The sequence below is a fragment of the Phymastichus coffea genome, unplaced genomic scaffold, assembly GCF_024137745.1.
Source record: "Phymastichus coffea isolate CEN01 unplaced genomic scaffold, Cenicafe_Pcof_1.1 PCOF00109, whole genome shotgun sequence".
Lineage (NCBI taxonomy): Eukaryota > Metazoa > Arthropoda > Insecta > Hymenoptera > Eulophidae > Phymastichus > Phymastichus coffea.
The window spans coordinates 223,227-799,942 of NW_026706920.1; the positions used below are offsets into that span (position 1 = coordinate 223,227).

At 40.2% G+C, this 576,716-nt stretch overlaps 26 protein-coding genes and 1 long non-coding RNA gene across 55 annotated transcripts; 16 read left to right on the plus strand and 11 right to left on the minus strand.

Moving 5' to 3' along the window:
• The first annotated feature begins 23,616 nt into the window (after positions 1 to 23,616).
• On the plus strand, positions 23,617 to 79,827 carry LOC131670358 (neural cell adhesion molecule 1-like). Of its 3 annotated transcripts, XM_058945888.1 has the most exons (13): positions 30,979 to 31,716; positions 31,777 to 31,840; positions 46,726 to 46,870; positions 53,477 to 53,697; positions 54,958 to 55,068; positions 56,464 to 56,670; positions 58,210 to 58,527; positions 59,945 to 60,075; positions 65,079 to 65,238; positions 65,784 to 66,074; positions 69,189 to 69,644; positions 74,034 to 74,249; positions 78,713 to 79,827. In XM_058945888.1, the coding sequence occupies exons 3-13, from the start codon at positions 46,827 to 46,829 to the stop codon at positions 78,754 to 78,756; spliced, it is 2,199 nt and encodes a 732-aa protein (XP_058801871.1). In that variant the 5' UTR covers positions 30,979 to 31,716; positions 31,777 to 31,840; positions 46,726 to 46,826; the 3' UTR covers positions 78,757 to 79,827. The 3 variants fall into 3 exon arrangements, with proteins under 3 accessions (XP_058801870.1, XP_058801872.1, XP_058801871.1); XM_058945887.1 differs by lacking the exons at positions 30,979 to 31,716; positions 31,777 to 31,840 and adding an exon at positions 23,617 to 25,062; XM_058945889.1 differs by lacking the exons at positions 30,979 to 31,716; positions 31,777 to 31,840; positions 56,464 to 56,670 and adding an exon at positions 23,617 to 25,062.
• Positions 79,828 to 83,658: 3,831 nt separating this feature from the next.
• On the plus strand, positions 83,659 to 151,248 carry LOC131670360 (nephrin-like). 7 transcript variants are annotated; one of them, XM_058945895.1, is made up of 15 exons: positions 83,659 to 84,003; positions 88,365 to 88,696; positions 99,648 to 99,780; positions 114,135 to 114,340; positions 128,989 to 129,099; positions 131,759 to 132,019; positions 136,099 to 136,250; positions 137,423 to 137,564; positions 140,955 to 141,085; positions 144,964 to 145,123; positions 145,676 to 146,056; positions 148,916 to 149,182; positions 150,073 to 150,315; positions 150,803 to 150,915; positions 151,019 to 151,248. In XM_058945895.1, exons 2-15 carry the CDS (start codon positions 88,567 to 88,569, stop codon positions 151,097 to 151,099), a joined length of 2,511 nt encoding a protein of 836 aa, XP_058801878.1. In that variant the 5' UTR covers positions 83,659 to 84,003; positions 88,365 to 88,566; the 3' UTR covers positions 151,100 to 151,248. The 7 variants fall into 7 exon arrangements, with proteins under 7 accessions (XP_058801878.1, XP_058801877.1, XP_058801875.1 ...); XM_058945894.1 differs by having other exon boundaries at positions 88,386 to 88,696; XM_058945892.1 differs by having other exon boundaries at positions 83,659 to 83,940; positions 88,264 to 88,696.
• Positions 151,249 to 151,979: 731 nt separating this feature from the next.
• On the plus strand, positions 151,980 to 153,515 carry LOC131670363 (translin-associated protein X). The gene is made up of 2 exons (XM_058945901.1): positions 151,980 to 152,364; positions 152,434 to 153,515. The coding sequence occupies exons 1-2, from the start codon at positions 152,349 to 152,351 to the stop codon at positions 153,393 to 153,395; spliced, it is 978 nt and encodes a 325-aa protein (XP_058801884.1). The 5' UTR covers positions 151,980 to 152,348; the 3' UTR covers positions 153,396 to 153,515.
• Positions 153,370 to 158,106, minus strand: LOC131670364 (aprataxin and PNK-like factor). 3 transcript variants are annotated; one of them, XM_058945904.1, is made up of 5 exons: positions 158,020 to 158,106; positions 154,758 to 155,009; positions 154,403 to 154,569; positions 154,000 to 154,329; positions 153,370 to 153,914 (listed from the first exon to the last, which is right to left on the minus strand). In XM_058945904.1, the coding sequence occupies exons 2-5, from the start codon at positions 154,794 to 154,796 to the stop codon at positions 153,488 to 153,490; spliced, it is 963 nt and encodes a 320-aa protein (XP_058801887.1). In that variant the 5' UTR covers positions 154,797 to 155,009; positions 158,020 to 158,106; the 3' UTR covers positions 153,370 to 153,487. The 3 variants fall into 3 exon arrangements, with proteins under 3 accessions (XP_058801887.1, XP_058801885.1, XP_058801886.1); XM_058945902.1 differs by lacking the exon at positions 158,020 to 158,106 and adding an exon at positions 156,351 to 156,426; XM_058945903.1 differs by lacking the exon at positions 158,020 to 158,106 and adding an exon at positions 156,246 to 156,359.
• Positions 158,107 to 158,963: 857 nt separating this feature from the next.
• LOC131670374 (glutamic acid-rich protein-like) lies at positions 158,964 to 183,455 on the plus strand. 4 transcript variants are annotated; one of them, XM_058945918.1, is made up of 12 exons: positions 158,965 to 159,303; positions 172,488 to 172,535; positions 174,065 to 174,286; positions 174,594 to 174,620; positions 175,003 to 175,091; positions 175,564 to 175,856; positions 179,164 to 179,214; positions 179,489 to 179,707; positions 180,042 to 180,114; positions 181,047 to 181,259; positions 182,080 to 182,326; positions 182,544 to 183,455. In XM_058945918.1, the coding sequence occupies exons 1-12, from the start codon at positions 159,223 to 159,225 to the stop codon at positions 183,117 to 183,119; spliced, it is 2,139 nt and encodes a 712-aa protein (XP_058801901.1). In that variant the 5' UTR covers positions 158,965 to 159,222; the 3' UTR covers positions 183,120 to 183,455. The 4 variants fall into 4 exon arrangements, with proteins under 4 accessions (XP_058801903.1, XP_058801904.1, XP_058801901.1 ...); XM_058945920.1 differs by lacking the exon at positions 172,488 to 172,535 and having other exon boundaries at positions 158,964 to 159,303; XM_058945919.1 differs by lacking the exon at positions 174,594 to 174,620.
• Positions 183,456 to 183,599: 144 nt separating this feature from the next.
• On the minus strand, positions 183,600 to 185,630 carry LOC131670376 (transmembrane protein 192). 3 transcript variants are annotated; one of them, XM_058945926.1, is made up of 4 exons: positions 185,536 to 185,630; positions 184,733 to 184,873; positions 184,261 to 184,657; positions 183,600 to 184,160 (listed from the first exon to the last, which is right to left on the minus strand). In XM_058945926.1, exons 2-4 carry the CDS (start codon positions 184,835 to 184,837, stop codon positions 183,922 to 183,924), a joined length of 741 nt encoding a protein of 246 aa, XP_058801909.1. In that variant the 5' UTR covers positions 184,838 to 184,873; positions 185,536 to 185,630; the 3' UTR covers positions 183,600 to 183,921. The 3 variants fall into 3 exon arrangements, with proteins under 3 accessions (XP_058801909.1, XP_058801908.1, XP_058801910.1); XM_058945925.1 differs by having other exon boundaries at positions 185,292 to 185,622; XM_058945927.1 differs by having other exon boundaries at positions 185,532 to 185,555.
• Positions 185,631 to 186,557: 927 nt separating this feature from the next.
• LOC131670375 (uncharacterized) lies at positions 186,558 to 194,070 on the plus strand. Of its 3 annotated transcripts, none has more exons than XM_058945923.1 (4): positions 186,558 to 186,921; positions 187,228 to 187,734; positions 187,795 to 188,144; positions 193,226 to 194,070. In XM_058945923.1, exons 2-4 carry the CDS (start codon positions 187,274 to 187,276, stop codon positions 193,492 to 193,494), a joined length of 1,080 nt encoding a protein of 359 aa, XP_058801906.1. In that variant the 5' UTR covers positions 186,558 to 186,921; positions 187,228 to 187,273; the 3' UTR covers positions 193,495 to 194,070. The 3 variants fall into 3 exon arrangements, with proteins under 3 accessions (XP_058801906.1, XP_058801907.1, XP_058801905.1); XM_058945924.1 differs by having other exon boundaries at positions 187,272 to 187,734; XM_058945922.1 differs by having other exon boundaries at positions 186,558 to 187,734.
• A 21-nt stretch (positions 194,071 to 194,091) lies between these two features.
• On the minus strand, positions 194,092 to 197,357 carry LOC131670373 (U3 small nucleolar RNA-associated protein 25 homolog). 3 transcript variants are annotated; one of them, XM_058945917.1, is made up of 3 exons: positions 197,083 to 197,357; positions 196,626 to 196,730; positions 194,092 to 196,555 (listed from the first exon to the last, which is right to left on the minus strand). In XM_058945917.1, exon 3 carries the CDS (start codon positions 196,551 to 196,553, stop codon positions 194,160 to 194,162), a length of 2,394 nt encoding a protein of 797 aa, XP_058801900.1. In that variant the 5' UTR covers positions 196,554 to 196,555; positions 196,626 to 196,730; positions 197,083 to 197,357; the 3' UTR covers positions 194,092 to 194,159. The 3 variants fall into 3 exon arrangements, with proteins under 3 accessions (XP_058801900.1, XP_058801899.1, XP_058801898.1); XM_058945916.1 differs by having other exon boundaries at positions 197,057 to 197,357; XM_058945915.1 differs by having other exon boundaries at positions 196,626 to 197,357.
• Positions 197,358 to 197,611: 254 nt separating this feature from the next.
• LOC131670357 (WD repeat-containing protein 20) lies at positions 197,612 to 205,139 on the plus strand. 3 transcript variants are annotated; one of them, XM_058945886.1, is made up of 5 exons: positions 197,666 to 198,458; positions 199,145 to 199,478; positions 199,628 to 199,810; positions 200,393 to 201,790; positions 204,611 to 205,139. In XM_058945886.1, the coding sequence occupies exons 2-5, from the start codon at positions 199,209 to 199,211 to the stop codon at positions 204,680 to 204,682; spliced, it is 1,923 nt and encodes a 640-aa protein (XP_058801869.1). In that variant the 5' UTR covers positions 197,666 to 198,458; positions 199,145 to 199,208; the 3' UTR covers positions 204,683 to 205,139. The 3 variants fall into 3 exon arrangements, with proteins under 3 accessions (XP_058801868.1, XP_058801869.1, XP_058801867.1); XM_058945885.1 differs by lacking the exons at positions 197,666 to 198,458; positions 204,611 to 205,139 and adding an exon at positions 197,612 to 197,644 and having other exon boundaries at positions 200,393 to 204,017; XM_058945884.1 differs by lacking the exon at positions 204,611 to 205,139 and having other exon boundaries at positions 197,668 to 198,458; positions 200,393 to 204,017.
• Positions 205,140 to 206,157: 1,018 nt separating this feature from the next.
• Positions 206,158 to 207,922, plus strand: LOC131670350 (uncharacterized). Its single transcript, XM_058945875.1, has 6 exons — positions 206,158 to 206,465; positions 206,531 to 206,717; positions 206,782 to 206,910; positions 206,987 to 207,172; positions 207,253 to 207,707; positions 207,782 to 207,922. The coding sequence occupies exons 1-6, from the start codon at positions 206,333 to 206,335 to the stop codon at positions 207,865 to 207,867; spliced, it is 1,176 nt and encodes a 391-aa protein (XP_058801858.1). The 5' UTR covers positions 206,158 to 206,332; the 3' UTR covers positions 207,868 to 207,922.
• On the minus strand, positions 207,515 to 209,805 carry LOC131670351 (DNA repair protein XRCC4-like). Of its 2 annotated transcripts, none has more exons than XM_058945877.1 (3): positions 209,075 to 209,805; positions 208,053 to 208,986; positions 207,515 to 207,637 (listed from the first exon to the last, which is right to left on the minus strand). In XM_058945877.1, the coding sequence occupies exons 1-2, from the start codon at positions 209,213 to 209,215 to the stop codon at positions 208,138 to 208,140; spliced, it is 990 nt and encodes a 329-aa protein (XP_058801860.1). In that variant the 5' UTR covers positions 209,216 to 209,805; the 3' UTR covers positions 207,515 to 207,637; positions 208,053 to 208,137. The 2 variants fall into 2 exon arrangements, with proteins under 2 accessions (XP_058801860.1, XP_058801859.1); XM_058945876.1 differs by lacking the exon at positions 207,515 to 207,637 and having other exon boundaries at positions 208,138 to 208,986; positions 209,075 to 209,475; positions 209,593 to 209,805.
• Positions 209,806 to 209,947: 142 nt separating this feature from the next.
• On the plus strand, positions 209,948 to 212,879 carry LOC131670349 (serine/threonine-protein phosphatase 5). Its single transcript, XM_058945874.1, has 8 exons — positions 209,948 to 210,198; positions 210,545 to 210,934; positions 211,006 to 211,292; positions 211,401 to 211,506; positions 211,591 to 211,733; positions 211,803 to 212,110; positions 212,240 to 212,321; positions 212,399 to 212,879. The coding sequence occupies exons 1-8, from the start codon at positions 210,105 to 210,107 to the stop codon at positions 212,456 to 212,458; spliced, it is 1,470 nt and encodes a 489-aa protein (XP_058801857.1). The 5' UTR covers positions 209,948 to 210,104; the 3' UTR covers positions 212,459 to 212,879.
• A 345-nt stretch (positions 212,880 to 213,224) lies between these two features.
• LOC131670368 (MKI67 FHA domain-interacting nucleolar phosphoprotein-like) lies at positions 213,225 to 214,802 on the plus strand. Its single transcript, XM_058945907.1, has 4 exons — positions 213,225 to 213,398; positions 213,711 to 213,911; positions 214,074 to 214,182; positions 214,246 to 214,802. Exons 1-4 carry the CDS (start codon positions 213,321 to 213,323, stop codon positions 214,488 to 214,490), a joined length of 633 nt encoding a protein of 210 aa, XP_058801890.1. The 5' UTR covers positions 213,225 to 213,320; the 3' UTR covers positions 214,491 to 214,802.
• Positions 214,803 to 216,853: 2,051 nt separating this feature from the next.
• LOC131670367 (uncharacterized) lies at positions 216,854 to 218,955 on the plus strand. The gene is made up of 6 exons (XM_058945906.1): positions 216,854 to 216,866; positions 217,027 to 217,109; positions 217,954 to 218,122; positions 218,185 to 218,379; positions 218,481 to 218,592; positions 218,674 to 218,955. Exons 2-6 carry the CDS (start codon positions 217,031 to 217,033, stop codon positions 218,869 to 218,871), a joined length of 753 nt encoding a protein of 250 aa, XP_058801889.1. The 5' UTR covers positions 216,854 to 216,866; positions 217,027 to 217,030; the 3' UTR covers positions 218,872 to 218,955.
• Positions 218,956 to 225,075: 6,120 nt separating this feature from the next.
• Positions 225,076 to 272,416, minus strand: LOC131670361 (protein vestigial). Its single transcript, XM_058945898.1, has 5 exons — positions 271,632 to 272,416; positions 228,759 to 229,026; positions 227,638 to 227,796; positions 227,429 to 227,537; positions 225,076 to 227,344 (listed from the first exon to the last, which is right to left on the minus strand). Exons 1-5 carry the CDS (start codon positions 271,824 to 271,826, stop codon positions 227,092 to 227,094), a joined length of 984 nt encoding a protein of 327 aa, XP_058801881.1. The 5' UTR covers positions 271,827 to 272,416; the 3' UTR covers positions 225,076 to 227,091.
• A 6,108-nt stretch (positions 272,417 to 278,524) lies between these two features.
• LOC131670354 (HIV Tat-specific factor 1 homolog) lies at positions 278,525 to 301,546 on the minus strand. The gene is made up of 7 exons (XM_058945880.1): positions 300,789 to 301,546; positions 300,382 to 300,707; positions 299,755 to 300,132; positions 280,628 to 280,794; positions 280,358 to 280,544; positions 279,271 to 279,407; positions 278,525 to 279,183 (listed from the first exon to the last, which is right to left on the minus strand). Exons 1-7 carry the CDS (start codon positions 301,180 to 301,182, stop codon positions 279,021 to 279,023), a joined length of 1,752 nt encoding a protein of 583 aa, XP_058801863.1. The 5' UTR covers positions 301,183 to 301,546; the 3' UTR covers positions 278,525 to 279,020.
• On the plus strand, positions 291,960 to 299,463 carry LOC131670355 (uncharacterized). Of its 2 annotated transcripts, none has more exons than XM_058945881.1 (5): positions 291,960 to 292,209; positions 296,282 to 296,557; positions 296,798 to 297,037; positions 297,392 to 297,623; positions 297,885 to 299,463. In XM_058945881.1, exons 1-5 carry the CDS (start codon positions 292,152 to 292,154, stop codon positions 298,132 to 298,134), a joined length of 1,056 nt encoding a protein of 351 aa, XP_058801864.1. In that variant the 5' UTR covers positions 291,960 to 292,151; the 3' UTR covers positions 298,135 to 299,463. The 2 variants fall into 2 exon arrangements, with proteins under 2 accessions (XP_058801864.1, XP_058801865.1); XM_058945882.1 differs by having other exon boundaries at positions 296,798 to 297,031.
• A 235-nt stretch (positions 301,547 to 301,781) lies between the features above and the next one.
• LOC131670352 (pseudouridylate synthase 7 homolog) lies at positions 301,782 to 306,210 on the plus strand. Its single transcript, XM_058945878.1, has 7 exons — positions 301,782 to 301,935; positions 302,187 to 302,352; positions 303,276 to 303,740; positions 303,823 to 304,296; positions 304,426 to 305,176; positions 305,262 to 305,413; positions 305,488 to 306,210. The coding sequence occupies exons 2-7, from the start codon at positions 302,211 to 302,213 to the stop codon at positions 305,970 to 305,972; spliced, it is 2,469 nt and encodes an 822-aa protein (XP_058801861.1). The 5' UTR covers positions 301,782 to 301,935; positions 302,187 to 302,210; the 3' UTR covers positions 305,973 to 306,210.
• A 153-nt stretch (positions 306,211 to 306,363) lies between these two features.
• LOC131670356 (zinc finger protein 239-like) lies at positions 306,364 to 308,115 on the minus strand. The gene is made up of 5 exons (XM_058945883.1): positions 308,098 to 308,115; positions 307,723 to 307,875; positions 307,474 to 307,643; positions 307,231 to 307,396; positions 306,364 to 307,163 (listed from the first exon to the last, which is right to left on the minus strand). Exons 1-5 carry the CDS (start codon positions 308,102 to 308,104, stop codon positions 306,994 to 306,996), a joined length of 666 nt encoding a protein of 221 aa, XP_058801866.1. The 5' UTR covers positions 308,105 to 308,115; the 3' UTR covers positions 306,364 to 306,993.
• An 807-nt stretch (positions 308,116 to 308,922) lies between these two features.
• On the minus strand, positions 308,923 to 312,284 carry LOC131670353 (beta-galactosidase-like). The gene is made up of 10 exons (XM_058945879.1): positions 312,175 to 312,284; positions 311,875 to 312,044; positions 311,642 to 311,792; positions 311,514 to 311,577; positions 311,343 to 311,437; positions 311,035 to 311,265; positions 310,787 to 310,958; positions 310,506 to 310,624; positions 309,947 to 310,363; positions 308,923 to 309,845 (listed from the first exon to the last, which is right to left on the minus strand). The coding sequence occupies exons 1-10, from the start codon at positions 312,247 to 312,249 to the stop codon at positions 309,420 to 309,422; spliced, it is 1,920 nt and encodes a 639-aa protein (XP_058801862.1). The 5' UTR covers positions 312,250 to 312,284; the 3' UTR covers positions 308,923 to 309,419.
• Positions 312,285 to 312,602: 318 nt separating this feature from the next.
• LOC131670377 (uncharacterized) lies at positions 312,603 to 320,896 on the minus strand. Its single transcript, XM_058945928.1, has 20 exons — positions 320,762 to 320,896; positions 320,212 to 320,381; positions 319,966 to 320,116; positions 319,834 to 319,897; positions 319,668 to 319,762; positions 319,369 to 319,599; positions 319,122 to 319,293; positions 318,180 to 318,298; positions 317,624 to 318,040; positions 317,091 to 317,522; positions 315,930 to 316,043; positions 315,665 to 315,834; positions 315,431 to 315,581; positions 315,251 to 315,314; positions 315,080 to 315,174; positions 314,780 to 315,010; positions 314,537 to 314,708; positions 314,352 to 314,470; positions 313,658 to 314,071; positions 312,603 to 313,586 (listed from the first exon to the last, which is right to left on the minus strand). The coding sequence occupies exons 1-20, from the start codon at positions 320,831 to 320,833 to the stop codon at positions 313,167 to 313,169; spliced, it is 3,873 nt and encodes a 1,290-aa protein (XP_058801911.1). The 5' UTR covers positions 320,834 to 320,896; the 3' UTR covers positions 312,603 to 313,166.
• A 498-nt stretch (positions 320,897 to 321,394) lies between these two features.
• On the minus strand, positions 321,395 to 325,191 carry LOC131670378 (kinesin-related protein 10-like). Its single transcript, XM_058945929.1, has 4 exons — positions 325,123 to 325,191; positions 324,726 to 325,066; positions 324,172 to 324,656; positions 321,395 to 324,057 (listed from the first exon to the last, which is right to left on the minus strand). Exons 1-4 carry the CDS (start codon positions 325,189 to 325,191, stop codon positions 321,395 to 321,397), a joined length of 3,558 nt encoding a protein of 1,185 aa, XP_058801912.1.
• Positions 325,192 to 328,508: 3,317 nt separating this feature from the next.
• On the plus strand, positions 328,509 to 341,988 carry LOC131670362 (organic cation transporter protein-like). 2 transcript variants are annotated; one of them, XM_058945899.1, is made up of 10 exons: positions 328,509 to 329,170; positions 335,853 to 335,981; positions 337,625 to 338,013; positions 338,098 to 338,201; positions 338,277 to 338,431; positions 338,692 to 339,002; positions 339,082 to 339,394; positions 339,482 to 339,663; positions 339,809 to 339,945; positions 340,285 to 341,988. In XM_058945899.1, exons 2-10 carry the CDS (start codon positions 335,954 to 335,956, stop codon positions 340,340 to 340,342), a joined length of 1,677 nt encoding a protein of 558 aa, XP_058801882.1. In that variant the 5' UTR covers positions 328,509 to 329,170; positions 335,853 to 335,953; the 3' UTR covers positions 340,343 to 341,988. The 2 variants fall into 2 exon arrangements, with proteins under 2 accessions (XP_058801882.1, XP_058801883.1); XM_058945900.1 differs by lacking the exon at positions 335,853 to 335,981 and having other exon boundaries at positions 328,522 to 329,170; positions 340,285 to 341,986.
• Positions 341,989 to 343,101: 1,113 nt separating this feature from the next.
• On the plus strand, positions 343,102 to 349,117 carry LOC131670359 (protein yellow-like). Its single transcript, XM_058945890.1, has 6 exons — positions 343,102 to 343,255; positions 344,428 to 344,694; positions 344,780 to 344,988; positions 345,853 to 346,060; positions 346,661 to 346,996; positions 347,255 to 349,117. Exons 2-6 carry the CDS (start codon positions 344,430 to 344,432, stop codon positions 347,440 to 347,442), a joined length of 1,206 nt encoding a protein of 401 aa, XP_058801873.1. The 5' UTR covers positions 343,102 to 343,255; positions 344,428 to 344,429; the 3' UTR covers positions 347,443 to 349,117.
• Positions 349,118 to 376,087: 26,970 nt separating this feature from the next.
• LOC131670372 (uncharacterized) lies at positions 376,088 to 380,603 on the minus strand. 2 transcript variants are annotated; one of them, XR_009302451.1, is made up of 3 exons: positions 380,398 to 380,603; positions 378,113 to 378,551; positions 376,088 to 378,042 (listed from the first exon to the last, which is right to left on the minus strand). It is a non-coding gene; the product is annotated as an uncharacterized LOC131670372 (long non-coding RNA). The 2 variants fall into 2 exon arrangements; XR_009302452.1 differs by lacking the exon at positions 380,398 to 380,603 and adding an exon at positions 379,089 to 379,202.
• A 22,445-nt stretch (positions 380,604 to 403,048) lies between these two features.
• LOC131670371 (netrin receptor UNC5C) lies at positions 403,049 to 431,291 on the plus strand. 4 transcript variants are annotated; one of them, XM_058945912.1, is made up of 12 exons: positions 403,049 to 403,577; positions 409,705 to 409,950; positions 413,725 to 414,132; positions 416,994 to 417,287; positions 419,297 to 419,467; positions 420,445 to 420,474; positions 420,759 to 420,920; positions 421,767 to 421,808; positions 422,026 to 422,163; positions 423,967 to 424,488; positions 425,823 to 426,789; positions 427,960 to 431,291. In XM_058945912.1, exons 2-12 carry the CDS (start codon positions 409,857 to 409,859, stop codon positions 428,129 to 428,131), a joined length of 3,000 nt encoding a protein of 999 aa, XP_058801895.1. In that variant the 5' UTR covers positions 403,049 to 403,577; positions 409,705 to 409,856; the 3' UTR covers positions 428,132 to 431,291. The 4 variants fall into 4 exon arrangements, with proteins under 4 accessions (XP_058801895.1, XP_058801896.1, XP_058801897.1 ...); XM_058945911.1 differs by lacking the exon at positions 420,445 to 420,474 and having other exon boundaries at positions 403,389 to 403,409; positions 403,484 to 403,577; positions 420,720 to 420,920; XM_058945913.1 differs by lacking the exon at positions 420,445 to 420,474.
• A 93,561-nt stretch (positions 431,292 to 524,852) lies between these two features.
• On the plus strand, positions 524,853 to 527,496 carry LOC131670370 (uncharacterized). The gene is made up of 2 exons (XM_058945910.1): positions 524,853 to 525,060; positions 525,259 to 527,496. The coding sequence occupies exons 1-2, from the start codon at positions 525,015 to 525,017 to the stop codon at positions 526,782 to 526,784; spliced, it is 1,572 nt and encodes a 523-aa protein (XP_058801893.1). The 5' UTR covers positions 524,853 to 525,014; the 3' UTR covers positions 526,785 to 527,496.
• Positions 527,497 to 576,716: the final 49,220 nt, after the last annotated feature.

A 576,716-nucleotide genomic window follows, 5' to 3' on the forward strand; every position in this document is an offset into this window, starting at 1 on the left:
GATATATCTAAGTTTTCCGTTCTTGCATATAATAATGTCCGTATGTTTAATATGAAAACTGTCGGAGGTCGTGAAGGGTACGCGCACACACGCGGACACATAGCTTGCCTAGCGAGAGTTATTACTCTCCTAGACTGCGAGGCAGCGCTCGCGCGTGCCTCGTGTGTAATTTTCAATTACGCCCGGTGCGCGCGCTCTAGAGCCAGCCGCCCTTTTTTCTATTTCGGCTGGGATAAGCGAGCAGCACACCACTGTGACAGTCGGTTAATTAAACCCGCGCTGCTGCGTTCACGTCATACAAGCGCGGGGCACGAATTTTCGAGATCTTTGTACGCCGCGATTAAATGAGGGTAGAAAAATGGAAAGAGAGAGCAGGCTTGAAAAAGACATTATATTTATGGGATTGACGTGCGAAGTCGATGAATGTTTTAAGAGTATAGTACCATTGTAAAATGGCACGAAAATTCAGTTTTACACGATAAAGTAATCTTCTTTTATCGTACAAACTAGCGAAAAGTCATACCAAACGAGAAAAGTGGTCTCAAGCAGTGTGACGGCTGTGACGAAAACGAGTAAATTACAGAGCAGCTGCTGCTGCTACTTTTATAGAGTTAAATGTGACATTTCCTCATGAGGAACCAAAAATGCAGCCAGTGAGGAAAAGAATCATTATACGCACACGAAAATAAGAACGGGAAAAGCGAAGAGTGAGCGAAAACAATTAGTGTATATGAGAAATAGATGCCGTGAAAAAGAGAGCTCTAATTTATACGAGTCAAACTAGATTTTCATCTCGTCGTATGTTCGGATGAATAGCAAAAATTAACGCGCACTCTTGCAAGGGAAGGTAGGGTTTAAGAACCGTCGTCACCGCCACCGACACCGCAAGAGGAATGAAGCTAAAAGGGAGGGAGAAACAAAGGAGAGTAAGGCGCGCAAGAACGAACGAAAGACCTCGAAAGTGAGAGGGACGGAGTTTCCGGCTGGCTGCAATAAGAGGAAGAAAGAGAGAAAAAGAGGTCGGGGCTTTATAGGCGGCCCCGACAGCGTCAAAGGCGCAAGCTCGGGCTGGCGCAAATTCTCCGTGAAATCTTCGACAAACGGATGTAAGGTAACTCATTTCCGTTTCATCGACTAGTCCGTTAGATAAAGGAGCAGAAAAAAGAAAAATAAATCAAATAACTGCAGACGTCTAAACAAAAGCTGATTGATTCACATGACGTAATTACACTCGCATTGTGCCCAAATGCGATACCGACAAATTTTTTTCTATCAGGACAAACTCCAGAGTCAGAAAACGAGAAGGCTAAACGCTCATGAAATTTTACAGCCCGTTCCTGCCCGAGATTCCTTTTATCGGTTACCAAAGAGGGAGAGATTTCGCACGAATCTATTTTACATCTTGAGAGCAAAAAGAGCAGAGTTTGCGAGCGTGATATGACTATATCGGTTCAGAATATATTATCTAAAGTTTTTTGATCGTCGCTCTCTCTACCTAGCCTTTTTCCTAGAATTTCTAAACTCGCACTTTCTGAAATTGCATGCCAAGATTAAATTCTAAGAAGTTTCATTATATTCACGCAACAACGATTCTATATAATAATAACGACAAAATGAATATTTCTTGATATGTCGGATAGTATACGACGAAACTTAATAAATGTGACAAATGTGTATCCTGACTGAAGTAATCTGCTTTAGTTCATAAATAACTTTCCATAAATAAAAATAAAAAAGAAAATAGCGATAGAACTTAGTAGTGAAGTTTAGCAGTCCGTCGTTTAAACTCTCAGCTCGTTTTAATAGTCCGGCAATCCAGTCAAATAAGGATCAACTTGATAACCAGATTTTTGAAGCAAGGTTGCAGTTAAAAGGCAGGCAGGCAGTCAAGCAGTAACTTGGCTCAGCAACAGCTCTGCACGTAATATCTCTATGACAGCAGAACGTTCACCTGTATTCGCTCTCTCTCTCTCTCTGTCTCTCTCTCTCTCTCTTTCTCTCTCTTTCTTTCTCTTTCACTCCCTTGAGAGAATATATTTCACGCTCTTGTTAGGAAAAATAATTAGTGACGCCAGCTACAGAGGCTGAAGCAAACTATGTTGTACGTGGCAGAGGAAAAAAGGTTGCTGGTAACGCGTTGCAACTATCCTTTATATAAACGTTGTCCTCCACCACCTTTTTCATATACGACATTTACGCGCAAGCATCATCGCCCTCTGACATCCCTCCAACCCTGCATGTGCATTTTTATATGATCGCACACGAGAGAGAAAAAGAGACAGAGAGAGAGGGAGACAGATAGAGAGAGAGAGAGAGAGAGAGAGAGAGAGAGGGAGAGAGAGAGAAAGCAAGTTGCGTCGTCGTCGCTTATACGAGCTCGAAGGCTGCGCTTAAGCGGTTTACAAATTTTTGCATGAGTGCCGTGTAGCTTTTGCGGCTCTACAACGTCGTTAAGTGAAATACTCTCTCCTCTATGCTTACATGTTGGTGTGCATTTGAATTTTATACTGTTGTAAAATTAGCATAATGATTGGAAATATAAAAGCTATTCGAACGAGAAAGAACGGAGGTCCTGCTGACCTTATAGCCAGGAAAAACTACCTTTACAAAGCGGATGGTTAGCATGAGAAATTGAAATTTTCAGCAAAAAAACTTTGAAAATTGAGTAATACATTTATTTTAATATATTACAAGATTACAGAGGTTCTAGTGCGATGAACATTGATGTATCGATTTTTGTTTGCACTCGAAACAGCAAATAAATGTTAGAACATTTTGAAAAGCTTTTATTCGTCAAAAGATTTAAATAAATATGAAAGTCAATCATAAATGAAAACTGCATTTAATATTTTCCTACAGTATTAACTGCAAAGAAGACAATTGTTTTTATTTTCGTACAACCTACGTAACTGAGAAATAGTGCGAGTTTTAAATTTTGACTGTTAACAGAAACACATTCAAATAAATCACAACAAAAATACTGTATATGCTATGAAATCTGAAAATGTAGTTAGATAAAAAAAAATTCAAATTTATCCAAATGAATTTGAATTCTGAATTAAATTTTTAGCGACTAATTAATCAATTTCACCAGTTGTTCATACTTAGCGAGCGAAATTGATGGAATATCGTAGGTAGGCGAGAAAATTGCTATATCAAAGCTGCCTGGTGACGTATGATGTAAAAAACAATTTGCTTCTCCTACGCGTATGAAGCATCGTTATTGTATGTTTTCATGTAAAGAACACGTCAGAGAGGCAGGTGAGAACGAGAGAGAAAATGGTTCATCATGGCAAGGGCTGCTTGTATATATGACTTGAGAAATAATGTACCAGGATGGCCAAAGGTGACGTAAAACGTTTACGAGGTACGACGTTTGCTTGTGAGGTGCCTCCATCATATAGTCGAAGCAATAGCTACGTTTATTTACGTGTATCTAACCCCTTACTAAGGCAATTTTGGTTTTAAAAATTTTGTGTTTTAAAATTTTCACGGTATCAGTTAATTAACTCGATTAAAAAATCTGGTAATTAAACAATTGAGCTGCATGAAATATAATTTCTCAGTGCAAAATAAATAAAATTTTATTCTTCTAGAATTAAAATATTGCATTAAATTAAAATTGAATTCAATAGTTGTTTTAAACAAGTGAACATTAAATTTCTGTAGGAATTATACAAATAAACACGTGAGTTGTTTGTTTAAAGTTTCATTATATAGCATTTAATTGATAATTTGTTAAATGAAAAAGTAAAATAAAAACGTAGTGAACTTGCATAATTTTAATTGATAATACTAAAACATATAATCGCAACCCGCGACCGCATCCTGAACTGTCGCGGGAACAGCCCAGATCCAAAATGTGCGTCACTCTCTATCTCTCATCCTCTCACTTGATTGTCCCTCACTGCGAAAAAATCTGCCACATACTACTACGTATTTTCTCAGCTCTCATAATTCCCACACTTTTAAAGTACATCTCTGACATCAAATACAAAATATATGCAACTGTTAAAGAAATGCAAATTCGCACAGTACTCAATATGATATTACTGTTGCACTTTCCGATTTCGAACAATTCCCAAAGAATTGTACGAAAGAGATGAAAAGTCAAGACCAATAGAGATCTCAAATAAATCATCACTTGACCCTGATTACTTTTCCAACACGTTGATATTGCCAAGTGATTGAAGCTGCTATACGCGCACTCGTGCTGATTGAAGCGATCTCGCGCTGACCGTAGTGGAATTACGAGCGACTCTTATGTGCCTGCATAGTTTCGTCTCGATGGGATTCGTCGCGCGTGAGATATATATCTGCCAAGCGAATTTTCGAGACAGATGAAAAAGCTCTCTCACTCGTGCGCAAGAGGGTTGCTGAAAAAGCAAAATGTTCGATAGGGAGAGATGGATATATACTCGAACTGCAAACTCGTAATGAACATTCAAAATGCCGAGGCCAATTAAATATTTGGTGCGCGTGCATAAAAGCAGCATGTAATTGCGAAAGAGTATCATTTTGGTAAATTGATGAATGATTCCAGGCAACACGGACATGTTCATTGCGAAAAATCCGATCAAACTGGAAAGCTTAAACACGAAATTTGTTGAGTATTTGTAAATTAATGAGCATCAGATTTCGATTCGTTTGCAAACAAATTTTTCATTAAAATAATATTTCGCCAGTAACTCTTGGTGTCACTGACATATTTTCATACTTATTATTTGTCAATAGCGACATTTACGTTCATTATTGCTGCAATTACGGATCAATTTTGTGATATATAATAGTCTATAAAAAACGTACGTGAAATAATCAATTTACGAGTTAGTATGAACTTACGACAGAAGCTCTTGCGGCGTGCAAGTCTAATCAGGAATTTACGTTTACGTAAATGAGCTAATCCTTCTACTTGCACTCAAAAGCTCAAAACAGCGTACAGCGAGCGAGTAAACACAGCTTAAATATAGCTGCTGGAACGAAAGGAGTATAAAGTTGACATATAAAATTCATGAATTTGCATTTATAAAAGTTGTACGTACAGCATTGTCGCGTTCCTCGCACAGGTAGATATAGCTCGTGGCTCATCCCAAGGAAGGAATCCACAATGCGCGGCGGCGGCAGTGGCGGCTGCGACTACATAATGCGCGCTCTGAAACTGCCATTAATAACTTTGAACGAGCGCACCCCGCGCACCAACTTTGAATGGGATTAATGCACGCAAGAAAGATATACATACGCTTACGCGCAGAGCGCGCAAGTCGTTTGTCGCGCTTGGTCGACGCTACGAACCGAATCGAACGTGTAATGGGGTCAGCAAAAAGCGTCTTCGACTTCGAGTAACTTTTCCATTTAGAACAACGACGATTGTGTGCGCGCGAGAGAGAATTGAACGCCGCGGGGACTCGCTATACATACTGTGCCAATCGAACACTAGACGCCGGCGGAAAAAAACTCTCTCTCGTTTAGAGCTACTAAATCGATTCGTAGAGTATGAAACCGGGCCTTTATCCGTGGATCCAGATTTTCGATAGATTGTAACTTTCGTTGTTTTAAGTAAAAGAAATTTATGATGTTTCTTTTATCAATTTATTCTCAACTGTATAGTCAAAGTTAAAATTTATTTAAATATTGGCTAGTGAATATCTTGATATGTATTGCTTGAATTGAATAAGACAAGCATTTTATTTGACCGTAAAGAAAAAACAAATACAATATTGTTGTCATTGTTATTATTGTTGTTGTTATTACCTTAAGAGCTACGTTTATGTGAAATGCTGCAGATATACGCTAGGTACGTGTATATATTAATCTTCGAAAGAATAAATATGTAATATTTTTAAATATTTTCTTTTTTCGTAAAATTAAATGAAAACTAGAATGAAAACGTAAAAAAAAGTATATCAAAATGAAATACCGTGTGATTAAAAAAAGGTAATTTTATAATATTATACAATGTACTTGACATTTGTTCACTTATTTGATCTATAATGTATAAATTTACTTTCTTTCGTTTTTTAATCTAATTGAATTAATGTTGATGTAATATTGTACTACACGTTTGAAAATAGCCGTCTAGCAAATTATCATAACAATGTTCATTATACAGATCCTGAATGATGAAAGCGACTAGACTCTGATGTATATATGAAACAGAACCAAGAGACAAATGGATGCGCATGATAATCAAAGATATGAATGCCAGTCACGTTCTTTCGCGCAATCCGCTGGGTTTTGCAATTAAGCTAAGACAATATCCTTCAGGACATCGACGTAAGTAAAAGCCAGCACGTGGTGGACGTCATTCCATCTCTTGGATCTGTCCATCCTTTTCTCAGTGATAGCAAAGAACTAAGTTTACTTTCGACTCAAACTAAAAAAATACAAATAAACAGCGCGTGAAAACTGAAATAAGAGGAGTGAGAAGTCTTTTTAATCCTTACACAGGCAATCAGTGTTTAATCTGTTCAGAAAACGAATGAAAGCTAATCTCTTTTGCTCGACTCTCTCTCTCTCTCTTTCTCTCTCTCTCTCTTTCTCGCTCTCTTCCTCTCGCGTGGACGGATAATCAGCTAATATCTAAGGCGCGCATCGGCTAATCTGATTTACGAGGTTGTGTCATTCGGAATAAGAAAAGTTCACCGGCCAGCCGGCGCATTTAGAAGATTAAACGCACGGCCCTCGAAAAATCAGCTCCCCCTTTTCCACGTCAAGCGTTACATTTTCACCTATCGTCTGTACTGCTGTATGGATTATACCAGCGTTGCGTCATTGTGCACACGTCATCGAATCTATTTCCCGATAATTAATATGTTACATTCATTCTGATGCGCGGTCAATGTAGCGCTTGTATTTTTTAATTTTCTTTGTTCACCAATACTCATTTACAAGCTTTCCAAATATTGGGATCATTATTTTGACGGTAAAATAAAGGGTTTGACCGGCTGAAAAAAACATTTTCTAAAAAAGAAAACGTAAAAATCGACTTTTCAGTTCAGTAAAAAACACAAGCATTTGTCGATAGGCAAGGTTGACAAGCAAACAGTAGCATTGAAAATTGACAAGTGCATTTCTGTTTTTTATCATTGCCCCTTCACTCGCTCGAAGAGGGAGAGACTTTGGATTTATCCTGGCTGCATTTTTTTTTGTGTTACGAGCGCGAGCGTGTGCGCTTTCCCAACGCGACGGATTACACATTGAGATGCAAAGTCGCCTAGGTATTTGCAGCTCGACAACGCTGGATTTTCCACAAACAACGCAGACTTTGTCCATTTCGCCGGGGGCAGCATATTTCCACTCTGCTCTCTACTCGCGTGAGTAAGGGAAATCGACTTGCGCGCACTCGCCCTGCGCCGAAGCTTGCGTTATTCAGCAGTTTTCCTTGAGCCCAACAAGATGAATGCTGAGCGTTTCTATTTACTGCCTCGAGCGAACGTTCTTGTGGCAACAAATAAAAAAGGCACCCGACACACGAAACCACCACCATCATCGTGCATGTGCTCCGTGTAGAGCTTTTGTGGAGTTACATCGAAAGTTTCGGGGAGATGTTTCTTCAACGGTGAACAGCATTTAAAGCAATACGCATTCTCTGGAAAATTAACTTCAGGCGAAATGTCAATTCGGAGCTTTCTGCCGTGACTGTGAGTACTACAACGGTGTACGCAATAAAATTTAATGACCTATTATACACGGGAAAAATTCCTTGAAACGGTAACACCAAGTCAGATTTGAATTTAACTACTGCTTTTTACCCTCTCGCTGGATTCTGTAGACAAATTTTGCACGAGTCAACGAGCACGTACCGCATTCGCCTTCACTCTCGGAGTTTGCGCGTGTCGCAGTTGAGATAGAGCTCGCGATGCTTCGCTCAGCAAGAGTTCGCTCGAGCTTTCGATAAAATCTAATTTACTTTCAATAAATCTGATCATTTAGGTTTCCGTGAAGAGGCAAACTTTGACGTTAAACTACCAGAAAATAGAATTCCGCGCTGCGGCTCACGTCATACATGAGTAGACAACTGATATTATTACAGATAGAATCTTATGATAAAACATTGCCAATTTTCTGCCAGTCTATTTTCATGTTATCACAACCACATTACTTTCATATTTCCTTGCTTATAAATTATATCTAGACAGTATGTATAAATATTGTTTGCAATCATTTTTAATTGATAAAAATGCTCTTATGTCAATCGTGCTTAACATCTCAAACAATCAATTGCTGTTATATCAAGACAGATTAAAAATACTACAAACATTATTAGTTTCGATTAACCATTGAGAAGGGGAGGGATCTTAAATTACGGTAAAACTTTTTAGAAGTTCATTGTCATGCATTACTTCTGTAAACATGCCTATTCAAAATTATTCTGCACTTCAAGCCGTGGAATACTCATTGAACTCAATTTAATTTTCACCTCTAAAAGCTCTGTAAATTTTCTCGTGTATAAGATGAGATTCAGCTTGCCAAAACTAAAAAGATAAGAGATAAATATTAGAAAGATAATTTTACCATTAGTACATTTTACCTGATTCATCAAATTACTTACCCAGATAAAGACAATATACTATAATGAAAAATTATTTTATTCTCTTGTTGATTATATATCTTAATAAGTAATTTAGTGCCCTCATCAAAATCTCATTGAATTGCACAAGCATCATTACAAAGATCTCTTGGCTTGGCTATAATCGAAAGCGCACTCGACATTAAACAGTGCCAAGAGTCGAGCTCCTAGCTGTCTTCGATTCATAACAAGACTAAACACTCGTCTTCCCCTTTGCTCCCAATCTCAATGAGATTTCCTCCCTCTCTCTCCCTCTCTCTCTCTCTCGCTCTCTCATTCAAGTGGTTCCGCGGCTATGCTTAGAGATTGAGCTTTGTACTTGCGTAATTGGCTCGAGTTTGGCAAACAACTTGAGCTTTCTTCCAATGCAAGAGAAAAAGAGATTGATAAAACAGTGAATCAACAGTGCTTGGCGCCATCTACTTTCTTTTTTAAGCTTCACGTCTCTCTTTTGTTATCCCTGCACAATATTCTGTTATAAAAGAATGGTTCTACTTTATTCGTAGTTTTTATCGAGTTTTTCTCTCAATATTTTTTCCCTTGGCTCGTTGAGCACGTGTGAGAAGTATGCGTGCGAATACGACGAAGTCGCTTTTGAAATATGCATGCCAAGGCATCTGGAGTAAATATTTGACTTTAATGAGAAATTTCTGTTCGTTTCACGCCTTCTCTCTCTCTCTCTCTCTCTCTTCCTCTCTTGCATTCAAGTTTATAGGGCCTGTAAAATAAAATTCGAGGACAGTATTACGAGGTGCTAAAAAATGCACAAGATATGCGCTTCAAAGAGAGTAAACGTGACGATGAATTTTCAAAATGCACAGTCCAAAAATTTTTTTCTATTTTACATCGTTTTTGTACACGCAGCGCCGCTTAATTCCTGGGTAAATTGCGAGTAATTGAAAACTTTTTGAGAGTATCTCGATACGGGAAACTTTTAATTACATCTAACTTTTAATTGCAAGCAGAACTCAAATTATCATGCATTTCATTCCTAATGAACTTACGTATTCTCATATTTTTTTCAAAAAATTTTGAATTTATTTTACAATAAAATGAAGTCGATATACATGTGTGTGTGTGTGTGTGTGTGTGTGTGTGTGTGTGTGTGTATCCCTCCTTATTAATTATATCGGCTTGAAAATCTAATAGAAAAATCACCATCAAGTTATTTTTTCTAATAAGCGTCCTGTTAAAAATCCTCAACGATCATCGCGCTGCTAACAGAATCTCTTGTGGCGCCGCAGAAGCTCGAATCTATTTCACGAGTTTTTTTCTCTGTCGCTTCGCGCGGGAGCGGTGCCTTTTGTGCGGAGTTATAAACGTTCTCCAGGGCCACCGGAGCTTGCTAACTATAGCTCTCGGTTTCTTGCACGAGCAAAAGTGAGAGAGCAAATGATCGGCGCCAATGAGCGAGGACAGCCGAGTAATTAATGTCGTTTGCACATCCACTCTATCCTGCCTATTTCTTTTCTTTTTTTTATCGCCCGAAACAGTGTTAAACCAAATGCGGGACTAATGCGACGAAAGGAAAAACGTTGAGCGCAGTCCGCAGAAAGAATGGAGATGGAGCGAGGAGCTCGTTTTTGCCGACCTAATTTTTTTCACATTTTCTTTATTTAAAGTGAGCGAAGTTGAATGCGCATTATGAATAGTAATGAATAGGAAAATTCATCGTAATAAGTGCTTTTTCAAGAATTTGCTGTCTAGCCAACGCTAATAAAGTACGTTGTAAGTATATTCTTTTTAATACCAGTTCTCTTCCTATTTAGTAATAAAGCATTGAAGAATTATGACAAGTTTTTTCGAAAATTCCGATGTATATTTAATGATTTTTAAATATAAATTTTCAATTTGCAATTATGAATCCAATGAATATTTCAATATTGCTAATTTAGACATGCTAATTGCGACCATTCTCAATTCACTCTTGGACATAAATGGCTTACTAATTATGTTAACGGTGTTTCACTTTCTCACGCTAGACGAACATCAATCCAAATTAATTCCAACGTATTCGAGGAATAAAAAAATGCCTCTTTCAGAAAGATTAATTTGTCAAGAATCACAGAAGCATCACCCGGAATCCTCTTTTTTGAAAAGCTCACAAACTAGGGTCTCGGAAGATATATAAGATGGCAGAGCCGATCAGTTCTACGACGGTGCATTCCCCCACGGAGGCATTAAGAGATAGACACTACGCAGTTAGCGAGATGATTTTTTTCTCTCTCGAAGATCGCGCGAGCGCTTGCTGGTTTGATGGACGGGCTGCGCCTTCGCGTGAAGCGCGCTTCCGTTTCTTTCTCTTTTACTCGTCTTTGTTTTTACGTGGTTGCATAAAACTTTTGATTTTGTTATTCTCTTGAAATACTATAGTAGAATATTTGTTGAATGACATAGACACTGAAAGGGATATGAAAGATAAAGAGAGAGAAATCATTAGGTTAATTAAGAATCAACAAATCCATTGTAATATTGTATAACACGTGTACTATACTTAACTATGTAAAAAGTTATTTTTAAATAAACATTTCAAATGCATCAGGTTATAAAAATAATGAAAATAGTTGTATAAAAAACTTGAAAAATTTTATTGACTCTATAAAGACTTTTTGATGTGTGTAAAATATTATAAGTACTGCACCCCTGTGATTTATGTCACAGCTGTCGCAAGTGAATTAAAATTAAACTAATTTATTTCATTTAAATAGACGAAATAAAGGCGATTGCAGTGCAGTCATTCTCGTAGGCAGCTCATTTTCAGTCTAATCTAAAGGAAATATTTTTTTAGTTAAAAATAACGGCGATTCTATTCTACCAACGTCATATATAATGATATTGACAATGTCTATATTTAGATAGGTAACTGTCAGGAAGAAAAATGAAAACACTAAAGAATGAAGTAACTCTATGGAAATTTTTAGAAAGAAATCAATCGTCCAATCAAAAACCTAATATTTTTTGACAAAACGCTTAGCATGGCGCAAAGAAAGTGAGTCACACGGATGTAAGTTTCGATATGGAACGAACAACTGTGGTATATTTTTAGCTACCGTTGCCAAAGCTTCGGAAATCCAAAGGCAAGATCTCGCAAGTATAATAATCCGGAGAAGAGAAAGTCAGCTTAAGGCGAACCGAGTATGAAAAGTTCGAAATACTCGGTACCAGGGACAGTTTGAGTCGAAAATAGCGCCCTTATTTGTGAGCCTTTGGCGATTTTTTTAAAGACACGAAGGGGAGCTCCGGTACATTATGCATAAAGAATGTACAGCCACGTTGCTATATCTGTTGGATTATTTCAAACATTTTTTGAAATCGTAATTTCATGCACGAATCAATTCTTTTCAACTAAAATAAAGAGTCAACTATTGTTGAATTATTTAAAACTAATTGCTTGAATGAACAAAATATATTGTCGTTTTACACGAAAAGAAGATTGGAAATTTCTTATGTGTAAAGAAAAATTCTATTCACATTTTGGCATAGTTGCCACAATCCCTGAAAAATATATTTCCATAAAACGAATGACCAACATCGAAATTCAAACGTACAGTTTGTTTACGAATTACAAAATACCAGTAAATACGATCGGCTTTTTCTAGTTTATTACGTATTAAACTTTATTTAAAATTCATGTTTTTAATTAATCTTGGTAAAAAAATAAATAATCGAAATAATCTTGTATGCTGATACATCTTTAGTTATTACCAATTAATATTTTGTGAAGAATCTTTTTATATACCAAAAAATTGTTTTTATCAGCTTAAAAATATTTTTCAACAAAGTTGAGAAATCGTTTGAATACAATGCATTCCTTATTGCATTACAAAAAATATAGTTATCAATTATTCCATAGAAAACAAAGGAAATCTTGAAATATTAGTATAAAATGACCCCGGAAGGGTGCAGCTGCAACCTTGAAATCGGATTTCCTCGGATTTATCCTACTTGTCTGTTTTTCATACCTTCGATTCTTCGTCTGACTGTTACACGACACGTACATATATATATACTGCATGCCGGCGAATCCTCCGCTCACACAAGCACTACAAATAGACTGGCTTCTCGTCGTGGTTGGCCCCGTTGTCTCTGTCGCCGAGACGAATCAGCCGGCTGGATAGTCAAAGCGTTGAGTACGTACTTATACCAAATGCCAGTACTTCGACTTCGAGTGTTTTGATTTTGCTCTTTATAAACTATACTCTAAAGCACTTGACATTTCTATGCTTTAAAAAGTAAGCTGATTAAATATATAATTTTAATTATAGCAATTTCCTTAAAATCGCAAACTTTATAAATATTTTTAATATAAATTAAATGAAATAGCTATTTTCAAATCTAAAATATATTGGTATCAGAATTCATGAATAGATGTAGCATCGTACCATTACCATCGTTATTAAGAACATCGATTTTACATTACTTTTATGCTAACATATCGCACATATTACATCAGTTAACTCATTAAATAAGTCGGTATTGATGCTTCATCATTGTTATACTAGGACACACGATTTAAATTTAAAGTCAACACACGAGTCAAATCTTGAAAACAAAGCAAACGTTTACTGAAAAACTCAGGCTGCATAAAGGCAGAAAGACACGTGAGCAAATAAATCAGGTAATTTGCTCGAAGGTAATCAGAGCTTCCTGTGGTTCAAGAGAGTAGCAGCTGCGAGGGTGCGCCCTCGTTCTCTCTTGCGTATATATGTGTGTATATATGCGCGGCCAGCCTAAAAGAGGCAGAGGAGCGATGGGTCAAGGGAAGCGGCTAAATGGCAAAGAAAGCCGAGCAAAGAGAATTCTCTCTTGTATTATATATGTATATATATCGAAAGACAACCCGCATGGAAACGGACGCTATATATACGACAATCATCTTTTTTGCTTGAAACAGGTGCACTAACGCGTGCGCCTCTATTTTGGCTCTGCTAAAGCGATTCTTCCTTAGCGGCCTCGAGTAAAATTTAGCCTTAGCATGTCTTTACTCCTTTCCCCCTTTCTTTCACTCTCATTCACTTTAATTTTTCGCATATTAAATTCTTTTTCTTCTCCTTTTTGCACGCGCAAGGGACTCTCAAGAAAGCAATACGATTTTCGCTCTCTAGCGAGTCAAATGTATATGAGAAAAATCTGCGTTTCAAATGCTCACCTTAGGTTAGTGCCTTTCGCCTTTAGTCTACCGAAGTCGCACAAGCTCTACATACATATATATATTTGGACAGATGTCTATTGCTTTATTTTTATTTCTCACAAGATAAGTCGCTTTTTCGATATCAGATGATAAGTATATCACTGCAAGCTATACACAGCCGTTTCACTTTTGTGACAAACTCAGCCGTATCGAGAGAGTGACGTTTTCAAACTTCATATATATGCACATGTTTTGCACGAGATCTTGAAATGCGAGGTACATTCTGCTTCGAAGAAAATTTTACTAGCCTACAATATTGAAAAATCTCTTTACACAGATAGAAATTCGTTGAAATCGAATAGACTGCGTAAGAATAAAAAAAAGAATGGTATGTATGGTACGCAGGTACATTAAATCGTTGATTCGATTGGACATAAAATATTGTTCCAGGAAAGAACTCGAAGGCAGCTGCATAAAATTCGATAATGCCAACAAGCTATGAATGCTTATTTCAGTTATGAAATTCTTTGGAGCGAGCGTTTGCTGCTAGTGTACTATACTTACATGCGCGGCAGAAATTTTCAAGTCATATAGTCGGCGAAAAGTGCAATTGGCACGGAAAGTAAAAAGTTGAGCGGCCGCGGGTGGTGCAGTGCCGAGTCTCTTGCAGACACACAGTATGTATGCGATACGATAAGAAGACGCCGTCGCTGTCCTGCGTGCGCATACACATTTTCGCATTGGAAGCAAAAGGAAATCCTTATGATTCGCGCAGCTCTGGCTTCCGGCGCGAAAGAACGTTAACTTTATTTTGCTTCCTGCCGAACAAATCCACTTCGGCGCTCGCAAGAAAAGCATATACACCTTGGTCGGCGCCATCCTTTCCTGGCTTCTGTCTTATTTTTTTCTTGTTACTTTTAGTCTGCGTATATGCATTTGGCGCTTATAAAATTGCAAGCTTTACGATCTGCAGCTATTTCGCCGATTTATTTATTTCGACTCTTTTGTGGTACTGCGGCAATGGGATTCTCTGGTAAATCGTCTAACGACGTCTCCGAGGGGTTGCAATTCCATTGTTTTCTTATCTCAGAGCGTGTGCATGTGGGAAACAGAAAGAGAGAGAGAGAGAGAGAGAGAGAGAGAGAGAGAGAGAAAGTGGAAGGGGAGTTACGCTTTATTTACGCTTCGAGGCGTTCGAGCGCGTTATCTGCGGCGCGATTTGCGACAGTTGGAATTCGGTTATGTTTAGAGATTTAAGCGCGATTTACTGCGCCGTCGATAAAAGCTCAATCAAAAAAGGATGTCATTTTTATCAATACAACCCACCCCTATGTTTAGAAAAATTGACTGTGTCTAATTGACTATAAGTTATCTTGTCCATTTAAGAAATGAAAATGATGAGCCAGAATAATGCTACCATTTATTTTTTTTAAATCATCCCAATTTGAACAGTAATTTTTTGGATACTTGCAGTGAACAGATATCAAGAATATTTCATTAACATTATATCATTTTAAATAATAACTATTTATTTTTGAACTTGACAATAAACAGATAAATTGAAATAAAAGATTATCAAAGTATCTCGTTTCAAAGTTTTTTCTACAAAAAGAACACTCGATTTTGATTACTTTAAAATCGAAATATTTTTCTTTCAATATAGTTATTCTATTTCGCTTTGAATTAAACATGGTAAAGTTTCACTTTATTCACCTTTACAACTAGTTGCTACGATAATCAACAGTTCTCTTGTCGAACAACAGAGCTTCTAGAAGTTCTTACAGCAAGTTTCCTTGGAAATTTTTGTTGAAAACTCATAAAGGGACTTATAAAATTGGAAGGTTGTGGAAAGACATTAACATTCACAGCAATATACATTTCAATAACTTTAACGCATTCATTTTAAATAACGCAGTTACTGTAGATCTTAAAATTTTTTTAAAATATATTGCATAATAAACCCGCTGTGGAGAAAATGTTGAATGTATCGTCTGAGACTATAACAGTAATAAATTTCCATCTAAATAAGCGAATAATTAAAAAAAACAATAGCAAACCCCGAAATATATAAAATTTGATGAAAGAGCAAGGGTCACATCGAATCAATTCAACTTTTGCCAACCAATTTTAGGCCTGGTACTTAACTTCAAACTAGTTGCACGCGTCCTTGTACTTGCATATATGCCTAGCTTTGCTGTTGGGGGATCATTTTTTAAAGCGTCGAGCCCTACCGGACAACAATAAATCGAGGCCGTATGCCATTGGAAATCCGCGTCGTTGTTGAGAGAGCACTGGCACGCGACGACCATCGGAAAACGAAATGCGCGTTGAGAAGAGTAAAAAAACGATACAAAAAGCAAAAAACACAAGAGCGTGGGAGACAGAAACCCGTTAACCCTTGATGCGCGGATATACCGAAATAGGCACTCCTCTAGACGTGCGATAACGCAAGTGCTTGCAGTATTCATGCGTTTTCCTTTTTTATTTTTATTTTGTTCCTTTCAGATTCATTTTATACATAAAAGTCAAATACTATAATCAGGCAATAAAAGCATTCAATTTACACTTTAATAAAATTATTACGGATACAGAAGATTTTGCAAAGGAACAAAAAAAACATTGTATTGTATTAAATTACATAAAACTACATGAAAGAAACCATAAAGGTATATTTAAAAAATTAATTAGTACAGTAAAATCATTTGTCGAAAAGATATCAATGATATAAAATACACTGATAAAGGGAAAATAAGAAGAACGTTTGAAGGAAAAGAATGAAAAAGAACGTGAAATAATATGGATGTAAAGATTAAACTCTTTTTACTTATAAATCTGAATGTTTGGTTAATAGTCCTTGCAAATAGAAAATTTGCATCATACTAACTGTTAAAAATAAGCACGGAGAAGAAAAAAAAGAACTCATAGTTTAAGTGGTACACTATAATCATTATTATCTTTGTACATCGAAAAACCAAAAAGAAACACAACTCTATTCTAACATTAATGTTCCTCACTCAATCTTATCCATCAGTTATTGAAATAAAATAAGACATCGGCAAGGTAAGCAAATATAATTTTGTTTTCTCTCATAAATTTTGCCAACGACAGAAGTAAAAAAGGTATCCATAAAAATGCAATTTCCTATTTCTTACTCTCGACTTTCGCAGAATCATTCCTCAAGCTTTCAACGCATTTCTCCACGTGCAAGCGCAAAAGAGCTCGTCGACGGTGGATCATTAGTAAGCCTTTATCATTGAATAATCATCACATAGCTCGTTTTATCCCTCACTTTTTCCCTTCTCTCTCTCTCTCTCTCTCTCTCTCTCTCTCTTCCTTTTCATCTGATAAATCGCGTACGCAGCAAGCTCGTTTCTCGATTAATCTGCTTCTCCACGTCGCGCAGCTCGCAAGTATATAAAGAGTGAACGTGGCTGAGTGCATCAAGATTTAGCGGAACTCCAACATCGGATGAACTGCGAACTTACAAATACCCTTGCAAGCGCTCGCTAATTCTACTTTACTCGCCGCTACTATGCGCTATCGCTTCCACATCGCTTTTTCCGCAGCGCGGTTCACGTACGTGACTACTGCACGCCGAGTATCTATTTCGAGGATATGTAGGTATATACGCGAGATTTCAGTGCAATACACAGTCATTTCCGACGTCGTTTTAGAAGCCATTTGCGCACGAGTAGCGAGAGAGACTCGAAGTATATATACATACAAGCGCATACTTATCGTCGTCTTGCGCTTCCTCGCAAACGAACGTGAAGGATGTATAATGTCCGAGAGTTGTTGCCAGCGCCGCGGAGCTTTCGTTTCTCTCGCACGCTAGCGCAGCCGCGCTGTGAGAGGTAAGCTTTTCTTTAAGCCTGGCTGCTGCGACGTTTGCGCATTATTTCTGGTAACGCTGACCATGTGGCAGCGCGCGAGAGCTTAGTTTTTTTACCACGGTTAAATAAATATAAGTCCTCGGCTGAAAAACCTACCTTTCCGATTAATTTACTCTGCGGAATTTCGTTTCTAATGAGGCACACCATCACGTGCTCAAGTGTAGCTAGATCGACTTTAATTTATTCGATCGACTGTTGACCGAGCTACGGAAAAAGTTTCGTTTCGGTGATTTGGATGCAAGTAATCACATTTCCTGATTTGCGTTCCATGCGACGCGTGCGCGCTATCGAATTAAAACGAAAAACAGAGACGGTGTGAAATCTGTCCCTCAAGGAGCAGCAGCTATTCCATGCACCCCGAGCACACACTCATTTTTTCCTTCCTGTCCATATAACGCGTTACCTACGTAGGCAATTTCTCTTTCTCTCGGCGATGTTTCAAGTGATACATGAACCGTGAACCTGTTAAGAGATGCTTTTGACAAATGTCCAGGATGAAACATTATCGGAGGTTCGCTGTATGCGCAGAAACTACGTGCGAATCGTCTATGCCCACCATTTGGTCAATTTATAAGGCACTCACACACGCACACAAAGACACACGTATGGATAAGCAAGCACTTACCCCCACTTTTCTTTCATACCTTTGAGTTTTTAATTTGACTTGATGAGATTGACACTTTTTAAGTCGATGCTATAAGCGTACCCGCTGTTTGCTATAAACCTCTTTTAAGACGTCCATTACAAATCTAATATTTCTATTGATCTATTTTAATTTTTCGGAAATTTGAATAAGCTGAAATAAAAGTAGTAAGGATATTGATTAGAAATGAAATCTAGTATGACCGAGTACGCAATAATAAAAATTTTGTTTACACATTTGAATGAAAAAATTTATTTGAATTTTTCAAATAAATGAATATATTTGCTTTGTAATATAACGTCGCGTAATTTATCAAAATTCGCAATCATAGCGACGTGATAAAATCAAATATCACATTAATTAAAGTTGATTAAAATCTCGGTAAAAGTAATAACATTCAGAACAGAAAACATATCTATTTATGAATACGGAGTTCAAGTGGAAACACGTCATCGCATTTTCCACGCCCGCGCGATAGTGTACACAAAAAACTATTAAAAAAGAAACGAAATCTCGATTATGTGAGGATAATAATTATCGTGTGAAATTAAGCAGGCAAGCACCTATACTAGTGACAACGATCAGTGAAAAGATAAACATCACGCCAGTCGGCGATAATTACTCTTGTCTCCCTCAACGGGAAACAGCAAATTCACCCTCTCTCTTAGTTTCATATACCTTTTCGTGTAAATACGCGAGCTATCAGCTCGTGACTCAGCAACTAGACGGAGGAAAACATTAGTCGGAGCTTTTGCGGCTGGCGATTCATTAGCGAACTTCTGTACAATAAAGCACTCGATCGCCACACTTGAAGTGCAGACATGTGTATCTTTAACACGCATTCGCGCGAATCACCTCGCTAACATGACGAACTGTAAGCGCTGTAGTCAGTACGTAGTCGGCTGTGCAGTGAGGTCACAGAACGCGACAAACGTACTTGGATATTTACTTTTTTCTTTTTCCGAAGGATGAGTCATGGTTGTAAGCGGCAAGGGCGCTGCTTTACGGGCCTCTTGCGTGGCCGACGGTAAAGCGAATGATTCACGTAGTCCTGTGCGGACGGAATGAATCGCCGGGAATCCCTCGGCGATTAACCACTCTAATTAATGGGGCGCGCGCCGTTAGGTAGGTATATACCTGATGGCGCTGGAGCTCGCTCAATTATAAACAGCGCAGATTGCCTTCCGTGGCAAGTGCCGTTGCCGCTTTCGTCAGAGATATACGCTATCGAGACGCTCGTCGCTAATCTAATGTCAGCGAGACGCGTGCTAGGCGCCCCCTCCCCCCCCCCCCCCGGCCCTCTTATTTTATTATATTATGGCTGCTCGCGCCGCTTGCTTCGTGTATTTCGGGCCCTCGCAGGCTCTTCCCTGAAAGCTATTGTTACATAATACCGAGCCTGACTAATGTTCTATTTGTGAGTAAATTGAATTTTGTATCTTGCAAACCATTAATTTTATCGTTTTGTTTATAATCCACGTGTCCAATCTCATATTAGATGTATCAATTAATGTATCCTATTACAGATATGTCATTATGTTTCTATAACATTTGTAATGTCGGTATGATATTACGAGCGATATTTGGAGTGAAGTCCATATCATTTTATCGATTGCAGTGATCTAACTACAGTTTTAATTAAATTAATGCATTAATATTGCAGCTTCGTTCAAAAATATTCCAAAGAATTGAGTGAAACGCTCCGTTGAGATGTAGATGTTCAAGTATGCCGACTGGATTTTCGATTTGGATTTCTTCGAGTCCTGTTTCGGGCAATCCCAATAAATAGAGGAGCTCATGAATGACAAAAACCGTTTGAAATTGTACCCACTGAATAACGTTATCCTAACTTTCTCAGATAGACCTACTGCTTGGTCGAAATTGCAGGAATATGCATAAGTCCGCGCGGCAGCGAGTTCCGCAACGTATATGCCCCTCGGCGCTCGCTCGCGCACACGACTTGAAGGCGAAACACCTGTTGGCCAAAGGTCGTCGTCCGCCGCCCCGCGAATACTATATACGACTCGCAAGCGCCGCGGCTGCACCGAATATTAATTAGCAGGTTAAGAATGATCTTCCCTCCTCCATCTCTTGCTCGGTTATGAATATTTCAGCGCGCGTCACTCTCGCCGTATAGACTCTTGAGAGCGAGAGACATGCTTCGACGAACCCAATTCCCCGTGATATGGAAAGAGAAACGAAGCGAGCGAGCCAAGTACGTTGCAGCCTCTCTCTCTCTCTCTCTTTCTCTCTCTAATCCTTTGCTAAGTCTTTACTCTAGCTCGAATTCTAGCTATCAGCGTCGGATATACGCCGTATAGAGTTGCAAAGGTACTAAGAATATACTACTACTTTGTGTTCTCAGATAACCAAGTCCTTGCTTCCTTTGCTTCCTTCATGAGCGAGCCTTGCTTCAGCGAATTTCCAACATTTTCCCTTTTCAATTATTTTTTTGCTTCTCACATCCAGTCAATTGACTGCATTTAACGTATTATTACTACAATATCGTATTTGGTAATGTATTTTCTGTTGATTTTCCTTATTTAGCCATGTTTATTATGGCTTCACATTTATCGAATATTTGTACATAATCGGTTCTTGGTCTACGACAGAGCAATATCGAATATTGCATTGATGCTGTCATATGAATATGGTATTAAACGACTGTAACCAACAAATCCACTGGAGATTTTCATGTGCGAGTCTGGAACGAACACTATTTACTTTGCGTCTTACATCTCTCATGGAGTTTCTCCAAGTAAAGCCCTTAAGCGTCTGTATTCGTTGGCATACGTTGCATATACTTAGAAAATAATTAACAAAATACTTTGAGATTCTGTGTACTTTGAAAAAGTATCTACAAGTATATGGTGCAATATGGAATTAAATACTATAAATCCTTTTTGTATGACAAAAAAATAGATTATATTCTTTTAAATTTTATACTTCAACACTTAAGGTGCAGCTTGTGTTTGTTTGACTTGTAAGCAGTGCAACTATCATACGATATCGTTGCGTAAAAATCATCAAACCAATGGTCCTAGAAAGCATACACTTTGTTAAAACTTTCGACCATGTAAAAAAAAATAATTGTAATACAACGAGAAAAAGCAAAAAGTTTTATATAAGGTCTTTATCACTTAGTGTTGTATCACACCTCGAAAAGGACTAGCATCGAATACCTTCGCGTTAATTAATTTGAGCATCTTGGAATACTTCGTTATCAATAGCGAGCTATTGATGTGCATTGGACTTTGATCTCGCACTGAAATAACGTAAAACATCTTTTCCAAAATCCTAGATATAATAATCCTACTGTTGTGACAGGACTATCGATAAAATACGTGGGCCAGGGTAAATATCTTGTCGGTGCAATTAATCATTTCGTGAAACTGTTTTTCGTTGGCTGCAATATTAAAGTATATGTTACCGACAATAGTTACCATACGTGTCGATACTATATACATCAGTTCCGCTCTGAAATGCTGTGAGCTATATAAGATTGCATTCTGTTTGAGTTTACAACACCGTTGCAACGGAGAGAAAAATGAATAATAAACATATTTACATGTAAGATTGATTGATTGTTTTTGAAATTTCGAAATTCGTCTAATTCAAATTATCGTCGAATAACAAAGTCGAATGCATAATCCACTTGATTGCATAAATCGTGAAACAGCGTTCGATATATTTGAAGTTAAATGACCAGGATAATGTATTGAATTGAAAGACAAAAGCAGCCTTATCGTTGATTGAATCACATTCAGTGAAGAATCCGCCAATAGTGATACACGCAGTCAATGTTTATTTCAAATCAATTCCTCTCTTTCCACGCACTGCATTCAGTATATCTGCGAGCTAGGGAAAAAAGAATAAAAGCGTAAAACAAAATGAAAACAAGGAGCACAGTGCGGAGAGAATATAGTCGGCAAGGAAACCAACAGACAGATAGATAGAGACGAAATGACAGCGGGAAAGGAAGCGAACGAAGATGGGCAAAACTCTTTTGGGAGTCGCTTCTTCGCTCCGGCAACGGCAGCGGCGTCAAGCCGTAGCAAATCGAAATTCCAAGCTAAAACTTTTTCCCGCTCAAGACGTCTCCACAACTCTCCCACTAGCAGCGATACAATACTATATATCTACACTTTGAGCACCAGTCCCCGTTCCTACCTCCCCTCGTAATGCATGCGCGTGGCGATGATACGCCGAAAGCATTTTCCCTGCTTTTTTCCGCGTCACCCCTCATGAATATACACGCGCCGCCAGTTGCAGCGTACATGGTATGCTCGTATATTTATTGGGCCGAAACGCGTTGCGCACGCGACCGCTTGGATTAAAGCGAATCTGTCATTTCTTTTTTTCTTTTTTGCTCTCAAACTATTTGCCAAGATTTTTCTCGTGGCGAGCGCTGAATTATTATTCGCGTTTTTTTTTAACATTTCTGTCAGCGTCAAAATTACAAACGCGCTCGCTTATCAATTTATTTTATTTCATTCGTGTATTATGAATTGTTAATTGACATTTTTTCAGATGTGAAAAATTTCAAGTTTTATTTTAGTATGTTATTATTGTATGTTCTTTTCGAATTACGCGAAAAAATCTTTTATGAACATACCATTTTCTCTTCCAATAAAAATTTTTTTTATAACGAATAAAATATTTTTCCTATATTTATCCGAAAATTTAACTTTTTTATTTTATAAAAAGAAATCTTCAATAAAATGTAAAAATTCATAATCTCACTTTTCCGATTAATCCATTATCTATATTTTTTTTATTCTCTGATTCAAATAATATGAACGGTTGTGAAAGTTTTATTTTTAAATAAACGATATTTATACATATAACATTTGCATATAAAAGTATCATTAAGAAATGTTTTCCCCTATTGAAATAAAATCAACACATGATTATCAATGAGTGTACATTTTCTCGAATGAACTAAGCAAGCTTCTGTTAATAAACAAAAATCTCAAAATTAGTCCCGAATTAATAATGATCACACTTCTAGAAGGTGTTTAATAGAGTGAGTTTCATTTTAACTTGTAATTACAAAGGCTCAAAATAACCTGATTCATATAAAAACAAACCTTTCGAAGCTGAACGTCAGAGTTATCAACGATAAAACGGAAAAATATAGTCGATTACAAATTGAGTCGTACCCCGTGCGGCTTACCTCTTACCTTTAGCTCCCCCACCCCCTCGCGCGAACGCACGTGCAGTACGCATTTATCTCTCATCCGCGTGTGTCGAGAAATAGAAGTAGATAGAGGAGGGGGAAGAGGGCAGTTGCAGCTTGGATTCGCCGCTAGTGCAAGGGGACAAAAAAGAGAATGATGACGGTGAGTAGTCGAGTGAGAGTGGTTATGGTGGGGGAACGGTCACGCCGCGTATTTTCAAGCTCTTTCCCTTTTCGTGTAGGCGTTGCACGCACTTCTATAGTGGGAACCCTGTGAGGAGTCGCTGCTGCTTCTTCGGTTTCGACTAGCACGAGCTTTTAGTTAGTTTCGCGCCGGCAGCCGACATACGCGCTTATTTATGCTTGCGACTTGACGCAGACGCAGCTTCGTCTCAAATGCGCCTATTCGTTTTTTTTCCGTTTCCGTTGCATGCATCGTCAGATGACGTAAAGTTTTTTCAACTCGATAGAAAGTTGAATCCTTGGGGGCGAATTTGTGCAGATGCAATGTGTTATCAGCTTGTGAAGTGATCGTGTGTGTGATTTGCTTTTTATTGATTCGTGAAAACTGGTTCAAACGCGATGACAGATGAATAATTCATCTTCGTTTGCATTCCGTACAGGAAAAAGAACATTGATAAAAAACAGCCCGAAAGTGCGAGCATCTTTTTTTTCTCTTTTTGAGCGCGTGACAACAAAGTGTCTCGGATTTTCATCACTGAAAGCAACACTCGTCATCAGCGAGATTACAAAGCTCGAGTTTTCGCCGAATAAGCAACTGGTCCGAATAGGAACAGACGGTGAAACTTGGCAACGGAATTCGGCAAAAAAAAAATCACACATACACACAGACCAGCTGAACGAGCAACTCTTTTTTGTTTGTCAGAGTGAAAAGCAGAAGTAGCGACATCAGAGAGAAGACACCGACTACTCTGAAGTTGGACAAAGCTACGCGTGGGAGGTCCGAAATTGTAAACGCAAAGAAAAAAAGAGCGGCATAACGAGAACACGTGGTACTTCTGAAAGAATCAAGCAACGTGTCGGCGACACTCGAAAGAAGTGTGGAATCGAGCCAATAAAAAGGCAAAAAACAGCGCTCAAAAAAAAAGCACTGGAACTCTTTAACCCGACTCGTCGTCATTCATCGTTGGTGACCGCTGTGCTGTGGCGGACACATCACACGCGTCAAAAGAGCACTCACTCGCGCGCGAACGCACGGGTGAACGAGAAAAAATACCAGTGATCTGACTGTTGTCATCTCTCTCTCTCTCTCTCTCTCTCTCTCTCTCTCTCTCTCTCTCTCTTTCCTGCACGCTTTTTCGCTTCGACACAATTCCGTGATACCGAGTGCGGCAGTATCACTTTACATAATGATATCTCACGGACACTCTGCGTGAACAATTGAGCCAAATTGCTATGAAATAATATAAGCCATTCACAAAAGTTAATCGCACGGGAGATCATCGAAAAGAAGCTCGAATATCATACGAGAGAGGGATTAGATGATTTCCAATGTAGCATCGATGGCAGTCTGACGCCTGACGTCCATCATGCGGTGCACGTTCACCTTGTTGTTTCTCGCCTTGGCGTTTCTGCTGACTATCGTGGATTCTAGGTACAACGCCGCCGACGACAGCCGGAACAAAGGTGAGTCCCCCACTCTCTCTTTCCTTCGTTTTTCACCCGACAGTTCCGATAATGGAGCGCGCTGTGCGAGCTGTCGATGTCGACACCTTCTACTGAAGTGACGACGGCGGCGGTGCGGATGGATTTGCCATTGTACGCTTTACGGGGTGGGGATGAGGGAATGAAAATTTGTGACATGATGAATGAACGACTTTCAAGGGAAAACGTTGAGGGAAGAATTATTTGGCTACGAGCGCGGACACTTACGTGATATGGTTAAGGGGATCTTTCGCTTTCTGACTCATAGAGACGTTATGAATAAATTGGCCTATGATTGATTTCCCTTAGTTTTGACTCACCTCTATCTATTCTGGTTACTTTGTCAAAATTGCTGCCTCGGTTCGCTCACTCAATTTGAACTAAATATTCATTAGTTTTCATACTTCTTCTGTACTATAATAAAAGTTATTAAATTTGCGAAATAGGGAAATAAATTCTGTTTCTAGAATGTAGAAAATTTCAGTACTTAGTTACACGAGAGTACGCATTAGTGACGTATAAATCCCTCAAGCTTGAACATCTCCATGTAAATAAGAAAACCTTGTCAGTTAGAAATTACAAGATAAAAAACTTATATATGATCATAAATAAGAGACTCTTTTACTTAAAGTGTATGTATATATTGTTTCAGTCAAATACAGCAGCGAGACAAAAAAGAGAAAAGTTTTTGAAATCATCACGTTAATGCTAACAGCATGTTATGCCTTTTTTTCATCTGTCATTTCCCCCACATGGCGTAGGAATTGGTGATCGTGTCATAGTCCCCTTCAGCATTTGACTTCACCCCTATTCTTCGCGTTCTAATAGTTTACTGACACCGAATGGTACACGCTGCACACACACATACACGCACACAAATACAAATACTGGTGTCAAAGAAAGAAAGCAGTTCAACACCATTTACCAAAATAAAAAGCATGTAGCATGAATCATTGGGAGCCATTAAAATATTTGGACAATTTTTTGTCTGAAAGAGCAAACACGCGGGTACTTACCCTTTCTGAGATTTATGAGTTTATTATTAGCACAAATTGAAGTAAAGAGTTTTTTATTTACTCTCATTTTTTTATTTTCTATGTGAGATTGTTGTGTAAGAGAACACATCTTTTTCATTGTATTTGTTACGTATATTTAAATTGCGCGAGTTTAATTGTCATATCCGGGAAGGAATTTAACGAGCTAATTAGTTAGGCAGAATTGCATCATTAAAAGTTAGTTAAACTACATTTTCATGCGTTTATTTATTTCGTTGAGACCGATGACTTCGTTTTAGTTGAAAAAGCTCAAATTAGCGTTTCTAAAATAATACATGATGAAATGTAGAGTTGATCGCAAATTAGAATCTAACTCGTGATTAATATGAAACTAGAAGCATTCAATAGTGATCGATGCCGTACGAGCATAAAGCAAACGCGTTAAAATTCAACGACAAACGAGGCTCATTGAAGGAATAATACAAAGATATTCTTCTTAGAGTGGATCTATTCAACAGGATTCTGCACAAAAGCTCGAGCATAGCGTAAATAGCGCAAGAAAAAAGGGTAAAGCAGCTCGCTCGTAAAAACGAGAGAGAGCTACGGGATTCGCGCGTGAAAAGTGCACTTCGTTTTCATTAACCTTTGGCATGAACGGGTGAGAGAGAGAGAGAGAGAGAGAGAGAGAGCGGAGTGAGGGAGAAAAGAAAGAGAACCGAGTTCGTTTCCTTTGTCAAGATCGAAAGCGCGCTGGTGTTGATTATGAGTTTGGGTAATCAACGGAAGTGCTGTTTCCAATTTCGCTGGAGGTGTGTGCGCGTACACACGCATAAGCTTGGCACGTTTATGCTTACGCATCGGGTAGTGCGCGTGACGCGCGAAAACCAGTCGGAAAAGTTTTAAGCGAGTATGCAAGTTGTTGTGCATATACGCACACGCAGCTACGCGCGTACTACAAACGTGCACGCGAAAAAAAGCTTTACATCCTAGGGAGAGAAAAATGGCCATTAGTTTGATTAACCGTTGACGTTTTTTACGGCGGGCGCCGGTCACTGCAGCAGCGATTTGTCGATCGGTGCCGACAAGACCAAAAAAGGGCCGAGATAGACGTTCGCGATGATATACAAGACAAAGAATTTGCGCGGAATCCGTCGTTGAATTTATGTGTAGAGCCGAAACACAGGGAGCGCCGAGGCGAGCAGACGAGCGCGGAAACGTTAAATCTAGGTATAGCTCGTTTTAGCCGCCTGGGATAAATTGATTGGCCTTGCTTTGATCTGGATACTGACTCACGTACGCTACTCTCCCATTACGTGTGTGGTCCATTATATGCGCCAGCGTAACGAACCGAAGTAACGTTAATAGTGTTTGTGTTTTCAAACAGGCAACTACCTTGTTTTCTGTTTTATTCAATTATTTTATAATGACAGTTCTATGCAGCTCTGGACTACGACCCGTAGTAGATTGATAGTGGATACATATTAATTTATAATATAACTAATGGAAATCGTAACTGCCAATAGTTACACATGATTCAATATCAACTGAATGAAATTCAATATGTAAATTCAATTTTCGCTCATTTTTATTTATAGTTCGTTTCGTATAATAATTTTGAAATGTATATACAGTTTCTTTGCATATTTGATGCCCATTAAAATACTCAAGGTACTTCGAAATCCATCTGAAATTTATCTCATGACCCTACATGAAATTCCGATAAAACAAGTCATTTGGCATGTAAAATTCGTTTAAATAATAATAACTGAAAGAAAAAAAATTCTAAACTGAAGTCGATCTTTTTCATCGGTTGTAATAAAAAATTATAGTTGCGTTGAGTTTGTATTTTACTTTTGTATATTTATCTATTTCCTACAAGTCGTATGCTGAAAATAGAAGAAGCGAAAATGTAACCCGGTTTAACGAAGCCTATGTATGTATATTTGGAACACACGTGCCCATGGATTCTTGACAAAAGCAAAATCTTGAATATTTCATATACACACGCGTATGCAAATTGTGAAAAGAATTTCAAGTGCCATGTGTTCTCTCTTTCTTGTATTATTAAAATAACACCGAAATTCATAACATCGCATCTCTAAACCTACTCAATCATCGACATCAAATGTTCGTCGAAAATAAATTCGATGGATCTTTGGGCATTTCATGCTTCGCTTTTGTATAGTGCTAATTTTTTCCTCCCTGCTGTTGCTGCCAACTATTTATAAACTCTAGTCTTTCAACGCTCTATTTTGATTCGCACGCATAAAGTTCTATTTTTTAACGCGTGCCAAAATTAGAATTTAGTTATATGCATCACGTGGATCAAACGAAAATACATTGTGTACAAACATTAAATTAATAATATTATCTGAAGATTTTTCATTTCATCTTTTACATTTTGTTCTGTGTAATATTTTCTGAACTTGACAATAATACTGATCATTGCGTATCTATATCACAACGTGATTTTTCATACAGTGGATTCAACATTCAAAAGTGTTTTCAAATTCCAATCTGATAACTGTTCCATGATTTCAAAATAATATAATTGTCTTCTATTTCAGTCTTCCGATACATTTATCATTATCATTTTGACTAAAATCTAGCTGAAAAATGTCAGTGTCTTAAAAAATTCACTTTGTCGCATCCCGACTATTGTTTTCCTGCATGTATGTCCAGCACTAACAAAACTAGCAGCAAAGCAAAACTGAATTATCGCTATCTCTTCCGCTTATCCGAATCGGCTGTATAGTGCCTTAATAGGGTAACTGCTGTACGTAGACGCATCGGAATGCGTTTTAAGTTTTAGAATCTCTCTCACATACACACGCACACAAGAGTTGGTCGCCCCTCGTCACACGCTGTGTCCCCCTTTTATTCACGTCACTAGCATTCGCGGCGCTTCGAGGCTTTTCCTTGCTCTCGAAATATCCGCCTTTAATGTACACGCTGTTTTGAAGATGCCGAATTACCGCAGTGAATGCAGAGCTTTGATCAAGGTCAATCTTTCACGATTCTATTTCCAAACTTTCCTAGAAAATTTTGTCGTTAAGTTTCTTTCGTTTAATTAGTAATAATTTTTTACTGTTCAGTAGCTCTCGGTAAATAGCAATTATATTGGTCAAAGTAGTTATCTAATCTATGAAACCATAACATCTAATCTAATATTTTATAACATAATAAATAATCTATGTAACATACGCTAATTATTGCGAAGCAAGTACTCTCGTTGGCATTTCTTGTTGAAGTACATAATTAAATAGCGAGAAAAAGAGGAAATAAGAGTCCCAAACCGTGTCAAGAAACTTAATTAAATAAATGTAAACATAGAGCGTGAGCGTAGAGACGATGTACAAGCACACGAGCACTGAGATCGCGCAAAGTACATAATCTCATAATTAATTATCCAACATAGCTCGTTGCCGTGCGGTCCTATCATCTTTTTTCTTTTTTCGCTTGCTCCTCGTTGGCGAAATCTCCTTTATCACCAGAGAAAGAGAAAGAGAGAGAGAGAGAGAGAGAGAGAGAGAGAGAGAGAGAGAGAGAGAGAGAGAGAGAACCGCGCACGTTATCTCCGACCTTCTCGACACATAAAAAGAGAGAGAGACAGAGAGTGAGTATAGGGGGTATTAAGGGCAGGTGGAGGCATGTGTACGTACACTTGCAATAAGGTGCACAACGTTTTCCCTCGGCATAGAAGGCTCTTCCACGCTGCATAAAGGTGAGCCGGCTATAATGGAAGAGAAGCCGACGGGACCGCGGCACTGGATGACCGTTTTCTATGGTAATTTTATCGATGGATTTTCTTCTCTCTCTTTCCCTTATATCTTCCTCTACAAACTCGTTTTATTGCCCGTACTTTGGGATCTATTACATGCACAGGCTCGACATGCACCAAGTTTTCTCTCTAATGCGACATTTGTTTCACAAGGAACGACGATTAATTGGGCTAAGGTAGACATCAGCTTTTTCTTCCTTACTCACTCTCTGTACTATATCTTGTGGCTCTTACCTACAGTTATACGAAGCTTCTATTTTCAATGCCGGAAGTGTTTAACTCCCCCCTCCCCCCTCCACTCCGTTTCTCTCTCTCTCTCTTTATCTTTCATTTCAGCGACGTTTGTTTTGCATAGAGCGAGTGCTTCAATTAAACACGCAACGGGCGCGCTTTGATTTACCGATATCGGTTGTTGTTTATACCCGATATATATGTGCAGGTATATCAAGAGTGAGACGTACGATTGGTTTAGAGGGTATTATAATTTGTACATTTATGACTAGATGTCTGTAAAATTATACTGCACAATATAGCTATAATATGAAATTTAGTAAAATGCTTTGGTATATACTCAGTCACTAAAAAATTTGATAAGTGCATCGTGTTGTTGATTTTAATTTGTTGGCGAATCAATACGAAATATTCGAATGAAATTAAAATATAAAATACTTGTTCACGGTCGTACATTACGGCAAATATTAATTAAGATGCAGGTCTTTTGATTAATATTATCCTTACAGTCTGGTAAATATTCCATCTAATCCTTTGTATGCCAACGGGCGCTGCCTCTAAATTTCCTCAAGATTGCACAAGCGCAAGATACCTCTTAATTATACTCGTGGTTTACACTACGCGCTGACGTTGGAAGCTCTGCGGCGGAACGTGGTATGCGCGCTGCACCATAAATGTTACACTGGATGCGTTATTACAATCTGAAAGTGCACAAAAAGTGTATAGAAAATTTTCTAGGCCAGTGTAGTTAGTAGCTTCGCGTGAATAAATAATACGTAATACAGTAATTCCGGCAGAGAGTTAGCTTGTAAAATCAGTTATTACAGGGAAGGTATCCCATGTAAAGGGAGTTCTTAAAATATCGACTACTGAATTATTGACTGCCGAGGTTAGTTTAAGAGAGGTAACATCTCTCGACAAATTGATGGCATCAAGTAGTGTTTTTTCTACACTAAAAAATACAACGGTCTACGCTTGACTTAACTCAATACCAATTGATTTACGTGTCGGTCGAGTTTTGTCTCGTAGATTTCGTCATTTATCACTAATCGCTTATTTGTACACTTGTTAATTGCACTCATAACCATTGCGATCACCGTCCACCAGAATACTAAAAATTGAGTTGTCTATTATAGTATTATCGGAGGCACCGAAGGTCATGTAACTATCAAGGCGATGTTATAATCTTACGTAGTTGACCGCGTTTAGTACGTGAGTGGTTGGGTTGATTAGTCCGTTGAAAGTCTGGAGATGCTCGATATCCTGAACTTTCAAGCTGCAGGTTGGTCTGTGAGAAGCCTTCTTGTAGCATGGTCGCGTGCCAGTCTATGGTTGGTACCGGCAGTAACGGCAATGGCCTTGATTGGTTGAAATAGATCCTTCATCTGCTAGGGATGAAGCCTACGCAGTTCGTAGTCCGTTACAGAACGCCAGGATCAGATCAGTCGCAACGTCGACATCCTCCGGAAATGGGAAGTCAAAGCTCGTAGAGCGATGTTTAGCAGATGGAGCCGAGCGAAGAAGTGCCAATTAAGGAGCAATATAAATACCTCGGATACCAATGTGGCGAGAGATCATTGCTGTGGCAGACACATCTATCTAAATCAAGTACTGGTTCGATATTGAGACGTAAGTCAAGCGCGCAATTCAAGTTACCTCGTTATAAACTTGCATATATTTTTGTTACAGTTATTTGCGTATTTCGAAGATCCAGTATGATAAGCGCGACCGGATAGAAGTACAATTCGAAAACGTGAGCTCACGAACAATTTAATCAGGTTGTAAAACATCAAATCTTGCTCGCGCTCTCATCATGCATTCAAAGCATGCGAATACACGTTAACCCAACAAAATTTTCAAAAGTTTCATCAACGTCATTCATTAAGCTCGCCGGCCATTCCAAGGCTTTTAGCTCTGCATGCTGGGGAAGAGAGAGAGAGAGAGAGAGAGAGAGAGAGAGAGAGAGAGAGAGAGAGAGAGAGAAAGAAAAAAGTACATACAAGGTAAATTACCAAAGTGAGGGTCGGCAAAAGAGCGAGAGATACAAAAAAGAGGCACAAGTTTAATCAGCTTCGATCTTGTTAGTCGAAGCTTCGCCAACTCGAACGAACTAGTTGCTCTCTGCTCTGCGCCGTCGGCTAATTTTACGCTCCGCATACTGGGTGCCAGCGCGAGGCAATAGCCTCTTTTCTCTTTCTCTCTTTGGGGAGTAAAAAGAGATAAACAGGATAATAAGCCTCTCTCACGGAAATTAGCATAATGCAGCTAAGACAGCAGGATAAAATCGTGAGCTTCCGTTCTCTCGTGCGTGTGCGTTCAATTAATATCCAATCCCAAGGCAATTAAAACCCAGCAGGTAATTTGCGTTAATCGATGAATAATCCGCGCACATGGCCAATTATCAAACTATCGATTCTACCGTGCCGCGGCTATTGTGTGAACGGAGGGAAAGGAAATAAAGTATTTAGGACCTTTAATATAGCACACATCGCTTTTATCGATCATAAACTTAGTGGCGTTCGAGATGTATATAGGGGTATAAACAATGCTTACTTGCTGCAAATTTAGGCTTTGTTTATGCGTGTATGATTGGCGTTATATAGCAGCGTGCTCCTTGCAATAAACTTTAGCAAATGAACAACGGGCAATCGTTTGATGATTGAGAGAGAGAGAGAGAAGGCTGGAGGGGACGGAGATAGTGAGTGTATGCGAGGCCAGCTCAGAAATTCTCTAATCTCAAATGGCTAAGCCATTATGTCGCCTGCGCCGATTACTTGCAGTGTGTCGAATACTCTAGCGAGCAGCTATCCTCTACTCTCTCCTTGAGCTAATGCTGATTGCGGAATTGAAATGGAGATCCCTTCCCCCCTCTCTCTACCTCTTTAGCTATTGTACCTTTGTGTCCCTCGGCGCGTAAGCTTCGCAGTCTCCATTCTATTTTTGCGCTATTCATGCTAATTGCAAATTTGTTGGATGTGGCGTCGAAACTTTCGACGATTCTAAAACTCGGCTCATTCGCACCACTTGATCTAGCTGCCTTATTTTTTTCCGTGTAACTATTATTTGATTACATCAGCGATTTTCATATTTAAAATGTGCTTTAAACGCCGCGTTATTTACAATGCTTTTAAATATTCTCTTAACGAGAGGAAGAGAGATAAAAAGGGAGAAAAAGAGAAAACTTGACTAATTGCATACATTTGTGGAGTGATAAATAATGCTGTTATTACAAGTCGCAAAGTTATATACAGTTGAGTTTATAATGTAATGACCAGCTCTTCATATATGTTACAAGTACTTAGCACTACGTAAAGTTGAAATGTTAAATTACAGGCATCAACTTGAAAGCTATTTTGAAAATCTAACACGCAATTGAATGTAATGGATATACTGAATTCGACTTAACTATATAGATTAAATGTCAGTGTCAGTTTACTCGCTATTTGAATGAATTTAAAATTAAATATTGTCAAACAGAACTGATCGAAGAAAAATATTTTGCATACCTGATTAATGAAAAAAAGGCAATTATTATAGTGGTATTTATTCGGTTACGCATTTCCGTTGTTTGAATCATTATGCAAACCATGTATTTGAATTCTACTAGCACGTATTTTGTAAAAGACTTTTATTGAAATAATCTATACAATGTGTATTCTATTATCTACATTTGCTTTATATAGTAATGCTTTAAAAGTTGAATTCATGGAAATTTTTACTGAAAATGTTTCTATTTTATAATGTATTGAAACCATTTCGTTTTACTTTTCTTTGTATTGAGATTGATTTAGGCTTGTAACTGAAAAAATAAAACAAATATTATCCAAGCATTTATCTACAATACTATCTTTCAAATCTATCAATGTATATAATATCAATACGCGCATTAAAATAAAATAAGTAAACACCTTTGACCATCACTAATAATCCATAATATGGAGTTAAAAACGTAAATCAGCATGAGTGACATTGATAAACTTCCAAAGATATAATGCTGATAGAAAGACGGATTGAGAGCCTAATGCGGATTGAATCAGCCAACTCATCATAGAGAGGTAGGCCAGAAGTTGACGTCTAGTTGGACGCGGCGCGTGCAAGCTACACCGTAATACACTTGGGTTAACAGTATATAGAGGAGAGAAACGGATTTTCGTGTACATAAGTAAGGTATGCGAAATTAACACGTTGGTAGTTGTACAACTGTATGACGGTAGTGGTGGCGTCAAGATATGCTTGAGAGTTAAGACGCGTGTACTAACGTCGGCTCTCTATGGCGAATATACGTGTTTAAATTACATTTGCTCTTGAATTTCCTGAAGTGTCACAACCGCACTGCTTAATTGTTAAGAGCAAGGAAGCTTGCTTTAGCGTAGTGTATAACGGGGTTTCTTATAAAAAGCTTCTTTGACAAATTAGTTCCTTTGCGTCCGGTGTGAGTAATTCTACTAGCACTTCGCATTCCTGCGGATTTGAATCTTTAGTTTATAAGCAACTTATTCGCTAAATTACCTAGAAAAATATAACTTTGTCACAAAGCAACGTTTTTTAATTTCGCATATTGTGGAATGATTCCAAGGCAACGGAAGATTTCGACATGTACGAGATATCATAAAAGTCAAAGGATGAAATTGTCCAGAGATGTATGAGATTTTATATCGTCAAGCCCGTTTAATCAGAGTAAACGTAAGATATCAGAAATTCCTTGTCTTAAACGGATTAACTTTTAACAGACGCTACAGTTCTCGCGCGTAACTTTCCTTTCATTTTTCACTGCGGCGCGGATGACTTTAATCTGTCCCCTCTCGTCCACGTTAAACTCGGCAAAAAAGAGAGAGAGAATTAAAAACGGCTCATGGTAAAACCCTGTCCAACTTTTCTTTTTACTTGTGAATTACAAAAAGGTAAGAATGTTTTCACTGAAGAAATATTTTATTGGGTAAAATATAGAAAATACGATGGAGTTACGTGTGAATATTTGGATAATTTTTTAATCAATCCCGGGATCATTCAATCAAAGGCTAAACATTTTTAGGCGATTATTGTAGTATTTATTCGATTGTGCGTTTGAATTATCATGCAAACGATGTATTTTCATTCCAGTAGTAAGTATTATGTAAAGGATTACTATTTGAATAATCTATGCAATCTCAACTTGAAATTCATTTTACATGGTCGTCTTTTTACAAATGCTATCTATAGTTATTCGAGTCAGAATAATCCTTGCAATCAAAATCAAAGCTCAGAGATTTCAAGAGACATTGGGCGTGAAGAAGAGAAATTAAACGTAATATCACAGGACAAAAAAATGACAGACTTATCCAGTAGCTCGTGGAACAGATGATTAGCGTCGCAAATAACATATGCAACCGAGGTTTTGATCTGCTCTATACGAATAAAAAAGAAGCGGAAATAACCAGATCCATCGACGAGTACAACCCGTCGAAAGCTCTGGAATAATCTCGCGCTCGCTATTGTTCGAATCGCGCATAGAACACGCTCGTCGAGGTATTACAAATTACAACGGAAGATTCCCGAGAATCAGAAACAGCGTGCAGTAGCGCCATTCCATGCATATATAGAGAGAGAGTGGAAAAGCATGGGCGTGTAACGATTGCGGTCGAGTCTCAATCATTTATCTTTTCCTCTGTTCTCCGAAGAATATCGCTTGCGCAAGCGTTCATACCAATAATAATGATGATTGCGGGTGCGAATAATGTCGATCAGTGCGTACCACACCCGTCACTTTAAAAGCTCGCTTCCATGTGGCTCGTCGGCACTTTAGCGCGCCATTGAAAGCTCCGCAGAGGTTTAGCGCTTGCCTGCTTTGCAATCTCTTGCGTGTTTACAACAGCCACTGGTATAACGCGAATTTAGCCGTTTTAATTGCAATTAAAATACTGCAGCTGGCATCCCATACGCGTGGTTGGCTCTAGATTGGCGTGAAATTTTCATTGATCGTCATACGTACGTACCGCGTACCTCACTGTAACTGATATTTTATCGCATTCTCAGCATTTGGGTTATTTAATTTTGAACCATTCAATTTAATGACTTGCAGTGATTTGGCATAATGTGAGTATTTAACAAATATAAATTGTTGAAAATGGAGTCAGCTCGAGGCAGGAAAGGCCCCAAAGACATGTTAATTCTCTTTCAACAAAATAACACGCGCTCTGTTTATCGATATAACAACGTCAATTTAAATAATGTTAAATTACAATTAACCAATACACAACTAATCCGATATGCAAATAATAGCCCCCATGCGTGTACGTAATAGCATCGCACAGCCTTGAAAATTAATAAGGCACCTAATGAATTGATGTTGAATACTTTTTGCTTTTGCACTTCGCGCCGCATTAAACAACAATCTATTTACTGGGGTATAAACGCGCACATAGTATCGCGCTGGTGGAACCAAACAACGTAATCATATAAAACGGGAAAATTTTCCGCACGTTGGTCATCTAGCGCGCGCGGCAACGGCTCGCGGTTCTGCAGCTGAAAAGCTCTGGCGCATGCCGGATTTAAAAATCAGCCAGCGTGTCAACATTCGCCAGCCATCCGCTTTCATTTACGTTCTAATTATCTACCCATGAACGCGCACTTCCCTCTTTTTGCCCGCGCCCGACGCGCGTACGTGTTTTCGTCCAACAAAATCCAAAGCGACGCCCTATCTTTCTAGTGTCGTAAGCCCTCTTTTCTTTTTGCTTGTCTTTTCTTTTTTCTTTTTCGAAACGCCCATGCGTTTTAAATTTACTTTTGCGGGTTCGCTGAAGTAGTTTCAACATTTTAACCTTTGATGGGCTCACTGAGCAACAAATTACGTGAGCTTTTGGTACTTTTTTTGGTAAAATGAGAAAGGTGCGAGCAAGACACGCACTTCTAATTAATATTTTAACGAATCTACGCACTGTTAAAGTTTATTTTAACTGGGGACTTTACCTTTCTGTTTGAATATGATTAGTACCATTCCAATTTAAGAAATTTAAATGATACGAATTAAATATTTATATACTGACAGGGAGGTAAAGTAACAAATTGCTGGACAGTAGTTTGACTTTGGGTAGATTCGATTCCCGTATAATAACGTACACCTCCATGGGTCTTTAAGCTAAAGTTTTACTTTTAGATTTTGAATATCAAAATGCATTAATAAGATCAAACGGAAGTTTATTGCATGAAACTTAATAAATTACTATAACAGCTGATTAAAGGAGAAACTTCAAATTTTATGCACCGTTAAGTGTGTTAAATTTTGAAAATCAATTTGAGTTTTTAGCCACATTTGTGAAAGTGTAAGGTAACTTGTTAAATAAAACTTTAAAAAGCAGTAGATAAAGTTGAATGAAACAAATAACTTGTGCTGAATGTTCTCGCTGGTGATTATACTTACCGCAACATCTGCATTAATTCTATTCCAAGAAACTAAGCGGACGTGTCACTTTTCCGATTCCTCCTGAGTGTAAGAATACTGTTCCGTATATATTCGCACTTTCAAATTAATGTGGATACGATTTTAGTGCATAGGATATCTACGAAATACTTGAAGAGTGTTACAATAGATGATGATTCAATAGAGCGTTAATTAAGCCGACCCAGGCGTTAAAACGACTCTAATACGCACGAAGGCACGTTGAAAATGAAGCGCATTGTGCGCGCGTAGTTTGCAGTGCGGCTCAATGCTCCGAATAATGATTGGGCACGCGTAAGGTTTTAATCGATCCGCGCCAAGCCTGTTATTGGAATATGACTGTGAGCGAGAGAGATGCAAAATCCTTTTGCCTGTGCTCGAATTGGGGATTTCGAGGTAGATTTTATGGTTATGCCGATGTATCAGATTTGAATTTCGCCATTCTCGTTTTATTGTTATCATTGTCTTTCGAAAACCGACTCTCACTTTAATAAATGGAATAAACGTTTCTAAAGATAAAAAATATTCTACGCAGCTATAGTAGATATCGCACTTGAATAAATTTATCAATTGTTATTTCACTTAAATTATTGTAGAACTTGGTCAGTTTAAAAAATAATATACTATAGTAATGAAAAAAAGTAGCGCTTTGAAAACCACTGGTTAAAGCGAAACTAAACTTAAATAAATAAAAGGGCTTATTGAAGCTTCAATTTTAGCGTCATATATTGTTGACCGCAGGAATGTAAAATCGGATAATATCTTTTAATATAAAATAACCCTTGATAAGCACAAAATTTTCAACAATAAAAAAATGGTTTTCGTGAAAAAGATTCACTATTGCAAGATAGATGAATGTCGAGTTCTTTAGTTCAGTCGATTACTTTTTTCTGAAAGAGGCGCATACACGCGTACACAGTGTACAGCTGTAACACGCGCTTGCACAGAGTAGTTTGAGAAGGGCAAATATCGAGGCCTTCATCAGGCGAAGCTTGTTCGTTGAAAAAAAGAGAGCCAAACGAGCAAACGGCATCGTCGACTTGATATCGAGCAGAGCGCCAGTTCAATACATAGAGTGAGAAGGCAGAAACGAGCTTTGTCTTTCTCTCTTTCCTCTCTCGCTCTCTTCGCCGAGTTATGAAGCCCCGCCGCCGCAGATACAACTCTCCGACGAGAGCGGCAGAGCGAGCTGCAGCCGTGAATTACGAGCCGCGGAGAAAACTCGGCGATCCTATTAAAGTCATAAATTTCGAATTCAATAGAGCCGAAGTGGTTAAGGCCGTCGCGCAAGAGGCTTCTTTCTCTTTCTCTCGCGATACATAACCAACAACTTCGACGATATCTCAGGCCGCGGATATTTGCCAACTGCCGCCGTGAAGAGAGAATCTATATAGACGGAAAAACTCGCACGGGTTTTTTAGACCGAGCAAGAACAAGTAGAAGAAGAGGAAGAAGAGGCCAGCTGAGTGCACATGGGACTCTGAGCTTTTGCGCATATACACACACGTTGACCGGAAATTGAAGCTTATAGATTTCACGGGTCTGCGGTGCGAGGGGGCTAGGGCCAAGCAGGCTCGGCCAACAGATTTGTTATACAAACCGACCTTTCGGCCAGATGCAATTCTTCTCTGTCGCCCCGCCCACGCGAATCTTCTTGCCAGTTGCAATGGGTATTATCCATATACTCCCCGTGCTCCCCGCGCAAACTCCACGACGCGATCAAGGTTTATTTCCACAAAATTTATCGACTCGTTTTTATTGACTCGCGCTACACTGCTTTTTTGAAGAAAGTTTACACTTTGCTTGGGCAATCGAATCTGCTTCGTTTCTCAACCTTACTCTCGGCTTTGATCGATACACACTCACTTACACTCACATACTCACTCACACCACACACACACACATACACACTTTCTATCTGGTTTCACTTGTCGCTTTATACGACCCACGATGAGTTTGCTCAGTCGACATCGAAAAATCAAGAAGAAAAAAGAAGACATTTTTCTATGTTTGCTCGCTGCGTAATTTCACGTTGCGAGTCAACGAACTTGCTCTGACAGCGTGTTAAGTTCTCCTATTTTCACGTTGGTCGAGGAAAAAGCGGTCAAAAGAAAATTACAAGTCAAATGTCGCATGAATCTCAGTCAGTCAGTTCCTAAAGAATTTTTTTAAATCATCCGCAGATGTCACGTATAATGTGCAAAAGCTTCTTTTACTATCTCGCAAACGATACTTATGCAAGAGCTGCAAAATGTTTGCGCATTGCAAAATTATTTTCGAAGGAAAAGATCTTAGCTTCTATTAAAATAAAATTTCGTCTGGAGTATAAACACACACACACATCCATCTCCCATCGCATATAGAAGCAGCTGCAGCAGCTGTCATGTCTTGCTCTAAGGCATCGTCATAGAGAAGAAGAGCTTTGAAGTTCCCGAGTAAAAAGTAGGGAGTCAAATTTCGTCGCTCAGCGGTAAAACGATGCTACTTACCGATAAAAAAGAAGTAAAAATCTGCAAAAGTCTCTTTCGAACGATTTTCCTACATAGTCAACTCGGCTTTATCAGTTTTATGTTTCCGTTTCTCGAAGAATAGTTTTCAATCTCAAATTTAATAGATGATATTGCTAGATTTACATATTATGTGGTTTGAACACATTTTCTTTAACGAACAAACCAAAACAAACTTAAAATTAATTTGAGAAAATAGTTGGTTTACTTTCGAAAAGCAATGAACAAGTTTTCCGTTGTTAAATGTGCTTTTAGCAATAGAATTTCCAAAAAATTAATCTAGTGGAACAGAAGAATGCAATCCAGTGCGTGCAACTTTGGAAAATGTACAAGTTACAACGCAGCCTCGTACAATAAAGTAAGACGGCGAGAGAGATGCACAGGAACACAATGAATTTACAACTTCTCTTTTCATCTATTTCAGTTATCGTGGCATTATCCAACTGGATTTTTCTCTCTCTGCTCATTTGCTCCAGTTCCTTATCTCGCTCGCGCAGATGAACTTTATAAACGAGACAAAACACACTACCAAAGCGCCTGCATGCACGGCCTTCTTTCCATTTCTCTTTTCCGCACGTACACACACATATAAATATTGGCGAGTCGCCCCGTCAGCGTTATGCTCTTTTCAAATCGGAAAGAGTTGCAGCTTGCCGAGAGAACGAGTCATGAAAAGGCCGTATAAGCTTGCAAAAAAAGAGAAATGAATCTCGGAGACAAAGGTCCGGAACGTAATATCGCAAAACTTAAAATTACGCCGACAGATTTAATATGATCTGGGCTTTTTTCTATTCCGCTTCTTTTTGTATTCTCATATTTATTTTCATTTTCATTTTATGGGCTAAGAATAACCGCCAAGTAATATATTTTCAACGATACGTGATTTTTATTTTAATCTTTGAACACAGTTTTTGTAACAATCATAAAATTTTACAATTGCAACTAAGCATTTACAAAAATAACTCATATATGTTTATATATTTAAACGTGGTTTTTAAATATATCACCAAATTTCACGATTTTAACCAAGATCCAGAACCGAAATGCACCTAAAGAAACACTAGATCGGCTTTGATATTAATAAATTTTCGTTCGGCAGTTTCTGCTCGAGAAAAAAGGAAGAATGATAGAATTAAAATATTTTATTATTCACAGCGTCTGACACATTTATTGAGTATAAGCTCGTAAATCTTCTTCATTTTAATGCCGTCTAATGGATATACTTGAAAGAAAAGTAATCTATATCCCCGAAAAGCCAGTGCTTAAACTTTTTTGCAGCTTAAACGTTAGTTTTTAGAGTTTCTCGATCCTTAAGGACGAAAAGTAAAAAAAGTTTAAGCTTTTGACTCTCTCACTTGTGAGAAGAAGTTGTTCAACATCAAATACGTTCCTTTGCTAAAGCAAGTGTTGAGCGAGTTTGTTTAATTAAATTAAAAGTCCGGTTTTATTTAGGAATCAGTCGAGCAAGTTCATTTGGAAGTTCCTCTGTAAAAATAAAAGAAAATAATGCGAAATCAGATTGAAGTCGTTCGAATAAAAAGTAAAATCCACTTCACTTCAGTGAGCCCGCATAAAAGAAAATGTTTTAAAAAACAAATTTTGAAAAGTCCCTCGCTCGCTCTCGAGAAGTGCCTTCATCCACCTTTTTCCTCAGACTCAGCCGCGTGTTACAGAAATATATATTACACATCCTCGCTCGCCCAACGAAAGTTAGAGCCCAGGCCCATAAAGTTCAAATGCAACGCCCGCTTGCTCGCGTTTCTCAGATGCAGGTGCACTCACTTATGTCGTATATATGTAGCCGCGTGTCGCGGCAATGAGTCGTCTGTATACGGCAGCCACGACGACAACGATGACGACGACGACGACTACGACGACGCTGGTTATTCAAATATGAGCCTAGACCACGACGTTCTTTCTGTCTCATCTACTTCCAGCAACAACAAGAGAGAACGACCGAGGAATTCGTGCAATCGTCGAATTATGCTTATGCGCTTAATAACGGATAAGGACATAAAAAACAGAAATTGCGTGGCGGATTGGGCAAGAGAGCAAGCGAGGAACGATTGCCCGTCCAGTTTTTTGCCTGTCTCGCTCGTTTCCATTTCGCTCTTAAATCTCGGATGCGCGGCCGCGCGATTAAAGCAGCGCGGACTTTGAGCAGAAGGTTTTCCTTTTTTTCCGTGTAAAATTTCTTTTCGCCGCGCGCATACAGCCACGGCTTTTTTGACAAATGGCCGAGCTTCTGAGAGCGGGAAAGAAAGAAAAGGATATATCCTCCTTTTTGCAGAAACTTCCATGAAATTTCAGCCCTTAATCGCGCGACAGTCTCAGAGAGACAGAGGAAATGCTAGCTGACCGGCTGATGAACAGCTCTTTTCTCGGCGAATCCTCTAGGCAACAGTCTAATCGGTTGTAACTTGGAAAAGCAGCTTAGACGGATTTCTAGATGTTTGGCTTTAAGATTTCTCCTCTGTGGTCCTAGAGAAACAAGTGCGTTGCTGTAAGTATCAATAATCATATAAGATCAAGAGTTATAATACACAACAGCAGACGTTCGAAAGAATCAGATTGACGCATATCAATTCAAAATAAAAAATGCTACATATCAATGGAAAGGATATCATTATGGCTTAACCGATGGCCTGAATTTGAAAATCGATGGCCGCGAGCATTCAGGCCCGCCGCCACGTAGCGAGTCGGGCGGCAGGGCGAATAAGAATAAATTTGCACTCGAACGGAATCCATTTGGAGAATTGGATTGAGATTGGTTAGTTCCTTCAAATGAATTAAACCCTTTCCCCCTTCATTCTTGCCTCGTTCTTCTAACTTGCCTAACGACTAATGTAACGAAAGCGCTCGACCGCTTTCTTTCTTTCTCTCTGCTTTTTTCCTATTTCGTAGAAATAACAAATGACAAGGGGTAGAGAAAGAAAGCAGCTTGCGCAGCAGCTATAAAATATCGAAGTAGTTTCTTAACCTCGTTTAGCGTCGTTATGTAGGATCGTCCTAACGAACGGCAAATTTCCCTTTGCCACTTGTTTTTCTTTTTTTCTTCTCTCTCGCATAGTTTGTAACAATCAGCACTTAAATTGGTTTTTGAAAGAACGCGACAAAGTAGTATGGCGTCGCGTTGAAAAAGATCGATCGATCGATGATGAACGGGAAGAGAAAGGGGGAAGAGGAGAGCCGCGGGCGACTCCGTAACGAGAGGGTGGAAAGTTTAATTCCGATCGTTCGAGAAAGTTGCTGCGAAATAGACCTCTCTCCCTCCCTTATCCTTACTCTCACTCGGTCTTTCCTTCACTCTTCAGAACTTAACATCGAACGGCATCGATTCGTACACACACACACATTATACGTGAGTGTGCGTCAGTGTCATTCGTGCGGTGGCCTGGTATATCGCGAGTCCATTGTTATAAGAAACCGCTACTTTTACGCGACGCCGCGAACAGTTTGGTTATCTGGAATCATTACTCCACCAATCGTACTGTGCGCATGGCTTGAGCATCCGTTTACCGATTTTCCAAGTGGGCCATCCCAAACTGTATACGTGTCTTCGTGACCAATCCCACGATTACGTATCGTTGAATTGCCAATCTAGACTCGCCTGTGGTACTTCGTCCTATCCGATCATCCGTCTTCGGTTTTCCTTTTCTTCTTTAAAACGTTTTACAACGTCCTAATGAGGCACAAACTCAACAAGCTCTTTAACCAATATCGTGTAAAGTTCAGTGTTTAAATTTGATTACTAACTGTATTTACCCAAGTGAACGTTACTGACACCAACACTCATGAGTGCGCGTTGAATAAGCAATCCTTCGGACGAGTTCAATCGACTAAAATATTAATATAGCACACATGAGAATATACGCCATAAATGATACCGGAGAGATCGCGTGAGTAAGGTGTATAGTGCTGCAGGTCTTTACACTTGAGAGAGCCTGATTATGCATAACTACCTCGCTCGACATATATATATAAAATTCATTATGGGCTGCTATAACAGGGTATTGCAGTCGTTATTGTCACGACGTATATCTTGGCTACTGAGCCCTTTATCCCAAGCGTGTCCGTAGAAGCTCAACAAATAAACCCAAACTCCATCTCCTACTGTATAGTCTCTTCTCGAACGCTGCTCTTTATACATCTCGCTTGCCTTCACTTTACCAATAACGTATTCTCCGGATCTACACGTTCACAATTCCATTTGCAACTATGCATATACCTTGGTTTCCGGTAAGTTTGTCATCGTTGACTACTAGTTGTTCTCGTGCTTCCGTTACTGTTCATGTCGTAGCATTAAAAAGAATTCTGTTACAGATCTTATTTAGTTCAAATTCTTTACCTATACTCGTAACAATCCGAAAGTAACAAGCGAGCAACTACTAGATCACGTTCCAAAAAAGAGCGTTAGAAATTACTCAAGGTAGAGAAATCTGAGAAAGAGAAAATAGGGATGGTTGGTAAGAGCCCATGAAAAATTGTAGACTGGCAGAGTCTCAGTCAGAAGCGTTTTCTCGGTGGTATCGCTGTGTGGAGAAAGTAAAGGCGAGAAATCGCGGAAAAGCTTGCGTGAAGGGGGATGCAGTTCTCTCTCTCTCTCTCTCTCTCTCTCTCTCTCTCTCTCTCTCTCTCTCTCTCTCTCTCTCTAGTGGGATCGCGTTGCTAAAATTTATCGCTTTCCTCCTTCAAGTGAATTACGCTTGCCGATTCTTGTATACGTACGAATCCTATGCTGGCTCTTCGACCTTTGCTAGCATGTATACGTACATGCGCAGAGGGAGTCCTGCTTTCCGTATAATCCAAACTCGCTCGCTCGCATGCCATTAAGACCGAATTGAAAACAAGTTGCGTACACATATGCGTCACTTGTCGTATAATACGCGAGCTCGAGCTTTAAGCCAACTTACAACTATGCGTCGTCGCTGCCTTGTGATTCAATTTTCAACTTTTCCGAAGGTCTTTTATGAACTACGAGGTATTTGATTTTTTCGCCAGTGAACGTTCGGTTACATGAGTTGAATGAGTGGTAATGATGCGTCGGCTGTGAAACTTTCAAATAATTTAACTCTTTTCATTGGCACGAGTACGTCTAATGTACTTTACAGAACATTGATGATTTATCAGTTTTCATAAGTAATTATTATTTAGTGGAATCGATATCAAGCTATTTCATTTTTTATAAATTTTGTCGATTTTCGATTCTGTTAAATATCTATCTATAAAAAGACAATGACAAATAAAATATATTTAACTGTAATTGACAAAATGAAAGTAATATCATAGGATATAAAATTGCCTTAGCAATAGCTCAGAAATAAAATTCAATAAAAAGAAAAAAATTCTCACGAGTAATGATCAGCGAACCAGTTGATAAATATTGTTCATGGAGCAGGTTATTCAGTAACGCACTCGATGTAACGAAAGCCAATCGGATTCACTGCACGTAGAGCGAAACGAACCGCCTTGGAAAACTCCGCCAAGTATTACGAAAGGTAGAGGAGTGTAAAAAAAAAAAAAGAAAGAAAAACAAGAAGTAGTTGAGAGCGAGGATCTTTAGATGATACTCACGAGTACTTTGGCTTCCCGTTGCACTTTAATATTTTTTTTTATTTTGGCTCAATCGCTCTACTCGTTTGCTCCCAAGGTACATTTTAGAGCTGTCATAACGAAAGTACAGTGAAAAAGTGAGAGAGAGATTTAATGCGTGCTCGCAGAAAAAGAAATTAAAACTGACTTGGTAGTTGCGAGTAGAAAATGTAGGATTCTCCGGGTGGCAGTGCAAGTAGAGTGTGAAATCTCTCGCTAGGATAGGGAATTATTCTAATGTATAAGCAACCTGCATATAGCTATTTTTGAAAATTATTAAAAATTTAGTATTTTGAGCACCCAGTATATTCGTCCTTTGTACTTATAACTCGATTTTACATGGAAATGATATCAATATTTGTATGTAATTCGTAAAAATCAACCTATTTGTACTGCACGTATGTACTGTTCCTGTTCTCATTAATGTCTTAAGCTTCAATAAATAGGTGATTCGCCTGTATCTCCACGGTTATATATTTATATTTCTATCGAAAATTGTGAATGAGGCCAGCTTTGTTTATCGCGGAATTGTTTGTCCCACTTGCATTTTCCTTCCTTCCCTCTCCTCGTCCTACTCTCACTCTCTCAGTGTAGAATATGTCGCGGTACGTTACTTCTCTTTTCTGCAGTACTTTGACTCGAACGAGAACTGGCAAAGCGTATGGCGGGGTGCTAGAAAAACAGTCGAAGGGATTGAGAGAGAAGGACAGAGCATGCGTGCAGTATCAAAATAGAAATTTCGAGAGTGCAAGAGTAGATCGAACGGGATAGCAGTGAAAGAGTAAGAGAGGTAGAAAGAACAAGACAGAAAAAGAAAGAGAGACCTACTTGCTTCTCGGTACTAGTTCTCGACGACAAACGGTGACGACGATGCGACGTGGTCTGTCCATTCGGGAAATTACTACTTGCCCAGTCGGAATTTCGAAATTGCTAGTTCAAAGGCGGGCGTACATTTTTTCATTCAGTTACTTTGTCTAGCTATGTCTACTATAGTGATAGAGTTGATTCTTTAACTATAAGTGAAAGACAGCATGATTCAGTTACAAGTGTATTGATATTATGATACGAAATTTTTAAAATTATGTAATTTTCGTCTTTCTGAATGTATTTCGTCTTTATTTTCAGTAAACACTGTCGTCGATGAAAAAATATGGGCAATCGAAGGAGAAGACGTGGAGCTTCCATGCGACATAACTTCAATTACTCGTCCACAAGACAAAGTTAGCATGGTCCTGTGGTTCAAAGACGAAGCTGGAGTTCCTCTATATACGTAAGTTTTGTTTTGCACAACGCCTTGATACGAGAAACCAACATATTTGAAAAATATAAATACCGAAACAAAGGCTCTTCAGGAATAATATCAATGATAGTCAGGGTCTTGGAAACTATCGTTAACGGAGCTGAAGCTAAATCAGCTCTAAGCCATGCGTGGGATGAAAATTGCTGCAGGTGTATCGCGTATCGAGCCGTCACATTTTATTCGTCGCGGAACGTGTGCGGCTGTCGAAGGAGTGTATGTGAGAAAGACAAGCGTCGCGTTGGCAGAAGAGCGCGCGGAAGTCGGCAATGCCTGTTAGCGGCGAGAGATGCCATTGTTGCGAAGTTGTTTCGTGAAATTCAGCGTGCCCTGAGGATACGAACGCTCGTTAGCTAACTAGGAGAATACGAGGCTTTCATATTGCATACATATACCTATACACACCTGCGGCCACTCTTATGCGCGCACGTGCTGCTCTGTCGTCATCTACGTATATGTAGAAGAAGCGAAGGTATGCATCTAAAGCGATGAACGTACGTATATTGCTGCCGCGGAATTCACGCTGTACGAAATACTGCCGTAGTTCTTATGTCTGCTCAATGGGAATTCCATAGTTCCACTAAGCTGTGTGTATTGTCATGTACCGGCTGAGTAACTTGCACTTGGACGTGCCGAATGATCCTCTTAACTGATGCGCTCGCAATATTACGACGAAGAATGCTAACATCTATGTTCTTTCGAGTGAAATGCGAACTCGAGAGCTTAATGGATTTATCATCCTTATTGTTCAATGGCCCATAGTCTTTGCTTCTGAAATTCATTACTACCGGTATGCTCGAAATTCATTGAGCTTCTAAGTTGGAAGTAATGCCTTTGAGAAGGAATAGTTGACGTTATAGTTTGATTTCTAATGTTGCTCTCGAAATAAATAGTATTATTTCTAATTGAAAAGATATTGAATAACGGTGTAGTTTCATTTCAATTTAATTTATGCATTTTCATGGCATATAGATAGACTTTTACGCGCCCAACTACGGTTTTAGTTTTATGAAGATGACTTTTAATGGCAGTCATAAATCGGTTTCACGTTTTTATACTAAATCAGCCAATTATATCTAACTCAGACAACTGACTTATCGTTGCCGAGGAAATTTTCAACAAATTTTAAATTGCGTTATGCTATTGCTATCAATGAGTAACGATCAAACGATAGTTCTACTACGGTACCATCGCCTTGGTTCTACAATTAATTAAAACAAATGATTAAGAAGCAGTCGTTGTGCATGAAAAAGTTTAATCTATTAAGTTTCTTAATCGTGCGCGAATAACTTTTCGCCAAGATTTTTCGGAGGGGTAATGGATTACGATTAGGCAGTGTTCATTATGAACGCTATTAAGATCAAGGTGGATTCGAGAGCAAAGTTTCCGGGGCGCAGTTTTACGCCTCGGGATTTTCTCCAAGTTCATTCATTTTTTATTAGCTCACCCTTCCAACGGAAACTGGATCACGTTGGATTTAATTTGGCCCAATGAATGAAGCAGTAGCAGAGTGCAAGTAGAGCGAAGAAAAAGTAACGAAAAGTATACGCCGATTCTTTTTCAAAAATTGATAATCCGACTTGAACGCTCTTTGGATTAGTGGAAACGAGTGTTTACGAGCTCAAGCTCGAGCGCCTTGCTTCACGGAATTATGAATAAAGCGAGAAACTTTCGCGCAAAATTATGACATTCTTAATGTGAGCTTATTCGCTTAAAGCTTCTTAAATACTTCGTGCTATAAGCATCTCGGCGCGATAACCATAAATAATGCGGCTAAGTTTTTGCGCATATGACGAATTCTATTTCAAATTAAGCATTTTTCTGAGGTTTAAAACTGAAACATTTTCTTTTTTTCCTAGAGCTACGTTTTTCTCTTTTCATTTCAGATAGAAAAATAATCGTGAATATTAGAGAAATTCGCGGAAACTATACATGTTAAATAAAAAGAGGCAAGATATTTGTAAGCTGTAGCGAACGAAAACGTTTTTTTCAATGCCAGACCGAAGAAAAGTTCAATTTTTGTAGAATTCGCGAAACTGAAGGTTATTGTTTTTTTCTTCTCCGGGCGCGTATATCTCTTTGCTGATTCGTCGAATGCTATGCATTTTGTTTCTAAATCGCGCTCTCGCTCGCGTTGAAAGAGGCACATTTTCACAATCGACTCTTGAGTTTTATGGCTCTACATAAAATTCTAGCGTACGATTTCCTTCGAGCTGTTCTTCCTCCTCTTGCAATCTCTCAAACTATGTAGAAAAAGCTTATATATACATACGTGTATTAAAGCTTTCGAATATTTGTCAAACTTGCGAGCACATAAAGTGATTCACAATTTGAAATCGTGTTGATCATCGTCGGCATTCTCTTTCATCTCTGGAATACCAAGAGGAAGGGCTTATTGAAGAAGATTAAAGATCAAGTGCGGCGAAAGGGTAAATATGCATAAAGTGAGAAAGTTGCGGTACTCAAACAAAAAGTCTTGCACAATTTATAGACGGCTTTTAATAAACCGGCATGGTGAGGTTCCGCCTTCTTAGACCTTCCGTTTCTCATTCGTGCATAACGAGTAAATATCTTGGCGCCGCTAGCCATTGGTGACATGCAAGTGTATGAGAAAAATAACGAATCGCGACCATTTTATAGACAAGTTTATTAGGAATGATTGGAAACAGAAAAGTTTCGAGACTAATGTATTAACCGAAAAATACAGTATAGTAAGAAAAGAAAACTGCTGCATATAATTCGCGATTTGGCACGCACTTTTTCATCTAATGCCATCGATTCGTTCGCTTGCCTCTAGCAGTTTGGCTTCGAGAGCGCTAGAAAATGGAAAATAATTTGCGCAAAGAATGCTCGTACGAGCTCGAGTGAAAGGGATGAAGGTGGGGGGGGGGGGGCGGAAAATAAATAATGGAAAAGCGCTTAGATGGCGTTCGCGTTCGCGCACTTTTCACCAGGCAAATTGAATTTTCACGATGTTCGCGCGAATGTGGGTGGCGACGCGCGGCTTTTCTCCTCGTCGACATCGCCTTTCTCTCTAAGCGATGAAATTATTGTGAATAATAGAGGTAGCCGTGACCTGAATCATCGAAATTGACGCATGACCTGATCGAGCGAGATGAGTTTGAAACTAATTGCGCCTATAAAATAGGCCATGTATGAAGCGTTAAAACACTATATAACTAGCAGATTTCATTAATTTTTCAATCAAGTAATTAAACAATTTTACTTGAGAGGTTAAAATATTATAATTTGCTATATTATTATTGAAAAATCAGAAAATATTTAAGAGCGTTACTTTTATATTTATAAAAATTTCATTAGTCGGGATTTAGAATTATTTTTTGTTTCCTTTTGAACGTGGAAAACAGTAATGTTAAACCCTTGACACCTCCACATCCATCACTATGGTAATGCTAGGAATAATTTATTAAATTATTGAATAATTATAATAATTCAATAATCATATAACCCAATCATCATCTATCATAAAAGCAGAAGTGCTTCATAAGCTCAGAAAGTGGAACACCTTTAAATCGACAGATCATCATTTTGTGACTTTCACGTGTCGGAATTCCAAAATTCTTTTGGAATACAATGCACGTAAGAAGTTTGATTTGGAGCAACTCACAAAATACCAGTTTTGTCTCTAACTGATTTCACATCTTTTTCTTAGCATTTCATATTTCAGTATGTGAGTACTCAAACTCTCCGCTTAATTTAACTTAAAAATTTTTCAAATATAATAAACATTTCCTAAAAAGCTTCGTATAGTCAGGTACATTCTCTTTATTTGGAAATACAAATACATTAGATCCATGAAATAGAAAGCGATAAACTAATACTCCTAGTTATCTTTCCGTCTATTTTGTAAAGAATACACGTTAAGAGAGAATATTTGAATATTTGACTATATTGAATATATAGTCGTCGGGAAACTTTATAAGAACTAATTACAAAGTAAAGTTCGTAGGCAAATACACGAGGGACAATGTAATAATGAAGTAGCTTCTTTCGACGTATTCATTGATTAGGCAATCGAAAATAGAAACTATTAGAGGCAAATTAACAGTTTGAGTTTCAATGACTAATGCATGTACATTGCCGAAACTTCGTGAGGGAATAGATATAACCATCGATCAAATTAATTCGACTCACGCACTAATTGCATTGATTTTACTAACTTTCTCAATAAACATAGTATTAACTGATACAGTATATATTTCAATATCTGAAGGGTGTTAAAATACCACAATAATTAAACAATGACGATATAATTGAATCGAACCTAATTTACTCTTCGAGTGTTCTATTATATAATAAAAACTCTACATAGATGTAAGATTAAAACGCGTCTTAACTTAAATCTTTAAGTTAATCCGTACTTTTCGTGTATTCTATCAATGAATGTTGTCCTTTAAAACTTTAGTGCAAAATCGCAATTATGAATTTCTAATATTAACAACGAATTCAACACAATTGCTAAATCATCCTCGATAAAATCCAATGTAAATCCGTTTGAGAGATTTTCGAGTAAGACAGAAGCCAATATTCCATTGTCAAGAATTTAACCAAAAGTTAGTTAAAAAAGAAGATAATGAAATATCAGAAACATGGTAGTTTTATAGCAAATAACATATTCAACTAAGAAACAAGTTTATCTCTGCAGCAAAACACGGCGAAACGTGCAATAAAGCGATCTCTCGCGAAACAAGTCGAGCATTTTACTGGGTCGGCTGACATCACTGCCGACGCGCTTAATCGCATTGATGTAAGAGGCGTAATCGTGCGCACGAACGGCAGAAGAAACTCGTGGGAGGCAGAGCAGCCCGTCTTTCTACGATGTAGATGTGCCACCCGATTGGCCCACTCAATCGTCCCGTTGGGAACAAAGCGGCCATTCCATTTCCGCAACGATACCAAGAAACTCTGCTCTTGTGTATACCGACGGCAAAACAATCAGCTGAGACTTCCGCTACCACCACCACCCCCCTCCCCTCGAGGGCTGCGCGCGACTGAGGAACTCTCGATTGGCGGACTTCCTTTTAGAATCTTATCGCGCTTGCTTGAACCTAATTTCAAGTTCCTTGACGATCGTTTTTGCTTTATGTAATCTCAAAACCTTTGTTGCGCTTGTCCTTTTCTACCAGGTGACTACTTTCTTATGGCCATGCCACTACTCACTTTTTTAATATTGAATTGCTTGCATGAAAGAAGATGCCTTGTTTTTATGAATATTTTCATAATTGATTTTCACACTTTTATGCACTTGATATTACGTTACATTCAAATATGAGATTTCAGAGTCACTTCCAACAATGAGTGGCAATGATGAAAAGGCTTATAGTTACAAAATAAAACCTTGTCGATTTTAAAAACGTTCAATAGCAATTTTTGAATGTCCTTAGTCCGCATTTAGGATATTTTCTATACATTGAGGAAAACAATACTGCATTTAAAGCCACTTAAATCAATAGAATCACCAATAATAAAGGATTAATGGTATCGACAAAACGTCCGGTGAATTTGACGCTTTTTGATACTATTATCAAGGTTTAATAAAATGTATTTTATGCAAAATTTATGTACATTATTAGCATTAAAAATATCGAATATGAATATATATTTGTCAAAATATATAGAATACAAAATCAATTTTATATAGAATTTATTTTTATTTTATTAGAAATAATTAAATAAAAAAACTTTCTAGATAAAAAATCGAGTCCGATATGTCAACTTTAATTAAATCACGAATATTATTTTTCTTTCACTCAATATAGCTAAACAGTACTCATCAACTTATCTAAAAAAATGTTTCATCGCAATGTCAATTTTCTGTAGTGGCAATATCAAACGTACCAATTTCACGAATGATTCTCAAGAGGATCTGGAAGAAATTTAAATGTGATTTCGATACAACCAAACAGGTCATATCGATATTGGTTTTTGCGTGAAATTGCCAATTCAATTCAATTTATATTTGTGTGCTTTGATCACATTTTGCTAGAAAATGTGAAAACTGAATATCAATATTTAAGCATTTTAAATTTCAAATAGATAATTTAATTCTGAGATATTTCTTGAAATATAATTAAATAAAATAAAAGTAACAAAATAGCAGGTTTGTATTTTTCTTTTTTCAACGTATTATACTCTAAAAACTCCACAGTCATTAAAAGCTGTTTGTTTAATTATAAGTATTTGAATAATTGTGGTAGAACTAACGAGATTGCGAACTGTTATGTGCACACTCTTTTTATAAGCTTCGTGTTTTACGAAGTATTTAGTAAATTAATTCCGTGCAACAGAAGAGAATCGTAACAAAAATGAAAATGCTAATTTTTTAAATTTCTGAAATTCACTACTGCCACAATCTTAATAAATTCATTTTTAAACGGCAAATATGAACAATTTTTTTATTTCGTGTACTAAACACTTCTCAGCAGCCAATCAGAATTAAATGCTCGGAAATCTCATTAAAAAATAATTAAATAAGAATAGAAAAATATGTAGTTTAATAACAAACCATTCGTTTTTCGAAACTTTAATTAAAATCTCATCTGCTCGGTTTTCTTTCAGGCTGGACGCAAGGAACACCGGGGGCGATCTGTTCAAAGCCGTGCACTGGACCATGAGTGGAAACCTCGGAAATCGAACGTATTTCCAGGTGGACAGCGAGGCTGGCCTCGCTCGGCTGAAAGTCAAAGGGGTCGCCTACGAAGACCAGGGGGTATTTCGGTGTCGCGTCGACTTCGTCAACTCGCCAACAAATAACTTTCGTGTCAACCTCACTTTCATAGGTAAATATTTGCTTCGCTAATTTCTGTGACCATCTCAAGTCCTATTCCAGAATAAAATGTCTATCTACTTTTACATTCGACGAAGTATTTACTTTTTGTACAGATTAAGTGATGGATCAACTTTGCACACTCACATTCAAGTGATCTATTAGTAGAAGTTTATATTCAGGAAACATTTACTGCAGGCTATTTGTAATCATTAAAAGCTGTTGCAGCGTATGAACTGGGGGGAAATAGCGTGTAATTAATTGACCGCGAGCAAACATGGTCGAACCGATAACGCTGCGAGAAAAATGTTCCAAGGAAACTTTTCAAAATCTTTCGAAACTGCGAACTTCTGGTGGCCAAATAGGGAAACCCCGAATATCCCCCGAGGGAATACCACTGAAATGAAATTTTAATCCATCGAAATTTCAGCGGCAAAGTTTTCGATTCAGAAATTCAATTTTCCGCTCTCATCAAGATTTCAAGAACTCCCGGAAAATTTCAATGTTTACGTAAACCGTACGCGTACTACCACGTACTAAAATTTCTAGGCCATCTATACAGTTAAATTGACTTACCACCTAAGCCATCGTATATCTCACGACTACCGCGTAGGTCATCGACTAAAATTCTCATAAAAATGCCGCACGAGTGATATTCCATTGATCTTTTCTTTTTATCCGAAGAAAGACTTTTGGAAAAAAAAACATAATGCTCACAGCGTATATACAAGAAGGCCACAATTTCGCAGCGGTGGCGAAACGCGTCGACATTTACAGTTTTCCCCCGCACCGCGGAATGGTCGTCGTAACTCGGAGCGTTCGCTCGCGCGCGCTTCAACTATATCTCCGCTTTATGCCTGTAATGACCCGCGGCGCTTCTTTCTGGTCGACTTTTAACGACCGGTCTTACGCGTAAAAGAAAATTTTCAAATTTACGACGACGCGAGCGTTCTACATTAAACTCGCGCCACTCGCGCGTATGTCAACCGGGACACGGCCGCCCGACGACGACATTGCTCCGAGGGATGAAAAAGGGAGTATTAGAGGAATGCATTGCATTTGGTAAAAATTAAAATTTATACCAGAGATAATTTACGAGATAAATAGAGAATACTGAGAGCTATATCCGTAAGTGTGTTTTTAGTCGAACGTTGAGTTTGTAACGCGGAAAAACATTTCACAGCGACAGGTGCGGCTCGAATCTTTTGTGCTTTAGCGTACTTACTGAGTGTTGCATAAACTAAGAGAGCGTCTGTATAATTTTCTTTTGCAGAACCGCCAAGGAAGCCCGTTATTTACGACGCCCAAGGCAAGGATGTGAAGAGTGTAGCTGGACCCTTTCTCGAAGGTTACGAGCTTGTATTGCATTGTCAGGTTGCTGGTGGTAAGTGCGCTCTTCGTATGTATAATTTTTGTCCTTCTGCTTGCACGGCGAAAAAAAACAGCTTTAATACCGTGCTTACATCTATCTGAATTAAAAGCGCAAATTTTATTTTTGTCACACGACAATAAAACAAAACTTCCTTTATAGTGACATCCGTTGCATTAAGATACTGTGAAAGACTTTGTCGTTAACGAAGCGTGTACGCCTTCAATTTGCAAAATGAACGGTAACTCGGCAAATGGCAAATGAAAGAAAACGCGTGTTCGTGCTAAAGGAAAGAGAGAGAGAGAGAAGTATCTTTTGTAGGACGCGACAAATGATACCCAATCAGCTAACTTGCAAGCTCACAAGGGGTATCATCAAGGGACAGTCGGAAAACTTCAATGCCATGGCAGTCTTTCTGTGGTCTAGAAAAACGACTCTTGTCAATGTAAATTGGCTGGCTGTGTTGGCTGGCCCTTTAATTTCACTTATTCGCTTACTGTAGTAGAACAAAGCGTGCTCTCTCTCTCTCTCTCTCTCTCTCTCTCTCTCTCTCTACACAGCAGCACCAGCGGCAATAGCCGAGTTGCTCGAATACAAATAATGAGGACTACCTGGGAATTCTCTCGACCTTGTCCAGTCGTAACCAACGTGAGAAGAAACGAAATTCACATGATATTTTCGGACAAACATTGATTGGTTACATTCTTAACAAACACAGTTGCACTGACACTTTATCTTGTATACATTTCTTAGCATCTTGAATTTGCTAATTGAAAATTGTGAAAAGTAAAAATTCACTTGAGAGAATCCAGCGAATTGGCAATGAAAAGTGAAATTGAAATGTAGAGCAACCTACAGGTCGCTGTCGTCGGCAAAACAAATGCAGGACACAATGTACGCAGCTAGATTTCTCTCTTCCTCCCTCTTTCTGTATCACTTATCCAGTCAACCGACTTAGCATAAGCGCGTGCAACAGTGCCCGGCGACCGTATGTTTTGTGCGGTCGAACAAACCACGAGACATGCGGTATGTGTCGTACGAGCGAGAAAAAAAGTGCAGGCAGCCAACTACATAGCTCTATACTTGCTCCTACCGCTGGCCGCGCCGAGTAAATTCCATGCGGTTCACAAAGACGGATTAGCATAGGAATTACTTGAGCGGTCTTCAAAGTCTCTTCGTGTTAGTAGTATATACGTATATGTACGTTTTATCGCGAATGCAGTTTCTACCCATCCCCGGCATCGCTACGGGTAGTGTAAAAAAGAGAGCACGGACGTTCAAGATAAACGTTAATGTAAATGAGCCGCGAATATAATCTTTATTTTCCAGACATTCCCTACTACTTTTTGGTTTTCTAGCGTTATTTTCTTTATCTTAACCGACGCGTTCTGTGCTTTACCTACTATATAGGTAAACCAAAGCCCACGGTGACATGGTGGAAAGATGATGAGATGATTGATGGCACAATGGACTCAACGGAGAGATTTGTTGTAAATACTCTTAAAATTGGCAAGGTGACCAGAGAATTATGGGGCACAAAACTCGAGTGTAGAGCTGAATCCAAAATTGCCATCAAATCCAGGGTTACGTCGAAGAAAGTTTCACTCGAAATTTTGCGTAAGTATTGAAGATTTATTATTTTCTGGATTATAAATTTGTATAAGAAATATTCAGCTGCATTGGACTCTTTTATTTTTATATTTAAAATTAGTATATTTTCATATAAAAATATCGAGAACAACACATATTTCGATGTTTCGCGAGGTACATTAGTGAGCTTTTAAAAATATTACTTACACAAAGCTTTATGATACGTAATGATTCGAACATTTGTTCGCTCGTTCGTTCGAAGGGGAGAGAGAAAGAGAGAGAGCGAGAGAGAGAGAGAGAGGGAGAGAAAGAGAAAGAGGAGGAATAATAAAATGTCAAAAGGCGTTCATTTTTCGAGAAAAATAGAGATAAATCTATTGAGATGCATATCCTTACGTACTCATACGTATACTGAAAAGAAGTAAAATATATTTCGTAAAAATTCCGGACAACAATTCAAAATGTAAATCAAAAGGTGTAAGAAAGAGTGACAATGGACTTCTATGAAAAAGAATCAGCAGCGGGGAGAAAAGATCTTCAATCTCAGTTCACACACATACAGCATGGAGTCCGGAGAGCAGAAAGTGTAAAAGCGCATGTAAATCTCCTATTGCTCTTCTCGATGACGCGGAAGAAAGAACGAGAGAAAGAATCTAAATATAGATGAGATGCTGCTGCCTGCGAGCGATGGCGACTTGGTACGCGAACGGAAACGCGCCGAATTCTCGTGGTAGAGCGGACTTCTTTTAAAAATGCTCTGCTCTCGACATCCCCCTTTGACTCTTTGCGTGCACTATGTTCCAAGAAACGAGAGAGCAAGAGAGAGCGAGAGAGTGAGAGAGAGAGACTTTCAAACGTAAAAATACGTGCGCGCATGGTGGGCACGTGACGAGGCCGTTATTTTCGCCCTGACGGACGAACTTGATAATGATTTACGCTGCAATTCTGTACTTTCGCAGCAACAGCACCTAAGTAGGCGCGCGGACTGACTGTCTCTCCTGAAAATTGAATTTTAACTGGCTTCGCCATTCTTTTCATTCGCTACAATGGAATTTCTCGGGCTTTACCACACAGTCAAACTTATTTTTAGTAGTCTCTCTGTACCACACGTTATTTGTCCTTTTCTTTTGAAGGATACTAGAAAATTAAATTTACTACTTTTATATATTAGCTAAAGAATAAAAGTAAGGTGAAAGTTAATGTTTTTTGCGTTTGAATAACAAGCGAGTTTATTTGCAAATTTCGTCAAAATTTCATTCACGTATGCAAGGAAATTCTATGTACAAATATATAATAACATAACAAACTATAAAATAATGAAAACTTTGTTGAATATTACTACGTTGAAGCACGCTATATGTGTCTGTTCTTTTTGTTTGAAAAAATGAAAGCAAAATGAAGTTATTTTGTATAAAACTAAAATATTAATACAAGTTTCTGTGTAGCCTAGAGACAGAAAGAGTAAAAAGTTGAGAGAAGCATGAGTTGAGGGTAGATCGTAAAGGCCATTAGGCTGAGTGAACGTAGCAAGTTTCGATCATCTGTTGTTTTGGCGGGTTTTTACAGTAAAACCAGCCTTGGTGAGTATAGTTCTGGAGGAAGATGAGATTTACGCTGGTCGCCCGATGAACGTACGCTGTGAGACTTGGGGAAGTTGGCCGGGGGCACGGCTTGTCTGGCGTCTCGCTGGCCTCGTTATGCGAGATTCCAGCCTGCAAACGCCCACCCAACCACCGCTACCCAGTCAAAAAGCCAACTTGACCATCAGTAAGCTCGCTCTTGTGCTCGACAAGGATGACGACGCTAAGGAGCTGACCTGTCGCGCGGAAAATCCACGCTTTCCCGGAGGAGTCCTTGAGACTACCAAAGTCCTCAACGTCCTTTGTGAGTTACTTTTTTACTTTCTTCTTCTTCTTCCGCTCGAATTCTTTGATGATCGTATTTTATTTTTAAGTTCAAGTATCAAATTTTTTTATTCTTTTACAAGTCTGTCCAGTGTGCATCCAATCATTGGATTATTAAACTTTAGTGACTCGATATCAGACGCCAAATTCATTGTTACATTGATTTGCATTGCGAAACCAAAGTTAAAATTTTAGTAATTCTACTATGAATAGTACTCGAATGATGTAGATTGTTATTCTTTGTTATTATATACCAATTCATGCATATAATATAATAATTTCAACAAAGAGCGAGGGTCGGCAAAATATTACACATTTGCATTTAAATTTTACAACTTGCAAAGAGTACAAAATTTAAATACGCAAATAATTCGTTTACTCTCTTACGGAAATATCGATTATAATCAAACAATGGAAACTTTTAAAAACCTCAATTGGAATCATAATGCCGGAATATCGGAGTTTCCGCGAGAACGTTGATAAAAGAAAGAATAAAAAAAGAAAGATCGAACCTGTATGTAGGTCGCGATAAAAAAAAAGCGCAGTTCCGGCAATCGTTCCTATCTGGAGTATCGGCAATTAAGCGAAGAGGCGCGCGCGCAGCCGGGGAGGCCACTCGAGTAATTAGGAATAACTCAAGTCCTCGAAAAGTCGTGAGGCGGAATAGTTGTAGAGTCGGCATCGCGACGATGATCAGTTCTAAGGAGAGGCGAAGGTAGCGAGGAAAGTTGATGTATATACAAAGCCATCGAAACTTGCAGGCGAAACTTCCGTCGCTCAGAAATGCGATGGAGACACTCGAGAGTGGATACAAGCGAAAAAGAGAGAGAGAGAGAGAGAGAGAGAGAGAGACAGAGAGATGGGGGGAGGGGGAAGGGAGGAATAGAAGGCGAATCTTTCCAAAGATTCCAAACTGATCGAACTTGCGGGCGAAGAGAGAGTAAGGCTTTGCTGTTTGCATTCCGATAGCTGGCCACTTCCTTCCTTCCTTGGAGCTCTCGATTATCCCGAAACTCCCTGAGCTTCTTCTCATTGCCTTCGTATCCTACCGAACAGTCAACATGCTTGCTCTTCATTTTTTTTCGCTTCTTCTTCTTCTTGTCTTTCGAGCAAACTGTCTTGGCAAAGTATATAGGTGACCTCGACTTCCGGCCTAAATCCGCACCAAAAACATGCACCGCGCTGTTTACCGGATGTCAGCTCATGCAAAGCGATCGCCTCACTCGATCTGTGCGAAAACTCTCCCCCAACTCTCACGAATATACAGATAAATAAAAAGTTTTCTAGCGCGATTGTAAATACCGTCAACGTAAAGGGGATTGGAACTTGTATTCCGTGAATCGTCGACAAGAGAGTTTTCGTTATTTATAATAACAGAATGTTTTTTTGGCCCTCAGATCCACCCACTGCAACCGTATCGTTGGCAAGCGGATTCGACATTGATACTTTACGGGAAGGAGACGATGTCACATTTGTTTGTCACTATAAGAGCAATCCCCGACCAACTAGTATTGAGTGGATGCATAATGTGAGTGGATTTTAGCATATTTTTCTACTGTTTTGAAGGAAGATTTTAATATGTTAGATGTTCATGTTGAAAATATCATCAAAAAAGCTACATATTTTATTCTGAATATGAATGATTGGTTGACATAATGTTTAGTTAAAAAATGATGAGAAATAAGAATGAAAATTCTTCTCGATACCAGTAAGACTTATTAATATAATCTCGAATATTTTGATTATGAAATACTGAAAAGTCGGTAATTATCTGAATACTAAATATAAATATTATTGTATTCATAATGTACAGGATGAAAATCAAATGAAACGATCACAAGCTTTAAAAAGCAAGCCGATTTCATATTTTCTTCTGCAAAATATCGTGTATTACAAAAGACAAAACATTGATAGAATGATTTATATGGAATACCGTAAGAAAATTCTTTTAACTATGAAATATTCGTAACACGTGTTTTTCATTTTTTAAAATTAGCTGTCACAATTATTATGAAATACGTACCCTACACTTATTTGTGCAATACGAAGCTCTGTTTCATTTGAAAATGGATACCATTAATATATAAATTAATAATAATATTATTATAATTAATAATTATAATAATATTATAAATTAATAGTATTCGATTTATAAATTGTAAACTTCCTATGCGGATATATGTAGTGGGTGCATTTGATAATAATTATTTTTAGCGTGCTTTGAAAAAAAATTATAAAAAATATAAGAAAGTTTGCATTTCCATCGGCAAGCTGAAGCCTTTGATATTTACAACTCAAAGCTAGGAGAGAAAATATGATTCAACATTTTCATTTCATGAACTTCGCATACGTGTCTGCTTGAATTTCAATATTATAAAGAAACAACTACATATTTACTTTTAAAAACTTCATTCGCACTGAACGAAATATAAACCGCAGTTTAGAAAAAAAAAATTTGCAAATTTCCTTTTTTACACATAATGAAGGACTATGTTTATACACTGGAGGTCCTAACATGAACGCGAAACGAGCTGCTAGTGTACAGACGTAATCAGTATGAAGGTAATTTCGAGGAGGAATAAAAAGCTGTTGCAGTATACAGCGCGAACGCGCCTGCTTAAAATAGTAAACAACAGTATAGAGAGAGAGAGAGAGAGAGAGAGAAGAAAAAAGTTGAGAAAAAACAGGGGAGCATATGATGAGCTCAGGAAAAAGGTACATAAAGAGATGGGGAGTGAGAGAGAAAGAGAGAGAGAGAGAAGACATTGATATGCATCAGCACGAAACGATGAAAAAAGAGCAAGAAAAACAAAACCCCGAAGCTCACGCGCGGTTACGTGAGGAAGAAAAGAAAAGCGTACTTAGGCAAATATGCATGGTGAAGTGGGTGATGTTGGAATGCGAGTCTATAGGTCTTTTGCGCGCAAACACAAAGAAAAAAGAACAGAAAAGCAGGTCAAAAAACGATGAAGAAAGAATGAGCGTAGAACGGAACAAGAGTGGAAGTGCAGAGCGAAAAACGAGGACATGGAGAAAGACTCATCGTTTCTGGGATGTCTGCTGTGCTACGGCGCGCGCGAGAGAGAAAGGAAGAAGAGAAAAGTACAAGATGGAATGGCTCTCTACGGGCGAATATTTTAAGAGAGGCGTATTCGAAGCTGCCCAGCTAACGTAATTGCGCGTAGCTTTCCTTCTGTTAGTATTTCTCAACAAAAATCAAATACCAATACAGATTTACAACTCATCAATGCGATTCTTTCCGTACTCTCGACGCGCGTCGTCTTTCAATTCCTGCGGTCGTTGGTTTCTGTTATTTATTTATTTCGAAGATGCAATAAAACCCAAGCAACGATCAATAAACAAATATTTGTTGTTTTTTCCATTAAACGTAAAGGTGCAGGGATATATTTCCGAAATCCAAGAGATAAAACGATTATTTTACGAGGTTAGTGTGAGTGTAAGGAGCCCTTTTTAAGAGCTACTACACGCTGTACAGTGTGTCCCGACTCTTTAAAGTGGTTCGAAATTCGCGCTTTCTTCGCAAAATGCTAAAAACAAATCGGCTGATCCAGTTAATTATTTCTCATGTTATTTAGTTTCAGAAACAGTTTCCTTTGAAGTACGTCTACATAGATAAGTTAGCATGAAAAAATATTTTTACATTTTCTATCAATTTAGTCCGAATCCGAATAGTGGATTGAAAAAAATATTTAATTTGTCTACAAAAAGCAAATACGTAGAGTTTGATGGAGCCCTGGTTACAAATTTTCAATCAAATTATTAAACTTTCTATTAGCGGGCTTAGTATAGTGGAACGATAAAAAAACAAATTATTGAGAAATCATCAATTTATTTTGTTAATCAGGAAAAATGCTTCTTTACACTCACATCTAAATATGTACATACACTGCCCGTCAAACACTTTTGCCATGCTTACCTCAAAATTAGGCAAACTTGAAAGTTTTGTATCTCGGTCGGAAATCATCGTATCACAAAAAACCGCAGGGCATTTTAAAGGTAATTGCAAAAGCTTCCATTTAAGACGTGCAGAGACTTAAAAATGAAAATATGTGTTTTTTACAGTAAAAAAACTGATTAAAAAAATTTCAATTTTTTTAACCTCGACTTAAATCAATACCACTTTAGAACCAGGCGGTGGAGGGCAAATCGACCGGAGGGATTCGGAGGGTAATGTCTTTCCCTTTAAAATTAGCCCCCGCGGGGTTCTATCCGATATTTTTTAACCGAGTTACGGCGTTTTTTGTAAAAAAATAATCTTTTTTTTCAATCCTCAATAACTTCGACTTGCGTACGTTTTGGAAAAAAATGCCAAGGAGAAAAAAGTTTCATTTTGTGCCCAAGAATACGAAAATAAAGTCAAAATAAAGAAATAGAGAAAAAATTTTTTTTCGGTTTTTTAGCGCATTAAAAAAATAAAGGAATTTAACTTTTTTTTACGCTTAGTTTTAGTTTTTTGTGATTTACTACGTCCCTAGACATTTTAAAACGAAGCGTAAAAAAAAGTTAAATTCCTTTATTTTTTAATGCGCTAAAAAACCGAAAAAAAATTTTTTCTCTATTTCTTTATTTTGACTTTATTTTCATATTCTTGGGCACAAAATGAAACTTTTTTCTCCTTGGCATTTTTTTCCAAAACGTACGCAAGTCGAAGTTATTGAGGATTGAAAAAAAAGATTATTTTTTTACAAAAAACGCCGTAACTCGGTTAAAAAATATCGGATAGAACCCCGCGGGGGCTAATTTTAAAGGGAAAGACATTACCCTCCGAACCCCTCCGGTCGATTTGCCCTCCACCGCCTGGTTCTAAATTGGTATTGATTTAAGTCGAGGTTAAAAAAATTGAAATTTTTTTAATCAGTTTTTTTACTGTAAAAAACACATATTTTCATGTTTAAGTCTCTGCACGTCTTAAATGGAAGCTTTTGCAATTACCTTTAAAATGCCCTGCGGTTTTTTGTGATACGATGATTTCCGACCGAGATACAAAACTTTCAAGTTTGCCTAATTTTGAGGTAAGCATGGCAAAAGTGATTGACGGGCAGTGTATATGGTAGTCACGCTGACGAAAAGTATTTCGGAAACTAGATTACATGAAGTATGGTTATGTCTGAGAGGCGATTGAATTGGTGTATATTTAAGAGGAAGGACAATTTTTTATCCTTTTCTACGGACTTGGACACACTGTGCGATATTTCGAATTCGATCTTAGCAACGCTATATTTATATTTATATACAAATTTTAACACGGAAATATCTCGATTCTTTTTCCATTTCCTTTTCCCGCTCGAAAATTCGTTTCCTTCATTAGTGAGTGAAAGAGAAAACTTGCGCCGCGTACTTGCGCTAATGGGCAACCTGATCCGGTTTATCGATTCTTTCATACTACTTTTTCCTCGTCATCTCTTCTAACTTTTTACTTTTTTTCTCGTTGCTAACTTATTTTTCACAAGAAAGAGATGAAAATTATTGTGAAAAAATTGGTTGACGGAGGATCGCAGAAACTATAGTGTTCAAATCTTAATGAGAATCTTTGGAGATTTTCATCCATCAACTTGTTGAGAATGATTGACCCTTTAAAAGTGAGCTTGTTCATTTAGACATTGATTCTTGACAAAAAGATTGATAGCTCATTTGATCGTGATTGATGCTCAGCTACGAGGTAATATTTTTATTAAAAATTCATGAAGAATAATACCCAATCGTCATATTCACATTTTCAATTATGTTGGAAATACTAAGGTCACATTATATACATGCGACCTAATATGCAAAAAATCACTAATGAATTGAAATACAATACAGTGATGAATTACAATACAGTGACAAGAAATAAAATCGTTTAATTCTTGCGCGAGCTTTCATTGTGTGCATAACTTTTCTTGCTGAGCACGGAAATTGAGGAGCTTGGAACAAATAATGAATAAATGGGTCGACAGTAAGCTCTTTGCCTTTGGCTTTCTTTTTTTCTCATCTTCTTTTTTTGCGACGTATAGTTGTACCCTACTGTTCGCGATCGAAATTGAATTTGTCATGCAACAGCTGTTCGGAATTTTAATTTAAGAGACTTTGCGTTACCATTAAAAAGTTTCTTGATGAACCGCAAAATATCAATATAAAAAAAAAAGACAGCGTAATAAAAAACTCATTCAAACAATATTTCGTGGCAATATTGTAAAATATAGCTATGATAATTAAAAAACTCGGTTAGTCACTCACGAGTCGTTTGTAACTAAATATAAGAGTACATTAAATTGAACGAAATAAACTATACGTATTATTCAGTTATTAGTATAATGTACATTTTACGAATTCTCTCTGTCTATCTATCTATTTGTCTCATCTTCTCTCTCTGCCTCTCTTTCTCTTTCTTCATTTCTCTGTCTCTCTCTCTCTCTCTCTTTCTTACTTGAAGAAACTAAATCTTAGGCATACGGAAACTTCTGCCATATTATTAAATCCTTTGAAATGTTTGTCTAATTTTCCTTAATAACGTATTAATTCTTCTTGCAGAACAAGCGACTAGAGCACAACGTCGAAGCTGGAGTTCTCTTGGCTTCCAGCAGTCTGACGCTTCGAGTACTGACGCTCGCTCACAACGGAGCTTACTCGTGTTTGGTCAGGAACACTGTTGGCGAAGTTCGTAGTCCGTCGCTTCCCATTCACATGAAATGTAAGTTTTCGCGTCGCTATTACGGCATCCCTCTGTACCTCCCGACCTCTGTGTCACAATTAACATTCGAGTTTCAATCTTGTATCCTTCAATGCTCCATCGGCTTCTCTCGAGGACACTATTCTGACGGAAAATCGTTCGGATCTTAATTTTAGACGTTTATGCGACTTTAAATACTCATGTTAAGTAATTTCCAAAGAGCATTTGCATAGTTTTGTCAAATATTGTATTTTAATTTGAGATAATCTTGTTAAAATTTCTTAATTTCAGGAAACCTATCTTTCCTTGTTTCAAAGATATTTTTAACGTCTGCCTTATCGGTGAAAAATGTCATCGCTCTTCATTTTTATTCACCTTCCAGACGATCGATTTTCGCAAAAATTCCAATTCAATTGCGATCGCGCATCGACATATACGAAGTGTAATAAGAATTGTCGATAGTAGCTACTGTCGATCTCTCCGTACGAATCCCAACTGCAAATGCATAGCTGAACTTTGAGCGTGCTGTCATGAGGGCAACAAACTCACGTAGTATGTTTTCGTAGACGTTCCCAGGTGCAAGTCAGGACACGAGAGACAAGATCTAGTGGCAGTGCCCGGCGACACGCTGAGGCTACGCTGTGAAATCGAAGCAGACCCGCGGGACAACGTACGCTTCTCGTGGACGCGTAATAGCAGTCTTGGCGACGTGTCCGCAGTGCCGAATCCACGACCGCTCAGCCACACTCTCGAATATGTACCAAGAAGTGACGATGACTTCGGCACCGTTGCGTGCTGGGCTATCAACAGCATTGGACAGCAAAAACATCCATGCCGATTCGATCTCATTCCTGCGAGTAAGTTTTAATTTGCTTCTTTTAGTCTGCTGACAAGTTGACCATTATTTTTAAATAAAAATATCATTTCAACGACTGTGTGAACGACTTGAAATTTCAACAGGATTGCCAATTACTTTAATATCAGCTACCTACATTTCCTCCATTTACAAATCAATACAAATATTATATATAGTGTACGGCGGAGAGTGAATCAAAACCGGATTAGACTTCCCATCCAAACAAAAATAACCAATATAATCCATTATGCTTTACTGTTAAAATAATACAATCCTTCCATCAGCAACTGTGTGATCGGATTTACACGGATCGAGATCCCAAATCCTCAACACTAGAATCCATTAATTAAACTTACAATAAACTATGATTACCGAAACATGGTCATCTGTGCCATTTGTACAATGTAATTTCCAAGCAGCAGGCAGGTACTAAAATGAGGACAAAACGAAAATCATGCAAGCATCGAGTTTACTGATCGTGAAACTTGTCACGAGAGGAGTTTACGCTTGTCATGGGTATGAAGACGACGCACACGTGCGGATGCTATATCATAGGGTGCATCTAATCCTCTCTCGCACAGCATAATGGCTTCTCTCGCAATGCGCGCACGGGCAACAATGTATATACGTACAGAGAGAGAGAGAGAGAGAGAGAGGGATTTCAGCCGAGGCAGAACAAGTAACAGCTACCTTAGTAAAGCAACGATCGAGCTTTCATCTCTACTCTGTCTCTCCCTAGTTATGTAATGCGACTGTTTCATCGCTGCTTTATACAGATTCGGCTTGCCAACGTTAGTTGCGAGGTGGTCGAACGTGCCAAGCTTGCCAGGGCTTATCTCCGCTTCCTCTCTCTCTCTCTTTCCTCTCTCAACGTTGCTCTCTCCAACGATGTATGCATTTGCACTCACACGCGCGCTCTCCACAACCGAACGATAATGCGATGAAAATTCTTGTGTTAATATTGGCTTCTGTCCTATCTCTTCCGGTAATTATATGTCACATGCAAGTTTATGTTTTAAAATGCGTATATGATAGCTGACTTAAGCTAATCTAAAATTTTGCATTTTACATCTGACTTTTTTACATCTTTTATACATCGACTATTTTTATGTGCTGGCTCAAACGTTAATATCAAGCGATATGTGGTTGAAACCTTCAACAATTTTTCTTGTCTTTTATTTTGTGGTGTATGTAACATAATAAATTCCATGGGATTTAGTACTATTTCGTTGAGTTATCATATTTCGTCCTTCCATGATCTTGATTTTTGTATCCATCATTTGGTTGGGACACTAGAAATAAATAAGTAAAAATACTTGGACCAATCATGTAGTATAACTATGACACCCTTTCTATCATACTCGTAGCATTGCTAAAATCAATCGAAAAAGAGAATATTCTTTTTTATTTTTTTTTTTTAATTCTATAAATTTTGCGAGTTAAAATATTTTTGTAACCACATTTTAGGCTATTTTCAACCTAAGTTTCTGCTTGAAATTTCAACCCTAGTAAAACATTCAAAACTGTAACCGTGCCAGAAAATCTCATATTTAGTGAGACTGAAAAGTTGAAGAAAATTTTTGTGTTTTCAAAGCTTTGCAATTCTCGAATTTCAATGTATTCCCGTCGACTTTGATTTTGAGCTTAGATTGATATTATCTTTTTTTGTGTTCCATCAAATTATATTAAAACCATCAAGAACTGTACATAAAGACATTTTTGTTTTTTATTTAAGTTGGCACTGCTCTGAACAAAATAAAAGATTATTACAAGCATGCCTAGTTATGGGCCTTATTTTTGGTGGTTAACATTTTTTAGAATAATACAATCTGGAACTAAAATATATGTAAATTTTTTCCAGCAAAATTGTATAACAAGCAATTGAATTCGTGGTTATTATATTATGGATGAATAAGATGATATTCTCTGTATTTTCTATTGAATAAAATACCTAACTATAGAAGTCAGTGCGTCTTTATTGCGATATCATTCAAATGTAACAAACACATTTAGTGTCATAGAATTCAAAGATCTTAGAAGTGATTGTCATCCTAACAATTGAAATTCCAGTTGAAAGAGTTACACATTATTAAGCGTAAGTAACTGGAAAATGTCATTATACATATTTTTGCATCTCAATATTATCACGGTGCACTTGCAAGATGTTGAAAGTTGAGCTGTATAAAGAAATAATATATATTATTGTAATTACAATAAAAAAATATTTCCCTAACTTTGACGCTGCTAAAAGTTTCTCAGTGGATTTGTTAATTATTTATGATATAGTTGACTCTAAAGATTATAAGAAAAAATATTGTTAAATGTTGTTTAGTAATAAGCAAAACTAAAAGAATACCTTTCCTGAAGATAGAAAATGTTTTCAAACTTTACTAGATCTCCATTATCTAAAAACCAAAAACGTAGGGTTTCCAGGGTAATGAGGTAATATGTTATGCAAGCCTTTGAAATGGTAAAACGTCGCGAAATAATGGTGATTAAGTAACAATGAAGAATCGACTGAAAAAGAGAAGAAAAAGGAGAAAAGAGAGAGATAGAGAGAATGTAACATCTCTTTATCTTTTTCTTTCTCTCTCTACCTCTCTTTCTTTCTACCCCTCCCCCCCCCTCTCCCTCTCCCCCTCTACCTCTCTTTCTCTCCGGGCTAGCCGTGGCGAGTAGAATTAGCATTACGGCAAATGAGAGAAAATCGTTGGGAAAGTGACAATAGCGAAATTTTCGCGCTGAATCGTGATTTAAATGAAAGGAAGCGATTTTAATCTGAATTAACGAGTTAAAAATTGCACTCTTCACAGATCTCTTCCGCTATTCCCATTCCTTATATTTCTTAATGGAGTATGAAAATTGTCAGCTTGGTAATTGTTTGCCACCTTTAACAATTAATGAACAATTTTTCCTGTTCTTCGAATTTATGTCACTTCGAAACGAATATTCTTAAATAATAAAATGTTCTTTGACCCAATCTAACGTCTATCGATGTTTTAAGGGGTGCAAAAGTTGTAAAAACTTGTTGCTCTACATTGCCTTTGCTTCGCGTTACTATATATTTTTTATTTCCACAAGAATTCAGTTGGAAATCTCATAAAATTGTTCGCAGAACCACCGCAGAAGCCAATAGATTGCAGCATTCGCAACGAGAGCAGCGCGATGGAGGTGAACTGTATCCCGGGAGCAAGCGGCGGTCTGCCGCAGCACTTCGTGTTGGAGGTGCACGGTAGCCTGGAAAATTCGAAGCTCTTGCAGCAGATACCTCAAAATGATCAGGGCGTTTCTACTGACAGCAGTAGCAGCGACATCTCGTCCCCGGCAGCACTGCCCGTCTACTCGGATCGCAATGAGGAGCCAAGTTTTCAGGTTTACGGCCTCCAGCCAGGATACGATTACACAATTGTCGTCTACGCCGAGAATAGTCGTGGACGTAGTCAACCAGTACTCATCGAAAATATTCGGGTATCTGAGAGTGTGCAACGAAGCCGTTTTCTTGGCGCTCTACCCAATGTCATATCCGACGTCAGCAGCCTTAAGAATGTCTTCATTGTTATCACATTGATAAGTGAGTTGAATTTACTACTAGCGCAGCAATGCGATTGTCCTTGATTCTACTTTGATAGATCAAATCCGCTCAAGAAAGATGCGATGCCATCGTATACATTGAAAGCTGTAAAGAAGAAGAGAGAAAAGTTTGGAGACGCGCGATGAACTAGAAATTGTAAAGCTTAGGAAGTTCGTTTTTTTCTTCTTGATCTTGATCGTCAAGCGTTTGGTTTTTCCTATTCACGATAAAAGGGGATTCTTTTGCGCGCGCACATGTACTTGAAGTGAAAACTTTTTCCTTGTAAGTCTTAATGGTCCTTTGAATTCTTTTTAAAAGGGTTACGACTGTAATTTTAATGGTCAATAAATTTTTGTCGTAAATTTGAAAATACTATTCATTAGTTTGTATTCATTAGTATTGACGACCGGCAAATAATTTTTTTATTGCTTTTTAGAATGCTTTAATCGAGAAAAATTCATTTACTTTGAGAAGAATTGACTTTTTTTTAAGTATCAGAAGTATTTGTTATTATGAAAAATTCATTTTCAAGGAATCAGTAAAGTTTTTATAATATCTTTCATTTTATGAAATTAATATTATGATGTAATAGCACTTGTATTAGAGAATATTTAATATGTTTATATTCATTTGTCCATACATGTAATCATCATTGTAATTTTATATTTTCCGTACCGTACTTCAGAAAAAGAAAATTTTTTTCATAAACTTACCGCTTATCACCACCCAGAACTTTTACTTGTGCAAATATAGAATTAAAATTTTTCGCAATATGAAATTCTAAAATGCACTTTAATAAGAAATTTTAATATTCATTCCTATGTATAAAATTTTAATATCAACTTTAACAAAGAAACTTCAATATACGCCAGATCAAAAAAAATTAGCCTTTTGTGAAAAATTAGTCTAAAAAAGAACATTCTAGATCTGTTAGAAAAACTCAACTTAAATTTCTACGTATTTCTCCAACAATGCGAGCTTCAATTACACGTGAATCTTCCATATAACAGCTGCCAGCAGAAAAAATTTTGAACAAATTGAAATTATTCACTGAACAAGGCATTCTGTATAACTTGATTTCTCTTTCGGTAATTTCAATGAAAATAAATTTTTCACCTTTTCCACATAATCGTAAACTATATACATATTCTTAGTTTTTCTCGCTTATAATTAGAATGAAGAATCTTAGTTTGGAGGTACGTAATAAATTCAAATGGTTAAAATTATCTTCGTGAAATTCTACGGCCAAAAACTGCATTGAAAAGCTTGAAAAGGCCGAAAGATTTTACCTGACGAAAGCATCGGAAAAACTTTGTCCTTATCAAATCAATGAATCGATTGACAATCGATTTTTCAACGATTAAACACTGTCGTCCTGTCAAACTTTACTTCTTTATCAAAGCAAACAGCCAAGCGAAAAAGAAACGACTGACGTATTCGCCGCGGCGTATCATAAATATCGAAACATTGAAGGCTACGCGCTGACGTTTTACTTCTGCTCCTGTTACACTTTTTTTCCACTGCACTCTCGTGATAACGTCAGTCATTATAAATTCACTCTGCCTCTCGCTGTATCGCAGTGAGGAAGGCAGAGATGGACGGGGGAGTAGATAAGCGAGAAGAGATCGACGAGAGCAAGTGGCAGGATCGTACGCTAGAATGCATCTTATTTAGTCGCATCGTGGAGCTGCTGCTCTTTCACGAAGCGTCGAGCTGTGCAGAAAGAGAAAGAGAGCACGATATATAAGGCGAGTTAGAGAAAGTCAAATATTCCAGAGCGTCATCTTGCACAAGGAATCCCGCCACTGTCGTCGTCATCGCTTATCCTCTTTTTCTACTTCTCGACAAATATTCGCGCTTCGACAAAATTCTATCTCGTCGTCTGAATAACGCTCGACTAGCGTCAAATGCATTCTCTCACTCGGCAGAAGCTGGGCATTGACGCTTCTCGTTGAAGAGAAGCTTGAGAACGAAACGAACGAATGGAGACGAAAAGGATGTATGAGAATAGACTTGTAGAGCTACATTTGCTACCTTATGGAAATAAAAAGTTTTATGTTCGTACAAACGACTGAAATTTAATACTTTTTCTTACATTTTTTCACCATATCTTTGTTATGCTAGTTTTTTTTTTGTTTTTCTACGATTATTGTCTTTGATTAGATGAAAATCTACAATAGTTTGAATAATTATCTTTATAAACATTATTATTATGCTAGACAAATCTGAATGAAAATGATGTGCAAATAAAGTATGATTTTGAAAATATGCTAATATCATTTTGAAGCATAAAAATTTCGAATTTTGAAAAATGTAGTGAAATGTCAGAATTTTCAAAAATTAGCAACCATTTGCTTTCTACATATCGTCAATTACATGATAACTTCAGATACAAGAATAAATGAAAATAATTTTCTAAATTTTCGTATAACGAGATCTTCTTTCAATCAAGTAGCTTTTATTGGTCAACATGACCATACCTAAAGATTAATTTCTTATCTTCCGTTATTTTCTTCGTGTGATTGTTTATCTTTGATATAATTACATTCTATGCAATACCTTCTCTTGAGAATATAAACTATTTTTTAAACATTGCTTCATTTGAACTTTTTCTGACAAAAAAAAACGGAAAATGAACATTTTAATTAGTAGACCGACAAGTATAATCGACGTTTATTTCCAAGCGTAGAATATTTCTTCTTTATAAGAGGTTTTTTTTCAACGATTTCAATCGCGCAATACTGATAAAGTAGAGAAAAAAAAAGAGTTAAAGCGTCACGCCACAAGTGCTCTACAATTTACGTTCTCGAGAGTAACTTCCGCGAGAGGAAATTTTTTTGTCCACCTATTTTCCGATCACATTTATAACACAGTGAATTCGAGCTTTTTCTTCTGGCTCTGTTGGCATGTACGGCCGTATCTATTTTCCCGCGTTTTTCTCCCTTTCCCGGTCGCCGGCACCCCCTTGGCATCGTCTTCCTTCCCGGAATCTCGCAATTTTCTCGCGTCGTCTCGTCAAAATGAAAGCTGAACGGATATCGCGCTTTCGCTCCCACTCGCTTGCTATGGCGTATCTCTGGGCAAAAACTGACAATACGCTTCGTTATATCGGCCAAGCCATTGCGCAATTTTTCTATCTCAGTAACGACAACTCGCTTGCTATTTCGCAGCACAAAAGTCGAGCACTTTAATGACGTTACCGGTTTAATCTGCACTCTCTCTCTCTCTGTATGACAACACACTCAACAACAAAATAGACAGCACGACTATTCTACTCCCGTTGCACTGATTCTCGTGTCTTCGCTATATGGCCGAAAGAAAGGAAATTGTTTGGCTTGAAAATCGATTGGCAAATGAGAATAAAAGAAAGAAAACAACGGTGATGCGAAAAAAGATTAAAAAGTTGAAATATGAACGAAAGCACACATAGGTAACAAGACGCGCGACTGACATGACGACGGACGAGCTAACGAGATTGGGAAACGAGATTGGCGATCAATCTCATTTGTCATTTAAATGGAAAACAATGCACGAGTGCCGTTGTAGAGCGTTAATTGGAATGTCTGCATATCAATTCGTCATCTGATGATTATTGAATCTGGAGAAATTTCTAGGCTTGTTCGCGCGCGCATGTGTGTGTGTGTGTGTGTGTATGTGTACGACGTAGCCTCTCTCACGCGCGTTAAAATTGATTAATTGCCTTCAACTACTCCTCGCGGGCAGATAGAAAGAGCGAACGAACAAAAAAATCATGCTCCACGACCGAACGAACGAGGTTTTGAAAGCACCACCGAAAGTGCTTTTCATCGGACGCCCACGCGTACACCCATGGCTATATACGTTCTCGTGAACTTTTCTAGGAGAGAGAGGTTTGATCTTTCGTCTAGAGCCCATAAATCAGATTGAAATTTTCGGCTCTCCGAAATTTATGAATACTTGTATGACGTGTCTTTATAATGAAATTGTTAAAATACTTGTTGAATTTTTTCACTTTTTCTTTCACATCCATTGATAAGCTACGATGAGACTAGCAAGAATGATCATTGTATTATTAAAAACGTAAAGTAGCTCAAAAATTTTTCTATTAACTAAAAACTGTTATTGTTCGACTGGATTATATGGAAAATAAATTGGAAGCACTTTTATGAATGGAATAAAAATTTCAGTATATAAGTACCGTATTAAGAAAAGACCAGAAGCTTTTCACTAGATAATTTCCAGAAATTTTAATTCAAAAAAGCTGCCAACGATTCTATGTCAATTTTTTATAGAAAAACATTTTAATTTACGTTTATTTATAATTTTTTATTCAATTCTCAAATTATTGCTAATTTAAATTACACTTTGAATGAATAATGCTATAAATTCATTGTTTCCCTATACATATAGTTGCAGTTTCGCTGATATTAGTTGGAATAGGCGTGGCAATAGGAGTAGTAATTTGTCGACGACGAGCCAGACCGGTAGCGCAAGAAAGCCTTGATGACTTTACAACGCCGACGTACATTTCCGCTCAGAGAGTTGAGCCTAGGATCAGATACGGTAGCGGCAGTGACAGAAGACGCTCACAGCGTACTAGTCTCTATCTGGAAGATAATCGAATTGGTGAGTAAATACATTTTATTAAAAATAAAGAGCAAATGAAAAGGAAATTTTCCAATCAAATCATAAAGTACCTGTTATTTAAAGCAGATAGTGATTAATGAGGACAGTATTTTGCTAAAATTATTTAAGCAGATTTCTGATTGATGCGCGATGCACATCTAAATAATTAACAAAATGAATAATTTTGTACACAGTACAGTAGCATTAAATACATTAAATACGTACTCATCAGCTATATTGATGTTTAAAATATAAGATAAATAAAGTTATGGAAAAATTCAAATAATGAATAATTTTTTTGGAAAAGCCTTTTTAATTCTCATTAGTCGGTATATATTAAAATAATTGAGGCCATGAAGAGTATGTTCATTATTGAACAGCGAATTATGTACATGTATATATGCATATATACACGCACGCACACACCTACACACACATATTAACATAGAGAGAGAGACATGGTATTAAGAATTTTAAATGCATTTCAGTTCGAAATTTAATTAACTCATTCAATGTAATTTTAATATCCTTAATGAATACTGTATGTAACATTCGTAATTAATCTATAATTATAATGTTCTATATAAAGATAAATGCTAAAATATCGAAAATAAAAGATGCACACTTTGCAAGCAATAATTGACGTTTCGTGTAGGTATTAATTCATCAAGGCAATGCAGTACGGACAACAACGTGTTAAGTTTTACATCACGACTTTCCATTTCGACGTAGGATTGCGGTATGGCATACATATTCATGCATTATGCATTTTTACTTTACGCGTGTTATTCGAAATCGAGAACACGATGTGCTCGCGTTTACGTGCATGCGCTCATGCCGCGCCGCGGGGCAAACAAAGAAGTAAAAGCAACAAGACCAAGATGCAATTTTGTGTGCATCGTTCCAAGCGAAATCCTCTATGATCAAATATTAAAAATATTATCAAGCGAAATTTACTTCGAAAACTTGTACAGGCCTCGTCTTCTTGATAATATTAATCAGCTTTATATTTGATCTTGTTCCTCCGAAAATTGATTGGCAAATATCCTTTTTTTAACGTGTACTACGTTAAAGAAACATTTTAATGTTGAAATTTCTCCAGAAATTTTGAAGTTTATGAGCGTGCCTGGAAAAGGCGGACTGCACGATAACACGGTAGAATGTCTTGTGAAACTACAATTTTGAATTTCCGCTCTTTCTAAAAATACAGTCGCTACTGATGGTTCGTGGTACTGTTTTGCTGAAAGTTTTAATTGTATACAAATTTAATAATAATATTTATTCTTGCATCAACATTCAAATTCATTTACTTCTATTACCACTCTCTCGTGTTGATTGTTTTTACTTTTCTCAATCAAGTAACATTTTTTTATCTCGTTTACTTGTAAGAAAATTATATGTGCATTTTAATGAAGGTTTGTCCAGACATCAATCGTTACGATAGACGATTTACAGTGAGAATGGAAAAAATGTTTACTTCAACACAAATCACATACAAACAATTTCACGAGTTGACGTTGACTAGCCTCGTAAAGCCAAAGATGTTTATGGATCAAGACTACCGATACCCACTAGTGTTTTATAGGCCTATAAAAAAGATTCTCTTGATCGTTTTGTACAGTGTACACATAGTACAACGTAACGGTACTAGAAAAAAAGCTCTCTTCGAATTACGTTATGCAAGACAAAAAATAGAATTCTGGTCGGTGAAAATACTAAATAATGAATATCTACATTAACAAATAAAGTAATTTATGAAAACATAGCGATTATAAGTCAAATTATTTTGAATTTAAGTATAAATTAAACTGTCAATAATTTTAAAGTCACAATAGATTTGGAGTGAAAGATATCAATTCTTGTAATTACATCCTGTAATTACATTCTAATTGAATTCTAATTAGAAAGTAAAAATGATTGCGTGAGAAAAAATCAAAAGAAAGGTTCTCACCTGTCAGAGTGTTCGGAAAAGTCGGAAAAGTCTGCTGCCGCAGTCCTAGCTTAGTATCTTCAAATCCTCTCTCCCTCGTCACGTCTCTCATCGCTGCTCCACCAACAAACTCATTATTCTAAAACGTCAAACTTTAAATGCAATAAATAAAAACATCGTCGTCTAACTTCAAACGAAAATATCACTCAATCAGAAGCAGAAGTAAAGAGAAATCAACTAACATTAATAACCGGACATCTACGTCGGAATCCGGAAAAATAGCGACGACGATTCTCCTGATGAAGTTCGATTTTAGATTAGAAGGCTCGATAACAAGGATATGAGCGTGCACGAGCTACATAGTGATTTAAGAGCCATTAAAGTTTACCTGGCGCGAGCGCGAAGTGAGACAATACTTGGAGAAGGAGTAAAATGCTATACGCGAAACGTTACTTTGGCGCCGTTTGAAAATTTAATCAGGTTCAAGTTTGGCTTTCAGCAGCTCGTCAGCATTGCATTTGTGCATTATTGACAAGGTTGTCGAATTGACGAAAGTTATTGGAATATGAAGTAAATTTATGTCAAAATAGTGCCAAGCATAGGGATGCGATGCACGATGTGGAATACAATCAGTGCTAAGTGGCTGAATTGCAACTCAGCGAAATATAGACATAAAAAACCAAGAGAGTGATACGTGCATTATTATTGTAAAATGAACTTGTAAGATTAAGTACTGCTAGTAGTCGTCGTACTGGTAATTGAATAAATATGTTTTCTTGTATTTATATCAAGTATCAAAAATTCCTACCATTTGTTAACAGACGGGCATGTCATTGAAATTTAATCATATTTGTTCGTAGTTAGTTAGCGTCGTCAATTAGAGAAAAAATATATGTTAGTTAAAGTATTGAAAAATAATGTTGAACGCTACAACTCTCATTAATCGTGAATAACCTGAACTTGGATTTATATCAAGCGCGAACGTGCGGGCTTTCGAAACGATGAAATACAAAATGAAATTTGACGCAGCATGGCAACGTCGTCGTTGGCGCTATTTCGATTAGCACTTGATTAATTTCTCTGCACGTATAGCTCACGCACTTGAAAACTAGAGGTGGCGGGGATGATGGTCGCGGCGAAACTGTTGCGAAACAGCGAGTGGACGCGGCATGCTTGGGCCGGTAACTTTCGGTAGCAAGTTTGCAGTGATAACACTCGACAGCCAGCTAGCGAGCGAGGGCCACACAGCTTCGTGTCGCCGTGGGCCAAGTGAGGAACAAGCTCGGAATCTAATTCATGTTGTTGCGCCCAGCAAACTATTCCCAACTGGTGACCAATTCTTGAGATAAGTGGAGTAATGAGGACTCTGCGCTGCGCTTGCCGCGCGTATCCATTTTCATGTATACAGACCACCTCAGACTATAAACGAGAACACTCCGTCCCTGAATTAACCAAGTTTAACCGAGATTCCCAACGCTACACTTGCCTGTGTATCCATTTTTCTTGTGGGCGAGGCTTCTCTTGATTTTAAATTATCGTCAAAGTCATCGAGTATTCCATCAATCTGCGAAGCTGTTTTTACCTCTCAACGCACCAATGGCTTGACGTTTACGCATACTGCTGGATTATGCAAATCACGTTTGATGGCTCCGGTTCCGGTCATTCTTTATACACACACGTTTATACGCGCAAACGAGAGAGTAACGGAAAAATCCGAAACGAAAATCGAAACAGTCAAAATAATCATCGATACGCATAACGGCGGCCTCACGCGACCGTGCCGATTTTTCAATTTTTTCAGGCTTCGTTGCGTAATAATTGCTCGCTTCCCTGCAGCCGACGAATAACTGCCGATGCAGCGAAAAATTTTAACGAGCTCGCGTAGCTTCCCCTCTCTCCCTCTCTTTCACTCTCGTAGAGCAGCCAATATAGCCGAAAATGCGGGCATCCGGAAAGGAAGGATTGGAAATGGGTGAGACACCCCTACGAATGTTCCACCGCCACAGCGAGCACGTTGCACGAGCTCGCGAAGCCGCGGGGAAATGATTTTCGCACTTTGTGACATGTCGATCGGCTCACGAATGTGTTTTTTATTATTTTTTTTACCTATATGCCTGAAGCTATAAAAATCAAAATCGAAAGCAATCAAAACAGCTCGCTCAGAAAAAATTGTGTATAGCGGAAAACTTCGCGTGACTCGTGCGAGTTAAATTTTTTTTTCTTTTTCGTTGGCACTTTGATGTACCTAAAAATATAGCATCTCTCTTTTTTTGTGCTCCAACGGTATCCATATTTTAGCTTAAAAATCTTCAAAGCTTGAACGTTCACGTATGAAGTTTTGCTTTTATATCCCGTTAATCTCTGTGGTCTGTAGTATTCCATTTCAAATTGTTAATTAATTCATTGATTTCTAATTCGAGACTCTGCCGTCATATGATACCTAATCGATTAAATGAACAAGAGAAAATAAAGAATTAAATTATTAATTGAAATAAGATTCCGAGTAGTAACGTTTTAATTATTTCTGTTTCAGAGCCAGACTTATTGCAGCAAGTGGACATCGATCAACATGAATGAACCGAAGATGGCTGAACACACTTTTGTACAGAAAAAAATATTTTACCATACTTGTGTAAATTAAAGCAACAAGTAGTTCTCACTTTGTATATCGCAAGACAACGTACCTTATTATTTATAAGACATTATTACTTAAGCTTACGAAAAAATTTATTTAAGTTAGTTATTATTGGCTACGTAAACAATAATATAACGTAAACGATTTATGTTAAAAAAATATAACAACGCATGTAGAGCTTCGTAAATTATTTAAAAGAAAGTAATATTTTATTTATAAAACTAACAATTTACAATTCTGTTTGTAAAAGTATTATCAATTTAAGCTACTTTAAAGGAAACGTTGTGAATGTATTTGAATATTGAAATGGAGCAGTAAGGAAGACAGGATGTGAGTTACAAAACAAGAGAAATCTGTCGAATTTGATATTATAACTATCTATCAACACGCATTACCGAATTATTGCAGTTTGTAAAATCTATCATTTCTATTTCATGCTTGAGCAGAGATGATCGACTTCAAATTCAATTCGTGTTAACATCGCCGAGGAGGTCAAACGTACAGTTATCTTCCGTGCGGGGGACTTCCTTGGGGAAATCTTACATGCATTTTGTTCAATAATAGTAAGTCAGCAATATGTCCGATCAAATACGGTTTCCGCATTCATCGAGAAATATATCTCCGTAAAAGTTGACAACAGATTTTGATTTTTACAATTTTAAAACTGTTATTTTCTTTTTAAAGTATTATTCCACCTAAGCCTATACAATTTATTTATTGAAAACTTCAACGTCAATTGTTACTCTTCGAAAGGTCACTTATTACTTATCCTACTCACATGTATCACAATGTATATATTACTCATCGTTGTAATTCATTACGAAATTAATTCTGCTTTCCATTAGATCTCGTTTATTGCGTTATCAATACTTGTTATAAGCGTCAACCAAAGGGGCCTTTGTGAGCATAAGAAAGTAAGCGATATTGTGTATGTATGAGAAAAAAAGCATTATGACCGGACCGAGCACTCTCTAAGCTTTGTTTTTTATATAAATTGCCGAAGTAATAAAACATACAACAAACCAAACCAACAATTATTGTATTTCTTTTAGCAGTCTGTGATTGTTTAATCAATTAATCAAATTAATTGCAATATATCTAGTCCAATCTACGGAGAGCAAAGCAAACTGCTTTTGTTCCAATGTAATAAGCCGCAAGCTGTTAAGCGAATAGAAAAACGCAAAGTGCTCGTAGACTAAACGTGACATCTCCACGACGGCTTCTATGACAAAAGGTCAGATCGTTGGTAAAATGAGTCTCTCTCTCTCTCTCTCTCTCCCTCTCTTCTCGCGGAAACGAGCACCTGCTAAATTGGACGGACGAATTAATTAATTCACCGAGTGCACTATACATAAAGTCTAAGAGGGAAGCACGGCTGGACTATTATTGAAGTGTAGGTTGTGATATATAAATTTTTCGGTTAATTTTTCGCGAAACGACGTGGTGGCGAGATAAATATTTTATTTACGCAGAGTCGAGAATCAATGTGTTGGCACGTGTCTATTTTTTATTTTCTTTGGCGCGTGATATTGCACACCCAGGAGTAGCTCTTCTCCAAGTGGAGAGGAGCCAATAAATCGCTTGGCACGAGCGGGCTGTAGAATTGATTTGTTCTCACCGATGAAAATAGAAGGAGCGCGCCATCACAGTGTAGGAAGGTACATTTGAAAGTGTCGAGTTATACACGTGTCGTGCGCTCGTGCAATGTATACACCTATGTGTGCATATGTGTGTTTTGTGACAGCCTCTACCTGCCGTTTCTATCTATTAATGCTATTTGCCAAAGGGGTATGCAGCACGTGCATGTGCTTTCGTCTGTATGCATGTATATGTATTTTGGCTTGTATGACATATGCAGGTAAGTGCGGGAATGCACGCGTGCGCGTTAGTGCCCTTGGGACGCGTGTTCACAAAGAGAGGGGAAGGGGGGGAGGGAGAGAAAGACAATGTGTGTGCGGCGTATAATGCGACATTGTGCGGGGGCCGGCCACAATGCGCAAACATGCATGCATGCATATTGCCAGAGCAGTACACATACACATACATATACATATGTACGTATGTACGTACGTGCAAACGCAGCCAAGCTTGTCGTTGTCAAAAAGAGCCGAGCAGCGAGAGAGCTTGATAAATGGAGAAAAATAATTCGATCTAGATGGCAAATCAAACGTCGATATGGTGTATCCGAGCAATTCGTTACCGCTTTAATTTGACGTGCGCGCACCGGTGCTAAATAGTGCCAGCCACCGTACGCGCAAGCGAGCGCGCTCGAACGGTAATCAAATATTTCGCTGGGGTAATCGCATTTGTAGCTGAACACACAGTTTATCGGGGGGCTTGCATTCAATTCGTCTCCCTCGCTCTCTCCGACTCGCTTCTCTTTTTTTATTTGCAGCACCGGCTTTTCTTTTTTCTTTCTTCCTTTTTTTATGGCGCACAACTCGGATGATCGTTGAATCAGATGCGCACAGACCTTTCTTCTTCTTTTCGTCTGACCAATGTGGGTATTAAACTTTGGATAATGAATTTTTATTAGGGTCGCGTTTTGAATCGTACTGAATCGATCGTAGTAATAAAAAAGTATCCTGCAGAATATATACGAATCAAAGAAACTGAGTTGCAGTTGAATGTTAAAGATTTTTTGAAATTATAAATCAAATGGTTATTTTAATTGAATTAACCAAATAAACATATGATACTGTATAAAAGATCGATATAATTAGTATATGAAAATTGAGAAATTGAATGGATTCCTCTTAAAAAACCAATTCTATTTCAATCCACGTGTAAGCTGAAAATTATGCGAGGATCCTACAATTCGACGTATTTATGGACAATTTTCTAAAATCGAAAGAAAACGCACAGCCCCCACGTGCGCGTGATAATTCACACGAGTATAAAATCATCGCATAGAAGCTCGAAAGGAAAATAATAAAATACGCGCGTGCTTCACCAGGAAGTATTGGTATTTAGCGTACGTGCGTAAATACGATCCAACTGGTAATATTGCATAAAAAATGGTATGTGTCGATTAGGCTTTAGCGCGCTCTATTCACCTGACTGTGACAGTGTACGTTCCCGAACAAATACAAACGCGCGAGAGCTTGATAACATAGCAGCGCATGTAAGGTTCTGTAAATATTTATGCTTTTGAGTGATATCGATTTTGATACGCGGAGCTGTGCGATGCTCGTGTGTAATTCTACGCTTAACATTTATTATTTGCTTATCGTGCTTTGAATTTTTATAAATTTTGAGTTGTTATCGACAGATAACTGTCGGTAAACTTATAATTATAACAATAATATTGTTTAACATTAATTCTATTCTGATTGTTCCTAAATGAAATACAAAGTAAATCATTTAAATTTGATACTTTTACAATAAGTTAGATACATAAGATACTTATTTTCAAAGAAAAAAAACGGCCGACCAAACATAGTATGTACTACTTGCAGCTGGTATAGAGGATCTGGTACTAGCCGGTGTCAGCTATCTGACTTGAGCAAAATTTATAGGTGTGTTTTAACAAAATTTTTCAGTGTCACATGCGTAAAATTATGATAACTAATCTAACAAAAGTACTATGAAAAGATTAAACCGTAGAACATCCAAACAATGAAGTCTTTGAAAGAACTTCTGAATACTTGAAAGAGCTCCGGGCAGCAAGTGAAACTAAACCCGCAGAAAGTCCAAGGAATTTTACAGTACGTAAGCCAGCAAATCAAGCTGACGTCAAATTGTTGGAAAAGAAGAAAATACTTGCGGTAACTACGCAGCAACTCGAGTTACATAAAATACAATGCGAATTGCTTGGAGTGAATGAGCAAATGCCGCAGGTACACTGTAAAGCAGCGGAAGTTCAATCTTGACGCTAAACCACGACTATCTGAAATTCCTGTATCGTGCAACATAAATTATAACGTACATATAGCGGTAGCTAAGCTTCTCTATTAGCAACCTGGCTCAGCTGATCGAACGATAAGGTAAATACACCAGAAGCTGCTACAAGCGCGTATACAGAGACAAATTAATTTCTAATAAATTATTCTTTACGTAGATCAAATAGGAGGATACAATTTAATATTTGCCGAGGCTGGACTTTACATTAAAACTTTCTATTCATTTTCTTATTAAGCGAATAAACCATGATGAATGCTAGATTGAAAAATAGTATGCGCATTTTGTTCATGAGGCTGTTTACAGCATTAAACTAATTGATAACGGTTTTATAGCTAAACTATATAATGTCTTTTAAAAATCTTCACAAAAGTATTTATGTTTTAAATATCAGACGTCGACTGAATGTAAATCGATTTCAGAAAAAAACTAGCTAGATTCTAATGAACAATATACTACTCTAATGATGCAACGCTACTTGAGTAATAAATTCTGTTGACCTCCCTTCCGTTCTTTTACGCTCTAAATTTCATAATAATTGGCTGTTAGAATCAACTCGAAAAATAAGAGCAATTAAAAATTTGAATTCTAACTATGAACGACGATAAAAGAAATATGTCACTAACAAAAGGAAGCTTAACAGCGACGAAGAAGCGCAGAAATTTCCACTTAAAAATAAAAATGAACAAGCTAAAGCTTTGTCGGAAAGCAAAGCCGCAATAGCCCTATCAGATATCGTTCATTAAAAAAGTTATAACGATGCTCGAGCAATCGACGCGCCGTGCAGTAGCAGCAGCTGTAGCACGGAAAGCAAGCAAGACGGTGAAAAGCGTCGAGTGAGGGTAGCGAGCAAGAGTTGCGCGCGCCGCGATGGGGCTCGGCCTTTCTATATGTCTGGCAGCGGCAGTAGAACGGCCGGCTCAGTGCGATCGCGTACCTTGACGCGCGCGGTCAATACGCAGGGGCGTCCCGCCGTGGGACACACGAACACTGCCACCCCTTTTTCGACCAATTTCTTCAATCGCGTCGCGTGATTAGTGTTACTCGCCATTCTTTTTCTTATTATATTTATATTTGTGGCACTTGTGCGTGAATCTAAATTACCATTACCATCTGATTGTTCTCTTGTTTTTATTAATCGAGATTTTGTAGAGTTTTTTTCTATATCTCCTTATTTGTACTATAGTCCAAAATTAATGTGAGCAGATTAAGTATTTTCGTGAATGGTAAAAATCAAAACTACCAAATAATTAGATTATAAAATTCATTTTCACACTATTCAATTGAAGGTATTAAATTAATAATATTGAGTATTCATAAATTACAGTGCTAAGACCTGTTTGAAAGCATTTCTACTACCATAGTAGAAAACAAATGGCAATGAAAATACTTTTTCAGAATTAAAAAAAAAAACAAGCTAACTTATTTCACGCGCTTCGCGTATGGACTGAATTTATCAACCAAACGTTTCAAAAATAAAAACGTCAATCAAACACCGTATTTCGATATGAATCGGTTCAAACGTTAGATATTCAATACGAACTACATCCAACTCGAGAATTCTTATTCGATATTCTTTTTTCAATTGAACTAAATTTCCGCGAGTATGAAAACAAGTTTTCATGATAGTTACTATAAAAGTAAAACTATGAATATCACTAATCAGGAGTTGAAATGTTTTGTTGGATTGACGCACTTTGAAAGTCGTAAGGAAAGTTTATTGGCACAAATGCAGTTGACTTATGAATATAAAAAGTCAAGATTATTCGATATTTTCTTATGAAAACATTTTAATCTCCTCGAAAGCACAATTACAATAACTTACTAAAACATAAATAAAATAAATATAAATAAAAAAGCAATAAAAATTTACGATGCTAAGAATTTCACAATTGAATAAATGTTGAGTCATATAATCACTAACATTATTATTAAAATAAAGTTACTTTATTTCTTAAAAGTTAAAAAAAGTAATAAATAAAGACTCTTAGGAATTGGAAGAAAAATTATTTCCCAAGAAACGCGAAAAAAATTTTTTTAACGTAACTATCCGTTTATCTGTGCGAAAAGAAATAAAAGTACGGAAAAACAACACAAAAGGCAATACGACGCCGAGTAAACGAAGCGCTTTAAAAATTTAATTGGCAGGCATCAATTTAAGTTGGAGATGCATTCAGTGCGGGCGCCACGGCGGCGCCGACGAAAGCTTACGAGCGCAGCTCCCGTAAAGCTTAAAGGCAAATGAAAAGCGACTTTTAATTAGAGAGACGCCAGAGTCGCGCGCTTGAGATAATAAATACGAGAGCGAGAAAACTAATAAGGGGAGAGAGAGAGAAAGATTTTTCGTGACTTGCTTTCTGTTCTCCTTCTCCACCTACTCAATAGAAAGTGCAGCAAGCGAGGAGACTGAAAGAGAGAAAAACGTCAATGACTAATGCCGACTTGGGCGTATGGGTTATACGACCCTCGATTACATCAATTTTCGAAAAGGCTATTCTATCCTTCTGTACAATTTGTTCTTCGTCTAGTAATCGATATGACCGTCTCTAGCCTTCCTTTTCTCTCGAGCTGTTCTTATCCTCTTACCTTCATTTCATGGCGCTCAAGTGGAATTCATGATCGGACACGGCCGTCTCCGCTTGCGCGAAGAAAAAAAAAAGATCGGGCGAGGAAGTAGCCGGCCGGACAAAAGAGGTACGAGCTTGGAAAGCACGAGATAAGGAGCGCGAGATGGACCTATTTTTTTACCTTCACGACAAGTATTAAAAGGGAGATTAGCTTTCGGCACTGTAAAAAGGTTATTGACTCTTGAAACGACGTCGCGGTACTTTACGGGAAATAACCGATCAAATTTTCTTTTCGAGATTTTCTAATATTAAGACTAACGAATAACGAGGATTCCTATGATTTACTATTGTATTTAATTTATTATACAAAACTGAAGAATAAAATGATTTTCGCATTCAAATATATCAAAAAAATATTTTGTTAATTTTTCTACAAAAGATCCTTGAGGTGGATGCTAAATATTAAAAAATGCATTTATTACACTTGCAACGTCAAAGTTATATTATTCGTGATTTTACGTACGTTTCGGATATTCATTATATACGTTACGATTACGGTATGCAAAACATAACGATCTCTTTGAATCGTGAATTTTATTGTTCTCTGTGTATGATTTTCATCAAAGTCAAATTCCAGAGTAATGATCATTTTGTACTTTTTAAACGTGTTTTGTCACGATTCATTTCACTAAATTCAATCTGCATTGAAATAAAAATCGCCAAAGGACACGTATTAATTTGGAAAATTAATGAATATCAGAACTTATCACAAATATGAATTGTTTGCTTAACTGTCGCAGACAGAGATGCGAGGCACAATAGCATGATAAGTGTGTTGTGTATGATATATATACATATTCAGATTGACAAAAAGCTAACGCAAGGGAGTTAACGTAACCAGCCTGAACTAACTGCTCCTTTAACAAATAATAGTCGCAGGCGAAGCAAGCTTGAAGCTTTTTGCTTGACGTAACTCCCAGTTGGTCGGTCGCGCCGAGTCGCTATAGCTTTCCAAACCGTTTCATCGTAGCGACAGTGCCGGGCAATCGCTGCGCGCAACGCTCGTTGCGTATGGATTAAAACCTCCAAGTTAATTGGTAGGCGAGAGTGTGCCAGCGCGAAATGGCTGTGTGTTTGCTTGTCCGCTTTGGTCTTACTGTCGCCGTTAGCGACTCGACCGAAGAGAATTATAATTTACATAAAAACGAAGCGAAGCCAGGGAGAAAGACAGAAAAAGAGATGAAGTGGAAAAAGGACAGACGGCTGCTATTTTTTACTTTCGAGTTAATAGACGCTGAAAAGTTGACAATGTTCCGCAGCTGTGTGACCCGAAGCTCGGAGAAACGCAAACTTGTAATCTAGCGCAGGCTCTCACTCGCTCACATTTTTTTTTCTTTTTTGTTGCGAGCCTTTCTTTTCGCCTGTGGTCTCCCCTTTTTCTCGCTCTGCTAGCGACTGACATCTTAATTACGCGGCCAAGCTCGCGAACGATTCATATCTCTGGGGTTTTTACGCGACGACGCGCGTGCGGCCGGACGCTTATTAGGGGCAAACTGCACGAGAAGTTTTTGTGCACGACGAGAAAGGGAGGGAAAGAAATTTAAAAGATAATTAAACGAAGTTTGCGAACCGCATAGTCTTTTTATACGATAAATAGAATTCCGTGTGGCTGAGGGGAAAACGCAGCGTCCGGGAAGACCAGCACTACGACGATTTTGTTACGAGCTCGCGCTCTTTCTCTCTCGCTCTTCCTATCTTTCTCTCTCTGCTGCTGCACACACACGGAGAAAAATGGATTTTCGCGAATGTCGAGTCATTGTTCCTCATTGAAAAAGAAACACATATACGCGCGCAAAAGCACTGCATTGAACGAGGTATTGAATCGTCAATTCGCGCAAGGGTAAAAATATTGTCGTTCAGATTAGAATATTGATGAAAGCTTTGTAGCCAGTAGTACAACTCAATTATAGTCAGACGAGGTCTGCTTTTGGAAGATAATTTTGAAGATTTTGGTAGGTATTATTCTTTTTTTAAAAAAAGACATGTCGAGTAAAAAAAGAAGTCCATATCTTTTCACAACAGTTCATTCATGAAACAAAAATCTTTTTTTTATCATCCTTGGGCTACGTTTTTCAATTTCCCGTACAAAGAATAAATGCAACACTACGCGTAGTGGTACACTTCGAAAAATTTCCTGCGCTACTCTGACAAATATGAAATATCGAATAGTCTACAAGCATTCTCTCTCTCTCTCTCTCTCTCTCTCTCTCTCTCTCTCGCTCCCTCCCTCCGCACGCCGGAGTCTGCCAATCGAATTCACGCGCCGGAACCTGGCCGTCAGTCTGCTACGAGTTTTCTTCTATTTGCTTCAGTGGCGAGGCGAACGCGAGCAGGAAAAGCCAAGGCGCTTCTCGCATCGGTAATAAACTAGATTCGCGCTTTCGTGCACTACGACTGCTGCTAGATTCGATTCGCGCAATCGACCATGGCAAACCACATTATTCGCGTTAAATCTTCATCGTTGGCCACACATACTCTAGATTCTACTGTAGCTATTTCGTATTTACCAAGTGCAACTTGTAAGTAAACGATTATACGCCTGAATATATCGCTCCGAGTTTGCAGTAACTAATTGCTAATTTTTATTCTTAGTAATATTGAATACACATGGTTCCCGGATACTCGTAGTAGTAGTTTGTAGAATTCATTTTTCACGATAAAATACATGAAATACCACGTGATAAAACTTTTTTTAGTATTTCCTACGATAAACAGACATGGTCTTCTCATGTTTGCTTTTCATTCCAAGTTTTTCTTTGCTATTTGTAAGGTATACGAAAAATGGGCTAAACAATTGTTTTCTTTGTTAATTAATACAGGAGCATGTACCAATTGAATATTTGCATTTATCGAACAGCATGAATATTAACAGCAAACATAGTCAATCAGTGTTTACTCAATATTTAATTAATTTAATATTAGATTGGTCAGTTATTGCACCATAATACTATGTAATTAAATTATTCAATACTTTGAATAAATAAATGAACATTAAAAATATGAATTTATTCAATTTTGGCTAGCAATCATTTAAATTATTTTAGAACAACTAATGGACTGAATAAATATTACAACGTGAAGAATAAATAAAAGCTAACTCATTCGTACACTTGTGATGGACTAATTTATTTTGACAAATACTGACAAACTCTATGTGAACTACGACAGTGAGTTAAAGTGTGAAAATTCAACAATAACATGATTCTCAAAGGTTTTGCCAACTGAATGGTCAACATGACATCAAACATCATAGTTTTTGTTTATTGTGCCCTGTTGACCTTTACGGATGGACAACTCACAAAATCTAATGGCCTCGATATTGAGCTCATGCAGAAGACTGAAACTGCTATTCCTAGTACGTATAAATTTTGTTATCTATTTTTTCCTATACCTAGGTGTATATTTGTATGTATATTTTTATAAATAACATTTAGAATAAGAGGAGATAACGTAAAAAGTGTTTGCTTTGATACAAAGTTTTTTCAAAAATGTCATATAATTCTAGTTGTTTTTGATTAAAACTTATTTTACATAGACAATGAAAGGGAAACGTAGAATATAACTTTCCATGTTGTTTTGCGCTGTCAGCACAGTGGAATTATACGAAACAAATTTTCTATAATTTGAATAAGTTTGAAATTTAACTTGAAATAAAGTTAGAAATTGCAAAAGACTATAATTTACAACATGCGAATTGGTGCAATAACTTACAAGCAAAACTTTAATAACATGTGTGTCAATAAAAAGGAAATAAGTGAAATCAACATTTCGACGACACTTACATTAAAATAATACGTTAATTCCACTTTCTTCAGAAATATGAGAATAATTTTGTAACGTGTATATAATAACATAAATTAAAAATAAATCCTACACTTATAAAATTACGATGTATACATTTTCTTTTGCATAAAAGCTATTTTTCGATAAAAACTAATTTTTAAATAATAAAACATGTAGATTATGAATACAAATCACGCTATTCAATTATGCGTATTGTATTATAATCTTTTCACACTATAATATTCGAAAATTTCATATTTCATATTCGAAAAATAAATCTTCTCTCCGAAAACGGATGCTAGTAGTAATCGATGTAACTAACCCGATAATCAATTTCAAATTCTCCAAACTGTACTTGAATTGAACGAACAAACATAGCTGCAACCATCAATATCGGAAATTCATCCCAAGGAATGATAATTTATAATCTCAGTGAAAAACGAAAACACCTCAGTGAATGCAACGATATTAAACTTGACAAGTGCAAGTCTATCAGCTAGGGAGAGCAAGAGAGTCAGGGACCACAACAGAATTAGGAAGGACAAGCAGCGCGCAATAGAGAGTATACGTGGTGGTTGTTGATTTCGTCGTCGTCAACGAAATTATCGTTAATCCGAACTCAGCTCGCGCGCGAGTTCCTGCCGCGCAGGCCACTCTCACGTTACGCTCGACGGGGCTTTCTCCTTAACAACGAGGTTATCGTTAACCCGATAGTTTGCCGGCAAGACTAAAGCGATTTCCAGGTGGCCTCAAGCCCAATCCTTTTCTGCAGCCTCCGCGCGTAACCCTCTGCCAAATCCGAAACTAACGTCCTCGAAGTTTGCACGTGAGTTTCCAGAAGCCATTGTGCATGTCCGCTAGCTTCAGATTCGTGGCTATATAACCCGGCGGCTCGCGACCCGACATATCCTTGGTTTCCATTCTTTTCTCTTGTTTGCTTACCGGAGATTGCAGGCTCTTGAGTGCCACCTAGATAACTCAACAATACTGCTTTAGCTTCTGGCTCCTTTGTTTCCCTACAAAAGATTATTTTATCGATGTGGACCAGCGAATTATTTTGTCGCGCGATTCTAATCGCTCTGAAGAATAGCGTCTTCAAGCTTCTCCCATGGGATAATTATTTTCACGATACAGACATGATTTTAGCATTTCAAAATAATCTGTCTTAAAGTAAAATTGTTGACTCTAACTCTATTAAATAATCCTAGTGAACTTGGATAAATTGAAGGAATTCGTTGATATCACAATCAATTGCTCTTTGCAACATCCTCCGAACATTAGAAATTCTCAAGTAAATTCAAAAGAATATCGAGATTATATTTAGTGAATTTCTACACTATTCACCTAATTGTTTGACGGCTATTATTATCAATAGAGTTTCAAGCGCGACGCTACAAAAGATGAGTTCGGTTCTCCATCAAAATTTGACGAAAATCGTCCTTTTACGGCAAATATTCGGCCACACAATGAAAAACCGTCATTTATTACCTGGCTATATACGCGCAGCCAGTAGATCACTAATAAAGCGCGCCCTTTTCGATGGACGACTTTTTCGAAAGCCATTGTCCGTATTGGATTCGGTCGAAGAAGTGGCATTTGTCTAGGGAAGTTCGTTGTGACATTCACGCATACTATACTCGTCCGCCCATTTAAAAGTACCGTTAGCATAACTTGCTTTTTTTTCCTCTTAACTTGTTCGCATAAAAGCTTTTCTTGCATTTATGCATAAACTTGACCTAACCACAAAGATATGACAATTTACATTGTTTGCTTGTTAGCTGCGTAGAATTTATTATTATAAATTCGCGATATTGATATGGTGAATTATGTTTGCGTTGTATTTGCGAATATTCGAGAGCTAATTTTAAATTATATGACGAAAATAGAGAGAGGGGGGAAAGGGGAGGGCTGAAGTTCAATATTATTAGTGAAATGAAACATACGCTGCGATACGAACGTGTGCGACACTCGAGCGCTTTTGCGAAGCGCTAGCACGTATTCGCCTCAACCGCATCGTATTTCGATGTCGTGTTTATGTTTACCGTTCTTCATTATGTTATTCCGTTGGGGAATATTTTGTTTCAATTTGCTTTATTGCAAGCCGCAATGTAATGTACTTTTCATTCGATTTTACATAGCCTGTACGTATTAAAAATTTTTAATACATATTGCTCGGTTTACGTTTCGTCAGTTGCTTTAATCTCGAATTATAATCACAATTATTAAATGCTGATGAAAAGATTGCGAATAAATACAACAATAACAGTTCATGTTCTGCACTGTTTCTAAATTATTCCGGAAAAAAGTATTTTTATTGACGCAAACAGTTTTCAGGCAAGTTTTTCTCAACTTAAAATATAACACCGCAGTACATAGTTGCACGTGTAGAGAACCCAAACGTTATCAAAGAGTTTTCTCAAGAAGTAGTAAGAAATAATGTAGCTTATGAACCCTAAGCATTTTCGTTTGTAAGCGGCCGCACAGTCGCTCAGGACGGAACTACTTAAATCTAAACTACCCTCCAAGTATTAAGTAGCAAAGTGCGGCTATGCAAAGTTTCATATAGGTATGTTGCCGTGTAGCACAGTAATGCACACCGTAAGGATTTTAAGCAATTATGTTATATTGATCAAAATATTCTATAGTGTAGCATTAAAATTACTTGTAATGCAATCCTAATTCACAATTAAAAAATTGATTGAACAAATTGTTGTATGATTAGTCGTAACAATTAAGTTTGTAAATTAAAGCGCGCGAAAGCAATCGCTGCACGTGTTTACGAATTATCGAAAAAAGATAGTTCGATCAAATAAGCATAACACGGTGGCATGAAAATGAGATGAGGAGTTAGATCCGAGAAATCAGAGCGCATAGCTTACACTACAGGCCATTGCATCAGCACGCACACCAAAGAGGAGCATACTTCAATTGCGATTGTGTTCCAAACCACACGAACGATCAGCTCAAGTGACTTGTTCGCCCTCTCCCCTCTCCCTTTCTCACTCTCTCGCTCTCTTCTCTCTATTTATCTGATCTCATTCTTTTTAGGACATCGCAACACATCGCAACAAGCTCCTTTACATCGTCGATTTTTCCCAGCGAATCCGACAAATCCCACGAGGAGAACCAAAAAAACCGGATGGAAATCCGCATAAATATTCGAGGAGCGCCGCACACACCGCTTCGGGCTGGAAGCTGCTTGAAAATTCGCTGGGTTATAGATTTTGAATCGCGTGCCCGTAAATAGCGGCCTCGAGTGCACTCTTTTTTTTTAACTACTCCCTCGACTATCCCTCTCCCTTCGCTTTTTCTCCTACTCCTTCTCTCCTCGAATAGCAGACGTATAACGCGGTTGAATATGGAAGCGCTTTTATTCGATAGGCGAAGATAGACTGCTTCACGATTTTTGAAACGTAGACATGACGGTGACTTTGATGTTGTTTAGAATTTATCACTTGACAAAGATCGTCTTGGCGACTCATACGCCGTACGGAAACGTTGATTCAATTGAGCATTGACTTTCCTATCAAAAAATAGATATTCACTGAGAAATAAATATCAGATAATATCTAATCATACAAACATAATACAGACTAATATTCGCTCTTCCTTAACTTTCCTTGCAACTCTAAACTTGACGCATTCATAATGCATCCTGCAACTAGATCTTGAGTCAAGTCATGTGCTGTTGCCGCAAGTTGTGCGCAACTCAAAACTAATTTCCGCGAAATTAACAGATCTAATTCACGAGAACAAAAACACAGACGGCTTATTACGTTTCGCTGTGCTTCGTTGGTGCTTGACAAGAAGATGAGGCTAAATTTCTGCTTCAGAAATCTGTATAATAATAAGATAGACATTATAACTCTGGTTGGGCAGGCGTCTAATCTTTTATTAGCCGCGGATAGTGTTCACGGAATGAAGTTAATCAAGACGCAGAGAGAAAGAGAGAAAGAGAGAGATAGTAGCAGCAGCAGTGAGTGTGCGCGCGCCAATGAATGTCCACGGCGCTTTTAATCATAATCATGCGCGACTTACCGAACCACCAAGCGGCTTAGCGTAATACTCTGCCCTACGCGAAACTCGAGCTGGGTGCATTATCGTCAGAGCCAACTTAGAACTAGATTGGTGTCTGCAAGATACGCTACTACTGCTGGTGCCGCCGCCGCTGCTGCTACTACTATTGGAGCATAGTATCAGATGTAGCCAAGCCAAAGCTACCTTTACTCGTCGTGCTCGTAAAATTACATTCGAGACCGTTACACACCAGTCGAGCGCATCGCTGCTCCTGCCGCCTTTCGCTTTATTTGCTATTCACGGAGCTTTAACAAACGTTATATTCCGCTTTCGACTTCCTAAAGCCTGTCCCTTCTCCTTTTACACTACGCTACGGTTACAGCGTTCATTTGTTCGATGTTCATTCCATTTTGAAACGCAAACGCTATGCTCCAAAGATCAATGAATATTCACCGTTCGAATTTTGACGCTTTTGTTTTTTGCTCCCTGAATTCTCTCTCTCTCTCTCTCTCTCTCTCTCTCTCTCTCTCTCTCTCTCTCTCTCTCTCTCTCTCTCTCCCTTTCTATTTCTCTTTTCAATCGAAAGCGAGCAACTTTATGAATCCTAATAGAACTTTTATCCGCTTTTAATGTTTATTGAGTTTTGCTGATGAATGGGAAACGCGCTGGTTTCCTGAATTAAAACCCAATGACGTAATATTTCTCGATTAAGAGTGAATTGTGCCAATTGACCATCGGTTTCATTCGATTGATTGATGATATCTGCTATTGTTTGCGTGTCGAATGGTTCTCAGTAATACGAAATCAGAAGCAAGAAACAAGGGAGGAATCTCGTTAAGCGCGTTTTACAATTACTAATGTATTCAGTGTAATTCGAGTGCCTACTCGAGACTCATGCTGCACGAAATAGTAGTTCGCGTTACCAAGTGGCCACACGATGAAGCGGACCTCTGTGCGAGTTCTTCGAGCCTACAAATACAGCACAAGTGTACATTAGCGCCACCGCGAAAACAACCAACGAGTGTTTAAACGGTGGAGAGGTCGAGGATCGTTAACCTCGTGCGCGGACAAAAAGTTTTCGAGGGTTACCCTTTTTTGCCGCTGTTGTCGCTGCTGCTGCTGCTGCTGCTGCCATTGAATCGCTCAACACTGTAAGCCCAGATGCGCGAGAGGCACACGTGCTTTGTATATGCTATGTGTGCATTAAAGGGCCACTCAAGCGCGTTAATGTGATTGCGGCCGAAATTTTGATCGCCTACTATAGCGCGCGAGCACAGATTGCTGCTACTGTATTGTGTATAGCATTCGGATGCATTGATCCAGAGCACGATTTAGGACATTGGCTCGAAATTACGTCTATTATCGAATTAATTTTCACTTCGTGTTTTCGCCTCCGAACTTGGTTTCATCCTCATTATACACCACCCATCGTTAGCCATTAAATCTTTTTTAACGAGTCATATCAGTGTATTTTATTATTCCACTAGCATCATTAGATTTATTGTGCTGCGTACTATTGTATTATTTTCTTTTTCCATTTGTTTTACTCGAATTTGTAAGTACGACTAGCTTACGTGGAAAATGACTTCGCCCGTATTTCTATTCATGTGCAAGCAAGCAATCCTTCATTTTTTAATCTTTTGAAAAGACGTATTTCATTTTAAAAATAGAAAAAAGAACACGATTCATAGATGAATATTTCTCCTTAACGATGAAGCAATTTGTCCCGCGTTGCATAAATAATAAACTTGTAGGTAAAGCAGATTTGAAAGAGCTGATGAGCTGTTAAGGACAGTATATTCTGTAAAAGTTCTATTATAAAAATGAGAAAGCTTCAAAAGTCTTTTAAAAAGCAACTTCCTCAAAGCCCATTTACAACATGGAATTGAAAATCCTGCCTAATATAAAGTTTGTCGTAATAGTTTTAATCTGCTCAAAGCTTTAATAATCTGCTAATGTTTGAATAAGTTCTAAATATTTTTCCGACAGAAAAATCATGAACTGCTACATACTTATAAGAAGTGGATATTAGTGTAGCAGAAAACTGAAATTCCAATGTAGCACGCGAGGAATGACGAGAACTCGCATAACGCTAGAGATGCTCGGTGGTAGAGAGAGAGAGAGAGAACGAGTTAGCGTGTCTCATAGCGATCCCTCGACAGCAGCAGGTAGCGAACGACGTTGAAGGGGGGAATGAGCGAAGGACAGAGATCGAAGAGAGCCAATAAGCCGCGTCGGCCATCCGTCTATCGGCCCATTGACTTGCATATCGCTGCTCGCCAGACCTATACGCACAGACACATACCAGCTCTCTGCTCACTAGCAAGTATCTGTCTCTCTCTCTCTCTCTCGCTCTATTTATCTATCTATCTATCTATCTATCTAGCTGGGCGTCTAATATTGGTAATCAATTTCCCAAGAACGAGGTTCATGTGTCTCTGACCAGCAACGAGCTGCTGCTGCTGTTGCTGCTGCTACTGCTCTGCCTAGATACATACACACGCGCACGTCAATCTAGTTTCTTCATTATCACGCCTGTAGCTTACGCGTTTATGATTAGATGTTCATCACTACACGAGCGCCCGTTGATATTTAAAATAAACTTCTGTGTAATCCCGAAAATACCGCTGGTTATTCCGAAGAAAGCCAGTACTTATTATCCTTGAACGGCTGTCAATTTCAATCAACATATCATTTTCAATTCGTCGTTCAGCGATAGCGAGAGAGAATCAAAAAGATATCAGTCGCTAGTACGTAATGCAATTGGATTTGGAAGCGCGCGTGCTTGCACATTGCACGCACGCTGATATCGAATGACGTATGAGCTTCCACTAGTTTCCCCGCACCGTTCTTATCGAACTATCCGAATTCAAAGACACGGGGAAAGCTGAAACTGACATATGGCTGATTGGCTTGCTACTACTGCTGCTCGTACCTCTCTACCTATCAATGCGACTAGCGAGAGAGCGCGCAGTTTCACCAACTAATTCTCGACACGACATAGAAACACATCAAAGGATATCAGAACTCTCAAATGTCATAGATATGCGTAGAGCTCTCTGACTTTACATTCGAGATATTCGCGACTCAGTTTGTTCGCCGACGAGGACCATTATTTTTAGCTAATTAGTTCCTCTAATAAATTTCTTGCGAGTCAGCTATATGTGCAAAAGTGCAAGAGCGTGTGCAGTCTAAACGAATACCCTTTGATTGGTGCACTAATGGAATGTACTTCCTCCAAACGCGTGTAAAGCTATAACCGAAATATCCCAAAGCCCTCTCAGCGTGTCAAGTGGCACCGTGGAAAAGCTTCGGAGAGGGTCGGCTGGGGATAGCATTCCATCCGATAATTATGAGTCTTATTAGCTCGGTCAGTCCAGCTCAATTAGCGCGATAACCAATTGGTATGACGGAGCTTTGAGCTTCCGGTTTCCGCCTCGCGGAGCTTTCCTCGCATTCCCACCGCCACCGTAAGGGACGTTTATGTGTACGTGTGCACAGTCGGCGATTGGCCTGTGCCGTTGTATGTCAACTGCTGGTGGTGGTGCTGCTGCTGCTGTTGCTGCTGCTTCTGAGTCTTTACTTGAAAGCAACCGAGCGTGGTTCATCCTCCCCATGAGAGAGAGAGAGAGAGAGAGAGAGAGAGAGAGAGAGAGAGAGAGAGAGAGAGAGACAGACAGACATACAGAGAAAGCAAGAGGGATAAGCATCAGCCTCGTCTGTTGAATTTGCACACGTTTGCGGATGCATTTTCCTCGGTGAAAATTTGAAGCTTACGTATAATTTCAAGTTTTCATCGAGATCTTGTTATAGTTTGTGCTGATTATTTTGACCATGTAAATTATAAAGTTGTTTAATTATTTGTATATAAAGTATTAAAATTAGAAAGAATTGTAACTGTATTCAAAGGCACTTCTTCGAATAATTGAATCTAGCTAAGCTTGTTCGTAATAATCTTTTAGAAAATGAGACCATTAAAATTCATGCCAGATTACTTCCGCTGAATGAATAAAAGAGCGTTATATCAATTAAAATTTATAGTAAAGACTTCGATGGAACTTTACTTTCATAGAACGATTATCGTCCATCAATTCTAATTCAAGGTTTATTATACTATTCAGTGCAGTGAACCTATACGTCAGGTTTGTCTTTAAATGTTCAATGGTAATTTGAATTTTTTCAAGGTATTTAATAAAAGCTTTACGTAATGAGTAAATTTTACTCCTTTCAAAACTTTCACGAGAGAATAAGTGAAATTAGTTTTAAATGTAATGAGGAGTTTACATAAAAGCGTCTGCACAGTAGATGTTCATTACTCGCTAATTTGCGATTTTGCATATTTTAGATGTCAAATTTAGTAGGCGAAAGTCATAGGCAAGTTTGAGCAATTGTACATCTCGTCAATATCGCACATAGACATTTGTATGTGTAAGCGTGGAGCAATTTATATATCACAGCATTTCGACAAAAGGCGCTTTAATTTGCATGTTTTACAATATTCTATGCAATATTTATTAATTAATATTACTGAAGAAGATTGTCGACAAAATGTGTCATGAAATAATAAAAAGCGATAAAAATTACATTTATCAACCTGATAATATTCACGTCGAAAGCGCTCAGCTGTAATATAATCAGACAATAAATTTATTGATTAAGATGAGAATAGCTACCAAGGCAGACAATGAATCATGATGATATAACGCGGTACCCAACAATTTCAAATCTCTATTGCGTTATCGTGAAGGTAATTGATGTGCAGGAACATGTTTATAAAACAACAATACATATATAGCTTGAACAATATGAAGTGGATAGCTGTTCCTATTGTTTCTAATTCAAATAATTTATAATCCATCGTAATTTTTATATGCACTAAAGTGAATAACAATTACTTATTTGCTTATTTAATGTTATAAATGTACGTGTACGTTATTATATAGTTGAAAGGCACATTTGAGTTTATGCCTGAACAAACTTTGATGATTCTACTAGTTTGCGTATACGCAGGATTCAGACGATTAATAGTGAGTAGTGATTGAAACATGTTTCATTTAATTTATTTTCAATTAGTATTAATTAATTTATAAACAGCAAGGAAAAATTATATAATTAGAATTAGTATATTTCAAGTGAATCATATAACTTAATTTAAAAGGATTTTATGAATGAATGTTTGTTAATTTATGAATAAAATGTACACTTTGTAAAAGGAAATTTTCAGATCTTCTACGTTTAATCGTATGTAAGAGCCTAAGCACAATAATAGAACATCCATCCAACATAACGATAAAAAACAAAACAATGTTCAGTAGTGGGTATTAGAAAAGTTATCAGCGAGGTTCACTCGTCATAAACAAAATCGATAGTATCCGCAAAGCCTTGCGTCAATGTCCGATAATAGCCGCTGCGGAAAAACTGTAACGCGCTCGCGCACAGCTCTTGGAAAAATACTTTGACTGAGCTATCAATGCTGAAAGGTCTGCGCGTTGAAACGTATCGGTGGTGGCATACCAAGCAAGAGAGCGAGAAAGCTACAACAACCCTTGGGCGTATATAAAACCGAGGCGGCGACGGCAACTTTTACGTGCAACGTCGCCGTTGCACGTCGAATGACGAGCATTATACACGTGTAGCAGCCATAAAGCCGTTTTCACTGCACGTGCGAGAAAGAGCCTGCAGCTATTGGTGCTTGGGGAAAAGAGGAGAGGGAAAGAGTAACCGATTTAACACAACAACTCTCTCTGTCTCTCTCTCTCTCTCTCTCTCTCTCTCGCTCACTCGCTCACTCGCTCTCCGTCTATGTGTGCGCTTCGAGCTTTGTTAAGCGAATAAAGTTACGCGCGGACGAATTTAACAGTAGAATCGGGTTGGATGAGCGATTTAACGCGGATATTCTCGTTAATTGAACATTTAGAATGAGAATGAGTTTTGCACGTATACGCTATGCGTGGATGCTTTCCCGAGAGTTCAAGCCGCAGGATTTCTTTTTTTCAAGCGTAAATGTTACGTTGGGATTTAGTTTAGTACACGTTCCACGAGGGAGAGAGTTGAAATACACGCGTGATAGCACTGCTATTTTAACCCGTTTGCCACCACTTGTAGCCCCAGCAGTAGCACCAGCAGCACCAGCAGCACCAGCAGCACCAGCAGCACCAGCAGCACTAGCTAAAGCTATTATTTTTACCGAATAACTTTCGGCGCTCGCTACGCGCAATCGCCTCTGTGCACACGCGCGTTTTACAGCTTAGTCTCAATGTATGTAGAGAAATACAATCAAGATAAATTCGATGTGTTTTTTTTTCCTTTTTGGGCTTTGCGCTTACGCATTCGCGGCTATCGAAATGCCGTTACTGCTTTTCCCCTCCGACGAAAATTCAGCACTTGGATTTTCGATGAATTAATGTGAACATTTTTTTCAATAACTCGTGTTTTTTTCTAGACGCTGAACTAAATTTGAAAGAACTAAAACGATAGATTGACGGAAATAATGTGTTTGTTTGCAGTTAGCAGTGTCAATGTTCAAGGGGTGGTCGGACAGATCACTACTCTGCCTTGCGATACCAAGCCACGGAATAGTAGTGATTTTGTTACGATGGTGCTATGGTTCAAAGAGTCAACGAACGAGCCTGTATACAGGTGAATATATCAAACTAATAACAGCAATTGGAATGACGTTTACTGACACCATATATATCCCCTCCTCCAACGCTGATACAATGAATGTGACAGTTAGCTACGAGGCCATGCCTCCTATCATAAAGTGTAGCAGCTGAGTCACTTTATTATACCATTTATCAATTTTCAATTGTGCAGCCGTGCACGAGCTTCTCGCTCGCCTCCACACAAACACACAAATTATCCGTCTCCGGTATATCCTCTCTCGCACGTATACCTAGCTAAGCAAGAGTGCATCAAAAAATATTCCATGCGGAATATATCACCGTGTGTGCGCGCAAAGCTAGCAAAGTGTCATCTCATTTTAGCTTCTCTAGAGACTACAAACTCGCAAAAGGCCGACAGATTTACAAACGGTAACAGATAACGCGCGCCACCGGAGATTTACATTAGGAACGTGGGATTTTCTCAGAGATGCTCGTGTGAGCGCGAAAGGTAAACTCCATGTAAATGCGAGTGTTTATATACGCATAAGCACACGCACACGTGTCGGAAAGATTCGCGCTAAGAAAAAATAAATTACGTATGTTGATAATCTATGATGTAACAAAAAAGTGGAGTTATAGTATCAGTCAAATATTTTAACACCTTACCGCATGAATCAATGATATTAGGCAATAAGAAAAAAATACCAAGGAAATAACTCAAAATTTATAAATAATATATATCAATAGAGAAGTAGCCCGTAATTTTGATACACCTCTTTTTGCTAGTTAATTATTAGTTTTTGAACTACTTTTTATATTCAATCCTACGTACAAGAGTTATATCACACCCTCTTTTTAGATATTGGCAAAAAGCTCTAAAATGAAGATAGCTGTGCTACTAAAATATACATTGGTATTAAAAATATTTTTAAAATGGTACAGGAATATTTCATAAGCATTTACGTAGAGCGCATTTTAAATAATTTTTTGGATGACCTAGTTGTACACAGCATTTATTATATGCTAATTCAATGGTGGATGGAAGCACAACCAATTAAAATTCAATTTCATTCTCGACTGTTGAACTGCCGTTTTAATCGAGATTAAATATTTGAAATACAGCAGTTGTGATTCGCTTTTCTTTTTTTTAACCGTGTGTCTGGAATTGAATTTCCATTCACGATTGCTGCACAATGTGAATTTGAAAATTAATTCGAACAATAGGTGGGGTTCTATTAACCTGCAAACTATGACTTGATAATGAAAAAAAATAATAAGCGATTGGCTTTAGCAGTAATATTGTAACAATACAATGATTATTCATGAAGTAATTCCAATGGAAAGTTTTAATATCTCTAACGACATGTTTCATACCAAGACGGTTATCCCGATTGGATGCGTAGTAATAGGATACGCGTACAAATAGATCAGCCATAGTAGGACACGGTATGGCGGCAAATATCAGTGATCAACGCAGGGTGGAACGCTAAGGGACGAGGGGAGGTGAAGGACTTGGCTCGTCAGCGTACGCGGTAGTGATGACCGCAGCGCATGTTAACGCAGAATCGCCCACTTTGCGTTATGACCAGATATTTCGTCACGCCAATGCGCCTACCTAATCAATAGCCGCGTCGCACGCTTATTAAGCGAGCAAAGTGGACGCTGCGCTGCCGTTTCTACTGCTACCAGTCCTTCACCCTTAACTAATGCTTTACGCAATTTCCATTGCTAGCTATTGTTCATAATAGACGCTAACTGCTATTTTTTTTCAGTTAGCCGGCTCTCTTTTACTCGAAATATATCGTGCGGAAACATCTAATAGCTTTCGCATTGTTGAGAATTTATTTTTAAACTTTAGCGAATAACGAATATTACATATTTTTCAATGGTTCGATACACTTTCTATTGGTATATGTTAAAGCATTGAGTTATAGACGTTTTCACAATATTTTGATAGTATTCAAAGAACCGTATTCTATAAACTTCCAATATCCTGATATCTAGAACATTTCTATGATGCGGTTTCATAAAACTCCTAAAAAAGGAAGTTCAAGTAATGCCGCAGTAATACGAATAAAGTTCCTTTACTGACAGTTATAAAATAAACAGCTACATAATTCGAACGTCCAAGCTTACCATTTGGAATGCAGTTATATAAAATAAAACTATAAGTTCTATTTAGATTACACAATCAATTTCTGCAAGTCTACGCATTGCTGCTCTCAAATAAAAACGTCAAAATAAAGAATTATTGATAAAGCCAAGATAACAGATAGAGAGAGAGAGAGAGAGAGAGAGAGAGAGAGAGAGAGAGAGAGAGCGAGAGAGAGAGAGAGAGCGAGCAAAACAAAAGTACAAGCTCAAACTGAAAATGCGAAATTAGAAAAATGAGCCGGCAAATTTCAAAGTCGGAAGAGCACGCGGCCTAGATAAGTCGTGCGCTCTGTTGAAAACGCTGACGCTAGCACTGGCTGCAACCTATGCTGCCAAAGGCAATGTTAGCGCGCTACTAAACGCGAAACAAACTCCTCTTTACCTCCATCCACCCTTCTCTCTCTCTCTCTCTCTCTCTCTCTCTCTCTCTGCGGTAATTCTCATCTTACGTTGCTGCCGCTCGCATACGAGAGCTCATTGTACCACCGCGAGGCAGAGACAAGCTGCGGTATACACCCGTCAGCAGCGTGCCCAGGTTAGGTTCTCCCTCCCCCCTCCCACAGCCGATTTGCCGACGTTCATGTCCGCGTTCCCGCGCGAGCACGTGCAAACAGCGGGATGCGCACGAATTATCGTCCTATTGTTCACGGTATTCCCGTAACGAGACCGTACTCACCCTCCTTCCCCGACCACTCTCGAAAAACCGTCGTCGCACTGACTGCAGTTTTAAAGAGACCGTTACGCCACGGTTTTACGAGTTGTGCGCCCACGCGCAGCTATTTTCATGAGGAAAATTTGAGGACGGCCAGCGGCACTTAATTTCAGGGAAAACATTGTACTTTGATTTTTTCCAGCACTTGTATGAGTATAATGGCCGTGTTTACGACTCTTGTCCGACAAGAGATTTACTTGTTCTACTGCGCAACTATTGTTGGCGTTTTATTTCGAAGTTGTCTGATATTATGATCAATACATGCTTGAAAGCATTATTCTGTTTAAGATGGTGTAAAGAAATTACGGATTTCGTTATTTTAAAAGTCGAAAAATAATTTTCTACCGTTGTAAAGCTCAAACATCGTCGACATTAATGACCCAAATTATAATTCAAATAGCAGCATCAGCAAGTGACGTCAGCATCAAACGTAACGAGCTCTCATATAGAAGAGCGCGAGCATTATTATCGATAAAACCGGGCTCATATTCAGCGCCATTCAGTACTTAGTTGTAGAGAGAGATCATTATACAGAGTCGAGAATTCAAATTACCGTTCTCTCACTCGAAACTCCGCACCCTGGAAAATATGTGCGTGTATATAGTGTGCGCGGTATTTTGCATAATTATCCACCCCCTCCCCCGAATATTTGGTCAAATTCATGGCATAATTAGACCTTTGTCAGCGCTAGACTCATCCTATTTTGCATAATAATATGAAAATAGTTCTATACGAGACGGAACAAAAGTGTAATTGTAATCGTTGCGATTGAACGAACATTTCACAGTACGACCGATACTTAGCAATTTTAAAAACAAATAAATTTTATTTAAAGTGAGTATTTTATCCAAAGCCAATTTCAAATTTGGTTTGTCTTTTTAGTTACTGAATTGTTTGTTGCTTCAGAACAACGGGTTGAAAAAAATACCGAACGGCGATTGACCTTGGTCCCCGTCGACGAGTAGTCGCAAGCTTTCACGTCATTAAAAAAAATCTGAGTTAATTTTTTGTGTTACTTCGTTATCTACACTCTCAAATATGCACTTTTTCGTCCCAATTGTGATTCAAAAATCAAAATAAACGTTTGAAAAAGAATTTCTGTTTTGTCGAAAGTTTTGCGAGAAGTTTCGTAAAGTAAACTTTTGAAAACCAAACCGACGGAAGTTCAGATGAGACAAAAAGGAAGAAATTTCTATTGGAAAAAAAACCAAGTTCAAGGAAATATTTACAAACATTCGTGCTAGAAATGCTCGAGATGTCGCGAAGCTTATGCAGCACGAAGTTGCGCAGAGAGGAAGAGACGACACCGTGCATACAGGTAGGAACTGAGTAAGGGGTCGGGTGAGAGGACGTGTTGCGGCGTGCATAGGTACACGCACGCTTAGCAAAGCATACTGCGGCTCTTTATTCGTGCACGTGTATATACACTATGTATGTATAAATCGAATCAGCTACGGCGAGAATCGCCGAGTCGACAAACCAGCCATCTGCTATTACGTTGCATTGTACGTGGCCTGACGAAGCTGTTTTCATTTTTATTCGCTAGCGCTGTTTTTACTCTCTGCTACGTACTCTTTCACTCTCTCTAGCGGGTTTCGACTTCGTGGAAAAACGCTTCGTTTCAATGGAAACGCCACTGAGTAGATTTTTATTTACCTCGGGAATTGCGCGATGTGTGGTTAAATTAAATAACAACAAAAATCAACAGTTACTCGGCTCTTATTACACCAGTTGAGAATATTACCCGGTATTCGCTTTTTTCTTTTTTCCGGTACATGAGATTGTGGAGAATGTAGTAGCTAGAAGCGTCAAAAAAATAAAGAGGGTATTATACTATCGAGCACGGTTTCATTGCAGTGTTTTATTACTCCGAGAGAGGGAGAGAGAGAGAGAGAGAGTACAGTCTTTGGCGCTCCCAAGGAGATGGTGTCTTTTAATTGTGTCCTAAATCTCCGTAACACAGCCAGTTTGTTGCCAACGGACTACTATGAGTCTTTTTATAGATACTTAATTCCTGACCTCGGTTGTAATTTATATTTTTGGCGAAATGTCTGCTCGCAAAATCTTTTTTATAACAAATAATTTCTGCACTAATATACTGTATCATTACGCCACTTGAATGTGCGAAAAACAATAGATTTTCCGTACAATATAGGTAAAATTGAATAAAGCTAGCGATTCTAAGCATTTCTATTCAATTTACATTGGCGTATTTAATTTGTAGTAAAGCGTGGCTGCTTATGCATAAATCCTGGTTGAACTTTTGATAAACGCAACACAGTAATAACGTGGTCAGAAACGTCTCGTATGTATGCACATACGTATTAGTTGAATGCGTTTGCTAAACTTCATACTGTACACACGTAACCGACTAAGTCAATTCAGCGACAGCATTTGGAATTCGTTCACTACTATAGTATTGATTATGCCAATAAGCGTGTAATTTTACATTCGTCTGTCGATTTCTTTACCGCTACTTCTGATGTAGATTCGTTTCAATAATAATTTGCGAGCATAACGATAGCGTCGACGAAATAACGAACTTTTGCGCGTATCATGCTATACCAGTACCGATAAATCAAGCTAATAGGGATTATATGAAGTATATTCCCCTAGAACCCGATTATTCAAGCCTGCTTGTGCTTCTATGAACAAGCATCGAAATGCGAGCATGCCATTAAATCGTAACAAAGCTCATTAAAATATCAGCAGTGTGTGTGCATTAACAGAGCTCATTTTCCATCTCTCTCCTCTTCGTTATTCGCAAAATTAGAACGTCAATTCGCCACACAAACAAAAATCTACGAATCGTTGATCACACAGCTTCAAATCACTGATTTCCAAATGTTTTGTTTGTCGAACGTGCGCTTGCACAACAAGCACTTCTTGTATCATGAAGAAAAAGTATTTTTATGAGAAGGTAAGGATCGATCGACATTGCACTCGGTCTATTAGCATTTAATTGCTAGCAATTGCCACTCGGAGCTGTAAATGCTCGCGCGCGTCCAGTTCCGGCTCCATTGTAAAATAGGTGAATAGGCAAAAAGCCGCAGGTGCAATGGTGATTCAATCAGCTATCGTGTCCGCGCGTGGTAATTCCTTTCTCTTTCTAGGAAATTGAAAGGGGAAACTAATTGGCAAATACGTGTTGAAATCTACTCGTGAACTAGCGAGCTTACCTAGCGTGTAATGGAAATAAGAAAGTATACTTGACGAGCTCAAATAGGTAGCGCTGCGTTCGCGAGTCGAGTTTATTAGAAAATTTTCGCGGAACCTTGTATACTCGGTTTTTATATATGCAGCGGGTTCAGTGCTGATTATGTCTGTTGACCTCATTTCAAAGCTACTCCGCGAGGTGCGCACGTAGTTTTATAATCTCTAGTTATTACTTTCTAGGAAAATTCGCTTCTGCTGCTGTCTCGTACGGCAATAAGATAAGTTTTATATAAGTTAACACTGTATTATAGGAAATAAAAGGTAAACTTTTCATATTTGAGACAGAGTTTGCTGACTATATCTTAATTATTCCATTAAATGCAGAATGTTTACACACAGTAGCTTGTAAACGCGATAGTATTAGCACAGTCTGACGAACAATGTATAATGTTTCTCTGCGTATTCGATAAATTGGCAGTTGTTGGAAGCGTTAAACCAAGCGCGGTTAGTTTGACCCCTCGTTCATCGTCAACAATGAAATAACTAGACGTGGTATAATTGAAATACAAACAAATTCTAGCTGTACCTGTGTTCGCAGTAGCCTAATAAATAATCCATGAAGTTAAGCAAAATTTAGCGGAGCGGTACCACAGAGCCGCGAGCGGCTATCGTGGATTCGCGCACACCCTTGAATTAATAGTGAGCCGCGTGCGTGTTTTCCCGAGGGCGCCGTCTCTCTCTCTCTCTCTCTCCCTCTCTCGCTCGCTCGCTTTCTCCCTGCGCGGCGCGAATTGCCTAATAAAGATGGTTACCTCCTCCTACCTCGTAACGGCGGTGGTGGTAGTCCGAGGGGCCAATTGCAATTGCAATCGCGATCGCCGACGTTTGAATGTCCGTCCTCCACTCTGGCGTCATCGCTATCAGCCAAGTCGTGTACTACATTTACCCCCGTTGCGCTTTGCCCCACCTCCAGACGGGCTATGCATGTATGCATGGCGAGATGCGAATCCAAGTCGAGAGAATGGAATCATCCTTCGAATTTAGGATTACTGCGGGACAGCTATTTCCTTCCGAGTTTCTTGTATTGTCACGATGCTACTATAAGATATTTTACTAATTTTCCTCTTCAATTGTGCTCAGTTTGCTATGTTAATGAGAAATCGCACTTTGTAAATAGTAATTGAATTTTCAGCGCGAAATGATAATTACAACATTTACTATCAAAGCCACTCATTTTCAATAATGAATTCAACCCATCAAACTATCTGAAATACTGCTTTGACGGATTAATTATTGAATAATTAGAAGTCGATTCATAAACTAAACGGAAAATTGTGACTTTTTATAATTAAAAATTCTTCATAAATGTTACAGTTTACTTACAATTAAACCATTGTTTTAATAATTCTCTAAAAAATTTTATTTTTTGGCTGTAATTTTTTATTTTATAGCCAACAACTGAACTATTGTAATCGTTACTTTGACGCATGTCACATATAATTAAAAGATTAATTTTAGATTATTTTTACAGTCAATTTAATAAGATAATTATAAAAACGAGATTTTTTATACCTATTTTTCATTTATTTATTCTGTTTCTAATTGCATTCGAAATCGCTACGATTTTCAAGTGATCTTTACTAAATTTTGTGTATTTATTCTACAGTCTGTAACTATTTGGATATATTATCTTCACAGTGATGGGTTTAATTGCGACAAAGTTTAAAATGAAAAATTACGATTTTTCGCTGGTCTTCTGTATGTATGTGACCTGTGGGCATTTTTACAATTTTCCAACAGTTTTTTAGAAATTTAAAGTACCATGATTTTTATAACGATACGAATAATATTGTTTTGGTAATTTTTTGTTTTGGCCAATTTTTCACATATAATGACTATTTGTTAATTTGAAAAAGGTAAAAAAATATTTAACCACTGCTTTAATATACACACTGTATATTAAATAACAAGTAAAAATATAGAAGCGTAAAAACGTTAATCCATGAAAATGTCTAATATTTTATCTCAGAGCAACGTTTAAAAAACAGAAATACAAAATCTTCGAAATGTTGTATAAATAATAGCGAAGGGAGTATTTAAAAAAATCGATTGTATCAGAGTTTTTTTGTTTAATGTCAAATCGAATTTGAAATTTACATTTTGACATTTGATTCTGCAAATGCATCTACTCTCTGATGTCGCTCACCACAAATCCCATTCCACGATCCATTAGGCGAAACTCAGCAAAACTTCTCTCTAAAACAGAAGCCGAATTGACAGGGAAGTAAATTCCGCGAAATCGAGAGAGAGAGAGAGAGAGAGAGAGAGAGAGAGAGAGAGAGAGAGAGAGAGAGAGAAGGCGTGTGACAGGGTTCCATGGAAAAGCCACGGCCGCGCCGAGTGGAAAATACCGGTACAAGACGGTTACAATTGTTTTATTCATAAGGTTGCAAACGGCATTAGGTAAGCTGACAATCGGTATTCGGAATCCGTGCTCTTTTTTCCGCGCGAAATGAGGAAACGCGCAAGCGAGACTTCTTTTATCTGCTTAGCTTTTATTTACATTTATACAGCCGACGAATATCAAAATGTTGCACGCGCGCAGTAGCAGCGGCGTAGGTGGCGGCCTTTCTCTTGTTACCCGCAGCCTTCTACTGTATTCTACGACGCGTCGCTTGCATTTATGCATGATAAATACCACGACGAACGTGCAGATGCATTGATAAGACCATCGCTGACGGCCTGTTTCACACTGCTATTTTACTTTATTTTATTTTCAGTCACGGCGCACTAAAATTCCTGGTATTCTGAAAAATTTTTTCATTGCCATAGAAATTGCTCGTCTTTGTGAAATTCTGAGAAAGATGTAGATATTATTTTATAATGTAATTTGTTGAGGGAGAATTATATAGCAAGCAATAAAAAAATAAAATGCGCTTGAAATACATTTCTGAAATTATTGCTAACTTCATTTGCTCACATTTAACCAGAATTTCATTTCCTTCTCTTCCGTGCATTTCGCATGGATAATTTAATACTATAAAAGCTGAATTCATTTCCGTCATGTTTTATACTCGGCAGTTCTTACATACGTTAATATAAAAAAACCTTTGAACTTTCTTGAACAATTGAACCATGCATAATAAAAGAGCAGACGTTTTTGCATTGAAAATTTTTGCTGCTACTACTCTCGTGCAAAGATAATGAATTTTGAGTATTATTCATCGACTAAATTGAGTTTTCATTGTCTCGGTAAAATGTAAGACTTGATATTTCTCGACATGCTTTAAAGTGGTTTCATAATAAACTGGAGGACGTGGAATTGCACTTAACGAGATGGAAATCAATAAAAGCCAGCTGAGTTTCACTTTGTAATGACGTTGAAATGTACGCTGTATAATTCATTTTGGCTTTTCATTGCAAATCTACATCATAAGTATGAATTAATTAAAATTATGGCGTAATTAATAAAGCATGGAAAACTACATAATATCGAATTCCTGTTTGATACACGCAAAATCTATTATTTAGAAAGTTATTAGTAAAACAAAACTGACCTAAATGAAAGCTGAACTCCATTTGAAAACAACATAAAAAATCAAGAGTAATATTATTCATCCAAAAAAATGTGGTAAATTCTGCCTCAAGTAATATACAGCATTTCGAAAGCAAAATGTTGAATCTAACTTTGCCCCGCAAGGCAAGCATAATTTTTGAGAAACTACGAGTCATACTTCAGCGGGAGCTAGTTCTCCGCTGTATATACAGCTAACCACGTAAATAGCCAACTTGTAAAGCGCACGACTCACCTTTTTAAAACGAGCAGTAAAGTGTTCATCTTTAAACGAGACACATTGCGAGAACGACGACGTAGTCGTATAGTACGCTCCACGCGTCGGGAAATATCTTTTCGTGACAGCCTGTATATAGCGCCACCACAACAGAAACTTTTACTCCGAAAACAAAAGTCGCAATCCCTATAGTTACGAAAATGTAGCTGCTTTTACTCGAGGGACTATGACAAAAAAACTATTGAAATCTATTTTGCGCTCGAATTTACGAAAGTTAGCGGGCCAAATTGTATTTTCTGCTGTCAGTCGCGGAAAAAAGAAAATCGCGCAGACGCGCGCAAGAAAATTGTGCGACTGAAATCACAATTCTTTAATTTTATGCGAAAAGTTTAACTAGCCCTTTAAAAAGTTTTTTGTGCTCTCTCTCTCTCTCTCTCTCTCTCTCTCTCTCTCTCTCTCTTCCTACATTTTTTCCGTATATACGCTAAGCAAGTTTATGTATATTCAATGCAAAGACGCCCGTGCATTAATCGAGGTGACAATCTATCGTTTAAGAGCCGTTTACACGGGCCGCAATTCTCTGGAAAGTTTTGCCGTCTACGCTTTGTTGAACTTAACCAGGTAAAGGTGTGAATTGTCTTTAGAGCCGTGTGTATAGATTGTCGGAATTTCACGCATTAATTTACCAGCTTCGCGTATAAACTTGTCAAGATATTTTTATTTATTGTTACGACGTGATACTTTACGAGGCAAGGATACACACATTACTTCGATACATTTAACATTAGATAAGTGCTTGGCCATAAAATAACCTTCTACATTTGGACACAACTATACGCTTTCAATAATAAAATACAGCATAAAATCAAATAGTACCGATAATATAATAAATTTCAGAAAAGTGTTCCAATATAGGAATGTTATACTGTCAGTTACCTACAAATCATACTCAAGTAGTATAAATCCGATTTAGTCAAACAATGAAAATTTATATATTTTTTTCAATACGACTTAAACGCGCAACGTATATTTGTGATACGGAATTGGAATAATGAGCGTGAAAATATGATAAAAATTAGAATAAACCAATTGAAAATGATTTTTATGAAAGGCGTACGTCATTTTAATACTAATGAGACAGGTTCATCTTTTTTTTACATGCGAATTGTAATCCTCCATATAATTTATTCGTGACGCTGTGAAAATAAAAAGAATAAAAAGAGCCGACGAATCGATTAATGAATGAACGTGAAAATTTGTCCGCAATCACAAATCGAACTATGCCGGAGGGTCAGAGAGAAAGAGCAGTTGGAAAAACGTAACGCGAATGGACAGCACGCGAAGAAAAAAAACACAAAGGAGGGGACGCGCAAGAGAAACGATTAAAAGGGATCGTACGCAATCACGGCAGATGGAGACAAGAGGGATCTTTGTATTCGGGTTCTTTTTTGCGAACGTAAGCACAATGAAATTGTCAAATTAGTACGCGTGTGTGTGTGTGCAGACCGCGGGTAACGAAATTACTGTCCCTACTTCGTCCTGTACTCATTCTCTTTTCTCGCCTGCTCCACATGCATTTGTCTTTTTCACACCTAACTCATTGCTATTTTCTCGTTTTTTCGTTATATCACTCGCTCTTTCATTTTTCTAGCATTGCTCTCGTACATGTACTCTTACTTTTATTATTCTTAGATTACTCCTTTTTTACTCTCAGACAAATGTCATCCCACTGATTAAGTTTATTTGATTGGTATTTACAATTTTAAGAGTATTTTAAGTATCGATATGAGCGTCGTCTTTTATGTCTACACATTTTGTTACATATAGTTTTATATGGCTTTCTTCGCTCCCTTTTTTCGTCATCTGACATTATTGAAACTACGCTAAAATTAAAGATACCTGAAGATATTGATTTTAAAAAAGTCGAGTCTGTGGTTGATTTTATTGAAAGAAAAGAGGGCTTTTTATTAGATATTTCTTTTTGTGGCGGAATCTCGTAATCCAAATTATCGCATTTCTTTGTAAAGTAGGTCATACGTAAATAAATGAATATAAGAATGTATTGATTAAAGTACGCGTAAGAATAATACAAAATTGAGTCAGTTTAGGTTTCTCTCATTTGTTTGATAAAATAGTTAATCTATGTAGTAATAATGACTGCTCCGATAAGAGTAAGTTCATAGAAATTCATCCCTTTCCTACTCTTCGATGACTAAGATTTTCAGTAGAAGAAATTAAATACTATTTTAGTCGTAGTTTGCCCGCTCGCTCCTCAACGCATTCAATCCACTGTCTCGTGGAAAGAGATAAGCGCACATTATTGCACTAAACCGCAAAGTGGTTCTCTTTTTACCTTTTTTTCCTGGTGATCTCCGTAAAACGCGCGCAATCCCTTGACGAACATCGTCGAAGCGTTCAAGACCCGCGAAGCTAAAATTGACTTGTGGGGAGGGTGGCGGCTGCAAAGCATGAGGACCGCGCAATTGCGCGAAAAATTTCATTATCACGGAATTGCGGCAGGCAGCAAAGCACTGCGCATTGCAATAAGGCGTCACAGAGGGGAGGTTTTATGGAATAGAAAAAAACGAAGCGGCTTTAAAAGGTTTTATGCAATTAGCGTTTCCTGTCGTCTCGTCGTCTCTTTTTGCACATGTTCCTTTTCGCTCACTATGTTTGAGAGATAAATTCATGAGGTTTTTAAGATTCGTGATTATTTTGTTCTATTGTATAGTTCGATTCACCGTGCAAAGAAAAATTCATCATGCAAAAGGGAAAAAATACAAAAAACATATATTTTTGTGATATAATTTTTAGGAAAAAATGGCTTATTTATTCAAAGGCTTTTTAGTCGCCGATCTCATGGAGACAAAATGCATATTTATTTTACGACAAATATTCCCCAAGGCATTGTGTCGCTATATTTTACATTCTACAAGAAACATACGTGTATATACAAGCTCGTGCGTTATACGCTGGGACAGCAGCCAACGTAATACGCAAAGTAAACATAGATCAATATCGAAACGCGTATTTTCCGACATAAATAAGGGACGATGCGTTCGAGAGAGAAAGCTTTGCACGGGATATATCTATTTAAATGCAAGAACACTGAGAGCGAAAAACGAAAATTTAAAAACATTACTTTGCCCTTAAGGTAACCGACACATCATTCTTTGCGTAAATCGCATACACTCGTTTTTCGAAGATTCTTTCCAAGCTACTTTTCCGATTACGACAAATATTATTCAAATGTTTCTTTACAATGGAAACAAATTAACCTTATCAATTTTATGGTGAAACTGTCGAGTGATGTGATTCCGGAAAAAAAATGTCGTTTAGGGAATGTTTTTTATTCGCAACTATCTAATTAAACGAAACGATTGAAAGCGCGGAAATAGCGACGGCGCAGCGAAACGGCACTCAAATCAGAGACTGCAGCTCTAGCAAACGAGTGCATTTAGGTAATATGTTTTTTCCTATCTACTAGTCGTCGTTCTATCGAGGCCTCTTTTCTCTCTCTCTCTCTCTCTCTCACTCTCTCTCTCTCTCTTCCTCCTCTTTTTAACCACTCGATCGCGCTTAAGCGATTCCAGTCAGAGTCCGCGCTACAAGTAAAACGTTTTAGCCGTCAGTCGTCTAATTAAATTGCGAGGCTACGTCGTCGCCGTCGTCGTCGTCGCTCGACTACTTCTTTCTCAGCACAAAGTATTAAATTTAATGGTTTCCTGGTGGCGGCCTTTAAAAGCGATTTGATATATATAGTTTGAGAGAGACATCAACGTTATTACTGGCTATCAGTTCGTACTAAAGGAAGAATTTGCGCTGCACAAGAAATTTAATACTAACAGTAAATTATTGAAGGAATTTGTAAAGCTTATTAAGTATGAACTCATCGGTTTTGTAACAGAACTGACATACGACCAGAATATCAAGTCCATTAATGCACGGTTACTAATATATGTACAATACTCCCCCTGAAAATAACTTCAAAGCCTTTTTCACCATTTTTTAACGAGATGAGTGATAAACGATATCATCAAATAGAGCGAGAAACGTCAACACAAACATAAATCAATTTTTTTTAAATAAATGATGAAGATTAAAATAATTTTATATTAGACTAGGAAGCTACCATTTTGTAAACGATGATTCTGTAAAACTTTTATATCGCTCTTCACGTTACGCTTTAACGATGAAAAATCGTCGCGCAGCTTAACACCTCCCTTCCGGCGAGTTTTACAACAAGAACAGCGCACGTGCACGGAAAGTAAACAATTTGTCGTCTGCTCTCTCTCTCTCTCTCTCTCTCTCTCTCTCTCTCTCTCTCTCTCTCTATCTCTCTTTCTGTCTTTCGGTTTATCAAAGCGCAAAGTTTCAATTCTTATTCGATATAAGCTTGTAGCACATTTGCGTAAATGTTTGTCAAGTTTCTTAATGAGCTTCGGCATAAGTATTCAGATCTCAACGTACACACACACACACACACACATATACACGTATACACGCGAGTGCACGAACATCAAAGCGAGCATTGCAGAGCGTTAGTGAATTGATAAAACGACTGTTCTTGTTTAGTTACGACGCGCGCAATCTACGTACCGGCAAGACGAAACTTTGGAGTGCCGCGCACATCTGGGGCAGCAGGGCGACCTTTCGCGCCACAGTCCCTGGACATTTACTCATCAAAAACGTACAGGAGAACGATGTTGGAGAATATAGGTGCCGGGTCGACTTTCACAACTCGCCTAGCAAGAATTATAAGGTCAACTTTACCGTTATAGGTGAGTCTATTCAATGCTTTTGCTTGATATGATTCAATAGTTTTATCTGAAATGTTCTATTAATAGATGAATAGTCAGAAACTTTTAACTCCCTACCACATTAACAATGAGAACACGATAAGTATTATAGTTAGGTACGATAAAATTAACGTTGGAAATCGTTGAGCTCTTAGAAGTTAAACATAACTAAGTAAATGATATTTCTAGAAACTTAAAGATTGTTTGAGAACTTGAAAGTTCTTTTCAGATTGATAGAAACATAATATTGTCAATTTATCACGAATTAATGAATCAAATAACGAGCTAAAATTATAAATTAATTATTCAAGATCTAAATTAAAGCACTAATTTTAACAGTTGAAGCTAATGTGCTCTAATACAATGAATGTAAGACAACTATAAAAGATCTCCGTAACACCTTTTCGTCACCTAATCAAGCGGTTGACCACAACTGAAGCTTTCAAACAGGCCGCAAACGTGAACGGGTACGACATCAAAAGTAAAGTGGAGTTTTCGGACTCTTAAACAATCGACGCGCGGACGGGATGCTTTTACTTGGCCTGAAAGAACGGGAGCAGCAATAGCGGCATAAACTTGTCTAATTCGTTTCATCATAATCTCTTTTTCGAGCTCGCTCATCCATTGATAACAAGTGAGAGCAAGCAATCCTCTTAGCCTGATTCGTAAAAGAGTTGAGTGAGTGATTATTCTTTTGTACTTGAAATTCGAAAGAGAGCCACTACATACGACTAGTACGCGGAGACAAATCTCGCAGTTAAAGCTCTCTCTCTCTCCTTCTTTCTCGCTTGACCGTTTTCGTTGTGTGTGGAATCGATAGTTTGATTTAAAAGTAATTTATTGTCGCAAGGACAATAGGAGATCGAAAGGCTCTTTGGGTATCTATACTTGGAAATCGATCGGGGGTGTTCGAAGCTTTGCTATGGCATGGCATGGTCGTCTCCAGGGAAACGTAAGAGCCTCCTTACCGCGCGCTCTGCACTGTACAGCGCTACGCTACCAAAGTCCTTTCGGCATTGGCATCGCTAACGTAGTTTGTCTTCCAACCGTCCATTAAACTGAATTAGAAGCGACTCGGCTTCTTCCAGAAGTTATAGCCGGTTCCGTAAGAGCCTTGATGCTATTTCTACTACTGCCATTGCTCTACTACCATGGCTAACGCTGTACGACTCGTCTTCTCTTAGTGACCTTCTACGTTACCCCAATGCAGAGTTACCTTCTTACCGACTCTTCTCCAAACCATGATATATTTAAACAATTTCCATTTCAGATTGTAATCACAACGTTTCTGTTTTCAAGGAACCAATCAAAGAAAACATTACGATAATATTAAAGGAGCTTTAATAAGTAAATAAATAATAATTAAAATTGAGTAATCCTGTCTAACTAATAGTTTTGTTGATTATAGTCGCATGAATAAAAAACAATATTGACAAGTCTCTTGATTGAATTCGCCACTCTGGGCCAATTCAATTCATTCGAAAGCCTTGGCGCACAAAAAGAAAAAGCACTAGGAAGGTTTTTCACGCGAATTTCTTGTTGGATGGGACCGCAGCTCGTGCACACGAATACAGCCGAACGACGAATAAAATCGAGAGTGTAGATATAAAACTATCGACTCCAGAAGCTAAAAAAAAAGAGAAAGAAGGATAGAGGTGGAAAAATCAACTGGCGAAAGAGAACCAAGGAAAGATATCGGTCGTAAGTCGGCTAAGAGAAAGCAAAAAAGAAAAAAAGTAAAGGAACGACGCTTTCAGTTCTCAGGGTCAACGATCATCACTGGCTCGTGGCCAACTAGTTTTTCTTGGCGAATGAATCTCGCGCGTCGATAACTGAGGCGCTGATTAAAATCTGGAGGAGCCAGCAACTCGAAAAGCGGATGAGAGTAATTTACGCTGCAGCGACAGCAACATCAGGTTTGATTTTTGTTTGAGCGGCAGGTTAATGATGCGCAAACCGCGAGAGTACGAGCATACAGGTCTCATGCCTGTGCCTCGCGAAGATTGGCTCAGGGCCCAGTGCTTTCAGATGGAAGACGCTTATTAAGGCTAACCGAGCGTATATAGCGCGGACCTCCGTAGCTACCGTGATTCGGTGATTAATGGCTCTTCGTCGTCGGCAACTTTCTGTGATGGTGGTGATGGTTCAACGAACTTGCGCCAACCAGAAAGGAAAAAAGGAATCCACGTCCACGAGAGAATATCAAACCTGTCGATATCTTGTCACTTGTTTTCCTTGGATGAAAAATATCCCGTTACACGGCAGCTGTTTTTTCTCTTAGTTTCTTCCAGCACAGCCCCAGCATCCCTTTCGAATATGGACGAGAACGAGCGATCGTTATATCAATCCATCGTTAGTGCACACACTCTAGCTGCTTTTTCTTCTTCTTATTTTTCTTCTTCTTCTTCTTTTTGCTGACTACCGAGGCTCTAACCTTTGTTTTTTTGCCCGACGTGCGCGAGAACCCGGGGTGTGACGAAAACACATCACATGCACACACCCGTGCTTCTCATGAAGTATTCGTAATCGCTGCTTTTATTTTATTATCTTAAATTCTGAAAATGATTGCCCAGATAGCGTATAACATCGGGAAGAAAGTGCTGGGTGTTATCATGGAAAGTAGCTCCAGTGTGCCTTCGCAGATGTTAAGAACGTTGAAAACACAAGCACGATTGCTAGTGAAAAAGGAGAGGGAAAATGCACCGAGTAGAGTGAGAGAATGAACGTTCCGACGCCGTATTAGATGAAAACGGAAGCGGGGAAAACTCTGCGAAAACTCACAGGTAAGCACGCTGCTACGTACGTGCGCCACAATTTGTTGCATACGTACGAGAGCATTGAAAATGTATCGCATTTAATTGTAAGATAAATGTATGCGGCATCGCACGTACGACCTAGCCTCTCACTGCTCCGAACTCCTCTCCATACGTAGACGAGCGCAACGTGCGTGACATTGGCGTAGCACCCTGTTAGCTTCACCAAGTCAAGGCTTCGGAAGGCTGAGCCTCCGCTGGGAGCATAGCTCCTGGATAAGATGGACACAAGGTCAATCCTAGGCCGATGGGTCAACGAGTGAGGGAGTGAACGTGAGATGGGAAGGGATAAACTTGTGTAGAGGTGCGGTACTACTGGGCAGAGTTAGTAGAACGTCTAAAACGACGTTGAAAGGTTCATTCGTCGAGCCTGTCACACCTCTCTTTTTCTTTCGCGAAGCTACTGTAAAACGACGGCTTTTATCACAATGTAGTAAATAAAGAAAAGGAAATAAACTCTTACGCACTCACTCAATCTCTCTCTTTCTTACAGCAGTATTATTATATGATTTCTTCAAATATTGAAAGAGCATATAAAAATACTACTATCTACGAAGCTTTCACGACGTATTTTATTGCATGGGCAAAAAATATCCGTTATCTCTTCAATTATAAATATCTTGATCAACAGAAAAATCTGTTTAAATATAAATCTTTATTATGCGAATACAAAAACAATTGCACGTACTTGTCACAGGGTACGTTACAATATTCCAATCAACTATATATACAGATTTCCAAAATTTTTATACATTCGAATTGGTTATCAGTAAATTAATCAAGAAAAAAATAAAATTTTAATCTCGGTCGAAAGCATAAGACACATATACCTCAAATAAAATAGGAACAAAAATGAAAAACGACAGTATTGTTAAAGTTCCTGGTGAATAACGAGACATAATTAACAGTAAAAATAAAAATGTATTCACGACTTGTATCCAAACAACGGATGGCAAGTAAAATGAACTTGGATTACAGTTTCAAGCACAGTGACGTAGAAATTCATTTGAAAATGAATAGCTCGGGAAAATAGTATCTCTGTATGCGTGTTTCGAAAAAAATAAAAATGTAATATTTAAAAAATGTGTGAGGTTGAAGCTAGGAGTGTCGGGCAGCGAGACTTAGATTAAAGTGTGCCAAGAGAGTGCGCTGGGACTTGGAATTCTCCCGAGGGATATCTCGCGACGTATTTCAACAAGGAAATCGACGAGGTTGGGTGTGGTTGAAAAAAAAGGGAGAACGAATGAACGAAGAAGCGGCAACGTGCAACGAGAAAGTTTTTACGCTCTGGCACTTCCAAGATGAAATGGATTTACCGCTTACATGCGTTCGCGCAAGCGAGTTGCAACGAAAACGTTAGCGCACGGAATCTTATAAGATTTTGCCTCTTAAAATGACTGATGCTCACTGGCTGGAAACTTTTATTTATGGCGGTTACGAAATTTAAAGCCAGAGGGGGCGCGCGCACAATTTTCCGCGTAAGTCTGCGCAACTGCCGCTGAATGCCTCGATTGTGGTTGGTTTGTACTTTACGCAGCAACGGAAAAAGGAAGTTATTCTTCCGCGAGAATCAGGTACCGCAAGAACACGCCAACTTTTTCCCTCGGAGCAAAAATATTTGTGATTCATCATTACAGAAGTCGCGCCGCGCTCGCGCGTCTCAAAGAAAACCACTTCTTTGTGTTTGCCCACACGCACGCATACAAACGCGGGCGTGAGCGGCTTCCCGCAGGAAAAACAAACATAATACACAAACTTCCTTCAGAGGCAAAGTCTCTGCGTCTCCGCGAGAAAGAGGAAATTCCTTAAAAGCTTATGACAAAGAGGAAGCCGTTAGCCGCGTGGGACTCGAAGAAAAAGCTCCACCTTTTTTTTCTCTTTCGCTCCTCCATATTTGCAGGAGCATTCAAAGCAGCCATCAGTCTAGTGCGGAAAATGAATGGGCCTCCGAAAACTTTAATTTTTCACGCCTCAAGCCTGCTCGCGCTTCATTTTTCTCGCGCGCGCACATAATGGACGTCCGTTCGTGCGCGCACTGCTCACACACACGTGCTGACTACCTTGAAAATCCTCGTACGGTCAGATAATACTCGCAGACTGACAGAAAGAATTGCCGATAAGGATTCCATCGACTTGGCTTTTCCTCCACTTTCCTTTAATATCTTCACTCGCGCGCGCTTCCAGGGTAAATATTATTCGGTACACGTGCTTGCCGACTGTTATTACCTTCACGCTCGTATCCTCCTTGTTCGATTACTTTTATTAGGAGATTATTATCGGACTAGTCCTTGAAAAAACGCCTCTTTCTCTCCTTCTCTCTCTCTCTCTCTCTCTCTCTCTCTTTCCCTCTCGTCCAAGCACTCTTCAGCTTTAATGAGATTCCATTACACATTGCTTTTATTAAAAAAATCACGATTATAATGAAGCACAACTGGAAATTTTCATCTGGACAGGTTGCAACGACAAAGTGATTTAAATTTTTCTTCAAGATCCTCGTCGATATTTGTTAAATATGCTTCCTTATCAACTGATCTTCAAATAAGCGGTTTATAAGTATTTTTATAACTTTTAAGAAACTTTTTTAACTACTCTTATTGAACTCACCGTACGTTCGAGTACACAAGGCATGCACCTGCTGGTACCACAACTAAAGTTTGCTTTTAAATTATCTTCAATGATAGCACTCGTGAAAATGCTTTTCAAATTTAAATAAGACAGCGTTAAAGTTTAACCCCCTGATATCTTTTAAGAGCCATAAATTCCAAAGAAAAAGTCTTTCGATTTGAACGAATGAATACCATTCAAAAGAGTTATTCCTTACCGAGTAAGTTCAGCCCTCTGCTCTTTGAAAAGATCAAATGTCGAACTCGTGCAATAAGACTTTTCCAGGATATTATTCTTATAGAAAGCAAAATCTTCCATTAGAAGCAAGGTTTTAAAAAAGTACCTAACTTACTTGTGTAGTAACTTTTTGAAGCCTGTCCATATAGCGTGAATGGATTCGATAGTTTTTCAGAGTGGAATCCGACATATTGAAAGATTCAGAAGAGATCGTTGTAATAAACCATCAATGTACTACAAAACTTGACTCACTGTTTGGAAAAAAATTCACAGCCGATTAATTTAAAACACGAGAATTCTGTATCTGACTGACTTGATTTTATACTATCTCGTCCTTATAGATTGACTTTAAAAAAAGAATAAAAGCTTTTCCGAGTTCATTATTAAACAAAACTGTTGTTAATTTATTAAAATTCATCGTCTTTTTTCATTAAGTGAATTTTAAATGGCGTCTTCAAAGAACGTAAATAAAACAATTTAATTTGGTCTGGAAACGAGGCTTGTGAGAAATCCTGAGAATACGCGCGAAGTGGAGGCGTTAGAAGCCGCTACGGGGACAAAGGAGGTTGAGGGGGGAAGTTGATTTCTCGAGTTCCTCGGATGAAAACACGAGGAAAAGAATCTCTCCTAGCTAGCTAGGAAATTCTAAAGTGACATATATTTATTGAAGGATTTACAATTGCTCTTTGCTGCACGTGGTGTAATTCGTTATTTTCATGTTTTCTTGATTTAAAAATAAGGATTTTCATATATGTCATTTTTAATATACCAATAATATTTATTTGCTGAAAAGGGATCGCAATATGAAGTATCAATTCAAATAGAATAAATCAATAACAATGATTTATTGAGGTTATAGTATTCAAAATAAAAAATATCAAATATTAGATTATTGCGCGCATTATTGAATCGCAATCCGTTGGTTTGTTTCCATCGTTATTTAATATCAAATAATCCAATACAAAGTTACTATATTAAAGCGAAAATTCTACTTGTTAATTTAGGAATTCAGCGCATAGCAAAAATACCAAACTAAATCATGAATTATTCCCTCCAGAAAATTACTGTTTTCAACTGCGTTGAATTTTTCACTACACAATGTTCTACTTTCGCTTTAAAAATACATCGGATTGATTTCACTCAACGTTGCATTCCATGAAAATAAAATTTCTTTTCATAACTGACAGTTTCGTTATTATACCAATGAAAGCCTCGTACGACATGGAAGATGAATATTTACAGCCACTCTCGACGCACCCATATCTTCATAAGTAGACATTACTCGAGCATTGCCGAAGAGCTTACCGCTATCAAAAAAAAGTGAGAGCTCGGCTGCAAAGTTTTTATAGGAAGAGAAAAAACAGTCGAGGAGAACGAAGAAAAATGTCCGTACGTATCCAAAACGAAGCGCCACGTGACCGCAGCTCGCACCACTCGCTTTATCGTCCTGTGGTTTCAGCACGTGCTGAAACGCTCGTTTTATTCTTGCGAGAGAAGGAGAAATCAAGCACACGCGCGCACGTAACTTCATAAACCAAGGAAATCGCGTAATTAAAGAAGATTAATTCACGATAGTAAAAAGTAATTGCGTGCGCGAATATCATCCACTTTATAATTAGTTTCTCAAGTTTTAGCCTCATCGCCAAAAATACCATTCCCCCACCCCCATCGCTCTCTCTCTCTCTCTCTCTCTCTTTATTTTTCAAGCGTATCATATTCTATTAGGCACGTGCACGCACGCGATCGTCTCCCCGAAATTTCAGGGTTTTATCACTGCTGAAACTGCAAGCTCGTAAACGTTTGATCAACGTTTGCGAATTATCTATCTATTCGTATAAGAGACATAGCATCAATTTTCAATGATTCCAAAGTGAAGACACGCAAATTCGAAGTTCGAATCAGCTGATGAAACTTTCGAATGCAAAGAGCTTTTGGTTAACAATGATTCATAAAGCAAAGCAATTACCAGCGAACTGTATCAACTGGTGTTTGTTAAAATACTCGACACCTCTGTATTGCTCGCCATATTACGTAATAACTCGAAAGGTATGCAGCTTCGAATTATAAACTTCCGAGAAGCTTTGTAACCGCAAACACCTTATTTACCCGGCTAAAGCGCAATACTATAGTTATTATGCAGCAATAGAGTAAAAGGCGTGACTAGGTGAAACATCTCTCGAAATTGAATAACTCAAGCTCCTGCCGACATACAAAATACAGCAATTCTCATTTATACGTATCAACATAGCTGAATTTACAGGCGCTCGAGTAGGTAGTGGTCCAATTAAAGACTAATTGTTTCCGCGTTGCGCAGACAATGAACGTAGTATTTTGCAACAAATTTGCTGGGCAACGAAGAACAAAGAGAAAATTATCCCTCGACGAGAGCGAGACTCAATTAGTAATACAAGATAAAAGTGCCGAGCGGAGAAGAAGAGTGGCAGCAGCAACTTGGCCAAGACGTCCTTAATTACAAGCAACGCTGCTGCTTCTTCGAAGACGGTCTTGCGCCATTCATTCGTTGTTGCCACTGTGCTTGCGAAAGCGCGCGCGCGCACGCCGCGCCGAGCAAGCTAATTAAATTATACTTGTTCATGCTCCCGCGAAGACTGTGAACAGGATGTACGCATCGCTCTGTGAAATCGCGGCTACTTGATAAACAACCGAAGCGCGCTTTCACGAATAAACCGAAGAAAATGCGTGCGTGTGCGCGCCAGGAACGGTAGTTTGTTAGGTGAGCTTGATTACGAGTCGATGTACCGAAGCATCGCACACCGCAACGGCTCGTTTGCTCTCTCCGTGCTGCAACTATTAGCAATATATTTTGGCCTCTCTCGGTGCCGCACTAGACAACTCGTTTTCTCTCTCAGTCGCTCGATTAGTGGCTGTCGGTCAGCTTTAATAACTGCAAGCCACCTACTTCTTTTTCCCGTTCCTTTTTTATGTTCCCCTTCTTATCGTATCAGCCGTGCGTTGCACAGGCTGGGATTTACGACTTTGCGCACTCGCTCGTTACGAGAGAGAGAGAGAGACATTTTCAGATGAAACCTCTTATTCTTTCTCGTCCTTTCGTAGCAAGCAAGGTAAAGTCGAGAGTTATTAAACTTACGGTAAATACCCTGGCGTGCGCACACACAGGCGATCTGTAATTAAAAATCTACTCTATACGTAGAACAAACAAGAGCTTTCAAATGGGCTGTACGCAATCTTTGCTGCGCCATTGAGGATTTATATTCAATCAAATTGCTTGGCTTCTTTCAAGACATTCAATATTCATTTTCGCTTACGTGGTGTATGATTCAGTTAAATGTGAGAAAAGCAACCATTTACACTGTTAGTTTATACACTTCTATATTTTTGTTTTTTATTCATTTGTCTCTTTATCTTCCTCTGACAAAAACTACGAACAATTTGCAAATATTATTTTTTCAACGGAGTAACATGGTTTTTTTTTATTAAAACCAGTTTGTCACTGTCGTTTCTGGAAACCTAAATGGAATATGTAAAAAATACAGGAAATAAAACTTTTTCAGAGTATACAAGCTGGAGAGAGAGAGAGAGAGAGAGAGAGAGAGAGAGAGAGAGAGAGAGAGAGAGAGAGAGCGAGAGCAAATAGTTGTCAATTCAATTTAATTTAAAAACAATGCCCGAGTGCTTTTTTGACAAGTTCCCAAGTTAAATAAAACAATCAATAAAAAACAAAATAACGCCGCCAGCACTCATCGTAATAGTCGTCAGTGTGAAATGGACCGTACAGAAAAAGAGGGAGGGAACCATATACCAAGCAAACGCAAGCGCAAGCAAACATCATGTCAAATATTGTACCAAGAGTCAGTCATTTGGGACGGGTGCGGGTGTGCATGTCACGTGCGATACGTGTCTCAACGTTAAATTTCACATGGCATGACTCGGGAATAATGAGCGCATTAGAACGTGATGTAGCACGACGACGAAAGCTCGACGATAGTTATGACGACAGCACTCTTCTGTCTGCCAGAAAACGTTCCTGTATTTTTCTCTTTTGCGTAATCCAACAGTACTCAAACTTTCAACTCATCTTACAGTATTTGCGAATATAACGGAAATTACTTACATAACGCTTACTTGGCAAACAAATATTCTAAGCGTTATTGTCTCAATCGAACAGTATTTATGAAAATGTGATGTTAAGAATATCAATCAACACGTAACTATGAGCCTCAGTAACCATTAAAGCTTTCTATAATATTCACGTTCTTGAACTTTTTATGCATAAGTACGATACGTGAACCCGAGAAAGCTACCGGCTGTTATCAATAATATTTTATAACTAGCACCTCACAAAAATCAAACGGAAGCGAAATCTACACTCTTTTAAAAAATTTAAGCTATTTATAATCTGATTGAAAATACTAAAGAATTTGCACTGAAACTTAAATTGTATTGTTAAAAAAATTGATATGATATATATAATGTGATTTCTGACTTCTCTACTAATCGTAAATTGAGCATTTGAGCTATCTGCCCAATACATAAATTCATAGTGCTGATTCTCCAGTGTCGACAAAATAACCTGAGTCCTTAAGTAATCACGAGATACGAGTACATCAAAGAAACCTTGAAAGCTACTTTTTCGCGCGGTTGTTTTTGAGAAATTCGCGCTCGGGCGGTCAGAAGTCTCGGCTGAAAATTTATAACCCCGATCTCGCACTCAGGATGTCTGCTTTTTGCCGAGTCTAGTTTGGCCGCGCGCGCTTCCCATACGGCCGAGCATTCATCAGCGAAAATCCACGCGCGGCATCGCAGCCAGTTTATTGACGCGGTTGGGTCGGGAAGCCGTGAAAACTTTATTAATTCAGAGGCAGCCCTAAGGGTGTGGAGCATTTCAATCCCTTATCGCGATATAGTGGCCGCACGTAAACCGGACGTAAACGCATTGCGCGATATATTTCTTCTGGCGAGCGCGGGGCGAGAGCTTTACTGCGCTGCATTATTTTGCTCTTTATCCGACTGCCGCCGCCGGCGAGTGAGAGACGAATATCTGTTTGGCTGTTGAAATTGAGCTCTAAAGCCAGCCAGAGGGCGAGAAACGTACACACTCGCGCGCGCCCGCGCTATGATTTTCGGTTCACTGGGAAAAGCCATTCAGCAACTCTCTCGCTCCCCAGCGATCCCTCACTCTCACGCGCACTTAATGCCATTGGAAAGTTTGCCTCGAATATTCATTAAAAATATAGAAAAGCGAAGAGATGAGATTATGGAGCGCACGCGAGCTCCCTCTGTATTATATACGTGTGCGCACCACGACGTACTATCGTAGTTAACTTTTGATGCATGGACGCTTTCGGGGGCGGCATGCGACGACATTCTCATATTTACCGCATATTTCACGCTTTTTCTTTTGCGAGCCTCTAAATATGCGCTACCAGATAGAAATATAAAAAACCCTCTTTTTCTCTCATCTTTTATTTATTTTTTTATTCTCACAAAGCCGTAAACAAAGAGTGCAATATTACCGTTGGCGCAGAGATGCATATTGATGCTCGAGACGATCAAGTTATCAATCCCAAGACAAGCTTGCTTGCGCGCACACTCGAAACAAATATTGATGCCCATGCAATTACTCGTGATATGTGAATCAAATGCATGTCGATATTCCACTTTCTACTCTGGTATTTCCGAACTTACGTACGTCTGACTACCAAATGCCCGGTAGCGATATTGAAATTCCCAAGTACGCGTGCATTCGTGAAATAAAGGCGAGTAAACGACGAGTTAAAAAGTGGAGTGAGAGAGAGAGAGAGAGAGAGAGGAGGGAAAAGACAGAAGTTGTAGCATGCGCGACGCGCCGTCCACTTGTACATGCGAGTCATCTCCTCCGCTCCTCACTCGACAGAAAGAGAGAGAAAGCTCGCGAACTATACGCGCGCACCTTTCTCATTCCTCGTAAACAGAAAGGCAAAGAAGAAAGACCGTGGAGTCACGTAGCTGTATAGTCGGGATGTGCGAGCGCGGTCGCAGCCGCCAATATGCTTCTGCGCGCTGTCACGCTTTCTAATCCCCTTCCTATATATATATATACCAGCTGCTACTACATATTTATGCCGCGGTCACCTCTACGCTATTGCCTTGGAGCGCGACTCTTCTCTTTTCCTTTTGCTGCGTATCGCTTCTTTCTTTACACGCGGGCGTAGTGCGTTCACTCTTTTCTGTTCAGCCCCTATTCGCTTTCTGCGTGGGAAGAAGAGCTTTGTCGGTCATGATTTTTCTAGGTCTGTGATTTTTACCAACAACAAAGTTTTTTGTTTGAAGGGTAATTTCAATTTAGCTATGAAAAATTTCACGTCCAAATGGCATCACAAATATTTTTATTAAATTGATCGTTTTCAATATAGTATGCGCTTTATTAAACCCTCGAATCTCTTCTACTTGTGCCAATTCTTATTTCTTATGATTTTGTTTTCCTTTTCCAATACCGGATTATTTCAATGCAGTCTTCTTCATCTTATTATGCTTCCCGATATTTTGTTTGCAAGTAATATATATTTTCAGCTTTGCGCACATAAATCCAATAATCAATAAATGACAATATCTTTTCATACTCGACAGATCAAAGGCACGTGTCAATAATAATAAAGATTTTTTATATTCATTAAGCTCTACTTACTGAGATGAATATTAAATCTCTGTGAAACCCTTTTGCTTTTTCATTGTGATCGACCTCCTACTCATTTTTAAAGCCATGATGATGGCTACAGCAGAGCTCAGAAAAGATGACTTTTCATTTACTTCTCAATCCATGCCCTTTTAAAACTAGCTAAGAAATACCGCTCAGTTCGCTGCTGGTAGCGCGAAATTCGCGCAAAAGTTTTTCGGTTTTGCGGAGACGGAAGCCGTTGTCTGAGACCGAAAAGATGTCACAGCGAGACGAGCGACCGCGCGACGCTTCTCTCTTGTTCTTCCTCGAGGCGCAAACCCAGAAAAAGAACACAAAATAAGACAGAAGAAGGAGAAGAGGAAGAAGAAGAGGAAGTGGAAAAAAGCGCGACAAAGAGAATGGCAAGCGAACAAAAGGGTCAAAATAGAGCCATAGCGTGGCAGTCGAAGAAAGGCGCAAAATGAGGCGACGACCGAAGAAGAGAAACTTAAAGCTTGATTGGAGGAGTTTATTTTAGAATGCCTCGATTGTTTCCCCTGGAGTCTCTCGTTCGCGCTCTCTGCAGTAGGAAGACGCGAACGAGCGAGGCTACATCTGAATTTTAAACTAATCTTTTCGCGTTGATAAAACTTGGTCGAGTTGAACCAGCGCATCCATCCCTTCCAGAAAGGGGTAACAATTAAGAAAACTTTGTCGCGCTTTCCGATAAAAGAAGAGTTCAATCAAGTCTTTTCCATTCACAGCAAAAAGTTTGAAGTAGAAAATATTGCAGCACACGCACATATACTCAGACATTCAAATATCTCAATTTTATTACGATGTTGATGAGTTAAGACTTTTCTCGATTAAAAGCACCAAGAAAAGTCGGCAATATAGAAGTCCCCAAAAAAAGACCGTAAATGCACTGACCTCCTTCATGTCATACACACGAGTTTTCAACGGGGCGAAGAATAGAAACGGAGAGAGAGAGAGAGAGAGAGAGAGAGAGAGAGAGAGAGAGAGAGAGAGAGTAAAGGAGAGCGGGAGGGAGGGAGTGAAGCACCGGCAGAAGTGAAAAAAAGAATAAACGAAAGATTAAAAAGCGAGTCGGGACCTCGTGAATTTTCTTGCCGTGAGCGCAAAACAAAGCGCCATTCTGGCCTCCCTCCCAACCTTTTGTGTGATTTTTCCAGCCCGAAAAAAAAGAGGTGCAACTGGAAGGGTATGTCATTTAGACGCCACCTACGGAAAAAAATATTAACCGTTGCGCGCGCTTACGATAACACAAAAATATTATTCAAATATCGTGCGCTGCGCGCAATATTTTGCATGCTGTGTCTGCACAAAAGCCATCGACAATGCCGCTTTTTTCGAGGTGCATGATGATGGATATGGATGAGATCTACTTACTTATATGTATAAATAATGGTGATGCAATAGTTTGCGTAGAATATCACATCTACTTTTCGTTTGCGTGGTTCTCCAATTTCACACTTGAGTGTTGGGTATATATGTATATAAGCGTATCTTTTGAGCGATACGTGAGTCATAGTAAACAACGCGCACAAGGTGAAACGAAAGAATCATTGACGTTTAAATGTTTGCCTCCTTCTTCCCGCGATGGCGCTTGTGCAATACCTCGTGCGGTTAGGTCCATTGTCGAGATAAATCGTGTTGATTGATCCCTCGGTGTAGCTCAGTCGCTTTGTTTATATTTAACTAGCGAAAATCTGGCTCTCACCATGATTTACATAATTCTTATTGAATTGGTTTTCGTTGGATACGCATTAAATCGATTGTATGTTTATTGGGGGAATTTATACGATTACGTTTCCAATTAAATTCGATAATACAATTTTCTTTATTTATATCAATAATACTGATAAATCAAGTTATATCAATACAAAATATAATTATTGTTGATTAATTATGAATTCTATTGATTAGTCGAATGAGAAAGAATGTTTCACGTAAATAATTAAACATTCATCATGAGAATTTTAGTTTCTATTCCAAAGCACTGAACGTCCTTTTTTCCAGGAATTAATGTATTTCTTTCTCTAGGGAGATGTAAATTACACGTTGGAAATTAATCAAAAAGCGTACATGTAAATAGAATTATTCAAAAATACGAAAGAGAAAACGTTTAGTCGCTGAGTATCCGAGCGAGTCACATAAGAGTTGTCGTAGAACTTTTACAAAAAATAAAAAATTCAAACGACTTGCAAGCTCCGGTGCAAACGCTCTCTCTATCTCGCTTGTCGAGTTCTCCCGCTCTCGAGCCTTCGACCCCGGAAAATTTTTCGCGTGTAGTTTTGCCTCTCTTTTAAAGCTCCCTTTTCTTTTATCCTTTGTTCCAGTTCCGCCGTTAAAGCCGATAATCTATGACACCAAGAAGCGGGACATGAGCAAGCACGTGGAGGCTTATCCGGAAGGCGCCGATCTCGATCTTATCTGTGAGGTCCATGGTGGTGAGTGTGTTCTTCCATTCTTACGTAGATACAAAAGAGACATTATCGCTAGCATGCAAGTGTATATACATATCTATTAACCAGCGTGCCAAGAGATGGCATTTAGGCTATACTGCAGCTGCAACGGAAGCTTCTTAGCTCTCGCAATTCCCACGCGTACGAGTGCATTTCCTGCACTCGTACCTCTATCCCTTCCCCTCTTTTCTTTCGTATTATTCGTAGGTGTACGTGTATATCTGTGTGTGTAGCGAAGAAAAACTTTCGACTGCGTCAAGCTGGCGTAAGTCCAGGACCCCTGCACAACGGCAGCAGCAGCGAACGCGAAAAAGTTAGGTGGCGAACTCGTACACACGCCCAAGCCGCGCGAAGGCTTTTAAATGGAATTGGCTCTGAGCCAGTCGCACGCGGTTCAAGGAAATGGGATTTTTCATTCAAAAACGCCACGTCGCGTTGTATGCCCGCGTGCAGGCTCGTGTTGCATATACACACCACGGCAAGGATCTACTTGGACTTTATCAAAGCGATGCTAATTCTTCTGGATACTACAAGCGCTAGCCTTGTTTATATTTCATTTCCCGGGCAAAATCTACCTGGCGGCTATCTCCTTTCTTACTTTTTCTAGACGAAGTCTATAAATTTTTTAAGAGGAACCAACGACTGGGAGAGAGATAGTTCGAAGAGGAGCTCGTGAAAACCGTAGTCGACTAAAAGAACATTTGTAGTAGTATATACTTTGACTACAGTGGCTTTTTAGCTTGTCTCAAGCCTTGAAGCTACAGAAAAAGAAGAAAGAGAGAAAGTCGGCAACGAATTACTGCTGAAAAACTCGCATTTCAAAGGGAACAAATTATTCTTGTCAGAGTATTTCTTTACAAGGCGCGCGCGCACACAATTGATTTTTGTTATTATTGCCGCCTTTTTCCTCAAAACTCCTTTTCGTAAACTTATCTCCTTGACTGCGTTTTCCATTTTTCTGTCATACTTTTCACAGGCTGTATACAATTTTAGGTCGTACGATGAAAAATATGTGATGTCTGACTATGCGTTCATTCGTACTACTTGGAATACTTTATACGTGTATCGTTATTTCCGAATTGAATTTTCGTACTAATCCGATTTTATTTCAACATTAATATACGAGGGAATCAACAAATCCAGATATATTTCACATGTGATTTGTTATTTCAAATTCGTTGTACGAGCGAACGAGCAATATTACACAAATGAAATAACATTTTGCAAAATTTATGTCCTCTTCCACAAACATACAATCGGGTGCGAAAAGCAATAAAGTCGTAGAATTTATCACCATACACAAAACTGCTTATCCATGCAGTTTAATTAATTTACAAAAAAGAAAAATTCCAAAACTTTTTAAAGACAAACGACCGCATTAGATCAAGCATTCTCTAAATAATGAGGTAGTCGCAAAGAAAAGTGTCGCATTGTAACGATATGTATCACAAGCGCATAATTGATTTAGCGTAGCAATAAGCAGTACCCAACGCCCGGAAAATTTCGCTGACGAGCACAATAACGGCAGCAATATCGCTCTTGTCTGGAACCCACCCACTTTCTCTCTTTCTTACACTCTCTCTCTCTCCCTCTCTCTCTCTCTCTCTCTGCCTGTATTTTCTCGCATGTGCGGGCTCATAAAAAATCAATTTAGCAAAAGTAATGGGCTCGCGCTGGAGTGTCTCTCGGGCTGGCAGCATCGCGCGGTCGATCCCCACGAGAAACGTAATCCCAGGGCAAACGAGCAGCCGCTCGCTCGCTCGCGCGAATTAATTTAGACGGCTCAGCGTTCACCTGCAAACGACAGTTGACATGTAGAGCATTCTCCATCACCCTCTGTCTCACCTACCAGTTGCATTGTACGTCAGCGCGAGAACCAAGCCTTCCTATACGATAGCTCGCGAGAAATATAATCGCGAACTGCATGACTGATCAAAAGACACGTCATAGGCCAAGCCGACGATAACAAAGCCGTACTGTACAATTATTCGAACTAATAAGAGAGACTAGGAGACGAACTAGTCTTTTGCATGTACATCCATATTACATATGCACATGCGACAGAGCGGTCAAAGTCTGCTATTACGCTTAATTAGCTATATCGCACACTGCTTAGCTGTTGCTGCCTTGAGTGGAAGATTCCAGTTCTTTTTCAAGCCAAGAAAGAACGAAGTAATCGCGGCTGATTAATTGGCAGTTAGAAGTAGGACCATCGATTAATTTGTTGACTAGCTAACTTGGAAGCTCTTTTTCCTTTTGCTTTATTCTCGCAGAAGGGTGCAAGGAAAAAACTAGCTTGTAGAAAAGTTAAGTCGAATAGGTGAGAGCAATTCATTCTTACTTAGATCTGGCGCTTCAAGTAGGACCATGAAATTTAAAGCAGCTGAAAATCTACAATGCTGATGCTCGACATAATACTTTCCGAAAGAGTTACCGAGTTCTGTCCGTGGTGCGCGAGAGCAAAAAATAAGAGAGAAAGGTAGAGAGTGGGAGAGAGATTCTTCATCCCGCGGTCACGAAGAAAGCCGAGAACGGTAAACTCGCTAACTTTTCATCAGTCTCATTTACGTAATCAAGCTCTAATTAGCGCACTTCAAATGGCATTTTAAATAAAAGCTACGATTTCCTTTTTTCTTTATTTCAGGTAAACCGAGGCCAAGGGTGTCGTGGTATTTGGAGTCACAATTGATTGCTAATACAACGTACGAGGTGAAAGAGACACAGCATCCGAGGACTGTTGATGTTCTGAATGTTGCTATTTCGAAAGAGCCATATACAATAGTTATTAGTAGGGTGAAGATAAAGAATTTGAGGCGGAGTCATTATCATGCCAAACTATCATGCAGGGCAAACAATACACACTTGGCTGCACCGCAAACGACGACTATTGTTATCGAGATAAATTGTAAGTTGTCATTTTTACATTAATAATGGATTAAAAGATGGTACACGTCAGAACTTATAGTTTACATGAAATTATTTTATTAGATTAAATAAGAATTTTGCTTTTTAATTTAACATGTCGCGATACTGTTAGTTTAGAAGCATCGCTATTCAAAAATCAATTTATACATATTGTAGAAATTGCATTCAAAAATTTAAATCCTAAAAATACTGTTCGAAAATTGCATCCGTAGACTATAAATTTTTGTACCAAACGATGTGTGTTAATAAAATCAATGAACTTGAAACCTCGTTCGTCTCCCTTTTATAGATAGTTTACAAGACAGGAATAATAACGAAAAAGAAATCGATATGATCAATACGTGAAATCCGTGAAGTAAAATATCAATCATTAGTGAGCATCAACATATCGGCAAAAATTGAAAAAAATGAAATTATCTCGATTGATTAAATATATCAATTTTCCGAAAGAAGGTAGCAAGTAAGCCACGTGGCAATAAATACCAAGCGTACTTTTTATTTCAGTCGACGTGTAAACCACAAACTTAATCGGCAAGCCAATCCGACCGCTTTCGGGACGTATACATTCACGAGAGGCGCCCGCAAATGCTGAAAAAAAATATATATATGTATATATTCCATGAACAAGTGAGAGCGTGAAACAAAGAGATGTAAAGAACAAGCGCTTGCTGGAAACCAGCGGAGGCTGATATTTAGATTGTTCGCCGTACACGCGGAATTGAAACATTTTTTAGCGTTTAAACGCGGAAAACCCGACGTATACGAGTAGGTCCAACTGGCCAATCTTATAATTCGAGAGCTGCCAAATTGGCCATCGATCGCGAGTAAAGCTGCCTAGCGTTAACATAATAAAAAATTAAGTTTTATTACACAATCACGATGATATTTACTGTTCTAATTTGTGATCTTCTTCGGAATGAACATGAATTTTTTATTGAGGAACTGGATGTCCGCGTCTAGAATAACAAAGGAGTGATTTGAATTCAAGCCTGTGACAGTCAAATATAGCTTTAAGAAATTTATCAGTTTTATCTATAGTTAAAATTTTCTTAAGAAGTAGCACAGATCACGAGATGAATCGATATAATGTATATAATCGACTATAAATATATATTGCTCGCGTGCATTCCGCTTCTTTGCAAAAAACACATTCACTTAACAAATTCATCCCTTCTAAAATAACTTTCTGAGCAATTTATGCTCTATCCTTATTTATTTTAAATCTTATTGAACGCAAACATTTCTCATTAGTGCGAACAAATTTTTACAACGCAAAGAACGTCCTATGTCAACAGCATCAGCCCTGCTAAAGTTTAGGCCGGTCGTAACTCATTACTGTCTGACAATTACTCAAAACCCGTGAAACTACCGATCATTGAGAAATTCAGCACGTCTGAGGAATCTCTAAATTGCTAGCCACCGCACACTGCCGAATAAAATAAAAGGGATGTCCCACACGCCACCCAGGTGACTTCAAGGTATGTGTTGTTCCACCAGTCTGCAATTGGATAGCCTACGCCTTTCTCCGATTGGATCACCGCAAAGGCCCGAGGAGAAAGCGAGCACTTCTTTTCCCACTTTTCCGTAAAATATCCTTGTCCAAAAATCAAAAAAGCCAACAAAGAAACATCAAAAGAGCCAACTTTCACTGTATCTAAATTTGCGAAAAACTTTGTAATCGTGCGTACGTCTTGTGATATTACGACAAAAAAAGGAACTGGTGTCACGGATATACGCTATGTTAGAGGAGGCTGCCCACGCGCATCTCCAAGATGTTGTCTCTCTTGCCCACCATCGGCACTCCCGGGGTAGTATAGTGAGTGTTGATCCCATCTCCGAGACGTCGGGACTATACGCTCCTCCCCCTTAGCATCATCTTCCTTCTTACTACTGTATCCTGTGTGCGTTGTCAGGTTAAGGTGAGAGACCTCTCGAAGCGTCTTAAGCGAATGGCCATCCCACCGTTTTTGCATTTGTAAAGGCGAACTGCGCCTCGTTCACTTTTCTGATGTACTGCTATTTGATCCATTTCTTTGTATAAATATTGCATTCGCGACTTTTTGTCCCCACGTCTGAGGAAGTTTTTTTTATGCCCATAAAATACAACTACACGCTATTTTTGAACTTCAATTCTTGCTTGTTTATTGTAATATAACTCGTACAATCCCTATTTCAATTATGAATTATTAAATTTTATTTTACTTGCGTCATAACGACTCAAAACGTTCAACTAACTCGTATCAAATTTATTCATCATATATATACATTTACGCATATATTTTTATTAATAAATAAATACGTTTACATTACAAATATATATTTTTGAGACTGAGATTATATTTCGTTGCTAATTTTTACAATGTGAAATGATAATTTATTTAACAAATAACGACGGCGTTAAATCGCAATAATAAATTAGTACAATAATTTCATCAATCGCGTTATTTTGTTTTTAATTTATTAAATAAAAAATCGTTAAAATCGTTACACTAATTCTCTTAATTATTAAATATTTTGTGTTAAAGACGACAACGTTATTTTTTTAAATAAAGCTCAACACAGTCGATACTTTATAACATTGAAAACAATAAATATTGACTCTATAATTGTTTTCAAATTAAAAAAATATTTCTTTTTTCGTTTTTCATTCACTATTGAATCGATTAAAGACCAAAATATAAAGAATAACACTATTATTTTAAATTTTTATCAAAACTGAGCGGTAGAGAAAACCACCACTGTTATATATCTTATTAGATGAAAAATAATTATATAACATCATTATTTATTTCTGTTACTGATACTTGAAAAATAATCAATTTCGAAAAAACATTCACGAGATAAATAAAAACTTAATCAATCTGCGGGACTGAAAAAATGAAATACAGCTTCAGTATGTTATAAAGCAATGAACATACTCAATTAATATCTAACCTAAAGTTTTACCGAAATCTTTTCTGAATTATTCGACCAAATATTAACGTTCCATTCCAACGCCAGCTTTAACCGCAATAAAAATACTGGCACAAAAAATATTTTTCTCTAGCAGAGTAAAAAATTTGAATCGTTGATTCGCCTTCGTACATACCGACAGAAGTGCAAACAGACAAACGAAAACAATGGTATATTGGTATACTATGCTCGCAGCAGAAAACTTTTTATAGTTCATCAATTCGACGCCCAGGTACAGGTAGGATTGAGTCTACGAGTATGTAGCGTTCGGAACTCTTAACAGGAATGTCTGCACTTTCCAATATTTTATATGTGCACATGCTCGAGCAAGCATATTTTTGAATAGAGGAAAAGTGATTAGGCGCAGTGCGAGCGCGTTCTATTAGCGGAGGAGGAGAACCGACTAAATTTTAAACAAGTGTTAACATTTACACTCACAATCGCGCGCGCGCGCGCGCGCAGATTTCTCGTTTCCCGTACCCGTTAAAGAGAAGCAGAGCGAAGAGTTCAGCTCAGCAAGTTTAAATTAAATCATGTCGCAGCTCCCGAGTCGTACAAGACGGCGTTCGCTCGCAGTGCACATTCACGCTTGCACGCGAGAGAGAGAGAGTCCTTCTATATCCTCGCAGTCGCGCAGTGGGTAAAACTTTATGAGAAACTCGCAAGAGCGAAGCGCGACGACGACGGCGACACCGTTGCATTTTTTAATCAAGATCTCAAGTTCTTGAGGACAAAAAACTAAGCAAAAGCCGAAGTTGACTCGTTAACGCTGCAACATTAAGTTATTGCAAAATTAAACGCCTACTCACAACTATTCATATCGATTGTATAGTTAAGTAGTTTGCTAAAGCCAACCCGTCCGATGGCAACTTGCTTCGATAAGTAAATATTGAACGTTGAGCAGCTTACTCGACGGTTTTTATGGAAAAATGGATTTCTATAGTCCGGTCGAGTCGAAACGCGAAATTTGGAAAAGTAATGACTGAGAAATTCTAGTTTATTCTAAATGGAGAGAAAAAGAGCATAATAACGTAACATATTCCGATTCATTCTGCCATGATTCCTCTGTAATTGTAAGAAATAACGAATGTTGCATTTATTTTTCAGTGAAACCATTGATAGTAAGCATATTGGGGAAGGAAAAAGTAGTTTCCGCTAATAAAAGGTATGAGATCGAGTGTCAGAGTACAGGATCTAGGCCAGCCGCTATTTTAAGTTGGTACAAAGGATCGAAGCAGCTGAAAAATTCCTCGAGAGATGTAAGTAATTTATTTATAGACCTAGCACTCTCGGCTTTATCTACTACTTTTCATCAATTTTTTATATTTTATATCACTTTTGCTGTCGATAGATTGTATTTTTATCCAAAATCCATTTAGTTTTGTTTTTATTATTGCGCTATTCGGAAAACCAATAAAATATCTAGATCCGTTGCGTTACGTGACTCTTTCATCTCGTTATCAAAAAAAACCGTAAATGTTAAGAGCGTAGCAATGATACATAGAAGGGAGTTTCGTTATAAAGTCAATAGCCTCTATGAAAAATCTTCAGTGACTGATTTTCATAGAAAATAGACTTTTGAGTTAAGCCAACCATTGTACCTATGGGTTAATTCATAGTTTGCGCAATTATCATTGAAATCGCCATCTCGATACATACCCTTGCGCATTGATGAGTAATGGATATTTGGAATGCTCTACCAATTTGCATGTCATTAGTTCATCGAACCAAGGTTCATCGAGCATGTCTCTCGACAAATATATACAATTCTGGTGTAACTAAAACGATTTCATTGAATAGTTAATCGCATTTGATGCAAAGATAGTCGGGCTTTTAATACTTTATTCATATAACGTTTTGCGACTGTTGTATAAGCATAGTATAAGAAAATATAGAGTTTTTAAAACGCTCAATTTATTAGCCTGCGCGGAAACTTTTGAAACTTCAACTAAAAAAATAATTTTTGTGCCATACAATTATGAAAGATAATATTCACATTATCCCGTAGAATCCAAACTTTCCTCATAACTTCTACTTTCTCGTTCTTCTTCTGCATTTTTCCATTTCACCAATCGACTTTCAAATGATTCTTTCTCTTTTAAATAACATCGAGTAAATTTAAAAATATGATTCTAAGCTACACTTTACAATTATATTACATATATCAGAGGAATGATACAATTATTTTAAGTAATGAAACTGATGAGTGCTAAGTTGTAAACACTTGAATTTGGAGATAAAAAATAGTAAATCTAAAACTAATTAGCCATTGACAATTTAGATTTAATCAACAATTAAATTTTTTAAATTACATAAGTAACTCTACCCGGTCAATAAATACTTTACGTCTTATTATAGAAATATAATTCACTGAAAGGAAATCAAACTGAAAGCGCAAACACAAATGTTGAAATACGACAACTTTTTTTAGTTTCAGAAAGATGGAATGAGCGTAAGTATACTTCAATGGATACCCAATGCGGAGGATGAGGGAAAATACCTTATCTGTCGTGCAGAGAACCGACATTTACCGGAAGCAGCCATCGAGGATAAATGGAAGTTGAAAGTTCACTGTAAGTATAAACTTAAAGAAAAAAGCTGTCGAACATTTAAACAGAGAAAACAGACTCGAAAAATAACATTCGATTGTCTATAATGGAAGTTAAGTTTATAAAAAGGTATAAAATTTGAAAAATGTGCTACTACTATGTGGTTTTTATAAAAACTCGGAAATTTAAAACTTGAAGGGCCGCCAGATATATCATATTTTTATATTAATCAATGTATTATAGAACATTTTAAATAATTTAAATAAAGTACAATTCAATAAACTTGTTCCTTAAAAGATGAAATTGTAAAATCACATTTTTAACCATTACTTTTAAAATATAAAATTTTTGATAATTGAAAATAAAAAATCCATTCGATAAAATTCCCATGAAAAAGAAATAGTAAATCTTAATTAAAATTATAACTATGGAAGTAAATTTGAGTACTTGAAGAGTTGAAAATATTGCATTGCATTAACTCAATAATAATATACTTCAATGAAACTCTCGATTGATCTACTACTAACTTGCTTCATTCGCACTTTTCTTTGCCAAACTCACTGAGTCGTGAACCAATGAACTCTTAAAGGTTAACGATTACATTTTCAAACAGCATTTCTAATAAAAATATCGACATGAAACTTGATGTAATTTACTTGCTGATCAAAATTATTTCATAATGTGTATTTGAGTGCAGTGACTGTAACAATGCTATAACCGTCAATTTTAATTTATAGTATCAAATTCTACGTCGAAATCTACTAATTTCTATACTATGTATAGAGACATAATCTTAGAGCAAGAAAATATTATTCTAGTCTCTATTTCCATATAATAAGTCTTTTATCATCTGAAATTGGCTCTTGATCCATCATCAAACAACGCGAAAGCGGGCGTTGAGGAGCATTTTAATCGAAAATCACAAAAGAACGTGATAACGTATTTGCGTAATTCTATCGGAAAGCCAAACAAAAATACACTTGTGTACATTTTCCGACCAATAAAATTCATCACGCGTTAAAAGTAACATAATAACAGTATTCCTTTTACAACAGTTGTATCAAATTCTCTCTGCCATCCACTTCACCTTATTTCACATATAGTTCAGATCGAAAGTTCCGAACAACGACGAAAAATACTATCAAATTCCAAGCAAGGTTAAAAAAATAAAAGACTTTTCGATCAGCACACTGTTTGCATTTTCCCTCGTGAGCTTTTGAATGGAGCTCGTTCGCCGGCTAAAGTAAGTACTACAAGTATAGGGTGGGGAGAGGGCTATCGCGATCCGCGTTCAGTGCACAAACTAGCTGGATAATAGAGATGAATTCAATTTACCGGGAAAACTAATCATTTCCACTACATTTTCGCTGCTTTATCTCCAACGTCCAAGCATATAGCGGCCTTCCAATTTCACGGACGCGCTCTTTTTGACTTTTCATCGGTTTCGTAATAAGTTTTGCAACATGCGCCAATATTTGCGCGTACTATTCAAATATTAACTCTCGTACTTATCACCGTTATCGAAATATACCTACATGCGTAATATCAGACTATTTGATTAATTTTTTCGCTATCATGAAAAATAGAATAAACGTGAGCAGAGAAGTACTTTTAAAAACGAAAACAACGAAAGCTACGCGCGACAATAAAATCCCGTACGAAAATGCACTTGGCCGTACGGCACGATCAGATCAGGAAACTATCTCGTGAAAAAGCATTCGATTCGCGAGCGTTTCGCAATGAAAGAAAAAAAATAACCAGCCATATATAAGCGCGACTGAACTGTCCAACGTTGAATTTCGCCTCTCTCGAGTAAGAAGAAAATTAAGTCCAATCAGCCGGACTCTCGAGAGTACAACGTCTACGTGGAGTCACGTAGGGTATTTTAGCTTTGATCTAAAAGCCAAGAGGGGGTTCCGTGACCGACGGAGGTTACGGGCTCCACCTAAATGCATTTTATTTATTTTCAGCTGCTCTGAACACCAATTTCAAACAACAGGTAATTCGCTATTCACAATTTCATTGTTTGAATTAATTAATTTATTGATCAACTCACTAGTATTTTGAGGACGGCCATACATCCTTTATCTTATAAAAAATCCGTAGACATCTTTCAGTTTCAAAAAATATTAAACAGATCTAACGATATTGCAATTTTAGTTCCATCGACTGCCTACCTTGCTTATTTACGCTCACGTTGTCTTTGCTCCGTTATTGTTTGAATTTCAATGTCCCAAGTTCTATCCAATATTTTTCAATTTCTAAAGAAAAAGGTCATTCGTTATTAAATAATGATTGCACGGCATAATTTTGAACTTAGCTAAGATCGTTAATGCATTTTTTTGGTCATTCAAGCATTTTATTTATTAATAACTAATTACCGATACATTTCTGGATAAACCACCATCGAAATTCGTGTTCAGCATCTCAAAATATAATAAAAAAAGATAGAGAGAAAGAGAGAGAGAGAGAGAGAGAGAGAGAGAAATGGAAATCAAGCTCATATTTTACGGCTTCGCCCATTTAAAAAAGAAAGAAAAACTCTACTATACAAGAATCGCAACTCTACTATACAAGACAACTTATAGTCTACTAAAAAAAGCATATTGCCGAGGTGCAATTAACGATTGGCAAAGTAAAGTGCCTGACGACGAAGAGTGGATTCGCGGAGTAGAGTGAAAGTGTTCTTGAACTTTACGATATGCTAATTTTACGATTGTCGGCATAAAATGTAGGTCGCGCGCATGGCGAGATGGGTTTTTAAGTTGAGAGCGTTATACATCGCGCACCAGAGACATAAGTTTTCTTCGCTATATAGACAGAGAGTAGCAGCTGAATGAAGTTTAGAGAAGGCCTTTCTTCGCATGGCGCTGTAGAGAGAGTGTAAAGCAAGTTTTGTAAATCTTATTTTCCAGATCTAATAAAAGTGTTGAAGAAGTTAGAAGCGCTGTCCGATTCTCTCTCTTTCTCTGATCCATTTTAAGAAGCCCATAACTTCGGCTACGAATTGTTTTCTCTCGACCCGAGACCGCATAACCATCGTCTATCACTTCTTGTGATCGCATCATGTGCAATAATCTGCGCAGTCCCGTTCATAATTGTGATTGGCAACTTTCGTGCGCGGAATATCGTAATATGTGAAACCTCTTCACTGCGTTCATAGATCATTTTCAAATTAGAAACAGCTGGCGGAGCTGCGATGCTCTATTGCTAGAAGGTTTCTTGCACGCGAGTGCGACAAAACTATCGGGACATTGAAAAATACGAGCAGCACTTCTTCAAATTGCAAGAACTGTGCAGTGAAAATTATCGATTATTTCAAATGTGCAAGTAGACACGTTTCCCTCGAATGGTGTGGCTCGTTGTAAAGTAAGAGGGAACGATAAAAGTTGAAATATATGTTTGGTTTTGCAGTTGCTCCAATCGTGCTGCTACGTATAGGCTCAACCTTTGACCTGAAAGATATCAAGGAAGGCGATGATGTTTACTTCGAGTGCAACGTTAGAGCAAATCCCAGGAACTTTAAGCTGGCTTGGTACCACGGGGTAAATATACGCCATTTCCTTTAACTTTCTCTGAAAACGCTATCGATCAAACCCAAACTCCCTCGACAAAGAAAAGAAATACTTGTTTAAGCCAAATATATGATCGATGTACGTACGCGCGGACGAAGAAAAATATTTTTCGACCTTTCTCTATAACGTTTGGAGAGAGAGAGAGAGAGAGGGGAGAGAGAGAGAGAGAGAGGAAAAATCAGCGGTGAACTACATATCCAAGCAGTAGCTCGGGCTGAGGAAATGGATAGTCCGTAGCTTGAGAAAACAGCATGCTAGATATAGGTACACGCCTTGGATGTACGGGCTAGTCTAAAGGAAATGTTAAATTAAATGTGCCCCCGGCATTACGTGACCTTTACTCTCAATAAAACCGTTTGTATAGAAATGAACGAGCGCGCAGTCCACGTGCCAAAAATCGTTTGACATTATATGATATTAAACATTTCATTTATTTTAATAATTTTCAAAGTTTTTAAGAAAATGTCATCAGAAGATATTATGCACAGACGAATATAAATAAGAACAAAGTACAGGATTAATTTGTGGACAAGGTATAACTAAAAAATGTAGCCGATTATGTAATAAGTATTGTTCCATGATTAATTATTAAGTTTGGGAAGAGATAATCAGACTTCATCCTGAACTTTTAATTTTTTAAAAAGATAGCATAAATTGTTTAAATTTCATCTTAAATTTCAACCTAGACTCTCGGATAAAAATTCTCGTATTAAGTCTGGCTGTAATTGTTGCCAGACTTTATAGCGTATAGGGTAGTATTCATTGCCGTACTTTGACTACACTTAGTTCATACTCTTTTACATAGATTAAGCTTATTTTAAATCTCTTTGAAACTGCGCTTAAATAAGAAAATCTTTACACAGTATTTCCCGAGTAATACAGAAAGTTTGCCCAAACACGACAAAAGAAAAAGTTCGGTAGTAAATAAAAAAGAAGAGCATAAAAGAAAAAAAAATTTCTATATATTTCTTGCAATTAAAGCAAGGGGCTATAAAAGACAAGTGCACACACAAAGCCGCTTTGGCGCAAGTACAAGGCGCGGGTGCTCTCCAGTCGGGGTGGGTAATTTTTCAAGCCGTCGCGTGGTCGAGACAAAAGCACGAGCCGAGAGAGGAGCCGCTGGCGAAAAGCTCCTTGTCATTGCGCATTGCCCACTACGCCCGCCACAAGGTCCGTTGAGCTAATGTACATTAAAGTAAATAATTCGCCTTAATACGTAAAGACTCGTGGGAAAAATGGCTCATAGCACAGAGAGAAAGAGCGTCGATGCGCAAAGCGCAAAAAGCTTTTTAGCACGAGAGGAGAGAGAGAGAGAGAGAGAGAAATGGAGTTCGGTAGTTAAGCCGCTCAAGGAGGATCACGCCGCTTTCATTTATATCCCCCTTCCACTGGCGACGGATCCCTTTTCCCACGGAACCAACGCGAAAGAGCTTCGTCCTCCCTCTCTCTCGCTTTTGCGTTTATCTCTGCTCTGTGCTTGCAAGTACTCACTCACGTTCGTGTATACTCAGACCCGTGTGAAATATAAATATAAGCGGCAGATTCATTTTCGCGGAGCTATATCGCACGTTGCGGCCTCTACGTGGCCGAAGTAAAAGCGGCAGTGCCACTTGAAGATGATTATCGTCGCTGCTGGCTGATGCACCAATCCTTACTCCTCAAAGCGTTTACTGCTCGCTGCCAACAGAGGCCAAATTGCGCGAGCGCGAGCTTTTAGATACCGCATAAAAGAGAAACTGTATCTTCCCTCCTCTCACTCTCTCTCTCTCTCTCTCTCTCTCACACACACACACCCATCCATCCGCGTGCGAAAAGAGTTTGATGAGCTTTCGAAAATATATATACTCGTAAATGGAAAAATATCAATAACTTTGCTCTATCTATCCCACGATAAAATATTTTTTTCTTTGCAAAATAGTTTTTAATAGCTAACAGAAAAATGTTTTTTTAGTAAATAACATTAAAAAAAAGTGAATATTTTTCGAAATATGGAAAAATCAACAATACGAAAAGAAAAAAAATTATACAAGTAAATATTAAGGCTGACACAGTAGAGTAGTTCATTGCCATAGAAATGCATTCTCTTGGAATTATCGTAAATTTATGATCGCTCGGTATGTCGTTTCCCGGTTATTCAAAAATTTTTCGCTCGTCCAGAAAACCCGATAAATTTTACAGGAAAATCACAGGATTTCACGCGTTCACCTCGTGTATAATAATCCAATAAAAAAAAGGAAAACGAGCTCGAATTTGGCATCTGAACTATAACACGTGAGGCATGTGAATTTTATGTAGACCGCATAGGACGCGCTGTACGACGATAACGCTGAAAATGATCCCTACATGTACGAAAATTATACGCTATTCAAAAAACTTTACCAAACACCTGTTATTTTCTATTGGGCAGAAACCGAAAATACTTGATGATACTGAAAATGTTAGGGTGAGAAGGACTGAGAGTGGAAGTTTTAAAACATTTGATATAAGAACGCCGGATTTATTCAACTCGCAATGAAATAGCTTAAATATAACAAATAAAACCGGAACGCTCGGAACCAAAGTAAGATTGCAATTAAAACTAACGGTACAAATTACATTTATAAAAGTTTGAAATCTCAATCGCAAACTGAGTTAGTTAAAATTAAGAAATGATTAATTTTATGTCGGCACGGAAATCGTATCTCTAAATTTTACAAAGGTATAGTTGACGGAAGTATAATTAATAGAGTATGATTAACGCACGCGTGCTCAACGATAAGCGGCTTGCCTTTTATCAGAGCCTGATCTAGAAAGAATGAAACACATCGCCGCGCCAGCTGAGTCCGAGGCAAAAAAAATTTTTTTTTATCTTAATTCCCTTTCCTCGCACGAAGGTCGAAGGCGTGAACTTCTTGACCTCCTGCCAATGGGGTTTCATTATTCACGTATCAACTGCTCCTTACTCTGTTTGATTGGCTCGAGTCGAAGTCTGTCATGAATCCAACCGTGCGCTAAAGATTGTGCCGTGTTTTGGTGGCTCGTGTTGCGTTGTTTGATATTGCCGGCTTTCGGCTCAAACAACGGGGTGACGGACGCTCAATGTCCGTCGTCGGCAATCAGCTTTGAAAGGTAACCTTTCAACCAGTCTGATTGCCACAATGCATTTGCCATCTTTTTTAGCGATGTATGCATTTTGGCGAGTTTGGAGGCAGTGATCGTAGCAAATAGTCAAATCTGATTCCAAATCGCAACTCAGCTTGATGCGGCGCACGCCTCTCTCATACGCTTATTTCAAGTAAACAATATTCGTGCACAATAGTGTTGCTTAAGTTTCGAGTTTCGAAGAGGCTGTAATTGAATTTAACAACAAAGATAAGAGATTCTTTTAGAAATGAAAGTGTCGATGCCGCTACGCATGGTCACTCGATCTTGATTTCGAGTTCGATATCGCACGCGCGCATCGATTAGCAAAACAGTCCACGGCGTAATGAAATGATCTAAGCGCAATGTCTTTGTCCGAAAATTCTGTAAGAGCATATTTCAAAATACATCCGTAACAGAAAAATTATCTGTCACAATGTACTATTCGGACGATGTATCGGTATGACCATTTATCGCGGATATTATTCTTTTTTTAAAGGAATTGTTGGCATTTTACAAAAAATAAGCTTATAAAGATCCTCTTAATTCAATAATTTTTGTATTGGTCGCCTTTATCGATTACATTTTTCAAAAACCCTTATTTTCAAAAACCTGATTTTAATGATTGTGAAGTTCGATACAATACCTCATATAACTCGCGATAAAAACTATATTTTTAATACCTCGAACCCAGACATACATAAAAATGAAAAAACAATATTTTCCAGACCAAAGAGCTGCGACATAACGCTAGCGCGGGTATAGTGCTTGCCGATCAATCTCTCTTCCTCCAGGGAATCACTCGGGAAGCTTCAGGGAACTACAGCTGTCTTGCGGTCAACTCCGAAGGCCATAATAGATCCAATGTTATTTACCTTCATGTTATGTGTAAGTTTTTGACTGGTTTAAATAATTTTTCTCCATAGTTTTACAATTAAAAAAAAAACTTGACTGACTGCAAATTTGTCCATTGCATAAGTGTATTTTATAATACAATCATGAAAACGTTTTCATGGGAGAACAGCACGTTCTATTTGACTTTTATAAATTCATTCGCAGGACTACTCAACTGATTAAATAAAAATGCCACTCTGGATCGTCGAGATATTAATAACTTTAAAAAATAAAATTCATTTTCACGAAAGACATTTTCGCTGATTAAAAAACATGCAGTGCAATTAAAAAAGAAAAAGAATAAATTCGTAGTTGTAACTTGGCAATCTTATCTCAGTCAATCCCTTCAGAGTAGAGCGCGTCGCTCTTTAAAAGTAAGTTTAATCTGGGCACAGCCCCTTAATTCAACTAGTCTCAAGTGTCAATTTGCTTCTGTCGCGCACTTTGTAACTTACACCCTCTGTTGCGCAGTAAGCAAGCAACTCTCACTCTTTCCTCGCTACAGTGAACTGACGAGTAACGGGCTTACCATCCCTCTGTTCGCAGTCGCGCCAATTTGCAAACGTTTGAGCCCGATAAATCTGAAGGACGATTACGAGCAGCAACAACCCTCGAACTTCCTTCTCAGCAGTGGCGAAGAGAACGGAGAATCCGCGACAAATTCAAGTTTCGGTCATCGTCATTATCAAGTGCTCAATCTTGCGTGCGAAGTGGAAGCAAGTCCGACGGAAGTGTCGTTTCATTGGACGTTCAATAATAGCCGAGAATTGAGCGATGTGTCACCTTCGAGATATACCAGTGACAGTACTGTTAGCCAGCTGAAGCATCAACTTAGGAGCGACGAAGATTATGGTACCTTTGGTTGCTGGGCTAGCAATGTCGTTGGGCAATCCAAGCAGGCTTGCCTCTATCACGTTCCTACTCCTGGTATGCGATGCCAACATAATGATTAATAGCCATATCGGTTTATTCTCTCTCTCTCTCTCTCTCTCTCTCTCTCTCTCTCTCTCTCTCTCTCTCTCTCTCTCTCTCTCTCTCTCTCTCTCTCTCTCTCTCTCTCTCTCTCTCTCTCTCTCTCTCTCTCTCTCTCTCTCTCTCTCTCTCTCTGGGAGAACATTTAATCAGCAAACAGAAAAAATGCTCTTTCTTTGAATTGGGAACATTGCATACATTTTTTTGTAGTTTTTGTCAATACAATCATTTTAAAATGTTTATATGTGATATTCTAGTATGCATCAATATTTTGCCATCTCTATCTCTCTCTCGAGAAAGGAAGAGAGAGCGAGAGAGAGATAGAGAGAGGGTGAGAGAGAATTTCATCTTACAGTTGCACTTTTAGATGGAATTTATGTGTACATAGTGCGCAGGGCAGTAAAGCAAGAGATTCCTACTCTCAAGAGAAAGGGCTAGAGCTTTTCCTTGAATTCTCTCCCTCCTTCATCGCGTCACTGGTTTAAGAGCTATACGTATGTAGCTCAAAACCCTTCGAGCGCTATAGATGTACATGCGCTGAATGAGGAAAAAGGAAAATGCATCAAACTTATGAAAATATGTATATAAATTTGACAGAAATGTATAAGAGATTATTATTATTTCGATTAAATTGTCAATTGCAATAAAATTAAAATAAAAATTAAATTCTCAACTCAACTAAGTTGATTATTCACGCTCGGTTGTAAATATCGAAGAAGTCCATTGAAAGATCAACTTATTGATCTGATATGGCAAGGTTTCTCTAATATGGAAAATAAACAAATAAATATTCTTTGCGATATTATGCCAGCTGATCTATCGACACTGAAAAGACTTTGAATAACAAAATTCTCTTCTTCGATAACAAATTGATGATTAAAGAAAACGATAAAGTTCCATAATTCTTTTTACTTATTTAAAAAATATTTTACAAATCACGTTTTATAAGAAGCTCTAATTAATGTACAAGTGCATCAGCCAAATTTCTAAGTCATGATTCAACATTTTTGACGCGCTCAATATAGATTTAATTCTCACGTTCAGTGCGCGCAGTGTATCTTTAAGTGTCATTCGGGGGCGCGGTAGCAGTAGCGAGCATTGCACGAGCTGGATACACGTAACGAAAGTGGTCGGTGTGCAGACGGAAGTTGGTTACTGTCTCTCTCTTTCTCTTTCTCTCTTTCACTGACACACACACACACACACACACATAACGGTATAGTGTTAAACATTTACTTTCAAAATAGTGCGGCGGAAAAGCCTCGCGTGGAATATAACCAAATGAAAATTCCGCCTATTTGGGTATCATCTCCGCTCTTTCTCTCTCTCTCTCTCTTTCTGTGTGTGTATATATGTGTATATATATATATATATATATATATATATATATATATATATATATATATATATCAAGAATGACAATCCACTAAAGCGCAACGGGATTTTTGATCCCCTTAGTAGTTCCCCCGGTTAAATAACGGGTGAGCTCAGAAGTATATTCAATTGACTCTGACAAAATATAGATAGGGTGGTAATATTTTTGTCGTCGAGAGTGAAAATTGCTAACACAGAGTCATTGAAACAACGTTAATTTGCTTGTCAAAGTCAAACTCACCGCTGCGGAAAATGGACAGAAACGAATTCGTTTCATTTGTCAAGCGCGCTCCGGCAATTTTTTCCATAGCTCGTGGTAACGATTCTCTCTTGGCAAGAATATACGTGTGTATTCGTATGAAATAAAGACTGTTGCTAACTGACAGAAACCTGTCTCTCCTTCGTCCCAGACACTTTTGTTAATAAGGTAAAATCATTTGTCGCCGTCCAACAGAATACCTATATTCGCCTGGTCAAGCATTCAAATTTAATTAAACTCATAATTAAATACGTTCATTACGCGGCGACTTTTCCGATATTACAGCTCCTTCCTATCGATATGTTAATGTGTTAAAGTGTGTGCCATAATCTGACGTTTACGTGTCTGCAAATAGAATGAATTAATTTGTCGCTACCTACTACAATATTTTTCTTTTCTTTTTTAAATTACCGAATGGACTTTTACCTTTGTCGAACGAGCTTTGTAAAAATCCATGTACGTTTCTTACAGTGCTACAGCTGCGGGTAATTAAAGAGTTAATTGAAACTATGACCTGCTCGCAAAGAGCGAGAGAGAGACAGAGAGAGAGAGAGAGAGAGAGCGCAGGTACATACGCGCCGTTGGAATATGAATCTTATATTTTATGATTACTTTCATTGCAGTAAGTTTTTTCTCACGCTCTATTGACAAATGTAAAACTGAATCTTTCATTACTTTCTGTGTGTGCTACGTTTTCAAATTGTTTGAGAAAACGTACAAATAATAAAACTTGTAATTTTTTATATTTTAGAACATATTTACAACATATATTCAATTAGTTTCTCGTTCTACTTACTTTGTTATACTTTTACTTCGTATATAAATAATAACTCCGAGCAAATTTCAATAAATACAACAATCGATGCTTTAACTCTTGGTAATTAAATATATTTTCTTCGTCGACACTAAATTATTGGTGAATAATCTTAAATACTCGATAAAAGTAACGTAAGGTTCAGTAACAGAGCTTTCAGCAAAAAAAGGACGCTTAACGCTTTATTAAAAATCAAACCGAACGGTAAAAATAAGAAAATGTCTACAGCACCCGCACAAGAACTCATGGTTATTTTAATCGTGAATGAAAATACGAGCTAATCGCAGTATTCGCGTCGATTGACTTAGGCAATAAAGAGCTTTCATATACTTGTGAGTTACGTGTTCTTTGTTTTGTGTGTCGACAGTTAACCCGCTACCTCTACAGAACTGTACGGCGCACAATCAAAGCGGCAGCTGGATACGGATATCCTGTGTGGAAGGTTTCGATGGTGGCTTGCCACAAAAGTTCGTCGCTGTAGCGGACGAGCGACGCTGGGAATCGAGCACCCCCTATTGGGAAATCGAAATCCATAAACCAACCACGGTCTCTCTGTACGCGGTCAACGCAAAGGGCTCCAGCGACCCCATTATTATGGAAGGCATTGCCTTTAAAGACGTGGCCAAATTTACGGGTAAGTATATAGCTTAGCTGAGAGAGAAGCTGTGCTATCGCCAATGCTATGTGTTACACGCCTATCCTCGCGACTTGATTTACAACGCCTACGCAGTCTGTCTCTGTGTCTGGATTATTAATCATGTGCACTACCCGCACTAGCTAGACCGTATAGAATGCGCTCGTACGCAGCATTGCTATTTAGTCTCTCGATTGTCTACTAAACAAACATTACAGATGAAATCTGTTACCGAATCTCTCACTCGACTTGTTATAAAGCGATGTCAAGCGATTTTTATTTCCACCACACGAAAATTTTGCTAACAAACAAGATCACCGATTTTTTTGAAATTTGAAAGACGATACAATGTATCATCACAATTATTTCAGATACTTCACGAGCACGAATAATGATTTGAGACTCACGATTAGTCTGACTCTTTTTTGATAATTTGTTAGGTTGTCGAAGACTATTGCATATTACATGACACTCTACTTGTAAGTTATTTTGAAATTTCGAGACATGGTATTAACATTTTAATTGCGTACATCAAGTGAAATTATTCGAATTGATAAACATACGATGCCACGGAATACGCGAAATTTAGTTAAAGCAAAAGATATTGATTTCACGTCAAATAAACTCCACTGCAAAAATTATTCGCAGGAATAAACATTTGGCATAAAATTTAACAATATATGCTGTGCCACGTTACATTTAATTCCACATAAAACATTGAATGAACGATAGTTAGGTTTGAAAATGATAGGTACGGTGCTGAATTGGCAATCAAATCGGAAAAAGAAACGTCGAGGTAAAAGACGAATTAAACGTGGGAAAAGAACTGAAAAAAGAAATGAAAAAAAAGAGCAAGCTTGATGTTCACACATACATGCACATGCACACAGGAGAGACGGGCATTTCACTGGACATATCACCGATCTTGATTGGGCTTGGAGGGACGGCTACCGGATTAGGGCTTATCGTGACCGGAGTATTAATGGCGCTGTGGAGAAAACACGCCAGCTCACCGGCGTCTAAACCGAAACCACTTCAACAGCCAACCAATGCCACATTTGCGGTCAAGGCAGAGGAAGAGGATGGAAATCCTGATCTTATACCCACGACAGCACTGACCAATAATTATACAGGTATACAAAGCAGCACCTCGGCCGTTACATAAATTACTTCGATAACTTGCCACACGACTCGCTCCTCGTTAATTTGTAATTTGCCTTTCCTTTCGACTTTATACCGCGGCCAACACGATAAACGATCGCCACGCGCCAGCCCAATTTATCGAACACGCGTAAATTATTTTATTTTCGTTTGAATCTTCCGCAACTGCTTACGTGTTTTATTTATGGAAATAACGTATGTACACGCATAAATTTACAGCTAAACGTACGCGTGACCGCGTTAATTCGGCTTATTGCATATGCATAAGGAGTTTTATGCATGCAGATTGAAAGTTGCGAATAACTTTAACATTGACGATAAGTTGGTCTATTTCGCGGGCAAGGAGGGCGGATATTATTATTAGTTCATTAACTTTTTCAAAAGCTTCTGCACTTGCCAAACAAGCGTCCTTCTATTGAAACTTTTTCTCGATGATAATACCATCGGATTATTTTACAGATAGGAAACTTTCCATTTATGGCTCTCTACCGAGGAGATCGAATTTCGCGGAAGATCCTCAGTTGCCTCAGAGTATTATACAAGATATGGATTATCCCCGAGCTGCGCCGAACGTAAGTATCGTTAAATCAAAACTGATGGCTGGGCTTTTATTGTTCGCGCACGCGCAACAAAAAATAGTTGAATTAATGTAGTTCTTTACTGTTATCATTGCAGACGTACTACAGCTTACAAAGACCAAGCCGATATACAGAAACAATAGTCAGACATACAACCGTCCATGAAAGCTGTATTTAAAACCAAGTGAACATATTTAATGATCTACACACATGCGCCCACACAGTCATGAACACAATTGTGAACTGAAAAATGAGATATTGGATTGTCTACAAAAGCGAATTTTAAACACATACAAACTATTTATAGTTACTTGACTGATCATATGTTTGTAAATATTGTACATAAATAATTTATACAAAAATGACTATCTGTTTCTTACTTATCCAACTTTCCAATAATACCATCAACAAATTTTTACTATGATTAACGAACGATCTGCATTCCATTGTATGCAAGAAAAGTTTATCTCTACTTTTTCTTTAATCAAAACCCAGCTTTATTCATTGCAAACTAATAAATTAACTATCTTTATGAGCTCAGTCACTCGTGTGTTTTCGAAATTTCAAGACTAATATAGTTATAATTCTCACTGAATAACTGACCGATGAAATATTTTATGAAAGTAGTAAGCGAAAAGCAAGTGGGAAAGAGTGGAAACGAATTTAACTTTGAGTTTTTGGTCAAAATGCACTTCTACGAGTCATTTCAAACCACTCAAGCAAGTTTGAGAGGAAGAATGACAAGAAGAACCTCAAATACCAAATTTCGAGTAAGTTCTCATAAAAATAAGAAAAAATATATCAAAATTACACATCAAAACAGTGAACGAAGAAGTTAATAATTAAGTTTTAATTCTATTTGATCAGAAGTTTTATCGAGATTTTAATGCATGTAACAATTTGTTAACAAAAGAGAGCCAACAAAGCATCATCTTTTGGAAAATAATGTCCTTTCGTAATATCATTATTACAATTTGGAACACTACAATATTTCCTTTCATAAATCTTTAAAGAACTTTTGAATTATAAATAAGTTGAATTGCTTTCTGCACATTAATTGTGTTATTATCCGTGTGTTTACTTAACGTTTATGGATCACACCGCATGCGACGGTCGAGATGAGAAAGGTGTTGGTGTCAATATTTTGAGTAAAAAATATTGTCAAAAAATGATAATAAGTTTTAAGAAATATGAATCAAATATATGTACAATTTTTTTTCAATCTGCTGCTGTCAATATTAAACATTACATTTGATCTGTACATTCGTGTTTATGTTTGCGCAATTACGGATTTGGCATAGCAGCGCCCCCTGATGACAGAAAGATTCTCATTATTTTCATGCCGCGGGGTAAGCAATATGATAGCAGTTGAAAATTGACAGCTAAAATTAAGTTAACCTTTAAATGTAGATTTAGTGCATTATAATATGTCTCAAGATAGAGGTAAATTTTTATTTTTGAAAAAAGGAATTATATTATTTCCATAATAATTTATAATCGTATTATTTTCAGGACATTTCAAAAGTAGGAAGGGATATGGAAACTACAAAAATAAAAATAAAGTAAACGTTGGAGATATAGGTAGACAGGTGGCAGAAAGTTTAAATGAAAACAGTTTAGTAATACAACAGTTTCGTAAGTACGCTGCAGAATTAGATGCAAAGCATGACAAGTATGAAAAAATAGTGAAAGTTAGTCGAGATATCACAATTGAAAGCAAACGAATTATTTTCTTACTCCATACTCTTGACAAAGAAAGTAAAAGAGACACTATACTGAGTGAAGCAGAGAAAAGATTGAGTAGTCTTATTGAAGTGATGTTTAAAAAAGTAGCATTAGAATTAGAAGGAGAAGATCCCTACATGTACTTGCGAGCTTATCGTGCAGGCTTTCAAGAATTTATTGAGGCTTTAACATTTTTCTGGTATTTAAAAGATAAATCACTTCATGGTTGGGTAAAAGTAGAAGATTCAATGAAATATACAATTAAAGATCTAATCCCAAATTCAACTGATGATAAGAAAGACAATCAAGAATGTGATATTGATGCAAATATTCAAGAAAGTGATAATAAATCAGGCATTCAAGAAAGTATTAATGATACAAGTATTGAAAGACAGGTACAGGTTCTAGTATCACCAGTAGAGTATATTTTGGGAATAGCTGATCTCACAGGAGAACTGATGCGAAAATGTATAAATAATTTAGCAACTGGTGACATTGACAATTGTTTTGAAACATGTAATTTTGTTAGGAAAATGTATACAGGCTTCTTAGGATGTTCTGGTGCTGGAAGAGAAGTAAGCAGAAAATTATATACTTTAAAACAAAGTTTAACTAAAATGGAAAATGTGTGTTACACAATTAAAGTGAGAGGTTCTGAAGTTCCAAAACATATGTTAGCAGATGTAGCTGTAATGAGTTGCACAGGTGATACATCATTAGATGATGATGAGGGTTATCAAGTGAATTAAGTATAATTTGTAAGATTTCATATTTATATTATAAAAATATATCCTTATCTGAAAAATTTTTGTATAATTCTATATTGTATTTTACTAAGTTCCTAGTTATTTTTAGTTTTTTTCTTTTTCTTTTCTTTTGCCTCATTTTTCTTTTTCCTTTTCTTTGTCTCTTTTTCATCTTCATCATCTGAGTTATAATCATTTTCATCATCTAAATCATCAAACTCCAAATCACTATCAAATTCATCATCATCGAGATCATCATCATCTATAAAAGAATCATCATATTCAGACTCATCCACAGATTCTTCCATTGAATCTTCAAAGTCTGATAAACCATCTAATAATGTGGTTCCCATAGGATTTTGAGTTCTTTTACGTTTAGTTGCAGTATGTTTATAATCTAATTTATGCTGTGGATTTTTACGATAACATAAAATTCCATAAGGACATTCTGGCCTATTATCAGGATCATCATAGTCAGTATCTCCAGGATGACTAAATTTATCTTTGTGTTCAGTATTTAACCTGATTAATTTTTTAAATAAATTTATTATAAATTAAGTTGAGCATAATTATAAAATTAAAATGTTATTTCAAATTTGAAACAAACCTATAACATGTGTTTCCATATTTACATTTTTCTCGAAATGGGATTTGAGTTAAAGGTAAAGATGCTTGATCAGAATTTTGTACAGAAGCTTGATTTCTATCAGCTGTATTATCTGGCTCTGTTTTCTCTGCATTAGGATTTAAAGCACTCAAATCACTACTTTCAACTTCAGTCAAATGTTTATTTCTAGGATCTTCAATTTCTCCTATGACTGCATTTTCTGAATTTATATTAAAACCAATCTCATCATCAGGTTTTTTATCAGAGTTATTATGATTCTCGTGGTTATCATCAGCAGTATGTTGTGATACTTCAACATTTGGTTTGGAACTTTAAGATCAAGATTAAAGAAGAATTAAAAATAATAAATATAAATCTATTAAATTTTAATAAATAAACATACTTTGATACTGTTTCACAATTATTTTCAATGACTTTAATATTAGAATCTAGTTGGATCATAGCCAACTCTTCACATTTCTGTTTAATTTGTTCTGGAAATTTCAATTTACCATTACTCTCTAGACATTGTCTTATATTTACTGAATCATTCACTGCAGACTGCTCTAGCTACAATAAAAAATAAAAAATGTTTTAAACAAGAATTATAATTTATTAAATTTTTCATGACATATGAACTGGAAGAGCTCAAATAATAATAAACTAATTATGATTTATCAATTTATAATATGTCTAGATTTTTCTTAATTCTTTAAGAAAAAATAGTATAAGAATATAAACTATATTGGTTAAAATACCTCTCTCTTTGGACTTCTGCTCTCACTAATAGGCTCCATATCGAATTGTATTTGAAAATAAACAATCAATACTTTCTAAGGCCGACATTATTTAATACGTTAATGACTAAACAATAGCTGTATATCGCACAATAGAGCACACATGAGTTTCATTTGGTTTTCTATGATGAACTCATAGCTAAATTTTCCATTCAAAACTACTAAGTCATCCTCTTCAAAATGTAGTTACAAATGTGTGAACGTTTTGAATAGCTGTAGCCAAAGTTATTTTTAATACAAATGTTGTCCAAAAATTATTATTTTTGACATTGATCGGGGTTTCCGTATACAAAAGTTATTCATACAAAAGGTTTGCGGTCCGCTTATAGGGCGAACAAGGCGTAAGCGAAGGAATATTTGCGTACGCGTTTATATAATTCTTCGGACGTAATATATGAGCTTTCGCGTACGCGAATATATCACAGAAATTTTCGCGTAATTTTCATATGCAACGATTCTAACTGACCAATTTTTTCCGTATGCAAGAACAAGAATACAATTTTCGCGTACGCAAAAGACTGGCCGAGAAATAAGCTACTGTACACGCTGAATATACAGTTTCGATAAAAATCTTGGGTACACGAAAGTAAATTTGCAATCGAAAGATTTTAGTGCTGTTTGATATTGGATTCTTCGCGTGCGTAAGTACGTATTTGAAGAAGTTTTTACATCTGCAAAAGATACCACGAAATACTTCGCGCACGCGAAGATTACCATCTTCGAATACGCCAAGTGTAAAAAGTAGTCGTCGCATATGCGATGGATAGTAATACACGTTACACGATAAAGAAATTCCGCGACACTAAAAATATTTAGATTAATATTTATACTCCATATTTGCAACTCGCTGTCTATGATATTCGCTGACTGTTGTATCCATACGCGAAATTTGAATGAGTGCATAAAAACTTCGCGCACGTGAAGCAATTCGCATATATAAAAACGTACCGGTCGGTCGTGCCGGACTTGTATAGTTATGTTACTCAAGAACAGACTTTAGACATCACCTCTCTAGCTGATGACCTAATCTCACCATGCTGACCTGTATAACCTATCACAATTTTACGTTTACACACGCCAAAACGGTGATAAAAAGTTATAACTGAAAAAGCAGGAGCTTATCAAACCTCCTACATGACTCCACGCCGTCAAGTAAATTTCGCGCATGCGAAAACTGCTGACGAAAGCCATTCGCATACGCGAAGGCCTGCGTGCTCGAAAAACAACGGTCGCATATGCGAAGGTCTGCGTGCTCAAAAAACAACGGTCGCGTACGCGGAATGTTATCCTTGTCCTCGCGTACGTGAAAATGTTTTTGAATATTTCTGTGATATATCCATATACACGAAAGCTCATATTTTACGTCCGAAAAAATCATATACACGAACATTCTTTCGTGTATCTGTTGCTCGCCCTATAGGCAGACCGATTAATTTATGCATATCTTACCTTCAATAATTGCGAATCATAAACAAAATAATAAATAAAATAATAACTACTTATTTACTGAAATAGAAAAACAATCTTAAATAATATTTATGGACAATGGTTTACCTGTTTACAGTGCTAAAATACTTTTGATTGCAATCAAAACAAACGCGTGCGTCGTATATAGTACCGTATACTGAGAGGTTATGTACTCTGGTAATATACTGCTACGTGGCGGCAAATAAGCGTTTACGTATAGTTTCGAGTTGAGATTTTAGTAATAAAAATTCAATATATCAGAATTGATACGACACATTTTGAAATTAACGAAAATAAAAAATAAATTGTAATGTTATTGTTTTAACATTCATTTTATGATACCAGCAGCGAGTAAATCGTTTCGTAAAATCAAAAGATTATATGCTTTGAAATGGTTTTAATTATTTTCTATTATTAATTGATAATCTGATTTTTGAATGTGCAAGATTGAAATAAATTTTGTAATATTGAAATTTTTATTCAATGAGGAAGATAAATGTTTAATAATAATTTGACCCACGCACTTAAAAATAATTAAAAGATTATTTGTTGAAATTTTCGATATGATATTTTATGAATTTGGAAACGTGAAACTGTTTTACTAATATACACATTTTTCCACTGAAACATGTGTTTTGTAAAAATATTGAAAAATCTACCTTTGAAAAAAGTATTTTTGTTAAATATATTAATCAATATAATAAGAAATGAAAAAGCAGATAAGAGCGCGTGAAAAGCGTTTCTGACGTCACTAGTATTTTATATTTGAGAAAGTGTTTATTAGTTTCGATTAAAAATAACTACCACTTATTTGATCTCGTGATATCTCAATCTATTACTGTTGCGATATATAAATGTGAGTTTCGTAATTCAAATTATCGAAGCATAAGAAGCTATAATACCTCGTTCAAATTTGACTGAATGCATTATAAAAATTGATGTTTTCAGAAATGCAATAAGTATATATCATGTTTTTGCAATCAGATCTCTGATATGTATCCAACGATCGTTAAATGTTATGAAAATAATTGGACGAATGCCCAGGAATGCGTAAAAACTTACACAGTTTACGTTGTATTCTCGTAAAGTTGTAAATACCTGTATCATTTATTCCGTGTGTCATTCTATTCTCTCACATTTCATCGAGTAATTAACCGCACTCCTTGCCATGTATTTTTACGAGACCATTTATCAAAATTGCAACAAATATTTTGATATCAAACTTAAAGTTACGAGAAAAAAATTATTTTTATGCGGTGAATTAATAGAAATGGAATTTCCGGTAATATACTCCAACAAGATAATGCGTTTTATGACGGCATGGATGAACTACAAATTTTCGATTTCCACCTTATAATGTTCGAAGAAATTGTTAATGCTCTAAATTATATTATTCGCTCCCTATGAGACTATTGCAAAATTAGATCAACCGAATCATGACGCGCAAAATCAAATTATTTTTCAATTAATCAACAGCGTCATCCGCATATATAGAGGAAAAAGGTATTGCCGTTATGCATATGCATGTGTGTTTACAAACCGAATTATTCTAACATCTAAAAGCGAATCTCCCTTAAATAAAACATTAATCATCCTTCCGCCCGTTATAATTGGCAGCATCATCCGCTTTCTAATAATAGATAGACAGCTAAAGCAACACACGCATGGCGGCGCTAGCGTGTGCAAAAAAAAAAAAACACAAACTTGACCAATGGTAAAAATATACATTATTAAGCCATATTAATTGCGACATTACACATGTGAGAGCTTTGATGAAAAAAGTATTTGGCCTTTTTGTCGTTTTCGAAAATTTCAGAGGACCTTGGCCCGCTTGGAACGCGACTCTTTTATATTTACCACGCGCGACCGCGACCGAGTCGCTTCGACTCCGGGGTTGAACGGACATCTTTCGTCCTTGAGGTGGAATTGTTTTTTTGCAAGCTCGCGCGTCACAACATACTTATTGGTCGTGAATTTTATTTTGAAAATGCACTGACACCTCTTCAAATAACAAGTTTATTGCCATTTGATTTTCCAATCGAATCAAAAAACGCGCTTCAATATTAAATGAAAAAATATTCGGGAAATTGAAAAATAAATTTTGACACATATACACTTTAACAAGTCTTGTTGAGTTTGCGCGACTAATTAATTTCTTGAAGTATACTTACGCGCGCGTATCAATATTTAAATAAGTGAATACTTCGTTGCAGTACACCATGGCCATAGCATAACTTGCAACTTAAACATAGTGATTTGACTTTTGGCATCCGTTTGAACGCTCGCTCGCGAGATGCAGACAGAGAGAAAAAGGGACAAGGTACATAAAGACTTTACGACATGTACACCGTTTTCTTCCCTCCAAATGTTAAACTTCCGAAAGTAATACGACTGTGCGTTTTTGCGACATTTCATTAATCAACTTTTACATCGTCGTATGCAGAAAGTTGATGCCGTGAGCCGTAAATAATCGCGCATAAGTACGTCAACGAAGCAAAACCGGCGCGGCGTGCGGAAACGAAAAAAGCTCGCTCGTCTCGTAACCTTAGCACGGATTCTATTTTTTTTCGCGCGCACGGTGTGGCTGCTGCATATCGGCAACAGAAAAAAAGCTAAGCGCGCGCGCGTGAGAGAGAAAGAGAGAGACAGACGCTGTCGACGCGTAGAAGATTGAAAGAGTGAGAGAGGGAGAAAAAGAGAGCCGAAGAATGAGAGGGCGTCTAAAAATGACGCAATCGAGAGACCTGGCCAACGAGCTCGGCTACCGAGCGGCCAGAACCGTACGAACTTTTACCGCGGCCGCATCTGCTTCTCTGTTGAAAGCTACCATTATCTACCTGTTTCTTTTTGTTTTCAACAGCGCGAACGACGTGGCAGCTGACCTGCTGCTGCCGATAATATTTTTTTCTCTAGCGAAATCAAGTTGTAACGTTCAGTGACTTAAAAATCAAGCAACAAGATGGTCTACGAAAGCGACTTTTACACGACCCGTCGGCCTTACTCCTCATCCAGGCCTTACGTCTCGTCGTACTCCGTGACGGTCAGTATTCTTGGTTAAATCTGTGTATTACCCCCCCCCCCCCCCTTCAAAGTAGATTTCATCTCCAACCACTGACCCAAAACCACCAACCAACCTTGTTGTCTTTTATGCTCGGCTCGCTCTTTCGGGGTCCGCCGTGGCTCAAAGTCACGTCAATGTCGTCAATTTATTTTCTTTAGAAATTATATTTTGGCAAAATCAGCAAGTTTTATTAGTGCGTTAATTGACACTTCTGAAGTTGACGAAATCTCATGACTCCACAGCCGACCTCGAGAGGAATTCTGAGAACGTCTAGGTAACTGAAGGCTGACAGTTCTTTCGAGACTAAAGCACACCTGTCAAACGTTCGAAAGTTTCGTGACCGCGCAGAGATCTTGACATTACTTATAGTGTTGTTAGCTATTGTCTTTGTGCTTGTTATATTTAATAATTAGCGTAAAAAGTTAAGAGGTGATTCATTGAATATTGGAAGTTTTCATTAATTATTGAAATTTTAGTGTTAATTAGCCGATCGCTAGTTTTACAAATAATTTAACGTTAATAGCATTTTTACGTTAATCGATTGCTAAAAATAACTTTGTAATGCGAGTATTGTTGTTTCATTATACTTCAGTTTTAAGTAAAAATCGCAGGCAAAAACAAAAAGCTCCGAAAAAAACACATCAATTTAGCTGCAATAAAATTCCAATAAAATCACCTCTTTCGTGTGTCGACTAAGGAGATACTGTCACTAACAGAACCTACACGTTATCTGACTCTGTCATTCTCAAATTCGATCTAGATTGACAACAGAAAATGAAATTCATTATTTCGCACACGCGCAATCGATGGGGTATCTGAAGTACATTTCGCCAACAAAATACACAAGAAAGTGTGGGTCAATCGATAGATCATTTTTGAGATTCAAACGAAAAATCAAACTTCCACACTTTACTCCGACTACTATGTACTGCTGCTGTTATGTTTATCTCTTAACAAACAACTTTTTTTTGGCTAATTAATAGTATTATACACCTGTTTGAGCTACAAAAAGAAATGTATGCACTCGGTGTGTGCATCGCTATGATCGTCATAAACATGTATGCATATTTTCATTAATGATTCATGTTATCCACGAATTTTCCTGGAGTGAAGGTGCTAACTCGGAAATCAAAAGAAAAAGCAATTATAAGAAAAAGAATCACATATATATAAAAAGCGTCCAACGAGAAAACTAAATATAAATTCACGGTGTCACCCGACACACATTTGTGCAAGATATACGGGCCGTCAACTTTGTAAAATCGTCTTGTGTAGCAGATACCCCCCGCCCATCCACAAAAATAGACATTCGCGAAAAATGATAAATTATTATTTTGCAAACGTGTCGTGTGCGTTGTGCTGCATGCTATATATCCACGAGAGAATCAAACAGCCCGCAAGTCCCTTTTAAATAAATAAATACGTATCTCGTCGTCGCAGACGATACAGTATATATGTATATTAATGTCTAACTCATCACTCACATTGCAAACTTGTCTCTTGATTTACACAGTGTTTCGTCACACGCTTTCTCTCTCTCTCTCTCTCTCTTACTCTCTCAACACACATGCGCGCGCGATATCTATATAGAGTTGCATTAAAGGGAAGCTACGGAAAAGGAGAGAGAGGATGGGAGACGTCAACGTCATAAACGTCACAGTCGTGACTCGCTACACGTTACTACTACTACTACACACTTACACACACATAGATGTGTATATATATATATATATATATACGATTGTCATAACAGGTGTATGTTTGTGGATTCATCCGACTTGTACCCTCAGTTAGCATAACACGCGCTACGATATCTCAACTAAAGTATGAAACCTTCGCGAATGAGGTTGACTTTAGAATATTCCGACGACGTTGCATTTGCTATATATGTTATCGTATATTTTTACGTGTGTAATTCGTTTCTTATTTATGTATTTTCACATAAACTAATTAATAAAACGAAAGAAAATACAATTATTCCTTCTCTCTTTCCCTCTCCGGAAAATATAGATTAGCAACAAAATTTTACCGAAACTACGTATAAACGTTCAAAGCGCGGGAATGACGCCACATATCAAGAGTCATTTCGGTATTCGGAGTCTGTGTCGACATAGTGCATGTCATTTTAATGGATAACTAAAAATGCTATGTCGTTCGCTACAATAACGATTTCGACGCGAGAGATTTCTTTTGTTTTACGCTCTGTAAAGTATAAAGCCTATAGAAATCAGGTCAGTATTAGTTTGCGGTTCCGATATTCGCGATAATACGGTACGAAATAAATTCAAAAAATTACAAGCATCAAGAGGTATGGATCTGTATCAATGTTTCGGTCGCTCGCGCCGTATTTCCGAAAGCGCAAAAACTTTCCAAAGCAAACAACACGCGACGACCGAAATTTCATTTTCGGAAATTCAGAATCTTTATAAATAGGGTTCGAGAGGGCAATACGAGGTCAGAAAAGAGAACCAAGCTATTCATAGGTGGCTACGTTTTGGGAGTCGCCATTTGTTCGTACACTTTGAAAATCTTGCACAGCGAAAGCTTTTTCTTCGTAATAGCGAGGATCTCTAGTACATTGCGAAGGCGGCGTGATTTATCGTGCAACGCTTGTCAAAGTCCCAAAGTCATCGGCGCGAAGTTCGAGTTCTCAAAGCCAAAGTCGAGATTCGCCACGCTGCAAATATACTCGACGAGCGCGATGCGCCTCTAACTCTCATCACATTCGCTCCCGCTTGCTCATCGCATTTTGTTTTTTGAGCTCCTCTCCGACGAGCTGCCGTACTTGATGCATTTCAATTTTACTCGAGTTCTCCCTTTAATGCCACTCCACCGTAGGTTTGTCATCAATGAGTTAGATGTTTTGAGGCTTCTCCTTTGCGCCGGACTTTGCGTTCAACGTATTCGTTCGAGGAAAACCTTCATTCCGCCAGTCGAGAGAAATTTAATTGCTATCACAATCGGCTCGTGAGCAAAGTTCATCAAAATCTGATTACGTACTTGAAAGTCTCGAAGCTATGGCAACCGGATAATTTTACTTGCGCGTAATTTCTTCATTCGATGAACGTAGCTTAGAATTTGAAACCATGTGCAATTTTAAAATATTGCTCGGCGCGAATCGTCAAAAAAAAAAACGGCATGCACAGAAAATGGGTTTGCGATAAATTTTAAACAATCCGTTATTTGTTATTTGTCGGCCTACGCCCGTCAAAACGTCAATAAATCGCGCGTGTTTATACACTTTACTCGCGCAGAGACTTTCATTTGCAGCCATCAGAATTTGACATTTTATTACGCATTCCGTTCATTGCAAGAGATATCCATGCGGAAATGCTAACGCTTATACACCCACTCGCACCAAAAATATAAGCGAAGCATATTTAAAAAACAGATTGATCACTGCAACGGACCTCTGAATTAACAGCGCAATGCTCGTCGGTAACAATGACGCAATGAGGAGAGCGAGGAAAAAGAACGGAAATCCCCAGCAAAGAACGATTAATAACATCGGCAACAGCAACGGCTCGCGCAGAAAAATATATAAATCTAAAAATTCCAAGAGGAGAATTGATGTATGTATACATGCACAAGCGAGTCGTCAGATGCGCGATGGCGTCGGCTGGATGAGTAGTGGGGCAGTAGGAATGTCGGGCGTCGGTGTTGCGTTACGCTATCCTAATTTAGACGCATGGCATATCGCGACGCCTCCTACCTCCTACCAAAAGCCCGCGGATAAATTTCAAAAAGCGCCCGCGTTGGCGCGTGACGCGCCGAAGGTGCCAAGGCTATATAGCTTGTGCGGTTTTATCGGGGAGGCCGCGCAACGTGGTATGGAGTTTGTGTGCTTGACGTGACGTCGCCACGGCATTGTTGAATGCGCCACCGAGCTCGCACAACTAAACATACCTCCTCCTCCTCCTCCGCGAGCTTGAATCGACAGTATGCGCTCTCCCTCCCTTCTCCACCTGCTAAATTTAACCGTTTGTTTATGACTTTGAGACACGACGCTGTTTTAGCGATAAATTATACAACGATAACCCGCGAGAGCTTTTTCTTTTTTATGAACGCCGGATAGATCGCTGTTCGACCGGTATATCGACGCTTTCGAATCTCTTCGCCACGAAACGTATATTCGACAATGTCAACGGAATAACGCGGAAACCTTTCTCCCCTGTTTTTTGGTTTCTTCGCTGCCCGAGAAAAATGCTATTAGATTTTCAACAAGACAAAAAAGTATCGGACAAAAAACATAATATCCATCTCCCCGGAGGCGTGCAGACGCGTGTCACAGCTTCAGCTCTTGGAATATTTTTTCGATTCTAAAAGCATATCGGATGACCGCACGGAACCAAATTTAAAATAAAATAAAAACAGCGAGAGACATACCTCGTTATTTGTGAAAGGGAAAACCTGGTAAAGCCAATGTATACATTTGCGAATTCGGACTTTCTTGTATTATGAGGAGTGGGGCTGGGGAGACGTCATCCAAAAAAGCGTTACCAGCTGCGTCAAAGAAAAGAAGATAATACGCGACAATTGAAAAAAGCCAGCAAGAGTGAGAGACGTTGAAATTGAACGGCAAACGCGACTCTCTCTTCAGCCAGTGTATATACGTGCTACGTTCGAGCAAGAGAGGGAAAAAAGTAGGCTATACGCGCGCATGTTTGTTGCAGCGTATTGTTCGGCGTAGCTACGGAAAAAGCTTTCGATGGCCTGGGAATACATTTGAAATTCAGCAAGCCCTTTTTTCGGGTAGACGTGGAATAGAAAAAGAAAGGAAAAAATATCGAGGTTGCGACTTGTTTTACTCGCGGAAATAAAAATGTTGAACTTTGAGAAGTGAAACCACGATTAATTACTTGACAAAATGTTTGTGGTTGAAAAAGTTTAGAATAATAAACGTATTGTTGAAAAAGAACTTATGACAAGAAAAAAAATTATATATCCTATTTACTGAAAAGTCATGATGCACGTTGACAGCTTGTTTCTCAATAAATCGGATAAAACTCACGTCTGACCATATAGTATTAATAACTACTGTTAAGCTAATAGTACAAGCAACTTATATATTTAATGCTTTTTTGGTGCTTTCAGCAATAATATATATAAATCATCATCACCACCATCGTTATCGTCATTGTCATAAAAGCTCCGATCGATATACGCCGTTAAAAGCTCCGTTATCAAACCACAAACTGTATGTCAAAGCTTTCATGTCATTTGCCTCAATCGGATATCCATCTCCCGTTCGATTCACTTGAAGAAGAGAAAAACTAAGCCTCCGGATATGACGTCTGCATCGCATTGTTATTTTTTTCCTACCCTTGCTTATATTGATATACTCGTAAAAGCTCCTGATCGAGGAGTAGCACGAGGCCACGAGAACGTACTCTCAATTCTAAGAATATTCTCGAAAATCTGTTGCTCTTTCTCGTCGCTCTCTCTCTCTCTCTCTCTCTCTTTCTCTCTCTCCTTGCTCACTCAAGCTTGCTTCTCTCTTTTCCTCGCTCGCTGGCAAAGGCGTGTAGGCCTAAAAGCGCGTGATCATACAGTAGTCGCGGAGTGGTGTGGAAGTGAAGACGTCACACCGCGAGAGAGAACTGCCGCACGCAGACAGACACGAGGATGGTCGAAAGTCACGAGGCTACGGCTATGGCTGATAATCAATCAATATCGCAGAGAGAGACTCGAGTACCATGGGACAAAGTACCATTGGTACCAAGGCCATCCCAAGTAGCCGATCCATTCACTGTTTGGGGACGTAAGCGTCAAGATCCCGAGAAGGAATTCTATCAATACATTACTATCAGGGATTCCGAGATACGCGGCAAGAATCGTGCCAAGGATGATCATTCGCGTCAACTTATCGAGGGCGGTGCCATCTCCAAGGTCGGACTCGACGCTGCATCAGAGCTCGCTCAACGTGGACTCGTTTTCGAGAAGGGAATGCTGTCGAGGAAATCCGGCAAAGAGAGACATGCCACCACTCCTGCTACTGGCAGGACCAAGATTCTTATGGCACTTCAGACGCCATCTTGGTATCGCTTCTAAGAAGAATGAGCGAGAGAGAAAGATAGAGAAAAGAGCGGAGAGGAGAGGGAAAAAGAATATGGCGGAATATTTTTGCGCTCGAGCTTCCTCGAGTCACTTGCTCTTTCAAAATATTTCCTGAACAGTTCGCTTGGTGATTCTTTTAGTTTAAATTACATTTAACGACAAATGTGCGCTTGATGTTTACGAATAACGCGTGCGACAATTTAACAGCGGAAAAGAAATAGAATTTAATTATAGAAAATTATTTCGGGGCTGACCGTCGACATTGCAAACCAAAATGGCTGATTACGACATTGGAAAAGCTCAGTTTTAACTTAATAACGTGATCAAAGACATACCGGTTTATTGCGCAATTACGACATATGAAAACGATGATAGCGAGAAGAGAAAAGAGGATTTTACTACTTCTTCAATAAAAACCGCGTAATCAGCTAGCGAGACGGCAGTGATTTTAAATCATTCTAAAATTAGGATCGAGCTGACTCAGCAGTTCGCTCCGTTCCGCTCTTTTCTCCCTCCCGTGAATTTAATGTTATTATTATCCTTATTATACATTTTTCCACGATTATGTACGCGCTCATAGTTGCTTGCATGTTCGTAGATGTCGGGTCCATAGTATCTTTGACGAGTTCCTGCGATGTAAGCGGTAGACAGGCTAGAAAAGAAAAAGCGCGAGAGATTATTCTTTGTACTTGCCCGAAATTATATTCTTTCTTTTATTCTATGCGGTGTAGCTCAAATCACTTGCATTTTTCCATAAAAATGATGATTCATTTATTGTAAAATGTTCATTTTAGCTTGCATAAATTAATTTTTGTGCTATCTGTCTTAATAACGCACTTCTTTTTGTAAAACCTATTATATAACTTCCCTGTTCGTTATCACGAAAGCGTGTCGTTCTTAAAATGTCGATTATGTGGTGGAGTTATAATGTAAGCGTAGAATATAAACTTTACCTTACAATAAAATCATCTATACTTTCAACGGAAATTTCCATTTTTCAAAGATACCTCACAAATTATCCATCATATGAACCTTTTAATCCCGGAATACATCATGGAAAATCCTTTCAGTTAAATATGCCATAACGCTTTCCATTGGTTCATGGAGGAAAAGCATCTATTAAATATTATTGTGATATACTATAAACATTATTTATGCCATTGCAACTGTGAATCCCCTAATAAAATTCAAACAGAACAAATCGATACACCAATGCCATAAAAAGTATTAAAAAGCAAATATATAGCTTTTTACGTTTGTTATGCTTTATTCCCCGTTGGAATAGTTGCACGAGAGACTAGAGTCAAGGTGTCGCCGTATCACGTGCAATTCGCATTAGCCGACGGGTAAATTGTGGTCGTGGGCTGTCGCGTCGTAGCTTCATTTTTACGCCCCCGTAATAGTATGTTTAATGTCTCACGCAGGCACTTCGACCTACTTCCACTTTGACGTCGTTGCTGTCGTCGTCGGTGGATTTTCTGCAGCTTGTTAGGGAACGAGTAGAAAATGCGCACGCGACAAGCTCTGTATTTTTATTCCGTTCTCGACGCCTGCGAATTTCGGAATTGACGTGTCCCTCGGTAAACTGAAATTCTCGCCAACTTACGAATATTTTTTTTCTCTCGTTAAGTTTTTCCCTAATTGCGTCATGCGTAATATTTTTTTAGATTTCTCGCAAAGTAAAAAGGCGCGGACAAGCGATTGAAAATTTTAATTGGATTATTTTTAATTAATCATTGCAGGGACTTTGAAATATGTCGCGCATACAAAGTCAGGTAAAACAAAGATAATTAAATTATTTAATTTGTTGCTGGCTTTGAGCTTAATTACGAAAGAACAAACAATAAAAAGAAACAACTCAAATAACATTCTACGCTCATGACAGGGGTTATACGGTGCATATCGACGTAAGTGATAAAACATTCGGAAATAAAAAGCGTCAAGCGGAATATCCTTTGATTAATGTGTATTCGATTATTCATAGAATACATATAAAAACATGCTAAGTCATTAAAATCGTTGAAAGCTTTTAATGCAGTCGGCATCATGTGCAATTCAAGCAATAAATCTCCATTATGTCAAACACAATTAGTTCGATTTCGTACTTTTCTTGGATACAATGCGCGCTCGTAGTAATTGTATTTTGAACCCTCCCCTTCCCTTTCGCACTCTCTCCTCCCCCTTCCCACGGCTTTGAAACCAGAAGCAAGCGACAGCCAAACGCAACAAATTCTGTATGCACTGCTGCTGTTGCAAGCCAGCAACAAAACAAAACATCAAAGGCACGCGGCGTGCTCACGTAAGCTATTTATGCAGTGCGAATCCTTGCCCTTCGTGTATACGAATTTACAACGAGAGAATAAGCGTAAAAAAAATACATGTACATGCTGCGAGTTTTTTATTCACACACCGCCGCCAGCACAACAAAAAGAAAGGCAGTTTTATAGCTTTAGATTTGCATGTAGTTTGAAACAAGCAAATATGTGTTACATTTATTACATAAAATACTACGGTAGAAGCCAGGCATTTTAATCTTGATACTTGCAAGCTGAAATGATATTGAAGAAAAGTCGGAGAAAGCTCTTCCAATGAATTTACTCAGTAATAAACAATGACGAAGAGGGTACTACCGAAAACTAAAGAAAAAACCCAGAGAACGCACCTTCCTCCATGAAAGCACGTGTACATTAATTTGCAAAAAAAAAGAAAGAAAAAAAATAAGAGTGACAAGCGCGATGACGACGTGCACACCGAGTCACAGAGCACACTTACACAATGCAATTTTATATGCGCTACGTGCACGAATGTAGGTATGTATACATATATAAATACAGCAGCTCTCTCTCTCTCTCTCTCGAGTGATGCGTATGCATATATGCATTTTCGTGCGCGCTCGTCCCGTCTCTATCTATCTTTTTTTTCCCATCCTCATACATTTACACACATATGCAATTTATATATATATGTGTGTACGAAAGCGTAGCGCCTAAGCGAAACGCATATCCGGTTGGCGTGCTCTTGGCAGGAGCGATAGTAGCTCGAAAGCTTTCCTCCGTACACATCTACGTGCATGTTATATATGTATGTATATGTCGATGTAAACTATACATATATATATATAGAGTTATTTATCGAATGAATGAGTAGACGCGCGTGTTGTTGTTGGCCCACCCATCTCCGTAAGTTGTGTGTCTATTAAGTAAACATCTATATAGGTTCCCCTTGGTACCATAAAACAATTTTTAAATAAGCTCGCTGAACATTTTTAGGCATACTTACTCTATCGTATTTAATTTCTTTGATTCGCAGACACAGACAATTTTTTTCTTTTCTTCGTGCTTTACTATATGTTTACTTTTCATCCATCCGAAATTGACTAACATTCATTGTTATAGCATTCATACTTCGCGTTCCTCTGTCCTCGCTATAACATCCTTCTCTGTGTACATATGCGACAAAGGTATCATCTTCGGACACGTGCATTTCCATATTTTACTTTTCGAAAGGAAAAAAGTTCTGTTTAACACAGCGCAAATGTGACAAAGTGCGCGTAGAAAATGCTCATATGCGCGTGCTATGTGATCGCGCAAAAGGAAGCTAGCGTACGCCTCAACTAGGATCCGAAACGGTTAAATGGCCGATTTGATTGCGGAAAAAGGGTAAAGGATCGTTTGGCCAGGGACCACGCCAGGGAATCGTATAAGTCAGTGTGCGAAATTCCGTATTTGACGGCTAAACCCGCAATTTATGATCCTTTTCATTACATTAAATTTCAACAAAAGTTGATTCAATTTTTTTTATGTTTATCAAAAGTGATGCAGTCAATAATTTAATTAAGTAGCACATGACGAGTATAATCAGAAGCAGTCCTAAAAATATTATTTCGCAAGTTAATTGATGGTTTTATTTTTAATGTTCATTTCTTAACTATCACAAGTAATTTTAATGTAGTAGCTTGTTTGCATCGATAATACATCATTAATTGAAGCAGCCAGTAGCAAGTGAAGCTAGGTAATTGTAGACTAATGTCCATATAGCACAGAGTACCGTACACTAACATTCCCCTCCACCTTCCCCCAAGTAATGTCATATAAACCTCCAGCCATATCCAGCTAATAAAAGCATGCGAGCAAATCCGCTAAAAAGGCAATAAATTGAACAAAAGACAAACAAAACAAAGAGACCACCTCTCACGAACGAAAAAACGCATACCTACCTTCGTGTGTGAGCGCCCGAACCGCATGATTGACTAAAAGAAAACACATTTAAAACACCAAATGAAGCAAGCATTCAGGAGAGAACTGAGCTCGCCTCTGTGTTATTGTTGAATGAATCGCAGACGCCCCGGCACTACGTGGTGCGCGACTACCCGGGTGTGAGATCGGCCCAGGAGCAGTACAGCTACTCGTACACAAACACCTCGGACACGTCGAGCAGCAGCCGCGACCCTTACGGTCGCCCGCAACGCTCGAGCTACACCAGTGAGAGCACTGTCAAACGTGAGAGCGGCCCGTACGGCAATTACAGCACCGAGCGCAGCTCAAGGACATCAACCGGCGGTGGCGGACCTGGTGGTTATCATTCGTCCTACGAGACTCATACCAGCGGCAGACTTCCTGGTGGCACTACTTACCGTCACTTCTCCTACCGCATTTAATCTCGGAAACAACAACCAAACCCACTACTTGCAAACCCTTGTTTACCGTAGAATGCAAAACCACGCAAAAAAATGTATTATGTATGATGTTGATTAACCACCATTTATAGTAACTCTTTTTCTTGATGTTTCTCGATCCAACGTTTAGAAATGCCAAAATAATCTAAAATCAATAACTCAACTTTTGTCTCTGCGCGAGAGTAGTTTGTTCGGTCGGTCGACGCCGTAAGAAGCGTAAGAAGTTACGCGAAATTTAAGATTGTCTGGGTAAAGAAAATAAAAAATAGCTGTCATTTGCGATCGGACTACAAGGGAATAATCATAGAAAATAGCCTCATGCCTAGCGCGTCGCCTCAGAGATCAAAGTGACGTCCTATCATTCACGATTGAGGATCGGATTCATAGAGTTAGACAAAGTCACGCTTTTCCGCAATGAATATAACAGCTTACTCGCGGGTGCATAGCTCAAATTCCTTTAGGCCAAACTTTCCCTTTGACTCGCGCGAAATACCCTATCCCTGCCCGAATATTTATCTCTTCTTCGAGTTTATTTACCCGAAATAAGAGCTCGCCTCTCTCTCTCTCTCTCTCTCTCTCTCTCTCTGTCTCTCTCTTTCTCTTTCTCTTCCGCGCATAGTTTAGCATAGCATTTCATTTTTTTTTGTTTATTTATGTAAGTTCGGCATTTCTATTTGCACTTTACTCTTCTACGCGTTCGCCTTGTTTTTTTTTATTTTGTGCATTCATTTTTTTGTAAACAACAAATACTTTATCCTTGGCTCGTTTATTCGCAATGTTGCAATATGCTGCTGTGCTAATTTTGCATTAGACGCGACATCGACGAGCTTGAACTTCGTAATATGTCGGTAATGAAGCGAAAATGAGAGGGGAATTTTCGCCACGCGGCCGTTTAACTTGCAGAGCTTCGATGTATTGTATGCGCTTTAGACGATTAACGAGGCGACAAGCCGTATAATTAACGACCGCGATAACGCATGCGTGTAGTCCCGCGCGTCAATGTTCATCTTGTTGTTTTGCGTCGAAGCCTTGCCAAGACTTTGTGCGATACAGATACATACACGCACCGACAACAATATATTTTATAAACACGCACTGTACAGCAGAGAGCTTTTTATGTATGGTCTTTTCACGTTGGAAAATATATAAATGTATCTCGTATAAAAAATCGTCATTCATTTGTAGTCCACGATCCATTCTCCAAAATCATTTTCCCCACTCTATCGTGTGCCTCTCTCTCTCTCTTTCTCTCTCTCTCTCTCTCTCTCTCTCGCTCCGTATGCTATGTCAATTTACCATTTCTACTTTACGGAGAATCACTTTTAAATATTTGATTAAAAACTATTGCAGAGCTTTGTTTTCATTCCATTATTAAATACAGCATATCGGGGTAGATGTTTAATTAATAATATATAAATAAATGTGTACATGAAATAACAAAATGCATCGTTGATATTGTTACGAATATATGTGCTTCATAAATTTTTGGCAAAAAAAATACAAGATTACCTCATGAGGCGCTGCACTAAAGTCGACTTGTGCTCTGTTTGTACAAAGTCCATTAATCCTCAGCGAAATAAATCCGGAAATGAAAATACTTTGGAAGAGAGTTTCGTAATTACAAGGCGGTAGAAGTTGAGAGAGTTCGGAGTAGGGCCGGTTTGACAAAAAACCAAAAATTCTAATTACATGCACATAAGTACGGAGCATTAATTGAAATTTCACAGTGACTCTGATCTTGGATTAAAACTTTTGCACCAGCAAAGCGGGATAAAAAGAAAGAAATGAACAGAGAAGGCTACTACTGCAAAGGCCCGAGTAAGCGGCTGGAAAATCACCCTCTTTTATCTCTCGTTGCAGTCAAGAGAAAGAATGCGCCGAGCCAGAAAATCACTAACAGAAAATTAACTTGACTACGCACCTATATAGACGCGAGACACACAACGGGGAAATTGGCCAGCCGCGGTTTATTATTAGAGAGCTCCTCCAAAAGAGAAAACTCTCTCCCTGCCGAAAGACGCCCAGCCGAAAAAGCGCGCTTTCTGCACGCTGCTATTTCTGCTATAAAAAGCCAACGCACACGCGAATGAAATAATACGACGTGAATAAAAACGCACGCGCACGCATACGCACACGCACACACACACACACACACAAATGCATGCCCAGCCAATCATTCTCTCTTATTCATCGCCACGTCATCAGCGAGCCCAGAGACATGTTCATCATACTCGCTTCAAATCAGAAAAATATTTATTTATTTGTATGAATTGACAGTCCCAGAGGTCGTATAATTATTGTTTGTATGTATTGTTCTTTTGGCATCCGATATTGTGCGTGCTTGCCCAACTACCAACTCCCCGACGTCGTCGATGGGTACCTGAACGACTGTATTATTACGTTTTGCAACTATAAAAAAATAAAACAAAAGCCCATTCTACAAGGCCCATTCTACTTATATGATCCCGTTCGTGTATTCGTGAGTACTATGTTGATTGTTGAATAACTTAGAATCACAAGTGAAATAAGTCTCATTGTTTAGTTCTGTAATTTTTATTTAATTTTAAGGCCGAACATTAAAATTTTTATTTTTCACTCATGTGATGTTATCCAAGCCATTATCGTTTTATAGGCTATTCTTTGTTTATTTTTTCTTTGCACAATTTCCAAATATCACAAATAAAATATCTCACATATAGGAGCTTATTTCATTCAGATACTGAGCTGTTCACTCTCGAATAGCATTCCCTTTCCACAATCTCAATTTTCTACTAATTCATTAAAAGGCAAAACGTATAACTCACTTTTAACAAAAAATTCGCTGTACCAAAGCTTTTTCGTTATTATTCTACTTTTTTCTCTAGTGCAAAGAGGCTGCGTATTCTGCTGATGCTGCTGCTGCTTTTTTGAATTTTTTCCTTCTTTACGCGATCCTCGCGTGGCAAGCTTGATTTAAAAAAAAATGCTTAGAGAGCCACAAACGACATAATGAAAAGATATACGTCGAGCTGATGCCGAAGGAATCGCGAAGGAGAAAAAGATATCGCATTAAAATTTTGCAAACTGCGCGTTTCATTTAATTAAATTCCAGAATTCATTAGCCTTTCTTATTAAGTTCACTACGAATCAAAGTAATCTTACTTGCGAAGCTATCAAGACTACGAGCGTTGTTAACAAGTAGTAATAAAACTGCTTTAGAATTTTTGCGCCGAGTCTATATAATTCATTCAACAGAAAACCTTGAAAGAACAAAGATATGAATTAACGTTTGTAGCTCGGACTTGGCAAAATAGTCGTTAGGTCTCTATTTATAGACTCTTTCGGTCACTCGGTAGTAATGAACGAGAGAGCCATTCACGCTGTTTATTTCATAATCGTTTGCCATCGTGCGAGCAATTAATAGTTTATTGCTGAAATTGCTCAATTCCTTAAAATTAACTTTTCACGTTGGACATTGCACAATTGGCAAAATGTATCAAGTTTCAGAAAGTATGATATCACAGATTTGTCGCCGCCACACAAGTGTTATTTATAGAATTTCTAGGAGCTTATAACTATCTAACAAAATAGCATTTTTTCTCTCGGCTAGTTCTTTCACTAGCTCATTAATTATTCCTAGTTTGCAAGAAAAAAAGATGAGAAGACAAGCTTAGTCGTTCGCGATTCCTCAAAGAGAAGCTCCAAGCTTAAAAGCAACCGAGGAAAAAAGCTCTCTTATCGGGCTCCGATCTCCATGCAAAAATATGGAGAGCCTTCTGCCACTGCAGTGCATAATCACTCTTCCGCTTTTCTGCTCACCCAATGAAAGAAAACAAAAGAATTGAGAGCGCACTAAAAAGAAGAAAGCATCACCGCCGAAATAGTTATACACAACGCGAATACGATATAAGTCCAATAAATCACGAATGGGAATGAACTTTTTTTATGATTAAATCAAATATAGAACGCGACTGCAGATATAGACGCTGAAAAAAAGAAAGCACACGAAAAAAAAATGTTTGTATGTAGGTGAGAACGATACCTCACATACCGTACGTGGGCCATAGGAAACTCGTTTCCATAGTACACACACCGGTGCGCATTTACCATGCTGGCACGTACCTGCCACTTAAGATACACTCGCGCGTCAGGCCCAGCATCATAGCGGCAGAGCTCAACAGGATACGCTACCTCACCAGACCCTCGTCAAAATCCTACCTCGAGGATTACCTGCAATCCAGGGATTACATTGTGAGTCGACATTCGTCGTTATTGTTTTTTGGTTTTTTGCTTTATTTGCACTGTGATTCTTTCACACGGCAAGCCTTCTTTTCTTTTCTTATTAGATCTCCGAGATAGGAGAACAAAAAATTAATTAAACTTTTAGAGTTGAGAATGAAAAAGCTTCTTTTGCTTAGTGCATTAGTTCGAGCGATTGAGATGGTAGTTGATTTCAATTAAATTAATTGCTTTTCAAGTAGAATCACGCTTTTTGCACAATTATTCTTGCTATTAATTTGTTGTATGAATAGCTCTCAAGATACGACGTTATTTTCAGAGATACTTAAAGTCTGTGTACTACAAGGTAATGTTTTTATATAAATTGGAAATCAATTAAAAACAGCAAAACACATTAATCAACAATTTTCGATAATCAACTTATAGTCCAATACACATACACACACTAAAATTTCATCGAAAATCCACATCATGTAGCTGTTAATCTGCCTTATCGAGAATGTATATAAAATTGTTATATAAAAATTACTATAAAACTATTGCATATTGCCAATTTCATTACTGCGCCCATGAATAATCATTTTTTAAGCAATTATATCATTTACATTTGAAAAATAAAATTTATCGAAAACATTGGAATTGTAATATGTGTGTAGTTTGCAAAAATTCATCGAGCTTCATATTACTGAATATTAATGAGAAAAAATTAAAGGCAAAATTATCTTTAGGACTTCGACGATGAGGCAAAAGATATCCGCGCCAGAACAGACAAACTTCTTCGCAAAGTTCACGTTTATGTACCCCGACCAACACTCAGGTAAACATCGTTTTTACGTCAATTTTACTTCTCAATAATCAGGTGTGCAACCCACTGTTATTCCGCAATAATGAACTCTTAATTTATTCAGACGCGTGATATTTAAGTAAATATTTTTAGTAACCATTGTAATGGACTTAAAAATCTGAAATAGAGCAAGCAAACGTCAGAGATCGTCTTCCAAAGGATTTTGTTAAGTCCATCTATTTTTGTACGTTTCCGGTCGACTAGAAATAAGCACGGTTATTATTGATGAGTGAGCTTTTGATCGAACGAAAACAAATACATGACTTCATTATTAAAACCATCACTGCTCCGAAACCGCTGTTCAGCTAAAGCAACTTATTATTGATTACTTAATGGACCATTAATCTGAAAGCACAAAGATCTATATTTATAACCAAGACTTCAAAAGAAAAAAAGATTATGATAAAATGCTCGTAAAAATGAACAAAATACTGATAACTTTTAGCGACTACGAAGGCGAAACCATCCCAGAACGTCTTCGCAGCGACGACTACGTGCGCCGTATAATAAACGCGAAGAACACGCGCAAAGAGATCGAGAGTTTGCCATGGTACTCGACTCCAGCTAAACGAGATATTGGACCTGGTCATCTTGCGTGCATCAAGTATGCTGGTGGTAGGCCCCAACCAAAACGTAAACCCTACTACACGGTAAGCGATCTTGTACCTGGTGATGTCAAGACCGACGTCAAGCTTATGAGCTACTACTCGAAGAATCGCAAGGCCGCCGAAGATGCTTGTGAGTATATGTTCCGAATTTTCTTTTTTTCTTCTTCTTCGCAACGCGCGGTTTATTTTTTACTCTCCTCACATCACTCCTTTTATCTTGATTCACCATCTATGATTGTTTAATGTTTTTTCTTCTTGGTCGTCGGAGTATCTCTGTTACACTTTCTACAAAGTTTTTTTTTTAATCTTGAGATTTGGCAGTTCTCTGCATTATTTGAGCATGAACTTACTTCGTTGTGGTTGTGATGTTGAGTGCTCTTTCTTTATTTTTAAAATTATAAAAATTTATTCAATGAAATAGGTTCACGCTAGTTTTCTTTTTACTAGCTCTCGTACACATATAAGTCTTAGATACAAAAAAGGCGGCCTTGAGACGTCGTCGTGTGATGCATTTTTTTTTTGTTTTTTGTTTTCTACGATATTTTTACTTTATTTTTCATTGTTTTTTACTCTATTACACATATTCCTATCTCACATGTTTATTTTTTGAAGAAATTTTTGTTTCCTTTTTGTTTCGTTGTTTTTTTTCCTTGTGTATGTGGCCAGTGTATTATTTTATAATTTTTTTTCTTTCTTTTTCTGTTATGTTTATCTTTGTTACTTTTCTGGCACTTGTCTTTAACAAATATTAAACTTCAAAGCAAAAGACATTAAAAATTAAATAAAAAGAGGAAAAAGCAAAATTTTGAATAGATCGAAAGAAAAAATAATCAATCGGACAGAAAAATGAAAAAAGCTGACCAAAGAGAGCACAATTGGCGGACACACTGGACATACGCAAGACAGTATCATATACAAAATTAAACAGAGAGCTAGAAAAGGTCGGGGCGCGCAGGCACAAATAAATGATGATAGAGAGAGCGTGGCTACGAGCACGACGGTTTTTTCTCCACGTTTCAGGCGGCAAGCCAATCTCCAAGCAAGCAACTGGTTGGAGAGTTCGCGTTCCCGAGCTGTACGAGGATCCCACTAAAGCAAAAAAATCTGGGGAAGAGGATACCGAGCAGGAGGACTGAGACCAAAAATATTTAACATCAATCGAACGTCACTTTTCAAACCCCGTCCGACCCCCCCCCCTTATCTCTCTTATTTAAAAAACCCCCACCTATAGTCCAGCCCAAAAAACTACCCATGAACGCGTACTAGCCACCATTCTTTCTTTACTCTTCACACTGACCAATTCATTTCTTTACTTTATTTTTTTCTCAGTTGCAAATAGACAATCTGTTGTTTATATTTTATTTTACGATTCTTGCGATTCTCACTGATAGATTTTCTTGTATAATATTTTTACATACAATAGGCATATGCATACGCACATTAGAAAAGTATGCATGAACATATAGGACAAAAGCTGACATTGATCACGACATACATTAAACAGAAATGTTTTATGAGCGATAGAAAATTTTGTTACACATAATACGACGACGTTACATATATATAAATAATCCACGTTATTACTTTCAATCATGAATTTCAACTAATTCATACTATAATTCTACAGTAGAGCTTGTTATTTTAATTTTCAACTGCGCGGACATACTTTTTACACAGAATCTTTGCTTGCATTAATTTGCCAACATTTGAATTTCATCTGTAAAATTATTATTTAAAGGGTGATGAAAAAAATTTCAAAACTAAGATCATCTTCACCGAACGAAACACATGAAACATTGTACACGACTCGGAACGAACACATTTAGGCAATTATACTAAAAGAAATAAACAAATATATTTTGAGATAATATTCTCTTGATCTTACTGTACATTCCCAGTAAATGTTATAAATCCTGTAAATATTCCTTATATAGATTTGAGGTAAGATTATTTAGTGCGTGATGCTTTAAACATCTAACGAGTACTTCCATCTCGAGTGCAAGAGGTAGAATACCATATATATATACTTAAAATTAAATATCTTTTCAAGATCATACAAAAAATTTATATTGAAAATAATTTATGTATGAAACATACAGTTTTTCTTTGCATAAAATCGAAGATAAAAAACATTTATAAATGAAGTGTTTATTAAAGATTATTAATTTTTGCTGTAAATATAAAGAACAATTTTCACTTTTATTCTCTTTCTGAATCTGTGTATTGTTTTTATAAAGATTGCAAATCGAAGTTACTCAGGCTCTGTTTTTCATTTTTTTAGTGAAATTACTTTTAAAATAATGTATACATTATAAAAAGTCTTTTCACGGTGAATAGCTTTTTTATTTATAGCACTCACATACCTTTATACTTAAAACTCTGCACTCGAGAGAGTTGAGCAAAGATTATATTCCCTATAACAAAAACAAAGTCCCAAATATATGTCAATGATTTCACAAAAAATTAAAGGACTCCGCTTAAAGATAGTTTCATTTTTATTTCAATAAAGGGCTAAATTGCTCTTTTTCTCGCTTGTCACATATGCCTCATTTACTTTTAAAATTCATTTACATGATCCACTCATAGTTTGTATACGAAACTCGTATATATATCACCGAACTTCCCCACCATTCTCGGCATACACGCCATCCTTTCCACACGCGACGAGAAACCAAAACTTCATCATGTCTACGTTTACATCGTAATTCAGTTAATATATATGCAAATGTTCGCAATGTCAGCATTCTTAACTTATATTCATCAAATTTAACCAGCTCTCACTGTCACGTCATTTAGCCGTTTGTGTATTTCGTATTTTTATTCCATAAAAAAGTACAAAAAGAAAATGATTACGTGAAGGTTGTACAAATTTAAAAAAAGTTGTAAATAAATATATAGAGTGCTACCTTCATAAATAAAATACTATATTTTTCGAAAAATATACCTTATTTTCTGATTTCAAAGCTTTCGTTTCAAAAAAATCTAATTTTCTTTCAATTTTACGTATTTAACTTGTTCGCTATACATTAACATCAACTGTGATAAACCAAGTTTTTATAGAAATTTATTTTTTACGCATTATTGTCTTAGCAAAAATACTATTTTAATGCTTTACTTAAAACAATAACAGAGCAACAATTTTCTTAAATAATTTTTTGTCATATTTTTTTAAATTTTGTCATAGTGCCAATATATGTTCTGCGTAGAGTACCCGCTAAAGAAAATTATAATGGTTAGTACCAAAAATTTTGCAATCGCATTTTCGAAAAGCTTCTATGCTTTCTGCTTCGATTATAAAAGATAATGATTCATTTAAAAGAAAACTTAAGAATAAATTATTTTGTCCACACAAATATATTAAAAATGAATGCAGTGCAAGTTGTTAATTACGTTTTCCCTGTGAACTGTTAATATTCCCAGTGTGCTTATGTGTTTAGCGCCTGCTCCTACCATAGTTGATTGGAATCATGAGGTCGAGCACGAAAAAAGTGAGTATTGTCTGCTATTTCAACTATAATATCAATACTTAAAAAGCTGACTTGTAAGAAGTAATATTTTCGTACTCGTTCAAATTAATCAAAAGCAATTATCTGCCGTGAAAGTATTTCAAAGTATAATGCAAGTATTGTTATCCTCAATAAAATGTATCAGAATATTCAGTACCCGCTTGCTTCCTTTTCTTAATGTACATGAGTGCAGCGACAATACAACGTTGTCGTATGTTGTTTATCTTCACATTTGTGTATAATGTTCGTAAACTAGAAACGTCCGAACAGCCGATACAACAAAGGAATGAGCACGTTGTAAAATCCAAAGTCAAACCCCAAGTTGAGGTCGATGTTGAAGTTGAAGTTGTGCAACCAGAGCCGGAAATTGAAACAGTTGAAGTGAAAATTCCCGCGAAGAAAAAGAAAGAAAAGAAAGTGACTATTGAGGAAAACAATGATGACGATATGGAGGCTCAGTACGACGAAGATGGCGGTATGTATTGATGTCCGGTTCGTTGTGTCAATATGGATACGTTTTATTCATATGATTCTACTCACCCCTTTTGTTTATCCATTTTTATTCTTTATGTTTCTCCTATATTTGTTATAATTTTATGATGTATCGTTTCTTTCAAGTTTTTCCATTTGTCATTTCATTCATATCATTTCATTTTCAATTATTCTATAAGATTCGGCACAATCAGAATACTGAAGGTTTTTCAAAAATATTTATTCTATATTTTTTAATGATTCAGATTTGTATAGAAAATTATAAATCTACAGAATTCATAAAAATCAAGTTATTCAAATGTTCTTTTTCATTTCAGTGAAGAAAGTTCCGGATGATGATACGATACAGAAAGTTCAAGAGTACCTGAATAAGAAGGCTGCTGAAAAAAAGTAATTAATCTTGTATGCTCATAATTACCATGCATGATTCACTTGAAATAAGCACGATGATTTTATCCTATGCTACTGCTTTCAGCATTTGCATTTAAAAAATAGGGTGTTATTTGGCTTTGAAAAATATTCATAAAATATGTAATTAGATTTTTGTACGTAATCGATCTTCTATTCCCGCTTGAAGTCTAGGTAGTTTAAATAACTACATTTTTTTTTAATTTTAACATCTACGTTATTAAATTTTTGAATAATTGGAAATAGTAATTTGCAAATATTTGAAAAACGCACAAAAAATGATAAATGCCAAACACTTAAATTATATGCTTGCAGACTGTGGATAAGTAAACAAACTTTAAGAGTGGTAAAATTACCTTTTATCTATTTTACCTTTGTATTCAATTACTTTTAATTAACCCTCTGCCTTAAGCTGGCTTGTTGACTCTCCCCTTTTCGATACGGAGCTTTTTATCCAGCTTCCTACTCGCACTTTAACACAAACACTGGAGAGTCTTAAACGTTTGCGAAGGAAGAAATTAGAAGCATACAGGTAATATATAATGTTAAGCTCCAATTTAAAACCTAAAATTCTTAATTAGTTGTAAAAACAGTAACAACTTTTGAACATTTTTTAATTATCCAATTATTGTCTTAAGATTACCTGCTAACACATTATATGTACCCTATGTTTCTATTGTTCGACAAATATCATTTGATGTATCTATCGTGTAGAAAAAATGGAGGTTTTCGAAAAAGTACAGAAATATTTAACAGGACGCATCAATATTGAGTACATGAAAAAAATCCGTAATGATTACCTGCAATTCCTTGCAATCCCTGGCATGCTTAATTACATCATTATGAAGTTGATTAATTTTAATTTGATCCGAAATTTTAATTACGAATAAACGATATGCTATATATCTGCATAGACTGGAGGAAGAGAAGCGAGCCTTTGAGGAGGCTGAACGTAAACGAATCGCGGCGGAGAAGGAGACAGCCAGACTAGCTGCTCTGATGGAAGAAGAAGCCAAGCGCAACGCCGAGATGATAGAGGCGGAAAAGCGAGAGCAGGAGAGGCAAGAGATTATAAGGAAAGCTGAGGAGGCTAGAGCTGAGGCTGAGAGACTCAAGGAAGACGAGAAGTAAGAATATAACCAAGCTTCTTTTTTAGCATCAGTTGCGCACAAATATTTTAGAGGTGTTTGAAGATGAAAAGCAGTTCATGCTCTTGTGTTAGCTTTAGTAAATTGTAAAATTAAAAAAAGTTTGTTCAGCCATAAATAAATGTATTGTAGAAAAGCGAACCTCACAGAACCTTTTGTACTATATTGTGGAATATGTAAATAACTGGTAAAAAATATTTTTGTAATAAGATAAAGAAATATGATAAAAAATTGTGTTTTCACATAGAAATAGTATAGCTGTGAATAATTGTAACATCAATTTCGTTTATATTGAACATCTTATCAGTAATGTAATAAAATATGTAACATGTCTACGTATAATGACAAAGTTTATAAGCTCTTGTAAACTTTTTGATAAGTGGATATACCAATTATTTGGGCTATGATTTCAGGTTAGTAAAGCCATATTTTGGTTTCTGTGGTTAAATGTCTGTATAGATTTTTTCTGTATTATTTTTACAGTGAAATATTTATTTTAGCACTTAAGTAACATCCAGTAATAATCATTGCACAACATAATTGTAGTCTGTTATGTACTGTCATAAATATGTTTATGAATTTTAAATGTTTAAAGAGCCACGTATGTATATAAATTATTGCATTACCTCGTATAATACTTCGTATAGCGTATAAATATACAAATTTATATCACAGATCATCTTCAAACATCAATAACTTATTTTAACGTGTAAAATTGGATGTATGATAAGAGAAATGTCGAAGTCGATAAGTCATAGGTGAAATCTACTGAGAATAATAATTACGTGAAAACTTCTAGATTATTCAATGAAGCTGTCGCACAGGCCATTCAAGACGAACTCGAACGTGTTGCCAAAGAAGACGAAGAAGCAAAATTAAGACAAGAAGAAGAGGAGAGAGAGGATAGTAAAATAGCAGAAGTTGAAGGTTCCAGTGATATTGTTGCCATTGAGCAACACTCTGAAGAACACTCAGATCATGCTAATTTGTCGGATCAAGAAATCGAGGCTAAACCTTACGAACTCGACCACGACGAAGATACTCAGGTATGAATTTATTCGATTGATTGCGAAATATTTTGATCCAACAATTTTTATAACAAAATTTGGGTTATTGAGAACCGTATAATTGAAAAAAAGTTAGTATCTTATAAAAAAATTGTTATTCTTAAATACCAAAAATATTTAGAACGTTCGTTACTATTTCATGTTGAAAGAATGCTCTTAAAGCAAATTTTTTTTCAATGAAACAATTATGTTTAAGGTCGAGGAAGACGAGCCCGAAGAACAGGATATTGAGGACCCATTCGTGAATGATGAAGGTGCTGCAATACCTGCTGATGTTGACGAGCCTGTACCCGACACAACGCGAGTAAAAGAACGAGGTTGCGCAATCGATGAACCAGGATTCGACTGGTCCTCCATTGACAACGAGCCCGAAGTGGAAGAAGCTTGCGTAGATAGGCAAACACCACAAATCGAAGAAAGAGAAGAGGAAGCCGGCAGCGAACAAGCACTCGAAGAAGTCGAAATATCAAGTCGACCAGAAGCCGACGACGTTCGAATTGAGGAAGCATATGAAGCGGATGAAATGCAAGTTGAAGAGACTCAGATAATCGAGGAAACTATAGAAGAGACGCACGTGGAGGAGGAGGAGGAGGAGGAGAAGGAGGAGGAGGAGGAAGGAGAAGAAACTAAGGAGGAAAAGACGCAAGCGGCTGAGGAGGAATCCGATAATGAAAAGCAGGAGCAAGTAACGGAATTTGAGGAAGCCAAGTCTGAGGACAAAACTTCGCACGAAGTTTCGGAGGAGGAAGAGAGGGAAGAAGAAGAGGAATAAACATTTTTTCATTCGAATTATATACATCATCGCGCCAACTCGATTTTTTCTAACATCCTAATATATGAATTCGACTCTCATTGTTGTTTTACTATTTTTTCACTTATTTATTGTTCGTTAATTATATATCTTGTACTTAGGTAACTATACGATTACGTACACAAAGTAATTTTGATAGTTTATTGATACGCAGAAAACGACTTTTTTTAGCAATAAGTTTACCTTGTGAGCGGACCAAAGTGATCGGGCCTAAGAGAACTTACGATATCTTTATTGAAATGTCATCAAATGTATACTATTTAATAAAGATGTCATGAGCAATTATTTATTATATAATGTTGAATGTATTATTTATTCAAATATATATATTTAACTTGTAACTCTATTTTTATAATTTTTTTATTTACGTTATACCTCAGTTATGAAAGACACAGATGCCTCAGTACAAAACAAGTTATATTTATATAAACCAGAAATAAAGTTTCATTCATTTGGAAGAAACTAATAATACACTGATATGATTATAACTTATACAGTTCATTTTTTTTTCAAAACAATATCGCAATATATTTTAATGTAACCATCCCGGAGATAAACAATAATTTCAACTTAATTGAAATAAATGGATTATTATTAAAGTAATAACTTTTTTAATCATGATTTTTCTGTAGATATTATAATATTATTTCCATCATCTTTATTAGAAAATATTCAACAAACTTTATATAAAATCAGTATTACAGCCCAAATATTTCAGATATGAATAACAGTCTACTTATTTGTCACTTTGATCACTTAGATTTCAAACTTGCATGTTGTGTTGCTGTGATGCTAAAAGCATCATCCTATGGCTTAATTTAACATTATGATCTCTTAAATACCTAATCAGATCAGCTTGCTTTTCTAGTAGTTCAGCCAAATTCAGTCCTCTTTGGTGATAGCCTACTTCTCCTGTGTAAGAATTCTGAGTGAATGACATTAGCCATTCTTCTCGAGTAACATCTGGTGGAGGTTTTGATCGATTGAATCTCCTTACTCTTTCTATAGAAAGTAAGAAGAAATTAATGTTTACAAAATAATTTTGAAAAATTGAATATTTATATATGTTTTAAAGGATAAAATGTAATTTTTGAATACTTACTAATATAATTTATGTAAACTGGCACAATGATAATTAGCTCAAAAGTTGTGAGTAGTACAATATAATTTAATGGTGTAAACCATTGAGAAAGTTTACAATAATCTTCATAATTTGATTGGTGACTCTGATGTAAGATGACAGATAATAATAAATAAAACGTATTCCATAAGGAGGATATAAACAGTGGTGTTCTGATATGTTGATTAGTGGATTGATAGAAATCCAAATATCCACATATTCTCAGATTATGATGCCGTGATTTCACTAAATGATCTACTATCATGATGATGAGCCAATAAGCACAATGAAGATAAAGCAATATAAAGTATGTTTCACATTTTTTTGTTTCTTCTGGCCATATTGATACAAATATGATGCCTGTTATTTCTAAAGCAACCTGTAAATTCGATATAAAAATTTTACACATGTGAATTACTAAAAAATAAAGTTATATTTTATAACAACTTCTTACTCCACAAAAAAGAGGTACAGAAACCATAGGAATGGTATCTAGTTTCTTAAAACTTTCTTGTTCTTGAGAGACCAAGACTGGCTGGAGATATTCTTCATCATCCATGTTTAATGATGGATCAAAAAATACAGCTCCCTGAAACTGTAAATGGATTATAAATATATAAAGACTTTTTAACAGTATTCAAAATTAAATGTTGCTAGATATTTTTAATGCCACAAGTAATTTGTATCAATATTGTACTATTGGAAAAAAACACCAATTATTTACTGCCTACGAAGCATGACATCAGCACTAACAATATTTTATCAACTTTTATGGATTGCCAAAATGCAGGGATTTTAACTTTTTATAGATCAGAAAACTGAAATATAAATTTTGAAAATATTTTGAACTGTACATAAGTTAGAATCACAAGCACAAAAAAAAGAAACATTAATCAAACATTATCAAGCATGAAACACAATTGACTACTATTAACATTATTAATTTTCATAGGTTAAATTATTTTAAAAAACAGTAAACACGTTCAAGCACACAGCTTTTAAGAATTACTTACACTGCCAGAGGTATTTAAATGACGTGTGAGACTGACCATTCCCCGTTGAGTAACAAAGGGAAAAATTAGTTTTCAAAAATGACAAACAAACTATAATACCACATATCACTTTCTAAAAATTTGACATATACTATATTTTTATGTCAATTGTCATGTCTCACTCTATTGTTATTTCTAGTAGGTGTTTTTTATTCGTGCCAACTGTGCAAATCCCGTTTCGTATTCTTTTTTTTAATTTACCTACATTTACTTATCACAGCCACTCGCAGCTCGATCTGACAGACACAATAAATAAACTAAAAAGACATTTACGTTCTGGGAACTAGGAAGTGGGAAGGCATCTGATCGGAACTGAACTATGACGTATTGCAAGTATTGTGACTTATGATTTGTGAGTCACAGTGTCACTGAGTCACATCATTCCGACAAACTGAGTTGGTCACAAAGAAACTAGCGTGGTACTTTTGAAATCAGTCCTTATAATTTAAAGGAGTATTCAAGCTAGTGAATAAATTGTATTTTTATAATAAAAATTTACAAAAAAATTAATTTTTAATTTTCATAAAAATATTATTTCTATTACTTTTAGCTTAATTTAAAATGAATCATAGAATAAATATGTATAAGTTGAATTAAAGCACTGCCTTATAGTTCTGAACAAGACTATATATTGACAAAAAATTTAGTTTACAAACAAAGCTTACTAAAATCAAACAATAACAAGTTTAATTATTTATTTAAAATTATTTTCAATCTTTTTCAAATAAATATTATTTAAAAATATGATATGTTTTAATAATATATTTTTTAAGTTTTCTACTTTTTAGTGAATAAAGCAGTACCTATATATATATATATATATATATATATATATATTAAAACAACAGATTTTATAGATATACATCTATAAAATTGTAGTGATCCAGACATGTTTTCATTTCAAAACCATTATAAAAATAAAAAATAGATAAATATGTACAAAAACATAACTTTCTACCTAATATATTGCTGACAAAACCTAGCTTTAAAAATTGTATTCGAGCACTTTGCATTCATTCTTTTACAATGTTGTTAGATAACCTAATTTTCGATAGCAGAGTCAAATTTGTATGATACGAAGACCAACGTAAGTTAAAAAAAAGCATCGTTATGCACTTACATTTTTTTTTCTTCTTTGTAAGTGCCAGAGGAGTATATATTCAACAGCGCGGCGTCTGCGCGCTTGCAAGTTTGCGCACGTGGAAAATTGAAGAGCAAGAAGCAAAAGCGGTAGTCGCGAGCTTGCAGGCAGTCTTATGTGCCTTAAGCTCGGCGCACGTTCTCGCACCTCACCATTCTCCAGAGCGCGCGAAGCAATACTTACGTTATATCCAGATAAATCGTCTTTTCTTTTTTATCAAGCTCAAAAAGGATTTACTCGCTGCCTCATCTCCAATTATATATTAAAGTGACCGACAGCACTTCAGGACCTTCCTTACTTGGCTTTTATAGGAAGCAAGTTTTCAATTAACAGTTCGTTATGAGATATAAAGTGCAATATAAAATTTAAAAAATTCGGTGACGAAAATCATACGTGGATGAATAAAATGTAAAACGTTTCTGTGTATTAACGAATCCGGCATATTTATTTGTAAGTATAGTATGACTTATCTAGCCATGGACTATTTTTCAAAATCAAACTGTAATTCCACTTGAAGAGTTTGCGCAGCTGACATAGTTCTACTATAGACAACGACCTCTTTCTGACAAATTTAATAAGTTTTTTTATTACTTTAATGAAACTCTGTCATGCTTCTTTGGGGAATGTACTTCTAATGATTAAGTCTCGACGAAACGTTAATTTCACAGTCGCTCTAATGCAGTTGAGCGTGCAATAAATATTATCCATACGGAAATAGTTTCGCGAAATAACTTTTCTTTAATGCCCGAATCTCAGGGAATCGCTATAAGCAGTAAAACTTGAAGCCAAATCAACCGCAGAAATGAGCGAAGGTCAAGGCGCTTCGCAAAACCCGACGGAAAAGGCAAAGCAAGATGCCTTGTTCGAGGACCGCGAACCAAAGAAAATAATCCGCATAATCACAGTGACGGCTTACATGTGCTCCGTGTCGTTCGTCGGTGTGGTACTCAGCGGCTATTACATTTTCTTATGGAATCCACCAAATCCAAGGCTCATGCACCAGCAAGTAGCTCATGCACATCATGAAGCTCGGGTCGATTACCTTGATGAGCCGCCCGGTTTCACAACGATGAATGCTGCCGACCCTAATGTATTCGACCTTTTCAAGCATGCGAGTCCTGGTGCTGACACGCTCAAAACGCGCAGGGAGATTGTTAAGAACGTTAATGCCATTTTGAGCGCTAATTTCGAAAAAATTAAGTTCACCGAGACCACTGGCAGTACCGAAGCTCCTAAAATATCCAAGCTCAACAACAATATTCAGTAAGATTCAGCGATAATATGTTATTTTACATTTTCAACAATTTTATTTCTTTTCAACAGCCTCAGCAGCAGCAGTTTTACATCGACCCAACCCGCTGAGTATTCGTCTACTGCCAGTGAAGCCTTTTCTTCGGTATCGCCTGAAGAGAACGAAAAATTCAATAGCGAAGCCAGTGAGGATTCAATACTTAACGATAAAACTACCACAACGGAATCGACATTAACGTCAACTCAAACTTTACCATCGCGACGAACCAAGCGACCTGGCATTAAAAAGCCACATCAAACGCCATTTGCACTCAAGCATTTGGAAGTGCCGATAAAGTTAGAACCCATAAGACGACGTCCGATTCGATTTAGCAGTACCACGATGAAAACCGACGGTTCGAATACTTCAGATAGTAGTGAAGGTTAGTCGTAATAAACTTTTTATATTTCAGAAATCCATGGGAATAACAAATTAATAAAATCCAGTCAGACGTATACTCAAAGAATAATTGTAAGCATATCCAGAAAAGTAACAGACTTTGATAAATCATCAGACTCATCGGCTTAGGTATACACAAGTCACTCCAAAACTCCTCCTCAAAATAGGAAATATCTCTCGAAAGAAATTATAGTGGGAAAAAAGAAATGCAGTATTCCGGTACTTATCGTTTGTGTAGATAACCGCGAGATTAAACGAACTCGTCGATACTTAAATGCCATAAAAGAAAAAAGAGCTTTATATAATTTTGAGCTATCCGCTCAAAATAGTTTATTTACAACAGCTACGGAAGTCTTGAATACTATTTTATAACTTTCACTGATGAGAAAGTAGCAACGTATACGAAAGATGCGTGATGTATGTACGTTTGAAGTTTTCGAGGCCTTCCAAAATGATGTGTTATTGAGTTTCAAAAGATTCGTAAAACTAGTCGAAACATTCATCTTTAATTTTCATGTTTATTAAGTTCGGACATAAATTATACTATAGATCATAAGATGTAAGGTATTGAAAGTAAACTTGGATTAAAGGATTACGGATTTAGCCTAAATGAATTTTCTTGACGGTCAGATGATTGGAAAAGATTGAGCACAAAGGTAGATGGTATTAAGATAAGCCAAAGTAGAGCGATGATGAAAAAAAAAAGTGAGAAAGAACAAATACGCACGTAGAGAGACAGAAAGGAATAAGCTTGTGTAGGATTTAAGATCAAGTAAAGGTTCGAAATACAATAATCAAAGCCATAGAAATGATGGAAAGTGAGGGAGGGACTGAATCATGGTAGACCAATTATATGCCAGCAGGTTCGCGTAATAAGCGGGACAGGGTCGCCAGGGCTTCGCTTCGTATCTGTGAGAGCTTTGTTACATCACCGCCTCTGACTGTCTGCAGAATACCAATTATACGTATATATCTATGTACACTTTGCTTTCCGCAGAAATGTTCGTTTCAGTGATATTCACTTCATAATGAGTTCGAGCTTAATTTTCATTTTTACATTTGGAACTGCGTGTTTTTCTCCTTAGTCGAAAAATGGGAACGTTTCCTTTGTTTTTATTCTTTCGCTCACGCAATACACAAAGATACAGTTACACGCAGAGCTCTGTAATTTTCGAAATTACAAGAAACGAAAGTGAATTTCTTTTTTTTTGTTGTTATATAAGCCTCGACCCGTCACCATTACATTTAAATAAAAGCTAAATTCAATTGTAGGAAAAGTATATACGGTTCAGTATTTTCAATTAATTTAACTTGAACAATGTTCTAAAACAAAAAGTAAAGCTTGTTCCAGTAACAACGAATGCTCTGAAAACAAAGGTGCGGTGTATAAGTCCCTCTCTCTCTCTTCCTCACTCCTGCAATAACGCAAATAACTAGTTACGCAGCAGTGGCTTTCTTTTATTTCTGTGCAAAGTACATTTTGTTATTGTTTCAGAGAAAGAAAAAGAACGAAATTAAACGAGCAACGCTCTGTCGAGAGAACGTTAATTATTGAATTTTTTGTTGAAAAATATTTGTTTTTCGACGTTCGACGAATAAAAAAGCGACTTTATAATACGAAGAAGTCAAAAAATTCCATGTATGTATTTAGTGAGTCGGAAAAAAATTTCAACATTTAAAAAGAATGAAAATAAAACTAGGTTAATGAACACTCGCAATTAATTGAAACGTCTTCACTTAACTAAGAAGCTTTTTATAAGCTTCAACTCTCGGATGAGTAGTCAAAACATTATGAAATTTATTCCACCTATTTTTTATCTTTTATTCCAAAAGATAACAATGCAAACATAAAAAATTGTCGAGAATCGTAATATATTTTCTTTATATCAACGTTTGTCTGACCTGACCACTACTGAGAGTAAAAGAATACAATTACAGAATACTCATCATTGAATTAATCACCGGATTAGTCGAACAAAATGGAAACTTCAACAAGTCAAGTAAAAAGCTAATTCATCCATCTTTTTGATAGTAAAAATAGAGTATTGATTATTTTTTCAATTCCCACATTTGTCAACAAAATGAATCATATCCTGTGCATAGAAAAACGTGAAAAATGGATATACTCGTTGTTTACTCGACTTGTGGCTGACGTTATATATAATTGGATATTCTATCAAGATTCCTCAAATAAATGCTCGTTATCTATATAATACTAAACAATAGTATAATGGAGACCAGTTTAATTACAAATAATATCATAGAAATTATTCCATCTCTTATTCTATTGATCCGATGATAAGTATATTATAGAAAATACAAGAATCACGCGCCGGTACGAGCAGTTTGTCGCATTAAAGCGGCTGTCTGTCCATTACCTGCCTTAATCCTTATTGATCGCAAGAGAGACAGAGAGAGAAAGAGAGACGCAAACGGTTAGAAATCTAGGAGCTAGAACAGGAAAGAGAGAGAGAGAGAGAGAGGAATGAGCAAAGGCCGCCCGTAAACATTTGGATGTGTCAAGGCCCTGAGTGCCGGAAAGCCGGTCGTGGTATCGTCCGTCGTTCACGGTGCTTGCGCACAAGCTCGTGCGCGCCTCCAGTATTTCGGTACCGTAACTGTGTGCTTGGTTGCCCTGTAACTGGATATTTTTTTGTACTTATTGAACGGATGGTTGTTTCAAATTTCTCGTTATGAGTATTAATTTGATTAAACGCATTTACCAAGTCGATAGAAAATCACTTATCCGTCATTGTTCGATAGATTAAAGTACACTTAAGGAAGTATTCTGTATGAAAAAGAATTAAAACTGCAAGACGGTCAAGTCAGAACGTAAATTTTTGAAATTTTCGAAAAAAAAAATAATAATAAATTGGAGTTAAATGCGACTATCTTAGAAAATTGTGACGAAAGCTCCAGCTACAGCCCTGCTCCAAAGCGCAAAGCTCCCACATAGCAGGCGCACACATACGCAAACGATCCGCGCAGTCGCAATGGCGCAGATGCTTTTCCTCTGTTAACTTAACTCGTTTTCAGTAGGAGCTGTCGAACCTGTCGGTGCAGCTCATCCCTTCAACGTGTCTTCCGTGAAACAAGGAAGCCTGACAAAAAGGATATACACGCATATATACACGCATTCGCGTTCGTTCGTCTTCCTCTGACATAAGCCATCCGCGAGTGGCACGTCACGCGAGCATTCGAAGATGGGCGCAAGCAGCGCGGACGAATATTTATCGGGGGAATTCGGCAGAGTTGCACGATAGGTCATTGATTTGGCAGAGAGCGAGAGCAGTGTGTGAGTGGTGCGCGCAAGAAAGGAGTGTGCACAAGTAAATATCGACATAGCAATAAGTCTGCGCTGATTTTGGCAGCTGCTCTTGGGTAAGATTGTTACTCTCGTTTGCTATTATGGCCTATTTGTGTCACGCGAGGGTGATGGATGTTGCTTTGCTACGGTTCGTACAAAACTCCGTTGTGGGATTAATCGCGCGAGTTCCCTCTTGATACAACCTTGTTTACATTGATCTTCGGATATTGTAATACAGCTTTGCGAGGGACGCTTTTTTAATATCTAATACGTTGATATTTGCAACGTATTTTCATTTTCGTTACGTATATTTTTCTCGTCGACTTCTCATTTTTTCAAAAGGTGATGAAGCGCCGCGCTCCTTGCTTACGTCACTGCGCTTCAATTTTTTTCACTTAGGTCTTCAACGATAATTTCCAGTTTCGTGCACTGAAGCGCTTTACAACAATCTTAAATTGAGAATGAGTTGCTACAAGCCAACGCGAGTCGACGGAAGAAAAATATACGTTAGCTTCTGATCTCAATAACAAAAGCTATAACGAGTCAGCATTGTGTGTATACGATCGCAGCGTACTGTAAACCATCAAAGATAAAATTATCCTCTTCAAACCCAAACAATATAAAAAGTTTAATACTTTGTGCTGACTCGAGCGACTCGCGTCTTCGAATATAATTTAAACGTTTTACTAAAGCATTCGTTTATTATTCGAATATCAAGCTAAATAAAGATCATGCTTAGCCCAAGCGTGCAATTTTATTCGCGAAGAGTGCACACGTAAACGTGAAATACGTAGTAGAGCTAAACCACATGAGTGGCTAAACGAAGTACATTTGCATACCTTATCTGACCGGACTTGCTCTACTTAAAAATAAATCGATGTATTATCACGAAATCTAAATACATAATGGCGACCTTCTTTATTAAAGTATATTTCGAAAATCATTGCACGTAGCTGATTAAACGTGAGACAACATCCAAAGTCCTCGCATGGCAAAACAGAAAAGAGTAGCAGAAAAAAAAAGGAGTATGAATTTCTGGGGTGCAGTCATATAATGCAGATACCACGTAAAATGAGCGCGCAGAACATGATGGCGAGTATAAGTCGCACTCTGGGTACTAGGCATGGCGAGGAAAAAGCAGCGAACGAGATCAAATTTGCCAACGAGGAGAGCAAAGACAGATTGTACGAGCCAAAGCACAAGCAAAAAGTCGTCCGCGTGCTTACAGTCGTCGCTTACATTATCTCCGTTAGTCTTGCCGCGATAGTACTCTCGCTTTACTACATGTACATATGGGATCCAACTGATCATCGAAAGTACACAGCTAAACAGCGTCCACACGATCATTCGAAGACTCCATGTCCTGAAATCGTTACTCCAGTTATTCAGGCTGAAATTACAGCATCGCTTGCGGAAAAGTTTAATGGTAAAAATAAATGATGAGTCATACTCGTTTTTATCGATTTAGCAATTGCTCTTACTATACTTTATTACGATAGTCTAGGGAAAAGGCAACTTTATTACTGAATTCTTTACTGAAATGCTTACAATGTTTTCAAGAATAATTTGTAATTACGTCAAGTATATGTCTGACTAAATCTAACTTGTTTTACCTTACAACGGTATATTTCTGTTATCAGTATTATTTCCGTATTGATATAAATTACTAATTATTATTTTACTCAGTGCATCATTACACTTTATAAGATCATGTAAAATCAGTTCTGATGATCAGCCAATCAATCATTTGCTCACAGGCACACTATCGGACAACATAGCAACAGCCGTAACGGCGAGCAGCTCAGATTCCTCGGAGGTATACGAGAACGCGAGTCCTCGGCACGTGGCCAAGAGTCTGTACAAGATACTGACCGATCCGCCAGCGAGCGGCAGCCTACGGGACATAGATTACTCGAGTTCCACGGATTTACCACAGATCTTCCCCGCAGTTCCGCATGCCAACAATAATGACGACGATTATCACGACGCAACGATAGCACCCCTCGACGACATCATCGACGACTGACTCTACGAGGTCGAGGCACGACGCAGACGTCGTCGTCGTCGCCGTAGGACCTACGTTTTTTCATAAGTTTTCTAATTACCAATTTTAAAACATGTTCATCGACTCAATAGTCCATTTATACTTTAGATAGGCAAATTCGTAACGAGACTTTTTGTCGATCCGAACTTCTTTTTATGTTTTAATACGAGTCGAATGTACTTTCGATTGCATTTCTTTATAGCTTTGTATACGAATATGTTGATTCAACGTATATTGATATTTTTCATTTTTATGCAGACACAGACTTGAATGTCGTATTATAACTGTATGATATGTAGTAGAAATAAATATGAGAAAAATTATTTCCAGCAATAAGATTTTTGATTATAGACGTATAATCAATGTGCACTGTCTTCAACAAGCTGTTAATTTTTCTCGTATTTAATCATATTGATTCTAAATCAATTACTATATATAATGCATATATCGACCATATAATAAATTTTACGTAATGTTATAAAGCAAAGTCTTGACTACGAATGTTTAATATCTTATAGAATTTAGACTTTAAACAACAAAAGTGATACTTATGGTCGTTAATGTATAAAATCTATTAATAATAAAAATACATTATTTATTATCCAAATCAGTTTATTATGTACAAAATAGACATACTATACAAATAATTATTTTTCCGTCATAATCATGTGTACAGTTTTCTCAGAGTTTACCATTTTACTTGCTCTTTCGCTACCGACAATAGCCGAAAGTGGTAAAATATCATATTTACAATAGATAATGGTAACAGTCATGTTGCTTGCTGAACCAGACTTAGGATTTTGATAAGCCTCTTGCAACAAATTACACATCTCGCTATAAAAGTGTGAAAAAGCTGGAGGAGCGTAAAATATAATATGCCTGATTCCCTTAATACGTATTCTGTGATAAAAATGAAAACGTTCTGTGTATAAAAGACAATGTGCGTCACTATGGAAGAACATATCTCTGGCTCTCGCGACTTTGGCCGGTTTTGAGTATTCGCAAATTTGCACAAAGCTTAATTCCTCTTTCCTGAAATAATTGCGAAGCTTTACGTAATCGAAATAAGACGGTACAAAAATTAACGTATGATTCATAATACTATCTCTGTACTGTGGTAATATTTTAGTAATGAAAAATTCAAATCTTATATCTATAGCTTTAGAATAATCATTCACATTAAACCTGTGAAAAACTTGTGGTATTTGAAGAATAACTTGTGCAGCCGAGCCTACCAATGTAGGATTCACTACTTTTACTTTTCCTGCATAATTGAAGCATTTTTTATTAAATATGCCATGAATTTCCGGTAGATGAATATTTGAAAAAATCAATGTCTGTCTATAATATTTACTCCAACCATTCACACACCAACTTCTTACACGCCCAAAATCTATACCATGAGAATTCTTAGGCTGAAGATGCATATGTTCTAAAATGTGAAGAAGATGGTCCCAATTTTGCATGAAAAAGATTTCCATTTGATCCATGATTAATAATTCTATAGAAGCAAGAAAATCATAATCTCTTTCTTCCTCTCCTTCAGCTCCAATAGTCATTCTTAATCCTAGAACGGATGAAATTATTATATCGGATGAATAAAAATCTGAATACAATTTCAAAGCTTTTTTGGTAATTGATATTCCAATTTTAAAAGTATCATCAGTATTTCCTTGAAAGGTTTGTTCATAATCTTCTGGTTTTGGATTTTTTTTAGGCATAATAATCTTGCTACCTCCATAATCTTCCATAAACCTCTTTTTGTTGATTACAGATCCACCTTTATCTTCACCTATAAAAATTGAGATAAGTATTTCTACAATCTTCAAACATGAATGTCTGAATGGCACAAGAATTAATACTTTTGGCCTGACAAGTCCTTGATCTCTATATTCCTCTGGAATTTCACCCATGTCTGTTAATTTTGCTTTCTGAATCTTTGCATTGTGGTGAAGTATCTTTGTTCTATTTTTAAGTATATGATTAACCACATGTAGACAATAGATGAATCTTATTTGAGATTCATTAACAAATGTTTTTTCTGCATAGAGTAAATCTTGATAATTGTTAATTATTGAAAACAATTCTTTCTGAAGAGGGCTCAGTGGTTTAGGATCTGTATCCAAATCATCTTTTATATTTTCATCATTTGCTCTGGTAATATTACCTTGTATTGAAGATTTTACATATAACTCATTCAAATCAATTTTTTTTATAACCTGAGGAACTTTACCATACTCTGCATAACATTTATTGTCAAGAAGAGTAGTTTTTATTTTTTTTGCTATTGGCTCATCTAATTTTGATTTTACTTGTGGTATTTGATAAACAGCATTGCCCAGTACTGACCATTTCAATGTTCCTGATTTCAAAGATATAGGTACAGTAGTTAACGTTTGATACAACTCTGGATCTAAATCATTCCGAAAATGTATGGTAAATGGATCACGTACATGACCAGCATCTTCTCTAGCAGTTTCATCATCTTCTTCATTATTCTCAGGTACTTCTATTTCAATTTCTTCTTCCTCTTTAGTTTTCCTCTTACTTAATTTATTATTTACATTCCCATTCTTTGCATCAAAATTTTCAACTACAACTTTACCATCCAAATTTTCATCAACATCATCACTATCTAAATCTTCATCATCTAATTCTCCTTCACTATTAATTTCATCTTTCCAAGCTTCTCCTTGTTCATTTTCATCCATTAACTTATGTTTTGTTAAACCCTCTTCTACTTCTTCGTCATCTGAGCTTTCAGACTCAGACATTACAGAGACTGTTTTAGAAGTTTTGTTATCGGAAAATGTTTTAAGAAGATCATTCATTGGATCTTCCTCTTCTTCTGACGATGTATCATTATAATACATTTGTTGCTTTGTTTTGTATTCTTCAAGAACTTTGCGACGATTTTCAATTTCTTCATTTTTAGCTTCTCTTTCTTTGATGTAAGAAGTAGTTCTAATGTTGAATTTTGGTTTCCGCTTTCGTTTCACTGGCTCTTTCCGAGAACGAGAAAATTTTTTTCCACGTGGCATTTCTGAATGATAATTGCAATAAACATAATTATTAGTCTGAAGATATTTTCAAAAATAACAAAAATTATTTACCTTACTGTTTTACATACAAATTTGTATCATCTTACAAGCCAAATCCTCACGATAAATTACTAAACATATCCACATGGAAAGTGTGTTTATTTGAGGTTAAGTTATCTGCGAATTTGTAAATACAGAATAAGATGGTAACATTGAGGTTTACTGTGTAAGTAGTGCCAATTTTAGGACATATTCTCAAATATCGGCTGTCCAATTCAGGAGCAAATATAATACAAGTTATTTTACGGTTCAAGCTTAGTCTGGATCATAAAATACCGTCAAACAATATTTGTTTTGTATTAAAAATTTAGTAAGGTATTGGAGTTACGCAACAATCGCAAACTAGTGTTGTTATTGTTAAACAAACAAAAAGTCAAAGCCCGCTATTAAAATGACTACTATATGCAGCAAGTTACATTTAAGTTGTAAAAATTTAATATTACATTTTGATTGTCACAGCATAACGTACGTTATAATCCTTTAAAAAATGTTAAATTTGCAATAGCTTGCAGATCTGCAGAAACGGATTCCTTTAGTGTGGTAGTAATGGATACATATACGCGACGTTATTCCTCGTCGCATCTTTAACGTGATATAGGGATATTTGACTATCTCTAGCCAATTGTAGTTTGGCCATTTTCACTCTTTCCTTTCCTTTTCTCTCTTTAACTCTTTCTCGCTCCGAAACATGGTGATATGTTGCGCGCGCATCAATAACATAAGCGCACAACGACAACGGTGAGGTGCACGATATATAGCGAACCGAAGTATACTATCGCACATACGTATGCACGCATATAAGTGAACACCAACAAACGGTATCCTCTCTCTTCTTTCTCGCGTCCCACCCGCCCCCGCACACTTACACATACTAAGCTACTATTCACCGTACTCACGTAATCTTAGGCACGTGTGCGTATAACTCGAGCATCTACATCTATACTTGCACATGTATATAGTATGGAGAGAGTAAGAGAGAAAAAGAGTAAGTACGGGGAGAGACGACGGCGACGACGAGGAATTGAGGAGAGGTGGGACAAACATAGCGAAATATAAGAGGCTCAGAGTCTCGCGTGCGAGAAAGAGAGAGAGAGAGAGAGAGAGAGAGAGAGAGAGAGAGAGAGAGAGAGAGAGTAAGAGAGAGAAAGACAGAGAAAGGAAAAGATAGAGAAGGGAATACACATAGAGACACAGACATAACCCGTGCAGCACTCTCGTTCGCTCGTTGCTCGTGTGGTATCAGAGTAATCTCTAGTGGTGTGTATCAGTGTGGGCTTGCGGGTATAGTGTGTAGGACTGCGATCTCGTCGTCAACGATGAGCAACTTCCCGTGTCAGTGGCGCGTGTGCTCTTTAATTGCCTGTACTTGGTAAACCTGTCGACGACAACGAACTACGTGGACGACAACATTGTGTGTCGCCTCGTGCATGCTCTAACGTTATCTCTCAAACAAACATTGGAAATCCTCATCGCGGCAGTTCGTCATCATTAACGAAGCCTTTTGCTTTCGCGGACGTCGATGCATATAGCGGCACATCGTCTTCATCATCACCGCTGCTGCAGCCACCGCCGGATTTCGTCTTTGGTAGCAGCGCCAGAGAAAAGAAAAAACAGCGCCGGCACGCCGCTTTGCTGTTGCTGTTGCCGCCGCCACCGCCACCGCCACCGCCGCCACCTCATTTTTAATAGAAGCGGGTCTCTCCAACAAGGCTACTTCGGTCCTGTTGAAAAGGAATCAACAACCGCAACACAAGACAACACTGCTGCAGCAGGAAGTTGCCGGGGACACACTCACTACGGCTGCTATTGCTGCTGTCCTGTTTACATTCGCCACGGACAAGTGCGGTAATTAAGAGCAATGCCTTCGTGCACTATTTTTTCTCTCTTGCTCTCATCTCTGCGCCCGCGATGAACGTGCGTATGCGAGAGAGTCTGTGCAATGATGATGGTCGAGTATTGCGAGGATTCTTTTTTTTTTAACTGTACTGAGCCGACGTAAACAAAATTTCGCTATGTTTGCATCTTCGTTGCTGACAATCGCGAAATTTTCAACTATATGCTAACTATACTCGCTTAGTTGCCTACTTAGCTTTGAATTCGACAATTCGATTAAAAGATAGTATATGCAAACAAATAAAGAAAATGTTAAGTGTCTTTCGCAAATTACTTGTTTTGAGCTGTTGAAATTGCAAGTTATTGTCTAGGGGTGAGGCAGGTTAGATTACAAAGTAAAAAATTAATCATTTTTCTCTTACAATTTACTTATCTTGCTCTATAAACTCTGCTGACACACAGTTATGTTACACAGTCTAAAGAATGCACACAAATACATTGATTTTCTTGTTCGTATTAGACATACATGTTGCGATTGAAATTTTTAAAGAGTTTATATATTAGTTGTATTGAATGAAAGACTGTGATGGATAGTCTAATATAGATCATATTTATTATCTATAAAAATGTTTATTTGAAATGTTAAATATTTTTCTTGTGTTTAAAAAAAAACAATATTCATAAACATGTACTTATAGGTAATTGCTGACAGTCCGGGGTGTCTCTGATGCACTCCTTCATTGTACCACAGCTTGTCGTAAGATGGCTGTGCAGCTGGATAGTGGAGGGAAAGATGATTTGAAAACACAATTCCTCACACGGGAGGGAACATACAAGCTAATGACCCTGTCGGAGTACTCAAGGCCAAATAGAGTAGGCTATACCAATAGTCAGGGAAGCACCTCCGTCAGGGTTTCTTTTGTTTCGCTTCCTGATCCTGCTGATCCCAATGGCACACAGGGATTGGGTGATCGAATGTGCTTTAACTTTGGGAAAGAACTATATGTGTATGTCTATAGAGGGGTTAAGAAGGTAAATAATTATATTCAATATACATTATGCATAGAATAATAATCAGAATTCATAAATAGAAAAATTACCAAGATTTTTTATAAATTTTATTTAGAATGACTTGATACAATTTTTTATTTAAAACTAAGACTTTTATGTAATATTTTTAGGCTGTGGATTTAAATAAACCAGTGGACAAAAAATTATATAAGGGAACTAATCCTACATGTCATAATTTTAATCAAACAACCGCAACAGCTGAAATAGCTCCATTATTAGTTGGCTTTTCTACAGGATTGATACAATTAATAGATCCTATTAAGAAAGAGCTAAATAAATTATACAATGAAGAGGTAAGTGTTTTTCACTGCATAGTAACTCTCATTGTTAATATTGATATATTTTCCTTATTTCAAATTGTTATCCATTTATTAATGAAAGAAAATTACTAAAATATGAAAGTATAATTAAAGTTTAAGGAAAGTTTTAAAATATCAATATTTCAATTCTTATAATTACAGCATATTTATATCACACAGTCCTTAGAAACATTTGATATTTATCAAAATAAATTGAGACTACCCACTTGCAGTAGATCTTGGTTAAATGCAATTATAACTCAATCAAATAATTAAGTTTAATGAACAGATGATTGCATAAGGCTGAACTCTTAGTCTTTTAAGTACTGTATCAAAGAATTTCAAAATACAAATATTATGAATTTATAGAAATATTCTACAATCTTCAGAACAATATTTTTGATTTGATTGTATATGAATGCAAATTAATTTTTTTCAAATATTCATCCATTTTTGTTTTTTGATGTACTTGAACAACTGTAGAATTTTATATTGGCATGAAACTAAATTTTCTTTTTAAGAGCTTCTTATTTGACATGGATAAATGGAATTTTATATTGATCTTTTTTATTTCAGAGGCTAATTGATAAAACGAAAGTAACTTGTATAAAATGGGTTCCTGATTCAAGTAACTTATTTTTGGTATCTCATAGTTCAGGTCAACTGTATCTATATAATGAAGAACTTGTGTGTGGCACAACTCCACCTCATTATCAACCATTCAAATCCGGTGATGGTTATGCAATACACACATGCAAGACCAAATCCACAAGAAATCCATTGTATCGATGGGTAATTGGAGCTGAAGGCTGCTGTATAAATGAATTTGCTTTTAGTCCTGATGGCTCCAATTTGGCTGTTGTTTCTCAAGATGGTTTTCTTAGAGTATTTCATTATGATACCATGGAACTAGCTGGATCGGCAAGAAGTTATTTTGGTGGATTTCTGTGTGTATGTTGGTCACCAGATGGAAAGTATGTTGTTGTTGGAGGCGAAGATGATCTGGTCACAATTTGGAGCTATTATGAAAAAAGAGTCGTTGCCAGAGGACAAGGTCATCACAGTTGGGTCAGTGTGGTAGCATTTGACCCGTACACAACGTCTTACGGAGATCATGATCCCGACTTCAGCGGCTCTGATGATGAAATGTCTGTACCTCATAATAACCAGAATCACATACGCGAAAAAACTAATAGATTATCAACCACGTCTCAAAGTGGCCATTCAAATAGAAACTCTTGCAGTTCAGAGTTGAGGGTAGCTGGAGGCACATGTTACAGGCTGGGCAGTGTCTCGCAAGATACTCAACTCTGTTTATGGGATATCACAGAAGACGTTCTTAGGCAGCCTGTATGTGTCAAGCACAGAGCTTCAATTTCTATTGCCAATTCGAGCGCTTTAACATCTTCAGGAACTTTCAATAGTGGAAATGGAGCAATGTCAAATCATCATACAAATAGTAAACATGTAAATTCTAATAATATTAGTTTTAAAGAAAATGCCAGCAGCATGAACGATAGCAGCAATAATAGTACAAGTACTAATGTCGCTGTGTCAACAGTAAACTCACTAACTCAAAGGTTAGCAGGAGGATTAGGTTTTGGCGAAAAAAGAGGTGATAATCACAAGAGGAACTTTAGCCTGACTATTAGAGGAAGTGGGACACCGGGCAATAGTACCGCGGTACAAAACAGTAATGCAGACAAGGTGGGAACTAGTACAAATGGAAGTAATTTAAATAGTGTTGGTGGAAGTGTAGGTACAAGCAAGAAAGTTAGTTCTGTGATGGATGACCCTATGAAGTTGATAGGAACTGCCTGGTGTCCCAGGTTTGATGAGTGTCCTGTGTTGGAGCCATTAGTGTGCAAGAAATTGGCACATGAGAGACTGACTGAATTAGTGTTTAGGGAAGATTGCTTCGTTACAGCATGTCAAGATGGATATGTGTATACTTGGGCAAGACCTGGTCATATGGTAGGTCACCTCACCATAAGCAACACTTTGCACAGACCACACAACCACAGCCACTCCTATCCTGTTAATTCTGTTCGGCCCAACGATCTCTGATGCATTGTAAATTCTTATTGTTACCAATTTTCTATCAATTAGAGTTTGCCTTTATTACATCTATTCAATAGATCAGTTATTGTGCTTGGAGGTAGACATTTTATGTTTAATTATGCCATTTCTATTGTTATAATTTTACAATTGCCTTTTTAGCATTTTAGTCATTATTTTATGTTATAAACAATCTATTGTATGTGAAAAATGAACGGTAGTAAATATGACGCTAAATTATTTGTGATCAATTTAAAACAAAGATATAAATTTCAAATTTTTTGATGTCTGTAGAACAAAAAATTTTTTAAATCATAAAACTCAAAATGTGATTATTTTAAAAAATTTTATCAGTATCGTTTAATTAGTCGAACGAGCTGTATTTCTTTGTAGTTTTTCTCTAAATAAAACTAAAAATTATCTCATTTCGAAATAATTTCATAATTTTAGTCTTTATTTTATTTTCTTCCTTTTTCAAAATTAAAATTATACTAATTGCGTTATTTTAAGATATAATATTTCCACATGAATTTTTATTTAAAAATATGACTGTAAACAGGATACATCTAAAAAAAATTTTTTATTAATACTTGCAAAATTCTAAGACTGAATGTTATCATAATCATCATCATTATCATTATCACAACAGTAGAAGACAACAGTACAAATCAGTAATCAAGTGTTCATTACTTCTAATTACTGTTTTAATTTTGTGCTACAATTGTAATGAAGAGTTTATAATTTACTGCAGACCTTAACAAAAACATCTGTTTGATAATTTGATAGATTTCACAGTGCTTTAAATATGATGAACATTTGAAAAACAAGTAGATTGTAAAACAGTAGAGCATAACTAAACATAAAATAATTATTTCAAAATATTAATCAATAAATATATTAGAATGTATCAAAAATAATTTGTACATAATTAGTATTACGGGAAATATTACATCATTTATCATAACATTACTTATGCAGAACATCCAATGTAGATACTAAAATAATTTCTGTATCCTATAGCAATTTCTTCGTTATTGTTAGCACTCTTGATGAGTAAACAAGATTGTAACACAAAATTAAAAAAGTCGTAAGCTATAAATAAGAATGATGAACAAATAGCATTAATTGAAGCATTGAATGAATAAATTCAATAATTCACATTCATAATTAATTTTCCAATTCTTTGAATTATTATGAATAAAAATAGTAGTTTTTTTCTTCAATTTTTATTGATTTCAAAAATTAAATTAAACGTTTAACTTTTAATTATCTAAATTCAACTTATAATTACTTGGTGATTGTTTTTTCATTTTCTTCTTTTAATACACCATTGCGTTCTATTGTTGGTTTGATCAATGAAGAATATATTTTTATAAATGATGTGCACTTCAGAGTTCATTCATTCATAACATAACTAGCTTTGCATTCAAACTTTAAGAGTGTAGTTACAGTTTGCTTGCATTAAATTAAAAAATCTTTTCACACTTATGACAACTAAAATCAATTTGAAATGTGCCATTAAAAATGTTGAAAAGAATAAAACTAGCTAATATTTTCATATAGTTTATGCAAAATTTAAAAGTAATGCATTTTATCAAGAGTAAATTAAAATTATTTTACGTACATTGTCATGTAACATTTTTCTATTTCCTTGATAATTATAGATTTATTCATTTATTAAGATAACAATTGTTTTATTAACAATTTTAATTTTGAAAGCCTGTATGCAGTTTATCTATTGAAGTGTTACGAGTTCAACAGTAAATGTAAAAATTTGCAATATATATAAAATCTAAAAATTAGGTTGCATCTTTCTATGCTTGTAAGTTTTCGAAGAATTTCTTCAGGGCAGGCCCCTTTTATTTCCTTCTTTCCTTTTATATTAAGATTAATTATACTAAAATCGTAAATCATGTAGTTTACCTATACTTTAAAAGATAAAATATCCATTTTTATATTGAAATTACAAAGTATTTGTGTTATGGAATTAAATAAAATTTGACATAAAAATAACTTTGAGTGCTTACTGCTCATCAATTTAGTAAATAAACCGCAAACTATATTCTCGATTATTTATTGAAAAATCTCGATACACTGAAAAAAATCTAGTACTTCCAATTTTAATATTAATCAAACGTTTTCAAATTTGTATTTGAACTCACGTATTTACATTATATATTTACACCATTACTTAATAAACAATAGTTTTCAAAGAATTATTTTTTCAATTTTGTAGCATACTATTTTCAAGTAATGCTTGCGCTTAATAATTTTATCAAATCAAAAAGCACATGTTTTTTTATATTAAACAAAATATTGCTTTGGCTGATGCAAGAATCTTTGGATGAATTCTTCCTGGTTTTAGCATGGTACGTATAAGTTGTTTGCTTTTTTAATAAATCTTATTCTTCACTTTTTGATGCAATAGTTTATAACTTTGTTTTGTTTTTAAATTAATTATTATATAATAATTTTTATTTATCTGCACAACATTTATTGCATTTTTGTAGTTATTATTATAGTAACTTATTGATTCTCAATAATTTTCTTTATTTATTTATACCAGTAACAGATAGAAGTTCAATACATAATGTTATAATCATTTATTTATTTGACTTACAAATAAACTTTAAAATTTTAAAGTAGTATATGTTATTTATATTCAAATTTGTATTACTATAACGACCAAACTCCATTGCAAATTAAATTTGCGATATTTGTTTGTTTTTTCAATAGCCTGGAGTAAACCACATCGGTACTACCCTCCGTGTTGTGAGTCCAGCCGAGAGTAGCAGTACCATAGTATAACGGAATTTAAATTCTTCAACTGTGGTACATCAAGACTAGATTGTCATCGTAACAAATAATCATGAATCGTTGTTTGTACCATTCTCAAAAAATCACCTTTTTAGATTGTATAAAGTCGAGCAAAGAGCGTGCGGTGGCTTTATTTCATTCCACTGTAGACAGATGTTTAAAAAAAGAAAAAAAAAATGATGGTGACAACGAAAATAAAGTAACTCATTATTTAATTTTATTAAAAAGAATGTCCCATCGAGACTGATAAGACTTGGCGAAACGTTATTAATATTTCTTCTAAATGCTTTTATATCGAGTCATCGAATGATCGACTGAATATATTATAATTTTAAACGTATAACGTATAAGACAACGAGTATCAGTCATCAAAACTATCCCAAGGAAGACCTAAAGTGTTTCTATTATTTGTTCTTTAAATGCGATTATGTCATTCCAATAAAGTTTATCTGAGTAAATTATAAGTTTAAATACTAATGTAGAAATTATTTATTATTGAACCCTACTCTTATTAATTTTCCTGCAAGAAAATAATTTGCAAAAAATACCTAATGGAAATGGTTAGTACTATTAATCTGTAATATGAATCGTGTGAAATTTAATTTGATTCATTCAGCAAAATTATTTGTTCGATCGCATAAGTTTTAACTACCTTTACTTTTACATAATTTAGTATTTTTACGAATGAACAGTAAAATCATAATTTAAAAAAGCGGCTACTGCATAGTGCAACAGTGCTATATAGCGTTTCTGTTCGAAAAATTGCTCTTCGGGCCCCTAGAAATTATTTCACTATGCATTTATGGCCATAGTTCATCGCTGTTTGCAATTCCACTTCTATTAGAATGTTCTATTATTACTGACAAGAGTGTGTAAATAAAGAGTATTTGTTATATCTGTAAAATTTAATATTAACAATTATGATCTCAGAAAAAAACGTTGACTATATAACTGATATATATATATATATATATATATATATATATATATATATTTTTTTTTTTTTTTCATGGAGTAAACAGTGTCGTAAATATTGATTTCACATAATACCTCGGCTTAACAATTAAAAACTATAGATTTTCTTAAAATTTTATATTATAACATTTTTTTATTATTACAAGTAGAGTAAGCATAACGTTTGTTTGCTGCAATGATTATCGTTAATATTAAATTATACAGATAACAAGTACTTTTTGTATAGTAGCAAGTTCTTCACTCTTGTCAGTGATAAAACAGACAATGTTTATAAAAATAGACGTGAAATTGTTAACAAAAATAAACTGCGGTCACGATGCATAATGAAATAATTTCTAGGGACCCGGAGAGCATTTCGAGCGGAAACGCTTTAAGTGAATTAAATAGTTCATAGCGCATGCTACATACCGCTACCGCATATTCGCGGGAAAAGGTTTCAAGTTGGTTACACTGTGTATCAACTTCAGTACTGGTCAACTTTAAATGTCGATCTTAAAATATGCATGCAAGCAACGACAAATTTCAAAGGATACAGATTCAGATTTAACGTTCAGGTCAAATTACATCTACGTTCTGCGTGTTTATATACATGAACTCTTCATTTTAAACATTAAATGATGTTACTTATTTTTAATTTATTTTCTAATATAACATAAATTTATAAACATGATTTCTAAGAAAATTGCTTTGATGAAAATATGGATATATTTTTCTACAAACTATTTTGTAGTAATATTTGCTTGGAGTGGAGAAGTTACTTTAAAAAATTTAGGAGAAAAAGAGTTTATGCGTTTAAAAGGTAATATTTTCAACAAACTTCAACTTTCAAAATTTTACACTATAGATTTCTAATATTTCATCAAGCTAAAGCAACAATACCCTATCATGGAGCATGCTGGCATCATGCTGTTAAAGCTATCAAAAGCAGTTGTGATAAACTGGATGATAATGAACATTCTATATTAGCTCTTCATTTGGCTAATTGTTTTTTAGAAGACTCTGGGCATGTAACTTATAATTGCTATACAAAACATGATAACAATGATAGACGGTTTGTATCTGGTTTTATAATTTAAGTTTCAATATTGTTATTGAATATTATTTATTTTTTACAGAATGTGCATACATGAAATGTCTGATAGGGCATTTAGTGTATATAATGAATTTTATATTTATGCATCACATATGTGTTTCTTTCTGTATCATGAACTTTGGCAAGCTGAAACACAAGAAACTATAAAACAGTAAGTCTTAAGTGCAAATATTTAATTTCAAGTTAAAGTTTGAAATAAAAATTTGCTTCAATATTTAATCACACAGCTTATATCATGCATCATCAATGATGAAAGAACAATTGATAAAATCTTCACAAATGCAAAACATAATGTTAGAAAGTCAGAAAGAAGGTATTAAAATTCAAAATCAGCTTCTGGAGAATGGGAAAGAATTGGAAAATATTATTGAAACATCTTCAAAGTCGGTTGCAAACATGGTTTTCAGTTTTAAGTAAGATCTGTAGATTAAGTTTTTATAATAATTAAATTGAGCATATAAAATATTGACACTTGAACTATCAATATTTTTAGGGAGTCTGTACAAGATCAAAAGGAGTTGTTATTTCAAATTTTCGGATACTTACGAACTTTTCAAAACTGGATTATTAGTGAAGTTTCTTGGTTTCAATCAATAATTTATTATACAGTCAGTTGTATATTATCAGCATTATTTAGTGCATCTAAAAAAACTGCTAATGCAAGAGTTATTCTGTTTGCAACTCAGAGTTTAAATGTGATAATAGAGAGAATGCTTGTTCAGTATTATGATAATATTCCAGAACATTTAAATAATGATAAAATTAATTTAGTAGCATCTATCTGGCTTGTCAGAAAAACAACACTTATCATATGTATATGTAGTCTTTTATATCATTACTGTTCTCACAAAGATGAACTTGTAGAAAATTACAAGGTCCTGCAACGTATTGAGAATCGTTTAGATTCAATACAATATATCACTGGTATTTCCAAAACATCTGCTATAAGTATGATTCTATATTATGATTGTAATATTGATAATACAACAATTTGTAATATAATGAAATGATATATTTTTCAGGATATTCAAAGAGACTGGCTTTGAAACGAAATAAAAATACTTCTGAATGTCATGAAAATGCATCAGAAATCATTAAAAGTAAATGAAATAAAAAATATAAGTATTTTTAACTTATGTATTTTGTAAATAAATCAAATTGTAATTAATCAAAATTTGTAATCAACTTTTATCTTTACAATATGTATATATATTTTAATCAGTTCTATTATCTATAAATTATTCAATAATATATTAATTGTACTTTTATAGTACAAATGTTTACAATACTTACACATCTTACCAATATCTTACACATCACGATAATTAAAGATAAATAAATCTCCATTTAGAATGACGTGAACATAAACACACTACTTTTAAAACATCTCTTCTGAATCCTCTTCAGAAATTGCACTTTTTATAATTTTATCTTCCAACTTGTCTTCATCAAATTTCAATACAAGATCACATTCACTTTCTTCAGAAAGTAAATCTCCCGTTTCTTCATCTTCATCTACAGTTTTAATGTTATTGCTAGTTGATGGTACTACTTCTGCTTCAAGATTGTCAGAAGTAGAAACATTAAAAAAGGCATTACTTTTAAAGTTTTTATTTTCAATTATTTTAATTTTAGTACTTCTATTTCCTTTTTTTCTCTTGGAACTTGATTTCTGACAAATAGTTTCTTGACAGTCTCTTTTTTTGATTGGATGACTAGAAACATTACATTTTTCTTCCAAATCACTGTCACTTTCATTAGTAAGTTCATCAAAAATATTATTGGAGTTTTTGAATTTTTGTAATCTATCTTTTAAATCTTTTATCATTGTTTTTTTTGAATTTAATATCAATATAAATTTCTTATAGAGATCATCCTCTAATTGATTTTTAATAGTTTGACACTCATTCAACTTTTGTATAATTTCGGACTGTATAAGTTTGACACTTTGATACTTATTATGAACGTCGTCTAAATCTTTTTTGTTTTGAGAAAATTCATCAATTAATATCAATAACAAACTAATTGCAGATGCTATATCTTGAATAGGTTTTATATAAATTTGTCCAAGAGCCCACTTTTCTCTTTTCCAATAAAATTTGCTCTCGGTTAGATAAAAATCAATTTCACTTTTTATACCACACAAAATGTCTTTTGATTCCTGTAAATACATATTTAGTGATTTATCAAATGTTTTTGCATACTTTTCTAATTGTTCTTCCCCTTCCTAAAACAATTAATTTTATAAAATATATGAAAACATCTGTAAGATCATTTTGCAGCATATCAGATATATTTAAAAAATGATCTCTTACCTCTCCAAACAGCAATGTTCTATCATCTTTAACAATATAAACTTTGAGTTTTGCATCTTCCCATATGGAACATACTATAAGATTTTCTGAATTAGATTCATCTAATTTATTAAGAACTTTGCAAACCCTTATGTCTTTCATATTATCAAGAAAATTATTTTAGTATTGCAGATTGAGTCTTCTATAAAATTTATTAAGATTTTATAAACATAGTTTCAATTTATAAAGTACAAATCTTATTCTCAGAATTATTCACTAGTGTAATTAATGCCTATGCAAATTTATTTCTTGAATTGGTAGATAAATAATAAGCTGATCTTATTGACTTGTATCAACTTGTATCTAGATACGTGTTTTGGAGCAGTTTGAAATTTTAAAGTTGGTTACACATTGTGCCAGAGCTGTAAACATATCGATATATTCATGAATAAAACTATTCTGGAGCATTATATTAGTTTTATTTATTGTGCACATGATTGAGCATCTTGTTTAACAGTTTCCAATAGTACTAAACATACAGTGCAGGTATACATCAATAACTATCAAATCCAATAAGAACAGTAAAGAAAAGTAAACAGAAGAGGACAGTTGTGAATGAAGCAGCTGAGCCGGATAACAGCATTTTTTTAAATGAATTGAAGACTAGCCTAAAGCAGGAAAATTCACAAAATCCGTGTAGAAGTAAACCTTTTCTAAGGGACTAAGTTTATTTCTTTCGGTGATATATTGTGTAATAGCCTTAATCAGCTGTATGGGTGGCTATAGTGATACTTGAATTTCCGCAACGGACGACGAAGAGAAAAGGGACAGATATATTTGTGTGTGTGTATGTATGTATGTATGTATGTATGGATGTATATCTCTTGAGAGAAGAGCGCTTGACTGGAGTGCCCGTATTGCACGTTTGTAAAAAGGAATAGGATTTGTTAGGCACAGGAAATTATTTTCCTTTATTGCCTATGCAATTCTTGCCGAATCGGTATTTTGTTTATGTAATATTTTCTACTTTATTTAATTAAATAATACGAATATGAGTGAGAATGCTGAGCAACCAAGAGTTCCAACATCCGAAGACATTGCTCAGGCGGAGGCATACAAGAATAAAGCAAATGAATTCTTTAACAGTACGTTATAATGATTTATTTGAATTAAATATGCATCAACCTACTTAGAAATTGATAGAATTTTCAAATTCTCTGTATCCAAATCGCTCTAATGTAAATTGATGAATCACGTGCGTTACACACTTAACCAAACATTTCCTTGAATTTAACTAAAAAGTTTAGAAACTAATATTAACAACCATTTTAAAGTTAAATAATAATGACCAATATTTCAATAATCCATATTTTGACTAAATACAATTGATTTTATATGAATTAATATGATTTTAATGTAGTGGCTGCTTGTCATTATCTGATGTTGTTAAGCTATCTATTCAATAATGATTGATAACAATGTTTCTTTTAGACCAAAATTATGATGAGGCTATTTCATTATATACCAAAGCTATCGAGTTGAACCCAACAGTAGCATGTTATCATGGGAATAGAAGTTTCGCATACTTGAAGACAGAATGTTTTGGTTATGCATTGACAGATGCATCAAAAGCAATAGAGCTGGATCGAAATTATATAAAAGGATACTATCGAAGAGCAGCAGCAAACATGTCTCTTGGCAAATTCAAACTTGCTTTGAAAGATTATGAGACAGTAATGAAAGCTAGACCAAATGACAAAGATCCCAAGGCAAAATTCACAGAATGTAATAAAATTGTGAAAAAACAAGCTTTTGAAAAAGCTATTGCTGTTGAGGAAAACAAAAAAAGCATAGCCGATTCTATTAATTTAGAAGCTATGAGTAAGTAAAGTAATATTAATAAAAAAGTGTTTTTTCAATTGCAGTTGTACATTTGGTAATTAATGTTCTAGCTATTGAAGATGAATACATTGGACCAAAATTGGAAGATGATAAGATCACACTTAAATTCATGCATGATCTATTGGATTGGTACAAAAAACAAAATAAACTTCATAGGAAGTATGCATACAAAATTCTTCTTGATGTCAAAGCACTTTTCATGGCACAACCAAGTTTAGTTGACATCACAGTCCCAGAAAATAATAAATTCACAATTTGTGGTGATGTGCATGGTCAATATTACGATTTACTTAATATTTTTGAACTCAATGGAATACCATCAGAATCTAATCCTTATGTATCCTTTTATTTCTGCAATGTTATTATTAATGATACATGTAGTCACTAAGGTGTAAAGTTTTTATGTTATAAAAATTATTTGATACTTTCCTTAATCATTATATAGTTATTTAATGGAGATTTTGTTGATAGAGGATCATTTTCCGTTGAGTGTATATTCACATTGTTCGGATTTAAGTTATTATATCCTAATCACTTCTTTATGTCCAGAGGTAAGTTTTTTTTTAGAATTATATATTATGTATAAAATGATGTAGTATGTAACAGTATCTTATGAAAATAATATTATTTTACAGGTAACCATGAGTCTGCTACAATGAACCATATGTATGGATTTGAGGGAGAAGTCAAAGCAAAATACACTGCTCAAATGGCTGATTTGTTTACCGAAGTATATAATTGGCTGCCGTTAGCTCACTGCATTAATAGAAGGGTTCTTGTATGTACTCATTTCGTTGTGAATCAAGTCAATTATCGTTTTATTTTTTAATATGAACTATTTGTTTAGGTGATGCATGGTGGTTTATTCTCAAGAGACGATGTTACATTAGATGAGATTAGAAAAATAGATAGAAATAGGCAACCACCAGACGAAGGACCTATGTGTGAATTATTGTGGTCCGACCCACAACCTCAAATGGGCCGTGCTGCAAGTAAGCGAGGTGTTGGAGTACAGTTTGGACCTGATGTGACTCACCAATTCTTGCAACTCAATAAACTAGATTATATTGTTAGAAGTCACGAAGTAAAACAAGAAGGATATGAAGTTGCACATGACGGAAAGTGTATAACAGTCTTCTCTGCTCCAAATTATTGGTAAGTCAAATCAATTCAAGTAAACCACGCAAGAATTCATTTTTGAAGGGTATAAAGTTTAGAAAAAAGTAGAAATAATTCAGATTATATTGGCTTCTATATATTAAATAAGCTTTTCTTAATTTTCAGTGATACTATGGGTAATCAAGGTGCTTTTATCACACTTAATGGGAACGACATGAAACCTAAATTCACTTCATATGAAGCAGTGGTAAGATTTTATATTAGTATTGCTTTTTATGTTTTTCAACACATATAAAATTATTACAATCATAATTTTATCCTCAGCCCCATCCAGATGTGAGGCCAATGGCATATGCTAACTCTCTACTGAAGTTCATGTCCTAATAAGAGATCTAGAGTAACACGTGGAAAATTACCAATAATTAATCACGAGTAGTTTAATCAAATCGTGGATAATATATTTGATACCGAAGCAGGGAAGATAAGGTGCGCTTATTATTCTCTGTAGAATTAAAAAAAATTGTACTCAATTTAGGTACAATACAGACGTATTACATAAAGCGATGCATAACATTAATACGTACAAAATAACTTGTTTGTTGAAAAAAAAATTGCGAGCTTGAATGTACAAAGCATTTAATAATTATTGAAAGAGATTTAATTTTCTTTGAAGAGATTAATTTAGTAAATACAATTTGGTTTTTTTATATACGACATATAATTGATAAACGCAGTTTTTTTAAATGAACAAAAATTTTCGAACAATTTATTAAACAAATAAACGAAAACATTTAATAATCATGCACCTAATAAATGATGACTTCAAAGAATTGTTACACTTTTGTATGTTATTAAATAAAATAAAATAAAATTTGTATCAAATGTAAATACCATGTCTGAATAAATTTGTAGATACTGCCAAAAACTTTTTGATTTATAATTTAGATAATCAATTAGACTTTTCCCTTGCATTCATTTGCTATTTATTATAAGCTGCAATAAATGTATTTAATGTTGTATTGGAAGCAACATGATTAATGTTGTTTGATACGATTTAAATGTATCCGCTATTAATAGATGGCACTAGTGAGGCAACTTTCATATGCGAATGCGCGTCGCGCATTATGTACTGTTGATAGTTTAACACACGTGTAACATCTAACAGAACGTTGCAAATTGTTGGTATAAATTATATTTTAACCATAACCTTATTTAATTATTAGTATTATTTAAATACAGTTAAAAAATGAAAGTCAAGAAAGTGAAAACTCAGAAATCCTCTGTTCTCAACAAAGCAGTAAGCAACGTTAAGCAAGTTATCAAGGTATAATTTTGTAAACATAACCTCTGTAGAAACGAATGTTTAAAATAATTTGTAAATGTGGATCGTGAGAGCGACCTGCATCACGTAATAAAAATAATATCTTTACAAAATGAGAAAGTATCAAAAGTTAGAACTATCTCAACTGTTTTTTTGTTCAGATATCGCAATCTTATGTAATTGTACAAGAACATATAAAATATATTTAATTCATTAAATTTATTTAATTTTTATTAGAAATTTTTTCATTGTGAAGTTTATTAACTAAAAATTATTCACTTAAAAAAGATTTATTGATATATAATATTATTTTAGAAAAGAGACAAAGAAGCAGTTAAAAAGAGTCTTTTAAAAAAATCTGACGATAAAGATAAAAATAAAGAAAAACCATTTAAATCAACAAGAGGTGTTATCTACATTGGTCACATACCATATGGATTTTTTGAAAATGAAATGAAAGAATATTTTGAACAGTTTGGAAAAGTGACTAAAGTAAGAGTCGCTCGCTCCAAAAAGGTAAATAAATTATTTTATTATTTTTGCTATACAGTTTTAGATCTTACAAATTGAACATAAATGTTCAACTAAAGTATATTCAAATTTATTTCTATTTATTTAATATGCTTAAAATTAAGAAAAATAGTCATATTACTTATTAATTTGTATTATTTCTTTCAGACTGGCAAAAGCCGTGGATATGGTTACATTGAGTTTGAAAATATTGAAGTAGCAAAAATAGCTGCAGAAACAATGAATAATTACTTGATGTGTGGCAGACTTTTGAAAGGTATGGTTACTAAGTATATATCTGTAAGACTTAATTATAATTATTACAATCTTATTTTTTCAGCAACTTTCATTCCACCAGAAAAGCAGCACAAAGGCTTTTTCATAGGGAAGCCTTGGACTTCTAAAATATATCCAAAGGCTGTTAATAGAGTAAAAGAATTGAAAAAGAATGAGAGTCTTATAACTGAAAAAGTATACAAAAAAAATGTGAGAAGGTCACTTAGACAATTGTCTGCATTAGAAAAAAAATTAAAAAATGTTGGAGTCGATTTGAAATTTAAACCTGTAGATGCTCCAAAATTATAGTTTAAATATAGATTTTTATTTAAACTTATACCTTAAGTTATTGCTAATTTTTTAAATCAAACAACTGTTATCAATTAATTTCACCGGTTGTTTCTCAAATAAATTGTCAGTAAAAATGATAAGATAAACATTTACCGATAAGTATTTACCGATTTTACTTAGGATTCACTCAAGTGACATTTCATGTAAGCTCAAGACATAATTTCTGTTTATATTTTTCTTTTAAAAAAGTATCAGTTTATAAAAAATAAATAAATATATTTAAAAATGAAAAATTTGACAAATATTTTTATAATAGCATTAACGATAAATGTCTCTTTAGGATTAATTAACCGAGAAACTCGTAAGTCTGCAATACTCTAAATTTTACTTCATTGTGATATATAATATGTTATGGAACTCCGCTTTGAAATATTATGTTTGTGAATTAGAAAAAGGTGCATTAGATAATAAGTTGAAATTATTTCTCGAAAACTTGAAGCCAATGTTGCGAACTGGTGATGACACTTTAGGCATCCCTATTCTGGATCCATTCACAACTAAATATCAAAAAATTAATTTGTCGGAAGATAACCTAAAGTATTAGTTGCATTAATTCGATAAATATTTCTAATATATATCAACTCTGAACCAAAGAAAGCAAATATTTTTTTTATTTTTAAAGTATTATAGGAGATTTACGTGACCTCAAAGTAGAAGGTCTATCGGATTATAATATAAACAATGCTACATTTAAATTAGCAGAGTTGAAAATTACGCTGAATATTACCTGGCCATCGATACAATATAAATCTTTGTATAATTTTGATGCTTAATTTAATGATTGGGAAGCTTTTGGATTATTTGGAGAGGGATACGTTTGGTGCGTAACTCATATTTTTGAATGAAAATTAAATGACTATGGGTCATTTTATATAAATATTGGTAAATCTTTCATGCGTTATAAAATTTAGGACGCACGTTACGAACTTTATGTTTGGCGCAACAGCACAATTAGATATGAAGTCTAACAAGGTATTCGTAAAGAAGCTATCTACTGGACTGTCTATGGAAGCGACCAAAGTGAGTATTTATTAAGACGTTTCATTATTAGAAAAAAATATAAGATATCAATTGATGCATTTTAAAACTTAATTTTTCCATTTTGTAATAGATTGTTGCGTCTGGTATTTATAACTATGAGGAAGCGTCCGAAACAATAAATGCTATAGTGAGTTCATCATTACCTTATGCACTTGAGACTTATCAATGGTTAATTGCAAATGAAATAGACATTCGATTGAAGAATTTAATTAACTTTTATTTACGCGATATGACTTTACAAGATATTATAAATATTATTTTGCCATAAAATCATATAATTTTGTTATAAATGTTATGAATTACAATAAAAAAAAATAAAATTTGTTTTCACGACTATTACAATAATTTTTATTTTTTGTGCATTCATTTAATTACAATTAATAATGGCCAGTTCGTTTCTTACAGCTATCTACAAGATTTGATTCTACAAAAATTTTTAATATTTGTTTATTTAACATAATGCTTATCTATTGAGTACGAAAAATTAAATATTTTTTTCTTAAAACGTGAAAATAATTAATTGGCACAACCCATATTTGACTATGTTTCAGTAATGGGCAAAATCTTACATATATAATTCTTTCAAATATTTATTTATTCCTACAGAAATATTTTATGTAGAATACTTTCAGTCAATTATTTTCCAATCAGATTTTCTGTAGAAAGTTTACATGTTTAATAACATCTTCTTTTCTAGTAACTACTATTACGTGTTTTCTGTTCAATTAAAAACACATTCTGTTAAGAAAATAAGAAAATATTACTTTTAATCAAATCGTGTAGAACCGATATCTCCACAAAATGAACCTGGGCTTAATGATCATCAATTATCATTCGATTATATCCAGAAATAAAGCTTTAAAATCGATAAATAAACAAATTAATTGCTTTAGGGTTGCCTTTCACTGGGGGCTAAATTAATTAATACATATGTAATTGAAAATCACACTACCCCAATATATATTTCATGTACCTCATATATAAATAAATTAAATGTTTTGGTATAACTGGTATCAGTAGGCTTTCCTTTATATATTTATGTATTCATTTTTATCAACGCAAATGCAATTATTTAAGAAAAAGATCATCAGTTGATTATTTCTTAATCAATTCTGTATCGAATTCGATAATACTAAGAATATTCGATAAGGCTGCGATTATAGAGGTGAGTTACTGTTGGCTATCAGCATTGTATTTAAGAAATTAAGATAAAACCAAATATTTATTTCACGACGGCAGTTGTTGAACGCTGTGATTATATTCTTTAGTTCGTTTGCGTTTCTTCAAGCGTGGGTATGTTTTGGATGTTGTTATTAGCATAGTGTTTTGTTCGATTAAACATCTTATCAATTATTGAAAAACAATTTTCTGTAACAATAAGTACTGCAAATACGATTGAAATAATGAATTCTCATTGTACAAACAATTTTTAAACAGGTTCTTCTTATTATAGAACTATGAAGATTGTAGCAGTATTTATGTTATTAGCCGCCGTCACTCATGACTCCCATGCTTCCAATGTAAATAATTTCAAAGGTACGTAATTTTTTTAAATTGGTTAACAAAAGTGCTGTATTTGCTTGTACTCGGTTTCTGATCTATTCAAAGCCTTCGTACTATTTTGGTTGATTTGCTTACAAACTCGCCTCTAAAAACTATTATGGCTATTTGCATTTATTTTGCTTCGTTTAGAAAAAAATTAAATTCCAATCAATGTCCTACATTAGTCATAAGAATACGTAGGGTTGGTACTACTAATACATATAAACTAATTTCAAACAGCAATTATTTTACAATAGCTTTGTTATATTAAATCGAAGCACTCTTTAACACAATATTTTATATTGATATGTGTGTGTGTGTGTGTGTGTGTGCGCGCGAGCAAAAACATCATAGACTATTTCATGCAAATGATAATACAGAAAAATTTGGAAATTGCTTTATAGCATTCTTATTATTCGAAGAATTTGATTTCACAATTGATGATAAGCTTGTTTATCTTATCAATTATAACGTGTATTCTCATTTTTAGAAATACTCAAGCAAAAGTAGGTATTTATTGTTATTTCGGTGAATATCGTAACTCAAAAGTAATCTACGTGAAAGATTTAGTTATATAACTTTGATGTAAAAACTGACCATTATAGTATAAATGATAAATAACGAAATTTCTTCTATCGTTATGTATTATTATTACTTTTTCATCACATATAACAACTTTTTCTTCATTATCCATTAAATCTATTAATCAATCAAAAGTGGCAAAAATATTTGTTAACATATGTACTAAGCGCTCAATTATGAGAACGACTATATTTTAATTAGTTGTAAAGAAATTTGGATAGAAAATATTTTATAATGTTTATAACTGTATCATTAGACGATCTAGTCACCACCTTTGTCTCTAGAGCAGCCGGAGATAAAATAAAGGATTTGCTTGAAAAATTTAAGGAAATCATGAGAAATGGAAACGAGACTAAAGGTATTCCTAAGCTGGATCCTTTGTCCTGGAATCATAAAGAAATTAGTATAAATGATGAGTTACTCAAGTAAGGATGAAAAATATTCCACGTTTATACTAAGGAAACTAGTTAATTTGATTTTTGTATAGAGCTAAAGGTGAAGTGAACAATCTTTATGTCGAAGGCTTATCGGATTACATCGTTGATTATGCCGAATTCAAATTTGCTAAAATGAACTTGTCAATTGCTTTGACATGGTCACGTATTAAAGGAGATACTTTATATGATATCATAGCCGCAAAAATTATGGACTTTATTCCTATTTTCGGAAAGGGCAATGCAACGTGAGAACATTAAATAATTTCTAAATTATTTTGTAGATACTTTTAAGATTCAAAATCAAAGTTAGTAAGCAGAATAATGAAAATAAATATAATTATTTTAGCCTTGAGGTGGAAAATTTGAAATTTTCAACTAACATCTTGATCAATATCCAAAACAAAAAGCTTTATTTGACACAATTTGTTAATACCAAAATTTCACTTCATAATCTTAAGGTAAGAATGCATTAATGATTTTGATGGAAATTCATCCCTCAACCGCACTGAATTGATTGATATTATTAACTTTTCCAATAGTTGAATGCTCAAGGACTGTACGAAAACGAGGAATTTTCCGAGTTCTTAAGTGCAGTTATTAGTAATATTGCACCAGAAGGCTTGAATGATTTACAAGAAGAAATTGTCACTCGAGTTGACAACATGATGTTGGAGATGGGCAACGAAATACTCAAGAATTTTGATTTCGACGACATTTTGGGAATACTAAAGCCTTAATTTTTATAAAGATAATTTTTGTAAGATAAAGAATAACAATAACATTCTGAGTCACTATTTTTGTTATGTTCATTCTCTTTATAACATAAAAATATGAAGAAAATTTTATTATTTTCAACTCATGATTATCATACTTTATTTGTTTAATTTTACAACAGTGTTTGATTTCAAAAGATAATTTTTTTTGTTGGCTTTCCTATTGATAATATATACTGCTGTTTGTGTGCATGATGGTTTGAAGGTATACTTGCTGACGAAATATGTCAGCACAGTTTTGAAAATGATCAATTAGATATACTCGGGCCACATTTTATCTCTGTGGTCGGGGTTTGCGCTGATGACGTTCAACACGACTGTGGTGAGAACAACAACTACTGCAAGCACGAACTGTAAATAAAAGTGTTGAAAATTAAAAAATATTAAAGGTAGATGAAAAAAGAATCAACACCATAATCAAATAATGTGAGTACAAACATAAAGCTCATGTAAATGGTAACTTCCACTATTATAATATCAGGTATTTTATAACATTCATTTTAATTAAGAGATGTAACAACGTTTATAAAAGTAGTCAGAAGTGATCTAATTCGCTAGAATTAATTTACGAAAAACGTTTGCGAAAAATGACAAAAATAATATATCCTATATTTTTTCATAACTTTGAACTATTACTTTATCATTCTACTTACTTTAAACATGGTGATAAATTATTTTGCGTTTGCACTTCCCACAAAATTATTCAACTAGTCGTTCTGTCGGAACAAGTTCGTAGAACACTGATTGTCGGTTGTGTTACTCATCCTTAAATATTCAACTTTATTTGCTATACGACCACTTGAACAAATAAGCTTTTGTGGTTATCAACTAATAAGAAATATGCGACGAAGTGACGTCTTCGATTTCTCGCTTGTTGTTCAATTCTGACGCTTTTAATTTACCTTTTTACGTATTCAATGATTATCTGAAATTATCCATTGAAATGATAATGTACGTTATAAAAGGTGTATACTAAATGAAATGAATATCCTTAAGAACTATGAATTACACAGGTCTACAAAATTTCGAAAAAATCCGGAAACAGGGATCTATCAAACATAGTGTAACTGAAAGAATCTAGCATGCTAAATTTAAATCCAAGCTCAGAATTATTTCATTATCTTAGGTTTTTGAGATATTCTAACATCAGAATGTAAAGAAATATTGTTTTTCACAGTTTTGGAGCCTTCCTCATACCGTGAATTCTTATTTTATTGCAAATCTAAAAGTGGCATAAGAAAGAGCAAATCTTCAACTTCAAAAAGCATTACTTCATTTTTTAAACTGATTACGGCAGAGATATCGTTCATTGAAAAATGGAAAATTTAGTTTTCAAGTATACACGTAATATATGGGGAAAAAAGTTCGTATATGTTAAGCGCATTTTAATAAATCGCATGATAAATTCAGATTTAGATCAAGAAAATGAAGCTGTGGTCTGCTATTTCATTTTTGGAAAATTTGTTTCGGTAATCACGTGTATACTTGAAACATAAATTTTTTACTTTTTAATGAACGATATCTCGGGTTGTAATAATTATTTTCAAACAATTAAGTGGTACTGCTTTAAGTAGAAGCTTTGCTTTTTTTTGAAGCCATTTCAATTTTTGTAATACAATAGAAATCATGATATGAGAAAACTCAAATTTAAAATATATTTCTCATAGTACAGCATTATAATTATAGGCGAATAGCTATCATTATTAAGTTTAATCATTACTTAATCTTATGTAGATAGTTGAATCAAACGTTTTAATATTTATTATTATTTTGCTTTGAATTAAAAAAGCAATGGTGCTTTTATTAAAAGTAATCAGTTATGAATAAGGGTAAAAAATAGTGACCAAAGAAAAAGTATTAATAAGAATATAAAGAAATAAATAATAAGTCATAATTATTTCACGGGCAGGTTAACGAAAGCACAGTTATTACGATTTATATTTACAATTTGAGCTTGCCCCATGTGCATCTTATGAGATAGACTCTTACAAATACAATGATGAACGCGGATTATTCATGAAATTTTTAATACATTATTTGTTTTACTATAATGTTACTAATGACTGTACAAACGTATAGAGATAAAATATCGCTAATACAATATCAAATACTTGCTACTTCGTCGTATAATAGCACAAAACTTAAAACTTTTTTCAGGCCGTATCGGCAGATACATTTAGAGGCAGAACAACTTTTTGATTCTACATGATAAATACATCGTATGTATTTTATTTCAATCCATTAGAACATATATTCATGGTGTAACAGAATTAGACACACGCGAGAGTACGTGAATTCTTTTCTACTAGTAATTGAAACACGCATTCAGTCGATTAACAATTACAAAGTTTATTCCTCCGAAGAATCGTATTTGAAATATTCCGTTTAGGATTACGAATTTTTAAGACGCAATTAATGTAGACGAAATAATAATGAGTCTCCACGATTATAGACTAAAAATAATGTTAAAATAATTTCATTTGAATGTTTCTTTCTGTTCGCTTGTGATAAATTGGTGAATCACGGATTCATTGCCTAGTGCCAAATAAATCATTTCAATAAAAATTTCGAAAGTAAGTAATTTTCAGTACTACATAGAAAATTGAACAAATTAATACACATCAGCTTTCATATCACAAATAAACTCAATTTAATTAATTTAAAATTAACAAAATAATTTAGCCAATCAAGAAAACTGTCGGCAATCGCTTACGCCAGAACAAATCGACAGTTGTTCAATGAAATTCGAAACATAAATTAAAAGATATTAAGTATAATTAAAAGAGAAGTATTATTAAAATATTCAGTTCTTTCATCCAAATTCGAAAGTTCGCACACGGCGTAATCGCCCGTGTGACAGGCGTCGATTATTATTTCTTAATCGTATTATTATTGCTTCATCATGATCACTTATAACAACATTTTCTTCATTATCCTTTTAACCTATATTAACCTATTAACCGAGCGGAACGTATAAATACGTCCAAAGTAAACAATATCGGGTACGGGTAGGACATATGAATACGTCCTCGATATTTGCGCCCTGGAACGGGCGGGACGTATATTTTACTACTACTATAGTAATACGTCATTCATACACGTCTTAGTGGAAAAGGACGCGCCCGTTATATGTTGCGTAATTAGAAAGGGATTTCCCCGGTTAACAGGTTAATTAATAAATAATGGCAAAAATATTTGTCGACATATATGCTGAGCGATCAATTATGAGAGAGGGACTATATTCTAAATAGTTGTAAAGAAATTTGGATAGAAACATTTTATAATGTTTGTTACTACGTCATTAGACGATCTAGTCACCACCTTTGTTACTAGAGCAGCCGTAGATAAAATAAAGGCTTTGCTCGATAAATTTAAGGAAATCATGAGAAATGGAGACGATACTAAAGGTATTCTTAAGCTGGACCCTTTGACCTGGAATCATCAAGAAATCAGTATAAATGATGAGTTACTCAAGTAAGGATGAAAAATATTCCACGTTTATACTAAGGAAACTAGTTAATTTGATTTTTGTATAGAGCTAAAGGTGAAGTGAACAATCTTTATGTCGAAGGCTTATCGTATTTCATCGTTGATTATGTCGACTTCAATTTGCTAAAATGAACTTGTTGATTGCTTTGACGTGACCACGTATTGAAGGAGATACTTTATATGATATCATAGCCGCAAAAATTATGGACTTTATTCCTATTTCCAGAAAGGGCAATGCAACGTGAAAACATCAAATAATTTCTAAATTATTTTGTAGATATTTTCAAGATTCAAAGTCAAAGTTAGTAAGTAGAATAATAAACACAAATATAATTAATTTAGCCTTGAGGTAGTAAATTACAAATTTTCAACTAACGCTTTATTCAATAGCCAAAACAAACAAGTTCATTTGTAACAATTCGTTAATACCAAAATTCCACTTGATAATCTTAAGGTAAGGATGCATTCATGATTTTTATGGAAATTCATCCGTCAACCGCACTGAATTGATTGATATTATTCACTTTTGCAATAGTTGAATACCAAAGGACTACGAAAACAAGGAATTTTCCGAGTTTATAAGTGCAGTTATTAGTAATATTGCACCAGAAGGCTTGAATGATTTACAAGAAGAAATTGTCACTCGAGTTGACAACATGATGTTGGAGATGGGCAACGAAATGCTCAAAAACTATAACTTTAACGGCATTTTGGGAATACTAAAGCCTTAATTTTTATAAAGATAATTTTTGTAAAATAAAGAATAACTATAACATTCAGAGTCACTATTTTTGTTATGTTTATTCTCTTTATAACATAAAAATATAAAGAAAATTTTATTATTTTCAACTCATAATTATCATACTTTATTTGTTTAATTTTACAACAGTGTTTGATTTCAAAAGATAATTTTTTTTGTTGGCTTTCCTATTGATAATATATACTGCTGTTTGTGTGCATGATGGTTTGAAGGTGTACTTGCTGACGAAATATGTCAGCACAGTTTTGAAAATTATCAATTAGATATACTCGGGCCACATTTTATCTCTGTGGTCGGGGTTTGCGCTGATGACGTTCAACACGACTGTGGTGAGAACAACAACTACTGCAAGCACGAACTGTAAATAAAAGTGTTGAAAATTAAAAAATATTAATGGTACATGAAAAAAGAATCAACAGCATAATCAAATAATGTGAGTACAAACATAAAGCGCATGTAAATGGTAACTTCCACTATTATATCAGGTATTTTATAACATTCATTTTAATTAAGAGATGTAACAACGTTTATAAAAGTAGTCGGAAGTGATCTAATTCGCTAGAATTAATTTACGAAAAACGTTTGCGAAAAATGACAAAAATAATATATCCTATATTTTTTCATAACTTTGAACTATTACTTTATCATTCTGCTTACTTTAAACATGGTGATAAATTATTTTGCGTTTGCACTTCCCACAAAATTATTCAACTAGTCGTTCTGTCGGAACAAGTTCGTAGAACACTGATTGACGGTTGTGTTACTCATCCTTATATATTCAAGTTTTTTTGCTATACGACCACTTGAACAAATAAGCTTTTGTGGTTATCAACTAATAAGAAATATGCGACGAAGTGACGTCTTCGTTTTCTCGCTTGTTGTTCAATTCTGACGCTTTTAATTTACCTTTTTACGTATTCAATGATTATCTGAAATTATCCATTGAAATGATAATGTACGTTATAAAAGGTGTATACTAAATGAAATGAATATCCTTAAGAACTATGAATTACACAGGTCTACAAAATTTCGAAAAAATCCGGAAACAGGGATCTATCAAACATAGTGTAACTGAAAGAATCTAGCATGCTAAATTTAAATCTAGGCTCAGAATTATTTCATTATATTAGGTTTTTGAGATATTCTAACATTAGAATGTAAAGAAATATTGTTTTTCACAGTTTTGGAGCCTTCCTTATACCGTGAATTCTTATTTTATTGCAAATCTAGAAGTGGCATCAGAAAGAGCAAATCTTCAACTTCAAAAAGCATTACTTCATTTTTTAAACTGATTACGGCAGAGATATCGTTCATTGAAAAATGGAAAATTTAGTTTTCAAATATACACGTAATATATGGGGAAGAAAGTTCGTATATGTTAAGCGCATTTTAATAAATCGCATGATAAATTCAGATTTAGATCAAGAAAATGAAGCTGTGGTCTGCTATTTCATTTTTGGAAAATTTGTTTCGGTAATCACGTGTATACTTGAAACATAAATTTTTTACTTTTTAATGAACGATATCTCGGGTTGTAATAATTATTTTCAAACAATTAAGTGGTACTGCTTTAAGTAGAAGCTTTGCTTTTTTTTGAAGCCATTTCAATTTTTGTAATACAATAGAAATCATGATATGAGAAAACTCAAATTTAAAATATATTTCTCATAGTACAGCATTATAATTATAGGCGAATAGCTATCATTATTAAGTTTAATCATTACTTAATCTTATGTAGATAGTTGAATCAAACGTTTTAATATTTATTATTATTTTGCTTTGAATTAAAAAAGCAATGGTGCTTTTATTAAAAGTAATCAGTTATGAATAAGGGTAAAAAGTAGTGACCAAAGAAAAAGTATTAATAAGAATATAAAGAAAAGAAATAATAAGTCATAATTATTTCACGGGCAGGTTAACGAAAGCACATTTATTACGATTTATATTTACAATTTGAGCTTGCCCCATCTGCATCTTATGAGATAGACTCTTACAAATACAATGATGAACGCGGATTATTAATGAAATTTTTAATACATTATTTGTTTTACTATAATGTTACTAATGACTGTACAAACGTATAGAGATAAAATATCGCTAATACAATATCAAATACTTGCTACTTCGTCGTATAATAGCACAAAACTTAAAACTTTTTTCAGGCCGTATCGGCAGATACATTTAGAGGCAGAACAACTTTTTGATTCTACATGATAAATACATCGTATGTATTTTATTTCAATCCATTAGGACATATATTCATGGTGTAACAGAATTAGTCACACGCGAGAGTACGTGAATTCTTTTCTACTAGTAATTGAAACACGCATTCAGTCGATTAACAATTACAAAGTTTATTCCTCCGAAGAATCGTATTTGAAATATTCCGTTTAGAATTACGCATTTTTAAGACGCAATTAATGTAGACGAAATAATAATGAGTCTCCACGATTATAGACTAAAATTAATGTTAGAATAATTTTAATTGAATGTTTCTTTCTGTTCGCTTGTGATAAATTGATGAATCACGGATTCATTGTCTCGTGCCAAATAAATCATTTCAATAAAAATTTCGAAAGTCAGTATTTTTCAGTATTCCATATAAATCTCAACATAATAATGTAAATCAGCTTTCATATCACCAATAAACTCAATTTAAGTAATTTAAAATTAACAAAATAATTTAACCAAGTAAGTAAACTGTCGGCAATCGCTATCACCGGAACAAATCAACAGATGTGCTATGAAATTCGAGAGATAAATTAAAAGAAGTCTTATTAAAATATCCAGTTTTACCCACCAAATCCGAAAGTTCGCACATTGCGTAATCGCCGTGTCAGGCGTCGATAACGTAGAAAAAAAATCGCAAATCACAATAAGACTCTTACTAAATCATTGTCATACATATACATTTGGTATTACTTTCTACGCTCGGTATTATTTTGGATAGTCGTGTGAAAATTCAACACGATGAATTATCGATCGACGTTAAAATTTCTTTTGCCGCGCGCGCCCTACATGGCGCTACCAAGTAGACAACTCGCGCGCGCGAACGAAAGATCGTTTTACATGATAGTTTACGTGTACATCTTGAGTATTGTAATAATTTAATTTATTTTCCCTAACTAGTGGCTTGTTCTGGCGTCTTATTACGCGCGAGATTCCATTAATGTAGAGTGATGAGTTTCGTTTGAGCATCGCGACGTGATATACATATATTCAGCACGTGCTCGTTTGAGTTTGTCGAGACTATCTTGATTGAATTCGAAGATCTCGATTTTTAATGACAATCGTCAAATATTATTCAACGTTGATTCAGAACTCGCAAAAAATAGTTAATTTGAATTTATCGGGAAATTCCACTCTAACTCGATACCCGCTGTGTCAAGACAGTTACCGCGGCGAGGAGAAACAACATTTAAGGTTTGATTTTGTTCTCTCGATAGCTGCTTACTTGTATAGTTGTAGAGCGTGATAGATGTACAATAATGAATGTATAATTAGCAAAGGCTTCGTTACTCACATATAAATATTGTCGGGCGTGAACACTAAGTAAAACAAAATATTGTCCGTCGATGAGTAAAAGATAATGATATTGTTAACTTGTATTTTTAATCCTCTCAAGAAGTTTAAAAGAACCATGGACAAAACAAATAATACATCTCGCGACGACTCTATTATGTATTTACATATGTAACGACCGAATGACAAAGTTGGCGTAGGTACGACGAAGCTTGTGAGTGAATTGATGAGGGGGTGGAAGCTGCTGGTAATAATAAGCGACATGACTAGTAATCGCTTGAGCGCCAACAGTGTGCGTACGTGTACTACGCTAAGTTTTCGTACACATGCACGCGAGCAGCGCATTAATAGAATACGAGCTGGATGTGAATGCGGAATCGAAGGTTGAGGCATGGAATCAGGAGGAGGAGCTTTCACGTCCAGTAGTCGCTCGATAGGGGCGCGTACGGGCCGTGGGGGTAGGGTGGCGCGGAAGATGCGTCGACGAGGGATTGCGACGGCGTCGCCGTCGTCCAGTCCTTGTAGGTGGCGGCCGTGTGAGCGTGATGCGCCGCCACGCCCGGGTGCGAGCTTGGATGTGCGCTCAAACTGCGATTCAGAAGTAAGCTGTTGTAGCTTGCTGCTGCCGCCATGTTGTGGTGGTGGTGATGGTACTCGTGCATCGCCCTTTATCGGACATGACAGGACAATCAAACGATTGCTCGAAAGTTGGCAAGGTGACGTCAAGTATCGCATGAACAATTGGCTTACCGAGGATAATGTTGAGTATAATGCCAAGGATCTGCGTAATCGTACACGTCGGGGTGGCTTTTCCAAAACGATGGCGGGAAGTTTCTCGTGTTCATGGGATTACTATTGTCTGAAAAATAACGAATAATTAAGTCGCACTTGAATTGTGAAAAAGGCTAGCGTCTGATGGACATCATGTAATCTCGTATCTTGATGGAAATTCAACCGACCTTTCAATTTGTCTTGAGCTAACGCTCGTTGGAAGTGTTCCTCGACTTCCGACGCTGCGTCGCCTCGGTAATGAGTAAAAACTACGCAATTCGCACTAACGTATTGAGCTCTACTTTCGCTGTCGTCTGAATCGTCCGCGCCAGCGTTGCCGCCGATCGCTGAAATGTAAAAAAATAACTTTTTACATTTAAGAATGACGGTCATAGCAATAAACAAAGGCATGAACTGAAGTACATATATAAAAACGCGAGCTTCTCTTTTTTCGAACTGATAATTTGACGCGTACAAAAAAGGAGAGAGGGTCGGATGTCATGGCCGTATCCGAAGAGCCGTGTCGAAATTGATTTTCCAACGCTTTTATGCCACTGACAAGAGAGAGAAAGAGGTGGGGTGGCGGAGGGCGAGGGAAGGGGGCGCTAAAGTCATTTTGCAGGTGCACGTCAGCTCGAAATTAATCATGCGATGCTTGTGTGCTTTGCTATTATACGAGGGTAGCGCCCGCGCAGTCGACGCTCGAGAGCGCATATTCATTACCCCGTGTACCAGTGACATTAATTATTTACTCTTAAATCTTTGGCTTATTGCTTTTCATGATCATTCAAATTTATCGTGGGTGCATTTTTGGATTGAAGCCTTGAATTGAACAAGGCAATAGCAATGACTAACATGCAAATGCATACATTCAAAAGCTCTGATGGATTATAAAAATTCCTTTTCAAATATGATCTGTAAAAACGTAAATCATGTAGCTTGACATTACTTTTGTTGTACTTATAAAGTAATCAGAAGTTACTTTTCGGAATATTCGAGATTATTGCTGCGTAATTTACTTGTTCGGTTATAAAAGGAAAAAATTGTGGAAATTTAAAAAAAACATTCGGTAACATGTAAATGATTGATCTGTGTATACTACGTCTTTGTATATTTTACTATTAATTGACACGCCCACAAAAGATGAAAGTACATATTGATATATTATTTCACAGTGTTATCTAACTTATTCAATATATGATCGAGAAAAAGCATAATAAATGGTGCCAGAGAAAGATATAAAAATATGAAAGAGAAAAAACTATATTTTCAAATTAAATCTAGCCTGAAGAAAGAAACATTAGCTTACCATCGGTGGACCTATCATCATCAAGGTTCCGTGACGACTGTGCGGATGTGGTAAGTGGCGGTCGATGCTGTGGTGCGGCAGGTCTTGGTGAAGCAGGACTAGGTGCCGAACCTATGGATCCTGCGCTACTTGACTGACCCTGAGGAACAACTCCGGTTGTTGCTGCAGCTGCCGCTGCTGCACTTGACGCTGCTGTGGCTCCGCCGACGGCTGGACTGGCACCGCATAACTCCAAACCCGATGTCTCCAGTCGCTGGTTGACATTGATCTGTAATTTCAAAATTAATTTTTTGCACATCTGATGAGGATCTTTAGTTGTTTAAATCGTTACAATTGTTCATTATGAATTCTATGGCTAACAGGTTGTTCGAAGCATCAACTTAAAAAATTTCCTTCTTTATAAAATTAAAATTAATTAATTTCTGTAGGGATACATTTGCATAGAAAAAAATTCGAAGTTTAACAACAAATCATTGTTCCATTCATCCTTTTGAAAATATGCGTCGTCGTGTTGATACATCAAAATTTCAGTCGTGTTTAATATGAAGTTGCTTTCACATTATATTTGCGAGGATTATACAGCATATATTTTCGCTATGTTCACGTAATTGAAGCGGGAGTTTTAACGAAGTTAACATTTACAGTAAACAAAAAACGTAACATAAAACAAGCCAACTACTTTTGTTTTATTCTCAATAACAGAAAAACAAGAAAGTAAATAGGAAATGGTTATGTCGTGAAAAAGTCTATTATTGTAAATCCGCGCAAGTTTCGAAGCATTACAATCACGAAAATAAAAGCAAGAAAGAAAAGAAAACCTCGATAAAGAAATAAACTAAATAATAGGGACATTTTTCGTCGGGCTAACCAGCATCGGCTCGTTAATTGATCTGTATGCCACGATACATTAGAATGTGTGTTGGCGGGCGAAAAGCCGCGCGCAAGCGGCAGTTTATTCTAATTAAACGCGCATACTCGCAATACCCCCACGAGGACTATCTATCACAAACAATTACAAACTTTCGACGTGTCTCCCACTTCATTACATAAATTATCGCGGAGAGGAATCGGTGCAACGAAATAACACGACGCTGCACTTTTGACCCACGCTGAACTCTCAAGAGAGGCAACGCAACTTTTTCTTTCTATGCATCGATTGAACTTTCACCGACAAATAATTTAATTTGCAGTAGGACTGAGGCAGTTCGATTATATGAACATGTGCCTAGGTTGTAAATAACCGTCCGCTAAAATTTCCGAAGATTCATCTTTCACTGGAGTTTTAACTTTTGCGTACGTATACATATACTTGCGTGCAAATATATCAAAGGTCTCCCTCTCCCTTCTCTCTCTCTCTCTCTCTCTCTCTCTCGGGTCGGCATCATTCCCCTCATATATATGCGCGACAACTCACCCTCTTGTGAGGGTATATATGCCTGTCGTAAAATGGCGTATAGAGGCCGAGGGCGAGCTGCATCACCGCTATTTAATACGACGAAAAAAAATTCTTTTTACGACCAAATTTTACGCAATTTACCATATTATCATTTATTATTCAATATAATAAATGACTGAAAAGTTTGTTTAAAAAAGTTAATGTTATCCTTTTTTTTAGAGGAAGCAAAATAAACAAAAAAATAAATAAATAAATTTTGTCAAAGCGTTATTCATGAAAAACAAGAAATGAAAAAAAGCACGATTACGTGAAAGCGAGGATATCATCAAAGACGATCAAAGTTCTGCAATTCGTATGCTCAATCGACTTAACATGTACTATTTAAAAATAGAACTAGGCGACCGTATTGAATTGTTTCAAATCAATTGATCCTTCAATTGAAAATGAATTGTTTCACAAGCCTACTATTCAAATAACCAAATACGAATAAATTCTGTTGTATCAAGATATTATATATAAATAAAAAACGAAAGAGCTCGAGGACCATTGGAGCGCCGAGGGAATAGGCGCCGAAAAAGCTCTCTAGTGAATCCATCCGGGAAAATTGCTGAGATTCCCGAGGCTTATTTACTCCTTTCCAATCACGAACCGAGGCGCGACTGGCTGGTATGCTCGAAATGAAACAAGCCGTTACGAGACGTGCTTTAAGAATAACATCAGCAGCCCGTAGAGTGAGAGAGAGAGATGCGCCAACTTTAGGTTTAGTGTGCAACGCCCCTGCGATGGATGGCTTAGCAAAGAAAAACAGAGACCTTTGACCCCATCGTATGATATATATTGCATTTTGCAAGCTCACAGGTTTATCCTTCTAGAATGAAACTTTGAGCGAATTAGCGTAGAAACAAAAGTCGAAATTTAAGGCGCTACTTTTCAACTATTTGCAAACATTTGTTACGGTCAAACTGTATATATTTACCGAAAGTTATTTAAGGCATACGTGTCTTTTACATACTTTAAGAACCATGTGTTAACATTTAAGAAGAAGCAACTATGTATATTAGAAAAATTGCGTCACGTCAGCTCCTAAAATTTTATTCTTGAGATCAATTATGTGTAAAGAGTCGCTCAACAAGCTTTACAGATGAAATTTGTATGCATACAGTATTTGAATATTGAATGGGTCTGTTAATACGTATCTGATTAAATGAATATAGATATTCATGGAATATAAATTTCTGGAAAGTTTTGCTTGTGGAACATTATAATATTTGTAATATATACGAAAGGACTGTTGAACATGGAAAAGTATACTGTAAACTTGAGCGAACAGGAGAGAAAGAAGCAAATATCAATTCCACTGCAGCTCTCGTGAATAATGCACCTCTGAACTAATCTCTTTTCCAGCTAATTACGATAAAAGCAACGGACAATTGTAGAGATAAGGATCGAGAGAAGAATCATCACATATCCTCCGCGGCGTACTCGGAAACACGCCCATCGCATTTGCACGCGTCATAACGGAAGCTCGAAGCACGACGATGCATGCATAGCTGATTGTGTGGCCACGAGTCGTTCGTGCTTTGCGCGTTGCCTGCATGCGTATCACAAATTGCATGGTCCTCTCTCTCTCTCTCTCTCTCTCTCTCACCGAAATCGCAAATAGAACAACGCCGGTAATGCGCAAATGCTTTGGCGGGTCAGCACGACGCAGCAAAGGCATTCCCAAACGTACGCCGTGCCCTCGGCGCGAGCATGTACGTGCAAGGGATGAGCACGCGGTATAGGCGAGGATTAAGAAGCGAGATAAACGGACCTATTGTCTATGTGTGTAAGTGCACCTGATTTATTGCATGTGAAGGAGATTCAAGGTGCTGCGAGCGGATCGTAATCGGTTGTATTCGCGTCTTTTACCTTTTAACGCCGACGTACGCGCGAGATAGGTTAAAACTGAGTTACCCCGCGTATCGCGCAGTTATAATATTAAATGCTAGACCCTCGACAAGATCATTTATATTTTCCTCCGTGAGCGGGGCTTACTCATTTGTATACGCACCTGAAGGGAAAACCACACCAACATTTAATATAAGATACAGTGATTATGTATATATACTATTTATTTTTCAAGTTCAAAGAGCGTGCTGCTCCATGATTATTTTAATGGCGTGGTCTATACCAGAAAGAGAGAAATATTTTTTTCTGTAGCTGTAATGGGACCATATGTTTACTGATGTACCTTTAGGGAGCGCCTTTATAAATGTCCAGTGTACAGGAGTGAAAATATTAGTCAGCATACGATTTTACACATGCGCAAGCGTCATTAAATAAAACAGTCTTGGGGAACTACTCGTAGATTTTTTATTTTTCATCGTGACGAATAGGTCGTTCAAACGCTTAATCTGATGAAATATTACAGAACGGCGCTCGATCGATCCGCGTTCTACAATACAATTCTACAGATAAGTCAATATCGATTACTTTCTTTTCGACTTTGGACTGAAGTTAATAATGAAATACCTGCGATGGACAACGCGTATCTTTCAACGAAAACATAACAGAAATTCAGTTGTAACGTTAAAAAAAACGTCTCTCGATCTAATACAAGAATAATTCAAATGATAAAGTAGCCCGAAACGATGCATTTCTTACACGGAAGTTTGATTAATTTATCATCAGCGATAGCGAAGCAGCGCGCGTTTCTCTGTGTATCTAACGAAGAGGATGGAAAAAGAATATATAAACTTTACCGCGCTCCGCAGGGAAATTCATTACGGCACATTAGCACGCATTTTTGCTTAATTTCCCAAAGAGCGTCTATATACTAAAGAGATATATCACCGTTGATCGCACACGACGATTATGCATATGGGTATACTCCATCGAGCATTAATTATATCCTCGTGGAGTCTGCTGTATATGCGAAATGTAAACGTACGATATTAGACGTGGCAATGCAGCTGTGTTGACTAGCACGCATGAGTGCGCAAAACCTTAGCCAGTGTAATTAATTACTTTTTCAAACTCATCGAATAGTCGAAATATCAGGATGCGTAACGCTGAAATTGAACATCAAGTATCATCTGGCAGCACATTTTTCAACGAACATCTTTAATTTACGACTTGCCTCATTCGCGGGCGCAATCGAGCATCGATCAGTGTGTACTCGCGAGAACGAAAAAGAACGACGATAGATATTTAAAGATCTCGCTGAGGTGCGTACGCGTAGATAATTCAATTGAGCACATAAGCGTCTCTCGAAAGTATAATCTGGCGGCTAAAATCAACAAGCCACTAACGCGGCCGCTGCAATTTCCAGATTTTAAAGCACGATCTTCCTCAGCCGTCCTTGGGACGCGCGGCTTATCGTTATCGTTGGAAATCGATTGCCGCTCTTTCTCTCTTGCCAGAGTGCAGATTAAATCGCGAAGAGTTAGTTACCGGCGCGGTGAGCGGCGGCGGCACGACAATGTGGTAATTAATCGAGAGACGTGCACAGCTCTTCTCCCTCCCCTTTTCTCTTTTTTCCTCGCTGAATATTTCTATCGTCCCCCCCCCCCCCTCTCATTCCGCTTGCTCGCTTTTTTTCTCTCTCTCTCACTCGGTTTCCCTCTCTCTCTCTCTCTCTCTCTCTCTCTCTTTGGTCCAAAGAGTCTATAGCGGCCTCTCAAAGCATTCCACCGTACCAAGAGATTGTTCTTCGTTCTCCCTCTTTCTCTCTCTGGCAACGCATGTGAGAACGACCCGCGAAAGAGAGAGAGTCAAGCCAAAGGAGCTACACACACTCACACATACGTACCCACACTCAGGTACTGTATATATACCTACACGATGACACAAGATCGCGAATTCGGTAGCTGCGCCCTTCTCAGAAGTCATTGGATCATCAGAGTTCGCACGCGTCCATTTCACTGATGACGCAACCATGGAATTTCTCTTACATACAGATGAAGAAAAACTTGACTCTGTCGGCGAAACCCTTTGGATCACCGTGGAATTTTTGCCATTTGATCGAGAAATTGGTAGTATGCCTGGCCCTGTGTGACCCTGCACGGAATGTATTTATTGTTGCGAGAGGAACCTTGTCGTGAGCTTCGTGGCTTTGTATTTCGAGTCCATAGAAGCCCATCGAATGTCATCTTTATCACTTTAATTCGTGCCTAATGAATTCGAGTCTGTCGTGCATGCCGAAGAGCTTTTGCGTAGAGGGCAAAATATTTTTATCCACGTGGATGAGCATAATTAGTTAATACGAGAGAAAATCTGTTAAAAAACTTTCATATCGATGTTAAGCAACGCGCGTCAAAAAGCGCAAACGTGAATCTTTGATAATCGAAATGTTAATGAATAGTTCGTCGCGGAGTGAAATCTTGAAAAATATACGCGCATGCGGAAGTGTGCCCAAGCGCTCCGTGCGTGCAAAGTGACAAAGGCGTTGTTTATCGAAGCTGCATGGCCAAATTGATGCTTATTGCCTGATATTAAATATTTCCGCCGTCTATTTTGGCGGCAAACAAAAAATACAAAAAAAAAAAACAAAAAACAGGCAAGGATGAGAAGAGGGCAGGCGACGAGAGAATTCGAGAAAGACTAACGAAGAGCTGCCGCCGCCGCCGTCGAGCTGCAAGAAAAGGCACATCGAAGAAGAACACGCGCGCGATCGAGCGGCTCCCTCGAAGAGGTAGAGAGAGAGAAAGAGAGGGATTGGTAACAAGCTACCACGCTGCTCTCGAGTATCTCGCAATTTGTTTGCCGGACACGGCTATTCATCGGCTCTTCTCTCTCTTTCTCTCTCTCTCTCTCTCTCTCTCTCCTACTATCTTCCCAGAAAATGAGCTGCTGCTGGCGGAAGGCCGTGAGAGAAAACACCCGCAACAGCAGCCAAAGAAGATTCGGTGAACGAATTACCGTTAAGCGATCATTAGAGGGAAATCAGAGTATACACGATTAGCACGCAATAAAAAAAGTAAGCGAGATAAAACTCGAAAGCTCTCGTGGGACACTTGCTCGGTGCAGTCGCGAAGCAGTTATGTATATGTGCTGCGAATACGAGATTTTGGCGTGCAGCAAGTGGAGTTGACGAGATTTTTAATGGGCCAGTTTTCTTTTGGAATGGAATTTTCGCAAATGCACGCAAGGGAAAGTTTATTTCTCGGAATTGTCTTATCAGGATGTACCACGGAGAGCTAATGCCCGCAGCAGATTACAAGCAAGAGCCAGCTGTCTCTCGTGGTGAAAAATCAAAGATATCGGGCATCCGTTGACCGGTCACACAATTCAAACTCGTCGATGACTGTCGATTTGATACGATCGAGATCGATCGGATAGGCCTGCGCCGTCTGAAAGAGGACAATCGAAAATATACTTGGACTCATAGGAGCTGGAAATAATGCAAGCGACACTCGATTAAACGAGGAATCCGTCGGGGCAATAAAGCGCGAACAAAGCGATAGGGAGCGAGAGGGCAATCCCCGCAATTGAGACTGTCCGAAGCCGCGGCGACGTGCAGTTGCATGCGCAATCCTTTTCGACAAATGACAACGAGATCGTCGGGGCAATAACGCTAGTGTAGCGCAGCGCGGGCCCTTTCCTTTGTGCCGCTCGCGCGCACTATCTGGGCTTGATTATTCACGCGGGAATGCAATTTATGGGAGGCGTTTTTGCTGCGCCGTCCGCGCCTTTTCTGCCTTTTTCCCTTGCTATATAACACGAAACACACAAACCCTCCGGCCCGCCGCCTCCTTCGGCGGGCTACTCATCTTCGCGTGCCCGCTTGCGTTCATCTGTGACGCTTTTAACGCTACGCCCGATCTATAAATGTCCCTTGATAGAACAGCCCGCGCACGCTCAAATTCCACTCGCCTGAAGAACGATGCACAGCCAGGCAGCTTGTTTTCTTATCGATTGCGCTTTCGTTCAATGGGCTTTCTTGCCGAGTCTAATAGCAATTTATACCGCGTGGCTACGTATCTTAGCCAGTGCGTATATCTATCGAAAATGACGAGGAAAAAGGGACCAGAAAAATGGCATCTCGCGACACACTGTCGTCCGATCGGCGCTCGCAAGCATCACCAAAAACTGAATGCCATCGTGCGCACTGCCAATGAAAAAGGAGCAGCAAGTCGGATTGGAGCAGCATATAACAAATAAGCGCAATGTCGCGCGCGCAGAAAGCTGATATTCAGCTTGCATCGCCGTCTCGCAGCTTGCTGTCCCCAAGGGTACCGACGCGTCTCCCATTCTCCCGAGCCTCTAAATCAATTAGCGTTGCGCGCAGTTTTTCACTCTCTCGCATGGGGTTTGTCTGCTCTCGGCCGTGGGCCGTTCACACGGCCGCGGCCGCATAGGTAGTAGCCGGCGTGACGGAGCGTACAGGACGAAGGAAGAGAAGTAAGAAGAAGTAAGAAGAGAGCCGAGAGAGAAGAGCATACCGGGCCTCGTTTGCATTGCATGTGCATATCTGCGCTGTGTTCCGATTTCGGATTCTTTCGCGGCTAACACTTCATTTGGCGGCCTCCACACCGCCGCGATATTTACTGCCGAGCCTGCAGGCTGCCCTTACATAACGCGCCAACAATATCCATCCTTTTTCGCATTTTATTCTCCTGCTCGGCTTCCCTTTTGTTCGGAAGCTTCGAGCCTGCGCGAGCTTTATAATGCCTGGACTTTTCAGCGAGTACATCAAGTCGTCTGCAGGTCAACGACTTGCACGCTCTGGCAATTTGCTGCTGCTGAATATTGTCTTTTTTCGCGATCAATTAGGGCTCAATTAGCACGTACTCGTTAATTTTTTTCCATCTTCCATTTTGATGACTAGTCACTCAAGCTTGCCGGCAAAAAGTTGAAGCAACGTTGCCATCCGCCATCAATCTTCCCGATCGAACTGTCAATGCAGTTATCATGCCAGCTCAGGCTCAGAATAGCTCGGGGTGACGGAAACTCGGAGGCCAATCAATCCGCGGTCATACGTTGAGAGTCGGTCAGCCGCGACCTCGGTGCGCCTGGCTCATTAGTTGAAATCGCGAGCAGGATACGCAGAATACGCAGCGCCGAGTCGGTTCGCAATGAGATTCTTACGAGCGAGCCGCCTCCTCGCTTCTTTTACTCTTTCTCTTTCACTTGTTTCTCGCTACCGCAATATGAAATCGATGGCATCGCATTGCCCCCAATCGCGTCGTATAGACGGCAACGAGGCTACGCTTCGCGATATATCGAGGACTTGTTACATAATTTAACGCGACTCTTTCACCGCCGCCGCCGCCGCCAACGTTTCAATGGCACTACGCACCACCGCGCGGCCAGCATAGATACATTTATACATACACATCGCGGTCGCCAGCAGACAGAGATCTCGTTAAGGCCGATCGACGTAGTGATATATTAATATTGGTGGAGGTCGACCGTGCCGCGGAGGAGAAGAGGGCGTCAGTTCCATCTGTTTACGTTGCTGCCTTCCACTCGCGAGCGCAACTTTATGGAATTGCTTCACGAGGAATTCGTTGCACTCCGTCTCCTGGCTGCACTATCCGTTGTGTGCGTGTAGTGACAATCGTTTGCATCGACAATTAGCTTTTGACGATTCCTCCAGCTTGGCTTTCCAAAGATTACGATAACCGCGTCAATTGCGTCGGCGTTGACGTTTCCATAATCATTATCAGGTTCGATTGATCGGTATTCAATGTTTGTCTTCTCGCACTTTTTCTTTGTCGTCAAATTACAAACATGCGTTATCGATAAGAAAGAGTAACGCTCACAGCGAATGTTGATTGAACATCTTGTTTTTACAAGTCCCATTGAATAACCAAGTTCGCGCCAATTCGAATGATGACTGTGTTTGCGCAGCCGATCTCTCCGCCTCTCGGATTGAGAATTTTCAAACACGAATTCATCGATCATCATTTGAAAGGCTAATCTCCGCTACAGATCCTTATCGTCAAATGGATCGCTGCCTGACTCCGTATACATACATATATACATACGCACACACGCACACACCCTATGCGCACACTCGAGGAGAAAAGAGAGGAGCTCGTCGAGGGTGGTGAAAAACCGCAGATACAAAGTGGAAAACCGAGGATGAATTATTTGCTGACATTTTTCAGCTTTTCAGAAGAGTACGCGTCATTCCGCAAATCGTTCGGATGTGCCTCGATGACGACTTTATGACTTGGTAATTCATTTGTTCTCGCGCCGTAGCAAAAAGAAGCTAACCAAATGTAAGTATTGCTCGATGGCATTCTTCGTAGAGCAAATAAATGCCTCGGCGTCCAGCTGCAAGTTGACGCTCTCTCACGGCACACGTAGCCGCGTCGCGTCCCCTGTCAATTCCAGGCCGCGTATACAACTTGTAACAGCCGCACGAGCGACTTGTCGCTCTCTGCAGCGCTAAACGCCAACCTGACAGACTACACGAGTCCACGAGTCTTGCCATGGCTACCTGCCTCGTGCCTGCCTTTCCAGCATATAACTGTAAAGCTCTATTTGATTTTTCTGTCAACAGGGCGATAGCTTTTCTTTTTCTTTTTTTCATTTCCCTGGTTGTTTTTCTGTCTGACATATAATACTTCATTCATTTCCATTGACTACTTATGTATGCATATCAAACTCCGCTTTTCAATACAAAGGTGTATAATGACAGTTACACATGGATAAATCAATGAAATGTTTGACGATAATATCGGTATTGATAAGATGATCGACGAAAATAAATTATTCAAATGAACTAATTAACGTATTTTGTAAAACTTTGAATTCTCACAGAATTTACTGAATCTGACAGGAGAAAAATATTTCTAGATCAATTGCAATCTGACAGTTATAAATGTCACAATGACGCAAAGGTCCTTTGATCGTGGCCTTACGCGTTACGTCAATTAAAACTGGCATATGAAAAATGCAACGTTTTTTTTATCATAGAGCGCGTGATGATGTTTTTCATTTTTCTTTCTAAAATATTTATAAATTACTGCGAGTAAACGATTTTACGAGAAACCCGTTCAGATGAAAACATGAAAAAGTTTAGCTTTTCTATAAATCTAATTTCTAATTCGACAAAAGAAATGCGTATAATAAGTTTTCGATCGTTTCCAATAATAACTTTATTTTATTCATGCTGCCTTCAATTAAGTCGATTCAGTTGACGAGAAAAATCGCCATAGTTTAGCATTTTAATTGTAGTTCATGAGTTTAATGACAGATTACTGATCGATGGAGCTATGAATAATGTAAATAACATCAATAAATGTATTATTAATCTACAACTGCTTTCAAAGTATGTACTCTTACTATTTTGAGTATGCTAAAAATATGTTGAAATTATGATTCCTTTCGTGTAAATTGTTTAGTTTCAACAATCTCACCATTAAAGATTTTATATCAGTATATTCTGTTGTACTGAAACTGATAATCGTGGAAAATGTAAGGTCAATGCTCTTCAAGAGCAACAATTGATCATACCAATGTTATGTTTTATTTCTTGATGACTCATTTAATTCCAATATGAAAATGGCAAAAGCTTCAAAATTGTCTCACGAATGAAGCTGAAAAATCTCGATCAAAGCGACGCATTCATCGCTCGCAACGACGAGGCTTTAACCCTCAAAACGAAAGAATCTACGAGAGCGAAGCAAGCGACTAAATAATAAGCCATTGACAACTCATTGGCCTCGGAATTTCCTTTCGCCGTCATAATAATAGAACCACGGCAACGGGAGGGCTGTACAAGCATAAAACACGCGACGACGTATTAGCAGATTCCGCGGAATATGCCGATAATAATTTTCGCATAGCTTATAATAGCAAACGAGGCATTAACTCGTGCGATATTAATTTCGCACGTTGGGAAGAAAACATGTTTTCATTTGCGATAAGTGTACACGCACATGTATATAATAAAACTAATAAATAAACACTGTGGCGACGAAATTTACGAGATGGTATATACGCCTGCAGGCTAGTCGTCCGACTGGACTCGACGCGTGTAGATCGGTCTGTAACAAACATTTAAGGTTGATTTCGTCGGCGGGTAAATATATAATAGGTTGATAGGTGAAACACCACATAAGAGAATTTTCGGCTGTTCCCAAGAGAGAAACAGAGAGTTGGAGAAAGAGAGCCAACGGTATTGGAATGCCGTAGCTTTTCGCGGATCATTATTCACTCTCATAATCTTTTGTCTCATCTCCGGGCGCCCGTGACATTGTCGAGGCTGACAGTGACGAATCGAAAAATCTCCGAGTCAACCCTTGAGTCATTGGCTCCTCGCGCACCTACGCGCTGAACTATATATACCGTCATCCCAGACTGGAATGCGTTTAGATCGCTCTTCAACATTTCATAATCTTCATCTGACTGTCTTAAACATAATTTGTATTTCAATTCGATTCCGCCTCATTTTCCTTTTTTTTTCATTCGATGCCGCGACTTCAATGGCGAAGAAGAGGACGATTGCGATTATGTGCCTGACTAACTCTCGCACGTAGCTATCTTTCCATCGGAATACATCAACAAGGTAATTTTTCTTCATTTTACGCGGTGATTCGACACAAATCGAAAGATCGTAATCGCGAAATGTGTTCATAATAATCTTTATACATCCCGAGTGACCATTCCCATTTGACATTTTGTCTTACAGGCAAACGCGTTCCCAGGATAATATATGTACATGCAACCTATTGAATTAGACATGTTGCGTTTCTGCATTTCTAAGAACACATTGATGCTGCCCCTACTAATTGATGAACCAACATTCGAATGACTCTGCATTATTTCAGTGAAAATGATCGGCTGTACATCGAACGGGTTTGTATGTATCGAAGACACGTAAAAACTTGTGGATTTAAAGTCGGCGTGCACAGAGCTTTTTTGCAAATGTGGTACGAATAAATTCCAACGAGCTTGTAAACATGTGGCAGCCGTCATTACTATATGATTTACTCGGTCTTGTATAAAGGCACCTTTATGGAATATCAGATATGATAAATGCTCAAATGGTTTTTGCCCAAGCGAATACACGTGATGGGATTATCGGTTAGCTTTCTTATGCATAACATTTGATATTCAACGCGAATACGCGATTGCTACTTGCTGTTACACGCGTAGAAAGAAATTGCATTCAGGCGAGTAGCTTCTAACTCGAGCTAGTCTACTTTTTCTCTTGTCGCGCAGGCGCCTTTGATATTTCACAAGAACCTTTAAGTCTGCGTGAAAAAGTGTGCATACAGAAGCCATCTATCGCGGAGCCGAAACAAAGGCGACGCGCCACTAATATCGTCGCGCGAGGAAAGAAAAAATAAGCTCCATTGCCAACGCCGAATGACGAAGCTTTCACACACGCGCACACAGGAGCGAGAATCTTTCTCTCGTGGCGCAACAAAGAGCTGCGCGGGCCCTCTAAAAAACGTCTTTCTGCCGTGCATAAAAATAGTGCGCGAGCGTCTATGCAACAAGAGCAATTTAATAGACGCGTGCTGCTCTCCTAAATATAGGCGAGAATGGGAGATAGCGAGAACGAGAGAGCAAACAGGTTTTTGCGAAAATTAAATGTCCCTGCGCGCGCTGCACGGAGTTAACACCGCGCGAGGCGAAGATAGCAATCTCTCTTTTTTTCGAGGAGTGAGAGTGTTTAAGGCGCGAGAAGAAAGAACAACAACGATGAAAACAAAAAAAATTGGAGAGCTGGATTATCGGGTGAATCGCGCGCGAAAGCGCGCGCACGTTGATGTACTAGATCGGCCTGCGCCGCGATTCTTTCAGACGATACAGAGCTTGATGGTGTTGTAGCCACGAAATCTCGCTGTACTGCTGGCGGATGTGTCTGTCGAGATAACTATTTGATTGAAGAATGAATTCAACGTGCTTTTCTTTTTTTACTTTCTATCGCGTTCAAAGTACATTTTTTACAATTGATTGTCGTCGTACTTTCAATTGGCAACATTGACATGAGAATGTATGATGGATCACACCAAAGTTTATCTCTAATACTCTTTTCGTTTATTATTCACTTGTAAGTGCAACTTCATCATTAATAGTACGATGTTATTGAGAGAAATAGCCCAGCCATTCAAACATAAATTGTTACACACGACAAACTTTTTCTTCAATTGGCTTTTGGGTCAATGCATTTATTCAACAGCTGATATGAATTACAAAAGAAAGTTGGATCTTAACTTCACCTCTAGAGAATAGAAACTTGACAATTAATCGCAGCAATTTTAAAGACATCCTCGCTGGGGCAAACTAGATCCCAAGAAATTCGAAATCAATTAAGGGGCCGCGCCTCGGTGTAAATAAGTGCTCCGGAAGTTAAGTCGCGCGAGTGCGCTTGCGCCGCTAAGTAAGAATTTCAATTAATCGACGAAACTACGGCAATTACAAGAAACTTAAGAGTCGCGTAATAGGGTCTCTTTCGAATTAATTAGCGAAAATTTGAGTCGTTAAATCGAAAACTCAGCTCTCTCTCTCTCTCTCTCTCTCTCTTTCTCTCTACTTGTTCAATAATTGAGTTGTCAATCTATAAAGAGCCATCAACAGTCAGCTCACATGCTTGCCATACGTAATTTCCCATGCGTAACACATTCTCGTAAAAATCCCCCCGCTTCCTTTCTATGCACGTATCCAGTGCGTCAAAGTAAAAGTGAATAGAATTATTTTGTGTTTTTATCCCTAGAAGACTTAATTTATATTTATAAAATTTATGATTTGTAATATCATCAAAATAGCTGTCGTCTTTTCAGTATCCACGATTGTTATCTTTATTTTAACAGTGTCGCCAAATGAATTGGCGGAGACGATTTTTTTTATGCGACAATATGCTGCCAATAACTTATTAAGAGTTATTTATAGAATATGTAAGTGAATTGAGGAAGTTGATAAAACGACTACAATAAATAGATTTTTGTTTATTCATAAAACTTATTCTAGTTTGCATATTCTTTTTTAATTGGTAAACATCCTGCTGGTTTAACGACTTCGTCGGTTTCTTCCTATCTCCATTAGATATGTTTTTTCATAACTCTAGTTATTGGATCGTACTAAATGTTATGGTCGTGTCAAATAGAATAGAATTTTGTGATCGTAGACTCACTGAAACGACTTCCAATATCTCGCTTTTTTTAGAATTATTAATTATGATATGTGGCGTATTCATTTTTAAATTTATTTCTTTTCAGTAATGTTTGAGTACTAACCTTAAAATTAATTTTAGTAATTAACGTATATATGATACAACATTGCATACTGATTTTTATTTAGATTGTTGTTCACATTGTTATATAAATAGCATTAAGAGTAAAGATATAGTCTAACATCGCAGTGGTTAATTCGTATAGCATTATATTCTTTGATATCTTTTGAATAACTTTGTAAGGATAAAATGATGTAGCATGGTTTTTCCAACTGATATCTGGCTTAATTTGACTGTTCGAATATAGTTTGTGTTTATAGGTAGCATCGGGTACTTCGATAATAATTTTTTCCTTTCTCAAAAAATCTATTAAACGACTTTTGAGTGCGTTCGATGCATCTAATATGATCCATTCTAGTTTGTTATGTGATAATTTGCTACTATATCTATTTGATTTCTGAAAAAGAGCAAAGCTCCTTCTTATATTACAGGTAGCCTTCTAGGAGTCATGTCTTTTACTTTATCACTATTTTTTTGGCAGCTTTCCGACCTTTTCTTAAAATCAAGCTCGCGTAGATTTATTTTCTGGACAATTATAAGTTACTGCTTTAGTTATGGGTTTTAAAGTTTAAAACTAAATTTAACATTGCTAATAAAAATGAATTAATAATTTACCTTTTGCTGTGTAAAATGTTCATATTTCTTTCAGTAGAATTCAGATCTTAAGCGACGAGGAAGGGATATCCCTGCGGGGGAACCCGTATCTAGCCTATCTATACTTTTGTGTTACAATTGGCTTGCTTACTTAATGTGCGTTTTAATTTATATTTTCCGGGTGCCGAGCAAAGGGAAAACTGGCGGCGTCGGTACAAATCATTTCATAAAAATGCCTGAGTTCCTTTTTTGCATGTAGCAGTGTAGACTCAAAGAGAAAAGACTAAGCCAAGCATAATTGAAGAAACAAAGAGGCTGGCAATTACGCCGACAATTAACGGCGGCTTCCTTGACTTTTGCGCTATCTCTCGCGGGACCGCGCGCGGAAAAGAAGCCGACAATGCGAGCCGCCTTCTTTTTCTCTTTTTCTGCGCTCTCTCTCTCTCTCTCTCTCTCTCTCTTTCTCTCTCTCTCTCTCTCTCTCTCTCTCTTTCTCTCTCTCTCTCTCCCTCTCTAGCCATCGCACCCGCGAGACTTGAGGCCTCGTTTGATTACACTATTGAAACAGCAATGAGCAACGGCTACGTGTGTGTGACATGCTGAATTTGGTGCGAGGGTGTCGATGCATCAAATGCACATATTGAGCTTTTGTGTTTACGACGATGATCACGATGTTTTTTTTTCGTTCGACCTCGCGCCACTGTGAGTTACGCGATGCCTGATTCACAACTCTGCTATATAACGGTACGAATATTTTTTCTTCTTATTGTCGAGGACGAACGTTTTGAAATAAAATGTGGAATGTCTGTTGCTAAGGATAAAAACACTGGTTTAATGTTTTTATAAAAGCGTCGTACAATGAGAAATGTTATCCAAGTTTATTTATAACATAACGTATGAATTATTCAGCGGAAAAGAAAGAATTGACCGTGAACGCGGAGATCGAGCGAAGCGCTAAATTCGTAATAAAAGTGCGTGTGGCGGAGAGAAAATCGGCGTAGCGCAAGAACCACATCAAAAGCGCCATTACGCTGGCTGCCTGGCGCTGGCACCCCTCGTAGTCGCGACGCACAATGGTCGCCTCCTCAATTTAGCAGGAACGCGTCCTTTTGTCATCGGCGCGCTTGCGTCTTGCGTACATCGACGATTCATTCATCAGACGCGGCACGAAGTCATAAACCCCAAAATCCTGGCCGTACGCGGCAGCGATATTGCGTAAAAGTCGTCGAGGGCTTTTCATCGCGCGAATATCGAGGAATCGCGTCGCTTCGTTGGCGCCCGCGCCAACATCAAAGCGCGCTCTTTTCTTCGTCGTTCCCGGGTCGGCTCACGGTAATGATCATTTATTATCCGCGGGTAAGCGCGCCGCCAAGTAGGAGTAATGAGCGCAACGACTTTATGAAGCGGGCTTCCAAGCTGCCTTTGTTTAAAAATTAGCTACGCCAGCGCCGCTCTCTTGCTTGTATCGTACTCGCGAGAGAGCTTGCATACTTTCTTTATCGAGAACCGCTAGCAGGCCTATATATAATGCTCTCCCGAAGACGAACGCTTTCGTAAGCACGCATTCATCTTCGTGGCTCCGCGCAACTCCTCGCTACTTCGCTGCTTTTACTTTCCTCGCCTCTTCCTTTCTTCTTTCTCTTTTGCCCGCGACATATCAAACCAATGCGCTTATGCCGCGCGCACGCATATATTTCCACGTTACTTCAAGTTAGCGCTTTTCAGACTCGATAACACATCGCCAAGCACGCAGGTCTTTGGCTTAGACCATGATTGTTCAACCATATGATACTTAAATGGGCCAATTATTTTTTCAATGCTTTCTTGTATTATTGCCACGACCATCATCGATCAACATTACTGCCGCACATCTAAATAAAATCAAACAGAAACACGTGTTTCCGCGACACGCTTCCTCGAACATCATAAAGTTAATTCAAAGTCATGTACCCTATTTATCAATGACTTTGCTGGAGAAACAAGAACTACATGGAATCATGGAATCTCAACAGTGCGCACACGCGGTGAAAGCATCAATCCTCGCTAACTAAAGCGTCGCGTCTAATAACATTTCCCTTACGCAAAAGTCAATTTCGAGAGTCGTGTAAAGATCTTTGAGCGAACAAGTCGGGCGTTAAGGGAGAAACGTGCGCACGCACAAAAAAAAATAAGAGCAAACGCTTAATCTCGAGCTCTACTCGCATCTGTTCTTCGTTCGCGCTTGACTGCCACGAAGAATGTTTGCTCATTAATATAAGAGGATGCCTCGCGCGTAGTCACACAGAATCCTCTCATTTTCATCAGTATCACTGCCTGATTTGTCGCGTGCGAGAGAGTGAGAGAGAGAGAGAGAGAGAGACAGAATTCCTACAATTTTTCGAAAGATTCACGCGGTTGAGGATTGAGGCGTTAGAATCTTTAAAATGCGTGCTTCGCTAATTCGGTATGGCTAGCTCGCGATGCCGTAAAAATTCTTCGGCTGTCGACGCGCTTTACCACTCGCGCGCATATTTGAGAATTCGCGCGTTTGTCAAACGGTATGTGCATGTGCTCCTCGTAGTGTGCCTCGTCAATGAAACATTTCATTCAATCCTCAGATTTTCATTCAAAATAACAATATTGCAATTGGAATGTAATTTAATTCCTGTCTGTCGGGAAAATTTATTCGACAGTGATGCTCGAACATTAATCGTAACATGAGATTGTACGGTGAAAGTATCTCACACGGATATTGAAAAAGGAAATGCAAAATACTTTTAAAATCTGCCGAATCTCGCATTTTTGAAAAACTCTCTTTCACAAAGAAACAATTTTTTTTCAAAGGCATTCCACATTCGCATACAGGCGTATGCATTTGAAAGGTATCGTTTTTACATTTGCACGAAAAAAAAAGATTGCTTTTGTTCTCAAAAATAAAAGCACGGAAAAATCCATTGTCCAGACATTGTTCTTTGATAAAAAGAAAACTCACCTTTCACGCCTCTATCAAAAATAGATCAAAGAAAGTCTTTCTCGCTCAAAGCCTTTGGAATTTCGAACCCCCACTCTCTTTCTCAGCAAACAAATGACAAAATTTTCGTGACGCACAGATGCACACGAGAAAAGCTTGGAATTCGAGAGAAAGCGGAAACCGTAGCACCCACGAGCTCATTTATATAAAGGCGCGCAAAGCTCGGCGGAGTAAGCGCTAAAAGCTCGCTCTCTCTCTCTCTCTCTCTCTTTCAGTTGTGTGCCAGTGTGAGGCTAAGCCTCTACATTAGTTCACTTAATACCACATCGAGTTATGCGCGCACGCGAAGGATTAATCTGCGAAGGAGTACGGACTTCTAAGATCTTGTGTATACCCCACACGTTGCCGGAGAGAGAGAGGGAATGAGAGAGAATGAGAGAGAGTGAGAGAGATAGAGCTTAATGAGTTTGTTCTCTCTGTCTCTGTGAAGTGGCACAGGCGTATGTGCAAGCTTTGATAAGCTCTCTGCGCGCATTGTTTAGCTGGAGACGAAATGAACTCCTTGTAAATCCGCGTGTTTTCATTTGTATAGCCGCAGGTGCACGTATATTGCGGAAAAATAACAATTATTTTTATGAGAAACTCAATAGCGCACGCGACGTGCAGCTTGCGCGTGCGCGAAACTCATTGGAAAAATGCCGGTTAAACACGCGCACCTATAGTAAATAACCAACGCAGATATCCCAGATATTTCCCATTACGTGGCTTTTTAGGCGCGCGAGAGCCATGAAATCAATTTGCTCCGTTGTTTTTCGTCGTCCCGCGCCGCGATGCGACGCGAAGCTTTAAACTCAATTTCTCAACGTAACAAACAAGAAGCGGCTGAGCAACTGGAAAAGTGACGAGCGCGCTGTTCATATAAGCCCGAGGCGCGCATTCCGCGGCTGCGGTTTTGCAACGCCAAAATATGGTGGTAAGAAGCATACAGCGAAAGAGCTTTTCTATGATATTTCATTTGATGGCTGTGCAGACGAAATTACATAATTTCTGGTTGAAATATTAATTGTGGACGTTCTTACATTTATCACGGCGATGGCTAGTTTTTTACCGATACTGGTCCTAATGAGCTATACCAAGTTCTGCATTCTTCGAGGTTTCCACGGCATTAGAAAACTACCGAACGAATTAGCTGAAATAATTGAAGTATATTGCAATTAAAGAGTTATTTCATAGAATCTCGTTATGACATGTTCATTTCTTGTATTCGGCAAAAACTGATGATGGCAACCTTTGCCCACAAAAAAGAGTCCAGCTCGGTCGATGAAATATTCCTATGCGCACGAGACGACGAAACACTGACGCAAAAGTCAGCACAAACAGAAGCTCAAGCCAGAAAGCGGCCGATCAATTACATGACGGTCCCTTCTTCTTCGCTGCGGCGAATTTAAGCGAAAAACAAAAGCGAGAGAAGAAGAAAAACGCATCCGAGTAGGTATCTGCCCGAACGAGAGAAAAAAAGAAAGGAATCGAGAGAAATGTGGCATCGTCGACACACAAGCCGAAAAAGAAATCCGCTCCCAGAGAGAAGAAGAAGGAGCCTGGAGTTAGCTCGCGCGCGCGCGTCCGGAAGTCCCATTCGCACGGTCTCAGCACCAAGCAGCAGCAGCAGCAGCAGCAGCAGAAACACCGAAGCTCGGCCGCGCGCGGCCTCGGGGGCGCCGCCGTATTGGTGCGCGGACACGCGTGGGACTCGGAATGCTCGGTATTCCAAGAGACACGCAGAGAGGGGAGGTATATAAGCTTGAGAGAGCCAAGGACCCAATTCCCATCCATAGTGTATGTATCTACTGGTCCGTATCTCCGATAGCGCACCGCCGCTGCGAAATCGAATCGCATAGCCTCCCTTTATATTTATTGGGCGGGCCCCTATTGTCAAAGGACCCAGCTGACAGAATGCCTTGAATAGATTTGCGACTTTATTAGCTGAATTATCTCGTGTGACGATAATGCCTCTTCTTCTCTTTTTCGCCTGTTTTCTTCTAGAATCAAATTTGTATCTGCTTTTCGCGGGTAAAATATTATCGGTTCAATTAAGCTAAGCGTTATCTTGACTTAATGTCGATGTTGATTGATTATGTACGACTATATGTCCCAGGGCATAGGCATTTTAGGAAAGCTGAACGATGATATTGTACGCCTACATAAAAAAGAAGTTGCATATCCTCCTATCGCCAATTCATTAACCAATTAACCAATCAATTGATACCGTTTGCTGTGTTTCAGTCCGTAGTTGCGATGTATTTATTGGAAGAACACGTGTTTGTCAAGATAATACTCTTTCTCCTTCTCGTGCGTGTAAACTGTTGATGCTTTTAAAACCTCTATTTATAATCCATAGATATAATGGTATGTGAACATTTTTGGTGGATCTTGGCGAATGTGCTTAACTTATTGTTCTGTGTCTAATCGTATAACTACTTGAATTTCAACTAGTTCTTCATTCGAATTTCAAACATTTTTTGTTTATATCCCCTCGAAATTGATCTGCTGTTGCCGAACAAGTCTATTTTCACGTAGGTCTGACTATACTGATTATTACTACTTAAACATGGACTATCACGTAATAAACCAATTTAAAAGTGCGGACTCATTAATAGGTTACTATATATCGAGGAAAATCGGCACGATGATTAAACCGGACTGGTTTATCGATTAAAGACGCATTCCAAATCAGTGTGTTGACATATCGTTTCCAATACAAAAATGCACGTGTAAAGGAACCAGTTTCTAACAACTTTTTACTTATGATCGGCGAGGCAATTTATATACAAATGAACGACAATCAGTCTTTTTACCGCAATACTTGCACTCATTCAATTGATTCGGTGACTACGCCGCAGTCTTTAGCAACTCGCGACCGCTATGGTTTTAATCTGCAGATGTCACACGGACTCGCCACTTTTTACCCCCACACAAAACTTGACGCATCACGCGCGAGTGAGCGAGCGCAATTTGAACTGGCACTTGGCAAATGAAAAAAAAAAGAAGCTGATACTGGTGAAATGTATAATGCATAAAGCGAAAAATTCGCGCGCGTCGCTCGCAGCACATATAACGAGTTTTGTTTTTTTTCCCGCGACGCGCACGATTCGTCGGCGTCGACTGCGCGCATAACGAAGTAAAGCAAGGTGTCCGCGAAATTAGAGCGCGCCACCTTGTTGCTGAATTAATTATGCCACAGGGCGCACGTAAACTAAATTTTTCGCGGGTATGCGAGTACGGTTAGAGCGAATAGTTATACATGGCGCTTCCGCCGTGAGGAATCCGCGAGCGAGTGACGGAAGTTGTCGCATTATGCGGCCATCTGTCCGAATTTGAAATTACAAACGATTGGAGGAAACGGGGAGCCTTTTGTTTCTCTGCCGACGTCGCAGCAACAGCGAAATAAAGAAAAGAAGAGCTAACAGCGGAGAGGACGCCGACAGCTGCTGCAGAGTCGGATTATTGGGCTGACGAGTCACGCGCCGAGGGCGTCACCGCGATACGTCTCGAGGCTTTGACAATACGCTAAGCGTTGCTGCAGACTGAGTAAGAGGGGCACCCAGCGGAGGACAGATCTCCTCTTGGTTTGAGCGTTGAAAGCTTCGTTCGCGCGAGGCAAGCGGCGATTCGCTGATTAATTCCGTTGTGCGGAGTTTTCGAGGGGGACGAATTGCCATGTCGAAAGAGGCAATAGCGGTTTCGAATGGCGCCGCCGACAGATGAACCTATTTGCAAGAGGTTTCTGTATGCATTAGCATTTATCGTTACGTATTTCGCTAACGTCTTTTAAGAAATCTTGAATAAACCGGAATACTTGACTGAAGAGTCTATTGGACTGCGAATGCGTCCTAAGACAGATAACGACTGCACGATAACGCACGCGTCTGTACAATTTAAGTTGTTCGTTATAGCCTCATTTCAGAAAAACCCAGCAATTCGTCGCTGCACAATACAACCGAACTAATAGATGATCATCGTACCCGAGTTTTATTTATCCTCGCAATTCACATACGTGTAGTGGTATGAAGCCATGCTGCACGCGTACAAAAGCATCTCGGGCGACGCGCCAGTGAACAGTGAGCAGCCCGCAAGTCTCGGTCACGGCGCTGCGGTGGTACGCGGTTAATTATAGCTTTGTTATGACACCCGGGCGTCCCGATAAATTGATGTTGAAACGAATGTATCTATCGTAAACGATCTCAGGGATATACGTGTGGCTTTCTAATTGAATTGGTAAACATCGTTATTCAAGCGCACGACGCTCAATACGTATTTTATTATAGCCAGCAGCTAAAGAAAGAATTCTCGCGCAAGCACTTCAGTTGAAATTAAGATGCGCTTTGGGATCGAATACAATACTTTATTGAGCTGAGTCGAATTTTTCTTTATTGTCGAGTTGGACGGGGGAAGTGAATGATTGTTGTAAGCATGAAAAAAATCCATGCATTCAACTTACGAATTTGTTTAATGGGCTCGTTCATAAGACTAATGAATACGTTACGTAGTATACAAACTGCGTTTGCAAGTTAACAAACCAAGCATGTACATTGTTCAAACAACAGTATAAATCTACTCGTTAACCGAAAAAGCATTGTGATCGTTATCTGAATAACAATGCAACGCGTGTATACTCTATACTGTAGCAACAATTGCCAATTTGCCGCATCGACACCTGACTCTGGAACAAACGCATAAAAGAGAGTAAATCGCGAGATAGAAAATCGCGCATAGAGATTAACAGCGAGCCTATTGTGCTGTTTTTCGCTCATGGGACTTTTAAAGTACGAGCGAGCCAGCGAAACCAACCTCTCTGGATTTAATAGATCGTGTATATAGTGGGCGAGTAAATGCGAGAGAGGGGAAAGAGCTCCGGGTAGTTTATTGGCCGGAGCGAGGGAGCAGCCGCGAAAATCGCCCTATCGCAGCCTAGCTCACACCCACACTCTCTCCCACGCTATATACACAGCCGAGTGCACGACGATTTGGCGCGCGTTCGCTCCGCTTTAATCGAACAAATGCCGATACGCACACATCCCGACATACTATTCTGCCTTTTCGTATACATGCAGTAGAAAGGTGCCCATGTGTCGGAGGTTTGTTTCAATTTATTTTTCATTTTTAAAGCTTTCACCCTCGGCAATTTAAAGCTCAGAGGGATCTTATTGATCGATGAGAAAATTGTGCAAAGTATCAGTACGATGCGGATACGAAATTGATTTATTTAGCTTGAGGATTCATTCAGGCAGAAAAAGTTAGTTAAAAGCTTGAGCAATAAAAAGTATTATTGATATTCAATTTTCTGAGAGATTTTCTGAGGAGAAACGATTGGCTGAACAAAGAGCGAAATGATCCAATTAAATTTTCATAATACACATCTCGGGGCAAAGAATCTCGGCAGACGCACGTGAGAATTACAGATATAAACTGTAGCCCAGCAGTCCGAAGAATCCACGAAATGTCAACAACGCGAGCAAACGATAAAAAGTTGACTTTTTGGCAATCTTCAAAAGTATACTGATTGATAGACTAGAAGATTCCCACCGGTTTGCCGACAGAGAGATCACCAAAGCGGCAAGAAACTTGACTTATAGCCCCGCTATCCCCGAAAATTACCTTTTCCCCCCTCAAAACGCTTTACGCCCGCAAATAAAAGGTCGCACTTGTACCGCTCCTCTTCCTAATTAAACAGCCGAGCACAGACAAAGACATATACACGTTGCAAAACGCTTATCGATCGATGCTTACCGTACGCCGGGGCTGCAATTAATTAGGAATTATTCGGCGCGACGGTATATATCGCAACATTGGCTGGCACATACCTTTTATAAAAGCCACCGGGGCCTTTGATGGCAGCGTCAGCTGTCCCACCGGACCACTTTTTCGTATGGTGCTGCTGTTTCTCCCTTCCTTAACCTCACTCTGTATGCCCTTGCAAATGGCACCACGCGACCAAATAGACATTTTTGCCAAAAGCTTTTACACGCTGGCCAGTTTGTATCGTCCTCGAAACCAGACTCTTTTTCCTCGCGGAGAACATAAATCCCCCGCATTGTTTTTCTTCTGCGACGTTAGCGGGCCGTGGGCAGGACGTTTGTCATATACGAAAAAAAAAAAACGATCAGGCTCAATGCTTCACTTTCGCTTGCTCGCATTCCGTTCGCGGCGTTCCTCATCGCAGCGAAACTTATATCGAAAATATTTAGCGCTTTCACAGCCTCGAACGCCTATCTGCGTTCACGAATGCTTATTATAGTAGAGCAGGTGTTCTAAAGCCGTCGGAGCTGCAAACAAACTGATGAAGCGAGAACAACGCGCATATTGTACAGCGCACTCATTAATGGTTGACGATGGCCGTCGATGGGCGAACGAGGCTGCGCACGCAGTGGCATTCATTGGGCTGCAAACGCAGTGGCCCTAATTAAATTTATGATTACCTTCAATTAAACATGCTTTATGCAATGCCAACGTTCCAATTCGAATACAATGCCGAGGAGCAACAAGCCGAAGAAACTCAGCAGATTGCCGACGGCTTGCAAAAGGAAGGTCGCGCGAGGCGAGGCGCGGCGCGAAGGGTAAAACTAACGAGGTATACATCGGCGACGTTTAAAACGCGGCACAATCGAAGGAGGCGTCGCGCTAGCGATCGACATGATTTGTCGGGAACGGTGCGGCGCAGCTGCGCTATACGCGCGCAGAAAACTTATTATGGCGTAAAGAAATCGTCGCCTCGCGCGCATACGTTTTTCTCCTGTCGTTCGCATGCTGCATTCCGGGCGCGTGAGACGTGCCAACGCGCTGCACCAGCTGCACACGCGCCGCTGCTTCTCTTTTTGTTCTCATCCCTGCGGAGAGCTTTATCTGATATCGGCTCGAACAAAACTCACCTGTCACGAAGTGTCACAGCGTGCACAGTCACGCCCGGCGCATGTACATGGACGTGTCTATAGAAAGCGATACGTCCAGTGGGAGCGAATGGACTTTTTTTTTCATCGGCCATGCTGATCATTAAAGACATTCCCCCGCGATCGCCTGTGTATATCGCCAGGTTTTGTAGTATAGACGTTGTTCTTACTGCTTTTTTTTACTTTTCTCTCTTTCTCTCTTTTTCATTGATGCACAGTATATGCGAAGCTTTGGGGGTAATGAATGTGCATATTAATCATCGGGGGACTCTCGGCGTTCGTTCGTCATCGTGATGATGATTGTTGAAAGAGATGGAGATGTAAATTGATTGTCAATGCGCGGTTTATGATCTGTGGAATGCTTATTAGATACCAATCTGTTGTAAACGATTTTATGCTCTCGTCTCGAAACGAGTATTATACATTTTTAGATTCTCAGACATCATATACTTATTAACACGTCTCAACTATGTATTTGTGTTCTTTCGTTCCCTCGATATGTTGGAGTGAGTTCAAGAAATATTTTTTGAATATCTGGAACTGGAACGATCGTTCAAATAATTTTAGTTTTTCATTAGATTTTGCAAATTTTATTATAAATTTTCGACAAACTTACACTTGAATATAAGCAGTAAAGATGTAAGCGTATAATAGCAAATCAAAAGATTACTTTTAGACATTAAATGCGTTAGACATGCAGTGAATACATATGCATCTCAGCATTCGTTTAAAACGATTTCGATAAATGTAAAAATGGATATAAAGAAATTTGTAATACCTGACTCTTCATACCTATTAGTAAAAAAAATCATAGCCCGGAAAGAAAGTAAAGCCTACGTGTGGGTGCATGGTATCGCGTACACGATAATTCATCGCTACAGGGGCATGGAAATAATTACGCGCTTGAGCGTCGTCGTCGTCGTTATAGTCTCTCGAAGAAAAGATTTGACGGGTTAGTGTATAGTGTATTCATGTACAGGGCGTGGCCTCGATGACAAAGTGCACTCATGCGACTCGCCTTGGATTCCCGCGATATATCACGATGAAGCACGTGTTTCGCACACACCCGCGTGTTTCTTTTTTCCCTTCCTTCCATCTTCTACAGCTCATCATATAGCGTAATTTTAGGAAAATCTACGTTGTCATTGCGTAATGTCTAGCGTATACCTGCCTGATTAGGTTGAACTTGCGTGGCACATTATAGAGAGCCGCGTTGCGAGTCCGCATCACAATTAGAATACCATTTATTCCTTCGCGGAAACGTCACAATGTTTTTTTTCTTTATCGCGTAAATATCGCATATGGTGCATAGACGCATAAAAAAAGAAGGCGCGTTGAAGGCGTGAGATTTATGAACTCAACGCACTTGTGCTCGGCGCTGCATTCGAAGTGAATACGTGTGCGCGTTCGTGAGCGAATGAAATTCTTATAAATAATTGTATAGAAACGCGTTCGTGAGCGAATGAATTCTTATAAATAATTGTATAGAAACTTACGGCAAAGTGAAAAGCCATCCGCACACACATACACGTGAAACCAGAATCGTAGTAAATAATATATATATATATAATATATATATATATATATATATATATATAATTTACCTTCCAACCTCAGTGAATGCTTTAAATACGTGTGCGTCAGTCAGTCGTGCCGATAAACGTCTCTCGCAACTCTCTCCCGAGCGTGTTTTTGTTCTCTCTCTTTCGAAGTAAAACTCCGCGCGCAGAATTAAATCACCCGTTGACATCCTGCGCCCGTTAATTTCCACTCTCATCTCTCTCTCTCTCTCTCTCTCCTCTCTCTCTCTCTCTCTCTCTTTCTCTCTCTCGCTACCATATACTCTGCCCCACAAAAGCGAGCTCTCAGCGCTAATTACTGGCGCAATAGAAAATCAATTATAACAAAGAAAGGACGAACTCTATTCCCCTCGCTTAAGTGCGATCAATGCTTTTCTTCTCTCATTTACTTTCTTAGAGTCAATTTTACTCTATACCATTACGTTAAAATTCCAAAGGCACCCGGCTCGACTATAATGCAACGTCTAACGCCAAATTACCCTTAATGCGAACCGTTGCCGCTGCTTTCTTCCATGCAAACTTTCTATTTTCCGATAGGCTGATAATTTCGAAGCTTTCCCGATTGTCGCGAACTGGTTTGATGATTCCTCGTCGATAATATTTTTGCTTTTTTTCTTATTGAGAGAGAAACCGGTATGTGATGTTTGGGAATATGAGACGCACGCACACTTGCCCTTTCGTTGAGAGGACGACGAATGGATATATGGCGTTTAGGGGAGATCGTTAAGGAGGTGAAATGCGACTTGTTTTTGGGTGTTCGAACTGACGGCTCGGCTATTTGCTGGACGTATATGGTACTCGATTGGTCTGCAAGGATACGCAACCGACTCTCTCCAGCTAAATTTTTAGTGTTAGTTGGGAACTATTAATTTAGAGCTTCATGAGTTTGGAAGAATACAAATTGCGAAATTTGAATTTGGTTAAATTAGCGGCGTATTCTACGCGATGACTACTGTGGTGACATGCTTTCGAGAATACTGTGGCACAAAAAATACTAATATATTCTATTACACTACTTGAATTAGTTACAAGTCTATCAAAAATCATCGAGTTAAATAAAGATTATTCATATCTTTAAATACATAGTTTGCACAAAATTTACAAGTACGTACGTACATTAAAACTGCATATTCATGAATAAATGTGGCAAATTCACCGAATTAAGTGAGGTATTCAGTTTTTATAGCACCTTACAGGAATGATTTAGAAGAAACATTGTATAAAGTAAATTTTGAAATAGTAATTATCAATGAATCTGAATCTTTGACAAGATTCAATGTATCATACGGTTTAAAATGCAGAAGATTACCAGTACACTTGAAATAATACTGATCTTCGTAGATGTAAACTAAGTTTTACTTTACATATACTTAAGTGCTGACTTTCCATTATACAAAACAAATCTAGATAGGCTTTATTGTAGACGAAAGCCAGTGCCACACTAAAGTCCATTTTCCACGCTCTTAGAAAAACGCAAGTCGAACAAAAACATTCCATCAGCAAGATCGACACCCAGAGAAACCTCGTGCAATTCACAATAACGAATCGGCAGCACGAGAGCAGCCGCCTATTAGCTGCGCACCGCAAACCGCACGGAAAACTGACCCTGAAATTCAATTAAGATCTCCTATAGGTGAGCGTAAACCATTACTTCGGTCTCTATCCTTCGACGCGTCATATATAAAAGCCATTAGGGCTACGCTATTTTTTACTGCACGCGTGCGCCTCTGTCGAATGGGTTTCGCTTCGACATATTCATGCTATACGGCAAGGAAACAAATTACAGCGATCGTTGCCTTACATGTGTCGCGGTTTCAAATTGTTTTCGGTGCAGGTATTTCGAATATCAGAGAGTGTGACGGAATAATCAGTTCCTACTGGCTACTTGACTTCTAATATTCGAGCCGCGCGCAAGCTTATTAAATATTCATGTACGCGCTGAACGATGCCTTTGGCTAATGGATAATTGGTGCAGCGCCTTTGCGCTTTACGGAAATTTTTTCATACAACGACTTTTATCTGCCGAGTTCCTTCCATTTTTTTGTCGCCGTTATGCGTATTCATTTCTTGCTATGGCCGTTAATTTTCTAGCGCTTGGTTATTCTGCTGTTGGCGAATGTAACTAAGCAATTTCGGAAAAACACTGGTATAATAGTATAACGTTTCGTTGTACACTCGCATACGTTTCATGGCGCTGCCGCCGCCGGCCCCGCCGTCGCCTCCGCTTCAATTAGCGCAATTGAACGTGTAATTTATTATTTCTCAAATGGCTGTATTCGTTAAAAAAGTTCAATGTGCGTCGGCTGACGTTTGATGCTGCAAGCTTTTATTTGCGATAGAGCGTTATCGTTTCCATTTGATCAATGATTGTGCGCCACTTGCACTAAACGCGTATCAAGTATATTTAATAGCGATGTCAAAATATTTGAAAAATCTCATTCCCCTATTTATATATCATAAAATATAATCATCATGTTACATCATAATAGTCGACTGATTAGGACCAGTATTCTCAAGCAGAACCCGCGCGTGTTGATCTAATTTTCTATAAAATTTACGAATATTTGCAATAATTTTGGAAAGGGGCAAGTATAATAACAATTCGATATTCTGAAAACTAGATTTCTACAAATTATTAACATTTTATTAAATAATTTTACCGCTAATTTTCTAAATAAAAAATAACTTGTCAATAGGTCTGCTGACATAAACGTAAAAAGTCTGTAAAGATTGGAAAAAGACTCGGAAATTGCTAAATGCCCTTCGAAAATCTTGGAAAGCATTGCACGTTTTTGGCGTCCCTGTGCCAATCGGGAAACTCATTAGATAATAATAGAGTGTTTACAGATCTGTCGGCCCTAGGAAGTATCAGCTTTCTTTTCGAGGGCAATAAATACACAGAAGGAGCACGTGAACGGAGTGCGCGGCTTTGCGGGCTTTCAAATTGAAAAAAAGCGCGCGTAGCCGCTGACGCGATACCCATTTAAACTAGACATTTCACGGGCCTTAAAATACGCGGCTAATATATAAGGCTCTCCGAAGAAAGTTGTTAGCGCGCGCCGCTAAGGGGGCAAGAAAGAAAGACATATTTAAATGGATCGGTTCGTCTTGTCTACTTAGGGGCGCGTGAATGCCGTCCTCTCTCTCTCTCTCTCTCTCTCTCTCTCTCTCTCTCTCTCTCTCTCTCTCTCTCTCTCTCTCCAAAAGAGAGGTTTTCTTTCTATTTTTGAAAGCGTCGCAAGGTTTGTTGGTGGTAATCGAAACAGTATGTTATAATACGAACGAAAAAAAGCATGAGCCGATGATGTATAGTGCGTCGGAAGGAAGAGTGAGCTGTAGCTGCAAGCTGTATGATTATTCATGTTTGTATCTCGTATTATTAACTTCGCCTCTTCCAGCGATAAATCAGAGTGTTGAGTTTTTTCGTTTTTTCTATGAGTGGATTTGACACTAATAGAGCTCATATTATTGTTTCAGCTAACTTACCAAACGAATAAGACAAATATGTTTTCAACGACAAAATATTGATGCAGAATTGTTAATGTAGTTAAAGAGAAAATTATGTTAATTTAACGATTCTCCAAATTAATTTAGATAGTATTATCGTGTTCCATAGCAGAATTAATTTGTTACAGTTTGTTTGAAAAAGTGCCATTAACGTACGCACTTTATTCATGCTGGAATGTGGACATATTTCTTGTCGATAAGCATCGTATTCATTAAAATATAAGGTTCACCGAGTCTATAATACCTTGACCGCGCGACAATTTTGAACTACCCGGCTTCATGTGACTTACATCTGTCGCCGCTATATAAAGATAGATGTAACGATAACCATTACAATGCCGACGTGTTTTATTTTATTTTTTGTTCCTACCATTGTTTCACACAATCCTATCTCATTTGAGAAGATGAAACGAAAATGAGAATATTAATTAACAACTGCACAAGTTCTTCCCCTTTTTTTCGTACTAGTCCACCGAATTTACACGCAGTGTGACGTTAATTAGTAATATTTTGAATTCTAGACGATTGCAAAGTTTAATTGCGCCTTTCTTCGTAATAATATGACGTTGGAGGAATGTCTTAATGATATTTGAATGTGTATGTACATGAAAACGCTACTGTTTTATGAAATTCCAGTTCTGGGGAGTCGACGCTAATTGCTTTATTTACCAGCCGAGCAAAAGACGCTCAATGACTGCCGATAAATTACAAAATATATATGGCTTGACGAGGCTTCCACGTAGATTATAACGAATGATAATTAGCGGCTATAATAATTAAGCGGTAATTCATTAAAAAACCTCTTTTTAAATAAATTTTCTAGCAGTTGAGAAACGAGGTTCATTTTCAGAACTTGGAGAAGAGCAAATCCACTCTTGCTTTTTTCTATAAGCATATTGCGAATTTTTTTCTACTCCCATTAATTGAACTCGAGTCTCGACATTCCGCGTCGGTACTCTCTAAAAGAAATTACGAGGTAAAAAGCCATCTGCATCGCTTATATACTGCATATCAGGAGATAAAAATCTCTGTCAGCTCGCGAAGCTAAATGCTCTTTTTGTCGCGCTTCCCTTGGTTGCTGGTTTTGCTGCATAACCGACGCGTTCATCGTCTAAGTCAAAGGGAAAATTTTCAGCTTCGCTCGCGAGAGGCGGTACTAAGTGCCACAAAGGCCTTCGCAAAAATTCGTGAAATTTCTGTAGCCTTTCTCTTTATGGGAAATGTTCGCACAGACGCCATGTCTTTTTGCCGCAGCGGGAATGCAACACTTAAATTCATTAAAATAATTAGACTTGTCACGCGCTAACTTTTGTCTCGCTAGGACAATTTTACGATAATACGCAGTGCCGATGGTCATTGCGTGTACATTAGAAGTTGGCAGTTGGGATTCGCGATGCGCAAAGTGTATACGCAATTCCCTGAACGACGCATTGTTTTCGGGCAGGCTCTGGAATCGAACGCGCATTTGTTCGGCAAACACGACGCAGGCGCATGCACAATACTCGCTCGCGGCCTGCTCTTTTTACAGTAGCTGCGGCACACGCGCGCGCGCGCACATCGGGGACTGGTTGTGATAGTTGTCAGGTCAGTGCGCAATCGAATTAAGTGGAAATGAAGGAAAGTGCAGATACACACAGTGCGCTTTACCTAATGCGCGCGAGCTCTTACACGACTGCAGTGTCGCGCGTCACATTGGGTTAATCGCTGAACGCCGCGGACTCGCGAAAGCTCCAGCGAATTTGTCACCGTCTCGAGGCTCAATTTTACGAGCGGTTTTCGACAGCGCGAATGGTAGCTATTGCGCGTTGCGTAAATACGCGATCGAGCGAGACATTATGTCGCGTTAAACGCCGTACGCGCGGCAACAACAAAAACGCGTCGCAGCTGAGAAATCCAGTTTCTAGCCTATCCCAGTGTGATTATGTACGGACCGCTTATACGCCGGATTTACTGCCGATTTTCTCATTCATAAAACTCTACACTTGTCGGGCCGCTGACTTTGAGAATGATTTATGTGGCAGCTGCGACGTTTTCTAATTGATATAATTACGCGAGGAATGAGCAGCTTCTAACAAAGTTTCTCGTTATCAATTGATACATTGACATACAATTTAGCGACATAATATTTCGTAATTACAACTCTTTCCTTGAATTCCAACGTTATTTACCCTCAAAGCAACATTGTTCAAGCGAATTTCCCGCCTGACTGAAATTCAACGGCAAACAAAGAATAAAAAAATATGCTCCGCGTACAATTCGCCTGCCGACAAAGGTCGCGAAGGGAGAGAGGCAATAAACATGCAGCGTGACCCGTGGGGGGAAATTTATTTTCACTTCATCGTATCAGAAAATCGCGTCTGGCCGAAATGCGGGCGCGCGCGCATGTGTGAACGAGGAGGAGGAGGACGAGGCGGTGGAAGGCCGTCGGTGTTATATCGACAAGTGGCCAGGCGCATGCGTATTTTTGCTCGACACCCCCCAGCGAGAACACTGCAGAGAGCTGCGCGAGGCGAAACCTCCAGACGGAACGACCCTCCGTATAACGTCTTTGCTTTGCTCAAATGTTACTTACTGATAACCTTCGCGACCAGTTCAAACAGATCGAATTCAGATTGTAGCATCTGTATGCGATGTTTACGTTTTTTCGCGCCCAGAGTCAGCGTGAAATTGATTATGCAGTGTGAATTGAAATAAATATAACAAATTTCACGATTTCGTGTTCATTGTAAACAATGAGTTTTCCAAAATGTCGTAAGCTAAGTATAATTAAGCTTAAAAGCGCGCTCATTTAGAATTCATCTTAACGCTTTTTGTTCTATTTTTCCTAGCATTGATCAATATCAGGGTAATTTATTCCTCGCTTACAAAAAGACACGCAGCAGAGCGCAAAGTACAAATAAAGAAAAGCAAGACATAGATCACTCACATACAACGCGACTCATGGCTCTCTCTCTCTCTCTCTCTCTCTCTCTCTCTCTCTCTTTCTCTCTTAAAAAAGGAGAAGAGAATCTCGCGCGACTTTGTATATATTTTGTCTCCTGGTTGGAAGTCTCGAAAAGAGCAAGACTAGACGGAAGAAACACGCGTTGCTGCTTATAATTTATGTCGGTATACCTATAGAAAGTATATACGCGCTCGCGGCGAGGGAAGACTGCACACAGGCAGAAAGTTAAAAGAAAAGAAACGAAAAGCTAAGCAGAAGAGCGAGAGACAGAGTCGACCTGAGCGAACATGTGTCGCGACAAAAACGCGAGCAAAAGTCTACGGGCTCGTTATAATTCATATACGTTAAACGACTTCGCACGCGTATATAAAACTACGAGAATGATGTCACGTCTCGTCTCACGTCCGCGAACGAGAGAAAGAGAAAGATGCGCGATCCTGATAATGCCACGTGTTTAAATGCACCATTGTTTCCTCGTCTTTATATGTTTGTTTGTTTGTTTTTTTTTTGTTTTTTGTCAAATTTGAACGAATTCATTAGCCGACGAAAGAGAATGAAAAACGGGGGCGGCTGAAAGAGGGGGCAAAAGATTTCCCTAAAGTGTTGCAGGCGAGCCTAAGTGTGTATAAGTATATATATCCAACTGCAAGGCAGTTGTCCTGGTTTTTTGCTCTCTCGAGTTGAGTGTGTGCCTCTTCCGGAATCGGCGGATGTGACTTTTTTCGCGCGCGCGCGTTTCGCTAAGTGGAGCAACTGGTTCATTCCGAAACTCTGCGTAACGAAAGTCGTATTTCGTTTAATGTCAGGTATAATAAAATCTATTTTTACTACAATTACATGCCTGAAAAGTATAATTATCGAGCTCGAAGAAAATATAGCGCAATTTTGAACCTGGTCGTAAGTATCACTCAGTAACCTTTTAATCTCGAATAACCATACTTATGCACTATAAAATATGTTGAAATTTGTACCGCTTAGCACATTGTCGGGATAGACGCCATCGTCGAAAAAAGGAAGACTGCGCGGAGAGTGCCTCGTTTCACCAAGTTAACGACCACTCTAAGTGAAATATCTTTCCTGCTCGAGCGACATTTATTAAATAAACAACGAATCGAAAACCCGTTTTTGATCAAACAGTTGTAATAAGCAAGCCGCTTAATTATCAATAAATGAAGCCCGTAAAAAAGTATGAAACAGTGAGCCAGAAATAAATCAGGAAAAAAATCAAACGACATGTCAAGGCAGACTTCTAGCTTTTGCTCCAGAAGCCGTCCAAATTAGCGCATCCAATCGGCGATCCTTTTTTGTTGGACGTAGTATCTCTCTCTCTCTCTCTCTCTCTCTCACGCTGCTCGCAAAGAAGAGAAAGATCCCGGCCGTTTGATAACCACGAGGACACATCGCCACCTCGGCGCGACGATCGTAAAACTCGAAGCCCCCCTCTCCGCCCCGCAGGTAAACGCGCGGCCCATTTGAGTTGCCGCCTCTATGCCACCGGACGCAACTTCTCGAGCCCGCACTCATGCGACTGAGCTTTACACGCATCGTAAGCGATTTGGAGCCGAGTGCTGCTCACGAGTATACGTGTGTGGCGAGTTTTTTTTGTTTCGCTCCTCTTTCGAGATGATACGAGGCTGAGTTATTACGCGAGAGAACATTAGGCGGCCGATAACTTTTTACAAAAAGAATATCTGTAAAAATTTTTCATTTATAAATAAATAAAAATTATTAAATCATTTTAGTAATCACAAAATTGAGATAATTAAGCTGGATCACTTTTAAATAAAAGATATAATATGATTTGTTTTTTTTTGCGTAAGAGTATCAAAAAGTAGCAAAAAAATCGATAATGCGAGAGACTGAAGAAAAAAAACATACAGGCATCTCGAAAAAACGAGACTACCGCGTTTTTATCGCGGAGGTTTCGGAGCCAATGCTCTCCGACCAAAATGAAAGAAGAAAAGCGAGAAAGCGAAAAGTAGGCGAAGACAAGCGTCAGAAAGATAAAAAAAAGATATCGCGGTTCTCGAGGGTTGTAGTCGCTGGCAGTTGGGAGCGTGTATCGTTCAGGGTGGTCCAGCGCGATGACATCGGTTTATTAATCGGTCAAGTGTGGCGGCGCGCGCTCACTCGCAAGAATGCGTGCTCTCTCTCTTCCTCTCTCTCTCACTCTCTCGCCAGCGTCGGTTTTTAATGCTGCCGCTCGGTCGCCGCGAGGCCTTCCACTATAATACTTTTATGACGAGTCGAGAGCGTCTGTATGGCCGCTTACTCGCGCGCGAAACCCGCCACTTGAAGCTTTTTCTCGACGATGCGCTTGTTTTCACGAGCCGTCTTATTCGCAACGGCTTGTGCTAGAAGTTACGCTTATTTAATCGATCATGTTTATCCGCTTCATATGTTTGTTTAATATTGCGGGCATTTCGGACAGCTTAGGCGAGGCAAAACGTAATTTCAATGTCTTAACAATAGATTAATCAAAATAGTTAGTTCCAAGTACCATCCATGTCTCATACGTGATTGATTATAATCTTAATAAAATTATCAAAAGCGAAAGAATGCAAAAAGACAGGAAGATCAGTAGCAACTGTTGAAAAGATCAGTTGTCGCATAAGCCTGGATAAATATCGGGCGTCATCATAGCGAGGTTATATAGTCGCGCGGCCCCGAAAACAAACGTTCCGCCCGCCGAAATTATGTTAATTTATTCCGTGGCATTCGCGCGTGGAGCCGCCGGAGTGATGCTCTCCCACATAAATTTTTGCTTTTCTCTCTCTCTCTCTCTCTCTCTCTCGTAGCCAGAGGACCAAGAAAAGAGAGAGAAAGATCAGGCGAGTACTGCATGAGCATTGGGTCACGCATGTTTCGCACTATTTACAGAATGCGATTTATGGAGGTATCCGCGAATGGCGAGCTAATTAAAAGCATATTTTACCTCCTGAATATGCATCCTATTATCTGTCCTTTTCTTTATATTTATCTACGATCGATCTTGTTTCGCTCTGCCGTATATATTTCTCTTGCTGCCGTTGCTGCTCAGGTAGCGCGCGCAAAAGCTTTTTTCGGCCGCCGAGTGTCTCTCGCTCGCGTCCATACTTTTTTTTTGGCGCGCCCGCGCTCCTTGTGCCATACAGCGTAACAGGGAATGTTGTCTGTCGTGAACTTTAACTACTGGAGATCTGGCTGTGAGATATCGATGACATTTGTAGAAAAAAAGAGAGGCGCCTCAATTTTGTTCCTTTCGATTTGCTTATTCAATGTCATATCGCTCTTTCTTGTAACGCTTATGAAGTCATTTCTAAATTATTAAATTATAACTATATCATTCTCATTAAGGCAAGTAAGGCAAACATGAAAAAAAAAAGAATTTAATTATTATTGAACTGAAATAAAATGTTGGAAAGATGAAAGACGTATAGCACTTTGCGCGAATTGAAATCCAATATGAATCAGCGGATAGCGCAAAGCCAAGAAGTTGACGTAAATGCAAGATCAATTGAAAACTATTCAAATAATTGCTTCTTAATGTCTCTCCCGTCGAATGGTTGGCAAAGACTTATCTCGATTAGAACCTCATCAAAGCGCGATCATCGACATTACATCATTCTCGACTTGGCCGGTCTGCTTTGGTTGGTCGCGGGAGAGACAAATCAGCACGAAGCTCACGTAGCGCGATCGCGCAATTTGCCTGGATTCCCGATGAAATCGGCATGAGAAGAAAAGACCGGTGCGAGAAACCAGAGTTCTAATGAAGGATAGCCGGCTTCTTGCTTCACACACACGCGTGCAGCACAGGATGCACGCCTGCACCACCGTACACCTTCCACCTGTTCCGAGAGAGAGAAAGAGAGAGAGAGAGAGAGAGAGAGAGAACGAACGCTCGCATTCCACCTGTGTGTGTGTATATATATCTATGCATTCACCGTGCACAAGTTCGCCTGATTATCGGAGGTCACCGATCCCGGTATTCCATTCCGACAGCGTGTGTATGCGTAAGCTTGTACGTGGCCCGAAAAATTCTGCTATCGTTATTTACCAGACTTTGTTCTACATAAACTCGGAGCGTTTTCTTCTCTTGTCCTCTCGTCTACGATACAGCTATTTGCTGTGGTAAAAAGTGCATCGCATCATTAGTCTTATGACGTTTGTCAAAAGTAGCACGAGACGCACAATCGTATTTTACTCCATTAATATTTCTAATTAACGAGCGACAGTAACGAACCCTTTTTCCGAGCGACGTACGCTTCTTCTCGCCCTCTCCCCTGTCCTGCTTCTCACAAAAAAAAAACAATACATCACGACGCGTCCCTTTTTTTCACGCGCGCAAAAAGTGCAGTATATATATACGAACCCTTTGCATAGAGTGCGCCTCGCGGTCTGACAGTGTCTGCACGTGCCGAAGCGATTTCCTGCTGCGACACCCGCGACACGGACGTACGCGCACAGGTGAAACTTGCAAAGGCCTCGAGCGCTAGCTCACAAATAAACGTTACGGCGGGGACGCGCCGCGCGATTGATCGATCTATGCCGGCTGCTGTAGCTGCCGCTTGCTACCGCTTTGCGAGCAAGAAGTGCCGCGAATTTATTGCCGCTAAATTGGAAAAGCTGGGCGCCGCTGCTGAACGCGACACTCTCGCTGCTAATCAGCGTGTGCAACGATAGTAAAAAAAAATGCCGTCTTTGGAGCAGATGATATTGTCGAGTACGCGCGTCCCTGTCTCAATGCGTGTCCGTTGAATCTTTTGAAATGTGATCGTTTCGCGTTGTTTGTTATTTTTATAACTCGGCTGTTAGAGGATAAAATACGGCAAATAATTTGCATATGTCGCGTCACTTGAATATTTACCAATTGAGTTATTTGAGCGTAGCCGAGTAGCGTGTAGAAGCAAGATTGATAGATTAAAAAGACGTGTGGACTCTCATTCCGAAAAGTCTTCAACACGCGTCAATTCCACACATCTCAGTAGGAATGCAAACGATTTGCTTAGAAAATCTGTTTGAAAGAAACGCGCGAGTGCGCTATTCCACACTTTTAATCGACGGCCGCTGTGCGGTGCGCATCAAGCGTAGCTAAACGGCTAACACAGTCGTACCAGCTTTTAATGGAAACGAGTTCCTAGCTTTCCGGACTCTGCTCTTCGTTTAGGGCGATAGATACGATCCACTTTCTTACGGCCATTACCGCTCTCATCATGGTGTTATATCGTAGGTTTGGACCGAGGGTCTGACCCAGTGATGGCCTTTACCGACTTTTCGATATAATTTATTGCCCTGCAGGTGGAAAATTTTTGGGACTCGCCCAGCAGACATTTTTCTGTCTAGATCATCATCTTCATATTGACATTAATATGCAAATTCTATAGCTCCTAAAATATGTAAATGAGAAGACATTTAAGAATGATATTTGTGCCGACATTAGACTCTTTAACCTCCGATCGTTCAGAATAATTGCGTAACAGTTATCATAAAATTCACTTGGAATATTACAGCTATAACTGTTTCTTATATTTGGCGAAAACCGGAAAGGTCTCGACAACACGTCTAAAAAAAAAGAAATAAGAGGAAATTGCATATACACGGCAACAGCAGCGCAAGAAAAAAGTTAAAACGTCACCATAAATTCTCAAAGAGAGCTCCCAACAACAACTGTAGCAGCCATGAACATAGCCCCGGACGAGCTCACCGATGAGATTCCGAAACGTCTGAAAGAATGCAGTTCCGGTAAGCTGCGAAATTCCAACACTACACGCACACATATACACGCACAGAGCGATTTATATCAGTCGGGTCACATCAAAACTCGGCGTGTCTACAAGACTCGTTATCAAAGCATCGCGCGCCTTTGACTCGCGCGCGCATTTGCCGCACGTGGCGCGAAAATAATACACAGGCATACGCGCGTGTGCAGAGCAATTTGCGCCCTTTGCGCGGTTCGTTCGCCTATGGATTAATGAATTGGCGGTGCTCGCGAACGAGCGCGAGAGAAGAAGCGGATCGGCGGCGGTGTGCGGCTGGAACCGTGAGAAAGCGGGTCGATCGTTCGTCCTTTGAATTTTTGCAGGAGCGCATTTGCCAGAGGAGGATCGCCGTGGCTATTAATTCACCGAGGACACGCGCGCGCGTTCTCGCGCAAGCGCGGCAAAGAAGCAAAATGACCGACGGGTCAGGCCCTAAATAAAGGGAGGGAACGTTTAAATAAAAGTAAACTCGTGTTGCCGCCGTGCCGCCGTGCCGCCGTCGCCGCACAGCCGTGACTCCCGACTCTTCTGTATATATCCTTCCCTCTCCTCCATCTCTCTCTTTCGTGTCCACTCTTTTATCTTCGTTTCCCTCTTTCTTTTACTCGAGAGAGCAAACTTGCTCTCTGATCAAGATCGCGCTTCGAGAGAGCCTCTTTTCTCACTATATGCACACGCCGCGCATATATGATCGTGTATTCGATTCACACCCCTTCGACGATAGCCGATAATTGAAATTTATATACACTCGCCGATTTAGCCGCACGCTCGTGTATTGTGTTTCGCGCGCGAGGATGGCTTCATTCTGTACGAGGAATCTTCGCTCGCGATCGCTTTCGAAACATTCGAATCATCGCGAGAGCGTCGCGTACGTATTTCTAATTAGCCGCGACCTCGGCGCACTGACGATTTTCACGCTGACCAATTGCCGAGGAAAACGTTGCGGCCTGCATATAAAAGTCCAACGACCGAGCGCCGCTCAATTTATTAGACGCATTCTGCGATATATTTACGGAATAATTTATTAAAAGTGCGCACAGTCGAAAGCTCGCAATGTTGCTCATCAGGTTGCGACGCCGCGTCGGTACGATTTAACAGCCGCAATACGTTACGGTGCGCGTGTCGCATGCGCGCGCGTGCACGAAAAATGACGGCGGCGCGGCGGCCGATTTTATATGCGTGGCGACTGCCTCGGCGAGAGCTTGAAAAAGAAAAAGCTCGTACAATTAAAAGCTATTAGCCCGGTCAAAGCGCCGATAAATCGCGCGCGATCTCTGTTATTAATCACAACTTGAGCATCTATTTATCTGCACGGCCCGATCGCGCGCCTTTACACACGTGCGTGCACTTAATTAATTGAATTTATCGAGGGTTCTGCAATGAGAGGAGGCTGTGATCATCTGACAACATAATCGCCCTTGACAACAGAATGGTCGAATAAATGTCGATGCCGTTGGGGCGTGTGAGAAAAGAAAGCCCGCAATAAAAGGCGCGCGCACGCGAGAAGGGCGCGGAACGAACAAGAGAGAGAGAAAGCACGCGGTACACGCGCACATATATATATATGTAAAAGGGACGGAGAAAAGGTAGGAGATGAAATTCGGAGGAGACCCGCACTCGCGAGCGCGTCCGCACATATAACTTCTCCTGCAACAGAGATAATATAATATGAGAAAAAAAGGGGGAGAGAAACGATCCTGCGGATAACGCGGTGGTGCGAGGAGAACGGAAAGGTTAGAGGGCATCTCGCGCACGCACAATGGACGACGAGATTCGCCCGGCGAGATTAAAATTTTACAAATTTTTAAAAGTAAAGGATGTGCTCGATCACACTGCGTCAGTCTTTTTCATTCACAAGGCGCAACGAGCTTGGCTCCTGCTCGTTTTTGCGCTAACGTCCGATTGCTCTTCTTTTCAATTGTATTATTATTATTACTACTATGTAGAACAAATCTCTTTTTTGGCAGACTTCGACGTTCATTACGCGCTATTATCGTTCTATATAATCGAGGTCACGTAATTACGAAATTACCTTGTACCGACATATCAACTTTAATTTGCTTTTTCTCGCTACGAACTCGCGAACATATCACAATAATGTTTTACAGATAATTACAGACAATAATTATCCTTTTTATTTGACCAATTTTATATGAATAAAGAATAAAATCCGCGATGAAGTTGACGCGACAGCACAGCCTCTACTATGTATAAAGTCATGAGCGTAGAATTCTCGAGCATTAAAATGACGACGTCCTCAGGCGCGAGCGGAGAAACTTCCTGAAAGACGTCCATCGATGTCGCAACGAGCCAACTATTTCCGCAAAACGCGGGCGAGGCCGTCGTCGTATAAGAGCGATGCTGCCGTCGCAGCCGCCACTGGAATTCGCACGCTCAGAGAGCACCGAGTGAAATGTCCTTTATGTATACGCGCAGCGGAGCCGCTCCAGAATCCACCACGTGACTTTCTTCGTGCATGGGCTCATGGAGACAATCGTTTAAACGAGGATTTACGCGTGCGATTCGCGTCAATTATCGCGCACGCCTCGCTTCAAGGATTCTTTATTGCGCTTTCGTCTTGTCGGTGCAGACGACGACCGATTGCGCACAGATAATGAGCTTTCGATCCTTTCGCGAGTGGGCGTCTTGCTTACGGTAAGCGCGGCTCGTTTTAATCCTGCGTGTCTCGTAGCATTTTTTTTATGATTAGCAGTTGTGGCCGAGTAATCAATTATTTGTTCGCTCCCTACCATTCGAGACCGACAAGATCACCGTACTTTCAGAAACAACGTCACCAAGATAATTATTTTAGATAGCAAATGTTACAGATATGGCGAGAGCAACTGAAACCGAACCGCTGATGATTAATTTTCTTTGCACCGTTATCCATGATGTCAACTATTGCCTACTAACCGACGAGTTTACGGTGGGAAAGCGCGCCAGCCGATAGCATAAAAGAAAATCATTATCCACGCTTGTTTCCAATTGATTTTATAACGTGCAAACTTGGCGATTACACGAACCGAATAAAGATTATCCCATTACTGAGCTAACGGTTGGCATTTATGATAATTAGACGTAAAACTATGCGGAATTAATTAATATCCTGCAGAGCAAGTGAAAAGAAGAAAAAAAGGATGGATGACACTCGCTGTTTAACGTAACAATAGGATTACGAGATAGCAGGCTAACGATACCCGGCGCCCGCGTGTTTGTTCGCTGAACAGCGGCAAAAGGACCGACGTGGAGACCATTATAGAGTGCTATAATCCTATTCAGGCTGGTAGATGTCTACACCTGCTACTCGTCGAGGATTATGATTTATCGCTCCGTGACCGGACCGGAGCTAATGCGATTGGCTTCTTTTTCCTATTATAGTGGCGCGCTGCAAATTATAGACTCCGGCAGCACCCTTTCACCGTCCCACAGTGTCAATAGGATTATGCAGAATGAGCGAGGTGCTTTGACTCTATCAATTATAAGCCTACATCTATAAATATGTATGTCTAACTTTTCTTTTTTTCATGTTAACAATTTTATTTTTATTTTCAATTTTGGTACATTGCTAGCGAAATAAGTTATCCGACATTAGGTTTGAGGAAGCGATTGCAAGAATAAGCAATTTAGCTGTAATGCCATGATATCAGTTCATTCAATTGAAAAAGTTAAGAAAAGATCGCGTGCTAAGAACAGTGATTTTCACGTTTATCAGAAGCTATTTTTAAAGGCTGCTTATGTCATTCGATTGCGGATGTAGTCACTGTTCTATTAAATAAAGGTGATTTAGAAAGGAACGGAACGACTTGAAAATCACGTTACTCATCGTCTAGTTTCTCGAAAAACCAAAGATTGACCGTGGCAGTTTTGCAATTCCCAAATGGTTCAAGGACGGAACGGAGGAGCTCCGATCGTCTGGAAACGCACTATAAATTGACTCACTGGAGCCAATAACATGCATGCACCCCGATGCATCAGCGGTCGACGGATGCGAGGAGCGCGCGCGGCAATCGCCGAAAAGCAAGTCAGCAAAGCAGAAAACTTACCCTGTCGTACTGATGAGTGGGCACGGCAGTGGAGAAGGGCTGAAAGGGCGCGGGCCTTGCAGGGCTGTGGTGGGCCGCGTGGGGATGATTGCCGGCGTGAGCGACGGACGGGTGGGGGGCCGCGTGTGGATGGGGCGGCGCTGGCCTCTGGTAGAGGTACGGGCAGTATTGATACATAACCTCGGAGCAGCTCATCACCCCCCTCGGCGCCGCGGCTGCCCCAGCTGCTGCTTGCGATCCCGCTGCCGCTGGCGCTGCTGTTGGCCCCGCAGTCGGCGCCGATACTAATGCCGCAGCCGACGAGCCGAGTTCGCCCCCAGCTCCAGCACCTCCTCCTCCGCCGCCACTCGGGTAACCGTACGTCGCAACTGATGCCACCCCGACACTCGCGGGGTACTCGGCGAACGACCGGCCACCTCCCCTCGGACGTGCTTCAGCCAGCTGTCAATCGCGACTACTTTGGCGCACCCGCGCTACCCGTCGACGACTGCAGTCACTGGCTCGCGCGCACCCCTTCAGTCAGTGTCTCGTCGCGCACTCTCAACGACAACCACCGCCACGGGAGCAACTGTCGTGCGGAATGACGATGACGAGCCTGGAGCGGAGCATCGGCGTGCACGCTGCGTGGACGTGGACGAGCACAGACTGAGGCGAGCGAACGAGCGAAATCTCTTTCTCTCTCTCACGGCCAGTCCTGTCTTTTTCTACTACTACTATTCCGTCTGCTCTATCTCTCTCGCTCGCTTTACTGGTCGCGCGGCCGCCGCTCGCAGCAGCGCAGCAGAGACACGTACACGCAGGCCTCTCGAAAGAGAGGGAATCCCGACGGCGGCAGCCGCAGTTCAACCCCAACGCTGGCTCCGCCTACCCGCTATACCTAGCGGCCAATCGTAGCGCGGACGAGCGGCGTCCAATACCAGCGCGGCCACTCCTATTCGTGCCCAAAGCATGTACTCTCTCTCTCTCTCTCTCTCTCTCTCTCTCTCTTCCTCTGTGTATTGATCCCACAATGAACTCTCAAGCCTCGCCAAGCTAGCTCAAGCTTTTTCCGGGCCACAGCTCTCTCGTCGGTATTAAGAAGTTCGCCGGCGCATAATGAGTCTTCATTAACAGTTTCGCCCTGGCTTCATTTCCCAACTCTGCAGTGGAGCCTCTCGACGCCCAAGTTTTGCACAAGTCCCGCGTCAAACGCCTTTTTTGCTCTGCTCTTTTGCTCTTTTTTTTTTGTTTTATTGTTTCAAGAGCGTCCTATCATCAGAGTTGCCGCCGTCGCGGACGAGAGGCGAGTGCTTTTTGGCACGCGCATTTGGAATCGCAAATGAGAGGACGAAAGGCTGAGCGGAATAAGTAACGAGATTGCCGACGCCTCGTTGCACTTCATTTCGCGCCTTTGGCGTCTTATTTAATGCGCCCGACGAACATTTGCCGATTTCAATGAGGCTTTTTTCAATGCACGACAATTAATTAATGAGTTCCTTATTTCTCCTTCGGTTGAGACTCCTTCAAATGGACTGCAGTTAAATTCTTAAGTCTCTGTCCGTTCAAACTATTATGGATACAGAATTTCTGTTGCACGTATTTAGTAAATATCTCATATTATTTGCTTGTTCAAGCAACTAAGAATAAAAATTAGATGTCGACCGAGTGCCGCCTTCGCACCAGTTGATGAATCTAATTTTCAAGGATTTTCTCATTTTCATAGGTTGTATGTCAACTATATAAAAATCCAAAGTTTCAATGTTCTTCCACATACAAATTTTCTGATTCACGTGACAGCGCAAGTTTCATTATGTTTTCAGTATCAAATGCTCCATGCGCCTATTAAAACTATGCCAATAATTGTTTTGAAGGCCAATTTAAAACAATTTAACTTCACAAAAATTATTCAAATTTTATTACCAAAATCTATTACAAACTAAAATAAACCATCAAATATTAAAAGTAAGATCATTTTCTACTTTTTTTTCTATTACATTCACATTTTATAGTTTATTTCAGTTTCTGATAGTAACTTTTGTAAAACATATTACACCAAAGGAAATTAGAAGGAGTATTTGAACAACTATTTTCATAGTATTAGTACATGATTTTGAAATTAAAAAAATTAAAACAGGTTCAACAATAGCCTAAATCTTTGATATTTTACAAATTTTACATGCGCAAAGTTTCGTAGGCTAAATCTAAGAATGAAAGAAAATATAAATTTTCAGTAGAAAGCTCGTGTATGCCAGAACGCTTTATTTTTACAATGTGTAAATCATTTGAGTATAAATTACAGAAAATTTTAAGCCTAAACAAGACACGTCGCAAAACAAACATCGAATCAGTTACAATTAAACATTTTTTTATATCTCCCTTCCGTCAGATCAAAATTTATAAAATTAAATGATACGAAACGTACAGGACGAATGCTTATTTCATGCATATTAATATAATTAATAGTTGATAAATTATGATAATAGTAAGTTAATGATAATTCTGAACAATATCAGTGATTGAAATTGTTACTTCGATTTTGCCAATACCGATGATAAGAAAACATTTTTTTGCATGTATTATGTAACGTTATCCATGCATTGGAGCAAACGGTGCAGTTTTTATTAATATATTTATATTGTACATATAAGAAAGTGTCCTATAGAATTTTATACATCATTTGATATCAATATTTAATTTTATTGTTTGCTCTTGATTTTTACACATAGAATTTATGGAAAATAATTTTTAATTCATGTTATAATTGTAAGTGGAACGAAATCTCGGACCACGATTTTTGGATAAGTTTTGAAATTCTACTTTATAATTGTAAAATAAATTAAAAAATTTAGAATTTTGTATTGTATTATGCGAGCCCAACGGATCACCAATATTATTGATAAATGATCTATATCAGGCATCAATTTTATACAAAATAGCGTGACAATGGTATACATAGTTTATTGCTAATGGAATTGATATAAAGACGATTTCTAATGAAAAAACTATAAATAAAATGTTATTTACAGACTGTGGAAGGTATGTGGAACTGTGTTGAAGTTAGAAGAGAAACATGAAAGGCAAGAGCTAATTAAAGACTGAACGAAAGAAGTGGAATGAAAAAAGAAAAACGCAACGTTAGAACGTTGAGGATAAGAAATAGGAAAAGCATGGTTAAGTAAGTTTTGTACAAATAAACGCTGCCGCCATTTATGGTATTTGGGCTAAATTGTATCCGCGTAGCTATGTTGAATTGCATTGTCAATCGTATTATACGCTTAAAAGCGTGAAATAGGATTCGGAATAATTCGGTTGGCTTAATTTCATAAGTAAAAGGAGTAATTATAATCGATGAATAATCATTGTGAATGTTTAAATTTATCATGATATTAACGGTGCTCGTCACATCAGTTATTGGAACAATTATAACTATTCCATACGGCTTCTAGGTCAGTAAAATGTATGATTCAAAAAGCTCACCAGAATTGCAAAGCTTTCGAACGTCGCTCCCTCATTGTATATTGTATGTTCGTAAAAATTATTGGAAAATGTCAGTATTCAGCGCATTGAAAATCGGTAGAAATAATAAAAAATTACCCACAATCAATGTACGAAACAAAGTCTGTTTACAAGACGATTATCTGCCCGAAATTGAGCTTTAGAGTAGAGCGTTACACGTGGCGCTGGAATAAATGAAATCTTGGGTAGTGTCGTTCCTACGTCCCCGTTAAATGGCACAAAGGAAAGGCGAATTACAGCGTCATCTAACGCTCGATTTGTCGCGAGCAGAGCACGCGCGTGCCCCGATACTCTCTGATGCGCCGTCATGGCGTAGCTTCTTTTCTCTCTCTCGCTCTCTCCAGCTAGTCTCTCTACTCTCCGCGCTGGCTGCCGTCGCTTGATACAAAGGGGTGATTCGTGCAAAAAATCCAAACTCTCGAGTGCTCTTCTCTCTTACTCTAATCAATTATCCGCTCGGATAATACGTGGAAATAGAACGCCGAGGGTTGAGCGTGGACGTGCCCGAAATTTTAATATAAAACAAACTACTTGATATGTTTTATGCTTGAGAAGACTATCGATCTTGCATTATTATAAAAATGGATACATACATCAGACGATAATCTTGGCAGATTTCTTTTTTTATATCCCTGTCATTGTCCGAATATACCTTCATTGAAAAATTATCGACTGTATAATATTCTCGTGGAATTCATAAATCTCATGCTAAACGCCATTGTGCTATTAAATAAATTTAAGTATTTGCTGTTATGTTAATTATACAACGTAAATGCCATTAAGTGAAGAAGCAATGAAACTATAATTCTTGCATGTATATGTTCCAAAATATTTAATATTTTCATTGAAATAATGTCCTTGGCAAAATTTGTATGTAGTTTTGGCTTATCCGTTTCATTCATGTATAATCAACATAAATGTGTAAGCGATGATAAAATGATAAAATACCTTCCAAAGAGCTACTTGACGAAATGTACTTTGTACAATCTAACCCTTAATTCATTGAATATACAGGCAAGATTGAAGCATCAAAGATCAGGAATATGATCAGCTCATTTCCACCTGAAGTTTACCCAAAGGCATTAAACGACTGATCTACAAAGAAGGCCACTTCAAAGTGCCCCGCTAAAACCCGCGGCAGCAAAGTTCTTGGCAAGCGCAAAAGAATCCTGCCATCCCTTGAGCAACAGCCGTAAAGAAGAGGAAAGAAGGCAGAAATACCACGAGTTCGTGCAATCGAATAATACGAGAGGAAAAACCTCTCGAATATACAGGCCTGGAAAAATCAGTTAAGCGTTGAACGATGGCTTTTAATAAAAGCACCCTTACATCGTCTCTTTTTCTGATTTCCGCGCACGTCCCATTTATCGCGGAAAGGAAACAACTCGGCGCCGTTGCTTTTCAGGACGGCGTATCGAATCGGCATCGTATACTGCTCGTCGTGCCTAATCTCATGTGTAATCTAGCAGGTTCTCGCTGTCACGAGGGCAGCAAATCCAATATAAGCGTGACATTGCTGGAGAGCTAGCTTTTTTCGTCTCCTTTTTTACACGCCCCACGATCAAACGCGACCTTATACCTCTGCTCTGCCGTGTAGTCATCGTGCACGTGGCCACTTGACAATGGAGTACGGTGCACTGGGCGCACGCACACCCTGCCGCCGACTGCTAATAGTCGGACATTAAATTTGTCAGTGATATTGCCGAGGCAGGCACCCTATGCTCCGCGCGTTCTCTCCAATCTCTGCGTCCCGCACGTGGCTCGGACACAGAGGCGATGCATATATTGCAAATTCATAACGGGAGCGTGCTGTCGCCTCTCTCTCTCTCTCTCTCTCTCGTTGGAAACAGGTATGCTGCCGAGCATTAATTAAATACGAGGGAATTCAATAATAGAAATACTTAGCGAATTCTTCGCCGTTAACCCCCTTGTGAAAGCGGGGCAGGGGAGAGACGATAGCTTTGTATCCGATGATACTCTATACACTGTGAAAGGGCAAAGTGCAGCTTGCCGAGAGAGAGAGAGAAAGAAATGATACGCGTCTGATGCCACTTATACGCGTAGATGCTCCCGTTTCTATTTTTGTGCTGTTGTGTGGGTCAAGGAACTAAATCGTTTGTGTCCTATTGTCTGCGGCTTTTATTGTTGACGCATGGTTTTTCATGTAAATCGGGTGCGCATGCAGTCGCCTGGAAATTAATAAGACGAGCGATATATGGGGTGCTTTCAGAGTGCTCACATATATTTTATTGAGCACGACTGTGAATTATTGTGATACTGATGCGCTTGTGGCGAAGTATTGTCTTTGTCTTTGATGGGTTGCCTCGAGGGTTTCAGTTTTTTTTTTATATTTTATCCTTCTCTTTGGCACGCTACAAAGCGTATACAGCCAGAATATTCATTGAGATCGTTCTATACAGGCGACGCTCGCTTTCACTATCAAATTTAGCTGTTTTTATTTCTATCAAGTACCTACAAAAGTGCACTGCAAATCTATTTGCTGAGCAATTTCAAACTCAATATGGCAACCTGATGGAATTATTCGTTTTTGAAGTAGCTTATATGAAAGTCTTACGGACAAAGATGTTAAAATAATGTTACTTCAAAATTCCGATAATAAGAGTATCCTGCTCAAACATTTTAGCTACGCTACTTTGGGGCGTGGCTTCAGACTTTGGGGTATATTTGCAGGTTTTATTTTACTGGAGCCATTTGTATATTCTAATACCTTATACTTTTACGAAATATGTTATTTTACTTTCAACAGTCGGATAATGAATTATTATTAATTTAGAAGCTGGATCTATTTCATCGGACTTTTCATTTATTGGATGACGTATAACTAATATGCTGTACAAGTGTACGTCTAACATTATCAGTAATCGTTGATTCGTGTAATTATTTTTAATAGAAATTCTGTAATATATTTGACAATAAAAATATAATCCAAAATTAAGATTCATGATTATCATGTAAGTAATTTATACGTGTTTGCTCTAACTCGTGATACATCGAAGTACATTTTAACACCAAGATAATATTAATAGTAATTCAGAAACGATGTAAATATTCGTAAAGTATACTTATTCGAGAAAAATACAATATTTCAAAGTATTCGATATTATCGACTCTACAGATTCTAGCTAGTGTTAGTTAATCATTTTAAGGTAAAGCGTCTTTGGCGGCGCCACTATCCATGCCTTCATATGTATGTACGTATGTATGTTGTGTTTTAATCAATAATGTAAGTCAGTAGTGATATTTTTTTTCGAAAATCTAAATTTAAGAGCTTTAAATAAATATATAGTAATAACAACAAATTTATGTTTATAGGAATAGTCAATGAGACGTTAGTCAATTTCATTATTCATAGATAATGTATTTATATTGCAATTAAATTGTTGAGATCATAATATGCATTCATGCATTTTATTGTAAAACTTTACAATTCGTAATTACATCAATTATTTAATTCATTTGTTCAAACTATATATCGCATAGTAACTTTGTTTCGGATACCATTGATTGATTGTATCGCTACCTATCTTATCTACAGTTAAAAGGAGCGTTTTTATACTTTCATCGACGATCAGTAAAAGACTGTTAAATGAATAAAAGATGCTAATAAATAAATGTACAAAATGAAGTAACAAATTTAATCAAGAATTGAACATCATTGAGTCTCGACATACCTTATTTATGAAAATATACCAATTACAATAATGTTGTGTTTTTCATTTTATAATTTCTACGAATCAGGAAAGTATATGTATAATAAAAAATTGTAAAATATGCTTGCATCTTACCTGAAGAAATGTCAAGCGTAAAGTTAAATAATCATAACAAAATTATTCAATCAATAAGGATTAAAATTTAGTTTAGATATTATTTCAACTAAACTGCTTCAGCGACGGTGGTTATTTGAGACTGTACTAGTGCAGTTTTTGTTTTTTCTTCGGCATCCTTTTTAGCTTGTTCTTCAGCTTGTTCTTGCTTTTCCAAATCTTCATCCCACTTTTTCAATCGTGCTTCAATTTGCTCGTCTGTCTCTTTAATTCTATAAACATTATCCAAATATAATCTTACTAATAACACTAGGAAATAGTAATGTTTAAATCGTAGAAATAATAATAAGTTTACTAACTTGTATTTGGTTTTGCCATCCCATATTTCAGCCGTTATTCTTCTCTGTCCAAACCATCTTCCATGAAGTAATCTTATACAAGCTTGAGCTTCTTCAACTTCTTTGAAGTTTACTTGCACTACGCCTTCAGGGTGTCTCTGAAATAAGTATGAGATATTTAAGTTATAGATCATCCAAACTATCAAACATTTACAAATCCAATCCTGCATACTAAATTCCATAAAAAATATTTAATTTATCAGGTTAACTGTTTACTGAATAGAAAATTAATACCAATATTCGATGAATACAAATGCTTCATGCTATCTCTGCTTGCGAGTGAACAGTAACTAAATATTAACCTACATTGGTTTATATCATGACGGGCATAAACGTCATTAGTAATTTTAAAATTAACTACACGATGACTGCGAAGTGTCAGAATGTCATAAAATTTTTATGTTCGTCTAGACGTGCTAGGATACTTATTACTCCATAAAATGAAATTTAAGACAATTGACCGGAGGTTTTTCGGTGATATGTTGTAGACGTTTATTCATACTTAGTATTTTTTAATTATTATATACAGTAAACAATAAAAATATTAAGGAAATACATTTATTAAGTTGATCGTAATATTTTTATAAACAAAGTTATATGACTTGAAGGTACGATGTAACTACTGAAGAAAAATTGTAAATTTTTTTTAGATCATTCTAAACTGTTAATAATATGTAGTTATAAAAATTATATTACAGAGAAGAAATATAAAAATTTTTTTAAGTTTATTCTTTTAAAATGTATTATGTACACCGATAAAAACTATTACTATATTATTTATTACTGATATTATTGCATTTTTGCAAAAGTTGAATCGATGTCTTTATAGTCATTGCCGACAATAATCGATAGTCCTATTATCAAGGTCATATTTCTCAGCAAATTCAACATAATTTATCTTTGAAATAAAATTTTAAAGAAAATAAGCTCTCAAGGAAACATGACCGATGAATATAAAGAAGTTAGCCAGAATCCATCTTTTAATTCCGGCAATTAGGCGTGCAATATTAGAAAAATTTTTTTATTTGATTGTATTTTTAGCACTTACATCATAGATAGTAACTTTTTTGACCTCGCCACATTTCTCGCACTCGGATCTCACATCTTTCTGATAGTCTAGAAGCAGCGTCACATCTTTTTCAAAATCTTCTGGCTGGAAAAGATTTTTGATGATGACAACGCGCTCAGATTTAAGTGGCTCCCCACGCATTCTATCTGGACGCCAGTCTAGTAACCTATAACCGAAAAAGAAAGTCATTAAAGTCTGGTACATTAAGAGTTACAATCAAAAGCCACTAAATCGTATTTTATCACTTACTTTTCCTGAATTTTCTTCTGCTTTTCCTTATCCTTCTTTTTCTTTTTAGGTTTTTTAGATGGATCATACTGTCCTTTAAGCTCAAATTTCGCTCTCTGAACTGATATCTTTTTGTCTCTTACTTGCCATCCATCTAAAATGTTTAATGCGAGATCTACGGACTCAATCTGTAATTTAAAAACAATTATTATGTAGTCTACTGGAATTTTTACTTAAAATTTTATACAACAAATATCAAATAGTTATTTTATTTTTTTTTATTTAACATCGCTCTATTTATGCTCCATCAGTGCTAATCGGCGACGGAGGCTTGCAATGTGTTTGAGAACAAAGCACATGAAACTTTTTCAGTGGTGCTTGTATCAATCAAGAGGGACTGCCTCATTACATGCCTCATCAAATAGTTATGCTTTAAAATTTTAAGAAATTTATTACTAGATGATAGATCACCTATACTAATCAAGAATGAGACAATGCTAGGTTTACACTTCCTATCAATGGTTGTTGAATGTCGTCTTTATTGAATGACGTAAGTATCACAGATTTAATCATGTCAACCTGATATTTGCCAATCTAGTGACTTTAATTAGGTGCGGGGATATGTAGCATTTAATGAATGCAAATGATTACAGATTTATTATTTATTCATTTTTCATGTTACTAAAAAAAAGCTTTTATGCGCACTACTCTAACTACAGATCTACAAAGGTAACATTTAGAAATAAATATTTACATAATTCACAATCAATTTCAAATGTTATACTAATGTAGACCTTCAATGATTGTTTTCTTTATTAAATATTTGACCACAATTTGCTGAGATTTCAATTTTCTTATTGCGGATCGCCGTGAAATGATGCTTAAGTGATTGTGTAATATCAAATGTAACAATTTGTTACGAACATAAGAGACGTGACAGTGACCTACAAAAATTATTTTTCCTTTTCTCTATGTGATCGTTGGAGTTCATAAATCAATCAGATGGGGTCTCTACTAATGCGAACGAAAGACACATCATGGAAATGAGATGTAATTTGGTTTCAATAACAAAGGCAGGAGTCTGTTTATTTTTCTAATTTGACGCTGCGCATAAATTATAAATTCATGAATGAAATAAACTACACGATTCTTCGCCATTCAATTATGAATCGTGAATAGCTAGTTAATACGAATGATGGTCAAAAAACAGCGTGTGAATATGTGAAAATCGTATAAGTAAATTTAATATCTCATGATAACAGAATGAAGTGTGAAGCGTTGTTATGCGGCATATTTTACGATTTTGATCGATGAGCAATTCAGGAATATAGGTCACCATCGGCTTTTTTAGAACGAGACGCGGTGACGATGACGTGTTGCTCGAAAACGCGCGCAGAATTTAAGTCTCTCACTGATTTTCGCATTCGAAACTGAGGAATTACAGTACACTTGAGTCATGTTTGTCAATTGGTTCATTCGCCATATCCGCGACGCGTCTGAAATTTTAACACAAAAAGACTCCAAAACAAAAATTCAAGGCGCTTATTCTTTCTCCGCTTGCTATTTCGAATACACAATACTGTTGTTTCTTTTATCAGTGCCGTTGTATGAAAAAAGAATAGAGCTTTCAGACAATTTTTGAAGTCCATTGCGCTATTATATTTTTAAACTGTTCGACCGCAATAAAAGAAAAGCATCAACAGAACATTACAAAGAAATGAGCCTGAAATCGGAAATCTTAAGAGACGTATCAGACAGGGAAGATTACTGCACATCCATTACCCACATGCGTCAACCTAAGCCGGTGTAATCCCTCAACCTTTTCCTTTTGCGGATTAGAAGAAACTCTAGAGAAGAAAATTGAAGCTCGCTCGCGCGCAGTGTGCGCGCGAATCGTTTCTCCACGCCTACGCATGTCACAGTTCTGTCGCATGTTAGTAGTGTATATAACGCTGCGTGCACCTCGAGGATGCATTAATAACACAATAATGTGATTTTCCACTGACGAGTGCCCGCAAGCGCGTGAGCGATTCGAATTACCTTTTTATGAATGGTTATTAATAATCTGGCTGAATGGTAGCTCTTGACGTTATTAATAAATAACGCGTCAAACGTGTCGTAAACACGGATTTACAGATGGGTTTGCCTCCGTGCGAAAAGCGATTATTTTTATGTATATACTTATCAAGCTTTCGGACAATAAAGTCATTTTCTGTCTTGCTTGTGCGCAAAGTGTAATTGTTAATATTATTATTATTATTATTATTATGCAGTAACACTTTAAAAATCTCGTTCTCACAAGCACATCTTGAAAATGACATGTTTTCATTGCATCAAAGCTTTTTACGATGATCTATATAACGTGATACATGTGAATTATTTCGAAAAGTAATTGAAAAGCAAACAGAGAATGAAGAATCACGACTAAATTGGGACTGGGATGGATCAATTACAAATTGTATCATTGAGCGGTTAATTAATCAGCTCGAGGATTGCACAGTAGTTTCAAGGCATGTTCACGTTTACTTGAGCGGTCGTTGAACTCGTTCTGACAATCAACCGTAATTCATAGAGCTCTGACGTATTTGCTTTTGCAAAATGTAATATATCAGCTATTTCTATTCAACGACTTGAATGTTCATCTTGAGAATTGCGAACGTTTAAATTGAGGAGAATAAGCATGCATTTATAAGTAATAATTTGGACAAGTTGCACATCAAAGATTTCGTACTTGATTTAATGTGTATTGTAACCATATTGATATTTGTTTTATTATTTCCAAGTGCTTTAAATTAATGTATTTTATAAGTATTATCTTTATTGCGTTCTATTTAAAATTACAACAAACTTTAAAGTAACGATGATTGATTGTTAGTGGACAGCTATTCTCAAGTCTTCCGCGAATTTTAGCGTAGTTAGCCTAGAATTTAACATGATATGCCTTTTGATCAATTTTTATTTGTCTCATAATTACCTGGAGACAAGCGAGCATTATAACAGTAATGCGTCACATACTGTTACTCTATTATGTAGTGCTGATCTCATGAAAATTTCATGACCAAGTGATAAATTTCCCACTTGTGATTCCAATGGAATGTTCTATTGTTTCAATAGGCGAGGATCAACGCGAATGTAAGTTTGAATAAGATGTAAATAAATTCGAAATTTTAAGATTTAGAAGTGAACAAATATACAGAAATTTTTTTTTAACATGGGAAAATTGAAAAGCTACTATGCCATGTAACCATGCAAATTACGTTTCTACACGTGAGATTAAAACAATATAGTAAAGTCATAAAATTAAGCCAAGCGTAAAAGTACTTCGTCTGGCATTATTATAATGAGGTTAACAACAAGTTAATTACTTGTGTGTACCTGAAGGCAAATTCAACATAATCGATCGACACGTGATTTTTACAAGATTTACAAAATAATTAGGTTGGATAAATACGTAACTGTTGATACCTTATATGCCTCGAAGACTTTGATCGCAAAATTTCACTGCGCAAGCAGTAATTCATCGCTGCGGCGGCAAGATGCAACTTTGACGTAGAGTACATATTGCCGACCTATAAATTGTTGATACGCCAATCCTTGAAGATGTGCGCGAATAAAAACAAGCGGAATAGCACGGCGGAACAGAGAGTATTTACAGCTGGCGAGTTTTCATTCCATGGAAAAACAGCAGAAGCAACAGGCGCAATGACGTGATGAAATAAAACAAGTATGTATATACAAGATCACTAGGCTGCAAGTACGCAGAAAGATGCCGGCGAAACTTGATTGATATTGATTGGTTCCTTATTAAAATTAATGATCAGAATTATTTTTATTGCTTTTTGCTGCGTAAGAAATAATTAGAGAACAGTTGAAACTTTCACGAGATAAAGTGTCTGTTTTGGTGATGCAATTATAACTACCACATCAAAAATAACTCGTATAAAAGAGTTTTCATATGAGTATATAATGATGCCTACATTCAGAATATCAAACTTGATTTTATGGAGATTAGTGATTCTTCGATTGAATTATATGGCTCGCGGTTATCGCAGATTAAATTGCCTCTTCTACCTCCCCCCTCTCGAGCAGCGAAATACGTCTCTTTCGGAGATTTATTACATCGTGTGTTGGACACATTAATTGCTCCCCATTCATTTTCGACAATTTCATTTTCACTTTATCTTATTTTCATTAATTTGATAGTTTTTATTTATTATATATTCAATCGTATTTAATTCTTACTTCTTTTGGCATAATGTGACATACGATACATTTTTCAAACTGCATTTTTTTTTAATTTCTTTTTCATTTTCTTTCGTAATTCGTTAGGTACATTTTACATAGGTTCCTAAATTTTTTTTATTGTTTTTTCTTTCGCAAGCACCAAACATTGCCAAATATATAGCTTCTTTTTAGGTTTGAAAGTTGAAAAGATTATAATTTTCACAGAAGAAATACATTAAAATATTGTTTTTAAATTTTACGCACAAGAAATTGAGTTATAGAGTAAAAGCAAGATAGGATATAAATTCATAATTTTAAAAATAACTGTATTATACGCTCTTTTCGTAAGAGACGCCGGGAAAGGGCCATTCCCGCTCGTCAGTGCGAGCGGGAGTTGGACTTTCCAGCCTTCCTGGTACGACAAGTAGTATATACGCCACGGGAAGTAAAATGGCAAGCTCACAGCTCGTGTTTGCCAATACTTTACCTCTCTAGACGTGTAATGTACTATATCTATAGTCGTTCCTTTTCCTCAACTCATCTTCATAATTTCTTCTTTCATGCTCCGTTCCTAGTCCACGTCGATCGTCTTATGTAATTGACCAATAGAATATCATCTGAAAAAGCGTCAATCCATCTCTCCCTCTCTTGTTCACTCTACCTCACGGCATTTCGGTACGAAATTCTCAGGATGATACACGAATATACATCAAAAGAAACGGCGGTTCTTTTTGCGAGATCCGGCATCAATGTCGTGACTTATTAGATGCAAGCGCAGAGCTGACCGTTTATTTGCTAAGCGGCTCTCTTCGTCTTGCTCTTCCGTCTTGTCTTTTCTTGTTGCTGTTTCTTCATCTGTTGGATCAATTTTTAATACCAAGCTGTATTCATGGATGGCCATGGCAACTGATTTAACAACTCGGAATTCATTGTAATAGATGAATGGTGCGTTATTGACACTGTACAACGAGTGATTTCTATAACTCTGTTCTTATAAAGATCAAAGCGGCTGAATGGAGCCAATTGAATAAACCCTCGATGCGTTTCAATAAAACACTAATAAAAGTCGAATTTTTTCGTTTTCACTTTGGACTTTTGTTACAACAACCTGGACTAAAATTTCACGCATATTTCAGTGAAAAGATCGTAAAAATGTTTCAAATTCATAATTTTAATTTTGTTATTTTATTCGTGTACTCATATTCCGTTTATAAAGAGTGATATATAAATAAGTAGACATAAAAGTTCACTAACAAAAAACTATATAAGATTTTGTACAGCCTTTGGGCAACAAAGAAGTATATGAAGGATTTTAACTGACAAACGGAATAATAAACATCCAATTGGAAAAGATCCTTGTCGAGCGTTGAAAATTAGGCTTCATAATACTGATATATCCGATTTGAAAGAAATGCTGATAAGCTTTCGTTTTTCAATAGGCGCATGCACACGCATGATAGTTTTCAGACCACCTACGACGTAATGAACAGGAATAGGCATAAACCATCGGTGGCAAATAATAGAGCCGTCGTCACCCATTCACTTGGCAAGCATTTGGTATTCAAGTCACGTGCAGCGACTTTCACGCGCTACCGGAGGATCTTCGAGAGAAGCGGCTGCTTTCTGCTTTTTTTTTCGTCGTCTCTTAGCGGCATTCGTGTACACATGTATGGCGAAACAATGCAGTTTGTTTTGTCTGCAGCGCAACATTTTTATAGGTTAACGTACGTTTTCGGAAAACGTAATATTTGCCATATAGGATTGAGTGAAACCTTGAGACGCAACTGTTGACCCGTGTATGCGTCATAAATGAGCAGGCAGAATGAGAAAAAGAGAGAGGGTGAAGTAGGTATGTGCGTAGTTGTAAAAGCACGTCGAGTATATATGTAATATGCCCTTCGCGCATCGTTTATTTTTACCATTACGCGGGACAGGTTCATGATTTGGGGCTTTCGTTTCGCTACACGCATCGTCGTCAGTCTCCGCCACTGCTGGTTTTCTCGCTTCCGCGACGTAAATCAGTAAGGAGGCGACAAAAATTAGCTGGACGCCGAGTATATATATTGTAATTGAGTTCCGCGTTTCGTGCGCGCTCTCACGCTCTGCACTTTGCCCACTTTGCTTACAAGTGACACGGTTATATTTGAAATGCTAAGGTCGACGATATTTTATCGTCGCTCTCTTTCGCGCGCGAATCCACTGAATGAATAAGCAGTCAATGAAACGTATGTGTACGCGGAGATTGTTCGGTTGATGCCCGAGGTATATTCTTTATGATCGACGATTTGCATGCTGGGTCGTCGCATGAGAAAAACATATACGCGTGTACGCGTAAAAGAAATATTTCTCGCTCTTTCTTTTTATTATATTTTGAGGTTTAGCCGAGACGTTATAGCAAGCGTTCACGGATTGTAAAAAAGGGCTATTAACCGATAGACAAAGAGAGCCGTAAATCAGTCTTCGTCGAAAGCAGTACTGAAAGTTGGAGAGAGGCGTAAAATGAAAATTCCCTTTGAGCTGAAATTTTGAAAGTGGCGAGGCGTACAGTAAGTTTATTGCACAATATTCGCGCGTAGTTGAACTATTTTGAGACGAGGCGGGCTCCCTTCGGCGAATCGATTTTTCGCCGTAACGCGTGCTGCTTTATCAACCGAACAATGCTGCTATTCAATATGGTTGTATCGTCACGCTTATCGCGATAATCAGAAAACCGTAAGGAAGATTTATTCGACAATCGATGGCGTCTTGTGTCATCTATAAAACATCCATTAGATTAGAAAAGGCTCTAAACGAGTAATTAAGATATAATGAAATGTCAGGCGATTCGCGAGCAACACGATTTCGGTCATACGTGTCATAAGATGACATAAGATTTGAACGCAGCAGCGTCGTATCTTATGTCAAAAGCAATTATAGCTCATTCGTGTTGCGTAAGAGATTTTCGCGCGCCGGGTGGTGGTGTCAAAGTGTGTCAAATAATCGTTACAGATCGCATGTGCAGCAGTGCTAGCCGTCAGTTTATGGAGATGCGAGATAAAAAAAAGAAGGAAGAATTCTCTTTTCTTCTCATTCATGTACACTCGCCGTACGCGGTGACATCAATTCCCTCGCATGACGCGCAAAGATCGCTTCGGATATATTGTACTTGAGTGTATTCGTTTGATCTGTGCCCTTATCTGCGGGGCATATCAGCGACAACCTAGTAACCAATTCGCATAATTTTAAGCGATTTATGCTGCTCGCCAAGCGGGAGCCTCGTAAAAAAGCGCAATTTACGAGTTTTCGCGAGAAACCAAAGATATAGGCTTAGCTCGTTGTTTTTTTTTCTTTTATAGGCGACCCTCCTCGTACGCGCGAAAGCGTCAGACAACCGAGAGACATCATAAGAAGCACTAAGGAAGAGTGTCGTGTATAAGTTTGTAAGTAACTCGCTTAGTGCCAATGTACACATTGATGCTTTTATGCGTCACAATGTACGAGTGCAGAAGTGTCGATAAGGATGCTGACCAGTGCCGTCTGCTACGACACTTTATTCCTCTTGAGCCGGTGACCTTGCGTTGCTACTGCTCGTCAGCTCGTCTTCGAACGGCATACAGTCGATTCTACAGAAGCAATCGAAGCAGCCTCTGCCGCGCTGTGTCAATTGAAAATAAGCCGAGGGCCGCGCGCGGCTGATAGCACGCACAGCTTCGCTAAATAGATTATCGCTCGCGCAAGGCTTTCCAGCAAATCGTCGTGATTGCCTGCGCGCAAACTCATCAAAAATCCATTGCACTCGTTCGGCAACATACACATCAATGTCGAGAGATATGGACGTGAGGCGACTCGACAGCGCCTTGCAAACTGTTCGCACTCGGCATGCCTAGACGGCCCTAGTTTTGCGGAACCAATGGGAAATAACACGCTGGCAAGCCTCTTTTCTGCGCGCGCTTTCAAAGGGGCTAACTGTCGGTGGGGAAGAGCAATGGCCGCGATCTAGCGGGGATATCTATCTGCGATGCGGATTGAGACGTTGTTGCGCCTCAACAACCTGGCAGCGAGTCAGAGAGTTGCATGCCGATCTGCTGAACGCGGTCACGGTGCGTAAGATATGTGCATGCTGCCGACTAATTTAGCGTGCATTGTTTTTCGACGTCCAACATTCGTTCCTTGACGCTCGACTGATTCTCACTGCTAAACCTCATTCGGACCAATCGAGTAAAAGCTTCACCAAGTTGTCAAAAAATAAAAATAGTGAACGAGTCACGTATGAAAGGTGCAGTGAGCGTTCTGGTGGTAGCCCCCCCCCCCCTCCCTAGCGGTTTATAATAATCACGCACAAATCATCGCCGTCGATGCAACTCGCCAAAAAACTGATGACATGGGCAGGCGACGACGAGCAGCACGAGAGAAAGTCGATTACCGGCATCGCGCAAATCGGTTTTTCAGCGCGCCTCGGACAGAAAAAAAACTGACCGTCTCCAGAGAGCGACGTATCCTCAATTTAAAACTCGCTTAATAATAATCAATAGCACGCGTACCGAAAGAAAAACAGATATCGTCGTAGATGCTACAAAGACAACCGAATTAGGGAAAAGAAAAATTGTCCGATCAGACCCTGGTGAAAGAAATGAAGACAAAAAAATAAATATTCAATACGCATATAACTTGGACGCATGATCTACAGAGATAGCACAAGTTGAAGACGGGGTACGTGTGTTTGTTCATTTAAAGTGTCTACTGTAATATGCAGGAAGTCGCAGCAGCGGACCGAGTACGCTGATGAATGAATGAATATTTTCTAAATGGTGTTTTCTTCTTAAATGAAATCTTTTGTGCTGCCTTTGCAATCATTTTAACTGTAAGCGCAAGAAGAGTTGCGCTCACGGTTTTGTCAGAAAAAATATGCGGTTTTTGGCATGATTCGTACCGGATGTGTCGCTCGTGCATTTTATTTATTTTTTGTTGCTTCGAGTTTCATACTTATAACGAGCACCAGAGTTTTGCGCTAGCACACACGAGTTAACGTCGGCGTCGTGTGTCGCTTTTCGCGAGTGTACCGCTTTAATGCATCGTTTCTTTTTCTTCCGCTTTGAGCCTTCAAACGAACTTACGTTATTTTTCAAAATTACATGTTTACGCGCTACCGCGAAACAGTCAAATGAAAATAGCCTGTGACAGGTGTTTTAGTGATTCAATTTTCAGAGTCGATCATTACAGCGTGTAGCTGTTTATTAATAGTCAGGAATTTTTACGCGAGTAATTACTCTTGAAAATTGCTTATCCCGCACAATCGGTGCCAAAACAATTCGACTTCCTGCCATTTAACTACTGCTAGTTTATTTGCAGGTCCAATAGTTCAATAACTTCTTTATTTCAAGCACGTTAAATTTGTTTGAAATTCAAATACCAATAAGTAATAAGTAGCATTGAAAAATTATACTAAGGTTTCGTTACGACTCAACTACGTTTTTTGCACGTTCATTACCTCTACAGTAAGCTTTTACATTTCTCAAGTTCATATACATTTGCTGATGTTTTTACACAACCTTTTTAACAGAGTACTGTGGCAATATCATACAAAGTATACTGCACTCTTACGTTCAACTTGACATTTTTACCGGAAGAAAAGAAAGTTTGAAATGACCGAAATTTCGAAATAAGGAATTCATTGAAATACCGTACACGGACTTTTTTTATTTAGTTTCACTCAATGATCCCCGCCCCGGTAATAACTGAAAAAATATATATTTCTCTTTAACGAATGAAAAAAATATACATTTCAATAAGCTATACTCTTAGAGAGTAGTCTTCTCTTAAAACCCTGTATTTACGCCTTTCACTCATGATAAGCGTACAAAAAAAAACACGCAACGTCTTCATAAATCGCTTCCAACGAGTCGCGTTGCCTACACCCAAGAATCGGTTCAGTAGTCCAAAAAAGCTTGCGCTTGCATTAAACGAGCCGCTGACTGACGCCACGGTAACTTTATCGCGCATTTCAATCGCGCTACACTTTGCCCGCCTGGTGGAATATTAACGGGCCGCGTGCACACACGCCTGAGTATACAATGATGCGCGCCGCGAAAAAATTATGTGTGCTTTACCTATCAATCTTTCTTCATTATTTTTTACTCGACAATTTAATATGTCTCTTAGGCTATCACTGATAATAAACAGACTAATTTTGACGATGGGAAGCTGCAATTCTTTTTCGAGATCGCAGAGTTGAGAAAAAATTTGTTTATACTGCAGTATCATATTTACTTTACTTTTATCGCGATAAAAATTTCTAGGTGATTTTAATAACAAATATCCGGTTTTATTGTACGAAATGGACAGAGTTTCAAAATAACCATTTCATTCTTTGCCATATTATTTGTTTTGTAAATAGGCGATTCAGTTTCTTTTCTTAAGCTTAATCTGATGGAATTTTTGTACAAATTTACCAAATAAATAAATTTAAATGTCATGTTATTCAATGAAAATTTGGTATGAGCTTGTTTGAAAAAATTAATCGGCGATTTGATATGAAATTATTAATAGACATTGTATCACAACCTTCGGACAGTTGTGCACAATTTTTTTTGCATTAGAAACAAGAGATAAGTCAAGTTAGAAATGAGGAGGTCTTCTTCAGTATTTATAATTTGAATCTACTTATGATTTGGAATTAATGTAATTTGTTGAAATATATATTTTTTTCGAAACACAAAATAAAAAATACAGACTAACGTCCGTCAATGCAAACAAAACAATTTACTGACTCTTTCTAAAGATCTCATCATAGGTAAAATCATTTCAGCATAAAAACAATAGTTAGTGGTATGAGTTGTACAGCTCACGCCCAGCATAACATCAGTCGTCATCGCTGAAATCGGAATTCTCGACGACAAAAAAAAAAACAAAAAGAAAAAGCTATCGTTGCACGCATTATTCACTCATACTTGTCACGCTGCGTATTCCTTCAACATTTTTCATAATTCAGAATTCGTCGGCAAAAGGCAATTGTCGCGTATACATGTATGGATACTGTAAGCGCCGACGTCATCGGGAGCGCGAAGCGCCTGCCACGGCATCGGAAAACGAAGCAGCACACAGCAGCGGCGGCAGCCGGACCTCTGCTTTAGTTCAGCGCGAACCACCGGCAAAGAAGGACGAGACGACGCATTGATATTCGGCGATACATTACGATTCATCTTTATTAATACTCGACCAGTGAAACTAAAGTTTAGTTTAGTCAAGCCAGTGTGAAATTTTTTGGTTTTGTCGCCGAAATGCAAGAGGCCGCGTGACGGTTTATTCATTGTGGTGAATTAACGTGTGGATTCGCTCATTCATCATGCTAACGTATTGGGTTGTGCTGTTATCGTCGTTGCTCTTACGCCAAGTCGCCACAGGTAATTAATTTAAAGCTTTCATAAAAGCTTCCGTGGCGAATTTATCCAGAAGCCAAGAATCAATGAAAATTCCTTTAAATTCTGCTAATTAATCAAGTGTCGAATAATTTGTCTACGGTACATTTTATATATGGATTTTTAATATTTCAAGGGAATAATACTTGAAATCAATTCCACCGATTTTATATTTAATGAAAAATTAAGTTTGAATGTTGTCTTTTGTTAGAATAATTTTAGAGATTAGAGAATTTGATGATTGATTTATTGTGAACTGTAGCTGGGAATCCAAAGAATTTAGTATTTGAAGTATTTGAACGGAACAAACGAAAGACAAGTAGTAGAATATGTTAAAAACAAAACAAAATGGGATTTGAAAATGTTGAATAATAGATTGACATACTTTTCGAACAATAATTCGTTCGTGACATTCTAACAATTTGCTATTTTAAGTCACTTACTTTTCTTGGAACTGCAGCGGAATAATATTTAGTGCCATCACAATAAAACTTAAATGAATTCATCGTACATTATAATTGATATTATTTTTTCTCATAAAATAATTTCTGCTAATCTGACGCGGAAAAATCGCTTGATTACTAAATAGATTGTAATCTTTCTAATCTTGACAATATAATCAAACTTCGGAAGTATTTTATTGAACTTTTATCATTTGATTTAAACACGCAAGGAAAAAGCACGCACATGGCGGAAAAAAAAAGAATGAAACAAAAATTAATGGACAAAAATAAGTGCGATAAAGTCTAAACGCGAAAGACAAACAAATGGAACTAGCAGGGAAGCTTTATGTATGCATATTTAAGCTTAATTTGAATTAATTTTTACCAAAACTTTCTTGAAAAACAAAACCACGCTTGCTAAAACTAAAAGAGTCGTCAGCGAGTCTCTCTCTCTCTCTCTCTCTCTCTCTCTCTCTCTCTCTCTCTCTCTCTCTCTCTCGACGGAAGTCCCTGAATATGCTATTTTAAGGTTTTTCCAAACACAATGCATACGCGCCTACGTTTTTCCACCCATGCATCAGCATTGTGCGGTGCGTGTATCGCACGCGTATATTTACCAGCCGACGGCGGCGGCTGGGGTATGAGAGAAACGTTTTGTATGCATACCGCCCGGCGCGCAGAAAGATTTTTGGCACGCCGAGGTCAATGTCATGCGTGCTCTTATGTGTACCGCCGTTTAATCGGATTGTGGTCAAAAGGGAGCGAATCGATTGTTTGCTCCTCCCCCCTCCCCCTGCTGCTGGACTTTTACCGAATGTGCGCGATAGTTAACGAATATCGAATTGAACGTGATCTTTTTAGATGACGACTTTTCGATTTAGGGCTGATTGATAAACGCGGGGCTTTCTGAACTTAAAAATGAAAGTTGATTTTGGAAGATACATCGTTGTTGACTCGAATCCAATAAAATTTTCGTTTGTCTTCCGCCGGAAAATAGGTCTATTTACAGAAACTATACATTCACGTTTTTTCGTTAAAGCAACCCTGTGTGTGTGTATATATATATATATATATATATATATATATATATGTCATATTTACTCATCAAGCTGTAATTTCATACATGTGACTTGATGGATCACCATCCCGCGTGTTACGCGAATAAACAGTTAGATGATGAAAAAAGCTTCCACGTGATACTGTAAAGCATTGCGCGCATACTTCTCATTCGTATATATAATTTGCAGGAAAAATAAAGAGAGAGAGAGAGAGAGAGAGAGAGAGAGAGAGAGAGAGAGAGAGAGAGAGAGAGAGAGAGAGAGAGAGAGAGAGAGTCGTGCCGCTTTGAACAGATGCGATTTCACGGGGTACTCGACCCCTGCATGATGCACCCGCATAGACCATCGGTCTATTTTCACGTGAATCGTCGCAGTTCATAGTTACCACCGTTAATGTCGCTCAATAAAATCAGATTGTCGACTCACAATCTGTCAACTCTGATCAATTGTATTCTCTTACTAACTACAATATTTGCACATTTCTCATCTGCATCCAAAGATTTATGCATAACTTATTTTGACAATATCAACTCGTTAAACAGCCAAATGATCCAAAGCGCGTGTTTATACACATTCCATTTTACGAGGATCGAAGGCGAGTCTAAAATACTTCTTTATACTCGTGTATGAGAAAAGGAAACAAGTCCGTAAAATTTCTAAAAAAAGAAGAAAGAAAAGAATAGTGTCGCTACCGATATATCCAAGTGTCGAATTAATCAGGCGCTATGCACGAAAATAGTATCAACGCTTGCGTCAAGTATGTTTGGCTGCTGCTGCGCTTGCAAGTCCAGAGCAAAAAGGTTCTTCCTGTTGGATTTGTACACGGCGACACAGCACATACTACGCTTTATCGAGATAATGTACGACCAGGTTGCGCATGTTTTTCTTTTAACTATCAGCTGATTGTAGATATCGAACTAAATTAATTAGACTACGAGGAAAGTTATACGACGCTCGATCGCGATAATTGAGTGTGAATTACGCTTAAAAAAAATAATAATAATAATAGGCTTGTTATCTTGCACCGGTTTTACCTTTCTTGCGCGATTCTCTAAAAATAGCAGTTCGACAAAACGAAATGTCAACAATATCGACTACGGGTCCCTCGGCCGACGAGCTTATGTCAGCGTTTATTAAAATCATAAAAGCGGTCTCTGGGCGCTCGCAGACTGTTCGCACGATGTTCACGCGATGCGATCATAGTGTTATTTTCACTTTCTCTGAAAAATTTGACGCATCTACTCGTCGGGTGTCGAGGATAAAAGAAAAAAAAACTAAAGCTTCTCGAACCCAACCCACTGTAGGCTCACATTTATCTTACTTGGCTCATGTTAAAACGGAAACAGGGCCATGATCGCCGAGAGGTGCAGAAGTCATTCGAAAATAGCGCTTTGCGAATGTAAAGAGCATTAAAAGAAAATGAGTAAATGCCATCTGTACGAAGCGCGATATTGCCCGAGCCGATCGACACTTCTCTTGTCTCGCTCTCGGTATTTTAGGTCACGCGCGAGTTTACTTTTGCCATATAACGTTCGATGTTATGTGCAGCCATATTCCGGCAAAGGTGTACCCGGCGTACGCGGCTAGTCATTAACACTTTTTCGAAGCGACGCCAAGTCGGTGTCTTCCTTTTCTTTTTTCCTCGCCGTGTTCAGGTGGAAATTCGAACGGTGAGGTCGACGACCAACGTGAGCCCGAATTGGCCAATATTTTCAATGTTGCATTATTGTTCGGTATCTAAATGCGATAACGGCTGATTACGCGCTTGTTCAATCACGTCGCGCGATACGCATTCCATTCATAAAAATCCCGTTCGCCACTTATCTCGAAATAAAATTTAGAAGGGATCTTGAACAAAACTAATTTCGTCCGACAATTACGAGCAAACTCTTTTTTAAATGATGGAAAGTATCGTCGAAGGAATGAGCTTGCCCCGCGCACTCAATAAGTCTTAAACGCAAACACTGTACACGATAGTTCTAATGAACCACTCAAATATATCTTACATATTGTTTTCAATCGCAATTCGAAGGATAGTTAAAATATTAGCGCGATTAGAAAAACAAGTAGTATCGTACACAATGCATCTTTGCATATATCAGTTGAAAGGGGCGTAGGTAAATATAATTGGTGCAGACCGCGCAACTACCGATCGTTTATCGCTTGGGCACGCGCAAGGTTATTATGAGCGAGGATCACTATCGATTGATACTTCAGCGCCACGCCACGGCTTTATGCTTTTTACCCGCGAGAATCGTCGAAAGAACAAAACTCGGCAAACTTGGGCTCGCATCAGGAGAAATTTAGATGCAACATTAAAGAGACTCGCGTTACGCAATGACTATTTCAAAGCTGCAAATAACGTTGCCAGTCCCGCGATGAAGAATGCCAGATAAGGCGGCTACGCACACTCTAGCGGCTGCAAGATCGTGCAGCCAGTTTGCATGCACTTATTTGCGCAACAGTGCCGAAGCCCACGTTAAACGCGCCGAAATCCGCCGGACGTTGTTTCCTCGTGAGCGTTCAGCTCAACAGCTAAAAATGGTCGGATTGCAGGTGCCGAGTGGAGTTTCGACGCGGATGACTCACAGCTGAATTTGCAACAGGTGCACGAGGAGACCGGCAATTATCCCGAGCAAGAAGGCATTCAACGATTCGAATGCCCCGCGGGATTCTTCCGATTAAGACGTTATTGTTACTATCTGAGCGCTGGCACAGCTTCATGGAGGGACGCTCACTTTCAGTGCACCGCGAGAAACGCCACGCTTGCCGTGCTCAATCGCAACGGCAAAGATAAGATGCTGAGGAAGTACCTTCTAGGTGACCAGTTCAGTAAGTGTCGTTGCTCGTGGAAACCAAAGGCAACTTCGGAACTGCCTCCGAACAATAGCCGCGGGGCTGTTTGGGAGAGCGATCGAGGCCACAGTCGCGCCTCAATGTTGATTCAGCATGCACGCGAAAGCTCCGAAAGCTCGCGCGAATCAAACGGCGCAAGCCAACTTTAACTTACGCGCGTTTGGAGAAGGGGCTAACAAGCAAACGACGCGATAACTAAAAGCCCCCTTTCCGCAGGCAGACTGGAGAGATGGATCGGTGGCATCTACAACTGGCGTCAGATGATTTGGGAATGGGGCGTGACCGGCGAGAAGGTGCTATTTCGGAACTTCGGCAATTGGACTGCAGCAACTATGGCCCGAGAGCATGAGTGCATGGTCGTTGATCCGGCGATTAAGTACAAATGGAGCGCACGCGGGTGTTTCCAGCAAAAGTATTTTATATGCGAGGCACCGGCTGGACGCATTCTAGGTAAAAGTAAGGATCAGCACAAGCCACACCATACTATACTCTAATTTTTTTTCAATTTGTTCCTTGACCTCTCTTTCTGAGACTTTGCTTCACGTATTCTTGCCAGTACGTGCGCGCCCGCGCGTGTGCGTGTTTGTGTACGCATGTCTGACTGAAGATGATGCTAAGTCGGGCGTAATTTTATTAGGGGCAGGCGCTGTTCGCTAGATCTTCTTGTTATTTGATACTGAAATCCCACAACTAGTCTGTGATACTGAGCAATTAAACTCGACTTTTGTATAATCTGTGACTTAAAGGTTCAACTTCCAACGCGTTGCTGTCGATTATAAGAGAATTATGAAAAATTTTTATTTTTTGCAGGTAGGCGTCGTAAAAACATAAGCGACCCGCATGCACCGCAGAATCAACGAATAAGATCTAACGCTAAGAACGAGAATAAACGTGCAAGAAGTGAATTGAGGCAGCAGCATCAACAACGTCGAGACAAGAATGGGTCGCTCAAATCTATACGGAAAAAGAATTGGCATCGACAACACGAAGACAACCAGTTCTGGGCCCACGGCATCAAGTTTGGCTCGCGCCCGCCAAAAGGGTAAAAAACATTACGCTTGACGACTTTTATAGGCTACCGTGTGGACGCATTCTCGGATGTGCTGCTGTTAAATTTGTTTATTATACGGGTTTCCGATATCCCTCCTTGTAGCGGTAGTCAAAGCGGCATTTTTCCATTGTTAGAGATAACGTATAATTTGAGCCGACAACAAGTTGTCATGATCGAGGAAGACGTTAGCTGATAACCCAGTTCCCATAACGATGGAAGCCGATGAATCATTTATTGTTTTTTTTTTCGCAGTTTGCGACGAACACGTTTGCACAAGAAAGGCAAACACTCGAAGAAGCAGCCACGATTCTACAAGAAAAAGATGGCAATACTCGAACCACGAATCGCACAGATAATACCGAAAGCAGGTGAATTCGGCACTTTCTCGGCTAATAAATCACCAATCGGTCCATTAGCTTTAGCAGAAGAAAAAGTTCTATTTCCACCATCCTACGATGCTAGAAGCGTATTCACAAATGAAGAAATTCTCATCAAAACATGAGCAAGATGTGAATGAAGAGAGAAGACTGGTAAAAATGTGCGTTTTGCGAAAGTTGAGAATTTTAACAAGAAAAAAGAGTACCAGTGTATTTTCTACATAAGTATTTATATGCCCTATCATATATGGCGGAAACAAATCTATTGAATTTGAATTATTTATTTCGCTCGGAAGTTTTCGTAGACCAATGCCTGTTCAGTACATTTGTTTCCAACTGATGATATTTATTATTTACTATTACGTAAGTACGTATTGTCAGCTGCGATGAAAAAAAATGATTTTAACGTCGACAGCATAATTATATTTCAACATTTGACAGTATATCACCAGTACCGTTTTGTGTTTTTATGTAAGTGTAAAACTATCATAGCGAGCGTAGCTCAGATGAGACTCCAATCGTAAAAAAGGTAGAGGGGTTTACTACTAGTCGATAGACAGAAACTAAGCGCTCTTAAAAGCCACGTGAGGAGTCTCGTTTTCTTCGAGTGATAAAAAAACGGCGTCTCGAGACAAGAAATGTGCGTGTCTGTGTGTGTGTGTGTGTGTCTGTGTGTGGTTTATAGATTATGAGACGCGCAATATGGCATTTCCATTAACCGTAATAGCAACTATTTACTTCTCCAGTATTTAATTATTGACGAGCTGAATGAATTGACATATCCGCGTTCTTTTTATTCGAAAGTACCCAGTGAAAAATGTCATTGGCAATTGTGTGGATTATTTTTAGGAATTTATAATATAAAGGGCTGAAAAACACAGCTACACTGTACTTTTAATTGTAGTAAAAAATAATTTAACAATCTAATAAAATAAGCTTTGACATTTCTTACTAGATATCAATCAATATATAAGAATGTTAATCTATGTGCATTATAAATTTTACAATGACCTTTTTCAATATATTAAATAATAGTTGTTATCTTTTACGAGTGACCTCCAACTTCTTTAACCGGTTATTATATAACTATTGATTTGCGCAAATTTAAAACCTTAATCAATTAACATTGTACCAACAGTCTTATAATTTTTAGCAATAACAAATTTAATGTTTACTGCCAGAAGAAAGTGTATTTAGTAGAATGTCATCAATCACGATTTCTCAAGTTTTTATCGCGTAAAATCTGAATTTCTTCAGTACAAGTGAAGTTTAAATTGTTATTTTAATAAATTATCTCGTAAGGAATGGTGTAATCTGATTATATTAAATAGAATAAATTGAAATGTTAGTGTGATTACTAACTATAAAATAAAAAAAAAGATATTTGTGAATAACATAATATAGCACTTAATTTGTTAACTATCCACACATTTTTATACTAAACTGCTTGTAAATAATCGAGTATATGTATAATTTAATAGTATCATAAAATAGTTATTTACTTGTATTGATAATAAATCCTGTATTTCATATTTTTATGAAAGAGTGTTTGATTAAAAACATATTGGTTTCCAATTTTATTCAATTTTAATGTACCCATGTAAATTAAAATTTCAATAATTATTTTTAAATTCTATTTTTAAATAATTGTATTATTATTAGCATTATTTAAAAAAAAATTTTAATATTTGTGACTTTATCAATTAAAAAAATGTAATTTAAAAAAGAAATTAATATAGACTCACCTTTATGTATGTGCAACGAGCATCACCTTTCAATTCTCCATTTGAATCTGTATACAATTTAAGTTTATCTTTTCCTTTTTCATCTCGAGCAAGTAATCCACATTTGCAAACTAATTCTTTAAGCTCTTCTATTGTGATATCTAGAGGTAAATTAGATATGTAAATAGTGGTATTGTGAGCCTCATCAATTTCAAACCATGTTGGAGGTTCTGCAGCTTTTCTCTTATTTTCAGCCTTCTTTTCTTCTTTAGTTAACTTATTTACTTTCGGTTGTTCTGGTGGATTGGACTGACTCTTTGTGTCTGCACTAGAATCTGTGCTACCAAAATTTGTAAAACCATAATTCATCTGGTACCTAGCCATAAAATCATCATCCACCTAAAAAAATTTTCTTCATATAGTATGTATAATTATTCATCAATAAATTAATTAAAAATAATATATAAGCAAGGAGGCTTCACAATAAATGTATTTAAAAGCTTAAATGATTTTAATATAAAGAACATTCATTAATTTGAAGAACTACTATTATTTAACAAAAACAATGTAGTATTTTATTTTCTGAAAATATATTAGTTAATCTAATAATCAATTAAAGATTATGGATTAAGTAATAAAATTATATACCTTTGGAAACCAAGCACTTTTTTCACGATCATAAAAATATGTAGAACCATCATTTGGATCTGTGTATGTGTGTGTATCATTTTCAAACCCATATATACCCTGACCTAGTGATTGATTTGGGGGATTTTGTCTTTCACTTTTGTTGTCATTACTGTCATCTTTTTTAAGATCTTCATCATCTTTCATCACCCACTCATTTGTTTCATTTAGAAATTTGTATGTTACATTTGTTGTTTGATCTGTATATACATAATTTTTGCCATCGTATTTGTAATTTTTCATGACATCAGTTACATTTTCATTTTTAATTGATAATTCATCTACATCTAGTAAAAAGTTATAAATAAGAACATGATAAATATAACAATAAATATACAAGTTTTATAAAAATATGAAACATTACATACTCCACTTATTTTCTTCAGCATTCCAAACCAATTTCCTATTAGTTCCTGGCTCAGTGTATATACATTTATCACCTTCGTAAGTGATATTATCTGAATAGTTTTGCTTAACTGAATTTGAATTTTTAGAAATATCTTTTTCTTCCTCTTCTTCATCTGTGTCAAATTCTTCAATATCATCATTATCTTTCGTATAAGTTACTTTAGGTTTTTCTTTGTAAAACCCTTGTGGTTGATTAGTTGAAGTTATTAAAACAGATTCTTTATCAGACTTTTCAGTAAAATCTGTGACATTTGTCTTCTGTTCAATTTCATTATCATTTGATGGAATGTTTTCGCTACTATCTGAAAGATTCATGGTAGATTTGTTTAGATTATTGTCTTCTTCTTCAATCATTTTATCAACTTTAGCAATTATAAATTTACGTAAAATATTTAAACACTAGAAGAATATTAATTGGGTTAGGTTTGCATTATTTCAATTTCTGTCTAAAAACTTTTACATGGCTAACACTTATAGTGATACAGAAACAAGTTCTATAAATCTATAAATATTCAAAAAGTTCAATATTTTCACAGTAATAAAAAAATTTTAATAATATAATTTGTTATTTTAAATTATATTTTGTATATATCATTACAGATGCATTCTCAGAACTGATGACACATACATAAACATCACAGAATCCAGATGCACATATACTATATACATAAGATCAATAAAAAGCCATTCTTCATTACCGACTGTCACTAACTGATTCAGTGTTAAACACATATACACACACACACATAGTAATACACACACCACAAAAAATGTCAAATATAATAAGTTATAAACGAAATGTCAACTAAATATTGGACTGCATAAATTAATTAACAAATACAAATCACTCATATACCGGATATTAGTTATTCGGCGAACAAAGCATCACGTCAAATATTTGTTTTTAAGGAATTTCGTATATAAGAGTGGACAGCACAATTCTTAGAAAAAGAACACGAAAGGACACATCTAATGTTTTCGAGTCGTGAAACAGTGTCGCCGGCAATGACTAGCGAGTGCGACCGTGCGACGTTCATTCCAGCGTGAAACGCCAGACCGTATGCATCGTTTGTCAGAAGAATAACATCGTCAAATTTCTTGCATACAGTAAGTTCTAAACAATAAAATTATTTTTGCATTCTTATTCTAACTCACTTCTCATTAGGTTTTCATTATTGCTATTTTGCTTTTATTCATTGTATGGTTGTCATTTTAAATATCTTGTTTTCTCAGGAAAACTTTTCAATGCAACGTGAGTTATTTGTTTAATAAAAATATGAATGAAAATTGAGTAATTGTTAGAAAATTACTAGCTTTATCGTCATAATAATTCATTTTCTTACAATGTTTTCATCTAGCTCTGTGTGATAGAGAACGTTGCAATGACAAACAGAGACAAAGACAATTTCGCCGGCAATGCTGCCGGGGACACCAGTGGTAAACATGACAAAAAAAAGCCAAGAAAGTTCAGCCAACAACATGGAAACAGAAATCGTTCGTACAATAATTATTATGGAAAAACTCGTGAGTGTTTTCATATTTTTTTAAAGCATTTATTTAATGATATAATGTTTAATTTTTAAGAAATTATTAATGAGAAAAAATTACTTTTGCTCTAAATGACTTATGAATTATGTGTTAATTACTAAAATTAACTTGAAATATTTTCATATAAAGAGTTATAATTATCAAAGTACATGGGCTTGAGTCCATTTTCTATCGTGAAAATTGAACTAATCTGCAAGTTAAATATTAACGTTTTGATTAATTTTACGAAGATTTTCTTGATTAATTTTGAATTTGCAAGCGATATGTGCCAGTCAAAATTATTATTTGAAATGAATGAGATTTCTGGTTCTTCAAAATATTAACCTTGATAACACAACAGACTACAGCATTGTTTACATTCGTGTTTACGGAATTCAATCCTACATATGCTTTGTTATAATGCCAGTTCTGTATTTATCAAATTGATAGAGAATTGACTGCTATTATTTCTATGGAAAAACAATGAACATAACGTTTTGATTGTAAATATTTTATTTTTATTTCAAATTATTTATTAGTCTTGTTATAAATATTGCTGCAATTTAACACAAAATTAAAAAAAAATATACTTATTATTTTTTTATTAACATATGTGTAAATCTATAAATCTAGAATGTATTTGACAAATAACTGAAAGTCAACGTTTAATTTAACAATAAATTACGAGCAATTATGTCAGTTTTAATTTCAGAGATAATATTCTAAGTCTAATTTTCGTAAATTCACATTCAAAAAGATTTACTAAAACGAATAATTAAGTCCTCATTTTTTAATTTAAATATTTTTTGAAAATTAAAGATAAATATTACAAAAAAAAATTGACAATGAAAGTAGTAGTTTGTAACTATGTTTGTATAAAAATTAACAAAATTCTAATTATCAATCGCTCAAAATTGCAGGGTACCAAGGTGGAGGAAATGACAGACGGCATCATTATAGTAAGAGACCTAGATTTGAGGTTGGTGAAAGGCTTAAAGAAGTTGATCTTGGTATCACAGAATATGTTGGAAATGCAGAAGGTTTTACTGGAACTATCAAAGAAAGATTTACTGATTTTGTAGTTCATGAAATCAGTACAAATGGAGAAGTTGCTAAATTGACTAATCAGGATATCCCACCAGATCCAGAAGACCTATTGGATCTTGAAGAATTGAGGAAGCAAATAACTGATGATGTATGGGAAAAATTACAGACTATTACAGAAGACAACTCTGGCATTGAGATAGATGTTACTGACATGGATAAGGAACAACGAAAGTGTATTCATCAGATTGTAAAAAAATTGACTACAGTTGTGAGTGAAACAAAGGAAGTTGGTAACAAAAAAGTTATTGTATTTTCTAAACAGTATGCTAAAAGATATGGTAAGAAATAGTTAAAGACTAAAGTTTATTTATAATTTATAATATTGTAATAGAAATTAAAAATCATTTTTATTGTTCATAGGTGTTCGAACTCAAGATCATAGAACTGATTGGTCAAGTAGAGGTGGCAATTTCTGTCATTTTATTTTACACAAGGTCAATATGGATACAATGGATGCCCTGAACCAGATAGCAAGAGTTTTACGAATAAAATCAAATCTTTTCACCTATTCTGGTACCAAAGATCGTAGAGCAAAGACTACACAATGGATTTGTGTAAGGAAAATGAATCCTAAGAAAATTTTCAGTGCTGCAAGAGTTGTCAGAGGAGCTTTTGTAGGTAACTTCAAATTTGAAAAAGATCCTCTCAAGTTAGGCAAACTATATGGTAATAGATTTACCATTGCACTTAGAAACATTAGTGCACCAGATGATTTAATTGAGAAAGCAATGGTTTCACTTCGTGACAATGGATTTATTAATTATTATGGTTTACAAAGATTTGGTACCATTGCTGCTATACCTACGTATGAGATTGGTAAAGCCCTCTTGAAAGGTAAATAAAATTAATTTTTTACATTTGAAATTTTAGATTTCAAATTAACAAGTTATCTTCTAATATTTACAATAAATATAAAATAGTGTTAAAAATATTAAAAAATCAACATTATGATTACTTTTTTAGGTGACTGGGCTGAAGCTGTTGACTTGATTTTGAAACCTAGGGAAGGAGAACAAGACACATACTTATCTGAAGCACGAGAAATCTATAAAAATACTAAAGATTCTCGTTTAGCATATCAAAAGATTGGTGGTCGCCATGATAAAATTGAAGCTAAGCTCTTATGGGGACTTAATATTTGCGGGCCGAAAAATCTCCTAGGAGCATTGGACATGGTTCCAAGGAATACCACATTGATGTATGTCCATGCATATCAAAGTTATATTTGGAATCTCATGGTTTCCAGGCGCATTAAGGAATTTGGACTTAAACCAATTGTTGGAGACTTAGTTTATGAAAATCCCGATTCAAAAGATGATACAGAAATTTTACATGATGATAGTCATCTTGACATTGATGATGATGGTAAATCTCACTCTGACGAACCATCTGACCCTATTATTGATGACCACAAAACTGATGATGAGTCTAAGTCCAAGGATGAATTTGAAAAACAAGCAAGTGCCGAAAATCAGCCACAGGACAAGAAAGAAGACAAAACTGAAGATGATAAGGCTAGTGACAAGAGCGACTATGAAAAGCCATTACCAAAAGTCAAAATTTTGACAAAAGGTGATTTGCCTAATTATAGCATGGCTGATATCATCATGCCTCAACCAGGATGGAAGGTGACTTATCCTACATACGCCAAATCTTGGTTTGAAGAAATTCTTGAAAAAGATGGACTTACTCCAGAACTCAAACAGAAAAACAAGTATGTATTGATAATGAAACTTATCATATCTCTTTATTCTAATCATTGACTGTGTAATTTGTAGTCAACTCATTTTATTTTTTAGAAAATTCACTCTTAGTGGATCTTATAGAAAGATTTTCCAAGTACCACAACATTTGACTTGGAAAATTTTACGTTATAATAACAAGAATCAAGATTTGATTCTTTCTGATATTGATGAATTAAGGGAGGTTGAGCCTCCCAAAAATGAACCAGGTATATCGAATAGCCAAAGATATAATTTACAGTTTGATGCAAAATAGAACTAATAATATATTTTCATTTTACAGACGGTGCATTCAAAGCTTTGATTGTCCAAATGTCTTTGCAATCATCTTGCTACGCCACGATGGCTTTGCGAGAAGTTTTGAAGTGTGATACATCTTCGCAGACACACGCCGCTCAAACTGCTGCTTTCTACGAAGCACACGAGAAGAGCGAGGAGGCCAAAATTAAAGAGCAGGACAAGCAGAGTGGCTGTGAATCCGAAGATACTTCTCATGTCGAACAATCAGGACTCGAGCGTAGTAGTCACGATGTTTATCTATCAGCAGAGGATTTAGCCACTGAGAAAAAAAGCAATATTTCGACTACAAGTAGTGCCTTGGAGGATTCAGTGTCCTCGTCCAAGTTAACTGATAGAGCTGCCAATAGTATGTTAGAAGAGTCTCTTTTGGAAGAGAAGACTGAAACTAAAACTGAGCTAGCCCAAAAGTACGGGGTTGATACTATCAACGATTCGGGCATCGAGCCTGGTTCTGTGATTAATGTATAAGCTTACTTATGTATGTCACGGTTTAACTTTTTGATATCAAAGATTAAGTATATTTCTTAAGTTTATTTAAAAATTACGTTAAATTGAAAATGATAGTTTAAAAAATGATTATATGCAGTTACGTTTCATAATTTTGATTAATAAAACAAAGTTTTTTTATGCTACTAATATTGTAAGCCTTAGTCGTAATTATACGATTATCGAATATAGTTTTTGAATAAATGACTATTTTGATAGACCTGTGATCGTTATCCTTAAAAAAATTTCAAATTTCTAGATAAATCGTACTAGAATTAATTTTAGTTTGTTATTTGTTACATATATTCTTGGCTTGCAAAGCCTCGTTATGATAAACTTCTATATATTAATTTTTGTAATATCCTTTTATGATGCATCATACTCTCGAATACGGTGCAATATTTGCAAAGTTAGCCTTCTACAAAAATAAAGTCGCTTTCAAAATAAATAAGGTATTTAAAAATTGACTTGACAATTTTTAATGTCTTTTTAGTATTACAGTAACAAATTAATGTCTACAGACTGTTTCTAAAGTATTATGTAAAATTTTCCAGAGGTATGACTAGCTTAGCAAGTAATCAAGCGTGAATATCACCTGCACCATTTATAAGTGTAAAATTTAGTTATTTTAAATACGAGGTTGCAGGTGTGTAAAATCAATTTTAAGAAAACTGTTTAACGAGGTTCGGAAGGCGATCGAAGAGGGCAAAGAAATAAATTTTGATTTTTGAGTATATTTTCTTTTAATATGGTGTATAAATTAAAAAAATTAGCGTTTATATTATTCATTCAGCGGTAAACTAAACTGTGCAATGAGCATTATTGTAAACAGTAATTAATTTCTAATCTATCATACGTTTTAGTTGGAAGGAAGTTGGAAATACATGCACAATAATATACCAATAAATATTGTAAGCTAGAGTCATACTTTTATGTATCGTAAAACGTTATAGTTTTGAAATGCGTGATTATTCAGATCGATGCGTGGTTAATTTTATATAATTTACGATATCCAAGGAAATGACAATACTGTATTGAATAAGTGTGAGCAAACCAGAGAATTGGTGTTCACATTTGATAGAATTAATTTGATATTTTCGCATTTGTGATTCTTTAAATTTTTAGGTAAATTAAATCTTTTATTACATAATTGGCACTGTTTTGAATAAGATCCTGAAAAGAACATGATATAATATATTCTCACTGACAAATAATTATTTGTAGAGGCATAAGTTCTCACCATTATGGATTGCTAAATGTTGATGCAGAATTCTTAGTTTACAAAAGCCTCTATAGCAAACAGGGCATCTTAAAGGCCAATTATCGTTGTGCGAATAGCTGTGTGCTTTCAAATCGCCAGGTGTTGGGAAAGAACGCTCGCATTCCGAGCATTTGTGTGGTTTTACCTATCGACAATGTGTACATATCCATTTAGATTTAAAGACAAAGGTGAGCAAAGCCATGGAAATTTTCTGGAGTTTACCTTGAAATGCGTCATTCGATGATAATATAAATTTGAAGAAGCAGTAAATCTTTTGCTGCACACGGGACATTCGTGCGGTCTCTCGCCTGTGTGAATTCTCGCGTGAGTGTTTAATGAGCTGCTCGTGCTGAACTTTTTACCGCAGATTGCGCAACTGTGTGGCTTTTCACCTTTACATTTTTTTAATACAAATAGTGTTACGAGTTTTTAGTTTAACTTTAAGTTTATTGTCACGAATATTTTCTATACCTGTATGCGTTCTCAAATGTCTTTTAAGCAGAGATGGACGATCGAAATTTTTCCCGCATATTGGACATGGCAAATGCTTTTGATATTTCGTAATTTTGTCAATATTTTTCTCGCCTGCTTTTCGACAGCTCAAGTCCAATGGAGTTTCTTGCTCTATTTTTAATAGCAAACATTAAAAAAATCTACGATTATTTAATTGCAAATCTGAGAGGAATTAGATTAATGAATGTATAAAAAATTTATAATTAAAAGCTCAGTTATTGAATGCAATTTCAAATTTCAAAATTGAAAATAATTACGCTTCTGTGAATATAGCTTAATCCTTTCTTTCAAATAGGGTGCATAGTAGCGGTGCAAATCAACATATTAACTTACCAGACATGATAAGCACTGAGAAAATTAAAGTTACAATTTAAATTTGCAATGAAAACCTACAGAGCTCGAAAGCATCCACGCACAAACTACGAAATATACGATTAAACGGCCGCTAGTGATAGTGTGCACTTGCAAAGAGCGTCTTGCTCGGCGCATGTCAAGAGGGTGGTTCTCTGCTACAGAGGCGGAGCTTTTTCTACCCCGGTCAGCACCACTTTTGTGCGCAGCCGTCTATCAATGTGGCTGCTTGAGCCTTTTCCTCAATATATTAAGATATTTGAACATCGAACCAACAAATTGTAGATTAATTGAGCAGAACAAAATTTTTAATGTTTTATTATCATAATATTGAAGAAAAAAGTTTAAAAACCAAAAAAAGCTTTGGAATATATTAGTTAATGCAAAATTGTGCAACCGTTCTTTTTATTTCAGCCACTGGCTCGTACAACTTTGCAATTTTTCATTCCAAAAGTAATGATTTAAATGAGAACAATTTTTGTTAAAACGAGTTTTCTCTTGCGTATCAGACGGTACCAGTAGCTCTTTGTTTAGCCTTGCTAAAAAATACAAGTCATTCATTCACTATAGACTTATAAAGTTCAGAATATCATACTACCCCTTACGATACCGTCACGAGTTTTACGAAGCGGATATTCTTTAATGTACGAACATCACGATGTGTTTAAACAAATGCTAAATTTAGATCATCTCAATCAGCGTGATTGCAAATGTTGGCAATTGGTCATTTTGTTAATTTGAATTTTCTTATTGTGCACAACATCAAAGGGACGCCGAAGGTGCCAAGAACTAAATTTTTCTGATTTAACTAAAATTGCATTACGTATACCTAACATACAGTGATATTATCAGCAGTAATCGTTACTTCGCACGGAATAAGTGTCGATTTGGAAAAAACTGCAACGCACCCATTGGGTGCTTGCAGGGGCGTGATATATATGTACATAATCGATGCTTCCCGTAGAGTCTATTTCCCATTTGTCACCTGGCCGGTATAGGATATTATCACCATTGATTCTCAGAGCTCTTTACAAAACGGCGATATCGTCTGCGGGAGGTCTTCCGTCGATGTACTACTCCTTGTAGAACAGCATTATCATCGCCGATCAATTCAAAAGCGTTACTGTTGTAAATACCACCCATCGTGAAGGTTAATATAATGATCGAATGGACTTATCGTTATGCTATACATAGGCGATATATACAGTATATCAATTTGTAATAAGGTGAATATGATGCTTTGTTGAACTATATTTTGGAATATCTCTCTAAAGTATGAAAAAAATTTGCAAGTAAATACGGTTTCATCTATTGCTAGTTCTATTACTATAATAATCCAACACTGGTATCGTTTGAAAATTGATTTTGCGATTTGCAGGAACATATTCCAACTCAACCAAAACTAAGGTGTTCTTTCCTTCCTTTAAATATGCAGCAGGAACGTACAAAGTCATTTGAGGTCCTACAAGAGGCCAATATCTACCGAGATTACGATCGTTAACAAAGGCTGCTCCTTTTCCCCATTCAGCTGTATTTAAGTAAGTATCTCGAGGAACTCCGGTCACATCGAAATGCCCAATTAATATTTGCGGTCCGCTAACTAATGTTTTCATTTCAGCAGTCGGTGATTTTATTGCAGTTAAAATCGATTCAAAAATGGTATTAAATCTGAAGCCAGTAATGTTCCATGGTGAAATTTTGACATCGTTCAGTGTAACATTAAAAATTCCCTATAAATAAATATAAATTTGAATTTCAAACTAAAAAAAACTGACAATTGTACTAAAATGCTTTGTTTTCATACGTATATAGCATGTAAAATAATAAATACCTTGAAATCTTCAACGTCTACATTACCAAAATTGACACGTCCTTGGTTTTCCACTAATATTTGAAGGCTTTTAGCATTTGTTGGTCCCAAAAGTAGACTTTTTGTCTTGAGCGCTCTACTAAGAACACCAATAAGTTCATCGTCTAAATAAATGAATGCTCTGTCCTTTGGACTAGCCTGTAATATAGCACTTCTATTTGAAATATCAAATGAGGAAACATTTGCTTCATATAAAACAAGCCAACTTGAAACGTTGAGGGCCTCGAATGTAAGAGCTTTCTGTGAATTTATCACTTTAGTACCAAATAAGCTACGTGTTTCATTATCAAATAGCCGTAAAACTGACTTCATTTGTACAATCCCGTACTCGCCTTTTAATGATACTGGCGGTATCGGTATGTTTGGTAGCGGAAGATACTATAATTTATAAATAAGATTATTTTTAAAAACTTGTAAAGATAATTCGTTACAAAAAATTTCGTTTGTTGTAGACAATTGCTAATTAATTGTAATAACGGGTTTTTTTACAAACGTGCCAAAAAGTTTGTTTACGTGATACCTGTGAAATAGTCTTCCTGATTTGAAAATATTTGGGAGTTAGGTCTCCAGCTTCTGTGAGGGGAGCGTCGTAATCATAAGATGTTATATCCGGAGCATATTTGTCGAATACGTCAGCGCCTACAAATTAAATACTCGAAAAAAGGTTATTTATACAATGAAGAAATTCTGGTAGCGTGGTGTTATACTTTCACATTTAATTTATTATCCAAATATATTAAAAATATTTATCAAATTCTAAAGAAAATTAATCATATATAGTTTTTAACGTGTAATGTTTACCTGATGTGAAAGCAAAGTTTGTTCCTCCATAAAACATGTAAAAATTAACTGACGCTCCGACTGATAACATCTCATCCAGCATTTTTATTATTTTTTTGGTTTCTACTCTTTGGAAAGGTCCTTTCCAATATGACGGCCATCCAGTGTAAAATTCTGAATTTACTAACGGCCCCTGGAAAATCATAGTTTCAATAATTTTGATTTAATAACGCTCGTGTTTCTCTGTTAAGTAAAAGTTTTTACCTTACCTTTGGTTCAATTTCCCGCATAAGATTGAAATTTTCGGTAACATTAGTAGCTGTACCAAAATCGATCGTTGCGTAAACTCCTGGAATAGATCCACAGCGTAATTCTGGTCGATATATGCCGTCGGTTGTAAATAGAACCACGTCACTTTTAACATGGTTTTTAATTATGTCTCTTAATCGTTTCGTGTAATGTTTATCACATGCATAAAAATGCCCATATTCATTTTCTACCTAGTGAAAGTTAAATGATTGAATGCGAAATTCTTTCAATTACGATACATATATTAACTTGTTTACGGAAATAACACCTGAATCATGATAATAGGCCCGCCGTTATCTCTCAGTAGTGGTTTCACTCTAATCAAAACCTGGTTTAGGTATTTTTCAGCATATTCCATGTATCCTAGAGACGAGAACAATAATTTGATGTTTTCTCAGTATTTATACCATTCAACGATCATAGTTCATGTTCGGCTTACGTGAATCATTGGTACGTAGTTTTATATCTGAAACAAGACTGAGTAGCCAATATGGAAAGCCACCCTGAAAACAATTTTATCATGTCGTTTACGATGTTGTATTAATATATAAAGAAAATGTAACTCACAAAGTCTCTTTCAGCACAGATATAGGGTCCTAGTCTCAATATAACTAACAAATCTTCCTCTTGTGCTTGCTTAATAAATTCAACAAGATCTGCATCTCCATCCCAAACCCATTTATTTAGCTCAGGTTGATGTAAGCTCCATTCAACATATCTATGAAGAGATAAAATACGAATAAATTCTTTTTGAAACAATACTTAATATTAATATATAATTAGTTGTTTTCTACTTATACGTTGAAATAGCATTTAAACCAGCTGCCCTCATCTTTCTTAACCGATCTCTCCAATACTGCCTAGGTGTCCGAAAATAGTGAAAACTACCGCTAACGTATCGAAACGGTGTCCCATCGAGAAGAAATTGATCATTTTCATAATCAATCGCAAAACTAGTTCGAACTGCAACCTATATTAAAAATACTTGAGCAGTTTATTTTTAGCTTTTTGTCATTCAAAATTATAATAAATCATGTCACACAAGCGGCAAGTGCAATTTAAAAGAAGCTTAATTGCATAAAAAGTTTAATAGTTCTTACATTATTATCGGTACAGTTCCTTGCGTAACCAAGCGTGATGGCAATTAGAAAGAGAAAATTTGTATTATGCAACATTTTAATGCGCTGCGCTTTTCAAAGGCACGACTAAAATATGTAACCACTGATTGTAAATAAGGTTATCATGTGAGCTTATCGTTATATTGTGTAGGGGATACACACATTTGGAATAACAGCGTAATATGAATTTTGAATTGCATAAACTTCAGGTTTTGTCGATACATTTTTCCAATTGCAATAAAAGTATTCTCTTTGTAAAACATCTTTACTTTTTCTATTCGTCGTCTATGTACAGGTTTAATTGTAATTTAAAAAGAATCAATGAAAAATTATGTAAATAGATCGAAATCAATGTTAATCGAACTATTGATGAAAGTTTTTGAGAAGGAGAACGAAATAAACATAAAAGTATTATTAATTTTTTGTAGTAGCATTTAAAACGTTCTTCGTGTGCAAACAGACAGATTACCAATGTATACATATAATTCAATTCATTTTATCATAAAAAGTAGTACCTCAAAACTCGAACTAATAACGTGAGTCAAGGTTTTATTTTATTCAAAGAAAAATTGTTACGTTGTGTATTGTGAGAGTATTTACAAAAGATATTAAAAATGTTTTTAACGCACGTTTTTCAAAAGCTAGTGTTTTAGTTACTACAGCTAACATTCTTGCGCATGATATCCGCTTCCCCTCACCGGAACCTTTATAAAAAGTATGTATATAAAGGAAAAAATCGTATAAAATATAAAATTACGGTAAATCAGATTTTTATTTTGTAAATAAAACAGAAGATATATTGTAGTTTAAGAAATTATATTATAAAAATAAATGCTCTGCAAATGTACCACCAGCTACAACAACACACGCATACACAAATTGTACTCTAATCACACTGTGGATCAATCACTGAGCATAAAGACAGATTTATATTCCGCAAATAATCAATCATATCGTGACCGATTAAAATATCACTATATAAAATCGAGGTAGTCGGAAGAGTAATCTAAGAAAGGCGTAATTTGAAACTCGATTTTTCTACCTTCAGGAACTTTCTCGAGTTCCAGTACGACTAGGTTATTTTTTCCAGACTTCAGAAATGCTGCTGGCACGTATAAGGTTATTTGCGGTCCGATAGTCCAGTATCTGCCAAGATTGTGACCGTTAATGTAAATCACTCCTTTGCCCCATCCTTCAGTGTTTAAGTAAGTATCCAGAGGCTTGCCACTGATGTCAAAATATCCTACGAGAAATTGTGGACCTTGAGAAAGTTTTCCTATTTGGCCTGCTGTCTTTTTTTGGCTGAAGAAGTTGTCTGTTACAGAGTTTAATTTGAAACCAGTCACGTCCCACGATGTGATTGTGATATTATTAGCGCTTACATCAAAAATACCCTGTAAAATGTTTTGCTAATTATGAACAATTTCAACTTTTCCACTCGAATTTCATAGAGAATTGTACATGCCTTGAAATCTTCAGTGTCAATATCGCCATAGTTTACGCGACCTAAATTCTCGACAAGGATTTGCAATTTTCTTCCTGTAAATGCTAACGGAAGAGTGTAACTTTTATCCATTCGATTCATGACACCTGTATTTTCGTGATCGATGTAAACCAAAGCTCTGTCTTTGACTAATGCCTCAAGTACGACGTTGTTTTCGTCGTCATCGAATAATGGTAAATTAGCTTCGTAGAGAACCAACCAATTTGGCAAACCTAAGCTTTCAAATGTCGGTGGTTCGACAAATGTTGATCGAGGTGTTCCAAAAATTTCTCTACCTTCTTTAGTAAATAGATCAAGCATTGGTTTCATATTTACAGCTCCATAATTTCCCTTTGATGCAACAGTCGGAATTTCCAAATTAGGCAGAGGCAAATACTGAAATATTATGTTTTCTATTATCACATATCAATATATTAATACAGACATCTAAAAAGTCAATAATGATCAGTGACTTATCATGGAAAAACAATATTCGACTTTTTTCATTGTAAAAATCTTAATGATAATTTTACCTTGAGTAGCTGATAATTATTTTATCATGTAATACATTGTAATCGATTAAAACGACATTTTTATTAGATCTTAAAAATATAAATTTAATTTAATATATTCTACAAAAAATTTAAATAATAAATATTATTACAAATAATCCTACCTTTGATATCACTTTTCTTAATTGGAAATACTTCGGTGTTGGATCTCCAGCTTCAGTAAGGGGTGCATCATAATCATAAGAGGTTATTTGAGGCCAATAATTTTCATTTATGTTTGCACCTACACAGAAATTAAATATTCAGATCTGCGAACATATTATTTAAATTTTGAGTAATATACAATTACCAGACGTGAATCCAAAGTTAGTACCACCATAAAACATATAAAAGTTTACAGAGGCATTGTATGCTAACATTTCATCTAAAGTTTGAGCTACTCCTTCAGTGCCGACTCTTTGAAAATTCTCACCCCAGTGTGTAAGCCACCCGGGATAGTATTCGGAATTTACATAAGGTCCCTATAATCAGCATGTATTAATGAATTTGAAAAATATGCTTCTTATAGTACATTGCGGTTCTAAATGCATACCTTGGGCGTATGTTTTCTCATAAGTTTAAACTGAAGCTTCACATTCGCACCACTTCCAAAATCTACTGTTCCATAAGTTTCAGGAACGCCTCCGCACTGCATCATTCTACTATTTGGTCCATCGGTAGTGAATAAAACTGCTTTATCTTTGACGTGACGATGAAAAATGTCGTATAGTTTTGCTTTGTACACATCATCGCAAGAATAAAAACTTCCATACTCGTTTTCCACCTGTTAGAAAAAGTTTGAATTCTGTTAATTTAGTAGACTCTATGCAATATTTTCTTGAATGACGCTTACCTGAACCATAATAATTGGGCCGCCATTTCCTCTTAGTAAATGTTTCGTTCGTCCCAATATTTGGTTCAAGAATCTCTCTGCATAATAAATGTACCCTACAAAAATAATAATTAATTTGAAATATGTACTGTTTTAATAACCATAAAACTTCCATAAATATTCTATTATTACTTTCATCTCTGGTTCTCAATCTGATATCAGGTACCCGATTCAATAACCAATATGGAAAACCTCCCTGTCAATATAAAATGTAAATATTTGAGTTGGTAATCGATAGTTTATAAAATGTAAAAAACTTAATTATTTCATCAGCATTAAAAAAAATAAATCAATAGCTGTGAAAAGACTTACAAAATCTCTTTCGGCACAAATGTAAGGACCAGGACGTAAAATAACCAGTAAATCTTCTTCTTGCGCTATATTGATAAACTCAATAATATCTGCGTCGCCATCCCAAACCCACTTATTAAATTCAGGTTCATGCATACTCCATTCGACATAACTGATGAAAATTGTAATTATCCAAACATAATATATTAATCATCATACTCTAACTTTATCGTCATTATATGTATTTGAACTTACGTTGAAACTGCATTTAATCCAGCAGCCCTCATTTTTCTGAGAATATTTCTCCAATTTTGTCTAGGAGCTCTGAAGTAATGAAAACTTCCTGATACATAGCGAAATGGTTTTCCATCAAGTAAAAATTGATCATTTTCATAATCGATTTCAAAACTATAACTTTCCATATTCTAAATAAATATATATAGTAGATTTTATAAAATATTTATTTCAATACAGAAAAATATGATCTAATCATGGTTTATTAGTATTAGTTTTCACTTACATTATTTTCAGAAGAATATGCAGAACTATTTGATCCCAATAAACTAAACAAGCAAAATACTATCCAAAAATATCCCATATTTGCAGTGGATGTCTTATTTGTGATATTCATTTTTCACTAAAAGTATATTACGTTAAATTCACTAAATATTCCTCGTGAATATGTATCGGCTGAGTAAGCAAACTCACATCTGCTCGTTTGGATATTTGATTGGAAAACGTATAATTCAGCTGCAGATTTCAACAATTCAAAAATCTGTTTTTCAAGAGTACCCTTGTAAATCTAATAATATTTATTTTATCAAGTTCAATTTTTGGCAAACACGTACCATATGATCGAGCGAGTAAACATCTGTTTGCTTTGATGCCCGACAAGAGAATGTATAAGTAAGCCGCAGATCTCAGCAATCTGAGAATCTGTTATTCAACTGTATCGTTATATATACCCCAACAACAGAAATGTCTTCATAAATCTGTATTGAATAAATTGACAGATATCATCAAGTATTTGATAAATTTGTTGATTGATTGAAATTGGGTTGTGTAATCAAACATCTTGAGTGTTTTTAACTTCTCAATTGAAGCATTGAATACTCTACTTATTTTATTGCAAATAAACATGTATATTAGAAAAACTATATAATTAAAATTAAAAAATTAATAAAATAACAAAAATTCATACATACCATAACTTATTAATAATTTAAAAAGTGATTTGATTACTTGGGTAGGGTTCGTTTCATACAGATGCCGATTCTACACAATTTTATTAAATGTAAAACATATAGATGCTTAATTTTTATGAAAAAGGTCAATTGCAAACACAGTACCGGTAAATTTACCATCTGAATAAATTAATGTAGAAAAAGAAAGCACATATGCTATAAAATGACTTATAACACTGATAATTTAAGCTGTAGATTGTTAATTAAGATATAGAGTTTTAAGTTTCACAATAGAAACTTACATTTATTATGTAAGAAAAAAATATTTTTACGTATAATTAACAAGTTATACATACAATAAAAAGCATTATATTAGATCATACAAATAATAATTAGTTCCAGCATGCGAAATTATATATTAAAATTAGAATTAAAATGCAATTGATATTAAAATGTTTTTTTGTTAAAAAAGATTATTCTAGTTCTCTTTATCAAGTTGACACGTTTTCAACTTTGGTTGCGTTGTTAGTATAATCTAATACTGGAACTGTTTGAAAATTGATTTTGCGATTTACAGGAACATATTCCAACTCAACCAAAACTAAGGTGTTCTTTCCTTCCTTTAAATATGCAGCAGGAACGTACAAAGTCATTTGAGGTCCTACAAGAGGCCAATATCTACCAAGATTACGATCGTTAACAAAGGCTGCTCCTTTTCCCCATTCAGCTGTATTTAAGTAAGTATCTCGGGGAACTCCGATTACATCGAAATGCCCAATTAATATTTGCGGTCCGCTAACTAATGTTTCCATTTCAGCCGTCGGTGATTTTATTGCAGTTAAAATCGATTCAAAAATGGTATCAAATCTGAAGCCAGTAATATTCCATGGTGAAATTGTGACATCGTTCAGTGTAACATTAAAAATTCCCTATAAATAAATATAAATTTGAATTTCAAACTAAAAAAAACTGACAGCTGTACTAAAATGCTTTGTTTTCATACGTATATAGCATGTAAAACAATAAATACCTTGAAATCTTCAACGTCTACATTACCAAAATTGACACGTCCTTGGTTTTCCACTAATATTTGAAGGCTTTTAGCATTTGTTGGTCCCAAAAGTCGACTTTTTACATTGTGAGTTCGGCTGAAAGTGCCGGCAAATTCACCATCAAAATAAATTAATGCTCTGTCTTTTGGACTAGCCTTTAATATAGCATTATTATTTGAGATATCGAATGATGGTAAATTGGCCTCGTACAAAACAAGCCAATTTGGAATGTTAAGGGCCTCAAACGTAAGCGGTTCCTTTGAATATACCACTTCAGTACCAAATAAGCTACGTGCTTCAGGATCAAACAATCGCAAAACTGGTCTCATTTTTACAATCCCATACTCGCCTTTTAAAGATACTGGTGGTATCGGTATGTTAGGTAATGGAAGATACTGTAATTTATAAATCATATACTTTTAAAAATCTATCTTTATATCTTTTAACTTTTATAATATATCATACTTATTTGAGTCAAATATTATGTTAACGAGTTTCTATTAGTATGGGTTTAAGTTTTGTCTTATGCAATACCTTTGAAATAGTTTTTCTGATTTCAAAATATTTGGAAGTAGGATCTCCAGCTTCAGTAAGGGGAGCATCGTAATCGTAAGATGTTAAATCCGGAGTATAATTTTTGAATATGTTAGAGCCTATAAATTACAATGGTCTATTTAATTTTATTAGTAATAGTAATATTCATAATATTTCGTGAAGTAAAAAATACAATCATCATACCTATACAAAAATAAAAATTATGTAATTTTCATACAACGAGATATTTAATGATTATTTTGTAATACTGCGATTGTTAAATTTCCGAAGATATTTAAAAAAAAATGTTTACTTATACCAATTCGAATCACGGGTTAAAAGTGAAGTATTGATTCACTGATTAGTCAAGAATAATACAAATTCATTTTTCTTTTCTTAAAAAATTAATGTCCTGATAAGTAAAATTTTTTGCTTTGTGAGCTGATTAGCTTAATGTATTGCGTGGGTTATTGTTATGTGACAACCAACTAATATGCGTATGCACGTGTATTGGGCACATGGTGTAATTTAGTTCTGCAGCTCATATGTTCAGCAAATTAGTGATAAGTGAAAATTCTAGGCATTTTAGATTTTTAAATTTATTGAATATCTTTGTTATGAAGTTAAAATTCAAATAAATGTCATCAACAATGTAGACAAGTGTCAAATTAATAAAATATTTGCAATGGTTGCTAAAGTTGAACATTAACATCATCAAATAGCTATTTACTAATTAATACCGGCGGAAATTAGACATTTAAAATCTTAGAATTATCGTATATTTTTCAGACATAGATTTTTTTATGACAATGTTGATTTAATTCAAGCATCAAACATTGCACATTAATTTTATAAGCATTAAATGAACGCGCAAAACGTGGTTGACGAAACTAATAATACATTAATTGATAAAATATATTTTTTCATTCTTGAAACACTTACCCGCAGTGAAAGCAAAATTTGTTCCTCCGTAGAACATGTAGAAATTGACCGATGCTCCAAGTGATAACATATCGTCTAACATTTTGGTTATCCTTTTAGTTTCCACCCTTTGAAAGGGTTCTTCCCAATGTGACAGCCATCCAGGATAAAATTCTGAATTTACTAATGGTCCCTTAGAAATCATACTTTCAATAACTTCTGTTCACGAATGCTCGTGTTTTCCTTCTATTAAAACATTTTACCTTACCTTCGGTTCAATTTCCCGCATATATTTGAAATTTTGAGTAATATTAGTTGCCGTACCAAAGTCGACTGTTGCGTAAACTCCTGGTATGGGCCCACAACGTAATGCTTGGCGGTATGCACCGTCAGTTGTATAGAGAACTGCGTTATCCTGAACGTGGTTTTTTATTATGTCTCTCAATCGTTTCGTGTAATGTTTATCGCATGCATCAAAACTTCCATATTCATTTTCCACCTTATTGAAGAAAATAATTGAAATAATAGTTTTATTTACAATGTTGTATAAATTTACAAAAATAATACCTGAACCATGATGATAGGTCCGCCGTTACCTCTCAATAGCGGCGTTACTCTAGTCAGAACTTGATTCAAGTATTCTTCGGCATATTGTAAATAACCTAAAAAAATGAAAATTTATTTACTGTTTATTTAGTAAGAATGTTAGTCAATCATACTGCTTGAACTTTACGTAAATCATTAGTACGTAGTTTTATATCTGGTACAAGAGTGAGTAGCCAATATGGGAAGCCGCCCTAAAAATAACATTTTAAAATGTTATTAATATGATGATTAATGAGTATATAAGAAGATGAGGATTCACAAAGTCTCTTTCAGCACAAATATAAGGTCCTGGTCTTAATAAAACTAACAAATCTTCATCTTGCGCTTGTTTAATGAATTCTACAAGATCTGCATCCCCGTTCCAAATCCATTTGTTTGGCTCAGGTTGATGAAAACTCCATTCTACATATCTGTTGAAATGAAAAGTTTGAACAATATCATATTTATGTTCATTCCGAAATGGTATATCTTAAGTGAATATAATTAGGTAGCTTAGTATACTTGCGTTGAAATAGCATTCAAACCGGCTGCTCTCATTTTTCTCAATCGATCTCTCCAATACTCTCTGGGCGTGCGAAAATAGTGAAAGCTACCGCTAACATACCGAAATGGTCTTCCGTCAAGTAAAAATTGATTATTTTCATAATCAATAGCAAAGCTCATTCGAGCAGCGACCTATTTAAAGTAAATACAATTGATGGTATCGTATTCGATATATTTTAATATTTGTTATTGTTTTAAACATACTCGTTGATTATAATCAGTCTACATAAGACAAGTACAATTTTAGAAAACTATATATTAAAAAAAATAAGATTTACTTCGATCAGTAATTCATATTGTTTTATGTAGTTTGAAATAGTGATTATTACGGCCATTTACGAACGGTTTTCTGTTTAGATTATAATTAACGGAACACTAACACTTATTCATGTTCGTAAAAATTTCGATATTCAAAACGTATCGACCAGCTTTACGCGTAATATAAACTTATTTGAAACTTTAACATTTTAAATTTGAAAATGATTTGTTCGAACATATTTAATAAGTCTTACACTATTTTCAGTAGAGTTCTTCGCGTAACTAGATGTAATTGTAACGAGAAAAATAATTGTAGCGTACAGCATTTTAATGCACTGAGCTATACTGGTTTCTACACTATACAGCAAACTAACAGCGACTGAAGCACGAGTTTTTCATTCATTCTTAACCAACTCAGACCTCTGGCCACAACAGACAAGGAATAAGTTTGATAACATTTATCTCAAGTTGTGCTGCTTCTTATTTACACAACGTCCTTCTACAGTCACGAACAAAATTTATTTCTTTTCCTTCAAGCTTTACTTTAAAATTACGATTTTCTCATTGAAAATGTTTACGTTAAAATTAAAATTAATTATAAAATTATTGGTATAAAATGTTATTTCTTTCAAGACGATATTCTAAAAAAATCTAATTGAATAAGCGATAAAAGATTGAATTGATTGATTACAGTAAGTTGCTGTCATTATTACATTTATTAAATTTACAGTATTTATTGAATTGTTTCATAAAATATAGCAAAAATTATCCAATTTCGATTACTGTATATCCAATTCTTTTTACTATAACAATGATTGATTTGTATAAGTATTCATATATTTATCGTTTTAGACATCATTTCTTAACTAAATTTGAATCTAAAACTTTCACTTCATGCTAGATAGGGAATTCAATTGAATTACAGTTTTAGCTATAGACAAACACAAATTCCGAGTTTGAGCATCTGCTATATTAACTGTTGAAGGAATTTCTTTCAACACATTCCCATCTGATGCTAAGAATAGTGAAAGACATGCATGCGGAACTCCAGGCCATAAATTCATTGTAGGTTTTTTATTTTCAATGTTAACGTTTGTTTTTGTACTACTTCCTGATGTTGGTAGGATCAAGGATTCACAGTCTACAACAGCGCCTTTCACATCCGTGCACACGGTTGAATTAATTTTGTTATCTGGTATAAGTGTTGTGCTAATATTTTTTTCTTCACTGATAGTATTGGTTGTATTCTTTCCATTTCTGATTTTACGTGGAATCGTTTCATTCAAGTTTGAATGTAATATTTGTGAATCTACTGTAAGTGTTGAAACAGTTGAACTAGTTATTTTATTATCGTTCACTGTCTTTTCTACTTTTAATTCTGTGCCAAAATCTTTGTCAGAGCTAATATTTAAACTACTAGTTGTTGCAACGGAAAGATAACTATTATCTAAATTTTTTGTTAAATTGGTTGTAATTTCACCATTGGCGTAGCTAGTTGAATCAATTGCGGATGTCTTATTAGGTAACACTTTTATTGTATCATTTATTACAATTTGGTCCATAAAATCTTCTCCTATAATTGGAGAACTATATGGAGTAGTTACCTCGTTGTAACTATTATTATTTGTAGACGGATTTATTTGCGTAATTTTTTTAGATTGATTTTTAATCAATTGATCGATATTTCCAGCCGTACTATCGTTGAAATTTAAGTTACTTGATTTTCTTGTAATATTTTTAATTGGAATTGTTTGACTCACAGACATGTCTGTGAAATTAACGTTTTGATTACTATCTGAATAATTGAATGGGATATTTTCTATTTTGCCATTGTATGTAGTTCTATTACGGGAAAATTTTACTTCATCATTGTTATTGAACGGTGTAGTTGATTCGTAAAGATAAGAAGTCGTAATAAATTCAGATGCAATATCATTAACATCTTGTTTTTCAGATGTGGTGATATTTTTTTCATCATTCTGCAATCCAGATGTAGTTTCCGCTCTAAGTAGTAAGTGAGAATTTTCCATACGTACATTATTATCAATTGAATTTACAAGACCAATGGCATTTGTTTTATTAACGTCAGATTTTTCAAGTATTTTATTAAAATCACTTGTACTTTGAATTTTTTCTGTATTAACGTCGTACGGAATCAGGTAATTATTCTGAACAGTGATGTTTTCTATGTTGCCATCGATCGGTTTTACAGTTTTATGTTCATCTACATTTTCAGTAAAAAGCGTTGGCATTGTGTATGCTTGATTAAAATAACTAGGAATTTCTGTATTATATGCAATTGTAGTTTGGACAGTTTCGTTTAAATTTTTCGATGCTATTGAAGAATTATTGGTACGTGAATTCGCACCAGAATTTGCATAAACATTTGTGACATTTAAAGTTGACTTATGTTTTTCAGAATCATAAATATCGCTAACATTATCAATTACTCTATTCAGTTCCTGTTTAGTCGTTATGCTAGATTCTGTTGAAATCAAATTGGCTTCCCTTGGATTTTGAGTAAATTTTGTGTCGTTAATTTGACTATTGATAAGTGTGACGTCATGGCTTTCTTGGATTGAATTAGGAATACCAATATCTATTATATTATGTTGATCAAGATCATTAACTTCATTTTTTGCAATAATATTATTATTAGGTATTTCTGTACTGTTCTGTTGATCGACCAATAGAGAGTTTTCTGTCCTATGACTATCGTTGATTGGTTTGATTAATTTGCCGTTATTTACTATCGAAGTTTCTGGATGATCTATTTGACTAAATTTATCAAAATTAGCAGAATTTTCTGCATCAATCGTTATATTTTTATCAGTAGTCATATTTTTTATCTGAAACGTGTTGCGAACATGAGTTAACGAACCGGAGGAGCCTGCATTATCACTTACTGCAGATGATATTGACTTTGTTGCATTATTACGTAAATTGGTATCAATTTCATTTTTTGCTGTCACTGCGACTTTATCTGTATGAGTCACTGTTAAATTTCTTTGCTGCAGATTTTTATTGCCCATCAATAATGTATCATTATTTTGACGTACAGTCTTACCATTCAACAAAGCTATACCATTTTCAATTTCTGCCTTTGAACCAGGTTTTGATGTTTCATTCTTTTGCAATTCGATCCTAATATTTTTAAGTGGATGTTGAGTTACGTGCGAATAGAATACTGTAGGATCTTGAGAATTTGATTGTACTAGTACGCTGTTATCGACAATTGAAAATGATGGTTGTGTTAATTCTGGTTGTTCATTTTTTGATATAGTACTAACACGAGATGGAATCAAAATATTTTTTGATGAGAATTCAGGAAGTTGATCATAAGCAGAAATAGCAGGACTATTTATCTTTGATGCAGTATTTAATTTAGGAAAAATATCGATCTTAAGAGATGGAGTTTTACCACCTGCTAAAGAATCCATAAACTTATTTACTTTATGCATGTTTCCATCGAGCTCACTATTTAACTTTGTGTTTTTTGATGATTTGGAATCATGTTCAATAGTTATTCTATTAGAGTTTTTGTAAAGCACTGAAAAAAGCAGATATTTCATTTTATTGAATGAAAGATATGAGGTACATTAATTTTTTTGTAATAATCAAAAACGTATCATTTATGAGAAGGGTGAGAAGAATTTTTAATTACCTGAATTGAAATCTGTCAAATTATCAAAATGGTTTATATATTCATTAGTTCCAGTTAAAGAACCATTTAGTATTTCTGAAGAAGCAATATGATCAGCAGATATTATTTTCACTGATGGTGACACGTTGACTTCATGATCAATGATCGTTTCATTTTCAAAAACTGAATCAAACGGCCTGAGAGTACTAATTTCTTTTAAAATTGCAGTTGATTTTTCATGGTGATTTTTAGTATGATTTGTGGCAGATTTTAATTCTAATTGAAATTTATCTATTTCAGATCGAATACTTTGTTTGAATGCAAATACTTTTTCAATAATTTGATCTTTAAACTGATTAATATATAAACGTTCAACATCATAGATTTTCTTTTTGCTAAGATCTTGTTTTGAAATAAAAATTCGGAACTCCTGTTTTGCAACATTTATAGTCTGAGAGAGATCTTTTTTCAATAAATAATACTTTTGAAGAAGATTCACCTCTAATCTAGAAATTTGTTGGCGGTTGATTTGTTTATTATTCATAATTTCTGAAAATATAATTTTTTCTGTATACTTATAGTTATCAATCAGTATTGATTTGATTATATTTTTCAGTTTCTGCCAATTTTTAATGACTGTTTCTTGCTGCATTGAATTTAGATCGATTTTATTTTCATCTTTACTATTTAATAATTTTTTATGACAAGAGGATTTACTTAAATTTTTCAGTAATGATTTAATTTTAGAATTATCTTTTTTACTCAGCATGGTTGTAAAATTTTGAGTTTGATTATGTCTAAGACTCTGAAATATTTCCTCTGATGAATGTTCTTTTGAACCATCTTCAACTGTTTCTAAATTCTCCCTCTTATCAAAGCTTTCTTTACCGTGTTTATTTGAATTGATGTATTTTTTCTTTATATTAAAATTTTTTTCATGCGAATGGAAATCACTTTCGTCATTAGATTCACTAGAGTCAGAGATGGTATGTTTATTTTTCTTGTTTTCACGGTTTCTTGTATTTTTAGATGTTTTTCCATGTTTATTTTCTTTTGAATGTTTCTTTTCATAACTAATTTCATTTTTTAACAATTTAATACTATCAACAGACCATTCAGATAAGTCATTTGAATCATCTTCTGATGAATCTTCTTCTTGATGTAATTCATCGACTTTGCTTGGTTTTTGAAAATAATATGTGATATAATCTCCTCTTCGATTCTTTTCTTTCAATGTATGTTCATGCATAAAACGTCGATAAAATTCGAAATTTTCATGACTGTTCGTTTTTTCTTTGATACCGTAATCTTCATTTTTTTCCTTAGAAAAAAAGTCTGAAAATTGTTTGGTCTTTGATCCCGATGATACCAAAGTAACAAAAAATAGATATTTCAAAATGAAAATCTGAAGTACCACTGCATAGATAAAAAAATATTGATGAAAATACTTTTTATAATTTTAAACGACAAAGAACTTAGTCTTACCTTTCATTTTCGTCAAAATATACTTTGCGTATTGTCAAATCAAAGAATATAATACAATAAACCATCATGCAGATGGTGCTACCTTTTTTATATCATTGCATGTCATGAACTTCTTATCAAAAATTCATGTGCGCATTTTGAATTCGAAAGCTTCTCGCAAAATTTACAATTGTTTTGATTGTGAGTCATGTAAATAAAGAATCCGTTTCAAGAAATTATTTTTAGCAAGACATTGTAGCAATGATCGTATGATTACTAATGATCGAATAATTACTAATTATTATAATCCATGTTCGAATTGTTTCGAATATGAAGAGTTTCATATTTTCTGTTCTAATATAATAATACGAAATATCAAAATTCACTCGTGATTTATTCGTAAAATAATTTATTGTTATTGATTAAACGTGTAAAAAATTAAGTTCATACATTCACTGAAAGGACTGACATCGCTGTAGCTAAAAAGATCGAATCATAGCTATTCATTATATTTCGTCATCTTATCAGATCCAACCTGATATGGTTGAGTTATTGCCAAATCGTACTATCCTTAGATCTTAAGTCGATGTTTCGTTTAACGTCATTCGCACGTAATTTTAAATCATATCGTGTTCTGTTTCCGTGAACTTCTATTTCTCTTGCAATAATTTTTTAAAATGAATTTCAGTCAGATTTAAACGTAAAAAAAATAATATTTGATATAGATTCTAAAAATCTTTATTTTATTTAAGTTTTGTTTCATTCAACTTTGAATAAATCTATTGTTTCAATATTATCCCTACCTTGGTAGAAAGAAACGTAAAGATTGAAAGGCAAAATGCTTCAAAAAGCTTTTATTGTACTTATTGTTGTTTATTTAATTTTTAAACAAAAATTGCTATAACTATTTTTGACAAATTTCTTTCTATTTTTAACAAGGTAAACTATTTTTAATATCATTTGAGCAATGAGAAATCAATGTTTCAAGCTTGAATCCATCAATTCGGGAACTCAATATGCATTTCGTTAAATAATATGTTGAGTCCAAAATTTTTAATAAGATTCTAAATAGATAATGTATTTTAAATAAGTCATATTTACACCAAGTTAGTTCAGGCTAATAAAATCGTTAAATTTCTTGAAGGTTTCCTTCAAGGTAAAAATATTTTTTAAATAAATTTTTTTTTATAATTCCAAGTTTAGAGATAGCTAATCTTAATGAACCTGGCAAAAATTAAGGAAACAATTATTTATATTTATATGTCAACCAATAATTTTGTTACAATGCCAGTACTTATATTAGAAGTTTTAGAAAGAGATAAGTTATCAAAATAGCAACATTGTTCATTCAACTTACTTATGTCAAGTATATATATACACGCGGTTCACCGGGTAAGAGCTTAGGCTTCTGTAAAAGAGATCGTGGGTTCGGGCCCTGGGCATATGAATATTTTTAGAAATGTTTGTTACCGATTTCTATGGTTTAGATTTCACTTTAGATTGTCGGTCCAGTCATGATGCGTGTAAAAAACTTCTCCTCTCTTACCATTCCAAAAGTGGTAGAGCAGGTAAGTCTACGTGACTATAGGGGATTAATTATAATACTAATGTAGGTACTACCTAGTGTACCTCTGCAGCGTTCAACGTGAATGTATTTCTTGAAGTAATAATAATAATAATAACACGGATGTATGTACGCATAAGTATGAATAAAAAACGTATATTAGTGTCATCGAGAATCAACAGTAACAGCTCCCTGTACTCTCTCATAAGCAAACATTATGACGACTGGAATATAACTGGTAATATTAAAAATTAAGTATTATAATGTGAGATTAACAATTTTTTTAAGTCAATAAAAATTATTGAAATTAAAAATAAATTAGCCGCTGAAGAGTTTGTCCGCTATCGTCACGTAAGCAAGTTTAATCTGTGATGTATTCGATGAATCTCATTTTCCGCTTCTTCCCTTGCGATAACGATGTTCAATGTTCATTTTTTCTCTGACTCTTGTCTACTATTTCGCGTCAGAAGTAAATTTTCCACGCAGCTATACGTCGATGCTTTGTTTAAGTTCAAAGAAACGTTCACTATCACAATTTGAATATCCAATAAATTATACAAATAAACCATTTCCGCTAATAGCTGATTTTGTTATTAATAATTATTACTTTAGATCATTTGTGCTGAGCGATAAAACATGTTTTATTTTCATTCATGTTGACAAAATCCTAATATATAGGTGTGATTCACGTTGTAATCGATACAGTAATCTGAATAAATAACATATGAATATCTATCGCCATATATTCATTATGTATGGATTCATTACAAGGTCAGTTGAATTACATTATTGATGTATTGTCAAGAGGACACAAAATCTGAATGCTGAATTACATATAACGTTTTTAAAACTAATTGAATGTTTTTCAACTAACAAATGAATCTGAAAATGTTCTGAAAGACGTACTGTAAATGTTGAAATAGAAACGTAAGAAAAGTGAAAACGGTCAGGATCTCGTTGTCGAAACGGTTTTGAGTAAAGCATACGTTAGAGCGAGCATAAAATAATAGGAAGCCGTTAAGCTTTTTTTCACAATGCATCATAAGTGGCCTGTAAACTGGCATGTATCCGCGCGGTCGGGTGACTCGCCATAGTAAAGCGCGAACGTGATTGGCAAGAGAATTGTATTATTAGCGGTATATGTACAAGGAATGTATTAAATGCTTCGATGGACAGGCATTCATCCTCTGGCGCCATCTCTCACTACGTTTCTTTTGCCGCGGCACCAGCACACGCAAACGCCGCACTTGCTCACTCGCGACTTATCGATACGCATACGCGCACGCGTATGAATGTATATGCTCGTTAAGCGTTTTTCCCGCACGTAAGTACGTATGTCGTCGGTGCCTGTACCTTCTCCTTCTTCCAAGAGCTACGGCTCGGCTTGGCGCGCTCTTTAACACGCGTGCCACTTGTCTGGAGAACGCATTGGCAGAGAAGTAAGCGCTCGATGCGAAACTCGGACTCGCGGTGCTTACTCACGTTCGAAGTTGGACTCTCGACTTACGATTTTCGCACGCACGTATCGCCAAGTGGACAGCGCTTCGGCTCTCGACTCTGCGGCTCGACGAGCCTAGACGAGAATGTGATATAGAGAATCATCGCGAACGAGAGAGGTGGCTTTCGTTGTTCTTTTCCTCGCGGCGATAAGGACTTGAAAGAAGAGACGCTTACCGTTGGACAGATACACTCAGCCGAAGATAAAACATTGGTAGCCGCAGTGGGCAGTTTGTAAAAAGCCACGCACGGAGTCAAGCTTTATCCCTGTCGCGGCTCCACGATATAAAACGGGCGCAGCTTGAAACGAGTCTTGCGGGAGCACGTGCGTTGCCGAGGAGGCCCGCTTCCGCAGCTGCGACAGCGCCGCACGCACCGTCTGATTGCACAGACGCGCGTACGCACACACGAGGCCTGACGACTTCCGGAGGTCAATAAGCAAGATACATATTTGAATAAGCATATCTACCTTCGTGGGAACGCACGCGTACAGAGGTGAGTTGACACTTTTGCTTGGCGCGCTCTACGTCATTTCCATTTTCTCGCCGGATTCGAGAAAATCGTTCGATACTCGTCGCGCTCTCTTTCCTCTCGATTTACTTTACGATTTACTTCGCCGGCAAATTCACCGCTCGTCACCCTTCGTCGCTTTGCGCTTTCGCCATGTATGTATATCTATTGCCTTATGAATGAACCGTAAGCGCTTCTGATTGGCCATTCAATAGTATGAGTGTACGTACTGTGCGAGAACTTGAAATGGCATTGAAAGTCGTTTAGAGAAACATCTAAATGATTGACTTTGATTTTGAGCGAAACGTCAAACTGTCCTGAAAAAGAGATCGCTCGGCTTTCTTCGGAATCAATTACCGAGGGCTTCTAATCACGTCACAAGAGGTTACGCAAAACCAAAGCATCTTTATCGAGTAATACGTATGAGAAGGCAACGGTTCGATTATCGGTCAAACCAAAACGTCTGCTTTTTCACAATTTTCCATTCTTTCTTTTGTCTCTCGTCATTTTAGTCGACTGACCGCGTCGATTTTTACAACGCAAAGCTCCATCAATCCAGACAGACATTTCGTGAGAAACATTTACACAACTGGGATTTTCTATTATTATTTTATTGCAAATCAAATTATTATGCAAACAATACTATATTAACTCTCTAGGCTATACTTTCTAATGTGATGACTCGTCAAATATATGTCATGACGATTGAAAAACTATATTTCTACTTTTCATTATCACACTCAATTCATTTCAAGAAAGGTCAATGAACAAATTTTTCTTACATCATTCCGCATATTTCAAATGAGCAAGAAAAGAGCGTACGTTGCGTGGAAGCAACAAAAAAATCACGCGTCAATTCATTTGAATTTTCTTTTTGACCGGAATCATTATCATACCGTGTCGATGAAATCTAGGTAATATTCATTATGAAATTCATAAAATGACAGTCAGGCGTTATTCAAGGTTGGTTAACCTTTCAAGATAAAAATCCTGCTCTTCGTTGCATAAAAACCTATTTTAAAAATGTTAAAATACAAATCGATGAAGAAAAAGATAAAAACAAGTGACAAGCCGAAAAGGAAAATATAGTAAAAGCTTGTAAATGGCTCAAAAGAAAAAAAAATGTTATAATCGACGCATTAAGTCATCAATACTGCAAGTCTCGGTACGAATACGCAATGTTATTTCTTTGTCAAAGTTGCAATATTTTCCAATAACCGAGCTACTGACGCAAAACATTTTTCTCACTCAAATCGATTGTAAACATCAGGTCGTGAGGAAAACTACGTAATTGTTGCGGGCATTGGAGTCGTACACCGAACGTTTATGCATATATATATATAGGGAAAAAAAACAAGTGCGCAGGATTTCTTACGGGATCTCTACGAGTGGCTTGACGCCATGCTATTTCGGTACTTATTGAAATGTTATTGCCGATAGCAGTAGCATGTATATCACGGAGTGCGAATGTGCGGTAAATGAAAAGATCGAGCCTCGTTACCGATTTGAGGCGTACTGACTAAACAGCGCGACGAGTCCTAGGCGTATATTGAAATTTTCGATGGACCGAGTGTTTATACTTGTGGTTGCGGAGGAAATTTACAGATGAATATCGCTGAATGAATATTGTACAAGCAGTCGTCAATCACAGCTGCGATTAGTCGGAATTCCGATAGTGTATCTAAGACTGTCGGCTCTTTTAGATTATTAATGAGCTCGATCGTGCCCATGTCATTTTTTTCGTATACTTTGTTCTTGGAAATCGTCGTGACCTACTTTCTACTTTGACTTCAGTTGTTCGTATTCAAATACAGCTCTAATTCAGATTGGTTTGCTGGGTTAATTCGATTACGACCGTTCGATATGTAAATTACATTGAAGATTTCCATACGAGATTATCACTGTGTCTCACTGCCACTCGATCACCGATTTCAAAGGGATGCTCGTGACAAATGGGAAGTAATTATAATCATTGACAACAATGAATCTTTTATTGAGCTTAAGCCGCTGAACGCTTAGAACGCAATTAAGATAGTCAGATCGTTACAGAGATAGCAGACTCTACGCGGCAAATGTCAGCCAATTAACTACTTACTTTGCCGTTTCCTTTATACGCATTTTTTTTTTCGCCACTCGCTTCATTCCTCTTGAATTTAGTAACGTAAGCTTTAATAGCTTGCGGGGCATACGTAAAAATGCAGAAAATCAAAGAAAATGTAAGCGCTTGCATAATCTGAAAAGTCGTTGGGTAATTACATCACAATGAGCGTAAGAGAGTCATTAAAGACATTTTATCTTTCAACAAATTATTAGACCTATGATTTGCATCTCTACACAAACATTCGTGCAGCTTCTAAATCGTCTTATTGCATAAAAGCTATGCTGGTTAGAAGCGCCAATTTTTCTTTTTCGTCCGCGCGTTTTTACTCCGCCAATTACCCATGGATGTAATTGCTAAAAATTGGTGGGAATAACCGATGACATTAATTGGACAATCTATTTTCCAATTTCGTCGAGCTATGAGCTTTTTATTTGCGTACTCTGTGTAACTTTCATGCAATTGCACGGGTATTCGTTTCAGATGTCAGTTTTGAAAATACAAGACAGTGAGCTTGTAATGCTTTTTAAACTGCTGTGTCTTTGGAGTAATTGAAGGCCGGCAAATGGCGTGACTTTCCTAACGAACGTGAAGCGATGTACCGATGGCAATCGTTGAAATAGATTCCTTAAAGCGTATTTTGATGGCAGGTTATTCGCTCAAGCTATTAAGCCGAATGAGATCGAAAAAATTTGTCGACTAACTTTTTAATTACACTTACGTCCACGCGCGGCAGCCACTGCTGTTGACAAATAGATCGAGGCAATATAAAATTCAAGTGTTCAATACTAACGAATCATTATTATTGTCGTAGCGCACCTTTAGAAGCTGGAAAAGTTCCAGCTATATCGAAAGCTTTCCTAAACCTCGTCGCGCCTCGTCTGCCATTAATCGTCGGCTGCGACAGGTCTTCACGATAATCTAGTAGTTTCTTAAAAGTCGTTTGTGACTCGCAAAGAGTGGCAGCAGGGGCCGGATACGAGGGCTTCCTCTCGCGCGCGGATTATTGCTTGTTTTTTTTTCTTTCTGATCGCAAAAGAAGGGTACGAGTACTCCGCCATTCATGTCGTCGCTCGCGAGCTGCACGTGCATAAACGTGCGCAGCAGTTGACTTGGAAGCCAAGGCCAAGCGATATTTCGCGCGCTAGCGCCGCTTGGAATCTATGCCAATTTTCCTGTGTGCATGTGTGCGGATTGCTTTTGTGCGCGCGAGATGATGCATCGCGAAGCGCGCTCGAATAAACAGCCGCGCCAACAAGCTTCTCTCATGATCTCGGGTGGAAATTCCTCGCGTACGCGAGAATGACATTTCCCATCGTCGTCGGCGAAAGTCCAGACTGCGGTCGCGCGGTCGGGACCAAACGTAGTATTAGCCAATTGAGGTTTCAAAATTGCTTCTTGCTAATAATCTCTCGTACACACTTAGGTAGATACTCGACCACTCGACAGACGAGCTTTCCGAAGACACGACGAATAACATTAAACGAAGGTACTGTAGTCGTTAGCGATTATAGATCCTGTTTTCGTGTCATTTCTGATCACCTCCTATTTATCCTTCATTTACTAAAGTTTCTTATCCACAACCGAATGTGCACGTGCAGTAATAACTTTTAAATATCTTCGGCAGTCGGATTGATCGGTCACAAGAATAAAATTGCTATTCCGATTGACTTGAACATTATTGAGCGAATGCTTTCATTAGAAGATACAAAATGTCAGCTGGACAAATTGCAAGGAATTGCGAACGGTGGAAATTTCGTCGTTGCTCTATTCTCAAGTGCGTAATTGGCAACGGCACGCGCGTATCCATGTATAGACCGTGGTTCGCAAAGCCGAAAGTCATTACGGCATAGTTGTCGAACAAAGTTGCAGCGCCGAATTGAAAACGATCAAGCAATCGTCACTTGAAGTAATGAACAAGCGAAACGGTCTCGTCGAGCAGACGCACCGGCGGACAAGCGAGGCGTCGCTTTTCCCCGCAATCGCCGGGCAACGACGACGAGCGGCCCGATTAAAAGAGCCTCCTTGTGCGTGCTTGGCGAAACCGGCGCGCGTAACGTTCTTTCGCCGAAGAGCCGATTGTCGCACTTTCTTGGAAAAGCCATGCAGACGGGCAGCGCGCGTACAACCGCGCATTAAAACCGTGGCGTCCAGCCGTCCGTCCCTCCCTCGAAAATTGCTCGACGGACCGACGGACAGATCAGAGAGTTGCCCGCTTGCCAGAGTCTTTGCTACTGCTAGTCGTTCGTTGCGGGATCATGCAGAAGCTCGCCGCTGCCGCCGCCGACGGCCAACACGTCGGTTTATAATTAGGTCTGCTTCATCTCTCTTTCTTCCACGAAGATGCTAGCTATAAAGCCGTAATAACTTGCAGGTAACTTTGCACGATAATCGTCCAACTAGCCAACGCTCACGCTTACGTCTATGTAGCCGTACTCCGCGTTGCACTCTATCGGCAACTTCTTTTACTTCTTTCCTTCCCCACGTAGTCGCTTGCTACTCTCTATGATTGAGCGCCGTTGTGAAATACTCTTCGCGCTGCTGATGCTTTCATGCTTTATTGCTTTACGAGTTTGTTTAAGTGTTGATTTATTTCATCGAACGCGCAGTACGTTTCTGCCCTGATCACACATCTCGAGTTACTAATTGATTTATGTGAAAAGTAGTATTGCAGGAGATATCATACTGTTAATTTACATCCTCTATTACTTTTATGCATTTATTTATTTAGATTGTCGTTACGAGCTTTGATAATGTCTTTTTCTCTTTAATATTCAAGGAAAAACATAATAGTCAACGATTTGTAATGATATTATTCATGTATAATGACTGACATAGCAAGAGCAAGGCAAAAAATGAGCAATTAATCAGGAATTCGCATTATCGTAATTTTTTTTTTACCGTTGATTTTCGATACATCGACGAGTGAACGGCGTATTTTTCTTTCCTCGCGGCAGATACAGTTCAATAAACCGATCACACACGCAGTCGTTTGCATTAAACATTGCTTATGTTAACGACCATATATTCTCTTATCAGCATAAAATATGCGCGAGACCGGCGGCGACGTCTGCTATGTTACCTCAGTATGGAAAAAAGAAATTGGTATTCCATATGTAATCTTAAATACCACTGTAATAATGCTTCTCTTCCTCGACATTGTGTTTGCTATTTCCCTCAGACGTATCATTCGCTCCTTGCCAGAAGAAAAAAATACATGCGCAGATCTGGCGTAGCTTGCAGATCTATCTAGTTCGATGATAAGCATGCGACGACGATGTTTAATGTCAACGGCCGAAATGCTTGAGGCCGTTTGTCTAACAAGCTCGAGCACGAATAGAGGAAAGAATTGAAGTCTGTAGCTGCTAATAAAGCCAAGCTCGGGTAACGCGAGAACCGCTTCGTTAGGATAATTTATGCGATAGACGCGCGGCTGACGTTAATGTCAGGGTCTGCGTGATGCGACTACGCAAAGCTTTTCAAACACAGGGATCGATCTATCAAATTCTTCGCCACTTTCCTCTCCAGGTTTCGCTACGATCGTTACGATTATTGGTTACTACTTGAAACCTCTGATTATAACTGCAAGAAAGGACTTGAACTGTCACTGTCAAGCGTTAAGTTCAAGATCGAGGGAGCTGTTTTATGCAGTTTTTATGCAGTTTACAAGGAAGCTCATGTTTGTTTGCGATTGCGTAACAGGTTATTCATGCAACTTAGCTGACGAAAAGTAGGCATTTTACAACTCAAAAAATACCGATAACTCATTTTATTTTTTTAAGCCGCTTTTCAACATGTAATAACTTTGCGACAGTTTGAATTAACGATGGATCAAATAATAATTAATTGCTTATTTTCATTTTTATACTCGCGTAAAAATATTTAAAATTAGTTTATTTCGAAAATAAATCGATTTTCAATATATCTTCATTCGATTCGCATAATAAGTGCAAATTATATTGTAACTTTTTAATTCATAGATCAAAAGACATAGACTTGTGATAAAAGTACCGCGGAAGAAGTAAAGTGCTCATAATAGCCAGTGAGACATGTAAGAGCTTGCATAACTATCTCGAAAACAATCGAATTTAATCACTTACAACAATCAGCAGTTACATGAACATTTATATCTAACTATTTATTGACTTAAGAAATCCGTTCAAACAGTGTAACTATAAACGTATCTGCAAAGTAAATTGATTAATTTTTCCATGTGTTTAGGTTTTCCAACTTCCGAACTAACTGACGCGTTTTTTCGATTTTTCTTCAGTTTTTAGTAACAAGGAGGTCTGGAATAATTAATAATCTTTTATATCTATGTACTTAATGATGATAACATTTTTGACGCAAGGAGTGCAAGATATCCACTATATAAAGTAAACGAAATGATTTCAGTTGGTATTGTAGTTTTGATCCTTGAATATATTCATATTGATATTTGCAATTATTTAGAATTCTATTAGAGCAATTCCTAGAACTACTTATGATTCGTGAAATTGAACAAGACGAAAAATACTGAAATTACTGTTGACTATTTTCTAAAAGCTACTATTACTTTTTGTGTTGCAGATTTATTTATTCAAAAAAAAAAAAAAAAAAAATAGAAAGAAAATAACAAACGGTTGAGTGACAATAGTTAACTCTGACGACCTGCATTACCAGGCAGTGTAATGAAGAATTTGCAAATCAACGAACATGGTACGTGCAGCTTGAATTACTAAACAACCACGTCGTAAATAACGTCATTTCATCAGCGACTGCATTATAATCTTGCTTTCGATTTCTTGAAAAAAGAATGAAACTAAAAAAATTTTTTGTTAACGGAAGTCGAAAGTCTTTTCGGACAAAAATAATTCTTCGTCAACGTCATAGTCAAAAGTTTATCTGGTTTGAACTAGGCGTCTATCTAGTAATTTTCATTTGACATTCTCTCGAATAAAAAGAGGGAATTCCTCGTCGAAATGTTTATGAAGCCGATCTTAGCTCAAAACTGAAAGATTAAACAATAAGTAGCGCAAAATATAAAATTCTTGCTGATCCTTACTCACTGTAATAAAAGCGAATACCAATATCGAACGTTTCGAGGGCTGCTATTACCTGCACCGCCATCAGTATATGTCTCGCAAGACTGCGCGAAGGTTGCTCTCGATCGTCTCAAGGCTCCCCCCATCACTCATCGCATTTAGTGTCTCGCGCCGCTTTCGCGCGGTGTACGAGTATACTTCACAAACGTGTCATTATGACGTTCAACTTATTTCACGCGCGACATCCTGTCTGCGTTCTTTTGCACTCGCCGCCGGGGGCTGCATTAGTTTGGATGTATGTATATCCTCGTAATAAAGTGTTACAGGGTCGTGAACTATACGCTATTTTACCTGTGTAACTACATCTAACGATGCTTACTATACGTATCTAAATGAACATCTGTCACTACGAGACTAGCTAGTGCTTTCCTTCCTTATCGGTGAACTTTGAAGTTATTTTGAAGGAGGAAAAGCACTGTTTTATTTACTTTGCTAAAAATTGCAGCGATGTCAATTCGACCGTCAAAGAAACTTTTATAAGAAAAGTATCTCAGTCACATTTTTAACTCAACAATTTTATCATAAATAATTCCATTAACGATCCAGAAATTCTCGATAAAAAAATTTGATAGAGAATTCATAGTGGCTTGCGAAACGCAAATAGGATTTGCATTGTACCTTTTTTTCAGACTTCCAAGATATAAACATATAGAGCAGATAATTAATTTCGAAACTCCTGTTAGAAGCGATTTTAACAAGAATGATTCCAAACGCTCAAATAATTATCCGCGGTAATTTCATGGTAGTGACGAATAAACCACATTATGTAATTAGATGCGTCGAGCAGTTCCTGTCACTCATATGATTGTATCTAATGTGAAGTAATTGCTAATCTTGAATGAAGCCCTCTTTTTTAGAAAGTAACATGATTCACGTATGTACTAGATCTGACTCGGCAAAAACAATGTCAATGACGTCATTCTGCGAGTTTGCTGAGTATACGGATAAATGACACTTTTTTCCAAATGTGAGCGAAACGAATTTATCGTTTGCATTGTCGCGTAATGTCAAAAATCTGAAATTATAGGAATGGAAAAAAACAAGATACTTGCAGTAGGCATTAAGTCGACGAATATAATCGTGCATTGAAACAATCATTAAGCTAGCGAAAATCTACGTAAAATCTTCACTCGATGGCAGTCCTGTACAATAATTACTTCACTTACCTAAAAGCTCAATCTCGAGCATATATATATAAGTTCCTCGCATTGCGACAAATAATCGAATGGATTTATTGTGGGGCATGCCTCGACACAGACATCCTCAATGGGATAGCAGCTTTAAACGGCAAGCAGCGTCAGCAGATAATCAATGGGAAGGACGCGGAGGCGGCAGCCACGACAGTCAATCAAAAGCAGCTTCAGCAGGACAACGAGGATGACGGTGATGCGGTGCAGCGTTCGATGGGTTACCTCGGCCGTTGGCAGATCTTGGTCTGCACGGCGATATCTCTCGTCAAGTTTCCCGTCGCCTGGCATCAGCTCGCAATTGTCTTCATGGCACCTAAACAGGCCTACAACTGCACCACGCCGATGTACGGCAATGCGACGGCAGATCAGTGCTACGTACAAGTCAACGGCACTGACGTCGAGTGCACTCAGTGGGAGTACGACAGGAGTGTCTTTCCTGAGACTATAATATCACAGGTACATGTGTGCATATTATATCGACGAGCTCCAGTATAATCACAGTCGTATGGCGCAGAATTTTATGGACATCTTTCTTTTCAGTGGAATCTCGTCTGTTCACGCTCGTACTATGCGAACCTTCAGCAGTCGATTCTCATGTTTGGTGTTTTACTCGGGAGTATCTTCTTTGGCTTTTTATCCGACAGGCGAGTTACCATTTTGATTCTTTTGTCTTATCGTTAATAATCGTTAGAGCAATAAAAATTGATTACTTCGTACAGGTTCGGACGAAAACTTCCATTAATGGGTTCGATAGTGCTGCAACTAATATCCGGCATTGGCTGTGCTGTAGTTCCGTGGTTTCCTGCTCTCCTATTCATGAAATTTTTGAGCGCACTGGCAACCGGCGGCACTATGGTCACCAGTTACGTAATCTGTAAGTTGTCTTGACATTTTATTGTTATCGTTTGAATATTCCATTCGAGTCTTTTCGCGTCGAATCAATGTGCACGTAGAAGCAAAAAGTTGCCGATTGAACGCTACCGTCTCTCGCACAACGAACAATTGGTTAATTACCAAAGCTATATTTACGAATGTACACACGTGAATTTTCAATGATTCTAAAAACCATCAACTTACTTTGCGTTAATAATAGCTTTATCGAATTAGAATCTCATATCACGTTTGTTTGCGCAGGCATGGAAATAGTTGGCAAACGTTGGCGAGCTGCAATTACGATCCTGTATCAGATTCCCTACAGCATAGGTCACATGTCACTTGCCGGTTTAGCATACTGGTTTAGACATTGGCAGCATCTCCAAATAGCTATGACTTTACCATCTATTATATTGCTCAGCTATTGGTGGGTCGTTCCCGAGTCACCGAGATGGCTACTCGCTATGGGTAAACAGAAAGCTGCTTGCAAAGTACTTCAAACTGGTGCCAAAATTAATAAATTAGATGGCCAGGACATATCAGAAGTTGTGAGACAGCACTGCTTGCATCAGGTAAAGAAATGAAATGAAATTTTGCCCATTCATTCAATTATGAAGATTCTTCTTCAACGAAATCGAATTATCTTTTTAGAATTCTAAGAAAACCGAGGCAGATGGCAAGGCCTCGTTTTTGGATCTCTTTCGTACGCCCAATATGAGGGTAAAATCTTTAGCGATTTTCTTCAACTGGATTGTCTGTGGAATGGGTCTTTTCGGCATGTCTCAATACATTGGGCATGTTGGTGGTGATATCTTCCTCAATTTTGCACTTTCTGGGCTGATTCAAATTCCCGGAAATTTCCTTGCATGGTGGACGATGAATGCTTTGGGCAGACGAATAACTTTAGTCGCAAGCAACTTAATTGCCGGAATTGCTGCTGTTCTATTACTTTTCGTTGGCAAAGGTGGGTAGAATCTCATATCACGTTATAACATTTTTCAGTATTTTTGTAAATTTATGCAAAATGTTAATGTACTAATATTTGTTTCAGACCTACAGTGGCTTCAATTAATATTAGCTTGCTTTGGCATTGTCGGTATGTCTGTCTCGTTCACGACGGTTTACTTATATTCTGGTGAACTCTTTCCCACTGTCATTCGAAATATTGGCGTTGGAACGAGCAGTATGTGTGCGAGAATAGGATCTATTCTAGCACCTTTCGTCGTCTCACTGGTAAGATATGTGGTTTTATTTAAGAGTTCGAGCTTGCTGATCAAATGGAATGCTTAGATTCAGTAAACACGTTATTTTTGAAAACTCATAACTTTCACTTTAATTTTCTCAGCTCATCTATTAAATTTTACATCTTTTATTTCAGGGCAAAGTCAAGCCGTGGTTACCACCTGTAATCTTTGGAATATTGCCAATAATTGGTGCTGCTCTCTGCATTTTACTTCCGGAAACTAATGGCTGTGAACTTCCTGAAACTTTGCAGGACGGAGAAGATTTTGGAAAGTGAGTAAGATATTAACTAATTTGAAAGAGGCAACGTAACTTAGATTAAAAACACATTACGGCTAAAATTACCACTGAAAAAATTAGCTTCTCGTGTCAAAAATAATTTATTTTTAAGTAAAATCCTTTTGGTACAAAATTATTCATATTGTAACAAGAATATTGCAATAACAGGATTCTGCTTCTATTGATAATATTTCTTCAAAAAGAATGATTTTGCAACAATATTAAGCAGAATATCTTTTTACATCATGAAGATTCGTTTTGCTAAAAAATATATTTTCAGAACTCCTACAAATTTATCGCACTTAACACATAATTAAAATTTGGTTGTTACAGATCAGAGAGCGCTATTAAAAAATATAAGGATAAACAAGTTTCTAAAATGATATTGTAAAGTAGAAAAAAAGAGATAATGCTTCATCCAGCCTAAAATTGAAATAGACGACAAAAAATCTAATTCTGCGATATAACGGTGCCTGAAATTGATTCGTTACGATTATTTATTTGTTTCACCGAACGTGGAGTTACGAGTATTAGATCAATTGTAGGACTTAAAATAATTTTTCACATATCATCGGATGACACGAATTCATCAAGATCTATGTAATCATTGCGATATTGTCGAATATTTCAAGTCAGATGCGTTTAGATGTGTAAGTTTTTATACCGTTAAAACAATTTTAATTAAATGATGTATAAATTATTGTTTTTGTACAGAACGTCACAAATTTTAATTATGAAATACTGAATCATGTATTCTAAAGAAAGTGTTGATAATCAGTTTTAAACTACACTACTTGAGAAGTCACTTTCAGCAATTCCAACATATACTTTTGCGTAATATTTCAAATAATGAAGCTTTAGCATATTACTGTAAATACATCTATTTTTACAAAAATAAATAAGCAACATGCAATGTTACTATTTGCAATAAATTGTATTTTTTTCTTTTTTTTTTTTGCTAAATGGCGATCAAGTAGGAAATTTCGTTGCGTACCAGTAATTTTGTTACCGCTAGATCCCTGATGAGTGTACAAAGAAATCCCGAGATGTCGCCACCTGATAAGCGGAGATGCGCTTATTTGAAAGTTTTTAAAGCGAGGTACGAACATTGCTACGTCATATTTGACGATCAAAGTTTTTCATAGAATTTGTACAGTAGGAAGTTGCAAAAGCCATTTGAAATATGGTAAACTCCAATCAAATACTTAAATACATGAGATAAAATAAAAAAATATTATGATTTCTTACTGAGACATTAAGTAACAGAAATAAAGAGTCATCGATTTGAAATTATAACTTTGATCCAGATGGTAGTAAATCTTAATCGTTTCCTTGAAGCATTGTTAAATATTTTTCCCGTGCTTCGGGGCTTTTGATTACGTTACATCTTTACATTGCAAATTTAAACCTTTCAACTTGTTTAAATACGGCTTCTCTCCCATTGAAGGATTAGAAGACATTCTCGAGACCTCCAGCGCGCGAGTGCGGCTCCCAAGATTTCCGACTAGCATTCAAATGAAACAATCCGCAGTGGAGAGCATTGGACTTGATCGAAGCATTACATATTAATGAACCAACAAGCTACTCGTTTTCTTAAGGCTCGATCAACACTCCTTTCATGATTCGTTATTTGCATTTCGCGTGATTGCAACGTTTGTCTTTCCATTAGTTTCTTTTGTAGCAAACAAAATGGAATAAATTATGCAAGAAGAACAGCTGCATTGTTTGTACAATGTAATGTTGAAAGATGATCAAAAACCATCTTATGTGAAAAAGATGAGTACGTATTCGCGAACCGAAAGTTTAGCTATTGTTAAAAAATATATGTATGGAGTCTATTTAAGTTGTGCTGGAATAAATTGTCGCTTACGCAAATCACGCAACAAAAGGCCGTAATCATGTAAAAACCGCATAGCGCGAGCGCTGGCAAATCATTGACACAGAATCATCCTCAGAGATGAGTCCTGTCGACGTAATTATGGTTATTATTCGAATTACCCTAATGCACGCACTCGAATGGGCTGAGCATGAAACAAGCACACACACACACGCAATACTGAATGCGATGTGCTATCCAGCGGAAATTTTCATTGCGCATTTGCTTTCTTTTCATAAATATTTGTTTCACAAAGGCATCGGAAATATATATTTACCATTGTACTACCCTTGCTCATCAGAATACTACTGTTACTGTCATTGGACGATGCCAAAGCTGTGATCGTTTGAAAGTTTTTCAAAAGTCTTAATTCCAGAACTACTGTTTACTTCAAATTAGTCATTATTATTTTTTCAGGAAATGCTGATGAATTAATTTCAATTTAAATGAATATATCCATTATTATAACTAATTAAAAGATCCAGAAGCACATCCCGTTTAAAAAAAGTCGTCTTATTCGCTGGAAACATTCTGTTCTATTGCAGATACGTGTAAAACGAAACAAACACGCAGAAAAAAAACATAATATTATTTAGACTAGCATGTTTAGTTTAAAAAAAATTACCATGTCATAAAGATTAGCGATCTAAATGATATTTTCTTTGAATAGTAAGAAAATGATTGGCAGTTTAGGCTAAATATTTTCCTTTTAAAGTTGTTGAATTTCACGTTTAAGATGAAACAATCACAAGGATGTTAATAATAGTTGTGATCGAAGTAAGACACGATTGAAATAATAACTAAAACATTGGCAACGAAAATTCAACGAAACGTCGTCCATATGGAATCAAGTCGGCAAGAGGTGAAAACAGTAACGCAGATATATACGTAGCAACACGAGCAACACGGCAATCGCATTTCGGTTGATACAGCGAGGCGAAAAGTTAGGTCTAGCTCTATTCGTAGCAGCCGGGCGAGCACAAACAAACTGGTAGCTGGAGTCGTGGCTGGAGTCGGTGGCAACCAAAGGCATGAATAATTCAATTGATTGTCTAATGGAAAATGGCAATCGTAGCAATAGAGCCCAGGTATATCTGGGCAACGGTGTATACACAGCATCAGCTTGGAATAGCCAATCCCCGGTGAATGCAAAGCGCTTCAGGTGCATTGGCGTTGGAGAAAAAGAGGAAAGCGACGGGGACAATCCCGTTTGATGTGATATAATGTTCGGGCGCTCTCTTGCAGGCACATACAGCGCAGGTACGCGCGGCAGTCAAGCGAGCGCTGCGCTATAAAATCGCGGCCCGACGAACTATAGCCTCCATTCGGCGCTACACCGTTCTCCCGCGGAGACACTCGCTCGTTCTCGCTCGCGTGTGCGTGTGTGGGTGCGTGCGTGCGTGCGCGCGCGCGTTGCTTCACGTATCAGTGAGTATGGCCAACATATATACAATAGACCGCGTGCTCGGGGAAAAGTATTGAGTTACCCGCGCGAGCGCGCCAAATTGCAGAGAGCTCCGGTGCATTCGAGCTTATCCGTGCGCGCATCGGCCGGCCCGCGCGCGCGAGAGTACGTTGCTAAGACGCCCGGCGCGTGCCCGTTACAGCGAGCGCTACAGCGACCGAGCGCCGCCTCCAACCTCAAATACGTAACGCGCGCTCACAGCTGTATCGGTACTTTGCTCTTCTCTGCTCTTCTCGACTTTTCCCAAACAGCTCTCCCGGTCTATTCCAGGCTCACGTTCTGCAAAGCCACTGTTGCTAATCAATTTTAATGGCAATTGTCGTGCAATTCATTACAACTTATAGCAAATACCTTCATCGTCGACCATTGCGTTATTATTTTGGACAACGGCTCTATTGTCGGCGTTTCTTTGTTCACGCTTGCCAAAGCGCGCTTCAAAATTCCCGTGATTGTCGGTCAACCGTTCCTATCGGTCGTGCAAATCCAACGGTCCCTCGCGGAAACGATCGGTTCAAACGATAATTGTTGCGCGGATTAAAATCACGCGAAAGAGAATCGTTATATCCGAGGAAACTATTCGACGCGCAGTAATACCACGCGAACGTTAAATCGAAACCGGTTAACACGAACTGCGTGCGTGCTCGTGTAGCTTTTGTTGAAAGGCTTTCTCTCAAAAGTACAACGTTAGTCGCATTCAAACAGAGAGACGCGTAGCCGTGAATAGTTAATTTCATGCCTGCAGATGAGATTTCACTGGAAGAGCCTATAAATTCTCGAAGCTAAAATTATTACACCTCGGCGGGACTATCGATTAGATCCATTAAATCTCATTCTCAGGTGATTCTTGAGAGTCGATTATAACGACATTAAAGTAATCGTGGCGCGAGGATAATAAATCACGAGCGGGAGTGCATCGAGAGATAAGTTGATTATGCAATTGGGCATTGAAAAGATCGGCTCGTTAAAACGATGCTTCTACCGCGGATAAAAGTTGTTTCACCTAGGAGACGTCCGCGTCGCCTTGGAACAGCGACCTCGCATCTTTGTACATTTGCGACAGAGTTCGGAATGGCTTTCTTTCTTTCCAGCCTCCATAACGCAAGGTCATTTTAAATAAAGTCTGGTCCAATTGCAGATATGCGATGCGCATTAATGGCATTGGCGCTAGTGACAGGAGTGGCCTGTCACGCGCCCGAAACAGTGTACTCCTGGGACAAGCTCGACTATAACTTCCCGAACGAATCAATGAAACAGGCATACATCGCTTCCGGAGATTTCATCCAGTCGGACAACCTGCCCCTTGGCGTTGCAGTATGGAAGGACAAAATGTTCATTACCGTGCCACGATGGAAGAAAGGTGTGCCGGCCAACTTGAATTACATCCCCATGTCGAGCGCCAATGGTACGATATAAACTTTCTCGCTTATCTCGGGAACTCTGCTCTTATGCGCGGCGATTAATTCGAATTGCGCTCGCGCACTTTGCAGGCCCGTCGCCCAGTCTCAATCCCTACCCAAGCTGGGAAGCTAACGACGTGCACTCGGCAAGCAACGATGCCATTATCAGCATCTTTCGCGTTAGGGTCGATGCTTGCGATCGGCTTTGGGGCGTTGACACTGGCATCGATGATATATTGGGCGACACTAAACTCGTCAGACAGCCAAGGCTCATCGTTATCGATTTGAAGACCGATCAGGTATGATTTTGCATTTTGTTCGGCTACCTTCTTGCTGTCGCAAGTGCAAAGAGTGCTCGCAAGGTGATTTTCATAAATCAGCCGAAAGTTCATAGCTCGGAAAAATCTAATCTAGCAGAGTACGACGTAAATAAATCGAAAAGATACGAGGTTCCGTGCTAACTGTACTCGGCTTGAAAAATAGTAGTTGGTGCGGCGTTTTTATTGTACACATCCACTTCCCCCATTATCACGCTTTCTCACAGGAAATGAGTCGCATTAACAGATGTTACCACGGCAAATAAAGGAAATAAATGATTTGACTATCGCCCCATCGCGGGGCGTCATCATTTTTTATCCGTTCTTTCTTTTCGCGAAACTTTCAGTAAAATCGCACATGAATTACGGTGCGCGCGACATCGGGCAACTGCCGCGCGCTGCGGTGCGTCACTGTCATTTCTTTGAAATGAATGACCTCCGCGCAATACGAGCTAGCTACCCTACTTCTGGCAAGAGGAAAGATACAATTAACGAACGCACGCTCGAAGCGCGCGTACTTCTTTCGTTGGTGCGGCTAGGCAAACTCAAAGTTAGGAAATGCCATGGAAAGAGAAATACACGAGAACGCGTAGTCGTTTAAAAGCCCGTGAAATGAATAAGGCCCCTTCGGTAGGTGAAAGGATGGGAAAGCATCGCTGCGCGTTAACTTTGATCGATAAGACTGGAAAAAGGAAGAAGTCGAGACAGGGCCAGGCGCGCGCGCGTGCGTTGCTTAAAAATGATCAATGACTGCTTCTCAGCAAGGGGGATGAGCCGAAGGAAAAGGGAAGGCCGAGAGCAGGTGAGTATATAAGTATATTTCGGACGATTCCGACACTTTTTCAGATAATTCGCACGTACACGCTGAAAGACTCGGATCAGAAAGCCGACTCGTTCTTCGGCGACCTTGCCGTCGACTCGGACAAAGACGCCTGCGACGACGCCTACGCTTATTTATCTGATCTCGGCGGCTACGGCCTGGTCGTTTACAGCTTGGCGCAGAACAACTCTTGGCGATTCCACCACAACTACTTCCACTTTGATCCTTTGAATGGTAGAGCATTCACTTTTTTTCGTATACTCGATACTCGGACGCTGCGGCAAAAACGCAGTGACGCGATCTGGTGCCGATGGCTTTATGAATATTGCCGGCTCAATTCACAGATACACTCGAGGTTCTCATCCGGTCTTTATTTTCAATCGAAATGGCGTCACGCGAAGTGTCAAGTTTTTAGGCAATGTAAACATTTTGTTAACACGCTGCAAGAGCTACTCGTAGTTAATCGTTATCGAATCGTGGAGAACGTGTTCAGAAGCTTTCAAAATAAAAACAAACAAATGTGCCATTAGCACTGCCAACGACTTATTTTATTTTTAAATCTATTTGACTACATGCAAAACGCAACTTTACTAAAATCAGGGTAATACAAATGTCAGTAGCGAGAGAGAGAGAGAATGCGTGAACTCAATTCCGTAAAATTTACGGGGCGGATGAGAAAGGCTAGCACAAAAGCTCGCGCAAGCCGCACCCGCGGACTCTAAACAAAGTTGGCTACCGTGCTTGCGCTTAATCGACGGTGCAGCAGCGTCCCTCTCACTCTCTCTCTCGACGACGACGACGACCACATCGTTAATTTACGGGATTGGCCCTCAGGCGACTTCAACGTCACGGGAATAAACTTCCACTGGACAGATGGTATATTTGGACTGGCAATATCCCCGAGACGCCAAGATGGTTCCAAGACGTTGTACTTCCATGCGCTATCAGCGATCCGTGAGTTTTCGGTGCCAACCACGGTGTTGAAGAACGAGAGTTACGTGTCCTCCGATAATTACTATCAGTTCCAACTTGCCGGTGAGAAAGGCCCACTAAGTCAAGGAACTTCATCGGCTATTGACTTGCAAGAGGGCATCATTTATTTCTCGCAAATCAACAGGCATGGAATCGCTTGCTGGAACATCAATGCACCCCTCAAGCCTCAAACGTTCAGTAAGTCAAAAGTCTTTTGTCTTCTGCGTCCCTTTTGTTTTATGTACCTTCGAGCATACATATTCTGGCATTATTGTCGCTCCCTAGCGACTTTGATTATTACGATGCATATTTTTTATACGAACAATACATTTGCACGAGATTGCGTCTATTTATCTCGAAACTTGTATTGTTGCGAGAAAAGTAATTTGAACGCGCGTTGATGGAGTTGGTACGTTTGTTCGAATTGATCGAGAATACTTATATTGATTGTTGCAGATCTTATAGTATCAGATCCGGAAAAGCTCGCCTTTCCGAATGACTTGACAATCGATCCGCAGGCCAGAAAGATATATATTTTGATGAGCAACGTGCCGAAATTGATGTATGACCGACTAGATGCGAACAATAAGTACATTGTGTCCAGCCAATCTCTGGATGTATTGTCCCACCACTGCAAAGCTTAATTATGTGATTTGGCGAATTTCTATGCACTTCGTGTGATATTTATTAGAGAGTGAAGTTATATTAAGTCTCATTCTATTTGCGATTACATCCATTATCCATACGAACGCTTCAATTGTAATAAGAATGACATGGGAAGTCGCTGTCTTATAATATGTCATAAAATATTCGGCGTTCATCAAGTATATATAGAAATAAGATGATAAGATCGATCATTCGCAACACATTGATCGAACGCTATATTCTTGACAGTTCTTGTATGCTTAAGCGGGCCAATATTACCGTTGTACTTTTTTACATCTGTTTGATAAGCCAGAGCTGAATTGTCAATTACTCAGTTAAAATAAATACTCTGCTAAAGAAATAACAGAAAAGGTAAGCAGGATGTTTGAAATGCAAGCGAGTTATTGGTGCATATATAGCACACGCAGTCCTCTCAAAAGAATCCTTATCACTGAAGATTAATTATCCGGAGATTGCAGTCTAATGAAAGCGCGAAGCGACTAGAAACTCTTAAGGATTCAGCTCACGATAACGCCCAACAGGCCCCTCCTCTAATTTTGCAATCCCCAGGGGGTCTGAGCATTGCCGCGGGGGCTCCGCTCTACAATCGCGAAAAGCGCGACGCCAGCGCACTGGGCACGCGTGTGCAGCACGCGCGCGCGCGCGCACGGAGCTTTGGAAAAGAGGAAAAAAGCGGCGCCTAATGGCTCGGCGGCTAACGACGACAATCTCCTTTCCTGCCGAAAATTGACTCGATGCGAGGGCGGCTGCAGCCAGTGATCGAGTGACACGCGAAAAGCAAGCCAGGACAATTAGCCGAATGAAAATGTAACACGAGACTGCACGTGACTTTCGCCGAGCTTCCGTGCTCGCTCTCTTTATTTCGCAATCTCTTCTCGGCTCGTCCCGTCCCTCGGCCGCGCTCGCGTCTCTAGTGATTGTCACTTTGTCAACGCGTCGAGGGCTCTCCAGAGGCATCATAGAAAAGTTCCGCGCTCGCGCGCGCCGGCGGCTTTTAATTGCCTTTTCCGAGGCTTCGTCGTTTTGCGCTCTGACTCTCAAAACCCTCTCGTTCTCGCGTGCGCACATCGCCAAGTCGGAAAGCGATGGTCTTGGACGCCCCACCGACGACGCGTTATGCGCCAACAAAGCTACGCCAGCCCTCTGCGTATTTATAAAATTAAATTCAAATCCTATTCTAGTTCAGCTTCGCGCGCGCTAAGGCGTTGCGACCATGAAAAAGAACAGAAAAATTGCCCGTGAGTTTCGCATTCGTCATGGGTTATTCGTTCTGCTGTCACGGGTTTTTGGTCGCGAGGCGGCGTTGCGTAGGACGCTCGAGATTTAGGAGTTTCTCTCTCGCGCACGCCGCTTTTTCTTTCGAAGAAGGAATGTTGGCATTTTTTTTTCTCGCTTCATGATGATCAAATCGGAAGTGGTCTCTTTGAAGCACAGAAAAAACTTTTTAAAGAATTGAATACGAATATTGTTGACTTTAATGAAAAGAATATCTCGCAATTGTTTTTTTAATTTTCTCATCATTTTCTCCGAAAAGAGGGATTCGCCATTTTTATTTAAACGAGATGATTGAAATTAATGAAATCGATTTTTATGGAAACATTCGTTCACTTTGTTTTTAATAGTTTCTTTGAAAACATGTGACGTGGTGATTTGACAATGTAACTTGGATTTAAAAACTTTTGTCTACATTATATTCAATAAAATATTATCATTTTGGAAAATCTAATTATCTGAAGCAAGTGACAAGAAACGAAAATTTAATGTGAAAATATAGCCTTATCGTATTAAAGAAAGGTTCAATTATCAATGAATATAAATTGAAAATGAATTAGACACGGCGGATGAAAAAACTTCATTTTCTCCCCTGCCAGTAATTGAAAAAGTACGGACAACTATAGAAACACTTGAGGTCTTATTAAGCGAAACCATCGTGAATTTCGTCATGGCCCGTAGTATACCGTGTGTAAGCGGCCTGTCAAGATGTACAGATGGTCAAAATTGGATGTAGCTCCGGTTCATTTCGTTCCCAATTGATGTCATTTCCAGGCGTGTGTGGGAATTTCTTTTTAATTGCTGACTGTGTCTAGGAGGAGGGAGGAGCACTATGAAAGCTGTTTCCGACTTCAAATAAAGTTGTCAATTATTTTTCACGGAACGAATTGCTCTCGTTTTTTTTGCCCTCGTCGTCACTGCGAGCGTAAGTGCGCATTAAAGTTACTGGCATCGTAAAATGAAAAACTAATGAGCCATTGCTCTCGATGGGCATCAATTAAGAAGCGATCGATATTGAAAGGGCCGACATGTGAAGTCGAGAAAAAATGTATAATCGCACATGGCAAGTGCGCAGCCCGAAGGGGAAAGAAGGGGAAAGAAGGGGAATGCAAACAATAAAAAAAAAAAAGAGAAGCCGCAAATCGGCTCATCCCATAGCAGAAAAAGAAGCCTTGTCGCAATATAATTTACTTTGCTTTCTCTCCGGGCCGATCTTCTTTTTATCGTCGGCCGGCGGCAGGGTGGTCCTCTTATCCGCTTCGCGGGGAGCAGCATCCCTTTTGCATTTTGCATGCGTGTCGCGCGCCGCTCGCCCTCGCACACGGACAAGAGCAAGCGAGAGCGGATTAACGACCGATGGACTAATTACTCGCCAGAGATATTCTCCAGTAGCGCACGCTAAAGCGCACTCCTTGCCTGGTTGCCTCTTTTTATTTCGCGTAGACTGCAGCTGAGCCCCCTGACTCATCGAGCTACTCCGAGAGAGCGCGTCGAGTCCATTTAACGGAACATCTGTTGTTTTCTGCCGCGCTCGCCTCGAAGTGCAGCACGCGCGGGAGAAAATGAGGCGCAGCAGAGCAGCGCAGTTTGGTGCGTCGCGGGGAGCGGCCAGAGGAAAAGGAGAGGCGGCGGCTTTCTCTGCCTCCCTGTGTATAGCTTGCTCCTCCACGTGAATGGCGTCATTTGTGCGCGCCGAGAGATTTTTCAAGAGGCGCGACCTGAGGATTTTTCGATTATTGGCCGCCGCGGCTGCGGCTTTTCACACAGAGAAAGGGCGCGCGCGCCAGCAGCAGCCTTCAAAAGGCCTTTCTTTCTCACACGAGCGTGCGCGCGCGTTTCCTTTAAAACAGCCCTCTCGGTCGAGCAGCAGCGCCAGCAGCAGCAGCCTATTTCGTTACGGTTTTATTTGTCGGAGAAAAAGTCGAGGAGGGAGAACGATCGTGAGAAGATTTGCGCTACATGAGGCGGCCAGTCAGAAAAGTGATTTCCGCCGTCGGCGCGTCCGGTCTTTGGGTGTGTGTGTGTGTGTGTGTGTGTGCGACTGACGTTCAATATCGACGGACCTTGATCTATATTAAGAGACGTTATATTGACCGAGGCAGGCGCGCGCGGCCTGCCACGGGAAAGAGATTTGAACGATCAGCGCGAAAACTTTGCGCGACGACGGCGCCGACATCGTAACGAGCGCGCACCGCACTGTACTGATAGCTGCAAAATCTATTGTTTTTCTCTCGCCAGAGAAAAGACCAAGTGTGCTTTCTTTCCTCCCTTCTTTCTTTCTTTTTCCGCCAGCTGTACGTACCTGCCTCTTCCCGGTCTCTTCGCGAAAAATAACGAGCGTTCGGATGCGACGTGGCGCTCGGCTCCGACACAGAAATACGTGGCTAAAATTCAATTGCTCCTTTTGGATGTAGCTATTGCTGTGAACTGTGGAAAATGACATTGATTACAGTGCTCATCCACTGCATTTTCGATAAAATCAATCCGATATGGTTTCTAGCAGCTCTCGCATGGGGGTTGACAAACCAACAATTATTAATGCAATCGGAAAATAATAGCCTACAACTATTTCTAAAGAAATTCCGGTATTGAATATTTGATTAATTTAACGAGCTAAGCTGTATTGAAAACGTATGACCGATATTTTGTGTAGCCTGTTAATAGATCTATCGATCATTGCCGTAGCATTTTCTTCTAATTCGCTTAGAATTAGAGAACTATCCAAAAATCCAATTTGCGTTCTCTGTATAAGACGCAACCTTTTGAACAGTCGATTACGTAGTCACTTGGCAAAGCAGCAGAAAATAAAAGAACAATGACGGGCACAGGTTGCAACGTACAACTCTATCAGCATACTCCATCACGTTTCCCGTGAAATCGCTCCAAAGGATCATGTCGACCAAACAACAATGTCTAGTACAAAAGAAAAAAAGGAAAGAAGAAAAAGTAGACGGCCGTAAGAGGTGTATATATATAGGTCGTCGGGTCCATCGTCTGCGCGATCTTCTTGGTGCTCTGGCAAACAAACGATCGGCTCGATATAAATCTGATCGGCTGTGTGTGTGTGTGTGTGTGTGTGTGTGTGTGTGTGTGTGTGCCGGGGAGGTCTGTTACAAAGCGATAATTGACAATAGCCGCGTGTAATCTTCGCAATTACAAGATCTCTCTCCGTCCGTACGTGTGTGCTTCGGCTTTTTGTCGCTGGCTCGGGATGACCATTAGGTCCATTACAGGTTTGCGTCGTTCGCGCGACTGCAGCTATACTGTGTACATACGCCCATTGCGCAGTAAAAGAGAGCGATGCACTGGTGCTGGCACTGCTGCAGTGGCGCATACGTATATATACTATATAGCGCAGCTTATCAGAGCGTCCATCTCGCTGACAGCCACCAATTAAAACATGCTAACGAGCTGCTGATCTGGCCGATACCTCTCTCCCTCTTCATGCACACACGTACACATTGAAGCCATCGAGCCTAATTAAATTCGCGACTGAGCGAGCCCAGCCAGCGCAGAATTGAACATTATCATGGAGACGACGACGACGACGACGACGACGACGGCGACGCTGTCCCTTGGCCGTATGCTGGATACCCGCTCACGGCAACAAAGAGAGGGACAGACACGACTCTGCGGCTTGTGACTATATGGACCTGCAGCTCACCGCCGCCGCAGGCATCGTTACACCAGGAAGCTTCGGGAATATGTTGAGGTCGGACCGAGAGGCTACACTGGCTAATTGCAGCTGCTTATCCCTCCTCAGATTTAATTCAATAATTCTTTTGCCATGCCTTGGTTCGAGCGCAAAATTCAAATGTTTTCGTTGTTGCATTTTTCTATGGTGACCATTTTATTTCATCAAAATTGTCAATAACAAACCCATGCATTGGTGCTGTAATAACGTGAAATGCGAAGGAATCGCTCAGTCCGTTACGAATGAAGATATTTAATCAAATGAAACGTTTTCAAGTTTTCAAGTTTTCAAGTAACGTATATTCAATGTGCGTTGCGGACAAATGGAATGATAATAGCGGCATCCGACGCATAACACCATTGAGTTGGTTGAAAAGCCGGAAAGCTCGCTCGTTATCATCGCTCTTAGGTAGTTTTCCAGCGAGTCCTTTATCAGCATGAAAAAACATTCAAACGATTCACCGGCGGCTAATTTTAAGCGAGCGCGTTTATGAGTCTTTATTTACTGCTTTATGAGCTGTCTAAAAGTGTACTAAATCCGTCCGAGCGAAACTCTGTGAAATTCATGCGACGTCGCGAAAAGAAAGCGAGAGTAAAAGCGTGGCAGGAGAGAGAAAAAGAAGACGAGTGCACGCGAGCGCGAAAAGAGTTGGCGAATATCGAAGGGAGACGAAACTACAAAAGCAGAAGCAGCAGCAGAAGCAGCGGCAACACAGGGGGACGTGCATTTTTAATTATCATTAAGGCAAGAGATATATATGGCTGTTAATTCTGCGAGCTTGCGACTGTATACGAGCCTCGCTGCGCCGAGTTAAAGCTGAGCATTTTGCCCGAAACTTTAATATTGCTTAATTAAAGACTCCCGTCGACGGCAGCTCCTCCTCTTCTGCGTTTTTTCTCTTTCTCTCTCACTCTCTCTCTCTCTCTCTCTCTCCCCTTCAACGAGCTCTTTCTCTGCATCTATATGCGCGACTTATGCAAAGTACAAAGTGAATCGCTTAAACAGCGCACGACCTTGCCCGGAATCACGCTAGCCGGACCGTTAATGTCCACAAAAGAGTATGACTTTTTCCAGCCTTTTCTCTCTCTCTCTCTCGCTCTCTTGTTTGTTTTCGAGCGCGTGGGAAATGCCGCAGCCACCCTCCTTCTGAATATACATATATTTGTAGCCCGCTTGGCTACGTAGCCGCCGCAAATGTATGTCCCGCGTAATTACTCCCGGGCTCGGAAATTAATGTCTTTGCCACGGCGACGGCGTTTGTTTTCTCTGCCAAAAAAATATTTTTCACCGATTTGTTCGTCGACGTGGGTTGCGCGGGCTTTTTTTCATATGCGCGCTGATTGCCCTGCGCGGATTTTGTTTACGCTGTTTCCGGGCAAAACCGGACTCGCGTATATTTGCGTATCTAGGCGATGAGCACGCGTCGAAGGTGAAAAACTACTGCCGCCGCAGCTCGTCGACGAGACAACTAGGCAATGACAAAATATTTGGAAGGCGCGCGCATGCGTTGCTGTGTTTCGACGTTCTTTTTTCTCCCTGTCGCCGAAAATAAATTAGCTACGGACTTGCCACTCCCATAACTCTTCCCGTGAAAACTAATATTGCGGTCATAACTCTGAAATGAAAAACCAACAAATTCCAGTTTCTCCTATTCTAATATCGAGCCAACGGTACGAAAGTGTTTCGATCATTTTACTGTTATCAGAGGCAATTTTCATGAATATGTCATATTTCGGAGATGAATTTGCGCGAAAATCGTTCTATTTTTATTGTCAAACAAAGACAACATCCCGCGTGCAGTACGAGTAGGAGGAAGGTAAAATTGAATAAGAATTTTCCTGGGAGGCGAGCAGAAGGGAAAAAAACGTATTTTCACAGTTACGTATAAAAGTTCTTTTTAAAGTACTCGAGGGCAGCAGCGGTAGCAGCAGCCTCGTGCTCTCTATATGATTATATGCAAAGGCCAAAGACACTTACCAGACTCTGATGAATAAAAAGTGCCCGAGAGTGAGTTCAAGTGCTTAAGCGCTGCACTCGTAGAGCGCTCGGGCAATGCATACGAAAATATTTATATTTTTACAAACTCAATTAAGATTCACACCTTTTTTCCCCTTCTCGTTAAGGAGATTCGGCTGGAAAAAAATTGTTCGTTAGAACCGCGCGCTCAACCTAAATGTCTACTTTTATTGGCTCGGTGAAAGCATATTATACCGATATGCCGTTACGCACCGCAAGTAAAACCGAAGTATATTTTACGACTGGTTTATACGGCAATTCCAAATAAGCTCATTAAAACTTCAAGTTGCGATCCAAGATAAACGCTGAAAATGTTTGAGCAGCGCGAAAAGATTATTTCGCCGCTTTAATTGCGCACTGGCCATTAGCGTACGCGCTTCACGCGGGAAAACGAAATCCCACCGAAACGCAAAAATCAATTGACATCGACGAAAAGCGGAAGTCTCGCGGCGGCGGCGGCGGCGCTGTACCTAGAAAGGAGTTTACGACTTGATGCGTAAAAGCCTCTCTCTTGGATTCGTAGCAACGAGATGCGTGCGCCTCCAACCGAAACTCGACTCAAATTAGGCAATTAAGCATAAAGCCACGCTCGTTCCCACGCTCATGCTCTCTCCCCGAAAATGTCGAGTGAGAGATGCCAACTGATTGATGCAAGCGCGGAAAAATGACGCGCCACGCGCTCGCTCCGAAAAAGAGAGGAAGAGGAATAGGAAAAGGCGCGAGAGACGAAGGAGTGAAGGGACGCGCGATGGGCAAGAAGGGGGAGAGATGAGTTGACGGGCAACAGCAATTTTTACGGCGCTGTATACTCTCGGGCGCACAATGCGCCAGCTGATTAAGCCGCCGCAGGGCTGAGCGTCGATGATGAAGCCCTTCTGCGCGTGTGTCGCGGGGCTTTGCATTTACGCGGCTGAATTTAGGACTTGGCTACACACAATGTAGCCGTAACGAGATAATTGCAGGCGGCGGCTACGAGCGAGAGAGACGACGCTGCTGCGTAGGTGTTGTATAGTATAGACGTCGACATAGGTAGAGCAGACACACACGTGCGCGCGGAGAAGGCTTCGGGAGGATTGGATCGCATTAGATCGGATTGGAATGGAATGAATTGCTCGGCGATTGCTTGACAGATACACCCACGTTTGCGCGCCTATATACAGGCTCGCCTGCAGCCTGCACGCGCACATATCTCCCCATCTCTCTATCTCACTTGCAAGCCCACTAATTCTCCCCGAACGGCTGTTTCCATTTGTCCGAAGCGCGCCTCCGATTGCTCTCGCTCGCTTGACGCGCGTTATCAATTATCCATCTCCCGCGGCCTCTCGATATTTGCTCGCAATTAGACGAAGCTACGACGCCGACTTACTGCCGGCGACGCTGGCTTATACTTCCGCTCGACTGAAACAGCTACCGGTGACAATATCTTGTTAGGTGGCAAGCTCGCGGCTGCTCTCTCGTTTTGTTGCCCCGGTCTCTGCGGACACGGGGCCAATTGCACCAGGGAATCTCGGTTCCTCTCTTTCTTTTTACTACGGCGGCTCCGCCGACGGCCAAACTCGCACTCGTGAAACTTGGAAAAATGCAAATAGGAGAGAGTCGAGGAATTGAAATAAATAGCACTGTTCGCCACTCTTGCTCTGTTTTTTTATTCTTCGCGGCTGATTTTTCTCGGTGATGTACTCTTGCGCTTTAATTCTCGCTCCGACGTCCTCGCTTGATTTATGATAATCCGCGGCGCTCCGAACGAACACTCGTGCGCCTGGTTAACGTCGTTTTGCGATCTGCAAAAGACGAGAGAAAAGCAGTTTTATATTAATTTTTTATGGCCTGTTGGGATTATTCCGAAGCAGTGAAGTTATGAACGTTGAGGAAAGCTTTCTTTTTGTCGTTGGTCGAGTTAACGCGCCGATATCTTCTATCTTTGTAAATAACAGTAGGCGTATTTGAAATTCTCTTTAGAAACGGATTTGTCGAGTTATTTGTGTAAAATCCAATTAAAATTTCATAAAGTCCGTTGTCTGTGCTGCTTTTACTCCAAGTATTTCAGTGATTGCCGAGCCATGTGGCACTTTCATCTACTGAATCCCCCGTATTTCATTTTTTGTCGTACGATTTCGTCATACGTAACATTTGAAATTCTAGCGTACCGCAGAAAGATGTAAAAAAATGTAACCGTGTGACTCATATGAGCCCCGTAAACAACAGTGTTTGATACATAGTGCCGGAAACTGTGGCGCACGTGTGCGCCATCAAATAAGCATATCATCTCTTCCGTATTAATTTTAACAGCGACGATTTCATGGGATTTATAGCTTTGCTCTTTTATCCACCCATCAAAGTCTTCCGCGTGCCTCACTACATACTCAAATGAACATGTCTGACTTTAATTGGTGGCCTCGAGATTTACAATCTAATTGATCGCAAATACTCATGACATTGTACTTACCCCGTGATATATAATGTTTATCATAGAACTCGACGACTGATGTGCATAGAGCTGCAAGCAACAATCGCAGCGAAAGAATGGCCCTCTAGCACCAGCGCAGCCGGCAATAAATATCTCAAAGCCTCCTGCACCGCTCATTACGTTTATATCTGGATCGTACTACGAACGCTGCACGTCGCCAATAAAATCAGCCCATTGAGATGTATAAAACAAGCTATTATGACATTTGTTTCCGATCAGACCTAAAATCAGCATAAATCGCTTGCGCGCACGTACAGGCAAATAAGATAAATCAAGCTTTAATTTGTATCAAACAAGTTGCCTTTCCCTACGTACGCCACACGAAGCAAATATTCATTGCCCTATCGAAGCCGCGGTGCACGCGCACTAATAACATGAGCGATCGCATTTATCAAAAGTCGCGCGCGCGAAAAAATATCCTCACGGCTGCGGCGATGGCGGCGGCGGCGGCGGCGGCGGCGGCGGCTCATTGACATTCAGAAAACGGTGCGCAATAAAGCATACCTCGGCCATTACTCAGACAGCCGCACATGTGCGCTTAATCGTACGCGCGGCCACAAAGAAAAGTCGCGCTAGAGGCTAAGCAAACGAGCACTTGGCGCTCGTGCCTTGCCTCTTTTGCTCTCTCTCTCTCTCTCTCTCTCTCTCTCTCTCTCTCTCTCTCTCTCTCTCTCTCGAGTGCCTGTACAAGCTTGATGCCGACTACGTTATCGGCGCCGCCGATGAATTCCTCCTCGGTTTCCTCTCGACCCCGCGCTGCACGCGTGTTCGCCGCTCGTTTCTCCGCGCGCTCGCTCGGCTGGCAATTTCTGTTGCTGCCGAGCGCTTCGTTTGCGGCAAAGGCTCGCGCGAGCAGCTCGCATGATCTTCGAGGCTCGAAATTCGATTAATGGCCAGAGGCAGAGCGGGCGGAATCTATGCTGCGGGCAGCTCGATCGATGTGGCAACGTACGGTGACTGTGGCGGGAGAGAGTATCGACGAGAGCGAGAGCGAGAGCGAGAACCACTTAATAGGGTGTGATAGATCGGCTAAATTGCATCGATGCTAATGGGATTGCACGCGATGCAGCTATAACCATTACCGTAGAGCCAGAGGCGCCAGACCGCCGCTGCCGCCGTTGCCACCGTTGCTACTGGCCAACCTCACCCCCTTACCCCTTACTGCTGCATTGTCATCCTCTGGCAAGGCTTTGTGACCTAAGCTCCGGCGCTCGCGCCATCGGCGCTTTCTATGAATATTTTTATAAGGTGCCCCATGAAACCCGAGCGAAAGACCTCGACCTCGAGCTTCTTATTATTACTCGCGCAGTAGCCGTGAGATGAAGCGAGAACGCGCGAGAGAGAGAGAGAGAGAGACAAGAGCTTGCGAGCTTTCGCCCGATAGCAACGTTATTTACGGCGCTTTGTATTATACCCTTGTCGGTGCTGGTTACTTGCGATTATGAGAGCTGAAATTCACCGAGGAGATTCGGCTTTCGCGCAGCTCTCACTCCCTGTGCTCCTGTAGCCGTTGTTTCTGGTATAGCTAATCAACGCAAAATCAAAGTGTTAAGTAGAGTGCAGTTTGAAGCGCGCGCTGATTGCACACAGCACGTTTCTGTCAAGTTGGAGCTCTTTGCCGAGAAAAATGCAATAAATAGTAGACTGGATGAATTCACTTTAATATTATTGATTAATAGTAAGGCGAACGCGTTTTCCGACAGCCACGCTCGTCGATGCACGTCATAGCGAGACGCGGAAGCTGGAATGTAATTTTGAATGTCGATCGCTATTGCCGCGGAAATAATGACAGAAAGGATACACATGGGCGTTGAGCATTTAGGGAGCTTAGAGACAATGCAACTACGTAGGGGCGAAAATATATTTTAGCGCAGCGAGAGATAATGCACTCTGAACACGCGTCGCAAAAAAGATTGCGAATAAGTGTTTTCAGTCCATTAGTCTCGAATGGGCAGCAAGCAACGACTCGGAGAAAAAGATCACCAGAGTAAAACCCCGAGAGAAGATACAACGGCAAGACAAAACTCGCGCGCTCGAGCAGGCATCACATCATGTACATTCTCTCTTGCACGCTTCACTTTCCCATTAGAGAACTCGCGCAAAATCTTTGTTTCCGCAAGCCCATCAACTGGTCCTCGTTTTCGCGATCATCCGCAGAAGAGCAGAAATTAGGAGGGTTGCGCGCACAATGCCAGCGCCCGCGTTCTCATCGGACTTTTTAATAATGGAGAAAAATAATGGAGAGAGAGAGAGAGAAAGAGAGAGAGAGAGAGAGAGAAGTTGGGAGGATCGACAATGCGGCGACGACGACTCGACGTCGCGGTCTTCATTAGAACGAGCAGCAGCAGTACGCTCTGCTATACGCTACTGGGTAGAGGCGATTAAATGCTCCTCATCTCTCCAGCGCGAAACTTTCTCTCTCCCCCTCGTCGGCGCCTAAGACTCGCAAACAATCCCCGACGAGGCGAGTTCGTGATCCGGAAAGAGGACGCGATTAGCGACATCGATTATCCTGCATACTCGTCTCTCTCGGAGACTCGTAACCCAAGATGTCTTGCTTTGCCTCGCCAGGAGAACTCCTTCTTTTCTACTTCTGTGCCCAGGCACGCGAGCATCCCCGCACGTTGTGCCTTTTTTTCCTCCTTTCTTGTCCTGACTCCCCTTTGTCGCTGGCCGTTCGCGCGTGCGCACCCGGCAGATGACAAAAGTAATCACTTTTCTTCGAGAGTTTGACTTTGAAGTCGGCCAAAAAGGCTGCTGCTACGCAAGCTCGTAAATAGAGCTGTGTCGACGAACAAGGGACGACGCTGCTCTATGGCGACTCATTTTTCAATTATAGAACTTTGGGTACAGTCGCATACCTCTTTTATCCTGTCAAACGAGAATGTCTTTGTTTCCAGGCTTCATTTCTGATCAATTTTTTTTCTGTTTTGTTTTTTTTTTCGTTCGATATTTTTTGCCATACAATTAAAAACGAAAGTTTTGAATAATACTCTGTTGGATATAACGAAAGGAAGATAATGAGAATCCTTCCGCGGGAGAATGGGACTGTCTTTGCTATAAAAAAATCGTAGAAAAATGTACTTTTGATTCGTGGAGACTCTCGGTGAATAGAATAAATTTTCCCATTCAGAACTCAAGTGAGGCATAAAAACTTGGACGTTAATGAGATATAAAGAAAAGATCGGGAAAGATTTGGAGCACACAATTCGCTCTCTCCAAGTCTCGATTTCTTGCAGCCAACTCTGCGCGCAACCCATTTGAAAGTGAAGCTTTAAATTTTATTCGGCTGAAAATAAAGACGAGGAAGTTAGAGAAAAGTTGGACTTGATAACAAAAGGAAGAGGATCATTGAGTCGATTGTTACTCTCTAAAACGGCAGATATAACAATTTGCAAGTGCACGCGTTATTAAGCTCGTTTGTGATTAATGGGTCGCTCGATCTATTAACGTTGCGCCAAAATTACTGCGATATTCATTGTCTACACATTCTCTTCGTGTGCCATTACCTTTCATCTCTAAAGTGTGCTAATGAAATAATAGGCTCGTGCCAACGTTTGTTACAAAAGAGCTCCTACATCCCCTCACACCTTTTACGGCTTGTCCGACACGAATATAACACAATTCACAGTTTATTTTACGCCGCACACGAGCGCATCCAAAATTCACAAATTATTATCCGAGCAATCTAACTACGTAATACGCCCGAGCTGATTAATAAATTATTCACGCGTGAATTATTTGTTAAAATTCCAACGAGTCAAGTCCAACGCACATCCACGTGCACAAGAGAGCATTCACAATTGCACTAATTATTGATAGATATGAGCGAACGCTTCGCACTGCTGCCCGGCGATCAGTGATAAGCGAGCAGCTAGCTTCCATTATTCAGATATGCGAACCTTTCTCTCTCTCCCCCTCTCTCTCTCTCTCTCTCTCTCTCTCTGGCTCGCATTTGACATTCCGAGCACATTCTTGACATTCGCTATGAAATCATTCCGCCAAACAACCTGTCATTAGAGCATTAAGCAGACAAGACACGTTCGATTGATTGGCAAAAAACTTGCCAAATGCACTCACCTATGCACGCGTTCATATTGTTATCGACGGATTATGTCAATTATGCATTTGCGGGCTCTGGAAAAATTCAATTTGGCAATGTCATTATAAGCGTGCAGCAATTTTGCGGGTAAATCAAGTTAGTCTCCCTAGGATTTCGCGGACTGATTCAGTTGAATACTAGAAATGTCTCTTGTAACGATGTCACGTACATTATCGTGCTGCTGTTGCTGCCTAAGCGTGAGAGATGGGGCGGTCGGGGGGGGGGGGGGATATGGGATAAATTGGTTTAGTTGAAACAGCCTCGTAAGACATTCAAATTAAGCCAATGCTTAGTAGTCGCTCATTTGCCGAATACGTGGGGCTCCAGGAACTTTCTTGTTACATTTATAATTCGATTTGATTATACGTACTATTAAAAATCGCGTATACATTTCTTGAAATTCAATTATTTCTTCGAGTAAGCAGGGGTCACGCAAGCATTAACTACAATTTCTATAATTCGTTTGAAGTTTCGCTTAACTTTGCTAACTTCCTTTCAGTAGATTAACCGTTTATTTCATGAGCTACAAAAGAGAAGCTACGCCCTACAGAATTCCATAGCACGTTATAATCTCATAAAAAGCAATAGAATCGCTGACAAATTACAATGATGATATAGCTGAGAAAGTGATGAAAGCAATGAATTGATGAGCTTAAAAACGAGGATTCGCCAGAATCGGTGAGCAACCGTATCGTTAAACGCGGAAATCAGTTGCAAGCTGGGCGCGCCTGAATATCAATTTTTGCATAGCGAGGCCGTCGCGCGTTGGCCCTTTTATCGGCGCGTGCGGCACGCCTGCACATAATACGGACTGGCGTGGCGCGATCGCGACAGAGTTGGCCGGGCACGGGAAAAAACCCAAAGAAAAAATAGTATAATCGCGCGCCCGCGGCCGTGCCCCGGCGCCCCGGCGCCCCGACGTGCTTTTTATCATGCATATCGATCGCGCAGCGCTACACGTGTTCCGCGCGGCTGTATATCGAATATTTAAGCGAGCCGCGCGACGCCAACGGGAAAGAGTGGAGCACGTAGCGCGGCAGTCGCAACGGCGATTGTCGGAACATGGTATACAGTTATAGCGTACTCCCATGCGACGCAAGCGAGCAAGTGCTGCGGGGGCCGTGGGGGCCGTGGGGGCGGATTATAACCGCGAGACATTTAACGCTTCGCACATAATCGCGCTCATCGCGCCTCTCTCCGGTATCGGGCCAAACATTTAAGCACCAAGCGACTGCGCCAGAGACACGCGAGCGTTGTTGGCGCGTCAATCGATATCCACATCTATGCGAGAGAAATCGCGGAACAAAGCCCCGCGGGCTTGCCGAATAACCGCACTTTGATTATTGGCCGAGCGAGCCTCGCACACTGCTGCGTGCGTGCAGCCAACACCCGAACATAACCGCCCAAATTGGATTTGCCGTATGTAGCGGCGCCGCCCGCCGCCCGCCGCCCGCCGCCCACTGTCATTGCCGTGTCGCTGAATAGGACGCGACTTGGCGCGTACACGCTCGTCTGTCATATCGATTGCGCAGCCTTTTTTTCCAACCGGCCCGCGCCATCCAACTCATCCCGCGCGAGAATGGCCAAACAATCGTGGCTCCCGTCTCGCGAATTTCATAATTAACCGCACCAAATTTACAGGCTCCAGCAGCGTTTTTTCGATTTTTTTTTGTTCGCGAGGGAACGGCGGCCAACTGGTAATTAAAAAGAGGCGACGTGTTAAGCGCGCCCTTCGCCGTCGAGCTTTTTTTCCGTTCATCCTGCGCGAAACGCTAGAGAACTCGCTTTTTGGCCGCGTCAAGTGAAAACGAGGAAAAGTGCTATGTTGCACGTAACGAAGAGCACAGAGAGGGGATAAAGAGCTGGAAAAATGCGCCGATTACAGACACGTCTTGTTTTTCCTTTCCTTTTTGTTTATTCGTTAATTAGTCGAATTTATTCAACAATTTCAAGCAAATTTTCGCATCAAGAGCACGATAATTACGTAAACGTTGCAGTTAACAGAATAAATGCGCAAGATGCGTCACTTGCGAGTAGAATAAATTTTTGGAGCGAGAGTAATTTGGCGCGCATTTTTCCACGTCGAGAGAGAGAAAGAAAGAGAGCTGCGTGGCGATGTGTCAATTATTAAAATTGCGACGTCATTATTCCTCATTTCCTTAAAACTGCACCCTCTTTTTCGGAACCTCCAGCTTCTCTCGTTCGCATCCGTGATGAGCGAACTCAACCTACGCCTGAGCTAGTCGGTCTGAATAATGTACATAAATGTAGCATTTTATTCGAAATGCTGAAAAAAAACACTACATTATTTCTACACTAGAGCGAGAAAGTGTGATTTGAGCCACGCGTGGATGTTTGCGCTCGAGCGAAACGACGGTGAAATCACTTGCTCGCGCATGTATTTAACTTGATTTCTTGATAGGACGCGTGTGAGACGAGATTTGAAGCACGCTTACTTTCACAAGTGTGCGTCAATCGAGTCGTTGCGTATGAATTACTGAAAAATTCTGTTTCAGGTATAGTTATACGTAAATCTGCTAGGAAATGGCGTTCGCCTATCGTAAGACGCAACAAAACCATTCAAGAAGTAAAAATTGACGAAAAATTCGATCGTTTTTATTAATGAACAATAATATATTGAATCATCAAAATACATGATTAATGTGTAATAAATGGCTGATGATCTAACGTTAATCATTTAACTTTTTGGCAAAATCGTCTTAGCCATTAGCAGTTCACTCATGCGTCGGACACGAGGGAATCCATTTTACCTTATTACGTATGCCGTTTTAGTCGAGCGACCTTTCCTGAATGCTCCTGTAAAATCCATTTTGCTTAGACTTTGCAATTTAAGGATATATTTAGCGCAGTTAATTAAAATAAAATAATACACGAATAATCATCCGACGTGACATATACAATTATAAAATACAGCACATCGTAGATCTAACTTTTTGAAAATGGACTATTAAAAGTAACGTAAATCTGAATTCCAACTACAGAAAAATCACATAAAATTAATCATGTATACCAATGAAGAACAATATAATAGCAAAAGTAAAATATGTAATTAGTAAGAAGGTAGTTTGCCGAATTAAATTTCTCAACTACGTAGATCCTTTTGAGCACAGACATTTATTCAATTATACGCGACGTTTCGAGAATATGATCAATTCTCTGTGTCAAGTTAAAACAATGAGCTCGAAATTTAACAATTTTCAATTCGTAATACACATCAACAGATTAATCTGTATCGTTTACCATTAATATGTTAAACTACATTATTAAAAATTTTCAGGACCATTCATGGCTGAGATTATTATATCCTATGTCTACGTAGTAGAATTATCATCAAAATGTTTAATGATGCATTTCAATATATTAATGGTAAGCGAAAATCAATATGTTATGTATGTCCAGTTGAAAGTTGTTAAATTTAGTGTTCGTTATTTTAGCTTGATAGCGAAAATTAATCATATTCTCAAAACGTCGCGTATAATTGAATAGATGTCTTAGCTTCTAAAGCTGACACAATTGGGGCCCATAAATATACATTCTCATACTTCTCCATATTTAGTTTGGTGCTATTCGATGCAATTTTTAACCTAGAAAGTGTGAGCCGCAAGAACGATAATTTGTTACTTCTTTCATAGTGAAGTCATTTGCGTGTGACTGTGAGAGCAATTTTTTATTACCATATTATTAAATGACACTTGGTGATGCACGACAAAGCAGTAACATTGAACGCCATTCCAAAGTAAGAAGATATTCTTGAAAGAATTTACATTCATCAATATCTATATCAATTATAGATAGTTATGTACAGTTACAATTGAAAAATATTATTTAAATTTTACTTTTTAAATAAAAAAATGAAACTTATTCAGATAGAATTAAGTAAAACTTTACCTGTACTTCTTTTTAATAGATAAATTTAAAAATCAACTTATGAACTTATATATAACAATTTCTCGATACTAACAAGGTGATGGGCGTAAACGTTATACGCATTTTGTTTTTTAATAATGATAAGTAATACCTTTGGACAATGGACCTTAACATTTTGAGATTAAAATGAATTTTTCTTCACGCACATGGATCTGGATAAAATTTCTCTGATTATTTTTTCTCTCTGTGGGCAAGAATTGTTTTTCTTATAAGCCTCATTCCCAAGAGCAACGATAAACGATCGATGCTCTTGCTTCCTGAACGCAACCGCACGACGAGACAATGTTTTTTTTTCGAGCGGGGACACGCTCGAACGACCGACCATCCTCGCGTAGCTTCAGAGTTTCAACTAACTCGTGGTGGAGAGATGCCTCCGGGGTCGAAGTATAGAAAAACGAATAAACAGATATAGACACTCTGCCGCGACTACGAACTTTGTGCCGTTGCGCAGGTGAACTTTCACTTCCGATGCGTCTAGAGAGGACTTTTTCTTGACGGGCTTCTTACGCTGTTTATCGATTTTCAAGCAAGCGCCGAAACTTTTGGAGCGCGCGTAACGATTCGGCAGGCCTTCTTTTTTTCACTCTCTCGTCTTCTCTTCTTCTCTTGCTCTATTTCTCTTACTTTTGCTCTCGCTTTCGCTCCCCTTGCGATCCATTGTCAGGCTGAATAACGAGCGCATAGATTGCTTCTGCCTCTCGCCGAAACGAAGAAGGGAGTTCGGGATCAGAGAGCCGTTGTCGATTAATTGATAAGGCACAGAAGCACGAACGAAAAATCGAGTCGCGGCCGCGCTCTGAATAACTTTATAATGAAAATCCTTGGCGACCAGAGAGCTTTTCCTTTTTCAAAGTAAATTTTGAAATGCAAAGTGCGAATAATGGAATCTGGAGAATGCTCTGGTCGTATGCGTATTAAAGGGTTGGGGAGTTTCTAATGAGCGTCGAGACGCTATTTTCGCGAATGCGTGCACGCAATAAACGCACTTGCGAGAGTATGCGCGTATATATACATATGCGTCGAGCCGTGCCGCCGCGCCGTCTTTGAGGTACCAAGACTAATATTCTTGTTTCGCCGGCTTAAACTCGCTGACAAAGCTGAATTCCTTGGCGCGCAGCTTGATTAATTGACGCTGATCTCCAGCTCTGATTTATTTCGACAATTAATACGAGAAAGGGTTTGCCTGTTTCATATACGTCGCTGAAAACCAACGCTGATATACTCGCTGTGGATATATAAAATAGTTTGTTGCCACCGCACACGAAAAATACAAATTGCACGAACGGCCGCGCGCGAGAGGGGACATTTAGCAGGTGACGCTAATTTACGCGGGGAGGGCGCTAATTAATGAAAAAATGTCGATATCATCAGCGATATATATTATCTTTTAGGGCTTTTTTTCCTCGTACGCCGCCGAGGTGTTGTAATTAATTGACTGCCTCCGTGTGCATGACGCATGCCTATCCTATATGCAAAAAACCCAGGCTATTCTGGTGGTTAGTACGTTACGTGACACATAGATATCTCATGCATCATAAACACGCAGAAAGGGCCGAGGTTGTTTTAAAAATCGAGCTTTGAATTTTATATCGATGTGCGCGCGGGAATGGAATTTACGAGGGTATTTTTAAGTAAAATAAATTGCCTCGCGATATTTTATCGATATTTAGCCTGGCATCCTATCGCGAATTTTTCAATATACTTTCGTTAGTTGAACGAGAAAAAATTTAATTTTAATCAGCTTGCAATAGACAAGGATGAATAACAGAAAGATTTAGTTTGTGGGTGGGATGGTGGGGGGGGGGGGGGCGACAACAACTTCATAAAAAACTCAATATCGACGTCTAAATATCACTCAGCGAGACACTAATCCAGCCTTCAATGTTTAAAATTACACAAGCCCGCTGCCTACAATAAAAGTCCTCTCTCCTCTCGGCAGCAAGTATATATACCCGTTCGCTCTCAGATCTTTAAGCCGTGGGGTAAGCGCAAGACTTAAGGACCCTGCGCTAATCCGCGCTCTCATTCTCTCGCTCTTTCGTCGGCAAGCGAGAAAAAAAAAAGAGGAAAAAAAAAAGGAAACAGGCAAAAATATCCATTGTGTAAGTGCTTTGGTGGCTAAGCCGCGTTACACAATCCGGACAGAGAGGAAAAAAGCCAAAAATCTTTATTTAGTAAAAGCGCAGGCGAGTATACGCGTATGGATAATCCTCGGGACGTTGGCACGACAATGACATTTTCCACAGAGGCACAGGCAGAGAGCTATCCGTTTCCGCCGCTGGTGCACGTAGAGTACAAAGCGAGTCGAGTGCACTCGCGCACGGAACAATGCGCCGCTAATGATTATACCGCGGAAACGCCTCTCTCATCGTATGCGGATTTCATTCTTAATTATGAAAAGTACCTTATCCGTCGCGGTTAATTTCGTACGCTGCTGGCAACAAGTTGAGCAAGACCAATTTCGCAGCGACGCGAGCGGAAGACGTGTGCGATTCTCGGCTAAGCGTGAAAGTTGAAAGTTTATGATGTTAATAAAGTATAACGCGTTCATATATCCGTCGAGATTTATTTCCGGTGGTATATCTGTCTAGCGTCGAAAGGCTTACAGTGGCAACGTCAGCTATGCGTACGATTAATCTATATGATAGCCGTAATCCTGCGTAAGACGCGCGTCTGCAATGATTTCTGATTGTTTAATCTCCACGCCAAAATCTATGCTTTGAAACGTTTTTTATGGCGGGCTTAAAATGATGCGACCGTATTAATTCGGATTAATAAGAAATCTCGACACGCGGAAATCCGTCAAAGTCTAAAATGTGAATTGTTATCCATAATATTTCATAATACGAGGAAATAGTTTCGAAAAAATGTCCACTGGCCAAAATCTCTCGATAGGAACTGGCCCGCAACTTAATTTCGCGCCGAATCGAATATAAAATGTCCATTGTTCGAAATATTCCAGAGCGCAATTCGCGAAAGTTGGCGCCGAAGAGTTACGCGCGGCGAGAGGGCCGCAGCGCTGACTGCGGTGTGACCATAGTTTAAAATTTTTATCCAAATTCGCAAGCCCTCGCGGCTCTGCACACTCGCATCTACTCGATATTCCAGCTCGTGCGCGCAAAATAGGATAAGCGCTGCCGAAGCTTCGTGCCGCGGTGCGGGATCGCAACGCAGAGCTAGCTATATATAGTGGCATCGCGTCGTATTTACATAAATATTCTCGCTAGAGCCAGAGAGTACCTGGCTGGCACTTGGGTTCAGCGCCCCGGAAAATCAGGTGCACTTAAAGCGACGGCCGATCGGCTTAACGTTCGCACGGGGTGGCCAGCTGTCGCCATTCCTCTTGTTCGAAGTCTGGCGATGGATTTAATTTTGGTCTCCCTCGAAAACTTAATCTCAGCAGCCAGCGCTCGCTTGATGTCTCCTTCTCGCTTCTACTTTTGGCAGTAAATCTCTCCGCACACCCCCAAGGTCGGTAAGACAGGCTCCTTCTGCGCGGCACTCAATGTCCATGTCGCTTTCGTTTTTTCTTGCTTTTTTTGCTTGGTCGCTCGCTTGCCGGGCTAAAATAAGAACAGGATGCTTTCGGGATGGTATATTACTCAAAGAAACTCACGCGACCAGATAGCTCTCTGGCGCAGCCGTGAGTTTTCTCTTTTTACAATGCGTTTCGTTTAATTTCCGACGACGCGAATGCAACGCAATGGCAATGGATCATCGCGCGGTCTTCATCTTCGGCTTGATTTTTTGTGCTTCGAAAGCTTTTGGCAGAGGCGCCTCTGCGGCTTATCTCTCGGCGCTTTTATTTTGGAGCTTCGATCGTATAGTTGGGCGCATCTTTTAATGACCAGCCTCGCGCAAGTAAAAATAGCAGAGACACACAGACAGACAGACAGACAGACAGGCAGGCCCTGCCGCGAGCTTGGGCGCGTGTCTTTTGCCTTCATTATAATTCACCCTCGATTTAGTGCCGCTATAACTCACAGTTCTCCATTCCTCTTGGCCAATTAAACGCTCGACGAAAAAATATAACTACGGGCACCGAAAGCTTGTTGACTGATTTTCTTAACTGCCTTACAAATAATAACCTGCAGTTTTGCCCTTTGATCCCTGCCTGCGTCGCGACGCGCCGAACAATTTTCCACAAATTATAATTGGCTATGTACTCGATGATAAATCTACGGATCCCGCGTCGAACAAATCGGATAAACTTCTTTTTTCACCGGTCCCGAGCGAAATTAAAGCGATTTCCCGCAGATTTTCTCCGATTCAAAGACAAATTGAACCGTGAGTAATCAGGTTTGGTCGCGCGCAGGGGCCGTGCTGCGATGAAAGACGATGAAAGATGGAGAACGAACTCGCTGGCCTTAGCATTTTTGTCAAAGTGCAATTTCAGTCGGGTATAACGAAGGAGAGGTCAAGAGAAAAGAGAAAATTTGTTCTCTACTAAAGAATATTACTCGTTCTGCGCAACGCGACGGAGAATCAACTTGATCTTAAAATAATTAATATGATTCTGGAAGATTGATCAATTCATCGTCGGAAATCCGATTTCCAGTCGATTCGTCTTCAAGCCCTACTACTGGGAAGTTGCTAAGCTGCTTGCTACTCGCGTCCGAGGACTGTTTTTACGGTGTATCCATCGAGTTGTGAAATTGTTGAACCGTCGCCTTTCTTGTTCTTTCCTCGGCTTCCACGCGAGTAGCGTCTACATCTCGGTCGGCGGGTAAAATAAATAAAACATAGCCACAGAGCAGCAGCGGCGATAGTCGTGACATACGAGTTCGTGACATTTCTTTAAAAGGGGGAGGCGGCGAGTCGATCGTTCGCTCGTAAATCGAAAGCTCAGCCATCCGATTAAACGGCGTCGCAAGCGCCCAAAAACATCTCTAATCTACAATAGAACGTTAGAAAAAGATCCACGTACACGCGCAATTACCCTCCCCCCTCCGAATATCACGAGCTAGAGTATATAATATCAATTGCGGATAGGGTGCAAGGGATTGATAACACGAAAGCTCCGAATCTTATCGAGCGAAAAGCGTTTGCCGCCGCCACGAAATTCCGGCTCGCTGCCCATCAGACGTCGCGGCGCGAACGAGCGTGCGCCTTCCTGAAACATTGATGCGCCCGTGAGGTATAGTATCGCGAACTGCGTTCATCACTAATTCACGTTACGCCGATCCGGAAATAAAGCCGCCAAGAGAGAGAGAGAGCGTACGCTCCCGAGTAATCCTCGTTAAGCACTTACGTCGCGAACGGCAGAGGGGTGGATAATTTAATTGCGCAACTCGCTGCGAAGCACACACAGCCAGAGAAGCTCAAGAATCGATGGGCGAAAGTTTCGTGTTTTCTGAATTGCGGCAAATGGCGCGACGACGACGAGTAGAAGTGGCGGCGACGCTTGAAGCCCCGCAAGCGCTCAATGAGCGTGTGATTGAGTTTTTGACTTTAAATGCGCTTCGCTGCCTCCAGAGAGTTTCGGACTTTGGATAAATATCCGACGGGAGTGCCGAGGCGAATGCTTAAGCTTCCGTTTCACTCTAGTTGCGAGTCTCTTTTTCTCTTCTTTTTTTTTGTTCAGACTCTTCGGAAAGGTTTGTTTGTTTGATTTTTTAGCTGTAATTTAATGCCATTCGTGGATGAACAGAATAATCTGCAGTTTTTCTTTTTGTGTCATATAGTTCTCGAAAATGTCTTTCGGAAAATAGATAAACTTACATGAAACCATGACATATTCATGATCCTCTATAGACATATTTACATGTTGTTCTTTGTCATCTAGCTATTATTGATAATTAATTAGTAATTATTCGTCCATGAGTATTTACGACATTTGTCTTAATTTTTTGAAATTGAACGAACACATCAAAATTTAACACGTTTAGTAAAGTACAGAAATATAAGATAGGTAAAAGTGGCCTAACCAAAATATTCCACATTGCACAAATTCTCAGATAAAAAAAAGGTTAAAAACAGGAAAATCATTTAAAAAAAAAATATAAGACATAAGTGCCACAAGTTCATACCCGTTTTCAAACGCTATCAATCATTATCAGTTGATATTATCAGTACATATTCATACTTTAATTTATGAAATAGGATCAGACGTGAAATAACTCACAACGTGCTGGGAATCAGAATGAATAGAAAGCAAAGGTCGCTGTATATTGCACAGTAAAATTTCTCTCGCTAACGCATATAATAAAGACCTTGAACAAAAAGAAAGAATGCTATGTGCAAATGTTCTCGCATCTCGTTGAAATGTGACTAGAATTAACAAACCTATGAACAAGAAAAATGGTGTCACAGAAATCCAACATTATTTTTCAAATGAATTAAATAGTCTCTTTTGTCTCTTGTTTTTTTGTTCTTCGCTGTCGCAAAATGTACGGTTGAGTCGCATAAAATATGAAAGAATGAATTTGCATTGTTCAACTGTGGATTTTAATGCTGAAGGTACACGACGATTGTATTATGCTAATTGAATCGACGGAACCGAAATACTACGGTTAAATCAAGTTACGTATTTAAATGAGTTTTCCCCAATTTCTACATATTTACTTTGATTCGAAAAATAAACAAATGCACCTTTAAATGAGATTGTTTCAAATATTTTCTCGGAAAGCCCAAAGTACTGAATAAAGAGTAGTGAAATACGCGCAATAGCCGAAAAACCAATCGGAGAAAACGATCGGAAAAAGAGAGCGTCGACCATTGACAAGTAGCGTGTGCGTATATATCGAGCTCTCGTGTGGGCAACGAAATAGCTATATGGCACGTATACATTCTTCGATGAAAAGACCGTCGAATTGTATCCGCTCAAAGTAGAGTAAAACGAGACGCATCGAGTCAATCTGAAATTTTATTGCAATATTTATTGAACGCGAGTTCGGCAACGTATCCGACGAGGAAGTAGAGGCGCTCGCTGAAAAAGATGAAGCAGGCAAAACGGAAAAAAAGTTGCTGTCGGCGCTGGCGTAGAAAGGCTTCACTGCATATTGAAGTCCTAATCATACGGACTCAGGTCTTTGAGAGGATATATAAGCCAATAGCAGGGATCCTCAGTCGAATCCGTCGTCATATCAAAGACTCAGACTGTCTCCCTCTCATTGCGTCAGGATACGCACAAAGCGAAAGAAGGAACGGCTAGATTTTTAGCAGACTACGCGAATGAAAAAGATGCGATCGAAGGCAAGTCTGGCCGCTAAATCACATGGGACGAGAGGGGGGCAGAGAGAGAGAGAGAGAGAGGAGTTGCGCGCTCGCCAATTCCGGCGGAAGGTGCAGCCTCGTAATTTTGCTACTGCGAGGGCTCGCTTTCACGCACGCGCTTTTCACCGGCAGAACTCGCTCGCGGGGGCGACTAGCTTTCCTTCCGCGTCCGCGAAAAGGGATGAAGAGAGAGAGAGAGAGAGAGAGAGAGAGAAGGAAAGTGATAGAGAAATAAAAGAAGATATATTGAGAGCGAGAATAAAGGAGCTCTGCCTGGGGTATTGCCAGCCACCCGAGAGGTATATATTAACAATCATAGATGTCCTGAAAAGGCTTGCAATTTTTTCTCTTTTTGCTACTCGCTGCTTTTCAATGCCGAACGTTTAATCTCGCGGGCCTGTCCATCTTCAAATACTGACAATTTTTCGATAGACATATCTCTTCGTTTTCAGACCTCTTTTCTAATTCTCGTCTACTGCGTATGGAGAACGTTCTTTTTTCGTGTAGATGAATTGTTAAGAAATGTCAAAAAACAACAGTGAGCACTCTAAATTTTATCACTTCATAAATATTTATTACCCAATTAATATGACTGAATCTCGCGGGGATCAAGCGTGACTCTCCTAAATTAAGTCTCACACACGCGTAGCCTGTGATAAAATAACCAAAATAAAAAAAAGAGCCAAGAGCCGTCGAGTCTGTAAAGTTTCTAAAAACCGCGTGAAACTTTAGCCCGAAAAAACGAACTGATCGCCGAGAGTCCAAACAACTAAATAATCCGCACTAAAACCACTCCACGTCGTCGTCGTCGTCGTCGTCGTCGTCGCCGACGTTGGCGCTTGTGGAGATAGGCGAACCGTCTCTCTCCGCGACGGAAACAAAACAAACGGAGCAAAAAAGAGCGAAACGAGGGGCGCTCGCGGAGGTGCAGTCACGGGGCAACGAGAAAAAACGTGGAAAAAGAAAGACATGGCCGCACGCGCTCGCTCTCGGCGGCCGCCTGGGAGAAAGGAAGCGGATATACACCGCGGATAGGCTGAAAAAGGCCGAGCAATCTGAAAATTTTTTTTTCGCTCCGCGTACGAATAAAATATTGATAAACGGCATAACGCGCGATAAATTTAACCGCAGCGACAGCGCTTACATTGCGCGGAATATTGCTGACGTACGAAGTATACCGAAGCGCGGTTTCAAATGGAGCGTGCGCGCAAGTGCAAATACGCGAATTTATTGCGAGCAAAGGGAGAGTTTAAGAGCAGCGAGCTGCATCGATCGAATTGCCGAAGCTCGAGCGAGCCGCTAGAGAGAGAGAGAGAGAGAGAGAGACTGTGTCCAGATTATCGGAGTCATGAATGGGTTATCAGATTCGAACGTCTCTACAGAGAGTTCGACAGCTACGACAACGAGTTTGCTAGAGCGCAGCAAGCTAAAGTTGAATAAAGCCCCGGTTTTAATTGAATTGCGACGAACGCGAGGTTATTGCACTCGCGATCCACGAGACCGAGCGACGTTTCTAATTTATAAAACGTGCTGCTATTAAGTTACGTTTACAAGCAAGTTATTTTCTCGCGAGCGAGGTAGAGAAGAGAAAAACGACACGAAAAACTCTTGAAATTTTTGATAAGCTTCGCGCCAACAAGTAATAATCCGATCGCTCGGTCGCTCTCTCTCTCTCTTTCTCCGAGTAAAGCTATAGCCATCGGCGATCAATCTTTTAACGCGAAAAATGATCACGGCAAAAGAAGCGAGAAGCAGTGCCAAAGTTTTTGCCGAAATCTGTCCTGACGCCAGGCAGCAGCAGCAGATTAATTGACTCGATTCGCTATATACGTTGCACCGCGCGCACGAGCATCGTTATTTCCGCAAACTTCAGAACGGTAATTAGAAGCGTTATTAGGGACAATTACGGAAGACGTATGACACCAATTATTGCACTTTGTCACTTCATCCACCGTTTCTCCCCCGGCAGCAAGCATAGAACACACCGCCACTTTGGATTCTCCATAATAAATGCAATGTTTCGACGGCCGCGGCAGCTTCGCCTCTGTTTTCCTCGTGTGTGCGTTTTGTCCCACCGACCAGCTCGTAAACGTGCAATTAAAATCGCGCTTTTATTGTTTGCGAAAATTTTTCATTTAAACTTTTATGACACGCGCACTGTCAGTTGCCGCAGCGTCATAAAAAAAATCTCCTTCTCTTTGTTTATGAAAAAAGTTCGGCGCTCTTCGCGGAATAAATTAAACGCCTCGCAACTTTATTTCCGAAGCATTATTTTTTTTTACGCCAATGTACTATAGCTTGAAACAAAAGAGTTGTATCATTTGTGAAAAGCGATACGGAGAGAAAAAAAAATGTTATTTAATTTGACTGTTGACGGTTAGCGAGCGAGAGAGACGTTCAATTTATGAAGATCAAGACCGTAAATTCTGTTTATTTCAAATTTCACAGTGACTGACCTCCTCTCCCCGAGCTGAATACAAAAGAGCAGAGGCAAGAGTAAGAGCGACTTCTCGTGAAGATATTTTCTCCGAGCAAGCGGAAAAGAAAAAAAAGAAAGACAGCAGGTACAAAGAGACAAGTTCGCGGGGCAGTTCGTTCCGATAATTGCGATCGCATGCCAATCTCCGCGTAAACAATAGCATCGCCAACGTGAAAAGACGCCTTTGACGAGAAGACGGGAAAATCATTGAGCCACTTTGTAAATATGCATTTTCTCCGAAGGTTCTCTCCTACTGGCTGCAAGATACGAGTAAAACAAGAATTGAGCCACGCGAATGAATATGCATGCGTGCATGCGAGCAGTCTCAGCCAACTCGGATGGGTTTCAATACTTTTCAAAGAGACTGCGTGTGCGGTGGATATATACACAGGTGAAAATGAGCCGCGGCAAGAAGCCCGTGTGGGTAGCAGTGGATTCATGCGCCCCGCTGCAGGCACAGACAATGAGGCGGTAACTTTATGAGCCTTTGTTTTGCACTTAACCGATTCAATTTAACAGATTTACTCGTACCAAGGCTTAAATATTTATACGCGACGAGAGATATTTGTAAATTAGGAGGCGTGAAGCATTTTACGGGGCTGACGCGTATGCGTGTCGTGGCTGCAACCCATTCAAACTTTCCGGCCTGCTTCGCGCCATATAGCTGGCAAATCTGCATTAGACTCTGTCCACTCGCGTAGCATTGTTCTTCCTTGCGGAACCCACGATTCTCGTGGCCTGGCGCGTATGAATAATCGCGCGCGCCCTGACAATCGGCAGTCGTTCATTCGCGGAAGCAGCCAGAAGCAGCCGCCGTGTAAGAGAAAAAAGCGCGTGAATCCCCGTGCGAATCGTCCTAAATTACGCGATTCATCGTCGTATGTTTCCCCCTGCCGCCTGGCATAGGACAAAAAGCGCGTCGCTCTCCGAATAAAAATCCAAATATCTCCCCAAATGTATTTGTCAAGCGCGGCAATTTTCGCCCCTCTACGGCATGAAGTGACTCCATTTTCGTCGATGCATCAACTACAGCGGGCGTACTGTGGAAACACGTTTTGATCCGTCGCCTGTTTACATAGAAGGCGCGCGTGTGCCGGCGACATAAAATACGTATATTTACGTAGCATAAAATTATTTACCTATAGGGTAACCTCCCTGGGAATCGTGTTTTTAAAAGTCGTGCGCGGCAGTTCGCTCCCTCCGCGCGCAAAGTCACAGTGGAGAGTCCCTCGCGTCGGGCGCTCGCGCAAAAATTCGTTTTACAGCCCATTGTACTGGTGTCGCGGTTAAAGCCAACTGATTGCGAGCGCGCAAGTATTGTCCGGCTGCCGGCGGCGCAGAAAGCGCTGCGCATTACGGCGCCGCCGCGGCCGCCACCGCCGCCGCGCTGCTCAAATTGAAAGTCAACATATTTTTCTCGCCGAGCCGAGTGTGTCGCGACGGCTGCCGATGAATTGTCGCTCGCGCTCGCCTCGGCGAGCAAGGGACGAATGCATAATTCTTCTCGCAGTTGGCCGACGGACCGCTGAGACGAGATTTCCAATCCTCCGCACGGCAGCGCTCGACGACCTCTGTATTTTCTTCCTCTCCGGCCTCCAGCAGGAAATTCACGGAAGGACTGTTTACTCGGATGAATCCAACTTTGCAGCGTAGTTCTCCTGTGCGATATTAACCCATCAAATGTGATTTTCATTTACCGAATACGCCTTTCGAAGCATCAGATTTTTTTTTATTGTGTCCTTTTGTAGTATCATCGCCAAAGTGCTTTTACAGCTGTGAAAACTTCGTCTTCTGATTCGGCAGATGAAAGAAGTTTGATCGTCAAATGGATATCTTGGCTGTACCCTCGCAATGCTTTAGCCAGTTGATCGCCAAGAAAGTATTTAAATACTTTTTCAATATCCAACGCGATGCTGATCCGTGCCTTTTCGAGCTAAAACACTAGGCATAAACTTCAAATTAGATAAATTAAATTCCTGCCTCTGGACGGAGCGATGTTTCAAAAGTTTCATGTTTGCTCAATAAAAGCGCCGCGAGCGCTGACCCGAGGCCTGCGACTAGTCGGGTATCGATCATAGTTACTCATACTTTTTAATCTTCGTCATATATAACGCTGAGTTTCAAAAAACTTTCAATTTGTATGATTGCCAGCAAGTCCAGGAATTTATTCATCCTTTTCCCCAAGTATTCCAAGTAGCGACCAACAAGTTTTTTTATTCTTAAAAAATTAGCTCCGTAGTTTTTTTAAACCTTCAGTTGGAATACCTTTGTCAAATAAAAATTATTGCTCAAAATGAAATTCGTGACAAGCACATTGGCGAACGTGAAATATTACACGTGGTAGATCGGTTACAGCTGGCGAAAAAAAATTGGTTCGTCCGTCGGAGTATCCTTTTGAAATCCAGAGTCACGAGAGCGAGAAAGAGAGGTAGAGATCGAAAGATATACGCCCACAAATAATATTTGAAAGATCATTTGTTCTTGATGCAATTAATCAACTTCTTGTATATATACTTTTTCAGCTGCCGTCGATTGCTGCCGTTGCGATCAACGGCCGATCGTTTGACTTCATACCGCCCGCATTAACGATGTGTGTTTTAAAGCATCAGCCCAATGATTGAGAAAAATTATAAAGTTTGACAGGCTGCATAGCAGCGTTGCATACTTCTGTACTGCTGTTAGCCATCCTTGTTTCGTGACTTGCAGTTTTCATATATACTTGCTGTGGCTGATGACTGAGCGAGAATCCTTCCTTCCACTTCATTTCATTTTCCTGGCTCATTGCCATCATCATCTTCCCTCGTATCAATCATCGATATATAATTTCTTATATACTTGCATTACATTGTTTGCAGTAAAAAATCGAATCGTTCAACCGCTGAGTTTATTACGCCTACGATGGATATGTTCACCGTCGAAAGATCAAGTTTATTCGTATATAGACACAGAAGGAAGCTCTTTAAAGCTTACGGCTTGAAAGTCATCGTGGCAATTATAATTTTTTCATTTCTTCAAAGCCATAAAACTCATAACCACGAGGTAATCGAAAATTTGTGTCGAGTCATCTGGAAAAAAGGGAAAAAAGAAGCTCGCGCTCGAGTATACGAATTCGAATCCATTATTCAAGCGAGTCCGAACAAGCGCGAGTAAAAACAAAGAGCACTTGTGCCGCCCTTCATGTTTTCACAATCGGAAGTGGTGTAAAATTCAACTGTGAAAATATGCTAATAATGTGCGTGGATAGAAAAATCTTCCAGAGAGGATAGGCGCGAATGAGACGCTTTTCCGAAGCTGACAGACACCATACGATGTACTTTTCTACATAGTACTTGGGAAGGCCTCGCCTCTTCTTACTTATATAAATGATCGCCCATTTTTGCTTCTTCTGAAATAACAAAAAATCCATTTGTGAGAACACGCAGACCTTTTTAATGGTTCTCCCGGATAATAAATACCTGTCTAGTTTGTCATCGAGTCGTCCGTAAAATGAGTTATTAATTATGATTCCGGCAAAAAAGTGAGAAAAATCATCTCGTCAACACTCTTCCATATGCGGTGTATACTGTTTACTTTCCACCCACGCCAGAAAAGAGAAGAAACAAATTATCCATAAAAGCTTGAGAATACGTCAAAGACACTTGTTAGTACTTTATACATCAATTAATCTTGATCAGAAGAGCGAGGACGCGTCGAATAAGAATGGAGGGAGGAACTCAACATGAAAGAGATGAAGTTTTTAGTTTAAAACGTTTATGGAATTTTCAACGCTGCAGCCTTGAATTGATCTCTTTGAAATTGTCGGTGAGCAGGGGTTGAATTACGACCCAGTAAAACTGTCATCCTTGTCCCAACTTCGCGCGCACACGCTCTTTCTCTCTCTCTCTCTCAGCGCCTCTGCAACATAAAAGACGCGCGTGACCAAGGAGCGCCTCTGATTTTCTAAAGATTAAACTTTGTCCGGACTTGGAATATTGATTAAAAAATTTAGTGAATTAAAAACAATTGTTTCGATACTGTAGTTGACGAAGTAACGAAAGAAGTGTCTGACGCAATTAGGCAAACTCGCACGCGATCGACTTCAACGTCTTACATACCTAATGGTTTGAATGTAGGTAAACGAATGAAGCGAAACAATAAACAATGCTGCGCCGAGAGCGCGTGCGCTGAAACTTGGTAATTCGAAGGCTCAGCGACGGTGCGTTAGTACACGGGCGGCGCTTACGCCGTCGGAATACTTCCGGGGAAAGTAAAGTAAAGCGCGAGCAGCAGCTGCGAAAACGCACCCAGGCAAACACAGCGCAGCCGCAAATTACTCGCGACGTGTTTATCAGACGCCCGCGATCGAGATACCTAATCCGTCCATCCTCTGCACACGCAGGGGAGTAAAACTTTAACGCTAAACTCTCCATTATTCAGTACATATATATCTACCTTGGACTGGATGCTTATTGAACAACGCTAAGTTAAAGATTGTTTGTCGCAGGCAGGAAGTAGCAGCTGCGTGTACATTCCGCTTGATATGTATTATGCAAAACAGACGCGCCGTGGCGAGATAGTAATAAATGAAGACGATTCACGCGCCGCGCGCTACAATATAATATATACCACGCGTTTCAAAGTACCTCCTCTTGACTCCTCTCTCTCTCTCTCTCTCTCTCTCTCTCTCTCTCTCTCTCTCTCTCTGGGTGTGTGCCGCGCAATGGATGGCTCGTGTCGCATGAATAATTCGCGCGAGACCTTTTATTAAATACGTTCGATGCTTCTTCGTGCCTATCGGAAAAACAGCTTAGCTAGTTGCTATTGGCTGCCGCTGCTGCGCCTATTGTCAGTCGGCGGCACGGCACTTGAGTGCAAAAGTTTGTAGTTTCAGTAATCGACTACTCGAAATTGCATTCCAATGACAATCAATTTTTTACGTTGGCAATGGCGATAAATTTCCGCGCGTCGATGTAATTGCACAATGTGTATGTGTCGCGCATTTTCTAATAAAATTTATCGTCTCACAACTGGAAATGGAATTTTCTCGACAGCTCGATCATTTGCATCGTTATTTTTGCAAGGGTCGCGAAGGCGTGCAGACCTTCAATTGATAAAAGTTGATGTAATAATGAAACTCTCTCTTTCGCGCGCGCGACGAAAGTCATTTCCATATTCGCGGTTTTAATATATTCATATTGAACGCGTAGGGCAAACTCGTTTTATTTTGGAAGTAAACTACCTGGTGAAATCAAACTTGGCAAACTTTTGATTCGACGACGAGACGCGCGAGAGTTGCACGCGTGCGATTGTACAGGGAAGCGGCGTGGAGCAGAGAACAAGCGGCTGATTAAATTATCTCGCAGAGGCACACTTCCGATGCAAATGTCTTCCGACGCGCGCGTTTCTGTCGTCATTACTTTCTTTTCTTTAGTTGTCTGCCGCTCGCACGCGTTGCAATGTCACGTTGCGCATAAGGAAGAAAGGCTCTGCGTAAATAAATATGACCGGAGAATGGAAAAAAGAACAGTGCTATTGGCACATCGAAAATATCGAAAATCCACTCGAGCATTCCTACGGGCGTAGAGGCCCACTTGGCGGGCGGGCGTTCGCATTAGCGCAACGCGCGTGCATTAATAGCACAGTAGCTCTTGCGTTAAACTGACATAAATAAAAAGCTTCACGCACACATGGCTTCGCTCTCTTTCTCCTGCCATGTTTTTATCTTTCGCTCGGTGGATATGAAAAAAACTACCATGCGTACCTGCGAAAGATGTCCGCGTTAGGCTCACTAAAATCTTTCTTCTCGCTCTTCCTGCTCTCGGCCTCTTCTGTGCAGATTTATGCTCGTACAAATTTCCGTCAACAGCTGCTGTTCATTTATCATCGCTCGCGTGCGCGCTCTCTCTCTCTCTCTCTCTCTCTCTGTCTCTCTTTCCGTGGCTGCCTCTACTGCTCCGGCTCCTTTTCTTCCTGCGGCGCATTATTTTTATGCCGCCGCATGCATCGGTGCCACTGTGCGTGTGCGCGCGAATGTATGCCGTCTCTCGCTGTTTTCGCGAACAAAAAGAGATCCGCGCATGCACGTAAATACATACGAGCAAGAGCTGCCTGTAGGCACGCAGCGATGATACGAGTGTCTGCCTGACGCAAATGTGCATGCGATTACGACCACGTGGTTTGGCGATTTTGTCGGAGCAAAAGTAGCTTTAGGGCATCCAAGCCGCTCCGTGATTATCCGTTACCGATAGGCTTTCTTTACTTTAACACGAACAACACTTTTCTATATTATGGATTTCCATTATTTATACTCTGAACGTATACGACCACTTATCGTTTCACGTCTGCTTATATGTCTCGCGACGCTTACTTTTTGCCCATATAGGTAGCTGGCAAGACTGTAATATGAAATCGAAACTAAATGTGTATAGCGCATCTTGAGCCGTGTCTTTCTCATTTTTTCAAGAAATAGTACGAATCTTCTAAGTGCTTCTATTTAATATTTGTATTAGGCTTGAATAATTTATGCAGCTCCAGTAACGCGAGGGGCGTACAAAACTTGAAATTTGTAAAAAAAAAAGTTACGACTTACTATAAAGAAGAGCGTTAAGCCGATAGGAAATACCCACTCGAAACTCGCGTAAAGTTCTGTGCAGTAAAAGTGCCAATATCCTACATCGTCAGCTAAGTGTTCAAACATAAGAAAAAAAAATGTCTCTTCCAAGGCGGCAAACGTTCACTTTGTTAAATGATGTTTTTTCCCGTAACGACCGCTTCCGTTCAAAACACGACGCAAGCCACTTGAATCGTAAAGAGGTCGCATCCCTCCGAATTTTTCCCAGCTCCATACTACTCACCTACAAAACAGATTTATCCTGTTTATTCGTGCGAGTCACGTTGAAGAGATCGCAACTCGTCGAAGCTACAGAATTCAAGCCGTAAAATCATTATTCCAAGTTTTCACTTGTTTTTTTCTGGTCGATTCTCAGCAGGCTGCTGATGTTCCACTTGGGATAGCTGCATGTAAAATATCTCGTCGTCGTCGTCGTCGTCGGCGCGGCTGACACTCGAAAGTCGTACATACATCTCTGGCACGCATCCATTGCTAGCGCCGAGATAGTCAAGTGAAGGCCCCGCTTCGCGGGAAAAAGACAGGAGAGAGAGGGAGGAGTTGACGAGATGAGAGAAGAAGGAAAAAAAGGCGCGCGTGCATAGCTTCCCGACTTACACCGACTCGCGCCTCCCTCTCTCTCTCTCTCGTTCGCTGCAGGCAGCAGTCACTCTCGGTTTCTCTGTTTGTGTACATTGTCGACGAGCGGAGGAGTAGCGCGCTACAAAACGATCCGCGCACCCACTTTTTGACGTGTAATAAATGCCGCACGCACGCGCGTGTCGAGATTTGCTGTTGCTGCTTGCGCTTCTGTTTCTTTCATTTTCTGTTCGCGTGGTACGTACACATACGCCTGAAAGGATGTTAATGCGGACCAGATGATTTATGGATTGATTTGTGTATCAAAAGGACGTATCGTGTAGCGCCGCGAATAGCGATGTTTGATACACTGTGTACGCGCGCTGGGCTTTTGCCCTGGGATTAGCCTGATATCTACATGACTGCTCTTGAATCAGTGTATAATATATATCTCAGCTCTCACTCGTTTCTATCTTGTTATCGTTCATAAATCATCGAAAAATATTTCATTATGCATACGTGTGTTTGCTTTTGGATGAATCCTCGTGCTATTTTATGAATCATCCATTCTACTGTCATTCGAAAATGTACTGCGTACCGCACACAGACGCACGAGTTGCAAGTGAGAATTTCGCACGATTAATGTTTCATATTCGCGGAATGTAGCTAACGTAGGCTATACCCACGCGTCGTACATGCGCGTGTCGTACGTACGTACGTAGACTTTTGCAGCGCGCAGGTGAATAATACAACGAGAAAGCGAGCTGGATTGTTTATTCACGAGGTTACATCGATCAATTATTTGATATAGCCAGGCTTCATTGTTCGCCGACCGCAAAGTAAAATACCAGCTGGATAACTGTACGACAGTCTGCCTCTCGCTTCCCACCGTATCGAGGGATCAGCGAGGGATGCGACCCGATACGGTTTTAGTCATCGCTATTGACGCAGAAACATCATACTCAGCCACCCCCGTTCCCGGGCCTTCGCAGCTAATCGCGCCGCCCGGTCAATTAATCAAGCCTCGTTGTTCGTCGGCCCGCCTGACGATTCTTTCCCTCGTACGTATGCGCGAGTCAGGTCCCGGAGTTGCGCGAAGTAAGCTTTCGTCGTGCGCTCCGTTCCAGTGTCAAGCGACTGCAGCCGCAAGTAGCGCGCCTCGACTGTCTGGCCGCGTGACGCGCGCGCGTGCGAGGGTTATATGCTCAGGCGAGCGCGCGCGACTTTGTCTCTTCCCCGCGAGTATTTATTACGATATACGCTCGAGAGCGCGCGGACGCCGGTCTATAAACACCCACGCAGCCGGCAGTCGAGCGCAATGTTTGCCGTCGTCATATTTCTATGTAAATGTCCAGCCTCGCATTTGTGTAATTGCGAGAAAGAGGGGAAGAAAACGGCTCAAAGCGGGTGCTTCTCTCTCGTTTGTGATTTCTTAAATTTGGAGAGAGCCTCGCGTGCGCTCTTTTTCACGCTGCCTCGTATATTTTATGTACGGGGGATGTTTCTCCTTTTCTCCTGCGTGGCGCGAGAGTCTTGCGTTTGTTTTATTTATTTTTTTTTTCTTTTTTTTTTTTTTTTTTTTTTTTGACGCCCCTGAGTTTTGATAAGAGAACAAAGTGCGTATGCTTGCCAGCGAGCGCCTTGTTGTTCTTTTTAGATTTGTGCAAAATGTATGAAGGGTGCAACAGCGCAGGCGGATGGCTGCGAGGTTACATAGGGCTTCTTTCAAAGAGATTGCCGCGTCGGAATGGATTTGAGATGAAGGACTGAAAATTATGCTTATTCGAAATTGTCGGCTTGTGCATTCTTTTAGCAAGAGAAAGAGCAAGATCGTGGGGAGCTAGCCGACAGTCATTTTCTTTGTAGGGTTTCTCTTCAATTCCGTTGGAGTCACCATTGCTATCGAACTTTATATTCTGGCTCAAAATGAAGATGATGAAAATCGGAAAAAAGAAAAGGTTTTTAAAACATTGATGAAGCAAACTTTTTCCAATCTTCGATCTTCCCTTTTTTATTAATCAAAATATTCCAGCAAGATTTACTTCTGCAAAAGCACCAAGAGGTAAAAATCAACGTACCGTATTATTAACGACCAAGCCAAAGTGCGTGTGCACTTTCAGCACATATCGCCGCGTACCACGGCAAATTAACTGGTTTTATTGACATATTATGCTAATGGTGCTCGTCAAAGCTATTCGTGCGGCTTCCATTTTTCGAGAGAGCTTACAGGGTGAGTAACGTTATAGTCTCGAAAGTCTATCTACATCGTGCGTTCTCTACCGATCTTTTAAACCGTATAATAATGAAAGCTTATAGGAAACTTTAGTTTCGTGAATTTCGGGGAAATATAAAGGATAGAGAGACAGACAGAGAGAGAGAGAAGCTGCGTGTACGAAGTAGCTACCCATAAAATAAAGCAGCTTTCCGTAACTTTCGGAGCATTTGCCTTACGGGAACGCGTAGTCACGCTCGTTATACGGTTTCACTACAGTAATTTCAGGAAACGTGAATATTGATTCCGCCCGAAATACAAGTCGCGTCGGTGACGAAGGCCAAGTTTATTCGATATAATACGTACTGATTTCGTCAAACTTTGGCGGAAGAAAAACAGAACGATGAACTCTCCCTTCGATGTACTATCCAAGATTTAGTTCACTTAGAGTTTTGTTTTACGTTCACGCAACCCGTGTTACTTCGACTACTACGAGATAATATTTTTTCAGGATATTCCTGGATCTAATTAACGGCAGCCGCACGAATGAAAAATGAATGCGTAGACAATTAGGATAATGATATCCGTTTATTATTATGAAAATGATAGGTAATGAACGATGGCTTGCTCATTACGTGTAGAAAGGATACTGAAAAAAATAAAAATTGGAATATCACATTACACTCTGTCGGAGCTAAATATCTTGTTAACGCGCTCGGAAGAAAAGAATTTAAATTTCAAAGAGAGAGATAGAGTTAGAGATGTAGCCGGCAGCATCGCGCGCAGTTAACTAACTAAAAAAATTCATTACACGAAATTTGGAAGATAGCCGGCTGGCGGGAGCACGAGAATCATCGTTAAAGCCCGTGTAGTTCAGAAAAATGCATGAGGCTATAACCCTTACATTCAAATGGCAGAAGACTTTGCCGCCACCGTCGTTACGCGACAATTTGCATATTAATTAATTGTATAAAAAGCCACTATCCACGCCTCGCTCGCTGGTTGCTTGTCTGCTACGCGGATTTTTTTTTAGGCTCGACCTGAAAATATCATTCTCCGAAGAGAGAGCTATCGTGCATACGAAAAGCTCCATTGTCCGGTAATGCAGCACAAAGGTCTCGTGGTTGGTGATAAATTCTCGGTTGGGCGCGAGAGTTTGTACACCGGGAAATAAGGCATTTGGTGAGATTCCTCGCATACAATGGCTTCCTTTCTATCCCTCTCTCTCTCTCTCTCTCTCTCTCTCTCTCTTGCGTATTTTTTTATTAAAAAAGCTTTCAATAGTAGTGCTGCGGAGCTTTCGGAGGGTAGAAGAAGGACGATGACGACAGCGCGGATAGACGTGCACGCGTGATATTACTTTTCTCGCCCATCACTGTCTCGTCGTCCTTTCCTTTATAAAAACGCATATAATAGCGTAGAACGCATATACGTGTCTCCTCCAGGGAAAACGACGCATGTGTGAGAAACAGACCTTCTCTTAGACGAAGTTTTATTGTAGTGGAATTTACGACTATAACGCGCCAAAAAGTTGTGTGCGCGCGCATATGGGCCTCGTAAAACTTTTAACTCGTCGTAAAGTGATGAATTTTTGTTACGAGTATGGATGTTAAATCAAAACCAATGATTAATTCTTCATTGGCGAGATATATTATATCACTACGAGCAAGCTTCTTCTCGCGACTATGCGATAAAATTTGATGCTCGAAAATATTCTATTTGCCTATATTTTAGCGCTGTAAAGTTAATCACGTATGGTGGTCGTAAAGCAACGGCACACACGCCTTTTAAATTTTATTTATTATGCATTTTGCAGCTGTCACGCAATGAAATACGTTTTATAATAACGTTTTGACAATGTTAATTTTCCTCTATAGGTTCTGAAATGTATTCTAAAATTAATCTGCAGTCATGAAAAAACTCTTTTTAGATTCCAAACTTTGGCCTACTTTTCCCCATTGAATTCATGAGAAACCTTCGAAATGAAATGTCGAAAGAAGTAAGTGTCGAGTAGCGCGCGCGTGGCGAGCAATCTCTTCCCTCGATAAAAGCCATCGTAACCCCGGCGCGTGTACGTGTCGCAGCAGCAGCAGCAGCAGCAGCAGCAGCAGCAGCAGCAGCAGCAGTCGCCCGGAAGCCGTGTAAGTATCAGGCCATAATAATTTTGGCAGCGATAAAACAATAAAAAAAGGAAAGCATCGAAGCGAAACTTTTTTACAGCTTCCCTCATCTCTCGATTTCAGCCTCACGGTGCAGATGCAATATTAAATTTTTTCGTCCGTCGTGTGCGAGTAGAGAAAGTGGGGGAGGAGGACACATCATCGCCTACGCACGCAACACCTACTATAGCCTAATACACGCGTGTATTCATACGTATGCGCATATAATTTAGCGCAACCCGCAAAGTGCGAGAGAGAGAGAGCAGCGTTTATGGTGCTAGGTGTACGTCTTATTATGTGCGCATCGTAGAGGGTCATTGGCCACCGCAAGCTGTCTGAAACCCTACATAGGAGAAATGGCCAGAGGCGTCTGCAAGAGGAAAAAAGGGGGAGAGCAGCAGAGCAGCTACGATGTCTTGAAATTGTGGTTGACGAGAAAGATTATTCCTCCTTCTCAAGTTCTCTTCTTTTTTTTCTCCTCCGTTCATCAAAGGGTCTTCTTTTGGTCCGTCTATGTGGTTCTGATCGATACCGCGGCACGTGGCACGAATTTGCAGACACGCACGAGCGCCATGCGTTTTTAATATTTCACGAAGATTCGCGTGTAACTCTGTTTTATTGTGCGCACCCCTGTCCGGCTCCGTTTCCCTCTTTGCTTTGCGCGCGCATTACGCAGTCGTTCATTCCTCGAACGGGACAGAGCACTTTATAAAAATCCCATGCACTGGCCTATATGCTCACGGAGTATAGGTAGCGAGCTTCATTTTTATTTTACAGCTCGTGAGTCATTCAGAATCTTTATAGTCACGATTGATATCTGCTTTATTTGTGCTCGATTGCAAGAATGCAGCTACGACTTGAATGCCACACTATTGGAAATTGTGATTGACTTTGCATTTTGCATAATGGAACGAGAACTGGCCTCATTATGGTATAGCTCAATCTAAGAGAGTCGATAGATTACCCCCTTTTAAAAGGTTCTAATATCTATTACAGCTGCGAGTGCCCATCGAGGATAGATGAATCCCACTTTGAAAATTCGATCAGCATAATCCACATTATCGTGCGGGCGAGAAAGCGCAGCGGGACAAAGAGAGAGAGAGAGAGAGAGAGAAAAAGTTGATCCGCTTAGCCGCAAGGCACTGCGGAAAGTTCAGGAAACTGCCTGCTCGCGCTCGAGTTGTTTTGTTCTAGGCAGCAGAGTGGAGAATGAAAAAGGAAAATGTCCCATGAGGAACTCAATCAAGCAGACTTGCTGCTTTGCATTATCGAATATACTTTATAACGCAGAGAAAGTAGTTCGTCAGACTGACGTTACTTTTGATCGAATTATAACAGATGGCTGTCGAACGAGCGCAAGTCGGATTATCTTATATCGGATAATTGTTGTATTATTGCCTACTTTCGTTGGTGTAGCTAGTACCTATCTTACAGTAGACTAATTTAGCAAGCGAATCTGGGCCGCGACAGTACATCTCCCATAAAAAATTTACACGTTGTGTCGCTCGCGTAATTCAACTTTTGCCCCTGTCTCCGTGCTATCTATAAAATAGCGAAGAATACACTTTATGTAACTAGCTCGGCTATAGCGGAGAATTATCCCACAAATCGACATGATCGTGCATTTACAAAAGAATAATGCAGTAAAAAAAAGAAAAAAGAGATAAGTGTGCTATTGGCAAAGCACCTCGTTTAAAACAATTGAAGCTTTCACACATCCTATTTACCACGCAATTTTCCAGCTTTTACCCGTAACGTTGCTTGTAACCAATATACACTCGTCGTAACAATCACGATGTCGGATCGGCGTTACGTAAAGACGTTAAATTATGCCTCTCGACGATGCACCTCCACGGCGTGTCGCGCGCATTTGGGAAATTTTCATTCCGTCGCGTGTACTCTAATCGACCTCCCCCGAATCATCATTCTGGTTACGCAACTGTCTATGCGGAATTCCATTCTCTTGGATGCCGCGCATGCATCTTCGAATTGTCAGCATGATAATCCAGCGTCGTGAGTGGCCGGACCTCCGTGCGCGCCGCTCATGATGTAGGATATACCGGAGGACGGAGAGGGGAGAGACAATGACACGGTTGCTTTTGAGCGCCGGCCGGTCAGCCGCCAAGCGTGCGATGCAAAACGTGCGCGTGCACGACGACGTGTGGCGCAGATGCGAGCTGACTTGGCTAAGTAATTGCACGGTTAGCCGACTATCCGCGTGGCCCACGATGGAATTTGGCCTGAAAAATAGCTCGTTAGCGCGGCTCAGCGATACTGTTGGCTCTGCCCGAGAGACCAGTTCCACGCGTGCAACGAGAGCGTTACGTTCACTCGTTAAATAACTTGGATTTCTTTTCGCTCCCGACGCTCGCAAGCGCCTCAACTGGAATTTATAATGATAATACGAGGAGAAGAGGAAGCGCTGCCAGTTTCTCTCCGGCGCGAGTCAAGCAGCCGCCGCCACCGTCGCAAGTGTCTTCCTGTTGCACGTACATTTGCATAGCTTATATGCATAGCAGCAGCACTGCCTCAAATGAGAGGCGCTAGATTAAGCTACACCGAGTAATAGTATCGTCTAGCGCGCGACTTTCAAGTTTAAGCTCTCCGATATTCAAAAGAGAAAATTAGAAAATTGAGCCGCACCTTCACTCAATTATACACTTATAAAGTCTCCATTAGATCCCAGGACGACAAAACGCGTATAAATACGACGAGTCACGTATATGATGGAAAAAAGAGTTACTAGACACGATGAAAATCTACGCACGCTAATCCGTCAGTCGTTGAAGCCCATCACGCGCGATGAATCTTTATGCGTGGCACATACATTTGTCACGCGCATGTCTTTCTCTCAGTCTGCATATTTCCAAGCCATCTCGCTCGACATAATAGCTTTTTATGTGCTAGTTTCTTCTGATTACGTAGGACGCAGTATGTAAGCTCTCGTAATTGATTTAGACAGTCGGGTACTTTTGCCCAAGAGCCAAGAGAAATATCGAGTGAGAGAGCCTAATTTTCCCCGGGTACTCGAAACGAGCATTCGCGCAGTACATATCTGGAAAGCAAAGGTATCCGTACGGTTAGAGTAGACGCCTGTGTCGGAGGGTGCAGTTTAGCTGCAAAATACTCCAAACAAAATTCAGTTCCATTAGTGGCTATGGAAGTAGGTAGGCTCGCTCTCTCTCGTCTCGCCACAAATACTCTTGGCGTTGCCGAGCGGCTGCTGTTGCCCGCGTCCTCTCAACACAAACAGCAAAACCGAGGCCGCTTTTGGGGCTACTGCCGCTGCATACACATTCCCTCCCTCGCCCGCGCGAAGTATGACGTACTGCTAACGCGTACCGCTAGCTACACACCAACATAAGCAAGCGGAAACGACAGCGCCATTGCCTAGGTAAGCCCCGGTTAGTCTGGATAGATCCAATGCAAATAGACCCGCTCGTACACAGAGATTCGTCGTCTGCCGCCCCCACACACCCCCGTCCCCTTTACCGTCCACATCTCTCGTAGCTTCATGGCGAGCCTGCTGCGGACACGCGCCCGTGTACTTCTCTTTCTCTCTCTCTCGAAAACGTGATCGCCGACTGTGATCGATGCGCGACCGACGTGATGCCCTGCACACGTGGCCGTTTTTATATGAAACGGCGCATCACATCCAGCTTTGAAATTTCTGCAATGAGAGAGACGGACCTCGTTCTTTTTTTCTGCTCGACTTGATAAATTCGAGCTGACAGGCTAATGAGCATCAGGTTCACTACGGATACGCTGTGGTTTTATTGGAGGAGCGCTGATTCGATGGATTCTCTCAGGTCGTTTGGCATGCCAAACAAAATTAACGCCGAGGCCACGCGATCAAACTCTCTCTCCATATTTCAACGAACTCCGTAGAGAGAGGTAACTTGATCACAACCAGATTGCCATCTGTCGATGCGTATGCAAAGTTGACGTTCGTTTATTTTTAAACTAACAATATTTTACGTCTAGTGATCTTTAGAAACGGAGTAAAGGTACGAATGGTACCCGAGCAGAACCAAGCAATTCTCACGAAAAATTTGAATAGACGCAAAGCGAAAAGTTGGAGAAAAAGTTATCAACAAGTTGGCGCGCGCTTTTGGAAACGCAAACCTTGAATTAGCCGCGCAGCATTCAGCAGCAAATTCAAGAGTCCGTAGGAGAGAAAGTAGGAGGGGGGCAATAATACGGCCAAAGTATAAACGGTAATTATACACTCGGTCTTTTTGTTCGCAAACCGTTAATTTGCTTTTCGCTATGGAGAGGGTGGAAAAACACAGAGCGGGCAGCATTTGAAAAAAGTTCTCTGCTCTCGCGCTCTCGTTCCAACTTTTAATTCCATTAAAAACAGGAATTCACTCGATACGCGGCGAGAGGCTTTCATTCTAATTGGAACGGAAAACTTTGGTAGAAAGCTGCTCGCCGCGTGCGTTTCAAGAAAATTTCGACGGTTTTTTTCCGAAAACGATGGTCAGCCCCTGGCCTTATGCGCACGCGCACGCTGATTTATGTACTTTTTGTCTGCGGCGTAGGTCAATTAGGCGGTGGCATCTGCAAATAATGTTACGTAAAGCAAGTAGATTTCATGTGGCGCGACACGGCCGATCTGTGACTGAAGAGGACGAGCGGGCACACATGCAAGCACGCGTGCACGTAGATACGGATAGTCGGTACGACGTCGGCTCGCTCGCCACTGGCTTATTGTATATATTTGCACAGGTATACGCGAGCGAGGTATGCGCGCGCGGATAATACAATCTTTGTTTGCGCTCGTGCGCGCAGAGGCCGAGAGCGCATGGTAGCCAGGGTAGTTTCCGTGCCCGCGCTTCGCTTTCCGTTTTCCTCGGGCAATCTTGCTTTATCTTGAACGCTCTCCCTGCCCTTTCCGTTGTCTCCGCTGCTTCAGGATAACCCGCGCGTCGCGCGCACGCCCGCTATCTGGAGGCGGTTTTTCTTCGCCACCACCTTGTCTCTTCAATCATCGGAAAAAAATGATGCACCTTTGCAGCTGCAAGGCACACGGGCCTATCTGATCGGAAGATTTATGACGCTCTCAAGGAAAGGATCCTCTTTTTCGTGCTCTCTTGCTTCTCTTTAGGGAGAAAACAGACATTTTCTGGGATTTCGGGAGGTGCTAATGCTAGTCTCGAGTGCTCCGAGACGAGCATCTTGACAAATATTTGCGCGTGCATATGAGGTAGCAGCCCGGAAAGAAGCTCCGAGCGAACAGTTCTCTTCGTTCACGCTGATAGCATGTAGACAGCTGCGCTTTGTTGTACTTTTGATAGGCCCCCATGCTGCTCTCAATTAATGCCATGTATAACCTCGATTGGAACATTGAATCTCAATACCCTCGTAAAACCGCATGTGCGTGTAACGTGAGGCCTCGTCGAGCGCGCCGATTTAATCGCATTCGAGCCATCTTCTTAATTGATTATTCATTTTTATCTCGGATTACTCCTTTTCTTGTTCGACGATTTCACCTTTCCAATAAATATCATATTCCAGTGGAATGCATCAACCAACATCAATTCAATTAAGGAAGCAAACCAGCATCGAAAATCGAGACACTGGCGAGAGTAATGCACAACAACATTTTTATCCGGCGTGAAACTCTTGATTATCCTGATCAACTTTTCCATGCCGTGCTCTCGCTCTCCCTATCTATATTAATGTCTGGCTCTCGCAGTGGCGTCGGCGGGCTATGTGTCCACCCTCGCTTGGCCTGTCAGTCCGTGGTAGCGCGCGCGGGCGCAGGCCAACGCTGATTCGATCGGACGTGTGTCCGCGGAAAGTGTCTCGTGCAATCTGACTTCGATGCACGCGCGCAACCCGCAAACGCAATTTAGGCGTATAATATCCGCACGTGCATTTTCCATGCTTCGCTCTCTCTCCCTCTCTCTCTCTCTCTCGCGCAAGCGAGAGAAACTTTTTCTCTCACTGTGTCGTCGCAAGCGAAAGTTGGCGCGATAGCGGTGTTTTAGCTTTTATTGACAAAGTGAAAAAGTTTAGCCGGCACACCATAGGGGTTACACCGCCATCGCGTGAGCGAACGGATCCCTTTTATTTGAGTACGAGTTAATGCTTTATTTCTTTGTCGGACCCCGGCACCGACGCCGGTATCTTTTTGTTTGCAACCCGCGACAATTTATGTGGGAAGCCGCGGAAATCCATAAATTTTTTTTGCGTGAAACTTTCTAATTGTCGGCTGCTTGCTTGCTTGCTTGCTTGCTCTCTTTTGTGCTGCCTTGGCGTTAATTGGAAAATTTTCCTAATTTATTGTTTGACAATACACATATATATATCTTGTGCTCGCTACGGTCTAGAATCTAACGCGAAAATTCCGTTTTAGTCGTCGTGTCTCGCAAAAACAGCGATACGTCAGAGGAGCACGGAGAGCACAAACGACAAAATTATTCATGCGATATGTTACAGCGGTGAAGTAGCGAGGCGAGCATTGTTCATTTTTTGTTTGCGTTAAAGCGCGGCGCGAGCGGGCAAGAAAAGCCATTCCTCAACGTCTACTTGACCTCCCGTGTTCTCGTATCAAGGCGCGCGCCCGCTGCCTATAATTTTAAATCGAACTCGCGCGCTCATTCATTAAATCAATCGGCCGCGCGCGCGCGCGCGCTGGTAATAACACTGCTTCGACATGGCAAATTAAAAACAGTCGATGGCGGGGGTGCATATGAATCATCATAAGCCGCGCTCGCAAATCTGAAGGCAGCGAAGCATCCCTTTGGAGGAGAAAGGAGCAGCCGGGCTTCAATTAAAATCTACCTCCGCGTAATTTTATTTGAATCGCTCGCTAATTACGAAAATTTATCGATTTCCATCAAATTGAATATTCCGTAAGTCCGCGAGAATGCCTCTCTCCGACGTCGCTTCTCTCTCCTTTACCCTTCATTCCACGCTCCATTAGACTTGGTCAATATTAAACAATGGTGCTTGCGCGCGAGTCCCCGAGCGAGCGCGCGATGGCGGCAATTTAAAATTCTCGTTTAATCGCGTTTCCACTCTTCGTCTCCAGCTCTCCCGAGTAACTTTCCAGAGAAGAGTCCTGATTGAAACGTCCAGAAAAATATATGTGTGCGCCGGCGCGGCAAGCCGATGATTGACCGGTTGGCTTGGCGGGTGTACGTACGCATAGGCGCCGACAACTTTATCCGCGAAGAGAAGTGGCCCGTGTAGCGGTAAATCAATGCGGCGTGTCCAGCGTATGCGCGAGATTGTAGATAATGGATGTGACGCAAGAAAAATTCAGAGGGACGTCTTGATCTCTCCGCCTCGATGTATATGCGCGCGATCGTCGTGTCGTAATACAATAGAACAGGAAATATCGGCTTTGTCGGCGGCGCTCTCCGCGCTAATGACCCTGTCCCTTGTGCGGAATGGGCATCAAATTGTCACGAGCGATTTCGTGGCATAAACAGCCGCTCAGCAAGATGTTACTTTACGATGGCCTTTTACGTCCTGATTGTAATTTAGTTGACACGACGAGTTTGACGTCCGGCGCGCGACGCGCAGCGCGCACGTACTCATTTTATAAACCTCCATCAATAAAATTCGACGTTTTAATTCACTTTTGATGCCACGCAAGCCTTGAAATATGTCACTGCTGCTATTTACAGTTTCCATACGACTGCATTCATAAGCATATACGTTCACGTGTGGGTTTCTAGCTATGGCTTCATTTAACACTTGTGTGTTACGTATTTGCTGTTGCTTTGATTCGGTTATTTGGAAGGTGCGTTTGCGAGATCGCTACTGCCGCTATAGTCTCTATAGTTTTAATTTAATTTCCTCGATCGTATCGACGCTCAATCGTATATTTAGCTCCTTGCCAGCATCAGCGTGCAGCAGCGACTCGGCTCGAAAACTAAAATTCAATTCAATAATCAATCGCCTTATCACGTAATCGATGTATCGATAATAATGAATTCGGAGTTATAAATCGCCATGATGTTCGACGCTTACTCGAGGCGAGGCTGCGGGCCTAGCATATAAAGCATTCGCCTCCGTTGAATTTCATAAGCAAAACCTAAATATTCTGCTTGCGATAAATCGCCGTCACGTATAGGCATCGACGACGCGGCAGCAATCGGCAGCAGCCAGAGAAATTATACATAAGAAAGCCAAGCGGATAAAACACGCGAAAGCGAGGGAGAAAGAAGGAAGTAGCTAAAATTAATCAGCGCGAAGCTGCGCGCGAGTATAAAGTAGGGAGAGAGGGGAGGGAGCAGAGCCACACTATTGATATCGCTCGTTAAAGAAGCCAAATTCGGCGGCTCTTCAAAGTGCACTTTTAATAAGCTCCATGCTCAATTAGCTTCAATAAGCCTTTGTAGAACCCCCGTGTGCCTATGCTACGCATCCATTGCCAATGTTACTCTCTCTCTCCCTCTATTTTCATATTTGGCCTTATTAGCATTAAATCCTCGACAACGATGATGCGACGAATTGAGTTAATTGGCCTTGCGTGCAATACTGGCAGTGTGTGCAAGCTCCCTGCTGCCTCGATGTTTCTGCCGGCTACGAGCGCATTTACCCGAGCCCCATGCGATAATGTTTGCGCTGAGTTTCGTCGGCTGACGTGTCAATGTCGTGATTCGATTTTCGACTACGCGCGGTGTTCTTCTTTTCGATGAAGCTCCTTTGAGCCAAGTCGGAGCAAGCTAGCGAGAACAAAAAGCTTCCTTTTGCGCTTTAATGCCTTTAACATCAAGCCTCGTAAGTCGATTTTCCCAATTTGACGCGTGTTAATCGCATCATGAATACTCAATGAGCTTTTTGCCAAAGTCGAGTCGGTCTGCTCGCCCTAAAAAAACATTGCATCATTAATGATATTTGAAAGGGCCGTTAAATGGACGCTTTTGTTGTCGTACGAGCGGAGCTTACAATGGATTTTCAAAACTAAAGATCTCTCGTGACTCCGAGACTCTCTGCTCTAATCCAGAACAGAAACAGTTTGTAGATTATTATGGAAGGAAAACACTTTCAAGGCAGCTGCGCACGCGCTTGAGCTTGTAAATAGCACCCCGACATCTAGCTTCTCCGTATAATGCTGATACGACTATATTATCCCCCAAAGTTTCAGCTCTAGCTATCTTTCCAAAAATCTATATGTAATTTGTATCTGGACTTTTAGAATCGATTCGAAATGTCGCTGCAGCAATCTCTAAAATTGTAATTAAGTCTTGATCAAAGTATTATTTTTATTGAAATTTCGGATGTTGCCAAAAAATTTAAATACCTCGGATATTGAAATATTGCATGTATCTCTAGAACATTCAGTTATAAAATTCCGCATGTATATAGATACATTCATAAATTGGTAGATCAATATTGGATGCCGCAGAAAAATCGATGTAGTACGACGTATGGTATCCACACGGTATAGATAGGTTGAGGCATCAATCATGGCACACTAAAATTTCATGCATTTTCCATCAAAGCAATCGACTCTCACCGGCAATATAACCTGACACATCTCTAAAAAATCCTCTCATTCGCGACGAAAATAAATTCTCGAAGTGATGACAAAAAAAAGAAAGAAAATAGCTGCATACAATATATTAAATTAGGCCATCAAGTTTTATCACGAACAATTTTTCTCCCAGACATTATTATAACGCTATAATAAAGATTTCCCTTCTCGAGAGCGATTTCTCATTTTGATACACTCAACATTCTCTCGTCTTACGGCCGCACCGCGATAATACATAACTATATACTCGCGCACGCTGATTAACTGCTCAATTCAAAAAAAATTCCATCACAGTCATTTTTCAGAGTGGCGAGTACCAGTGTAACAAAAGGCTCGAAAGGTAGCTTCGTTAGTCTAATCTCATCAGCTTTAACGGGCATTTCATTAGTGATAGACAAAGCTGAATAGGAGGTCTCAGTCTATACATTGCATGTGCATCGAGCCCTTTCAATTTGATGTCGGTCAAGGTAGAAACTAGCCTAGCGATTCACTGGAAAGTCTGTCTTTCAAAAAAGCCCGCTCACGGTTCAAAAGTCTTACTCGCACACACTTACGTATGAGCTACACTTACTGAAAAGGCGAGCAGCAGCAGCAGCAGCAGCCAATTCCCTCTACAAATAAGATTTTGAATAGACCTTACGAGGAGAGAGAGAGAGAGAGAGAGAGAGAGAGAGAGAAGGAAGCCACTCGACTTGACCGAGTAGTCTGCGGAACACACCACGGAAGTTGGCTTGAATGGGGGGATTTCTGACTTTGTTGAGCCACATACAATTGGGCTCTGCGGCGAAAAAGAGCGGACGCTTAGCCGCGAGCTCTAATATACAAAAAGGATAGAGAGAACGAGAGAGAGAGAGAGAGAGAGAGAGAATGGAGAGCGCCTCGCTATATATCTATATATATATAGGCGTATATTCGAAAAGGGGGAGGGAGAGTTCGCGAGTCTTTTCTTCTCGCATCTCTCGACTTGGGTCCGGCGTGGTGTGCCCCATTGTGCTGCTTGCGCGCACTCTGCGCGAGAATTATGAGCATTGTGCGCGCTGATTTATCACGCGGGGATGGGCGAGATAACTGTAGCTAATTGTCATTCCGCTGCTCCTACCCTCGAAGAAAACAGGAGAGAAAACAAACTTTGTATTTTTCGTCGAAATTTGAATGTTTCGGCGAGGAGAGAGGGAGCGCAGAAAGGGAAAGATTGATAGGTCGCGATTCGACGTCTCCATATAAATAGAGATTTGTCCATTGTGCTGCGCGGCGCGCGAAGGTGCGCGGGTGTAGATTATATTCGTTTGGGCAAGCGATTTATGAAGGTATTGTGCAGCTATGCGGAAATTATTCATCAGTGAGGATCCCTCTTTCGCAGCCAGAGAGCAAATTGAACGGGGTGCGATTTTTTGGCGCGTAAGGAGGCGCGATGCTGCGTGCCTCGTGTGTTTATTGCTTTGCGCATCGGTATCTTCCCTTCAGCAGAGTCGATCTGCCAGTACCAACCGTTATCTGCGATTCATCATTATTCACCTTTTTCCGCTGTTCGCCGTGCTTTTAATTGCTTCTCAGGTCGTTAGTGCGATTTCGCTTTGCAAACGAGACGTTTATGAATGAGATGGATGAATTCTCTCGTTTTACGGCCACCTTGTGCACACACTTGCGGACACTACCATTATTTCGCAACTTTGCCGTTTATCAAACGCGCGCCTGTGCTTCGCCGCCTAAGAAATAGTTTATAAGATCGTAACGGCCATCTTGAGAGATGTACTAGAAATAAATTAGGAGCGACTTATTCGTCCGTATTATCTACTTTGCTCTCTCTGCTCGCGGAATTGCATTTCCACAGTTATATACTTTTCGTCGTCGAGGACGAAAAAATTTGCGCGAGCAGCGGCACAGATTTCCTCTCCATTTCCACGTGAAGTGATTTCAATTAAGAATAGCGTGGCGGAGCAAGAATAGATGTAACTTCGGTAATTAAAACTAATGAAAAAAACTCTCTTCATTAAAACTTTAATCCACAGCGTCGCCGCGCCTCTGCGTCGCCAGAGAAATTAATAATAACTCCGAGTCCTCAAGCTTAATTGAAAAGCAGTATCGATATGAAACTGTTGTCTCGCGTTGCAGAGGAAAAAACTGGGATGCGATAAAAAGAACGAAGCGGGAACATGTGACTGAGGCGATAGTACCGAAACGACTACACATTAAACGTTTCGACAGCGCATTAATTGAATAAGAAGAAAAGCTCGATAACCGCGAGCGACTATTATGTCGCCTGTGGACAGTTCGGCGATTCGGCGCATAAGAAAAACTGTCCTCATCTCTGAGTCGTGCATCATATCGCTAAAAGCTAACATTGGAGACTATGGTACATATCGAAACGATTAATCACCGCGCTCGGGCCTTTTAAAAAAAGTGCGTCCTACATAAACAGTCAATCTCGACGCGCTCGAGAAACTGATTGGGCCGATGCCCGCGTCCGTGGCTTCTTCTGCTGACTCTTTTTTTCTGTTTTCGGAACCGGCTTATCGCACAGACCGCATCGGCTCTTCTTTTTCTCACGCGCTTATCGACTCGCAGGTAGTAGTTGAACGGGACAGCACGTCCCAAAAGAAGAAAAATAATTGTCCGCGGCCGCAGAGTCAAGGATGATAATGTTATTGTAATTTATTACGGTGATCAGAGTAATGTTGCGGTAATGAGAGGCATAAACTATACGAGTGTTTTAATGACACTCGCGCGCGGAAATTGCCGTAAACCCCCGGCCAAACAGAGTATAACTCGCGACAGTGATATTGTTTGTGGCTTCGAAAGTGTACTTTCTCGCAAGTTGCGCGCCGTTGTTAATCTGTTCTTTCGTTCTTTCTTTCTTTCTTCTCCCTCGCTGAATATGCGCTGCACCTATACACCCAGCTCTGTAAGCTATTTGGGAGATTTGTCGATGGCAATTAACTGTCTTATCAGCTTGTTTTTAACAATGCTTCGTCCGAGAGATTAAGTTTTTCTTTGCTTTCTCCCCCGGAGGACATGTTTTTGTGTCCTTGATGACAAAGGCGGATCCGCTTCTCTGCCCCGCGCGTATATGTAAGTTCTTCCTTTCTCTTTTTTGACAGCTTCTTATTTATTGCTTTATCGGAGACGCAGCCCTTTTCTCGATGAGCTTTTCACTTATTCCAGCACGCGTGCGATGCGAGATATCAAGCAACGGAAAAGTGTGTCGGGAAATGACCAAGTGAATTGTCTTGTGGCGTGACTAGACGTTCGGTTTTACGTCTTTAACCAAAGATGCTCGCTTTCTGTCAACGATAGCAAAATCTAATGGCGTATAATAAAATCTAGTGACTACCCGAATGCGATGCAAAAATAAAAGCTACGATATGTGATGTGTGCGTTAACACACTGTCATTTTGTCCTTTCTTCGTATGGGATTCCGCGTAAAATATCGAGTGAAATGTCATTTCGTATTCAAGCGACCTTTCTCTCTCTCTCTCTTCCTCTTTGCGAGAAATCGTTTCCTTTAGCGAGCAGTGATGGTACCACTTACGTTTAATTTTCGCCGTAGAAATCGTATAATCCATTTCTGAATGAGAAGTTTTTCTCTCTTTCTCTCTCTCTCTCTCTCTCTCTCTTGTGTGTTATCTGCGGTAGCCGATCGGTAAAAGCCGTCGTCGAGCTCTGATCTAAATGGAAAGGCTTTTCGGAGCTAAATGAAGCTATTTCAGCCGGTACTAAAATGGTCCAAAGAGAGAGAAAGAGAGAGAGAGAGTCTAATCAACTTCCAGATAACATGCTGAATGACGAAAACAAAACTAATGCCCTACGCTCCATGCTTTTTTTCATGTCGGACACGTAAGCTCGGGGATTCAAATTCGGATCTCAAATCTCTAGCGCATTAATATTAATCGCTCTTTCATATAGCTTTACAAAGTGATTGGAGTTACTCCGAGAAAGCATATCGCTATTTGAGAATGATATGCTAATTGATGATTTTTCGTGGTAAAGTGCTACAATACATTTTAATTCTTGGCCTGCAAATGGGCATTTCGATTGAAAAGAGTGAAAACCGAGCGATCCAGTTTTCCAGCATAAAAAATCAAACATACATACGAATTTAAAAATGCCTGGAAACATGGAAAACGAATCGCACTCCCATAAAACTCGGCTGTAAAATGTATACATGCACGTACAGCAGAGCTATCTGAAATTAAGCGTAATAAACCCTCGTGGCCTGTCTCGAGATGTGTAAATTGTCCCTCGGAGAAAAATTAAAGAAAATCGCCTCGTAAAATTGAATAATAGTATAATCCTCCGCCAATATACCAAAGTGGAGCCAATTCATTCGCGACTAAAAGCATTCCGAAGCTTGAGAAGAACGTAAGGGAGAAAAGATGCCGATGGTCACACGAGAAAATAGAAGCAGAAAAAGAGGACAGAGACAAACGGAGGACGAAATAGTCGGCTTTCTGCTGGTCTGACGTGCCTTGGTATAGAGATAAGGATATATCTGGCGAGGGCGCTTGCCATTAGCGCAATCTAATCGTGAGCTGAAGAAGAACGAAAAGCCGCGTGCGCGCGCAGTAGCCGCATGTGTTCTTCTCAAGAGGCGCGCATTTTTTTTCAAGACACCGCTCGTAAAGTCAAGAGCTTTCGTATTTTCGTCCGTCGGCGCGGCTTTAATTGATGTTGGCAAGCCCGGCCGATCATGTTTTTACGACGTTTGCCTATAACCCCTCCAAAGCTGCGGCAAGCCAGCCTCCACCTTACGATACTTTATGCTATCTTCTTCTTCCTCTTCTTTATTCTCCTCTCGTCCTGCCTTCTCCGGCTCCTGCCCTCTTCCTCTCTATCATTTCGTACGCGCTCGTCTTTTTCTCATACACTGCTGACCGCTCCCGACGTTGACTCGGCCGATTTCATGCTCCGAAGCAACATAGAAATAATGATTCCAAGAGGCCTTCGTCCTCCCCTCCTCTGCGGGGAGGCGCGCGCATAGTTAACGATAAAAAAAGAAAAAAGAAAGAAGAAAAAAAGAAAGGAACGAAGGAGGCTGGCAGGCAGGCCCCACTCTCTCTCTCTCTCTCTCTCTCTCTCTCAAAGATACATTTTTCCGTAGTGCGCTTACGTGTGGTTTGGAGAATTAATGACGATTAACGGCGGAGAGTTTATATATTTCTATATATATTTCTGGAGAGCTAGCGCGATGGAATATAATTTAGTGAAGGGACCGCAGCTGGGACGGGAGGGATTTATTGGTTATTGCGCGCGTGGTTTTTTCATTCTTTAATGTAATCGAGAGTCCGGAGTGAGGAAGATCTTTATCTAACTGTAATCCCCGTTTACGATCTATTCATATTCGTGGGCAATATCGGAAGGCATCGATTTTTTTCTCTCCTATTCTTACGACTGGCGGTTGGTCGCGCGCACGACCACCGCTGGAGGAGCTCGATCGGTAAATCACTTGTTATTAACGGCTCAATTTTTAATAGGGCGCGTGGGGTATCTGCCTCTCTCTCTCTCTCTCTTTCTCATGAATAAAGTTAGACCTTAGCCTACCAATAGCTCGTGGAATATTCAAAATATTTGTCGAGTGCTGCGTGCGTGAGTTTCTTTGCTCTCAGGAGAGTCCTACAAAGTATATAGCTGTATCGTGCGCTCGGGGCTGCTTCTCTGTACAATGCACTTGCACGAGCTCGCATACTTAAAGCTGAGAGAAACGCCAAGATACAGAGAGCCTTGGGGGGAGCACACAAGCTTGCTCGGTCCAGTCTTGGCTCTCGCTCGCAGATTGCCCGCTATTTCTCCTGGCTCGCGCGGAGGCCCTCGCATCCTTCTTCTCTGACAAGGAAGGAGGCCATCGCGAACAATGGAGAAAATCCAGCGGTAAGAGCCGAGGAAATAAGCAGAAAGACAAAGAGAGATAGCACGCCCTTTTGGCCTCTCGATACGACGACGAGTCGCGCGCGCGCGCGAGCGGCAAAGGCACTCTATTCATCGTGAAATATTCAGGGAGCCACTTGTCGTCGAGTTTTGTACCTCCGGCTGCCGGCGCGGCGAAGCCGGCCACCGGCGCAGCTGGCGCCTATACAATACTCTCTGTTGCGCACAGCCAAGGTCCACGGTTTGCTGGACGGATCGGACGCACATGCCGCTCGACGAAAGCTTTGATTTTCATTTTGGAGATCATTCGAAGGGGCTGCCTTTGATACGCGCCCAGTCTAGCCGGATGACTGCTTTCGATTGCTATCGCCGGCACCACCGGGGCCATAAGCGATTACATTGTTTCGCCGCTTCGTCCGACTCTGCAACAAAACCAGTCGGCGTTCCAATTTCTATGTATCGCCGTTTTTCCTCGTTCCACGACTCCTTTTTTAGCGCCCGTACAAAACCACCGTGTTTACTTTGATGAACTTTCGCCGGACGCTTGTAAAAATGCTGAGACATTGAATTCTCTGCGAGGCGCGATCCAAATTTGCATAGATCCTCTCTCGTTTCGTAGACATTCGAGATTAGCACAGGTGGATTCGCATAACGTAGATTTCATCTTTGGCGTCGAGGATCATTTTTCGAGGATGCGCTGTATCAAAAGGTCGAGTTTGTAAAAACGATGTCGTTTCAGAGCTTCTCATCGAAAGACATTGTAAAACGAAAAGAAAGGCTAACCGTTATCTCCAGTTCTCAATCGCGTATCTCAGATTGCTTATTAATTGACAGTGCCGTCGTCAAGTGCCGTTTCTCTAATCAAGCGCGAACGTGTTTCGTTACAGGCACTGCCACGAAATGCTTCGCAACAACTGAAATTCAATTCTAAACGCTCGTTAGCATTCTTTGCCACTGCCCATCGATCGATTATAAAATCAATCTGAAACTAGTTGAGCTTTCGAAGCTCTAAATCAAATACTATAGCAACAACACAAGAGCACTAAACTCTGTTATAACAAAGGTCTCCTGTTCGAATATATGCTACTTGATACATTCGACACCATCACGTGAGCGCCAGAAAGAGAAGAAAAAAATCACATTTTCTAGAAACGCGACACTCCGCAGACTCGCTCTGAAAAAAAAATTAAATTACAATTACCAGTCCCCGAAAAATTCCTCGTATTTCCTTACACGAAATTTCCTGCCAGAATGCCCTTAAAGAAAGGAGGAGAAAAAAAGCAACGAAGCCGGGGTGCGCGCGACTGTATCTCTCCGTCTTGCTCTCTCCTGCATCACGACTGGCACGACTGTAACCGAGGGGGAGCCGCGCGGCGCGCAGACACGAGTCAGGCCGGGAACTCACGAGCGGCGCCGGCCTCAGCACGCGCGCACGCTGCACAGAGCCGTCTCCTCGCGAGCATTCGGTGCTTCAGTCGTTGCCGAGTTGCCGCTACGGGAGGAGTACGCTTCGTGCTCTTCGCTTTAAACCGGCACATAAACACGCACGGCATACGGTTCGCGCACTGATTTGCTCTTCTTTGCCGAGCGATCTCGTTCGCGATTCATCAATTAACGATCATCGATTCAGCCGGAACTTTTATCTTTAATGAAAATCGTCAATCGTGGGAAAATAAACGGCTGACTCTTTCAAGTGTGCGGACGGACGGACGGACGGAAGTGACTAGTGTGAGAGCGAGGCAGTGAAGTGAGCGAGTAAACGCGTATTGTATATATATATATATATATGTATTTGTATATATATATATAGAGAGAGAGTGCAAGATAAAATGATGAAATGACCGAGAGATGAGTGGTTGGTGGATTGGCGCTGACGCTGCCGTGGCCGCCGTTGGCGTATAATGGATTTATTGTCCGTTCTTCCTTCAGCGTCGTCGTTGTCGTCGTCGTCGTCGTCGTCGTCGTCATCGTCGTCGTCGTCGTCGTCGTCGTCTCCTCTTGTACACTGTTCCTCTTTTCACCGGTGAGTAGTATGAAAGAGCAGTCACTCGCGAATTATAATAAATTATGCGAGTTGTCCGAACGGTCTCGTTTCTCGTCCATGCGTGTACGTGTATTGTGCAAGCTCCCAAACCGATAAGCTAGAAGATGCGAGATTATTAGTTGTCTCTCACGTTTTACCAACTCTAACATATCACTGCTCATTTGTAAGTCTGCGCCGAGGGACTTGTTGCTCTCTCTCTCTCTCTATCTCTCTTTCATGTATGCTGGTTCCCCCAAGTTAATTACCGGAGGATTTATACACTCGAGGCTATAAACAATTGGCGTTTGCAATATCGTGCATCAGATTGGTATTCGATAGGTGGCTTGCGCACATTGTATTTTAATTGGCAAGCAGGCGAGACTGGATAAATCATACAATTGAAAAAAAACAAAGAGGCACAGTACGGTTGAGATAAGAAGTTTTGGTCTTATTAACGATAGGTAAGTTATGCGACTGCAAAGTATGCGCGTATCGTAGGACAGTTTTAGTAATGTTTTGCATATGTGCCATTCAAATTTCTCTTGCGCGCGAGGCCGACACTTTTCTTACTTCTTTTGTGTGTCACATTACACTTAACTGTTATCGCTGCGCTCGCCGCCTGCATATATATATATAGTGTAAACACTGTCGAAAGGTATAGTTTTACGCCCGCTGCGAGCCGTAGACCGCATGCTACACAGCAAAAAACGGGGATATATACGCTGCAGCGCCGCCGCCTTCCCTCTCCACTTTTTTTCCGGAAAGCGAGCGCAAATCGAATTATGTGACATTTATTATCCCGAGTCTGAAAGAAATTTACTGTTGGCTTTATCTAAAACCGTGGAGCGCTAGCGCTCGTAAAACCTGTTGAACCGCACGAAAACACTGTTTTCTCTTGCACACGTCTATGAGACGACACGCGCGACACGGTACTCGCTCCAGGCTTTTCGACAGCACCAGGCGAATATAAAAGGGCACGAGCTGAAATGCGCTGCAAGTTTTCAAGTGGCGGCGGCGCGCGGCGCTCCAATTAGCCGCGCACGAGAGCATCAAAGCTCCGAGCGTTGAGCGATCTATTACTGTCTGCGCTTTTTGCTATGCTGACTGCGCGGCAGCGCCGTGCAGAGCTGCCCTCGCTCTTAATGGCCGCTCCGTGATGCGCGCAAAAAAGTCATATGGAGCACTTGGCAGCGGAAAGCAGCGCCGCGGGGTTACGTCGTTGGCAACTTCCATGGAATCACTCTCCGGGCCTTTGTCCGTGTCTCTGCGAGCAAAACACGTGTCGGGCGAACTCTTCCTTCCCCGGGCTTCCTGGAAAGGGACCACGAGAAAAAGTCTCGGTCGAGGGCTTTGGGGACTGATTACGCGATCGGAATCCGCCAGTCAGATCGTCGCGACGAGATAGCCCGGAAGCAGCTTCCTCACCTGGTGACACGTGCGGCAGCGCTGCGTGCAGGAGCCATCTGCGCGAGCGTGCAGCGCTCGCAAGATGCGCCCGTGAGAACTCGTACCTGCCCCCCCCCCCCCAACCCGTCGCTCTCCCCGCCCCTCTCTCCCTCTCTACGGACACTCGAAAAATGAGCGAAGCGTGAACAATCGGATTCGGTAATCGTTTTTACGTACGGCTGCCGCTGGCCCTCCTTTGTCGGCATACGCGCGCCGGGAAGAGACAAAGTGCTTGTAATTTCACGAGGTCGTGCGCGCCGCGCGGAGAAATAGATTTTCATTTTTCTTCGCAGGTTGCAGTTATATTTGATTGTAATTTAACGTAATGGCCGTGAGAGATCGGGTCTATACTGCCGCGGCTATAAAGCCTGTCGCCTGATTGATAAACGCTCGCCTTTCGCCATCTCTGCTCTTTCTTCTTGTTTTATTTCATTTTGTTTTTTTTTTTTTTTTTTTTTCGGGAGAGCGTGGCATAAACGATGAGGTGCATAAATCGCGAGCGCACAGCGGCGGGGGTTCTATTGTACAGACGGGTTTTATCGTGGAAAGCGATGAAGGTTCGGGATCGTCGCCGGCAATCGGCGTTACATCGAAGCCGCGCTCGTCAATTGACGACCGATCGGAAAAGCGTACGTAAGATGATTCTGAAAGAACGAACGCTAAACAATAGTTGCCGTGGAGTCCGACGCGCAAGCATCGCGCATTAGAATTGAACGAGAGACAGCGGTTTTCGTCGTGTATACAAGCAATTTCCTCGGCGCCCAATCGCAGTCGTCTAATCGCACCCTCGGAATCAGTTAGAGATCTAATCACCCTACGTGTGCGCGAGCTAACCGAAAGCTTGTCCTCTCTGGGCGAACAAAAGGAAAAGAAAAATATTCATTAACTTGCGCGCGCGCTGCCACGAAGCAAATGAGTAAAGCCCTCGTGTATAATATATTTAAGCGGGCACCCTCGCTCGGGCAATTAAGCTCGCACTCCGTCAATCGTTCCCGGAGATCGCGTATTCTCTCGCTCTCTAAAAAACGAGGCCTTTCGTCGCCCCGTAAAACACATCACGGGAGGCCCCTAACAGCTGACTTTTTCCCCCGACGAGACACGATCCCCTAATAACCACCTATATTGTCCCGCGCAAATAAAACGGAAGCGCGTTTCGCCTGAGATGTATTTATAGAAAGAGAGGCTGCTGCTGCGATGCTTTAATGACCGTCAAATATCATTGTATATACTTGCGGCAGCATGTCGTATATGCGTTGGCACTTTGCGTGTGCGGAAGGAGTAAAAAAGAAATGACGCTACATCAAAGCACTTTTATCTACAAATTGGCGTGCCGAGAGTGTCACCAGTGTGGATTAGTCGAGGCGACTGCTCGCTTTTTGCCGTTGTGTATTATATTATGAGCGACACGACGAACGGCGAAAAGATAGAGACTGTAAGAGAGCGCAAGAGAGAGAGAGCAGCAGCCTCTTAATCAAGTGTACATTCGCGCGCGCGCCGTGCTGGAGCAGTACGGTATACGTATAGACTCGAGTGCGTGCAGCAGGTACACGATCGGATAAGGGGGCTCTCTTCCGATGGAGTTAAGAGATTTTGGATGTTAACCTCGTTAGGGTAAACACGCGTTGAATAAACACAGCAGGCGCCGCAGCCGCGAGGTGATTGCACCGCGAGAGGTGTTTCACACACACGTAGATGCAGGCACATGCGCACACTTGATTTTCGGCTATTGTTGCGGCGATCGGCTCCCACACAAATAGATACACAAGCCTGAGGTATACACTGTTGACGCTGCTCGTGTTCAGATGTTTGGCTGCGTAGCTAGGCCCATCGTGGGATACCTTACCTTCATGATGCATGCTCATCCTGAAAATTTTTCATTCCCAAAGGGGAGAGAAATGGCCATTCACATATACCTTATGGCGCTTTTCCAAGGCAACTTTTATTGCTTTCCCTCCTCTTGCCCTTTCAACTTTCCACCTGGTGCCTGTCGTCGCGTGCCGTTATATTTATACCTGCGGGAAAAAACTGCCCCTTCGAGTGTGTCCTGTCTGTGGAAATTTCAAACACAATACCTTGGGAAGTGACTTTCTAATTGTCCCTCGTCGCCGAGTTTCTTGTTCAGTTCTTTTTTTCTTCCTTCTTGTTCTATTTGAATTTTAAATGTACTTTAAATTATCGTTCCGTTTGAATGAATTTGCCTTTGATTCACGGCGGTATAACGTTGCTGTATACGCAACTTTGACCAAGCTTATTTATAACTTCTGTTCAGAATGGAACAACACTGACACAAACACTTTGAAGTCTTTTTTTTTCGACAATTCTACAATTGTTACTGTAGCGAATATGTAGAAATATTTTTAAATATTTAAATATAAATAATTTTGTATTATTATTCATATAAAATGGTGATCTTACAATAGTTTTAACAACTAGATTACCATTTAAAATCATGAAATTGATATATAACTGCATATTATTGAAGTCGAGCATGATTTAATAAATTGCAAATGAGCCTATTTATATTATTCGTTGTAATTTTTAATGAAGTTTCGAACGACCAAAATATTACTTGATCAATGAATTTTACATAATGAGAATATAGAGAGACAGTATCGCGATTGTATTATAATTATTTCTAGTGCTCGATTAACATTTCAAATTCTAAGTATATTATAGTCCGTGTATACACCCCTTAAATTCAGTTCACGTTTTCAGCCCGATTACGGTTATCTCTCGTTCTCTCTCTCTCTCTCTCTCTCTCTTTCTCTCTCTTTCTCTCGCGTGAAAATTAATAAGGATGTACAAGTTTTTCCAAATGAAGTACAGGCAAAACAGCAGCTTTAATTACACAACAAAGTAATACGATCAAAGATAAAATGTGAAACTGCATAAATATGTATTTACACACTGCAGAAAACATATTAACATGTAGTTTCGCCCTTATAAAATCTTTCATGGACCTTTTTTCTAATGCATAATGTAACAAAACGAGATAAGATAATCTCTCGCTCTTTCGTCTGAGCGTCAGCATCAGCCCCATATATACACAGACACTCGGCACAAAGAAAACAAGCGCAAAAAAAGAAAGAAAAGAAAAACTTGATCCGATTCAATCATCGTCGTCGGCGGTCTCGCAATGAAAATTTTTCTAAAGTGGTTATAAGCTCTCGTCCTCTTACATTAATAGTGTTTCAAACAAGTAGCCTAACGACGTGAAAATGCGCCTTTCAGTGGCCTCTTTTTTAGCGAGTTGCTCAGATAGGAATAATATTTGCTTAGCTTTTTTCAGAGCCTCTCGTGTCCGTGTGTGTGTATGTCTTTAAGAGGCGCATTGACATGCGCGCGGCAGCCTACTTTTTTTGACGCTTATGTATTTTCGTATGCGGCCAGCAGCAGCTTGTCCCTACTCCCCTCGCGAGCTGACGCAAGTCAAATAGCAAGCTTATTTGAAAAAACAAATGTCCGCGAGGCGCCTACAATAAACTCATTTTCGGAAACTTGAAAGCGTCTCTACCCTCCTTTTTTATGTCGTTGAACAAACGTTTATTATTAGGTCCAACAATGACGTTAACCTCGAAGATTTCGATACTGATGGCATCCGGTAGTTGTTTTGCTTTTCTACAAAATAACGCATTGTAGTGTGATTTTGCAATTGATTTATGAATAGTTTAGATAAATTAATTGCGGTGCAATGTATAGAGTTTCTCTCAGTCAGCTAAATGGTTTCTCGTGTAAACAATTTAAATAATTAATTGCTTTATACCATTTAGCGGAGAGCAGCTCATTACCGAATAGAAAATTCAATACTTTCGATGCTGATTTTCCTTGTCTCTCCCTTCGGCAAACGTAACATTGGAAATGTATGCATGCCGAAATCACCGCACAAGAATTTTACTTGACTCGACTAATTATAATAAGCATATTCGCGCGCGGACGAGATAAATAACTCGCGAGCTTATTGATTTATTTGACGCTTATAAAGATTGCACAATGTAGACGTTAGTTAACCGAAAGCCCCTTCCCCAAATGAAAAATGTCGCTTTTAACCGCTTTCCCTCGGCGCGAATATCCTCGAGTGCACGCTGTAAGCTGCTGCCGCAGGTCAAAGGCGGATACGTCGACGATATATTTTACGTAAGAATTTTGTGCGTCGACTCTTTCATTATCATGCGGGCCCTTATCCAACTCGCAAAAAAATAAAAACCTCTACTGCAAATTAACTTTACAAACGTCGTTATGTAAAGATTTTTTTGGCTCGTGAAGCAATAAGTCTGATGTTTTGCCAATGTTTAATCTACTTTTTAAACCGATGTTTACATTACGAATGCACATATAAATCATAAGCTATTGCGGCGATTCGTACGTACACACGGAGGCTCAGACTGATAAGTGCGCATCGTCGTGAACGATTGACTCGACGCTCTCTCTGTCGCGCTGAACACGCTCAAATTTATATCTTTATTATATTGTCGTCGATCGCAAATAGCTTCTGTCGTGCCCTTCTTTTAGGCTCTCGATGGAAGCAAGCGCACTCGTGTACTTGGCAATTATCGCTTTCACGACAATTTGCCGTCGAGGTTACGAACGGCAGTATAGCGCAGACACATACACACGTACTCGCAGATAATGACCCAGCGAAGGAGGTAGACGGAGAAATAACGCGGTATGCATTTTGTTGCAGGGATCTCCATCAGTTGGGATAGAGGTGGAGTAGCCCAAGGCGCATAAAAGTGGGCGCAGTTTTTTTTTTTTTTTTTTCGGAAAATCGTCGTCGCCCAGCGGAGCTGCAGCAGCCTGTGGAGAGGAGAGCATGAGAAGCGGAGGACGATCGAAATGAGGCCGAGATCGTGCTGCTGGTTGTTGTTTTTCGCGTGGCTCTGCCTCGGCTGCCTCGTGCTGCCCTCAAGCTCGTTCACCTCCGACGAAGGTGAGAAACTTGATCGTATATGTATGTCGATCGATCGTCTCCGCGATGCGCGTTCCACTTGAAAAATCACTAATGAATTAACGATCGCGCGCGCTCTATCTCTCCCTAGCAAGACGAGAATAAATCGATGGAGGCGCACGGCTGTGCGTGCTCTGGATCTGATTGTAGCCAAGCGAGTCCTTGAAAAAACCGGATGATGCCGCAGCGCGCGGCTCCTTTGATGAATTATCCATGGAACGCGCTTAGGAGCCGTTAACTCTTTCTCTTCTTGTTCTCGGCTATTTTTTCTTTTTGCAACGCTCGAGTAATTTTTCGCGTGCGTGTGCGTGCGCGGATATGCGAGTAAACTGATTGGTATGGGCTGAACTAGACTATAGATAACGCGTGTTGCGCGGATTCCGCGAAATTATTTCATCGCACGTGTGTCGCAAGAGAGAATGAAGAGTCGATCGATATGCCATACTTTAAATTGGATCAAGTGATGTGCTCTATGTGTCTGACAGTTGAAACAAAAAGCTTGATTTGGAGCGCTTGATCGTAGGATAAATCATGAATGACGTACAAACTAAATCATCTCAAATGCCAAACTATAACTCTCTCTCTCTCTCTCTCTCTCTCCTCTCTCTCTCTCTCTCTCTCTCTCTCTCTCTCTCTCTCTCTCTCTCTCTCTCTCTCTCTCTCTCTCTCTCTCCTCTCTCTCTCTCTCTCTCTCTCTCTCTCTCTCTCTCTCTCTGTTTTTGAAGCAGAAGCCGTCAATCATAATGACACATATGAGCAGCCTTTTTTCAAAGAAATATTTCATTGTACACGACCACTATAGGATACCATGAATTCTCTGCGACAGAGTAGTACGTGTAATCAGAAATTTCCAATAAAGCGCGTACACTCTACACGGGAGTAGACTACAAACCCTTGAAGATGATCGCATTCAATAAAGCGTGGCCGGATACTCGTGGCACGCATGCACAATGTAGTTCGTTACCAGGCGAACAATATACGCGAATGCGGCGTACAGCGACAATAAAAATCGAGAGAGAGCTCGGAGTTGATGAGGTCGTGACGTATTGCGTAATTATCTTGCGTCGCTGGTGCCGATAATTCATCGATTCGAGGGATAAGAAAGGCGGAGGCTCGCTGCGCGTATGCAAGCGCGCTCTAACCGTGAAGATAATTATTGGCTGTCGAGGGTGAATTTTTGTTCTTGGCTCTCTCCCTCGACGACGAGTGCAGAGCCAATTTGGCATCGGCTCTCCTTCTCTCCTCGAATAGACTACCGTACGAGTTCGGCTTCGAAGACTTTATAGGCAGCCGATTACGGCTCGCGCGCTTGTATCAATTCTGTAGCGCTGGCTGATTTTGCATTTTATAGCGCGAAATCGCTGCACTTGGAAGCGATTTACTTGACGATCTTTTTTAGTTGCGCTACTCGAAGCGACGTTATTTAGCTTCTTTTGCTGCGCGCGCGTTTTCGCAGTTGAACAAGGAGCGCGCCGCTTTTACGAGTTATAAATATTAACCGGATGCCTGCAAAACTTTTATTACGATTTCTGAAGCTTAGGCCATAAAGCGCCAGGGCAATTCGAGGACGTGTCTTCATTCAACTTCTGAATGTTGCTCAGTGCCGCTTTATTTAGCGCTAGGCAGCCTTGCTGTCGCCGGCGTCTCTTCTTTAAATAAACGCCGCGACGCCAATCGGCTCTAATTGATTGCGATGCACATTTATCTCTCGTTCGATTGGCCCGAATTAATTTCATTGTACAATTTCATATACAGGATACATCGTTTATGTATCACTTGATCCAAGCATACGACACGGCAGATGTGTATAAAACAATGGGAGTTTGCTGTCCAGCGCAGCGTCGACCACGCTCCGAAAATATTTATTGCGAGGCGTAAAAGCTCACAAGGCGCGCGAGCGTGTGCAGCCTAATTACACACGATTACTTTTTGCGCTCAACGAGAAATATCATCTTTCTCCCCGCGTCTGATGAAGCTCGGCTATATCCCTTTGAAGGAAAAGACTATTTGCTCTCGCCTTATATCAACATCATTTTTGCCAATATTTTCCAATTTTCTCATTCCCCTTCTTTTATACATTATGCGTGTAGCATCATATATAATACACGCGCTGCTCGGCTCACAGAACACGAAAATTTCCCTTCACGTTGGCATCTCTTCAAAGTGCTCGCCCGTGAATGAGTTAATTCCGAAGCTTCTCTTTATGCTGCTGCTGCAAGCGAAGAGAGAGAGAAAGAGAGAGAGAGAGAGAAACGCGCTCAAAAGAAAGTTCGCACAAGAGAGTTTCCATACACACTATCTCGGTGATTTTTTTCTTTTATTCCCGCGTCGAGAACTTTATACTCGAATATCGCGTAATGACCCCAGTGTAGATTCTTTCGCTGCTATATAATAGTCGAGTCTGCCAAAGGCAATAAATAGCGATACTCGTTCGTGCAGTGTGGGCGCATTGTTTCGTTCGTTCGCCAGTGGCGAAAAACAGTAACTCCTTTGTTATTGACGAATCGGTTTTTGTCTTTTTCATTGGTTGCTTCTGTCTCACACTCGGAGGAGCTATGAGAATCAGGCGAACGTCAATTTGTCAGCATGTCTCGCAAGTTCAGCTTGTATCCATTCCACAAAAGCGCTAACGTTTCTGTACAAGTTTGGCTTACTCAATATGCCGTCGTGTTGAGCTGGCGGCCACGTATACGACTAAAGCAGCTCCTGAATCACCCTAACAATCTTATCAATTTCCGTTCAACTACAGACGTGCACAAGTGCAAAGATCGAGCGAATGGCCAGAATCTGGTGCATGTCGCACGATCGAGCAATCGAACGTGAGCTATCTGGAGTAACGTTGAACTATTCGTGTTCTGCAAATGTGTACGGATCGCTATTTCAATTGGCGCGGCGTAATATGGCTCAACATCGCATGACAATCATACCTGATATAACCGACGATGTAAACGTACATTAGAAATACATATGTGAAACTAATCAGGCAAAGAGTGAACGAAAAATATTTACGTTGGGCGTGTTAAGGCGAATCCCCTCAAATCTTCTATTCCTTTTTCAAATAAACTCCAATAATCTTCGGTGCGTAATAAGTTACGACTTTGAACGAATTCATGATCAACGTTACAGGGCAATACGAGCCAAGAAAACCTTACAACGAAAATCTTCATTGTTCGATCGAGGCAGAAACTCAAATAACAAAATAATGAAAGGGAAGTTGTTCAAGTCCATTATAAGAGTGGATAATAAGCCGATCCTATTACAAGTAACTCATAAAATTTCACGCACCTGAAATTTTATGATTTTTATATGAAACGATAGCCTTAAAGATGTCGATTAATTTTTCCATTGACGATAGCGAAACGAACGTAAATTGCAACTTCACTCACGATTAGCTTTTATTTGTCGTCCACCTCGAGAGATAAAATTTTTATTTTAATTCACGTTCGCTGTAGAAAGAAAAGTTTTTCATCTAAAAGGTCTAATGAGAAAGAGAATAAAAGGTTTAAGTTTCAATTTCGTTTGCATCGAAATGAGTTCATTACTTCGCTAATGAACATGAAAATAAAGTAGCGTGAGAAATTAAAGAGAAAACAGTTTGAGCGTGCGTTTGAGTAGAACGCGGAAAAGAGGAATTCCATTTTAGTCTCTAATCAGAAGTAAGAAAATCTGTAGTCCCAGTGAATAAGAGATTTTTGCAAAGAAAAATAAGCTGAATAACATAAAAAGAAAACTAAAAATATTTTTGCGTTGTTGCAGCGAGCGAAGATGTGGGCTCGGAAGACGATGAGACTTACGTTGAGGAGGATGAGAATCCATCAGCGACGATAGCCAGTGACCCGGAACTGATCGCGGGTGGTAATTTACCAGTGTTCTTAACCGAACCCATCGACTCGTACATCGTCAGGAACAAGCCGACAACCCTCACCTGTAAAGCAGCTCACGCGTTGCTCGTGTACTTCCGTTGCAACGGAGACCGCGTCAAGAATCATTTCCAACAGGAGTTCGTGGATCCTCACACTGGTACGCGCATTATCGAGAGCGAGTTAAACATCACGCGCAACGACATTGAAGAGTATTTCAGCAAGAACAAGTACAAGTGCGACTGCGTCGCTTGGTCGGGCTCCGGAGAGATTAACAGTCAACCGGCAACCATCGATGTCGCATGTAAGCATATACCTATATACACTTGGGAATTTCCTGTTTTCGCGCGCGCTTCAAAATTTTACGCGCTTCGATGGCGCTTCTAATTACACCGAGACAACTGAGAGATTGATCGAACGAGTTTTCAGCGTATTTGTAAGTCGTCAACTATTTTCACCAACTATATAGTGTTGGAAATTAGTCGACAAGCCACTTTCAATGCTTTTTGCTCTCTATCAATTATGCGTTCTATTAGGCGAAAGCTGACGACATTACGACGAATAAAAACAAAGATTTTGCCGCGCGTCGAGAAGTTAAAAAGCTCGCGCAGATTTCACCAAAGAAAAAGAAAAGTCAAACGGAATAAATGATTCGAGAGACGCTAATTAGCATGTGAAAGCGCAAGTGTTTGTTTAATAATTAAGCACCCGGAAGGAGGCTCCGGGAGGCTCCGGGAGGCTCGCGCACACAGAGAGTCAAGATTAAAACCCCCGTCAGCGCGGGCGGTCGGTTGCCGTGAGGGAGGGTGGGAGGGAGCATGTCTACCGCTGCGGGGCCTACAACCGAGATGCCAAGTAAAATAAAGGCCTGTTTGTCGAGTTGTGGCATTTCACCAATGAACGGCTCGACGCTCCTGCGATATAGTTCGCGCTGCTTTAACCAGAGTATTTTCACTTACCGGCATGAGGCCTGTGGCTTCTGTCGAAACAGTCCATCGCATTCAACTTTAACTTCTATGCTTCTCTCTTCCGCGTCTTTTTATTTTCACCAAACATCGCTCTCGCGTCGACACTTCCAGATCCGTCATAAACACGATCGATCTTCTGCCTCTCGGCATACGTAAGTGTGGAGACGTGACTACTGCAAGAAGTTAAGATTTAAGTGGCAAGGCTTGATTTATTCATTCGTCAATTAAGGTCTGCCTGGCTCGCGATATAAACGGACTGACAGAGAGAGAGAGAGGCGGAATTTTTTTTGTTGCCTTTATAAAAGCGTATGCGCGCGCGTGAGCTGCACTTTTCCAATGCAGCAGCGCGCATGCAAGAGTCGCTTACTGTTCGAAGAACAATAGGGGCATTATTCACTATTGTGCAGCGTGCATTCGCGATACTTCTGTGTGTATGGCTATAGGGACATCAGCTGCTTTCCATGTACAAAAAGAAAATAGATAGACGCGCGACCAAACGAAATTAGATAGCGCGGGAAAATATTTTCTGCGGTCTCGTTTGTTATCGCTAATTAGCTTCTGCGCGTGCTGTTATACGTTCCGCTTGCAAATTGATAAAGGATTTTCTACGTGCGTTTTTCCCCCTCCCTCTTCCTCTAATTTTAGATCGATGAGGGTATGGTATGTACGGTCTCCGGGGGTCTTGTTCTCTATCTCTCAGCTTCCTAATTTACGTGCGCTATAATGTTTCACGGTTCGAAAATTGACGTACACAAAGTTCCCTCTCCTTGCTGTCTATAACATGTATCGCGCGCGACTCCCTTATCAATTACTTATCTAGGAAAGCGCGGTAAAGGGATTAACCCGACGAGAGTGCGGGGAGGGGGGGGGGGGGCGACAAACTGAAATCAAAAAGGAGCCAGGGTGAACAGCCCTTGTCAACAAAAAAATGAAATCAACGTAAATCAATCAAACGATAACATTATCAGAGGTCCTCTTATCGGCCAAATATTAATCTTTAGAAGTTCTTCCTCAAGATATAAAGTAATTGAAAGTTAGCGCGACCAAGCGCGCGGCGGCCTGATCGTAGAATCGAGCGAGTGGCGCGCGCTCCTCCTTCAATTCCACCGGCGCGGGCGAGGCCAAAGTTCATATAACTAGAAAAGTCGCATTGTTTGTAGCTTGGTCTCAGACGCTCGCAAGTTTTAGCCTTTTGCGCGCGAAACAGACGCGACAGGAGGTATATATCCAGGCGGTAACAAGTTCCCCTCTCCACCTGCCTCTCCCTGTGGAAAAAGAAAAGCCACGCAAAGGAGAAAATAAGAAAAGCCGCGGTGCTGGCGTGGAGAGAGCGAAGCTTAGAGTTTGAGCGCGCGCGCGCTTCATTGAGAGGCTCTCGAGAAATCAGGCGCACATCTGGCCTCTCCTTCGTAATTTTTGCCCGTAACGAGATCTCAGCAGCGTCTGTCTTTCTCTCTGTTCCGCCGCGCAGGGGAGCATACCGACGACGAGAACGAGCGACGACGCTTGCGGAATATTGAGTGCTCGGAAAATTATCCGATTTCCTCTATCAATATTGGTAATCTCTCGGCTTACGTGTACATGCAAGAGCCTCCCCCATCTACGTGTGTACGCGCGTGTACTTGCCCCCCCCCCCCTCCCCCCGCCTTTATCCTCTCGGATCTGAAGAAACAATTTGTGGGCGCGCAGCTCGTATTTCTTCTGTCCGGCTGCAGATAAAGAATATTCGCGCATCATTTGTAAATAAATTGGCTTTCGACAGGCAACTGAAGCGAGACTGCGCGTTCCATTGGACATCCCGATTACTCGCACGAGCGAATATAGTGTAAATTTTCACGAGGTTGCCGTAAAGAAGTCACTCGATTGGAGTAGGCCTTTCGATGGCTCGATAATTACGATAAGCTGGAACGATTTCCGCGTGCACGGCTCGCGACGAAGTTTCGTGAGAAAAAAGTCTGTTGGGTAGATACGAAGAGCTCTGAATGTCGAAAAGAACAGTACCGGCCGGCAGTCGTTGAAAAATAGATATTTGAGGCGAGCGAGAGGGAGAAAAGTCCGAAAAGGCTATCGGTCGGGGCTGATCTCGGTGCAAAATTATCCTTCGACTCGTGATCCTCTCTCGGTTGGTCTCGCGGAGAGCCGCTTTGGCACGTACATAATCGACAGTCATGATCTTTGTGTGTATGCGCTGGTATAGATTTGAAGAAACAATTCGAGTCGCCGCCGTACAGCGTGTCGGTGGAGGCCGGTCAAGGCACGGAATTGCGATGCCTAGCGCCGATAGGTCTACCGCCGCCTCGGGTCTACTGGCTGAGGAATGGCCTGGCGCTGGACGCGAGCGAGCCAAGCACCGCGGATACGCTGCTGGTATCGAGCGAGGGCCATCTGCTTGTCGGCCAAGCCAAGCTCTCTCACATGGCCAACTATACCTGCGTTGCCGAGAACATTGCCGCCAAGAGGCAGAGCGACCCCGCCAGCATCACTGTCTACGGTGAGTCTATCTCTTGGCTTCTCCGTTTTTTTCTCTCCTCCTCGTTCTCTAGTCCTCTTTTGTGCAGGCTCTTTTGTCGAGGCTTATCTTGCCCGCGGGACGTGGACGCGTCTCACGGCATTCTTTAGGCTGCTTTTTCCACGATCTGTTTTGACCAGTTAGCCACTCTCCGCTCTTGCGCTTTCTAATTATTCATTGCCTGCTGGCTCGCTGCTACCGCCACCATTTTCCGCGCAAACTTCAGCAATGTCCGACTATTTCCAATTCAGTGGTTTATTAATTGACGTGTCGCGCGTGTTTTGGCAAACACAGCAGCGCTGCCGGTAAGTCGACCGACCGACGTCCCCATTACGGCTAATTATGAAAATGCTCGTGACGTCGCGCCAGCGCTGCGTGCAAATAGACTTCCTCAAAGTCTGTAATGTGCGTCGCGCGCCAATCGATAAACCCATCGTATATTTTCAGTTGAAGACCGATCAAAATATGTACAGGGTGACACGTTTCAAATTGGTTTCTAACAGCCCCTGCGGGTTTTTTTTTCCACTTAGATACAGCGAGCGGCAATACAACGGCATTTTCGGCGTATACACTGCAACCTTCCCCCCTGTATACGTGTCTATTACCTGTGCGCGCGCTTGTCACGGATTACGTCCCTTGTGCGCGCTGCTCGCACGGACTTTGCTATAGAGACGTAATACACGCACGAGCAACTTGAGACCAGTGTCCGGATTTGGATCGACTTTCTCGCGCCGCGCGCCAGCAGAAGAAAAGTGTTTACGGGTCCCAGCGAGAGAGCAGCGGAGTTTTCTTGTAGCGCAAGAACTGTCACGGGACGATGATCGATGCAGCGCGGCAAGAGATCGGATTACCTTTTTTCGAGGGCCGACATTTTTCCTTCACACCTAAGGGAATTTTATGGGTCTTCTGCTTCTTCCTCCGTCTCTGTTGTTCGCTGCTTGCTTTTCTGGCTCTCGTTGGAGAAAAGTGCGCGGCATCCTCGCGCTCCTCATTACTCGCGTGAACAAAAAAAAAAAAAAAACGAAAATAATAACGCGAAAGCCAACGTAATCTTTCAACGTCGGAGCGGTCGATTAAAAGCCCATGCCGCTGCGGAATATTTGTGTCGCAGTTGGCAACGGCAGCGAGACAGAGACGGAATGCAATAAACATCGCTCGAGTTCTCTGGCGACAAGAAGATTGTCCCATTGCACAATCTCGTTTGAGCGCTCAATCTCCTTTTTGCCGCGCTAGCGCTGGCAATCTATGAATGTAGTTAGCCGAGCGCGAAAAAATCGCGCGCGCCCGTAACGGCTTTTCGCCTTTTCGCCTTTTCTTTTTTGTCGCTTTCCGCAAAAGTGCTATTAAACGGCGTTGCGCAAGCCGCGCTCGCGCAGCGCTTGCTCGAACATTTAATGCGTTATTAGTGTCATTCGGACGAACTCATTCGTTTTAATGCCCGTATTAGAGCTGATTACTTTATTAACCGTTCGATAGAATGCCACTGGATTATTCAAATGAAAGCGAGCGCGCGACAGTTGACTCTAGCCGAGTTGCTCGATCGGATTATTCCGCAAGAGTTTATTAAAAGATGCTGCACTTGCTGCACTGCTTCACGTCCGAGGGGGCATATAATGTCTGACGCAACGTCATTAACTGGTTAAAAGCACCTCTATGTACCGTGTCGTAGTCTCTCCGAGGTACGTAAATAGTCTCTGTAAAAGCTCTCTGCTGCTGCGGCCTGGCAGACAATACTAGTCGACTTTAGCCTCGAGAACAGACAAATCTATTTCACTGGAACAGCGTATTCATTTCACTGCTCCACACAGTCGCGCACTCGGCGCAAGAGGAAAAGGCGCAATACCTAATCGGCCGAGTCGTCCCATTCTCTGTTTCTCAATGAAAGCGTACGTGTGCAGGGGATAAGTCTCGCACGTGTGCACGCGCGGCAAATACTCGAGTCTACTTTATACTAACCGACGTGTGCGTACGTGTGCGCCTGGTCTTTACAGTTAACGGAGGTTGGTCGTCCTGGTCAGCATGGTCCGAGTGTCACAGTAGATGCGCCAAAGGCGGACAAAAGAGGACGCGTACGTGTACCAACCCGGCTCCTATGAATGGCGGACAACCCTGCCTTGGAGCGGCTCAGCAAAAAAACGACTGCAATACCAACTGTCAACCCGGTGAGTTGTCTCGTTAACGTTCATGCCAAAACACACTTTTTCCCACCTTTGTCCCATCTTCGGCGTCATCGATCTCTCCGATGCAATTGTCGATGATGAGCTTTTTTCATGCCAGCGCGAATTAAACGTTTTGTGTGCTCGTGCTGCCTCCACGCTTCTTTTGCCTGCGCGTTTTTTGCTTGGACATTCCCGCTCGTGGCACTCACGATATAATACTCATTATTTTAATGGCCATTAATTTTCGCAAACGAGTGCGGCCACTGCGTGTACGTGATTAATGAATCGGAAAATCATTTGGCCTCTTTTATTTTAATTTCAAAGAGGAAATTAAAAGTTTGCAGTCCACCGGCAACGAATCAATTCGCGTTCTTTTCTCTTACGACCGCTTAAAATTTCATTGGTCGCATTCGCAGTCCACCTGTTACGAATAATGGGCGAGGCGCGTGCATCGATTCTCGGAGAGGCTTACAGAACGTAGCGGCGGCACACTCAGCTTGCGAATGAGAAAAACGCGCGCGCGCGCGCACGCACATGTGGCTTGTTCTCGTTTCGCTCTCTCAATGATACTCGAGATAAACAGTTGTAATGCCGGAGCGTATCGCGCTTACAGAAAATACAAACAAGCGGCGCGCAGCCATAGAGAGTACACGTCTACGTGATTGCAGTTCGCAACTAACAATGCATATCGCGCTAGCAGTGTATTGCACTCGCAGAAAGTGCAGCGCGTACTTGTGTTATATACGCACTCGTAATGCACGACACGCTTTTAAAATGTATAACAGCTCCAATTCAAATCGCAAGACAGTTTGTCGTACAGCTCGGTCTCTGTACTTTATCGAGTATATACGTAGTCTACACCCGACATGACGCTTACTTCATTATTCTCTCTCGCTCTCTTCCACTTTCTCTATTGCTTCACGAGTAATCTAACCAAAAGTCCTCGATGCTTCTTATCACGCACGCTTTCACAATAACAGAGGAGATGGAAACCTTCACTAATATGATCGGTGAGTGTGTCTCTTTGTTCACTGTGTCGTGTATGTGTACATATCGTAGCTTTGGTAAAAAAAAATAAAAGTAAATTCCAACCTTTTGGCTCTTTCTCATCCATTAGTCTTTATTACACCTGCGCAAAAACCGCACGATAACGAGCTTTTTCTCCCCCTCGCGCGCACCAGTATAAATAACCAAAGTGTGACTGCGAGCAAAAAATCATAAATTTCGAGCGTTGTAACGAGAGTGTAATGTGAAGCCGTGTGGTCGTTTTCTTTGTTGTATGTGTGTATAACAGTGGATGGAGGCTGGTCCAGATGGTCCGCGTGGTCGGTCTGCAATAGTAATTGCACCCACAGCAGGCACAGAACTTGCAACGAGCCGGCAGCCAGCCAAGGTGGCCGACCTTGTCCTGGCAAGGACCTTATGGTTGGAAATTGTACTGGTGGCATGTGCAATGGTAAGAGCCCAAACTTTCTCTCTCTCTCTCTCTCTCTCTCTCTCTCTCTCTTTCAGCATGCGTACTTCCTTTTTAATTTCCGTTTGCCCTTTTTGGAGTTGGCCACGATCGGCCGCGCGAGGCAATGAGAAGCAAAAAACTCGGGTCGCCGGAAGATAAAGTTCCGTTGAATGCTCGTCGTGCCATTTATTGTGAAAATGTTTAATTTGATGCTTTGTTGGATTTGTGCGCGATCGAGCAGGAGAGGACTTTTATGGCATTTTCTGATTTGATTTGACCAAGTCTCGCAAAAACGAACCGACGATATTCGGGCGTGACAGGGCGCCAAAGATTGCATGTAATAAAATAAAATGTTCCGAAAATCGTTCACCTTTTTTTTCATGCGCTTGCATTGCAGTTAACTTATTCAAATATACATTTTACGATAGACGTGAACGGGCCTATAAGGGTACGAGGTCTTCTTATCATAAAATGCTCCTTAATATTTATTGAATCAGTCAATGTCTCCTTTATGGTCTACCTCACAAAGAACGAAATATAGTGGTAAAAAATATATAAAAGAAAGACTCCCCAAGCGCTTGCTGCTGCGCTTTCAAAATAAATTAACACATTATGAATGGACGCGCAACCTTTTTTCAAACAAGACGTGCACGTATAACTAAAAAGTGTTATTTTATTCATCACCTTTTTTATACGAGGCACTACACAGGTATCCAAAATGGGTGGACCGGTTTCACCTACCGAAATTTCAGTGTCATTAGACCAAAACGTCTGCCCCAAAAAGAAAACGACAATTACAAAGAAAAAAGCCATAAATTTAATTGATTTCTTTTTGTTCTTTGGCAGTTGACAGCAGCAGAATCGGCGGAGCCCACTTAACCGAAGAGGGTAAGTGTCTTTTAAAATCACATACGTCACGTGTGGCAATTTCGCAACGTCTCCCCTTCTTCCTGCCAGTCCGCGCAGTAAGCGAAGAAAGTCTCAATCGGGCTTTTTACGACTTCCGCTTTTATCGAGAGAGAGTCTTATTAGCGAAGGACGCAATCGGCTCGGTGGTAATAACAATTGTGACTGGAACCCTTTTTTCTTTGCATGCGTGTTGCAGCGAGCCGGCAAATGGACGTCGCACTCTACGTTGGATTGACGGTCGCTTGTCTGCTCATCGGCGGCGTTGGTTTCTTCCTCGTGAAACTTGTCCAGCGAAAGGGACGCGATCACTCGCTTTATTCCATGGCCCGAAGCGGTGAGTTATACAATTATTGGATTTATACGGAGTTTGCACTCAGGCGGACACAAAGAACCGTGGAAATGCTGGAAAAAGAAGCGCTAATGAGGGGGGAAGATTTACCAGAGAAAGAGAGCGAGGCTTGGGTTTATTCGATTGCCGAGAGAGAGAAAGAGAGAAAAGCAGAGCAGGGACGAAACTTTCGTCAATTGGACATCATAAGGCAGCATTAGCGCGAGTCTGCACTGTTGATTTGAGATGGCGAAGGGGAGTCGAGTATTACGATTGTCATAATGCTATTTATGCCGTAACAAAGTCCAGTCTCTCGCGCACTCTCATTACTTTTCATCCTATTATTTGTCGGTCGGGCTCTCGTCAACGTTTTTATTGAATCTTCCATCAGCGGGAATTCGTTTCGTCAAATTTTATTCAAATCAATTACTTTGGCAAAGAGCTCGAAGACTGGTTCGATTACAAGCTCCACTGTTTTCTACATTCTCAGCTATTCCCCCGATTGAGCCTTATATTGCAAATCGTTAAACGACAGATAGCAAATTCACTTTACGCGTATCGCCGAGCCCGAGGCAATAATCAGATTTATCACTTCATTCTGGCAAAGTACCGATATTCAATTTTCCAATCTCGTCATTCGTGCGCCGCTGCGCGCTTTATTTTATTTATACGGCCACGCACACGCTGCAGTATAAATGATAGCTCATCGATAATAAAGAGCGCCGGCGAAAGAAATAAAACTCCACGACACACGGACGGGCGCGCGCAAACGCACAAAAAGACAGTCAGCGCGCTGAAACTAGTGGAAAGAAGCATTAAAGCGAGAGGAAACGGCGCAGCGCGAAAGGTCGTCTTTGATTTGATTGCACGCGGGGAGATTGGGCTGATATACGCACGCGCGGGCAAGCAGAAGAAAGTTCGGTAAATTGGAAGCCGTTACCCCCACGCGGGCGGCACGAGATAAAGCTGCTGCCCTGGCCACCGCTGATTCATGTTACAAAATGGCCTATACACGATTCTGATCTGTCTCGCACACAAAAGTTAGATGTTTCTGCCCGCGCGGGCTGCACGATACCATGCCATTTCGCCTTGGCGTCTTTTGTCCGGCGCGATTCCCTCTCAACGCGATTGATATTTGCCAAAAGTATTTAGCGTCAATATAGGTTTGCCGGAAATCCGCGCGAAGCCACCCGACCGTCTAGCCGAGAATAACACGGAAGAGCAATCAATAGAGAAAACATTCTTCGGGGCTGGATTGGCATATCTCTCGTAGACTACTGTTATCTTAGGCTTGTATTAATCCCTCAAAGTTTATTCCCTCAAAGTCGCAGATGTAGCCGAGGCCAAAAGTTTAACGGAGCCGGCGCGGACGTTAAATAAATTGCAAAATATATCTTGATAAGGCAGATTAACGCTCATTTGTCCGCGCTCGCAGCGCAATAATCCCATTTGAAATATAATACGATCGTTATCTTTTATTTTTGAAGGGAGATTAATGTTTTTGTAGGGCGCGCGCGCGCCCGGGACACATAATTGATGAATGCATTAATTACATGATATAGTGGCCGCGGAAAGTTATTTGGGATATCCAACCTTATTCGTGCGCGCCTGTCACGCGTGCCGATCGGTATGTCGTTGTCATGAAGCTCGCCCTTTGGCACTCCATACGGTCCAGTCGCTATCAATATTGCAGTCTATTCGTAACTGATTCACGGAGGCCGGGTGCGCGACAACTTACGGCTCATAACTATTGATTTCTCACAGTTTTAAATAAAATCGCAGTTGAAACCCGTTGGATTTGCTTTGCAGAATTCCAGCCTGAATTCTACCAGGACCAAGAGAAAAAGCTGAACCTGCAGCCGGACGTAACGGCAACGATAGTACCCGCCTGCTACGAGTATCCGTTCGACCCAAAGCTGTCCATGTCTCGTTCCCTCTCCGAGCACCACTACGACGTACCCCATCTTTCGCTCAATTCTGGCCCGCAATCCTCGTCGGTCGTACCATCGACGATGTCGCCGACTCCAAGCACATCGACTCACGAATCCTGCGGCAGCGACAAACAGATGCTGTCCGGCAGTGAGAACAGCCTTTCAAGTTCCTATCCGTCGACCGAGTCGACGTACAACGTTGCGACTGGCAACGTGCGACTGCCAACGCTCGAAGCCGGCAACGTAGCCAGAGCACACGTTAATTCCAAAGGAGCCTTGTTGGTGTTGCCGGAGTCGGGGATCTCGATGTCGGTGCCCGAGGGAGCCGTGCCCAAGTCGTCGAGGAACGAGCTCCACGTGGCTGTCCTCAACGAGGATCGATTTCGACCTCAATTACCAGGTACACCGGCAGTTTCACTGCCACTACTACTATTACCGCTACTGCTACTACTGCTACTACTGTTACTGCTACTACTACTACTACTACTACTACTTGTTCATTCCCTCTGTCTCGCGAAGCTCTGAGCCTTACATAAGCTCGCACTTAGCGATTGATGGCATTTCTCGATACTCCGCTTTCGCGCGCCCAAGAGCTCGACTGTACGGCTCGCCGCCGCGTATCAATTTCCAATGAGCGCTCCGCTGGAGATTTGTCGCGCCTTCGTGAAACTTAACTGCGGGCCGTTTTTCTTTTCAACTTTCTTTCCCGCTGACTGAATCTTATTCGGCAAGCCCCTACTGAAGTCTACCTGTCTGACATAAAAGATGCAAATTTGACGCGATACATAATCGAGAAACGTTGCGTGGCTCGGTTAACCTCCCTATTAGCCATCGCGATGCGCAGTTATAAAGCTTATATTCGGCGTATTGGCCGTTGGAGAGCACGGGAGGGACGAGACAATAAAAAGAAGAAAGTAATAAACTGTTAAGATCTCATAATTAGAGACGGGCGACTAGAATATATGACTGCATAAATAACGACGCGGACCTCCCACGGGGAAACCGATTCGATTCGTGCGCGGCGCACGCCCGGAGAATGAGCCGCGGAGAGCAATTGATGAGACTCGACGTGCCTGCTGAAAAGCAAACACGTCGCCGCCACCGCCCCGCTCGCGTGCAAATTTCGTCGTTCTTTTGTCGCGCCCGACGCTTCGGCCTGTACGAAAGTCCAAGAAAAACAACGACCGCGTTAAAATATTACACGTGGACTTAATATCGCGCGGAGAGACCAAGAAAATGCTTAATCTCTCGCGGCACCCCTTTTTTGTCGGCTCTTTCTTTCTCCGGACCAAGCGCCTCGACGAGCGATACATTTAGCGCTGCGAGTCTTTTATTCTCTATCTCCCGCGTTTTCGACTTACTTTTTCGATACCCTCGCTCGTTCTTTTGAGAGTGTCCGTGTGCGCACGGTATGATTCACAGTCGATACATCTCTTAACCGTCAATCGTTATAACGAAACGAGTACTTACTCGTCCAAAAATTACCATGTGAATGCGTTCGGCCCGCAATGAATCAGACCTCTCAGCGAGTTTAATTTCGAAAGAGAGAGAGAGGAGGTATCTCGCTTTTAACGCTCGTTATCTGCCAGCCCCAATCATTAAAACCCAAAGATCCCGCCGCTGCAAGCGACTTTCAATTAGTCGCGCGCAACCCCATGTGAGAGGGTTATACGTTTTACGTTATACGTTATACGTTATACGTTATACGTAGATTTCGCACGTTTTGTCGCACAGATGGTGTAACGCAACTCTCGGCAGTGGTAAGCTGCGGCCCCGCAACAGCCAGCTTCAACAAGCCGGTAATACTGCAGTTCGAGCACTGCGCGATACTTCAGCCGCCAGCCGCGTGGGAGCTTGGCATCTGGTGCTGCGAGAACTTGGAGCTCGACGAGAGCGCCTCGGTAGCCATGGTCAAAGACAAGCCGATACTCTGGACCAAGTTGCTGACGATAGGCAACGAGACGATCGTCACGCCTCTGTTCGTGCAACTCGATCACGCCGAGGTGTTCCTCGTGACGGAACAGCTGAAGACGTACGTCCTCGCCGGGCGCAGCGTGAGCAATCACGTAGCCACCAAGCGGCTGCGGCTGGCAGTCTACGCGAGCCCGAATAACGGTGGCACTTGCTGTCTACGCGTGTACGCGCTCGAGGACACGAAAGCCGCGAGCAAAGCTGTGGCCGACCGCGAGGCGCAAATCCGCGGTTGCCTCCTGGACAAGCCGCGCACGCTGCTGTTCGAGGATAACGGCGAGGCGCTCGGCGTCACCCTCGAGGAAGTTGGCAACGAGTGGCAGAACAAGTCGCCCACCGAGCGCCAAGAGCTGACCTTCAGCGAAGTTTGGAACAGCCGCGAGAACCTCAAGTGCGTGACCTTCGAGCTGGACGCTGGACACAGCACGGCCACGCGCACCTACAAGCTGCAAGTCAGCCAGAGCAACTCGACGGACGCGAGGCAGGTGTTCAGGATCATTTACGACGGAACCAAGCAGTTGATATCGTCGGGCAGCGTGACGAGGCCGTTGCGGGAGGTGACGGTGGTCAGCAGCATGGCCGGCGCGCAGAACTCCAACGCCGACTCGAGGACGCTGCGACCGTTCCGCTTCACCAAGTCGCTGAGGAAGCAGCTGTGCCAGTGCCTCGACCCGCCCAACTCCCTCGGCAACGACTGGAGGATGCTCGCACAGATGCTGCGCGTCGATCGGTGAGTGCTGTACTTCTAATGTTTCTTCCGGGGATTCGGGGATTCCATCCCCCTTTCTCGACTTGTTCTTCTTCTTCTTCTTCTACTGCCACTTCTGTGCCACCGAAGCGAAACTATTAAAGTGTGGTTCGCCGCTGTTGTTTGCTGCTGCCCCGCCACGCCCGGCTTTTTATTGGAATTGATTTTAGATCTGCTATACGTGCGCGGACGCGTGTGAGACGGGATTTGCTATTCAATTTCGCGCGTAATATCGCCAACGGGAGCCTGAATAAATAATATTAAAAGCCGTTTAATGTCGAGCGATAACTTTCGGATCACGAGTTATTGATGAGCACAGCTATTTCTGCTCGTCGCTGATGCATATTTAAAATGTCGAAATACAATGACAGTACGCGAACATTGGCAGTTGACAGGTTGACTTGCCGCTGATAATTACTCAACAGTTTTCAGCAGTCCGCAAGCGCGCAAGTGGTATGCGCACACTTGAGAAGCAAACCCGCGCTGGGATTTCACGCGTAAATGGCAATCGCACTAAAGTAAAAGCCTTCGTAAGATACTTACCGCGTCATTACAATAAATATCGCGTCGGAATTGCAGAAAAAGCTGAAGGCATTGCTGCGCAAATGACCGTCGAGCGGTGCGCATACGCACGTTCAAAGTTGGTTCGACCAGCAGGATACTTTGCTTATCGCGAATTCGGCCAACAGTTCATTCGCGTCCGTTAATTTATCGTTGCGCTCGGTTGAGCTCGTTCTTCGCGAATAGCTTCGCCGAGGAAAAGAAGGCAAGAGGCATGTTAATCGAGCGCGACGTGCGCGAATTAGATACTCGTTCCATTGGCTCTCGCTCTCGACTAAATTGGAGTTTCTTTGGAATTCGCCGCAGACGTTTCGTCGTGAATTTGCATTCTCATGGCGATGAAGTTTTGATACGCCGAAACGCCTCTTTGGCGCGAGAAAAGGACGAGAGCGAGCGTGGCGCGTGCTCTTTTGATCGGCGCTGACGCGACGACGAGTGTGCGCATAGCTCGGCGAGCGGCCGCAGCTTCCGGCAAGATAAGCCATTAAAAAAGCTCGCTCGGCTTCGCGTTGTCTGTTTCGTATATTACTATCTTGCGCGGCACATCTAAACGAGCGGCGTTCTTTCGCCTGCGTGTGCTCTGCGTTGCAGATACATCAACTACTTTGCGACCAAGTCGAGCCCAACCGAGCACATCCTGGACCTGTGGGAAGCAAGGCATCGCGAGCCGACTGCAGTCACAGACTTGCTCAATCATCTTCGCGTGATGGGTCGAACTGATGCTGCCACTATACTCGAAGCTCAGCTTGGACCATGGCTTTGAAGTGATTAAAACGAGAAAAAGACTCGGCTACTGTTTAGTGCGCGTACGTGTGTCGAGATTCGATCTCGCTGGCAGGTATGAACTACCAGGTTTCGACGTAACGATATGTTCTGTAAATATAATATATATTGCGAGACTGTTATATTGACTATAAAAAGTTGTGTGCAGGAGAGAATGGTGATAATGATCGGCCATCAGGCGGGCCGATTGAAAACAACTAAATTATAACTAGAGGGAGAGAGGGAAAGTTTGTTTTCGAATATACCGAACGCTCGGCGCTCGTTGCTTCGGTCATACGGACATTGCTCTATTTTATTTTCTTCTCTCTCCCACTTTTTTTTTTTTTCGGTTATGTATATTCTTTCGGCTAAGATATTATTTATTAAATTTATGTACTATAGTTGCGCGCACGCACGCCTCGTGTGCCTCCCAACGTGATTAATGCTTCGAGATTTATTAACTATCGGCAGACCGAGCCGAGCGTTTCTCTTCTACTATGAATTTATATGCTTCGGGGACCAGTATGCAGCCGTTTTTTTTCTTCGCGATCCTCGCTCTTTTTTTTCGCTCTACGGTTCTTTTTAACTTGCTGGCCCTTATTATCGGATTATTACATCTCTCTGGTAGAAACACGATTTTTTTGCCTTCTTCCTAACCGCCAAGCTCTTTGAAATAAACTTTCACATCGATCAACGCCAAGTTTTATCAGTATTTATGATCAACCTTTTACTCAAACTTTTCGAGAAGAAAACTTGATGCATATTTAGACGTATTAAAAAAATTAATAACCGTTAACGAGAACATATATATCCCAATTCAAAATAGCGAAGAAAATACTCAGAAGACAGAAATAAAGATGAACGATCGAACACTGCCACTTTTCTTCGAATGATTCCTTGCCAATCGTCAGCGAAGCTATAACAACGCCGAGAGAGAAAAAGAAAAGAAACTACCAATAATACAGACCGCACACTCAAACGAGACAGAGTACCCATTATATATATACATATAGTTTTATCGATATGCGTTCCGTACAATCGACTCAGACACGATGATATTTCATTTTTCCTCTCGACTCTAACGGAGCAAAAAAAAAAAAAAAACGAAAAAAACGTTCCAATGTTTATGTGTGTAACGGCTGTACAAGTCGCGCGCGCCGTGGGTTCGGGTATAACTGTTTTTTTTTTCGTCGCTCAACCAATCGTAGTTGTTTTATTTTTCGCTCGCCCTTTTTTTACAAGTGCGGATCAGTCAGTAGTTAAAACAATCGGATTTTCGTAGCCAAGCGCTCCTGTTATTTTCCGTTATATTGGTCCTTGTCGGCGTTAAATCACGCCGGTACAACCGAGGATCGTTAATTTATGAAAAAATACGCGTAGACACACATGCATATACTCGGACGTGATGATAAACGATAATATCGACATTAATAAGAGTCTACATAAATAGATATGAGAAAAGTATGCAACTGTATATGTATTGTATAGATATGAATGAAGTTTAAATATGGAATTATATAGTACGTAGGCCAAAAAGGGATTTACGCGAGGTTGACCCTAAACAACAGAAAGCAGATCAGTTATATGCATTGCTCTATACGATAACTGGAATGCTCGCGCGAGCAAAACCACGGGAATATCTTTAGATATATGCTAATCGTGCAACTACTACGTACAAGCTGTACTGAGAACTGCAATTGTTTCACTGCCAGCATTGCACACTGCCTAGGCGAAAATTCTTGTACTGAATTTCATTCAAACTCATATCGCGTAGCAATTTTCCTATTTCGATTTTATCTTTGCCTCTTCTACGTGTTCCCCGAGAGTTTGTGTACAGTTCGAAATTAGTCGCCTTGTAGACGATTTTACATCAGTGCCTAGTTGATTGACCTATCGTTTTATTAATGCGTTTAATACGGCGGAGAGTAATGTGAATATTTTTAATACGAAAACACATTGTCCTTTACTGATCATTTCTTCGTCGCGGCCGGGTAAAGTAAAGATATTCGAGTGGTTTTTAACGCCCGATACGACGAATATGGCTATTGGGAAATCCAACGCTGATATGAGAAAAATGACGGCTCTATGTAAGTGTTAATTATAATGAAACACTAACCAACCTCCCGAATGGTAATAGAAAAAAACGACGTTTTTTGAACTCTTATGAATATTTATATAGAAAGAAATGGAAAAGAAACTCATCGTAAACGTATAAAGTAAAGATTTCCCTCTTGGGGGAGGAATTAAATGCGACAGAATGTCTTGCATAGAGTAAACATTTTTTTTTCGTTGTAAGAAGCGAGATACCATGACTCTAGTAGGATAACCAATACGCTGATCATTGTAACGCATGAGAGAAGAAACTACTGTAGGATCGGTGCCAAGAAAAAAAAATCTTATATAAGAATTCGTTATTAAGCTTATGTAAATGTGCGCGCAGCGAGCGAGAGGGAGAGGAAGAGAGTAATTCAACACTTAGGGCAGTCGTTCACTGATCCGTTTGTGCCAAGTTTGTAAAGAAAAAGATACCGTGTGAGCATCGCATGTTTAAATCTGAGTTCCGCCAACTGAAAACTCTCCTGCTCGCGAGACTGAGTGCATTTTCCGCGCGATTGAAAAGTTTATCTTCGCCTCTCTTGCTCTCGCTGTATCGGAAAGTTCTATACGCGACGGAAAATCCATGACAATATAATCTATCACCCACACACTTGTACGCGGAAAGTTCACGGAAAACAGGAATTTATTCCGAACGTTGAAAAATGAAAATCAACTTTTTTTCGTTTTACACTTGCGACGGGCTCTGCGCACGACTGGTACGCGCCCGCGGCGCCTATTATACAATTTAAAATGCATGCGAAGGAAACGTGCGCGCGGACACGGAATACGCATATAACGTATTACGTGCAGAGTGAGTGAGTGAGAGAGAGAGAGGCCAACGAACGACGAGATGATGTTAAGACTCTCCAAGCGCGGCCTCGAGAGACGAGTCAGAGAAAGAGAGAAACGCTGATATCGCGGTTTATCGTTCGTTTTCATTCGTTCGTTTCAACTATTCGATTGTCATTATTATTTCGAGATCGTCGGCAAACCGTTTAGTTGAAAAAAGAAGATATCTTGAAATTTGTATATTTGTTATCTTAGACGAATAAAATATTCTTGTATACCTGACACGTTTGCTGATTTACTGATTCCTTTTCAATGTTTCCTATCCTACTTTTTTATTAGCAGCGGCAGAGACACCTCCAGCTGTAACGCGAGTTCTGTCTTTTTTTTATTACTTGTTCCGTGTAATTTATTTAATTACAGAATTACAGGCCTTTGGCATTGATGTCGACACATAAATGGTCTGCAACTGCCATGAACTCTCACGATCATCAGGTGATACGAGACCTGACGTCGAGTTTTTTCGAATGACTCGAGGCATACCTTGGCCCGGCTATAATTGCCTTATACACATGATATTTAATTCGCCTTGTGAACAAGTTCAATTTACGCTGAGTTGTCGGCGAAAATTATTTTGCTCGCTGCTTTTGGAGTTTGTAAAATGATACGATGATAAAGCGACGTATCAGTGTTGTGTGTGTGCGTGCGCGTGCGTAAAGAATTACGTGCGTACAAGCGTATATGATTTCCATTCAAAGAAAAGCTACCGTACAAGGAGCCGGACACCTTTTCAACATTCTTTTCAAACGGAAATGAAAAATGTTAAAAGCAACACACTATCTGGAACGTTCTACACATCGTATGTCTACGTAACGCAAAAATAATATTTTTTATTTTTGAGCTAAACACGTCACCTTCCCGACACCCATCGCTCATCGAATGCGTCATCCGGGTATGCTCGAATGAAAAGGTAAGTGCCTCACGTTTGAAAATCCCACAAATAACTTTTTCCGATCGACTCTCTCAACTCGAGCGAGCTATTGGAAACAAATCTTGTACAAGAGTTGGGAGCAAAGACGGATATAAAAAGCCGCGAATCCGCATGGAAAGCCGATAAAAAAGTATTACACATCGAATATTTTTTGAGAATTGCAAAATCTGCTCGAATTCCATGTTACACTGCGCGGGCGCAAAAGAGTCTCTATAGTCTACTGCGCCCCTTCGACGCGAGGAATAAAAGAAGCTGATTCTGCCTGACGCTCTTTTCAACGTTGGCAAATTTGCATATTTGTCATCGCGCCGACGACTGCAAATCTTCTTACATGCATACCTGATTCGCGTTGGCACGGGGAGAGAGAGAGAGAGAGAGAGAGAATAGAAGGAGACGTAATAACTCCCTACCTTCAAAGAGAGGATAAGCGAATTGATTCCCACACATACGTACATACACACGTCGACTTTGCACTTTGGTGGAAAAGCGGCTTAAAGGCAGAGTCACACATCGACTCTTGCGTCGCGTCGCGTCCCCATACAATTCTTTTCCCCTACGTATATATTCTTTCCTCTTTTTCTTCCCTTTCTTCTCCCTTTAGTTGCAGCCGTCGCACACATACATACTACGGACTTGACTGCTCCTCCTATTTTTCGGCCGCGCATTCACGCGCACAATTCGCGCCGCCGGATCTCTCTCTCTCTCTCTCACTCACCCTTTTCACGCTGAGGGAGTAGCTACTTGACACTTTCGTGTACACTGTCACAAACTTCTCTCTTTTTTTCCATTTCTTCTTTTTTCGTTAGATTTTATACGCCTCCTTTTTTTTCCAGTTTTTTGCTCGGCATCTGTTTGCGCAAGCAGTGAGATCAAAAATGTGGATCAACCTGGCTGTAAAAGGGCCGCGGCGGTTACTTGGCACATTCGCCTGCTTCTACTGGGAAATCATGTTGAACCGACGCGCTGATTAAAATTATATGACAGCCAACTGCGGGATCATATCGATTTGTCTATTTTAATCTTACCTTAATGTAAATTGCAATATACGCTGTTTGACAATTACTGCTTATTGATATTCTCTCGGCTATCAAATCAAAAGCTCCACAGTACGATGTTCGATACTGTGTAAATGATTTAGGAAAGCTGTAGTGAATAGCACTCAGAAAATCTCGCGGAGCATTTCTATCCAATATCCGATATCCGTTGGAAATCATTGGATAAGGCAGCGAGATTTGAATATGAATGGGAATTCAAAAGAATACCTTTTCTCTCTCTCTCTCTCTCTTGCTATATCGGAATTCCTTCAAGTCGATATTCAAACATTTATCGATGTCCATCACTCGAATTAACCGAATTATTGTTTTTTACGAGAGCTCATCTGCAATAAGAAAGGAAAGCTGTGCTACACACGACAAATCAGCCACAATGAGATTTTAATTGAGCAAACTCAATAGAAGAAAGGAACGAACGATTGAAAGAACAGACATTAATGACCTATAATTTGGCGTAGAGCCGTTGTCAAAGAGAGCTAGCGAGAGATCAACTTGATACGTTAATTAGCCACTCGGTCGTAGCACAATAGACATTTCGCATTTCGTACGTCGTATAGTTTTTCTGTCTCCTTTTCAGAGAAAAGAGAAGCAAGCGCCTGCTCTTCAGCAATTTAGGGGCCTAACAATTAAGCCGAAAACTCTTTGAACTCATTAGCCCGGAATAACATTAACATTGAGCAACACGTAAAATTAACATACTAGCTATATCCCCGGCCTGAAGCTACAACTCCGGCTGAAGAAGAAAGTTTTGTTCCCTCGAGGCGCGCACAGCTCCTCCTATTTTTCGCCCGCTTCCTTCCTTCGCTCACACGAGCAGAGAGTGAGAGAGAAAGAAGGCGCAGCCCTTATATTGCGGAAAGGATATATATCGGCGCAAGACGGACGAGGGGGATAACAATGGGCACGCAAGCAATTCTCGAGTGTGGATGTACGTGCGTGCGCGCGAGTCCTTTTCGCCCGCATCGGCCCGCAGTATTTTTCGCGAACGATTAGACGATTCCACCTACCGACTCGCGCGACGGAAAAATGAGTTTAAAGCGACGCGCGATTATTGCATGCTCGTGGACATTCATTTTCGAATGAGAGCCCCTTTCTCTCGCTCTCTATCGTGAAGCTATATGCGCGCGCGAGTGCTCGCTTTATTGGGATTCTTTGAGTGACTTGACGTGGACGACGGTTAATTGTTCCCTCGAGGAGGGTTGCAGCAGCTCGCACAAGCACGCCCGGTCCAACGAGCCCACGATTGTTCTCTGATTGCGCTAATTTCGCTTTTTTGTTATGTGCGTCCGCGGTTAGTCGGCCGTTGCTCTCCCTCGCCGCGTTCGCTCATGGGAAATTGTTTAATTTGGCGCCACGATGCGTTCACTCATCTTCTCTTTCGCTTTACGACCAGGTTGTATTTTTAAGCGATCCGATTCGGTTGCCAGCGGATGCCTTGGTAAATCGGGTTATGGATTCTGCTTTTGCGATTGGATTTCTGATCAAGAAACTTATCAGATTATCAATTGCAATGGTATCAAATTTCCCAACGATCGCTCTCTCCGAGAGATGTATTGACTTTACTGAAATCGATGTACAGACGCAGAGATTCGCTTAACGTTGCCAGCGAAACAATAATGAAAACGAAGATTGAACCGCCGAGTGTTTTATAGCGCAGGTCAAAAGTCTATAATAAAAGTATTCTTTTATTATTTAGCGCTCTATATCAGCGATCATGGTAGCGACGAAAAATAAAAAAATCGCGTACACTACTATGCAATGGGTAGTTTAAAAATGTTATAAAAATTTCATTTAATGTCATTTATAGTTATTTATTAGACTGCGCAAGCCCTACATCAACAAGTTTTTCGGTTTTGATCTCACGCAGTGGTCATAAAAGAGAGTTTGAGCGCGTACTCACAAAACGAATTCTCAAATAAAAGTTATTTACGATCGATCCGCCAAGTAGAAATTCTCGAAGGCCCGTAAAAGGAGAAAAAAAAGAGGAGTCGGCCCATTGTTTGTCGCGCGCGCGCCTCATACCCCGGGCACGAAACGTATCGAGCGATAATTATTTATCGAAAGCCAAAAATAAGTCTGCGAGCGCGGTATGTACGCGTACGTATGCCCACTCGAAGAATGCATGGTCGGAGGCTTCTCGCAGCACAAAGGCTCGCATTGACGATGTGACTTTCGAGCGGCGCGTGCAGGCTTTCACAGTGGCGCGCTCGCTCGCGCGTATAAGGGCCCTCGTAAAACAAACAGCTTAGTTATTTTCCAAAGACGCGTGCGTTTGTTTATCCTCGAGGCGAAAAGAAGAGGGAGGAGGAGAAGAGAGCAGCGCGCGCGCGTGATGTATTAAACGCTGGCCCAGATTGGGTAAGGGTTGCGGGAGCGTCGACCGCCGTCGCCGCCACCGCCGCCACCGCCACCGCCGCCGATTTGAGAGTAAAAAATTAGGACGCGTGCCGGCGACACGTCATAATGCCTCTCCCCTGTCGTCTCGCGGCGGAGCCTAAAAATGAAGCTAGCGAAATGAATGTTGCGACAACGAGGGCCATTCGTACACGTATCCACGGAGAAAGGCGTTTTGCGCGGGTGAGTATTGAAGAAGGGAGAGAGTGACGGCTTTGTGTGGCAGCCTCCCATTGTTCGCGCTGTCCTTGACACATCAGTTCCGCGGGTCTCCACGTCGATCACAACTTCCGATTTTCTCCATCTCCCCGTACGCATAAATGCACACTCGGGCGTTTTCTACTGACTACTCCCCCTGCCTGGAATAGAGAGAAAGAGGAGCAAACAAGAATAGCGTGCGGGCGAGGGAAAGAAAAGTGTGTAAGAGATGTTGAAGATTGAGAGGGTGCCGCTGTGGAGACACGACAGAAGGGAGTGCCCGCGACGTCGAATTAAAGCGAGAGCGACGAATCCGGGAAAATTACAATGGATATTGTCATTGAAATAATGCTGATTATTCCAGGGAATTGTTTTATCGAGCCAAGAGGGCGGACATCGCTGCGCGCAATTATGGAAATCTAATGATAGTGCGCGAGCAAAAATTATTCCGCCGTAACGTCGTTTCGGGAGTGCGGGAGTGTGACGATTATTATTATTTTGGGAAGCTGCGGGGCCGACGCAAAGATGAAAATTATGCTGATTGTTATTCGATTATTATTCTATTGCCTCTTGACCGGCAAAATTGACGAGCGAAAAATTCCTGCATTAACCGAGACACGGAACACTCGATGTGTATGCTATAGCGAATAACGAGCGATTTATAATTACATATTTCATATTATCATTTTCTTGTCGGTTGACGAGTGCAAATTGACGGTAAGAGTCATATGCCCGAAATAGCCGCTATATTGACAGTATTTGCTAATTGAAGTTTCGATGGAAATTTTCAGTATTTTCAATAAAAATGAAATGATTCAAACGAGTAGATTGGTTGATCGATGCGAGAGAGTTCTTGCTCGATAATTTATTGATCTGGCAGTGCATTACGGAAGTTCATCGCGGAGAAAGAAGAAGCAGTGAAAGAAAATGAAAAAAGCGCGAAAATACGAAGGATGAAAATGGAAGTTTAAGAAAGGAAGGTGTGTGTACAAAGAGAATAAAAGGAAATGTACATAATAGAAAGGAGAGAGAGAGAGAGAGAGAGAAAGGCAGAATGAGCGAAAGGGCGAGACCGAACGTACGTACTCGTATATATATAGGAAACGAAGAAGAGTGTCAGAATATCGCAATAACTCAACGTTTTTCATTTTGACAAATTGACTTTTACGAAAGAGAAAACGAAGCATCCATAAAACAGTAGACTTCCGTGGAACTTATTAGGAATATGCGTGCAGCTTCTCGAAATATTATCCGCAAGTAAAGTTCCACTGCAAAACTTTGTGACGCAAGAAGCAAATATGCAAACTCGACGCTGTAACGTTGATTTTGCGCGATGCGAACGTAGCTGCAGTCTGCGTGGAATTGAAAGTTAATCGATGGGAAAAAATGATGACATTAACAAAAGTCAACCGAGCAGAAATGAAACTCCAAAGTCGTCTGGAATCGCTTAGTCATCGAGGGGCATAGTGCAATATTTGGCATCGGAAGCAGTGGCCGTGGCACGGCGCGGCAAGCCACGGAAAGGAGTACGTAGGATAAAGCCAGGCGCAACCGAGCCATAGCGAGATAGCGCTTCGCGAACGTGTCGAAATCAATAGATCAAGTGGAGCGGCAAAGTGTAAAAAAGGAAGGAAAGATCAGAGCAAGCACTCGGATAAGCCATCGGTGCAAAAACAGCGAGACAGCGCGAGCGAGCATTGGAGTGCTTCTGCATGCGTGCGCGAGAGAGCGAGCGATAGTTATTAAGAAAGCGATTAAGAACGGGCGCGAAGCTCGAGAGGCGGCAGCGCAGGGGAATGCGTCCAAGTGTTTTTCGAGTGCTGCAGCATGTTGCGCTCGCAGCTCGCTCTCCCCGGTCGAAAGGCTAAGTGCCATAAAAATAGCTCGAGCGCCTACTTCCCCTTGGTCGTTGTCGTCGTCGTCGTCGTTGTCGTCGTCGTTGCAGTCGCATGCCTGCGTCCACCCGCCGCCAGCCTACGTGCCGCTCGGTCTTTTTGCCGCCGCGAGCGACGCGCTTCGCGTTTCTCGATCGTCAAGATAACGCCAAGCGAACCGAACCGACAATAAGGTGTTGCCTAGATATTTTTCCAAGATTACAGGCAAACGCTTTTCCGAGATAATCGTTTGTCTCGCGCAGCTGCTTCGTCCCTTTGATTCCTCTCTCTCTCTCTCTCTCTCTCGTGAAAAAATGTCCGTTTCCTCAGCAGCTCATCGCTTTTTAGGCAGTAGATAAATGGTCGCTTTGATTCGCGTGTCAGAGTGGCGTGCGCGCGCGGCCCTTTCCCGGGGGTACAGTGGGTATTTTTCACTTTGACGAAATTACATGACTTGGGAGGCGGTGAAAGCTTGTAGCAGCATGACGATGCCATTTATTTGCGCTTCCGAAGAGTTTGCTTTCAATGAGAGTCCGCAAAAAACTGTTCGCATTTGTTTTCGCAAAGAGAACGATCTAGCGAATTCTTTTGAAACTGTCGAAAACGAAAGACACGCTAATAGCGCACTTACAGTATTGCACGCTTTTTCGTTATTTATATCATTCCTATTATTTTTTTGGCAAGCGAAAGAGACATTTTTCAAAACTAGATCTATTGGCCCTCGGTCTGTCTAGCCGCGGCATTTCAGCATTTTTTCACATGAAATATGACTTCGCGTGCAGTATCCGTGGTCAAAGGAACTTGACCATCTTTCGTCATGTTGACGTGAAAAAGCGCACTGGCCGTATCGTGGGCGCGCTGTTGGCAAAAAGGAAAAGCAAAAAAGAAAAAAGGGCCAAAATTAAAGCTTTCGTAAATACATCATCGCTGTGCTAACGGTCCTGCTGCGGAATCTAGATGGAAATATAACCAGTGCCACAGTTCTGTCATATGAAGTGTATTTTATTGTGGAGACAGACAGAAAAAAAAGAGCTTCTTTTGAACCAATGAAAGCTACTTATATATTTCTTCGTGTTACACTATTTATAGTTGAGTCGGATGAGATTAATATAAAATATTACAACTACATAGAGCTGATCAAAACTTGAGGGGAAACATGTATTAGCTGACGTGTTTATTGACTCTTTCTCGTAACTCTTCTTTACCGTGCAATAAATTATATGAAAACCAAATGATGCTTATTATCGCTCGTTGAGAAAAGTGTCGATTGATAACGATGAAAAAGGCAAGCGCGACACTCTTCAAACGGAGTAATTATAATCCGTCAGCGCAGGGGCACTCGACAAAGTAACACGTAAACAGATACTCTTCTCATGGCAAGCGGCTCATCAGCGCCCGAAAATCCACCACTTAATCGTGAGAGAGAGGGAGAGAGAGAGGCTGCACGCTTGGAAAAACACACACACGCGCGCACGCTGACAATGTCTGTGTGAAATACAATCCGTTCGTTCGCTGGGGGCCGACCTCCCAAATATATAAGTGCACATACAAAAGCAAAAGCAAAAGCAAAAGCAAAAGCAAGCGCGTAAAAGCAAATACCCAGCGTACGCGTATATACGTCAAGAGAGAGAGAGCGAGAGAGAGAGAGAGAGAAAACAATGCCTTCATAGAAATCTCGCAGCGTGACCGGGCCGCGTAACGACATTACCCCCTCGAGAGATACAAAAGTCGAGACTATGGGCGCGATCGGGGATAAAACACACACGTACGAGATACATTTGCCTAGGTGTAAATAGTCGAGGTACACACGCGAAATGGATGCGACTATATGGAAGCAGCGGCGACGGTGGTGAAATCAGTTTGCGAGGGTGCTTCGTCATTGTTTAACGGCTGATTGACAGGGAGGGAGTAGTTGGTTTCTTCGCTTCCCCTTCGCGCACAGGCCTGCAGAGTCAGACGGATAGATATATAGAGCAGCACGAGGCAAAAGCAACGTTGTCGTTTTGTCGCCCTGCTCTGACTTCCGACGCCCGCGGACTTCGACAAGCTGACAAGAGAGACGCCAACGAGCTGTGGTGAAAAGGAGAGAAGGAGGGAGAGAGAGAGTACGATGGGGTGGCAATGGATAGATAACGGAGATAGCGCCACCGTGACTTTACTGATCAGCACGCGATACAGCGGCTGAATAAGCCACAGAGATTCGAGCAAATTTGCCGATTAGGCGTTAAGGCGCGCGGAGCTCGCTCTTTCTATACAGCCACAGGCTTTTCCCTCTCTTTCTTCTCTTTTTTATCCACTTGGCTTTTTCATTGGGATGCCGATCACGTCGGCTTTTCAATTGGCACGACAACTTTTTATAACACTGTTAGAGATAAGATAATTCAGATAAAGAGAGACGAAAAGTACCTACCAGACGGGTTTCACTACCGTGATTTATGGAGTCTGAAGATGCCGATTGGAGAAGACGTTTTAGTTTCTTACCGATAATTTTTTTAAATATTAGATTACATTCTGAATTATTAATTAAGTACGTTGACTTGTATCAATTAAAGTGATGAATCTTCTTACAGATTTCATCTAACAGCTGTAGATCAATCTCAGTATCAACATTTTGATTTTGCAGAAGTTACCCAGAATAAGTCACTAGAAGTTGAGCTTTGATTACATTAGTTTTTCACAATGTGTACATTTATTAATAATAATAGTTTCCTGTTCGTACGATTATTGGACGTTAGATGGATTTATAATTAGTTCGTTGGAGTGCAAGAGTACCGTTCAGAATAATTCATTATAAAATCCATGAGATCCGCGAGAATAATAACTGAACGAAGAACTTGATTAATCCAGTAAGATAAAAAAGTGTTATCAATTTATCCAATTTCTAATTCAATTGCATTAGGTATCACGAAGAAAATAATATTGCTAAATGCTCGGGCGATCATCATGGTGTCAAGAGCTCAAAAACGCATCGCTGGAATATCGTAAAAAATAAACACTATTTGTTGAAGGAGGGGTGTCAAAACGTCACAGAGAATTAAATGTGGGGAGCAAGAGCAAAATAAAGGTCTCTCCACCGATAGAGAGTGAGACAGACAGACAGACGAATGCAGCAGTGATGCATGACGTTCTCTCTCTCTCTCTCTCTCTCTCTCTCTCTCTCTCTCTCTCTCTCTCTCTCTCTTTCTCCTATATGTGTCCATGCAACGACGAAATTCCCTTCCCCAGTGGACCACGACATTACGGCCAACTAAATAGAATTACTGAGCCATTGGTAATCAATATCCCCGAGAGCGTCGAATGACTTCATAAGCATATAGATAATATATAGATAGACGGATATCTTTCAATATCATATATATATATATATATATATATGCAAGCAGCGCAGCGTTACTTGCACGGTCGTTGCACCACTTTATGACCTTATAAAGCTGCTGCTATGCGCTGCCTGCGTGAAAAATATCAGGGGGTCATTAAGCGCTGTTGATGTACCTACTACTAGCAAGAAAATAGCAAAGTAGAGATATAAGGCTTTTTCGATAAATTTCCGTGAAAAAAGAAATTTGCCCACTTTCTTGATTTGTTCAACTCATTTGGTTGCTTACTCCCTTTCCTTTTCACAATCTGTCCTCGTGACTATTCCTCGCACAGGGTAAATATCGATCGACTCTCCAACTATTTCCCCAGAACCATTAAACGTTGTTAATGCTTTTTCATTGATCACCGCGAGTTACCCTGCCATAAATCTGGGTCGAGCCAATAGCCGTCATCGCTGGTTTCCTCCTCTCTCGCGCTCGAAAATCATCGCAACAAAGAGCTATGAAAAAACACACGTACCCTGTAGCAGTGCATCGGCGCCCTACATCCGTGACAATTTCCGCGAGGCGATAATTTCATACTGCGAGAGCGTGGCATACAGCCAATCGATGCGCAGAGCCAGCGCAGAAGTAGCAGCAGCAGCAGCAGCAACAGCAGCATCCAGTTCCCGAAATTGCTCGCAGCTCCGTTTCCGTAATTAAAGGAGTTTATCATCCGAGAAGAGGCAGAGGGCGGCCGCTCTCTCCCGATTGGTATTGGAGCGTAGAGCAGTCCTCGCCTGGCCCAATTAATTCAAGTATCGAACGGTCCGTCGTCCGGCTAACTCGCTATCTGTCTCTGTCGGCGGGCTGCGCACACAGCCACACACATCAGTCGAGGCTGAAGCAGTAGCCCATTAGGTCGTGTTTCCAACTTTTTGCGTAGTTTGCTATGCATTGTTGGCAAATCGCTCGGCTGCTGCTGCTGCTGCTGCTGCTGCTGCTGCTACTCTGGCCGTCTGATTAGCATCCGTTCTCTTGCTCGTTTGCTGCTGCTGGGACAGCAGGTTTAAGCTGCCTCATGCGCTATTGCCCAAGTGTTTTCCGCCGCAGCATCGCGGAATTGTGTCAAGAATGTCATTTGCCAGTCAAGTGCACGTCATTCAAAGTTGGTTAGGCGGCATAGGTATAACTTTCCGCTGTGCCAATCGCTTCAACAATGGAACTATATCTTTCTTTTTTCGATAGCTTTTATTTGAACGCTCAGTGTCATCGTGCGACATCCCTTTGGTATCACAAAACTCCAATGAAGATAAAAATTCAGTACAAGTGGTTCATTACGTAAATAATAAAAGTATAGTGTGATTTCGAAATGCCGTAGAGAGATTTATCGGCGGTTACGTATCATCGGAGTGCGAGTCATGTATAAACAGACTCAAGCAGATAAATATATAACTTAGCTGGATAAATATACATTGGACCTAACATTGTAGGCTGTCACAAAAGAAGTCGGAAGAGGAGAAAGAGCGCGAGAGAGAGAGAGAGAGAGAGAAATGTATTTAATGAAAGTTTTAGTCGTGTAGACCATTAAGTTTTGAAAGTATACTGCAACCCCGCTAGGCGCAGAAATTCTTTTTTTCGCTTTTTCGTATCCCGTAACCCGCATGTACAAGTGGAATTCTAAATATTTTTGCGACACTTTCTGTTGTTGGAGGACATGTTCGTTTGCCTCTCTTTCGAGAACGCACGCTGATATATCGCGATGCGGTTGGATGATACGTAAAAATAGAGGGCACTCTACTGGGGTTCACGCTTTTAGACTTTTATACTAAAAATTATTCTCTATACGCTTGACGTACATTTAGATTTGGATGATATTGAAATGGTGGTGTTCCTGGAGCCTCGAATAATAAAATTGTGCGCAAAAATATTTGCCTTTTACAGCTAGACAAAGATGGAACATTTGAAAAAGCGAGAGCGAAAATATCACGGTTGCCTAGCGTCCTTACGCTCGACGTGTCGGGAAACGCGCCACGACAGTGCGTTAAAAAGCAGACAGGCCCGCTGCTCCGAACTGCGGTATAAAAATTGGACAGAAAAAAGGGTTAAGCGCGCAATGTTAATTTGCGCGTTTTGCACGCGTGTAGGCAGGGGGCAGCGAGGCGTGCGTCTAGACGATGAAAATAAGTTTAGCGCTGAGGCTCGAAGGCAAGACAATCCCTAATTCCAGGGTGAATATAGTGCGCGTACGAAAAGCAATTTGTTATGAAAGTGCAGCGCGGGGCAAGTGCCGGCGCGCGTGCACAAAGCGCCACGAGAGTAGCTTCGGCTTTGAGAATAATCGCGCGGGCGACGCGGCGTTCGAGGAATCGGCCTGCGTCACGACGCGACGTCACATTCATTTTGCCGAAAGGACGTAGCGGCGTAACGCGTCGTTAGAAGCGCGAATAAAGTTCATTCCCGAGACGCCGAGGAGCAGCTCGCGCGGCGAGCTGCCAAAGGAGAATAGCCCTCCTCTCTCTCGTTTCTAAAAATATTTATATCCGCGCGCTGCGGCGAGCGTGCGGCGACTTCTGGTTTCGAATCCGGCGATGATTTGTGTCTATCTATAGACGCGGCCGGAAGGCAGGCATGGAAAATATCGACTTGGACTCCTCGATAAGCCTCGTTAATTATTGCTTCCTCTCTCTCTCTCACTCACTCTCGCTCGCTCGCACTACTCGGCGACGACTGATTTCTTTCAAAAGTAGCGATAACTTGGCGGGCTTGTCATTCTTAACCAGAGCACTTTTCTCTCGGGCTGTTTTTTACAGCGCGCCGCGTTCGCTCGTTATTCATATCGTACACTGTGCAGAATGGCAGCACAGCGTCTGGAAAAGTGCTTTTGAAATATGGTGAGTAATTCGATATCGATATATCCGCTACGGCTGCTGCTGCCAACGGCCTCTTTTTTTCCCAGCGTAGGCTGCACCGTTTCAAAAAATGTTCGGCTCACCCGCTTTCGACAATATAATGGCATTTTTTATCGTAGACTCTCTTTTATAAATAGGCCTAATGGAACGGATTAGTCTGAGTGGCAGCAAGTGCAACTTCTATTATTATTTATTACCGAATTGCATTAAAAAGATCTGGTTTGTCGTGTGATAGAAAAAATTGATTTACGCCAGAGCCACATTTATTTTTTTCAGTAGTTTCGTCTTATAAATAAACGACAAAAAGGCGCAAGACCGATGCAGCTTGTAACATGAAAGATTTTATTATTCATGCAGTTACTTTTAAAAAATTGATCGTCATTACGACAAAAATAGAAAATTGTCTCCGTCAGTGTCGAAAGTTTTGGAATTTCCGCAAAATGCATGAATAATGCATGCGCGGAGACACTTATGTGGAGCGGGAAAAAGAGAGATAATTTGCAATAATTTAGGCTGTCCCTTAATAATTCAAAAGAATTAATTGTACATGAGAAACGAGTACAGGTTAGCTCATATGTGTGGCGATGATGCACGGCGTAATAAGTAAAAGGATATTGTAGCAGCTAATAGCCCAGCCAGTCCGTTATACCTTGCGGGTTTAAACCTATGTTTCTGCCTCGTCACTTTAATGGCGCTTCTTATTTTCTTGCGCGCGCTGCACCCAGAACCAATGCTGATTGTTTCAATGCAATACACCGCACCGAGAATATGATTTATGTACAAGAGCAAAAGCCCTGGAAAAATCAATGGGTGGCAGCGCGACGAAAAACCCGGAGAGCTCGAAAGCCAGGTAATCCAAGTTTAATCAGCGAACATCCAAAAATACCATTGCCACTGCACAGTGCGCAAGCGAGTCGACGTCGTTATAACTTTTATGACGATCGGCTGCGCCTGATCGAAATTGACAGCGCGCGAGCGCGGTGCAGTATAATCGGCAAAAAAATACGGCTCCCCGAGCTATTATACGCGAGCATGCGATAAAACTACTTCAAACAGGGAAGAGGAGGACTTGGTTCTGCCATGTACGCACGTATATATATAAAAACGCGACACGCAGAAAAAAAACGCAGCGAGAACCGAATCAGAGAGAGAGAGAGAGAGAGTTACCCCCACGACGACGACGACGAGAGCAGACAATTTTTTTTTCGCGATAGGAGGGCCGCTGTATAACGCTCTATCTTTTTCAATGCCCGCACGTTGCGCCAATCGCGCCGATCCCGCAAATCGACTTTTCGCCGCGGTGCGCGCAAAACAGCCAAAAAGCCGACGACGACGCGCGCCCTCATCGTCAAGTCTGCACCCAACGCTGACTTTCTTTTTTCTTTGATCATTGATTTGTGGATAGTTGGACGTATACACGTGGGCCATTCTCTCTCGAAATTCAACAGGCTTTGTTCGATCGAACACGCTTTTTTGTGTGCGTGCGCAAGGCGAGATGTTGAATCATTTTCTGAAACAATTGTACACAATGGAACGATTTAGTGAAAGAATGCTTGAATGCAATGAAAAAGCGCTTTCTTTCCTTTCCGTGCGATTACTAGTCGTCAGCTTTGAAGATTACCAATTCATTGCACTTACGTAATAGCTCATTATTTCTTATTATACAAGCAATTTCACTCGAAATTTCGAATGCATCTAGATTGAAACATCTAGATGGTTAGAGCGTACGAGTACATCTCACTTTCTCAACGTAATAAAAAATTTTTCCAATAAAATTAGAGATCGTAACTTTATTCGATGATCCGATGGTCAGTCTTGTGACGAAGACTGCTGCTAGCGTGGGATGGATGGGAAAGTAGAGTGGAGCGCGATAAACCGAGAACACAAGGAAGTTTCGCGTCAAACTTAGACAGCGTTAGAGTAGCGTTCATCAATTTGTGACAGTATAGAAGCATCTCGAAGTAATACCGACATTCCGCTGCTTCTCTGTCGCTTTCTCTGTAGACGAGTACCTACGAAACGCTGGCGTGAGATTTTGACAGACCAATTCGAGATGCTCGGAGTGCCCGTCATGCTCCCGCAATGCATTGCCCACGAGCTGGCATATCGAGAGAGAGAGTTAGTTCACTCTCGTCGTCGATGGGGGCGAGTCCGAATATATACGCATGTCACACTCTCTGGCAATTTCCGCGCTCTGGATTTCTCATCGATTCGCTAACACACGCCTGTACATCCATGTGCGTGACGCGCAGTTGTATAGGATCCGTCCGTCGACGCCCATACTATCTCTCCCCTTTCGGCTGCTGCCGGCCGCGCCGCCGCGGCTTCTTTCGCGTCGTTTGTCAATCTCATGCTATCTCCATTACGACTCGGACGTCGGATTAGAGAGACGACGGGTTTAATGGGCGACTCTCGGCCGCGACGAGCGCGCGCGCCAGCAAAGTTAGAGGAGAGAGAGAGAGAGAGAGAGAGAGAGAGAGAGAGAGAGAGAGAGAGAGCGACCGCTGAAAAATGGCCCCGCGGAATTGGATGTGCGGCCAAGATTTTATCGCGGGCTGCACGGCCAGACTCCGATTGAGTCTGCGCTAACCGTCACTCTCTGCTCCTGTGATCGTGTGATCGGGCTTCGAACTGTGATTGGCCTCTGTTCGCGTAAGCTTTTTCCTTCTTCCTATCTCGTCGGCGAATTTTTCCCATGATTAAAGGTCTTCGAAGTGAATCGGTCGCGTCGTGTCGTTCGTACATTTACGTAGGATTTATGCTCGGATAACAGGGAATTAGTACTGATAACGCACCCGTACACAGTCCGATTAATCATCTGGATTTATTTGTTACAGTTAAAATATCGGATTATACTGGCAGCGCTGGCTCTTCCCATATTCGTTACTCAGCATTACAGCAGCATCTAATTAAAATGCAAAACTGATCGATGCTGTCGATGAGCGTAGCAGCTCGCTAGGAGGCGAAAAAATTGAAAAGAGGGGAGTAGTAGGGCCGTTCTAAAACGTGAAAACGGCGTTGCGTGCAGGCGAATTTTAATCTTGGCTCGATCATTAATCCGCTCTCTATTTCCCTCTTCCCTTTACAAAACGGATTTCCTCTTCCTAGTAAACAATTACCTCGTGCTCGTGCACGACTAGGTTGCGCCACTGCCTCCCCTATACCCTGCCATTTCCATACAAGTATCGTAAAATCGCGCTGAGGGATCAAAGTCCCTCTCCTTTTTTTTCTAATTACCCCCTCGCAATGTTAATGGCGTCGCTGACGACGGATAAAGGGGAAAACAGGAGGAGAGAGAGGGAGAGGAAGAGACGCAGACACACAGAGAGGACGCGGCGGCAGATCGTTGCTCGTTTTTTCTCTCTCTTGCTTAGCCGCCCTGTAAATGGATATTAATTGCGGATCGGTCATCGGGCCGATGCCTTCATTACGGTAGCTCTCCCTCTCCCGTGCGCCGCTTTCATTTATATAAATTCAACGTCGGACAAGCCTCGTAAACAAAGCTCAAGAGATAGAGTGAGGGGCTGCGAAAACCGGTTTTCTTAATTCTCGTTAGTGGACTTTGCAAGCGTGCGCACGCGTAGCTAAGCAGAGCGCGTGGGATGCTCGCGATGGGAAAAAAGGAATGTGTACAAGGAACTCGAATCGTCGCGGATTTATTGCAACTTTAATGACGCGCTAAGTGAATTATAATGGCAAGAGTCGCGGAGCATCTTGCGCGCAGCCTGATTGCGATTTGCGCTCTGCAAGGATGATTTGCTTTTGTAATTATTCATAATTATCTTAATTAGTTGAACGTATCGGTAGATCGCGGCTAGACTACTTTAATTACTCGAAATGATTGCATAATGAGCTGCGCAGTATCGTGAGCAAACTTGTTTTTCAGGAATGTATTTTATTTCCATTGACGGAACGTTATGCCTCCGGTTATTTATTGCATTTCAACATTTTTTCAGTCAGATTCTGAGTTAGTAGACTGTCTGATTTCATCGAATAAATATTGAACCTCTCGAGTGTAGAGTGACAGAAGTCGCAAAAAAACAAGTCTGGATTCGCTAACACAAAAAAAGACCCGCTTATCTTGAAAATGGGCACCGGTAAGTAGTTAATATTTGCACTTTTTCAAAATTTAAATAGTCAAATATGCTCTAACTTCGAGTGTCGCTGGATTTCGTGGACAGTTGACTCCAACGCGCAACAGTTCGATTCGTACTTGTTGCGAACAAAAATCTGAAAAAATCCAATACTCTCGAGTTTATTCCTCGCGTTTGACCTTTCATAGCGATGAAAACTTCATCAAACAACATTATAAAGTTTAAGTATAAACGGGTTTCAACGTTTTTCTGAAAACCACATTGTTACTTAATTTCAATGTGCAAATCAAATTTGCCTTGAAAATGTTACAGTTCACAGCTACAGAAATTATTCGCCGCATCGAAAAGGAAAAAAAAACAGAAAAACAAACAAATTAAAAGCATAGGAAGTTGAACAAGCACGTACATAAATTTGGTGAGAAAGTCAGTGTAGATCGCGTACGTACAGTGATTAGTAGCGCTTACAATCAAAGCTCGCACACTTGTCATTTTAATGAAAATCCCGTATCCAAACATCGTGCCGCATAATTCAGTTGTGCCTGCAGAGCGGCGGCACGTAACGCTCGTAAAACGCGAGCGAGCACGCGGGCAACCCAACCGCGCTCCGTATACTCGCTTTGGCTACGAGAGAGTGTATAACGCATGCAGAGTAAGAGATGCACTGTACAGGTAAATTCACGGCTGAACATAAAACCTACCCGACTGAGCTTTCGGTTCTCTGGGATTCCTTCTTTTTTCTCTCTCTCTCTCTCTCTCTCTCTCTCGGCGACCACTCGACGACTTTGTAAGCCGTGCAAGCGGTGACCAGGCTGCACGCATACACAGAGAAATTATCGGGCGCTTCCCGTGTTTTGTCGAGCGATTACCGGCCAAGTCGTAAATTTCGCACGCGCGTATCGTCGATTTACGAGAGATCGCGCTGCCGCGCCAGGGCCGTTATCGCGTGCGGACGACGTAAATTCGCAGTATTATTCGGCAGCAGCTACGATGAGATTTCGAACACTCTCGACCGTTTCTTTTTTGCTGGGTTTTCGGTGTCTTGTTACGCCGCTGGTGGTACTGCGCTGTATGGATTTTAATTATGCCGGTAGCTCTTCCAATACTAAACGAACGTTTAAAATCGCGTGGCTCGTTTTCGTCAGCTTTCGTGTTAATGCGAGGAAGCGTGCAATTTCGCATTAGCCTGCCGCACAGCTAACGCAAAGAAACACGCGAAGCTCGAGTTTAATGCTGTCTTCATTCCTCAGATTGAACGTTATTTTTACGTTTTTATTGCACTTTCATTCGGGACTAAAGATACGATTCTCGCATGTCGGAAACCTTAAACGCTGATTCTTAATTGATAAATAAAACGTGCGCCGAAAAAAAACAACACGTCAAACGTTTCAAGTAATTTTACGATCTTTCGACTTTAACAACGTATGGGATTTCAAGGCAAGGCAAGTGCTCGACGAACGCACGAAAATATCAAATGAAAATGTTAAACATACGGTCGGCAATATGTTGCCGTGGCAAAGCAAAGTATTCATATAATACGGCAACGAGCTTGTTAAAAAAAAACTGTCTAGATGGTCGATTCGCACGCGTGCAGCGAGCAAGATTCCGCGAAGCCTAAGTGCAAGCCTTAAAGTGAATTTAATAACGCCTCCGATGCCCAGTTTAAATCAACATCAGGCCAAATCAAAAGCCAAATGTTTCACTCGGTCGAGCCATCTTTGGACGCGACTCGCCTTCGTCCGAGCGCTATCTTAATGCGCCGCGCACGGGTTCCCGTCCCACTCCCTTCTTCGCGGGTTATTTTTTTGTCGAGCGCGCGCGACACGCAAGCCCATCCCCGAAATCAATTCCAGTCCGCGATTTCATTAGCGAGTACACGCACACACACACACACGGGAGAGGAGAGACTTGTCTCTCAGGGGAATCGGCTGATGTTTCCCTCTCGTCTTGTTTTTTCTTTGCTCCCTCGTTTCGCGTATAATACCCGCTGAAAGAGCTCAATTGCCTTAACTGTCGAAATCCAATAATATTCGGCAGCTTGTAAATGCATCCGAGGCAAGCCTGGCGGTGTGCGATCAGCGTCGTGGGCTTCTTGATGGATCTTCGCAAAATCTGAGACGTAAAGTACAGAGTGCGCACACGAAGGTTCTGTAATAAGCGCGCCCGCACCGGCCACTTAGGACTTTGCTAAAAAGTGACTGTCGAGCGAGCACGAGGAAGTGCAGCGAGGAGGCTCAAGTTCCCTGAAATACTCGAGTAAATTGGACGTTCGCGAGCGTGCGACCTGGATAAAAGATCGAAATTGAATTTCTCCGTTCTCCGCTTTGCGCCCCCTCTTCCTCGCTTCGCTAGACGCTTTTTTCTGCCTTTTTCCGCAACCACCCCTGCCACCCTTTATTTCAATCGGTGGCTCTCGTGTTCGCGATTTGTTAGGAGGAAACGGCGGACTGAACGGCTGTGACCAACTGCGCCTTGCGCCTCCGAGTCAGAAGCGTGCTGCCGCGCTGCTTTTAACGCCCGCCTTTATTATGTCATCCAATTGAGTATTCTACTCCAGTTGATGACAATCGTACGAGGTATAATGCGGTCGCCACTCTATACTTACTATTAATGCGATTCTCGCTCGTGTGCCCCGCTAGTTTTCACGCTAGCCACGTCTTTTACATGCTAATCCCTTGGCTTCAATTCGATGAGACACGCTCTAACGGTTTATTGCTTGACTTTTTCCACGACACTGTTCGATGCGCCTTCTATTCCGTGGACGCTTACGGAACTTGCATACGAATTTTAGATTTTCCATCATCCAACTAATTTTTCGAGTGCTCTGCGGATTTTTCTTTATTTTCGTTTACTTGATTGTTATTGCTTTGAAACCATCCCATAGTAGATTTCAACTTAAGCTACTTTCAACAAATATATTGCTATTCAATACAAGGCAACTAGTCGACAGATCAATTATAGTCTGACGATAATTATTTTCAAGCGCAATAGTGAAGATTGATACTCCATCCTGCGGATAGCAGTCGTACATTTCAGTAGTTGCAGAATTGTCAGTTCCGTTACTACTCATGTCAATGTCATTTATTGAATGAAATTTATTGAAAACAATGTTCCATGCAGTCGTAAAATATACGTTTATTTACATGTAAATGTACATTTTTTTAAATGTGTCTTACATTACACACATATTACATACATTAATACACTAATTCATTGTTAACAAAAAGGAGTACGCAATAGTTTTGAGTTCGATTTATTGACGGCAGCTTTGTATCATTAAAAAAAAGTAATTGTCATCGCTCTCTCTTGTATATAATTAATATAACTCACGATAGAAGAGCTAACTCATGGCCATAAGTACGAAGGCTATTGCTTTTGACAAAAAAAATTAAAATGTCTGCCACGTGAAATCTTACAGTAGCGTATAAATGTGATTTTTGTCAAGAAGAAAAGTCCTAATTAATTTCTAGGAAAATCAATGCTAAAACATCGAAGCTTGATTACCGTTAATTGTACATTTAAAAACGTAATATTTGATTGAACAACAATGACTGGTGATTTTATCGCATATCTTGTCTCGTCGACACTTCATCAAGAGCTCAGCGTTTAAAGTTTCGGCTGGGTAAAGAAAAAAGGAGAAAAATATGAAGATTTGCGCATGAATCGGCAAGAAAGCGAGTCGACGGGACGCATTAAAATGAAGAGGCAAATAGACAAAAGCCAAGGGCAAAAAGAAAAAGAAATGCCACAGAGCGCGTTCGCAGCCAATTTACAGGCGATAAAAAAGCTCACGGGACGTCTCGTTGCTCGTTCACGCTTGTTAAACAAACATTCCGAAAGTCCAAAGAAAGCGAGCAAAAGAATCGCGCGTCGCATGGTCCTTCCCACATATTACATTCTCTGGATGTCGTCGTCTCTCTCGCTTGCTCGCGTAATTACCATCATTCATAATCTCGCATGACTTTCGCGAATCCGCGAGATAAATGGCCCTGCAGCCAACAAAGAAGCCCGTCGTCCGCAGAAGAAGAAATCGCAAAGAGGATGTGTCACAAGCGCGCGTAAGTTATACGGTGGGCGATAGTTGTGTAGCTTAGCTGCTCTCGGTCCAATCAGCGGCTCCGACAAAGCCAATAAAACGGCCGTTAATCTCGCGCTGCGCTCTTCCGCGAACGCAGGAAGACAGTCGGACGTGCGTCGTTTAATTGGACCTCGTTGCAGCGTAAGGGACGTACGAGCAAGCAAGCAAGCAAGCAAGCAAGCAAGCAAGCAAGCAAGCAAGCAAGCTGCCCAGGCAAGGCACCTACTTTCGCTCGCGTACGGCTTTGACGTCTTCCTAAGTGCGTCTTCGAGTAGCTTGAGTGTGTGTTGCACTCGAGTGCGTAGTGCGTACGCGCGTCTAGCATCTCTCCGCTTAGATGTCATTGTGCGTTGGAGACTGGAGTACTCGCGATGAAGATCTGGGCCTCGTTGATGAACATTGCTCCGCTAGTTCTATCGTCATTAAATGTCCTTGCTCCTCCACATCCGATTCATTCACACGCGAATCATTCACATCTACATATTTTCTCATCGCCATCAATCGACTCTTCGTATATCTTTCGATCGTTAAATTCTATGGTTCGTTCGAAAGGTTAAGCACTTAAAAAAGTCTTCCTACGCAGACATAATTTACTTGTTTATTCTTTCATTTTTTCTGAGTCACGCTCTTATTCTTCAAGGGACTACCGGCTAATGTCATTGCACGTGGTGTAGAGTGAGTCACATGGAACTCGCGTTTAGGTTCTTGCTCGCCAATAAAATTATTTTCACTTTTTCTAGAATAAAGATACTTATCACGAGAATCTCACCGAGATAGATATGGAATAGATGGGTTGAGCCCGAAATTTAGTGTAATCTCTCTGAATTCTGAAGGCAAGCGCCGCTGCAGAAAATCAAATAATTGACTTCAATTCAGACATCTCTCCGGCAGACTAGTTACATTTCAATTGGGAACTGGGTGTGCGCGACGGGCGAGCTTGCAATTGCAAGCCGTATAGTCGTCGATGTGCCTGTATAGAGCTGCTGCTTCGACTACAACACTTGGCGCGTTCGACTGCGCTTAATTTTGCATCGATTTCCCAATCCGAAATTAGTATCGCCAGTATGCATTATTTAACGGAAACAAACGTCCAGTCGTAATTAAGACGACGATTGAACAATCGAGCGCGCGGTAGTGGTAGGTGTGAAACGAAACACGAGTAACATCAATATTACCTCTGAGGCAAGAAAGAGTAAGGCAAGCAATCGCGTCGCCAGTATAACATACATCACCGTGCACCCACGTGGAGCGCGACACAAATATTGTCTCTTTCTCTCGCACGCTGCCTTTGAGCGTGTGGTATGCTTATCAGAGAGCCCGCGACATTGTCCTTAGAGGCGCGTTGAAAGCCGACTTTCCTGCAGCAGCGTCTTGCCGAGTCGCTGACACGCGAACGCGCTTGTTTGCGTTGGCCGCGCGAGCGCGAGCCTTGGAAACTGATACTCCGCCGAGCCCTGGCGCTGATTAATCATTGGCGCGACGACGACGGCGGGGCCCCTCTCGCGATACGGACAAAGGGGGAGGTCCGGAAGATGAGTCGCGCGCGCGCGAGGGTGGAAAACTCGTGTACGCTGAGTCGAGCGGGCACACAAAGAGCATAAATCTCTCGTTGACTCATCCAGGCCAGTTCCGGAACTTGCCGCACGAGCGTGAACCATTAAACTAGGATTTCCAATGGTGGGTGACGTTCACCGAGGTCCTGCTGCTCGCGGGGCTTCCCTCGATCGCGCTCACCGAACTCGACACCGGCGCCGATGACGCACGTCGTAAGGCAATATCTGACACGCGCCTCAGGTGCGCGAGGCGGTGCCGACGAATCGCCTGAATTTGCGCGCGCGCCGGTCCTTCTTCTTTCTTCGCTTCGAGCGTCGGGCGTCCAGTCGTTGCCGATGCGGCGCGCGACTCGCTAATGAGGAATCGAGCGTCGACGAGAGGACGACAAGCAGGATACGACGATGCGCGAGCCCGGTCGACTTGCGAGTTGGTACGCATTCCTCGCACGATGCGACGCTCCTGCGCTTTACAATGGCATTACGATAATGCCTGGGACTAAGCGTTGCGCAACGCACAGCCCTCCTCCGCTGTACGGCAACGCGACGCCCGTGGATTATAGGAAGCACTGCCTGTATCTCTTATTGACACACGCGCTTGCGACAACAACACGAGCGGGCGAGCGACGAGAACTCGTCATGAATTTTTATTTACAAACGAGGCATGCGTACACCCTGCCCCCGCTCATCCCCGTGTACGAGCGCGGGGGCTTACCGGCGATTGATTTTTCCCTGATTTTCTCGACAAATAGCTGTGCAACGCGCCCGACTACGGCAAGGGAGCGAGAGCAAACTCGATTGCCAGGTGTGATGCCGACTGCCTGTACGTTTTCATTTTTGCTCTCTCTCTCTCTCTCTCTCTCTCTCTCTCTCTCTCTCTCTCTCGCATCGAACCTCGAAAATTGTTAGGCGCTACGAGGCTGCGGATGTGACAGCGACCGACCGACGAACGATGAAACGCAACACGCTGCTTGCACTTTTTACTTTTTGCATTTGTCGATTAGCCATGCTCATTCCAATCGCATTTTTCCCAATGGAGTCTATTGAAAACGATGCTTGACAGCTATCAAATACGTATACGTTGGTTTATAGGTGCGTGGAAAATTTCAAGACTGGTACAATACTTATTTGCATATTTTACTTATTGTAAGATTGTTCAATTATTTTGAGTTTGTTTTGTTTTTAACAATTTAGCTTGGAAGCTAACAATAAATAAATTCCTTGTTTAAGCTAACTTATTTTACAGCGTAAAAAGGATCACTTTCCAGGCATAAAGTTGGAAAGAGTTCAATCTCGTGCATAAAAGTTGCACGCGTACATAGTTCCACGGCGACTTTTGAGGACGTGAAAATTGTAGAATTTTAATGGGATTTTGCGCGAGCATTTTTCACGTTTCGTTTAAAAATGTAATTATTAATTTACGTAAGAGATTTGAAATGACATTTTACACGGAATATTGAGTACCGCTATGAACTATCGAATCATTAATGAATTGCGAAAATTCTAATTATACATACGAGTATATAAACGAACGCCAGCATTAACGGTAAACATTTGAAATAAAAAGAATAGTTTTTAATCATCATTTGAAATTGACAAATAAGTATGGTAAAAATATCGTTGGTATAGCTGTGAAATATGTGCTTACATGTATTTATTCATGAACGTTCGTTATAAAGTATTTTTGCGCTAAAAAGATCACGACGCATGATCTAGCAATTGAAAAAAATTAACGCTGCATATTTAACATGGAAACGAAAGTCAGAAATGATTGAAAAGGATTCGAAACGGTGGACGTACAGATGTTGCACGTACAGATGAGTTGTGATGTGAGTAGCGTATTATACGAGTACGTAAGCCTCGTTAAAGACTAAATTGTTACCTTGAAAAGAAGTTAGGCTAGAAATATTGTATTTAGGAAAATGGTGAATTCGTTTGTAATTTGAGGTAATCTAGCAATCCAAGTTAGGAAGACCGTGGCGTATCACTATGAATAACCATGATAATAATGAGACTAGTAGGGGTTTAGAACAAATTCTGCCTAAGAAGACTTAATTAGTTGGGTTCTATTTAAAACTTAATTTGAAGTAAATATTGACACTTTGATGAACATAGCGGAGAGAGCGAGAGAGTTCAGCGAACCCTAAAGAGCCCCAAGCGCGCTCTCGGAAAGCACCAGAGATCCCCTGCGCGCTAATATTCAAATTAGCATTTCCATCATGAAGTATCGCGCGAGGCGCAACAATAGTGCGTCATATCTTTTGCCGTCATTCCGCGCTGTCTCTCTCGATTTGGATGGCCTTCTGCTGGGGCTCGGTAGAATTAATTAAAATTGGGAATGCTCAGGGATTCTCGGTCTCCTCGGTCGAGAGGCGTCGTTACATTGCACACGCCTTACTCATCCGCTCGCACGCCTTATTTTCGTTGCAATTCTCTGGCGTTCCAGGCACAAATTGAAACCGCGTCAAATAGTTATGAATGTCGGGCAGAGAAAGAGCGACGACGAAATCTGCATCGTGCAATTGGGGCGCCGATCCATCGTGAAAAGAGACGAGCGTCGCGCGAGTCCTCGACAATTGAATTGCTATTGCTAGTGTCGGACAGCTATTAATCGAAACTGCGGAGTGGCATCAGAAATCTCGGCGCCACTGCATATGCCGTTGGCTCTCTCCGCGTCGCCCATACTTACGAGCGCATAACGAGTATATAACATCCCGTGGTAGTCACTCTCGAGTCCAAAATAGATTTGCGTTTCGCGCGCTAGCGATGCGCTTGTGTGGCTCGTGAATGACATTTAATGCAACGCAGCGCGTCTCGTAATGACGTGCGACGTGAGCCTTGCAAATATCGCGGCGAAGACCGGCGAGTGCTGCTGCTGCTGCTGCTGCTGCTCCGCAACTGCAGCCTCATATTAATATTCTATTTATACACTTTGTTCGTACTTTACGAGTGGCGCTACGGAAAAAAGACGAAAGCCGAGCTAGTCCCGCCATGCCAGCGTGCGAGTGTGCGTTAAGCGAGTGACACGTGGAATATAAAAAGCTCGAGAGCTTTTAAAGCACGCTCACGCAGCGCCAGCGCTATTGGCTTCTGCTTTTTATCGATATTCTCTCTTTGAAAAAATTCTGCGGTCGCGCGCGTTGCCCAGGCACGTCATTTTAACTCCTGGAATCTCGTCAAAGAACCGGGCCCTAGTCGCTGTTTCACCCTACTTTTTCCGCTATCGGATTTTTGCGCTTATCCAACTTTCGCCGCGCCGAACTATTTTATTATAATCAACCAACTTGACACGAGGAAGAAACTTACTCGCGCCTACTTTTCGACTGTTCCCTCGATACAGGCGTCGTAATATCGGGTAGCTTGTTCGCGAAAACTGTAAACTTGCCAGTCAGATCAATTAATCTTACGTTTGCGCAGCCACGACGGCATGAAATGGCTCTTTGTTTCAACGTGCTTCGCGATTTATCAAAGCAAAGCATTAAAAACGGGGCTTACAAACTGTTTTCTCGCGCAACGGCGTCCCCCGAGGGACAAGATATGCACATAAAACGTTACAGCGGCTTGTCCCAAAAGTCACAAAAGTGTAAAGAAAGTCATATGCGTGTACAAACGTCGACTTAAATAAGCTGGAAGCTCTCAAAATAAGCCAGAGCGAACGCTCATCGGCCGCGTTTCCGCGGGGCCGGCCGGCCGCAGCGCAAGCAGAACGCCCACGCGAATCTGATCTGCGCGCACGCACCAAGATTTAAAGTTTCGTGTGATTTACTCGCCGCGCGAAGTCTCTTTATGCCAGTCCTCTATCACACAACGCCTTTGTTTTTTCTTCACCTATACGTTTCGTTTTACAAATCGTATCGTCGCCAAGTTCATAAATCCAGGGAGGGCAGGTTCATTCGTCAGGATACACAATGAATCAGTGAAAATAAAGAAGAGTATATAAATGATCGTTGTCTGGAGAGACAAGGCAGTTGAAGTCAAATAAATGAGAAAACACGGGACGACGAACGATAATTACTCTTTCCCACGACGACGACGACGACGACGACTGTGACGAGGAAGCAAGACGTCGAGCCCAAGAGACGAATCTCTGGAAGAGCCCCAGGAGAGCGCTTTCATGCCTAGGAACGCTCCTTTGTAGCCCGCGCAGAGAAGAAAATAGGAAGCGAGCAGAATATTCTTTCCACTCTGTCGCGGTAGCTTGATAACAGTACCACAAACGTGATTGCGTGGAATGAATGTGAAATTGGAAAACAATGCGCGCGGGCCGAACACAGGAGACCGCGAGGGCAAGGGGAACGAGGTGACAGAGGAGCGGTCCAAATAAGAAGAACAAGTACCCAGGGCGTATTACGATTTTTAGCGTGGGGCGAAGCAGAAAAGAAGCAAGCAAACGAAGGACAGAAAGGAGGCACTACGCGGCGATGAGTAAGCTCGGGGGCATATCTTTTATCTCCGGTTCTTTGGAAAAGGAGACACGTAGAAAGAGATCGAGAGAGAGAGAGAGAGAGAGAGAGAGAGAGAGAGAGAGAGAGAGCGCTGGCAACTTGACAAGCCTGTCTTGTCCGAGGCGCCGGCGTATATACGAAAACAAAGCTTTTCCTGGCACACAGCGCGCGTATACCTCTTACTTATGTACGTACGTGAGCACCTATATATACTACCGGAGGAAGTGTGACTTTAGCGTTGTGCGGACTTCAAAAGGCACGCGCCTACATTATTGGATTGTAATGGAAACGTAATGACTGACGCCACCGCGTCTTGCAGAGCCCCAGGCCAACGAACAGAATTCCGCGCAACGCCGGCATCGAGAATAGCCCGTGCCTCGATGCGTTTGCATGGAAATTGTGGACGCGCGACTGACTATTCGACGTGGGGGCCAAGAAGGGTTCTTGGAATGCCACGGCGTTCATTGTGCGCACGACCAGGAGCCCGAATTTTCAGTCTCCGAGGACATGCCGACATGCAAATTGCCTCGTATTATGCGCTGCTAACTTTATCATTGGATCGTTTCGTTTACGTTTGCGCGCGCTGCTGTGCATTTACTTATCCATACTCGGTTCGACAAACGACAACAAATGACCGCGAATGATTAATCACATCTAATTGTTATCCACGGCTCAGCTGAAAGTGAATTATGAGGGCAAGGAACCGGCGTTCAGCCAGCACATTACTCAAGAAAGTTTGTCTAGCGTTGAGCTTCTTACGAAATAAAGTTGGCTGAATAATTTGCGAGAACGAGAAGTGCAAGAAGAAAAATATAGCGATATAGCGGTAAGTAGAGAGTTTTTGATCCTGATGAGGCGTCTGCTTAAAATGCAAATTTGCGCTCGCTTTGGAATTTTATTATTAAGCGCGCGTGGAGAAAAGTAACATCGAAAAGGCGGGCCAAGTCATCAAGTCGTCGCTGTGATTATTGACGGGATGTTTACTGCACGCGCGAGCGACGGCACAATTTTACGACTTCGTTATGTGTATATAATATTTGCAAACGTAATTCAAGATGCGTTAGAAACGTGGAGAGAGAGAGAGAGAGAGAGAGAGTAGTTGGAATTTTATGCCCTGCACTCGTAATAAAAGCAATAACTAGTGGGCCAGTTGAGTTATGAGTTTGTAATTAAAACCTCTGAAGCGAAGTCAAATGTGCTCTTTTGAAGAGGAAGTGTATGTTTGCAAATCTCATCTTTAATTATCAATATTCGAGTGACAATCAATGAGCGTTATTTTTCATTTGATTTGGACACTATTCGCATATTTCCTCGGAAATCGTATGAACAATTGTTTGAATCAGTTTGGCATGTAGCATAATGCATCGTACGTACGATCGCTTGCGAGTCCGATGATTCACGAACGCGCGTGCGCTGTTACGCGACAATGTTGCGGATCGTTTGACTTCTGGAAATCACACACAGTCGCACAATGTGTAATAAACAAGACTTGCGTCGGAGCTCATATTTTGATTCGCTGTAGCAAGTCCGTGCGCGCAGTGCTCGCGAGCGCGCGGCCGCGCCGCAAATGCGCTCGACTCGCGGCGTCAGATTTATGGATAAAAATAGTCGGTGCACGGCAGGCTGCTGCGAGGCGCGTATTTTGCAAATCACGCGATCACACAGAGGCGCGAGCAAGAGCAGCTCGGACGTGGCTCCGGATGAAAACGTAAAAATAGTACGCCGCGGAAAGCTTCTGGACAATGTGTCGCAGTATTTTGATTGCGCGCCGAGAAGAATAATACGCGCGCGCCGAGGCATATAAAAGGCCTTAAATCGGAGTTTACAGGGCGGCGCGCGTACGCCAATGGAATTCTGTTTAGTAGCGAAGCTGTGAGAAGAGTAACCGCGTCGGAATGCCTGGAAAGAGAAGACGGGAAATCTTTACGCGCGAAGCTTTTTTAAATTCGTTGGGCTCATGCGAGCGGGCTCTGTCTTGCCTTTTCGTGAGAGTGCTTGCACTCGCTGAATAAACAAGTGCAAGCTCACGCCGCGTGAGAAGACAGAGAGAGGACTGCTGCCGCTACCTTGCCCGGCAACACGCCTCCGCCTGAATAATGTAAAGTTGAAATAGAAGCTGATTCCACATGCATAATCGATGATCTTCGCCGTGTTATCTGATACTTTAAATTGTATTTTAAAGCATCTGACTTATGGGCTTGTTTCCTGCGCACATACGCACTACTCTCGTCGGCCCTTAAACTCGTTTCGACCGCTTTTCGATTTATTGCCCTCCACTTTTTCTCGATCAATTAAATAATTCGTGCTTCCAGCAGTACACGCTCGACGCACTTGAATGTTTAATGCATTGGCTTCTCGCATTCAATTAAGCAAATCTATCCCTCACTCGATTCCGCCTGTAGACGCTCATTTTCGCCAACGGCCCTTATCTCTCCTCCTGTAAATTCGCTGTCTCTGTCCCCAATTGCGCGCGTTCAGCCGAGTCGACTTATTTACAGCGTCTGCCGTGCGATTATGACACTAGCAATGCGAGGCTTTGCTCCAAAGCGCATTTACTTTCGCGCGCGTGACCCAACCACTACCAATTTCTCGTGTGCGCCTCGTGCTGTCGCCTTGGCGCGTGCAAAACATACTCGCAGCCGGAGCCGTGTAATTGCCCAGACCAGTCTCGCGCGCCTGTCAAGTTCGTGAAAGGTATGCCGCCTAAGTAGATTAGGTCTCGAGCAAAGTTTTATGATAATGCGCCAATGAAGAGCCCGGGAGGCCTTGGGCTGGCGCAAAACAAAGATTTGTTAGCCGACCCCCGGACGAGGGAAGCGCAGCGGCAACCCTCTTTGGAATACGTAAGCTCCGGCCGCCGCGGCGTAAAAGTTCGCGCTGCCCGCTACTCTCTTTCCCGCCCAGAAAGCCCTCCGACTATTTTTGAGACACCAGCTTTCGTCGCAGCAAGCCGACTGCCTCTAATCCAGATCTCGCTTCCTCTCGCTGCTTACAGGCTCTTTTTTTCATTGACCCCACAACTTTTGATTCCGCGTCGACTTTCCTTAAAAACTTAAAGCTGCATATAATTGCGCTCGGAGCTGCAAGATAGATCAGCTTTGCTGAGGCACGATAATAGAATCTTGTTTCATTATCATGATTTGATAAGCGTCGGCGAGATCTATACTTGGTTGTACATCAAATCCTCTCAGAAATGTTATTACACGGTAGACGCTTGAACAGACCCAATCTGATTAGAAAGTAAAATATGCCACTACCAGAAATAGCAGAAATAGCGTAAAGCCAATATTGACTTAATTGAGTGGTCCATTATCAGTCGATGATTGCAGTTAGAAATAGAAAAAAGAAAGAATTTCGCACCGCTCTTCGCTTTACGGGAATGAAAAATAAATAAAAACTGGTATTTCGCCCTCTCTGCAAAAAGAAGGAGACTTCTTCAAACCACAAACTTCATCCTTCAATTTCAGTGAAAGGACTTCCACTGAAAAGTACATCAAACAGGCGCAAGTATTGAACTGCAATAACGGCGACTGGTAGCTTCTGGGTGTAGGGTAGTGGTGAGTCGCCCGAAGAGGAGAAAAAAATCTCTGACGAACTCTCAATATATACCGAAGAAATTTATTCCGAAGCGTTCGCGCCCGAAAAAAAAAATGCTCTCTCTTTTCTTTCGCGAAGAGAGAGTGTAATCCTCTGGTACTCGGCAAAAGGTAAAGCAACACCCACCCACGTCTATATAGAAGCTGACCGAGAGAGCTGCGCTTGGTAGCACTTCTCTCTCTTCTCCGCGGCTTTAAGCCACTCTCGCGTTTGGCTACAACGTGTTTGCTTATTTTGTCTGGCGGAGCTGGTCGTTTGTCAGCGGCAGGCCTATTTATATATCGGCTCTCTCTCGCAGTCGCGGTGACGAATGGGCCCCGTGGAGCCTGCTGCACGCATTCCCCGCGAGCGACCGATCGGCAGCTGCATGGGCGTCTTATCGGAGGCGGATCCCTGTGCCGGAAACGCAGACAGCAGCCTCCCCCTTCCTTTTATCTATCGCGGTGAGCCGCGACCTTGTTTTCGCCAAACGACAAATCAACCGATTACTCGCACACCTCCACGGCCAGAAAATAAACGAGCACGGAGTGCTCTCGACTTCGCTTCTTCTTTTTGCGCTGCGTCGCCTCGTCTTGCTGCTCGCTTTCTCTGACAAATTAATCCCGACGCTACGCTCGGCCAGTGAATCACGGGCACGCCGATGCCACGCTCGCGATAACGTCCGCGAAAAAATATACGAATCGGACTTCGCGAGGCAAATGGTCGAGAGAGAGAGAGAGAGAGAGAGAGAGAGACGCGTGCGGAAGAGGCTGAGAGAAACGAGCCTCGCGCGATGTATGCGCTTTTCAAGTTTTTAATTGATAAGCTATCGGATAGTGAGAAGCCTTTTTTGTCTATGTCGGTGGGTTTATCGTTTTTTGAAAGGGACGCAAGTTTGACCAACCGAATCAAGCGTGCAAATATTGACATGTTTCGATTTGATGATTTGATTTATCTTCGGTGGGAGGCAAAACAGTATGTATTGCGGCCCGTTCTAGCGGAGCGATTGAATCGATGCCGAGATCGACGTCGACTCTATTTTTAAATTTCGTCAATGGCTTGGACTGTAGAAAAGACATTGCTATCATCGTCTTTTTCAATTGCCATCCAATTTCTTTGGAAGCAATTCCTGTAAGGAATTCAGTGTATACACCGAGTGCTCTCATTGTAATACTATTTCCTATTCTCAAGGCAAACTGACTGCCTATTCAGAGAGCTCAATTGAAATGACATTGTTGTTCATTCTACTCGCTTTAAAAGTTAATTCCCTCGGGCGAGCGTAGTTTCTATTTCAAGCATTATTCGCGAGAAGCGAGAAGGCAACAAGGCCGTTTTTAGTGATAATTAAAGTCCAATAAACATTAGCCTTACCCGTATGAATCACCGCCTGATGCAATTGATTTGTGAAAAAAATTCGTGGCTCTGTGCACCAGCTCTGCGACAACATGAAAAATTCACGAGTTCTCCATTATAAATGAGGCATTATTCCACTCTCGTGTAAAAGGCAAATCATCCTCTCTGCGGGCAAGTATCACAAATCTTGAAAACAATCATGCAAACCGTCCTTGCTGAAATATTCATAAAGTCCTTCTAGCTAGAGAATTTATGGCTTCGAAAGTTTTCGATAATTTAAAAAAACACTAGGTACTCTCTTGGAGCGTTAGTACGAAACTACAGGGCAGAGCAAAAAGGGGAGAGACAGAGATGAGTGAGAGTAAGAGGTTGAAGTTTAGCTGTGAAAAGGAGGAGGGTTGCCATTAGATAGTATAACGCTCTCTTTCTCTCGGTGTCACGTCGTGGGCGAGAGAGGGCGACGTTGATTTATCGTCAATTTACTCTGTATCGGAATAAAGAAATCTGATTTCCGGGTTTAACGGCTTGGCTTGCCTCGCTCGCTCGCTCGTTCGCTCGCTCGCTTTCTGTAGCGGATTTGCCCTTGGTACCGAGCCAGAGATCGATTCGGTACACACAAGAGAAGGCAAGTCCTTGATGTACGCGTGAATTTTCTTGGCGCGAGTTATGATTGCAAATAATTAATTACCATGCCTGAACCGAGAGAGAATCGGCTTTTTCTTTGCCTCGATCTCATCGGCTCGCAACGCCAGAATTCTTCGTGGCGCTGTGCACGCGTGCACCTAACTGTAAAACGTGCGGGCTTGTTATCCCATTAATATTGCTTCGAAAGCTCGTGGCAAATTTATGGACTCGATGCCTATTTCGCTTTCTCGACAATAATTACGTTGGCGTGTGCGAGCATGCTGCCTATTTACAGATTGCATACTGCACGTCGATCGGCAGCAAATTCATTTTATTCACGTTTATTAATATTTGCTGCTCTACGTTTACGTATGGGAATATTATGATAATTGGCTCGCGAACGGTCAAACCAAATTCAAGAGACCGTCAACGACGGAGGCGCAACTGGTTGTTGATCATTGCAATCGATTCCCTACGAAATTAAGAACGGGGCTAGTTCTTCTTTGACCACCAGTAGTCCATGACTGGCGAGTTTTAATGTCAATTGGGTAGAGTATAATCGGTATGCGTCACTTCACAGTAAGCGAGCAACTCTCTTAACAATGGAATGCACTTGACCGAGTACACCGTTACTGTCAACAAGTCTGCTGCAAGTCTCAAAACTTGAATTACTGAATATTTCAGTGATGCTCGCTCTCTTACGCGCGCGCTCTCCAAAGTCATTTAAATCTAGCACGTAGTTTCACAATCATCTTCGCCGCCTCGATTGTAAGCGAATGTGAGAACACGGCACTCAACAGTAAATTGAAATTATAATACCGTAAGTCATAAGAGCGGGAGAATTAAACGTTGATATACATTGCCGTTCACTGCAACGTTCCACTTTTCCGTCCGGTATCGTGAACGAATTGTCCTCACGAGTATACATATGTGTATATATTCGAGGTTACGGCCAATTATCGCGAGTAAAGCGACTGTTACATATTGATGACATATAGCGCAATGCACTTTCTTGCTGAATAATTGCCATTGAAGAGCCTAGAGCGGCGCGTGTAGGATGCGCGCCCGTGCGCGTCAATAGACCCTCTTGACAAGGCGTATTGAGATAGACGAACAGCGAGAGTTGCACACAATTATTGTGGACTGTTGAGTAACGGCGCATTATTGCAATTAGCTCGTTTCTATCGGCTAGCCACTCACTCCATCGTGTACTGTTGCCACGCGCGTGTGTACGAGTATCTGCGCGATCAAATAAACTCAACGCGTACGTCGCTGCCACCGAGACGATCATTCGAACGAGATGCCTCTACGAACGTTCCCTACCTTATACGTAGTTAGCACTTTTCATTGGCGACGTACGGATTCGCGCGACAATCATTGACACTTCGGATGGGAAAAGTATAATATACGACGCTTTGCATGCGATCGGCAGTTTCAAATCGAAAATAATTGGCCGCGGTAAAGTTTAGATCCGTCAGACTTGAAATTGACGACTCGCGTACCCTGCTCTCGCTCTCTTTTTCGCATGCGTCTTTCCGGATGCGACTCGTTATTATATAGTTGCCGCGGCGAGCTTCGTTCCACTTTTGCGCGCAAATTATCCGCAAAAAATTGTGCGCGGACGGGACGATTGTTTCACAGCTTAATTATCAAGTGTATATGCGATGCGAAGATAATTAACGGCGGAAAAACGTGATCGATGAGGAATGTGGAACGGATATTGCCGATGTCCAACCATTAAAAATACGTTACTCGCGCACTGGCGGTGGCGCTCGGTTGTTGGCACAATTAACGGCTGCGACTGACAAGCTTGTTTTTCTCTCCTTTTTCCGATTGAAAATTAGCACGTGGAGCCTCGCTTGAGCATTGACTCGCGAGTAATGCCGCATTGCACATGTGCGCAACGTAGAAAACAATAGGCAAAGCTTGCGCGCTAACTTTATCAATTAAAAGTTTTTTCAATTATGCAACCACGCCACAGTTAAATTCTCAGGCTACCGTGAAATAATTTTTAACGACACGAACTTTGTTCGACTATTTTTTTTTCTATCGTTGCAATTTAGCAGCGCATACCGATGAAAAGCCTCGAATAAACTTCCGGCGGACCCGCCGAGAAATTTTAAATAACGCGTTCGACTGCACAATAACGATAAAAAAAAGAGAACGCCAAAAAACCGAGGCAAGTTCCAGGCAGCGTGTGCGCACAAAGATTTGACAATTGAAAGGGAGAAAAAAGCGTTTGAAATTTGGTTGAGCTTGCGAGAGAGCACAATATTTTTCCGCGAAGAATGACATTCCCCGTCTTGTGCGCGAGAAAAGGGACGTTTGAAACGAATGTGCCGCTCGTCGACGCGCGCGCAGTTCAGGTCGACGAAACGTCGCGCGTGCCTTTGGGCAAAAAAATGTAAGACATTCCGCACTCCTTTCTCATTTCGATAGATATATGTACGTGAGAGAGAGAGAGAGAAAATAAAATAAAACAGAAAGAAGAAGAATATGTAAGAAGAAAGAGTGCGCGAGCAGCGTCCCTCAAGCGTTCCTCGAATGTCATTTTGATCTTTTCATTAATATTCCGATGCGAAAGTCGAAGTATATGGTCCCCACAATCCCCACAATCCCCACAATGAAACTTTCCCTCTCTGCCGCACGATATATAGCTCGCTTTTTCGCGTTTATACAGCATTATACTTGCGCTTCAGGGTTCCGGTCTCTCTCTATCAAATAAGCCTCCATGTATACGTATAATATATATATATATATATATATATACATTGGCGATACAAGCACGGCGAAAAGCTGGAGGTTTGACTCCTCTCTCTCTCTTTCGGCCTGGTCGTCGTCGTTTCTTGGCTCTCCCCTTCCTCGCGGCCATTCGGTCGTCGGAGGCATCTCCTCGAGTGAGACTGAGTAAGACAGAGAGACTATGAGAGCTGCACCGACTGAAACGTAAAACAAACGTGAAGAGGCTCTCTCGCCAGTTTAAGGGTCAGTCCACAATGAAAAGAGTTTCGCCTCGGCTTCTTGTCTCTGACGTATGTCGACGTCGTACCTTTTGTGTTTTTCTTTTTTCTCGGCGCATGCTGTCTACTTGTACGCTGGAAACAAGGAAAAAAAGAAGTAAATGGGACACGCGGCAGTTAGATGTTTTTGACCCGCGAGATGCGTCTTTCTCGGAACTCTGCTCTTGCTACGTGCAACAATAGGCTTTTTCCGTTTCACTGCTAAAGACGCGTATATACTTTGTTGCGTTTTCTTATCTTTAGTAAGGATTCTAGGAAGGACTTCGGTACCGGAGGTAAAAGACTATTGTTGCGTAAAAGCTTATCAGCGATGTTTTTATACTGTGAAGGAAGAGGAGCTTGTTCATTAAGTTCTGTCCCGGAAAAGTGCATTGTTTGCGCGCGTCAGCTGCAAGATATACATTGCGTTCCTTCTACTTGCCAATGAAAAGCTATAGAAAAACCCTGCAAACGTGAAAAAGTCGTTGGACCGTGCTTCGACGATATCCCGTAAAAGAAAAAGAATCGCCGCGAGCCGGAGATGTACACTGCCATGGTTGCAGTTTTACGTCGTTGCAACGATTTCTATCGGGGTTCTGTTGTGGCGCAAGTAAGCTAACTTCCGAAAATTTGGACTCGCTCCAATAGAACAGAAGATAGCTGCAAGTTGCATCGGCAAAGTCGGCAAGCCGTATCTCATGCAAGTACGTAGACGCCATTGGAATGCTATATAGCACGAGTGTCGCACATAAACAGTGTCGCTGTAGGTCGGCCCTCGCGCAAGAGAGACTTTCTCTGCGGGCGAATAACTGGCGTTCGTTGCGCGCAGCACGGAGAACAAGAAGGCAAAGAGGAAGAAGACGACAACGCGACAACGCGACAACGCAGAAGAAGCGCCGGGGCGACAAGAACTGGCCGTAGCCTGGTCGGTTCAGCGGTATTGTGGAATAACATAGTGGCGAGAGAGGGTCGACGAACCGTTCGCTCGGCGCAGTCGAACAAAAGCTGCACGCGGAGCGCGCTCGATTGACGTTACGTGTAGCACTTTGCGCATACGCTCGCGCTCTCGCGTTATCGGCGTTTATCTGCCCGCCACCTTGAGAGGAGCTTTCGACTTGGCTGCTCTCGATTGATTTTCTAATTGCGCGAGCAGTACCGCAGGTAACAAACAACTTGGGTCCGCCGCGCGCAATTAAGCGCCTCTTGCGGAGTTTCGCGCGCTCCTCAATTTATCGAAGCTCGCGAACCCAGATAAATCAAGCGTGCCGTCGCGCCGCCGCCACCACCACCACCACCCCGCAGACTGTGGATTTCCTTGTAGTGCGATTATGAGCGTAGCGTGTCTCGTCCGAGCGAAGCGTCTGAGTTATTATTGTCGCGAGGAGAGCGAGAGCTTGCGATGATGAAATGCTCAAAAAGTGCAACCGACTCGAGCGTAGGAGGGGTTATTGATGCGTTTTGGATTCATTTGCAGCGGGGAACTTGCGAACTTAATGGCGTAGAGACACGCTTCGTACGCGCTCGCTGAGTGTTTTTCAAAGGGATCATCTGCGTTTTTTGCTCTCATTGTTTCTCAGGCTCTTATTTATCTTCGAGTGAGATGAAAGTACATATGTCGCGCACTTTTTTCTTACTTTCTAATGCATTTTATGTTTTGCTCGTCAAGCTTTTGCATGTGCATTCGAAGCGATAAATTTGTCGCTGAGTAACTGTATATTATACACCGCTAGCCTCTGTCTGTCGTAATGCATCCTCTAATTGAAAGTTAACGTACGAAATTACAAACAAAATGCCTACGTTAAAATAAAAATACGATCTGCGTGCGTCGAAACAATTGAAACTATTCTGTACATTACGTCGAAAATGCTAGTCATTTGTTGACGATTATAGCGTGAACTTATGACATAGTCGCAAACCATTTGGAGCTAGCATACTTTATCGGTATTTAATTTGATTAAAAATGTTAAGATTGAAAACGTGTCGTAAGGAGAAAAGACAAAATGAACTTGTAATTAACTGCCTAAGTAGAGGTCATAAAGCTAATTAATAGAACCAAGACCGAGAGAGAAAGCTCATAGACGATCAACAAGTTCAGCTATGCAAGTGCACCCTATTTTTAAGTAGGGCTTATACAAGAGCGGGAGAGAGAGAGAGAGAGAGAGAGAGGCGCGTTAATGCGCCACATTCTTAGCAGGCACCTTTCACCCCATTATTATTTCTAGCTATCCTCGTTCTCTCTTGCTCGGCCGGGCTTGCCGCCTTAACGATCTTTTTCTGTTCGCGCGCGCACTTCAAACAACTGCTGCTGATGCTGCTCGGTAGCAGCCGAGCAAAGCAAAACAAAGAAAGAAGAGCCAAGCTGCTCGATGAAAGAAACAAAAGCGCCAGGAATGAGAAATCCTTTCAATATTCGCGAAGCAGCACTAAATGCGCGCGAAAATAACCCTGGAAAAGGAGATAGAAGCAAATAGCGGCTGGCAGCGCGTAATGATCCTCGACCGCTTAAGCACTTGCAATAATGTGATTAGTCACAGTAGCCTGGACATGTGCGTGCTGCGTCGCGTTGCGCTCGGATTAAAGTTTACGCGCGACTTTCGCGCTTTTTTATTAGCCACGGCGACACTCTCTCGCTCTCTCGCGGGCTGGCTCTGCGTCACGCGGGATCGCGTGCCGACTTCCATCTAGGAAATTCAATATTGAAAATCGCCCGAAACCGGATGAAACTTATACTCCATGTGGAAATGACGGACGGTTACGAGGGAGAGAGCGATTAATTGGAATTAAAGTGCGCGCGCGCGGTGCATACGCATACAGTAATTAGCGTAAATATCCTTCACGATGGAGTCTAATTGACTTTCGCAGTTTACAAGGGATCTCTTCTTTTTTTCTCGTTTTTTTCGTTTTTTTCGTTTTTTTCGTTTTTTTCGTTTTTTTCGTTTTTCTCGTTATAGTTATATCTGGCGTGCACCACGCTCACGTCAAGATCGAGAGTGCCGCGCGGATTTATGCGCACGTAACAGTTTCACAGATGACTTTGCAAGCGCATTCGTATTTCAATTTCGTACGCGTAGCTTGCCGATGAATCTCTCTCTGATCTGATTTGATGCACCGCCGGCGCATAAAGTCCGGGGTTACGAATGAAATACGCACAAAGTAAGAATGAAGCGTTGAATCTGATTCGAACGCAACAATCGGCCTGCCTTAAATCGACCTTTTAAAATTCGTTAGCGATTCCATTCCATCCCTTGGCGGCGTTCGCCATTAATCATCTTCGCGTCGGTTGTTATCCATTGAAAAAAGAACGCGGGGTGGTCCGTGGTAGCGCGGAATTTGTCATTCATTTGTCATATAGTTTGTCGGGCGCGTGCAAAAATAGACATCCGCGGGCGGTGCCGTCGAGGCGTCGGCAAAAGCGAGGCAGGGCGCAGGAGAAAGAAGGAGAAAGAAGGAGAAAGAAGGAGAAAGAAGGAGAAAAAAGTCGCGTGCTGCATTATTCAGTCACGCGCTCAGCAACAACAATTTACATCCGATACCCCCGCGCGTCGCAATACGCGCTCGCACAAAGCCGCAATTACGTCTACCGCTAAAAAGCTCTCGTCCCCCTCTCGCAGTCGCAGTCGCAGTCGCTATAGCCTATCCCTCTTACTCGCGCGCGAGCGAGAGAGAGAGAGAGAGAGAGGGAGAATACGAGTTGCGTGCGCGAGTCATTGCACGAAACTCGCGAACTCATCGTAAGGAACTCCTGGCGAGCGAAGGCGTTACACAGTTGCGTAAAACGCGCATCGGGTGGTATTATAACCGGCGCGCGTGTAAGGATGCAGCTCTCGAGGGAGAGGAAGAGAAAGCAGCTTGAAATAGAAAACTTTGATCGATGCCTATCTGTGTCCTGCGGCGAAGTCGACGAACGATCTTACACGCTGCACGCACAGTCCCGTTGTGTTTCTTGGGAAGTCATTTCGAAGGCGCTTATTTTTGGCTCAGACGAGATTTTTATCTTGAAGCAGATAAATTTTGGAAATATTGATTGGTCGTGCCGGTCGTGTCAAAGTCAAGAGCTCGCTCCCGAGGAGATGAAATTATCCCGGGCGTGAGAAGCGACTCGCTTGTTTTCTAAATATGATTTGCGCCAGTCCGCGTATCGCTCTGTGCATTTGTTATCGTGCCCGTCGCGCACGGGCTTCCTGTTAAAGGACATGCCGAACACCGAGTAGATTCGTTAGAACTTGACAAATTTTCGACAGACGAGCGCACCTTGATATTCCTTATTTGGCCGCGCTCGCTCCAAATGGATTTTCACGTTTGTCATCCTTCCGCGGAATCGCACCATTTGACAATCTCGCGACGTCACGACTGTCGCTAGAATTGCAAATAGAATAGATACGAACCGATCTGGATATAAGCGCGAGCGCGAGCGAGCAAGTCTTATGAAAATACAAATTTCGAGAGCTGTCGAGTTAGTCGAACTGTCTGTTCCAACAGTCGCGCGACTCGTCAATTTGGTACAATTTTGTACCGTAGCTGTGAAATACGAAGCTCCGGTATTTCGATCGACTGCTGACTTGAAATTTCCAACAAACTTGCACATGGAGAGCTTACTGGGAAAAAGGTGAGCTGCGAGGAGAAGGAATTTCTGACGACTGCAAACGAACGCGGGCAAACGCCGCTCGCGTTGGACGGATGATAAATACAGAGCAAAGCGAAAAAGCACGAGGAAGCTGTTCCGGATGCGCGCCTAAAAAAATACGGGAGCATCGCGATTGCAGGTGAAGTCGGATAATTTTACAGGCTAAAATGTAGCGACACGAACAGTGGGAGCGGCAGGAGCAGCGAGAGCGCGCCCGGGAAAAAAAGAGTTACGCGTCAGGGGATTTGGGACAGAGTCGCAGAGAAAAAACAGAGGGAAGAAGCGTGCGCTGAGGCAGTGGGCGCGTTGTCCCTCGTGCAGCGCCTGTATGCGCGCACATACACACATCCGAGTAGCAGCTAGGGGTTTATTTGAAGAACGTGCCGCGAGGACATCCTAAGAAGCTTTTCGGGTAAAAATAGCGGAAATTGCATCGCGCGCGCGGAGGAGGGGTCCGAGGGATGAAGTTGTGCCGCAGCCTGTACGTGACAGTGGCGCGACGATAGCGTCGAGGACGCGCAGCGCGCCGCCGCTGCTGGCGCGGGACGAGATAAAGATTAGAGGCCCGCGGGAGAGAAGCAGAAGCGAGAGCACGAGACTCGGACCGCGCGGCAATAATTTCTCGGCGAATTACTTTCAATCTATCGCCTATTTCTCTTGCTCTCCGCGCCTTCTTTATTGGCCTGCGTGCTCGAGATATCTCTGCGTCTTTCCTTATTCTTTCGCTTTCGCTTTCGCTTTCGCTTTATACATACACCACCGATGGATTTTATCGTCATTTAACTGCTGCCGCCACCGTCGTCGAGCTTTTTACTGCCTTGAGATTGTTATCTCTTGTTTTACCGGTGCAACGCCATCGCTTTTCCTAATACGCTGGATTTACGAGATTCATCCACTTCCGTACCTCGGCCAGTCTCTCCCTCTCTGACTTTTGTTTGCGCGCGGCTTACCACAGCCAATGGACATTTTATCCGTCCTCTTTCAACATGGTAATAGCTTCTTCGGAGCGACAGCATTTTTTCGTAATAACAGGTTTGTGTGGAGCCGACGCAGCCTTTCGTGCTGGCGGAAGGCTCCCAAAACTCTCCAAAAAAGAGATGAACGCGCAGAGAAATGAGAAATTTTAGTTTTCTCTCGAAACGCCTATTTTCACGCTAATCAGATGCAATTTCTAATTGAATAGTCGAGAGACATCTGTTTTATGGCGTTTACATTATAGATTCGACTGTTAGATATGCTCAATGAATTGTATTTACCTAAGGAAATCGGATAGTCATCTGATACTCAATTACAAATAGCTATTTCCGTTTAACAACACCTACTGTGAATATCGAGTATAATGTCGTAATGAACTTTCCATCGCTCGTCACTCGTAAAATTAAATTTTTTCTTAATCAAATAAGCATTTCCGATGTTTGGTGTAATTTTCAGTACAGGACGAGGCCTGTGTAATCAATCAAATGAAAACATCTTTATAATTTGCAGAGAAGATAAGTATACAGCGATATAGACACTTAACCTTGGTGTAAACACGATTAAGCCGCTGGTTATAATTCAGTTTTGCCGAGAGAAAGAGAGAAAAAAGACCAATCCACGCATACTCTCAATCCTCTTCACCTTGTCTAATCTGTTGTTGTATAGCTTCGGCGAAATAGGATTTAACGAATCAGTGCGTAAATCAGTTTTACGATAAGCGTCGCGCGAGCGCGTAAAAAAAAACCACTCGGCGCATTTTCCCCGATTTCGCGGCAATATCGAACGGATTCCAGCGAGCGCTGTTGAAAAATGTATAAGCAGCCGTTAAAGCAAAATTTTCACGGTAGCGCGACTATATAATCCTCTGCTATACACAGTTGCCACGCAGACAGGCAAAGGAAATAGGTGCAGATGGAAATATCGGGTACGACTGTCTCGCACCCTATTTAACAAGGTAGTAGGCAAAGCGCGCAAGCTTCTTTATCGCAATAAGGCTTATCTAGCGTGATATATTGACAGGGGCAAACACACACACACACACAGTACAGACACAGATTGCTGCCTTATCCGGAAGCGAAGGATTTCCACTGTCAGATGCATGTTTTACGTGTGCGCGCGTCCGCTGCGGGAGACAGCTTTCACCTTCGCTTTTGCCGAACTGTATTTATACGCGTATGCCTCTCCCCCGACAAAAACATATCTTACATTGAAGGGCGAAAGACGAAGGTTCTAATATTGCGTTATTTATTGCCTCGCGACTGAAACTGTCCATTGTCGTGCGCAGGGACGAGGCGGCCGCGACGCTCAAAAAATAGAGCAAATCATTTATTTTGCGTGCGCGCGCTGTTAAGCCACGAAGCCACGCCGACATACCGAAAAGCTTACGATTCTGCTTACTTTACGAGCACAATATAATACTTTTATCATTTCCTGGCTCTCGCGTGCACACAATGCAAACTGGATTTCACATTTCCGCTTTCTATTCCCGAGGTCCAAACCTATATAATATACTTGAAGGCCCGATGGAGTGACAGTTCATTGTTCTGCTTTTCTAACAGCACATTCCGCTCTTGATGCCCATTCATTTTCCTATTAATAATACCTTCCTCTTTCGTATTTCAACAATGAGCCGCGTTAAATTAGATGCGACGAGCTTCACTCGCATCGCGTTCCATCCTTTCTTCCTTACAGTTTCATTGGAAAAATCAATGTTCGCGAGCTAAATAAAATTGATCCGTTCAAAAGCGCGTGATATATCTTATAATCGTTCGAATCCACTGGAATCGAACAATCGTAATTGATGGTATTAACGATATTGACACACGATAACTCTTCCAGGCAGAAGAGACTTATTCAAACAATGAACCGTAAACGTAAATCAGCAGCGAGAGAGCAGCCTGGAAATCCGCAGTGCGCCCCGGAATAGCCTGCGCGCGCGCGCGCGCCAGCTTTTCCAATTCATCGCAGTCGCAATCGCAGCAGCAGCAGCGGCTTATTCAGCAGATATTCGCGTGCGCGCCGCGTGGCGAAAAATTATTCCCGCGCCTGCAAAAGAGCCCGTGTAAACAATCCGCGGAGCTGACAAATGACCGCGGTGGCTTCACCCTCCCGTTCGCCAAACAAAGCAAGGAAAAAACTTTGCCTTTTTCCCCCGTGCGGTGTCTATCTGGCCTGCGCGTACCGCGCTTGAGCGAAAAACCAAATCGCACACACAGAGAAACTTTTCTCGCGTCGCGCGCAGACCTAATTTCGCTAATGGCTCCGCGTTGCTCGATCGCCTTTCCTTTTTCACGCGATACACGTATATATCTGCATTCGTCGAACTACGCAGCAATACATCAGGCGGATAGATTTTCGGACACGAGAGTAACCCTTGCGCTGTAGCCGGGAGAGGGCTCCTCCCTTTAATGCGTCTAATTACGTGATTATCCGCACTGACGAGGAGAGGCCCTTCTTGTAAAAGGCTCGTTCTCGAAGCTCTTTGCCGCGTGCCTCTTTGGCCGACGACTCTCCCTTTTGCCGAGGAAGATTGCCGTAGAAAGAGAGGAGAATCGATGGGCGGCGAAAAAAAAACGAGCAAACCGAATAATCAATTTACGAGGTCGCGCTGCTGCTGCTGCACCATGTGCGCGTAATTGCGATAAAGTACCTTCTTAAGATGCCTCCCATGGACCTTACGCGTCTGGAAAATTGGATTAAGGACTAAATCGTCTGGCCATTACGCCTCATGTTCGACACGTCGCCGCTCGCTCGGCAAAAAGGTGACGGTGAAAGAGTTGTTTGCGTAAATTGCACGCGGGGCATGGATTCGCGGCGGAAATCGTGCACTGGATTAAGAAATGAACATGCGGCTGGCGATCGCGAGGCGTGGACTTGGTTTATAGTTTGATTTAATGATTCGATCGAAACGACAAGCGCGCGGCTGCCTATTTCAAGCTTGTTTTTTGATTTTTGCGCGAGCCAACTTGCTTGGCGCGCCGCTGTTTTTAACGCGAATCAAGCAAGTTTTCTTTGGCAAATATTGACTTTTTCGTCCTTTCGCGATGATTGGTTTATTTACTTGGAGCGAGCCACGGTAAATTGCGTTATGTTCCACTTATATTTTCAGCGACTGAAATATCCTGTTTTTGTTCGGGCGCACGCAATAAAAACCGATCGGCGCATCGGTGCTCTTGATTGAAAAAGCAAAGTTGCAGCGGAAAATCCACTTGCAATTGTATATCTAGAACAGAGCCGCTGTTCGTCAGGCGTCAGTGACGCGACCGAAGACGAGTCAAAGGCGATGCAGCTCGAATCGAACAAGCGGTGTCGGCGGCGGCAGGCAGTGCTCGTTTTTCAGCAGCACAGCGCAGCAATTAACGGCGCTACTCATCCTTAAATTAAAGCTGAATAATTGACGTCAGACGTGCCGGTGGGCAGCGCAGACAACACTTGCTCGCAGTATCGCCAAAACTAATTAAACGCGCTGGTTAAAGAGGCTCTCGATTGTACTTTGCTCTCGCTGCACTCTCGCGCGCGAAACTCGTTTTATTGCCGTGCCGTCGCGCCAAACAACACGGTTGCGTCGAATATTGTCTTTCTCTCTTCGCAATTATCGGCCGAGCAATTAAAAAAGGCTTTGGTGCTGCGCACGACACGATGATATACAACTCAATCGCTTTGAACAGCTCGCTCGCTATCTTTTTCCGGTTAAACAGCCATTGTCGGATACATTTATCGAAGACGAGAATCATAAGGCGACGCTTATTACCTCTGGCTTGGCAATTTTTCCCCTTCGCGCGCCGCGGCAACTTGCAGTAAATTTCGTGGCATGCACACACGACCGCGTCGATTATGTTGCGAGCAAGCGACCGCCGGTGTAAGGCTGCACGGAGAGAGAGAGAGAGAGAGAGAGAGAGAGAGAGAGAGAGAGAGAGAGAACTTCATTACCGCTCGGTTCGTTCTTGCATAAACCATTTAACTCGAGAACTCCGCGGTTTCTGGGCGGAGTCGACGCCTCATACTAAATCTATCTCGCGCGCGCGCTCCGAACACGAGGTAAAGCCAGTTCCGCGTATTATAGAAGGGGGATCCCCGCAAGATTTACGCACTCGCGCTCGCGCACACGAGGCGTTACCTAGTTAGCACGCGTGTTCTCCAACTAAGTCATCGATATATACCTCTACGGTGAATTCGCATTGCTATGATCGCGTAGCCGAGCTTCCGAGAGATAGCGCAGGACAGACGAGAACGCAGGCCTGTTGCCCGAGATATCGATACTCCTAGGATCGCTCTACGGCTATCTCCTTTGTTACGCATTCTTGTGGTTTGTTTTGCTCGAGCTTGCTGGAAAAACTCACGAGATTGGATATTGATACATTTCGTAAAGCTGCGATATTCCGTCGGTGGTTCGGGGGGACAGCGCGCTCAGAGTCGTAACGTGGTAATTCGAGGCATCGACGTCGCATTGTTGGCTTTAACAACGGATAAACGCACGACATTTGATCGCAGCTGGTAAAATACTTATCTAACAAACTCTCATCGTGTAAACATAGGAATGCCTCGGTATTTCAACTAGTTGGCAGATAATACAGTTAAAGGGGTCGGCCGTTTAGCGCACGCTTCGTTTCATTTAGAAATTGCGCAGCAGTTTTCGTATCGGAAAACCGTCGCCGGAGATCGTGGCCAAAGGCCGTTAGGCACTCGCCCTCTCGCTCGACCCCTCGAAAATGGAGTTAATTTTGTAAAGAGAAAGCGAAGGGAAGCGCGGCAGCAAAGTTGCCGGCGTAAGCGTGCGCGACATGTGATTGACACTGAAATTTTCTACCAGCGTACGGCCGCGTATAAACGCCGCCAGCGGATATATATCCTCCCGCGTCAACCCCAAAAATAGCCACACTCGCCCAATGTCACGCCCCCGCTTAAAATTAAACTTTATGAGCTTGTCGAATGTTTACACACGGGATAATGTCAGCTGCTTCGACTCGTTACATTTTATTAGATACTTTGGCTAGTTTCTAAATTTGCTGTTATTACTCTGATTCTTCTTGACAAGCTCCAAGAGGACACTGTAAATAAAATCCGACTGTAGTAGCCGATAAACGACAGCACTATTGTCAGTTCCTGTAAATTATAGTGCCTTGATATACGGTTACAGTTTTTCAAAAACAAACTAATTTTACTTTCTCTAATATTTTTATACTAAAAATCATTTGATTTACTTTCGATGGGGTTCAACTCCTAGAACAAAATTGACTATTGCTCTTAAGCTGGTTTTGTACCTAAATTTCGATCGAACTTCCTTTCCTTTTATTTCATCAAAAATTCTTTCACTCAGCATGGAATCTATAACCTTAAGCAAGAAAGAAGAAATTATGTTTTCAATCATGGAATTTTTAAAAACTGATTATTTAAATGCATTTTTTAGAAAGCCTGTGTTTCCTTAGCTTCTAATATTTTCAATTTCAAATTGATCTGTCTGCATTATAATGATACCTTGAAATAGTATTTTTGTATACTCGATAATCTTAGCGTACATATTTAGTGGATGACACATTTATCTATTTTCCGAACTACAGTTGCAATTTAATATATGAACTATTTAGTACAGAGAAATGAAGTCATAGACACAAAATGTTTAAAGAATATATTATAAAAATGTTTAGTAGAAAAGTTATATTCAAATAAACTCTATGATGTACTTTGCAGAGTTGTTAGTTCAGTATCATATCGTAGTACTGTATATGTAACATTTTGAAATAAAAAAACAGTAAGTAAATGAAACCTAAAAACTGCATTAGTGAAACCCCAAGCTCAAGATCCCCGAAAGAGTGATAAAGTATGACTAATAGAGGACAACATACAAAAAAAAATGAAGGGAAGGGGGAATAGAAAGTAGATAGTAACTAGGGATGAGTCGCTCGAGAATAGTTAAAGACGTACATCGTACAAGAGAGGCCACCCTAACTATGTAAGAACCCGCGAAGGACATATTCCCCGCAAATCCGTAATACAGGCTGCAATACGAGTGAGAGACGATCTGAAAAGGGGGAAGCTGCCGAGATATTCCGCACTTTTCCCCTCTCGCATTATACACGTCTGCATGCGCTGTATATCTTTTCTACTTGGAGTGAGTCAAGTCAGCGGAGCAGCAGCAGCAGCAGCAGCAGCGTTAACGGGAAATCGAACTCGCTTACCATAAAGTCTCTAGTTCGCTCCTTTCCCTAACCCAAAAAGCTCCGAATCATCCCCGGCTGACTGCTCCAGATCATCTTCTCTCCTTCTCGGCTTCGTCGTTGCGGGGCATTATGTAGGATTGAAAAAGCTGTTCTCGCACACATCGACGCTCGATGCATCGAATTTCGATATATTTCCCGTTCGTGCTTTACGTCTATTCAACGGATTTTTTCCTTCCTCCTCACGGACAGCGAGCTCCTGCTCTCTTTTTTTTATTCTTGTCCGCCGCGTCTTCTTTAGGGCGTGCGTGTGCGATAAACGCAATTATCCGCACGCACGAACAGCAGACCAGGCGAAATCTGAGGCGACCACTTATTGTTCGCTTGAAATATTCTTTTTTTCGGCAACTCGTCTGCCCCTTATAAGGCGGCGATGAGCCTTTCTATTTTCGAGCTTTTGATGACGTTATTAAAACAACCTAGAAGCTGCTTCAGGTGGTGACGATTTATATGCACGTCATAATCAAAGTGAGATTCAGGCGGGCGAATGAAATCGAGTGCTATTTTTCATAAGTATCGACTAATTCATTGTTATATTACTTAATCGTAGTTTCAGGAGTGTTTAATCGAAAAATACATACAATTTTATTTTTATTTTATTTTTTCTGCGAACGGTACTTCCGCACCAGCGACTGTATTTACCATGATCGTAATATTTACGAAGTCCTTTTAAAATTCAGTCGTTTGACCGTCGGTCGCTATTGATTATTTGATTCAGGTAATGTTAAGCTGCACCTGAAATTTTAACGAGTTGACCGTTTTTGTTAGCCTCTTTTCAATAGTTGACGTAACTGCCGTTTCTCTTTAATAAGTATTTAATAATGTGGTCTTTCAGCAGCGTGTACTAGTGAACGAATAGAACAAGAAAGTCCAAGAAACCGTTCTATATAAAAGAAAGCATTTCAATGAAGTGAGAAAGGAGTTGCCGTTGCTCGTGGAATTGGCGTTAATCTCGCGAACTAATCGACGTAATAAAGAGAGCCTACATAACGTATCAGCCAACCGCGCATGCATAATCGAAATATACATACATATGCCACAAAGGTCTGAGGGCCGGCGGTGCGCGCGTGCGCTCTTCGCACACAACTCTCTCCAACTCTGCGTCCGCAATAACCCGCAGGTATAAGTCAGAATCGTGGACTGCGGTTGGCATATCGGGCTTATACGTTGGGGTAAAAGCTGGGCGCGAGCGAGCGCACGTGTGCAGTAAATAGTTCGGCGAGACCCTGAGCCTGACAAGATCTTGGTCCTCGAAAGCCGGCGCGCGGATTGCGCGTTTGCTTTACCTAAAATTCGTGCGTGAACGCTATATATGCGAAAACTTTGGCTTAATTTAAATCGATTTGATTGACATGCCAAGGGTGTTACGACCACACGTTTCAAATACGTCTGCGTGCAACTAAGTGTCTCGAGAGCGTACGCATGGAAGTCAAGTGCTTATGATTACTCGGAGCGCGTGTACCTAAAGCACGCGACTTTTCTCTCTCGAGATGGGATTTTCTTGCAAAGGCAAGCTCTCGGGCTGTTACTCGTTGGCTTGGGATATCTATATATACATATAGTTGTGCGCTGCAAGTAAATAATTATAAGACGATGTTTGTCTTTGCTTGCAGAAAGTTATACGAGAGAAAGTTACACCGCTTGCGTTGCACTTGCTCGCCGGAGAGAAATGTTAATGGGTCTGCGTCTTTACAAAGAGTATAGTTGTCTTTGGAGCGAGCAGCGAGGAGAGCAGGAAAAAAAACAATAAATCGCAATGGTGGGCGTAGGCGGGGGCGGGAGGCAGCGGTAACTCAGCGATTTAAACGTCTATCTGGTGAGTGAGAGAACAAACGCTGTTGCGCACGTAACGCCTCGATAACGAACGCTTAATCATTTCATCTGGTGAATTATGCGGCGAGTCGCGCGCGATGCTTTTGATACAGACTCTCTCTCTCTTTCTCTCTCTCTCTCTCAGGCAACTGGGCTGGGCTGCAAAGTGTATAAATTTGGAAATGCCCCGAAAAGAGCCGTTTTCAGCGCCCGTAAATTACATCGGCGGAGGCGGCGCTGTTCTGGCGACGATAAGGGCGCTCGCGCTGCGCGCCGCTCTCGCATTAGTAAATCGCGGGTCCAGCCAAAAACACAGCGCGATAAGCGGTCCAGAAAATCGCGCGCGCAGCCAACGAAATTGAAAATTTACGGCCCACTTTTCGCGCGCGTATGCTACATTAGGTGCACGGCGCAACTGTGTATCGCAAGAGGGGGGGGGGGGGGGGGGGCTCATCCCGAAAGATACAGCGGAGAAGCGCGCCGCGCGGCCAAAGTCCGCCGCTCGGGGATTTCGGCACGCGCGCAAAGTTCGTATTTGCATAGGGTACCGCGTGGAGGGCAGAGCGGACGATTTGCATGGCGCGGTAGAGGAGAGCGGAATCGATCGCTTTCGGCCGAAACAATCGAATTTCGATTTGGCGTCGAACGAAAGCCACCGCTACCGCCGCCGCCGCCGCCGCCGCCGCCGCCGCCGCCGCCTCGCTTTCCATTAGCGCCGCGACAATGGCGCACTTTGACGCTACGGATTCCCTTCACGTGCACACAGGGGGCGCTTTGACTCCGTCAATCGCGAATCCATTGTTTCCCTCCCTGGTGCCCCTCGCCACCCAACTCTTGCGAAGGGGTTATCCCCGAGAGCGAACTCCTCGTTCGTCTGAAGTGGCGCGGCGCATTCGAGAGACTACGCAATGGCAATCGGCGCCACCCGCGACTACCACCACCACCAGCACCACCACCAGCGTCACCACCACTACCACGCGCAGTTTGCTCATTCACGCTGCTACAGCGCACCAGTGCCACTCGTCGCACGCGCATTTGCCTCCACAGATGCGGCGAGCTCGTGCTCGCGCACATACGTACGTACATACACGCTCGGATTCACGCGTGTATTACTCGACCCAACTCTCTCTGCGAGTGCACTTGTGCTCGTAAGCCCAGCTGCTGCTGCTGCTGCTGCTTTGCGCCCATGCGACGGCGACGCCAGTGTCGTATACTGGGCCGTACTGCCGAGGATATGTATATATATACATGTAATCCAGATATTCCGATGACGAACGCGACGCTCGTGCTGATTGAGCGTCCGACCGCGGGGAATATTTTAATAACGATCCTCGACGATGATGCGTGCGTCCCAAAGTCGTTTCGCTCGAGTGGTCAGACTTTCTGCTTTAGCCCCACATGTGCGGTATAAATACTTTTAAATTTAGCGCGGATGTTCTCGATATTGCATCTCGATATTCATACTGGACAATAGACCTTGCTAAGCTTACTTTCATTTGTTAGCTCTCGTGATTTTGGATAGTCATTAGTTGACGCTTTGAAAAGTGTTTCGAGCGTAAAGGACAACGTGATTCTCAGCTTACATTGACGTTTGCCGAAATATCTATATTTCTATAAGAACATCAAACAATATTTAAAGTATAACTGTACTAGCATAGTGTAGAATGACGCAAATGATTGCAATCGATCTGAACATGGAATGACATCGTTCCCTCGATCACAGCGAGACTCGATGACGAGGTCTGAAAATATTGATGTTTGTAAAACAGAGCTTTGCTCGAAAAGATGAGTGATCGAGTGAGCTATCGAGGAGCCGATAGACGTTGAATCGTAATCGACGAGGTTGCCGGGCGGGCGTTTGTCTCACCGCGGCATCGGGGTATACCTAATTAACGCTTGGCTTCCGATTGGAAAATCACTCGCAGCTGGGCGGGCGTGCAACGCGCAGGTGCTCGTTCCGATATTTTGCTAGCCAGCCAGCTAGCCCGTGTGCGGTGCGCGCGCTACACGCATACCCATTTCCATTACCGGGACCATTCCGCGGATGCCTGGGGTGCAACGGCGCGCCGGCTACACCCCTCCACGATCATCCGGCATCGGCGCAGATTCCGAAATTCCCGAAGATCCATCACGCGTCGATGCCCAGCAGCAGTCGCGTCGCCTCTTTGTCTTTGCCGCGCCGCGGTCGAGAGGTTATTTATTAAATATCGCGCAGCCAGTGTCAATAGCAGAGCTTCCCACTTGGGACGCGATCTGCATAACGGCGCCAGCGAGCGGCTCCGATGGAAATCCGCGTGTAGTATACATCAATAATGACGGACGCACTTTTCAATATTCATTCGGGCCGCGCGAGCGAGCGCTCGATCGCGCCCGCCTCGCGTCGCGCGCGTCACGCGCAGCTTGACAGCTTCGCCGCAAATAAAAGCAGCCGAACGCACCGGCAAGCCGCGCCGCTCGCACCTTTGAATGTTCTCTGTTTTCGGTCGATCGAACTCTCCGTGCTCGCGTGTACGTGTGCGCGTCGCGCTCGCCGCTGCCGTAACGATTAAATGGCCGCGCGCGCGCCGCTAAATATTCCGCTCCGTTTCGTTTGCAAAATAAATGTTTGCCCGCGCGCCAACTCGCGCCGCTCCCACCACCGCGACCAGGAGCCGTTCGCTTCTTTCCGCAGTTTGCTCGAGATTTATTTGCCGGCAGAGCGAATTCTTTTATGAATGTTTGCCGGGAACGCGGGAAATTCAGCAGAGACGCTCGCGCGCTGTACGCGGCTACTTCTCTGTTTGATCGTGCGGATCAAACAACATGCTTGGCTTGTCGAACAAAGCACGAGCGAGATTTTTAACCGGAGCTTCTGCTATTATGGACTTTGCAGAAGTGAACACGGCTCACTTTTATATATATATATATATATATATATATCATTATCGAAGATTAACTTGTGTTTACCATCTACCTATATATCGCTGAAGGTATAGCAATAATGTACTTGAGAGAAATTGTCGATGATCTTTAGAAATGAACGATCAACTGAAATTGTCCTCGTAGAATATGAGAATCGCGCAGTTTCAGCAGTTGCATGTAACTCGCTTTCACGCTACTCGTGGTTTTACCAAGCCAAAGCTATCGTTTGCTCCTCTAGCTAATGAAATCGTAGCCAGCTGGTGAGCTTTCGATAAAGTCGCACTGATAATGTACATAGAAATGAAAGAAATGCACTACATATCGAGTTGCATCGAATAATTAGAGGAGGCATACCGATATGATGTGGAACGATGGAGGCCACGTTGCGCGATGCAACTGCAGGAACAAATATCGAGCTGGCGCGCGCACGGAAGAGGCAGCGCACGAATAGCCACTTCAATCTGCTTAATCAAAAGTGCGCGCGATTCATCAGCGCATCACAGGAGCAACAGATATGCTCATTTTGAAGAATTAGCGAGCGGCGCGGGCGCCGAGCGGTGCACTTAATTCATCCGGCATTCATACGTGTAACCATGAGAACGTCCGTTCCACTCTTTTTAGTCGTTCTTTCTCTCGCATCTCTCTGCAGCTCGCATTATGCGAGTAGAATTTCCACGAGTGAATAGGCCGCGGGGGCATTTCCATAGCTCTACTCTTGTGTTATTACGCGATCGCTCGCGCGCCAGATTGATGCTTTCGATAGGTGTGTACCTGGTGTATGTATATGCAGGCGGCCGTCTACGCTCATCTTCCCCTGTCATCAAATCATCGAGCGGGACTGTGCAGGCTATTGTGCGCCTCCGCTATGTAGCGAGCCGAGATTGTGGGGACAGCGAAGGAAAGAGGGAGGGAGAGAGAGAGAGAGAGAGAGAGAGAGAGAGAGAGAGAGAGAGAGCGAAAAAAGAAGCGATAATTTAACTCGGCCTCGTGTGAATGTGTATACATTGAACGTGAAACGCCGGGAACCTGATTGTAATCTCCTCTCCGGCTGGCTCTGGCGAAAGAGAGTTGCGCCGCGAGGGTCGCGCGAATAAGTCAAAGCCGAGCGCCCGCTATGTGCAAAAGCTCACGGGAAGAGTGAAAAATTTGACTGCCTCGAGTGTTTGTTATTGAGCCGAGGCAAGAATGCGAGCTGGACTGCCTACGGCGCGCACCCGACAAATTGCTCCTTGCCTGCGCCGATCGTTTTATCCTCGATACGGCTTCATGCGAGCTTCGTCGGGCGCCGTGCACGCGCGCGCCCCTCTACGTTTCCACGGAGCTCGCCAACAATTGAAATATAACGTTGCCCGATCGATGGATTTCGCCAAAACAATGCGCGCCAAACTTATGCCTTTGCCTACGGCCAGTATTCCCCATACTTTTCGCGTTCAATAACATCTTCGTTTCTATGCCCAAGTTCGCTCGGGATAGAACCATTTTCCACTTCCACGGCAAGGAGAACAATGCCCCTCGCTTATGAATAACAAACCCTTTTCGTGCTTGTTTTTTTTCTTTTTATCTAGTATTCACAGCTGTCAACGACAACTTTTGTATTCGTATTCAAGTTGCACGTACGAGCCACACATAATACCCGATGACCTATTCTTTTTCAATGATACTTTTATTTCTTTTTATTGATTCGTTTTTATCGTAACCAACTGATCCTTAAAATATTTAAAAGAATGCTATGCTTGGGAAGTAAAAGTGACAGTCACAGCACGTAACATCGTAGCAATTGGAGCCACAAACGTCCAAGTTTGACAGATATTCTTTTCAGATGTGAATTATAATCATCGGTGTGAATATTCCCGAAACTGACAATTCTAGCCATCTAGTGGCATCAATAAAAATAAGCTTTTATCGAATCAACTGTTGCAAGCAAGCGCCAAGCTCCAACATTCGTTCTAATGAGATTCGACGACAATCGTTCAGAGCTTTTCAAGTTTAGACTGAGGTTGTTTTTGGATACACATGCGATTGAACGGATTTCTCTGAATTTCTTGAAAATAGAAAGGACTTCTATTGGCCGAGGCGATCCAATTGAAGGAGGGTCTAGACACTTACGTCTGCTAAAAGGGGAAAGAAGTTCAATCGGATTGATTAAGTAATCTGGCAAGCGACTGCATCCGGTCTGATTAGCTCGGAAAATTAGTTTTTTCAAAGCAATTCAATGGCACTTGAGCTTAGAAAAAAAGAAGAGGAAGAGAAAGAGAAAGAGAAAGAGAAAGAGAAAGGTTTTCGGTTGATTAAAAAAATTAAAATTTTCAGTCGGCAAAGTGACCTGTCACTCGAAAGAAGAGGAGGAGGGAGCTCGGGTTCAAGATTCACGAGCACGCTTGAAGCGGCACAAACAAAATTTCCTCGAGTGACCCTCCAGGTTGACGCAGACCCTTCTGGTGGGGACGGCGAACCACGAAAAGCGAGCTGAGCCAGAATCAAAGAGCAGTCAATTAAAATCTCACATGTCGCCGAGTCTCTCATTCGGCAGGCGCGCGCTTTTTCCCGATCGATTCGTACGGGCAGGTTGTCCGAAAAAGAGACGGAAGCAGCAACGACAGCCAGCCCAGTGGCCCTTTGTCGACAGCTAGCTGCTCGCTGACGCGCGACATTCGCCGCTCGCTGCTCGCGCAGGGCGTTTCCGAAATCCGAAATCGGCCATGTCCTCTCGCCCGGCGCGCGCGTTGACAGCGTGAGAGATTCGGCACAGCTCAAAGGGGTTCGGGCTGCGTGCTTAGTCTAGCGTGTAGCTCAAGTGTCCGCTCGAGGGCGTCCCTAATGAAATAGCCACGAAAATGATTTTACGCGGCGCGGCGACGTGACAGGTAATTACAAACGCTTGGCGAGGCCATCGAGTTCGCGCCGCGAGTAATGGACCGAAAGAGGCCTCGAGTGCCGGGCTTCTTTATTCATTTTTTTTTTGCTTTTTCACCCGTTCGTTTCGGCGCGCGCTCGTGAATTTATTGTCCGCCGAATGAAGTGTTCGGCGCGACGCCCCACGCCACATCCAATTGTCGGTCGGTCGCGTACCAACGTGCGTTCGCTTACAGAGATTTCATTAATGTGGCAAATTGCGGATTGGAGAGCCGCGCTCCCGAAGCCAAGTGCAAAACTGCGCCCGACACCCGTGAAAAATGAATGTCGATGATGCGTTGGATGTGAGCCCCACCACGCGGCCTCGCGCTCTTGCGCTCTTGTTCGAAGCTCTATTTTGTTTTTCACTTTCGGTCAATTGATAGCTTTCTGCGGTTTCAATGGCTGCAATCAATATTTATAATTTGAAATGACAGCGTTTGGCTGCAATCGAGTGCGCGTTTCATTTATGGTCTGAAAGTATTGCCGTAAAAATATGTATTCAACGGTGGGTGGGTTAGCCGAGTAGCCGTCAAATTGCTCGTTGTCGAGAGATAAGTTTCCAAAAAACTGTTGAAATTTTCCATTGGCAAATGAAGGAATCGCAAGGAATTGCGATTCCCATAATTGATCTTATTGAAAATGAATTTGAGCGAGCTTTGATCGATGTCCGTACATAGAGAGAACGAATGCAGGAAGAACGGAGAGAAAAGCCGTTGAAAGCCAAGACACAGGGATCGGCTAATTGAAGCGGAGCCAAACACAATAAATAATAATGGGAATGAAAAAGAGGAAGGAGATGGCGTAGCAGCGTTGAGATCGTGCCGAGCGAGCGTAATAGACAGGGAGCGAGAGAAAGAGAGTGGTCGTCGGGGCGAAAAGCAGGAGAGAGAGCAGAGCCGAGGAGCGGAAAGAAGTATTATCGTGCGTCAGCGCGGAAAATGCCCACTTAAAGGACACGTCAATGCTCGGATCTACGGCCCGTCGGCAAACGAAAAGCGAGCCGGCCTCCGGTTGGCTGTCCGGTCGCGATCCGTCCGCGGGCGGCTCGGCTCGACGCCCAGTGCTTTTTACGTCGGTCAGAAAGATACGATTCCGATCGGCGGCGGTGTCGCATCCCAGGGGCGTTTTTTTCGAGCCGCGGGGGGGCACACCTCTAATGGAATACGAGCCAGCTGTTGAGATGAGAGAAAGAGAAAAGGGGTTGCCTCGTGGGCGGCACCAACGATTCGAGCACGTAAAAGGCGACCGAGACTAAGTAATAAGAATCGTGGGAAGTGAGTAGCGCGGAAGCGGCTGCAGCTCCGAAAGGGAGCGAGCTTTAAATCGGAGCAGCGTTGGAATTTAATTTGGACGTTTTAAGGGCGCTGGTCTGCACGGAATACTTGGTCTCCTCCTCCTTCGGCCGCTTCGGCGTCGGCTACATCGTCAGCTGCCAGCCGGACAGCAGTCGGAGGCGCGGAGAGGATCGTCTCATTGTCGTGGCACGGCGGCAAAGGATTTTATCGATGCGACGGGGCGATAATACGCAGGAAGCTTCGTTCGCATAAAGTATACTTGGCGACGACGGACGGCCGCTTCACTGTGGCGTGGCTTTATGTGTACAGACCATTGCCGGCCATAACGGGCAAGCACTCGCGAATATATAGCCACATTATCAGCGGCGAATCTTCATATTACGGGCGGAGAGAGCGAGCGAGAGTTTTGGTCGGTTTCAAGTGCTGGGGCGGACCGTTTGACTACGACCCTATATATCTTTGGCCAACTTGACTTGCTGCTTATACATCTTGGGCGCGCGGTTTTCTTCTTCCAATGGAGAGTGGGAGAGACTTGCCGCGCGATGAGGTATACTCTCTCTCTCTGCTCCGCTGGCGTAAGCAAGCCTCACCGTGCCTGTAGGCGGTACTTTGAAGACCCAAGTTTAAATGGAGGAATGCAATTTCCGTGAGTCAATAGCAATTACCAGGGGGGTGGTACTGCCGCCGCTGCCGCTGCCGCTGCCGCCGCCGTCGACGACGATCTGCCTATGCCGTTCTCTCGATGCCCAAGCATTTCGTAGACAAGCAAAATATTTTCCACGGCTAATTTTCTCTCCGCAGGCTTGGCTAATCGGATTATGATTTATCGACTGATTTGGGCTGGGGTGGGCGGACGTTAAGGCGTTAATAGGCGCCGAGAAAACTGGCTGTTTACCTTACGGGACGCACAAATCTCTCTCGGGATCCCGATGAACATTTAGAGCAATCGTTCTTGTGGATTTCATGGATTTGCCGTGACGATTGCAGGCTTCTTTTCAGTAATTTTCACGTGGCTTTTCACGGATTTCATGAATTGTCATTTATAAAGCGAAAAGTTTGCAAAACAAACGACATCGGCTATCCAGTGATCATCCAACTGACATGTATATCCTTTCGTCGAGCATTGAAAGCAGGCACAACTTCGTAATCGCAAGCGCAATATTATCGGTAGACGGGAGGGGAAAAAAATAAGTAGCGAGCACAAGACGTACCGCGCGGGGAGGGATGCATCTTTAATGGAGCACGCAGCGCTGCAACAACGTTCGTTCTTTCTTATGTTTTTTCCTCGTTGTGGCCGACCCTCGGTCTTTGAATAATAGAAAATCGATATGGCTCGGTGAGCGAGAGCCAAAGCCAGAGCAGAGAGCGTCCATACATGCATGCGCGCCGGGCAGTAATTCAAACTGAGAAGCCGCTGGCGTCGATTGCCGCGACCCCGAGAGCCTAACGATCTCTTCAGAGCTGCGCGTACCGCCATGTGTCCCCGGCAAATAATAACGATAATCTCTCTCTCTCTCTCTCTCTCTCTCTCTCTCTCTGCGGACTCCCGACGTCGCCGACGCATGCGTCATTCGCTTTATATCGGTAAGCGCGCACCGAGGGCGCATCATTAACGAAGCTCGATTAATTCATCCTGAGCGATTAGCATTCGTTATCGTCAATATCGCGCGTCGCGGCTCTCCCGCCAAGCTTTACAATGCCATTAGCCTTGGTCGAGCGAGGCGAGCAAACGGAGATCGAGAGAGAGAAAAATGCTTCCCTCTTGTGTAGCCTCGGCTCGCCCGCATGCAACACGAGACTTTTGGGAACGGCGCGCCACGGCGCTCTCCGGCTTTTGAGTCGCGGATATGGCCCGCTCAAGCTGCGCACAATTAACCATTCATTCGACTCGTCGTGGCAGTCGTCTCTTTTGTGAGCCCTCGCGCAATCCGGTATAGTTTTACCGATTCCAAGACCGAGTTCTTCGGTGACAATGCGCGAGTGAACTAAGAGGCGCAAAGAGAGAGAGAGAGAGAGAGAGAGAGAGAGAGAGAGAGAGCACAATATAATGGATTTGTCACTCGGAAGAAGAGCGAGAGGCGCTCTCGGATTACTCGTCTCAATGCTAATGCAATTTTCAAGCCTATAATCCTTATTTACATCGCTAGTCTGAAAAGGAAACTAGGCACGGAGCATCCTCCTCCTCTTTCTTATTACGCCGATTCCATTCTGTAGTCGCGCGCTCTCCTCTCCTCTCTGCATCTGTATACCGTTGCCGAGGATGATATATGAGTTGCGTATCCGTGTCGAGGATAATACGCGGATTGGCTCAAGTTTAATGCTCGCTTATGTGCTTTCCTATGTAATCGAACGTGCGTTCGCTCGTATTTGCTATAAAGCAGGAGTGACAGCTCGGTCCGCACTCTTTCAACTAGATTTCTGAAAAAAAGCGAGAAAAAAACGAGGGCGCGCCGTTTTAATGCGAGCGAATTAGCTTTCGTCAGAGTTTTGAATTTCCTTCAGCATCGTTTACGTCGAGCTTCGCGCGCTTATTTTATTACAACTGGGCTGCACATATATGTACCACGACACATTCATAACTGCACGACGAGAGAGAAAGGGAGGGATACTTTTGTCATGAATCTTCATTATGACACGGCATGCAGATGAATTTCTTGTCGAGTTTGCAATGCGCTCTCTTTCTCTCACTCTTTCATGTGAAAGAAATTTCATTTACAACACGGGGCATTATTCAATAATGAATAATACTCTGAAAAAGTGAGCTTTCGCGATTACTCAATTATTCATCGATTCGAATATATTGTTGCGACAATACATAACGTGATATGTTGTGAAAACTGTTAACACTCAATAAAGACTGTTAAAGGTGTACTCATACGCTATACTTTTATAATCCATCATATCACATAAGCGGATCAATACGCTTTTGTATACCTATGAAATTATCCATTGTAAGCGACCACAATGCGCGATCGCGCAAAATTACCCGGCAATCAGCATAGAACCGCGTTTATTTAAAAGAAATGATGTAATAACACGTTGCGGATAAATGTTGCAGGAGCGAAAGAAGAAAAAAACCGATCGTTCGGTAGGTCAATAGTCCTGTCTATCTTTTCAATTTGGAAAATCAACAGTTAAAATGCCAAAGAGCGTCGATTGTAAGCCGACTTGAGTACAACGATAAATCATCGGTATACCACTCATCCTTTTATTTCGCCGACGCAGACACGTGGCTCAACTGCTCCTCGTATGGGAAAAAGAGGCGCCGCCAGCGTCACGACACTTCATTGCCCCATCATAATTAATACAAATGCATCTCCAGAGAAGAGAGCAAGAGTTTCACGCTTGATTAGGAGAGATGAGTTGATCGACACGTGCGAAATAACGCAGCAACAAAGTGCGTATGGGAAAAAAGCTGTGCGAGGCAAAAGTGACACACGAGGGTTTACATGCATGCGCGTATAGAAGTGATTGCCCAGATCTCCCTTTGCGCTGAACGCGCGCTATCTCCGCTCGTTTACCTCGCTCTCCCCTTTATATCTTCCTATCTCTCTCGGTTGGTCCGGCATAGCCTGCATCCTCATACATGCATCACTGGACCTTTCTCTCTCTCCTATCTCGGCCCTTCTCCCTCGCGTGTTACTTTCCTTTTATTAATTAACTTTCCACGCTTGAATTTCGGAGGTGGACCTCGTTTGTCAACCGACCGATTAGTGGCTGCGATAAAATACGGAATTTCATTCTTCGTACTCGCGTATCTATCGCGGCTTGTACATTCTGCTCGACCGTGGGTAGACGCATGCTTAATTATAGGGTTGCGCGTCGCGAGTCAGATTAACATCTCACTTTTGTCGTGCACGCCTTACGCCTTAATTTGTAGAAGGCGCGCGGTAATCATCCATTCGAGAAAACGGAGGACAGCAAATTATACGCAGAGACACGAAAACTATTGAATTAACGAACAACAATGGGCCCAAATGCAAATATAGGTTTTTCTTGAAAACTTAATGCGCCGTAAAATACGGCCCAGTTACCGCGACGTTTATTGTACGGTCTTTCGTAAAAGGGATCGGCTTTCTCCACACACGTACAGGCGGCTTGGCGCGCGCGGGCGCGTGTCCATTCCCAACATTTTTATAGTTCAATAAAATCAAATCGACGTTCTCCCACACGCGCGAGCCGCTCTTTCTCCGGCAAAGCAAGCGGCATAAATCAAAACGGGCTTGCATAATGTCGTAATAATCACGTTATACCCACAGAAGAATATGGACGCACGGCACACATAAATAAATCCAACTTCTGTCTCCGCTCGAAAAACTGTATCTACTCTTGACGTCTCTCCTACCTATCTTGCAGCTCTCGCTTATTCTTTTTACCTCTTCCACCCCCCCCCCCCTCCTTTGCCCCTTTTGCCTACTACAATCCACGCAACACTCGATTATCTTTTAATTAAACGTGCGCGCGTGTCGGCCTTTTTACATCCATACGTCGCGCGCGTGACGATCGCGAGTGCCCGATACGTCTGTCACTGTCCGCTGGCAGGGGATATGTAGACATTCGTTTGCCGACCGGACGAGCAAACAATTCTGGAATATGCCGAGCAAAAATATACATGCGTTTCGCGAGAACTAATTTTTTTTCCTTGGTTCAATTGTCTCTTGTGCAAGACGTACTTCGTGGAATCGATTTCCGCGCGAAGCGACGATCGTTAATAGTGTATATCGACAGAGGGCGAACAAGAGAGAGAGAGAGAGCGAGAGAGGGGGAAGATTGATGGACGGACGCTCGGCTCGGCTTCTCCAATAAGATCTTGTTCATTTTGCGCCGCTGATGATCTTTTTATTGTTTAATTGCTTTCCATTGGCATTAACTTTCAACGTAAATAAAACGTAATAATTGACGATCAGCGAGCGGGGAAGCTTATTATTATTGGCTATAAGTACGGGATTATCTTAGAGTTGTTGCTTGCTTGCTTGCTTGCTTGCAAGCCACCGCGTGTTATTTTCCGTCCACGTTTATACAAAGCTTCTTGATAGTAGATAAACTCCACCGTGCGAGGTTCTCTCTCGTGTAACGGGCTAAACTCGGCTGTTATCATACTCGAGCGCACGTTGCTCCTTGTACCCTTGACGACCAGTGTATCTGGCCTGATCTTTCGTATGGATATTAAAAATGTAAACTTATTCTAATCACGCTTGATTTATGCTTTTGTATGTTCGTCGCGCATGCCCTTCACATGTGGCAGCAGCAGACCTCTCGATAAAAAAAATGAAGCGGAGATGTGCTGCTGCTCGATGAACTATGTGCTTGAAGGATACCGAGCCGTTTCGCGTGTCTCTTTCTACATCGTCTCTCCTTTGTTTGAATATGATTAATGATGTTAATTGTTGGTGGCAGGTTTTTTTAATTTCTCAAGAGACGATGACGGCACTTGCGACTTCTCTGAAGAAATTTAAAGATCTGACTCATCAACTGTTGCTCTTGCTCTGTTGTGCGGTCGCAATATTTCACAGTATATGTGATTTAAAAAAGCGCCTGGCAAGCAGCAGCAACAGCAGCGACTTGTAATTTTTCTCGGTAAGTTGAACTCGTCATTAACGGAATTCTCGGGTCGAAGAAGTCGGCTTGCTTTAGCGACTGGCTTCCTTTTTAACCGCAGTACAAAGTGCAGAGCAGCCGCAGTGGCAGATTACTTGGAGCGGAATTCTCAAAAGTTTACCGCAGCCGCGAGCGAGCGCTGACCAAGAGGCGTTCATTCCACTAGTAAAGCCAAAACTATACATAGCATACAGCGTAGTCGCTTCTCTTAGTCTCGGGGGAGGGCTATAAAGGCATCCACGCGACAAATGCATTTAAGTATTGCCGACAATCTCGCGGTTTTTCACGTAGTTATGTGTATATATCTATATATATGCAACATCAGTCGCACAGAGTTGTGAACGCTCATAGTCGGAAGCTCCGATACCTCCGAATTATTAAGCTCTCGTGCGTAATCGAATCTCTCTCTCTCTCTCTCTCTCTCTCTCTCTGCACTTTGTAGTTCAGCCTCTATACGCTTGGACATATTGATTCGCCAAAGCTTAAACGCTTTGATGGTTCTCCCTCATAACTGGCTCTAGCTGTAATTCGATAAAGCGCCTCAATTATACACCATGAGCTTGGTTAGTTTTTAAACCCGCGTATTTGCTCATTTTTTCATTCGATTGATACACAGACAAAAAAGTGAATCGAGTAATAAGTCTCTGATCGATCGCGCGACTTGCAACGAATCGGAAAGTATAAAGTTAGCATTAGGCGTTTGGCGGTACAATGCACCTAGCGTCCATATAATCGAGCGACTTTTAATTAAGTTTATCAAGGCAGAGAGGCGAAGAGAAGAGAAGAGAAGAGAAGAGAAGAGAAAGAATCAGCCAAGTGGTTTGGCATTGTTACGTCACCATTAACAAAATACACGTAGACATCGAGCGTAATTGATAGAATATAGGGAATCAGAGTAGCTAGGAGAGAGAAAACAAACTAAGACTGATTGGCTACTATACCGCTGCAATACGGCTTTCCTTCTCTGTCTCTCTTGCTCTTTTATTATTTCATGCCGAGGGAGCTCTCCTTACCTCTGAAACTTGGCGAACCGTAAAACTATTGATTTTTTTCTATGACGTAACACCGCCATGAAAGTATTCTCATTATCGTAAGTAACTGCTACTAGAGAACCGCCAACTTAGTTCAAGCTCCACTATATGATTACTTAATAGTTCAATCACGTGCATATTCATTAGCATTGTTCTCGGAACTCAATGCGCAGTGCATAACAGTAGGAGGTTTCTTTTCTTTTTAATCAATGAAATCTGTACTTCTCTCATTAAACATTAAAATTACGAGCAAAACTTTTAACTACTCGGTTAATAGCCCTAACAAGTTGTAACGACTCCACACATAAATTGCTCTAGTTACTCAAGTCTGCAACGCCAGAGTCGTTGTAGCGCATAGTAGATGCCTACTGACGCGTCAATAGGTTCGATGCAATTGTAACATATTTTTCACTCCTTCGGTGCGCCAATCACAATTTTATCGGGTATGTTTTATAAAATGCGTTCATACTTTTGTTATTCCTCTATAGGAAATCCAACAGTTTTTATCAAAACGAGAGAGAGAGAGAGAGAGAGGATCGCAAAACTTGGACCAATGCTCACACGCACATCAGTCGGGCGCTGTCCAATTTCTAAATCCAATTTCGCATTCGAAAAAGACACCGACGACGAGGTGTCGACGGGATGTTGCGGGCGTAATTGCAACTATACTCCCACGACTGTGTGCGAAAAAAGTATGAGGGGGAGAGGAGGGGGCTTTGTTAAAAGTCACTTCTCGTACTCGTTATTTCCATATAACTCTGCTTTGGTTTGGACCGGAGAAAAAAAAAGGAAAAACACGAAAAAAGACGAATAAAGACGAAAAACACGAAAAACACGTCAAACACGTCAAACACGTCAAACGCTAGTTCGACACGGATGGGAGGGGAAGACAAAAAGAGCGAAATGAACAAAATCCAGATCGTCGATCTTTATGTACACGAGCTTGTTAAAGTTTAACGACAGTCTGTACAGTCGCCCTTTACCTAGGCTCTCTCAGCCGTTTCATGGTTCGGCAGTGAAAGCAAAAAGTTAAACGGGAACGGGATACCCATCGGGTCGCAGCCAAGTCCTTCGCTTGCAGCTATCTATATATATATAGCTATATATGGGCTTGTAGCGATTTCCGGTAGTTGCCGCTGCGAGAGGACATCGTGTGGGTCAGTCAAAGTGCACGTGTAAGCCATAAGCGCGCGGCGGCGAGAGAGATACCCGAGAGCGCAAGTCGATAATCGCATTCGCATGATAAAAGTATAATGTTCCGCGCTCGAAGCTGCAGCGGCGGTAGCGCGCCGAGCTATAATGACAACGGTTATGCACTTGTCGCACGCGCCACCACGCTGTAGAAGCGAGCGCGCGCGCGCGCCTCCCCGGTGTAATAAGATCGCGGAAGGTAAGTGCAGCCGCGTGGAAAAAGCCGTGTACCGTCGGAAGATGGAAAAGCGCACGAGCGCCGTAATAATTACAAATGGAGAAGGAAATTAGCCAAGCTCAAGTGTGCGTCTCAGACCGCGAGGGAGGCCACGAGAGCGTACAACTGGCTAACTCCATAACCGTAAAAGCGAAGCGTTGACACGAGAGAACATGGCGTTCCTCGCGGCGCCAATCGTCCATTGCGCGCTACGCAAGCACGCGATCATATACATATCGCGCGACGATCGCTCTTTCGCAGCTGTGAGCTAATACACTTCCGTGCACGCCACAGCTACTACAGCTGAAACTTCACGAGCGCTAGATATATAGCAAACTCGTGAAATTGCGGAATTAGAGCCTTTTCGCTCTCTCTCGGGCGCGCGCGCGCGGATCCCCTGGCTGATCCCTATTCGAGCCGATTGTGTAGTGCACGCCGACTGCGAGCGGGCGACTATCCTTTTATCGGCGACATGCACACACAGTCTACGAAGGCAGACAGAAAGGGAGAGAGAAAACGTTTGTAGAAAATCTATCTACGTACATATAAATCTGTTTTGTATCCCTTGGAATCCGTTGCCTTTATAGCGGTATCACGCCACAGCTTGCAAGAGCGAGAGCGTTCGGGATATTTAATTCGGACGTACGTGGCGCATACTCGCGAACGCGAGCATGAGAGAGAGAGAGAGGACATTGTTGAAGTATTTATATGGGTCTATAGTCGAGGTTTAGATTAGATTCTAGATTGGCCGTAGCCAATGCCGTGGCATTCTGTCGGCTATTGTTTGGCATATCAACAGCTTTAAAGCGCTTGATGTTGCAAACGATTTCCATTTGGCGATAAAGCTATTGCGGAATTTTAGATGACAACTGTTAGACAATATGCACGTCGATACGTACGGCTGAATTCTTACTATCTCGTGTACCGTTGGCTAGAGAGCCCACGGTCCAGCGGTTATTTCATTTTGTTTTCATCGTAAGCTGCGTTACAACTATAGCTTCGTTGTTTACTTTGGCTGGGCACTCTTTACTGCAAATTTAGCTATACAACGCTATGAAATTTACGAGGATGGAACGATAAAGCTTGGCTTTGGAAATTTAAGTGCAGCACGCCGTTATTCGGGTGTGCATGTTGGTGGACGATTTAATTGATTTCCCGAATAAAATCCTTGTCCTTTACTAACGCGTTCGGACGGCCAATTTTATTCAATAATAATTGCTAGCGACAACAATAACATATTTCACATCCAATTTAACAATTTGGGTATTTGTAGTATTGTAACCGAATGTCGCTTGGGTCCGACTGTAGGAAATTGGAAATTGCAATCGGTGCAATCGTTGCTCTGCATTTGCATTGGAATTTTAATTGTCGTGACTGGCGCAGTGCACCACGTCCGTTGCGCCGTTACTCTTTCAACGAGTGGCTCCTCTGATCGTTACGATAACGAAATTGAATGATGGCGAGTGAATTAATTGCCATCGGGAGACGCCACCTTGAACGACCAATTAACGTGAGCGTAACTCGCGAAAAGCCCAATTTCCGTAAAACGCATCGAGTGCACGTAAAGCTCTGTACAAATACGGAGAGCGAGCGCTCGAAGCTTGGCAATCCGTAAAAACAAAGCTCGGCGATCTCCGTGGCACGTGAAAAGCAACTCTAGCCTATCCGACAGCAAGTGACTTTCTCTCCCCCTGGCTCGCTCGACGTAACGCAAACAAATGGCTAGCCGCGCGCTTCCCATCCGAATCGCGATAGCCTCTTTTTTCCGTTTGCCTCTCTCATTGCCAACGACGACGCCCTGTGAACTGCGTATCGAAAAGAGAAAAAAGTACGGGCTTAATGGCAGTGGCGAGCACATCCAGACAGGTAGTAGTAGCCTCGTACCCTCTCTTGGTTTAGCCCACGAGACATTTCCATAATTTGAATTGTAAAAGTATTCACGCGTTGAGGCTGCTCCCGCACACCAATTGCAGCCTACTCGTAGTCCGAATTTATGCATCGCGCCCTACTTGCAGAGCAGTAGCAGCATTCAAACCCCTTCGCGCAGCGCACGACTCGAGTTACGCGAGTTACGCGCCTAAGGCAGCCGCCAGTCTACGAGACCTCTATAGGTATATATCGCGAGACGCGAAAAAAAGCACATTCTTCTCCTTTTACCACATCTCCTTCTTTTATTCCTTTAAGGTCGCAAGTAAAAATGTATCACGACGCGACGCGTATGGTGTGCGTGGGAGTGTTCTTAGAGGCGCCACTTATATGCTCGCCGCACGTGGATTACGTCCGCGATAATAATTCACGGGTAAATAACTGGCCAAGTGGATTTCGCCATGTTTATGGTTTGGGGTCGCTGCTTGCGCGACCTTTATGTGCTCGCAGACCTAGGTACGAATACCACTTTATCGGGAGGACCTCGTTCCGAGAATATTTCACGAGATTAGGGCATTTCGTCTTCACGGATTTGTATAACCTCTTTTTAAAGCGTTCGCGCGCCTTCGGCGCGAGATTACGCAGGCGTAGACTCCGCTGGACGATCACTTACTCTTTTATGTTAATACACTACGAGTAATCTCTTTTTATTTCCTTAATGCGCGCTTTTCTTCTTTTAATATATCAATTATGATCTCCTCGATTTTTCAAAGCTTATGTTAAAGAAAAATTTGCTTAGTAGCGTCGCAGGTAGTTTGCTAATCGCGTGAGCGGCGATGCTCCTACGCTCCTCGAGTATCGGCTTTCTTTATTTAAATGCTGATGTCATTCCAGCGAGTAAAGAGAAGAGAGACGAGAGAAAGAGAGAGAGAGAGAGTTAAAAGCTTCTCATTCTTGGGCGTTTTTATGGGCAGTCAGAGCCGAGATAAGCGGCAAGTTATACATTAAATCGAATGAAATTAATGTAGCGAAAAAGCAACGACTGGTCCTCGTAAAAAAGGATGCATTTCCTCGAGATAGTACACGTCGTATATTTAAAGAAATATTTATAGAATATCGCCAAGTCTTAAGAGCTTTGGATATCGTTATAAGAACTAAAAAAAGGCAAGATACATTTAAGCGAAACCGATATAACCGATATACTTAATGAGCGAAGTGATAGCGCCCAGTCACTCGACATTCAAACGTATTTAAGCGTAAAAACGCCGAGATGAAGGTTTATTCTATTCGAAACGTCATGTACAATGAAGTGCTCAGCGAGGGTAAATATTGGCGCACGCGTTCTTGGGGAAGGGACAGCGTTGCGCCGCACTCTTGCTTGCACCCAACGATCATCGCGCATGCTAATCAGTTTCGGATTGGCGCGCGATGGGAGGGGAAGCCGACGACTCACCGTTCGGAAATGCAAGCGATTTATTTTGCGGCAAGGCCCCGTCGCGTCTCTTATTCTCGAAGGACGCGACGATAAACGCGGTCCGTTTTCAGCGCGCTCACGCCCCTAGGACGTCTCTCAACGATAAGCGCCCGCGCTCGACGCTTCCAAGAACGAAATACAAATTTTCTCGACGCACGAGAGCTTGCCGCGGATCTTTACGCTCTCGTCTTTCATGCCTCGTGCGCCTACCGTGCAATTACTTCACGCAGCGGCGTACACGCCACTATAGCGCACGACAAGAAAAACAAAGCACGAGAGCGTGCTTCGAGAAAAGAAACTCCAAGTTTTGTTTTGTCGGCCGAGGCTCTCTCGCAAGTCACGACGCACAGGCTTGCGTTTTATCGAACTTCGAAGAACCGCATATGCAACGGTACATAGATGTGCGTGCGCGCTGCGAGCGTCATTCGGCTTCGAAACAAATGAGTTTTCGGCGAGGGGAGGGCTGCCGGACAGAGAGCAGCGAGACCTCGTGGAGACACCAATTAGCGAGCAAAGTAACAAGCTACTTAAGCGACTGCAAATCTGGAATCCCGAACAAAAAAAAGTAAACTATTGCCACGCGCCTGTCCCCTTCGCTCAAACACCCCAACCGATTCACTTGCATTTTTCAAGACTTTAATAGGTATAACGCCGTTTTCAACTTGACCGCGACAACACGCTCAAAAGGGAAAGAAACAAAGCGATTAGGTTCAAATTAATAATGATCCCGGAAGAGAGAGAGAGAGAGAGAGAGAGAGGAGAGACGCCCCTCCCTAGCCACACGGCTGCACTCCATATGTGAGTCATTTTCGTCATCGCATGAAAACAGCCCTTGGCAAGTTTCGAGCGCACACGAGAAACCACAACCGACTGCTTTCCATTATTCCGAACAAAGACGTAAGCGTAAACGTCAATTAAGGCCGGGTTTACGGCCGACCCAGCTATCTGTCTTAGGGCCATGCGCACACAACGAAAAAGGGGTAAAGCGCCTTAGGCTGTAGGACCGGCTGCGCAGCGTGCTTGCCCTCGCGCTCTCTAATGTCCACATTAGCGGCATGTGTTAGCACACATACGTACGAGAGGCATGCGTGCGTGCAAAGCGCGATTTGTCGATTGATCTGCGCACACACGGCGCCGACGACGACGACGACGACGACGACGACGCTCAACCGTTAAGCTCCGTACTTTACTGCCTGCTAAGTTGTTATACGCCGTCATTTTCGCCCAAAGCTTCCCTTTTTTTACTCCGCCTTTCACGTGACGAGTTACTCGATGCGGTTTATGCAAATTAGTCGAGCGTGAAGTTCGCCTTGCTTCTTTCTTTTTATTTTTCTGTTTTTTTTTGTTGCAGGCCTGACTGCGATTTTTCGGAAGATTGATGTTACTTCTGGATAATTAAGATCGATTCGAGCTTTCTCGTTCAATTAGTTGGACTACGGTGAAAAATCGACTCACGGGATCTTGATAAATTTTAATTTGGAGTTATATTTCAAGAAAATTGATTCGACTTAAAATTAGAAATATATTGTATTTTATATGAATAAATTAAATTTTAATAGTACTTTTTAATAAATATGTTTAATGACTTCGAATAATACTGTTTAATAGGGTATTTTTTTCAACGTAAATCTTGTCATAATTATTGCAATGTAACACCATCTGATTTTACCTGAAATTGACAGAAACGGTGCGATAGCGATCGCTCCGTTCGCTAATTACCTGCCTGATTTTCCTGATAAAACAGGTTTGGTTTTAGAATTCAACACCTCAAATAATTATATGCTACTGGTTCACATTAAAAAAAAGGATCGTACATATATTTTTTATTTATTCGCTGCAAGAGTAAACAATCATTATTCGTAGGCTCATTAAAATATTCCACGTTCCACGCATCCTTATTAGCATTCAAATTGGACATCTCATCCGCCTCCAAGTAAAAATATATTTTTTAAGGTATTTAAAGAAGCTAAGGTAAATCTTACGTAACATTCAATAGTTCGACAAAAAAAGCCATCCGCACAGATGGCATCAGGGGACTGTGTAACCCAGCGCGCATACGTGTGACTAGCACGTGTAATAAAAAAATATACACTCAGACAGACAGCGAAAACAAAGCGAAGAGAATCACGAAACGAAACGAAATGCGACGGCTAGCGATATCCATGGGAGATAGTAGCGCGCGATTTAATTGACCGAAATGTGTGTAACGGTTCGCGTGCTTGAAAATATACCTAAGCGGCAATCTCTCTCGCTTTTGCGTCGTTCGTAATGACGGGGTACAATGCTCTTTCTCTCTCTCTCGTCCGCGGGGAGAGATAATAAGATAAAAAAAGTCGAAAATTTTTTCGGCGAGGGGTAAGTCCAGAGTGCTTTTGAATTCGGCGAATGGTCGGTAATTGACGTGTGTGCCTTGGCAGACTATGTCATTATCGAGAGAGAGAGACAGAAAGATAGAGATGGGGTTACAAACTTAATACGTAGGTGTAAGCGGCATTTTCGAGATCCATTTGGTTGAAATGCCGAGAATAAAAATTCCGGAATATTTTGCGTTTTGCAATGGAATTAGCGTTTACGTAAGAAGAACGTTAAGATTTTTTCCTTCTGAATTGTTATTTAGTCAATTGCTGATCTTTTCTTGTTCAGATAGGAAATATGCGGGGATGAATTTTTGAAATGTAACAAGTATTTATACAGGACTTTATCATATTGTAGATGGCGTTGCTGACTCATAGTCGCTCTGGAAGTAACCATTTACTTGCGAAGGGTACAGTGTGGGGATGGATAGTCGCAGTGGGTAAGTCAACGGCTGCTGGTAACATATATCGACCTCTGCACCATGAGATTTCTTCAGCATGAGCTGATGATGTACGCTGATATGTAGATAATATAAACACTCTGTAAAATATTTGATTGATCTACCCACAAATCTTCTAATACAAAGCTTTTCCAAATATTTATTAATTATACAATTATCTTGTAACGAAGAGAGCTGTATACTAACCACTGCTGTGCTATTACAATTATAGCACCATTAAATAGAAAATGAGATTTGATCTTTCCAATAGGAAAAAAATTGTATTGAAAAAAATTTATATTTATAGTTATTTTAATTAATAGAAACATCGACGATTTCATCAATAAATTTTATAAATAAACAATTTTGGAACAGTTAGATTATTTTGAATTATTTCTTTTTATCGAAAGGTTTTATATTAGTTTTTGTTTGGTAATATTCTAAAAGCTTCTTAGTTCTTTGTTTATAAGATATTTTCATTACAACAAAATCACGCATCCGGGATGTAATTATAAAAAAATCGAATACCCATAGCTTCTTACATATATTCAAGTATGAAAGATTTTTTTAATGTTATAAACAAATCGATGCCCCAAAAATGTGGCACTTTTCTTATAAGTTAAACATAACTGAAAAGTCATTATAAATAGAAAGACGATTGGCACTCTGGTAATGAGCAACTGAACAAGTATTTTTACTGGTGTAGGGTCAGTCAAAACTATTATACTATCAGGAATATTATTAGATGAAGTAATTTTAAGTAATTCTGCAAAAGATTATGAAATTGTTTAAATGCTACGAGTTTCAGAAGTTATCAATAAAATTCAAAACCACCGTAGTTTTTAAACAAAAATCAATACATGAAGTTTCGAAGGTAAGAAGCATTATTGTTTGTAAAATAGCAAATCTGAAAAAGTATTTCATAAAGAGTTTTCCGAAATATTTATTAATCATCAGTTTATATGTAGCTTCAGTCAATATGTAGCTATTGATTCAGTTAATATGTAGCTATTGATAGATGCTTAATATTGATTTTTCAAAAACGTATGTATAAGAATTATAGATAAAATGTAAAATTTTGTGGTGATATACTTCCAATTTTTGAATAATCTTCCTTCTCGTAAAATGCCTCGGGGAAATTATTCTCGCACCAGATGGTGGTAAGCTATCAATACAGCACAGTATTTACTGGAACCATCTGTACACGGTTCTAGTTCAGCGAGGTCACGGAGACATTTAAATAACATCAGACACTGGTAAAATTAAAGGTAGGGAAGATTTAAATTTGTGAATCTGATAACCGTTGTCCCAAGTTCGAATGAAGTGTAAAGGGAGTGAATATTACATAGCTTTTTCAATAACGCATTCTTAAGAAAATTAAAAAACGATCTTTTTTAATGCCAATTGATTGCGCGAAAAAAGTAATAGTTATAGTTTGATTTTTCTCATACTTCTTTTACGAATCAAAGAATGTCAATTTACAATCCTTAAAGCTATGTAAAAGGGTATCGTCAAAGAGGTTGCGAGAGGTCACCGGTGATTGGTTTGCCGGAAGTTTGCATGACCAAACTTTCTTCTTGATATGCAGGCTTTTCCATCCTCATCTTTCAAAGCGATGTGGTCATTCAAACATCGAATATGAAAGTTTCAGATGCATCGACAAATGTGACCGAGTTACACGATCTGGAAGTAAAATATTAGTTTGAAATTAAAAAAATCAAAACCTTTTTAGATAATGTATTGTAAGAATATTGATATTGATATCCGTGATCATTCCATCTGCTTTTCTTTCGGATACATTTTCTTCAGTTTTCGAAATTCCAGTTTGGCTGTGTAATTTTTCATTATTTTTTCACAATTACCAAGCTCTGACTTTTTCCGATACATTCTTTGTTTTTAAAATATTTTTACTAGATTACGTTAGAGGTATTACTAGCATATAGAATAATCACGTACAGAAATTATTTAGTTTTAGTTGAAGCTATGCTCGATCGGTGGAGGCAATACCAAAGGAAATAACTTTTGACCTTTTTTGATCGATTCGTTGATTTCAGAATAAAATAACAGCTCGAAATTGCTGTAATCGGAACAAATGCACGTAGTTGATTGTATGTCTACTAGCCGAAAGTGCTGTGGTCAACAAATGGAAAACAAACAAATGGATGTAGTACTCTACATGCATTTGTTCTGTTATTTTATTCTGAAGTGGTTAACGAATCTGTTGACAAAACATCAAAAGTTGTTTTCTTTCCGTATTGCCTCGACCGATGGAGCACAGCTTCAACTAATAATAAAATAAACTATGGCAGACGAAGGCAACGATAAAAGAGATTTAGTCATTGCGAAAGAAAGTGGAAGTATATCAGTGCGTTGAGCGATAGAAAGGCGTGTATTTATTCCTTCCTGAGACATTTCTTTTTGCTCGTTATGCCATCATTTAAATGGGCTGCTTCACTTCGACTTGAAATGTATACCCTAGAGAATATCGGAATATCGCACGCGAGCTTTGGAGCTCGCGCATGTAGCAGCGGCACCAATTCATCGCTCAAAGGGATCATTTATCAACATATTTGATATGCCGGTGTGGCTAGACAGACGTATATACTCGCAGGCATGCGGAGGGAAAAGGCGCCGGTAAGTTGATTTCACATCTCTTTCTCCCTTAATTTTTTTTTTCGTTGGCCTCTTTTCTGCAGCATACTCGTAGAATAATATGCTAATCCCGAGAAGGTGGAGTTTTAAAAGTGCACCGATAAATTCTCGGGACTTTCGACGTAATTTCCCTCTCCTCGCTCAACTTCGGGGAAGATCCTTTTTACGCGGTTTCCGTCTTATGGAGTTTGCGGCTTCCGCGAGCAGCCAGTCGCGCGTGCCTATATTTCATCGGTGGCGACACTTGCACCGCCAAGCTCGCGCTGTATTCGTTTCGCGTGCGCGCGCGAGAGCAGGCCCTTTATTGTCTGTCGAGCGCGGCTGCTACTGCTGCCGCGGGATATCGCCGTGGAGCGATTTCCACCACTGGTGGCGATGGCGAACGAGCGGACGATTCGAATAGGGGCTCGCAGGAGAAGAGGACGTTTTATGAGACTGAGGGATGACGGTGATTACAAGGGACTTTTTAACTGTTATTGCCGCCGAATAATGGCCGAGCCACTTTAAAATTTTTACACTTGCTGTATTACAACTCATTGGACCTTTGGTAATAGTTATGGCAAGAGTTGGCACTTTGTGATCTCATCGTTTCGCGAGCTCGGATCCAACTCATCTCCGCGTCCTCCATCGCTACTGCAATGTGACGTAATAAATTACTCGAGAGATGCAGCCAATTGACGTGTATCTTGCGCGGAAGGAGGTGATCGACCCGAGCAATTACTAACGGATCACGGGACTGCGGAGCGATACGTGAAATTGATGACAACTCGAAAAGTTGGGATAAAAGCCGCACAAGTAATCTGCAAGATTAGGCCGAAGAACGCGAACGAGCGAGGGGGGCTGGCTCAAATCCAGTTCTGACATATTTTTATGCGTGGAAAAGCAGACCTCCAATTGTTTACCGGGCTAATGCAAATCGCACTTGTATATATGCATTAATGAATTCCATAGCAGCTCGAGCCGCGTCTTCCCCCGAAACGTATCATGGTAAAAGCTTATCTTTATTCATCTTCTCTGATCGAGTAAACTAGCGCGCGCAAGCGAGGGGAAATATACGTCGTCTGACGCGAGCCCTCGATCGTTTCATAAATGTAACTAAAGGTCGTAAGTGATTGAGGCGTCATATGTGTATCTCTCTCTTTCTCTCGCTCGCTTTTCTATATCGCATATATCACTCGGCAAGTGCGCGGTGACGCATAAGCGCATACTGTTTACGTTAACACCCTTCGGCACATCGGCACATTCTCTTATGCCCGAGAACTATGATTTTTCACGGCGTATTGAATTCATGACCCTCCGCGATAAATATCCTTCCGCGATCTTCTTAAGTGAATTCGTATGAATTGAATTGCGTATGCTCGGCTGATTTCTTTAATGGCACAACTCATCCTTTCTGCGATCATTTGTAAATATACTCAAAATTTTTCATATGTAACAAGTACTTTCACGTTATTATTATCATCCGACATTCCTGTACATGTTGTCGCCATTCGGCGTGTTCATATTTGAGCAATTTCACTGGAAACGTGGCCAAGATAATTCCACCAATAATTCAGATGAACAAACTGAGATGAAAGTCGGACGAGTACGAGTAGTTACGTCGAGCTTTGCGCGTGGGATACCAATAGCCAACATGAGTTTCTCTTGTTTCTCTTGTGTGTTTTTATACACCCTGACACAGATGGCTGCGGCAAATCGAGCAGTCATCTGTGTTTTTGTCGAATAAGTGGAATCTACAAGAGAAAAGTTAGGCAGACAGAAATAAATTCCTAACAAGGTCTAATGAAAGCCATTGGAAGATATACAAACAAACTCGGAAGAATACGTTTTCCCGAATAAGTAAAACTGTCAGGGCTTCGCGTCGATCTCCATATTGAGTGTGCGGCACATACGACGGCTTGCGGCTCCATCTTTCATTTTGCCGTAACAAACTCTTTTTCCCCAGGCGTCGAAATAAAGCGGGAGAAAATGCGCGACTAAGCCAGATTGCATTGTCGCGAGGCGAAGCAATGAGAGAAGGAGAACAGAAAGACAAGAAGAAGGGAGTTTCAAGTCGTTCGTTGATTGCATCTGGCATTTGCGTCACGCTCTTGAGTGCCCAGTAGCCGATATGCCTGCCCGAATTGCTATTCCAAGCAGACATTCTCGGGGCGCTGCTGCTTTGGCCAGACGGATTTGCGAAGTGACCGCCTCTTCGTCACTTACTGACCCGACACAGGCTACGAGCTTCTTCCCAATGTGAACCCGTTCGCGTTGCTTAAATCGCCTTTCGATGAGCTGTTACCCCCTGGAATACTGAAGAGCTGACCAGAACTTTTTTTCAAGCTTCAACTCGCCTTTGGATTCTATTTTCAACGTTTTGCTTGGCTTGTCTTTTCGCTTCGGATTTTTCACTTCGCAACTACGAAAAAGCTTCGTATACTACCTGCTACGACAGTTTAGATTGCCGTTCACTGGAAACGTGAAAGGAATTTCTTCCAATCCAATTGCTATAGAATTCATTAATTAATAAAAGTAAAATACTCATGACATTTATCTTTGCTGAAGAAATTGCGAAAGATGAAAAAGGAGTGTGGCCATTAGTGGAGAAGACAGACGTTGCAACACTCGTGATGCTGACTGTACTGTGATTTACTTCCAACCGATTTACCAGGTAATCAAATTACCTAGTCTGTCGGTGGTGGCCGGAGCGGAGGTTCGAATGAAGGAACATCGAGATCCGCGAAAAATATCGGCTTGATATAAATCAGGAGTTTTTTTTTTATTTTACATTGCTATACGCATACCCAAGTAGACACACTTGCCTTTTTCTACCTCGTTATCAATAACGAGGATTCTTAGCGGTACCGAGCATAATGGCGAGACGAAGAAAGAAAATACGAAATTGACATTGAAAAAATGAAAGAGTAATTTCGCTAACTTTCTGAACGTAATAAAATTTCTTGCCATTCTTTTTTGGAGATTCGTTAGTGAATATTTTTTTGAAATCGCACCGATGAAAGTACAGGTTGCACGACAAAGCTATAAATAAGAGAACTGAACGGAATAGATTTAGAAGGAAAAACAGATAGAATGATTACGAATACCAGTATCATTATTCTGGCCATATATCGCATATACGTACATATCTGAAACGGCATTGCATCGTAGATAAAACATCGTAATATAAATTTATAAAAGTCAAGCAACGATAAAGAATCGCTTACCGAGTGAAACGCGTCTGCTAAACGGCGCACAAGATGTTATTCGCGCTCGGTAAACTTTTTCCGTCATGTCCAGGCAGCCGACGCTAGAGTCCATAACTTAGCGATCAAAGGTACTTCGCATAGAGCAGCTTGATACTCACGCTTGCACACTCACGTATATTCTCACTGTAAAGCAAGTAGCGGATATTCGCTATCTCATGGACTAAGTAGTCGCTTAGTTGGAGAGTGTCTTTAAAAGATCCCCGGGTTTAATGGCGCTGAATCACAGATTGCGAACTCGCCACCCCTTCGTTTAAATTTATCGTTCAACCCTTTCTTGCCGCCCTGTTACAAAAGTATACTCTCTCGCTAATGAACGATGCTCCTTTGCGTGGACTCCTGTTGCGTACGCCATTTTAGCCCAGTAAACTATTCATTTAACTTAAATTGAGCAAAGTGCAATTGCATTCCACGATGTAGCCGTTGGTCACGTTTATGACAGATGTAAATACATTTTCTCTTTAAGACGTAACGTATCGGGTGTACGTAGTTTTCTTCAGCAAATCGTCTATTGCTAATCAAAAATATAGAAAATGAATGACTAGCTGTTCAAAGAGCTTTTCAAAGAGCTAAAATAATATAGACATACCATTATATTTAAGAAATAGAAATGACCTACCTTATAGCGCTAAAAATGGATTTTTCTATCGATTTTTTGCATATTTATAAACATTACGAAGCTACATTGAAATGTTTCTGTGAAATGCAAATGTAAAAAAAGAGAATGGAAGTAAAACGACAATTATTATATTTTGATCATCACTTGTCATTCAATCGACATTTGCACACAGAGCTATCGAACTAGTGAACAAAGCATTAAGGTTAAAACATATTTCAATTTGTCGTACACGAGATGAATGAAAATGAAATGAAATCCTGCGAACTGACGTAATTTGATGGAATATCATTAAATGATCTATGACGTAGAAAACAAACGTAGAGATAGTCGAATGACGAAATCGCGAGTTGACGTTAAATGATAATTAGCACGAAGCGCATAAGAGTACATTCATGGTCGAGCGATTTGGCGAGTAAAGTACGTGAGACCAGTCGCGGCACGGGTTGGCAGCATAGAGCCGATCAAGCGTGCGCCAGCAAAACGGTCCGCGGAGCACTGATAAATCCGATCCAGCGGCGTGCGGCGGGCGCCTAGCGCAATAAATCAATTATAATATTCCACGGTTCGCCGCGGGTATCGGTTATTAGTAAAACCCGTCGGCGCTCCGGAAGGCGCTCATATATCTACGAGTGTTTCTCTCTATTACGAATTTCGTGTTTTCGCCATACACTCATTCCCCCTATTTTTTCTCTGTTTTGTTCGCAGGGGAGATTTGAGGGGTACGGCTGATGTCTCTCGCGACGCCTACACTTGTGCATTTGTGGTGGTGGTGGCGGCACGGATGCTTGTGTACAAATCGTAGATATCGAACTCGTTCGTCTTGCTACTCTCTCTCTCTCTCTCTCTCTCTCTCTCTCTCTCTCTCTCTCTCTCTCTCTCTCTCTTTCTACATATATATGACACTTTTGTATCTGGCGTGAGTGTGCACTTGTTCTCTCGCTTTGTGAAAACGCTGAAGGGTGCATAGCCCTTTTTGACTTTGGTGCTTTGTGTTAACCAGAGTCGTGTGATTTTTTCGACTTTTATTGTGTTCGATGACATACTGCATCGATTTTTGCAGAGAAGCTACAGTAAATCAAGTATCTTTCGTCCTCCAAAATACATAAATTATACGCTAAAAGTAATTCAATTTTCAACGAGAAAAACTTGATATTGTTAAGTAATATTTTAACATCGCAGTCAGTATTTCAAAAGCTAAATTGAAATCGACCGATAATTTGGAAAAGCTGAAACAGAACGAGTTCCACACTGTTTTTGGTTTGAACGCGGCGGCAGTTTATCATTCCGAATCCGGGCACATTATTCACCCTTTATTGAATTCGCTGATTTTCCGCGAATCCTGCTTGTCAGAGCGTATTCAATAATGCATATATAAGTGAGTTGACACACAATCGACGTGATTTCCTTTCGCGAACAATGTTCACCTCGGTCAATATATTATTATGCAGCGTCATTCGCCAAGAATCCGCATAATGGATTATTCGAAAACAAGTCATTACCGAAAGAAATAAAAGAAAGATACTACAAGGACACACTGCGGCGAATAATTCGTAGGACATTAGTTGGCTGCTGCCATAAATAATAAGACGCGTCGAGTAAGTCAGCACGTCGTAGTAATTTTTCACGATGGTGTATTGCAGTTTCCGTGCGGGACACAAGGCGACCACCAGCCAAGGCTTCGATCTCGAAGGCGCGCACACCTAGATTTGCATACTCTAACGATTTCAATGGCCCTCTCCTTCTCTCTCCCTTCTATCTTTGACTTATTTCTTTCCGCCGTCTCCGATGCAAATTACAATATTCCTGGTGCTCTCGTTCGAATATGAAAATATATGCGTCTTCCGATCAAAATAAGAGCACTGCGCTCGCTGCCGCCTGAGCCTTCTTTCTTTCTCTCTCTCTCTCTCCCTCCCCCCTTCTCTTTCTCTCTCTCTCTCTCTCTAGAGTTGCTACAAAAGACGTCGCGGCTCTACTCAACTCTGCACAGCTCAACAGTCGTTTTTCTATTTTACGATAGTAACCAATGAGTCAAATATATATATATGAGAGGAGCTTGATAGTAAGTTATGCTTTTTTACGCTTATCCCAAAGTATCTTCACCCCGAATAGTTTTACTGCCAGGTGCCTGCAATCAAGACACAAATCATAATTCAGTTTGCAAGGTAAATTCATTTTCCTCGAAAGCATTAAAACCCTTTGATGTTTGCGAACGTTCAATTCGGCGCGTAATGGCATTGTTGTGCGCACGGAGTGCAAATCCCGAAGCAAACGCCCGCAAGAGAAAGGAATTACTCACGCAACTGAATAACGCGAAGCGAAGAGTGACGGGAAAGCGAAAATCGTACGCGGTCTAATCGGCTTTCCACGATGAAAAGAGGTGTACAGAAACAACTCTCATTTTCGTCGTACGCGCGTGTCTCTCGTCGCGTGGTACGAAAGCGCAAGTTTTTTGTTCGACGACGACAACAACGCAGATTACCTAGCTTATTTTTCGGCTGCACGTAGCATTTCTCTAGCCTAACTATTCGCTTACGTATCTCGAAATATCGGATGCTATTCATAATCGATTCCGGTTCGTCTCGTGAACTGTTTTGAAAATTAATTAGCGGCGCGTTGCGAGCGCGGAAAAAGCGATGGCAAGGAAAAAAAGCGACGAAACTTTGGAAAAAACGAAATCCTTCGAAGCGCTCGCTGCAGAAGCGTATAGTTAGTAACCAGGTATCGCGAGAGCGAGGTAGTGGGAAGCTGTGCACGGTCCAGCACCTTCGCGGTCCGCGGGACAATGTTATTTTACGGCGCGCTGCGTTTGAGCCTCTTTCATCCGGATCTCTCGCCTGCGCAGGGCCACCAAGCACATCCGTATCGCCACCGCATTCTGTGTAAGCTGATCAAACGCAGATTATATCGGACCCTCCCACCCTTCTCTCGCTTTGCTCAACACCCTCATTATTCGTTTCGTATAGAAACTCTCTCTCTCTCTCTCTCTCTCTCTCTCTCTCTCTCTCTCTCTCTCTCTCTCTCTCTCTCTCTCTCTCTCTCTCTCTCTCTCTCTCTCTGTCCGTCATGAAGCACGAGGCGCGATGGCTAAAAACTTTGGCCGAGAGCACACAGCTGTAAAGGCGTAAGAGCTTTATTGCTTGATGGCGAGCCTTCTCTAGATTCTTCTTATTTTCGCTGTGGCAATTTTGAGCTTGGCTGGAGAACTGTGATTACAGATAAATTGCTGGTGAGTGCCTTGGGACTTTGAAAAAACAAATACTGTCAAGTGCCAATAAAAGAATGCGATCATTAAAATCATTTGTCGAACAAAGCTTTGACGTTTCTTCACAGAGTCGACGTAACATTTGGATTCTACGGAAAGCATGCCACAGTGAAAGATGAAGAATGCGCGAAATGAAAAGGACCTTCATCCATTTATAAGAGGAAACGATCTGTAAGCAAGCTGCGCGTTCGAGTTGACTCGGTCACTCGGCTGCTGTCCGAGCGAATAAATGTCTTGCTACTTTATTCTTGCTTTTCTCTTCCCAACCCTCTTGGCTGTACATACATATGAACTAGATTCCGCTGTAAGCATTATATCCACGCCGTCGTTTGCACGTAGCACGTATGCTTCGAGAACCTTTCATTTTCACAATTTTGAAAATGGCTCGCCCGAGTCGCCATGTTTTTCAGCAGCGAAATAAAGTAATAAGCAAGCGCTTATTTGTTCGGTCCTCAAGTTTAACGATGACGGTCGTGGAGCTGCCGGGCACTTGATAACAGAAAAATAGCCGCGGCCGTATTCGCGCGCTGCAAACAAGTGCGACGGATGGGAAGATGTTCGCGCGAGCTTAATGGATATACGACATGGGAGGGAGGTAGAAAAGGGTGTGAGGTAGCAAAATGACTTTAGGACCGCGCGTCAATCGAGCGTCATGCTATAGCGCCACTAGAGCCGAGCGTTGAGTATATGGCCTTTGGCTGCTTATTGCCAGGGACGACGTCGCCAACGGTAAATTCGATTTTTCCTTCCATCTGAGAAGCCGAAAGTGTCCTTTTCTCCCAGGAGATCGCGCGCGTTGCCAACGGCTAGTCAATAGGCCAATTCACTTGCTCGACTATATTCGACGAAGACGCCATCTTAAACTTTTAAAAGTGATGACAGGGAGAGGGACGTAGTCTCTGCTATATTTTATCATGTGCTTGGGCTGCCACGCAGCTCCTTAGATAACGCCTGATCTATGGAAGCCCCGCCGAGAGCCGCTGAAAAATCACTCGACGCGCTAAACGTAAGTTACTACTGAGCATAAGCTTGAGCTTAGGCGGCAGTGCGCGCTGATGATTTTTTTTCCACTTTCGGCTTTGTATGTTCTCGCTCTGTATGCTGGGTTTGCGGGGAGATCGTTATCTGGCCGTAAAATAAAATAAATCCCATCGTCGCGGTCGCGCGCGTTCCAGCGCTAAAAAATACTTTATGAGCTGCTTATACGTTTGAGCGGTCACCCTGCGAATCCAATTTTCCCGATAGCATCTTTAGGAGGGATCAGGTGTCGGCAGAAAAGAGAGCGGCGCCGCTGCCGCGCACACGGATACTCGCTGCTTCCTTCGACCTCTCTCGCTACCCCCGTTTTTAGCCTCGCACAGCTTTGCCCGAGACCCTTAATCTCCTGCTTCTTTTTTCAAATTGCTCTCTTGCTGTTCAACACACTTGCGTTATACTTTTTTTTTCTGTCGACCTAACATTGCACCTAACATCCTTATCCACAGACTGACAAATTTTTCAAAGACAATTTTTCGAAAATTCTCGCAGCCTTCCATGAGTCAATACGCAAACCTCTATACTGATATCACATATGACGAGATGAAATATCGTACATTAGAAAAAAGAACGAGAACCAAAATAAATGTTGCTGTAAGCTTAGATGGAATGAATTTTGTATGTATTACGAATTCTTAATTGTTACCCTATTTTCTAGATTGATATAGCAATTAGTATTCGCCTATGGTGTGCATAATGCAGTTGAAATTGGATTCTCTTTGATTACACATTTGATAAAATCGATTGGAAAGGTTTCGTTAAGGTATTTGGCAAATACTCGGATTTACTGTACTCGTTCAAGTTGTTTCTTCAGTTTAAAAAAATCACTGAGACCGAAAACCAGAAACAATCTAAGAATGTTACTCTTGATTGAAGCATGTTATAAGAGGAAAAAGCTTCTTTGATAAAAAAAGGAAAAATAGCGTTGAAAAGAAAACTACGGTATTGCATTCGTAAGATTCATTTTACACGCTCGACCAGGTTATATTTCAGCGAGATTAGTCGTCGTAAATGGAGCACCAAAGATTTCTCTTTCTGCTCTCTGGCGCGAATCGTTACAAGACAGCCACTTGAAATAAAAGAAATGATAAATTCCAGTAGGTAGCGCAAGGTACAACCAGGAGGCTCTACGCGCGCTTTCGCATAACTCTTGTACAACTTGTCTTTCTTTTTCTTTGGCCAGCCATGAGATAGCGAGGAACAACCCTTCTTTATCTCGGAAGACTCGCTAAGAGAATAATGCGCGGAAATCAAGGGTTAATTCCTGCCCCCCCGTCGTAAAGCATTTTATCTGTGAGTCGCCTTTCTCTCTTCTCCCTGGAAACATGAAATATGGTAATAAGTCGGAGAACGGAAGTTGTTACGCCGATTCGCTTAGTCAACCTCGCATAATTTACTCCGACCATTGTTCTATAAAATTAATAGCGAAACGAATGAACAACCTTATCTGTTGCCACTGCATAGCTGCATCTGTGTTTAATTTGTGCAACGCACGTGCGGCCAAGGTGTGAAGAGGCGATCGAAAAGCGAGCGTATGGGTGGGAGAGCGAGACTTGAAAATGCCAGATGCAAATGGCTCTTTCGAACTGGCTTTGCACGTGTCGAAAGCAATAGGCCCTCAGCGCTGACGCGTGTAATATTTCATGCAAGTGGATCATTTCAAGCTTGAGGCGGTCCTTTCATTAAGCTTTTCTATAATCGCATATCGGACCCATTCCAGGGAAGCGTGAAGAATTAATCCCTTGATGCAACATCTCAACGAGCCGGCTGTCTGAGCGCACAGGCAGTCCGTCGATGTCCGTCGCAGGGCAGCGCATAGAAAGCGCATAGAAGGCGAGATCGAAAAAGCTTGGCGCGCAAGTTTCGCACGCGGGTAAAAGCGGATGACGCGGTTCTCTCTGCAGCGCCGACGCCAGCGCGCGCGCGGCGCTCTCTGATCCGCGCCTACAGGTATAACATTCGGGATATTAAACCGCTTTTAAATCGGCTTAGCGTTAACTAGTGGCACTTTAAGCTGGCCGTTGAAATGATTATCGGGGCTCGCCACTCTATATATCCGCGACACCGGAGAGAGAGAGAGAGAGAGAGAGAGAGAGAGAGAGCGGAGAGCGCGAAGCTCTGTTATCGCGCGTTGATTAATTGTTATGCAATATGACGTCACGTCCTGCCTGCCGGAGGATTAGAACACCCGCACCCGGCAGCATCGCAAGTCTCACCTGGCTAATCCCCGCGCCGAATTCGAGTCCGCGCCGAACACGAGGACGCTGATGAATATTGATAGGCGCGCGCAGACGATCTCCAGCGCTCGTGCTGTCTAGCCGCGGCCTACACTGGCTCGCTGATTCTACGCCGCGCCGGCATGCCGCGCATTTGTCACTTGCATTTGCCTGCTGCTGCTCCACTCAAGCTGCGCTCTCCTCCTTCCTACAGTACTGCGTACGCGTGGGGTTTCTCCAGCGCGCTCACGAATTCCTGCGTGTATTTCACATTTTTTTTTTTTCAACAACGACGCTCAATCAGGTTTTCCAGCGTCGCAAACAATCATAGTTTCAGAAACTTCGCACTTTCTTTGATTCGACTTCTTAGGAAGCAGAAAAGCCATATCCTATAAACTACCGCGATGAATTATTGCGTCGTACATATATAAAATATTGTTCGGTAATTCGTAGCTGCATCACAATGAGCCATATATATGTTCTCAATGAAACAAACACTTGATTAAGCGAATACATAGTCATTGTCCCTAATATCCGTTGATCCTCTCAACAAATGACTCGTGCACCTGTCGCGTCGACGAAGAGCAAGGGAGAGAACCAAGTTGCTTGGTTACAACGTCTCGCGATGCGAGAGACCAGACAAGCATCCGACAGGTTGGGAGAATTGAATGCCCCAATGAAAGGGTACTTCGCCTATTGCCCGTATCGTGCGCGCGCGCGTGTGCGTGCCCCGTGGCGCTAATAAGCCTTGGCAGCGGCCACATGCTGATGCATAATTCGAAGCCCCATACTCGTGAAAAGAGAAAGAGAGAGAGAGAGAGAGAGAGAGAGAGAGAGAGAGAGAGAGACGGCGCATGTACGAAGTTAAAGTGTGTGTATTTGGTCGACCCTTCCTTTGATCATCCACCCTTATACTACTATGTACAAAGCGGAAAAACCTTGCTGCTTGCCTATACAGTGGCCGACTGTGTGCGGCGGCGGGTGTTGGACATGTATTTTTTGACACTACTAACTCGCAGTCGCTCTTTGATCATGCAGCAGTGCGTTGGCTGAGCCCAAAGTAAAATCAATATATGTGCCGGTTATCCAAGACCAACCATATGTTACAAGGAAATTCGAGAAGACGCTTTATCTTGATGCTGGGCAAGTGTCGTTTTATATCATACGCTGTTCTTTTGAGGCGTCGCTGTACCCGCGTACAAATGAAGAGGACTACAATGTCTATATCGAGCGATTCTGCATTTCAACGTGCATAAACTTAAAATTCAGAGGCCTATCGATAAATAATAATTTTAACGATAATCTCGGGCTGTATAAGCGGCAGCAATATCGCTAGCTTTCTTGCTTATTAAGCTAGTCTTCTGTTCATTATTTAGACATCTGAATTCTAATGATTACATAATGTCTTTCATGAGAAATAAGGCATTGTTCAAAGCTCACAGAAAACAAATGAAATGTAACAGCTTTGCGTAAAGCAACTTCATATGTCAGTAATCAAAACTCCATGGGCGAAAGCATCGTTTTTTGCTATTATCCATTCGCTTTTTTTCTCTTTTGCTTTTGTATAGCGTGATCGGGGGTAATATCTTCCAGCGAAGCAGACAGCATTTTTTTACAAAACGTTGATTGAGAACAGATGCACAAGTTCGTACATACACATATAGGGGCTAGATGGCACGTCGTACAAGAGCAAGTGGGACGAGGGTTACACACGTCCGAATGTGACCCTGAAACTACCACACAATAGACTATACGCGCTCGATTTCGGTCTTATTCCTCTCTCTCTCTCTCTCTCTCTCTCTCTCTCTCTTTGCACGTGCGCACACCCACGTTCTTCTTGCTTCGTATTTTTCACAGCTCGATCGCCTGACCACTTCAACGTCATCTAGGAAAATCTGCTGCTTTGATGACAGAGTTGATGTCGAGAGATGTTGATGCTACTTCGAGTACCTTATGAATAGCGACGATATAGTTCCGGATGATTTGATCACTTTTCAACCAGTATATCAAGTAACGACTCAACCACATTGGTTCATCATTATAGATCGTTTTTTTTTATGAATCTGACAAATATGAAACTACTAAAATTACTTTAATTCACTCATTATAATTTTACTTATCGAATTGTTCACTCCTATTGCTTTGTTATTATTTTTCTTTAACAAGCATTGATAAAAATATATCTTAATATAAATGGAACATTGAAAGAACCCAAGGTTTTTTGGAATTCATCACAGTTGAGGGTGTTATAAACTAAGCATTCTGATGAAATATACATAATGCCATGACAAATTAATTGTTTCTACACAACAGCATTTGAGTAGAACAAATGGATATGCGAAAATAGTAAGACATATTTCAATTAATACTCTGTCATCAGTGTCACGTAAAAGGCATTTCATTTTACGGCCAATTCAATTTTTCTAAAAGGGCACTCAGTATTCATTAGGCTTAATGGATCTCCAAAGAGAGATCTGTTGTTGGCGCGAATGCAGCAGCGTAGTTGTCGCTGTCTGTTGGGAATCTGTTGATCGGCCGAAATCCTAATTAAAGCTTACGGCCGGACTGTGTATCGATGAAATTTCAAATTGATGAATCTCGGATTGTAGCAGCGTGACATAGGCCGCAAACACGCTTAATCCCAGCCGATAATATCGATTGAATTCGCGCCCGCTCGCGAGCTTTACGCGTGGAGTTAATTAAATTAAAATACTGGTATAATAGCCCGCCAGATGGCCGTGTGCCGCCGCCGAAACACAGCGCGCGGTGACGAACGAGGGTGCTTCACTGATACTTGCGTGTATGCGGGGGGGAGATCGACTATGGTAGACGCTGCACAATACGTAACTCATTTAGTTGCGCAGGTTGACAAAAAAAAAGTTTCCGTGCAAGCGGGCTTTCGCCCTCTCTTGTGTATACGCCAAGGTACTGTATGGTCTCAGTATTTTAGAGCGTTAAGCTTCTTACATTGTCTTGCTCCTTGATTCGTGCTAGTGAACTTATCTACTTGGTTCGCCGTGATTTTTATCGATCCAAGCTTTCATTTTTTGAAATTCAGCCTCTTGCTGAGAAAATATTGAGCATACAGACGTCTGCGGCTTTACCGTAGACAGAGTACACTGAATTTAACAGAAAGAAAATACTTTCTATAAAAATCAATCGTATACAATTTGATAATGTAAAAGAATCGAAAGAAACTTTTGAATAACTATTGAAAGATATTAAAAATAACAAGACTTGTTGATGATAGTTTGCAAGAATACTGCTAAAAATATAAAAATAATTAAATGGTTGATTATATCGCAGGTGCCGCTTTCCCCACTTTACAAAAAATAGAGGTTTTCTCCAGGCGATCGTTGCCAATGTCAATCGTATGGTTAGTCATTGTCCGTAGGGGAAAGAGATATACGAAAGAGAGAGAGAGAGAGAGAGAGAGAGAGAGAGAGAGAGAGAGAGAGCAAGCAGGTCGAGAAATGAACCGCAGTTTAGCATGTCAGGGGCCTAAAGCAGATCGTTAGTGGCGCGAACTAACATATGCGCGGGCAGCCTCCATATGGGGCATCACCACCCTTCGAGTTCTCTTGGGCCGAAGAGAGAGAACAACCACCACCACACTTTAGACGCACAGGCATATATACAACCACCGCACCGATCAATATGTGCGCAAGCGATTTAGCTTGTTGATCGAGCTGCTCGAAAGAGAGAAAGAGAGAGATAGACAGACAGACAGACAGAAAGAAAGAGGGAGCTAAGTATTTTTGTATTGCACTCTGCTGTATGCCTCCAGGCCTGCACCCGCGTGCGCAGGGCGACTTGCAATGCCACAGGCAGAAGGACCAATGTAATATTCATGGTACTGCTGTTTAGTCACGCTCTTCAAGGGGAAGCGCAGTAAGTAAGTTTTTTTCTTTTATTAACAATGCGTAAATTAGATGTACTGGGACACCTATGAAAATTGCCAATTTATTTCTTTTCGGATATAATTACATTTGACTTTATTTATTTAAATCTGAAAATTTAATAAGATTGGTTGTAGCGAATTATATTCAATATCAAAATGAACAATGTTGGTAAATATTTTCACAAATGTTATCTATTTTACCTTAGAATATTAAAAGATTACTAAATAATTCATTTTATTAATTAGGTTATCTTTTATTTCTGATATATTTATATATGTTTATATAAAGCTATTTTTACACTGGACAAAATATCGAATGCATATAATATTAACAAACTCTTTGATAAATTTTCTTATGAATTATTTTTCAATGTTCACAATAACAATAAGTTCATATTCAATTTCATCTGTAAACCTATGTGGTTTATTTATGGTTTACAAATGGTAAAATGAACGCTCTAGAGGTACAAAGCGGAAGCATTAAAGATTTATTAAAGAATATTGATAATAATCGTATTTTATAACAAGTTCAAGTAAGAATCTATGAATCATTTAGTAATAAGTATTCAATTTTGGAAACTATTTGAATTTATAATATTTTTGCTTGATTGCTTTTAAAATACAAATAAACGAGTTCGCCAAAGTCATGAATGACAATAACCACCGAAAGCAAGCCAACCCACTTCGGAAAAAAGAAGTAGAAGCGTTCGGTGAAAGCGTTCACTGTCGCAGCACAACAGAACCAACAAGTGCATAGTGCACACGAATCGAAGCGTATGCGCGAAAGCCAGATATCGCAAAAGGCGGGGGATGGGAGGGGAGGGTGTAGTGGTTCTATAGTTTGCACATCATACGGGCTTGGTAACAGGGTTTCTCTAGCAGGTTGACTGTATAGGGCGAGTAAGTATTGTTCGTTGATGACTGGCGGGGGACGCCGCTGCTGCTAGGGCACAGATGGGCTGCTAATCTCATTGAAAACTCATGAGGACACTTGCCGCTCTGCTCTCTCTCTCTCCGAGATCGTATCCCCGGAAAAAAGGAGTCTCCGCTCTTTGCCAACAACCATATGTCCCGCGTACGCGCGCAGCGTGCTGCACGTGAAAGACCTACAGGGGCGCTCCAATATTTTCGCGGCCACCCCACACTCGTTCTCTTATTTTCCGACGAGATAAGCCGGCCATGCGCGAAATGTGTATTTAACTCCGAGGACAGGCTTATCGCCCTCGAGGATCGCATGGATACCATCGATTTTACCACTCCGCATGGAAGAAATCTCGTTTCTCCGATCTCTATGCTCTTCTGTTAATTTGCTTAGCGCGCATTAATTTGTGCGAGAATTTCTTCGGACATTTTTCTAGGATTTCGTCACGTATTCATGTTTATTCAACAATCACCTGATTATTTTGACGAATAATATTTTTGCAATTTTTACTAATAGAGGAGTGTTATGCGTACCTGGAACTGGCCCTCGAGTTTTATTGACACGGTAATGAGCGTTATTTACGGTGAGATTTTGTAACGAAACTCATGTATTGTCAATGGTACCAAAGATTTCAAAAAGTGACTGATGCGATTACGGTATTGAAAAAAAAATGATTCGCAATATTGTCTCGAGAAAGAGGTGAGTCGCTCAAAAAATTGTGCTTGTCAGTGTCAATCTGCCAAGTAATTTGCCTATTTCTCTAAAAGCCATCAGCAACTTCCTAACAATTGCTCAAGCCCACAATAACGCTCCTACAAATAAGCATACAGCCACAATGTAGCTCAAGGGAATACTTAACTGACTAGTCCGCCATTAAGATCAGCGTAGCATAACTCTGCTCTCACGACTCATGCATATTCCTTTCTCTCTCTCTCTCTCTCTCTCTCTTGGTAGTTGTGCACGAGACACGCTGCTGCTTCTTGTGTATGTGCGGCAGTATACACAGTGTACTCCGGACATACGGGGTTGCTTTACGAGCGGACAACTAAGGTATGCTCTGATTGTGCGCTCTCTTTTCCGGTCGCCCTCCGCCGCGGCGGCAACTCCGCCTGCACGCGCGTTGCTTCTGTCCTTGTTCTTTCGCTCCGCGCAGAGCTTTTCGCATCGTCGTCGTCGTCGTCGTCGTCGTTGTCGTCGCGCAACGGCTCAGAGATTTTATGTTCCGGCTTGCACGCATACCGTGACCAAAGTTTCTCTCTCTTTCTCCCTTATAGCAGCAGTGCCGGAGCTCTGCTCCTTTAACGCGCTCTCTCTCTCTCTCTCTCTCTCTCTCTCTCTCTCTCTCTCTCTCTCTCTCTCTCTCTCTCTCTCTTTCTATTGCATAGAAATTAAGTGGCTGAAACTTGCAAAATCTTGCTGCGAGGATGGATTTTACGGAATGCGACTTTCCAAAAAGTATAAATACCTGTTAATGTACTCTTTCTGCATATTGCAGGCTTTTTTGTGAGAATCGCTCGGATGTACATTACGAAACAGACTAGGTATATCTACAACTATCTTGCACATATTTTTTGCTCATATTGTACTTTTAGTGACGGTTAAATAACACTATTGATAACAGCAAGTGGAGTAAAAATAACCGGATTATCAAGCTTATTCTATAGGATAAGCTGTTTTTCTTCGACAACTGACGGGATAATACGTTAAGGGGAAAGCTCAGGTGGTGATTCGTTTCGCACGTCGTATAGCAATGTCGAAGATGGAGAACCGAATTCACGACAAATTGCAGGCGAGCACTTAATCTACGACACTTCCTCGTGGGAATTCCTACAGAAAGAGAGAACGAGAGAGAAATCAAAGTCACATCTGTGATTCTTAGCTTCAGCCGTCGTCTTTGCTTGGGAAGCTGCCCGAGCCGTAAGATCGATGAGTTGTCGCCGTCTTTTCGGTTTCTTTCGCTCGTACGCCCGCTCATCTTTTCACGTTGTTCGTATAGTCTTCACGCAACTCTTTACTTTACGTCTTGCATTTTACGATAAAGTGGTTGCATAAAAAATATACTCGGTGGTGAAAAGCGCGGCAGCCTATTCGATAAAAAGTCGGCGTAGCAAGCCATGCAGATGGGTATTTTTCGCAGTCACGACAGGCACGATGGGCACGACGGGCACGACGGGCATGACGGGCACGACGCGATATCGCGTCGATATTTCAAGCGATATTCGGCCCTGCACGAGCTAGTCGACATTGATCGACGCATCCAGCGGAATATCGTGCAATGGCGAGTATATAGCAGCGGTTTACACGCACGGCGTATGTATATAGAGCGAACACGCGGGAATTTGCATTCGAGCATTGTTCGTCTTTTCCTCGTGTTCCGAGCGAGGAGGCGATGAATCGCGCCAGTTTTGGCTTCGAGACGCGGAGAGAAAGAGCGCGAGCGCGAGCTAAGTGCGGGATTATGCAAAGCAGCGGCCATACAGTAGAAAAATACGGAGCGTCTCCACGCCATCTTTTCCGGACCATTCTAATAACTTTGCCACTTCCTCTTTGCCGCTCTCTTTCTCTCTCTCGCCCTCCGCGACGATACTCTCTTGTGCGCGCAGTTTTTCCCTCCGTCTGTGCGCGTTTGGATCCGGCAGCGCCTGGTTCCGCACGTACATTGCGCTTCTTTTCTCTTTTTTCTTTGCTTCATTTTTTTTAAGAGCTGAAAAAGAGTCTGGGGTTTTTAAAGCAAGCTCCAGAGAAGACGGAGAAAGAGAAAAAGGAGGGTAAGTATGACGGAAGATATCTTGGGCGTAAAAACGTGGGCTTGCAAATTTTTAATGCTCCGACTACAATTTTTTTATGAGCTAAGTGGCCCTACACTCTCTGTACTTTTCAAGGGGCTGTTATTCCTCTTCACGTTTGGCTTTATAACTTGAAACAGTCCTCAAAGGATTGCTCGATCTTTTGGCGCGCGAGGCACTTTCGCGACTTTGCACCGTGGCAAAAACCTTGACAATCACAGCTGCTTCCGATCAGCTGCCGCGGAATCCTGTCGCGGAACCAGCTCGCAGAGCTCGAGTACGAGCGAATCTCGGAGCGAAAGGAGCTCAGCTGCGGCAAGCTGAGGAGCGGAGTCGGAACGTCGATCGCGATGGTGGCGGTCGCGCTCGCCACGCACAATCGAAACGCTCGAGTGCGTGTGCCTCGCCTGCACTGCCAGTCATCGCCGGTGATGGATGGAGTATGCCTATTTAGACGCGTCGTTAACTCGGCGCGAACAGGCGTATTTGTCATTCCCCGTGATCATGGCGTGATAACTCAACGCGTGGACGACCCAGCGTTTAGGATGCAATCCTATGGTCATCCAGCTCGCGGATACGCCAATCGACTGTCGACTGTAAAACGGCAACGAACCGATTCTTCGTCCGCGCAAATTGCTCGAGTAAAACCTTGCAGCTCGCTTTCGCAGCAATTCGTAGAAATATGTATGTAATGGCAGCGACAGGGCATTCGGCTGGCCTATTTGTCAACGATGCCTATCGTCGTAGAGAGTTGTGTATTCCTTGAGAGGTAAGATGCTGCTGCGGCGCGAGGGCGTTATCTCTGTGCACACGGTGGAGTGCGCGGCAAGTGGTCGTGCGCGCGGGCGTACTGTGTCGCTTATGTGTTACGTGAATATCTTGCTGAAATCGCGCGCTACTCGGTGTACCGCGTACCGCCGCGTAGCGCCGCACACCGCCGCGCACTGGCGCACACCGCCACGCGCGGCCTGCCTTAACTTATATCGTTGCTAGACGGGGCAAATGCTTGCCGGAACGGCGGATACATTCGCGAGGCAAATTTGACTGTTTAGGGGTGCCGAGTGTAGATGGCCGTTTGCGTTCGCTAATTGTAATAGTCTTGTCTCCTCGATATACACGCGGTTGCTTATCGTTCCTGATGTACGCCTGTGGATTCCAATCCGAGTCTGACATAATTTCATGATTTTTTTTAAGAGAATTGGCGTGCATTCCGATAGTACATTAGTCAGATAAAACCAAGTTCCCTTATTCTCCCCATTCCGTAAGGTCATCGCGCGTGCAATTTGTCAGCGACTCAAGTGCAAGATTCTGTTTCATTTTCCGCGCCCGCGTGAGCCTTGCGGCGTGCAGGCGTAATATTTTACTTAAAATATGCATAAGAAAAGGTTATATCTATGGACTAGGTATGCAAGTGTAGAAGGGCATTCCGAAGGGAAAAGTGAAAAATGAAAATTTCGTGAAATATTGCAACGTCATAAAAGAGCGAGGAGCTTGGAAATTTTAAATTAAGATCTCATGAAAAAGTAGCAGTGCCTCGCTGGTACGTATGCAAAGTATTAAGGGAAAGCCGTTTATCAAATATGCATTAACGCGTCCTTGATTAATGATCTCCACTTGCTGAACAAGTAGAAACTATCCATTTCTCACGGACCGCTGCCTTATTTCCCTTCGAGAAATGAAATGTGCTTCCGGATACTTCGTTCGCACGGAAATCAAAGGAAGCTCGTCACAAAAATGCCGCAATCGATGTGACCTCAACTTCAAGATATTTTCGATTGTTCGCGTATCGTATTATTTAATAAACAGGTTCGAGCCCCCCAAGGTAAAATCAGAGTGAGCTAGACAGAAAGCCACTCAAAAAGTCATTACAAGTTTTTGCCGATCCTATCAAGAACTTAATGTCCTTGGAGCCTTGGCGGAGCAGCCCCAGAAGGATTCCGCAGCAGGAATCGCAAGCTCCGCATGAAAAAGCCGACGGCTCTCACATGCCCAGAAAAATAGATAGCTCGCGGCCAGCTAGGCGGCTTATGATTGATCACCTATTGGTTTCACTCACATAATGCTCCCGTGATTTTTTCATTTTTCCGCGGCTTTTGTGCCTTCTTTTTCGGCCACTCTTCTTTCTTAGCCTTATGTCGCAAGATTCGTAGAAATTCAACATTATACAACAAAATCTATCGTATATTTCATATTTATTCGATATTTTTCACTCTCTGTATAAATACACGTCCGTAAACGGGAATTTAAAAAATTTTAAAAGACAAACTTTACCACTTTACTACAAAAAAAGAGATAGTCAATGTTTCTGCAGTGAGAGAAAAAACTCGTAAAAAAGCCGCAATAAGTTTTATCGTTTTCATACTTTTTATGAGCAATCTATTTATTATCAATATCATAGAAATACGGGGATAGAATTTACCATCAATGAAAAAGCAATAAAAAGTGAATGCCGGAGAGGCGGAGTCGCAGCGCATAAAAAAGCGCGCAGTCAATATCGAGCCTCAGGTAGAATTTGTCCGGGATCGCGTCGACCGAGCGATATACAGGTCGAGCACGAGCATCAGGGATGTCGTAGGTGTTCGACAAGCCAAGGACCAAGTCCATAGGGTCGAGAGCGAGGTCGAGCTGCGCGCGCGCGCGGGCCACATGTGTCGAACCTTAAAATATGTAGGCGTGGCCATAGCCCAATCCAGCAGACGCGCCGCCGCGGACGAATATGTTCTCCCCCTCTGTTGGTGGTGCTAGCACGCTCCACCCCCGCGACTATCCCATTGGCTCGACAGACTCGTCTCCACCTGCCAGCCCTAAGTTAACCCCCTAAATACAAACCCGAACGAGCTCGCTTGCTCATTCGTACGTGGACTCCCGCTGGTGCTGCAATCGCTGTTGTAGCTGCTGTTGCTGTTACTGTGCTTCAGCGCGCGAGTGTGTTTGATCACGTTTTCGAGTGGTTCCGGTCGACGGATAGCCGGTCGATCCGACGACCACGTGAAGGCCGGCGACAGTGGACTTGACTTTTTCTTGTGCGATAGCAGTGATTTTATGCACTTGCCGGCACCTTCTGCAGCGGAGCGGCTGTCACTGAGTGGTGAGTAATTTACAAATTATTTCTTATCAATGTAACTACGCCATTTTTGCTTTTCCTTTTGTTTCCTGCAGTGATTCTCGAACATCCGCCCGAAAGTTCGATACTTTTAATTTTTTGTCAGTTTACCCTTAATAATCAATCAGTCCAGCGACGGTTCGCCAGCGTTAGAACCTAATTTGAATGAACTGCTGTTGACAGGCACGAAAGCGATAACTGCGCGAGAAACACGGCCAAAGCATATCACCAGCACAATGACCATGGAAGAACGATCTAGCGGCATCGAAGATGGCGCTCCAGTTATCTCGACCGGTGCTCCGATCACTTCCGCCAACGGCCCAAGTAACTTGAAATCCAAAGCATGCGAAATAACCACCGACGCGTCTTACCCATTGCAACGCGCCAACAAGCGTTCGTTCGACGTGGCATTTCTCGTTGCTCCCGATGAAAAGCTGATCAAGCGTCAAGCGGAAAAACTGATAAATTTACAATTCAACAGCAACCGTTTGATGAGTGATTTAGTTCGCCATCACGAGAGGCAATCGGTAGCCGTCGACGATTACAACGACGACTCGAGAGATTACGAACAGAACGATAGAATACCGCAAAACATGACGATCAAACATTTTGAAAGTTTGGAAGCTTCGCACAAGTATAAAATGAGACGCGTCGAGGATACACAAGCACCCGTCCCGTCGTACATATCAACCAAGCGAAGGCTAAGCCCGACGTCGCCCGAACCACTTGTTCACCCATATGCCACTTCGTTACGCAGACAAAAGACTCCGAGTCCGCCGACTGCGTTTCAACAGACGTTGCAGGCTCGAAAAATCTATACCGAGGATAACAGCGTCGATCAGCCGATTGACCAGACTCTCAGGTTAGCAGCGTGTCGCGGTAAGAATAATTGCGACAGTATTTCCTGCGCCGACAGACAACAAGGAGATTCAAGAAGCGCTTTTACCAAAGTCAACTTATCCGTGCAGAGGAGCAGCTTGATAGGAATTAGTCCGAGTTCCAGTAGCGTTAATTGCGAGGATGGCGGAACATCATCCCCGAGGTCATCGGTATCGCCCGACGTTGTTACCTATCAAAACAGTCTCAGTCCGCCAATCGGATCGCCATCCGACGGCAACAGCATGAGTCCTTTCAACAAGTACCCAGCCAACTTCCCCACAAAGGTGCCCTATCCTTTCCTCCTTGCTCCGGAAGCGCAGCAAAGCGCTTTACTCGACAACCTGAAACTGACTCAACAGCTGGCCTCGTCTCAACCAGCCCCCAAGGTACCCAGTCCAAAAGTCCCTGCCGCAGCTTTCCGACCAGAACTCCCAGCGGCGGTCTATCCTAATTTGCCCTACAATCCCCTGTCGGCGGTGTTCCCACCCCTCGCTGAAGCTCGACCGCGCTTCCTCGCAACTGGCATTCTGCCGTCTTCCTTCGCCGCACTTGGTCTGGCTGCCCAGAACGTCTGCGCCAAGTGCAACCTGTCGTTCCGCATGACCTCGGACCTCGTCTACCACATGCGCTCGCATCACAAGAGCGAGCACGCGGGCGAGGCGGCGCGCCGACGACGGGAGGAAAAGCTGCGTTGTCCCGTGTGCGACGAGAGCTTCCGCGAGAGGCATCATCTCACGCGACACATGACCGCCCATCAAGACAAGGAGAGCGACGCTGTTGCGGATCAGGTTGAAATCAAGCGCCAGTCGACTCTGCTGCAGAGCAAGTGACGCAGCCGCAAGGGACACAGCCTTTTTGCCGGGTTTGACAGGTTTGCCGAGGGCGATCACGCATTTGGTAACTGAATACCGCGCTACGTCTACTCTCTCACGGATGTATTGCGTTATTAGCTTGCCAGTAGCATTTTTTTCTTTAAACTTATGCTCGGATATTTATGATGTTTCAGGCTACTCGACACCTTTCTTTCAATTATTGGTTATAAGATGATTTTTATTTATTTTGCAAAAGTTATTATGGCTGAAAATTCTTGAAAAATTTGTTATAATATTCAATGAGATTGCGTAGGTCTAATAATAAATAATAGCCATAAGCAAGACGATTTTCGAAGAAGTGCTCTTTTCAAAAGAGCTCGGACCCCGTCTAGTCAATATTAGGTATAAGTCAGCGACAAAGATTGTACATAACTTCTACGAAAGTATTTCGGGAGACGTGCAGGAGAGTGATACATAGCTTTAACGCATATAATAGACAGCACTCGTGGCGTTCAAAATTAATATAATCGTAATTAATGTTTTGAATGTGCTTATCCAAGTAAAAAGATTCTCAGCGCCAATAAAAGTCGATTGATATTTTAAATCTTCATGCTTGAGTGTATCGAAACATGCTGAAACATGGTAAAAATGGTCAGATGGGTTTACCTGCAAATAACGACTACATTAGGAAACTCCGATGAATGGGATTTCTAGAGCGAATGAGGTCAAAACTCGGCCCGGCGCACGGATAGTTAGGTAGAAGAGGACGAATCTGGGCAGAAGGAGAGAGAATGCGCATGGTGCGGGTGGGAGGGCTGAAACACGGCGTAAACCGTCGGATCGCGCGGGCGCAGGCAATAAATAGATCGTAAACCATGGCTCGGGATCACGCGCGCTTGCGGAGGCTTGTGCGCGGGGCCGTCGGAGCGCGCATAATGGTGGGAAACAATGAATGCCGTAATCGGAAACAGTGCTGGTTTGTTATCTGCCATTTACACTCCATTTAACTTCAAACCCTCGAATCAGACGACGCGGCAAGGCAGCGGACAGCGTTGACTTTTAAATAGGTGTGTTGCGCTGCACATCCCCCCATCCGACGGAATGAGAGAGACGTTATGCTTGATGCTTTGCTATCTGGCAGCCACACGGCAATAAGGTCTCCTGTTTCTATTAACGCTGTCGGACTCTCTTTTTCGCCTCTTGCGGAGACGATTCATGCGATCGCTTGGAAATTGTAATGTTGCCAATCTGCGTCGGATTGTTGATGGCTTCTATCTTTCGTCGACGAGTTGCTTTTTCCCTCTTCGTCTTTAATATCGTTCGGACGCTGTACAAAAATCAATCTGCACCGTGTACATACAAATTCAAATCTCGATGATAAATTGATGTTTAGCACACTTTTTTGCACAAACTTGAAGCGAATATTTACAAAGCACGCTGTACCAATAAATAAATGTGACCAAATATAATAAAAATATACGTAGTATATTCTCATTGTTATACATGTTTCTGCTCGGACATGAAGAATTATGCATAAGCTAGTTGTAAGACAAACATTGTACTATACAAATATTTAGCAACACTTTTAGAAAAGTCTCCGTGGATAAGAATGAAGTCTGTTTCGTTTGAGAAAAAAATTTATCATTTCTTTCAACTGTTAATACTTTAATATAGGTATATAAATATTGTTATATCGCATCGATTTACGTGTAAATAATGTATCTGTATATAATATTTCATTATAACTGTACTCTATGAATACGAACCTGTTGTTATTATTCAATAAACGACGTCGAAACTCAAATTTACAATGTCAATAATTTGTAGGATCCTTTACTTGTTTTCTAGCAAAAAATATAATTGTGAAGCAGCTAGCTGATTACCATGGAAAATTTTATATCTGTTTAATTCTAACAAAAGTATTCTTATTGGCTCTATCATTGTTTCCAACTTTTTATTTTCAACGTCAAAAAATAATCAAATTGAACAAGGGGAAACGGCTTCTCAACGCACACATCCTAATTTGATGCCTCGGCAGTATGGTTGCGTAGCGATAAAACTTTTCGAGCACCAGGATTGATTCATCCACGATACTTCCTTTCCCGTTTGTGGACATCTTCTGTCCTTCTTGCGGGCGATCGGCCATAAATCAAGTAAATCCGATTACGAGCCAACCGATTAATTTCTGCAGAGCGCGCGCCGAAGAGTGGAGTGTGCGCGACGCTTTCTTCTCCCTTACGCTCGCTGTTGGCTATCTTCAACGCTATACGCATTAGGAATCTCATCGCACCCGTAGGTCACGTGTCATGTACCTCTGAAACGAGAAGACGCAACTCTTTATACAGACTTTTATTACGTCTGGCTCTATTGATAAATTTAAAGGAATAGTTAATTCGATTTTATGTCAGTTCGGTCAACATTTTATTGACAATGATGGAAAATCTAATGTAATATAGAGTTGTGATTTTAAAACATTTATTTACAACGCCTATGAATCGATAGGGAATAAAATTTCCACGTAAGAGTAACATTATCATATAAATTTTGATAAGTGCATACGGTAAATTAAAGATGACGAAAAGTATAGTCAAATACTTAATAATAAAATAAACTTGTATTTTGCCAACTAGACGACTTGCAGACTGTAACCTACTTCCATCGGTTAATTTTTTTTTCATTTTTATACGTAAAAGATCGGCACATATTCATTATTATGCTTGGACAAGCGAAATTTTGATCCTCAATAATACCCAGAACCATATTCCCTGGGTGAAAAAGAAAGCATAAGAAAATTGAAATAATCAGAGCGGAGTAGGCAGAAAGCCATTCATTAGGTCAGATCAGGAGCGTCGATGTTATCGTCCTGTGTGCGTAAGTGAAATTAGCGCTCTCTCTCTCTCTCTCTCTCTCTCTCTCTCTCTCTCTCTCTCTCTTATCTGGATAAAGCGCGAAAGGAGTCTCGTTCCCCTTTCCAATCCTTAAACGGATAATACGTAAGCCTTGGCGCTCTGGAACCGCAGCCAATACGACAAACAATCTCTTACCGCGCCCTCGGCGGCTTAAGTTCGCCCCCGGACGAATAAGTGTACTTACCCTCTGCCCGAGGTCCATAAAGATAAATAACATGAAGCACCCGGTGCAGCCGCCGCCTCTATACTACACTACAATCACGACCCTCGATGCCGAACCACGCTGCCTCTCGCGAAGCTCTTTTTCTCTATCCTTTTTTCTCACTCGAGGAGCCTCTCATATTCGCTTTCTTTTCCATCTCTTCGTTTTCTTCTTCTCTCTTGTTCTCTAGCATCATGTTTATTTGAAGCCGCTTATCCTTTTCTCTAGCTTATCCTTCTTCTCATTCGGAAGAATTTTGTATTGTTCGACATAAGACGTCAGAACAAGCAAAAGCAAAATCGCAGTAAAGTCTATGATACTTGCAAAATGTATTTCAGCGAATTCATTGCTGAAATACGAATTCCAACTTGCATACGCACTTGTTAATAGTCCCATTATTCTACCAGAGAATTTTCATGCTTGGTAATAGATCAATTTTTTTTAAACGTACGTTTCTATATATAAATATGCTACTGGATTGAAACGCTTATTTATCCACCAAAAATATTATAATACTCAACTTATACTTGGATGAATGAATTAATGAGAACAAAAGTCAAGTGAACGTTATCCAAGTAGTTTGGAATATTAGAAATTCATATCAGAAAAATGATGATTATTTTGTGCCGAGTTTGCATAACCATCATAATGAACTCGAAAAAGCTTGGAAAGGTTAAGTCTACTTACTTATGAAAGTAAGCAGACTAAAGAAACACGTTGCCGAAAAAGAAGAAACTGGTTTTAGCCTAGTTAAATTTCCGTAAAACCTCATGTCGCTTGCAAGCCTCGGGAAAGACCTGCTAATTGTTGAAAGTGTAGCCGAGGTCTCTCGAAAATCCCATGATTGTTTTTATCATCCTGAGCGGTGTGAATCTCCGTAATCCCTTCAGCCTTCTTCTTCCCACCCTCGTTAGCACGCGAGCGAGGCAAGGCAAGTAGGGTGAGCCCCGCTGGCGCGCATGCTTACTAGACTCGCCGTCAGCCAAATAATGAAATCGTCATGTACCGTAACTGCCTCGCGCGATTCGCTGCGGCCCCGACTCCACGTGGGCGACGATTGGACGCGGACATGCTAATATGGCGTCCGTTCCAAGACATTAACCTCGAATCTCGGCCGATCCCTTCCCTCTGTCCTTTGGCTTTTCATTTTTTGCCACGCAGTGCCGATCGAGATGTAGATGTCGGCGCAGGAATCGCTGCCGTACGTTAGCCTCAAGCTTTTTTAATGGCCCACGCCTCGTCAATTTATTGAAATACGTATTCCTTGAGCTGGCTTGGCTTACTGCGAAAGGGGATTTCGACGCGACTTGAAAGAAGAGTGCCGTCAATTGTAAATGTTACCAAGTTCACACTTGGAATTGACGAGAGCGCTGCATAGTGTGACGCAATGGGAATGTTTATTCATTTATTTATTTATTTGCGTCGCGGAAAGTCGGTGAAATTCTGACAATTAAAAAGCGTTAGCGCGAGTCGCGTATGGAAACTGTGAATAATCGCCGCGCAATGTCCATTGTCCCGGAGCTTCGCCCGAAAAGAATAGGCCATAAAAATAGCTAAACGTTGACATACTTGGTGCATATAGCGTTGCGCACTAGCAGAAATAGAGCGACCCCGAAAAGGCGATTCGTCTCGGTCTTGGCGGGGACGGCGGCGGTCGCTTAGTCAAAGAGACTCGACTGCGAACAAGCGGCTAACAACGGTCTCACGATAATCCCCCGCCTGAAGAATCCTGCGCTGACAACGAGGCGTCGCTAATGCTCGTAACGCTACTCCTGTCGTGTCGAATTTTAGCGGCGATCGCTCTTCTCGACTCATACATCGAATTTTAATGGTGCTTTCTGTCGGGGCAGCTTTGCTGGCAGCAATTCGCATATGCTTGCTCACAATTGAAATACACAAAGTTAGCATGTGAATTATGATGTCAGCCTATTTAATTATTGAGCTTAAGTAATAAAATGGAAAATACACGAAGGCACAAGGCGAAGGGCGATTCTACGCAAGTTCCGTTGCAAATACAATAACTTATTTTCATTCGACATAATCTGCTTTGCGGAGACACAACACACAAGTACTTTTCGCTGAGGGAGCTTCCGAGCTTCCGGCGTGCACGAGCCATAATAAATAATCGCGGCATCCGAGGCTGGCGTCGCGTGAAAAGAGCGAGACGACAAAAGAGCCGTGAAAATAGCCGCGAGACGACTCGTAATAACGTTAAAAAGTGGCACGGTAGCACGGCACGGGGGAGCGCGCTAATAACAAAAAAGCGCAAAGAGAGCCGCAGTGTCGCTGGCCGCAAGCGACTCTATAGAAAAGTTGGCTGGTTTGGCGGCTTCGCGCTGCAATAATTCGAAAGGAAGTGTCGAGCGACAGCGCGCCATTGTCGCGCGAGCCTGGCCTCGACGAAATATCGCCCAGTAAATCAAGCTGCTGCTGCTACTGTTGCCGCGCTATATTCCGCGAGCAGGCCAACTCACTCTCTCGCTTTGGTGAGCGCTTCTTCCGCGGCTTTAATCACCCGCGCCGCGAAACTCGTAAATAGCAAAAGCGCTACGCTCACGTATATCCGAGCTGAGTCGCGCTATTTCCTTTACCGGCTGAGCATGTGCGTGACTCACAAACACCTGCGCCTTACTATTACGTCTTTCGGAGCTACCAGTTTTCATCGCAAATGCAGATAATTATTCGTATGGAACGATCGATCGACACAATAATATCTCTATGACCCTGGCTAATAAAAGACGATTTAAATCGGTTCCAACATTCGATCATTCATAAGTTAATTATAAAAGTCAATGAATAGCTTATTTGAATAACTACTCACGATCAAATTATCTATTTTTCGGAAACTTGATGTTAAGTGCGTCGAGAATGTTATTCATATAAAAAAGTGAATGTCCATACGCACGATAAGTTTGGTAATTACTAAATAAACATCGGCACTATGTGAGATTTCGTTTTGTTGTCAAGATTAATGCGCGTGTCTCTGCTGCTATATAAGGTATTGAGTATTTACAATTTTCCATACTTGAATACGTATCCGAAGAAGAGACTATCTTTAAATGTTGAGCAATTATTGCCGGAAAAACATACTTTTACGAAACTAAACGAACAATACATTTTTTATTTCAATATTATCGAAGCCCAATCATATAATGTGTCGGATAGTGGACGAGAAAAAATCCCCAACAGGCCATACGCGTGAAAAATCGGTTTCTCTGCAGTTCGATATCATATCCATCGCTGGTTAAAAAGTTTAAACGGGACACGTTCAGTGGGGTGGCAACCCTACTTAAATATGTTGAACTGGCTGGCAATAAAATAACTTTATCTCACCCGCACCAAAATCCCTCCGCGATTTCTAAAGAGCAAAGCGTGGGGTTTGCGACGTATAGCGACCAATTTACATTCCTATCGGGAGCTTCGAAAAGATAAGACCATTTAAATAAATTAGTAATTCTTATCTGCGGATAGATGGAGGTTTCGCGAACACATAGCTTTCGGGTTATTTTACGTTTTATCAATTTTCATGACGATTCGTCGTGCACGCGCCGACTAGTATCCCGCTGTGTTTCACTGCAGGACGAATCATATTTCATTGTCCTGAACCATTTTTCATAAGAGTGCTCGTTAAAAAGCAATAGGAACATATTCTTGAATCCGACACATATAGACAATATAACAAAAAATAACGGTCACCTAATACAAGCGTACCATATCATAAGCCACGCTAGCGTTTTAGTTATGAAAAATTTTATCGAATTTTTCAATTATTCATGTGTTTTGGTAATTAATATTTTTGACACGAAATTTGTAGGAAGGTTTTACGCCATATAAACAATCATTGCATTGAGTTTGAGAAAATTTAAGCACCTACAGGTTTAGAAGTCTTCGTTTTAAACGAGAATGGGTCATACATGTGTTTGCTCATTGTGTATACTAGAAAGCTGAATGAAAGTTTCACATTAACAGCAAAAACATACTTCCAATAAGAAAAATGTAAAATAAATTGTTAAAGGACATTTGAATTCTTGATAATCAAGACATTACACATACTTGAAATGTATAACTAATGCTAAATTATTATGACCACACCTTGAAATAATTTGGTATCTATTCTAATATTTTTTAATGAAATACAGTTTTGTAGACATGCTAGAACAACAACTCAATTTTGAATTCTCTTACATTGAAACGAATTTTGTCTAGTCCACAACGTTATATTTATAAATTTGTAAACAAATTCTCAAATAAAATAAAAATGTATGTAATGGTTACTCGTATCTAACTAAAAGCAGTCCTTGTGTTCTGTAGAGCGCGGGACAAAGTAATGTGACATAACAACAGTGTTAACACGCTGCCGACCGTACCCAGATATAACCCGAGATCCTCCGCAAATGATTTATACGTTTGCTAATTACTAAAAATTAATTGCCGTAGCTGGACCTCTAGAAAGCTACGCAATTAAGAATACGTTTTTACGCGTGTGTTTGTCTGAAAATAACATCTGATTTTTAATTGCTAATAAATAAAAGTCCACAAGTTGTTTTGAAATAGTTTTTTGACGTTTCTAATATAATGATAAGTGCGTTAAATTTTGAAAATAAATTTTTGCCGAGGACAAAGTATTTGACATTCGAAATGTGATGTGTTTAACTAAATTCAGGAAACTTTAACATGATATAAAATAAAATCCAAACGGTTTTGAGATGATATTGTAAAATGATCATAGTATAGTCGAGCCTTCACGCAAAATGACGTGAATTGCAAAATATTGATAAAACGTAGTTTTATGCAGTTTTAAAGAAAAAGTCTTTCAAAAAATGATTTACAGCCGCGGAATAATTATAGCATAATCAAAGTCGACATGCTGAGGTATAAAGCGGTCGTGGCGGCGAAATCCATACTCGCGATCGCACTGGAGCAGATAGTTTAATGTGAATTTATTGCCATCTAGATTGGATAGTCAGAAAGTGCAGAAGCGCACGTCTAGCGTGTGGCGCTGAACTGATACTGCGGTGCAGAATGTAAAAATCGAAGCGACCTCCCTCCTTCTCTCTCCCACTCCCATTTTGCCAACCGCGTCGGAGTATGCTTCCACTCCGCGTCGAAACGACCATCTCGTTCGTTACTGCTAAAAAAGCTTCATACCGTTGATTCTTTTATGCTTGATAAAATGTAACTTCCGTCTGCGCGATTGGTTATTATTGTTCCTGTGTAACTTATGCGGGGCTCGGTAAAGCGGATATTAATTTTGCAGCAGACAATATTCAAATGCAAATTTCTGAAAGTGCCGAGTTATTTTACCTTGCCATCGATACGTATTTGCTTCGAATATTTCATCGGTGAAACAGAAAATACAGTATATGAATCATAAAGCAGAGTATCGTATCGCTCGAATGTTTTGCTAGAATGCGAAAAAACAATACTTTTTTTAAGTGGTATATTGGTAAAATGTAGAAACAGCTTTATCACAGCCACGCCTTATACGAATAAAAGCTCAAAAGACTCAACGCGCCGATGATTTCAAATGATAGACCGGCATTGACGGTCCTCAGCGCGTCGCGATTGTTCTTGATCCGCTGAAAAACCACGAGGTGACTCTGATACGTTCTCTTCGCGTCGTATTTCATATTACTTTAATTCATATGGTAATGCGCCCGCGGGCCGCTGGAAAACTTTCGGAACAATACGAGAGACAATGCTAGAGCGAGACGGGCCGCTCGGCGCGAATGCGATATTGAATTCGCCCCCGTATTCAGGCGCGAAAGAGAGCGGGAGAGAGAGAGAGAGAGATAGAGACATCCCCGTTATCGACAATGTCCGACCGCTCGACCGGAAGCCATTTAGCTGAGTACTGTGACGAAATTTATGAAACTTTTCAAAAGCGCTCCACGGTATAATTATCGAGAACTCATTGTGGCTGACCGATGACTTCGTCGCCCGCGCGTGTACGCTCGCCCGGTCAATCTTGATATGCTACGATGTGCCGAATCCGCAACAATGGACTCCCTTTTTTCCATTCCAACGTCCAACGCCACGACATACTGCAAATGAAAAGCTGTCAGTGATCCGCTTGATAAATGCGCCGCAATACTGCGCGCGGGATAACGAGTTCGTAGGCATCGCGCGTGATGTTGTGATTTAATGTGTCAATCGTCAATCATCGGACAACCGGCTTCCTCGAGTCGCGGTCTTCGATAACTTTTTCAAATACTTTTACTTTCGTACCACGCTTTTCTACAGCTTTAATTGGTGGAAAAAGATTGGACGAGTGTCTGCTTATATCTCGTAAGTAGATATAAATTGATTTGGTCAGCCATATTTGGTGTAAGCACTATACAAATGAATTCGGGAAAAATATGATTTTATGTTGGATTTACGACGACGACATCGTATGAAAAGTCCAAAATAGGGTTTATGCCACAAAAGATCGCTACATAAGTTGTGGCTTGGAGAGCAATCGTAAAATGCGCATCGGCGCAACTCGCAAAATATGCATCCCAAACAGTCTGACGATAAAACTTTGCAAGCTCGCCACAAACACACACACGGGCACACGTTGGAAGCTACTCCAAGCAAAGCCCGGGCAGCTTTGAACTTTGCACTCCGAAGCAATACTTTCCATTCGCACAACAAGCAGCGACAGCGCCTTCGCCAAACAAGACAGCGACCGTACAGCTTAGTGCAGGCGTGCTCTCGACTCCTCGCACTTACGCACTTACGGGCGTCCGCCATATTTTTGCCCTGACTTTCCCTCTCGCCCGCGAGTCGGCCTTGACAATATTGGCTCTGCTACGCTCGCCTCGCGCACATGTACACGCCACCAAGTGATATGATGTGCGCGCGACGCGCTCGCATTTTCCTACATTCCATTGTTTCCAAGTTTTCGGATCCATTTGTAAGATTAAATTTGTAATGCGCGAGGGCGCTCACAGCCAGCGAAGCCGCGAAGACCATAGGCATATGGCGGCACCGAAGCCCAATTTCCTCGGATATACAGCTGAATGTTGGGATATCCTGTGCTTCTGCAAGTGGACCGAGAGATAACACTTTTCCGGATGCGCTCACCATTGCCGAATTATGCGAGACATCGTCCGTTCGCTGTCTCCTTTATATATTACTTCGCTATTGTGTTTCGCCGCGATATGCTACTTTCATTTTATTCCGCCGTGCGAATGTTTTTACCGCAAATACGGCGTGGTTCCCATTGGATCATAATAAGATCATGTCAATTCTCAAGTACCTTCGGAATAATGACAAATGAAATTCCATTTATGGACATTTATTTTGTTCCCAAGGCACGGAACGGAGTAGAAGTTGGAGTCGACGCCAACCTTGTTTAATCCCAAGGTAATGGTTCAAATGAGTCGGAGGGCACACAGACAGTCGAAAATGTCGTAACGCGAGGTAGAACATTAGACACGCGCGCGAAGCCACTTTCGGGGAAAAGTGACGCGTACATACGCGCCTGCAGAAAACGCAAGAGAGACGGAGTCGGAAAGCACGCGTGGCGATGGGAAGGCGGGGCATGCAGATTAGCATAAATATGGCGTCTTCGAGCGGTGTCGTTTGTCATCGTTAGCAAAGCACACGCTTCCGCAGTGGAGACTTCTATCCCGCGCGCTCGACCGGAGCGCCAAAGGAAGGAAATGGCCCGGCGGCATAATAGTATCGCATGCAAACCTTAAAATACATACAGGCGCACGTGTCTAGTTGTTATTGCGCGCGAGCACATTATTGTACGAATATACCTTCGCGTAGACAATCCCAGGTTAGGAAGTATGCCTACTCGCGGTGAAAGGTGCGCGAGATATTTAAGCGAGTGGCGAGGGTGTGAGTTGTCTAAATCAACGTCGAGGCAGTGAATGGGTAGGAATCGTAAGTAACTTGCAACAGAATAGGCCTATGTCGTGACAATTATGAGTACATGGTTCCGTTAGGTCGTAATAAATTACGACAGGTGGCCACGTGTACGTTTGTGTGTATGCGTGTGTGCGTGGGCGGGGGGAGTTCTTATTATTCAAATTACATAAACTTGATCGTAATGGTTAATCTGGTTAATTACATCTCTTCACTTTCGTTATAGTTATGTAGATTCAGTGCTGATTTGCGCTCATAATCACATTAAATCACGAATACAATAACCAATATTGCAGCAGTGCTGGCGAGCGCTCGCCATGTTTCATTTTTGAAATTGCGCCAGTGTCACCGGCAATCTGCCGAACTCAGCAAAGCACTTAATTATAATTTGTTTCCATTAGCGGTAAATGAGAACGCACGCTCATACGTTATACTTTCATTATCGCGCAGCCAGCAGTAGAAGCTGCCAAATTTTGCGATTACTTTCATTTTCAGCAGTTTCCATAATGTTTTATCAAGCCTGTCACTGTGCGCCTGTGATGTGACCAATGGACAATTGTTTGATTGCTCGCCGAAGATATCCTGTTCGAATTGAAAAAATACTCAAGACTGCGTGCAAGAACAAATCGATAGAAAGGAAGAAGAAAAAAACAAAGTTTCTTGGCGGCAGTCTGGCTCTTTAGAGGCAGCAGCGTTTCCCCGAGGGAGCGTTTACCGCGGATAATTCATATTTATGACCGGTCGCTCTATCAACCCCACTCGCCTTGTATACATTTAATTGAGTCGTTCGCGTTAGTAGGCAATAGGGTGCGAACGCCGTCCGTTCGCTACGCGAGAAAAGCCATATGATGCATCGCTCGCATCGAGTGGACAGATTTTTTCTTTTGCGATTGAGATTTTTTTGAGAGAGGGAGAATGTCAATACAAACGATCCATTAACTAATAGGAAATAAATGTGTGTCTTTACTTCTACGCTTTGATGCGACTGATCATACGAATAAAATGAGTTCGGATCATTAATGATTGATTGTATTTGAGAGTCATGCAAGAAAAAAAACAAGTAACATACGAACGACATATTATACGTTCCATTATTAGGTCTAATTACTTATAATTTATTTTCTTAAGTTAAATTAAAGTTTTCCGGTCTTATCGGTTGCTTCGGTAAATCGCGATGCATGCGCGTTACTTCTGATCGAGAGCTAAAGTGAGAGAAAGAGCCGTCGTTGTCGCTGAGATGTGATGAATGAGCGCTTATCCACTTTGTTGAGCTTCTTTTTTTTACTTCCGCACTTCCCGAATGGCAACAGCAATGCTCGCAATTTCTGCACGGGCCAAACTATTAAATACTAATTCCATTAAAGCACGCACAGAAGGGTTGCACCGAGTGCCGCTTTGCGCCTCGGAGTCGTAACTCATCGCGAAAGCTTTTCAATCTGAGAAAATACTACTTACGCCTTCGGCGCGCGCGTCTCTCCCCTATTGAGTCGAAAGAGAGAAAGAGAGAACGAGCGGGCGACAATGTGCGAAGCCAGACGGAGAATTACTCTGATCATACAGAGCGCACCAGCCAAAGAAATATCCACTCCGTGCGTGTGTGTCTGTCGTTCAATGACAAGGCAGCGCTTTCGCTTCGTACTCTAAAACTTGAATCGCTTCATTTTTTTTTCTTCTTCTACGAGATGTGCCAATAAACGCAGCTTTTATTGGCTGGAACCTCTTGGTGAAAAATGATAAGTGCTTTATAAAACTCACTTCCGTTCCTACTCAAAATTTACAAGTTACTTGTCTTTTAGCGTAATTAAATTCAAAACTTGCACTATTTTTGCAGAATATTTCGTTTGGTATGCGACGTCGCATTGAAATAATTATTTTTAAAATATATATAAATTTTATCGTTTGTTCTCGTGTATGATACTTAGTTTCGTAAGAAATCGCCTTGAGTGATATTGAAAAAATAAGTAACCTTGTTAATTGTCGAACTAGTTGGTCAATCTAATCATCCAGAAAGCTATGATAACAATAGGAATTTCAATTAATACGAGGCCATCGCTGCAGGCACGTTCTTCGGCAAGTAATTATAAAACTGTCATATCTATGCAGTTATTAATCTCAACTTTAGGCAATTCGTTTAACTTCGATTCCGTTTTTTAGAGTCATGCTATAAAATGAGTGAAAATTTAATTAACGAATCTGTCCAGAATAAAAGAATGTTAGAGCTATCTATTATCTATTTAGATGAACGATTGTAATTTTTGCAGGATAATCCAAATATTTCATACGTTCCGACAACCCAAATACATCTCAACTTTGTAAGTTTCAGAAGCTTTTTTACGATCAGTCGTAGCAAATGCGTATAACTCAAGTGCGATAGACACATTACTTTAATCGCTAAGAGCTTTGTTCAACTAGTAAGTTCAAGGATGAAATATCGAATAATAATTGCAGTCATAAAAAATTGATATTATGTGTCGAAGAATTGCTATAGCTGAGTTCTTCCCTTGAGTACTTTAATATCACTGCAATAGTACGTAGAGATATTCTAGTGAAGTTAAGCGTTAGTATATATTAAAAATTTGCTATATGATTATTTTTTATTTATTCAACCAATTTCACATTGAACTCTAGTTGTTGACTGCAACTTGGCTGCTTTATTATCGTAAATATTTTACGTCAACCCTGAAGATGATTGTACAATATTATAGTTAAATTTGTCAATTTTATAGTTGACCTTCATTTTTTTCTAATCACCATTATTACATTATTATACATGCGCGTAGCGCACAACTGTTACTACCAACTTGACGTTTCGATACTCATATTTCGACTGCTCTTGGCCAATAAGAGCAATAAACTCATTCGACAGTATACTACCACCAAATCGTTTTATAACACCGCCACCATCATTGTCTTGCCGCTATGACGGGAAAGAGCTAGTTATGCAAACTGTACCCGCTCAAATTACGACTTTGGCTTGCTTCTGTTGACTTTATCATTTATTATGCTCAAATGAAGACTTTGTTTAACAAGTTGATAAATAAAATCCTTGATTATAAATTCGCGAACTACTTATTGCTTTCCAACTATCAAGATGAATTAGTATCTTCCTAGTTGCCATCTAATCTCGCGCTAAACGTGAAAAACTTGTCAATTTCCCATCCGCTACCAGTCTAGCAGTATACATCGTTGAAGCTCCAACCACTTCGTAAGGGCAGCACCTCGAAAGCACAGAGAGGCAAGTGAATGGAACGAGTTGCCTGAGGGCTGGAATCGAAACCACCTCATTACCGCAAGCCGAGAGAGAGAGAGAGAGAGAGAGAGGGCTGAGAGTGGCTCCACCCGGGAGAATCCGTTTTGCGAATATTGGAGGTAATGTCGCGAGAGCGGTTTTATATACAACACGCCTCGCTCGCGCGCCCGCTCGTGCCCGCGGCTATCTCTCTCTCTCTGCCCTATTATACCGGCAGCAGCAGCAGCCCTGATGAAAAATGGAAATAGCTATTTGTTTTGGTGCGAGAGAGTGAGATATAGCTACCTATGCTTTCGCAATGCTTAGTTGACACAGCTCTCTCTCTATCTCTCTCTCTCTCTCTCTCTCTCTAACTATATACATGCACTAGTAGACCGGGGGATTACAAGCGCTGGTTTCAGTTATTATGTAGAGAGAAATTGTTTGGCTTTTAAAAGCCTCTCTTTGGCACTTCTGTAATTGCATTGCTAGCCGCACGATTGGATTCTTGCCGCAACTCGATTTGCATCTATGCTCGTTTTGTTTTGCCCGACTATCGCCATACATCGTTTCCTTGTTTTTGAATAGAAATAAATTATCAATTATGAAAAACAATATTTTTAATGTCGCTAAATTAGCATGAAATATATTTTTTAAATTAATTTATAATAACGAAATAAATATAAACTTCAAATTTATATACATGGTTTCCATTTTTTCAAGACAAGTTGGTATGCATCATAGTACCATCTATCCTATAATGTTAATAGCTCATATTTCGTTATATCGGTATTCATGAGGATGCTAACAGTTTTAATTATTTTGTAATTCTAAAGCTATTAAACAGGAGATTTTCGGAAAATATTTTTTATTTCTATTCATGAACCAAACATGTAGATTTAAAATACGTTTGTTTTAAAATTAATGCTTAATTGTTTTCCACCATCGAAATTGTGCGCCTTATAAGTATATCTTAATTAAAGAAATTGAAACTAAGTATTTAGCATAATTTAAAAAATATAATCTGCACGCTGAAAAAATGAATTTGTTTACATTAAATATAGTATTTATAACTATTTGCACTTAGCTATATTTACCTTATTAGTATTTTTTTTAATCGAACACGTAAAAATAAAATATGTCTAGAACTCGGAAATATGTAGAGAAAACATCACAGATTATAAAAACTAGATCGGCGGAGAAATTCATCTGAAGATTGAGTTATCAGTGATGAAGAGGCTGCTTTTGACTAAGATAATACGATTCTAGACGGCTTTTGCAAACATTCAATTAAAATTGTCACGCCCCCGGTAACCAAAGAAGGGGTTGACTCGGTTAGCGTGGGCTGTTGCTGTTGCTGCTCTCTTGTTATGCACGGTACGTAGAAACGCTTACGGCCGTATCACGGTGTCGTAAAGACGATTGTCTTGGCGCGACGCCGCTTGGTAATGTGGGCATCTTCGCGGGCTGCGTGTTATGCGAGAACATTTCCTTATCAGCGTACTCCTGGCGGACGTGTCATCTGCTTCTCGCGAGATTTCTCGCGAGACTAGCAGCATGGAAAGTTCGCCTTCCTTCTCCCTCTCTATAGTTCCTTGTTTGACGAAACCACGCGAAGACTTGCGCTCCTCTGTCTAATTAAACGAAATGTTATCTGAACGTCTACATCTGATATCATCACGCCAATTTTGTAATTGCATGCGCGAGCTTTTAATGCCAAGGTACAAGATTGAATTGCTTTCTCGGTATTGAGGGTATATATATGTATATATATATACATAATTTAAACTTTCGGAGGGATTACCTGTTAGAGTCAATAACTCAATTGTAATATTTACATAGAAGCAAGCTGAAAAATCAGCGAATACTCGAGTCTTAGAAAATAAGAAGCCGCTGGAATTCCAACGTCGATACTTGCCCTATTGATATTGATAAGAGATTTATAAACATAGTGCGGGGGGAGTAAGGAGAAAAAAAGACGCTACCAGCTTTCGTATGCGCTATCTTGCACGGTCAAGATGGCATTACCATAGATATATATATACGGGCCTTCGTCTTACCTTGTACATGAATATATATATATACATTTGCATACATAGTGCAAACCTCGGGAAAAGTGCCCGGCGCTTGGTACCTCCCGTATTTTGATTTATGTATTAAATATGCCTCCTCGCCAGCCAATCCACTGCCTCAATGAATTGCCCGAAAATTCACTCTTCGCTAAAGAGGCACTAAGGAAATTTTATACTTTCACGCCTGAGGGTTCGATCGTTCTCTATTACTTTGATGGAAAAGTTTCTTGTGTATAGTTATTGAACTCAGCCTTTATTTTACGCTCTGTAATCTCAGTTCTTTGTTTCAATACAATAATATGACATTCGAGAAGATTTTTGATCCGATTCAGCAATGTGGCGCGAGAAGAATGCATTAAAAATATACGGATTTGAGCTAAATACGGATAGTCGATTCTGGTGGCGCGATAGATATGGTAATACGTTTTAAATTAAAAGTCTGGTAAGCCGGTAATAATTCAAGATCCGTGCTGTATATCACGAGTAATAAGCATAAATGAATAATTGCGCAATAGATAATTTAATGTGCTCACTTCACTCTGACTTTTTCTGCTCCAGATTTGCCTCTCTCTCTCTGCCTCTCTCGATCGTCCTGCACTTTTTGCCACAATTCTCATACACGCTCTATCTGCATAACATTCACACGCCTTTCTACTTATTTACATTTAGCGTACTTTCTTTTATTAATAAAGCAAAGAACAATTGGCCTTTGGTAATGAGGTATTGTGAATTGAGAGCACTGCTTGCAAGATTAGTTATGTATATCAGTAAAACCAATTTTCTTGCGTGGTTCCGCCACTGTTAAAATATGTATGGAATCCAGTTAAGCCACTTGAGTCGGGCCAGGGTGACGAGATTCCGACACGGAAGCTCTTACCATGCTATTAACATGGAAGTATTTGCCCAGAGAAGCCCATGCCTTGGAGATCTAAATACCAAGCTTGCAATTATAACGTAGTAAAATTTCTTCCTATTGTTCGCGTTTTAAATATCGAAAAATATCATGATATTTACTAAATACAAGAAAAACAAAAAAATCCTTATTTGAACTTCACGAAGATTTAAAAAGAATTTAATCAAGCGGTTATCGATGTATTCTATAACTATTATAAATGTAGATTTAATTTATTATGACAGAAAATATCCAATTAAATAATCTTTTGTATAAATAAGGATTCATTTAAAAGTACAAAGATGTGCATCGTGGCTGAAAGAAAGGACGGGAAGCGTGGCGCCACATGGTAGACTTTTGTTTTCGAAGAATCATAAAAATCACTTGCAAGCGACATAAAATTCGGGAACAGAGAGCGACAGACATTTTTATGCGACTCACATTAATTTGCATAATCGAATATAAAATTTGAATAATGCGGGAGTTCTTTTTTCGGCTCGTTCTTGTTCAGAGTCGTATGTCATCACTGAGTTGTATGTCATTAATACAAAAGTTGCAGGAAGCCTAGCTATGGAAGTCAAGAATGCAATTTCAATTTTTCGTAATAGCAATTTTACAGACACTTCAAATAAATAATTTACATGCGTATGAAAATGCATGTCAAAAATACAGTATTACAATATTTATATAAAACATTCTAACATTTATCAGTAAATATAATTTATTTTGCATATTTCAATGTTACAGAATGTTTAAACGATGTTGCATGTTAGGTGATGGAAAATATTGAATATTTAATGATAAAGGTGAACAATTGTTTTAAAAAATTTCTTTTACCCACTATCAGTTTTCAAACAAGGAATATCCGTGGGGATGCTCACTTATCCCTCAGTGGAAATAATAAACATATACCTACCCTTAGTACAGATGAACTAACAGTCGCTAAGTTACCATCAGAGTAAGCTGCTTCCTGCCTACAACCAGTTATAGTCCTCGCGTGAGCCACCACAAACTTGAGCTTGAGCAGTAGCAACTGCATCGACTTTTTAAATTTTCAAAAAAAGCTCTTTCTCAAGTTTCGCATTATTTAGTTAAGCTTCATTTTTAATAAAAAGTACTTATGAATATGAAAATAAAAATACTAGTGGTTTCTACTTGAAAAAATGATAAGTCGCCGTCATCCAGCGTTGTGATTGGTTGATGCTAAAAAGGAGCGCGATATCTTGAATTTTCATGTACTTCCAACAAATTCTACTATATATTATATAGAAGTATCAAATATATCGTTAATAAATCGTTTTAAGAACATAAAAGGTTATGGTTTGAAATTATCGGTACAAATCAATACTTTTAGAACCAATTATGCTACTGAAATTAATATTGTCTTAAAATTTGGTTGAACAAAAAAGAAAGTGAATAGAATTAAATGGAGGAAAATACATTTTTATCTTTTATAAATTAAGAGACTTGCGAGCAACGGAAACTAATTATCATAATATTAACTCGTTAAATTTGAATAATGTTCACGGGTGTTTTTAACGAGGTAGCAAAATAATACACGATGTTAAATGTATTACTTATACAATTTAAGACTAGGGCCATAACCACTATTATTGAGAATGTAACGTTTAGTATTGTATAATAGTACGATAGCTTAGTACACTTTATTAATCACAGGTGTAATTAATCTTTTGGATTATTTATCCGATGCATTTTGAAATAAGTAAAAGTTTATTTCTGTAAATAACGGGCGCAAATTCGATTTTTATTCATCAATGAATATCGATGGATATAGGGTTTTTTAACAGCATGATTTATTTATGCGTATATACCATTGAAATTTAAATGCTGTCATGTAGAAAGTTCAAATAATGTAATAAATTACTAAAAAACATAAAAAAAATGCGCGCTAAATAATACTAGTGTGTCTAGATATGTTATATTGAATTCCCTAACGTCAAATTCTGATCCGTTTTCTGTAAATATAAATTCATCAAATAAGTTTTTTATATTGTGCGTCCATGAGTGAAGATTTATAATTAACTAATACGTCGAGTTTGTCTACTATCGTTGAAATAATGTTAACCTTTTATTGCTAAATAGCAGGATTTAAATATGTTTTTAGATTATACAATGGTTCTTGAGTATTTCACTAAACATTAGCTCTTTGAGTGGCAATTCGTTGTATGTTATTACGCAATGCGTAATGTGAGAGAAATAAACCGTAAAATCTGGCTATCCTCTTACGGAATTTCGTGCACGACGTTCGGTCTCTGTCGAGAAAGAATGGTAATCACGCGTGCGTAGTCTCCAAAGTAGTATCCACAGGCTGGAAGTAATACTCGCCGAGAGAGAAATAGCAACTCCGGAGACAAAGAAGATAACACTTGAATCCTTTCTCTCTCTCTCTCTTTCTCGGGGAGACACAGCAGAGGGCGGAGTTGAAAGCAATGTTCCACATCTCGCAAGTTTCCTAACTCTGCTCGATGCGTGAGCGCGTCAGTCTATAATTGATGCGTTTACGTTAATCTGGGTATTCGGTTGGCAGCGTGTCGGCGGGTAATAGAACAATGTGCTGCTGCTCTCGCATGGGAAGGAGCGAGAAACTACCCGATTCTACCGTCGATTGCGTCCATATATACCTTCCAACCGTACGCCTCCCGTTTGATCAATTTGCTCTGCTGATAGGCCAAACCTATACGTATACGTGGTAGCGATCATTACGGATAATCAAGTCTTTCTTATGAGAGATGAACATTTTTGTGTAATTTATTGAGCTTTTACAGTTTTACTTAGAATATTGACATGTTTGAAGAATAAAAATCTGGCGTAAGTTTAAGAAAGCGATGAAAAGGGGTTAACAAGTCTGAAAACTAAAAGAACTGGAAACATCGACGTTCATAGAATGTACGTTTAAGAAGCAAACAAAAGAAAAAGAAAAAAACAACGAATTGAGTACCTGTTATTGTTAGGGTGCAAAAAGTGTAAGTCTGATCATGTAATGTTATTAAATAAATGAGAGCAATTCTGAAAAAGTAAACTTGAAATTTCAAGGAATTAACTGGAGTGTGCAGCTGTAGCAAGGAATAAGATTTTTCCCGGAATGCTTGCACTCTGTAAGTATAAAGATGGGGTGCCGCTAAATCCTGTTTTTGAATGAAGAAAAAGTTGTTTTTCGATTAAAAGCAGACGCGGTTTTGTATTTCGCGCTCGCGAAACGTACGCTCCAGTAAACGCGACTAGGTTACCACATGACAAATAAGGACTAATTAAAACAGTTAAAGAAACACTCGTTTATAGCAGAGTGAGTCTATCGAAATTGGCAAGTGACTCGACCAAATGTCAAGTTCAAGGTCTGACAAGGCGCATCGAGTTGTGTTTTGAACGATCGACAATCGGCCGATAAAACATGAGAAAGCACGAGTTTGTTTCAATTTCGCGATTAATTTGCATGAATGAGAGCCAATGAAGCAGGCGCTCGAACGCGACGCCGGCAGCCGCCGTCAGTAATAAAGCCGCACACAGTCAGTCTTTATAGCACGACAGGCATCGTTCTTCTCAATTAATTTCTGGCGGCATTCGTTGCATGCACGCGCAGCTCGTCGGAGCGCCAAACGCAAATGAGATTAATTAATCAGGCCGCCGTAGAAGCGATAGGCGCGGCCGAAAATCTGTCTCTCGGCTGCACGTCCATTCGGCAATTTAAAATCGGCCATTAGCGATAATAAAGCAATGAAATGCCACGGCGAATTCCTCGGCGATGGCGGCGGCAGCGGTGACTCACTTACACACACAGCGCGCGGCGGCGGTCGCGTGGAGTTGCCATTTAGAGGCAGCCTTGACGTTCGCCCGTTTAGGGCTTTCAGGAGGGGGAGGGGGGGGGGGGGGGGCTCTTGAGAAACCGCTTCTCTCTTTCTCTCGCTTTCTTGGTCGCGTCCGCAGGTGCACTTCTCACGCTGAGAGAGCACGAGCGCAGCTTTTTGGCACGTGCCCCTCGGTAGGTGGAATCCTTAGATGGACGAGCGCCCGCGATATCCATATTAATACGACCGAGCCGGGGGGCGTTTTTCGAGAGCTATCCCGAGCTCGAGCGCGCATTGGAATCTCGCCTCCGAAAAAGGCTTCGGACTCGCGCGCACGCGCTATTATTGAATTCTGTCAGAGAGATTCAGGTTGACGTATATCAACGAAAGGCTTGTTAACGGTATATAAGAGAGCTGCTGCTGGACTCGGTCACTCGAGAGGAAGACCCTCAATCATCGAGATGCTCCTCTTGGCTAATAGGCACCCTTAACACTTGCTCGCCCTGTGCGAGATGATGCATTGCTGACGTCTTACTTATGGCATATCTGCAGCCAGCGAGAGAGAGAAGGCGAGCGTGTAGACGCTGTAATTTGCATAACGCCCAGCGTGACGTGCAGCTGGTAAGAGAGATTTTTGGCATATATAAGTGAATTCCACGACGACAGCGCTATACATACTCGCCCGCGTCGTTGCAACTTCTTGTTTTTCGTTTTGACTTTATGGGGCCGCATTTTTCGGCCAGACGCACACACAACGAGTTAATGATATGCTGAGTGGGATGTTTTTTTCTGAAATCTCTCTCTCTCTCTCTCTCTCTCTCTCTCTCTCTTCTTCGTGTATAGCCGCGCATACGGGAGTAATTGACGCATTATGAGTGATTTAAATGCCAATTTTGAGCTAGTTTTAAATGATTACTAATTATACCCTACGGCCCATCGACAATAATTAATCAGACGTTCAAAAATGCTGAAAACGAATACCAGGACGTTGAGTATCTGTTTGTTTTTTTAAGTTGTCGAGCCAAAGTTTCGTACATTGCTGAAAATTTAATTATCGAGCGCTTTCTTTTTTTCTCGACGAAAGTTTCCGAATCCGTGGCACGGCTTTCTTTTCTCCCGGGTTGAAAGATTATAAAATATTAATACCATTTGTCGGCCCATGAAACACTCGACGGTGCCCTGAAATGTGCGCCGCTTGTTGCACTCACTACTAAATTTAATGAGAATCCATCGCGGCCGTTTTCTCGCTTGTGCCAAGCAACGGTATAATTCAAAAAGAGCATCTAACCGCTTAGCTCAGTGCTTATAAACGACAGTTGTTTTCGCTTCAAGAAATTTGTCTCCGCAAGTACAAGAAATAGCGTATGTAGTATCGCGTCAAGCTTTGCCATTGTATTCTCTTTGGTCGGAGTGAGAAATAATTCTGCTCGCGCGTAAACTTCCAAACTATCTGACCATTATATTTTCAGTTTCATAAGTTTCGCCGAAGCGAAAAGCGCTGCGCCCGCGTGTTGGGAGGCTTCTTTATCCCTCCCGTGGGGTAAATAATTCATCGTCCTTTAACTGATTTCGCCTTGGCGCCAAGGTTCTTTACGACGTAGAGCGCGATTCCGGGGTCTCGAACCAGCAGCTCTATCAGTATCTCGTTTTCCCAGCATAGTCTACTTTTTCTCTTTGGAGCGCGCGCTTACTCATCCCGCGCTTCTCGCTATGACTCTTCGCACGTCGCGCCTCAACTTGTTCGCTTATTGTCTGCGCGGCATCCCACTGGAGACCGATACCGCAAGAGTTTACATTTATCCAGACTGCAGACGATATCAATGTCTCTCGTTCTCGCTCGTCCTTTCTCAGCTCCTACAAAATGTCATAATGCTCGTCTCGCTACAACGCGATAAAAAAGCTCTCGCCTTATTCATTACTGGTTCCCACGATTCTTATGACGATGACGCTAGTTAGCGCGTGCCAGAAAAATGAACGAATCCATTATGATCTGAATGACCGAAGAAGGTTAATTAATCTACATGCATTCCAACTAAAAAAGTGATAAACATCCGGGATAATTCTTTTTCCCGGGTTAATTATTTTCGACTGTTTCTAACGTTATCCATATAATAAAATGATTATCTTGCTTGAGTATTTGTGTTGTGCCAGTGGATACAGCGGGACCTCGTGCGCAGATAAATCAGCAATAAATGAAGGAGACCTGGCCTTTCGCGCTCCGCAGACAAAAGAGAAAAAGCTGAAAACAATATCAGGATAATGGATTGACCGGGAGGGCTATTCCCCTGGTGTAACGCGATCGAAAGCAGTATATGAGAACTTATGAACGCGGGAAGCTCCGAGGGGAACGATCGGCCATTGGCTGGTGTTCGGCCTTTGCTATATGCGATATATATATAGCGATTCCAAAAGTTTCGCTAGCTGCTTGGTTCACAAACAAACTTTTCACCACTATAAATATTAGAAGGCGGGAGCTTTCAAGGGGGTGGGGGGGGATTGGGTAAAGCGATTCTTTGAATGAGTAGTGCGCGCGTAGAGCCGCGAGCCTACAACTTTTGGCGTTGAAATGAAATTAAAGCAATCGCTCGCAGCTCGCTAACGAACTAAGTACATCAATTATCATTCATTCGCCTCCATGGCAAGGTAGAGCGGCCGAGGCAGAGCTTTTCAAAGAAAAGTAAAGAAACAGCTTTGCTCTGTCGGCGCGCTTGGCAATAATTTAAGAACGAAAGAGCGAAAGCAGTTCAAGTTGGAGAGAAAAGCCTCTAGCTGCTTTCTCGCTTTCTCATTCGCTGCCCGTATAAAGCCTCATCAAATAATAAAACGAGCCAGAAAGAAAGATTTTAGATTACGTCGGCAGTGCCCAAAACAGCACGAGAACTAGTCGCATCGAAAGGAAAGACCCGCGCAAGGCCAAAAAGCTAATTCTATTTACATGCTTCTTCCGCGCCTGTGTCCGGCCAGTTCCAAGTCAAGACGACTACGCGCTAAATAAGTAAATCTTCGACATAACGTCCGAACTTACAGCGACACTCGACCACTCCATTTTTCATTTCGGCAAATGGCTGCATAATGCAGCTGTAGCGACTACTCTACGGGCTCGTCTTTTATTTCTCGTCTCGCGCGCAAGCAGCAGACGTTATTTGAACGCCCAGGCGCACACACCCGACAGATTTACATCGACAGCTTTCTTACTCTCACGTTTACCCTTCAGAATACGCTGTGCGCAGCTCAGAGAACTCCGTTCCTCGCTCCTTTTACTTTTCTCTACTGGCCCTCTACAGCTTTTGGATTACCCGCTCTCGAGCCTGCCACGCCACTTTCGTATACTCGCTCTCTCTCTCTCTCTCTCTCTCTCTCTCTCTCTCTCTCTCTCTCTTGACTGTAGTGTCTTTTGCTTGCTTTAGTCGTTTTCAGACGCGATGGTCTCTCTTGTTTTTCACCTGCGAAAAGTCCTTTTTCGTTGTCCAATTCGTGAACGCTAGTTTGAAAAACATTTGTAACGAAGCTTTCTCATTTTGCAGCAAAGAAGTACCATAGCTTTGTCGATTTTACGACATATCAATTTATTGACAAGTGCAGATTGAATATACGTTAAAAGTTTTGAACATAGAAAAAAAGATAAATATATTATTGTTACTAGTTTATTACCCACACAAACTGTTTAATTGAATGTTTATCAACGTCAAGATCAACATTCGTTGTTTTGCATATTTAATTAGAACGTATAACGCAGGAGCGTCGTGAAATACAGCTCGTTTGCCACACGTTAACAGTGTCAAGTTAGAAGACTAAGTTTGAGCGCTTAACTGAAATTATACTGTACGCGATCTATATGCAACTTGCAATATAATCCAGCAGTGAAACTACTCTCGCGGGCATCAAAATCTATACGGAGAAAATCAATCAACTCTTCCACCTACATTCAGCAACTAGCTGAATCCTTGTAGCGTGATAATGCAATAGTTCAACAGAATAGATCGAGAATTGAAATGTACATGAGTCCCTTTTTTATGTTTCACCTCACACACAATCTGAATAAAGTTACGTATCGTATAGGCAGCTAACGAATTCAGGAAATTAACCCATTTATAGTTCTTGTCCCGAAGTACGCTCAGTGCGCACGGCCGAAACTTTATAGACGATAAATCAGCCTGACGAAGAAACGATAAATAACAAAACTATTAGCCTTACCCCCTATGTGTCGTTTCTCTCCGCACGTGTATATAAATAGCCCAGTTCCAGCGTGAACGCGAGCGAGAGCTCGATCTATCACAATCTTTTTTTCTGCAGCATCACCATGGCCAATTCAACTAATCCTAAACCGAGCAAAGGTATATAACGTTTGTTTTATTGACACTTTGGAAATGGGAAAGTGGGTAGTTCAGTAGAGAAGTGGAAAAAAACAAGTTAGAATGTCAGTTGGATGAGTTCACCTGCGGACCAACAATATTCTCTCTCTTATTCTCCTTGGACGAATAGACGAAGCACCAGAACAGCTACGATAAATCTGTCAGACGCAGAGGTGTAGGGTGCAAAATCCTTATCAAGCCGACCTAGTGTAGGTCGATGGACAAGCGCGCGAGCGAGCTACGTAACCTGTTGGCCTAACAAGCCAATCAAGGATAGTTTCTCCCGGCGGTATACGCTCTACAGCGCCTGCACGTCTGTGGGGGGGGGGGGGGGGGGGGTGTTGGGCTTAACTTAATTAAGGATCGTTCTACGACTGCCGATAACAGTGACAGCCCATCGAGGATCGAATTGAGTTTGTTGACAAGCCCCGTCTTTGTTAAGCGCCAACTTGGCATAATAAGCCTGCAATTGCCACACAAAGTTTTGGCAGGCCAAACCCCCTTCCTTCCAACCTCACATGCGGCGGTAAATGAGATGATGCGACTCTGCTTCTATTACGACATTGACGAGCAATGCACCTTAAGCTAACGCTACTTGACGGCTCCACGTCAATTGCAATTTACAAAAAAGTTCTTTGTTGGCATATGCATCAATAAGAAGTTTGGGGTAGAATTAAAGTAAGACTTTTGTATATGCACATACTATCGCGCGGTTTCAATATCTTCATAAAATAGAAACGCTTTTATGACAATTTTGCAGGGAAATAATTGATTTAGATAATTCAAACTACAATTCTTGAGTGTTTTCTTTATATAAAAAGACAGCACTGTACTGAAGATACTGAAGAGTAACTTTATTACGTCATATCTGATGTTGTTATTATTTGTTTGCATAGGTGAAGCTTCTCGGAAAGATTTAATCTCATAAAGCAATATCAAAAGAATAGTTGCATAGTACATGAAAGACATTTCGCATGACTACAAATAGCCACAGATCAATATTGCGCAATTCACGTGATCCGATTTGACAATATATTGTGTCACTCTGCTATAAGGTTTCAATGAATTTATTCAACTACGCTATCGATTGCATTAATTAATATTGAAAACGTTCTTATCTGAATAGCTTAAATTTACATGCTTTCACTGCAATATGTACTAGCTTATAATTATTGAGAATTTCAATTAACGAATATCTAAAGCAAGTTATAACTCATGCCATATTACATGAAATTCAACTAAACTACTAATTCCGTCAATATAATTTACTTGAAAACAAATATTAAGAATTGCACAGTGATTGAAAAGCTCATAAAAAAAATTGTTGACATTCAAAGTCAATAGCAATTTGTGTGTGTGAGCACACGTACAATTCATTTAAAAAAGAAAATGGTGAAAGATTGACAAGCAACAGTAGCGAAATTGATTTGCATATTTAAAAGTTCATCGAACAAATTCCAATCAAGTTCTCAATAGTCGTAAGGAAGCAAAACACATAATGTTGACTGAGCCTGTACGGATTTTTATTTGGGGCGAAAATTTGAGCTTCGACCTTTCTCGCGCTCATGCGGAACGTTGTGCAGCGCATAAGAAGAAGCGCACTCGTTTCAAGACGTTCGCATCCCATAGAGAGCACACGAGCGCGGCGCACACAGAAAGAGAGAAAGAGCTAAGCGATGCGAAAAGTTTTTCATTCGCAAAGAAAATTCCACAAGGCTCTATCTCCTCCCCCGCCCCCCCCCCCCCCTCCCTCTCTCTCTTTCTGTATAGTATACACAGGCCATAATAACTCTAGTAAAAGGCAGTAGCCGACCAATTATTATCGCGAAGTCTACAGTGGCGGCGAACAACCAGGAGGAAGAACGACGGCGAGGAGGTAAGAGGCGGAGGAGGAGAAGGAGAGAATGAGAAAAAGAGTCCTTAGTACGGCGAGGGCGGGCTTAATAAGGATAGAGGTTTCGGCTGCAGAGAGAGAGAGAGAGAGAGAGAGAGAGAGAGCGGTCCGAGTTGCGAGGACACAAAGAGGCGGCCGATACAGGAGGTCAAAAATGCGCTCAAAAAATTGCCTCCAATTTGAATTGCTAATAGGGTGCGCGCGAGCGAGCCAGCAAGCGACTGGCTCTCTGTCTCTCTCTTTCTCTCTCTTTCTCGACTGTGGTGGCAAAACAATGGCTACGTAGCGGTATAACCCGGCCAAACGAAGCGAGCGGTGACGAAGTCCATATAAGTGTTCGTTTGGTTCGGACGATCGTCCGCAGAAATGCAGTCCACCGAGAGCGAGAGAGAAAATAATCGAATAAAAAGCAGCCACTCAGTATATATATTTCTCTCTCTCTCTCTCTTACATTTTCTTTCTCTCTCTGTGCAAGTCCAAATAATTAGTCAACGACACATTGCATGTACGAGCTTAGAGAGAAATCGAAAAATTTGCAGCTTCGTGGCATATGAGCGAGCACCGCGCAACCCTGTTGCAAAGCACGATCAAACGAAAGCCGCGCGATACCTTTTCGGCTTGCATCACCTAGCCTTCAGACGATTGTCTCTGGTCGGCAGAGCGAATAATATCGAGGACGAAGAGAGAGAGAGAGAGAGAGAGAGAGAGAGAGAGAGAAAGAGAGAGAGAGCTGCTCTCTGCTGCTTTCGCACGCGCGCTGCAACTGCATTCCGCGCCGAGTTAACCCTCCCTTTCTCTTTCGTTTTTCTCATCGGCGGAACGTTAACTCCGCTCTCGAGCTCTCCCAAGCTTTTGTTTCTTTTCAAGATTCCACCGAGCATTAGATTAATCGGCTGACCATCGAAAACCAGCCTCAAACCGCGCGCTCCGTACGTCTTTTGCCCACGCAACGACGATTCACAGAAATCACCTATACTCGACCAAATGCCGCCACAGCCAATTTCGGCTTTTAATTGTATTCCGGCCAGCGGCCCATTCCCCCATCTTTCCCAATTACTTCATTAGACTTTTGTGTACAGACTCATGCATTATAGATATATGCACAAATTTTTCAGCTCAGTATGATATATAAAGTTGACCGCGAAATACGTCTGAAAAATTTGTAATACAGACACTTACTTTGAGTCGTCTATCAAATATCGTAGTTCTGCGAGCCTCGCCGACATCACTCAAATCAACATAGTGCTCGAGAGCTCACGCGCGCTCGTATGCAAATCAACGAACGCCCTAAATAATGTCACGAAGAAAAACAGGATGAGGCTAGAAAAAGCATGCGCGATGCAAAAAAGCAAAGCTGTCGGTTCTTCAGCGGGGTTGATATTCCGCCGCGAGAGCATTTGTGTACAGCTAGCGCTCGCCCTGTCTATATAGACATTGTGTAGGAGGAGAAGATGCCAAAAAGCGAGCGCTAAAAATGCAAATGCTTTACATCGCGATTTCTCTCAGTCGAGTGGTCGTCGCCTCACTTGCAACAGGTCTATAGAGAGACAAAAGTTGCGAGCGTACATCGTAAAGCTCGGGGATCCGAAAACCTTCAGATATCGCAGACTAAACGACGCAGATAGTTTTATGACGGCGATTTCCAAAGACCTCGCTAAACCACTTCACTCAACTAATCGGGGTTTACGGCTTTAAAGTCCCTTCCTCGATCAACTATGCGCGCAAGTACATCGAAGCTTCGACAAGCTCTGATCATGCCGCTACCTACCGTCAACGCTACGCCCATGACACTCTTTATTCGATGTGTATATTCAATAATTCCGAGTGGCTTTCATCATTTTAATAAAGTGTGCTCGATATAGGGGGTAACTATAGAGAGAGGGAGAAAGACTAGAAATTGACCGGAAATTGAATGAATTGCTTGGATTAAAATTCATCACTTTGTTTCTGAAGGGACAAAAATATGTCTCTCTCTCTCTCTCTCTCTCTCTCTCTTTCTATCTATCTTTTTCTCTCTACTACTTCAATAGCAATTACTTCTACGAGAAAATGAGGAGAAAGGGAAGTAAGAGAAAAACCAGTCGGAGTAGGGCTACGTTTTATTTTTAATGTATTATAACAGTAGATATCTTTATTTGTCGGACTCATGCCTTAGAATCGTTAGAGAAGAATTATTGTGTACCTCTAATGTTTCCTAATTGACAACCCCTATACGGGTCTCGATAACAAACCCATTTGTACTATAAATTTACAAGTCTTAATTAAGTCTTGAATTGAGTAATTTTTAATGATCAACGGCCAATCGATTAATTTTTTTAGCAATTAAAGTTCGTCGGCTAGTATATACGAGTATAGCACACCATGTATAGAAAATCGACCTTCCGAGCAGTCCGATAGTTGCACGATTGTATTGATTCAACTATTATAAATATCGAGTTTCAACTGTTTAGCCAAATTGACAGATTAGTACTGTGTTAAAGAACAATATCTCATCAATTATTTTTAAATGATCGGCTTGATTAAACAAGCTACAATGGAATCAATGTAATTATTCAATACGAAATTATTGAATCGTATACGTTTTTCCGCGTTATTATGTATATATATATATATATTCGAGACAAAACAAGGGAAGCAAATTTTTCATAACTTGCTGTGCTATATATATACCAGTAGAAGGACCCTAACGTCGAGAAAGCTACCCATAAACCCCCTTTGAATTTACACGTGGTTGACAGTCTCTCAATTTTAACAGAATCCATTGATTTCAAATGAAGGTATTAATGTCGCAAGCCTCGTCTGAAATAATGCCAAATATTAATAATAACTTCGACATTCTCATTACGTCAGTGAGGATAAAGCAAACATAGGCCGTATCAGTGAATTGAATCTTCATGCTCCAAAGTAAATCGTATCATCCATATAAGTATGCAATACTGGCGCAATCAATATTAATCAATAGGCATTATCAAAGTGTAGCGACACGTTGCATCGTTAATGACTTCGGAATAGCTATTTGAAAGTCTAAATCTACTTGACTAATTATCGTGTCTATCGACACGATGTTAATGAGTTAATAATAACGTTGTTTATGCACCGACACAAAGAGTAAGTAATCGAAAGGTTTTACATTTTAAAAGATGTCTTTTTATGAAGCTATAGCTTTCACTGCAATCAACTTATATTTTGCTTTGTTTTGCGACTTTTATTTCCAACCACTGAAAAATTCGTCAAAAGAATCGTCTTTGTGAAGAAATAAAACGTTCAACTTTTGATTAATATCTTCAGGATAAAAACTGCTTGATAAAAACTAAATTAGCACAAGGCATATAGAAGATAACAGTTGCAAAGTTTGTCCCCAAGCTATCAATTTCCTTGATAATAAGTGCGAAGGTTAGCACTCGGGAGAAGTTGAGCGGCATCATAAACGACACTCGCGCCCGCAAGATTCTACAACTGGTTAGCGCCACGGAGACTTTTCTGACACGCGCATAATAGGAAGAAGAAGAAGAAGAAGAAGAAGAAGAAGAAGAAGAAGAAGAAGAAGAAGAAGAAGAAGAGGAAGGAAGAAAAAAAGTTTTTCACGCAGATTGGAACGTAAAAAAGAGCAAGGCTGAGCTTCCTTACTCTACCTATATATATACCTTCTTGTCGCCGCGACGCGCGCGCGTTTTGTCGGTTATGGGCAAAAGTGATTCCAATTATGCTAATTAGTCGTCGAGCGCCACTCCTTTCATTGGCGTTGAAGTTCCCTCGTTCGCACGCCGCAGTCCTGTTGCGGTCGCTTTGCCGCCCACCAACAGGCTCCAGGCTCTCTTTCTCTCCACCTCTTTCTTTTTCAATTTTCTTCCTCTTTTTTTCGTTCTTTCTTTCTTTGCCCTCCTGTGCAATCAGTGTGAAGTCCTATCTTTGTTCCCTTCTTCTCGTGTTTATATTGGCTCTTTTTTTAGTTTGCTTTATTTTTGTGGATCTTATTTATTATAACATGTTTACATATTTTAAGAATTGTTACAAAATATTAAAAATAATACATACATTATAATGCCATTATTAATATTATAATGTTTTAGATTATTTTTCGTGTTTTAATACTTATCTTCTAATAAAAGTATGGCATATTATCGACTAATGTAAAACTAAATATCAAATGATTTAAGTGACTTATAAAATGTATTTCATAAGAGAATAGTAATAGCAAACCATTTTCTTGCTCTTTTGTCTGAAAATATTTTGTTTCTGATTCAATTTCGCTTCTGAACGAGCATCTCTTGTGTTTTACTGAACTATTCGCGCACTTGATCTATAAAGAAAGTCATGTTAATTTCTGAATTTTTCTCACTAAAATCCTCATAAAATAATATCGAGCCAAAAAAAGAATTGAATATGCTTTTAACAATTATGTTATGAATAAATGTACACTCCAGTTATTAGTTATTCAAGGAAGAACTACATTATACTAGCTTCTACCTTATATGCAAATTTTTTCAACAAAAATGCACACACACATATAATCCATGATGAATGTAAGTGTTGATATCCTCTCTAGATGGAATTTTATATTTGAAACATATACGAATGAGAATAATTTTTATGGACTGATTGGATACACATAGGGCAGCTATCGGTTATAAGGTCAATTAATAAATATTGCGTAAGAGAGTTTTCGTTTTTATCTGAATAAATCAATTTTTAAAATACAGATTAATACAACAATTGTAACAAACTGATAATATAAATTACTCAAGCTTTGAATTTTTTTAAACTTAATATAAACGAGTTCCCCTCTCTCTTCTTGATAAAGATGAACATGTAACACATGAGAATAATCTATGTTTATTTTTATGTGTTAATGATTGTATAAATGTGGGTTAGGTTGAGTTAAATAGATAAAAATAATTCGATTTCATAGTTATCTTAAGCTTATTATATGATCAACCTAGCAATCGTAGAGACACGATTTAACGATAATTAGTTGATTATGTCGTCGTGGTAACCTGTAAAATAAGGAATGTACAGAAATCAGGATATGGTTATTAATTAGTTGGATAGAATTGAAAATAAATTGATATAAAACAATGCGAATAACGGTGTACGTCGTGCTTTTGCGATGTGATCACCAGAAATTGTTATGTATAAAGAAAGAAAACACTCCTGATATTTAATTCTTGAACCCAGGTTAAACGTTAACAAGTTCGGAGGAAGAAATAGCCCATAAAACTAAAGCGTTTCACATGTGATCTGCGCGCTGCCCGGAGTACGATTAATTTGCGATATGGAGTTTTAGAGAAAGGGGTAGAGAAAGAGAGAGCCAGAGAGAGAGAGAGAGGGAGAGAGAGAGAGAGAGAGAGAGAGGGGGAGAAAGTGTGACTTAGACAACCCAGGCTGGAAACTAGAGTTTTCTAGATTGCAGACTTTAACTTGTATGAGAAATATTAAGATTATGAGATCTAAATCCGATCATTTATATATTAAAATCTGTTCATTTTTATATTAAAATGTCATTAAATTGAATAAATTATTCGAGTTGAATGAATTTTATGCGACTTGTGATCTTGTAAATTATCATGTAACACAATAGTAAACTAATTGCATTTATTAAGTGGATCAGCCCATGTTAAATAGTAAAAATTGAATGTTGTCTTTGTTAGCGTATAAAAGTCGTCTAATAAAGATATCGTCAATGATACTTTTTACATTTTGAAAGGATTGGTATGAGCTTTCATTTCCTTATTCATGAATCTCAAAATTTTATCTAGTGGCCCTAGAAAGATTTTTTAATCATAATATTTTATATTTTGAAAAAATAGACTTTACCACGCCTTTCTGAATGTTAGATTAAACAGAAGTCATTTTGAAAGAACTCATTGTTTAGTTAGGATCTAAACGAGTAGAACTAATTTCCAAAAATTTATTTTTTTTTGTTTTTCGACCGGTTTATCGAATTTTCTTAGGGAAAAACAATTCAAAATTTTAGGAAAACTAGTTGAAAAATATGAAAAAATAATTTTTTTGAAAATTGACTCCGCTCATGCTATAGTACAGATACTAGCAAAGACAACGATCCCTCGAAAAATAATTTCCGTTTAGTCTAACGATAAAAAAGGCGTAGTAAAGTTAATTTAAAAAAAATAAGATGTTACGATTAAGGGAACTTTCTAGAACCTCTAAATAAGATTTTTGAGACTCATTAGCAAGAAAATAGAAGCTTATACTAAGCTCTTCAAGATGAAAAAAGCACCGTGATGATATTTTGATTAGGACGATTTTTATATACCAACAAAGAAAACTTTTAATATTCATTATTTAATACAGGTGGATAATCATAAATCTATAAGTAATTCACTCATGATTATATATATATATATATATATATATATATATATATATATATATATATATATATGTATGTATATATATATAAAACTCAAGTTTAGTCGTCACACGAAATTTAGCATAAAGAAGTTTTTTTGAGCGTTTTGATCTTGTAACTTGTTTGTACTATAGTAACTAGCAGCATGGAATGCTTGTAACTGAACCTTCACATGGATAAATTCACTCTCGGGTATTTTCATTATATATAGGAGATCCTCGATTGAATCAAATTGTTTTTGAGTATTCTTGTACATCATTACAATTATATCTATTACTATTTGTTTTATCGTTTATAGCAAGGTTCAATCTCATAATTTTTTGTATTTAAATATGTATATAGTCTGTTAAAGTTAATAAAGTTAGAAAGTTTATTTATGTACGTGAAAATGTTCGATTAGTAACATTGTTTACATTTAACACATTTTAAAGATGATCCATAGTCATTAAAATGTGATTAAACTGTATAAAAATAGTAAGATGACCAATAAAATTATAGTACCTCTTAAACTTTTGCACAGACTGCAGCATTATATAGATATACTATTAGCATGGTAAATAAATCTCGATAGCTGTTGATTCTCGAACTTTTGAATAATCGTCGATAAGGATGTTTTTTATTATAGCATTTGATGCCTTATAGTTACTAGAATAGCACATTAGTTTTTCCAAAAATTTCAATGAAAATTAACATTGGAATCGAGTGAAATATACCGTGGAATAGTACATTTTTTAACGGGTATGCGAAGGCTTTTTTGATAAAACTAGAAGTTTACGGTACGAGCCGAAGACGAGTGTTGTAACGAGTTTCGTCAAATAGCCTTTTCGCATCAGCTAGAGACATTATAGTTACGCGTGCGAGCCGAAAACAAGCACCGAAGGTGTGATTTGGTGGTTAGAATGTGGAAAAAATAATGTTATACACTATATATATCATATATGCTAACAATTTTATATACTAATAAAAAAAGTTTATACATTAATAAAACATAATTTGAAGCACGCCATAAGAAAAGTACGACTCTGCTGCACACTTGTCGATAAACGGATGCTCGAAATCACACTTTGCACACTGTTTTAAAAAATACCGTACCTAACATGTTTGAAAAAGAGATTTTCATCTTGTCTGCCTTTCCACCCTCGCTTCGCTCGGATTTACTTTCTCGCGCTAGTTAGGTAATGTACTAAAGCCTAACTGACGCGTGTTAAAAAAGCAAACTTTGAAGATGAACGTCTCAATTTTGAATATCGTTATTTATGCTTTTTATTACCTATAGCTGTAGGTAATTAAAAGATAAAGTTGTTTTCAATGTTAGAAGAAAATCTAAAGAATAGTAATTTAAGAGCTAGAACTTGACAAATTCCTAGTTTAGATTAGTGATAATCTGATATTTTTCAGTATCAGGAAATGGAATATTGTGTCAGTATATTTGATTTCCATACTCGTACTATGTGTAGCATGACAAATCGGTGAATTTCAATGTACTGAATACCAAGTGAAATCAAAGATTCTATCGTATTCCAGATATTTTGAAAGCAAAATGAAACATTAATTGATCTCTTTAACGATATAAAAATCTCCATCAAAGGCAATCAAATGAAATTTGAAATATAGTAAACGTATACTTTATAAATGAATTATTTTATCACAGTCTTTTTTTTCTACAGAGGTAAAACGATAGGTATATTAAATAAAACAGGAAAGTCTCTTACGGAGCAAAAGGCGACAGATAACGAAGTGCAAAGAGATTGATGTACAAAATTAGTATTCGTCGCCATACGGCTGAATTACCGAGTTATCGTACTGCACTTTTCTCATTCTTTCTCTATCCAGAGAGAAGTTAAGGTCTTTCGCTAACTCTCTTTTTTTATATTTTAATCCAAGATCTATATTACCCTTGGATAGGGATGTCCTTTCTTGAATAATACGTCCATTTATTTTTCTCACGTATATGAGGGTCAATTATGAGAAACTGCACAGGCTTCACTCAATTTCCTCACCCGAAAATCACCAAAGAGAGGGAGGAAGGCAAAAGTCCACCTCGCGTATAATCAATTTACAAAATATATAATCGAGCACAAGCTTAAAATTGGTACGAAATAATTTTAATTGAAATTTGTTTGATTTTGCTAGCAAGTGAAATTTTGCTCAATTAGCCGTGTGTGCCCGTGTAGGCCAATGCATTAATGATCTGCATGGAAATCTTCAATTCTCTTCACTTGATCGCTCGACTCGTGCGCATAAATTTATCCCAAAACTGTGCACACTGCGCCAAGCAAATAAATCAGTACCGAAAGCTATATGTGTGTATCGCACTGCTTGTTATAATCAAGCGCCGGCCGAGTTTATATAATTACATTTATGCCGTTGTCCAATCAAGTACATTCGATTAATCATGTAAATAGAGTAGTTATTTAATTCGCGCAGAGATGGCTGCTCTCTTCGATGTTTTAGCCATCAATTGATTGAGTGAACCTGTTTTTAAAATAAGTACAGCATACTTAACGCGAATGAATTGCTTGTGATTCATTGTTTTATTCAAACAATAAAGCTTTATTTTTAATCATTATTCTCATTGCAGCTCGAACATGGTGGTAAATACTGTTACATAGCAATTTGCCGACAAATCGCTGAAAACATAAACAATTTCTTCAAGAAAATAAAAATTGATAAGTTGAAATTTATCCTAATTTTTAATCGTAAACTTCCAAGCTTTTTTGAGCCAATTACTTGAAATACGCTAAATTATACGTTGACTATGCTGCGGTGCAATAAACCATCGGTCGGCCGAATGAACTTTCTCAATTTGCATCATGCCGGAGCTCGCAGAAATAAAAAAAAGACTGAAAGGGCAGTAGGAAGGGGTCAGCCGGACGGAGGCAGAAAGGAAGAATCAGAAAATCCAATATCACTTAGCGATCGCATTGGTCGAATCACCTTGCTCAAGAAATTCTTCATCCAGCCAATTATAAATCCCAGGCTGTGCTCTGTAGACCGCTCCCATGTCGCCGCTCTCTCTCGCTCTCTCTCACTCACTCTTTTCTAATAACAAAGTTATAACTTGCCTAGAGGGAAAAAAGAGAAAAAGTGCTGTTCGTCACTGGCATCTCGCAAACTTGTGTTCCCTTGAAAGAAACTGTTGAAAGAGGAAATAAAATTAGCCCTCTAAGATTAATGTTGCCGTCGATTAAAATGTACTGTAGATCGATCGTTGTTGTTAGAGGAGGGGGGCAGACTGTGTGCGTAGGCACAGGATGATATTTACTCGCCCACGACTAAACACACGCGCGCGCCTCGCGGAAGCGAATTAATGGCTCGTTGTTTCGCCGCAGCGGAGCAGCAACTCGACAGAGTCGGTATTGATCCAAGTGATAGTCGAGTTCGCGTTTTCCAAATTAAATGTACGCTACTTTTCCTATTACACAAATGCATTTATAATAAATATATAGGATACGACAATTCGGCTTCGAGTAGTTTTAGTTGAAGCATATCATGTGCGCGCGCGCGCACTCTGAGGGATGGCGGGAGGTGGAAATCGACGTGGACAAAGGAGGAGAGAGGAAGAACGAAATCGCCACTATGCAGGAAGTAATTTATCTGCGCGAATTTTCGCAGAGACTTGCGACTCTTTTTTCGTTAATTTATTATTGTCGGGAACTTGCGCGCGTTCTTTTGTTCTATCTAAAAAATTGGATGTGAGTTTTGGTTTTGTTCTTCTTTTACTTATATGTCATCTGAAAGGTAAAATGAAATACGTTGGAACTGTTTTTAAAATAAATAAATAAAATGATCAAATTCATAAAAGCAAAAATTAAACATTCCTTGATGATATTTGTAAACTGAACCTTTGGGTTTATTTCAGTAATATACGGATCTTGTCAGTTTGAGTAAAATTATTTAAATATTTATGTATTGTTATTTATCCTTCGTATCAAATTCAGATGCAGTTTTCCGTGGACTATATGTAGTTTTTATGCATTATATACATTCAGAATCTATTAAAATTCTTATATCACTACAATTAGAATTTTATATCATTCTATTTTGTTAATTAAAGCGAAATCATCAAGTATTTATCAATGACTTTACGTTTTATATCACATTCGAACAGGATGTCCTGAATATTATTCACAGAAATGAAATTTGGAATGTATGATAAGGAACCAAATATAATCTTCAAACTGATTAAACTATAAGGAAGTGTTTATTATTCGTGGATGATAAAATTTTGGGTGGATGAATTGGGAATAAATAAAATGTCTAAAATTATTAAATCACACCTAGCATCTTGGAGGAAATGTTTGAAAGAAATATCGTTGGAAGGAAGGACGGATGAATAAATCAACTAGTAACTTAAAAGATACTCTATCTTTAGAATGAGAGATGAGATAGCAATTGCAGTAAGACCAAATTAATTTTCACGTATTTATCAAGACTTTAGAATTTGTGGAAACCAACCAATTTCCGTAAAGTTTCTGATGAAAAACAAGACTAATATAAACTATTCAATAAAATGTAATTGGTCTTAAAACATTTATAAAGTCTACCTTGATTCGCATACTTGTCATAAATCATGAAAGCGTTAGAAAGGTATAATGAAAGACTACGGGCAGTTGAGACTATCTCGCAGCAAGAAATAACATCGGTCGTAAAGAAAGCGTAGCTTTTGATCTGGAAGATGCAATTTGCAATATATCTCGGGTGGTTTTAAAATTATACATACATGCGGGCAGCAGCGGCAGAAGCGAAGACTGGCTTTTAAAAGTGGACACGTGCGCGCAATGTATATACAAAGTGAAATTAGCTTGCAACTCGCGTACGAACTGCTCTCTCTTTCTCTCTCTCTCTCTCTCTCTCTCTTCCTTTCTCGAAAGCTACGCATAAGCCGTGTGATTGGTACTTTGGGCAAAGTTCGATCCCCCTTTGATAGGACCGCCCGCGGCGAGTAACATTTTAATCGGACAAGCGGCCACCGTGTTACTTTCTCCGTTTCTTATTCCGCCGCCTTCTATATACATCGCTCTCTTTGCTCTCTTTTTATTTTGCCAGTCTCTCCCTCCGCGTGTATCGGTATGCATATACGTACACATTGCCAGCCCATATAGCTGGTGCACGCTCGTTCATCCAATGGCCCTTTTTTTCCTTTCCTTCTCGACTCTTCTCTTTTTGCGTTGCTGCTGTCATAGCATGTTACGGCATGCGCGCGCTATATATAGCGCGCGCCCGCTCGATCGACAAGCATAAATCGATATAGCTCGCAATTACGAGTTGAGATGGGAGCAATTCTTAATTATTACGGGCGACTCTTGCTTAGAGGTAAAAAGTGCCTGTTATCACTTTTTAATTATTATTGCTCCCTGGCACACAGCTTTGGATGAGTAAGTGCAGGGGGCAATATAGCCGACGAGGTATCGTCGTAGGACATTTGAAGAGCGCAGACGAGCGCGAGTGTTTTTATAGCCGCGAAGTTGGTCGAGCGATAAGCCTCGCTTCCGTGTATAAAGCAGCAGCAGCAGTGCGGTTAGAAGGGAAAATAGTGACGTTTACTCGCGAGGAGAGGGCGGCGAGGACGCCAAGGCGGCAGGTTGTTAGGGCGATAAACGTTTATCTCCAAGTTGTATACAGGGGAGCCACTATTTTCCAACGAGAGAGCAGCAGCAGCGCCAGCCACTCGAGATACCGAGCTCCTACAGGTGTTACACTTTACAAGTGACGCGCGACGCTGCTGCTCTCTCGCACATGCTCGTTTGCACGCGTGCCCACCGGCGCTCGCTCTTTCGCTCCAACATGACTCATGTTTCCATCATTATCCACCCTACTACTCTATCCCTTACTTGTCCCTTTTTAATCGCTTAACGCCATGGCTAATGACGCTCGTCAATTATGGCAATCGTCGAGTTTTATATTGTCTGTGCAAAGCCTCTACTGTTTCACCGACCACCTTCCATAACAAAATAATTAGCTTCCAATCCGTATATTTTAACAAATAGTTGCTTAGATGCACCATTCCTCCGAAATTGTATTTTTCGCAAACGTAATATCGAGACATTATTTTGGATAGAAGATTGCAATTCAAACGAAATATTCGTTTAATCGTTCACAAGTTTCTACAGCATTGAATTTAACATTATAGATTGTTGATCGTAGATATCGTGGAGGAAAGGCGATAGCAAGTGAAACTTGATATTTGAGGAAAACTGAAATCCATATACTTCAGCTTCTGTAATCCATATACTATACACATTACGCGCTCACACACACACACACACACACACACACACACACACACACACACACACACACACACACACACACACACACACACACACACACACATACATATCCATGTGCTGTATCTGAAAAATTACCCTTTTATATCGAAGACTGCCTGGTCAAACATGTGTTTTCGGTATCTGTGAGGAAATATGATATTATAAAGACGCATTACGATATTAAAACTTATTCGACGAATATATGATCTTGAAAGTATTTGCATTAATATGTCCTGAGCTGTTTATTACCTATGAATAGAACAAAACATTGCAAAATTGTAGAATATGTCTGTGTATATTTAAAAAGCGACATGGACACGTTGGCGAGATGAAAAAATTGAAATTTTTTTGACCATATAGCTCGCGTGCTTGTTAAAATATTTTCCACGAGTAGCTCGAGAGAAACTTACAAGACAGTGCTTTTACGAGCTAAGCGCACAGCAGTACAGGTGCATGTGCTCTACTCGCAACAGCCAGTCGTGGCACATTTACGCTCTTGGAAAATAATTTGAAGGGAGTGTAAGACATTTTCAAATGAGCTAATTTACGGAATAGGAAACGAGTAAATTTCTTACAATTTTATTTTCTTTTTCCTCTCCCTTTCGTAACTAAATGCTGTGGATGATTGCTGCGATTAAATACGAGCTTTGAAACGTTACATTTAATACTTATTCAGGATAATATTATTAAAAATAAAATGACGGAAGAGGAACAGAGTCAATAAAAGCTCTTATTTCCAGCGAGCATAATAATTTCAAAGCATATAAGAAATTGGCTAACCTAAGAATTTTTAGTTGGGTTGGCCTAAACTCGTATCAGCCTAAGAAGGTACTTATAATCATTTCGGCTTAAAGAATCCAAGTTTTTACGTTACTACCAAGTTTTTTAACGAAGCCAACATTTAACTTTGCCTCTCACCAAGCTGATATAAGCACACAAACATCGTTGTGCAGCACATGCTACAAGAGAGGAAAAAAAGCTGACCAATATTCTTGACACCTTGTTGCGAAAACAGCCAAAGCAAAGTGCAACTACTCAGACAGCTTGCGAGAGTTGTTCGTAGCGGAAAATTTCCGAAAGAAGTCCTTTTGCGGCAAACTTATTTTGACTTTTTTTTTTGACAATTTCCGCGTCGGTTGCAGCTTTTATGAGCGTCGCTGGCACTGGAAAGAGAGCGCAGCACGTGAATGAGGAGCAACAGAGTAAAAGAAGGTGGTATAAGGAGGAGGGGAGGGGGCAGAGCGAGCGAGCACGTTTGTCTTTTACGTGGCTGCCTAAAGAATGCATAGGACGTCAACAATGGGTTCGCAGCAACAGCGGCAGCTAGCCGCCTCTCAGCTTGCAGTAGCGCCATTAGCTCACCCACGTCGGCGGCGCGTTCTCCGGTATCACAAGAAGTAAGGGCCCTGTGCCGCGCCACCCGTTTGTTGCATATTCGCCAGAGCATTGCCCTTTCTTTCTCCCCTCCCCCCTCCCACCCTCCGTTTCCTTTCTCTTTCCTTGGCCCACAAAAAATCCCTTTAGCTTTCAATTTATCGTTCGCCCAGGCTTTTTATGGGAAAACACTATACTCTGCGAATTCCGAAAAACCAAGAGAGAGAGAGAGAGGGGTACGTGCTTCGCGAGCCTGTGCTTCAAGCGAGCCAGACTGACTACCTATGAGTGGGAGAGAGCCGATTGATGGAGCCGCGCGAATAATGCCCCACGCATTCGGAATATCTTTATTCTGCGGGACCTCCGTGATTAATGCTGCTCTGTGTGAGAAACAAACTGCAATAGAACTTAATTTCGTGAACGAGAGCCACGAAAACGAAAGCTGTTTTTTCACTTTTATACTCGATTCATTTAAAAGAAATTCAATAGGAAAATTTTCGCCCATCACTTGCTTCATCGAGCTTTTTTTTTCCTCAGTAATGATTGATTTAACCTTTTTTTTACACGTGATCCGGTGTACGGACAATAGTTGCATTGTTAATTGAAATGAAACCATTTGCTTTTGCTCTGCCGACAATTTACTTTCTCCTACAAAAATATGATTGTTGCTGCGAAAAATTTTCAATGTGGTAATTTTGTTGCTTGAAAATATTATCATTGTGAGATAATGTGTGCGATAAAATAAAATCGAGATTACAACTTATCGAACATTAGCAAACGACATAATGTATCCAAGCAGTACTTGTGGGGGTCTTCTTATGAATGTTATGTAGTTACTCTCTTTCTCTCTTTTCCTCGAAGAAAGAAACAAAAAAGAGAAAAAAAACAGAAATAACCAATTTCACAACCGCCGTCTTATCAGTCTCTTATCTCGTAGCCAAGGAAATATAACGATAAAAAGAAACACAAAGTCTAGGTTTGTATCGCCGTTACGATCGTTTCTTTTCTTTTAAGCGGCATCGTAGCCTAGTAGCTTGAGAGGATAATATCTTTATTCGATTCCCGCCGAATCAGTCTCTCTCGCACGTGGTCGTCAACGAGCTCCGACAACACTTCGTCTAACCACGCTTTCTTTTATATCGGACTATAAGAGAAGATTTCATTGGCTAGATTAGCTCCCTCCTACAACAAACACACGCAAAAGAGAGAGGGTGAAAGGGAGGGGAAGAGAAGAAACAAAATACGGTAAGACGGAGAGATGTGTATCCATTATGTATATTTTTAGTGAGCAGCAGCGTCACTGATAATGTAATCTCTCCTCGGCTCGGTGCTTCCTTTTGCTTCTTTTTCTCTGCACTTGGATATCGAAATGCTCGCAATCTGCGCGAAAGACAAGTTGGCTGCTCGAGCGCACAACCTATGGAACAGCTCATGAAGAACAAAAGAAAAGGAAAGCGAAGAAAGGCGACGACGAAGAAGTGTCGGAGGAGGATGAGTAAGAAGAAAGCGTGCCAGCAGTGAGAAGAGAGGCTTTATCTTCAAACGCTAGTAGTGAACGAAACGAAGATTTTTCCCAACGATAAGTCTTTTTTTCTCTATCTGCAGATATAGGAGCCTCGAAAAAGTGAAGAGCTGGTGCTGCTGGGGCAAGGAAAAAACAGAGGCTACCAAGGGAGCATCGGGAGGCTAACTTCTACATAAGTCATCGGCGAAATGAAGACATGAGGATAGAGAGAGAGCGAGAGAGAGAGAGAGTGGGAGGGAGAGGAGGAGGAGGAGGAGGAGATAAAGAATAACGATCCGCGCGCCGCGAAGGGAATCCTCAACCCCATTCCCTCTTCTCTGGAAGTTCACTCACTGACTAGCTCGTTTGGTCTCTCTGCCCCTCCTTTTTATTTTTAAATGCATTGGTAAGGCACGCGGGTGGCCGGCGTGTTTTCCTAAGTCGGCGCAAAATTACACACTGGCCGCTCGGAGGCTCGCGGTTGACTGCCTCCCAACCCTGCCTTCCCTCCTGCCGTTGCCCCTCTCTGTGCTCTTAGCTTTAGGCCTTTTCGTGAGCGCTGCTCTCTTTCTGTCTCTCTCGCTGCCACCCTGAGCTCGCTTCCATGTCCTTCTTTTTTTCTTTTTTTTTCTCGCTCGCTCTCCGCTTGAGGAAGTCTCGTTCGTTCGTTCCAGCTCTCTCGGCGCAGTCTTATTTTTCGGCGGTCCTTTATAGGCCTCTCCTGTCCCCTCTGCCGTGCGCGCCAATCAAAAGCAAGTAAAACGTAAAAAATCAGCGGGCGAGCCTCGCGCGGAGGGTCTCTCTCTTTTAGTGGCGAGTTTCTCTCTGGATCGAGTATTGCATCGAGGCCGTGTACGCGCGCGCGCGCGCGCGCGCACACACACGCACACACAGCGGAGTGCAAACGATGCCACTTGGATTACATGGAGCTAATGCGCACCTCGCTGCTGAATCTATTTGTGCGGGAGCAGGTTTTTCGCGCATGGCGCCACCTCGTTAATCGGCCGCCCGCGCGCTTGCACACGTATCTCCGGGGACCACCCTCGAGCGCCTCACGAATATCCGTTCGGCCGGAATCTCAGCGCCAAAATAGATATTGCAAATCCCGATGATTGTGAAGCTAACGAGAGTGAGAGGCAGAGAACCTCCGCGGGCGTTAACGAGCTGGTAAATATGTTGACAAGCGCCCACCAGCGTTTCCAGCTTGGCATGTTGGCTTTATAATATGGCGAATTGGTGTGCGTGTGTGCGTTTTGCGGGCGGTGAGAGAGCGAAAGAGGAGCCTGTCGAAATCATTATTATAGTGCCTAACCGAAACAGCCGCTCATCTTAGAATTTGTGGAAGCCGCTGTATAATTTTCCACCCACTAAAACTGCCATCTTTGCTTTCTCTCCCATTTTCGGAACAACAACCTACGGACCAATCGGCTCATCATTATCAGTAAATAAGGTACAGCATCCGACAAAAAATAAATTCTTGCCCGATAGCCTTCCTCTTTGCGGACGCAACATGCAAGTCGACCGAGACACTGAATAAACTCGTTATATTAATAAAATACAATTTTAATTGACAGATTTAAAGTCAACTTCGACAGTTCGTGTGGATCTGTTTATCTATATTTAGTTTAACCCATAGAAATAAATTCAATAGATTTATTGATTTTTAAATATAAACAGTGAAAGTTTATTTCGTAATATGCTTTTTTACTTTTTATACAAGCCTTTTGAATTTAATCTATTTCACAACGATTTCACGTTATATTTGTGTAGTTTGTACAATATCAATTGACATGTTCGAATATCAGATATCATAAAATATTGTAAATACCAAAAGTCCTTTCCTAACTGCTGCGAAGTTTATTTTTACTGAAGTTGAAAAACTTGGAAATAGTAAGGACTTGAACTCTCCCTCTCTCTCTCTCTCTCTCTCTCTCTCTCTCTCTCTCTCTCTCTCTCTCTCTCTCTCTCTCTCTCTCTCTCTCTCTCTCTCCACCAATTGAGTTTGACGTCAGAGCATGGAATAGCGCTGTTAAAGTACAAATTACTTCTGGATGTTTTCTCCAAATTTCTCACTAACTTTGAAGAAACGACCACTTCAGCATAATATCATAAACCTAAAAACAAATACGATTCTGAAGAAATCGTCAGAACGCGGGGAGGAAAAGTTTTTTTCCCCTCGAAAGTCTGGGCGCGCTTCGAAATTTTGGTCCCCGGAGAACATTCCAGCCTTAAGGGAGGTTATAATCTTCGCGGCTATTGAGGGGGGAAGGATGCAGCTACGTTGGATGTAGCGATATCGTGCGCTTGGCTTTTGTCACGATAGAGGATGTTAGCGCCTTGGTCAACAGCAGCAGCTAAGCTGCGGCAAGTTACGAAATTGTGTTTGGTAAAGCTCTCGAGGTGGAGTGTGGCGGTGGCAACTGTATGAGCAGGTAATATGATTCACTGCTCCAGGTCAGAAGCAAGCGTGGCTCGTACGCGGCATGTGCCCGTTCTACCTTTGATATTTAAATCGGAAAGAGGGGAAGAAGGGAACCCAACGGGCGCGCGACGACGACCACACACTCGGGAATTTTTGGCTGTGTCTAGGCTTCGCGCGCTTGCGTTAACCGCTCACTTTTACTTTCATCTCTCTCTCTCTCTCTCTCTCTCTCTTTCTTTTTATTGCGTCGACTTTTAGCGCCGCTCGACGGAACGGCCGCCACCTTACGTGGAAACGCAATTATCGCCGGGACTGATCAGTGAATCAATGAGCTGCAGCATAACAGCAGATCGCCGCCTCCAGACGATGCTTCTCGTTTTCGAATATCTTTTTTCTTATTCTAGCTTTTTTTTTCTTTTCGTTCGTTTCTTTTTCGATCTCGTTTGGCTTTATTTGGATGGGTTGGATCTGGCGCCGCTTTCTGTCTTCTCGAGATTCGTCATTGATAATTCGGAGATCGGTCGTTGCTTAATTGGTGACGATTTTATGGGATATTATATTTAGCACGTCTTACGTGTCGATAAAGTATGCTGAACTTCCTGTATCTTCGTAGGAATTTTCAAAATACAAGAACCAAGTGATTAATCATGACTAAAGATTGTCAAAAGAATTACTTTGACACACTGAGTGGAGATTCGCCGACTGCGATTCAATATGACAATTCAATGTCTTTTGCACCTCGTGATCTGATAAAAAAAATGCATTTTTTATATCCATTAAAACATTGGAAATTGGAAAAACATTGTTGAACCAGTTTCCAATAAAAGTCAAGTTGTAGCAGTCCTTAAAGAACGCAACAATCACGAAAAGAACAAAAAAGTTGGTCGGATCATTGCTGAAATGAAGTACACAGAGCAGAATATAGCGGCAGCGGTGACTTTACGCTTGCGCGCCATCAACGAGACGCTCGTTTAGAGCCGCCCCCCCTCTCTCTCTCTTGCTTTTATTAGCTATCATTTTGTGGCGAAGTCGCTGTTGTAATGGAATTGCTGTCGCAACGGCGGTGCGTTTCTTTTTCGGGCCACAGGTGCACCAAAAGCGATGGATGTAACGAGGGATGTTTAAAATTGTGTACGCGTAATACGAGCGAAGGACTTTGCTTCTTCGAATTTATCGACGCAGCTTTGAACGTTGTGCCTTTAAACACCTTCATCAGCTGCTTAAGAAACAACAGTGCTAATTTTATCGATAGAGCTACGAAACAACTGACCAACCTCTGTTAGAAGGAGGTCGATTATCCACTCGGGAGGTTCTCAATGAATATGTTTTATGCTCATATTGCAACGTTACAGAACACCAAAGTTTTTTTATTCATTTTTTTTATGGTGTCTGGGGAACGACGATGGAGTGTATATACTTTACTTGCTATATTTAAAGCTTAGGTCGAGTTAATAAAATAACTTTCATTGGTTTCGAACATGAGAATTGATCTATCAAATAGTATTTGAAGTAAATAGTTGCTACAAAAATATCTTGCTGCTACTTCTGGACAGGCTCTTATAAATATTTGACAGGTGAAATTACTGCAAGAGGGCAAAAAGTAAAATTTAATTGTAACTCCCAAAATGCACAGCCCGACGGTCGGAATATTGAATTCGACTATTCTAGTCAGAGCTTTCAATTGCCTCGGCACGCTTACATAGCCGTACGTTCGACAAGCTCGCAGTGCGTCGAAGGAGCAATCCATCAGTAAAACTCTCTCCCACGATCTGCACGGCTGCATTCTCTCTCTGAGTCGGAGGGGAGAGAACGAGAGGTAGCGTAATCCCGTGGACAGCATGAGCGCGAGTCCGATTAACACATCACGAACAAGCTTTTGGCGGAGACTGTATTGCTAATAAGACACAGGTAGTTAGTGGCCGAGGCAGATGGAGATAAAGCCAAGCGCGCATGAGGCAGTCGTGTGCGTGGGGTCTCGCAGCGGCGACGACGCACGCACACACACACACACACACACACACACACACACACACGCGTGGCGTGGCAGCAGCAGCAGCGGCGGCGGCAGCAGCAGCAGAAGAAGAAGAAGAGTAGTGGGAGGAGAGAGGGAGAACGAGAGAGCGAGTGCGGGTTGGACCACCCGAGATCCGAGGTGAGTGCCAGGTACCCTGTAATCACGGTGCCGAGCCGCGAGCCGACAAACCAAACCAGAAGAGATAAAGATAAACAGAGAATCGAGAAGCCAAGCTGACGGGGGTATATAACCCGGATAAAGAATAAGAGGCCAGTTGGCTCGCTCTCGTAAGAGAGTGAGAGAGGGCCCCCTCGTTAAGTATGACGTGAGATCGCTTCCTTGCCGCTGCTAGCTGCTCCCTGCGCCCGCTCGCCACTACATTCGCATCGCAAACGTCTCTCTCTTTATTTCTTGCTGTCTTGCTGCGCCTCCTCCTTCGCGACCACTCAAACATTGCAGTTTGTTTTCGTGGATAAATGGATCTGTATATACTTCGAGAGTGAAACTGCTGCTGCTGCTGCTGCTGCTACTGACCGTAAAGCCAATAACGCTTGCTTACATTTCTTCTTATATTCTTCTACATCGTCGTCGTCGTCATCGTCCTCTTCTTCTTCTTTCATTCAATTACATTATCATGCCACGAGTCGCGATGCGCGAATCTTTAACTAACTGTACCGCCTTTTATTATAACCTCTTTACACTTTTCCAAACTCTTTTTTACTTAAATATCCAACTTCCCCTATTCCTATTATGGTTATATATAATTTTATCCTTCCATTGGATATCAGCGAAACTACAAATTATTAAAATGACGTTCCGATCGTGCGATGTAGGCTTTTTGAATCCTTTATTAGTACTGTACTTTATTCTGTTTCCGTTTCCGTGATTTCAGGTTTCATTCACTAATATTGATACCATAAAATATATTTACTGAACGAATTTAATCTTTTTAAATTTAATAATTACCCTGCACTCCACTTAATGTAATAAAATATAAGGTTTTTGCTAGCTAGAATATTATAAGATTATTATAAGATCAAATAAAGTAATACGAAAATTGATTTTATATCTAGCTATATTTTTTGTTCTTAGCTCCTCCCTATCGCAATTATTAGGAAATGGGTTTTCTCCCCCCTCCTCCTTATGATTTTTCGCTCTTCTCCTTTCCTCCCCATTTTGGATTTTCATTGTATTTCTAAAACAAAATAATGTGTCTCGTTAAGATAAGGATAAAATACTTATTTCTACGGTACAGAGTAAATGTTTGAGTTTTTTTGGTACAAATGTGCCCAATATATGGTGTAGAATCAACACCAACTTACATTATGACAGAAATTACAACAGAAGTTGTAATGAAAATAGTTGAAATATTGAAATTATAAATCTTAGGTGAAAAATTGAATTTAAAAATTTTGATATTGATTTAATTAATCATTTCGATAAAAAACGCTATGTAGGATACCTACACTCTCGACAGTATTTTAGTAGATTAGGCCTACTAGGGATAAAAAAAATATAATTTATATTTAAAATTTAACAAATGAATATTTTTATTAAATCATTTTTTCAATTTGAAATATATAATTTAGGAGGTTGTCGAGTGAAGCGAGCATAGGGTCGAAGTCTCTCTAGTATATATAGTCAGTTTTACGTAATACATGTATGTACGCTTAAGGATATATTTGTTCCAAGTCATGTTTATATCTAAAACATGTCCTTTATGGGATAAAATGAGCTGAAATATTGGAATTTCTTCAAATTTACATTTCTGAAATACTCAATATGTCAGAAATTTAATTTTAAGTTAAGATCTGAAATTTGACATGTGTGTTCGAGAGATAAAATAGAATATTTTAATTAAAAAATAAATGAAAAAAAAAGTTGACCTAAAGACTTAATGATAAACTGTTTATACATAAATGTAATTGATTGTATATGTAAATACAATTACTTTCTTGGAAAGGTAAATTTAAAGAAAGGCTGAAAGCTGTAAGCTCTGAGCTTTGTCATTACAAAAGAAGATTAGTTATATCATCACTAATCAGCGTACGATTGAAAGCTTGAAATATCACCTTCCCAGCTTGCAGCGGTGCGAAGGGAAAGTATCATTATGTATTGTTTGATATATTTTCAGTTTTCCACGGCTGTTGGTTATCCCCCATTGGGTCATAAGTGTGTATGCGTGTGTGCGCGCGTGGCTGTGTGCCACTATTCCTACATAACGGTTCGACAATTATCGCTCTCCTTCTCTTCTCGTCGTCTGTCTCATTCTCGTGTTCCCCCTAGAGAAAGCGCCGGCAGCGCAGGAGGTTTGGGTGCACACGCGCCTGCAGTCACTCTCTTTCTCTCATCTGTTCCAAAACGCAAGCGCAAGGGGACGGCAATGTGTCCGTCATCGTTTCTTTTCTATTTCTTCCATCCGTCGCTTTTTCACTTTTAGTTTTCCTTCTAATTTTACGAGCTGCAGCGACAAGAGAGTGCCAAGAAAGAAAAAAGGAAAAACTTACAAATTTAGGTCAATCCTGTAGGGAATTTTTTCCCTTTTTTTAGTCAGTTAGATCGCTCAAGCCGATAATTAAGTGTAACTTCATTAATGAACTTCAATATTATAGATGTTACTATTTCAACTACCATTGATAAGCTGATTAATTCGAAAGTCTATATTGTTGGAGTAAATTTTTAATTATTTTCAATGAATAATATATTAAAAATGTAAAATATATTATAAGCACCAAGAATTGGTTAGCTTAAATATTTTATACTGATAGCTTCATATTGATT

Coding starts and splice junctions, on each gene's coding strand:
- LOC131670354 (XM_058945880.1), bottom strand. CDS start 301,182: ATGATTGAAGAAGAAGACAATAATCTAAACAAATCTACCATGAATCTT. Junction 300,708..300,788: donor TGCTGAAGAAAATAAGTGGA/GTATGTAATGTT, acceptor ACTTTTTACTAG/ATGTAGATGAATTATCAATT. Junction 300,133..300,381: donor AAAGTGCTTGGTTTCCAAAG/GTATATAATTTT, acceptor AAATTTTTTTAG/GTGGATGATGATTTTATGGC.
- LOC131670353 (XM_058945879.1), bottom strand. CDS start 312,249: ATGTTGCATAATACAAATTTTCTCTTTCTAATTGCCATCACGCTTGGT. Junction 311,578..311,641: donor TCTGTGCTGAAAGAGACTTT/GTGAGTTACATT, acceptor AATTGTTTTCAG/GGTGGCTTTCCATATTGGCT. Junction 310,364..310,505: donor TCAGGAAGACTATTTCACAG/GTATCACGTAAA, acceptor TATAAATTATAG/TATCTTCCGCTACCAAACAT.
- LOC131670371 (XM_058945911.1), top strand. CDS start 409,857: ATGAGGCCGAGATCGTGCTGCTGGTTGTTGTTTTTCGCGTGGCTCTGC. Junction 420,921..421,766: donor TACTGGTGGCATGTGCAATG/GTAAGAGCCCAA, acceptor GTTCTTTGGCAG/TTGACAGCAGCAGAATCGGC. Junction 426,790..427,959: donor CAGATGCTGCGCGTCGATCG/GTGAGTGCTGTA, acceptor TCTGCGTTGCAG/ATACATCAACTACTTTGCGA.
- LOC131670373 (XM_058945917.1), bottom strand. CDS start 196,553: ATGCCACGTGGAAAAAAATTTTCTCGTTCTCGGAAAGAGCCAGTGAAA.
- LOC131670370 (XM_058945910.1), top strand. CDS start 525,015: ATGCACTTGCCGGCACCTTCTGCAGCGGAGCGGCTGTCACTGAGTG. Junction 525,061..525,258: donor GGAGCGGCTGTCACTGAGTG/GTGAGTAATTTA, acceptor TGCTGTTGACAG/GCACGAAAGCGATAACTGCG.
- LOC131670375 (XM_058945922.1), top strand. CDS start 187,274: ATGAGCGAAGGTCAAGGCGCTTCGCAAAACCCGACGGAAAAGGCAAAG. Junction 187,735..187,794: donor AAGCTCAACAACAATATTCA/GTAAGATTCAGC, acceptor TCTTTTCAACAG/CCTCAGCAGCAGCAGTTTTA. Junction 188,145..193,225: donor TACTTCAGATAGTAGTGAAG/GTTAGTCGTAAT, acceptor ATTTGCTCACAG/GCACACTATCGGACAACATA.
- LOC131670356 (XM_058945883.1), bottom strand. Junction 307,397..307,473: donor ATCGAATGACGCATTTCAAG/GTAAACTCCAGA, acceptor CATTGTCGATAG/GTAAAACCACACAAATGCTC. Junction 307,164..307,230: donor ACATTTAGCAATCCATAATG/GTGAGAACTTAT, acceptor TGTTCTTTTCAG/GATCTTATTCAAAACAGTGC.
- LOC131670377 (XM_058945928.1), bottom strand. CDS start 320,833: ATGCTGTACGCTACAATTATTTTTCTCGTTACAATTACATCTAGTTAC. Junction 318,041..318,179: donor TCAGAAAAACTATTTCAAAG/GTATTGCATAAG, acceptor TATAAATTACAG/TATCTTCCATTACCTAACAT. Junction 314,072..314,351: donor TAAGAAAAGTGATATCAAAG/GTAGGATTATTT, acceptor ATAATATTTCAG/TATTTGCCTCTGCCTAATTT.
- LOC131670357 (XM_058945885.1), top strand. CDS start 199,209: ATGGCTGTGCAGCTGGATAGTGGAGGGAAAGATGATTTGAAAACACAA. Junction 199,479..199,627: donor TCTATAGAGGGGTTAAGAAG/GTAAATAATTAT, acceptor TAATATTTTTAG/GCTGTGGATTTAAATAAACC. Junction 199,811..200,392: donor ATAAATTATACAATGAAGAG/GTAAGTGTTTTT, acceptor TTTTTATTTCAG/AGGCTAATTGATAAAACGAA.
- LOC131670355 (XM_058945881.1), top strand. CDS start 292,152: ATGCTAACGTATTGGGTTGTGCTGTTATCGTCGTTGCTCTTACGCCAA. Junction 296,558..296,797: donor CCTTCTAGGTGACCAGTTCA/GTAAGTGTCGTT, acceptor CCCTTTCCGCAG/GCAGACTGGAGAGATGGATC. Junction 297,038..297,391: donor TGGACGCATTCTAGGTAAAA/GTAAGGATCAGC, acceptor TATTTTTTGCAG/GTAGGCGTCGTAAAAACATA.
- LOC131670378 (XM_058945929.1), bottom strand. CDS start 325,191: ATGGAAAAACATCTAAAAATACAAGAAACCGTGAAAACAAGAAAAATA. Junction 325,067..325,122: donor ACATACCATCTCTGACTCTA/GTGAATCTAATG, acceptor TTTAATATAAAG/AAAAAATACATCAATTCAAA. Junction 324,657..324,725: donor ATACTGATTGATAACTATAA/GTATACAGAAAA, acceptor ACAAATTTCTAG/ATTAGAGGTGAATCTTCTTC.
- LOC131670358 (XM_058945887.1), top strand. CDS start 24,966: ATGCGGTGCACGTTCACCTTGTTGTTTCTCGCCTTGGCGTTTCTGCTG. Junction 60,076..65,078: donor GTATTGAGTGGATGCATAAT/GTGAGTGGATTT, acceptor TTCTTCTTGCAG/AACAAGCGACTAGAGCACAA. Junction 66,075..69,188: donor ATTCGATCTCATTCCTGCGA/GTAAGTTTTAAT, acceptor AATTGTTCGCAG/AACCACCGCAGAAGCCAATA.
- LOC131670361 (XM_058945898.1), bottom strand. CDS start 271,826: ATGAGCTGCTCCGAGGTTATGTATCAATACTGCCCGTACCTCTACCAG. Junction 227,797..228,758: donor TGATGATAGGTCCACCGATG/GTAAGCTAATGT, acceptor TTTACATTTCAG/CGATCGGCGGCAACGCTGGC. Junction 227,538..227,637: donor AGCTCAAGACAAATTGAAAG/GTCGGTTGAATT, acceptor GTTATTTTTCAG/ACAATAGTAATCCCATGAAC.
- LOC131670351 (XM_058945877.1), bottom strand. CDS start 209,215: ATGAAAGACATAAGGGTTTGCAAAGTTCTTAATAAATTAGATGAATCT. Junction 208,987..209,074: donor GAACATTGCTGTTTGGAGAG/GTAAGAGATCAT, acceptor TAATTGTTTTAG/GAAGGGGAAGAACAATTAGA.
- LOC131670349 (XM_058945874.1), top strand. CDS start 210,105: ATGAGTGAGAATGCTGAGCAACCAAGAGTTCCAACATCCGAAGACATT. Junction 211,293..211,400: donor CATCAGAATCTAATCCTTAT/GTATCCTTTTAT, acceptor ATCATTATATAG/TTATTTAATGGAGATTTTGT. Junction 211,734..211,802: donor GCATTAATAGAAGGGTTCTT/GTATGTACTCAT, acceptor CTATTTGTTTAG/GTGATGCATGGTGGTTTATT.
- LOC131670362 (XM_058945899.1), top strand. CDS start 335,954: ATGAAGAATTTGCAAATCAACGAACATG. Junction 335,982..337,624: donor TTTGCAAATCAACGAACATG/GTACGTGCAGCT, acceptor GCCTCGACACAG/ACATCCTCAATGGGATAGCA. Junction 338,202..338,276: donor TTTGGCTTTTTATCCGACAG/GCGAGTTACCAT, acceptor TACTTCGTACAG/GTTCGGACGAAAACTTCCAT.
- LOC131670359 (XM_058945890.1), top strand. CDS start 344,430: ATGCGATGCGCATTAATGGCATTGGCGCTAGTGACAGGAGTGGCCTGT. Junction 344,695..344,779: donor CCCCATGTCGAGCGCCAATG/GTACGATATAAA, acceptor CGCACTTTGCAG/GCCCGTCGCCCAGTCTCAAT. Junction 346,061..346,660: donor CCACTTTGATCCTTTGAATG/GTAGAGCATTCA, acceptor ATTGGCCCTCAG/GCGACTTCAACGTCACGGGA.
- LOC131670367 (XM_058945906.1), top strand. CDS start 217,031: ATGAAGATTGTAGCAGTATTTATGTTATTAGCCGCCGTCACTCATGAC. Junction 217,110..217,953: donor CAATGTAAATAATTTCAAAG/GTACGTAATTTT, acceptor CTGTATCATTAG/ACGATCTAGTCACCACCTTT. Junction 218,123..218,184: donor ATAAATGATGAGTTACTCAA/GTAAGGATGAAA, acceptor ATTTTTGTATAG/AGCTAAAGGTGAAGTGAACA.
- LOC131670352 (XM_058945878.1), top strand. CDS start 302,211: ATGACAAACAGAGACAAAGACAATTTCGCCGGCAATGCTGCCGGGGAC. Junction 305,177..305,261: donor GAACTCAAACAGAAAAACAA/GTATGTATTGAT, acceptor TTTATTTTTTAG/AAAATTCACTCTTAGTGGAT. Junction 305,414..305,487: donor GCCTCCCAAAAATGAACCAG/GTATATCGAATA, acceptor TTCATTTTACAG/ACGGTGCATTCAAAGCTTTG.
- LOC131670350 (XM_058945875.1), top strand. CDS start 206,333: ATGATTTCTAAGAAAATTGCTTTGATGAAAATATGGATATATTTTTCT. Junction 206,718..206,781: donor CATGATAACAATGATAGACG/GTTTGTATCTGG, acceptor TATTTTTTACAG/AATGTGCATACATGAAATGT. Junction 206,911..206,986: donor ACACAAGAAACTATAAAACA/GTAAGTCTTAAG, acceptor TTAATCACACAG/CTTATATCATGCATCATCAA.
- LOC131670374 (XM_058945918.1), top strand. CDS start 159,223: ATGGTCTACGAAAGCGACTTTTACACGACCCGTCGGCCTTACTCCTCA. Junction 159,304..172,487: donor TCTCGTCGTACTCCGTGACG/GTCAGTATTCTT, acceptor ATAAAACAAAAG/CCCATTCTACAAGGCCCATT. Junction 179,215..179,488: donor TGAGGTCGAGCACGAAAAAA/GTGAGTATTGTC, acceptor TTCGTAAACTAG/AAACGTCCGAACAGCCGATA.
- LOC131670364 (XM_058945904.1), bottom strand. CDS start 154,796: ATGGAGCCTATTAGTGAGAGCAGAAGTCCAAAGAGAGAG. Junction 154,570..154,757: donor GCAGAAGTCCAAAGAGAGAG/GTATTTTAACCA, acceptor TTTTTATTGTAG/CTAGAGCAGTCTGCAGTGAA. Junction 154,330..154,402: donor AATTGTGAAACAGTATCAAA/GTATGTTTATTT, acceptor TTGATCTTAAAG/TTCCAAACCAAATGTTGAAG.
- LOC131670368 (XM_058945907.1), top strand. CDS start 213,321: ATGAAAGTCAAGAAAGTGAAAACTCAGAAATCCTCTGTTCTCAACAAA. Junction 213,912..214,073: donor GAGTCGCTCGCTCCAAAAAG/GTAAATAAATTA, acceptor TATTTCTTTCAG/ACTGGCAAAAGCCGTGGATA. Junction 214,183..214,245: donor GTGTGGCAGACTTTTGAAAG/GTATGGTTACTA, acceptor TTATTTTTTCAG/CAACTTTCATTCCACCAGAA.
- LOC131670360 (XM_058945895.1), top strand. CDS start 88,567: ATGGTCAACATGACATCAAACATCATAGTTTTTGTTTATTGTGCCCTG. Junction 132,020..136,098: donor TATTGTTATCGAGATAAATT/GTAAGTTGTCAT, acceptor TTTATTTTTCAG/TGAAACCATTGATAGTAAGC. Junction 150,316..150,802: donor ACTGACCAATAATTATACAG/GTATACAAAGCA, acceptor ATTATTTTACAG/ATAGGAAACTTTCCATTTAT.
- LOC131670376 (XM_058945925.1), bottom strand. CDS start 185,330: ATGGTCAGTCTCACACGTCATTTAAATACCTCTGGCAGT. Junction 184,874..185,291: donor ATTTAAATACCTCTGGCAGT/GTAAGTAATTCT, acceptor ATCCATTTACAG/TTTCAGGGAGCTGTATTTTT. Junction 184,658..184,732: donor CTGTACCTCTTTTTTGTGGA/GTAAGAAGTTGT, acceptor TCGAATTTACAG/GTTGCTTTAGAAATAACAGG.